This window comes from Schistocerca serialis, chromosome 11 (genome assembly GCF_023864345.2).
Source record: "Schistocerca serialis cubense isolate TAMUIC-IGC-003099 chromosome 11, iqSchSeri2.2, whole genome shotgun sequence".
Lineage (NCBI taxonomy): Eukaryota > Metazoa > Arthropoda > Insecta > Orthoptera > Acrididae > Schistocerca > Schistocerca serialis.
The window spans coordinates 67,694,377-68,247,962 of NC_064648.1; the positions used below are offsets into that span (position 1 = coordinate 67,694,377).

The window sequence follows — 553,586 nt, forward strand, 5'->3', positions numbered from 1 at the left end:
GGCTGTTTTGTTTGATAAGTATCTCTGATGAGTAAGGTATCCCCCCCCCCCCCCCTCTCTCTCTCTCTCTCTCTCTCTCTCTCTCTCTCTCTCTCTGAGGGTACTAAAATAATTCATCAAATGACTCATAAAACTGTATGTATTTTGTATAATAAATGTTATTAGGAATATGTACTGAATGACCCTTTACACGCAGAGTCAGACAACGCAAGTCAGTATGGTAATTGTGATAAAAATTAACAAAATGTTATCTCTGAATTTTTGCAAGCTTTTCATCATTTGTTTTTATATTCTCTTTTTGTTCTTCTACTTCAGCTAACCACCTCTCTCCTCCCTTGGCCATTGCTTATGTCGGCATTAGTAATTCTTAGTTAATAATACTTGTATTAACTGTATATGGTGTACACGTGTTTATTTTAAGAGTAATAATCACCATTTTCACAGATGAGCAACCAGAGCTTCCAATCTCTTTAAGTACTTGTAACTCATTCCGGAATAGTGGCTTGCTGACAACCATTTTCTACATCTCGTGCAGATCGCTTCTAGCTGTGGAGTATGACCCTACGTATCTTCATTCTCAAATAATGTCCTTTACCAGTGTAACTCTTCTTCTCAGTCTGAGAGGGAGAGTTATAATACATAGCGAAGACACCCATCTTCCACGCTCAGCAGACGTTGCATCAACCCAGGTGTGCCAAAATAAAATCACTTCTTGTGGTGTGCCTGTAGAAGCTCCACAGAGTGTGGCATTCCAGTGTGGAAGAGCAGAGAATTTCTTGTAGTTCTTGAACAATGTGAATGTATAGGAAAGAGAAGTATAGTGAAAGTCAGTACGAGTCTAGTCTCGATGAAGACAATTGATTATTATGTCGAGGTGTACACTGAGGTGAGAGAAGTCACGGGATAGCAATATGCACATATACAGACTGCAGTAGTAGCATGTACATATGGTATTAATGGCAGTGCACAGAGCTGTCATTTGTACTTGGCCGATTCACGTGAAAAGGTATCTGACGTGATTACGGCTACACGACAAAAATTAACAAACTCTGAATGCGGAATGGTAGTTGGGACATTCCATTTTGGAAATCGTTTGGGAATTAAATATTCAGAGATCCACAGTGTCGAGAATACCAAATTTCGGGCATTACCTCTCACCACGGAAAATGCAGTGGCCAATGGCCTTCACTTAACAACCGAGAGCAGCGGCGTTTGTGTAGAGTTGTCAGTGCTAACAGACAAGCGACACTGGGTGAAATAACAACAGAAATCAATGTGGGATGTATGACGAACGTATCGGTTAGGACAGTGCAGGGAAATCTGGCATTAATGGGCTGCAGCAGCAGACGTCTGACACGGGCGCCTTTGCTAACAGCACATCACCCGCAGTGGCTCTCCTGGGCTCGTGACCGTATCGTGTGGACCATAGATGTCTGAAGAACTGTGGCCCGGTAAGACGAGTCACAATTTCAGCCGGTAAGAGCTGACCGTAGGGCCCGAGTGTGGCACAGATACCACAAAGCTGTTGACCCGAGTTATCAGCAAGGCACTGTGCAAGCTGGTGGTGGCTCCATAATGGTGTGGACTGTGTTTGCACAGGATTGACTGCGCCCTCTTGTCGAACTGCACGATCGTTGACTGGAAATGGTTACGTTTCGATACGTGGAGACCATTTGCAGGTGTTGATGGACTTCGTGTTCCCAAACAATGACGGAATTTTTCTGGACGAAAATGCGACCTGTCACCGGGGTGCAATTGTTTGTGATTGGTTTGAAGAACATTCAGAACAATTTTAGCAAGTGATATGGCCACCCAGATTTCCCACTGTGAATCCAGTCGAACATTTACGGGACGTAATTGAGAGGTCAGTTTGCGTACATCATCCTGCTCTGGGCAACACTTTCGCAATTACAGACAGCTATAGAGGCAGTGTGGCTCACTATTTCTGCAGGAGAGTTCCAAGAACTTGCCGAACCTGTTCCACATCGAATTGTTGCACTGCTCCAGGCAAAAGGTGGTCTGGCATAATGTTATTAGTTATTCCGTGACTTTTATCAACTCTGTTTATAATGAATCCTTCTGGACAATACAGTAGAAACAATTAACTAACACGAAGGTGTTACCTTTTAAATCAAAGCTACGTACAGAAATGCGAGTGTTGATAATTTGTTTAATGTAACTGGGCACTGCAGGAAATGGAGTCCGAATTTGCAATTGTAAAACCTTTGTGGAAGATCATGCGTTAAGTCAGTGTTACCACAAACATATACAGAGAAATTACATCAATGCAGTTTCAATTTTCTGTATTCTGGTCATTTCAAATGAAATTACAAAAGAATTTAAAGGATGTGTAAAAACAAATCTATCTCTCTCTCTCACCTAAACCAAGGAGAAAAACAATGTATACGAAATAAGCATCAAACGAAAAAACTACAAAGAATGAAACTTGTCTAGCTTGAAGGGGGAAACCAGACGGCGCTATGGGTGGCTTGCTAGATGGCGCTGCCATAGGTCAAACGGATATCAGCTGCGTTTTTTTAAATAGGAACCCCCATTTTTTTTTATTACATATTCGTGTAGTATGTAAAGAAATATGAATGTTTTACTTGGACCACTTTTTTCGCTTTGTGATAGATGGCTCTGTAATAGTCACAAACGTATTAAGTACGTGGTATCACGTAACATTCCGCCAGTGCAGACAGTATTTGCTTCGTGATACATTACCCGTGTTAAAATGAACCATTTACCAATTGTGGAAAAGGTCGATATCGTGTTGATGTATGGCTATTGTGATCAAAATGCCCAACCGGCGTGTGCTATGTATGCTGCACGGTATCCTGGATGACATCATCCAAGTCTCCGGACCATTTGCCGGATAGTTACGTTTACATTATTTAAGGAAACAGGAAGTGTTCAGCCACAGGTCAAACGTCAACCACAACCTGCAACAAATGACGATGCCCAAGTAGGTGTTTTAGTTGCTTTCACGGCTAATCTGCACATCAGTAGCAGACAAATTGTGCGAGAATCGGAAATCTCAAAAACGTCGGTGTTGAGAATGCTACATCAACATCGATTGCACCCGTACCATATTTCTATGGACCAGGATTGCATGGCGATGACTTTGAACGTCATGTACAGTTCTGCCACTGGGCACAAGAGAAATTACAGGACAACGGCAGATTTTTTGCACGCATTCTATTTAGCGACGAAGCATCATTAAGCAACAGCGGTAACGTAAACCGGCATAATATGCACTATTGGACAATGGAAAATCCACGATGGCTGCGACAAGTGGAACATCAACGACCTTGGCGGGTTGACGTATGGTGCGGCATTATGGGAGGAAGGATAATTGACCTCCATTTTATCGATGGCAATCTAAATGGTGCAATGTATGCTGATTTCCTATGTAATGTTCTACCAGTGTTGCTACAAGATATTTCACTGCATGACAGAATGGTGATGTAGTTCTAACATGATGGATGTCCGGCACATACCTCACGTGCAGTTGAAGCGCTATTGAGTAGCATATTTCATGACAGGTGGATTGGTCGTTGAAGCACCATACCATGGCCCGCACGTTCACCGGATCTGATGTCCCCGGATTTCTTTCCGAGGGGAAAGTTGAAGGATATTTGCTATCGTGATCCACCGACAATGTCTGACAACATGCGTCAGCGCATTGTCAATGTGTGTGCGAACATTACGGATTGCGAACTACTCGCAGTTGAGAGGAATGTCATTACACGTATTGCCAAATGCATTGAGGTTGAGGGATATCATTTCGAGCATTTATTGCATTAATGTGGTATTTACAGGTAATGACACTGTAACAGCATCATGTGTTCTCAGAAATGAAGTTCACAAAGGAACATGTATCACATTGGAACAACCAGAATAAAATGTTCAAACGTACCTATGTTCGGTATTTTAATTTAAAAAACCTACCTTTTACCAACTATTCGTCTAAAATTGTGAGCCATATGTTTGTGACTATTACAGCGCCATCTATCACAAAGTGAAAAAAGTAGTCCAACTAAAACATTCATATGTCTTTACGTACTATATGAATATGTAATAAAAAATGGGGGTTCCTATTTAAAAAAAACGGAGTTGATATCCGTTTGACCTATGGCAGCGCCATCTAGCGGGCCAACCATAGTGCCATCTGGTTTCCCCCTTGAAGCTAGACAAGTTTCGTTCTCTGTATATTTTTCGTTTGACGCTTTTTTCGTGAGATATTTGCCCCGGTGACGATCAATGGACCACCCTGTAGATAGCAGTAACCAAATATTATACACAGACAGTGGTATCATCACACAGGCTGTATTTCAAGAGACTGTCCTGCCTGTGAACCAGAAATGCACGGTGTAAGGTAAACAGTGCTGGCAGGGGATGGGGGGCCACAGCTTCTGTTATGTCACCTTTATATGCCGCCTTTCAAGTTTGAACGGAAAAACTTGTTCGTGGCCAATAGTTTAAATCTTAGCCTACAAAAGCTCACGTTACGCAGTTACAATCAATCAAACAGGGCTTACAGGTCAACAGGCATATAGTGCCGAGACTCCGCGTGTGGAGCCCCTGGGTATCCAGATGGGTAATGAACTGAAGTGGTACAAAATTGTTAAGGCTTTCGTGGCCACTTGTTGACAAACTGCCTATTGGCTTCTGTCTCAGGTTCTTCGGCCGACGTTCATCTAATGATTTTTCTGACGTTTCGCCAGCACGGGTGGCTGGCATTGTCAAAGCTTCACCCTCCATTGCCGGTGGTGAACTGGAGCCGAGCTCGCGGCCGCAGACTATATGTACGTGGCGCGGAATGACTGGACGATCCATTAACACCAGGATCAAAGAGCATAAGCGACATTGCAGGTTGGGGCAGGTGGAGAAATCGGCCGTGGCAGAGCACGCACTGAATGAGACCGACCACTTAATAAAATTTGCCGACACGGAAGTTCTGGCTGTAGAGAAGCACTATCACACGCGCTTGTTTAGAGAAGCTGTAGAAATACAAAAACACGCGAACAGTTTCAACAAGAAAGAGGAAAGCCTTAAGGTAAACGGGTCCTGGCTTCCCGTACTGCAGCGAACGACCGTCGCAGGTAGCAAGAGGAGAACCGCACCGGAAATGACTGCGGAGAAACCCTCGGACGTTGGCGCGCCAGGTACATATAGTCTGCGGCCGCGAGCTCGGCTCCAGTTCACCACTGGCAGTGCAGAGTGAAGCTTTGACAATGCCAGCCACTCGTGCTGGCGAAACTTCAGAAAAATCATTAGATGAACGTCGGCCGAAGAACCCGAGACAGAAGCCAATAGGCAGTTTGTAAACTGAAGTGGCACCAGTGTGTGGCTGAGTCACTTCTGCATGCTCTGCACTCAGAAATTCCCAACTAAGCTGACATGCAGAAAAGACTGCTAGCATCCTTTCAGTCAGTTTTGTTCTAGGGGATAAGCTCCAGGGGCGTTGCATATAAGGTGAAAAAATGTCTTTACTACAGAAGTGAACAATAAGAATATTGTGTTATGTTGATAACCCAACATCTTGCAGAAGTCTGTTCTGTGACCTAGCAATTCTTACATTTATGTGCCACTTTGTAAGCTCTCTGATGGTATTTGTGCTTAATAATAACAAGGAATCTAGGAAGTAGTCAGCAATGCACAACCACAGTTAACAGAAGTAGGAATAATTTCCACATAAACTAAGCACAGGTTTGGCTCGGGCATAAGCCGGGACCCGATGACAAAATCCAAACACTTGCCGACACCCACGAGCTCGGCACTTACAACCGTGTTAGCTGCTGACCTCAGCAGCCAGAGACAATGGTGTGTGTGGGCGCGCAATTAAGGTTAATGTCTTTTGCCCTGAAGCTTATACTTGTTTAGCAATGTTTTTGTTGTGCCTGTCTATGACTGAGCATAATACTGTCAAGTTCTTTGTAAATTTCACTCAATTTTGTAATCACCGAAATAACATCGTATAACCTCTCAACCCACAAAGTTTAATTTCAGCTCCTTGACCACTTGTGGGTAGTTCACTTTCTTTATCAAGCAGTGTATTTTTAAATAACAACCAACCAGAAAGTGTGAGTTAATTTGCCTGCAGTTTAACTGTTGCCGTTGCTGGCTGTGAACAGATGTATTGATTTCTAGGCACATTTTCATTCAGTTATGTTTGTGTTGGAAGTAACATAGAAAAAATGTAGCTGCAAATTTATTTATTATATTATAAACATAATTAGTGCTTAACAAAAACAGCATTCTTTCCATTACACTGTTAGAATGTAATAATGGCTGCAAACAGAAGATATCACAAAATCACTTACTACGATCATGAACAGTAGACACACACAGGTTTTAGAGATATTGTGACTCGTATTGCAATCTGATACATTTTGTAGCTCCAAATGCAGCAGGCACACAAAACACATTAATTTCACTCTGCCGAGTGTCAGTCCACCTCGCAGTATCGAACATCTGACAGCCTGTCACTCTCGCAGCACAGGTGAACGCGATCGTCTGGCTGTCGCCCGGTAATAAAGATTGCAGTTCGTTCCCGTAACCGTGTCTGCCGGTCTGAGAATTCCCAACTACGACTGACACCCATGCCGGGAGCACTGCAGTAAAGGTGTGGGACTCTACGACAGATTCTTGGTGTGGTGCCCACGGGCCCGCTTGCACAGTCGCGCCCTCTCGATATCCACGTTCGGGTAGTGCTTCCTCACAGCTTCGACGTCCATATCCGGGAAGCGCTTGAACAGATGAGCCACGTGGTTGAAATCCCTCCTGCAACATAAGGTAGAAAGAGAGACGTTAGAAACTTTACAGCCACAGAGATGCCATGTGCCCATTCTGAGATTTAGCAGTTACAATGAGCAATAAGTTAACTATTTAATACTATAGTGTCGGCACTCTAATGAGGCAGCTGCATGACAGCTTATGCAGAGAGAGAGAGAGAGAGAGAGAGAGAGAGAGAGAGAGAGAGAGAGAGAGAGGGAGAGAGAGAAAATAATTTGCAGAGTCACCAGTGCACGGTCTGTATCCATCCCACACCTCACTCTCCGGCCTTTGCTTGCCATGGTTAAGTGGCATACAGGCATGGTAAAATGACACTACTGGCTAGATGGGACGATACTCCTTGCCTCTATCGCCCCACTACCAACCTTTTTATGTGCACAACACCATGAGCTTTAGTGAAGTATACAACATCTGCATTTCTGTACTCTAGTAAACCCTGAATTCTTTAAAGAACTGAACTTCCACGTATCAAACAGCTTCAATCATGTACTTACTCCACAAATGATTTAAGTATTTGCCTTTAAGCATGTAAATGAAAAAAAGTTGAGGAAAGGGTTGATTTTGCTGTAAGTTTATTGGAAGTAGCTAAGTGCTCTCATTTCCAAATACTGGGAGAACAAAATCAGTCTATTTGCTCCTCATCAGTTACACTGCCTTAAGACAAAAACAGTTTCTGATTGTAATACTTGTCTTATTGTGTTACACTTTTTACCATAATCTTATCTCCCTTAACAAGCAGGTTAGGAAAGCATTTTAAACAGAGTCAATAATTATGCAAATTACTGAAATCGCATTTTTGTTGCCCCTACGCTGCACCTGGTACCCGGTTTCAGAAAAGCATTTTAGTAATATACTGTACTTTTTTAGAAACACAATTCAGCATTATATTTTGGAGTTGTGGCTGGTAGACAATTAGCTTTTGTGGATATAAATAAGAATTATTTGTCCCGTTAGAAGTTAAAAAGATAATTCTGCGAGTTATTTTTTGAGCAATAATTACACATCAGTAATGCATAGTTTATTGTTTAAGGTGAAGATTGTATAATCTTTTACATAAAACAAGATTCTAAGGAAAAACATATTACGTAGAGTTAGAAATACCCAGATAGTCACTTTGTATGTGCAGATTCAAAACTGAAGGCAGATTAAAATTATTCGACAGTTGATGTTTGTCACTTACAATTACAATGTTGCCAAATCGGCTGTCGCTCTGTTAAAGGTGACACATGAACGTGGCAGGTCACTTCTAATCTCAGAAGTGGAGGAGTGCTGTTCGTGTAATGTGGAACAATGTCAGTAGCACCTGCCATCAGGTATGGCAGGAGCACAAGAATATATGCCCACAATTGCTTTTATGTGACCAACGAACGCCCACGACTATGGAAGAATCTCCGTAGCTTGGGGGTCGGAAAGGCAAAATCACATGTCAGCTAACGAATTAAATGAATTCTTCTCTGCACCTCTGAATACCCGCACGGCTGATAACTACCGTCCACAAGAATCCCCAAACAGGATAACTAACAACGATACCTTCCATCTAAAACATGTAACAACAAATACGGCAAGAAAAGCAATAATGAGAAACTCTTCTGATGCAATAGGCAACGACAGTATCGGTATAACCACGATTAAGAATGTTGCCGATATCTTAGTACCTGTCTTAACTGACATATTTAATTTTTCCCTCGTGAACGGAACATACCCCACTGCATGGAAAAGAAGCATAATTCGACCCATCCCTAAGATCGAAAACCCGCAACTGCCTAGTGATTGCCGACCAATTAGCATACTGCCTGCTGTTTCCAAAGCACTTTAATATATTTTCCATGACCAAATCACTGAACACTTGCATGAATTCAGCCTATATGACAAATTTCAATCCGGTTTCTGTAAACATCGTAGCACAAACACTGCTCTAATTAAAGTAACTGATGACCTGAAATATGCCATCGACAATCGAAAGGCAACAATATTGACGCTACTGGACTTCAGCAAAGCTTTTGACACTGTTAACTTTGACATATTGCTCAGAAAAATGCAACAGCTTAATTTCACAGATAGTGCAGTGAGATGGTTTGAAAGCTACTTAAAAGACAGACAGCAATGTGTTGTCTGCGTAAATGAAAAATCTTCCTGGAAATATGTTTCCCCGGGAGTCCCACAAGGACCACTTTTGTTTTCTTTATATGTCAACGATATTTCGTCGGTTCTGTCCTCCTGTGAATATCATTTCTATGCCGATGACCTCCAGCTCTACCGAAGCACCAGACCTGAGATGTAAACACTGCAATCGTTCAGATGAATGATGATCTGTCTTCAGTAGTGACATGGGCGAAAAACCTGGGGCTTAAACTAAATGCAAGAAAGACGCAAGTAATCTTAATAGCCCATCAGAAATTAATAAGTTCAGATTTCCGCGAACGGCTACCCCCTATTCTGGTCGACGGTACTCCAATACCATATCAGAAAACAGTTAAGAACTTGGGTGTAACTTTGGATGAGCATCTCAACTGGGCGGAGAATACAGTCGCAGTGTGCCGAAAGACGTCTGCTTGTCTCTATGCTCTCAAAAAGTTTTGGAACATATTTTCACAGGAGTTGAAACGCCAGCTCGTGCAAGCACTCGTTCTACCGAGCCTCCATTATTGTGATGTAATTCAACAAGGCATGAGTAGTGAAAACAAAAGACGGCTAGAACTAACCACGAATTCCTGTGTGTGTTACACCTGCAACATTCGCCGATATGATCATGTTAGTGCTTCATACTCTGAGCTAGGGTGGCTGCGGTCGGACAAATTGCGTGACTACCACACTCTATGTCTACTTCACTGACTCCTCGTCACGCAAGCACCCCAGTACCTTGCTTCAGAGATTAAAAACCTGTCATGCCATCATAATCGAAACACGAGTTCACTCTTATTTGATATCCTAACTGTGCCCACTTACAAAACAAAAACTTTTGCAAACTCCTTCTCAGTTGCCGCTGTCCGCCTCTGGAACAAACTGCCCCTTACCTTGCGCAAAATTCAATCTCCTGCTGCTTTTAAGAAGAAGCTGAAGCATTTCCTACTATCATCCTCATAACGTTCTCCACAAAATTAATGTACAAGGCCAATCCTCTCATCTGCCAAATAGCAAAGCTAGCGTCTCCTATCTTGCTCCTGAGATGCCTTCCTCTTTATCTATCTCTATTAGCCACGCAATCTTCTTTTCCTTTATATTTCCATAATTGTGTTTCATCATGTCTCTCTATTCTTCTCCCCCCTTCACCATCAGTCTCCCTCATACTCCCTGCTGCTAGCACTCCTATCTAAAATCTGTCTCTTCAATAATGTCTAATGATAACAGTACTTATGATCTACGAATATAAACTCTATATGTATGTACTTTTCCAGGTGTGCCTTTGTAATTGTTTATTTCACTTTTTGTACTAGATGTAGCTTAACATGCCTACTAAAACATATGAATGTAAAATAAGTAGAATGCCTGGTTAGATGTAAGAGAGGGCCTGATGGCCCTAATCTTGCCAGGTTAAATAAATAAATAAATAAATAAACAACCAAACCACAGTAGATGGTGCATTTTGTAGCCCTGTATTTATCCTTGTGTCCTAATCTAAGTAAAATCTCATGAAGTGCAAAGTATCCGAGAAACCATCAGTCTACAATCTACGGCCAAACAATTAATCACTCTTGTTTTGTCTGTGCCAATAGTTTGAAGCAGATCTGTATGAGCAAAGAAAAGACAGTAAAATGTCAGTTTTATCATTAAAGTGAACTGTAAGTTCCCTGAAACTACCCTCATGCTGGCTACAGGAGTTGACACTACACTGACCGATGAGCGGCACATTCCAAATGAAAAGAGAATGATAGGAAGAAAAAGTAAGAGCAAATAAAAAAAGTCAATCCGATGATGAAAGTGTTGGAACAACAGTTGAAAAAGAAAAATTACATTTAAACCATTTAACTGAAAGTAATAATTAATGGAGTCAATTTGATAAAGATTTACAAATAATAGAATATTATAGTACCTGAGTAGATTTGAACCCTCAACCTTCTGCACGTGAGGATGATGACTTTACCACTGCACTATGACACCACTTGTCATTGTTGTGTCATTAATTTCCGTATACAACCAGTGGCGACAATGATTTGCTGCCTTCAAAAAGGCTTTGTGGCATGTAGTACTGTAGGCCAATGTCTATGACAATAATAACCAAATACTTGATACCGAATCGCATTTTGTGGGAAAGAATTCAGCAGTGTCCAGCAAATGCCACATACGAAATGTGCGTATTCTGTTCCCATCGTTTTATGTGTGTCGTTTTTGGGGTGTTTATCGTGTTTAACAAAATGGGAAATAAGAGGGCCAGGCCCAGGATGTGGGACACGAGCATGTCAAGAACAGCTACACAAGGAACTGGAAGTGAGCTCACCATTTGTCACGGAAAACAGATCAGGTGTGACATCCAGTGCTCCAATTCGGTGAAGACAGTTCTGGAACACGAAATGTCAACTGTCGAGTAATTTAATAGGACTATAGTGAAGAAATTGATAATGTAAGGCTAAGAAGATATTACTCAACTGATTTTCCGAGAATAATCCGTCAGTGCAGTTTGCGGAGAAAGCTCAAGTTCAAGTACAGCAGGGTGATTTTCCTAAATCGGGGCAAACTATGCAAAATTATCCCAGAGCTGGAAAAGAAGCTAAAAAGGTCAATGGAGATATGGCTGGAAATGCATTCCAAAGGAGATACACACACTGGAAGGTGGAGATACCAAACTTTGAGAGTTTAAGTTTCAATGTTTGAAAACACACACGAGAGCACACTTGGCAAGTGAGAATGTTGTGCCCATACTAGTGTTTTACGAGGGAGGATCATAAAGTAATGGAGAATAACTTTTTTCCTCCCCTGGTACTGCAGCTGGCATGTTGAAATTTCACGCTGATATAGTTTGAAGTCTGTGTGACGAACCGACGACAAAACAGTCCCTGTCAGTAGCTGGTAAGGCCAGCACACACTAAGTGACGGATACGGTGGCAGCTGCCACAGAGAATGTTACACACGGTCATCTGACTTAGCCTGTGTTGGCGGGCCACCTGACTGGTGCCTATACCGGAATCACAGTCAAAGATCATCACTCTTCAAGTGGGAGTACACCCCCTGGAATGCATTTCCAGTCTTATGTCTGTATGATCCTTTTTGCTCCTTATTCTCTCGGGGACCGTTTCCTACATATGGTTTTCATAAGAAAGCATAAGATTTATTAAATGTCAAGATATGATTTAATCAAGTGAGAAAGTAGAAAAATGTTAATAATAAACCTCATGAAGTAACTTAAAAGAGTAAAATTTATTGTAGCTCTCCTTAAGAATGTAAAGCTATTAGTTAATTGTCAATATATCATAAATAATGTGGCAGAGATGCTGCACTCAATCTGTCTTATTTTTGTCTTCGTCAACATGTTAAGACTGTTAGCGTGGGTGTGCAAAACAATCACGTTTTGAAAATAACTGACCCATGGACCAACGGAGTATTTATTGAGGTAATTAATGAATATTATCTTTTAAAGAGATTCAGGAATGGAAGATAATATAAGAATTAAAAATGGATTTACATCCTGAATTGGAGCAAACCATACCACCCCAGCAGAGTGCCACGTATCCCGATGTGTTCTTACTGACAAATCAGACTCGTGACAGAGAATATTAAAATAAGATGTTATAGAGGATACCACACATACTATGTGGTTTTGTTGTTTTATTTGCATATGCAGAACCGTGCCAAGGGATGACACAAGGCTTCAAGATGGGATGGTGGTTGTGGAAACTTCACAGCAGTAAGTATCTGTGAATGCAAATATAGACGCTTGTAGCACCACAGGCCTACTCTGGAGAAGTCTGAAGTCCTAAGCAACATTTGTGATGTTTACTCAGACAAATGTAATGTTAATCACTTGTCACACAGATTCTTTCACCCTTTGGATAGACTTCTATGTGGAGCCTTTGGGTTGAATGTTATCATTTGACGGAGGATTGATATCATCCAGTTGATGTATATGTTTATGAACAATGTACAGGTTATACGAAAGGTGTCTGTACATTCTTCAAGAGCAGTAGAGTAACAACATTACATTTCCTTAAAGCAATAACTGCGCAAGGAGGAGACAAAGTCTATCCTAGTTGCATACAAGGCCACATTTAAGTGGCTAAATAGCGATGTAAAACGGTATTAAATCTTCATAAATTAAATCACACCCAACAAAAATCAAGAAGCCACAACATATGTATCTGGCAATATTTTATTGATTTGGGTGTTTTATGTATTAAGTAATTTGCATTCATACTGTGGGTGGCAGATTTAAGCCCATATTGTGGTAGCACTTTCCAAATCACTTATACAGTACAACCTCACTAATCCGGCCTCTGATGATCTGACTCCCTGCTTAGTCCAACCATCCCATTCCCGGTGTTTGTTAGGATTCATCGTCTGCGATACGGATCAACAGGAAGTTGACCATCAATAGGTGTAGTAGTTTGATCAGTTTTAATACGAAATAACTTGTTCCTGACTCAGTCAATAAGTTTATAGTTCACTTTCTTGTTTTAGAAATTAGTAACAGTGTTCTTCTCACTTACTAAAGTGAGCAAAACTAATTTATGGCATCAACTAAACTTAAGCATGTGAGGATGTGTCTAGCAGAGAAACTGAAAGTGCTTGAAAGATTAGGAAACTTGAGTTCCTTCAAAACATTGCAAGTGAGGTACCAACTTATTTCAGATCCCCCCCCTATTCTCCAGAATTGGCTCCCAAGAACTACTATTTGTTCCCCAATTTGAAGAAATGGCTGGCAGGACAAAGATTTTATTCAAACGAGGAGGTGATTGTAGCAACTAATAGCTATTTTGCAGACCTGGACAATTCCTATTATTCAGAAGGAATCGACAAATTAGAACAGTGTTGGACGTAAGTCGTTTTTAGTTTTGGGTGGACTTTTCAAACACACCTCGAATAATAATGACCTTGCAGACAATATCAATAGTAAAATCAGGCTTTTGCACATTATACAGTTATTTATAATGAAGCTCTATCTGAAGAAGGAAGCTGCATATTCACTCAGATTTTTATAAGATTCCAGAGTGGTGCAAAAATCGGCAACTTGCTTTAAATGTTTAGAAATGTAAAATTTTGCACTTCACAAAATGAAAAAACGCACTATCCTATGGCTATATCAATGAGCTACTGTTGTAATCGGCCAACTTATACAAATAACTGGCTGTAACATTTGTACGAATATGAAATGGAATGATCATATATAGTATCAGTCATGGGCAAAGCAGGTGGTAGAATTCGTTTATAGGTAGAATACTGGGGAAATGCAATCAGTCTGCACAGGAGATTGCTTACAAATCACTTGTGCAACTGGTTCTAGAATACTGCTCAAACGTGTGGACCCTTACCAGATAGTATGAAAAGGAGATACTGAACGTATACAGAGAAGGGCAGCACGAATGGTAACAGGTTTATTTAATCCATGAGAGAGTGCCACAGAGACACTGAAGGAACTGAACTGGAAGACTCTTGAAGATACATGCAAACTATACAGAGAAAATCTACACTCCTGGAAATTGAAATAAGAACACCGTGAATTCATTGTCCCAGGAAGGGGAAACTTTATTGACACATTCCTGGGGTCAGATACATCACATGATCACACTGACAGAACCACAGGCACATAGACACAGGCAACAGAGCATGCACAATGTCGGCACTAGTACAGTGTATATCCACCTTTCGCAGCAATGCAGGCTGCTATTCTCCCATGGAGACGATCGTAGAGATGCTGGATGTAGTCCTGTGGAACGGCTTGCCATGCCATTTCCACCTGGCGCCTCAGTTGGACCAGCGTTCGTGCTGGACGTGCAGACCGCGTGAGACGACGCTTCATCCAGTCCCACACATGCTCAATGGGGGACAGATCCGGAGATCTTGCTGGCCAGGGTAGTTGACGTACACCTTCTAGAGCACGTTGGGTGGCACGGGATACATGCAGACGTGCATTATTCTGTTGGAACAGCAAGTTCCCTTGCCGGTCTAGGAATGGTAGAACGATGGGTTCGATGACGGTTTGGATGTACCGTGCACTATTCAGTGTCCCCTCGACGATCACCAGTGGTGTACGGCCAGTGTAGGAGATCGCTCCCCACACCATGATGCTGGGTGTTGGCCCTGTGTGCCTCGGTCGTATGCAGTCCTGATTGTGGCGCTCACCTGCACGGCGCCAAACACGCATACGACCATCATTGGCACCAAGGCAGAAGCGACTCTCATCGCTGAAGACGACACGTCTCCATTCGTCCCTCCATTCACGCCTGTCACGACACCACTGGAGGCGGGCTGCACGATGTTGGGGCGTGAGCGGAAGACGGTCTAACGGTGTGAAGGACCGTAGCCCAGTTCATGGAGACGGTTGCGAATGGTCCTCGCCGATACCCCAGGAGCAACAGTGTCCCTAATTTGCTGGGAAGTGGCGGTGCGGTCCCCTACGGCACTGCGTAGGATCCTACGGTCTTGGCGTGCATCCGTGCGTCGCTGCGGTCCGGTCCCAGGTCGACGGGCACATGCACCTTCCGCCGACCACTGGCGACAACATCGATGTACTGCGGAGACCTCACGCCCCACGTGTTGTGCAATTCGGCGGTACGTCCACCCGGCCTCCCGCATGCCCACTATACGCCCTCGCTCAAAGTCCGTCAACTGCACATACGGTTCACGTCCACGCTGTCGCGGCATGCTACCAGTGTTAAAGACTGCGATGGAGCTCCGTATGCCACGGCAAACTGGCTGACACTGACGGCGGCGGTGCACAAATGCTGCGCAGCTAGCGCCATTCGACGGCCAACACCGCGGTTCCTGGTGTGTCCGCTGTGCCGTGCGTGTGATCATTGCTTGTACAGCCCTCTCGCAGTGTCCGGAGCAAGTATGGTGGGTCTGACACACCGGTGTCAGTGTGTTCTTTTTTCCATTTCCAGGAGTGTATTAACAAAGTTTCAAAAAAGCAGCTTTAAATGATTACTCTAGGAATACACTACAATCACCTACATATTGCTCACATAGGGATCGGGAGGATAAGATTAGAATAATTACTGTACGCACAGAGGCATTCGAACAGTTATTCTTCTGCACTCCATATGTGAATGGAAAGGGAAAAAAACCCTAATAATAACTGGTACAATGGGATGTACCCTCTGCTGTGCACATAGTGGTTTGCAGAGTATAGATGTAGATGTAGACATAGAAATATATGGTTCTATCCTACTTGCCAAAGTTTTAAAATCCACGGATGACATGCCAAAAAGTTACAGAAAACCACATCTACATCTATACTCTGCAAAAAACTGAAGTGCATGGCAGAGGGACCTTCCCATCGTACCAGTTATTAGGGCTCTTTCCCCTTTCCATTCAGGACAGACTGCTCGAATGCTGTAATTACAGGGTGTATACGCAGACAAGGGTGACCCGTGGTCTAGGGGTAGCATCTTTGATTCTTAACCAAAAAAGTCTTCGGTCCCGGGTTCGATCCCCGCCACTGCCTAAATTTTGATAAATAATCAGCATTGGCGGCCGAAAGACTTCCGGCATAAGAAGTCAGCCTCATTCTGCCAACGGCCTTGTCAAAGAGGGCGGAGGAGTGGATAGAGGTTCAGGGCACTCTCTTGTCCTAGGGGTGGGAAATTGCCCCTAAAGGCGGAAGAATCAGCAATGATCAACGACATGAGGATGCAGAAAGCAATGGAAACCACTGCATTAAAGACACATAACGTGTATCCACAGGACATGTGGCCTGTAATTGAAGAAGTGTCATGATGATCTCTCCATTAGCAAAAGATTCCGGAATAGTCCCCCATTCAGATCTCCGGGAGGGGACTGCCAAGGGGGAGGTTACCATGAGAAAAAGATTGAATAATCAACGAAAGGATAATGTTCTACGAGTTGGGGCGTGGAATGTCAGAAGCTTGAAAGTGGTAGGGAAACTGGAAAATCTGAAAAGGGAAATGCAAAGGTTCAATCTAGATATAGTAGGGGTCAGTAAAGTGAAGTGGTAGGAAGACAAGGATTTCTGGGCAGATGAGTATCGGTTAATATCAACAGCAGCAGAAAATGGTATAACAGGTGCAGGATTCGTTATGAATAGGAAGGTAGGGCAGAGGGTGTGTTACTGTGAACAGTTCAGTGACCGGGTTGTTCTAATCAGAATCGACAGCAGACCAACACCAACAACGATAGTTCAGGTATACATGCCGACGTCGCAAGCTGAAGATGAACAGATAGATAAAGTGTATGAGGATATTGAAAGGGCAATGCAGTATGTAAAGGGGGACGAAAATCTAATAGTCATGGGCGACTGGAATGCAGTTGTAGGGGAAGGAGTAGAAGAAAAGGTTACAGGAGAATATGGGCTTGGGACAGGAATGAAAGAGGAGAAAGACTAATTGAGTTCTGTAACAAGTTTCAGCTAGTAATAGCGAATACCCTGTTCAAGAATCACAAGAGGAGGAGGTATACTTGGAAAAGGCCGGGAGATACGGGAAGATTTCAATTAGATTACATCATGGTCAGACAGAGATTCCGAAATCAGATACTGGATTGTAAGGCATACCCAGGAGCAGATATGGACTCAGATCACAATATAGTAGTGATGAAGAGTAGGCTGAAGTTCAAGACATTAGTCAGGAAGAATCAATACGCAAAGAAGTGGGATACGGAAGTACTAAGGAATGACGAGATACGTTTGAAGTTCTCTAACGCTATAGATACAGCAATAAGGAATAGCGCAGTAGGCAGTACAGTTGAAGAGGAATGGACATCTCTAAAAAGGGCCATCACAGAAGTTGGGAAGGAAAACATAGGTACAAAGAAGGTAGCTGCGAAGAAACCATGGGTAACACAAGAAATACTTCAGTTGATTGATGAAAGGAGGAAGTACAAACATGTTCCGGGAAAATCAGGAATACAGAAATACAAGTCGCTGAGGAAGGAAATAAATAGGAAGTGCAGGGAAGCTAAGACGAAATGGCTGCAGGAAAAATGTGAAGACATCGAAGAAGATATGATTGTCGGAAGGACAGACTCAGCATACAGGAAAGTCAAAACAACCTTTGGTGACATTAAAAGCAACAGTGGTAACATTAAGAGTGCAACGGGAATTCCACTGTTAAATGCAGAGGAGAGAGCAGATAGGTGGAAAGAATACATTGAAAGCCTCTATGAGGGTGAAGATTTGTCTGATGTGATAGAAGAAGAAACAGGAGTCGATTTAGAAGAGATAGGGGATCCAGTATTAGAATCGGAATTTAAAAGAGCTTTGGAGGACTTACGGTCAAATAAGGCATAAGGGATAGATAATATTCCATCAGAATTTCTAAAATCATTGGGGGAAGTGGCAACAAAACGACTATTCACATTGGTGTGTAGAATATATGAGTCTGACGACATACCATCTGACTTTCGGAAAAGCATCATCCACACAATTCCGAAGACGGCAAGAGCTGACAAGTGCAAGAATTATCGCACAATCAGCTTAACAGCTCATGCATCGAAGTTGCGTACAAGAATAATATACAGAAGAACGGAAAAGAAAATTGAGAATGCGCTAGGTGACGATCAGTTTGGCTTTAGGAAAAGTAAAGAGACGAGAGAGGCAATTCTGGCATTACGGCTAATAACGGAAGCAAGGCTAAAGAAAAATCAAGACACTTTCATAGGATCTGTTGACCTGGAAAAAGCGTTTGACAATATAAAATGGTGCAAGCTGTTTGAGATTCTGAAAAAGTAGGGGTAAGCTATAGGGAGAGACGGGTCATATACAATATGTACAACAACCAAGAGGGAATAATAAGAGTGGACGATCAAGAACAAAGTGCTCATATTAAGAAGGGTGTAAGACAAGGCTGTAGCCTTTCGCCCCTACTCTTCAATCTGTACATCGAGGAAGCAGTGATGGAAATAAAAGTAAGGTTCAGGAGTGGAATTAAAATACAAGGTGAAAGGATATCAATGATACGATTCGCTGATGACATTGCTGTCCTGAGTGAAAGTGAACAAGAATTAAATGATCTGCTGAACGGAATGAACAGTCTAATGAGTACACAGTACGGTTTGAGAGTAAATCGGAGAAAGACGAAGGTAATGAGAAGTAGTAGAAATGAGAACAGCGAGAAACTTTACATCAGGATTGATGGTCACGAAGTCAATGAAGTTAAGGAATTCTGCTACCTAGGCAGTAAAATAACCAATGACGGACGGAGCAAGGAGGACATCAAAAGCAGACTCGCTATGGCAAAAAAGGCATTTCTGGCCAAGATAAGTCTACTAATATCGAATACCGGCCTTAATCTGAGGAAGAAATTTCTGAGGATGTACGCCTGGAGTACAGCATTGTATGGTAGTGAAACATGGACTGTGGGAAAACCGGAACAAGAGAATCGAAGCATTTGAGATGTGGTGCTATAGACGAATGTTGAAAATTAGGTGGACTGATAAGGTAAGGAATGAGGAGGTTCTACGCAGAATCTGAGAGGAAAGGAATATGTGGAAAACACTGATAAGGAGAAGGGGCAGGATGATAGGACATCTGCTAAGACATGAGGGAATGACTTCCATGGTACTAGAGGGAGCTGTAGAGGGCAAAAACTGTAGAGGAAGACAGAGATTGGAATACGTCAAGCAAATAATTGAGGACGTAGGTTGCAAGTGCTACTCTGAGATGAAGAGGTTAGCACAGGAAAGAAATTCGTGGTGGGCCGCATGAAACCAGTCAGTAGACTGATGGGGAGCGGGGGGGGGGGGGGGGGGGGGGGGGGACAAGGAAATAAAATTCCCGGATCTCCCGGTGAAAAATACATTTTCTCCCAGGTGAAAATACACTTTTGCCGTGTTAAGTGACAGCATACTTTCCCTCTGAACTGTAACACTTATCCTTTGAATGGATATGGTTTTATATAGCAGCGTAGAATTTCTCGACACTTTAGAGAACGAAACTCAGGGGAAAAACACGTTTTGGAAAGATCTTTGATGTGCAGCAACATGTACACTTTCGCGTTACGAAAGTATAAATTCGAATTCCACCAACAGGAAAAGTTAATGGTTTAAATTAATATACATAGTGTTGCTACAAGAAAGGCAAAGCTTTCGCATATAATATTAGTCTCTAAGATTAATAAGCAACAAGAGACGCTAAGCTTTCACATATAATGTTGATCTGTTTAGCGCATGTTACACTTTAAGATACATCACACAAATATGCCAGTAAAATCTTTAATACCGATATACATCTTTGATCTTCTGGGCTCGAAATTCTTCTAAATGGCTCGTCATCCAAGAGTTAATTTTTAAAGGAGAGAAAACGCTCTGAGATTTAAGAAATTCATCATACACTCGATCACATAGTTCATAGGAAATTTACTTTGAAAATAACGCTTTTCGAACAACAATTCGCAATATTTTCCCGCGACCTGTCATACATAGATTCATTTCGGCAGTCGCCAGAGAGCGCCAGATAAGATGCGTCACCGCACTGGCGCAGCTAGTAGGAAGCCCGTATGTTCGTACGTGTAAAATATTAGGAGATCTTCCATCACGTCATAAAAGAAACAAAACATAAGAGGATACTCCAAGAGCGTCGGAATTTCGTGAACCATACTAAAATGCATAGTTCACCTTACAGTGCACATTCGAATGTCAAGATTCCCAATGACGTAGGCCTCGAACTGATATGAAGCTTTTCAATGTGATTTTCGAGGCGCAAATTTTCTTGGAGTACAGATACTGTATTATCTCATGTTTGGATCTTTATTATGGCATAATGCCATATGTGCTAGAAGATGAAAACGTACACTTGAAATGCAGCTAACAGTTGAAACTAGCCAATTGTGTGGAATTAAGTACTTCGTTTCAAATAAATTGACTGCCGTCAAAAATTTAAAAAAAAAAGACTTTTCAAAAATAAGTTCATTTTGTAGCGCACATCTTTCTTAAGAGTCTGATACATAAAACATATATCTTCGACGAAATTTACGACACGGTATTGGTCTAAGTGTGCAGTGCAGTGCCACGCCTCTTCAAACAATATTCTTATACGGCACGTCACTGCATTTCGTTCTGTGGAACTCAAACATAGATATTTTGTAATGGATGGCATCAAAATATTTCAGGACAGTGGAAATTAAACACACAGGGGCTTCAACTGGCCCTGTCTAGTGTAGCGATCTGACCAAAAGTTTTCTGTCAAAATTTCACTTCCTTGGATACACCGAGAAGATAATACGTAATCTTTCTTACCTGTTATTCCTGTTAGTCGTTTATTTCCAGTCTGGTAGTCTGAATCTATGGATTTCGCTAGTAATTATAACAACGCTGAACATTCGCAAACCAAATCAACCACATAAACAAGCAGCAGTTGGCATTCACCGGTTCGGCTTTTATTCCGCTCAGCTCTTATAGCCCCGTCCGTTTTGTCTGCAGGAAAGTTTATTTCTAGAAGTGATGAGGATTACTCTGGCAGAGACATCACGAACACTATGCACGCATTCAAAAATCAACTTATAATTCATTCAGAAATCAACTTAGAATGTTTTCAAGAATCAGCAGAGGTGCGTTTCAAAATCATATGAATAATCGATAGACCGACGTGCGCTGGATGCTAGGTGCTTTGTGAAACAAGCTTTTTTTCCACAAGAATATGAATTTGCCCCCTCCCCCGAAATTGCCGCCCGGTTAGATACCCCGGTTTGCCCCCCCCCCTCCCCCACTAGATCCGGGCCTGCTGCGCACGCGTGAATCTGGCAGCTTGGGCAGCGCCAGTAAAATTTTTCCGGGTACCATGTGGCTGGTTGCTGCTGCTGCTTACACAGCCAACAGCCACATTTCTGTAGCCAGAAGCGGGAGAAGGTACTCATACGCCACTCAACTGCGCCTGTGCACGAGCCCGCTCGTAACTGATTGAGGCTAATGCAAACACGGAGGCCTCGATGTAAACAGTTGTGACGTCACGCTCATCGGAGGCAATTTGTTGTTATGAAGCATTGAAGCATTGCATAGTCTTCCAAAAGCCTTTGACACATTTTGCTGTTGGAAGACGCTTGTTCGAGCACTGTGTTATTTTATATGGTGCATTTCCTTCGCAATTTAAGTTTTATTTTCTTTTTTTCTCTCGTTCATGTTTTAATGCTGCAGTATTATTCTGCAGTAGTGGGATACAGTAATATCCTTTGTTAGAGTATCGGTTCTTACCAGTCAAAATTACAAAAATTTAACTGAAAACCAAAACAATGAAAAATTCCCGGTTTTCTCCCGGATGAAAAAATTCCCCGGTATTTCCCCGATCATATACACCCTGAATTAGTGTAATCTGACCTTCATGATCCTTACACGAGAGATATGCAGACGGTCGTGTGTGTTCCTTGACGTCTCACTGAAGTTGGTTCTTTAACATGTTTTCACATCCTGCACTAACAACTATGCCTCTGTCTTCATTTATGTAAATCTTTTAGCTTTAAGAGTGCAGTGCCATGTGTTAATACACAGTGTACATAAAGTCCGAGAACAATTTCAATTATTTATTGCGCAAGAACTAAACATTGAACAGATGTCATACACATAGCATTTTGAAGAGAAACTCTGAAAGTTTTTTTTTTTTTTTTTTTTGCAAACATTCGATATGCAAACCACGAGTGACCCGGCAGCGTCACTGAGCTTCTGCACCAGCTCCAATTTGAATGGTTCCACAGACAGCTTCCATCACAGGACTTTCCACATTGTCACTGGGGCCATTTCGAGTTCACGGGAGGTACGACACGCCGATTTCCTTGGACTCCTTACGAATGTCTCTCGTACACGCCGCACATTCACTTTACTCACACTGGGACATCCGCTTCTCTTTGCCGGGCAACGAATTTGTTGTGTCAGTAGTAAATGGCCTTCCTTGTCGGTGGCTTCTTACCGTACTCAGTTCTAAACATACGTCGAGCAGCTGTAGCACACTTGTTTTTATCGAAGTCAGACACACAGAAAGCTCGCTCCGCACCTGAACTCGCCATGTTGGCGACTAGCGCTGATTGGCAAATCATCAAACTACACTGTGGCGGTATACATGAAAAAAACTTTCAGGATTTCTCTTCACAATGGCATACAGTAAAACCCCGTATTAAATAACGCGCTTTTAAGGAATACTTTCGCTGGTCCCGGCGATAACGCCATAAAAACAATGTTCCTGAAATTCGGTTTTAACGAATCGCGCTTTCTTTTAAATCCCGCTTTTAAGGAATAAGTGTGTTACAATTCGCAAATTAAAATATGGTCTGCAGCTGCACTAATTGTTTTCAGACAATAAATCGTAACGTTAGGCTTTGATCATTTGCATTCTCAAAATCGATGTCCGTGTTAGCGTTCGGATATTGGTCTCGTAACAATAGTTGTGAAGTTATCGAGATTGGAGAATGTTAAACTGATCATTTGTAAACACAATTCTTCCGCACTACCGCGCTCCAGCTATAAAGTCAAAGCATTAAGTATATACTGTAGTTGTGCAATCTACTTCGTGTAATATGGCCAGCAAAAAAAGAAAACTGACGATACAGCGGAAACACAATTATTCGGGATTTTGAAGAGAATCGCAATACCTGTATGAAATTATGCGACGTTGCAAATTAGTACGATTTGGCGCCATCATCTTTGTGTGGAATAATAAAAAATAAGGAGGCTTTATTAAATTTAGAAGCACACGGTTCATGTTCATCAAAAAGGAAGAATATTCGTGAGTCGTCTTTCAAAGCCGTGGAAACTGCTCTTTTAGACTGGCTTCAGGGAATAAGAGTTCCCATAGGTGGGAATCTGTTGCGTGAGAAGGCGCGAGAAATTGCACTGAGGACGGGATATGAGAACTTCAGTGCATCTAACGGCTGGCTAGATAGTTTTAAAAAACGTCACTATCTCTCAACCCAAAATTTAAGTGGAGAAAGTGCATCTGTGGACAATGAAAGTGTGGAGCATGTTCACTATTTTTGTATGCAGCAAAAGGTGAGTTTGTGATTATGGAGGAGTTATATGGGTTAAATAGCCTAGTTCCAATTTTGATTTTGGAACACTTATTTGGGCATTTTGACCTAAACCCTTATTTAAGGAAAACCCTATTTAAAGGAAGAAATTTTTTGGTCTCCTGAGATTCGTTAAAAAGAGGTTTTACTGTATGTATGATATCTTCACAATGTTTGCTTCTTGTGCAATAAATAATTGAAAGTGTTCCCAGACTTTATGTACACCTTGTACAGTTCATCATCACTAGACATACTGCAGCAGACAATCCAGACAAATTAAGAGTGTAACTTTTCTGACTTTACAGCCATCATATTCAGCTACAAGAAGTTCTCTCTAGAGCAGCTGAGAAGGCTGCAGTGGGTAGATGGCATAATACAGTATGAGGGACCAGCAACAGATGGTTTGTTCGGTATGTGTATAGTGACAAAGACCACATAAATTGTGGTCCTTTACTGTGACTGGCAGTTGCATTCTAAAGCAGTGCACCAAAATGATAAACTTCTGTGATAAATATTACAAAACCATAACAGTGAAGTAACCTGCTTTTCTATAGCATCTCTCAATAGCAGGATATCATTTCATTATTTCATAAGTGTTAATTACCAGCTGAACAATAAACAGCTACTTCAGACAAAGTACTTTGGTGATATTCGGATGGCACCTAATTTGGGTGGCGGGCGAAGTGGTTCAGCTGTCAGATCAGAGCTCAACTGTCAGTCTCTAAGGACAGACATGTTGTCTGCTATGATCAGTATTGGTTAAGAACTTAATTAGCAAACTCTCGTTTTGGAACATGTAACTGAGAACTAGTTTAAATAATCACTATCAAACACACAGTTCATTATTTTGCTTATTCTCTGTAAAAGTATGGAGAATGGAAATTATTTGTGAGTTATAAAGTGGACTATAATTGTGCAGTTTCTTGTATTCTGCTAATAAAAAGTGAGTGGCATACCGTTTAAACAAATCAATTCACAATTTAATTATTTATGCACAACCAGTTCCTCGCTGACAGTTTGTTAGAGCCTCAAGATAATGGACTCGTGACCTACGTGCTTTTTTTCTGTGAGGGGATAACAACTATAGAAGACTGCAGGTTGGTGAACATTATTCAGAACTTAACAATATAACGAAAAGGATAGTTGCCGATTCAGCGACTCAGCATCTCCACTATATGGTAAGTAGCAAGTATCCGTTTCTTTATACTGTTACATTCCATCCTGAATTTTCCATTGTTTTATTCAGAACTTATGCAGTCCACTAAGGACTGTGGAAGCAAATAGACACCTCATGCGTACTGCAGTCTTAGTACAAATGAAGTCAGTGACATGTCATCTGTGGTAACACAGGGGAGGTATCGAGGAAGGAAATTTTCAAGGGAAGAGATTTATCACACACACACACACACACACACACACACACACACACATGCACACATATAAATCCCTCTGGCTATATCTCCCTCTCTTTCACTTGCCATAAGAGAAAGAAAAATGCAGACAGTGTGAGTAAACCACGAGAAATGTTTCCCACCACTGTGGACAAAGACCCACCTGTCACTCAAAAGTTGGACCAGTTTTGTACGACAATAAAGCACAGACCTCTCGATATCTGTAACCTCAACTGGTGCTCCCTTCTGCTGCCAACTTTAGAAATATTTACAAAGAAGTAGCTGGAAGCTCCAGAGGAAGAATTCAATAAATCTAAACCTGAGGGCCATATATGTGTGGGGAAACATTCTGAAGAATGTTCATATTTCAGTAAGCTGCAGACTGCTACAACTTTTAACCCATAATATTGCTGCTACAGACACTCCAACTGTGATTACAATGTACTTCTGTTGTATTTAGCTGAATCTTGTCTTTCTTACAGACTAATCTCATGACAAAACAGTATCCGACACAGGTTTCTGAGCTTTGTTTGGAGAAAAAGCAACATCCTACTGGCAAAACAAGCTGGTATTGCCCTTACTGCAATGTACCTCTCTGCGTATCAGAACGGTTCAGATTTTTCCATGCAAAAGTTGGCCACATGTGAGATTGCTTGGGAACTCTCCCCACACTTTTTTTTAAGGAAATATGATTAAAATTTCTGTTATTATTGTAAAATTTGCAATTTATCACATAACTAAGATAGATATGAAAAATAAACCTAGAAACTTGGTACCTTTCAGTGTGAATTACCTTATGAGATATATCGAGTACAACTGTGTCAGTAACATTTTAAATAAAAGCATAAATGATTGGTTCTCAGGGCTTGAAGTTTTTCTAAGTGGCTGGATGGTTCAAATGGCTCTGAGCACTATGGGACTCAACTGCTAAGGTCATTAGTCCCCTAGAACTTAGAACTAGTTAAACCTAACTAACCTAAGGACATCACAAACATCCATGCCCGAAGCAGGATTCGAACCTGCGACCGTAGCGGTCTTGCGGTTCCAGACTGCAGCGCCTTTAACCGCACGGCCACTTCGGCCGGCTCTAAGTGGCTGGACCTCAAAATGTTAACAACAAACAATATTTCAAACTTGTTGCAAATATAACAAGAAACATGTTTGCCTGAACAACATATTAAGTTGGCACATAAGATTGTAGCATTCTTCCGTAAGTTTAATAAACACAACAGGTACACATATTAGACTCTTTGGCCACCAATAATATATTCTTCTTAACTACTTACAATGGTCTGCTGGGGTAACTTTTCCATTCACATCGAGTGACGTTTTGAGCTCATTTTCGTCCAGAAAGGAAGTTCCTCAAAAGTAATTCGACAGAAAAGGTGAAAATCTAAGGGTACAAGATCAGGTAATTAAGGTTGGTGCAGAATGACTTCCCAACCCAATTCCTGTATAGCGTTTTTGTCAACCTAGCAGAATATGGACAGGTGTTATTGTGGAGTAGCATCACTTCAAGCAATCTTCCTGGCCACTGTTTGTAATGGTTACACTTCAGGGAAGGATTCGTAGTACACACCGTTGCCATTCCACCAGATGCAGAACCTTATCTTTTGTGGATGCATACAGATATCTGCACAGGGAGTTGCCGCTTTATTTGGGCTCGACCAGTCTCGACTTTTCCTTATGTTAACATAAAAACACCATTTTATATAGGCACCATTTCTCACCACCGGTATCAATACAGAATTGAAATGGTCAGTGTTGTTCACGACTCAATTGAGGTAAGCAAGCAGAGATATACATATGGCCACCTGCTAATTTTTTTGACTTCTGCTCAGAACCTTCCCCATTGCACCCAAGTGTCGCACGGTGGTGGAATGTTCACAGTTCATCAACTTTGCCAGGTCTCGAGTACAATGATGTGGATCATTGTGGATTAATGCGTTTAAATGGTATTAGTCAAACTTGGTTGAATGCAGAAAGTCACTAATGTCAAAACAGTCCTCCTAAAAATCATAAAACCATTTTCTTTCTGTACTCTGTCCTATGACATTACCTCCGTGCACGGCGCAAGTGTTTCTGGCTGCCTCTGCTGCCGTCACCCCCCCCTACTGACCTCAAACAGGAGACTGTGTTTGAAACATTCCGATTTCTCCACTTGGCACTCCATTTTCTAGTGTCCACAGCCCCACTCACTACTTCTGAATGACAAAATGTAAACTCAGATAGCAACAGTGAACTAAAAATAAAAAATGACAATTGATAAATAAACCCACAGCAACAGGAAAACCAACATGCAAAACACTACGAACTTTTGCACGGACCTAATATTTCCAGTAGCAGCATGAATGCGGCTTTATAAAATCAGTATTAGCAGCAGAAATGTCTTAAACGCAAAACACCTGTCCCTGTACATCAGTAAAAGCACACCACACACACTCTATTCTACTTTACGTACGCCCTCTGCTTCCTCTTGGCAAGCCACAGCCTCTCGCGGTAGCGGAGCAGGAACTTGCGCACCGCCTGGCCGCGGTGCACGTGGATGTAGTGCGTCTCCTGCCAGCGCCGGTTCATGAACCACGGGATGGGGTACTCCCTCTTGCGGTAGAAGAAACGCAGCCCTGTTGAAAAGGACCTGTATCATTTGGTGCTTTCTCTGACTACAGGCAAGCTCCTAGTTCACAACTACTACATCTCTACATATGTAAATTGAAGTCACTTGCTCACATCTGTCTGTATATACATGCTAATCTCAGGATGTATACGTATACAGGGGGAGTCGGGGGGGGGGGGGGGGGGGGGAGGAATCCTGGATTTTTCCTAATTAAAAATACATTTTTTTTACTGAAAATATACTCTACTACCCCCCCCCCCCCCCCCAGTGAAGGAAAATTTTTCCTGTCTTAAGTGATGCTATACTTTTCCTCAGAGCTGTAAAACTTTTCAATCCCTTGAATGGTGAAGGTTTTGTACACCAGCATAGAATTTCCCAGCACTTTAGGAAACAAAACAGCAAACAACAATGCACTCTGGAGAGATATTTGATGCGCGGCAACATTTACACTACATATTTTTGTATTAGAAAAGGATAAACACAAATGTCACGAAATACAGCTCGGTAGCTTCTGAAGGACTTAAATCGAGATTGCGCTAAGTTTTTGTCAGCCCCTCATATCTCACACCACATGATATCGCCAGTGAATGACAGCAGATATTCGGCACGTGAGACACCTGATGTAGTCAGCCAATGGCAACATCACTGTTTAGCGTGAACATACAAACAGGAAAAGTTAATGGTTTAAATTAACACACTTACAGTAGAGGTACGAGAAAAGCTATGCTTTCACATATAATATTCATTGTCAAATATTTTTTTGCTGTTTTTCAAAGATGTGGTTAGGCAGGATCCTAACAGCACAGATTAAGTTGTAGCAGCTGAATATTTCTGACAAGCTTGATTATGAATGTCACTGCTGTGCACTGAACATTTCACGGGTTACCTGGCTGAATACATGTTCCGTCAAGCACTTTCACTTTTCCACAGAAAAGCCAATTATGTGTGAAATTGCTAAAGAACTCACTTCGTTCTCTTTTTCGAGGATAATTATACTTTTTGCCATCATTATACAGCACAATTTGTAATCTATGAACAAGTTAAATAAATAGGAAAAACCAACATCAAATTTCATCTTTTTTCTTTAACGTGCATTACTCTTTAAGATATATCAAACACAAATGTGTCAGTAAAATTTTATATAATGGCATAAATGGCTTGTATTCTGTACCCAAAATTTTTCTAAGTGGCTGGTCCTCAGTGTTAAATTTTGAATGAGAGTGCAATGCCACGTGGTTTAAGAAATTCAGCGTACATTCTCCACAAGCGACATACTTCATCCTTCATAAAAGGAAATTTATTTTTAAAGTACCTCTCCTCAAACAACCGTTCGCAATATTTTCTCGGGACTTGTTAGAAATGGATACAGTTGTGATGTGATGCTTATCGAAAGCAGTTTGTTGTTATGAAGTAATGAAGTATTGCACAGTTTTTGTCCAAAAGCCCTTGACACATTTTGCTGTCTGCAGGCGTTTGTGTGCACACTGTGTTTTGTGGTTGTAAAGAGCACATTTTCCTTGTAACTGAAATTTTATTTGGTGTTATTCTCTTCTTTATATTTTATCAGTTCTTGTATGCCAAAATTACAAGAATTTAACTGCATACTAAAACAATGAAAAATTCTAAAAACATTCCCTGGCTTTTCCTGGGTGAAAAATTCCTGGGGTGTATACACACTGTGCATGGATTTTGATCCTGTTTTCACTAATAGATACACTGTTTCACAAGGAAATTTTTTTATATAATTTTAAGTATTTCATACCATTTATCTGAATTATGATGAGTTAAAAGTTAAGTTTTGAAAACGATGCCACTGCCACTTAGCAAACAGCCACCATAACTCCAGAGAGTAGCAGTTCCTTGAGAATGCAGCAAGCGGGATCTAATTACATCTGGTGTGGTCGTCTAGCAGCAGTGCGTGTAGCTACAAACCAAACGGTTGTGGGATCCAATCCAAGCTGGCTCACTTTTTTTCATTGTGAGTTTTAACATAGCATTCACACCACAACGATGCAGAAATCTGCATTTCAAAATTGTCAGGTGTGAATTGAGGCTTACAATCTGAAATAATCAATCTGCATAGTAAAAAGAACATGCAAATCCAAAATATGTGGTGTTTTATTTTTAATGCTTGAAGTAAAACTTTTTCTGAAAAAGTACTTCAGCAACTGCATTTTCTTTCAGCAGTACAGCAGATGAATCAACTTTCAGCTGTCTGCCATCTTTGAAGCAAACCTAGAAGCGACACGATTCTTCGCGTGGCATGGCGAAGAAATCTGCCCTAAAGAGTCCAAGAGAAAGAATTACAACAATGAGTCTCAACAACGCAGGACGTGTCTACTAAGCTTCACAACAGGAGTGCTTTAACATGTAGATCATGCATTTTTCATTTTTCTTTGCCAACTCTCTCTCTCCCCTCCCCCCCACTCTCTCTCTCTCTCTCTCTCTCTCTCTCTCTCACTCACACACACACACACACACACACACACACACACACACACACAAAAATTACATTTGTTTCATCACGACGTGCTCCCACAACATGTCACTCTAAATGCCAGTTCAATATGTTACATGTAATATTCCTGCTTCCAGACAACTTCCTATGCGCATGGCTTACATTGCATTAGTTGTACGAAAATGATGACATACAGTTACTTAACACTGTTCTCCAAAATTTATTCATAACTCTACACAGTGGCCATCAATAAAAATATGCTATGCCACGGAAGTCATCTGGCCAAAGATCTGTGCTGTGCAAAGACAACTTCAGCATAAGTCAAATGCTGTCATCTCCATAACTGAAATATTGTCCAAGCTTAAAGGTGGTCATACACTTGGAGAACAGGTTTGGCTTACCAGCAATAATCAAAGTTTTAATAACCATGTCACACAAATAATAACTATGCAATTACATCTTTTTTTGCTATTGGAAGGTATGTGACTCCAGTCCTGGTAAACTTTGAAATCCTTGTGCCACAGTACTATAGCATTCTGCTATAAAAGCTAAAAGAAAAGGGACGAGCCAAAACATTACGATCACTGCCCACTGCGTGGTTGAATACCTCCTGGTGGTTTTGCAGGCACACGACACAGTAGGGAAAGAATATAAGTGCAAGACAGGCAAATGGGCAGTCATTACAGTGGAGATGCAAGCCACAAATGCGGAAATCCACCGATATAAACGGTTTTGGCAAAAGGCCCACTGTTGTGGGGCTGTGGCTGGAAATGAGAACCTCTGAAACAAGCAAAGCTGGTTGCCTGTCTGTGTACTACTGTCGTGAAGACGGACGGAAATTGGCTGAAGGACAGTGAAATATGCCGTACGGTAGTGGACGGCCCCGTTTCGTCACAAAACGTAGTGGTCGGAGGATCCCCCATTCTGTAATCCGGGATAGGTAGCAATCTGTGGTAGATTTGATCACAGAGTACAATACAATGCTAGTTTCAGAGCACACCCTTTAAAGGCCACTGTCGAACACGGAGTTCCACATCAAACGATTTCTACGTGTATCTGTGTCGACCCAATGACACTGTCAGTTACGATTATAGTGGGCACAGCACCACTGAGTTTTCACCGCAGATTGATAGAAACGTGTCACCTTCCAAACGAATCACTTTTCTCGTTACACCACGTCGACGGTCGGGGTCTTACACGCCGTCATCCGGGCGAATACGTGCAAGAAACGCACACCACACCACAGAAGTACACCAGTGAGGGCAGAATTACGCTACGGAGTACACCGAGTTGTGCTCCCGTGGGATCTGTGACAGTAATCGAAGGAATCGTGACAGCAGTGAATCGTGTGAACATTACTGGGGACACCTGCACGACTTTGTGCTCGAAGTCTCCCCCTACGGCGATGACATCTTCCGACAGGATAAATGTGTGTCGCGAGGTCGTAATCGTACTACAGTGGTTCGGGGGGCACTGTAGTGAACTCGCATCGACGTCCCGGTCAGCGAATGTGCCCGATCTCTATCCACTACGACACATATCGATCACCAGCTGACCGCCTGTGGTTTGCAGTAATTATTGACCTGTGTGGGACATCTGGTGCCACATACTTCTGGAATCCTGTCGAGGACCTGTGGAATCCGCATCAAGCAGAATCACTGCTGTATTGTGATTGCATAGTGGACCGACACACTATTAAACAGACAGTCATCATGTTTTTGTTCATCAGTGTAGTTCTTATTACAATGGTGCATATCCAGTACATGCTCCTGGGGACTGGACCCCAGTTTTTCAGACAGGCCCTTCTAGTGCTCATAAGCGTATCTTTTGAATTGAAACATATATTCATTACACGATGGGTCTACGATAGTGCTGCATCCACGACTGTCCTTAATACTTTACTCCCCCCCAACCAGTAGTCTTGTCAAGGAGTTTGAGACTCCTTTATGTACTGTGTGTAAACTTCATCGCAGATGGTACTGTAACAATACGAGTCGAGATAGATGTAACCGAACTCTAATAGCGTATTTGCCTCTATTGGTTACGGTAGAGAGATCAATTTTTTGGTCCTGTCTGTATATTTATATATAATATTGCACGAATAAAGGCTGGGCGAGTGTAAAGCTATCGTCAAAAACGCATGGCACGTGATTTGTTACGATTTGGTCGGTCATAATAATAATAATATGCTTTTGAATACAATTAAAATATAACGGCGATACCTGTTTAGTGTTATTGGAAATAATATGTAGTAAATTAATGAGTAAGGTAGCCGATCCTATAAGAAGAGGTAAAATTGGGCATATTGAGGTGTTTTGCTTTATATCGATGAAGCCGATGATACAGTGTCATTTTTTCGTTTACTCTTAGAAATAAACAAGTAAAGAAGTGCTAATTGTGCGTTGTGAAAAAATATAGGGGCGAGTTTTAAATAACTACAGTGTATAATCAGAGTAACAAAAGGACATTTAGTTACACGAAATTGCGGATAGCGAAGTGTGGTCATTAAATTGAGTACACCTACAGGGCAGTCAATTCCGGGATAAATCTATACGCATCTCACGAGGGACGCGGTATTGAGACAGTTTTTTTTTTTTTATTATACCACGGAGAGCTGGCTCCAATTTATGAAAAGGAGCAAAACGTTAACTTTTAAGCGAACTCTTAATAATAGCGGACTGGAGAGAAAAGTGTGTAATTGTCTTATGCCTAACAAACACTCACGGAGGGCGATGGCTAAACTGGAAGAGTCAATTACAAAATACTGTATCATTATCATTGACAGTTGGTGTCGATCAACCAAAACTGTTCATCGATTGAACTTGGGAGTTAGGGTTCAGGCACTCGCATATACTCCACATCAGGGTGTGAATGAGTGGTGTATGTGAAATAAAACTGTGAACAAAGTTACGTTAAATAAAACAGAAGAAACCAGACAGTTTGGTCGTACTGTTATTATTCCATAAACTGTAACATTTCTTATTGTTGTACGAAGCCTTTATGGATTATCTTTATGACAATCTGCTTCAAAGGGATCTCGTTACGAGTTAAGTTTTGGGGACCTGGTCAAGAGGGGGTAGTTCATAGATCCTAACTACTGCAGCTATTCTGGAATCAGGTGCTACCGTGATAGTTGTCAATGACTTAAGGTCACCATATCTCATGCTCTAAGATCGACACGCCTTTCCACTCTGTATAACGGTGCCTCACGGCAACAACGACAACGCCGACGACGGAGGAAGATAGGGTAGAGTACATTTTCTTGGGACTGACCCTTAGATCCTGTTTTCTGCACAAGTTTTGCACATTGTGCCACTGTTATAATAGTATGGCAAATCTGCCAAATATTACTATGACTAAATCATCTGTGTACTTAATTCTTCCACGAGTTCATTACCACGAGGTTCCATAACAGTGGGAACAAAACCTATCCTTGTTAGTGGTGTGCACCACCATTATCTCATTCATCACGATGGCTTCCATCTTTCTTCTTCTTAGCACGGTCCTAATCCACCTTCATACGCCGGTCTCAGTGCCGTGCTCTTCTGCTAGTATAACCGCAGATTCGAGTGTCGTATTGCTAAAATCCGCTCAATATCCAGAGAACAATTTCCTGAAAGTCTATAGCTTTTTCCACCTTCCTAAGAAGTTGGTGTAGTGTTGTTGCACACAATGTACCTGGTGGATATGCCTGTCGGTTATCTCAATTAACCTCTTTCCCCTAACACGCACAGTAAAGAGTTTTTCAAGTGTCTCAGAAGAAAGGAGGACAGCCTGATAAGTCTCATATCCTTAGCCTCGGTATCATTAGTTCTCCCTTTGGAAATGAAACAACCCCCACTGTCCTCCAAGCATTATGAATGATTCCTACTACTAGGCTGATCCTGAACACACTACACGAGAATTTGCACTCAGGTGAGAAAAGTCACGTATACCCACATATACAGATGACGATAGTATCGTGTGCACGAGGTATAAAAGGGCAGTGCATTGACGGAGCTGTCATTTGTACCAGGTGATCCGTACGAAAAGGTTTCCAACGAGAGTAGTCGGAAATAGATGCACGGGACATTCCATTTTGGAAATCGATAGCGAATTCAATATTCCGAGATACACAGTGTCGAGAGTTTGCCAAGAATATGAGACTTCAGCATTACCTGTCACCACAGACAACGCAGGTGAACAGCCTTCACTTAATGCACAGCAGCATTCACTTAGAGATGTCAGTGCTAACACACAAGCAATGCTACGTGAAATAACCACAGAAATCAATGGGAGACATACGACAAACGTATCCGTTAAAACAGTGCGGTGAAATTCGTCATTAACGGGCTACGGCAGCAGACGACTGACGCGAGTGCTTTTGCTAGAAGCACATCACCTGCAGTGCCTCTCCCGGGCTCGTGACCGTATCGATCGGTCCCTAGACGATTTGAAAACCGTGGCCTGCTCAGCTCAGTCCAGACTTCAGCTGGTAAGAGCTGACAGTAGGATTCGAGTGTGCCACGGACCCAAACTGCCGACGAGGCACTGTGGATGCCGGTAGTGGCTCCGTAATGGCGTAGGCTGTGTTTACACGGAACGGACAGCGTACTCCGGCCCAACTGAACCGATCACTGACTGGAAATGGTCACGTTTGGCTATGCTGAAACCATTTTCAGCCATTCACGGACTTTGCGATCCCAAACAGTGTCGAATGTTTACCCGTGACGCTACATCACATCAACGAGCCACAACTGTTCGCGACTGAAGAACACACAGGACCATCTGAGTGATCGGTTTGGCCACTACACCAATCCCACTCAATACTTACGAGACATAATCGAGAGCTCAGTTTGTGCACAAAATTCTGCACCGGCAACACTTTCGCAACTACAGAAGGTTATAGAGGCAGTACGGCTCAATATTTCTGTAGGGGTCTTCCGACGTCTCGTCAAGTCTGTGCCACGTCTAGCAGCTGCACTAAGTCGAGCAATAGGAGGCCCCACACAATATTGGGAGGTATCCCAGGACTTTTGTCACCTCAGTGTCATTAATTCCTGTTCGGTGCAGGACAGCTGGAAAGATTGCATCCGAGCCTGGTGACATTCCCACAACCCGTTTGATTTCTTTTAAATCGATGCACTGTCTGGCAGATTCCCAGTTCTCCCTTCGATTACCTGTAAAGCAGTACCTCTCGGGGGTTGACTCTCGGTCTTTACTATCTGCCGGAGTGCACCGAGGGAAGTGAGTCTCGAAGAGCCCGTCCGGCATTTCGTCTCGTTTGCTGTCCTCGTACGAGATGTGACTGTGAAGTTTTAAGAACGGATCCACTACTGCTAACTGGTCTCGCGGGCAGGTACACGGAGGGTGGGGACCGAGTCCTTGCCTTGTCGTCGAATGCCCTCTGACTGGAAACTGCGTTTCCTTTATTCGGTTCATCCTGGCAGTTGGTCGAGTGCGGGTCTGTTAGAGCTCGTTGCCGGATTCTGCCTGCGTGAAAATGGACGTAAAAACGGGGTGACGAGTTTGTTTGAAATATTGTTTTAAAACCGGGAAATCGGCTTCTGAGACTTACAAACTATTAAAAATAGCTTTTGAAGATAGTTGTATGAGCCAGTCAAATGTTTTTATCTGGTTCGACAGATTTAAAAATGGCAATGAATCATTTGAAGATGAACCACGGTCCAGCCGTCCTTCCACCTCATAAACAAATGAAAATGTTGTGAAAATTTGCAACTTAGAGAGAGAGATGGCTGATGAGCGTAACTTAAGTTTCTATGCAGTTCAGTCAATTTTAACTGAAGATCTGAACATGCGCCGAGTGTCCGTAAAATTCATTCTAAAAGTGCTGTCGAGTGACCGGAGACAATAACGACTTGAAGTGTGCAAAGAACTGATTAATCGGACAAAAATGACTCAGATTTCTTAAATACGGTAACTACAAGTGACAAATCGTGGGTATATGGATAGAATCCTGAAACCAAAGTGCAGTTTTCTCAGTGGAAGACTCCAGGCTAACCACGGCCGAAAAAAGCACGGCAAAGTCGGTCGAAGGTGAAGACAATGTTGGTGATTTTTTCGATTCTATCGGTATTGTGCATCACGAATTTGCCTCTTGCAGACAGACAATTAACCAGGAATACCACAAATGTGTCTCGAGTGTTTGTGCGAAACGGTGCGGAAGAAAAGACCCGCACTGTGGAATGACAGTGGTTGGGGGCTACACTGTGATAATGCTCTGGCTCATCGTGCCTTCTCCATCGTTGAATTTATGACCAAATTTAAAATTCCTGTGCTTCCACAATTGCCATATTCCCCTGATTTGGCCTCTGCTGACTTCTACCTGTTTCCTAAACTGAAATTTTCACTGAAACAGAAGCGATTTGACTCGATTGAAGACATCTGGGCAAATACGGAGAGTGTCCTTAACTTACTTCAGGAAAAAAATTTCCATGAATGTTTCCAAAAGTGGAAACACCGTTGGAGTCAGTGTGTTCAGTCAGAAGGGGACTATTCTGAAGGAGATGCATCACAGTATCATGTAAGTACCACCATTTTACAATTACAAGCCCATTCTTAAAACTTTACAATCACACCTAGTATATTCACTGTCGTCCTACCTTAGAGTACTGCTTGGATTGGTAGGTATTCTAGTGAGTATTTTATGAAGTTGTAATGCAAGTAGCTGTACCTTTCACTTTGTCACAGAATACCTTACAGGATGATAGCTTTGCTTGCTTGATCACGAGCAATGGTGACTGCATTACAATGAAAGGATTTTAGGATATACTGGTTTTGTATTGAAAACTCAGGATTGGTCAAGCCACGCTGATCTCCATTTACCACACTTTTTCCTTACTATCAAACTTGAGCCATTCTTCACTATTCTCCCCCTTTGCCAGTCACCTAACATAGTTATTACCACTACCAGAATCAAATCAGCAGGGTTCCTATGTGTGTTGAAACTTCATCTCTTACACTGATATTTCATGTTATTTACACATCAAGTTATAAAATGTTTAGAAGTTAATAAATGTATGAGGTATTTCCCGAAAGTAACAGACATTTAGGCCTATTGTGGTAGTGGGCAAGGCTACAGCTGCCACTGCATCCAGTAGTAGTAGTGCATGGTCTGTGCCTCTGCTACTTTGCTTTCTGTGACATGTTAAAATGTGTGCTGCAATAGAAAATCCCTCCACTCGTGAGGTGCGTTCTGTGATTTGGTCCTCGTTGGCAAAAAAACAGCAAAACAATCAAAATTTATCGAGACCTCTGTGATGTGTAAGGAAAAGGAATAACGAGTGACAGCTGAGTGTGAAAATGGTGCACTGATTTTAAAAACAGCCGTACCGATGTTTCACAATGAGGATCACAGTGGTAGGTCTAGCCTTATGACTGACGAACTGGTGGTGAAAATCAATGACAAAATCCATGAAAATCACCGTTTCATGATTATGGGACTTTTGGGACTACCACCTATTCCCAACAATGAAGACACGGCTCGCTACATGACACTTTGATACTGATATCGAACTGCATGCCACTATGAACCAGTGGTTGTAACCGCAGGTGTCAGATTTGTAAATAGATTGGATTGATAAACTTGTGCCAAAGTATGAGAAATGCCTCAATTTGAATGGTGATTACGTAGAGAAATGGCTTAAGAGTGTACCCTTAAAATGTATGAAATAAAACTTGGTTTTTCCATATAGTTAATTTTTTATTTTAAAACTTCTGTTGCTTCCTGGATAGCACTCATAAATGAGAGTAGAACGAGTCAGCATATTTGATTAGAGAAATGGAAATCAGTCACGGAAAGCAGTTTCAGTCATCTGTGAGTACCTCAGACCAATTCCATGGAGAGAGATCATAGAAACATAGATATAGGAAACAAAGATACCAGACTGAGATTCAGTGGAAGAATTCTAAGGACACTATTCACCCACCAAGGGCACAGTTCCGAAATCCCTCATTTGACCAAGTTCTGCTTACCAGAAAGGGTTAACAGAAGGGACACAGTAAACAGTAAGAACAGTACTGTGGTTCATGACAGGTTCAGCCAGTAAGTGCTAGAATTCCACAGAGCAGAAGACACTGTGAGAAAGATGGCGAGCGTCACGGAGATGTTAGCTGTTAAAATACTAAGAGTGTGTGTTCTGACTAGGACCCCCAGAGTGCAAGGTCACAAAAGGCCAATGGCGTTTATGGCAATCGACACTCCACGTTTTGTCTACCGTACAACCGCAACATCGGCTGCTTAACGGCAACTGGGGGCGAGACTGTAGGTATCCGATTGTGAGCAAAGCCCGAGGCTACAGAGCGTAGTCGATAAGTAACTCACTACAGTGCTAATGGTGTTGATAAAAAGCTGAGCAATGGCAACAATAAACAAAGCAAACATTGCATTACATCTACAACAACAGTTGCCATCAGAAAGGAGCCTGAGGAATTTTGCAGTGTGGCAGGTGAAATATTAGCGTTTCTGCAAGTTGAATCAGTGGAATGAGTGGTGTCGCATACTCTTGTCTGTGTGGACAACGTACACGAGGAGTACAATGATGACGATATGTGCTTAACAAGTGAAAGATATTGAAACAGACATCAAGCGATGTAGTTCAACATCCTTGTCAGACAGGGAGCCACAAATCCCACATCCAGTGAAATGTAGTAAAGGGCAATCACTGTCCAAGGAGCAGATGTTGTTGTTGTTGTTGTGGTCTTCAGTCCTGAGACTGGTTTGATGCAGCTCTCCACACTACTCTATCCTGTGCAAGCTTCTTCATCTCCCAGTACCTACTGCAACCTACATCCTTCTGAATCTGCTTAGTGTATTCATCTCTTGGTCTCCCTCTATGATTTTTACCCTCCACGCTGCCCTCCAATACTAAATTGGTGATCCCTTGATGCCTCAGAACATGTCCTACCAACCGATCCCTTCTTCTGGTCAAGTTGTGCCACGAACCTCTCTTCTCCCCAATCCTATTCAATACTTCCTCATTAGTTATGTGATCTACCCATATAATCTTCAGCATTCTTCTGTAGCACCACATTTCAAAAGCTTCTATTCTCTTCTTGTCCAAACTATTTACCGTCCATGTTTCACTTCCATACATGGCTACGCTCCATACAAATACTTTGAGAAATAACTTCCTGACACTTAAATCTATACTCGATGTTAACAAATTTCTCTTCTTCAGAAACGCTTTCCTTGCCATTCCCAGTCTACATTTTATATCCTCTCTACTTCGTCCATCATCAGTTATTTTGCTCCCCAAATAGCAAAACTCCTTTACTACTTTAAGTGTCTCATTTCCTAATCTAATACCCTCAGCATCACCCGACTTAACTCGACTACATTCCATTATCTTCGTTTTGCTTTTGTTGATGTTCATCTTATATCCTCCCTTCAAGACACCATCCATTCTGTTCAACTGCTCTTCCAAGTCCTTTGCTGTCTCTGACAGAATTACAATGTCATCGGCGAACCTCAAAGTTTTTATTTCTTCTTCATGAATTTTAATACCTACTCCAAATTTTTCTTTTGTTTCCTTTACTGCTTGCTCAATATAGAGATTGAATAACATCGGGGAGAGGCTACAACCCTGTCTTACTCCCTTCCCAACCACTGCTTCCCTTTCATGTCCCTCAACTCTTATAACTGCCATCTGGTTTCTGTACAAGTTGTAAATAGCCTTTCGCTCCCTGTATTTTACCCCTGCCACCTTTAGAATTTGAAAGAGAGTATTCCAGTCAACATTGTCAAAAGCTTTCTCTAAGTCTACAAATGCTAGAAACGTAGGTTTGCCTTTCCTTAATCTTTCTTCTAAGATAAGTCGTAAGGTCAGTATTGCCTCACGTGTTCCAGTATTTCTACGGAATCCAAACTGATCTTCCCCGAGGTCGGCTTCTACTAGTTTTTCCATTCGTCTTTAAAGAATTCGTGTTAGTACTTTGTAGCTGTGGCTTATTAAACTGATTGTTCGGTAATTTTCACATCTGTCAACACCTGATTTCTTTGGGATTGGAATTATTATATTCTTCTTGAAGTCTGAGGGTATTTCGCCTGTTTCATACATCTTGCTCACCAGATGTTAGAGTTTTGTCAGGACTGGCTCTCCCAAGGCCGTCAGTAGTTCCAATGGAATGTTGTCTACTCCGGGGGCCTTGTTTCGACTCAGGTCCTTCAGTGCTCTGTCAAACTCTTCACGCAGTATCGTATCTCCCATTTCATCTTCATCTACATCCTCTTCCATTTCCATAATATTGTCCTCAAGTGCATCGCCCTTGTATAGACACTCTATATACTCCTTCCACCTTTCTGCTTTCCCTTCTTTGCTTAGAACTGGGTTGCCATCTGAGCTCTTGATATTCACACAAGTCGTTCTCTTATCTCTAAAGATCTCTTTAATTTTCCTGTAGGCAGTATCTATCTTACCCCTAGTGAGATAAGCCTCTACATCCTTACATTTGTCCTCTAGCCATCCCTGCTTAGCCATTTTGCGCTTCCTGTCTATCTCATTTTTGAGACGTTTGTATTCCTTTTGGCCTGCTTCATTTACTGCATTTTTATATTTTCTCCTTTCATCAATTAAATTCAATATTTCTTCTGTTACCCAAGGATTTCTACTAACCCTCTTCTTTTTACCTACTTGATCGTCTGCTGCCTTCACTACTTCATCCCTCAGAGCTACCCATTCTTCTTCTACTGTATTTCTTTCCCCCATTCCTGTCAATTGTTCCCTTATGCTCTCCCTGAAACTCTGTACAACCTCTGGTTCTTTCAGTTTATCCAGGTCCCATCTCCTTAAATTCCCACCTTTTTGCAGTTTCTTCAGTTTTAATCTACAGGTCATAACCAATAGATTGTGATCAGAGTCCACATCTGCTCCTGGAAATGTCTTACAATTTAAAACCTGGTTCCTAAATCTCTGTCTTACCATTATATAATCTATCTGATACCTTTTAGTATCTCCAGGGTTCTTCCATGTATACAACCTTCTATCATGATTCTTAAACCAAGTGTTAGTTATGATTATGTTGTGCTCTGTGCAAAATTCTATCAGGCGGCTTCCTCTTTCATTTCTTAGCCCCAATCCATATTCACCTACTACGTTTCCTTCCCTCCCTTTTCCTACACTCGAATTTCAGTCACCCATGACTATTAAATTTTCGTCTCCCTTCACTATCTGAATAATTTCTTTTATTTCATCATACATTTCTTCAATTTCTTCGTCATCTGCAGAGCTAGTTGGCATATAAACTTGTACTACTGTAGTAGGTGTGGGCTTCGTATCTATCTTCACAATAATGCGTTCACTATGCTGTTTGTAGTAGCTTACCCGCATTCCTATTTTCCTATTCATTATTAAACCTACTCCTGCATTACCCCTATTTGACTTTGTGTTTATAACCCTGTAGTCACCTGACCAGAAGTCTTGTTCCTCCTGCCACCGAACTTCACTAATTCCCACAATATCTAACTGTAACCTATCCATTTCCCTTTTTAAATTTTCTAACCTACCTGCCCGATTAAGGGATCTGACATTCCACGCTCCGATCCGTAGAACGCCAGTTTTCTTTCTCCCGGTAACGAGTTGTGGTTGTACCTACGGTACAGCTATCTGTATCGCTGAGGCACGCAAGCCTCCCCACCAATGGCAAGGTCCATGGTTGATGGGGGGGGGGGGGGGGGGAAGGAGCAGATACTAAACATAATTACATATGTGGAAGATCATCTGCAGTATAGTAAAGTAACAATTAACATTTTCGAATAAGTCCACAGCAATATGACCGCGTAAACCGTAAGAAACACTAGGGATATTGAAGGGAGGCCAAGGCGCTCTTGTTACAAAAATTGGTGTTAGCGCATTTTCATGATGATGATGATGATGATGATGATTGGTTTGTGGGGCACTCAACTGCGCGGTTATTAGCACCCGTACGAATTCCTAACCTTTGCTCAGTCCAATCTGCCACTTTCACGAATGATGATGAAATGATGAGGACAACACGAACACCCAATCATCCAGGGCAGGTGAAAATCCCTGACCCCACTGGGAATCGAACACAGGACACTGTGCCCGGGAAGCGAGAATGCGACCGTGAGACCACGAGCTGCGGAGTCGCATTTTTGAGTACGATACGATTTACAGGATGTGCTTGATGGTGACCTACTGCATTGTTAGTGGCCTACTATGCTATGCACAACAAACTGTGTGCAACACAGAGTACAGTAATTTCAAGGGAAGCAGTCGACAGTTGCATAATTTCAAACAGCTGTGCAGAAGAGAGAGACTTCAGGTAACGAAATTTCAAACAAAATGTCAACTTCACGATGCACGTCATGCTGTCGACTTGGCTGAAAATTTGTCGATGAGATAAACAAACTTATCCCATCGTTTGGCACGGAATTTATTTTCAGCTCAGACCAACTGGGAATTGTAAAGGAAATGCATATGAAAGGATCGCTGGAAATTAAGGGTGCCAAGAGAGTTGTATCAAGATCAACTAACATCAATGTCTAAACACTTTTGCATACAATTATGCTGACTGTTAATTTGGACAGTAAATTGGCTGTAGAGTTACAGGAAGTTGCAGGTGTTCTGCTCCCTACAATTCTTTCTTGTGTGTATGATCTTACAAGGACATTAGAGAATATTTATGTCACAGCAAGAAAGAGTGGGAAAAGAGCACAAGATAACTACAACTAAAGAGCACAAGATAACTACAACTACGTTACGAGTGCTGCTATTGCCCAATAGCTGGTCAAAATAACTTGCTTTTGCTCGATTCCTGGTCTGTATATAAAAATTATACTCCTTCGGAGAAAACTATCACTCCTGAAAAGTGTTTGACATTGCAATGCATACCACCTGGAACCACTGGACAAATTCAGCTTCTGGATATTTGTTTCCTCCCTGCCTACGAAACATATTACTGCACTGTCTGCAGCTATGCCTCCACGGATAGCCAGTTTCACAATAAGCTCCACAACAGACTTACGAATTCAGTTGTATGCCGTCACACTCCATCTGTTATCATCACCCCGTTACACCAATATGATCCTATATGCAATCTGTATGAGTGGATACCTAGCCGAATGTCCCACACAGTTCATAACTCCCGAGGAGTTCACCTTTGATCTTGATGGTGCTAATATCTGCGATCACTGTAGTGCGTCATAGTGGTTCGTTTTGAACATTTCGTGACTGTCAACGATGTCTATTTTGTGAAGTGTAATTTGCATCCCGGAGAAGATTGATCTCTGCACCTCACGGACGATCATTTTCTGTTGCCCTCCTGATGCGCACTGTGAATTGTTAGTGACTAACATTTTTCCTGTGACAACTTTCAAATCAGGCTTAGTAAAAATTGAACTTGCGACCTCATGCTTAAGGGGTTGCTTGTGAGAAGAGTAGAGCGACATCATATATTCTCACACGTAACAAGTGTGCTCCTAAGGAGACAGAGACAGTCATTCTTCATGTCAACTGACCTTAATCTCAACAAGAGGGGAGGGGGGGGCGGGGGGGGGGGGGGGGGGGGGGGGAGTTATGCAGTACTATCTGTTACACTGTTAGATGACTTGCAAACTATATCTGAGAAGTAATTCTCAAGTTATTTTTAAAAACAACCGCAACCACGAAAGCTGGTGGCAGCACTAGTCCTTCTCTGCATATTCACCCTGTAGTCCGACACATTTACCTCAAAGATGGATGATTTCATAGAGACCTCTGTTTAGAAGTCTACCTCACTGTCATTCTGAAACTGTCTCCCATGGTATGGTTCTCTAATGAGTAGTATTGTGAGACTTATTTGCCACTGCGTGTTATTGACGAACAATTGATGTCAGTAAGACACAATCCTAAGGTGAGCATTTTTTCTAGTCAACAGAATGGTTTAATGCGGCCCGCCAAGAATTCCTCTCCAATGCCTACTTCTTCATCTCAGAGTAGCATCTGCAACCTACATCCTCAATTATTTGTGGGATTTATTCCAATGTCTGTCTTCCTCTACAATTTTTACCCTGTGTAGCTCCCTCTAGTACCAGGGAAGTCATTCCCTGATGTCTTAACAGGTGTCCTATCATACTGTCCCTTCTTGTCAGTGTTTTTCACATATTCGTTTCCTTCCTGATTCTGTGCAGAGCGTCCTCGTTCCTCTCGTGTCAAGGAATCTTGCCTTCTCAGTTAGTTAGACAAACAATCAAACAACTCTTATTAATGAGTTTTATTACAAATTGACAAGATACAGTGACAATACTTAGCTTTGGTTGATGTGACACAAGCAATAAAAAATAGTAGTCTTCTTCAGGAAAGAGATACAAAAGTCTGTGCTACAAAGAGATTCTTAACGAAGTCACTAATGTTGATGCTGTTATCCGAGTCGCTAATCTTGAAGTTGCTACTGAAGTAGGCTGCCACGAGACCCACAGCACTTATATCCTCTACACCTAGGGGCCACTGCTGTCGTGTTGTCATCCTGGAAGGGAGGTCGGTCAGTGTGTGATTGGCTGACTTCTTCTCATAGCCTTCCCTTCCCTGTCATTCCCGACTGGTGTGCCGGCACTGACTTTAGGCTGTAACAACTCCTTACCTAATTTTCAATATTCACCTGTAGCACCACATCTCAAATGCTTTCATTCTCTTCCGTCCCTGTTTTCCCACAGCCGATGTTTCACTACAATACAATGCTGTGTTCCAAATGTACAGTCTTAGAAATTTCTTCCTCAAATTAAGCCCTATGCGTGACACTATAGACTTCTCTTGGTCAGGCACGCCCATTTTGCCAGTGCTAGTCAGCCTTTGAAGTCATTCTTGCTCTGTCCATCGTTGGTTATTTTGCTGCCTACGTAGAAGAATTCCTTAATTTCATCTACTTCATGACCGTCAATCCTGATGATAAGTTTCTCGATGTTATCATTTCTGCTACTTCTCATTACTTTCATCTTTCTTCGTTTTATTCTCAATCCTTATTCTGTACTCATTAGACTTCATTCCATTCAGCAGATCGTGTAATCTGCCTTCACTTTCACTGAGGATAGCACTGTCATCAGCGAATCGTATCACTGATATCCTTTCACCTTGAGTTTTAATTCCACTCCTGAACCTTTCTTTTATTCCTATCTATCACTGCTACTTTGACATATAAACTGGTGAGCAGGGGCAAAAGACTACATCCATTTACATTTCTTTTTTAACCCAAGCACTTCGTTCTTTGTCTTCTACTCCCATTATTCCCTCTTGGCTCTTGTATATGTCATATAGTGTCATCTCTCCCTATAGCTTACCCCTATTTTCTCAGAATTTCGAAGATCTTGCACCATTCGACGTTGTCGAAAGCTTTTTTCAGGTCGACAAATTGTATGAACATGTCTTGATTTTTCTTTAGTCTTGCTTCCATCATCAATCGCAATTTCGGAGTTGCGTCTCATCTTTAACACATCCTCAATTTTCTTTTCCATTCTCCTATATATTATTCTTGTCGGCAAATTGGATGCATGGGCTTTTAAGCTGACTGTGCAGTATTTCTCGCACCTGTCAGTTCTTTCAGTCTTCAGAATTGTGTGGATACTATTTTTACGAAGTCGGATGCTATATCACCAGATTCGTACATTCTACAAACCATCGTGAATTCCGTCACTTTGTTGCCACTTCCCCCAATGATTTTAGAAATACTGATGGAATGTTATCTATCCATTCTCTCTTATTTGATCTTAAGTCTTCCAAAGCTCTTTTAAATTCTAATACTGGCTGCCTATCTATTTACATAGACTTGTGCTTCTTCTTCTTCTTCTTCTTCTTCTTCTTCTTCTTCTTACACATCAGACAAACCACACCCCTTGCAGAGCCTTCAGTGTACTCTTTCCACCTATACACGCTCTCCTCCGCATGCTGAGTAAGTCCTTCTGACGATAATTCCTTTTTTTTTTTTTTCACACTTTTCATGCAGCCATTTCATGTTAGCTTCCCTGCATTTCCTATTTTCTTTCCTCCTAAGTGATCTGTATTTCTGTATTCCTGACTTTCCCCTCATTATTTTTTTTACTTACTTCTTTCATCCATCAACTGAAATATGTCATCTGTACCCATGGGGTTCCTTCGCAGTTATCTACATTGTCCCAATGTTTTCCTTTCCAACTCCTATGTTTGCCCTTTTTAGAAATGTTCATTCCTCTTCAACTGTACTACCTACTGAATTATTCCTTACTGCAGTATTTATGGCCTTACGGAACTTCAAGCATATGTCTTCATTACTTAGTACTTCCATGTTCCATTTCTTCAAGTACTCATTCTTCCTTACGAATCTCTTAAACTTCAGCCCATTCTTCATCACTACTACACTGTGATCAGAGCCTATATCTGCTCCTGGGTACACCCTACAATCCAGTAGCTGATTTCAGAATCTCTGTCTGACCATGATGTAATCTAACTCTTCCCCTATCTTCCAATATTTTACAGGTATACCTTCTCCTCTGTGATTCTTGAACAGAGTATTCACTAATAATTTATTATAGAACTCAATTAGTCTTTCTCCTCTCACATTCCTAGAACTGAGCCCATATTCTCCTGTAACCCTTTCTTACTCTCCTTCCCCTACAACCACAGTCCATTCACCCATAACTATTAGATTTTCATCTCCCTTTATGTACTGCATTACCTGTTCAATATCCTCATATACTTTCTATTTTCCAATGTCTCAAGCTGAAGATCTTCATCTTCGGCTTGAGACATTTGCTCATATACCTGAACTATCATTGTTGGTGATGGTTTGCTACCGATTCTGATAAGAAAATCAATCACTGAAATGTTCACAAAAACACATTCTCTGCCCTACCTTCATATGTAAATTTAAATCCTACTCCTGTTACACCATTTTCTGCTGCTGTTGATATTACCCTACACTCATATGAACAGAAATACTTGTCTTCTTTCCATTTCACTTCACTGACCCCCACTATGTCCAGATTCAGCCTTTGCATTTCCCTACCACGTTTAAGCTTCTGACATTAAATGCCCCAGCTTGTATAACATTATCCTTTTGTTGGTTATTCAATCTTTATCTCATGATGACCTCCCCCCTCTCAGAGATCCGAATGGGGGTCTACTCTTGAAACTTTTGCCAATGGAGAGATGATCATGACACTTTTTCCATTGCAGGCCACATGTCCTGTGGATACACATTATGTGTCTTTAATGCAGGAGTTCCATTGCCTTCTGCATCCTCGTGCCATTGATCATTGCTGATTTTTCCACCTCAGGGGCAGTTTCCCACCCCAAAGGCAAAGAGAGGTCTGAACCTCTGTCCGTTCCTCCACCCTCTTTGAAAAGGTCATTGGCATAATGAAGGTAACTTCTTACGGTGGAAGTCTTCAACTGCCAATGCTGATTATATTATTATACCTTGGGACTGAGGACGTTTGATTACTAATCAAAGACTCTACCCCTTGACCACAGATGTGCATACTTCACATCAATTTGATGAACAGGGCGTTCAGAAATTCCCGTTACAAACTTCTACGACTTGTAGAGGGAAGTGAGTACACAACATTTTGAGTAAGAACCCATGTCCGGAAATGTATTGTTTCCTTTGTATGACGGATTCAATTCAGACGTTTAACTTGTCCACTTCTGCTTGAGGAATTGAATTAGGCATGACAATAGTACAATTATTAGACAACAATTGGAAAGAAAACATAACAAAACATTCATTTATGACTTAAGCACATTTGTTTGAATTTACTAAAAAATCTAAATTCCATCCGAACAGGCCACGAAAGACCGATGGTACCGGCCAGCTGCCATGTTATTATCAGCCCATAGGCATCACAGGATGCAGGTATGGTGGGGCACGTGATCAGCACACCACTCTCCCAACCATTTGTAAGTTTATGAGACCTACATCTACATCTATATCTACATTTATACTCCACAAGCCACCCAACGGTTTGTGGCGGAGGGCACTTTACGTGCCACTGTCATTACCTCCCTTTCCTGTTCCAGTCGCGTATGGTTCGCGGGAAGAACGACTGTCTGAAAGCCTCCGTGCGCGCTCTAATCTCTCTAATTTTACATTCGTGATCTGCTCGGGAGGTATAAGTAGGGGGAAGCAATATATTCCATACCTCATCCAGAAACGCACCCTCTCGAAACCTGGCGAGCAAGCTACACCGCGATGCAGAGCACCTCTCTTGCAGAGTCTGACACTTGAGTTTGTTAAACATCTCCGTAACGCTATCACTGTTACCAAATAACCCTGTGACGAAACGCGCCGATCTTCTTTGGATCTCCTCTATCTCCTCCGTCAACCCGATCTGGTACGGATCCCACACTGATGAGCAATACTCAAGTATAGGTCGAACGAGTGTTTTGTAAGCCACCTCCTTTGTTGATGGACTACATTTTCTAAGGACTCTCCCAATGAATCTCAACCTGGTACCCGCCTTACCAACAATTAATTTTATATGATCATTCCACTTCAAATCGTTCTGCACGCATACTCTCAGATATTTTACAGAAGTAACTGCTACCAGTGTTTGTTCCGCTATCATATAATCATACAATAAAGGATCCTTCTTTCTATGTATTCGCAATACATTAAATTTGTCTATGTTAAGGGTCAGTTGTCACTCCCTGCACCAAGTGCCTATCCGCTGCAGATCTTCCTGCATTTCGCTACAATTTTCTAATGCTGCAACTTCTCTGTATACTACAGCATCATCCGCGAAAAGCCGCATGGGACTTCCGACACTATCTACTAGGTCATTTATATATATTGTGAAAAGCAATGGTCCCATAACACTCCCCTGTGGCACGCCAGAGGTTACTTTAACATCTGTAGACGTCTCTCCATTGATAACAACATGCTGTGTTCTGTTTGCTAAAAACTCTTCAATCCAGCCACACAGCTGGTCTGATATTCCGTAGGCTCTTACTTTGTTTATCAGGCGACAGTGCGGAACTGTATCGAACGCCTTCCGGAAGTCAAGAAAAATAGCATCTACCTGGGAGCCTGTATCTAATATTTTCTGGGTCTCATGCACAAATAAAGTGAGTTGGGTCTCACACGATCGCTGTTTCCGGAATCCATGTTGATTCCTACATAGTAGATTCTGGGTTTCCAAAAACGACATGATACTCGAGCAAAAAACATGTTCTAAAATTCTACAACAGATCGACGTCAGAGATATAGGTCTATAGTTTTGCGCATCTGCTCGACGACCCTTCTTGAAGACTGGGACTACCTGTGCTCTTTTCCAATCATTTGGAACCTTCCGTTCCTCTAGAGACTTGTGGTACACGGCTGTTAGAAGGGGGGCAAGTTCTTTCGCGTACTCTGTGTACAATCGAATTGGTATCCCGTCAGGTCCAGTGGACTTTCCTCTGTTGAGTGATTCCAGTTGCTTTTCTATTCCTTGGACACTTATTTTGATGTCAGCCATTTTTTCGTTTGTGCGAGGATTTAGAGAAGGAACTGCAGTGCGGTCTTCCTCTGTGAAACAGCTTTGGAAAAAGGTGTTTAGTATTTCAGCTTTACGCGTGTCATCCTCTGTTTCAATGCCATCATCATCCCGGAGTGTCTGGTTGGTTGGTTTGTTGGGGGAAGGGGACCAGACAGCGAGGCCATCGGTCTCATCAGATTAGAGAAGGACGGAGAAGGAAGTCGGCCGTGCCCTTTTAAAGGAACCATCCCGGCATTTGCCTGGAGCGATTTAGGGAAATCACGGAAAGCCTAAATCAGGATGGCCGGACGCGGGATTGAACCGTCGGGAGTGTCTGGATATGCTGTTTCGAGCCACTTACTGATTTAACGTAAGACCAGAACTTCCTAGGATTTTCTGTCAAGTCGGTACATAGAATTTTACTTTCGAATTCACTGAACGCTTCATGCATAGCCCTCCTTACGCTAACTTTGACATCGTTTAGCTTCTGTTTGTCTGAGAGGTTTTGGCTGCGTTTAAACTTAGAGTGAAGCTCTCTTTGCTTTCGCAGTAGTTTCCTAACTTTCTTGTTGTACCACGGTGGGTTTTTCCCGTCCCTCACAGTTTTACTCGGCACGTACCTGTCTAAAACGCATTTTACGACTGCCTTGAACTTTTTCCATAAACACTCAACATTGTCAGTGTCGGAACAGAAATTTTCTTTTTCATCTGTTAGGTAGTCTGAAATCTGCCTTCTATTACTCTTGCTAAACAGATAAACCTTCCTCCCTTTTTTTATATTCCTACTAACTTCCATATTCAGGGATGCTGCAACGGCCTTATGATCACTGATTCCCTGTTCTACATACAGAGTCGAAAAGTTCGGGTCTGTTTGTTATCAGTAGGTCCAAGATGTTATCTCCACAAGTCGGTTCTCTGTTTAATTGCTCGAGGTAATTTTCGGATAGTGCACTCAGTATAATGTCACTCGATGCTCTGTCCCTACCACCCGTCCTAAACATCTGCGTGTCCCAGTCTATGTCTGGTAAATTGAAATCTCCACCTAAGACTATAACATGCTGAGAAAATTTATGTGAAATGTATTCCAAATTTTCTCTCAGTTGTTCTGCCACTAATGCTGCTGAGTCGGGAGTTCGGTAAAAGGAGTCAATTATTAACCTAACTCGGTTGTTGAGTGTAACCTCCACCCATAATAATTCACAGGAAGTATCCACTTCTACTTCACTACAGGATAAACTACTACTAACAGCGACGAACACTCCACCACCGGTTGCATGCAATCTATCCTTTCTAAACACCGTCTGTACCTTTGTAAAAATTTCGGCAGAATTTATCTCTGGCTTCAGCCAGCTTTCTGTACCTATAACGATTTCAGCTTCGGTGCTTTCTATCAGCGCTTGAAGTTCCGGTACTTTACCAACGCAGCTTCGACAGTTTACAATTACAATACCGATTGCTGCTTGGTCCCCGCATGTCCTGACTTTGCCCCGCACCCGTTGAGGCTGTTGCCCTTTCTGTACTTGCCCGAGGCCATCTAACCTAAAAAACCACCCAGCCCACGCGCCACAACCCCTGCTACCCGTGTAGCCGCTTGTTGCGTGTAGTGGACTCCTGACCTATCCAGTGGAACCCGAAACCCCACCACCCTATGGCGCAATCGAGGAATCTGCAGCCCACACGGTCGCAGAACCGTCTCAGCCTCTGATTCAGACCGTCCACTCCAAAGGTCCGCAGTCAGTCCTGTCGACGATGCTGCAGATGGTGAGCTCTGCTTTCATCCCGCTAGCGAGACTGGCAGTCTTCACCAAATCAGATAGCCGCCAGAAGCCCAAGAGGATTTCCTCGGATCCATAGCGACACACATCATTGGTGCCGACATGAGCGGCCACCTGCAGATGGGCGCACCCTGTACCCTTCATGGCACCCGGAAGGACCCTTTCCACATCTGGAATGACTCCCCCCGGTATGCACACGGAATGCACATTGGTTTTCTTCCCCTCCCTTGCAGCCATATCCCTAAGGGGCCCCATTACGCGCCTGACGTTGGAGCTCCCAATTACCAGTAAGCCCACCCTCTGCGACCGCCCGGATCTTGCAGACTGAGGGGCAACCTCTGGAACAGGACAAGCAGCCCTGTCAGGCCGAAGATCAGTATCAGCCTGAGACAGAGCCTGAAACCGGTTCGTCAGACAAACTGGAGAGGCCTTCCGTTCAGCCATCCGGGATGTCTTTCGCCCCCTGCCGCACCTCGAGACGACCTCCCACTCTACCACAGGTGAGGGATCAGCCTCAATGCGGGCAGTATCCCGGGCAACCACAGTTGTAGTCCGATCGGGGGATGCGTGGGACGAGCTGGCCGTCCCCGACAAACCCCCATCCGGAACCCCACAGTGATGCCCATCGGCAACAGCCTCGAGCTGTGTGACCGAAGCCGACACTGCCCGAAGCTGAGAGCGAAGGGATGCCAACTCGGCCTGTATCCGAACACAGCAGTTGCAGTCCCTATCCGTGCTAAAAACTGTTGTGCAAAGAACGTCTGAACTAATCTACACAGAGCGTAAACAATTCGACACAAACTTTAAACGGTTATTAAAATAGAAGAGTGCCTAGTAAATGCAGTAATGCTGCTACTTGCGCACTGCTGACAATGAGAGTTGCAAATTTGCATCATACAAATTCTATGCTAATAACTGGAAGGTTAACTGTTTTTGAGCACTGGTGTCAGTAGGTGCTGATTCTGCCTGAAGCTAGCAACGCTTCTGAAAAGTGCTGCATTCTCCCAACTGTTTCAGGTATGTCTAAAGTGGCAGAGCTTTTTATTTTTATCTTTCATCTGGATATTTATTCAGACATTAAGGGGTTAAACATTACATGTTTACATTATTCCAAAACAGAAAACAACCCAGCATACTGTACAGACAGAACAGTACTGACGCATTACAACAGCGGTTCCATGTGATGACCACCAATGTTGTTACAGATGTTGTATCTGTGAAGTACGTTCTGGTACACACTCTCCATTCAAACAGGTGTCTCTTCAGTTTCTAGTGCAGTGGCGAGAACTCTGTCTCTACAGGATTCTCTTAACTTAAACGCTGCATACAACCCCACAAGAAGTAGTCCACAGGTGACTGTGGCCGCGACAGGGTCGGACCGAGTCAGCCTATCCATATTTTGCCGTATTATCTGTTAAGATGTCTCCGAATTGCATGTAAGAAGTGAGGTGGTGCACATCACACTGAAACCATATTTCCTGATGGACATTCAGTGGCACATCTTTCATGAATGGCCCACTGTTTTTTAGGAAGATTCAGTATGCAGGACCAGTTAGCTCGAGTGGAAGAAGGTATGCAGCAATGACACAATTGTCCAGAATACCTCCCTACACATTAGTATCAAATCAGTACCAAAATCCCTGAACATGCGTGGCACAAAGGTTTTTGTCTGTCCAAACATGGCTGTTTCATGAATTCAGAACACAGTCCCTAGTGAACTTACATTCACCTGTAAACAGAATTCGATGCAGAAACGGGGCTGTGACGATGCTGCGGTGCAGGAACCACGTGCAGTGGGCAACGTGCTGTAGAAAATTGGTTGGACCTATACCGTGTACCCTCTGTAAGTGGTACAAATGTAACTGTTGCTTACACATAATATCCCAGACGATATTGTGACACAACACCTATTGCAAGTGTAATTGTTCCACTGACAGGTTCTCTTCAATGTAAAGCAGTGCATCACCTTCAAATTCAGGCACACGGCACTGTCGTCGGGCAGCACAGTCCTGCCTCTTCACGGTGAAGGTACCTGTTTCTCGGAACTGCTGCTTAACTCGGGTAGACAGTTTGTGCAATAGGATGCTACGTTATAGAAAATGTTTGCGATACAGCCGACTAGCAGTTATTCCGTTATTACCTCGAGCTTCGTCGTACACAAAAAGCATGTCCGTGTATTCCAAAAAGTGTACCGAGTCGTATGTACTGTATCAGAGACATACAGGCATTGAATATGTCTTGCAGCAAGGTAGACATTGAATAACATAAGGTGACTGTCTGATGTAAAACATATCATCCTCTCCACCCTGTTGCATATCAGGACAAGCAACTCTGAGACTTTTCTCTTTCCTCAGCAGATGTGGATGTGTTACATGTCTCAATTGAAACTGTCACAGTATGGAAATGCTATGTTTCCAAACATGGATCCCTCTTCTAAATATTATGTACTCACCCCCCTCTACAAATGCTATAAGTTTGTAATGGGAATTTCCAAATACCCTGTACGTGAATAAGAGGCACCTGACAACAGTTCCAGATGCCTCAATACTGAGAATAGCACAATCAAGTGAAGAGTCTCTAATTGCTGTCTGAGGCAATTTCTTTATTTCCGAGAGGGGTGCCGACAAAGCTTTAAAATGCTTTTCGGAGTGGCGATCCCGACACAGCAAAAGGCTACGAATAGGTACAGTTCATTCTCGGTGAAATTGGAGAAGTAATGTACCAGTCCCGAACTCGCACTGGCTGGATAACAGCAGCGGTTAGCAAAGAAGAAAGCCCAACTGTAGACTGCAGAGCTAACAGTACTTCACTGTCTGGCAGAAGTCCAGGCAGTGGTAGACATAAGAACACAGCTCGCAGCACCTGAAGGAGATGGCCGAGTCAGACGTCAAAGTATCGTGCATAAACGTGGAATCTACAACTGCCTGGCTAAAGTCTAGATCAGTCCCAGCGGTGCTTATCTACTGCTCGTACGTCGGCAACGCTTCAGTTGCGCATAGCCACTGGGCCGATTCTTTGACACGACAAATGAGAGGCGAGAACAGAGGCAACGTATTTCCAGCACCAAAATTGAAACTTATGTCGTTTGTTGTTTTTCAGCGTATTAGCAAGTTTCGGAAGAAATATTTTGCTATTATGGCAGCGAGTCGACCGATTTAAATGATTTAGTTCTGTATGCTGACATTGTCCATTGGTGCTTGTCTTACAGATTAATTGCAAAGACACTAAAATGTGTCTAATGTGACGGTGAAATGACTCTTAAAAAGTCAAAGTCTTGTGAGGATGGAATCATCTGGAAGTGCAGCTAAAGCCGTCGCCACTTTGAGTAAGTGGATCAATGTTTACTAAGAAGAGACACACATTTGATACATTAGTTAACATTGATCCACCTACCTTCTCCCAAGAATTAATTAAAAAATATTGAGCCACTTACTCAGTGTGCACGTGCAGAGAAATATTTCATGCTTTTTTTAAAAAAAGTATATCACAGGCTGCTCCACTGTCCTTGGTTTGCAGATACTTGTACAGTTTAAATAGCTGAGATTCAAATGAGGAACACAAGTAAATTTATAATCCTCATTTACTGCAATGTTTCACCCTTTCTTCCAAATGTACTACTTCAAAATACGTCATCTACCTGCTGCTCTCTCATTGGCTGCGGAACACAAACAGCTGAGATGCTTTCTTTTGTTCCCACTGTGCCTCGTGGAAAGCATTGACAACATTCCTGCACAAAACACGTAAGTATGGCACTATGGCTATTCTAGACTTTTACTCTCTGCCTCACACCAAAAACTGCACATTAATTCATTGTGCTCGCTACATTTGCTACATAGCAATTAATTAGTGTTAACGCATACTGAATTAAGACATACAGTGATAATTTATTGTTAATACAGCAAACAGATTAAGTTTCTGTAGTTTGCTTCTCTTCTAAAGTATTGCTTGAATCGTTCCTCACCCCTGAGGTTCTCCATCATTGGATCTACAAAACACAGCAAGTGTGTTGTTAATGAATTAACGAATGAATGGATGTACATACCGAGGGGATTGGTTTGCATCTTCCAAGGCCTCTCTCCATCTTCTCCAGTTTCAAGTTCAAAGTATGCTCTATTCCTCTCTCTCACCACCTCCTCCAGATTTGCCATACTCTCTTTCACCTGCAAAGTAAAATGCAACAAGATTCTCAAATAACTGTAGCCCTCTTATTATTAGAAGGCATAAGCTATGGAGTGTCACAAAGCTCTTTTAAATAAAGAATTCCTGACAGACCTGAGAGAGAGAGAGAGAGAGGAGGGGGGGGGGGGGGATGACAAAACCACCTGACTGAGTGTGCACATAACTAGCAAGGAAAGGCCACACGTATTAAGTGAACACATACAACCAGTAAATAAAGTTTTAATTACCACCTCAAATAAATAAAATTATGCAACTAATTTTCTTGTTTATTTGAAATACACAAATGTAATTCTGGGACACATACTCCAGAATTTGAATCAAGAACAGCTGCCATCATGGTAACTTAGAAGAAGATATCCTCGGTGTAGCAAAGCAGCTTAAATTACTTAGCAGAGGCGAGCCTTCCAGTCCATATTATATACCAATTAGATTCCTTTCATTGTATGCTGGTACAACAGCTCCATATTTAGCAGTCATATACAACCGTTCTCTCTACAAAGAAATCCGCACCTTACGACTGGAAAGTTGCACAAGTCACACCAATTCTCAAGAAAGGAAGTAGGAGTAATCTGCTGAATTACAGACCCACATCACTGACGTCAATTTGCGGTAGGGTTCTGGAACATATACAATGGCATACCCAAAAGAAACCAAACTTATTTTTTGGCGGACAGAGCTTTCACAACACTGCGTTTTTCCACTTGGAGCACACAGAGCAAACATTCCAGTCAGCTGAATGCTGTCACTGAAGAATGAGACAACTAGTTTTAACAGAGTTTCTAATGACAACTGTTTTGTGCAAATGTTGTTTCTGCAATAGCCGATTTTCGTGAACAGTGTACAGATGTGAAATTGCTGGTTTTTGCTCAGAAAAAGTGTAGCAGAAATCTCTTGAAATGTTAAATAAGGCATATAAGGTTGGTGTTATGCGGTAAACTTGGGTATTTGAGTGGTTTTCCCATTTCAAAAATGGTGAAATGTCAATTGATGACAAACCTCATTCTAGTCGTCCTTCCACAGCACGAACATGTGAAAATGTTAAAAATATTCGTGCAATCACCGACAAAGATTGACGATGGACCACTGAAGAAATGATGGACTGCCACAATTGACTTGAAGTTCGGTGCAGTGAATTGTGACAGAAGAATTGGGAATGAAAGAGTGGCTACCAAATTTGTGCCACGAGTGCTGAACAAAAACAAGGTTACATGGATGTATGCTGTGCTTTGAAAGAAGAGTCCTGAAATCAGCCAAAGCTCTCTTTTCAAAAATAATCACAAGTGACAAAACTTGGTGCTATGTTTAAAATCTTGAATCAAAGCAACAATTATGCCAGTGGAAGACTTCAAGTTCACCTTGGCCCAAGAAAGCCCATCAGGTGAAACCAACATTAAAACAATGCTGATTTGTTTCTTCGATGTGATAGGAGTCGTCAATTCAGAGTTTGTTCCACAGAGTCAAGACAGTTAACCAGGATTCCACTTGGAAGTTTTGAGAAGACTGGTCAACAGTATGCAGAAGAACCGGTCTGATTCGCGGCAGTCGAGTGACTGGTTTTCCCATCGTGACAATGCCCCTGCTCGCACGGCCCTGCCTGTGTGACAATTGTTGACCAAAAATGGTATGACCTCTGTTCCTCAACCCCCATACTCACCCAACCCTGCCCCGTGCGACTTTTTTGTTTGTTTCCTAGAATGAAAAGAGACTTGAAAGGAAAGCATTTTGCTGATGTTGCCGAGGTGGGGTGAGGTGGGGGGGGACCCTATGGTGACGATGGAGGTGCTGTCAAGAATCACAGAAGATGAATTTAAACAACGTTTTGAAAAATGCAATAAAATATTTGAAGAGTGTATTAGTGAAAGTGAAGAGTACTTTGAAGGGTATGGAAGGTTTGTGCTGAAAACATGAATAAATAAGTTAAAAAAATAAGTTTGCTTTCTCTGGGTACCCCCTCATACTGTGTTCAAACAAACCTCAATGAAAACGATCTATTAACACACCACGGATCCAGAAAATATCATTCTTGTGAAGCACAACAAGCTCTTTATTCACATGAAATAATGAGTGCTATCAACAAAGGATCTCAAATTAATTCAATATTTCCAGAAAGCTTTTGACACCATTCCTCACAAGTGGCTTCTAATAAACTGCATGCTTACGGAGTATCACCTCAGTTTTGTGACTGGATCTGTGATTTCCTATCAGAAAGGCCAGGTCACAGTAACTGATGGAAAGTCATTTAGTAAAATAGAACTGACATATGGCACTCCCCAAGGAAACAATATATGCCCTCTGCTGTTCCTGATCTTTATAAATGATTTAGGAGACAAACTGAGCACATCTCTCAAATTGTTTGTAGATGAGGCTGTCATTACTGTCTAGTAAAGTTATCACAAGAGCAAAGGCAATTGCAAAATGAATTACACAAGATACCTATATGATGGGAAAAGTGGCGATTAAGTCCAAATAATGAAAAGTCTGGCGTCATCCACATGAGTGCTAATAGAAATCCATTAAATTTCTATCACAAAAATCTAAAGGCTCTCAATTCAACAAAATACCCAGGGATTACAGTTACAAATAACTTAAAATTGGAATGATCACATATATGACAGAAAGAAGGCTTTCATGATTGGATGACACTGTTGCCAGTATAAGGTTGTGATCCGCAGAACTCTTCTGTTCCTAACGTTTCATCCAGAACTGCGCTGTGTATCTTCTTGCCAACTGACAGGTCAGACATCTGAGAGTGAAATATATATTGCAGAAAAACTGGTGTAGTCAGAGTTACGTATGTTAAGCAGAGAAGATCCTTGTCAAAGATAAAACTTAATTATTGATTGTTGCCTTGTTAAAAAACACCACCACCACCACCACCACCACCACTGTCTAGCAATTCTGCAGAGCTACTGTCCATATGTCACTAACTTTCATGGTCTCTTCTTTCCTGTTAAATTTGCCCCTGTGTTTATATATTTCAATGGCTTCTCTACATGTTGTTGTTGTGGTCTTCAGTCCTGTGACTGATCTGATGCAGCTCCCCATGATATTCTATCCTGTGCATGCTTCTTTATCTCCCAGTACCTATTGCAACCTACATCCTTCTGAATCTGTTTAGTGTATTCATCTCTTGGTCTCCCTCTACAATTTTTACTCTCCATGCTGTCCTCCAGTACTAAACTGGTGATACCTTGATGCCTCAGAATATGCCCCACCAACCGATCCCTTCTCCTAGTCAAGTTGTGCCACAAATTTCCCATCTCTCCAATTCTCTTCAATACCTCCTCATTAGTTATGTGATCTACCCACCTACTGTTCAGCATTCTTCTGTAGCACCACATTTCGAAAGCTTCTATTTTCTTCTTGTCTAAACTATTTACCGTCCACGTTTCACTTCCACACATGGCTACACTCCATACAAATACTTTGAGAAACGACTTCCTGACACTTCACCAATTTAGTATTGAAGGGCAGCGTGGAGGGTAAAAATGTGATCATTCCAATTTTAAGTTATTTGTAAGTGTAATCCCTGGGTACTTAGTTGCATTGAGAGCCTATAGCTGAGGATAATAGTTCATCATCGCAGGCAAAATTTTTGTTTTGGAAAACTTCACTCTGTGACTTCCTGGCTGAAGACCATGCTCCACTAGTGCTGATTTGTCTATTTTTCCTAGCCGACAAGAGACTTTTGTGTTCCTTTAGCCGTGTATTCTGATAAAGTCATCTACTTCTATTCGAAAAGAAGAGAAAAAAAGAGCTTTATTGAAGACCGAAGCTTTGTGTCCTAGACTTTACGACCTACCTAAAATTCGTAACATTGATCTTCCTCTGAGTGTTCATCACAGACTAGAGTATTGTCAGATGTGATAGGAACACTTTTATTCTCTATATTCATAAGTAGCCCAACGAGCAGGGTGAGCAGCAGTTTATAGCTGTTTGCTAATGATGCTGCAGCGTACGGGAAGGTGTCGTTATTGAGTAACTGTAAAAATATGTGTAATGACTTAGGCAAAATTTCTAGTTGATGTGATGAATGACAACTTGCTCTAAACATAGAAAAGTTTAAGTAAATGTGGATGAGTAGAAGAAATAGCCTGCAAAATTCAAATATAGGAAAAATATGGGGCAACTTCACACAGCCACTTTGATTAAATACCTAGGTGTAACATTGGAAAGTGATACAAAATGGACTGTAGTAGGGATGGTGAATGCTCGACTTCTTTTTATTGGGAGAATTTTGGAAAAGTGTAGCTCATCCATACAGGAGATGGCGTACAGAATGTTAGTGTGACTCATCCCCGAGTACTGTTCCGAGTGTTTGGGATGCACACCAGGTCGGATTAAAGGAAGACATCGAAGCAATTCAGTGGCGTGCTGCTAGATTTGTTACCAGTAGGTCTGATCAGCACACAAGTGTTACGGAGACACTTCAACTCAAATCGGTGCTCTTTCTGAAAGGCTCTATTGCACAGATTTAGAGAACCGGCATTTGAGGCTCACTGCAGAACAATTCTACTGTCACCACAGTACATTTTGCACAAGGACCATGAAGGTAAGATGCGAGAAATTGGAGCTCACACAGAGGCTTTTAGACTATCATTTTTCCCTCTACAGGAGAGGAAATTACTAGAAGTTGCCCCAGGTACCCTCCTCCATGCGCTTTATGGTGGTTTGCAGTGTATGTATGTATGTAGATAGAGATAATGCTGTGAGCAATGTGAATTCAAATACATGAAAGAAAAATTAGAATTTCACATGAGATTGTTTGGATAAGACTCATTATTAAGGGTGAGCATAAAGTCATAACTGGGTCTTTTTATCAATCGACAGACTCACCCCCAGATACAACCAAAACTGTGAAGTTGCTAACATGTATTTTCCCCAGTCATATAGTCATCACCAGATGAGACTTGCCTGTACACCAATTGATATGGATAATTACAGTTTTGTAAGTAGAAAGTACGAAAAGACATCTGGTAAAACAATACTGAATACTTTGTATGAATACTACTTAGAACAGGTAATCTGGAAGTCCACACATGATGGAAAAGTATTAAATCGAGAATGATATTTTCACTCTGCAGCGGAGTGTGCACTGATATGAAACTTCCTGGCAGATTAAAACTGTGTGCCGGACTGAGACTCAAACTCGGGACCTTTGCCTTGCGAAGTCAGTGTTCTAATGTCTGAGCTACTAAAGCATGACTCACGCCCCGTCCTCACAGCTTTACTTCTGCCAGTACCTCATCTCCTGCCTTCCAAACTCCACAGAAGCTCTTCTGCAAACCACACAGAACTAGCACTCCTGGAAGAAAGGATATTGCAGAGACATGGCTTAGCCACAGCCTGGGGGATTGTATTAAATCTCATGGCAACAAATAAAACTGAATTTTTCAAGAGTGTTCACGTTGAAACTGACAACGTTGACTGTGGATCAACTGTCAAGCAATAATTTTCTAAATACAAATGACAACAGAAACAAGCAGAAAGACTTAAATTTTCAGTAAGCTAGATAGAGAGGCAGTAGTGTCACATCTCAAAGAACAACAACACATTTACCTCTTGGCAGGAGCATTTACGTAGAACTGTAGTGCAGACTTATAAGAATAGTTGACCCTTTTGCACTTACAATCACAGACAGAACATGGGTGCCGTCTTGTGCAGACATTTGACTTCTGTCAATATTTCACATTTTATCTTCAATTAAAATTAACGATTATTAATATCTACAGATATTCATTTCATTATCCTCCTCATAAAATGTGAGCTTCCACAACTGTTGCTGTCTGAAAGTACTACCATTATAGAAGTAAAAAGTGTGATGTAAATTTCTTGAATTCTAGGTTATGTTGACCAGAAGTCCTCTATTTTTGGGGATTGTCCCTATTTAGCTTAAAGAGTCCCATTGTCCCTACAAAATACATACAATATGTATGTTGTGCCAAATTTCATTAATTGTCCTGTTGTTGTTGTTGTTGTGGTCTTCAGTCCTGAGACTGGTTTGATGCAGCTCTCCATGCTACTCTATCCTGTGCAAGCTTATTCATCTCCCAGTACCTACTGCAACCTACATCCTTCTGAATCTGCTTAGTGTATTCATCTCTTGGTCTCCCCCTATGATTTTTACCCTCCACGCTGCCCTCCAATACTAAATTGGTGATACCTTGATGCCTCAGAACATGTCCTACCAACCGATCCCTTCTTCTGGTCAAGTTGTGCCACAAACTTCTCTTCTCCCCAATCCTATTCAATACTTCCTCATTAGTTATGTGTTCTACCCATCTAATCTTCAGCATTCTTCTATAGCACCACATTTCAAAAGCTTCTATTCTCTTCTTGTCCAAACTACTTACCGTCCATGTTTCACTTCCATACATGGCTACACTCCATACAAATACTTTCAGAAATAACTTCCTGACACTTAAATCTATACTCGATGTTAACAAATTTCTCTTCTTCAGAAACGCTTTCCTTGCCATTGCCAGTCTACATTTTATATCCTCTCTACTTCGTCCATCATCGGTTATTTTGCTCCCCAAATAGCAAAACTCCTTTACTACTTTAAGTGTCTCATTTCCTAATCTAATTCCCTCAGCATCACCCGACTTAACTCGACTACATTCCATTACCTCGTTTTGCTTTTGTTGATGTTCATCTTATATCCTCCCTTCAAGACACCATCCATTCCGTTCAACTGCTCTTCCAAGTCCTTAGCTGTCTCTGACAGAATTACAATGTCATCGGCGAACCTCAAAGTTTTTATTTCTTCTCCATGGATTTTAATACCTACTCCAAATTTTTCTTTTGTTTTCTTTACTGCTTGCTCAATATAGAGATTGAATAACATCGGGGAGAGGCTACAACCCTGTCTTACTCCCTTCCCAACCACTGCTTCCCTTTCATGTCCCTCAACTCTTATAACTGCCATCTGGTTTCTGTACAAGTTGTAAATAGCCTTTTGCTCCCTGTATTTTACCCCTGCCACCTTTAGAATCTGAAAGAGAGTATTCCAGTCAACATTGTCAAAAGCTTTCTCTAAGTCTACAAATGCTAGAAATGTAGGTTTGCCTTTCCTTAATCTTTCTTCTAAGATAAGTCATAAGGTCAGTATTGCCTCACGTGTTCCAGTATTTCTACGGAATCCAAACTGTTCTTCCCCGAGGTCGGCTTCTACTAGTTTTTCCATTCGTCTGTAAAGAATTCGTGTTAGTACTTTGCAGCTGTGGCTTATTAAACTGATTTTTCGGTAATTTTCACATCTGTCAACACCTGCTTTCTTTGGGATTGGAATTATTATATTCTTCTTGAAGTCTGAGGGTATTTCGCCTGTTTCATACATCTTGCTCACCAGATGGTAGAGTTTTGTCAGGACTGGCTCTCCCAAGGCCGTCAGTAGTTCCAATGGAATGTTGTCTACTCCGGGGGCCTTGTTTCGACTCAGGTCCTTCAGTGCTCTGTCAAACTCTTCACGCAGTATCGTATCTCCCGTTTCATCTTCATCTACATCCTCTTCCATCTCCATAATATTGTCCTCAAGTGCATCGCCCTTGTATAGACCCTCTATATACTCCTCCCACCTTTCTGCTTTCCCTTCTTTGCTTAGAACTGGGTTTCCATCTGAGCTCTTGATGTTCATACATGTGGTTCTCTTATCTCCAAAGGTCTCTTTAATTTTCCTGTAGGCAGTATCTATCTTACCCCTAGTGAGATAAGCCTCTACATCCTTACATTTGTCCTCTAGCCATCCCTGCTTAGCCATTTTGCACTTCCTGTCGATCTCATTTTTGAGACGTTTGTATTCCTTTTGGCCTGCTTCATTTACTGCATTTTTATATTTTCTCCTTTCATCAATTAAATTCAATATTTCTTCTGTTACCCAAGGATTTCTACTAACCCTCTTCTTTTTACCTACTTGATCGTCTGCTGCCTTCACTACTTCATCCCTCAGAGCTACCCATTCTTCTTCTACTGTATTTCTTTCCCCCATTCCTTTCAATTGTTCCCTATACATTGTGAAATACCATGTTCTTAAGTAATGTATAGCATAACCAAATGGAGAACAAATGCGATCATACCCAAAGAATGAATCAAATACACTCTTTGATAAAACCAAACGAGACAGGTACTATGTAATGATTTCACACGGCTAGCAGTCTGTCACTTCCGCTTTAAGTCGCTTCATTTAGAAGTGGTGTTTTAGACCCTTAGAGTCACAAGTTACATTACTTGTGTGATATAATGCAAACCTTTCACATAATTGCTAAAAAGAAAGCATGTATTTGCAGATGAAATTAAAGCCGAGTTTTTGTTTCTGAAATAGGAGCAGTAAAGAGTGAAATTGCTTTGCACTACAGAGGTCTATCTGATGATGTGCAACACAACAACATGAAGAAACATGAGGTAGCTGATTCAAGCAAAACTGTGATGTCTTTTGTTATGGAACATGAAATTAGTGCCATTGTAAATGATCAAGAAAAGCATCTTGCTGCTGAGGAAGGTTTGCTAGCTTTCCATGCAATGAAACAACCATTTCTTCAGGTCAATGGACCACATTACTGCAACTATCAGGAAGCTGTTCGAGATGAAATCTACCTGTTCCAGAACTACTGGTTGTCTCAAACGAAAGTTTATATTTGAGAATCTATCTGTGCAGTCACAACAAATCGTAGGAGAGTGAGGGTACGTTCACTGCTTACTCAGCCTTTAGGAATTTGGTTAAAATGGAGCACTTCTCAGGTTGGTTGGTTGGTTGGTTTGTGGAATTAAAGGGACCAGACTGCTACGGTCATCGGTCCGTTTTTCCAAGTACTAAAAACACCCACAGAAAATAAAAAGGAGTAACAGAATAGAGCACAGACGACACAGAACAAGAGAAACTGAGACAAAGACCAGACAAAACGAACTAAAATCACACAGAGTGTGACGGTGGTTGGCCGACCATAGAAATATAAAAGGAAAAGCCAACCACTTAAAACACATAAAAAAATCAGTTTAAAACCAGAGGCCAAAGGCCAGAATCAACAAAAACCAATAAGATAAAACAAAAACACTTAGATTAAATGATAAAAACCCTCTGCCCGAAGAAAACGTAAAACTAAGTCAGCCGTAGCAGAGTCATCTGTTAAAAGGGCAGGGAGCGTGTCAGGCAGTGCGAACGACTGCCTGAGCACAGCTAAAAGCGGACACCCCAATAAAATATGGACCACTGATAAAACGGAGCCGCAGCGACATAGAGGCGCGTCCTCACGGCACAATAAGTGGCCGTGCGTAAGCAGAGTGTGCCCAATGCGCAGCCGGCAGAGGACAACAGACTCCTTGCGGGAGACCTGCATGGACGACCGCCACACAGTCGTCGTCACCTTGATTGGACGGAGTTTGTTGGGCGTGGGCAGACTGCGCCATTCAGCGTCCCAAACCGAAAGAACTTCACGGCGTAAGACTGCCCGCAAATCAGTCTTCGGGAGGCCAATCCCCAGAGATGATTTACTTGTGGCCCCTTTCGCCAGGCGGTCAACATTCTCATTGCCAGGTATCCCAACATGGCCTGGGGTCCACACGAAGACCACAGAGCAGCCGCAACGCGCAAGAGTATGCAGGGACTCATGGATAGCCATCACCAGACGAGAACGAGGAAAACACTGGTCGAGAGCTCGTAAACCGCTCAGGGAATCGCTACAGATAACGAAGGACTCACCTGAGCAGGAGCAGATATACTCTAGGGCTCGAAAGATGGCGACCAGCTCAGCAGTGTAAACGCTGCAGCCAGCCGCCAAGGAACGTTGTTCGGAATGGTCCCCTAGAGTGAGCGCATAACCGACTCGACCAGCAACCATCGAGCCGTCAGTGTAAACAATGCCAGAGCCCTGATACGTGGCCAGGATGGAATAAAAGCGGCAGCGGAAGGCCTCTGGAGGGACTGAGTCCTTCCGGCCCTGTGCCAAGTTGAGCCGAAGGCAAGGGCGAGGCACACACCATGGGGGCGTGCGCAGAGATGTCCGGAAAGGAGGGGGAACAGGGAAAAACCCAAGCCCAGAGAGGAGCTCTTTGACGCGTACGGCGATCGGACAACCCGACCGGGGTCGACGTTCTGGCAGATGGACGACTGACTGCGGGAACAGGACACAGTAACTTGGATGCCCGGGCACGCTAAAAACATGGGCAGCATACGCAGCCAGTAATTGTTGGCGTAGTAACCGCAGTGGAGGGACACCTGCCTCCACTAGTATGCTGTCCACAGGGCTGGTGCGGAAAGCACCAGTGGCAAGGCGTATCCCGCTGTGGAGAATTGGGTCCAGCACCCGCAACGCAGATGGGGATGCTGAGCCATAAGCCAGGCTCCCATAATCCAGACGGGACTGGATTAACGCCTGGCAGAGCCGCAACAGAGTAGATCGGTCGGCGCCCCAGCGGGTGTGGCTCAAGCATCTCAGAGCGTTTAGATGCCGCCAACACGCCTGTTTAAGCTGCCGGATATGAGGCAGCCAAGTCAACCGGCCATCGAACACCACCCCCAAAAACCTGTGTGATTCCACCACTGAAAGAAGTTCGCCGGCAAGATAAAGCCGCGGCTCCGGGTGGATAGTACGTCGTCGGCAGAAATGCATAACGCAGGTCTTGGCTACCGAAAACTGGAACCCATGAACTACAGCCCAAGACTGCGCCTTGCGGATAGATGTAGTTGACGTTCAACAACTGCAATGCCAGTAGAGCTGTAGTAAAGGCAGAAGTCGTCAGCATACAGGGAAGCGAAGACACAATTGCCCACAGCCACAGCGAGCCCGTTAATGGCTATTAAAAACAGGCAGACACTTAAAACAGAACCCTGTGGTACACCGGTCTCCTGGACGTGGGAGGAACTATATGAGGCCGCGACTTGCACGCGGAAGGTACGACACGACAGAAAATTTCGGATAAAGATCGGCAGAGGGCCCCGAAGACCCCATCCATGAAGCGTAGAAAGGATGTGATGACGCCATGTCGTATCGTACGCCTTCCTCATGTCAAAAAAGACAGCGACCAGGTGCTGACGGCGGGCAAAGGCAGTACGGATGGCCGACTCCAGACTCACCAGATTGTCGGTGGCGGAGCGGCCTTTACGGAACCCACCCTGAGACGGAGCCAGAAGGTCCCGAGACTCCAGTACCCAATGCAAGTGCCGGCTCACCATCCATTCGAGAAGCTTGCAAACAACGTTGGTGAGGCTAATGGGGCGGTAGCTGTCCACCTCCAAAGGGCTCTTGCCCGGTATCAAAACGGGGATGACAATGCTCTCCCGCCATTGCGACGGAAACTCACCCTCGACCCAGAGACGGTTGTACAGGTCGAGGAGGCGTCGCTTGCAGTCCACTGAAAGGTGTTTCAGCATCTGACAGTGGATGCTATCTGGCCCGGGAGCGGTATCAGGGCAAGCGGCAAGGGCACTGTGAAATTCCCACTCACTGAAAGGAGCATTGTAGGATTCAGAAGTGTGGGTGCGAAAAGAAAGGCTCCGACGTTCCATCCGCTCTTTAATGGAACAGAAGGCCTGGGGGTAATTCGCAGAAGCGGAACTCATAGCAAAATGCTCTGCTAAGTGGTTTGCAATGACGTCGGAGTCAGTACAAACTGCTCCATTCAGTGAGAGCGCAGGGATGCTGACAGGTGCCCGATAGCCGTAGACGTGTCGAATCTTGGCCCAGACCTGCGATGGAGAGACATGGAGGCCAATGGTGGACACATACCGCTCCCAGCACTCCTGCTTGCTTTGGCGGATAAGGAGGCGGGCCCGCGCACGCAGCCGTTTGAAGGTGATGAGGTGTTCAATGCAGGGATGTCGCTTGTGACGCTGTAGCGCCCGCTGGCGATCTTTAATCGCTGCAGCGATCTCAGGCGACCACCAAGGCACAGTCCGCCGCCGAGGGGACCCAGAGGAACGGGGAATGGCAGATTCAGCGGCAGTAACGATGCCGTTGGTGACCGATTGAACCACCACATCAATGTCATCATTAGAGAGAGGCTCAATAGCGGTAGTGGAGGAGAACAAGTCCCAGTCAGCCTTATTCATAGCCCACCTGCTAGGGCGCCCAGAAGAGTGACGCTGTGGTAGTGACAGAAAGATCGGAAAGTGGTCACTACCACACAGGTCGTCATGCACACTCCATTGGACAGACGGTAAGAGGCTAGGGCTGCAGATCGAAAGGTCGATGGCGGAGTACGTGCCATGCACCACGCTGAAGTGTGTGGAGGAACCATCATTTAAAAGCGAAAGATCGAGCTGTGCTAATAAATACTCAATGGTGGCGCCTCGACCTGTGGCCACTGACCCACCCCACAGAGGGTTATGGGCGTTGAAGTCGCCCAGTAACAAGAAAGGTGGCGGCAATTGGGCTATCAGCGCAGCCAGGACATGCTGCGAGACATCATCATCCGGTGGAAGGTACAGACTGCAGACGGTAACAGCCTGTGGCGTCCACACCTGAACAGCGAAAGCCTCTAAAGCTGTTTGGAGAGGGACAGACTCGCTGTGCAGAGTGTGAAGGACATAGATGCAGACGCCACCAGACACCCTTTCATATGCTGCCCGGTTCTTATAATAACCCCGATAGCCACGGAGGGCGGGGGTTCGCATTGCTGGAAACCAAGTTTCCTGAAGAGCAATGCAGAAGAAAGGGTGAAGGCTGATAAGTTGGCGGAGCTCAGCTAGATGGTGGAAGAAACCGCTGCAGTTCCACTGGAGGATGATATTGTCCATGGCTGAGAAAGGCGTGAAAGGACTGGGAAGGCAATTTACGCCGCTTGTTCACTCACTACCACCAATTCAGTACCCGTGCGAGTGGCATCCATGGCGTCTGAGGGACCGGCGAGATCGAGGTCCTCAGCGGACACTACAATCTCGACCTCATCTGCAGACGCAGAGCTCGAAGGGTGCGGTGGGGTTGGTGCCACCGCAAGTTCTTTGGCCTTAGGGGTCTTTCTCTTGGACTTCTCTCGCTGAACCTTGGGTTTCACCGGCTGGGAAGTCTCCAGGACGGAGGAGGATCGTGAAGCCCTCCAACCGGCCGCTGGTGAGGACTTATGCCACTGTCGGCCGTCATCCTTCCCGCTGGTGGAACCCTGGGAAGGGAGGGTCCCAAGGGAACTCTTACGGGCGAGAGTAGCCGAAGAAGTTAGACGCTTCTCCGGCTGAGAAGCGGGGACGGACGTCCCTGACGGGTGGGAGGATGTTGCTCATGAGGTACGTGGTGCAGGAGCAACCGGTGGGGTAGAGCCCCCCACGGGCAAGGGGGCAGGAGGAGTCGTACTGCTTATCGAGCTGGCTGGAAGTCTTGAAACTGACGGGGCTAGCACAGTTGTTGTAGCAGCTGCGTAAGAAGATGTCATTCTCACAGGATGGAGTCTGTCATATTTCCTTTTGGCCTCAGTATAGGTCAGCTGGCCCAGGGTCTTATATTCCATGATTTTGCGCTCTTTCTGAAAGACTTTGCAGTCAGGCGAGCAGGGGGAATGATGCTCCCCGCAGTTGACACAGATGGGAGGCGGGGCACATGTAGTATCGGGATGTGATGTGCGTCCGCAATCTCGACATGTGATGCTGGAAGTGCAGCGGGAAGACATATGCCCGAACTTCCAGCACTTAAAGCACCGCATCAGGGGTGGGACATAGGGCTTGACGTCACATCGGTAGACCATCACCATGACCTTCTCCGGTAACGTATCACCCTTGAAGGCCAAGATGAAGGCACCGGTAGAAACCTGATTGTCCTTTGGACCCCGACGAACGCGCCGGACGAAATGAACACCTCTACGCTCTAAGTTAGCGCGCAACTCGTCATCAGACTGCAAAAGTAGGTCCCTGTGGAAAATAACTCCCTGGACCATATTTAAACTCTTATGTGGTGTAATGGTAACGTGAACATCCCCCAACTTGTCACAAGCAAGTAACCTGCGTGACTGGGCGGAGGATGCCGTTTGTATCAGTACTGACCCAGAGCGCATTTTGGACAAGCCCTCCACCTCCCCAAACTTGTCCTCTAAATGCTCGACGAAGAACTGAGGCTTTGTGGATAGAAAAGACTCCCCATCAGCTCTCGTGCAAACTAAGAATCGGGGCGAATAACTACTACCTCCATCCTGAGACTTACGCTCCTCCCATGGCATGGCCAGAGAGGGGAACGTTTTCGGACCGTACTGTTGAGCATTAAATTGAGCCCGAGAACGCTTAGAGACTGCTGGTGGCTGGCCGCCAGCGAGAGATGATGTACCACGCTTCATTGCGGGTCATCCGCCCTGATGCCACCTACTCCGACCAAGGGCCCTCCCCACGGGCGCCACCCAGCCACAGCAATAGCCACCTGGCAGGATGGCCATTGCCGGGAGTCCTGATGCCCCAGGGAGATGGGCATCTACTCCTTGGCATACGTGGGGAGTTAACGGCGCAGGCATCAGTAGAGCGATCCCTGTGTTGTCAGGGGGCTACAACCAACAGGGTACATGGCGGCCCCACCACAACGGACTGGCTACCGTGCTGGATCTTAGGTGCAAAAATGTCCAAGGTGGTCATCGTAGTTAAAAGCAACACTGCAGAGTGTAGCGTGGTAATCGCACGCAGTGACGTATCCTCACCCAAGAGACGGAAAACGAGCGGGACACCATTGCAACGACGAAAAAGCCGGCTAAAGGTCTCAATGCACGACGGATACAGTGCACCATGTAAGGCGCCCTTCCCCAATTGGCTCGCTCTTCGAAATAATTTAGAAAGATGGAGGTCAAACCCGAGAGGGGACCATCACATAAAGCCGAATCATTTGAGACTCCTTTTAGTCGCCTCTTACGACAGGCAGGAATACCGCGGGCATAGGGCATATTCTAGCCCCCGAACCCGCAGGGGGGGGGGGGGGGGGGGGGGTGCACTTCTCAGGAGCAGACCATGTATTCTGTGTGCAAAAATTGTACAATGATGGTGATTCGGCAGCTGTAGCACAGAGGAAATTTGCAGTGATTGTGGATGGCATTATGTAAATGATGATCCAAGTGTTCCCCTTATCCAGAAACATTTGCAGAGACCAGTTCAACACTAGCCAAACCGAAACTCTGGTGACCGAGGTCATTAAGAGCAGGTGAATCTGTGGAGAGAGTAAATCAGTCTGTACACATCTTCATTTCTAAGCATGCCAATTCTTTAAATGTACATAAATCGGCACTGCAGCAAATTCTGCACAAAGATCTTAAACTGCACCCTTACAAAATCCAATTGGTGCAAGAATTAAAGCCTCAGGGTGCCAGACATGGGCTGCAGTTCGCTAATAACATGAATCAGTGTCCTCGATTTAACAATACCTTGTTTTCTGACAAGGCTCATTTTCACCTCAACGGTCACATTAGTAAGCAAAATTGCCGCTACTGGAGTGTGACGAATCCTAAACAGGCGCACGAAAAATCCTTCATTCGCCAAAAGTTACTATATGGGCTATATAAAGCGGTTGTGCACTTACAGTGAATTCAGAACATTATGTCATGATGTTGAATGACTTTTTGGTTAGTGGATTGCAAAACCTTCCTGCTTACAACCAAAGCAAATGGTTTCAGCACAACAGAGCCATGGAACACATGTAGAATGCGTCTATACTGTGAGTTTGTGACATTTTCTCTGGCAAATTGATATCATGGAGAGGTGACATTAATTGGTACCCGTGCAGTCCAGATTATGGGGATATGTCAAATCTACTGCAGGTCAATAATCCGACCTCTCTGGAGCAAGCGAGAGAAAATGTCCGTAGTGAACTGTAAGCCATCCCAGTGTCGACATGCCGAGCTGTTCGTTCATCGTTTAAAAGAGTGCCACAAGCGTGTCGGATTGCAATCGAATGACATTGTTTTTAAGAAGTACATTCATAAACCGCATATTTCAATAATAAATAAAGATTTTGTTGATATTTTATTGTGACACATCAAATACAAACTTACGTTTGAGACAACCTGTATTTGAGGAAGCGAACCACGTTAAAAATGTATGTGAAGTGGAAAACAATTAACAACTTTTACGCGTGTTGGTGAAAAATGATCTACCACTTTCAACTTCCATGTATCTCACGATGTTTGTGCAAATATTTGCATCTAATTATTGCAATCGTGCTAGATATACCTGGTACTAATGCTGCAGCAGAAACTGTATTCGCTATCACAAATACTTTACGGACTGACGAAAAGAATAGGTTTAGTGTGGAAACTTTTATGGAAATAATTATAACTAAGACTCATTTCAGTAATACTTCAAGTGTCGATTTCTAAAGAATTCTATCTGAAAATCTGAAACTTCTGAATGCCATACGTTTTCTACAAAATACAATAAAATGATTACTCAGACACTACCCAAAGTGAAACTTCCAGGGCAAATGAGAATGAGAAATATTAATCTGTGTAAGTAATAATTGCTGTCTATCCTGCAGTCCAGTTGCAATTGTGTGACAGTTGACACTTGACGTGTGGCAGCTGGTTTCCTCCAATCAGAGTGCTCAACGTCATACCCTAACCTTTCGCTATTGCCGCAACAATTAGTTCACTTCCAATTTCTTGTACAGCTTCCTTTCTTGATGTATTTGGATCCCACGGACCCTTCCACACGAGATGTGATTCAGCGCCACTTGTATAATTATTATGACCACAGGGATCGGCTTACATTGGATAAGCTTCGTACGGCATTGTGTGAAGCTGTATTTTTGAAGGCTGTCAATTAATGATTGCGACTGTGACACCAGAGTAATAAATACAACTGCCTTTTGCAGTGAAATGGCATGACGCAATGGTTATTGTAAACCTGACATGTAGAAGGTTCGAATCTCGTCAAATGCAGCGAATTTATTTCTCTAAATCTAATCGGAAGGCTTTGATTATCACTTTTATTCAACTAAGCTGGTTTAAGTGTGCTTTTTGTTATTTTTTTTTTAATTTCTAATACTTGGCTGCAACATTTTCATCATCATATTGACTTTTTTTATTTTCTCCTTTTTTCTTCCTTTTTTAGAATCTGCTTGTGTTGCCTATAACCTGCAATCAAGTGCCAACCAGGACTGCTCATCGGCCGATAATGCAGCACCCTGGGTAACATCCAATGACAATGAGAAAGTGTAGTTTGCTTTTATGGCTAGAACTCAAATTTTGCTGTGGAAAATGGCTATGTAAACAAACATAATATGAAGTTGTTTGTGTCTCGAGTTTGTAGAGATCTGCTGTGAACAAAATGATCGTGATTTTTTTCTGTCGCAGATACATTGCGTGCCACGAGGTTACGGTCAGGTTACGACACTAGTTTAAATCCAGAGCTACAAAACCCGTTGTCTGCCACAGTTTAGTCATTGGTCACTTAAAATCAGTTGTCGACAGAGCATATCCCGTTTCTGTCGTATCTCGCAGTGGCCATTTGCTTCACGTTACATATCGACGACATTCGTGATATCAGCTGCCGTGTTTGTGTGTCACCTGTAAGCGAGCAGCAGCCAGCAGCAGATGCAGCAACACTGTAGCTGCAAGCGGCGGATGTCAAAGTATCAACTAATTTTAATCGGATTGTAGTTAGAGACCTCAATTTATTAAAGCGATGAATTGTGTTTCCATGTGATAACAATAAAATATTTATTCAATAAATAATACAAGGTATTTTGGTTTTTTTTTTTAAGGTGAGTTTTAACGAAAAGGTATGCTCCACCGTGAAACAAGCAGGAAGACGAAAATTTTGTTTGAGGGACTACCCATGGCACGGATCATAGCAGTCCATTGCAAGCCACACAGCCTGTCTGTAGACTGCATGTGTATGAGCAGATCACAGCAACTGATCACAGATTGCACAGAATTTCCACTCAATCTGACAAATGGCAGGCGACAATTGGGTTATGTGAAACAACGTCCCTGTTTGGCTGAGTCTCATTTGTCTTGTTCTTAAATATGGTTGCGTGTTTTTGTTTACCTCTGCCCAATTGGAGTAAGAGTTTCGTGTTAGAACCTAAGTTATTCAACAATCATGAACTACTATGAAAAGTGAAGACGCAGCTGACACCAACATCACAAGTACTATATACTAGTATAAGAAGACGAAACATCGTTTAACACTGGTACTGAGAATCTCAAAAAGTTCTTGACCAATTTACTTCAAATAAATATGTGGATGGGCATAGGATACATATAAAGGGAAAATGCTGTTAGCACAAAGCTCAAAAAGTTCTCAACTGATAAACTTCAAATTTTTAGTCTGCTCTAATATGCATTCAGACAGACTCACCTGTGCTACAGAAATGGTAGTTCATGGGAATTCCATAGCAATGGTCATGATATACTCGGCTATATCTCGTGGTTTTAAGTTATTTATGAAGCAAGTACATGCATTATTAATTTTTAAACTACTAAACAAAATGAGGTAATATTAAGTGGGCATTTTAATTTAAATGTTTAGGGCATTCCTTATCATCTAACTCGCCCTCATACAATTTACATCAAGAGTTACGGAAATTGTACGGATGCTACTCACAATACTTCCAAACTGAAACTGTGAAAGCACTGTGTAAATACTTAAAAGTTCAACTACAAGCTAATAAATGAAAAAGAAATTGAGGAATAATAAATGAAAAACTGTATCGCCATAGTGGTGAGATGCAGACAACACACTTGGTATGAACGAAAAATTTAAATGTATTCTGTAACACAGCCTACAGTTCCCGAAGGAAGCATTTAAAAACTACAGCAATAAATTGCAGTTCCCATTTTTAATCATTATTTATATGAAAGCATTAGCAGACACGTGAAAATCAACTGCCACTACTGCTAAGCACAGCAGATTTCCCATAGTGCAGTTTAATGACACACTAGCTTTCGTAATACTAAAATTGCTTGTGTGAGATGGAATTGAAGTGAGTGACCAAATGCAAGTGATATCACTGCTGCTAAAGCAGCAATTAAATTTGACATTTTTGTATTCTCCAGTTAAAAGTCAGCAATCAAAAAAGTAAAAACTAGTGCATCTGACAGATATTACTTCCTCACAATTATACAGAAAATATGTTGAATTTACTTGGTATCTACCATGAAAGCAGCTAATAAGTTTGCTCAACGGGAAATGTATAACTTAAAATGCCACTACAATGGAGAACTGTTAAAGTTTTGCATCGTGAACCGTTTTATTTAATAACTTCACTGACATTTAAATATCTCTGTCTGACTACTGGACACAGATTGATTTGTGTTATTTTGCCACAATGGAAATTTATCATCATTCTGTAGACACACACACGCGCACACACACACACACACACACACACACACACACACACACACACACTCACACACACGACTGCAGTCTCAGGCAACTGAAACCACATTGCGAGCAGCAGCACGAGTGCATGATGGGATTGTGGCAAGAGGAGGCTGGGGCGGGTAGGGGAAGGGATAGTATGATGGGGATGGTGGACAGTGAAGTGCTGCAGGTTAGATGGAGGGGAGGCGAGAGGTGGAGAGGGAAGGGGGGAGGAAGTAGCGGAAAAGGAGAGAAATAAAAAGACTGGGTGTGGCGGTGATATGACGGCTGTGTAGTGCAGGAATGGGAACAGGGAGGGGGCGGGATAGATGAGGACAGTGACTAATGAAGCTCGAGGCCAGGAGAGTTAGGGAACGTAGGATGTATTGCAGCGAAAGTTCCCAGCTGCACAATTCAGAAAAGCTGGTGTCGGCGGGAAGGATCCGTATGGCACAGGCTGTGAAGCAGTCATTCAAATGGAGAATATCATTTTCAGTAGTGTGTCGAGCAACAGGGTGGTCCACTTGTTTCTCGGCCTCAGTTTGTCAGTGGCCATTCGTGGAGACAGATAGCTTGTCGGTTATCCTGCCTACATAGAATGCAGCACAGTGGTTGCAGCTTAGCTTGTAGACCACATGACTGCCTTCACAAATAGGCCTAACTTTGATGGGATAGGTGGCAATTGTGACCGGACTGGAGTAGGTGCCGGGCAGGGCTACCTGTGAAACCAGTCGTGTGGTCTACAAGCTAAGCTGCAACCTCTGTGCTGCATTCTACGTAGGCACGACAACCGACAAGCTGTCTGTCCGCACGAATGGCCACCGACAAACTGTGGCCCAGAAACAAGTGGACCGCCATTTTGCTCAACACACTGCCAAACATCATAGCCTTCATTCTAAGGACTGCTTCACAGCCTGTACCATATGCAGAGTCACCACCAACACCAGCTTTTATGAACTGCACAGGTGGGAACTTTCCCTGTAATACATCCTACGTTCCCATAACCCTCCTGGCCTCATCCTTCGTTAGTTATTTTTCTCACCTATCCAGTCCCTTCCCACAGCCGTCATTCCACTATCACACCCAGTCTTTTTACTTCTCTCCTTTTCCGCTACTTCCCCCCTCCCCTCCATCTAACCTGCAGCACTTCACTGTCAGCCACTCCCACCATACTATCCCACCCCCTCCCCACCCTAGTCTCCTCCTTACCTCCACCCAGTTGCCACTCCCATCATGCACTGGTGTTGCTGCTTACAGTGTGATTTCAGTTGCCTGAGACTGCAGGTGTGTGTGTGTGTGTGTGTGTGTGTGTGTGTGTGTGTGTGTGTTTATCGTTGATGAAGGCCAATGGCTGAAAGCTTTAATCGCGAAAGTCTTTTTGTTGTGCCTATCTGCGACTCAGCATCTCCGCAATATGGTGAGTAGCAGCTTTCCTTCTCATAATATTTTTCCAGTGCAACCTGGATTTTCCATTATTTGATTGCTCAATGATTTAATTGTATTGACTATGAATATGGCAGAAAAAACATTGCAGAAAATAATGTGTTTTAATACATCTCAAGAGGTATGGGCAGAATTGCATACATTATTTGATGATGTTTCTGAAGATAAAGTTTATGATCTATATTTATGATTTTTTTGGATATATTAAACATTCTAGTGATGTTGTAACAACTCATACACAAAAGATGAAAAATGTGTAGAATGATTTGAAGTAAGATGTAAAAAACAACCCAGAATTACCCCATTTATTTTTAATCTGTGAAATTTTAGGTACACAGACAGATGGGTATTTTTCATTTAAACCAAGTTGGATACCTATGTTAATAAGTGATAGACCTGTTGATAATTTGATAACTCAACTTTGTGATTATGAGAGAGCTTTGTCAAGCAAAGGAGGAGATTCTACATCTCAAGAGGCTCTTATAAGTAACAATGAAACAGTTTCTAACCAACCACAGTGGAAAAAATAAAGTTGTCTGTCATTACTGTAAGATGCCAAATCATGTGGTTAAGAAATGCTGAAAGTGGATTGAGGGTGATCAACTACAAAAGCGTCAGAAAAGTGGTGTGTTCGAAGGTGCAAAAATTTAAAATACAAACACGATTCTCTTCACTGAAATGTCTGTTATGTTATCTGAGCGTGATACTCAAAGCTGGTTTGTAAATAACAGTACAACAAGTCATATCACCAATACTGACAATTCTTTCAAGACATCTGAAGCATTTTCTATGACACATACAACTACATCAGCACATGGTGATACTGCTGAGGCTGTTGGAAAGAGCACAATAGAAATGGAAGCCAGCAGTGAATGGAAACTGGCACAAAATCACTTTGAATGAGCAGCAAAAGACAAAAATCCAAAAAGAAAATTTTTATCCACAACAGAAAGGTGTTATTTTAAAACTGGTGATGTCTAAAAACTAGTTGGCTATCGTGATCGTTATAGAAGACTGTTTCAATTAATGATGAGAAGCATTCCTGCTGAAGTTAATGAAATCAGTGTGGGGGGGGGGGGGGGGGGGGGGGGTTTGCAATTGTACCATGAAAGATTTGTACATCAAAGTAAGTGAAGTGTCAAGATGCTAATCTCCAAGATCTTAAGCATAAATATGGGATTGGACTCTAAGCTCTGCAAAGGCTGTATTTACAGTAAACCACATCAGCTACCATTTGGTACCAGTAAGAGTGCTTCTGAACTGGGAGAGCCTATTCACACATATGTCTATGGTCCTTTTGAAAAGCCCAATTCTGGGTATCGCCACTTTGTGTTATTCAGAGATGATTGAAGTAAATTTTGAGTTGTTTACTTCATCAAGAAAAAAAACCAGAAGTTGCTAATAAACTAAGGCAGAACTGCTGGGCACACAATTAAAAACCTCGTAACTATCAAGAGTTCAACAACAAAAAGACAGGAGAGATTTTACAGAAGGAGGGCACCATCCAAAGTTTTGCTATGCCGTACACTCCACAGCAAAGTTGATACAATGAAAGACAAAATTGTACTCTTGTTGAAACAGCCACAGCTATGAAGCATGCTGATGAGAACATTCAGCTGAAATGATAAATTCTGCAGCATACATCCTGAATTGAATGAGACCTTCCAATATTTTAGGGACGTCTCCATATGAAACATGGTACTGAAAGAAGCCTGGCGTGAAGCACCTATGTATAATAGGGTCCAAATGTTATGTCCACGTTACGAAACAATTAAGGGTGAAAATCGACGGAAAAGCAGTGAAAGGAATTGTGATTGGCTATGACCATGATCGTGGTTATCAGACCTGGTGTGAAGAAAATCGTGAGTTAATGAGACCACAGGATGTTATTTTTGAAGAGAAAATTATGCAAAAGTAAAGTCCAGTAGTTCTTGTCGATCTTGATCTCCCTCGTTGGAAGTCTCACGAGTCATCAGACAAAATTAAGAGCAAAGTGAAATTTAGTTTTCCAAGAGGAAATGAGCTTGATAATTACGACAATTTACAGGATGAAACTGAAGAGAGTTTAGAACAATCTGATAATGGAAGAATCGAGCCACAACTGCATGAACATTTAGCGGAAAAATGACCAAAAAGACCTCAAGACTGTGTAATGCAGTTAATGACCTTTGACGAAAGCAGCAATGGATCAAGAAATGGTGGAACATCAAGAAAATGGAAATTGGATTTTGGAAGATTTACCACTTGGAAAGAGGGCAATTCCATGTAAGTGGATCTAAAAACTGAAGACAAATGCTGATGGATTGGATGACAGAGTCAAAGCAAGACTGGTTATCAAAGGACTTTCTCAAAAGAAAGGTACTGATTATGAACAAAGCTTCAGCCCCGTGGCAAACATGTAGACTATTTTAACATTACTCAGCATTGCAGCCAAAGAGAAGATCAACATTGCATAAATAGACGTGACTAGTGCCTTTCTTCACAGTGACCTGAAGGAAATAATGTTTATGACACTACCTTAAGGTATTAATGGTGGTTCTGGAGAAGTACGTCAATTAATGAAAAGCTTATACTGCCTGAAACAGGCACCCCACTGGAATGTGAGATTCACTAATTATGTGATGTACATGATGTGTGGGACAAAACCAGACACAGCACACGCTATTGGAGTAGTATCTAGATGTCCTGAAAATCCAACAGAGCATGATGTAATAAGGGTAAACAGAATATTTTGCTATTTCAAAGGCACATATGACTATGGACTTATTTATAAAAGCAGAGAGGATAAAGGCATTTTTGAATGTCTAGTGATGCCAGTTACTGAGGTGATTTAGGGACTGGACGATGTACCTCCGGTGCTCTCTGCCTGTACTTCAGTGGACCTGTCAGTTGGACGAGTCTGTGACAAACTTCGGTTGCAATCTCTAATACAGAAGCTGCAGATATAGCGGCTAGTAAAGCAGCACGAGAAATGGTCTGGCTGAATTAAAAGCTGTTGTTAGACTCGCACTGAGTCCTGAACTTCACCGATGTACAATACATTTGTCTCAGACACTTTTTTGTTTGAGAATTAGTTACAGCTAGTGAAATTACCATTTCAAGAGAAGATACAGAAAATCAGCTTGAAGATTTATCATCATCATTATTTGCTGCCCAACTAAGATAGTTGTGCAAAAATATGAGAACGTCCAAGTTATTTAATAAGGCACACTGTTCAAGATTTGCATTGTGAACAGTTTTATCTAATAACTTCGTTGACATTTAAATATCTCTGTCTTACCAGACACGTTTCTATGGAAAACTTGTGTCATTCCTAAATAACCAAACAACAACAACATGTTTTTGCCAATGGATGCAAACAAAAATACGTTGTTTACAATGTGAAACCACTCAATTAATGTAAGAAGTGAATGCTTTGGTTGATAAAGAAATTTAATTTTACCCACTTCTGTTAGGGTTGCTGAAATCCCAAGTACTTAAATAATAATGTCCAGACACACATCACCTTTAGATGAATGGTACAATGCAACAAACAAACCAAATGTGCTTATCAGATTCATGAACACACTCCACCTTACTTTCTGACCTAAAAGCACACATTAGCCACTACTCATTATAATTTTTTACACTTTTAGCATCTGGTAACTGAGGGACATTCCATCTGAGGGTTGAAATTTTCAGTAACAGTCTGTGGAATAAGTAAAGGTTAGGGTTGACTCATATGTAATAGAATGTCTCTCCCTCGCACTGCCTTTTCAATTTCACTGCCATGATCATTCTTGCCCGTAAATAATTACAACTACTTCACTACCAGTATGGAAAATCATCAAATTCTATTTGAAGGACAATCCATATTAATTTCAACCAGATATTGTTCACTCTTCAACTTCTTGTTGCTACTTAAGAAAAAAGGCATTTACCATCTCCACTTTCTCATTTTTAATTATTCTGGTTTTAAACACACAAGTCTTCGCAGTACTAAAATTACCAACTGGTTTTGCACCCAGTTCTGTAATTCATGCACAATAACATGCAATCACTGATTCCATTCGACTTCCCTTGACAATGTCAAGACAGACATAATCTCTACTTGGCTGATAATCTACAACACTCTCTTTCATATTTTTGACCTAAATGCGCACTTTAGTCATTGTGCATAATAATTTTTGATACTGTACTAGGTAACTGAGGCAATGTTACATCCTTGAGATGAAGTTTTCAATCACCATCTGGGGAATGGTAACCTAACTTAAATTTTTATTTAAACCTAATGGTTCCAAAGCATTCAACTATAAGTTTCTACCACCACAGCTCTTCTTTAGCTTTACGTCCTCAACAACGAAGCTACTACTAGCATACATAGCCACTCTAGCATGATCAGTTCATTTCTGACACTGTGCACTCATTCACCATGTCCAGGTACTCAATTTGTTTGTGCTATGTACATTCTGATTCCACAAGTCAGTGCTCACTGATAAATTAAGGAGGCCTACACACCTGGCTTTACTTCCTCACTAATGAATGACAATACATCAAGTTTTCTCTGAGACATTTAACATTACACTAGCTGTAACTACCGCTGCATTCAGTTTAGTAGTCCTACGTCTGTAGCAGTTATTATGATGTGCTAGGAGTTGCAACATAAAGAGGAAAATACGTACCTTGTCTATCCTTTCCGGATTTGGAAAGAGTTTTGTTTGCTCCTTAGATTCATGTTCCATTGTAAGTAGCATGTTGCGTTCTTTCAGCAGAACAAACCTGTTACATAAATTTAATCAGGCTACGTGCGACTATTTCACAAGGTTTTCTCTCTATAAACAGACAGTAGTGCTCATGAATTTACCATAACTTATGCAGATCGGTGTTGCTCTTTATTCGCAGTTCCTCTTTCCTCCATGCTCTTCCGACTCTCACTTGATTTTCACCCCAATTTTCCTTTTTGTCAAAAAACTCCATCAGATCGTTCCTCACAGGTGTTGTTTGCAGGCCGGCAGTTTGGCATTTCAGCGTGCTATGCATTAAACATAAAATCAAATTACACAGACTTGTTTCCAACAAAAATATTATTTCGTGCGACAGAGGTTCCAGAGTTTGAGGTACCAATCATTCTTTTCACAGTTACGTGCACAGCATCCGCACGATATTTCAGCTTAATTTACAGGCCGTGGGACTCAGAAACTCCCCACACTTAATGTTTGTTAGCGTTTACAAGTAAGGGGTGTAGCAGGCAGTAAACAGTAACTGAAATATAGGTTATGTTCACATACCTTGCTTTAAAACAACTGCTAGGAGGGGGTTTGCCACTTGTAGCGATCGTTAAAGATGAGAACATTTTTGTTATGGCGCTCGAAGAACAGGTAGTGCTCGCAATCCTCGTTATGTTAAACATTCTAATGCTAATCACTTGCCTCTTCGTAGTTTGGCTCTCAAAACAAGTAAACACTTCTATCTCGAAAAGCCGGTGATAGAGTATCTTCGAGAGCTATCTTTGAAATGTATTGGATGATAGAAAGGGAAATTTAAATGCCTATGATTCTGTGAGAACAAGACGAATGGAACTGTAACGACCGCTTGAGCCATGGAATTATACGTTTTATACTGCAATGAACGTTATTCATAACTATTCTCATGGTGAGTCAAGCATTTTATCCTCTAATCGTACTGTATATATGTGTTTAAATGCCGGTATGCTTCACACAAATTTTGTGGAATGTTTTGCGGCTTCATTTCACCAAGTCTGCATTCTGAGCAGAACAGGTAAATTTTTTAAAAGAAAATTGCTCTTTGTATATATACAACATTTTTTGACTCTTGTAGCATTGTTTCGTAGTTAATCGATTAGCCGCTACAACCCCATCTTAATTTCAGCATACAGCACCGTAATTATGTGGAAGCATCTACAATGCAATTTTTAAAGACATAGAAAGGAGCACGTGAACAAGCAAGAATGACACCGTTCGATGATTTTATGTACCTGATCAACTCTGTACTATTGGGAGAAGAACCGGTAGGTAAATTGTGCTTTGTTTTAGTGTGTCGTAGGAGGGCGGGGACTGTCAAAAATACGTATAGTTGTCTATGTTTCTTGGAGAAGTTTGATGCCGATGATGTCCGATTGACTTGAAGGACATAAATAGCTAACCTTTATGCTGTTATTTATACTCTTGTGTGTAGACGTTAGACATATTTTTCCACTCTTTGTGTTACTGAGGTAAGCCCGCTGGACAAAATGTTACTCTTGTAAAAGAACAGTTTGCCACTGTGCAGTGCTGTAGATGATTTGTGTCTGGTGCCAAGTGGTCATGCAATCTACCACCACCGAATGCCTATGTGTTAGCCTACAGGCTCTTGTCATGCCTGAACAGTGGTGCTGTGCTCTTACATGTTTCCTTGTTTTTGCTGTTATTTTCTGCTTGGTTAAGCCTGTTATTGTGGCATTAAGTATTATTTGCCTACGTTTTCAAGTCAGCACTGACGTATGCTTTTCTGGTTGAATGGGATGTATGCCATGTGAAGCTGTCACAGTAGATTTTTTTTCACTGTAGGATGGTCCGTGATTGAAACCGGCAGTGAACAAATGTATTGTAAGACAGCACAGTGTGTATCATGCATTTCTTCAAGTATATGGATTAAATCCATGCATTTTAGTAGATCTACAAGATCTGATCATCAACGAGGAACTTTAGCTCTATATGACATGGTGAAGAAACTTGTGGACTCTCTTCCTTGGTGTTTGTCACCAATGCTGGGGGCAGTGTTACAAAGCATTAGCGTGATGTGTCTGGAGGTGACTTATTTTTTGTCCAGTGAACTTACTGTCAAATTGTATTCTATTGCTGTATATGTGTAATTTATCCAATTTAGAACCCATTCCTTGTAAAAACTTTTAATTCACATCACAAATCATCAAAGAAATGTTTGGGTAATTCACTTCTTCACTTACGAGGTCTGTTAGAAAAGTATCCGACCTTTGGCCAGGGGGGGGGGGGGGGGGGAAGAGAGAGAGAGAGAGAGAGAGAGAGAGAGAAAACTGGCTTTTCTGATGCATTGGACACCTAATCACCCTCAGATAATTCCTGTTGGAAGTGTACCAAAAAAGCCTCTTTTGGAGTGTAGTTCAGCTTGGCTGTCATTACTGCCATAATGTCCTATCTTGTCTGAAATTGTTTTCCTTTCAAGGGCTTCTCAGACATCGGGAACAGCATGAAGTTGCAGGGGGTCAAATCAGGAGAGTTAAGCACGAGAAGCACAGGAATCTGGTTTTTCACCACAAAAGTCTGAATCAAAGGTGAGGAATGTGCTGGAGCGTTGTCGCGATGGAGTGCCAATTTCCTGTTGACCACAAGTCTGATCCTTACACCGATGGAGCACATTCCTCTAGTACTCTTTGACAATTGTTTGATCCTATTGTGTGTGCTTATGGTGTACCACACCACTGGAGTTGAAGAAAGGGTCGGCATCACTTTTGACGTTGCTACACGTGTGGCGGGCTTCTCGGTCTGGGTGACAAGGAATGCTTCCTCTGTGACGACTGGGATTTGCTTTCCAGGTCGTACCCGTACACTGAGGACTCGACATCAGTGATTATGGTGTTTGGGATGTTGGGTCACTGTTTGTGGAGTCCAGCATGTCCTATGACACGTCAACGCAAAGTTGCTTTTGCTCCGCCACCAGCAGCTTCGGCACAGATTTCGCCAACACTCTCTTCGTGGACAAATCTTCAGCTACAATGGATTGTGCTGAAAAAGTGGTGATGCGCACCTCTTCTGCACTTTCCCTGGTGGTCTCACGATGGTGCCGTGTCACTTCAGTGGTCACTTTGGGAATGATGTGGTTATTTTGGCACGTTGACAGCTGACCAGAGTGTGGCTCACTCTCTACCGATGTGCAGCCATTTGTGAACTGGTTGTAACACTACTTAATCTGTATGATGCCCATAACATTGTCACTGAAAGCCGCCTGAATCTTCTGAATGTTTTCCACCTGACTGATGCCCAGTTCCTGGCAAAATTTGATGCAACAGCACTTTTCCAGTCATTTCGTGATTTCCCTTGCAGTGAAAAACGGACATGAGCACTACACACCACCTCACTCGTCTACTGCTTATCGGCAGCTTATGCTATCAACAGGTGGCGGAAAAAATCACAGATGCGCATGAAGGTTTGAGCTCAGTCCGTGCAAGTGCTCCAAACTGAAATCCATTAAGTGTTCATAAAAGAAAAAAGAAGGGTTGGATACTTTTCTAACAGACCTTGTATACGAATGTGTGGTGTCTCTTCTTTTGGAAATGTCCGAAAGAACAGAAACCACGCATTCATATAACTGATTTGTCTCGATGGGCAACGAATCCACAACCTTGAGTGCGGATGCGTGACAACCTTCAACCTTCGGCAGGAACCTAAAAAACTAGCGAACGTGGAGGTCACGGACAGGGAATATGGATAGGTGGTGCTAGGTGGAAATGTGGGTCGATCGGGGGTATGTTGAGATAGTTTGTACCTTTGCGATAGCGATAAACACTGTGTCTCAGTGGTACATTGGTTAATGCATCTGTCTAGTAAACAAGAGATCCCAGTCTGGCACACATTTTTGCTTATCACCACCAATTCTCCGTGATGTCCCGATGCAGAAGATATCATCAGTTCCTTTCCTTTCCTCCCCCTGCACTTTCAGTTTATTTTTCTCATTTGGTTTTTATGATTCTGGCTTCTGTAATAACCATATTGAGAGTCTGTATTATTACTATTTACTTAAATATTTGCATGAAGTAGGACTACACATGTATATTGCACAATTATTTGAAGTTTCTGTGTAATGAGTATCTTGTATTAAGCCACTGTATCTGTCCCATCCAAAGTGGCAGAACTGTCATGTTTACTTCTAAGCCAAGTAAAAGATTCATAATTCATATAGGCCTAATGGCTTAATTAGTCAGTTAGACATCAAGAGACTTACATATTGCCCGAAGAATAAAAATAAAATTACTTTTTCTTTGTTGAAAATGTTTCACTGATGGTGTTGGTGCAACTATTTTCCAAAGCATTGTCATGATCCTTGTATTTTGTGACTGTAGTTCTATCTTTTATTGATTCAACCACAAGTGATAGCATTGGACTATCTCTCTGCCAACTGATATTCAGCTGTAGTGAATACCACTAGCCGTCAATGTATTCTTTGCAGTATGGTCGTACGTATGTAGTTAGCACCTGTGATGATGATGATTTTGTTTCTGTATCATTCGTATTGTTAGACGTCATTTAGCTGTGTGGGCAGTAGCTCAGATAGTGTTTTATACTAGACCTTTGTGTATAGGACTTCACAGTACTGCCCCTTCTTGATGTAAGTTATGCTGACATACTGATCTGTAGCGTAGTGTGGGGTTTAGGTTATGTTGGAAGATAATAGTTTGGTTGTAAGTTGGTGAAGTCTGTGGTAATGACACGACAGTTTTCTTTTCTTATTCCATAGTTACATCTGCTGAAAACCTCTAGTTTTCCACTGTGGTCTGATATTTTCAAATTTTTAATATGTTTCAAGGCATTAATTACAAGAACATTCCTGGGTCAAGAGGAATTTTCAATACAAGTAGTCAGCTTTGGCCAATGACATAACATTAATGGCTGCTCTCACATCATCTTGCTTACGGCCTTGTCGCACATTTCCTAAGTCGCCGGTCAAAGCAGATGACTCGTATTGAACATTCCTCTATATTTGCATTTCCCACGAAAAAACCATATCCCTTTGGAGGTCCTGGCCTTTTGTTGTGTTTATGTTTTCAGATTGTTAGTGACATTATCTGTGTTTGTTTGTTGAGTGTTGTCTCTCTGCCATTTTTATGTTGTCATCAATCTGTGGACACAGTATTTGGTTTGCTAATCCTTGATATGGCAGTCTTTTAAACTTTGTCTCATCAAGTCATTGAGTAATTGTACCACTCTTCTAGAAAATACTATATCAGTTTGTCACATACAGGGTGATTCAAAGAGAAAGAACAGATTTCAGTTGTTTATTACAGACAAACTGTGAAAGATAGAGGAAGGTTTTCACTCAATACAAAGTATAAGGACCATGCGTCACGTGAGAAACATTGAACTGACAGTCGGTTTCATTCCACACGTGAATCAACAGGTCTCTGTTTATTGAATTAACAGCTTCATCAATTAGATTTCTCAGCTCTTGAAGAGTAGCTGCTGTAGGGAGGAAAAACTCTCTCTTCTAATGGGATGTGATCAAAAAATACTGAAAATTTTCGTTTTTGTTAAACAGACTTTATTTATTCATCAGCATCAACTTTGTCCTCATTAGAGTAATCACTCTTAGATACAATATACTTGTGCTAGCACTTTTTCAGATCTTGAAAGCACTCCTGAAACTAACTTTTTGTTATGGTGTTAAGCTGCTTCAGTGATTCAGTTTTTATCTCATCAGTGATGGCAAAATGATAGCCTTTCATGGTGCTCTGTAGCTTGAGAGTTGAAAGAAGTTGCAAGTGGCAATGTCCAACAAATATGGTGTCCGAGGCAACATGGTGGTTTTCTTTTTTGCCAAAAAATCATGAACAAGCATTGAGATGTCAGCAAGAGTGTTATTGTGATGCAGTTTCCACAAGTGATTCTGCCACAATTCTGGTAGTTTTCTTTGGATTGCTTAACGTGAGTGGTGCATAACCTCCAGGCAGTATTCCTTATTCACCACATGACCGTGACGCTGGAACTCTTGATCCCATTGTAACCGAAGAAAACTGAGAAGAATCTTCACATGTGATCGAATTTGTCAAATTTTTTTCTGGTCTTGGCTCTTCAGGCAGTTTCCATTGGGACAACTGAGCCACGGTTTCAATGTCTTACCTGTATACCCCTGTTTTGTCAGCCGTAAGAACCTTCTTTAGAAGTTCTGTATCATTATCGACTTCATTCAACACTTTCACGACATCGTTTCAGATCAAAATTCAACAATTTCAGAACAAACTTTGCTGCTACATGTTTTATGCCCAAAACATCCAAATAAATTGCTTGGAATGAGCTGGAGGATATGCTGACACCATCACCAGCTTCTCAGATGGTGATTCGGCGATTTGCCGGAACAATGCTTTGTTTTGTTTTTCCACATTGTCATCCGGTTAAAACCTGTGTCTGGGCATCCTGATTTAGATTTTCCACAATTTCCCTAAATTGCTTTAGGCAAATGCCGGCATTGTTCCTTTGAAAGGGCAAGGCTGACTTCCGTCCTTCCTACTCTGATGGGACTGATGACCTCGCTGTTTGGTCCCTTTTCCCCAAATTGACCAACTAACCACATTGTTATCAGTAAATGATGTGCTAGGACATCGAGAACAGTCTTTGTCTTCAGTGTTTCTCGATCCTTTTCGAAATGTTTATACCGCACATAACCTCTCGTCTTACTCGTAGCAGATTTGCCAGAAGCCACAGTTAACATTTTCGAGCAAAATTCAATGCAATTTGAACTATCTTTTTCAAAAGTGAGAATTCACTGAGGAATCAAAAACACACACAATGTTTTGGACTGTCAAGAATCAACAAAATATTCAAAGCAGCTGAAAATGCAAACATACATCAGGAACTCGAGTATCACAAGATTAAAAAAGGTGAAAATCAGATGTATGAATCCTGTGTAATTAAAAAATTTCCATTAATTTTGATCACACCTCATATGTACCGACACAGATGAAAATCTGAGGTTTGGTGGCCTGGGAGACCAAAAGCAATGAACAAGATCTTGTTCTCCATCTCTTTCAATCCAACATTGTCGGATGGTGTTAAGATAATTCCGTGTCTCAAGGTGAAAGTGTGAGGGGGTGCCATCGTGCATAAAAATGAAATCATTGGAATCTGTGTGAAGTTGAGGAAACAACCAATTTTGCAGCACATCCAGGTATGACATTCCTGTCGCAGTTCCGTCGGATGGTGTTAAGATAATTCCATGTCTCAAGGTGAAAGTGTGAGGGGGTGCCATCGTGCATAAAAATGAAATCATTGGAATCTGTGTGAAGTTGAGGAAACAACCAATTTTGCAGCACATCCAGGTATGACATTCCTGTCGCAGTTCCCTCTGCAAAAAAGAAAGGTGCTTAAACATAGTGAACAGAAGCAGCACAAAAAACATTCAGTTTCGGTGAATCACTTCAGTGTCTGACAACGGCGCCACAATTTTGTAACCCCAAAATTCTTAATTACGGTGGTTTGTTTTATCTGATAGATGAAATGTCGATTCATCCAAAAAGATGACTCATTCGGAAAAAAGTTTCCTCTGCCGTATCCTGGAGAACTGAAGTACAAAATTCATACTTTTACTTATGGTCACCGGGAGGCAGTTGCTGCAGTAACTGCAGCTGGTAAGACTCCATATAGAGACATTGTTTCAGAACACACCACACTGTTGTTTCAGGAAGTAGAAGTTGCTGGTCTCCCTGTCTTGTGGACTTCAGAGGACTCCGTGTGAGTGCATCTGGGATCCGCTCGACATTTTCATTAGTCGTGTGTGGCCGACCAGTGCCCTTCCATTTGAATATGCAACTAACTTCCGAGAATTTTTTATGCCAGTCATAAATCTACTTGGCCAGAGGCAGCTTCTTGGTGAATCGGTTTAGTGCAAACTCCAGCAGACAAACTGACTCCTCTTGTGGTGTAGTCACCGTGTTGCTATAAACTAACAGTGCAGCTGTGTGAAAGCTTTGAATCTTCTTCTATTTGGTGACAGATGCAATGTGTGTCTATCTTCTATAGTTTGTCTGTGATAAACAATTGAAATCTGTTCTTTTGTTTTGAATCACCTGGTATAATGGCAGTAGATGCTGTATTTCTTAAGCTGTGAAAGATTGGAAGTACATTCCTCTAGATTTCAGCCTATATGATACAACAGCTAGCAAGGAGGATTGTGGTATCTTTCTTACAAAACTGTGTGGTTTCAGTTGCCTGAGACTGCAGTTGTGTGTGTGTGTGTGTGTGTGTGTGTGTGTGTGTGTGTGTGTGTGTGTGTGTGTGTGTGCGCGCGCGCGATAGGCTGAAATCTAGAGGAATGTACTTCCAATCTTTCACAGCGCGCGCGCGTATGTGTGTCTGTTGTTGACAAAGGCCATTGGCCAAAAGCTTTAAGTGTGAAAATCTTTTTGTTGTGCCTATCTGTGACTCAGTATCTCCATATATGGTGAGTAGCAACTTTCCTTCTGATAATATTGTTACAAAACATTGTGTATTTTATGTGTAAGAAAAAACAAAACAATGGAACATGTACCGGCAGGGTTGTGTAATAGTAACACTGCAGAATGTGACAGCACATTTCATATGAAGGAAGCCACAGCTGACCGAAATTTTCACTCTGCAACAGGATGTGCGTTGATATGAAACTTCTTGGCAGATTAAAACTGTGTGCCAGACCGAGACTCGAACACAGGACTTTTGGCTTTTGCGGGCCAGTGCTCAGTTTTAATGTGCCAGGAAGATTCACATCAGGACACACTCTGCTGCAGAGTGAAAATTTCATTCTGGAAACATCCCCCAGGCTGTGACTAAGCTATGTCTCCGCAATATCCTTTATTCCAGGAATGCTAGTTCTGTAGGGTTCACAGGAGAGCTTCTGTAAAGTTTGGAAGGTAGGAGACGAATACTGGTAGAAGTGAACCTGTGAGGACGGAGTGTGAGTTGTGATTGGGTAGCTCAGATGGTAGAGCACTTGCCCGCGAAAGGCGAAGGTCCCGAGTTTGAGTCTCGGTCCGGCACACAGTTTTTATCTGCCAGGAAGCCACTGCTGTTTGGATTCGCGTGCTTTGCTGTATCATTAGAGACCAGTTTAGCAACTACCATATTGGCCTCAATATAATCCACTCTCAAATATACGCCACACCCCTAATTTTGAGGAGGAAAAACTGGAAAAGCTCTGTTTGGAAAAAAATTGTGCCACATTACCCATTTGCAGACACTGTTAATAATATTGCCAGAGTTAATCATATATTTTTAACATAGTAATGTAAATAAATTACTCAGAAATAAGAGTTCTGTAACTTACATTTCTGTTAACTATCAGTATTTATTTTTTCGTCTATTTACTTGTCTCCTAAAGACTATTGTCCTTGCTGCCGTTGAGGGTATTAGACCTGCAGCACTTCTTGAGCCATTGATGTTAAAATCTGTCATATTGTGTGCCACAAAGAGAGAATCTACTTGCATATAAGGATGACTGATGGCTTTTGAATTGTGCGAGATGGATTAGAATCTGACAATATTGTGCACCATGCAGAGAGAATCGATTTGCACACAAAACTGACTGATATTTTTTTAATCTTGTTAGATGGATTGACTGCATGATACCATTATAAAAGCAAATTAGCATAGTATTTTCAGAGACTGTCTTTAAATTGCTTGTTTACAGCAACATCAAGCTCCTGCAGTTTTAAAGTCCACACCTTCAGATATAAGGCCTAGGTCTCTCTTCATTGCAGCAGCTAAGGGATGACCACTACGGGTGCAGTTCCAATAATACGAAAATATTTGTAGGGTTGTGTAGTTAAGCTGCATGCTAATTTTTCATGGCCATATTTTGGGGGAAAAAAATGTGGCTTATATGTGGGGTGATAAGAAATTTCTCGCACTTCACATGTCTAATCTAGCACTTTTTAAAATGGAGTAATGCTGGTAAAATAATTGTTCTCATTTTTCCTTCGCAAAAGGTATGAATTACCCTCAGAGTGGATACTTCCGTGTACTGTTTGCATGATCGGAGAAATAGTCACTGCATTTGCTATTCCAGTTATTTCCATATAATTGCGTGGTCTGTGAGGGTAGGTCAGTAAATATGCTGAAAATGTCAAAGGGGTCTATGAGAGTAGATCAGTAAATAAGCTGCAAATGTCAGTTTACCTTATACCCCATTTAAATGACGTATGCATACTTTTCCAGCAGATAGCAGCAGATGTATGCTTGTTGTAGAGGGTGTGGGACATTGCGAGGCAGCCAGTGTAAGATGCTGGATGTACTTCATGAGTGTACAAAAGTAGATCAATATGCGGTCGTGTGTTTTTTGTGGGCTCAAGAACTTACCGACAGTTAGTCTCCCAGGGGGGTTCTGGCTGACTTTTCAAACCCAACCCCTTTCCCTATAGCTCTCCAGTTTCTTTCCCTTTGGTCCCTTTTCCTTTCCTTCAACCCTTCTGCCAGAAGAAGCCACTGGCTCCAAAAGCTTACATAAGTAAAAACTTTTTTTTATATGTGTGTTCACTTGAGCCACTTGGCTAATGGACTGTTTTATCTATCCAGTTACATTAGATCATTCATAATGATTGGTGTGTGATGATCGATGACGTAGCCCCGCATGTTGACTGAGCAACACAAAATTAACATACTTGGTCTGTCTTTCCGACACCTCATTTAGTACTCTGAGGAAGAAGAGGACCTCATTGCACAATTTTTTTTACAGAGGACAAGTCTCGAGTCCTCCACTTTCAACCAGAAACAAAATCATCCTTGGCGTGGAAACATTTCCCCTTCCCAATAACAGAGAAGTACGGGACTATTCCATCAGCCTGTAAGGTTACACATACTGTTTTTTGCACTATGCAAGAGCTCATACTGATGAAATTTCAGCGTCACAGTGGGACCGTGAACATTGCATTGTTCCCCCTCCCCTGAAAGGGTTCAAAATGGCTCTGAGCACTATGGGACTTAACATCTGAGGTCATCAGTGTCCTAGAACTTAGAACTACTTAAATCTAACTAACCTAAGGACATCACACACATCCGTGCCCAAGGCAGGATTCGAACCTGCAACTGTAGCAGTCGCGCGGTTCCAGACTGAAGTGCCTATAACCACTCGGCCACAGCAGCTGGCCCCCTGACAGGCGGCCCACAGCTCTTTTGTGGGTATGTGTGTGATGTGCACAGATCCCTGGCCTAGTGCTGCCATTCTTCTCTCCCAGACTGCTTTCCCTTCCCCATATCCACTCCTTCCCATTGTAGTTCCTCCCACATCTGCCCCCCCCTCCCCCCATTCTTCCCCCCAGGGGGTCCACAACTCTTTTGTGGATACGTGCGTGGCGAGCATGGGGCCCCGAGCTATTGGAGCCTTCTTTCTCTCCAGGGCTGCATTTCCTTCCCCTCCCCCTCCTTGTTCCTTTCCCCTCGCCCTCTCCTCTCTCCCTCTCTTGGTGTCCTTGCTTATGTTGGCCCCCGCTATCCTCCTGGTTCTGTTGGTTTTACAATTTGGCTTTGTTGCATAATCACCTCCTCCTTTTGGCATTACCTGGTCCCCCTCTGGGATTTGACCTCCTTTACTAAATTTCTATTCCGTAGTGTGAGCCATTTGGGGAAGAGCACCTCACCTAGTGTCTCTGACGTGTGCCCTCCTAGTACATTCCACCTTTTCTTTCACGTCGTCATCTGATGCTAGGGTGCATAGCCAGCACGGTAGCCAGCCCGTGTGGTGGGGTCGCTATGTACCCTTTTGTTTGAGCCCCCTGAACACACAGGGATCACACTTCTGATACCTGGGCCGTGATCACCTCGTGCATGCCTCAGAGTGGTTGCTCGTCATCCTGGAGCATCTGAACTCTCGGCAATAGCCGCCGTGCCAGACGGCCCTTGCTGTCGCTGGGTGTCGCCCGTGAGGAGAGCCCCTGATCGGAGTGGGTGGTATCAGGGCAGACGCTATGCAAATGAAACGCATACGGGTCCAGAACTCTGGTCGTTCTTCTGCAGACTTCTCTCTGTGTGGAACTGATTCTTCGAGTGCTGCTTCTCTTGCCCTTTCGGGCCTTCCCTTCCGTGGCTACCCCCTGGGAAGAGGGTCAGACCCATCGTCTAGGGGCGAAACCTTTCCCCCGTTATCTAGTTTGCACCAGGACTGATGGGGATACTTTCACCAATACTAAACCTTTATTCTTTGTGGAACACATTGAAGACAAGTTTGGCGAAGTGGACTCCCTGAGCAAGATGCGGTCGGGTTCGTTGCTGATCAAAACTGCTTCAGCTGCCCAATCTGCGGCCCTTCGTGCCTGTACCCATCTTGGCACAATTCCTGTGTCCATTACCCCCCATCAGTCTCTAAATATGGTTCAAGGTGTGATTTTTCACAGGGACCTCATCCTTCAAACTGATGAGGAACTTCGGGACAATCTCGGACGGCGGGGTGTTCACTTTGTTCGGCGTGTTCAGAAGGGTCCTAAGGACAATCGCATTGATACTGGTGCCTTTATCCTGGCCTTTGAAGGGGACACCCTCCCTGAGAAAGTTAAGATTATGGTTTATCGATGTGATGTGAAGCCGTACATCCCACCTCCTATGAGGTGTTTTAAGTGCTTGCGTTTTGGACACGTCTTCCCGCTGTTCACAAGCCCCTCTTTGTGGTGACTGTGGACGTCCACTCCATGATGGGAGTCCCTGTGTTCCCTCTCCTGTATGTGTAAATTGTCATGGCAGTCATTCTCCACGTTCACCAGATTGCCCAGTATATGAGAAGGAAAAGAAGGTACAGGAGTATAAGTCCCTCGATCGTTTAACCTACACAGAGGCCCGTAAGAAGTATCCACGTCTTCACCCTGTGTCCGTGACATCTAGTTACACTTTGGTTACATCTTCATCCCTTCCTCCCCCTTCCTTACCCCCACCCCGGACCCTTCTCCTCCCCCCCTCCCCTGCAGCTCCCACACCTTCTCCTCTGGGCGCTGCTCTCCCTCCACAGATGGAGAAGTGTCCCACTCCTTCGGTGTCTGCCGGTCAAGGGCGCCTCTCCTGGGATGCCCCTTCCCGGCATCTTCCAGGCCAAAGGTCTGCTGCCGCGCGACGACCGCGAGAGCCGCGGTCTGTCGGCCGCCAGGTCGCCCGGTCTCTTTCTGTTCCCGATCTTGCTGCAACTGGCTCCTTTATGCCACACAACCCTCCTTGATCTCAGCCTGATAAGAAGAAGAAACATAAGTCCCGAGACAAAGAGCCTCTGGTGTCAACAGAGGTCCCATCCTCGACTTCACAACCGGATTCTGACCTGTCATCCATGGATGTCGCCCCCTCCTTTTCGGTGACGGGTGGGGACCCGGCGGTATGACTGGCTTTAGCGTGTTCAGCCCCCATTTAAATCATCGTTCTGTGGTTCTCCAATGGAATTGTAATGGATACTATCGTCACCTTCCGGAATTGAAATCCCTTATTTCGTTTTACTCTGCAGCTTGTGTTGCTCTATGGGAATCTCATTTTACTGATGCTCACTCACCGACCCTCCGTGGGTTCCGTGTTTTCTGTCGAAATCGGGTCGGACCCCTGCGGGCTTCTGGTGGCGTTTGTACGTTGGTCCGTACAGACATTGCTAGCATGTGGATTCCTCTTCAAACTACATTGGAAGCGGTTGCTGTTGGGGTCCACCTAGACTCTGAGGTCATGGTCTGCAATCTTTATCTCCCTCCTGACAGGACTCTTACATCTGCTGCCTTTACTGCCCTTCTTCAGCAACTTCCTCCTCCCTTCCTCCTCCTCGGGGATTTTAATGCTCATCATCCCTTGTGGGGCAGTGCCTTTCCATCTAGACGAGGTCTTCTTATAGACCAATTTATTGCAGACCACGACTGCGCCTTCTTAATGATGGCTCACTGATCGTTTGGCTGGGGGAGCAGTTACTTACCCCCCCCCCCCCCCCCCCTTGCAGCGGATTTACGGCTTCACATCAAATCCTACTTTGCACAGTCATGGGCCAACTCTTGGGAGGCTACTCCCCTGTCTAATAAACTTCGTGCGATTAAGGTGACACAAGGCCCGTGGCGTTCTTCCTTTTGCCTCTGTCGAAAGGACTCGACGACACTGTGTCGTTTCCGCATTGGCCACACCAGGCTGACCCATGGTTTTCTTTTGCATGATGAGCCACCCCCACTTTGTGGTTGTGGAGCCTTCCAGTCGGTAGCCCACATTTTGGTTGGATGCCCCCTTCTTTTGGCTCTGCGTGCTAAGTACAGACTCCCACGCAATTTACCTTTGATGTTGGCTGATGATTCCCGGATGGTCTCTCTGGTTCTCGGTTTCCTCTGGGAAAGTGGTTTTTATTCTCAGTTTTAAGGTTTTTAATCTCTCTCTGGTGTTGGGGAAGGGCAGTGAGTGTTTGGGTATCTCCCACTGTAAGCCGTGTTTGGAGATTCCCGACTCACCTCCCTGACCGAGATCCTCTTTTCTTCCCCTTTTACTCTGTTTTACCCTTTTTTTAAAGGATTGGTTAGTCTCCTTTTCCCATATGTACTTCTACATTCTAGCAGTTGCACCTTTTAGTCACAGGTGGTCTTGCCTATGCTGTTTCAGCTTAGCGTTGGGTTCGTTCTCTTGCTGACTTCCCTCATTTTGTTTTTACCATTGACAAAATGACTGCCCTTTTACATTTTTAGCCTTTTCCCTTTTATTGTTCTGACTTTCCTGAGATGTCACACTAGTGGAATGGACCACATCTGAAACAAGGGACTGATGACCTTGCTGTTTGGTCCCTTAAATCCCAAACAACCAACCAACCTACCTCCTGTTCTTCCTCCTTCAATGTTTCCCTTAATGGCTACTTGGATATTCTCTCAATTCTGCTATTTCTTTTTGGTCTAGTTTCTAGTGTTTCCACTCTTCCTCGCCCCCTCCCAAGTCTCTTCTTCTGCCCTCCTTTGGGGTTTGACCCCCCTTTTGAAATTCTGCTTCTGTAGTGTGAGCCATTTAAGGAGCAGCTCACTCCCTAGCATATCCGGTGTCGGTTCCTCTTCCTTCCCTGCTGTAGCCCCCTCTCCCCCCTGCTAGGTCACCAGCAGGTGTAGCGAGTCCATGTGGTGCAGTTCTTATGGCCCATGTGGTTGACATCATAGGAATCGCACTTCTGGTACCTGAGCTGTGATTGCCTCGTGTATGCCTAAGAGCGGTTGCTCACCTTTTTGGGGCACTGACATTTCTGGCTACGACTGTCGAGCCGGGTGGTCCTCGATGCGGCTGTGTGGTACCCACGGGATGAGCCCGTGATCGGAGTGGGTGGTACCGGGCTGGGCGCTCTGCACATAAAGCGTGCTGAGCTCCGTGCTTCAAGCTGCTCTTCCACAGCTGTGTCTTCGTACAGGAACAGTTGTCTCTCTGCTCCTCCTTTTGTTTCCCCAGTCTTCCCTTCCCTAGCCATCCCCTGGGAGAAGAGCCAGGCCCACTGGCTTGGGGAAAAAACCTTTTTCACATTACTTGTTTTCACCCAAGACACACAGGAAAACTTTTGCCACAACCAAACTTTCCCTCCCCCCCCCCCCCCCTTTTTTTTAAAGAAAGAAAAGAACATATCAAAGATAAGTTAAGGGAAGTTGACTCAGTAAGATATGATCTGGTTCCCTACTGATTAAAACCTCTTCTGCCAGTCAGTCAGCTTCCCTTTGTGCTTGCAAGCACTCAGTGGATGCTCTAATGAGCATTATTCCTCACCAGTCCTTGTATATGACACAGGCCATTATTTGCACAGGCACAGCCTCCTGCAATCTGACGAGGAACTCGGGATTAATCTGAAACGGCACGGAATTTTTGTCCGGCAAGTCCAGAGGGGTCGTAAGGACATCGCCTCGATATGAGCACTTTTGTACTAGCTTTTGAGGGGATACCTTTCCAGAAAAGACAAAATTACGGTTTACCATTGTGACGTGAAACCCTATATCCCACTCCCGTGCACCATTTCCGGTATCTCCGTTTTGGTCGTGTCTTCACGATGTGATCCGAATCCTATTTGCGGTGACTGCAGCTGCCCTCTCCGTGTGGGGAGTACTTGCAAGCCAAAGTGTGTGAACTGTTCCGGCCCACATTCTCCTCGCTCACTGTAGTGCCTGATATATAAAAAGGAAAGGAAGATTCAGGAATCCAAAATTCTCGACTGTCAATCCTACTCTGAGGCATGACAGAAATTTGACTGTTTCCACACGGTATCTTTAACACCTACCTTTCCATCCGTTGCATTTTTCGCCCTCCTCTTTCCTCCTTACCCCTGCCGTGTCCCTATTCCCTTTCCTCCTCGGTGGTACTTCACTCTCTTTCTCCTTGGCCCAAGAAGAAACCTCTTCTCTGGGACCTGCCGGGTATGCAGCTCCCTCGAGGAACCTCCCTCCCTGGTGTCTTCAGGACGAGAAGTCTGTTGCTTAGTCACACGTGGGACTCATGTTCTGTAGGTCTCAAAGCAATGCATTTGCTTTCGGATCCTGATAGTCCTGTGACTACATCTCATCCTGACCTCACCTCCTCTTGTCCTCTGAAGGAGAAGATGAGTCAAGTCAGGATGAGAGCGCGGACCCTGTCTCCTGCCCCCCCCCCCCCCCCCTACACCCCACCCCCCACAATTCTGGTCCATTCGATGTGCTTCTGGGCTCTTGTACTACTCTCCTTCAGTGGAACTGTAATGGTTACTGTTGTCACCTTCTGGGATTGCAATCTCTTCTTTCCCTCTACTCTGTAGCTTGTTTTGTATTGCAGGGATCTCGTTCTGTGGATACTCGTTCACTGACAATCTGTGGTTTCCGAGTCATCTGCTGAACCTCGTCGGCCCTTTGTGAGCCTTCGGTGGTGTGTGTGCAGTGGTCCGCACAGACGTGTTAGTTTCTCGAGTTCCCCTTCGTACTGCTCTGGAAGCAGTGGCCTTTTGGATCCATTTAGGCTCTGCAATAACAACATGCAGTCCTTATTCCCCCCTTCCGCACTGGAATCCTAAATTTCCTGCTCTTGTTGTCCTTCTTCGACAGCTCATTGCTCCCTTCCTTCTCCTCGGAGATTTTAACTCCCGTAACCCTATATGAGGTGGTACTGCGACCGTAGACTGGGACAGGATTGTTGAAGACCTGCCGGCAGGGCTCAATTTCTGCCTCCTCAACACTGGAGCCCCCCCCCCACCCCCGCCCCCCCCCTCCCCCCCCCCCCCCCCCCCGCCCCCCCACACACACACTTTAATGTGGCACAAGGCACTTTCTTGGCCATAGATTTTTCCATCTGTAGCCCTGGATCTCTCTCCTCCATTCAACGGCGAGTTCATGACAAGATGTGGCAACAGCCATCGTTTTCCACTCTATAATATTAATGGATAGATAAAAAAGTCACTCACCAAGTGGCGGCAGGGGAACCCACACATAAACGAAGGCTATACTTACGGAAGCTTTTGGAGCCAGTGGCTCCTTCTTCCAGCAGAAGGATTGAAGGGAGGAATGAAGGAAAAGGACTGGAGAGGTTTTTGGAGAAGTCACTCAAACGGCGGATCGTAGAAGACTTACCGGACAGAATGAGAAGGAAAGACTGACTGTTGGGGACTGCACTGGATGAGATTTGAAAACCTGAGAGCTTAAAGGTACAAGAACAGGCAATATGCAAGACACAGATTACTGCAGAAATATTGTGCATGAGTTAGTAAGAGTGAAAAGCTAAGTTCATTGTGAAAGATGTAGAAAACTAAGATGGAGCAAAGAAAGGAGTACATACTGTGAAGAAATGCTGAGATGGAAGAAATTAACATAAATTAAGGCCAGTGGCGAGAACCGAGGACACATTCTAGTGCTAATTCCCACCTGTGGAGTTCTGAGAAACTGGTGTGCAGGGAAGAATCCAGATGGCACGTGTGGTGAAACAGGTATCAAGGTCGTAACTGCCATGTTGTAGACCATGATCTGCAGCAGGATATTGTGTGTTGCCAGTATACACGCTCTGACCGCGTGGGAACACCAGACGCTGTTGGATCCCCTTCATTTCCTGCCCGGTTTGCCGTGCAGTCTAATGCACGGCTTTCCGGGTGGGAAGGAGCACCAGTTCCCGGCACAAATCCACCCGGCAGATTTGTGTCGAGGTCCGGTGAGCTGGCCAGTCTGTGGATGGTTTTTAGGTGGTTTTCCATCTGCATCAGCGAATGCAGGCTGGTTCTGCTTATTCCGCCTTAGTTACACTATGTCGGCGATTGCTGCGCAACAAGTTCTCCACGTACACATACACCACCATTACTCTACCAAGCAAATATAGGGGTTACACTCGTCTCGTGGACCACCGCAGCTGCGGTGGGGACAAAGCCTCTCCGTCGTTTCTAGGTCCCCGGTTAATATAACATAATATACATGCTCTGCCTATGCCCATTCATCCTAACTGATAACTTGGTGGTAGTCAAACCGATGTAAAAGGCTAAACAGTGTCTACATAACAGTTGGTATATGACATACCGTTTCACAGATGACTCTCCCATCGATAATGTTTTGCGAGTGACAGAACTGGTATGGGTGGTGGTAAGAGGGTGCATACGGCAAGTCTTTCAGCAGGGAGGTTCACAGGAATAGGAGCTGCAGGGTAAGCAGGAGCAGCATAGGGTCTGACTAGAATATCGCAGAGATTGGGAGGGAGACGGAAAGCTATTCTAGGTGTGGTGGGCAAAATCTCAAACAGAATGGATCTGATTTCAGGGCACGATTTTAGGAAGTCGTGGGAATGCCGAAGTAACTGATTAATACATTCAATCTGTTAATAACACTATCTTCCAAATCTGTTAACAACACTTTCTTCCACTCTTCTCAGGTTCATTTACTATGTTTCCTAGCCCATAAGTCTCTTCCTTTTACTTACCAGCTTCATAAGGAGTGTCCTCACTGCCGCTTGTCCTTTCAATCCGGCATTAGTAAGTCTCCTTTTTACTGTTGCAACAGATACATTTTTCTTTTTCATTTCGACCAGTTCTGTACGAATTTGAGCAATGTTTTGAATCTATTTCTCTGACTAGTGATTCAGATGAATTTGTCATCACTTTTAATTTTTCTACGAGGTTGTCCCGATCACAGTATGTCCTTATTGCTACCTGTTGCCTTCTGGTTGTGAAGGATGTATTGCACTCCCCTTATACACCCACCACATTGTTTCATGATTGAGGCATAGATAAACCCGCTTGTCTTACTACTATAGTTGCAGCACATTTGTCCGTGTACATCTCTTCTCTTGGAACCATAATAATGTGTGCACTGTCAACTGTTGCTAAGGAACTGAAGTACAGTAACCATTTATAGCTAGCATTGTACCTCTGCTTGAAGTACACAGTAGATATCACAGCACTACAGGGAACAACAGGGCAGTATGGAATGGGCTGTCATTCATGACACAAGTAAACCAGTTCAGGTAGCTATTATTTATGTACACATTTTTCTAGGTAATATTGCACGAAGATGAAAACAGTTCTATAAACCTGGCATGTTTACTGTTTTGACCACTCCTTTGCTTACTCAACTGTAGCCATGATATTATATGACATTTGCAGGGAATTAGATGTCAGTTATTTGGTTTATTGAAATTAATGAGTAGTAGTTTAGGTAAGAGGAGTAGTCATTTTGTCCACACAAAATCAAGTTGTGACCACAAAGCTTGATGACAGTGTCAGTCTACATATTCGACCTTCAGTGTGACACATTTTCTCTGACAAGGGATGATTTAATTTCTTAGACTTTCCTGGTGATTCAGTGTCATCTTGCGGAACTGGGTGTACTGCTGGTGGTCGGCATCTTCGCAACACAATATTTCGACATCGTGACTCGGCATCTGCATCAGGGGCTTCCTAGGACTGGTGGAAAAGCTGACCGTTCATATATTTATGTGTGAGCAGTGTCTGGTGTTCCTGCACCGTCCACGTCTACTGCGACTATTTCTGGTGGTGCTATTTATCTCTAGGCGTTCCAACTTCTGTCTGTGCCCATTTTCTGCTGTTCTCCCCAGTGGCGGCTGTGCTGAGGAGTTCTGTAATAAGTTTGCACCCACCAGGCGTGCTTCCAGTGCTATCGACACACTGCAGATGTTTCTGATGCTGTTGGCAACCACTCTGGCTTTGTATTGTGTCCTTGTCATACTCGTGGCCTGGTGGGTTCAGTATGCCCCTATAAGGTGCCCTGCCTGCCGAATTGGACAGTTGTGGGAATTGCGTATTCTGTCCATGTACACCACATCAATCTGTTGTGGTGGTGACCACCCTCTGGAGATGTTTAGTATGTCTGCTCCTGAGATATGTGGTGCCTGTGGGAGTTGGCTCCCGAGGAGGAAGTTGGCACATGCTGCTCTGCAAGAGATTTGACCCCGTTAATTATGCTCCTTATTGTCTGACGTTTGTTACTGCAAAGGAAACTTTTCCCGTTGTTTCTTCAGTAATTCTAAAGCCGGATTCCACACTGTACTGATCTGGTATCCTGCTTCCCAGCTGATCAGGTTCTCTGTCATCCTGATTTTGAGAGATTCAGTGATCACACTATCCCAAAATCTGGGAGTCTGAGCCAGGTGTGTTCAAGTTCCAGGTATTGTTGTGTTACTGCTGTTTTAATGTCCTACCGTAGTCTGGTATGTCTTTGGTGTTCTTTACATCTTATTTCAACTGTTCTGGTGGTCTGATCGATGTAAGACATACCACATTCACATGGTATATGGTAGATACCCCCCCCCCCCCCCGCCTCCCCCCCTCCCCCCACCCCCTCTACATGACCCATAGACCTTGCCGCTGGTGGGGAGGCTTGCGTGCCTCAGCGACACAGATAGCCATACCGTAGGTGCAACCACAACGGAGGGGTATCTGTTGAGAGGCCAGACAAACGTATGGTTCCTGAAGAGGGGCAGCAGCCTTTTCAGTAGTTGCAGGGTAACAGTCTGGATGATTGACTGATCTGGCCTTGTAACATTAACCAAAACGGCCTTGCTGTGCTGGTACTGTGAACGGCTGAAAGCAAGGGGAAACTACGGCCGTAACTTTTCCCGAGGGCATGCAGGTTTACTGTATGGATAAATGATGATGGCTTCCTCTTGGGTAAAATATTCCGGAGGTAAAATAGTCCCCCATTCGGATCTCCGGGCGGGGACTACTCAGGAGGACGTCGTTATCAGGAGAAAGAAAACTGGTGTTCTATGGATCGGAGCGTGGAATGTCAGATCCCTTAATCGGGCAAGTAGGTTAGAAAATTTAAAAACGGAAATGGATAGGTTTTAGTTAGATATAGTGGGAATTAGTGAAGTTCGGTGGCAGGAGGAACAAGATTTTTGGTCAGGCGAATACAGGATCATAAATACAAAATCAAATAGGAGTAATGCAGGAGTGGGTTTAATAATGAATAAAAAAATAGGAGTTCGGGTAAGCTACTACAAACAACATAGTGAACGCATTATTGTGGCCAAGATAGACACGAAGCCCACGCCCACAACAGTAGTGCAAGTTTATATGCCAACTAGCTCTGCAGATGAAGAAATTGATGAAATGTATGATGAGATAAAAGAAATTATTCAGGTAGTGAAGGGAGACGAAAATTTAATAGTCATGGGTGACTGGAATTCGAGAGTAGGAAAACGGAGAGAAGGAAACATAGTAGGTGAATATGGATTGGGGCTAAGAAATGAAAGAGGAAGCCGCCTGGTAGAATTTTGCGCAGAGCATAACTTAATCATAGCTAAGACTTGGTTCAAGAATCATGAAAGAAGGTTGTATACATGGAAGAACCCTGGAGATACTAGAAGATATCAGATAGATTATATAATGGTAAGACAGAGATTTAGGAACGAGGTTTTAAATTGTAAGACATTTCCAGGGGCAGATGTGGACTCTGGCCACAATCTATTGGTTATGAGCTGTAGATTAAAACTGAAGAAACTGCAAAAAGGTGGGAATTTGAGGAGATAAGACCTGGATAAACAGAAGGAACCAGAGGTTGTACAGAGTTTCAGGAAGAGCATAAAGGAACAATTGACAAGAATGGGGGAAAGAAATACAGTAGAAGAAGAATGGATAGCTTTGAGGGATGAAGTGGTGAAGGCAGCAGAGGATCAAGTTGGTAAAAAGATGAGGGCTAGTAGAAATCCTTGGGTGACGGAAGAAATACTGAATTTAATTAATGAAAGGAGAAAATATAAAAATGCAGTAAATGAAGCAGGCAAAAAGGAATACAAACGTCTCAAAAATAAGATCGACAGGAAGTGCAAAATGGCTAAGCAGGCATGGCTAGGGGACAAATGTAAGGATGTAGAGGCTTATCTCACTAGGGGTAAGATAGATACTGCCTACAGGAAAATTAAAGAGATCTTTGGAGAAAAGAGAACCACTTTTATGAATATCAAGAGCTCAGATGGAAACCCAGTTCTAAGCAAAGAGGGGAAAGCAGAAAGGTGGAAGGAGTATATAGAGGGACTATACAAGCGCGATGTTCTTGAGGCCAATATTATGGAAATGGAAGAGGATGTAGATGAAGATGAAATGGGAGATATGATACTGCGTGAAGAATTTGATACAGCACTGAAAGAGCTAAGTCGAAACAAGGCCCCGGGAGTAGACAACATTCCATTAGAACTACTGACAGCCTTGGGAGAGCCAGTCCTGACAAAACTCTACCATCTGGTGAGCAAAATGTATGAGACAGGCGAAACCCCCAGACTTCAAGAAGAATATAATAATTCCAATCCCAAAGAAATTAGGTGTTGACAGATGTGAAAATTACCGAACTGTCAGTTGAATAAGTCATGGTTGCAAAATACTAACGCGAATTCTGTACAGACGAATGGAAAAACTGGTAGAAGCTGACCTCGGGGAAGATCAGTTTGGATTCCGTAGAAATATGGGAACACATGAGGCAATACTGGCCCTACGACTTATCTTAGAAGCTAGATTAAGAAAAGGCAAACCTATGTTTCTAGCATTTGTAGACTTAGAGAAAGCTTTTGACAATGTTGACTGGAATACTCTCTTTCAGATTCTAAAGGTGGCAGGGGTAAAATACAGGGAGCAAAAGGCTATTTACAACTTGTACAGAAAGCAGATGGCAATTATATGAGTCGAGGGTCATGAAAGGGAAGCAGTGGTTGGGAAAGGAGTGAGACAGGGTTGTAGCCTCTCCCCGATGTTATTCAATCTGTATATTGAGCAAGCAGTAAAGGAAACAAAAGAAAAATTCGGAGTAGGTATTAAAATCCATGTAGAAGAAATAAAAACTTTCGATGACATTGTAATTCTGTCAGAGACAGCAAAGGACTTGGAAGAGCAGTTGAACAGAATGGACAGTGTCTTGAAGGGAGGATATAAGATGAACATCAACAAAAGCAAAATGAGAATAATGGAATGTAGTCGAATTAAGTCGGGCGATGCTGAGGGGATTAGATTAGGAAATGAGACACTTAAAGTAGTAAATGAGTTTTGCTATTTGAGGAGCAAAATAACTGATGTTGGTCGAAGTAGAGAGGATATAAAATGTAGACTGGCGATGGCAAGGAAAGCGTTTCTGAATAAGAGAAATTTGTTAACATTGAGTATGGATTTAAATGTCAGGAAGTCGTTTCTGAAAGTATTTGTATGGAGTGTAGCCATGTATGGAAGTGAAACATGGACGATAAATAGTTTGGACAAGAAGAGAATAGAAGCCTTTGAAATGTGGTGCTACAGAAGAATGCTGAAGATTAGATGGGTAGATCGCGTAACTGATGAGGAAGTATTGAATAGGATTGGGGAGAAGAGGAGTTTGTGGCACAACTTGACAAGAAGAAGGGATTGGTTGGTAGGACAAGTTCTGAGGCATCAAGGGATCACCAATTTAGTATTGGAGGGCAGCGTGGAGGGTAAATAGAGGGAGACCGAGAGATGAATACACTAAACAGATTCAGAAGGATGTAGGCTGGAGTACGTATTGGGAGATGAAGAAGCTTGCACAGGATAGAGTAGCATGGAGAGCTGCATCAAACCAGTCTCATGACTGAAGACCACAACAACAACAACAACAACAACAACAACAACATGGTAGATACCAGGCTTCCTTAACCCCAGATCATCTCTGATCGTTCCAAGGCGCACCCTGATCTTGTTATGTGGGCAGAACAGACTTCTGATTTTGTGATTTTTCAGGATCCTGCTTATCTAGGCAGATGCTGACCCTGTATTCAATAGAAAGGCTACCCTCCTGTTCTCTTCTTCTTGTTCTTCTCCCGTTGTATCAGATCGTCTGGTGAGACAGATCATCTGGTGAGATGTAGCGCTTTGCAGATGGCCCTATTTGAGTACCCTTTATGTATAAACACTTTCTGTAGATGATCTGACAAAAAATGCAGTTCCCACAGCAGCCTAATTTGGCAGGCACTACCTCTGTAGGGGCGTACCAAACCCACACGGCCAGGAGTTTGACAGGGGTACGATAAAAAGCCGGATTGGTTGCCAACAGCATAAGAAATGTCTGCAGCGTGTCTATACAGAAACGTGCGTGGTGGGTGCTGACCTAGCATGGAATGCCTTGGCATAGCTGCCACTGAGGAAAACAGTGGAAATGGGTGCAAATGGAAGGCAGAATGCCTAGAGATGAAAAGCACCACCAGAAATGGTCACAGTGGGCGCAGATGGTGTAGGGAACACCATACACCACCCAGGCATAAATACGGGACATGGTCAGCTTGTTGACCAGTCGCAGGAAACACCCGACTGAGAACCTAAATCACGATATCAAAATATTGTTTCGGAAAGACGCAGACGATCGGCAGTACACCCGATTCCACGAGATGACACGAGGGATGACTTGGTGAATGAGTCTGCATTCAGGCTCTTCAGCAAATGTTTCACTTCAAAAAGCACCTCGTTGTCTCAATCAACTATTTCTGAATTTGAGGCAAGGAGAAAAAGTCACTGGATTCTCATGTTGGAGAGTGGGGGGTGTAGGAAATGTGATCTTTGCTATCCCAAAGAAGCAGCATGTGTGTGTGTGTCCTGCCCAGAATGACCTGTAAGCATTGTTCGTAACAAATACATCTCATCGGGTAGCTTCCCATAACACTTGGTCCTGAGAGCCTCTCATAACCTTGTCAGAAGAGTCTGATTATATGGTATTGTGCTGGTTTCCCCCCAATGAGTATAATATGTCACTGCCACACTTAGGCTGTACCAGATAAGAGGTTTGGCTAAAATGTAACTGGAATTGGGATACGACGTTCTTTATTTTTACTTCATCACTAGTTTTAGATCATCTCCTTCAAAATACTACACTCTCTCTTTGTGTATTTTTTATACTGATCGAAATAGTCTTTGAAGTTATTTTCAGAAAATATGTTTGTGGCTTCTGTCACATTTTTTTTAATGGTTTCAGCTGTCTCAAATCTTGTTCTTTTCAGTGCAGCCTTCACTTATGGGAACAGAAAGAAGTCACATGAAGCGAGATAGGATGAGTAGGTTGGATGTTGTGACATGTGGACCTCTCGCTTATGCAAAAATGACCTCATAGGTATCAGGTTCTTGGACACCATTTTTAAACAAACTTTCCCATGTGAAAACGTTAGTGTTAAATCTGCCGAATATTTGTTGATTCGTGACAGTGTTAGAAACAGCACTAACAATCAACTGATGATCTTTTCAGATTAAATCTCAAGTTTTTTTAATGGCTTGGCATTGAGGGTCACCGTAGGTGTGACCCGTCTTCACTCTTTTCGTGTCCTCCTTTGAACTGCTAAAACCGTTTGAAAACTTGAGTGTGTGAAAGAAATTCACCACTGTACCCTTGTTTCAATAAAGAATCGGACTCTTTGGCAGTCTTTGCAAATTTCACTAAAAATTTCACATTAATCTGTTGCTCTTTCAGAACACTAGACATATTTTTGACAAGCTGCAGGTATACGGTCTGACGAGAGCGAAGGGCTCAGTCGGACCGAGGAGGTCGGCAGGTGATAACGTTGCAGGAACGGAGAGGAGACCTTGCACGTCTTGGCAGTGTAGCGTCAGACCTGGAGGCCAGTGCTGCTTGTCTGCTAAAAGTACGGCCTGGTTATTTTTTAACCAAACCTCATATTGGCATAACACTACCTAACAGATGGATCTTTGCATTTGTTAGCACTGCTAGAGCCACATTTCCAATGCTTTTTCTCAGGGACACAGTGACATAACTGGTACTCAGCTGAAGAAACAGTCTGGACTGGCTTCGCTGTCGGACTATTTCGAATGCTGCATCAGATCGGTGAGCTTTTTGAAAAGGTGTGGGGTATCGCAAACTGGGCGGGTGGTGACACTTGTGGTGTGCAAATTGTTGTTGTTGTTGTAGTTGTTGTTGTGGTCTTCAGTCCTGAGACTGGTTTGGTGCAGCTCTCCATACTACTATATCCTGTGCAAGCCTCTTCATCTTACAATAACTACTGCAACCTACATTCTTCTGAACCTGCTTAGTGTATTTATCTCTTGGTCTCTCTCTACGATTTTTACCCCCCACACTTTCCTCCAGTACTAAATTGGTGATCCCTTGATGCCTCAGAGCATGTCCTACAAACCAGTTCCGTCTTCTAGTCAAGTTATGCCACAAATTCCTCTTCTCTCCAATTCTATTCAGTACATCCTCATTAGTTACATGTTTTACCCATCAAATCTTCAGCATTCTTCTGTAACACCACATTTCAAAAGCTTCTAGTCTCTTCTTGTCCAAATTATTTACTGTCAATATTTCACCTCCATACATGGCTACACTCCATACAAATATTTTCAGAAAAGACTTCCTGACAATTAAATTTATACTCTTTTTCAGAAACACTTTCCTTGGCATAGCCAGTCTACATTTTATACGCTCTCTACTTCAACCATCCTCGGTTATTTTGCTGCCCAAAAAGCAAGACCCATCTACTACTTTAAGTGTCTCATTTCCTAATCTAATTCCCTCAGCATCACCCGATTTAATTCAACTACATTCCATTATCCTCGTTTTGCTTTTGTTGATGTTCATCTTATATCCTCCCTTGAAGACACTATCCATTCCCTTCAACTGCTCTTCCAAGTCCTTTGCTGTCTCTGACAGAATTACAATGTCATTGGCGAACCTCAAAGTTTTTATATCTTCTCCATGGACTTTAATTCTTACTCCGAATTTTTCTTTTGTTTCCTTTACTGCTTGCTCAATATACAGATTAAATAACATCGGGGAGAGGCTACAACCCTGTCTCACTCCCTTCCCAACCACTGCTTCCCTTTCGTGCCCCTCGACTCTTATAAGTGCCATCTGGTTTCTGTACAAATTGTAAATAGCCTTTCGCTCCCTGTATTTGACCTCTGACATCTTCAGAATTTGAAAGAGAGTATTCCAGTTAACATTGTCAAAAGCTTTCTCTAAGTCTACAAATACTAGAAACGTAGGTTTGCCTTTCCTTAATCTTTCTTCTAAGATAAGTCGTAAGGTCAGTATTGCCTCACGTGTTCCAATATTTCTACGGAATACAAACTGATCTTCCCCGAGGTCGGCTTCTACTAGTTTTTCCATTCGTCTGTAAAGAATTCGCGTTAGTATTTTGCAGCCGTGACTTATTAAACTGTTAATTCGGTAATTTTCACATCTGTCAACACCTTCTTCCTTTGTGATTGGAATTATTATATTCTTCTTGAAGTCTGAGGGTATTTCGCCTGTCTCATACATGTTGCTCACCAGATGGTAGAGTTTTGTCAGGACTGGCTCTCCCAAGGCCGTCAGTAGTTCTAATGGAATGTTGTCTACTCCTGGGGCCTTGTTTCGACTCAGGTCTTTCAGTGCTCTGTCAAACTCTTCACGCAGTATCGTATGTCCCATTTCATCTTCATCTACATCCTCTTCCATTTCAATAATATTGTCCTCAAGTACATCGCCCTTGTATAGGCCCTCTATATACTCCTTCCACCTTTCTGCTTTCCCTTCTTTGCTTAAGACTGGTTTTCCATTTGAGCTCTTGATATTCATACGGGTGGTTCTCTTTTCTCCAAAGGTCTCTTTAATTTTCCTGTAGGCAGCATCTATCTTACCCCTACTGATATATGCCTCTACATCCTTACATTTGTCCTCTAGCCATTTCTGCTCAGCCATTTTGAACTTCCGGACGTTCTCATTTTTGAGACATCTGTATTCCTTTTCACCTCCTTCATTTACTGCATTTTTATATTTTCTACTTTCATCAATTAAATTCAATATTTCTTCTGTTACCCAAGAATTTCTACTAGCCCTCATCTTTCTATCTACTTGATCCTCTGCTGCCTTCACTACTTCATCCCTCAGAGCTACCCATTCTTCTTCTACTGTATTTCTTTCCCCCATTCCTGTCAATTGTTCACTTATGCTCTCCCTGAAACTCTGTACAACCTCTGGTTCTTTCAGTTTATCCAGGTCCCATCTCCTTAAATTCCCACCTTCTTGCAGTTTCTTCAGTTTTAATCTATAGTTCATAACCAATAGATTGAGGTCAGTGTCCACATCTGCTCCTGGAAATGTCTTACAATTTAAAACCGGTTCCTAAATCTCTGTCTTACCATTATATAATCTCCTTCCAGTGTCTCCAGGCCCCTTCCACATATACAGCCTTCTTTCATGATTTTTAAACCAAGTGTTAACTATGATTAAGTTATGCTCTGTGCAAAATTCTATCAGGTGGCTTCCTCTTTCATTCCTTACCCCCAGTCTATATACACCTTCTCCTTTTCCTTCTCTTCCTTTCCCTACTATCGAATTCCAGTCCCCCATGACTATTAAATTTTCATATACCTTAACTAACTGAATAATTTCTTTTATTGCATCATACATTTGTTCAATCTCTTCATCATCGGTGGTGCTAGTTGGCGCACAAACTTGAACTACTGTGGTAGATGTGAGCTTCACATTTATCTTGACTGCAATTGTTGGTTCACTATGCTGTTCATAATAGCTTATCTGTGTTCCTATTTCTTTATTCATTACTAAACCTACTCTTGCATTGCCCATATTTCCCACTATATCTAACTTTAACCTATCCACTTCTCTTTTTAAATTTTCTAATTTAACTGTCCGATTAAGGGATTTGACATTCCACGCTCCAACGCCAATTTTGTTTCTCCTGGTAAGGATGTCCTCGTGAGTACCTAGTCCTTGCCAGTAAATCCGAATGGGGGACTATTTTATGTCCAAAATATTTGACCCAAGAGGACACCACAATCATGTAACCGTGCAAGCTGCATGCCCTTGGGAAAAATTACTGCTGTAGTTTCCCCTTGCTTTCAGCCGTTAGCAGTACCAGGACAGAAAGACTGTTTTGGTTGATGTTACAAGCCCAGATCAGTCAATCATCCAGACTGTTGCCCCAGCAACTACTGAAGCGGCTGCTGTCCCTCTTCAGGAACCACACGTTTGTCTGGCCTCTCAACAGATACCCCTCCATTACGGTTCCACCCACAGTGCGGCTATCTATAATGCTGAGGCAGGCAAGCCTCCCCACGATTGGCAAGGTTCGAGGGGGGGGGGGGGGGTGTTGGTTGTGTAAGGTGTAGAAAACTAATCTGTGATGGGTTTTGATTTTTTTCACCATCGCCTCGATTGCGACATGCTGGCCTTTGAGCGTTAGGTTCTCCGATTCTCGTGTTACGGTTCTTCAGGGAGAAGTGGTCTTTGTTCTCTGGCATTCGGACTGGTTTGACAACACTGGAAATGTGTGTCTCCTCTAAATACTGTGTCGTTTGACTGTGGACTTTTCCATACACTTCCACTGTTTCAGCACAGATTGCTGCAGCATTGTTACCCTTCGTTGACATCACTAGTGGCGCACTGTGCTACTATCGCTATGTTTACATGCGGTACATCTTCCACTGTATAAAAAGCCACTGCGTCCATATTAGCTGAATTTTTTTTAAAAAATGAAATGAAACCTGACAGCCCAAGCACGTTTCAAAACTGGTTGCACTTATAACAGGAGCAAAAATTGATTGCGGATTGGAAAACTGGCAATAAGAAGCAGCTATGAAGTCTTTCGCGGCGGAGTCCTAGCATAAAAAGTTCTCGGTTCACTTGCCACGTCAGATTTGGATCACGAGCTTTCGATGACTACCTCTGTTCGTCTTTGTCAGGGGTAAAACTGACTGTCATGGACCAGTGAGGCTTCCACTTTTGTAAGCAGTGGACAGCTTCTAATTGGCCGGATGAAGTCACTGTGAAAACGGTGTGTACGGGGGTGGTGGGAGGCTTCCACTTTTATAAGCAGTGGACAGCTTCTAATTGGCCGGATGATGTCACTGTGAAAACTGTGTGTACGGGGGTGGTGGCCTTTGTGTCCACAGATTTTGTTTGTGCGCTTTATCCAGCATTTCTTGCAGTGCCATCCATCGTAACAGGTGGAGAACTGCGAGGGATGTAAGAAGCCTCCCTCTGTGCTCTTTCTTTATCAACTGTGCGCTTTCGTGCATTGCTGAGTGCTTATCCGGAGTCCCTGTTGAAATTATTTTCACACAGTCTAATTTCAACTGCTTCCCTGATGACATAGTCCCAACAGTTTGAAGCGTGAACAAGTATCTTGCTTCACCAAATAGAATCTTATGTTTATTTAACAAACTGTGCTCAGCCACTGCTGGTATTTTACAGATACCTGTATTTCAGATGACGCTGGTGTTCCACACGGCGATAGGCAACAGTTCTTATAGACTGGCCCACATAATTTTTGCCACACTCGCAAGGAATGCTGTAAATTCCCCATACTCTCAGACCGAGATTATCTTTCACAGGTTGCAATGTTTCCTTAATCTTCCTGGGTGGCCGGAAGACTGGTCTGATTCCCTGCCGGCTCAGCCTCCACCGATCTTGCCGGTCGTTGCACCACAGAATGGTAGCCACGCGTTGTGTTGGTCCTCTTGATCTGTTTGAACAGCATCCTTCCTAGGTTTCTTCGCAAGAGTAGATCTGATATCACGAGCAGAATATCCATTTTTTCTGAATACCGTCGTCAGGTGGTTAAACTCGGAGCCGAGATAATCCTTGTATGAAATAGTCCTTGCTCTGTGTGCCAAGGTATTTAGCATAGCTCTCTTCTGAACTGGGTGGTGAAAACCATGTGCGTTTGGATATAAATCTATATGCGTTGGTGATACCAGATCTACTCTGGCGAAGAAACCTAGGTAGGACGCTGTTCGAACAGATCGAGAGGACCGACACATCGCCCGGCTACCATTCTGCGTTGCAGCGACCGCCAAGATCGATGGAGTCCTGAGCCGGCAGGGAATCACACCAGTCTTCCGGCCACCCAGGAAGATTAAAGAAACGTTGCGACCCGTGAAAGATAATCTCGGCCAGAGAGTACTGGGAATTTACAGCATTCCTTGCGAGTGTGGCAAAAATTATGTGGGCCAGTCTATAAGAACTGTTGCCGATCGCTGTGTGGAACATCAGCGTCACCTGAAATACAGGTATTTAGAAAAAACCAGTGGTGGCTGAGCACAGCTTTTTAAATAAACATAAGATTCTATTCGATGAAACGAAAATACTTGCTCACGCTTCAAACTATTGGGACTCTGATCAGGAAAGCAGTTGAAATTAAACTGTTGTTGTGGTCTTCAGTCCTGAGACTGATATGATGCAGCTCTCCACGCTACTCTATCCTGTGCAAGCTTCTTTATCTCCCAGTACCTACTGCAACCTACATCCTTCTGAATCTACTTAGTGTATTCATCTCTCAGTCTCCCTCTACGATTTTTACTCTCCACGCTGCCCTCCAATACTAAATTGGTGATCCCTGGATGCCTCAGAACATGTCCTACCAACTGATCTCTTCTTCTAGTCAAGTTGTGCCACAAACTCCTCTTCTCCCCAATTCTATTCAATACCTCCTCATTAGTTATGTGATCTACCCATCTAATCTTCAGCATTCTTCTGTAGCACCACATTTCAAAGGCTTCTATTCTCTTCTTGTCCAAACTATTTATCGTCCATGTTTCACTTCCAGACATGGCTACACTCCATACAAATACTTTCAGAAACGACTTCCTGATGATGTGAAAATAATTTCAACAGAGACTGCGGATATGCACTCACCAATGCAGGGAAGGGCGCAGTTGGTAAAGAAAGAGCGCAGACGGAGACTTCTTACACTCCTTGCAGTTCTCTGCGTGTTGCGATGGATGGGGGTGCAAGCAACACGGGATAAAGTGCGCAAACAAAATCTCTGGACATAGAGGCCGCCACCTCCGTACGCGTCGTTTCCACCGTGACGTCATCCAGCTGATAAGAAGCCGTCCACTGCTTATAAAAGCGGAAGCCTCACCGGTCCACGACAGTTTTACCCCTGATGAAGATGACGGTGGTAGTCATCGAAAGCTCAGGATTTTATCCAAATTTGACGTGGCAAGTAAACCAAGAACTTTTTATGCAATTAGAAGCGGATTTCCAGAATTGATTTTAAAGTGTTTACATGACCAACCAAAAGCAGTATTGGGAAATTGGCTTATGAAATCCAGTTTTGGGAGTCCCAAGTAAATGGGGTGTGTGATGCAGGGATTTTTGGGCTGCAGGCATTATCCTGCAAACAAACAAAAAATTAATTATATATTTTTTATTTTTTTGAGATGATGATCAAAAGTTGACTGCGAGGCGTGTTTTTTAAGTAAGTACCATTTTGCCACACTGTGGCCACAGCACTGCGGTCGCTGTTCTGTGCATGCGCGCTGGGAACGTACATCTGTCGTCTATGCACTGACGCCGTTACGATGTGATTCTTCCTTGTTTACGTTGTGTACTGAGTGTTCAAGATGCCTCCGACAATCGTGAGTCCTGCCGACTCTTGAGTACGGGCTGTTATAAGATTTCTTAGTGCTAAAGGCCTAATTGTGATCGATATTCGTCGTGAGATCTGTGCAGTTTACGGGGAAAATATTATGAGTGATGGAATGGTAAGAAAGAGGGTGAGAGCATTTAAAGATGGCCGCACAAATGTGCATGATGAACAACAGAGTGGGCGTCCTTCGGTCATTAATGACAGTTTGGTGCAGGAAGTGGACAATAAATTGAGAGAAAACAGACACTTCACAATTTCCTCCTTGTGGGATGACTTTCCTAACGTTACTCGTAGTGTTTAGTATGGCATTGTGTGCGAGCACTTGAATTACCGAAAATTGTGCGCTTGTTGGGTACCAAAAATGTTGACGGATGTGCACAAAATCAAACATTAGACAGTTCATTGACTTTCCTTGAGCGGTACCACGACGCCGGTGATGATTTCTTAAGCCAAATTGCTACAAGTGATGAAACACGGGTGGCCTACGTCACACCAGAATCGAAGCAACAGTCCGTGGAATGGCGGCATTCAGATTCACCCAGAAAAGTGAATTTTAAGCAAATAATTTCTGCCCGGAAAATCATGTGCACAGTTTTCTGGGACAGAAAAGGAGTATTGTTTGTGGAATTTCTGCCTCGTAATGAGACAATCAATGAAGCAGCTTACTGTAAGACATTGCACAATCTGCGCCGTTCAATTCAGAACAAGACGTGGCAAGTTGAGCAAGGGCATCATTTTGCTGCAAGACAATGCCCGTCTGCATGTTGCAAATCAGACCAAAGATCTCATCACATCTTTTTGATGGGAAACTCCAGATCATCCTCTGTACAGCCCCGATCTTGTGCCAAGTGACTACCATCTACTACTGCACTTGAAGAAACATCAGGGTGGTCAGCATCTTGAAGACGATGGCAAAGTCAAAACAGTGGTGATGCAGTGGTGAACAAGTCAGGCAACAGACTTCTGTGAGGAGGGTATTCAAAAACTGGTACAACGTTATGACAAGTGCCTCAATATTCACGGAGATTATGTAGAAAAGTAGATTAAGGAACAGGCTTTCGTGTAAAAATAAAATTATTGAGATATCTTAGCACATTTTTTTTAACTTCAAAATGGTACTTACTTAAAAAACACTACTCGTATATATTGTACTTTGTTTAACTTACATTCTCAAATTTGCATGGCATATGCACAAATAACAATAAGCCTTATAGCATGGGGTGTATACACCCTAGGACAACCAGGAAATCTGTGAAAAACACAGGAATTTCTTCATTCAGGGAAAAACCTAGGAATTTTTTTAGAATTCTGGAATTTTTTTAAATATAACTTGTAATTGATACTCTAACAAGGTATATCACTTCAGCCCACTACTGCATAATAATACTGCAGCAATAAAACATAAATGAAAGTATAACATCAAAATAAAACTTTAGTTGGAAAGAAAATGTGCCATTTACAACAACAATGCTTGTGATTAATATGAATCTGCTGTATTGATTTAAGCTGTGCTCTTAGGATCCTGCCTAATGACACCCTCACAAAAAAAGAAAAGAAAAAAAAAGAAAAAAGAAAAATTGATGACCAATATTATATGTGGAAGCTTAGCTTTTCTTGTAGCTGTACTGTACATATATCAATTTAAACCTTTAACTTTTCCTATTTGTGTGTTCTGGCTACTATTTAACAGTGATGTTGCTATTGGCTGACTACATCACATACTCTATGCTCTGAATATCTGCTGTCATTGGCTGGCAAGATCATGTGACTCGAGCTACGATTGGCTGAAAAAAGCATATTGTCATCATGATGTCAGTGCGTCAGAAGCTATTGTGCTGTATTTGGTGGAATTGGTATTCAGACTTTCACGATATGAAAGTATGCATTGTACATATTGCTGTGTAACAGAGGTCTTGTCCTTTTTTGCTGGATTATTTCGTAAATTGCTGGGAAGTTCCATACTGGTGTATAAAACCTTTACACGGTGTAAGTAAGTTAAGAACGCTGTCGAATACCCAGAAGGAAGGGTGTGCCACAATTTTATCATCTACAGGTGTCTTTCTTGTAAACTTCGGTCTGAGACTGGTTTGATGCAGCTCTTTACATTATTTTATCCCGTGGAAGCCTCTCCATCGCTGTATAACTACTGCAACCTACATCCTTTTGAATCTGCTTGTTGTATTCATCTCCATCTCTTGATCTCTTGGTCCGACTCGGCCCCCCCCCCCCCCCCCCCCCCTCTCACACACACACACACACACACACACACACACACACACACACACACACACACACACACACACACACACACTCTTTCCTCCAATACCAGACTGGTGATCCCTTCATGTCTCAGAATGTGCTGTAACAATTGATCCCTTCTTTTAGTCAAGTTGTGCCACAAATTTATTTTCTACCCAGTTGTACTTGATACCTCCTCATTGGTTACGTGATCTACCCATCTAATCCTCAGCATTCTTCTGTAGCACCAAATTTGAAAAGCTTCTATTCTCTTTTTGTCTGAACTGTTTATCATCCAATTTTCACTTCCATACAAGGCTATACTCCAGAAAATTGTGATAGTGTGCAGGCGCGCATGCACTCGCACGTGTGCACGCACTCGCACGTGTCTGTTCTGTCGGACATGTCCAACAGAACAGACACATACACTGTTGTTGAATACAGCAGCTGTAAATGTCAAATTTCGAAGGAGATGCAGACTCCAGCTGTGATCAGGCATCAAAATAATTTGATGGTGAAAGTTGAAAATTTGTGCCAAACAGGGCTTTGAACCTGAATCTTCCGCTTAACGTGAGTGGTTGCCTTAACTGACTCAGCCGTACGGACACATTTTCTGTCCTAACCGAGTTCTCAGCTTGTCGCACACTAGTAGTGTCCACTGAGCATTCGCCAACTTGCTTGCAGTGAGTCCTATATTCTCATGAGAGGCTCAAGCATCAGCACTGAAGTAATCGAGGCAGTCGTGCCTACAGATATACTATATACATGTCCGACTAAATAGACAACACTCATATATGTGACGTCTGCAGGTATTTCGCTTGTCTGGTACATCTTGCACCCTAGGTGGAATGATTTTGTCGTGGCTGGTTCTCTCGAGGGTGTCAGCAATTCTGTGGGGATGTTTCCTACTCCAGGGCCTTGCTTTGCTTTAGATCTTTTGCTACTGTTAAATACTTCTCGCAGTATAATGTGTCCCATCTCATCTCTGTCTTTGGCAGTTTCATTTTCTATAATACTGCCATCTAGTTTGTTTCCCTATAGCCCACCTATATACTCTTTCCGCATTCCAAATTTCCTTTCCTTGGTTAAAGTAGTTTTCTATCTGAGCTCTTGATATTCATACAACTACTTTTCTTTTCTCTAAATGCCTCTGTAATTTTCCTATTGGCAGTATCTGTCTTTCCCCTAATTGTATTTGCTTCTATATCCATACATTCTCTTTTAGACTTTCCTGTTCAGCCATTTTGCACTTCCTGCCTATCTCATTTGTTAAATATTTGTAATACCTCTGGTCTGCTTCATTTTCTGCATTTTTATATTTTCTCGCTTCATCAGTAGAATTCAACTTCTGTGATATCCAAAGATTTTTACTGTGTCACTTCTTTTCACCTATGTGATCTTTTGTTGTGTTCACTATTTTGTCTTCAAAGCAATCACTTTGTCTCCCACTGTATTTCTTTCCACTATTTTTCAGTCAATCATTGCCTAATGCCACCTCTGAAACTCACAGCAGCATCTATTTTTACAATTTATCCAGCTCCCATCTTCTCAATTTCCTATCTTTCTGCAGTGTCTTCAGTAATCTACAGCTCATAACCAATAAACTGTGATCAGTCTGTATCTGCCCCAGATTAAAATCCGGTTTCAAAATCTCTGTGGTATCATTATGTAATCAGTCTGAAACCTTCCAGTGTCTCCAGGTCTCTTCCACATGTACAAACTTCTTTCATGATTTGTAAACTCAGTCCACATTCACTTCCTATTTTTTCCTTTCCTTTCTATTCCTGCTGCTGAATTCCATCCCCCTGTCACAGTTAAATTTTCCTCTTCCTTAACTATCTGAATAATGTCTTTTGTTTCATCATGTTTTTTAATCTCACCATCATCTGTGAAGGTAATTGGCATATCAAGTTTCTCTTCTGTGGTAGTGTTGACTTAGTGTCTATCTTGACTGTGACAACGCATTGACTATGCTGCTCTTAGTAGCTTATCTGCATTCCTATTTTCTTATTCATCATTAGACCTACTCCTGCACTTTCTCTATTTGATTTTGTATTTATAAACCTGTACTCACCTGGCCAGAAGTACCATTGCTAATTCTACCTAATTCCCACTATACCTAACTTCAAACTATCCAATGCTTGTTCTCACTGTATCCATTTCCCTTTTCAATTTTTTTTTTCACCTGCTTGCTCGAGTAAGGGAATTAACATTCCAAACCCTGACACGTAGGTTTCATGACGATGACATCTTCCTGAGTAGTCCCTGCCCAGAGATCCGAATAGATGACTATTTACCTCTGAAATATTTTACTCAAATGGACACCATCATTGTTTAACCTTACAGTAAAGCTGCATGCTCTCAGTAAAAATAATGGCAGTAGTTTCTGCTTTCAGCCGTCCACAGTAAGTAAAAATAATGGCTGCAGTTTCCCCTAGCTTTCAGCCGTTCACAGTAACAACAGAGTAAGGCCATTTTGGTTTATGTTACAAGTCCATATCAATCACTCATCCAGACTGTTGCCCTATGCAACTGCTTCAGGAACCACACATTTGTCTGGCCTCTCAACAGATACCCCACCACTGTGGCTGCACATAAGGTGTAGCTATCTGTATCGTTGAGGCACACAAGCCGTTCCACCATGGTGTTGTCCATGATTCATGGGGGTGGGGGAAAGAACAATATAAAACAATGAAAAAGAGGTTGTGGATCTAAGAACAGCTTGTCATATGTTAGTTTACTGACTGAAATCAAAACCACGGTCCGAAAGATTTCGTGAACTCCTTTCGAGGTGAGTCCTCCATCGTAGGACATGTTATTAATGTTGATATGACAAAATAGTGAAGCAAAATGTGTTAATGAGAGAGGAAATCACAGTTGACGAGAGCTTAGGACTAACAGAGAGATTCCTGGTTATTTGAGTGGTTGTAGTTTAGAGCAGTAATATCGGCAGACATAATTAACAAAATTGTTACGGAAACCTCTGAAGCAGTTGTATCTGCCCTGCAAGGATATATTCAGTCATTTAACTTAATTTTTTTTTTGTTTTTGTTTTGTGAGAATTTATTGACACTGACGTGGATTTTGCAGACATCTTACTAGTCATTGCATTTACAATGTGGTTAGAAAGAGCCTGAAAAGTTTGTAACGGTGTTGCAGGGTGTGTTGTGCTGAGAAACAATTGTTCAGAAAAAAATTAGATACGGTGCACTGTTCCTGAATTAACTCGCATTGAAGTTAGCCAATCAGGTCGTTATGTGCACAAATTCAAGTGAGTAGCCAGAGACGGTATCACCAAACATGTTCTTTGTTTGGTTTCCCGAGACCAAACAAGAGAGCGATACAAAAATTGGACATAGGATGGTACTAAGGATCAAACCCAAGCCAAAGACGGAGCAGTCTCGTGCGCTATCATCTATGCTATGAGAGCAACAGACGCTCATTGTATCTGGAGGGCTGTATGAATTTGCACACACAACAGCCTGATTGGCTAACTTCAATGGTAATAAACTGAGAAACGGCACAGTGTATCATATTTCTTTCTTAATAGTTACTTCTCTGCACAATGTACCCTAAACACCCTGACAAGCTTGTCAGACTGTTTCTATCACCTTGTATGTGACGTGTAATTTGACAAGCAAATATTATGGTTTCAAATTAATAAAGAAGCAATATCATGGTGAATCCTCTGTAGACTGCCCTGAAGTGGCAAATTCAATGAGTACCCATGCAGTGGCCAATTAAAACTGTTTTGTGTTCAAAGACTACTTTAAAAACAATCTGTGGTACAATATGTTCAAATATGGACTGGAAACATAAACAGTGTACACCAATGCTATATGGCTGTTTCATGAAGCTCTGTCACTATCTGTATGGCGAATATTGTCGAAACATCAATACTTGACCTCACATGCCAATTACATATTGATAATACTATGATTATTTTTGGGGCCAACATATTGCATGTCAATATGTCTGGTATTGGCTGAACACAGCGTGTGCCAGTTCCATTAGGACTGTGGCTTGAAAACGAAAAGCCATGGATTATGTCCACAAAATCACTTTGTTTATTCAAAATAATCTCCCCTGAATCAGCACACAGCTCTGAAATTGTTTTAAATGTTTTGAAATAGTCACTGTAGTCCTTGTTTGAAATTGCACGTAGTACTGTGGTAAGGTGACCCTGAATGTCCTTAATTCTGTCCTAATTGTTTCCTTTTCATTGCCAACTTCAGATTTTGGAAACAAACAGAAGTCAGCTGGGGCCAAATCCAGTGGATACATTGGGAGATCCAGGACTGTGATCTGTTTGCTGGCCAAAAACTCATGTACAGCCCCCACTTTGTGGGATGGGTCATTGGTGTGGAAGAGAGAGCTTACAAAGTGTAAGAGGGTCGTATTGCAAAAAATACATCATCTCATCACCAGTTGCAATCTATTTCATAAAATCTGTATCACTTTGGGGTGCCTGCAACAGATCTTTGCAGTGTCAGATTGTGCTACATTTTTCATCACCTGAAAGTGAGTGTGGCACAGACTGTCCTCTTGCCAAATCCTTGGTCAAAATGGCGCACGATAGTTTTCGGTATTTCTGACAGTTCCTCTGTGAGTAGTGCAGAAAAGATCTATCAGATGCAGTAGTTTCAGCAATTTTTTGCACATTTTTGTCCACACCACTTTGATGCTCGTGGTGCAACTTTGTCATCCCTGCCGTCACAAAATTGAGTAAATCGCTGAAAAATGCTGGAATGATTTAAACGATCACTACCGTACACACTTTTTGTTTCACTGGCTGGTGTGCCCAACTTGATGTTGCTTTGCTGCTCCAGCACCATTTTCCGATGAGTGTCACACGTGTACCGTTACGTGCACAGCCAGGATGCGTGTTGCTCTGCTTTGACCTACAACACGGCTGTTGTCGAAACTTCGACGATTGTAATGCCGCAACCTGCCACAAAATAGCATTGCAGTTTGGAATTTCACACGAGCAGTCCCCAAAGAATTGGGACACACAGTATGCCAATCTATGTCCTCATATGGTCAAATATATTGATGATTTGGCAATATTATGGAAGGTGTGAAGACCCTTTTAGTATAGTGTACAGATTAAGTTTTTACAATTTACAATTTAATGATGTACTGGGTGTTTCAAAATGAATATTATGGTTTTAAGGCTTTGCAGCATTTATTACATTCCGTTTACAATCACAAGTAATACATCAAATGAAAAGATAAATCAGACAATTCTGTTTGCATCCTTGTGCACATATGCATCCACCGTTTCCTACGATTTGTTAGAAAGCACTAGTAGCAACGGGGATGACGAGCGAATGGAAAGCTTTTTATGTTTTACTTGTTTGCAAGCACCAAATCTGTTGTTACAATACAGTGTGCATTCTGTATTAAGTTCCACTGTAATCCTCTAAGTGACAGGTGATGTCATCAATTTGCAAATGGAGAGTATGGGATAATCGAGAGTCACTGAAGAACATATTGAACAGGTGAGGGTCTTCCACGTGTAGCCCGAGATCACTTTGGAAGTTAATTATGGACTAGCAGTTCCAGTGACACCTGTGTGGAGAGTTTTAAGGAGACACTTAAAACTGTGTGCTTATCGTTTGCAGTTCTAGGCTCTAAAGCTTACAGACTATGCTTTATGTGCCAACTTAGCAAAGAAAAAAGAAAGAGGGAGGGGGGTGTCTGCACGGCAATGAAGATTTTCTGGATCATGAAATGTACAGTGATGAACTGACATTTCGTCTCGGTGGAAATGTGATCACACACAGTGTGAGCATCTGAGAGCCAACAAATCCCCCACAAGATGGTACAGCTGCAACGAGATTCTCCAAGACTGATTTTTTTTTTGCAGTATCCCAGCAGGAAGTTCATGGGCCTTTCTTTGTCGTTGAAGCAACTGGAACTGGAGTTTCTTACCTTTATGCTCTAGAACTGTTGCTCTCTTAATTGGAAGAAGCTGAACCACACCACTTTAGTTAGAAGCAAGGTGGTGTGCCGTCTCACCGGCACAACTCAGTACGTGATCGATTAAATGACATTGTACACTCAAGGATTTGCGGCAAGGGGCTGGATGACAGAGCTCATTTCCACAACCTCCCCATTCGCCTGAGCTGACATTGTGTGATTTTTACCATCGGGAGTTCACGGAGGATCAAGCGCGTGTGCCTCCGCTACCATCCCGTTGACTTGTCTTAAGAAATATGATTAAAGCAGTTGTTGCAACGATTACTTCAGACAGACCAATTGAGGTTTGGGAAGAGTTCGCATGTTGACTCTGCGTGCGGTGTGGCGAGTGGTGCAGACATTGAACACGTGTAAGAAATATTGTTTGAGTGGCTCTTTCATTTGACATATTATTTATGATTGTAAATCGAATGCAATAAATGCTACAAAGTCTTAAGAACGCAGTTTTCATTTTGCACATTCGGTATTTGTCGACTCGTTCCACATCCTTGAAGGTTCCCCCCCTCGGTGGGACCTACGGGGTTCTGTGAACGAACGGTATGTGTGTGTGTGTGTGTGTGTGTGTGTGTGTGTGTGTGTGTGTGTGTGTGTGTGTAGGAATGAACGTGCACTGAGACATAACTTGCACCTGCCCTCAGACCGTGGAGGACTTCATCCTTCTGGTAGGGACGTTCGTCGCATTCGTGGCGTTCATCCTGTGGTGCTGCTTCCCGGTGGTGCCGAAGGAGGGCAATGGAGGAGGGAGCTCCGGAGCGGACGGCGGTGGCAGCAAGCCGCCGCGGCAGTACGACCCGCGGGCGGGCATCCACGTGCACGGTCACGGGCACGGCGGCTGGTGGGGAGGGCGGCGCGGGCGCAGTGCCGGCGGGCACGCCCTCTCCCCGGTGTTCCGGCGCTACGAGCCGCTGCCACTGTCGTAATGGGCACTCCCGCCTGACGGGACCTTTTGAGGCGAGTGTCATATTACTTGCGACCGAGTTGTGACTAGGTCGAGCCGTTTGTAACTCGTTGCAAAATCGTACACTGGAAATGATGTCCAGTGTCTTGGAGCGGCTCAGTTTACCGTGTCGGGTGCGATTTGGCACTGGACACCTGATGAAGTGACTTCCCCCCATTACTGGCACCAGCGGTTTTTGTGAAGTGAGCACTAGTGCTACTGTTATTGGGGAGAACAAGATAGTATATATTGTCTGTATTATGCTGCATTTATTAGCGTTTACCGATTTCGCAGTACTTGATGTTTTGTCCTCGGGCACATGTTGCAAAAGTTGATATAGTATGCACTAGCAAAATATATTATTGTTTAATAGTCGCTTGTTATAGCGTTTGCCTCCAAATTAACTGCTGCCACCAGCTTACGTGCATTTTCCGGAGATCCTTCTGTTTTGTACTGTACTTACGAGGAATACTTTCGGTAGCACGGCCAGGACAACTGTTCTGTTTTCACGTCCAGTAGCTGGAAGAAAACCGTATTTGCTTCTTCCAGGAGCTGCAGGCGACAGGTCAAAATGTGTCAGTGATGCAGGCTAGGCACACTTTTCTGCTTAGCCAGACACTGGAAAGTATGCCTTTTATCAATATTATGTGGGTAACACCTTTGTCTAGTGCAATTCATGACTGTAACTTACCAATTAGGAATATTTTTGTTAGCAATACACCCTCTTAGGATGCAGTAAATTATTATTTATTTTTAAAATTTTTATTTTATTTCTTCTCGTGTTCTAGAGATACAATTTTATTTTCTAGGATTACAGATAGATCTTTTTTAAATGTTATAGCTGCTCATTGTACTTGCCAATATTATTGCAAAAATGTAAGAAATTGTAATCTGCAGCTTTTTATTGGTGTGTACCTTTTACAACTACTATTGGTTCCCAATAGTATTAAGATATAACTAGTCACATGTGACCCTGGTCACTTACAGAAGACTTGCATCCTTTGTAGCAGACTGTTGAAGGAATTGTCAAAATATTTAGCATGCCTTCAGGGATGTGAAATGATACCCTCTTTCTGTGTGATATTCTTTCTTTTCTTGTATACAAGTTTGTTCTGTGTAGTACTAAGCTACACATTGTCACCTGCGGGAGCAGGTTGTAGACTGAAGATTTTTTGTATGTGGTGCTCCGTGTCTGTGATATATTCCTAGAATTAGCATATTTACCCAACTGTAAGATAACCCTTAGTATAAGATGACTCCCTCCTCCACCTTTCCTGATTTTAAGAGGTCCCTTGAAAAAATTTTTATTTTTAAGAAAATTCTGACTAATCAAAATTACATAATGTTTTATTGATATAAAGTGTCTGCCTAAAAAGTTAATATTATACCTATTTGAAACTTACGCTATATATTAATGTGTAGATTTTGATAATATAAGGAGAAATAAATTTAAAAAAAAGAAATGGTTCATTTTTTTAATCTTAACTTCCTTTTTTGGTTACTACCTAAGCATGTGGTAAGTAAACACCACTCAAGGATTAGACCCGTTCAGACTGCTGCCTGCAAGGTAGTACAAGAAGCAACCTGTGGCTGTGGCACATATGGTCAGCTGTTATTGGCTGTGGATGAATACGGGTGGTGCTGCTGCTTATTTGAGCAACCCCCTCATTTGGCTCCAAGAAGGCTGAGTGGACCCCGTATCAGACCTTCCTAACTCAGAAAAAATGTAAAGATGTGCTGGGAAGTGAAGGAAGTGAACCTAGGTCCTCCCGCACCAAGGCAGTGGCAATAACCGTTCAGCTACGGAGGCTGTCATCTTCTGTAGTATCACTGGTATCTTTGTCATTTGTAAGTCTTCTCACATTTTTTCCATCCTGACACTATCCCCATAGTATGTTATCATCTGAGCCATCCACAGTATTGGCTTTTGAATCCTCTCATAATAGATTCACTTGAGACTTCCTCAGGCAGTAAGGGTATACTGACCCAGCACGCATGTTGAGGGCTTCTTTAATTTCCCTCCTGGAATGAGGTTACAGTCTCCTCAGATATGCCACTCACTGTAAAGCTGTCGCAGGTGAGCCTCGAAAGGTCAATTCACGATGACAGCCTGTAGGTGAAGGCCATACCACCAGGAGTTATTACCAGGTCAGTGTTGTTCTTTATCAGATCTGCCATTTCCTAGGTGAGGTGTGCCCTGAAAGAAACCAGTAGCTACATTTTTCTTCTGTTACACAAAGAGCATCGTATTCTGTTCCATATGACCTACAACTGATCCAGAATCGGGTCATTTGTCACACACTCTTTCTAGGCACCTGAAGATAAATCCTGCAGACTGGTTTTCTTTCGGTACTGGTTTCCTGCAAGGACAACTTCCTTCCATCTGGTAGTGCATCTGCATTACTGTTGTTCTATAATTTTCGTTGCCAGAACTTCTAATAAGAACGCTTTTGACACCATTTACATTGACAGTAACATATCAAAATAAACAGCCACCAGTTCAGCATTTCCCATACGACTGGTAAATAGTTGTGCCGTATCCTTAGATTGATTATCTGTGTTACTAAATGGCAATGGTCATTACTCCCAACTGGAGGTTGCTTATCTAATGGCTTCCAGGACCAAGAAAAAAAAATTGATTTTCAGTGGTTTGTATAATTATTGATTTAATTCAAAAATTTCAAATGCTGTGACACAGCCGATTGTTCCCACTTGCCGGGGGCAACTGGGCAGACACGGGCCCACACGGGCAAATGACACCACCACCACCACCACCAGCGCCTGCCTGTGGGCATGAGAAATGGTGGACACTGGTACCGTTGCCCTGTGGGGCAGCATTGGAACAGCCTGCCCTAAAGGATATAATCCTAGGTTAAAGGTTTAATGTACAAAGTCAGGTATTGCAGGTAGAAGCTGTGTATATGTGTTGAGACTGTAACTTGTAGCGTTAAAATTACCCAGACTGTATTCATCTCGTACTTGAAAATGACAGCAATTAGCAACTACCGACAAACTTTACACATAATTTCAAACTTTCTCACCAATACCCCTTTCAAAATAATGAAATGAAAAAAGTGTATCGTTTACTTCATTTTTGCTCTTCTCGCAGTAAAACTTAAACGTGACGTGTGATGTTTTAATTTATTACTTCCTTACTGTTAACTCCATTCACAACACATATGGCAGGCAATATCCACATATTCCACTGGATATACCTGCAAAATTGTACCATTGCACGACACACAATTCAGGAGGTATGATGACGTAAAGATAGGTTTTAAAGAATCGGGTGGGGCAGCTTACCGATATGAAGCTGATATGCAAGTTAACTTTTCTGGAACCGCTGCAGGAAGTCACTGATCCGTCATCGTTCCCCACTCTCTTCATCACCCGAGTGCACCAGCCAGTATTAGCATCCAACCCCGCAATGATTGCAGATGGAATATTCCTCTTTATCTCTAGTGCCTTCATTTGCATAATTTCTTGAGTAATTGGTATGCCTCCACTGCATTTCTCTAGGACTTATTGAGCAATCTGCTGTTACAATTCGTGAAACCTCTCTCTGAAAGTTTAATGTTTAGAACTCGTGTTTCTTTAATTTACTCTTATCAGGCACCACCTACAAATATTCACGGTCTGCGACACCAAATTTTCTTCCTACAGCATGTTTGTGGCTCTGCTTCATCCATCATCATTATCTTAGTACAAATGATGTTTGGTTTGCACAAACCAAATGTGAACCGCAGGCTCTTAGATCTGTGTTTCTCGGCAGAAGCACGACTGTGATTTGCACCTATTGTCGATTGCTACAGTTTACAGTTCTTACAGCACTGACAGTATAAGCGAGTCGAGTGACAAAACATTGTCCTTTTGGGGCCCCCTACAGATGCATTGGCAGAAATGGTACCACATCGGATTGACACTGTAGACAAATGAGAAAAATCTATAGTGCTGTAGAGCAGTAACAACTTTAGTGCCATTGTTGAAGCTCCTGTTTCGTTTGTTGTGGCCCGTTTCAAATGTTCTGTGTGAATATATTTTCGTTCCCATTAATTTGTCTTCCATAAAAATATATACTATTGTTACGTATTTGTTCAATTTTAAAGCAAGTTCAGTTCCAGCTACTAATGGATTAAGGAAACTTGCAGTTTAAACATCATAGATGTTCGTAAAAAGTAAAGGCGTGCGGTATACATTCCTACGTTTGACACCACGACGAAAGTGGCCTCCTGTTCACCACTCCGCTCCCCATATTTGTCCTCTTTTTCAGCCAAGTTGATGTAACAATACCAGTCAAGATAGATGTAACGGAAGTTGAATAGCGCATTTGCCTCTATTGGTTACGGTAGAGAGTTCGATCTTTCGGTCCTGTCTGTATATTTATATATAATATTGCCTGAATAAAGGCTGGGCGAGTGTAAAGCTATTGTTAAAAATGCACGCCACGCGATTTGTTAAGATTTGGTCGGTCATAATAATAATAACGTGCTTTTGAATACAATTAAAATATAACGGCGATACCTGTTTAGTGTTATTGGAAATAATATGTAGTAAATTAATGAGTAAGGTAGCTGATCCTATAAGAAGAGGTAAAATTGAGTATATTAAGGTGTTTTGCTTTATATCGACAAAGCCGATGATATGGCGTCATTTTTTTTCGTTTACTCTTAGAAATAAACAAGTAAAGAAGTGCTAATTTTGCGTAGTGAAAAAATATAGGGGTGAGTTTTAAATAACTAAAGTATACAATCAGACTAACAAATGGACATTTAGTTACACGAAATCGCGGATAGCGAAGTGTGGTCATTAAATTGAGTACACCTACAGGGCGGTCAATTCCGGCATAAATGTATACGCATCTCACGAGGGACGCGGTATTGACAGTTTTTTTTAATTATATCGCGGAGAGTGGGCTTCAGTTTATGAAAAGGAGAAAAACTGTATCATTATCATTCACTGTTGGTGTCAAGCAACGAAAACTGTTCATCAAAGGGTTTCGGTGAACAAGTTGTGAATGCGAAATAAAACTGTGAACAAAGTTATGTTAAATAAAACACAAGAAACAAGACAGTTTGGTCGTATCTGTTATTATTCCATAAACTGTAACATTTCTTCTCGTTGTACGAAGCCTTTATAGACGATCGTTATGACAATTTGCTTCGAAGGGATCTCGTTAAGAGTTAAGTTTTGGGGACCTGGTCAAGAGGGGTTAGTTCGTAGATCCTAACTACTGCAGCTATTCTGGAATCGGGTGCCACTGTGACCGTTGTGTGTTGTCAATGGCTTAAGGTTATCATATCTCATGCTCAAAGATCGACACGCCTTTTCTCTTGGTATAACGGTGCCTCACGGCAACAAGGACAATGCCGACGACGAAGGAAGATAAGGTAGATCGATACTGTTGCCCTTCCAACCATTATGAATCATTCAGATTAAATCTGTGCACGACCTTAATTGCCCAAGTTCCAGATTAATGTAAGATGACCCCATCTACGTTACTAAATCGCCAACCCAGTTCATGGTGCACAGTCCCAGCTGCAGGTTACCTATCTAACAGTTTTCAGGGACAACAAACATTTGATTTTCAGTATTTCAAATAATTACTGATCAAATTTAAAACTACCATAATCTATTAAGAGGAATAATCTTAAGTTAAAAGTTTAACACATTAAGAAAATTATTACATTTAGAAACTGTTAATGTCTTGAGGCAGTATAATTTGTGGCATGCAAATTACCTTGACTACATTCATCCAGCATTTAAGAATGAGAGTACTTAGTGACTTCCAGCAAATATTTCACTTAATTTAAAGTCTTTTCAAAACTTTTTCCTGCTTTTCATCATAAAAACTGAAACTTCAAGGTAAATTCAGAAACTGTTTATTAGGTAATGGGCAGATAAAAAAATGTGGCTTCATTTCTCCAAAAATGCACTCTACAGCTTGTAAAAGTAAGCTGCTGAAATATTCAAGTGCAAACTGTGTGCCAGTGTTGAGAAACACATTGACTAGGGTGTCCGACACTCCAGCAGAGTAACAGACGGTCAGGAAAATGCTGGTGGAAAACAAATACTTACCTGCATTTGACATTTCATTTGAACTGCACTGACCAAAAATTCAATTTAGACGTAAACATGGGCAACACATGGAGAGAAACGTGAAGGCTTTCAAATACATTGATTTCAAAATTGTATGCAAACTGTGACTCTTGGCAGTGTAATTACATCCTGATGGAATGCAGTCACTATTAAAATTGTGACAATGGACAAATTGAAGATGTTTTTCTTGAAAATGGCTAGTCACACAGGCATGACATCTTTACTGCAGATTCTTTGACACAAATGGACAGTAACAATGCAGTCTGTGGAAGAATTGTATTGCTTTGAAGGAAGTTCGTAAACACCACCGTAGGCTTCTATGGACATTATAAAACCACTTTTTTGAAGATCTATATGACAGACCCTTCAATGACAAAAGTAAAAGCTGAAACTTGTCCTACCTCGTGTATGCGTGTTTTCTCCTTAGCGTAAGTTAGATTAAATAGTGTGTAGGCTTAGGGACCAATGACCTCAGCAGTTTGATCCTGTAAGACCTTACTGCAAATTTCCAAAATTAAAACTACAACCTAATGTAAGAAAATGTAGTGCAAGTCTCTTTACATTAAACAATATCTTCAGTAGAAACGAAAAACAGTGTGACACAATGTATGTGATACACCGGTTTAATGAGACTAAAAATAAAGTATAAATATTTTAGGTGTGAATGTACTTTTTTTTCTCTCTCTCTCCTTATTTTCTGCAAAGCGAATGAAAAATGAAAGGTATGTAGACAAAAAATTACAATTGCAAATCAATGCTTTATTTATCAGTCTGTACCAAAAAAGAGCAGTTTCACATATTAAGTTTTGTTTATGTAACTGGAATGTTAAAAGATTTAAGTTGAAAGAATTTGCAGTTTTCACTGGGTAGTCTTTGAAATGTTGTTCCCATTAATTTTTATACAATAGTCATTACAAATGTTGAGATTAAACCAAAAAAACACTTGTCATTACTGTCTAAGTAGTTGAGTTGTCATATAAAAATGTTCATTTATTGGCAACTCTTCATCAGTAACACTTTTGTGAAGAGAGATCTCACACTTCAACTTCTTAATTACTGCACAAGCACAATATCTTTCAATGAAGGAATGTCTTCCCCACTTCAGTTGACCATTGTTTTTAAAGAGTCTGTTTCCTCAACTTAAGAAAGGAATAAAATAAAATATTAATGCTATAAGAACAAAAACTTAAAGGCATAGGCATTACGCATTGGAAGTGAAGCTTTCATACTTAGAAATGTGTGTCACCCAAAACATTATATTGCAATCCCGCCAGTCGTCAACATTTCGCAAAGTGCCACTTGAACGTGTGTTTGAAGTTAGACTGCATTAAATACTTGGAACCTATCTCTTCAGTGCAAGAACAATGAATTTTTATAACTGAATATGTTGTGTGCCAAATGGTAAAAAATGTTTGGCTTGTAAGAAATCCACTTGATAGACTAGTTTTCCACACATAAATCAAACTATACTATCTTCCAAAAATTCCATAGAAAATGTATCAGCTGTCAAAGGATTCGTGTATGGAGTCTGCTCGTGTTTCCTCTTAAACGCTGATCAAATTCATTACATCAAACTATTTTGTTGTTCTAATGTACTCAGCTGTTGATGATCCACGTTGCAAACTGTATGTACTGCTAACTACCTCAAAACCCTCCCAAATATGTCCATTAAATATTTGCAAGAGTTACAGTCCTCGCAACAGTTTCTGCCGTCACAGTAGTAACAAACATCGAAAGAGCTATTGTACTTCCAAGTGTTACTGTTCTCGCAAGAGTTACTCTCCTCACAAGATTTAATGCGTAGAGACTGGGATGGGGAACTGTTTTATCTCTGAGGCTGCCATCCAAGAGGGCACAATCATCACTATGCTATGTTATTAGAGCTGCACCCCTCCAGTTGGGGAGGGCAGGTGAGCCAGGCATCCAGACGGTTGTCCCTGCAACTGCTGAAAGGACGGCTGCCCTCTTCAGAACTGCATGTGTTGGGCCTCTCCACAGATATCCCTTCATTGTGGTTGCACGTATTGTACAGTTATCTTTGAGTCTCTTTTTTTCAAGCCAAGCAAATCTAAATAAAATAAAGTCAAAATATTATGTATTCAGAGAGAATGATTTGGAACACTTTTAATAGAAATGAGTCACTGCGAAGCATTTACAAAGAAAACGAGTTTAATCATTTTGTAGGTCTTTAATTTTGTGCATTGCAACATACACAAGGACCTTCAGAATTGATAAAATAAAAATAAGCCACACAACACATGGCTTTAATAACTTTACTATAAAATGTATACTCCTATTTTTAGTTTCCTTCTTACCTGTAAACTCCAGTGTGGTTACAGTTGTAGGATATTTGCATATTGGTTAGTGACACTCTTAAACAAGTACTTCATTTCTGTTACTGACAGCTTGGGGTTATCAGGTTCGGTGAACAGTGCAACGGAGTATCTGATACCCGTCTTTAAACATAACTTGAGTAAAATGGGAATGACAGTCATGTCTCCCAGAGGAGTAGCATCCGTCATAAAATCTAAGTATTCTAGTGGGTATGATAACATATCATCAAAGTTAATCCAAGAATGCTCACGAGAGTTGAGTTATTTCTTAAGATATTTGTGTAATCAATCTCTTATCAGCAGAATATTCCCAGACCAGCTAAAATATGCCGAAGTTAGCCTCTTTTGCCGGCTTTCTCAAAAATATTTGAAGGGTTGTGTTAAGAGTGTCTCCTTAAGCATCTGACTGCAAGTAACATATTTTCCAAGTCACAGTTTGGGTTTCTTAAGGGTTCTGATATAGAGAAAGCTATTTACACTTCCAGTGAGAATGTACTTAATTCATTAGATAATAAATTAGAGGCTACTGATATTTTCAATGCCCTGTCACAAGCCTTTGACTGTGTAAACCACAGCATTCTTTTAAGTAAATTAGTGTAGTATGGTGTCACCAGCAATGCAGTGAAATGTTTGAGTCTTATCTAATCAGCAGGAAACAACGGTGTCATTGCGAAATACCTGTGCGGTAAGCAGTTGGTCTTCATCTGATTGGGAATTAATTACATGTGATGTTCCTCAAGGTTCCATCTTGGGTCCATCGCCTTTTCTTGTGTACATTAATGGCCTCTCACCTGTTACATTGCCAGGTGCTGCAGATGATATGAACATTGCAATAAGTAGCAAGTCAAGTACAGATTTAGAAATAGCTGCTAATCAAATTTTCACTGACATCAGTAAATGGTTTAAAGCAAATTCACTGTCATTAAACTTTGAAAAGACTCACTATATGCAGTATAGAATCTGTAAGCAATTCCTTCCAGCAGGTATATAACATACGAAGATGTGCAGATCGAAGAGGTTGACACTGTTAAATTCCCAGAATTACAGCTCGATAATAAATTCAATTGGGAAAGGGCATACCACAGAATTGCTTAAACGCCTAAGCAAGTCTGTATTTGCAGTGAGGGGATCATGTTCTGGGGTAACTCATCAAAACGAGAAGAAGTTTTTAGCATTCAGAAGCGTGTAATAAGAATAACTTATGGTGTAAATTCAATAACATTGTGTAGAAACCTGTATTTTAACCACTGCTTCTCAGTATATTTATTCCTTAATGAAATTTGCTGCAAGTAATATATCTCTATTTCCAACCAGTAGCTCAATATATAGTATCAATATCAGGAACGAGAACAATCTTCACAAAGACCTAAAATCATTTATCTTTGTCCAAATAGGAGTCCAATATTCAGGAACAAACATTTTCAATAAATTGCCAGGAACCATTAAAAACTTGGTTTCAGATAAAGCACAGTTTAAACAGAGTTTGAAAGACTTTTTTCATCGATAACACCTTCTACTCCATAGATGAACATTTTAACAGGGACTCTTAGACCAGCTTAAGTAAACGTGTCATATTTCTGTTTTGACAGCACTTGGTCGCAACAGTCATGATTAGGTATTTTGTGTATGATGAATTTATTAATAGTGCATAACAATGTTTCATTCTAACAGCGTATTAATCCTGTAAATAGTAGCAGTTCCAGTTTACTATAAAGCATTCACTTATTTTGACAATCTCCTGACAAATGAACAGGGTAGTAAGCATTATATTCAAATGTTTTATTTTTTTATACTATACATTCTGACATGTTCCACACCCATGAAATTCATCTCATTTTTTGGGTCTGTGGAATGAGAACTGAATTGAATCTAATCTAATCCAACTTAATATGAGCCAGCAGTTTTTGTAAACTGGCTTGCTGGATACATCTTTGTAGGATTTTGTTGAGTACACTGTTGAAGTGCTTCCCTTTGCTGGAACTGATAATGTTTGTTATGGAGGCAACTGAAAATGTCTTTAAAGACCTGCACAAGAGGTCTGTGTGTACCAGTTGAACATGTGTCTTACTGCACACACGGCCCATATCTGGCACCTCTATCATCAGCAAAAGAGCATTTCGATAAGATACTGACATCCTGTATTAATGCCCTGTATTTACAAAAATGACTATTTGGCATCTTATCCCAAACCACTGGATCGATTTCAACTGAATTCAGTACACATACCACGTATTGTCTGGAAAGCAGCATTGTGGGGTTAAGAACCACGTACCTTCAATAGGGAAGGAAGTGAAAATATGCTGACATAGAAGTATATTCAGGAATGTCTGCAGCAGTTTCAACCAAATTTGGTATATACATAACGCATTACTTGTATATGTAAAAGTATTGTGGGAGTAAATTACCCCTAGGGGTGGATAACACGTAAAAAATTTTGAACACAACCTGTTGATATTTCTTTCCTGTACTTAGTTGACTAGGAATACTTCAAAAGTGTGTAATGCAATCTTTCTCTTCGTTGTGTTGTTCAGTGCATCGACCACGTAGGAGAACGAGCACTGCAGCATGGCAGCACCTTTTGGCACCAACCATCATGCCACACTGCTCCAGTACCTCACAACATGCATTTAATGTTCTTGCTGGAGTCGTATAGTGTAAACCAGCGAAGAATCGGACAGTTGCCATTTACAGTACTTTTTCCAAAACAACAATCAAATGACACTATGTAGCGGGACTTTAAATTTCGCCGCGCTACACTCGTTCCCTCAGATAAAAAATATCCCGTTGCAGCGGTATGAGCGCTCGACGGCAGAGAAACTACTAAAATTGTTAACTTTTTTTGTTTTTTTATTCCGTTTCAATTGTCTCTTGATAGCGGTAGCTTAAAGCAGGCGTGATCGGATGCTGACGTAAAAACTTAATGGCTAATCTTGATCTGATTGTAATGTGTAGACATTGTGGAAGTTATTAAGAAATTCGGTGGATGGAAGTAGCAAAGTGAATTAAATTGCATACAGTATCAAGATGATTTTAATTGGTATAAATTAGTGATCCCTGGGCTATTACAAGATTTCGGAGCAGATTTTTTCACGCTGAAATGAAGCAGATTTTTGAAGACGTGGACGCCGCCCGAAAGAAGATAAGTTAATCTGGTAAAGGATGATTTCTCGTCTACGCCACTTCCCCCTGTCAGTTACATTCTGTTATTCTCTGTTATTTTTCAAAATTTTTTGTAGTGGAAATTGGTTTAACTTTTGCTCAAAAACGCCACAAGGACCACCCCAACAATAGCTTTTTCGAATAACGAAGTCCGATAGCTTTTCTGTAATACAAAGTCCGATCTGCATTTCTTTCATTCTTTCCCTTTTTCACGGTCTCTCTTCTCCCATTTTTTTATTAACCACTACAACTATCAACTTCAGAATATACGGAAAAGTGTCACAACAATGCAGGACAGTTAATCTCAAGATTAAAGTGGATGTCACTAGTAAGGAATAGCTGTTAAATGTACGTGACATATGTAGATGCAGCTCAAACTCCAGTCAAAATGCTAGTTTCCCTATAAAATCATATAATAACAGGTAATCTGATCACAATCGTGATAAATTAATAGGACTGTGCTGTAGTGAAAGATGGGTAATACACAGTATGTATAAGAACCAGGACAGAACAATAACAGTGCAAGACAAACATGCAAGTGCTTGAATCAGAGAGGATATAGGACAATTATGCAATGTTTCACCCCTACTGGTCAGTCCACACAATGAAGAAGGTTCAGGAGTGGGATTTCAGTTCAGAGTGAAAGGATATTAATGATCAGAAATATTTATGACATTGCTGTCCCCAGTGAAAGTGAAGGGTTATGTGAACTGCTGAGTGGAATGAACAGTCTACTAATTGGTTTGTTGCTTGGTTTGGTGATTAAAGGGGCCAAACTACGAGGTCATCAGTCCCTCCCACCTGGAACAGCCAAGTCAATGGAACTACACACCGAAAAATGTCCTAGTGACCAAAACCCGAGGAACAAAAAACAAAACACCCAAGGTCTATCAAAGATCAACAAAGACACAAAATTCAAGCTTTCGCAACAAACTGTTGCCTCATCAGGAAAGAGGGAAGGAGAGGGGAAGACGAAAGAAAGTGGGTTTTAAGGGAGAGGGTAAGGAGTCATTCCAATCCCGGGAGCGGAAAGACTTACCTTAGGGGGAAAAAAGGACAGGTACACACTCGCACACACGCACATATCCATCCACACATACAGACACAAGCAGACATATTTGGTCTTTAAATATGTCTGCTTGTGTCTGTATGTGTGGATGGATATGTGCGTGTGTGCGAGTGTATACCTGTCCTTTTTTCCCCCTAAGGTAAGTCTTTCCGCTCCCGGGATTGGAATGACTCCTTACCCTCTCCCTTAAAACCCACTTCCTTTCGTCTTCCCCTCTCCTTCCCTCTTTCCTGATGAGGCAACAGTTTGTTGCGAAAGCTTGAATTTTGTGTGTATGTTTGTGTTTGTTTGTGTGTCTATCGACCTGCCAGCGCTTTTGTTCGGTAAGTCACCTCATCTTTGTTTTTATATATAACTTTTCCCACGTGGAATGTTTCCTTCTATTATATTGATATAAAGATCAACAAAGCCTGGACAAAGGAAGAATGGGAAAGGAAAAATGGCAGGCTACATGCCCCAGCAGGGACCAGCTCGAGGCCATCGAACGCAGAAACTGCGATGGGGAAGTGATCAACTATTGTTGTGCAGAACCCACAATGGTGAAACCCCTGCCTCCGCTAGGAGACTGATCATGGGGCTAGTCTGAAGAGTGCCAGTTACCAGTTGTAATCTGCAATGGTGTGATGGGTACAACATCTGTAATGTCAAAGGTGATAATGTTTGTGCTGTATGAAAGACTTGTAATCTAGATAAGGTCGGACCAATGCTTTGTAGTGCTGTAGCAGAGCAGAGCAGTCCACGTCCCTTTTGGTATTGTTGAGGCATCAAAGAGCATTGAAGTGCGACCAACACGTCTGCTTTACTTGTTGAAGATGGGGAAACCATGTCAACCAGTCCCAACAAACAATGACAGTCTACCACATTGAGGGACTGGCCATTAAGGTACAGATCGGGATGGGGACGGGCTGTACAGTGACGACAGAAATGTGTAACACAGATCTTGGCAGTCGAAAATTTTAAGCCACGAGTGAGAGCCCAAGACTGCACACAGTATATAGCTCCCAGCAGTCTGAAATCTGCAATGCCCACCACAGACAAACAAAAATTATTGCAAAAGTCATCAGCATACAAAGAGGGGGCCACTGTAGGTCCCTCAGCTGCCAGCAGACCACTGACAGCCACTAAAGTGGAAGAGGAAGGATCACTTAAAATAAAACCCTGTAGAAACTCGTTCTCCTGCCGACAGGAGGTGCTAACGCGTACCTGAGGAGTACGTCGTGAAAGTTCCGGATAAAAGTCGGCAGCAGGCCAGAGAGGCCGCACTCATTAAGGTGGCAAGGATTTAGTAGCACCAAAAATGTTGTGTCCTACACTTTGTGCAGATCAAAGAAGACTGCAACACAGTGTTGATGCCAGGGAAAAGACGTTTGGATAGCAGACTCGAGGTGGGCTAAATTATCTGCTGGGAGTGGTCTCAGTAAAAATCAACCTGGGTTGATTGTCGCGACATTCAAGAGTCCAATACAACCTGTGACTTACCATACATTCAAGTAACTTGCAGAGGACACTAGTTAAGCTCATCGAATTACAGCTGTCCATCTGAAGGTGTGGTTTAACAGATTTCAAAACTGAAATAATGGCAATTTCTCATCACTGGGAAGGGAATTCCCCCTTGCTCCAGAAACAGTTAAAAAGGGCAAGTATATGACACTGGCTAGCCACCAGTAAGTGTTGAAGCATTTGGTTGCACAAATGGACCAGTCCAGGAGCAGAGTTGGAGCACAGAGAAAGGATGCTGCTGAATTCATACACTCTAAATGGGGCATTATAAGCCTCCAGGTGATGGAGAACGAAAGATAAAGGGAGTCGTTCCAGACGGTGTTTGAGAAGACGGAAAGCGGGTGGATAGTTTGTCGCTGCTGAGGCTGGGGGAAATATCAAGCAAACTGCTCAGTGATAGAGTCTGGGCTGGTGATGATAAAACCATTCAGGGAAATTCCCAGGACACCTGCAGGAGTACAGTGGCCAAAAACGTGCCTGATCTTTGCCTATGGCCCAACAAATCTGTTTCTGGTGTTTAAGAAGATAAAGGCCTGGGCATGAAGCCATTCAAAGGCCAGGATGCGGCTTAGAGATGGATGCCATTTTTAATGTTGGAGGCCACAATGGCGGCCTTCAATAGCCGCACCAAGTTCGAGGGTCCACCAATGGACAGTATTCCGTTGGGCAGAACCTGAGGAAGACGGAATTGCTGAAGCAGCTGGCGAAAGGATCACATTGGTCAAACTCTGTATGGCCTCATCAGCGCCATAAAAAGGGATCCCAACCTGGCAGAACATCTAGGCAAGATGCTGTAGGAAAGATAAGACGATCGGAAAATGATTGCTGTCTCACAAATCATCGTAAACTCCACACTAAATGGAGGAGAGTAGTCCAGGGCTAGAAATGGAAAGATCCATGGCCGAGAAAGTTCCATGTGCCACAGTAAAGTCTATGGGAGCTACAGTGTTGAGACAGAGATCAAGCCCTGCCAGCAGATCTTCAACAGTCCCGAGGAGAGCGCTATCGAAGGAGTGAAACAGAGCAAGACGTGTAGGAGGTCAGTCTGGTGGAGAGAAAGATTGCATATTATCACTGCAGAGTCTGAATTGATCAGCACGTTTTCCACTTCAAGTGCGATTTAAAGAGAAACCTGGTAACTAAGATGACCATGCAGACCAACATACAGACAGCACTGGAGTGGAGGCTTCCAAAGGGTCAACCTGGTTCCATTGGAAGCCTTGGAAACCACAAAGAGTCGACAAATAAATATCCATGACATGAGATTCCTACAATACAACACAAGCTACAGACCAGAGAGAAAGAAGAGACTCGAGTTCCAATAAGTGACAAAGTGATGATAGTAAACAATACAGTTCCATCGGAGGAGCATCGAACAAGAGGCCAGATTGACACTGAATGACCATCGATCATTGTGCACAGTCAGTGTCCATCACTGGTGAGGACACAGTGATATCCACGAATGTAAGATTGGACCCTGATGGAGAGAGAGGAGAGAGAGAGAGAGAGAGAGAGAGAGAGAGAGAGAGGGAGGGAGGGAGGGAGGTGACATCCCCTGGGATGTCAGGAAAGGGGAGGGAGGATGAGTGGCTCGTAGCAAGACAAACGCATCTTCTCCTTCTCCTTTGGAGGGCGAGAGGAGGTGTGTTTGGGAAGAGAGCAAGTCACAGCAATATTGAGAACTGAAAAAGAACAAGTGGCCTTGAGACCTACAGAACATGGGTCCCTCGTCTAACTCAAAGTGACAGGCTTCATGTCCCAGCGGGTGCCAGAGAAGAAGGTTCCTTCCCTGGTGAAGTAGGAGGAGTGGTTCTGTGAGGGTAGGGAACAAGAACCACCTGGGAGGAGGAAAGGGAAGGGGAACAGGATGGAAGTGAGGAGGAGGAGGAGGAGGAGGAGGAGGAGAAGAGGAAAGAACGCAACAGAAGCAAAAGTAAAAATTAAAGGTACCTGGTGGAGATGGTCGAATTTCTTTAGCTCCTTAGAGTAGGACAGACAGTTGACAGTTTTGAATTCCAGAATCTTCCTTTCCATTTTACGGACTGGGCAATATCATAAACGAGGAGAACATGGCCTGGAACAGTTCATGTGCTTAGGAGGTGGGGTGCAAGGATTTCCCACAAGGAGAGGACAGCCAGTCACTGCAAACAAGAGCCGCTTCACATGTGACCAAAATGGAGACACCAGAAACCGTGCACGGGAGTTGGGATATAGGGCTTCATATCACAGCGATACACTACAACTGATTTTTTTCCAGAAATCAGGACGAAAGCATCGTTCTCAACACAATTGTCTTCAGGTCCTCTCTGGAACCCCCAGACGAAACGAATGGTGCACCATGCCACATTAGTCCTGAGCTCCCCACCAGACTGACGGAGGGCCTTGTGGAAAATAAAGCCACGAGTCATATTTAAGGGCTGGTGAAGAGTAATGCTCACTGGGAGTCTCCTAAGCACTCACGAAGGCAAAAGGAAGCTGGCTGACTGACAGAAGAGGTTTTAATTAGTAGGGAACCGGATCAGATCTTATTAACAGAGTGAACTTCAAACTTATCTTCTATTACGTTCTACAGAAAAAGAGCAGTTTATTAGTGGCGAAAGTCTCCTTGTCTGTCCTGGAACAAGCCATGTAATGGGGAAAGGGTGAGCCACACTCTCCTCCTAGGGGTGGGTCAAGGAGGGAAAGGCCAGGGAAGCAAAGTAGGAGCAGAGAGAGAACGATGCCTGTCTGAAGAGACGACTGCAAAGAGCATCCAGAGGTAGAGAGCTTAGCACGCTTCATGTGTAGAGTGTCTGCCCGGGTACCACCTACTCCAATCGAGCTCACGATGTGGGGCCACCCAGTCGCAGCAAGGACAACCTCGCACGGCCATCGTTGCTGGGAGTTCTGTTGCCACAAAACAATGAGCAACCAATCGTAGGCGTACCCAATGTGGTGATAGCTCACAGGTACCAGAAGTGTGATCCCTGCGTTGTCAGGGGTACATCCAGATGGATACGTAACAGCCCCGCCACACAGGCTGGCTACTGTGCTGGTGACCTAGAGTGGGGGGTTGTGGTGGGGAAGGAAGGGGGTGGAGGAACCCACACAGGAGATTCTAGGGAGGGGGAGTTCTTCCCCAAATGGATCACACTACAGGAACAATTTAGTAAGGGAAGTCAGACTCCAAGACGGGGCCAAAAAAAATCGAAAAATAAAAGAAAGTGCAAACATGAGACAAAACTGTAGATGAATAGTGGTACCTAGGGAATAGACGGGTCATCATAGCTTGAAACACCAAGAGGATACGTGGAAGGAAATGCAGCCTGGGCTCCATGTGAGCCACACACCTACCCACGAAAGAGCTGTGGGGGGTGGCGGGAGAAGTCTACTAGTATCAAAAATAGATCTTAATATGAGGAAGAGATTTCTGATGATGTATTTTTGGAGCACAGCAATGTATGGAAGCAAATACTGAATGGAGAAACCAGATTGGAAGAGAGTCAAAGGGATTGAGATGTAGTGTTGCAGAAGAATGTGGAAAAATTAGGTGGAGAGATAAGGTAAGAGTTGAGGAGGTTCTCTGCAGAAACAGAGAGGACTGTGTGAAAACAGACAACGATGAGGGACAGTATGATGGGACGTGTTCATAGATCAGGAAATAATTCCCATAGTTCTAGAGCAGTGATTTCCAAAGTACCCTAGACTATTATCACTCGGTGCAATCAGATATTAGCTAGTAACAGTCCCCATACATCACCAACTTTAGCAACTAATTAAACATCAAAGTGAAAATGAATTTTCACTGAACACTTTTATTTGTAAAATGAGAGAAGAATGATATTTAGGTTTGATGGACATTTTACTAAGCCCTTGACTAATACGTCAACTGTTACTGCTTAAACCTAACAATCTTTTTATATATATATATATATATATATATATTGGATTTTCCATTGTTTGATTTTTTTATATTTGAGTAATTCTCAGTCAGTACAGATCATAAATCATTCTCCAGATCCATTCAGGATTTTATTTTCGTTACTATCGAAGTCAAAAATCTACTCCCAGATCTATAAATATTAAATGCCCATTTCTTTTCCACATGTTGTCTTTAGGTAGTGTGACTGTGTGTGAGTTAAAAAAAAAAAAAAAAAAAAATCACTTGTCTACAGGGCCCCTTACTTCTGAACTGACAAGAGATTGGAACACTGTGGGCTGCCGTTGCTATTTCTATGACCACTGCCAACAACAACACCAACAACAACAACAACAACAACAGCAATAATACTATAGTAGCCCTTACATAGTTACTGTTTCATTAGTAATAATATTGCAGATTGCCCCCACACCGATGATATCAGAAGTGTATGTGTTACTGTTGTGTCACACTGTTCCTTTATCTGTTTCGAAGAGAATAAAAAAACAAATTTCCAGTATACAGCAGGAACTACACTGTGAGACCAAAAGTATCCAGACACTCTCAAAAACATAATCTTTCATATTAGGTGCATTGTGTTGCCATCTACTGCCAGCGATCTCAGTAGTCATAAGACATCGTGAGCAGAATACAGCGCTCCGCAGAACTCGTGGACTTCGAACGTGGTCAGGTGATTGGGTGTCACTTGTGTTATACGTCTGCAGGCGAGATTTACACACTGCTAAACATCCCTAGGCCCACTGTTTCCGATGTAGCAAAGTGGAAACGTGAAGGGACACGTGCAATACAAAACCATACAGGCTGACCTCATCTGTTGACTGACAGAGACCACCGACAGTTGAAGAGGGTTGTAACGTGTAATAGGCAGACATCCATCCCGACCATCACACACTGTGACAGTTAGGCGGGACATGAGAAAGCTTGGATTTCATGGTTGAGTGGCTGCTCATAAGCCACACATCACGCCGGTAAATGACGAATGACACCCCACTTGGTGTACCGAGCATAAACATTGGACGACTGAACAGTGGAAAAATGTTGTGTGGAGTGACAAATCATGGTACGCAATGTGGCAATCTGACAGCAGGGTGTGGGTATGGCGAATGCCTGGTGATTGTCATCTGCCAGTGTGCGTAGTGCCAACAGTAAAATTAGGAGGCGGTGGTGTTATGGTGTGGTCCGTGTTTTTCATGGTGGGGGCATGCACCCCTTGTTGTATTGCGTGGCACCATCACAACACAGGCCTACATTGATGTTTTCAGCACCTTCTTGCTTCCAACTACTGAAGAGCAATTTGTGGATAGCGATTGCATCTTTCCCACGAATGAGCACCTCTTCAAAATGCACGGCCTGTGGCTGAGTGGTTACATGACAATAAGATCCCTGTTATGGACTGGCCTGCACAGAGTCCTGACCTGAATCCAGTAGAACACCTTCGGGATGTTTTGGAACACCGACTTTGTGCCAGGCCTCACCAACCGACATCGATACCTCTCCTCAGTGCAGCACTCCGTGAAGAATGAGCTGCCATTCCTAAAGAGAACCTTCCAGCACCTAACTGAACGTACGCCTGCGAGAGTGGAAGCTGTCATCGAGGCTAAAGGTGGGCCAGCATCATACTGAATTCCAGCATTAGTGATGGAGGGTGCCACAAACTTTTAAGTCATTTTCCGCCAGGTTTCTGGATACTTTTGGTCACATAGTGTATCTACAACTTGGAGATATTTTCATGTGATATATAGTGTCTTTTATGTATATATCTCACTTTTACCATCATCAGTGTACATGGGTCCAACAACATGCTGAATGGACTGCTCAGGATTAGCATCACATTCTCTTCACCAATGAGTGTTGCATATGCAACCAACCAGACAATGGTCGGAGACATGTTTGGAGGCAACCCGGTCCGGCTGAACACCTTAGACACACTGTCCAGCGAGTACAGCAAGGTGGAGGTTCTCTGCTGTTTTGGGGAGGCATTATGTGGGGTCGACGTATGCCGCTTGGTGGTCACGGAAGGCGTCATAATGGCTGTATAATACGTAAATGCCATCCTCTGACCAATAGTGCAACCATATTGGTGAGACACTCGTTTTTGTGGACGACAATTCGTGCCCCCATCGTGCACATCTTGTGAATGGCGTCCTTCAGGATAACGACACCCCTCGACTAGAGTGGCCAACATGTCCTCCAGACATGAACCCTATCGAAAATGCCTGGGATAGATTGAAAAGGGCTGTTTACGGACAATGTGACCCACCAACCACTCTGAGGGATTTACGCCGAATCGCTGTTGAGGAGTGGGACAATCTGGACGTACAGTGCCTTGATGAACTTGTGGATACTATGCCACGACGAATACAGGCATGCATCAAAGCAAGAGAATGTGCTACTGGGTATTAGAGGTACGGGTGTATACAGCAGTCTAGACCACCACCTCTGAAGGTCTTGCTGTATGGTGGTACAACATGCAATGTGTGGTTTTCATGAGCAATAAAAAGGGGAGAAATGATGTTTATGTTGATCTCTATTCCAATTTTATGTGCAGGTTCCGGAACTCTCGGAACCAAGGTGATGCAAAACTTTTTGTGATGGGTGTATATTGGATCTGATGGCAACAAATATACCTGACCCCTACGAGAATGTCCACACTGGTATCAGTGACCATGACATTATTATAGCAACACTGATGATCAAAGTATAAATGACAACTAAAAGAAGCAGAAAGGTGTTCAGTAAATTGAAAATCAGTAGTGTCATATCTGAATGAGGAACTTGAAACTTTCAGCACACATCAAAAACACATAGAAGAACTATGGCTCAAGTTTAAAAGAATAGTTGACCATGCACTGGATGAATATGTACCCTGTAGAACAGTTCATAATGGGAGTGAACTTGCACGCAGTCAGTCACTGTAAAGAAACTTCTAAATAAATAGAGATTATTGCATAATAGGTTTAGAATAAAGCATAGGGATATAGACAGAGAGATTCTGATTGACTGTCAACAGGGTAATGTGCGATGCCTTCAATGATTACTGTAGCAGAATAGTGTCAAATCATATTTCATAAAACACAAAGAAATTCTGGGCGTATGTAAAGGCTGTTAGTGGCACCATAGTTAGCGTCCAGTCACTAGTGAATGACAAAGGAACTGAAATTCAGGATAGCAAAACAAAAGCTGAAATGCTTGACTCTGTTTTCAACTGTTCCTTTACATAGGAAAACTCAAGAGAATTGCCCTAATTTAATCCTTGTACCGCCGAAATGACAAATGAAATAAATATTAGTGTCAATATAATGGAAGGAAACATTCCACGTGGGAAAAATTATATATAAAAACAAAGATGAGGTGACTTACCGAACAAAAGCGCTGGCAGGTCGATAGACACACAAACAAACACAAACATACACACAAAATTCAAGCTTTCGCAACAAATTGTTGCCTCATCAGGAAAGAGGGAAGGAGAGGGGAAGACGAAAGGAAGTGGGTTTTAAGGGAGAGGGTAAGGAGTCATTCCAATCCCAGGAGCGGAAAGACTTACCTTAGGGGGAAAAAAGGACAGGTATACACTCGCACACACGCACATATCCATCCACACATGCAGACACAAGCTGTAATGAAGTACAGTCTGAAAGAAGCTGCACAGATATTGGGTCACATCTGGATAAGATTTCAAAATGGTGCAGAGATTGGCAACTTGCTGTAAATGTTAAAAATGTAAAATTGTGCACTTCACAAAGGGAAAAAAATTAGTATTCTATGACAATATCAATAAGTCACTGTTGGAATTGCCCAACTTGTCCAAATACTTGGGTGTAACAGTTTGCAGAGATACGAAATGGAATAATCACATAGGTTCGGGTGTGGGTAAAGGAGGTGGTAGACTATGGTTTATTGGTAGAACACTGGAGAAGTGCAGTCAGTCTACAAAGGAGACTGCTCACAAATTACTCTTGCGACCATTTCTATGATATTGCTCAAATCTGCTGTACCAAATAGGGCTAACAAGGGATACTGAATGCATACAGAGAAGAGCAGCACAGATGGTCACAGGTTTGTCTGATCTGTGGGTTAGTGTCACACAGATACTGAAGGAACTGTAAGGGAAGACTCTCAAACACAGGTGTAAACTAGCCTGATAATGTCTATTAACGAAATTTCAAGAACGGGCTTTAAACGATGACTCTAGGAATATATTATAATCCCCTACATATCGCTCACAGGGGTATAGCGAGGATAAGATTAGAATAATTATTACATGCACAGAGGTATTCACACCATCATTCTTCGTACAGCCCATGTGTGAATGGAACAGGAAGAAAGTCTAATAACTGGTGCAAAGGGATGTATCCGCTGCCATGCAGCCCGTGGTGGTTTGGAGGGTTAGATGTAGAAGTAGCATATGCAGAATACCAAAAATCTCAAATCTTAACTCAGTACTTAGCCAATTTAACTTTATTATCCAGTACACTCATTTACTTAGTAAGAATCTGTTGGTGTAATTAATTTGCCTAAAAACTGTACTAATTGCAAATACCAGTAATATAAAACCTATTTTGATTGTTCCTGTGTAAACATGTACTCCCTAATAACTTTCAGATACAGTAAATCAAAAATATGTATTGATAAGTGAAGTACACCTACAGGTAATGGAAACTGTTAGTAACTTTTGCCCTCATTTAATTTTAGATAATTAGCATTTTTATGTAAAACACTGTTACTGAAGTAGAATTCCAAAGCTTGGCAATTTAGACAGCACAATTCAATGACAATTATTGTTTTATCTAAAAGTCCTCAGTCAAACAAATCTTATTCCACTATTCAGAAATAAACTTCTTTAATTGTAATTTGTAAAAAGACAGCAAACAACAACAGCAGAAATGTACTACCAATTATTGAAATATTATAAAAGAAAGACCACTGGAAGCCTTTTACCCAGTCTGCAGAAGGTTATGAAATGTGCCGGATCTGTGGCCAACATTACTGGACAATGTACTGCAGACAATTCAGTACAGAATACAAGTCAAAAATGTATCGCGAGTTATCCAAATTTTGCGTCTGAGAGTTTATTTGGTGACTGTTTTTAATGATCGACTGAACTTCTAATTAACTTCATGAAATGTGTTAAATCTTCTAATAATGCCTTCTGCTAACTGTGACAATAGGAATGGACTGTGAACTGCATTATTTCCAAATTATATTTACTGTGCACATCATTTTTGGATTGGTTTGGCTGTCAGATTTCAAGAACAGTGATTTAAGAACATGAATCAGTGACTTTGTTAATTAAATGTCTGCCACACATGAACTTAGATCACTTCTAGGTTAGGTTACTGTACTCGAATAACCACATTACACGATATCAAACAAGTGTAACATGTGGCTAGCTGTGTATCTGTCTATAAATTATAATAAATGAGACCTGATATGGCCATAAACTGTAGGTTGTGCAGTCAAAGTGTTTCAACTGCAAACCTGGCATGGACCTCATTTAAAATAGCCTACTTTAGGCAACCACTTTTCAGCCAGATTCAATGGAGGTGCAGCTACTGGAAGCATATCAGGACAGGTAAATATGGCTGCACTTCAAGCCCAACAGGAAGTGATTGAATAGCGTGCAATTCGTTGCAGTAGGTAGTAGGGAAGGAGTAGAAGAAAAGTTTATTGGATAATAGTAGGAATGAGAGAAGAAAGGCTAATTTAGTTCTGTACGGAAGTACATTTGGAAAAGACTAGGGACTGGGGGAAGGTTCTATCTGGACAATTTAACGAGAGTTGTGCAGAAGACTCAATACAGAAAGAAGTGGATACTGAAATACTAAGGAATGACGAGACAAGTTTGATGTTTTCTAAGCTTGTAGATAATGTGATAGGGAACATCATGGTAGGCACTTCAGCTGAAGAAGACCGGCCATCACTGAAATAGACAATCACAGAAGTTGGATAGACAAAAATTGGCACAAGAAAGGTAATAGTGAATGCTTGGGTAACAGAGGAAATACTTCCATTAATATGAAGCATGCAATACTGAAGACAGAAAGGTGGATAAGGACAAGAACTATTGCAAAATCAATTTATCTGCTCATAGATCCAAGTGTTGACAAGAAAAGAAAATTGAGGATCTGAAGCATGACTTAAGAAAAATGAAGACATGGTCATAGGATCTGTTGATCTGAAAAAAGCATTTGCCAGTGTAAAACGTTGCAAGAGGTTTGAAATTCTGACAAATATAGGAGTGAGGTATAGGGAAATATGGATAACGTACAATATCTACACGAGCCAAGAGTGAACAATAAGAATGGAAACAAAACATGAATTGCTTGGATTAAAAAGGGAATAAGACAGGGGTGCAGTCTTTTGTGCCTACTGTTCAAACTATGCATCAAAGCAGCAATGACTGAAATAAAAGAAAAGTGAAAGAGTGGGATTAAAATTCAGAGTGGAAGAATACCAGTCATAATATTTGCTGATGACACTGGGAAGTAAAGAATAATTACAGGATGTGATGACTGGAATGAACAGTCTAATGAGTACACAGTGTGCATTGGGTGTAAACTGTCAGAAGATGATGTAATGTGGTGTAGCAACAGTGAAGACTAATGATAAACATCAAAATTGGTAACCATGAAGTAGATGAAATTAAGGAATTCTGCTACCTTGTAAGAAACGTAACACGGCAGTTGAAGCAAGGAGCACATAAAAAGCAGACTGGCATGGGAGAAAGAGGGCATTCTCTGCCTTAATCTGAGGAAGAAATTTCTGAGAGCGTATGTTTGGAGTGCAGCATTGTATGCTAGTGAAACACTGACTGTGGAAAAACTGCAACAGAAAAGAATATAAGTGTTGGAGATGTGGTTCTATAGAACAATGCTGATAATAAAGTGGACTGATAAGACAACTGACGAAGAAAGAAAGGTTTGGAAATAGAGATAAGAAGGGACAGGATTATAGGTTGTGTTGTACAGGGTGACACTGTTGAGGAAGACAGAGATTGGAATATGAGGAAACGTGGTGAAAGTGCTACTCTGAGATGAAGAGATTGGCACAAGAAATGGATGTGTGATGGCCCGCAGCAAACAATCCACAGAAGTCGACATTATTGATGGGAGCAGTTTCTGCATCTCACAACAGGCTGCGGTCAATTCAGCAGTGCGCTAACTGATACGCCCACGCGCTCAACAGAAGAATTGACAATGCTCGAGGGAAGCAGCCGCTAGCCCGAACTCATTGAGTTCACTACCAGCAATGACACAGTGTTATTGGCAGTAAATTGGAGGCCGCCTTCAATTTGATGAAGAGCCGAGCACTCGTGGCAAGATGCCTAGTCCCCGTGGTCACGAGGCAGGTAAGACATCCCAGTCGGGCTGTGCAGTGGAGAAGTGCAGCCGAATATCTAGGAGTCATTCCTGACAGGTTTCGTATTTGACATTGACGTGTCGAAGAACTGAGGGAACGAGCTGTAGGGGCTAGGACGCGGGGAGCGGGGGGCATTACTGGCTCCGCCCACAGCCAAAACCGACTCCACACTCCCACAGGATCTCGAGGTCAATCAATGTGAGATGCTACTGCACCCGATTTTGGAGTACACAGCTGTCATCTGGGGAAACACAGATGATACTCGTACGAAACACCTACAGAGGGTGCAAAATCAAGCTCTCTAACTCGTTTTGCAGCTATTCCAGGGTTTCTTGATGGCGGAACTCCACGAAGCTGCCAGAATACCTCTCCTCTGGAAGAGATTTAAGCTGTCGCCAGTGGTTTCTACGGTAAATGGAGGATGTCACAGAACTGACACGACCAAAACCTGGGCACCGGGGTGCACAGCCACAATCCCACCAGGTTGCCGCACCTGCTGGCCAAATAACTCTATAAGGTCAGTTCTTTCGTGGGTTTCAAGTTGACACAAAAAGAAGATAAGAAAGAAGAAAACCAAAGATCAGGAAAAGAGGAAGGCCTCTCAAGTGGATGGACACAGTGAGTTCATAACCCTCTGCGAGTCGGCAATGCTCTGCGGAGATATACTGACCGGCCAGGTTACTGCGGGCTCTGCAGTCGCTGCCCCAAGTAATCGCCCGAGCCACTGACACACTACAGAGCTCGAACCGACTCTCCTGGGCCGATACGCTCTGCACTCGGCCAGCTCTGTTGCCGACACGTCTGTTCCCGACCGCACTCACCGGACGTTCTCTGTGTACCAGATGTTGTCTAAAAAGATTACTAAAACATTTCTTACCTGTCCACAGAGCTCCAGTAACGATGCTAAATCAATTTCAGGTACCTTGTTACGATGTGAAGTATCCCTGCCCACTTTGTTTTTTAAAAGCAATTTTTTTTGTAAATGAAACTGATTTAATTTTTAATGTATGTCACTTATTGCTGAAGGTAGCAAAACATTATTCACAGTTTCTACAGAAAGCAGACTGCAGTTGTAGAAAGTCGAAGGGCTTCAAGGGAAATCCACAGATCAGAAGGGAGTGGGACAGGGTTGCAGCATATAATCAGTATTATTCGGACTGTAAATAGAGTAGGCTGCAAAGGAAAGTAAGGAGAAATTTAAGATGGGAATGAATGTTTGTGAAGAAAAAATATAAAAGTATTAAGGTTTGCTGACATCATTGTATTTATGTCAGACCATGGAAAGGATATAGAAGAGAGCAGTTGAACAGGTGATATTTTGAAAAGATAGTAGAAGACGATAATCGACAAAAGTAAAACACGGCTAATGGAATGTAGTCGAATTAAATCAGGGGACACTGAGGGATTTAGATTAGGAACTACAAAATTAGCAGATGGGTTCTGCTATTTGGTTAGTAGAATAACTGACAATGGCTGAAGTACAGAGAATATAAAATGCAGACTGGTAACAGCAAGAAGTGCTTTCTGAAGAAGAGAAATTTGTTAATACTGAATATGAATTTGTATGTTACGAAGTGTTTTTGGAAAGTATTTCTGTGGAGTGTAGCCTCGTACAGAAGTGAAACAGGAATGATACACAGTTCAGACAAGAATAGAACACAAACTTACGAAATCTCGTGGAAGACAGGAACAGTGCTGAATAGACTGAACAAGCGACGAAGAGGTGGTCTGTTTCTTCAAATGAGATACAGATGCCCACATTATCCAGTTACACGATATACCAGTTCATTTTTTGTGGTGGTGTTCTCAAGTTAACAGATTTTCCATATTATCACCAGCCTACCACCACTTCTATTGCAACCGGTAACCCCATATTCACCGAGTGTCTCCAGTAATGAGCTTAGAGTGACCAGCCCACGTAGGAAACACCGAGAATTTATTTATTGCAGTCAAATATTAGGTCTACACCCAGTCACAGCCAATCAGTTGAACTGATAACTTTCTTATCAAAATATTAACAATCCCTCTTACCAGTGCCGCCATCTGTGTGACGGCACAAGTGTAGGAGACACTGAGAATTTATTTACAGCAGTCAAATATTATGTCTACACCCAGTCACAGCCAATCAGTCGAAGTGATAGCTTTCTTATCAAAATATTAACTATTCCTCTTACCAGTGCTGCGACCTGCCGTCTAAACGTAGCACTTTCCGACGAGCTCTCTTTCCCGTAAAGGCGAATGTAAGGTACAGTAGGAAAATAAATAAATAAAGGTGTCATTGCGTCACAGAAAATAAACATTCACTTTTTATTTATTTCGAAACCGCTATCAGAACGACAGTGCGGGAGAGGTTCCCTTATTTACAATGAGCTCGAGACGAGCTGCGGCAGACTACGCAGTACGAGAGGTCTGCAAAACTGGAGCAGAGGCAGGCGCCCGCCAGGTGGAGAGCGGCACCCCGAGTACGGTCGGCACCCGCAGCTGCAGCCGCACTCCCCCGGGCCGGGCCGCCGAGCTGCCGGCGCGCCGCACTACGACGGGGACCGCCGTCAGGTGGTCGGGTTGAGGCGGTGGGCTGCAACGAGAGAGGAGCTGCGTCAGAGACTCCCACTGTACATTGTCAAACTGAGAATGCGACTACAGTACGGAGTCCGTTTCCTTTCGCAGTTGCCGTGAATCCCATAACACACAAACGACAGTATTGCCATTTGTTAAAGATACTCAAAGTCTCAATTATAACTTGAAAAAAGTTACATAATTAGTTTTTCACTATCAAAATTAATTTGCTGACTGCGAATTCAATGTGAGCTTTATTAAGTATAAATCTACTACCCAATAGTGACACCCGAAAATTTGTGCCGGAACTCAAAACTGGATTTCTCACTTACTGTGAGTGGTCACCTTAACCATTTCACCTACCTGTGCACACTCCCTGAACTGACCTAAACTTCAACTTCCACACGTTACACTGTCTACATCCTTATTTCGTAGTCCGCTCAATTCCTCACCTAACTATTGCAACTTTTAATACGTAGAATAGCAATGAATAGAAATTAGAAAATTTTATTAAAACTCATCCACACTGCCACAAGCAAACTCAAGTTGTGTCAGAGACGGAGGTGGAAGCAGGAAGCGAGACAGTACGTCACTAGTGGGTCAGGTCGTCGACACATAACAATATTTGTACTTTCGACATTGCTGCCCAGTCAGCAATCTAATATATAAGAAATCGAGGCCGATAGTTTCTTATATGTTACATTACGATGTGTTTGGCAGAAAGTGAGACGAGCATATTCCTCAGTTCGGGAGACGTGTCGCATCGAATTGTATCTCTGTCACATTGAACTGCATCTCTTTCACGACAACGCACAGTATGAAACTGATGTGGCAGTCAACGGGCCGTTAAGTGACTGTAGCAGAATAAAGATGACACGTACGATTGTTACAAACTGAGCCTCGTGCTATCTCCCTTTAAATAACCCAGCTCTCATCACATGTTTATCACTGGGATCAATAGCATTCGCAGTACTAACACTGGAGTTCACGATTATGATACTGTAGTGAATCTACGTTCTAGAAGCTCCGGCACAGTCTACGAACAAGCCGAAGGTGCACTCGAAATCGCGACCTCGAACTTGACGAACTTGATGCTGCTCGCCACAGAAAACTGGCAGTCTTCTGACAACACCACATCACAGATTGCTGCCAGCACTGTACTTCAATGCGGAAGGTGGCAACGGGGCCTCTCTGTGTCCACACTCCCATTTGACACTCAGGTGCTGCGGATGCAGACACCTATCGGGGGTAGGCAGGAGTCTACCGACTGCAAGAATATCGATGCTGGGTACATCACGGACAGCTCATCGAGGGTTGCCGTAGAATTCAGAGTGGGACTGAGGACACTCCAGTCAGCCCAAAATGAACTACATGCAGGTCAACGGATATACCTGCTTGTTGACAACCTGCTGCATCACTACGGTCACTGGCATCATCTCCTGGGGATAGAATCACCGACCTGATTCGACAGTAACTCCTGAGCAGACAGGAACTCCAGCCCCCCCCCCCCCCCCCCCCCGCACACACAAAAAGCTCCGAACTGGGAAAAGTTAAAGAGGTTGAGATAGCCATTTTTTATTGCAGTCAGACGGCCAAAGATTCCAGCCAGGTGACTGTTGCATGTGTTGCCCCTGCATACGAAGTCTTTTCAGGTCCGTATGAGCACGATATCGACACCAGTTGGGTGGGCTGCAAGCACGTGGTATGCCAGATGAACGCGTGGAACGTTCTCCACAAGATCTGCCACTACGGATACCACTTACAACACGTGCAGGCCTCGTTACTTACAGACTCAGCTCCGCAGTCACAGTTCTGTGGACTGTTCGTCACACGGACCACGGAGGTGCCGGGATTTCTCGTCATCCGTCCTATTCGCAGAGTAGGCTACCTTTACGAGGGGCAGTATCGTCAACGTACACGACACCCACCTGTGATCTGCAGAGAATACCCATCGTGCGGTGGCAGAGGTCTGTCGACACCAGCTCGGCCTCAATCTGCGGGTGGGGATTACTGGCGACTGCCCACCATTCCACGACACCTCACAGGCGTGATGTACCCGCTCTTTCTGTGGGTGACGCTGCTGGGAGATGGGCCTTTAGTGGGATGGAGGGTAATGAGCCTACTGCAGATAATGGAGTTCCAGCTCACTGCCCTCTTCTGTGTAGAGCAAAACACTAGCACAGGCTTGGATGGCGTGTACCGGTACAACTGCCCATGCAGCTTCAACACGATACCACAGTTCATCAAGAGTAGTGACTGGTGTACTGTGGCGACCCAGTTGCTCGGCCACCACTGACCAGACATTTTCAATTGGTGAGACATCTGGAGAATGTGTTAGGCAGGGCAACAGTCTAACATTTCCTGTATCCAGAAAAACATGCGGTCATGCATTATCCTGCCGAAATGAAGGGTTTTGCAGGGATCGAATGAAGGGTAGAGCCACGGGTCGTAACACATCTGAAATGGTAATGTCCACTGTTCAAAGTGCCGTCAATGCGAACAAGAGGTGACAGAGACGTGCACCCAATGGCACCCCATACCATCACGCCGGGTTATACGCCAGTATGGCGATGACGAATATACGCTTCCAATGTTCGTTCACCGCGATGTCGCCAAATACGGATTCGACCATCATGATACTGTAAACAGAATCTGGATTCATGCCAAAAAATGACGTTTTGCCATTCATGCACCCAAGTTCGTCGTCGAGTACACCATCGCAGGCGCTCCTGTCTTTGACACAGCATCAAGGGTCTCTGAGCTGATAGTCCGTGCTGCTGAAAACGTCGAACTGTCTGTGCAGATGGTTGTTGGCTTGTGAACATCCCCATCTATTGACTCGGGGATTGAGACATGGCTGCACGATCCGTTACAGCTGTGCAGATAAGATGCCTATCATCTCGACTGCTAGTGATACGAGGCCGTTGGGATCCAGCACGGCGTTCCGTATTACCCTCCTGAACCCACCGATTCCATATTCTGTTAACAGTCATCGGATCTCAATCAACGCGAGCAGCAATGTCGCGATAAGATAAACTGAAATCGCAATAGGCTACAATCCGACCTTTATCAAAGTCGGAAACGTGATGGTACACATTTCTCCTCCTTACACAAGGCTTCACAACAACGTTTCACCAGGCAACGCCGGTCAACTGCCGTTTGTGTATGAGAAATTGGTTGGAAACTTTCTTCATGTAGCACATTGTAGGTGTCGCCACCGGCGCAAACCTTGTGTGAATGCTCTGAAAAGCTAATCATTTGCACATCACAGCATTTTCTTCCTGTCGGTTAAATTTCGCGTCTGTAGCACGTCATCTTCGTGGTGTAGCAATTTTAATGGCCAGTAGTGTAAATTCCATCAGTACTGAATGTTGTGAACTCATCGCCTATCGAAGTAAATCAATTATGTGAATGCATGGTGTCTGTTCTTTGAGACATTTCTTAAAGAACAGACACCAAACATTTATAAAATCGTAAGTAATCGCTATAACTGATAGTACATTTATTCCACTGTGAGACGAGATGGTCAATGCCCACATGGAAAAATGTTTGCAGTTGCCTACTATGACACCCCTCCCTTGCTTAAACAATCAGAAATTTGTGTTTATAGTTCACTCTGACAATACAAAAAAGCATTCGTTGTTGAGCAGCTGTAAAAAGTTCAACTTTTTTAAGACGCTTTCAATGTTCAGAGGTGTTGAAAAATTACTTGATATCATATTCGAGGTCCGTGGTGTTAAATGATGTAGCATGTAATTAATAATTATATACAGAATATGTGGTTTATTGATGATAATATTTTCATATTTACACATGAAAATTTCAACACACAAAACGTACAGCTCTTTTCATTGCCAGTAGTGTATTTTGCTCCTCCTGCTCTCAGGGACCATTTCATGCAGTTTATCTGCACTCGACAAAATCATCCTCTACAGTCAAAGTGAGGAGGCAGCAGCTTCCTTACTAGTTTACTCAAATTTAGATGGCACAAGTGTGAGCAGAATTAAGCAATTGGGCCCCAGCACCCGGAGACTGTGGCCACATGTGTGCAAGTCAAGTCCCTGCGAATGTGTGTGCGGTTTCTATTTCGGAAGAATACTTTCACCGAAATTGCAATATTTTAGCAGTCTTTTCCACCGTGCCCATCTGCGACTCGATGCCTGCACCGTGTAGTGAGTATCCGTCTCTCTCTTCTGTATTCACGGTGTATATGGCCAGGGAAAAACTGGGGAATTTCTCGATCTGGGAAAAATCTGCAAATTTTTTAGAAGTCTGGATATTTTTCAACTGTCAAGTTTTCAGTTAAATTTTTGTAATTTTGATTGGTAAGAACCGATATTCTAACAAGGAATTTTTTCTTTAGCCTGCTACAGCAGAATAATACTACAGCAATAAAACACAGTGCACATCGAGCACCTGCCGACAGAAGAAGGTCGAAAGCTTCCGGATGAAGACTGCACAATACTTCGCAACACGAATTGCTTTCGACTAGTGTGATGTTACGAATGTTTGCATTTCTAATAGGCACTGGAAAATATTGTGAATGGTGGTTTGAGTTACATTACTTTCAAAGTAAATTTACTTTTATGCAAGATGAATTACGTCGTGTGTGACAATGTGCGATGAATTTCATAAATTACAGAACATTTGACTCTCATTCGAAACAAAACTTAACATTCTGTGGACCGGGCACTTGGAAAAATATATGGCCCAGAAGACAAGCTATTTATACCTATATTTAATATTTTACTGGCATATTTGTGTTTCATTTCTTAACGGGTAACACATGCTAAAGAAGACCAAGCTTCGAGGTCAGTTTTTCATACTTATTTTAATTTCTTTCCTAGATTACGAATTATGCAATAGCGATGACAAAAAGTGTTAAGGTTGATGCGCTCGACAGAACCTGTATTCAGCCAGGTAACCCATGAAAAGTTCAGTGCCAGCAGTGACATTTATAATTGTGCTTGTCAGAAATATTTGGCTGTTGCAATTTAAGCCGTGCTCTTATGATTCTGCCTAACCACACCCTTGGAAAAAGAGCAGCAAAAAATGTTTGACAACTAATGCCATTTGTGAAAGCTTAGTGTTTCTTGTAGCTATACGTGTGTATATTAATTTAAACCATTAATTTTTCCTATTTGTGTGCTCCTGCTTCTTAGCGGTGATGTTGCTATTGACTGATTACATCAAATCTGCTACACTACGAATGTCTGCTGTTACTAGTTCTCGAAATCACGTGACGTGAGCCATGATTAGCTGAGAAAAGCAAATCTCAATGTCATGCTGTTTTTGATGAAATTAGTATTTATACTTCCATAATACAAAAACAAGCAGTGTACATGTTGCCACACATCAAAGATCTTTACCAACGCTTTTTTTTTGGCTAGGTTTCCTTTCATTAAGTGCCACGAAGTTCTACGGCATTGTATAAAACCTTTAACACTCAATGGAATGGTAAGAATGGACTGGTAAGATTTACAGCTCCACGGGAAAGTACATTTTCACTTAACACGGAAAAAATGTACTTTCGCCCAAGGTATAGTGCATTTTCATCCTGGAAAAAGTGCATTTTGCCCTGGGAAAAGATGTATTTTTAACCAGGAATTCTGGGATTTTTTTCTTCTTTTCCTGATATTATTGTTATTCCATTCTGGACTTTCCACTTTTTGACTAAGCACCAAAGTGATAGTTCGCTACCAATAAGGAATACACATTAAGCTTCTGTGATATGTTTGTCTCATGTCGGTGCATACCTCGACTTGTTCCACATCTGAGGGTTCTCCTCTTTGATGACAGCTATGAAACACAATGCACGAATGAATGAATAACCTGCACCTACCTTGCTTGGGCAGGCGGACAGACTCAGTATCCCCGACAGTGACCTCGTGCAGCAGCCCGTGGTACGTGTACTGCACACGCAGGGCCTTCTCCTCCCCCAGGCACGGATCGTAGAATCCGGGCAGCTGACTCTGCAAGATACCGCACAAACCTGTCACACCACACGTGTCCCATTTCCTCCAAATATTACACACTGTGTATGATCAGTGCATAAGGCTTTCAGGGAACTATCATACACACAGTCGCAAACGATTTAGTGTAACGTAGGTTATTCCACTGAGGATACTCACGCTGGCAGAAGGTGGTCGTGTCTTTTATAAACATTTCATGTAGTGGAAAAAAAAAAAATGCATTGTGGTCTGTACAGATAGTGGATATGCAGCGACATAATGTAGCAGGGGCAAGGCATGGCACAGTGAGCATATTGGTACTTGCTAAACTTGGGCGTTTATGTCTCCGTGGTACTCTTGAAGGTGTCAAACACCTCAGAGAGGACGGACATACTTCAATGTAAATGCTCACGACAAGGAAAGATTGTAAATCTCAGATCTTAAGTTGAATTAGGTGTAGTCAGATTTATTGAAAGATGTATTTGAAGTTATGACTTGCTGATAATTGAACCTGTCTTCAAAATTAATGTAAATAGTTGAAACAATACACCAAATTATTGTCACAGACATATTTGTTATTCAGTAGCTGGAACTAGTGAGAAACTTTCTTACAGCATGACCCTGCCTGGAGACGAAGTTGATAAGCTCACAAAACAAAAAAGACAACTGTATTTGAAGAAGATCGGTAAAAGGTAACTTATACCACACCAAACTGACAGATCTGCTATGCAGTGTTCCCTACTCATGGTGTTAGAATGAAGTCCAACATTCAACATTTTTAAAAGTTTTGTTACATTTTATTCCATTTTTGTAGCAAAATTTAATCAAAATTCTCTGATCGATTTTTAAAATAAATCAATAACTGCCACTTGTAACCTTCTTGAGAAATAAGACAGACTAGACATCCAATATGGCTATCAGTGTACAGATACATTTGAGACACGTTCATTAACACAATGCACAAATCGGACTAGTACAGCCCGCAAAAGTATGAATTCAATATTTTTTTGAACGCACCTGTTACATTGGCACGGCAAGTAACCAAATACTACTCACACGAATGACCACCGCCAAACTGTTGTAAACCACAAATTTGACAATCCAGTTCCCAAATATTCTGCACACCACAACAAAAATGCCTTCGACAGCTGATAAACTATGCGAACCATTTAGATACTCCCTTCCGGCACAAGTTTCTCTGAGCTACGCAGACAGGAATTTTCTCTCTAACACAGCCTGCGCTCTCACAATACCCCTGGCCTCAGCCTCTGCAAGCCTGTTCCCACTGCGCCATCTCGCCTTTTCCCTTTTCTCCTCTATCCACACCACCCATCGTTTTTCCAAATTGTGCACTGCCTTCTCCCACCACTCTTCCCTCCTCCCACCCCCCCCCCCCTTCCCAACCAAGCATTCTCCCTCTCTCCCATACCCCCTTTTCACTCCTCTTCCTTCCTCCCTCTTCATCCTCATGTTTCTCTCCCCCATCCCCCACCCCCTCTTCCTCTTCCTACATCCATTTTGTTGTACCGTCCTGTACTCTTTCCATCTGCGGTCGTGAATTCACCTGTCCACAGACCTGCCTCTTTCCCGCTAACCCATCCTTGTGTCCCTCCCTACCAACTTCCAACTTCCTCCTCTATGAGCTTGGGCAACCAGTTTTGATAATCAATTATTGATAATTAGTTTTTCTGTGGCCACGGGAGAGGGAGGATTGTGGGGGGGAGAGGGGGGGGGGGAGAGAGAGAGAGAGAGATAGAGAGAGAGAGAGAGAGAGAATGTGCGAGGGCGGCACGCTACTGCTAGAAAAATAAGTAGTGCTTGAAAACTAGTGTGAATGCCATTTTCTGGTAGGCCTGTCTCACACGGACTAAGATTCTTTGCAAGTTTGCCAGATGGCACGGCTACACTTGCTGGCTAGCAGGTGGGGGCGATGGCTACCTCGCGTGCTGAACCTCTCACAAGGTGTACGGTTCAGCTCTGAAGCTAGCTAGCTGGCTGGCTCACTCATCTCTGTGAACGGCAGGATGCACAAGCCGGGCAAACTGCACTCTTTCTCAAACAACTGTAACGAAACCATTCAGTAAAAAAATTTGATACTCACACATCTTATAGCTTCATTCATAAGCTTTATGATGAACTGCTTTTCATTTCTTTAACAATCATATTTATTGCAGTATTTTGGGATTAAGTAAACTGCTGCAAGAATTTCGGAAAGCTTGTAGTGATAAACACAGCACACTACGAATTTGTGTTTGGTGCTTGTTAGGTCAGATATTGCTGTATATAAAATGTAATTAACTTATTGATTTTTTTCTTAAACTTTAAAGGATATTGCTATCTATCACCAATATTGAGAAAATGGATTGTATACAAAATGCTTCATACTGAACTCACACACCAGTGATAAAGACGGAATGAATTATTCAAAAAATTCGTGGTAATCCTAAATTCTTTCAAATACTGAAACAAGATTTTGGCAAATCATAGTACGCAAAGAGGAGATTATTGCACTACGTGGTTAATATGTCAAACTTCCACACCTACTGCGATATTTGAGCAACTACAGTTGTTTTCAATGAAATGATGTAATATTTAAGGGGAATCGATAGCTGGTGAAACAACAATTACTGTGGGTTTGGAATCACACGTGGGGAAATTTCACTTTATTTTTATACCGAGAATGGGCATTTTCATAAACTATTGACTCGTCTTTCCATTAGTGGCTGTTTTACGATTCTGTCACAATTTCAACTGCATTATAATTCTAGTGGCACAAATTTACAAATTCTCTTGTGTTTTGGCAAGAGAAGCAGATTTGAACATGGCAACAAGGGAACTTAACATATTACTCAAAACTTGCCACTGATTACATCTATCTGAAGAAAATTGAAGGGAATAAGAAGCCTGGTGAAAATAAGTCTATACTTCTGTTGAAATTTAATGTAACCCCATAGGCCAGTGTGTTTTTAATAATGAATGATATGGATTGACACTGGCCAAAGAATTTCATTTCTGTAGCTGAATGATCTGAGAAATACAAAAACATTTAAATTTGCAAAATCCAACCAACTACCTATCAAGTTGTAAACAGATTGCCAATATCTTTGACAAACTAAAAGGTGTTTGTGGTGAGAAAGTACAACCCCACATTCTGTACAGGGATAGAAAAGAAAAGATGGCACGTTATGTGCTGTTAAACTGTTTTCATATTTCGTAGATTACTTAGATGTTGTTGTTGTTGTGGTCTTCAGTCTGAGACTGGTTTGATGCAGCTCTCCTTGCTACTCTATCCTGTGCAAGCTGCTTCATCTCCCAGTACCTACTGCAACCTACATTCTTCTGAATCTACTTAGTGTATTCATCTCTTGGTCTCTCTCTACGATTTTTACCCACCAAGCTGCTTTCCAATGCTAAATTTGTGATCCCTTGATGCCTCAGAACATGTCCTACCAACCGGTCCCTTCTTCTTGTCAAGTTGTGCCACAAACTCCTCTTCTCCCAAATTCTATCCAATACCTCCTCATTAGTTATGTGATCTACCCATCTAATCTTCAGCATTCTCCTGTAGCACCACATTTCGAAAGCTTCTATTCTCTTCTTGTCCAAACTATTTATCGTCCGTGTTTCACTTCCATACATGGCTACACTCCATACAAATACTTTCAGAAACGACTTCCTGACACTTAAATCTATACTCGATGTTAACAAATTCCTCTTCTTCAGAAACGCTTTCCTTGCCATTGCCAGTCTACATTTTGTATCCTCTCTATTTCGACCATCATCAGTTATTTTGCTCCCCAAATAGCAAAAGCCCTTTACTACCTTAAGTAACTCATATCCTAATCTAATTCCCTCAGTATCACCTGACTTAATTCGACTGCATTCCATTATCCTCCTTTTGCTTTTGTTGATGTTTATCCTATATCCACCTTTCAAGACACTGTCCATTCCGTTCAACTGCTCTTCCAAGTCCTTTGGTGTGTCTGACAGAATTACAATGTCATCGGCAAAACTCAAAGTTTTTATTTCTTCTCCATGGATTTTAATACCTACTCCCAATTTTTCTTTTGTTTCCTTTACTGCTTGCTCAATATACAGATTGAATGACATCGGGGAGAGGCTACAACCCTGTCTCACTCCCTTCCCAACCACTGCTTCCCTTTCGTGTCCCTCGACTCTTGTATCTGCCATCTGGTTTCTGTACAAATTGTAAATAGCCTTTCGCTCCCTGCATTTTACTCCTGCCACCTTCAGAATTTGAAAGAGAGTATTCCAGTCAACATTGTCAAAAGCTTTCTCTAAGTCTACAAATGCTAGAAATGTAGGTTTGCCTTTTCTTAATCTAGCTTCTAAAATAAGTTGTAGGGTCAGTATTGCCTCATGTGTTCCAACATTTCTACGGAATCCAAACTGATCTTCCCCAAGGTCGGCTTCTACCAGTTTGTCTGCAATGAATTCGGGTTAGTAATTTGCAGCTGTGACTTATTAAACTGATAGTTCGGTAATTTTCACATCTGACAATGCCAGCTTTTTTTGGGTTCGTAATTATTATATTCTTCTTGAAGTCTGAGGGTATTTCGCCTGTCTCGTACATCTTGCTCACTAGGTGGTAGAGTTTTGTCAGGACTGGCTCTCCCAAGGCTGTCAGTAGTTCTAATGGAATGTTGTCTACTCCTAGGTCCTTGTTTCGACTCAGGTCTTTCAGTGCTCTGTCAAACTCTTCACGCAGTATCATATATCCCATTGCATCTTCATCTACATCCTCTTCCAATCCCATAATATTGTCCTCAAGTACATCGCCCTTGTATAGACCCTCTATATACTCCTTCCACCTTTCTGCTTTCCCTTCTTTGCTTAGACCTGGGTTTCCACCTGAGCTCTTGATATTCATAAAGGTGGTTCTCTTTTCTCCAAAGGTCTCTTTAATTTTCCTGTAGGCAGTATCTATCTTACCCCTAGTGAGATAAGCCTCCACATCCTTATATTTATCATCTAGCCATCCCTGCTTAGCCATTTTGCACTTCCTGTTGATCTCATTTTTGAGACATTTGTATTCCTTTTTGCCTGCTTCATTTACTGCATTTTTATATTTTCTCCTTTCGTCAATTAAATTCAATATTTCTTCTGTCACCCAAGGATTTCTACTAGCCCTCGTCTTTTTACTTACTTGATCCTCTGCTGCCTTCAGTACTTCATCTCTCAAAGCACCCCTTTCTTCTTCTACTGTATTTCTTTTCCCCCCTTTTTGCCAATCATTCCCTAATGCTCCCTATGAAACTCTGTATAACCTCTGGTTCTTTCAGTTTATCCAGGTCCCATCTCCTTAAATTCCCACTTTTTTCCAGTTTCTTCAGTTTTAATCTACAGTTCATAACCAATGGATTGTGGTCAGAGTCCACATCTGCCCCTGGAAATGTCTTACAATTTAAAACCTGGTTCCTAAATCTCTGTCTTACCATTATATAATCTATCTGAAACCTGTCAGTATCTCCAGGCTTCTTCCATGTATACAACCTTCTTTTATGATTCTTGAACCAAGTGTTAGCTATGATTAAGTTGTGCTCTGTGCAAAATTCCACCAGACGGCTTCCTCTTTCATTTCTTACCCCCCAATCCATATTCACCTACTACGTTTCCTTCTCTCCCTTTTCCTACTACCGAATTCCAGTCACCCATGACTATTAAATTTTCGTCTCCCTTCACTATCTGAATAATTTCTTTTATTTCATCATACATTTCTTCAATTTCTTCGTCATCTGCAGAGCTAGTTGGCATATAGACTTGTACTACTGTCGTAGGCTTGGGGTTCGTGTCTATCTTGGCCACAACAATGCGTTCGCTGCGCTGTTTGTAGTAGCTTACCCGCATTCCTATTGTTTTATTCATTATTAAACCTACTCCTGCATTACCCCTATTTGATTTTGTATTTATGATCCTGTATTTGCCTGACCAAAAATCTTGTTCCTCCTGCCACCAAACTTCACTAATTCCCACTATATCTAACTAAAACCTATCCATTTCCCTTTTTAAATTTTCTAACCTACCTGCCCGATTAAGGTATCTGACATTCCACACTCCGATCCGTCGAACGCCAGTTTTCTTTCTCCTGATAACGACGTCCTCCTGAGTAGTCCCCGCCCGGAGATCCGAATGGGGGACTATTTTACCTCCGGAATATTTTACCCAAGAGGACGCCATCATCATTTATCCATACAGTAAAGCTGCATGCCCTCGGGAAAAATTACGGCCGTAGTTTCCCCCTTGCTTTCAGCCGTTCGCAGTACCAGCACAGCAAGGCCGTTTTGGTTAGTATTACAAGGCCAGGTCAGTCAATCATCCAGACTGTTGCCCCTGCAACTACTGAAAAGGCTGCTGCCCTCTTCAGGAACCGTATGATTGTCTGGCCTCTCAACAGATACCCCTATGTTGTGGTTGCACCTATGGTACGGCTATCTCTATCGCTGAGGCACGCAAGCCTCCCCACCAACGGCAAGGTCTATGGTTCATGGGGGGATTACTTAGATAGGGAAATAAAATCCATTGCCTACATTCAGTCCACATAATTCATTATTAAAAAGATACTGGGGTACAGGATTCCACTAAAATTTCAAGAAAAGCAGTGGTTTACTTTCCCTAGACTTATTACCACCTTTATTTTCTTCCGAGAAATGTTATTAGTGATGACCTTTGACTAATACGTTAGACTCCTTGTTGCCACATTAATCGGTTTCTATTGCCAAAATGACCTAAGATACACCGAACACAAATTCATAGCGAGCCCAATTTTTTTCTGCAAACTTTCCAAAATTCTTGCAGTAGTTTATTTAATCCTAAAATATCATAATAAATACGACCATTAATGAACAATTAACATTCTAATGCAGTAAAAATTGTAATAGAAATACAAAACAGCAACTGATGGAAAAACAAGGCAGCAGTTTATGAAAATGGCAATTATTGGCACAAAAATAAAGTGAAATTTCATCACGTATATTGTTCCAAACCCACAGTAATTCTCATTTAACTAACTATTTATGGTCCTTAAATATTACATCATTTCAATGCAAAAAATCTGTAGTCACCTGACCATCGTGGTAGATATGAAAGTTGGGCACATTAATCGTTTGGCAATACACTCTCCTCTTTCCATACTTTCGCTTGCCAAAAATCTTGTTTCGATATCTGAAACAGTTTAAGAAATATGAGGAATTTTGTGAATATTTCATTCCAGCTTTTTCAATGGCGTGCGAGCTTGGGACGAAGCACTTTACATAAGATCCATTTTCTCAATACTGGTGATAGATAGCAATATCCTTTAAAGTTTAAAGAAAAATTCAATATGTTAACTACATTTCATACACAGCAAAACATGACGTAATGTGCACCAAACGCAAATTCATAGCGATCTCTATTTTTCACTGCAAACTTTCCAAAATTCTTGCAGTAGTTCACTTAATCCTACAATATCACAGCAAATATGATAGGCAGTTCACCATGAAGCTGGTGAACGAAGGTATAAGATGTGCAAGAATCAAAGTTTTTCACCAAATAGTTTCCCTACAACCTTTTGAGAAAGATCGCAGCTCATCTAGTGGGTGCGGAACACTGTTTGGTCTCGAGTGTTAACTGGCGTTGTCTCAGAGTTCCCACACTGTAGGTTGCGAAGTCAGTACCCAAACAGTACTCCCGATCGGTCAGCGCAGGTAGCATTCAGGGAACCCTCCTAGGTCTCACAAAAAAAACAGCACCGGACCTATCACGGTATACACGAGTAGCTCCCTGTAGGTCAGCCACCTAGCAGATGACAGAGCCGTCAGAGGAGCTGTCGAACGAGCTGGCAAGTGAGACTGCAGCACTGTACGAGACGGGATTTGTATGTTTCTGAGTGGCTGCCCTTCCCTTATTTTATGCATTACTCCATCTACGAATTTCCATTATTATTACACAGATTCAGTACAGCTGCACATAGAGTGATACGGTGGAGAGCGACTAACCTTGGAGGACTCGTGCAACACGAGTTGCGAGTCGCGGACGAGGCACTGCAGAGGCACCGTCACGTCGATCACCTCGTCCGGGGATCCCACGTCGTCTTCGACGTCGGACACCGCTGCGCCGCCCCCCGAGGCCGAGGCGCCAGCGGTGGTGGGCATGAGGCGGCCGTACAGGGCACGTACCACCACCAGCCCCCGGCGGGCTTCCTCGTCCGCGCGGACACGTGCGAACGTGGCCCTCATCAGCTCGACGGCAGCCTGTGCCTCTCGTCTCGTTTCTGCCATTCTGGTACATTTCGAAACCGGTTAATTTTATGTTTGTTTGTTTTGTTTTAGTGCACAAAAATAACTAGGATCGTATGTACCCGTGTCAAAACTGTACACCACCGAGACAGAGAGGAGTTAAAAAGGACTAGCCATCAATCCCAATTGACAGAAGAGAAAACAGCTAGAAGCAATGGCGTGGAAAAAGGTCTGCAAAATACACCGTAGAGAAACAGAGGTTCAGAACTAAAACTCAAATGGCCTCGCCATATTGCTACGACAGATAAAAAGTAAAACGAGGTCGGCAGCACGCACGTCGTTTGCTAAAATGACCGATAGCTCAGACGGCAAATACAAACGAGAATGTAAGAGGTCAAGAAAGGGCAGTCTGTCAGGAAATGCTGGACTGTCAAAAGTTGTGTGCAATTTCCACAAGGTGGTGGGGGAGCACCACTTAACAAATGGTGACAGCTAAAAAGACAGTGCCCAATATGCAACCTAGTTAAAATGATCTCGTGGTGAGAGAGCCGAGAGAAGGTCGTCCGAGCCGCTGGGAGAGGCTCGTTCCCATTAAGGAAGGACCAGTGGTGTTGTCAAAGTGACACCACATGCTGACAGACGGCAACACAGAGATTGTCAGAGTGAATGTAAGAACTGGCGGGCTGAGGTACGAGGACTCCAGCCTCGGCAGCTGCAGCCTCGCTTCCTGCCAGACTGACGTGGCCAGGAACCCACTTGAACACCTTAGTGACTCTATCAACAGTGAGCAAGTGACCATCTTTCCTGGACCCATTGTACTAAGGGACGGACGGTGTACAGCACACAGAGGCTTTGTAGGGCACTGACGGAGTCTGAGCAGATGATACAACTCAAAAAGCCCGTGTCGCGGACGTACTGCGTGGTCCGATACGGGGCGAAGAACTCTGCAGTGTTCCGGAAGCCGATACTGAAAAATGTCGGTGCGAATGACAAAAGCACGTCCGACACCACAGTCAGTCTGAGAGCCATCAGTACATACAGAGGTACCATGCAAAGTCCTGTGCAAAGGTCGTGAAACTGAAGGCGATAGAGTGATGCTAGAGTACTGTCCTTACAAAGCAAATGAAGGCCAAGGTAAGCAGGGACCGCCACGCGAAGCCGAGGTGGTGAAGTGTTTACACCCACCGGGAAAGTTGCAGGTAGCGTGAAGTTAAGCTGCCGGAGAAAGGGCCAAAAGCGAACTCCAGGAGGTAAGAGGGAACTGGGATACAGTCCATACTGGTGATAAAAGGAGTCACCGAAGAAGGAGGCAGACGAATGGCACACATATCTGGAGAGGAGGACGTTACGGCAGTACTACAGCAGTAGTTCGGCAGCTTGCGCATACAGACACTCAACTGGGCTAGTGTAAAATGTCCAAGTGGCGAACAGTTTTCAGATACCATAAGAGGGACGGACGTGCAGATGCATAAACGAAACACGTGTAGTCTAGTTTTGGATGGACAAGAGACCAGCACAAATGGAGGAGGGTCGTCTGATGTGCTCCCCAGGAAGTACCACTGAGCACATGTAGGAAACGGAAGGACTGCTTACAGTGAGCTACCAGGTAAGACGCGTCGGAGGACCAAAAAAGTTTCCTATCGAGCAAGAGCCCCAGGAATTTCATAGTTTCAAAGAACGGAAGAGCGACAGGCCAAAATGTAAAGGTGGTGGAAGAAACAATTGCGCTGCCAGAAATTCATACGAACGGTTTTGTCAGTGGAAAAATGAAAGCCACTGTTGACGCTCCACGAGTAAAGGCGAATGAGACACCACTGGAGACGCCGCTCGACGACACAGGTCTGTCGAGAACTGCAATAGGTGGCAAAATTGTCAATTAAAATGGAGCCGAAGATACCCAGCACGAGACAGGCCATTACAGGATTAATGGCAATAGCAAAGAGGACAGCACTCGGGACGAAACCCTGAGACACATCATTTTCCCGGACAAAAGTGTCTGACAGGGCAGAACCCATACACAGCTTGAAAACTCCGTCTTTCAAAAATTCCTGAAGGAAACGGGGCAGGCAGCCACGGAAGCCCCCACGTGTAGTGAGTATGGAGGATACCGGTCCTCCGGCAGGTGTAGTAGGATTTCTTCAAATCGAAAAACACAACCACAGTCTGGGATTTCTGCAGAAAACCCATTCCTGACATGGGTGGTTAAAGTGATGAGACGGTCAACTGCAGAATGGCACGCTCCAAATCCACACTGTGCACCTGTAAGTAAATTGCGAGATTCGAGCCACCGTACCAGCCGGGCACGGATCGTACGTTCCATCACCTCACAAACAAAGCTGGTGAGAGAAATGCGGCAGTAGCTAGAAGGAAGCTGTTTGTCCTTACAAGGCTTAGGTATGGGAGTAACAGTGGCGTCACACCAGTGTCTGGGAAACGTGCCATCAGCCCAGATGCGGTTGTACGTATGAAGCAGAAAGTGCTTGCCCGAAAGAGTGCTGAAACATTCGAATGTGAATTTTGGCCTTGGGTGGAGGATTGGGATGAAGTTAGAGCACGATCTAGCTCCCTCACAGTAAAGGTGGCATTGTAGCACTCACAATTCCCTCGTTTTTCAGGGAGGAAGGCAGGGTGATAGTGGGAGGAGCTCAAATCTCAGCAAAATGACAGCCCAGAGTGCCAGAGATAGCAATAGGGTCTACAATGGCATCGTCTCCTACTGTCAGGTCGGAAGGTGGGAAATTGATGTCGGTCCCAGTGAGCCGTCGGAGGTTGGCCCACACAACAGAAGAGGGAGTGGAACTGTTATAAGAATTAGTGAATGAAATCCAGCTTTTTTGCTATCCTGAAGAACGTAACTACGCTGTGTGGCATCTGTTTATAATGAATTACACCGTGGGATCACACTAAAAAATGCGGAGAACACGTCTCCGTGGGAGAATTGCGTCGCGTCACGCCGCAGTTCACCACGGAACTGGGACACGGCTCTGTAAAGAGGAAGTGCGAGTGATGGAATGTTCCGTGGTGGTAAGGGTAACATTTTTAACATAATACTCTATCCGGTCATCACAACTCGGGAAACGTCGTTCGTCGAAGGTCGCCACGGAGGAGTTATGCCTACTGTCGTGGGAGTCGGCAAACGGATAGCACAGGGGAAACGGTCACTCGAGTACGTGTCAGACATAACGGACCTCTCGAGACGACGGGCAAGCTGTGCGGTTCAGAGGGATAGGTCCAAATGGAAGTAGGTATGCATAGAGTCTGAAAGGAACACAGTTGCTCCTGCATTAAGGCAGAAGAGTTAAGTCGATTAAGGTCAGCCACGAGGGCACCTCTCTGACAAGTTATGGAAGAATGCCGAACAGGATAGTGCACATTAAAGTCACCGAGCAGCACAAACGGGTGAGGTAGCTGCCCAATGAGCTGGAGGGAGTCTGCCCCGGTGACATCGTATGACGGAGGGAGAAGGTTAAGTGAGGAAGGAAAAGGCGAACTGCAACAGCTGGAAGACTGGTAGGCAGGGAGATGGCTCGACTTTGAACACCATCCTGTATGAGCGACACGACTCCCACACGAGACGGAATGCCATCCTCGGGCAGAGGGCGGGGGCGTCAAAATGGATCGGGAAGAAATGCAAGAGCTTAAAGCGGTCTTGAGACTGCAATTTTGTTTCCTTAATGCAGAGAACAAGTAGATGCTGCAATTCTAAGAGCAGCTGTAACTGCTCTCTAACGGATCGAAGACCGTAAACGTACCATCGGACGAGAGTCGTGACGAAAAAATGAAGGGGTGTCATCTCGGCGGCTTCAAAGACTTACTGCTACTGAGCACAGAGACAGGAGGATCCTACTCCACGAGGTCCACAGGAGCGTCGGCATTCTCCTTCTGTCGGCCTGCGGAGTACGGGGCAAAGGAACGGTCGGAGGTGCGTACCGCAGACACGGACTCCTTCCAACTGGGTGCCCCCATCTTAGGAGATTGTTCACCCCTCCCGAACACCTGACAGAAGGACCAATCAGCAATTTGGGAATCGCTCCTCCCTGGGCCTGGCCTGTACCAGGCGGTACGTGCGAACCTACCTGTCGACCCAGGACTGGTAATTACGCGTGACCCAGTCACCTATTGATCATCAGATGCACGGGCCGGCCTTCAGGAGCGCACGAGGAGGAGGAGGAGGAGGAGGAGGAGGAGGAGAGGAAGAATAATAAGAGAAGAACCTCAAATGCCAAAGTGGAGGAAGGATAGGAGAAGGCGAATGCAGAAAGAAAAAGGGAATGAAAGACAGTGGAGAGTATACTAATATTGACTACCAAAAATGCAGAATACATTTCCAAAAACAGTCCAGACATGTTCCCCAGAGGAAGGGAAATAGAATAGCAACAGGACGGACATGCAGCACGGAAGGGAAACTGTGCTGCAAAGGTTGGAGACCCTTTGCAGCCGAGACGAACACACCAAAGAGCGGCAAGCCCCCTGCGGGGGAGAGGGGGGGGGGGGGGGGGGGCGTGTGTTAATTTTAGGTTTTCTTACGGTAAGAAAGTTTTATAAAATAATATTATGTCGATACATAAGTTCGTAGTATTTTTCCACGTTTTTAATAAACAAAAGAGATATATGTAACAGAGACTTTAGTCATCAATAATATATTATCCTTCACTGTTTACAACACTGCCAATGCTGGGCTAACTTTTCTCTTCTGTGACTTGAGAAATCGTGTGGTTTTGAGGCAAAGTACTTGCCGAGCCACGTTCGGAGCACATTTTCATCCACAAAGGTAGTTCCTTGACGATTGCTCAATTGAGAGCAGAAAAGGCGAAAATCTCTGGGCTTGAGATCAGGTGAATAAGGTGAGTGCAGAATGACTTCCGAACCCAACTGCCGTACATTGCTTTTTGTCAGTCTAGCAGAATGTGGGCGGGCGTTATCACGGGTAGCACCACTTCACGCTGTCGTCGTCCTCTGACTGTGTCTGTGAGACGTCTCAGTGATTGACAATAAACGTCAGCAGTTATGGTTACACCTCTGGGAAGCAAAACAAACCATTGCTGTTTCACCAGATGCATAAAATTTTGTTTTGTGGATGCTGCTTTGTTTGGCCTCTACCTTTAATTTCTTTTCCTTCCGTTAGCATAAAGACACCACTTATCACCACCAGTGGTGACACAGGATAGGAATGGTTAGTGCTGTTCACGAGCGAACTAATGACGATCGAGCACAGATGCACATATGGCGACCCATTGATTTCTGTGATTTTGGCTTAGAGCATGCGGTACCCGTACCAAATCTGAACTTCCCCAGTATGTTCAAATGTCACACAATGGTGCAATGACCACGGTTCATTACATTTGCCAGTTCTCTAGTACGCTGACACAGAGCATCGTGAATTAACGTGTTCAAACAATCTTCATCAAACACTGGCAATCTACCTAAATGTGGAGAGTCAGTAATGTCAAAATGATTCTCCTTAAAACGAGTAAACCATTATGCTCTCTCCATTGACATTATCCCCATACACGGTGCAAATGTTTCTGGCTTCATCCACTGCTGTCACCCCCCTATTGATCTCAAACATAAGAACATGTCACAAATTTTCTAATTTCTCCACTTGGCACTATTTTCTAGTGTCCACAGTTCCACTCACTATCTCTGAATGACAAAATAGCAACAATTAAACTGAAACAGCAAAAGTTAATGACAAATAAAAAATGAAAATCGATAAATAAACCCATATGACCTGGAATACCAATGTGCAAGACAAAAATACAAACTTATGCATCAACGTAATATTATTAGAGAGGGAGAGAGGTACGTTCAGTTTTGAGTTTTGAGATGTGGATTGGCCAGATACAGAATTTGGCCACATTAAATCCAGAAATTTTCTCATAAATATTAGAGGTGCAAACCATCCTGTACTGTCATAATCTATAAATGAGCAAGTGTACAATTAATTTCTTTTTAATCCTAATAATTAAATGGAACTAAAACAGTCTTGAAAGCTGTTATTTATACACTGTGTAAAAACAGTGCACCCAAACTTTTGGGAAACAATCTTCACACACACAAGCACGCACGCACACACACACACACACACACACACACACACACAGAGAGAGAGAGAGAGAGAGAGAGAGAGAGAGAGAGAGAGAGAGAATAAAATATGTCATATCAATATGGGTTTGAAAATGCTATGTTTCCATGTTAGAACTCATTTCATATTGCTCTTCACATAATCACATGAATCCAGGATCAATGGAGAAACTTACTGTGCTTTCTCAGAAAATCCCCCATGTTCCTGTTAGAATGTGTGCCTTTACAATTTCGACAGAACATATATTTTGTGCATGACGGACCTCTGTTTCTATGTGAACATTTGTCAGCTTCTAAATAACATATTCTATGACGGATGGATAGTTAAAGGGGGACTTACCCCTCGGCCGATACTCTCTCCAGATCTAAACCCACACAGTGCATCAGAGACTTGATGTAATGGTGAGTTGACACGTATCCTTGGTAACATTCTGAACATTTCATTTACGGAAGTGTTTCACACTGTGCTGAAACTTTCTTTTCCTGCGAGTTTCCCATGACTAATATATTGAAGAGTTGTAGAAACTGAGCTCTAACTTGGAAATAAAATGTTTCCAGACCCATGACCATATATGTATTGTTTTCCTCTACATGTGAGGAGGGTTTCCTGAAAGTCTGGCCATACATTCCTTACACACTATATGTAGGTGATATCCTACACACAAGGTGGGTGGGAAATAACTATGTTTGGAAATTGACATACTTTTCATCTTTGCAAAGTTATTTATTTGAAATTACTACATTACATACACTGTTATATGGGGATTCGATTGCAAATGTTGACAGTGTGTAACGGTTCACCTAATTTGTTTCTTCATTTGTTGTCCTCAGTGTCGACATACTGCATTGCTAGACCAGCTAAAAAATAGGGTTTGTAATTTGGACACTGATTACTGTAAATAATGTAGCCAACAGAGGCACAGTTGCGTTTCACAGCAGCTTACTTTCACTTTTCACAGCCGCCCCATATACACATTTAATATGGCCAGTGCACTATTATTGTAACTTCCCATAAGCCTCATTAATAGTTAGCAGGCAAACATCCACATACTGCTACAGTAGTTTACTGCTGAACATCTGTGAGCAGTAAAAGCCTAACCACACAGTTCACAGTTTTTTCGGAATAATCAGGTACGTATGGAACAGACACTGTCATTGCTTTAACACACGGCCTATTGGTGTAACACTTATTTCACTGTTAAGTTGATGCATTGTTGTCGTTCTAACTGACACAGGTTCCTCGTCTGAAACTCAGCCGTGAACTGACTGTCCCGTGACCAAAAATCGGACCCTTATAAATCATCACAATAATAGGTACTGAAACTTCACGTAGTTCGATGTTTAACTTACATAAATAACAATTAAAACATAACTCATTAAATTAACTGTTGTTGTTGTTGTTGTGGTCTTCAGTCCTGAGACTGGTTTGATGCAGCTCTCCATGCTACTCTATCCTGTGCAAGCTTTTTCATCTCCCAGTACCTACTGCAACCTACATCCTTCTGAATCTGCTTAGTGTATTCGTCTCTTGGTCTCCCTCTACGATTTTTACCCTCCACACTGCCCTCCAATACTAAATTGGTGATCCCTTGATGCCTCAGAACATGTCCTAGCAACCGATCCCTTCTTCTGGTCAAGTTGTGCCACAAACTTCTCTTCTCCCCAATCCTATTCAATACTTCCTCATTAGTTATGTGATCTACCCATCTAATCTTCAGCATTCTTCTGTAGCACCACATTTCGAAAGCTTCTATCCTCTTCTTGTCCAAACTATTTACCGTCCATGTTTCACTTCCATACATGGCTACACTCCATACGAATACTTTCAGAAATGACTTCCTGACACTTAAATCTATACTCGATGTTAACAAATTTCTCTTCTTCAGAAACGCTTTCCTTGCCATTGCCAGCCTACATTTTATATCTTCTCTACTTCGACCATCATCAGTTATTTTGCTCCCCAAATAGCAAAACTCCTTTACTACTTTAAGTGCCTCATTTCCTAATCTAATTCCCTCAGCATCACCCGACTTAATTAGACTACATTCCATTATCCTTGTTTTGCTTTTGTTGATGTTCATCTTATATCCTCCTTTCAAGACACTGTCCATTCCATTCAACTGCTCTTCCAAGTCCTTTGCTGTCTCTGACAGAATTACAATGTCATCGGCGAACCTCAAAGTTTTTATTTCTTCTCCATGAATTTTAATACCTACTCCGAATTTTTCTTTTGTTTCCTTTACTGCTTGCTCAATATACAGATTGAACAACATCGGGGAGAGGCTACAACCCTGTCTTACTCCCTTCCCAACCACTGCTTCCCTTTCATGTCCCTCGACTCTTATAACTGCCATCTGGTTTCTGTACAAATTGTAAATAGCCTTTCGCTCCCTGTATTTTACCCCTGACACCTTTAGAATTTGAAAGAGTGTATTCCAGTCAACATTGTCAAAAGCTTTCTCTAAGTCTACAAATGCTAGAAATGTGGGTTTGCCTTTCCTTAATCTTTTTTCTAAGATAAGTCGTAAGGTCAGTATTGCCTCACGTGTTCCAGTGTTTCTACGGAATCCAAACTGATCTTCCCCGAGGTTGGCTTCTACTAGTTTTTCCATTCGTCTGTAAAGAATTCGTGTTAGTATTTTGCAGCTGTGACTTATTAAGCTGATAGTTCGGTAATTTTCACATCTGTCAACACCTGCTTTCTTTGGGATTGGAATTACTATATTCTTCTTGAAGTCTGAGGGTATTTCGCCTGTTTCATACATCTTGCTCACCAGATGGTAGAGTTTTGTCAGGACTGGCTCTCCCACGGCCGTCAGTAGTTCCAATGGAATATTGTCTACTCCGGGGGCCTTGTTTCGACTCAGGTCTTTCAGTGCTCTGTCAAACTCTTCACGCAGTATCGTATCTCCCATTTCATCTTCATCTACATCCTCTTCCATTTCCATAATATTGTCCTCAAGTACATCGCCCTTGTATAGACCCTCTATATACTCCTTCCACCTTTCTGCTTTCCCTTCTTTGCTTAGAACTGGGTTTCCATCTGAGCTCTTGATATTCATACAAGTCGTTCTCTTACCTCCAAAGGTCTCTTTAATTTTCCTGTAGGCGATATCTATCTTACCCCTAGTGAGATTAACTGAATACATCGAAACATTGGATCTTTTTAACAGTTTCTTCTGCTGCAATAGTTAGGCCGAATTATTTGTTTAAAACATGAAATTAACAAATATAAGTGCACAAGCAATACTTTGGGCAAAACTGTGAATTACTTTGGAATTAATTAAGGGCTGGCTTTGCTAACATATTTTCGAATAGAGCCAAATAGATACTTTAAGGTTACTAGCATTTCGTCTTCCAAATGTTTACAATTATTACAGGATTTATATTTCTTTATCAGTCAATTTAAGTTACGAAACAATAACTGATTTCACCCTATAACAAAGGATACTAACTAGGAATAGTCAAAATAAACTAGAAAATCAATTACATACCGAAAACTAAGCACAAAATTAGAGTGGGTGTAAAAGTCTTTAAAACTGAGGGCCAAATTTTCTCTTATATGGAAATGCAGATTATATTCACATACGTTACTGGTCATTAGTTAAAACTGAAAAAAAAAAAAATGAATTTTAAGAAGGCAGATGGCAAAACAAGAGGGGACATAAAAAATATCCCAGCTCGCTTCGTCACAAGTCCATTAAATCTCAATGTAGGCGTCTGTGACGTCGACCAATCTCCTCGAACGAACTGGAACGGAAGCCACAGCTTCTGGAGGAAGTTGTGTGGGATGTTGGTTTTTTTAACAAAAACAATAATTTTAAACTAGGTGTGTCTTTTTTGTCATTAGTGTTGAATGAAACCTTGAAAATGATGTAGCAATCATTAATTTTGGTTAAGTAAAATGCGAGATGCAGTGTACCGAGGAAAAAGTTTATTATATACACGATGGAAAATGCAGCACTGATAGTTTTTCACAGTTAGCTGAGGAACATTCAGTTACACTGCAGTATGCAAAATACTCTCCTAAAGTTCAGGGATTTCTGAAATACACTAACTGATGATGATGACGACGATTGGTTTGTGGAGCGCTCAACTGTGCAGTCATCAGCACCCGTACAAAGTCCAAATTTTTGCACAGTTCAATTTGTACACAGTTGAATCTAGCCACTGTTACGAATGATGATGATGATGATGACAAAACAAACACCCAGTCCCCGCGCAGAGAAAATCCCCAACCGAGCTGGGAATCGAACCCAGGACCCCGTGATCCAGAGGCAGCAATGTTAGTCACTAGACCACGAGCTACGGACATACACTAACTGATGTAAAGTGCAGTGACAGAGAGAGCACTGAAAGCTGTCACAGTGAAACTGTGAAAACTGAACACTTCCAGTTTACATCATCCTTTCACCGGTGTGCGGTGTGACTGCCTCGAGCAGCACTGCAGAATGCACTTCAGCAAGGGGGATACCACCTCTTGCTCTGATACTGCTTGCAAAGCAAATCATATTTTTTCCTTTTTCTTCTTCTTGTACATACTACATACATGAACTGTGGGTGTATGACATATCCAAACCCCACTATTATCCAGGATATAATTTACACGTAACGGATAATAACTGTAAAAATATTTCATGTAGAAACACTGTCTAACACACTGATTGCTACTCCACAAGAGCTGGTTAGATCATCTTGCTGAAGCTGTAGCCTTTATGTGGAACACCTGGTTGCTCAGAAGACACAGATGCCAGTTGAGCATTAATGTAAATTGATGTCATTTTCAGCAACATCTCTAAAATCATATTCATCAAACAACAGTCTGAACACTGTCCCTGAACATCACTAGCATCAAAATATTCATGGACCCCTACTGGGGAGATGGTGCACCTGTGACATTTTTTTTAAACATAAAAAAATATTTCTTTTTATCTCTTCTTTAAAAAAACTTTTTGTAGCCTTTACGTGACATATTTGAATGTGCGCTGCATCATCAAATTACTCATTTTGGTCAGTGAGCTACATAAATTAATTAACAGAGTTACTATTTCATTGACCAAATTCAACTAATAAATATATTTTTTTCCTATTTCATGTTGGCATTACTAAGTACTAGAGTAATGGAAATGCTCTGCATAAAGCAATAGAACTGATAGACACTGGCAGACTCTTTGAAAATAGATGTGAAGTATCCCCACAAACACTGCTAACAATGTTTCAAGAACAGGCTTGAATGATGACTCCAGGAACATACTACAACCCCCTAACATATTGTTCACACAGGGATTGTGAGGACAAGATGAGAATAATTGCATCATGCAGAGAGGAATTCAAACAATCATTCTTCCCAAGCTTCGTACATGAACAGAACAGAAAGAAACCTTAACAGTTGGTACCATGGCACGTACTCTGTGTCACGCACTTTGCGGTGGTTTGCAAAGTACGGACATATATGTAGATCTAATGCCCGTTCCTTAATTATTCGTCTAATTACGTTTACAAATATGCCTCTTAGAGAGCTTTCCCAAACAATTTCAAATGTGATCATTTATATTTCATTTTTATCAGCTGTCAGGTAGTAAAGACAAGTATTTATAGTAAATTACTGCAAAAAGGAAGTCTTACTTCGAAAGTCAAACAATGGAAAGCCCACGTTGGAATATCAATAATATGAAAAGGATAGGTTGCACAGATTGCACCTCACCATAAAGAAGACAAGTCAAGTTGCAGACAGGTGCAACAAAAAGACTGCTACACACTGAGCATTCGGCCAAAGCAATCTGCAGAAAATTCAGAGTGTGACCATGTTCCTATCAGCATTACTACATACCTCGCCTCTAATATAAGTACTGGCCAAAATTCTATCTGTCAATCAGTATAAAATCCCACCTCTGTAGCCGAGGTCACTGATACAGACCTGCGTGGTGGCATCGACTTCGGTGAGCCAGTTCGAATCCCGGTTGTGGAAAATTTCACTGCCAGTATTTAGCTGGCAGAGGAAGGAGAGGTTGTGATCACCAGCCTCTGCATCAATTTCCCGGCTTACATTCCAAACCTCTGCTCAGTCTCCGACGTGAGGCCACACGACACTGTCTGTCTGACAGGGATGTTAAGCTCAGTGGCCCCACTAGTGCAGTAGGATGTGTGCTGGAACTCCCTCTCCCTTCCCTTCATTCGTAACAACACAAACCCAGCAGCACAATGTACAAGCAGCCACCACAGTCATCCTCAGAGCACAGGTACTGGATTTACCCCTGAATATAAGACAAATCTGAATATTAGATGACCCCTTTATTTTAAGAAGCTCCTTAAGAAAAAGCTTATTTTTAACATATTCCGAGTAATCAGAATTACAAACTGTTTTATTGACAAAGTATCTGCCAAAACATTAAAATTACGCCTATTCTAAACTTATGGCATTTATTGATTGTTTACATTAATTTTTGGACTGTTTCCTTTTCTATCTTTTTTGCTTTTTAACTCTGTTGTCTGTGGTATCACTATTTTTAATAATAATAATAATAATAATAATAATAATAATAATAATAATAAACCCCGTGGAGGCCCGGGAAAAGAATCGGCCTCCGGTATGTTCTGCCAGTCGTAAAAGGCGACGAAAAGAACAAACCACTAATAGGGCTAACCCCCCTTTTAGTGTGATTACTTGGTTCAGGACAGAACTAAAGAAGCCTCGGACAAGCGCCGTCATGGTCGGGGACGACGCTTGAACCCTATGCCCGCCCACAATGGTAACGACACTGCTAGCCAACTGGAAAATGATTTAAATCCAAATAGAGGTGTTTTGCAGGATATGCTTCCTGCAACCACCCTAGAAGGAAAACAAAGACAGAGGATGAGATGGTCAGATGAAGTTAATCGACACCTCATGTTCTGTTATTACCAAGCAACAAACCTAGGAACCAACACAACTGGATACAGATCACAAGTATACACAACATTTATTACCAGATACCCAGAATTAAAATTTTTAACAGAACAACGATTAGCTGATCAGATCCGTGTAATAATAAAAAATAACAGGATACCCCAGTCAGAATTAGAAAACATCAAACAACAAGTACAACAAATACTGGAACAAAATAATGTGCAATCAGAAGAAGAAGAAAATACAGTAATGGACTCAAACATCCCAGAGCAAACAAACAAAGAACAACATGCACCAATTAAACAATCAGAGGAAAACGAAATCTTAAGACAGCCACCAGAACAAGCACAAATAGAACACGAAGTGACACAGATGTTAGATATACAAGAAAAATTTCAGCTAACATATATAGAATACAAAGACACAAATACAGACATTAGGCCATTCTTGCGTAGACCACCAAATAACCCACAAGTCGAAACAACAATAAAAACTATCAACACAATCATACACAACAAAATAAATGAAAACACAACTATGGAAGAGTTACAACTACTGGTTTATATAGGAGCACTCACTACACTAAATATACACACTAGGCAGAGATCAGAACCAACCAACACACAGAAGAAACCCACAAAACCAGCATGGCAACACAGGCTACAGATCAAAATAGAAAAACTGAGAAAAGACATCGGACAGCTAACACAATTTATAAGAAATGAAATCTCGGAAAAAAAACGAAAAAAGTTAGGTAAAATCTCACAACAAGAAGCGACAGAGCAATTAGACGAAAAGAAGCAGAAATTACAAGCATTAGCCAAACGACTCAGAAGATACAAAAAAAGTGAAAATAGAAGGAAACAAAACCAAACATTCAACACAAACCAAAAGAAATTTTACCAGACAATAGATAACACACACATTAAAATAAACAATCCACCAAACATAACAGACATGGAACACTTCTGGAGCAACATATGGTCAAACCCAGTACAACATAACAGGCATGCACGGTGGATACAAGCAGAAACAGACACATACAAGATGATACCACAAATGCCTGAAGTGATAATTTTGCAACATGAAGTCACCCAAGCAATTAATTCTACTCACAATTGGAAAGCCCCTGGAAATGATAAAATAGCAAATTTCTGGTTAAAGAAGTTCACCTCAACACATTCACATCTAACTAAATTATTTAACAGTTACATTGCAGACCCATACACATTCCCTGATACACTTACACACGGAATAACATATCTGAAACCTAAAGATCAAGCAGACACAGCGAACCCAGCTAAATATCGCCCCATAACATGCCTACCAACAATATACAAAATATTAACTTCAGTCATTAAACAGAAATTAATGACATACAACACAGAACAGAATTATAAATGAAGAACAAAAAGGCTGCTGCAAAAGAGCACGTGGATGTAAAGAGCAACTGATAATAGATGCAGAGGTGACATATCAAGCTAAAACTAAACAAAGGTCGCTACACTACGCATACATTGATTACCAAAAAGCTTTTGATAGTGTACCCCACTCATGGTTACTACAAATATTGGAAATATACAAAGTAGATCCTAAATTGATACAGTTCCTAAACATAGTAATGAAAAATTGGAAAACCACACTTAATATCCAAACAAATTCAAATAATATCACATCACAGCCAATACAGATTAAGCGTGGAATATACCAAGGAGACTCATTAAGTCCTTTCTGGTTCTGCCTTGCTCTGAACCCACTATCCAACATGCTAAATAATACAAATTATGGATACAATATTACTGGAACATACCCACACAAAATCACACATTTCCTATACATGGATGATCTAAAACTACTGGCAGCAACAAATCAACAACTCAACCAATTACTAAAGATAACAGAAGGATTCAGCAATGATATAAGTATGGCTTTTGGAACAGACAAATGTAAGAAAAATAGCATAGTCAAGGGAAAACATACTAAACAAGAAGATTACATATTGGATAACTACAGCGACTGCATAGAAGCGATGGAAAAAACGGATGCCTATAAATATCTAGGATACAGGCAAAAAATAGGAATAGATAATACAAATATCAAAGAAGAACTAAAAGAAAAATATAGACAAAGACTAACAAAAATACTGAAAACAGAATTGACAGCAAGAAACAAGACAAAAGCTATAAATACCTATGCCATACCAATATTGACCTACTCATTTGGAGTAGTGAAATGGAGTAACACAGACCTAGAAGCACTCAATACACTTACACGATCACAATGCCACAAATATAGAATACATCACATACATTCAGCAACAGAAAGATTCACATTAAGCAGAAAGGAAGGAGGAAGGGGATTTATCGACATAAAAAACCTACATTATGGACAGGTAGACAATTTAAGAAAATTCTTTCTAGAACGAGCAGAAACTAGCAAAATACACAAGGCAATCACTCATATAAATACATCGGCTACACCACTGCAATTTCATAACCACTTCTACAGCCCTTTAGATCACATAACATCAACAGGCATGAAGAAAGTAAATTGGAAAAAAAAACACTACATGGCAAGCACCCGTATCATCTAACACAGCCACACATCGATCAAGACGCATCCAACACATGGCTAAGAAAAGGCAATATATACAGTGAGACAGAAGGATTCATGATTGCAATACAGGATCAAACAATAAACACCAGGTATTACAGCAAGCATATTATTAAAGATCCCAATACCACAACGGATAAATGCAGACTTTGTAAACAACAAATAGAAACAGTAGATCACATCACAAGCGGATGTACAATACTAGCAAATACAGAATACCCCAGAAGACATGACAATGTCGCAAAAATAATACATCAACAGCTTGCCTTACAACATAAACTTTTAAAACAACACGTTCCTACATACAAGTATACACCACAAAATGTACTGGAGAATGATGAATACAAATTATACTGGAACAGAACCATTATAACAGATAAAACAACGACAGATAACAAACCTGACATCATACTCACCAATAAAAAGAAGAAATTAACACAACTAATTGAAATATCCATACCCAATACAGCAAATATACAGAAGAAAACAGGAGAAAAAATTGAAAAATACATCCAACTGGCTGAGGAAGTCAAGGACATGTGGCATCAGAATAAAGTTGACATCATACCAATCATACTATCAACTACAGGAGTCATACCACACAATATCCACCAGTACATCAATGCAATACAGCTACATCCAAACATATATATACAGCTACAGAAATCCGTAATTATTGATACATGTTCAATTACCCGAAAGTTCCTAAATGCAATATAACACATACCGTACAGTTAAAAGGAAGTGACGCTTGATCAAGGTCCGTGTCACTCCATTTTTAATCGGACTTAACGTCTGAGAAAGTGAAGGAAATAATAATAATAATCACCACCACCTGCTGCCCCCCCCCCCTCCCCCAACAGCACAGCTGTGAAATTTGTGTGTTTGTTGTCACAAATATTTGGCTGTTTCTTCCGAATGTGTTACCATATCTTAGGTTGTTGTTACAGTGGGACCTGAGAACATATCTCCTTTTTTCCCAAATACATATCAGATTTTGCTTCTACACTGACGTGATAATGTTACAATGTTTCTTGCTTTCAAACATATCACCTGCCCGCCACTCTCTCACTAGCTGCAAAGAACCAGCAGCCGACACACACCCTCTTTCGTTCCCGTCATAGGACACAGTGAGCTCCGACAAACACAGAAGTATTCCACTGGTCCGTATCTAAACTTTTATGACCTCCTGCAGTAATGAATACTATTGTTGAGTATTTGTCCAGTTGTAAAGTCACTTCGATTGTGACTACAAATGACAAACTACAAAAGCAATCTGCAGTTTAAACGTGGCAGATAGCCATAATAAGCCACAACACGAGGTACAGACTACCACAGTTGGCAGCACGACAGATTTGCTGGCCGCTCTCTGCTCCCCTCCCTACTCTCCTCTAAGTCTCGGCCGAGCTGACGCCACTGTTAGCCTTCCGACCCTTCTGTAGTGCTGAGCTCGAGCAACTGTGAATTACAGACTGCAGTATCTTCTAATGTGGAGCTCATAGCTAAAAACTAATACACAAATGAAAGACAATAATTACGATTCACTCCATTCACAAACTTTCACTCGTCCTGCGATCTAGAGACATCCGTCAGTACTCTCTCCACAGTGGCTCTTGCCACTGTGCTTTATTCTTGGTAGAACAATTATAATCGGTTTAATGCAATATTTCCTTTGTTAGACACTTCATTCTGGATTTATTTTCCTTCTCGTTTCAAGTGAACATTGCCATTATGTTCTAAAGATGATTAAAAGCCAGTAATATTTTTACCTGGTATTGTAATATGTGAACAGTGACCAAATTTCTCATTTGCAATCCACTTAGTAAATCACTAGTCTCTCATAACCAAATAAAATATTGGTCTGGATCCTGAATTAACTGATGTTTTTTTAAGAACAACCTTCACTTAAAAAGCGGCAGCATTAATGTCTGTATACGGTATACGTACATGTATAAGAATGTTTATTGCGAACCTGTTCAAACACAACAAAAGTTTGAAAGAGGATAGAATTTAATGCTATTTCCTCCTGTGTTTCACAAAATTATCAAATTATAATCAGAGTGGTAGACTCGTGCAGTGATTTCTGATAGTTTCTCGCTTATCTCTCGCAATAGTGCTGTGCAAGCCAATGTCATGTGATTGTTCGAGCAAAGTCAATACTGAATACAGGGAAATCTTGAGCCTGTCGGAACACGAGTACCGTTTCCCAATCCCACCCTTCCGAATTCTTCAAAATAAATCAGCACACGGCCTCAATAGTGAAGCTTCATCTCTAAGTGTAAGACCACCCCCACAAATGTGAAACTACCCTTATATTCTTTAAAAAACTACGTAAAAATGTTGACATCTGCAACAATAGTTTAATCTGTGAATATAAGGTGAACCTGAATCTTTTGAATGACAAATTTGGGAAAAAAAACTCGTCTTACCCTGAAGCAACAAAGAAACTGGTATAGGCATTAGTATTTGAATACAGAGATATGTAAACAGGCAGAATATGGCGCTGCAGTCAACAACGCCTACATAAGACACCAAGTGTCTGGCGCAGTTGCTGAATCGGTTATTGCCGCTACAATGGCAGGTTATCAAGATTTAAGCGAGTTTGAACTTTGTGTTATAGATGGCACACAAACGATGGGACACAGCATCTCCGAGGTGGCTATGAGTTCGGGATTTACCCGTAAGATCATTTCACGAGTGTACCATAAATATCAGGAAGCTGGTAAAACATCAAATCTCCGACATCGCTGTGGACAGAAAAAGATCCTGCAAGAACAGGAACAATGACGACTGATGAGAATCCTTCAACATGAAAGAACTGCAACCCTTCCGCAAATTGCAGCAGATTTCAATGCTGGACCATCAACAAGTGTCAGTGTGCAAACCATTCAACAAAACATTATCTTTATGGGTTTTTGGAGTCTAAGGCCCACTCCTGCACCCTCGATGACTGCACAACACAAAGCTTTACGCCTCGCCTGGGCCCATCATCACTGGCATTGAACTGTTGACAACTGGAAACACGTCGCCCGGTTGGACGAGCAGGCATGTCAGCAGGCAACTGTTCAAGCTGGTGGAGGCTCTGTAAAGGAGTGGGGCATTTGCAGTTGGAGTGGTATGGGATCCCTGATACGTCTAGATATGACTGACAGGTGAGATGTACGTAAGCATCCTGTCTGATTACCTGCATCCATTCATGTGCATTCCAATGGGCTTGGGCAATTCCAGCCAGACAATGTGACACACCCCACATGTCCAGAACTGCTACAGAGTGGCTACAGGAACACTCTTCTCCATTTAAACAATTCTGCTAGTCACCAAACACCCCAAACATGAAGATTATTGAGCATATCTGGGATGCCTTGCAACGTGCTGTTCACAAGATATCTCCACCCCCTCGTATTCTTACGGATTCATGGACAGCTGTGCAGGATTCACGGTGTCAATTCCTCCGGCACTACTTCAGACATTAGTCGAGTCCGTGCCACATCATACTGTGGCACTTCTGTGTGTTTGTGGGGGCCCTACACGATATTAGGCAGGTGTACCAGTTTCTTTGGCTCTTCAGTGTGTAATTGGGTAAATAGGGTACACACTAGACACTTCACAACAGGTCGAAGGGAGGCAATGGCAGACCACCTCCAGTACAACCTCACAATGAGCGGTGGGGCCAAATTACAACGTCTACATCCTTACATTAATTTCCTAAGTACGGGACTCCTATAACCTGACCTGAATCAGTTTAATGCCACCGTCCTGTGATCCCCTATGAGATTCCTCGCAACTTCCGTCCGCTCGCACAGACTCACCTGGCCTTGTTCGCCTCCCGCTGGCGCTCCTTCTCCCGCTGGGCGGCACCCCGCGCGATCGGGTCGACGACCAGCTTCTTGACGACTGCCCAGATGACGATCGGTGTGACGGTGGCGTAGAAGACGGGCGCCGGCAGCACCTCCTCGCACAGGTGTATGGGCATGACGTACGTCTGCGAACCGCGGCCCAGCCTGGGGAGAATTCGCAGTCACAGATACAGATGTGTACAGCTACTGGTACAAATGACATCTAAATTTTTTAAGAGAAAAATCTGTTCTTGACACTGCATAACATGGTTCAGGAATACAAAGTGTATGTTTCCTAGATTTCCAGAAAACGTTTGGACACAGTGCCCAACTGCAAATTAATAATAAAGCTCTAAACATGTGCCATAAGTTCTCAGATATGTGAGTGGCTTAAAGACTTCCTAAGTAACAAAACTCAGTACACTGTCCTGGGTGGAGACTGTTCATTAAAGACAAGTGCGTAAGGGAGGCCTGGTAAGAAAAGCAACAAAAATATTTGTTTTGTAAACAACACACCTTACTTCTTTATAGAGTCTCCTCTGAGGTATATACACTGTCAACCAATCCTCCAACTTTTTCATCCCTCTGGAAAAACAGGTTCTGTCAAACTCTGCAAAATACTCGTTGCCTACAACTGTCACATCCTCATTAGATGAAAATATCTTGGCCATAAGCCAAAGTTTAACGTTAGGGATCAGAACAGGAAAAACTCACTAGAGGCCAAGTCTGGCAAACAAGGTGGACAAGGAGCCAAATTTGTGCCACTGTTATCGCTGATGCGTGGGATGATGCATTATCCTGGTGAAATAGCACTTTTTAACATGCCAACCTTGATCATTTGTCAGCCAACATAAGTTTCAAATGATCCCACACTGAATCATAATACGATCCAGTTAAGGTTCTGCCTTTTTCCAAGAAATCTGTGAGCGTTACTCCTTGCAACTCCCAAAAAGACAGTGGCCATCACCTTAACAGCTCACAAAGTGGTCTTTGGCTTTTTCGGTTCATTTCCACCAGCCTTTGTCCACTGTTTTGACTGCCGCATTGACTACGGAGTGTAATGATGGATTTCTTCGTAGTCAATTCTCTGTGCACGATACTAGGTGCTCGCTCAGTTGAAATGCCAACAATCTCATCGATCACACGAATTTTTATATAGCGGTCTTGCATTACCGTATCATAAGTTTTGCCAACAGTTTCCTTTGTGGTGACTTCAGCTGCACACCGAGAACATGCTTCAAGATCTGTGGTTGTTCAACCGTGTTTAAATTGATTAATACAAAAATAAATGTTCTCCAATGGGAGTGCAGAGTCCATGTGAAATTCCTGAAGTACGGTTTTGATATGTGCTGTAGTCAAACACTTCAAATGAATATGTTCTATAACAGCATGAAACTCTGTTTGCCCCATTTTCAATGACAGTCAACAAACTTTAAATCATTCAGACAGCCATCGTCAATGAACTGTATGTTGCACATTTTCAAAATGTCTCTATACGCTCCTCGGAATACTCAAACTTTCCAACCGTGAAGGTGCAACAAAAATCTTCTCTTCTTTCATGGAAATTTATCAGACTCGTATCACTCTCATACTGGCAGCAGTGTCCCAGGGAAGTGTGATAAGACCACTTTTGTCCTCTATACACATGCACGACAGGACAGACAGCAGTTTGCAGCTGTTCACTGAGGGCACTGAAGTGTACGGGAAGTGTCGTCACTGAGTGACTGTAGGAGGATACGCGACTACTTGGACAGAATTTCTATGTGGTGCGATGAATGACAGCTAGCTCTAAATGTAGAAAAATGTAAACTAATGTAGATGAGTACAAAAAAACACTTTGTAATGTTTGAATATAGCACCAGTGATGTGCTGCTCGACACAGTCACATCGATTAAATACCTAGGTGTAACGCGATACGAAATGGAATGAGCGTGTATCGTTGGTGGTGGGAAAGGAGTGTGGCAGACTTGTGTTTATTGGGAGAATTCTAGGAGAGTATAGCTCATCTGTAAAGGAGACTGTGTACAGAAAAGTCTCACAACCCATTTGCAAGTACTGCTGAAGTATTTGCAATCCCCACCAATTCAGATTAAAGGAAGCAATTCAGAGGCTTGCTGTTAGATTTGTTACCAGAAGGTTCAATCAGTGGTAATTATTATGGAAATGCTCACTGAACTCGAATGGGAATCCCTGAGGGAGGAGGATACAATGCTCTTTTCATGAAATAGTGTTGAGAAAATTTAGAGGGAGAGCAGTGACGGCTGACAGTGAAAAGATTCTACTGCCGTCAGTTCACGGGTCGCATTAGGACCACGAAGACGAGAGGCATTAGGGCTTGTACAGGACAATACACAAACCGTTTTTTCCCCTCACTCCATTTTCGAGAGGAACAGGAACGACTGGCAGCATGTAAGGTACCCACTGCCGTGCACCATAAGGCGGATTGCAGAGTATCTTTGTAGAGATATAATATTTTGCACTGCACGTGCAGAAATGGTGGGCTGAGCTTCATCTCAAACCGACACGAGGCCCTACATTGGTAGAAATGTTATGAGGTAAATCCAAACTGTGAGTTTCTTTACTGTATTAAACCTTTAAACTATTGGTAATTATAAGCATATAAGACTCTTATGATTTGCTTTTGTAAATAAATAGCTTTCCTACTTTTTAAATTATCTGAACCGTGCAAGGAGTTAAAGTATCTAAGTGAAATATGTAGTGTGACAAGGGATTGAAGCTTTCACAGTCCTGCACTTCACAAGTGATTTCATGTTACAAGACTTACGAGGGCTATGCCGAAAGTTTTTAGCAGGCTATAAATCATAAGGCGGAGGACAATGGGGTTGTTTTCATTCGAAAGAGCGATGTTTTTCAACCTCGGGATGTGTGCGCGCAGCCCGTCTAGCGGTGAACCCCCACAGGCAGTGCTGAGTCAGAGACGGTCCAGGACGGAGCTTTCAAGCCGTGACTTTCATGCCACGATTTTTTACGGTTATAAAAAGGGTTTAAGTGCTGAAGAATGCCATTCTCCTTTGCTGCATGTTTTTGGTGAAGCTTCGCCTTCTAGGGCCACAGTTGGAAATTGGTTTCGCGAGTTTTCGAGGGGTCGGCAGTCGATCGAAGATGAACCTCGTCCCGGTTGGCCGGCAACGGCTGTGACTCCTGAAAACATTGATGCTGCGAGGAAAATGATCAAAGGAGATCCACATCTTACATTTTGCGGCATTGAAGGGACCCTAAATATTGGATCGACAGCAGCACAGACCGTCGTTCGTAGTCACTTAGGCCTTACTAAGAGATGTGCCTGTCGGGTGCCACATTCCCTGACAGAAAGCCAAAAGGAGGCGAGAGTGGACTGGTGTCGTTTCGTGCTCAAAAAATTCAATGGAGGGAAGTCCTGAGACACCTACAATATCGTCACAGGTAATGAAACGTGGGTCTACCATTATGACCCTGAAATGAAGAGGGAGTCTTCTGTGTGGTGCTTTCCAGGGGAGGAACCACCCACAAAAGTTTGTCGAAGTCGGAGCTCTGGAAAAAAGGTGGTGGCAACTTTTTTCACAAGGATCAGGCATCTCACCTATGTGACCTCACATACATGTTGTACAGTCAATGCTGAATGGTACGTGAACAGTTTTCTTCCAAAAGTCATCGCCACATGGGAGTCACAGCATCCAAAGTCCAAGAGTGGGCACCTCCTGCTGCATCACGACAATGCATCTGCGCACAGGGCTGCCAGAAGAATGGACTTTCTGGAGAAGAAAAGAGTGCGAGTGTTGCCCCATCTCCCCTATTCACCTGACCTGGCCCCCTGTGACTTCTTTCTGTTCCTTAAGATTAAGGAAAAAATTTGAGGGCAGCAGTTTTCATCAGATGAAGCGGCCATTGCAGCGTACAAGAGTGCACTAAGTGACATCCCAAAAGAAGCTTGGACTGACATTTTCTAAGTGGTTTCAGAGAATGGAAAAATGTATACATGCTAATGGAAAGTATTTTGAACAGTTGTAAACATTTTCTGCACATAAATTTTTTTTTCACACATTCTGCTAAAAACTTTCGGCATAGCCCTCTTAATAGTAATATACAGGGCGTTTAAAAATTACACCGACAAACTTCGAGGGGACATAGAAACTGTCGAGAACAAAATGAGGATAGAAACCAGTGTCTGGCAGTATCATCGGACGACGCTACATAGTGTCGAAGTTATAGGCACTGACACCTGTCTCTCTTCTACAGCACGTTTTCTCCATTTTTAGAGGATGTATGGACCAAAACAAGAAAAAATGTCCAGTAGACACGGGTTCTAAAATGCATACTTTAAGAGCTACTAGTACTTGTTCATCTTCATCTTCACTACTGTGAAACACACATCGTCTATCGGACAAGTGTTCATAGCTCCTTAGGTAAGCATAGTGCCCACGTCTACTGGACATTTTTTTTTTTTTTTTTTTTTTTGGCCCATACCACCACCTCTGAATGTTGCCTACCCTACAATTTCAGCACCAAAAATACTAGGATATGTAATCAGTCAGAAGCAGCATACTGATTTTTGCTTGTAACTTTCAAACTGTTCATTTCTGGACCAGGGTCCCTTACCTCAGATTGATAGTATTTACCCTTCCCCATTACCCCTGAAAATATGCACCATCATGGAATCACCCTGTATACACATACATTTATGTGAGCCAGTGCCTTTAACTTCGATGCCCTGAAGCACCATCGGACGACATTTCTGGACGCACATTCTTATTCTCATTTTGTTCCTCGAGACACCTTCTGCATACCCTCGAAGTTTGTCAGTGTAATTTTGATACACACATTATGTTACAGGGATTTATAGTGTATTTCAATTACTCTTAGTTGCGTGTTACAACATAACGTCAAATGTATTCTTAATAAAGGTCTTTTTACTTCCATCTCGGGCCGAGCACACAAGTGATGCAACATTCTGACGGCATTATATTTCACTGCAGCAGCGATAGGCACTGAGGTGGCCACCGCCACAAATTTTGCGACAGCTGGCATTCACAACAAGAACTTGTCGTTCAGAGATGCAGACATCTGAGTTCACTGTCTTAACTAAAATACAACTGCAAAAGTTAAAATAGCTAAGTGACTAAATTGTATCATGTAGTACGTCATACTAAAATCATTTACTAACCTTTCAGTTCCACTGGAGAACAGACATACTAATTTGTTATGTACGAAATACCTCACTGTGTGATAATGTCGCACTGAGAATGTGTACCTGAGGAAGATTTTGCACTGTCACTGAAAAAGTTTTAAATTAAAGTGATATTGAGGCCATTCATTGCATAGGGTTTAGAGAAGCTTAAGGATAAGCAACGGTTACCGAAGTACAAAGTGCACCAAATTTGTATGTCCGGCAAACTAAATCGAGAGAGGAAAAAGTGTCGCATCTCATTAAGGAAAGCTCTGGAGAGAAGGGTGAGAAGAATTGTGGTTCAAGTTGAAAAGAGTAGTTGACCGTGCACTGGATAGATAAGTGTTTCGTGCAGCAGTTCACAGTGGGAGGGACCCTCTACGGTATACAGTGTCTTTAAGGTAACTTCTGAAGAAACGTAATAAAATAAGAGGAAACTTCTCTCGGAAGGAAAAATATAAGTGTCCCCTTCTCCCAGGCACTATTCAAGTGTGGCACGGACGAGGAATAGTCTGAAAGTGGTCCTACGAACGTGAAACTCCCTGGCAGATTAAAACTGTACCGGACTGGGACACGAACCTGGAACTTTTTCTTTCACAGGCGAGTGCTCCACCAACTTCTGTGAAGTCTGGAAGGTTGGAGATAGGTTGCAAGTTGTGCTCGGGCAGCAGCACCTACAAAGGGCGACGGACCCGTGTCCGACACAGTTCTCACCTGCCGGGAAGTTTCCTATCGGTGCGAGCTCCACTGCAGAGTGAAAATTTCATTCTGGAAACTCTATACACGAATTGCAGTGTGGTCGCTCAGATCCAGAGGGAACAGATACGCAATACTCACTTGAGCTTGAGAGAGACGCCGACGGGCAGCCCGACGGTGACGGCGGCCGACACGCTGCTGTGCTCCGACACCTTCTTCTCGCAGCCCACCTCCACCAGAGCCCCGAACGTGCCGGCCCTGGAACCGAGCGATGCTACAGTACAGATTTTGGGGTCACGTCGATTTGGGGGGGAGGAGACCAAATAGTAAGGTTAATCGTGAAATATCTAACGAGATTCACACAGGACACTCACCGTAGTTTAATTTTGTTTAAAATATCTGGTAATTCTCATTTGACATTAAAAATTCTCTCTCTTCCTTACTGCAGCATCACAAACTCGTTTTAACTATAGAAAACTCACGGTATCAAAAGCTCTTTGTTTTCCAAAGCCATTGGAAAGCTGTTTCCGTGGTGGGCTCTGCACGAGATGGTCCTGCATCATTTTCTGAATCTATAGTTTCTTTTGTTTCACTATCTTGCAGTTCCTACTGTTCGTTTGCTGCACACGGTGTGGGCAGTTGTGTCCGTGCTACGAGTCAGTGCACGCACAGACTAGACATTACAGACACATTTGCTCACGGTTGATAATCTAGATAATTGCAAATACGTATGCCAACTAGCTCTGCAGATGACGAAGAAATTGAAGAAATGTATGATGAAATAAAAGAAATTATTCAGATTGTGAAGAGAGACGAAAATTTAATAGTCATGGGTGACTGGAATTCGAGTGTAGGAAAAGGGAGAGAAGGAAACATAGTAGGTGAATATGGATTGGGGGACAGAAATGAAAGAGGAAGCCGCCTGGTAGAATTTTGCACAGAGCACAACATAATCATAACTAACACTTGGTTTAAGAATCATGAAAGAAGGTTGTATACATGGAAGAACCCTGGAGATACTAAAAGGTATCAGATAGATTATATAATGGTAAGACAGAGATTTAGGAACCAGGTTTTAAATTGTAAGACATTTCCAGGGGCAGATGTGGACTCTGACCACAATCTATTGGTTATGACCTGTAGATTAAAACTGAAGAAACTGCAAAAAGGTGGGAATTTAAGGAGATGGGACCTGGATAAACTAAAAGAACCAGAGGTTGTACAGAGATTCAGGGAGAGCATAAGGGAGCAATTGACAGGAATGGGGGAAATAAATACAGTAGAAGAAGAATGGGTAGCTTTGAGGGATGAAGTAGTGAAGGCAGCAGAGGATCAAGTAGGTAAAAAGATGAGGGCTAGTAGAAATCCTTGGGTAACAGAAGAAATATTGAATTTAATTGATGAAAGGAGAAAATATAAAAATGCAGTAAGTGAAACAGGCAAAAAGGAATACAAACGTCTCAAAAATGAGATCGACAGGAAGTGCAAAATGGCTAAGCAGGGATGGCTAGAGGACAAATGTAAGGATGTAGAGGCCTATCTCACTAGGGGTAAGATAGATACCGCCTACAGGAAAATTAAAGAGACCTTTGGAGATAAGAGAACGACTTGTATGAATATCAAGAGCTCAGATGGAAACCCAGTGCTAAGCAAAGAAGGGAAAGCAGAAAGGTGGAAGGAGTATATAGAGGGTCTATACAAGGGCGATGTACTTGAGGACAATATTATGGAAATGGAAGAGGATGTAGATGAAGATGAAATGGGAGATACGATACTGCGTGAAGAGTTTGACAGAGCACTGAAAGACCTGAGTCGAAACAAGGCCCCCGGAGTAGACAATATTCCATTGGAACTACTGACGGCCGTGGGAGAGCCAGTCCTGACAAAACTCTACCATCTGGTGAGCAAGATGTATGAAACAGACGAAATACCCTCAGACTTCAAGAAGAATATAATAATTCCAATCCCAAAGAAAGCAGGTGTTGACAGATGTGAAAATTACCGAACTATCAGCTTAATAAGTCACAGCTGCAAAATACTAACACGAATTCTTTACAGACGAATGGAAAAACTAGTAGAAGCCAACCTCGGGGAAGATCAGTTTGGATTCCGTAGAAACACTGGAACACGTGAGGCAATACTGACCTTACGACTTATCTTAGAAGAAAGATTAAGGAAAGGCAAACCTACGTTTCTAGCATTTGTAGACTTAGAGAAAGCTTTTGACAATGTTGACTGGAATACTCTCTTTCAAATTCTAAAGGTGGCAGGGGTAAAATACAGGGAGCGAAAGGCTATTTACAATTTGTACAGAAACCAGATGGCAGTTATAAGAGTCGAGGGACATGAAAGGGAAGCAGTGGTTGGGAAGGGAGTGAGACAGGGTTGTAGCCTCTCCCCGATGTTGTTCAATCTGTATATTGAGCAAGCAGTTAAGGAAACAAAAGAAAAATTCGGAGTAGGTATTAAAATTCATGGAGAAGAAATAAAAACTTTGAGGTTCGCCGATGACATTGTAATTCTGTCAGAGACAGCAAAGGACTTGGAAGAGCAGTTAATGGAATGGACAGTGTCTTGAAAGGAGGATATAAGATGAACATCAACAAAAGCAAAACAAGGATAATGGAATGTAGTCTAATTAAGTCGGGTGATGCTGAGGGAATTAGATTAGGAAATGAGGCACTTAAAGTAGTAAAGGAGTTTTGCTATTTGGGGAGCAAAATAACTGATGATGGTCGAAGTAGAGAGGATATAAAATGTAGACTGGCAATGGCAAGGAAAGCGTTTCTGAAGAAGAGAAATTTGTTAACATCCAGTATTGATTTAAGTGTCAGGAAGTCATTTCTGAAAGTATTCGTATGGAGTGTAGCCATGTATGGAAGTGAAACATGGACGATAAATAGTTTAGACAAGAAGAGAATAGAAGCTTTCGAAATGTGGTGCTACAGAAGAATGCTGAAGATTAGATGGGTAGATCATGTAACTAATGAGGAAGTATTGAATAGGATTGGGGAGAAGAGAAGTTTGTGGCACAACTTGACCAGAAGAAGGGATCGGTTGGTAGGGCATGTTCTGAGGCATCAAGGGATCACCAATTTAGTATTGGAGGGCAGCGTGGAGGGTAAAAATCGTAGAGGGAGACCACGAGATGAATACACTAAGCAGATTCAGAAGGATGTAGGTTGCAGTAGGTACTGGGAGATGAAAAAGCTTGCACAGGATAGAGTAGCATGGAGAGCTGCATCAAACCAGTCTCGGGACTGAGGACCACAACAACACGTATGACTGAGGTCCAGATAATTGAGTCTCCACTGTATTCATAAATAATTAGTTGTTTCACATTTAAATATGTTCATATTATATACATTTAGATTAACATTGAAGCATTTTATTTAAATTTCTGTAATTTCATTTTTATTAAGAGTTTCAAAGAAATACCAGCAATTAGTATCAACAATGGTGTAAACTTATTGGTTTTATACACTAGTGGCCATTAAAATAGCTACACCAAGAAGAAATGCAGATGATAAACAGGTATTCATTGGACAAATATATTATACTAGAACTGACATGTGATTAAATTTTAACGCAATTTGGGTGCATGGATCCTGAGAAATCAGTACCCAGAACAACCACCTCTGGCCGCAATAACGGCTTTGATATGTCTGGGCATTGAGTCAAACAGAGGTGTACAGATGCAGCTGCCCATGCAGCTTCAAGAGTAGTGACTGGCGTATTGTGACAAGCCAGTTGCTCGGCCACCATTGACCAGACATTTTCAATTGGTGAGAGATCTGGAGAATATGCTGGCCAGGGCAGCAGTCAACCATTTTATGTATCCAGAAAGGTCCATACAGGATGTGCAACATGCGGTTGTGCATTATCCTGCTGAAATGTAGGGTTTCACAGGGATCGAATGAAGGGTCGTAACACATCTGAAATGTAACGTCCACTGTTCGAAGTGCCGTCAATGTGAACAAGAGGTGACCGAGACGTGTAACCAATGGCACCCCATACCATCACACCGAGTGACATGCCAGTATGGCGATGAGGAATACACGCTTCCAATGCGTGTTCACCGCGATGTCACCAAACACGGATGCAACCATCATGATGCTGTAAACAGAACCTGGATGCACCCGAAAAAATTACGTTTTGCCATTCGTGCACCGAGGTACGTCGCCGAGTACACCACCGCAAGTGCTCCTGCCAACCCATTGATTCCATATTCTGCTAACAGTCGTTGGATCTCGACCAATAAGTCAGAAATGTGATGGTACACATTTCTCCTCCTTACACGAGGCATCATAACAACGTTTCACCAGGAAAGGCGGGTCAACTGCTGTTTGTGCATGAGAAATTGGTTGGAAACTCATGTCAGCATGTTGTAGGTGTCGCCACCGGCGCCAACCTAGTTTGAATGCTCTGAAAAGCTAATCATTTGCATATCACAGCATCTCCTTCCTGTCGGTTAAATTTCGTGTCTGTAGCACGTCATCTTCGTGGTGTAGCAATTTTAATGGCCAGTAGTGTATCATATCTCTGTTCTTCTTCATTGTGAACAGACTTGGTACAAGCGTAATTGTAAATTGACTGCCTGGATGGAAATGTGATGTCAAATGGGCACTCTAGGTGGAAGAGCTGCTGTAAATGGAGCTACCATGTTTTTGTATTACTGCTGAAGGCAGAGGTATCTTTTGTTAATCATTCAATGTGCGAAAATATTAGTGAATATAATTGTTTCAATGTTATGAAACTTTATTCCATCGAAAAACCACTGGCAGCAGACAGCGATACCACCAAAAAGATAACAAGCGCTATTTTATAACTCTAGATAAGGGTGGGGGATTTGATGCAACATCCTTTAAATAATGATCATCATCTTATTAGAAGACTAATCACTGAAAATTAAGCTCTGAAGCTGAAGGGTAATTGATGACTGTTTTTTGTCTAGGGTGCGTAATGAGCCACCCAAGTTTCATCTCCGGTCACAATACAGCTCAGGAAACCCTCACCTTCCAATTCGAGTCACTCAAGAAACTTGCAGGTGCTACTGACAAGATTTTTCTTGTGGTTTTCTGTCAGCTTTGTTCTGACCCATCATGCGCTCAGTCTCCTATATGCCAACATGAGTGGCTAATATGAGAGTTCCGGAGGGTTGTGGAAACATCTCAGAAATTTTATCTACTGTCAATCGGCAGTCATCATGAACACTTTCCTCTATTTTTTGCACCAACTCGTCACTCAAAATGGAAGGTCTTCCACTCCTCTGTTCATCACAAACAATTGTTCTGCCTCTACTAAAATTCCCGCACCGCTTAAACACACACTTTATTTTGTAGCACATTTGGCAAAAATCATTTTGATCTGTGGAAATATTTTGGTAGGTGTTGCTACGAACGCGAGTAGGATGTGGATTACACTTGGTGGCATTTCCTTCAGACATCTTTCACGCAACTGGATATTACAGCGTGAGCTTACATATTACCGTGTTCCTTTGAGGCTCGCTCTGGTCAGGGAAGTTACCCCAAACCCTCACAGTCACCAACCCTTAAAAAAGCCTGTTACGGTTACAGTACATTTACTTTCCGAACATGCCTCGTATTTTGAAGATTTTGGAAGGGTTCGAGAGTGATCAGTGACACCCAGTTTGGCTGAGAAATAGGACAAACCAGCAACCAAAATGAGTATGGTACAACTGGCATTTGACCAAAATTAGTTAGGTTTTGTGATACTGCCAGCATGGGAATGTACACTACATATTTCAGCTTTTTATGAATCTACCACATTTGAATAGAAGATTACCTGGACACATTTGCAGCCACAATTGAATTGATGTTAAAATTGGACAATTACTCAAAAATAGTTTACATTTTTGCAGGAGCAGGTAAAAGTCCAGATGTGTTTTGTGCAGCAATGTTGTCAACACTCACTGCAGATACGACAGGAATGACAGGGAGTGTGTGAGTTGCTGGTTCTACGCAGCAAAACAGAGAGCAGTGGGCAGACGACATGATTTGAAGCATGAGAAAGGAATACTGCCACATTCTCATGTCAATATCAATGCATAATCTGCTATGTATTCAGAAAAAAACAGCTACGTTCAGTCCCACTGTGATAACAACCTCGGAAATTGCAACATATTCAGAAAAAAACAGCCAAATATTTGTGATGACACAGATTATAAATTTTATTGATTCTGGTATACATAAATACATGGTCTCTTTTCTTACCTCTTGCATGTTAGGTGAAACTATCATCCCAGATAATGATTTCAATGATTATTAAAATAGTGATACCACACACCACTGGTTAAATAGTATACAAAAAAGGAAGTGAAGATAAAAATTAATGTAAACCACTCCTAGTTGTTTACTCTATTACTCCTTGTCTTATCAAATGTGGAAAATCAAGTAACTGTGTAAGCTTAATGTCAGCTTTTTTAGGCAGATACTTTATATCAATAAAACAGTTCAAGGAAGCCTATGGCTCAGTTGGTAGGAGGTCACTATTTGAAATACTCAATGAACTGGGCCTAAATAGTAAAACCACAGCTCTAATTAAGCAAACATGACCAATCATTAATTCTAAAGCAAAATTCAGATGGGTGAAGTTTGGAAGAGTTTTGAGATCAAAACTGGAGTGAAGCAGAGAAGTGGTCATTCCACACAGCGCTTTAACCGTGTTCTAGCAAAAGTCACGGGGGAATGGAGATTGTCATTAGGAGAAAGGCAAATCAATGAGAGAGTCACATTGGGTTATGAAAGTGGCAACCTACAAATAGACTGCTTAGCATTTGCCGATGACCTAGCAATTAACGAAAACTAAACACTGAACTATTGAGAGAACTAACAAGTTCTAGTATCTAGGAGAAGTAACAGAACAAGACATTTCACAGAAAGAAGACATTAAAGCAAGAGTTAATAAGATGAAAATAACGTACTGTCTTACTATGGAAATAAGTGCACTGTCCAGTCACTTAAATGTGACCACCTGTCAAAAGCTCGAATGATTGGACCGCTGGGAGACGTGTAGGAAGAGTGTCAACGACGTTCTAGAAGATGCCGAGAGGTGTGTGAAACTGTGCAGTTTCCAGTGCTGTGGCGAGCTGTGCTACGTTTCTCAGCCCGATGGAGGTGGTCCCACTTACTTTAGACTGGGTTTAAACCCAGGGAGTTTGGTGACCAGGGAAGTACAGTTAACACATCCTGGTGCTCTTCAAAGGTGCGCATCACACAGAACTGTCCTTCCGGCAGATGCCACCGTGCCGGGGAAAATCAAACTGCTCGTAGGAGTGGATGTAGCCTCTGAGAATAGATACGTAATTGTGTCGATCCATCGTGCATTCCAGAATTAAGAGGTTACCTGAGGAATGTCACATAAACATCCTCCATACCAGGGCTTCCCAACGTGTGGTCCACAGACCCCTTAGGGGTCCGCCAGCTCTTTCTAGGGGGTCTGCGACCACCTTTCACCAAATCGTGTAAAATAAAGAGTAAAATTATTCAATAAAAGTGTGAAAATCAAATTCATCACTTTTTTTCTTTTTCATTTGAAAAACATACGTACTTTTACTTCAGGTCATATTCCCAAGCAGCCTTTGCGGTTCCTAAGTGAGAACGCATACATAGTTTAGTGCCGGAGAATGCGGCATCTCTGATCGACTGTTTCGCAACAATATGGGGGTCGTTTGTGTGCCGGCTCACGGCGCTAGATGCACTGAAACCTTTTACGCGGGGAGCGAGCTTTGTCGACCAACCACAGCACTCTCTGGCATGTATGTGGCCCCAGGCATCATTAAATGTTAAACTTGCTTTATCAGTGCAGTGATTTTTGACCAGTTTATTACTTCTGACATGGATCAGTGCTGAATTCAGGATAATTGAAGAAGGGTGCAGTTTCTCCATCGCCTCCACAACAAGGGAAGTTTCCAATTGAAATGAATGAGAAGGGAGGAAGACCAAAGGAAGAACAATCACAGGAACCTCCACAGCCGGATTTATTATGTGAAAACGCTGCAAGTACTCCATTGGTTGCAGTATCCTATGGAAGTGGAATAACCGAGAAGTGTAAGTACAACGAAAGCTAGTTAGAAATGGGCTTAATGGAGACAAAGGAGGGTAAAGCTCAATGTGTAATTTGTGCGTGAGTCCTTCCGAACAGTCCAATGGTTCCAGTTAAATTGCGCCGTCATTTTGAAGGTACTCGCCCTGATTTCACGGCCAAAGACAACGATTTTTTCAAAAGGGAGAGTGCTGAACTACCTGCTTCTCAGCACTGCATGAAAACTCATGCAAGAACAATTAATGAAAATTCAATAAAAGCTTCTTTCTCGATTAGTTATCGATTGGCAAAAACAGGCAAAGCTCATACCATTGCAGAAAATCTCATAAAGCCGTGTGTTAATGATACTGTTTCTCGCATGCTAGACGAAAAGGCAGTAAAGCTTGTATCTCCGGTGCCATTATCAAACAGTACTGTCAAGAGACGCATTGTTGACATGTCAAATGATGTGAAAGACACTCTTGTTTCTCGCACCCAACACAATAGATAGATGAATCCACTGATGTTGCAGGATTAGCGATTTCATTGGCTTTTGTCTGTTATGAATATTCTGGATATTTTGAGAAGGACCTCTTATTGTGCAGACCACTACCTGCCAACACAACAGGTGCTGAAATATTGCGTCTACCGAGTGATTTTTTAAGGGCTAACGAAGATACGAGGTCTAATTGCATAGACGTGTGCACAGATGGCACATAAGCTATGACTGGTCCTACAGTCGGAGCAATAACAAAAGTAAAAGAAAACGCCAACAACTGCAGCAGTAGTCATTAAGCCCTCCACAGATACGCTTTAGCTACGAAACAAATGCCAGTTTTGTTCAAGACAGTTTTAGACGAATCCATTCAAATCATTAACTACATAAAATCAAGGCCGTTGAAGACAAGACTTTTCACAATACTGTGTGAAGATATGGGAAGCCTTCATCGTTCCCTGCTTCTCCACACGGAAATGATGTGGCTCTCACACGGGAATGCACTCTCTCGATTGTACGAATTAAAATTGGAAGTCTTAGCTTTCCTTTTGGAGCATAACACCAAATTAGCAGACCTTATTAATGACGAAAATTGGCAGTGCACACTTGCCTATTTGTCAGATATTTTCTCCAAAATGAATATTTCACTCCAAGGGCAAAGTCAAACATAGGTCACTGTTATCGACAAAGTTCGAGCATTCAAGAGGAAAATCAATTTTTTGGCAGAGAGTGTCGAGGAGGGGTAGGGTCGAGTGTTTTCCTCTTCTCAAGGAGTTTTTGAAAAACAAAACATTGGCGCTTGGGAAGAATTTGTTTCATCAAATCCTGGAACATCTCCAAAGCTTAATGTCATTGTTGGAGCATTATTTCCCAACAGCCGAAGATGAGAAGCTGCAGAAATACGAATGGGTGGTCAGCCCATTCACTGTATCCAAAAAGCTGAACATTCTATCATCAAATCAATATGAGTTGTTGATAGAAATTGCCACAGACCCTACCTCGAAATCAGTTTTGACATTGACGGTTACTCACACTTTTGCATCCGTTTGGGTAACAAGAAATACTACCCCCTTGCTGAAAAGGCAAAATGTGTACTTCCGTTCGCCACAACATACATGTGTGAATCTGGATTCTCGATTTAAGCTGTCCACAAAACTAAGTAATGAAGCTGTCTAGATGCGGAATGAGACATCCGTCTCCAGTTGTCAAGAACTGAACCCAACTTTTCAAAATTGTGTCCGCAGAAGCACCCTCAACCATCACATTAGGATTCCATTATTATTCTTACAGACTCATCTATAGTAAAGAAGATAGCATTTTTCTTCGTAGATGCTCAGTGAACGTACCTGAACTATTACTCTGTAGAAATTTTGTTTCTGTCTTCTATCATTTACAAAATAATTATTAATTGAATGCTGTTGGCATTGATATTTTTGTTATTACAAAAATTAAAAGGATCTCTAAAGCTAATTTCTTTTCTTTATAATATATTCTGTCCTCTCAGTTTAAAATATGGCCTGCCTATACTTAAATTACAATTACTTGCTATTACTCTGACACTATATTGCGACAACTGGCTGCGAGCGTAAACAAATGAGGACTTTTCACGTGCCACCTTGTAAAACGTAAACCTCCTCTGCCAGAATTGTTTCCTTTGAGAAAAAAAGTCTTACGTTCTGTGAAATGCTTTGTCTTCTTATATAGAAATAAGAGTGTCTGTTTGTCTGTGTTCCTAATTTGTTTACAGTCGAGGCTGATTGCCACGATATAGTGTCCAAGTAGTAGTTGAAGTTGTCAGCTGTGGCTAAACTGTTGCCATGCCGCCTGCCAGTTGCCAGCTACCAACTGACAGTGACACTGTTGCAACGCCGCCAGCTAGCTGCCGGCTATGGACTGACAGCTCCCGTTCAGTAGATACGCAAAGACGTAAGAATAACTAGACTTTCCAAGCTGTTTACATGGGCCTGAAAATCGATTGTGGAACTGGAAAACGGCTTTATAAAAGCAGATTTCCAGAATCGATTTTGAAGTGTTTACCTGACCAACCAAAAGCGGAACTGGGACATCGGCTTACGAAATCCGGTTTTGGAAACGCACGTAAACTGGGTGAATGTATTCCCACACATTGCACAACAGATGTCACAATAGTCCTTTAAAGGCAATTCCTTGGCCTCTTTTCTTTCGTGATGTGTTTGTATCCCGAATCATGGGTCTGCCTCTTTTCTTCACAGCTGCGCAGTCTAGGGCGACATATTGTCGTGGATTGCGCTCCTTACACAACAGTACCCAAACAATAGAAGTGAACAGACCACAAGCGGCAGCTTGTCAACAGCGAACAGTTTGGACATGACGTTGATTGCTCTTGGAGGAAGGCAGCTCCAATGTGTGAAATGTCAATTACCAAGCAATTTTAATCAGGCTATAGTGTGTTGAACAAAGGGAGTAAATCCATTAGTAATCCACTAGTTTGGATTCAGTGGGAATTCAAATTGGATCGTTAATTTCAATTTATATTCATTCATTTCCAAACCAAAGACTATTGATACTTTGTGGGGGGGCGGGTCATTGGGAACGTGGCACTTGCATTAAGAAGCCTTCAGTTCCCATGGATTTCACTCTGAAATTTAAAGTTACTGTGCTCTTGCCTGACTAGGGGTCTGCCATGGATTTTTGACTAAAGAATGGGTCCGCCAGCTGAGAAGGTTGGGAAGCGCTGCTCCATACCATAATGTTCCTTCTTACGGCCTGGATCCTTCTGAGAACTGTTGCGAGGTCTTTCCTTTCAGACTTTTCGTACTGCACACGCCAGTGGCCATCTGTCCGATGCAGCACAAAACGGGACTGATATGAGAAGGCCACCAGTCACCAGTCAGTGGACTTCCAAATGTAATATTGGCAAGCAAACTCCAGCCTTTGTTGCTGCCAGCAGTCAGCACAGGTGCAAAAACCAGGCAACTACTGTGGAGACCCATACACAGCAACGTTCGCTGAACGGTCATTGAGGAGAAACTGTTTGCAGCCCTTGCTTAATCTAGGCGGTTGGGAGGAGGAGGAGCAGATGATGAAGGAGAAGAAAATAAATTGCAATTTTGAGTAGTCAGGATATCTTATAAATAAAATTTTCTCAAGGTGCCTGGGGACAGGGGGACAAAATGAGAGAGAGAGAATTGTCTTATATTCAGGGTCACATTATATTTCAGTACATACAGTATCTCTGTAGCCAAACACACTGTAAATTACGTGTAAATCTGACATCTGTTGCACGCTACTTTCACGATGACAGAATTATAACGGCCAGCAGTACCCGTAAGCGAATGCGGTACGCCTCTGGAGGGACTCGACACATATTTACGTGGCAGTGAGCTGCAGCGAACGCACCTGGCAGCGGCCCTCAGCTTCATCTCGCGCTCCTCCATCTTGCGGCTGTAGCTGGCACCCAGGTACGAGTGCGGCACACCGAACTGCAGCGTGCACGAGGCGTGCGACTCGGGCGTGTCGCGCACCACCGTCGTCGACATGGCCGACTGCGGGCCCACCCGCCACGTCAGGTAGCCCACGGTGTGCCGGTCCAGCTGCGTCGCGAGGGCTGTGCGGTCGCACGGGACGTAAAGTAAGAGCATCGTGATTTTGTACTCGGGGGTAGCTCGTAACAGAGTGGAAAGTGTTCACTGCACAGTAGCTCACAATAAGGACCAGCCGGGACATTACGACCACTGACCTACTGTCGATATAAACCCGTCGGGGCGATAGGAACGTCACCTGGCGAGGAACGACTGCTAGCCAGACGCGTGCACGGTGCGTGTAGTATCGGTGAGCACGTTGTCAGTGTGTAGAATCGGGAAGGTGTGCAATCCGAATTTGACCGACGGCAGACTGACGGCCCAGAGGCTCAGCACGGGCGTTTCGGAAACTGTGCCACTCGTCAGGTGTCCGAGGTGTGCTACGACGAGTGCCTTCGACACGTGATGAAACCGGGTGAAATTACGTCCAGAGGTAGTGGGGTCAGGCGGCACCCCTAAACACAGGTGTCACACGTAGTAGGCCGGGCAGATTGGTAAGACGAGACAGGAGACAAACTGTGCCGGAAATAACATCGGGTTTCAATGCTGGGCAGAGTACAAGTGTGTCCGAGCACACAGTAACCGAAAATGCCTAACGACGGGCCTCCGCAGCCGACAACACGTGCGTGTGCCGACGATAACACTACGACACGGGCAACTAGGAAACGGGCACGTGACCGTCGGCAATGGACACTGGCAGAGTGTCGCACGGTCTGATGAACCCCGATACCTTCTCCATTGTACCAATGTGAGGGTGCAAATTCGTCGTCTCCGAGGGGAAGAGCTCCGACACCTGTACTGTGGGACACAGACAAACTGGCGGCACCCCCATTATGCTACGGAGAACATTCACATCTGCGGATCTAGTGGAGTCCACGCGAGGCGCCTCGACCACCGAGGAGTATCGTGCACTGGTCGCAGACAATGTACACACCTTCCTGGCAATTACGATTCCCGACGGCAGTGGCATTTTTCAACAAGATAATGTGCCACGTCACACGGCTAAGAGTGTGATGGAGTGGTTCAACGGACACAGTGGTGACTTCCATGTGATGTGCTGGCCTCCCAACTCACCAGATCTGAACACGATCGAACATATCCAGGATGCAGCTGAACGAGGCATCAGAGCTCATCGTCCCGTGCCAATTCCCTCCAGCGACCTACTTAAGCTTCACTGCTTCCACGTCATGATGTGTCGCCGCTGTTATCCGTGCCAAAGGTGGACATACTGGTTACTGGTAGGTGGTCATAATGTCCTGGCTGATCAGTGTACAAGCTATGCCAAATTGAAAAGGAGGCCTTTGCTATAGTGGTGTCTTATCTGTAACCTCAGTGGGTGAATGTGTTTACTGAGATGGTGTGATGGCATTCCTAATTGCAGAACTGGAGTTATTGAGTTCACAGCAATTTCCTAATTTCTGGAGAGTTGTTTTTGCAGTTCGTTGCTGATGAATTCCTCCAGATCAGTACAAAGAGTGGTTATTCAATTTCTTCACACGAAGGGGGAGCATGCTACACAAATTTATCAAAAAATGAAAGATGTACAGCCAGCAGTGCATCGCACGATGCACATTATTCTGGTGGTGTCAATGCCCGACATAGTTTTCCAGTCTGCCATCCAATCCACATTTACACAGAACACAGTATGTGATGAAACAGTTTCTGCTTAACAATTTACAATCAGGTGCTAATGCATATGTTACGTACATGGTGTAATATAACCAATTAGCTTACCAGCCTGCAGGTAAAAGTAATTAGCTGGAATCTGTAATTACCAGTAATGCATTATTTTGAAATCAGCATTTTGGTAATGGTTATGGGAAAAATAATTATGTATCTTTTGAAAACGATAAGTGAATACGTCATGTTAATGTTAGCATAAAATTCCAGCTTGTAACTAATAGCAGTTAATCACTAAAATTCAATTAATCCATGTAAAGCCAATTAACAATTCATAATGTTTCACAACACGAGATATAATTAAATTCACATAGACTCTTAGGGAATCATGTTATTACAGATGACAGACTCAGAACGCCTATAATTAATTTCGTAATTACACCTAGAAATTTCTGATATAAATAAATCACCCTTTTGAGATTCTCACAAAACAAAGTTTCTGTATAAACTGTGTGGTGTCACAAGGCTTAGGCCTGTCCCACCCCTCATTAAATCGACCAAGACTTATACAAATAATTGTAAGAACAGTTATTATTATTATTATTATTATTATTATTATGTTCTTTAAGTTTGTTTTTGGGTTTTCAGAAATACTGTGGGAAGAAAGTTTATTTATGTTGCAGATAATGTGGAAGACGTTGCCCAACGATCACCACGAAAGTTCGACGTAGGGCAAGTGGGCAAGGAATAAAACAAATGCTGCAAACTACCGCCAGACACGGAAGAGCCCGGGCCGCGAGGGCGTCGAACTTCCTAGGTCGTTGTCGGACAATGTCAAAGGAAGAGATATTCTGCTTTCTCTTTGTAAACAGATCGATTGAGTCTTGAAAGGTTCATGTAAAATGGGTAGGCAGGTGACACATTAGGTGGGACCCGATGCCTGTAATACCTACACAGTTATTAAAAAGTGTTAAACGGCAAAACCAATATTTCATCATTTATATAGATAAAAAGTAGTAAAGATATAGGACTAGAAGAATTGCAGCTTCAGAACGAAAAGTGATACATCGCTCAGCAACGAAGGAGGACGTAAACAGCAGGCATGACATGGTGAAAACAAATCAACTGATAAAATAGTAAGTCTGTAATTAAGCATAAAGTCACGTAACACTGCAACTGTGAACCTTGTAACCTTATTCCACAGTCTGTAAAGTTCTGCAACTTATATTACGACAAAAAGTTATTCATAATTAGTAAGAAATCTGTAATTTTGTGTCAAATATTAACTGCATTTTTCTGCTCCATTTTCGTCTCAAAACCAAAATACCAATACTTGAAACAATATTCATAATAAATGAACATTTGACAGAATGTTTTGTGATGCAATTTTCTAACTATAACTCGATAAATCTGTTTTGTGAACAATGAGACCAAAAGAGTATGTATTGTCAAGAAAGTATATAAGTGGTGCTGCAGTTTAAACAAAGAGAAGGTCAGGTTCTATTGTTATGCAAGGGAAGGTTTGTGTAACTTGTGTTGTTTGAGAAAATATACAACTATCAAACTGAAGATTTTCTGGAGATGACTTATTTAAGACACCTGATTGTCACATGCTGAGTTCTAAGGACTATCTGGAAGTGCATTCAGCATCCCAGCTTCTGCAATGTGGTGAAGATTTCTGTTATAAAAGCTAAGGAGTCAGCCTTCTAAAGTTTACTTAAATTGCCAGCAACTTGTTATTAAGTTAGTCAGTCTCTTTAAGTGTTGCGAAGTTCAATTAAGTGATTGAAAGGTGACTACGTTAGATGTGTTATGAGGCAGGATTAGGTGAAACAAAGAGGAGGTGGTGCAGGCGCAGTTGAGCTGATGGCAACAAACAGTACAAGGATATGGAATGAAATTTCACATAAGCAAGTGTTAAATAGTGAAATGAGGAGGACAACCAGGAAGAACAGGAGCGTTACAAACAGAACAACAACTGACGGGAAACGAGTGACGGTGCCCACTATTCAGGTGATGTCAGCGTGATAAGGTAGAACGTGTAGTCGAGAACATACTCTAGCTCCGTCAAAAATTTTAATGGGAGGTCTTTAACACCCTCCTTACAGCCTCGATATTTACCCGACGTGACTCTTAAATCTCCAACCCCTTAAAACAACATCTGACAGCCCAGAGATTCCCTTGTAACAAGGAAATGCAGGGCACTGTCAGCAACCCAGAAGTTTTTACAATGACGCCTTTCTACTCTCTTCCTATGCATTAGAATTGGTGTGTCAATGTCGACGGCAATTATGTAATGTTGTACTGTTCGACACGAACCATAATCATAATGTTGTTAATAAGACTTCTTTATACGTAACTGTAATACCCTCCACATTTGGGCACACCTTACATAACCTTTTATAGATAGATTTTAAGCAGTTAGGCATACTGACCTAACATTGAAAATATACCGTATTTACTCGAATCTAAGCCGCACTTTTTTTCCGGTTTTTGTAATTCATAAAACCACCTGCGGCTTAGAACTGAGTGCAAAGTAAGCGGAAGTTCTGAAAAATGTCTGTAGGTGCCGCCACAACTAGCTTCTGCCGTCGAATGTATGTAGCGCTACACAGGCATGCTTTGCAGGTACAAAGATAAATACTGGCGCCAAAACCTCTGCATCAGTAAATAAAAAAAAAAAAAAATAAAGGGTGGAAGATGAGCTGTGTTTCCTCTGCCCCAAGTTTCGACCACTGCATTTTCATACATTATCCATCGAAGTAAGTACAAATTCCGTACTGTTCATCTTCGAATGTTGCGCAGCGTTTCAATGTACTATGAAAATCCGACTGGCAAGACTGTTTGGGATGTTTGTCAATATGGCCAACTCTACGTTCTGAATTTTTTCCTACCTGTGAGAAGAGATGGTTGCTAATAGGAACCTGATGAAATGTGAATCACATGCAGTACTCTCTTCACCATAAAAATAATACGAATATAAACATTTTGCCATGTATTCTTTCATGTTTGCTGCTATCTCATTTAAATTCTGTCTGCCTAATAAACTACGAAACTAGAGTGAGACAAAAGCAAACGCGGAAGAATATACATATCATGTCATGTTTATATTCGTATTATTCTTATGCGTAATAGTGATACAGTCAGAAATGCAGCACGGCAATTGACTAGATTTTTAAATCTAAGATGACTAATTTCTGTGCAGAATGTAATGTACTAAAGAGGCGTCTGCAAACATTTTCAAACGGAGAAAAATTTTCGCTAAACTCTCATTCAGAACATCTATCATACGCAGTCTATTATTTGGTTCTTGTTGATCATTATCAAAGAAAGCTGCGAGCGACAACAGGTTGTAAACACTCATTATCAGAATGCAACAAACAATACATGACACAGTACAATAATACATTTTCAGCTTAGAGCGACGTAAAAGAACGAAGATACTGGCACTTATCAGATAAAGCAAAATAAGCAATCAATTCAAACGAGACGAAGCACGTGAAAAAGGAAGGGTACCCGTATAAATACGGACGAAGCACCTGACACATAGCAATGGCTACCTGGTGAAGCATAGCTGCTAAGCTTACGTCTCGAACCAAACTACTGTAGCTGTATCATCATTCATTCGAACTAAATTGTGTCTCATATTACAATGGACCAACTTTGTTTCGATTTGGAGCTGCGGCCTAAAACTTTCCTCTCCCCTTGAATTTCAAGTCTCAAATTTCAGATGCGGCTTAGATTCGGGAAATTTTTATTTCCGTGATTTCAAGTCTCATTTTTCAGGTGCAGCTTAGATTCGAGTGAATACGGTAATACTACAACAAAAAATAATTTACACTCTACATAACTAAGGCGAAGAGTGGAATAGAAAGAAGTGACACATCTACACAAATTATAAGTTGAAGTACCCTTCAGTGTTTTTGTGTTTGCATGTGAAGGATAATCTCATGAACTACTGTTGAGATTTTGATGTATTTTTCACTAACAAATATACTGATTAACGAGAAATGTTTGTGTGTACAGCTTATTACCACTATAGCAGACAAACTGATAATTAGTCCTACCTGTGCACAACCAGGGTGGGTTGCTACTTAGTTCAGCCAAAAATCTTTGACGACCTACCCAGTGATATAGAGGGAAACATTCCACGTGGGAAAAATATATTTAAAAACAAAGATGATGTGACTTACCAAACGAAAGTGCTGGCAGGTTGATAGACACACAAACAAACACAAACAAACATACAAAATTCAAGCTTTCGCAACCCACAGTTGCTTCATCAGGAAAGGGGGAAGGAGAGTGAAAGACGAAAGGATGTGGGTTTTAAGGGAGAGGGTAAGGAGTCATTCCAATTCCGGGAGCGGAAAGACTTACGTTAGGGGGAAAAAAGGACAGGTATACACTCGCCCACACACACATATCCATCCACACATACACAGACACAAGCAGACATTTGTAAAGCCAGAGAGTTTGAGAAGAAAGATTAAGGAAAGGCAAACGTACATTTCTAGCATTTGTAGACTTAGAGAAAGCTTTTGACAATGTTGACTGGAATACTCTCTTTCAAGGCATCTCTTTCTGAGGCATCAAGGGACCACCAATGTGGTACTGGAGGGCAGCATGGAGGCTAAAAATCGTAGAGGGAGACCAAGAGATGAATACACTAAGCAGATTCAGAGGGATGTAGGCTGCAGTAGTTACTGGGAGATGAAGACGCTTGCACAGGATAGAGTAGCACGGAGAGCTGCATCAAACAAGTCTCAGGACTGAAGACAACAACAACAACAACAACAACAACACATGCCAAGTGGGTAGAAACACCTAGAGGAGTTCAGCAAATGCTTTCTGCCACTGTCATTGATAACGCTACAAAATAAATGAAGGAAAACAATAGTAAGGATGTCAGTGCATTGGCATTTGCAGATGATGTAGTAATGGGGAGTTACACAGGAAAGAAATCCAGGAGAGGCTGGCCACCTGGAATGAGCATCTAAATGAACAAGGATTAACAACAAATAAAAAGAGTTGCAATATCAATCAACAGGCAGAACTAGAAAGGAAACATTCAAATCAGTTCAGTTGTACAATCAGGTTCAGAAAGTACTGTGGAACGAACAAGCCCCCTTACATCACAAGCAACTCTCCTCCAGTTGTACTTTATCCTCATTTAATGTGCGGGCTCGGAAACCTACACAATAATCAAACTGGTCAACAACAAACTGTGAGCTGCAGGAGCCGAACTACAGTCTAGGAAACAAGTGAGGATATGGTAAGAAATGAAAAAATAAGAGGAGCAGCAAGAGTGTAAAAGTGGTTCAAATGGCTCTGAGCACTATGGGACAACTGCTGTCGTCATCAGTCCCCTAGAACTTAGAACTACTTAAACCTAACTAACCTAAGGACATCACACACACCCATGCCCGAGGCAGGAATCGAACCTGCGACCGTAGCGCCTAGAACCGCTGCCGGCAGCAAGAGTGTACATACCCTCGAAAGAAAAAGTGACGAGGACCTATTTGGAATGGTTTGGCCGCATCAAATGAATGGATGAGGAAAGGAAAGGAAAACAATAGCTACCCACAGATGTTGTTGGTAGGAAGACCAAGGAAGAAAGGGCTACACAATGTGATGGAGAAACAGGAGCAAACAGGAGCAAACAGGAATTAGCTGAGATACAGTCCTGAGAGAAAACAGAACACAGGCAGATACACGTAGTGTGTTTGTAAACCACAACCTGGCGATTGGAGGGTAAAACTAGTGATGATGGAATGCACAATTAATTAAATAATTTTGTTTACATGCAGGTACATAGCCTTCACAAATTTCATAAAAGGAAACACTGTCCATCATGGGCCGCACCTTCATATCTTACACGTTCTGCGATTGACCAATTTCGACTACACCGTTATCGAGCACATACACACTGACAGTATGTACTACGTCACATGTGAAGTCGCGTCCAAATTGAATTATCAATCCACACGTGAAGCCAGATGTAACAGACCATATACGATACAACTTAAGGATGAAAACACCGTTCTTTCACTACAGACTGCATCCTACCATGTCTGAATCACAACTATGGTTTAATGAATGGGAAGATGAAATTAATTCTTATAATGACCACAAATTTCATAATGGACCTTGCCGTTGGTGGGGAGGCTTGCGTGCCTCAGCGATACAGATGGCCGTACCGTAGGTGCAACCACAACGGAGGGGTATATGTTGAGAGGCCAGACAAACGTGTGGTTCCTGAAAAGGGGCAGCAGCCTTTTCAGTAGTTGCAAGGGCAACGGTCTGGATGATTGATTGATCTGGCCTTGTAACATTAACCAAAACCGCCTTGCTGTGCTGCTACTGCGAACGGCTGAAAGCTAGGGGAAACTACAGCCGTAATTTTTCCCGAGGACAAGCAGCTTTACTGTATGATTAAATGATGATGGCGTCCTCTCGGGTAAAATATTCCGGAGGTAAAATAGTCCCCCATTCGGATCTCCGGGAGGGGACTACTCAAGAGGACGCCGTTATCAGGAGAAAGAAAACTGGCGTTCTACGGATCATCACGGAATGTCAGATACCTTAATCGGGCAGGTAGGTTAGAAAACTTAAAAAGGGAAATGGATAGGTTAAAGTTAGATATAGTGGGAATTAGTGAAGTTCGGTGGCAGGAGGAACAAGACTTTTGGTCAGGCGATTACAGGGTTATAAATACAAAATCAAATAGGGGTAATGCAGGAGTAGGTTTAATAATGGATAAAAAAATAGGAGTGCGGGTTAGCTACTACAAACAGCATAGTGAATGCATTGTTTTGGCCAAGATAGACACAAAGCCCATGCCTACTACAGTAGTACAAGTTTATATGCCAACTAGCTCTGCAGATGATGAAGAAATAGATGAAATGTATGACGAGATAAAAGAAATTATTCAGGTAGTGAAGGGAGACGAAAATTTAATAGTCATGGGTGACTGGAATTCGTCAGTAGGAAAAGGGAGAGAAGGGAACATAGTAGGTGAATATGGATTGGGGGGAAGAAACGAAAGAGGAAGCTGCCTTGTAGAATTTTGCACAGAGCATAACTTAATCATAGCTAACACTTGGTTCAAGAATCATAAAAGAAGGTTGTATACCTGGAACAATCCAGGAGATACTAGAAGGTATCAGATAGATTATATAATGGTAAGACAGAGATTTAGGAACCAGGTTTTAAACTGTAAGACATTTCCAGGGGCAGATGTGGATTCTGACCACAACCTATTGGTTATGAACTGCAGATTGAAACTGAAGAAACTGCAAAAAGGTGGGAATTTAAGGAGATGGGACTTGAATGAACTGAAAGAACCAGAGGTTGTACAGAGTTTCAGGGAGAGCATAAGGGAACAATTGACAGGAATGGGGGAAAGAAATACAGTAGAACAAGAATGGGTAGGTCTGAGGGATGAAGTAGTGAAGGCAGCAGACGATCAAGTAGGTAAAAAGACGAGGGCTAATAGAAATCCTTGGGTAACAGAAGAAATATTGAATTTAATTGATGAAAGGAGAAAATATAAAAATGCAGTAAATGAAGCAGGCAAAAAGGAATACAAATGTCTCAAAAATGAGATCGACAGGAAGTGGAAAATGGCTAAGCAGGGATGGCTAGAGGACAAATGTAAGGATGTAGAGGCTTGTCTCACTAGGGGTAAGATAGATATTGCCTACAGGAAAATTAAAGAGACCTTTGGAGAGAAGAGAACCACTTGTATGAATATCAAGAGCTCAGACGGCAACCCAGTTCTAAGCAAAGAAGGGAAGGCAGAAATGTGGAAGGAGTATACAGAAGGTTTATACAAGGGCGATGTACTTGAGGACAATATTATGGAAATGGAAGAGGATGTAGATGAAGACGAAATGGGAGATAAGATACTGCGTGAAGAGTTTGACAGAGCACTGAAATACCTGAGTCGAAACAAGGCCCCGGGAGTAGACAACAATCCATTAGAACTACTGATGGCCTTGGGAGAGCCACTGCTGACAAAGCTCTACCATCTGGTGAGCAAGATGTATGAGATAGATGCAATACCCTCAGACTTCAAGAAGACTATAATAATTCCAATCCCAAAGAAAGCAGGGGGCAGGAGAGGGGAATGGGGGGGAAAGGGGGCGGGAGAGGGGGCGGGAGAGGGGAATGGGGGGGAGAGGGGAATGGGGGGGGAGAGGGACCTGGAGAGGGGGCGGGAGGCGGGAGAGGGGGCGGGAGGCGGGAGAGGGGGCGGGAGGCGGGAGAGGGGGCGGGAGGCGGGAGAGGGGGCGGGAGGCGGGAGAGGGGGCGGGAGGCGGGAGAGGGGGCGGGAGGCGGGAGAGGGGGCGGGAGGCGGGAGAGGGGGAATGGGGGGGAGAGGGGCCGGGAGGGGGGAATGGGGGGGAGGAGGGGGCCGGGAGGGGGGAATGGGGGGGAACGGGAGAGGGTCGGTGGAGAGGGGGAGGGTCGGTGGAGAGGGGGAGGGCCGGCGGAGAGGGGGAGGGCCGGCGGAGAGGGGGAGGGCCGGCAGAGAGGGGGAGGGCCGGCGGAGAGGGGGAGGGCCGGCGGAGAGGGGGAGGGCCGGCGGAGAGGGGGAGGGCCGGCGGAGAGGGGGAGGGCCGGCGGAGAGGGGGAGGGCCGGCGGAGAGGGGGAGGGCCGGCGGAGAGGGGGAGGGCCGGCGGAGAGGGGGAGGGCCGGCGGAGAGGGGGAGGGCCGGCGGAGAGGGGGAGGGCCGGCGGAGAGGGGGAGGGCCGGCGGAGAGGGGGAGGGCCGGCGGAGAGGGGGAGGGCCGGCGGAGAGGGGGAGGGCCGGCGGAGAGGGGGAGGGCCGGCGGAGAGGGGGAGGGCCGGCGGAGAGGGGGAGGGCCGGCGGAGAGGGGGAGGGCCGGCGGAGAGGGGGAGGGCCGGCGGAGAGGGGGAGGGCCGGCGGAGAGGGGGAGGGCCGGCGGAGAGGGGGAGGGCCGGCGGAGAGGGGGAGGGCCGGCGGAGAGGGGGAGGGCCGGCGGAGAGGGGGAGGGCCGGCGGAGAGGGGGAGGGCCGGCGGAGAGGGGGAGGGCCGGCGGAGAGGGGGAGGGCCGGCGGAGAGGGGGAGGGCCGGCGGAGAGGGGGAGGGCCGGCGGAGAGGGGGAGGGCCGGCGGAGAGGGGGAGGGCCGGCGGAGAGGGGGAGGGCCGGCGGAGAGGGGGAGGGCCGGCGGAGAGGGGGAGGGCCGGCGGAGAGGGGGAGGGCCGGCGGAGAGGGGGAGGGCCGGCGGAGAGGGGGAGGGCCGGCGGAGAGGGGGAGGGCCGGCGGAGAGGGGGAGGGCCGGCGGAGAGGGGGAGGGCCGGCGGAGAGGGGGAGGGCCGGCGGAGAGGGGGAGGGCCGGCGGAGAGGGGGAGGGCCGGCGGAGAGGGGGAGGGCCGGCGGAGAGGGGGAGGGCCGGCGGAGAGGGGGAGGGCCGGCGGAGAGGGGGAGGGCCGGCGGAGAGGGGGAGGGCCGGCGGAGAGGGGGAGGGCCGGCGGAGAGGGGGAGGGCCGGCGGAGAGGGGGAGGGCCGGCGGAGAGGGGGAGGGCCGGCGGAGAGGGGGAGGGCCGGCGGAGAGGGGGAGGGCCGGCGGAGAGGGGGAGGGCCGGCGGAGAGGGGGAGGGCCGGCGGAGAGGGGGAGGGCCGGCGGAGAGGGGGAGGGCCGGCGGAGAGGGGGAGGGCCGGCGGAGAGGGGGAGGGCCGGCGGAGAGGGGGAGGGCCGGCGGAGAGGGGGAGGGCCGGCGGAGAGGGGGAGGGCCGGCGGAGAGGGGGAGGGCCGGCGGAGAGGGGGAGGGCCGGCGGAGAGGGGGAGGGCCGGCGGAGAGGGGGAGGGCCGGCGGAGAGGGGGAGGGCCGGCGGAGAGGGGGAGGGCCGGCGGAGAGGGGGAGGGCCGGCGGAGAGGGGGAGGGCCGGCGGAGAGGGGGAGGGCCGGCGGAGAGGGGGAGGGCCGGCGGAGAGGGGGAGGGCCGGCGGAGAGGGGGAGGGCCGGCGGAGAGGGGGAGGGCCGGCGGAGAGGGGGAGGGCCGGTGGAGAGGGGGAGGGCCGGTGGAGAGGGGGAGGGCCGGTGGAGAGGGGGAGGGCCGGTGGAGAGGGGGAGGGCCGGTGGAGAGGGGGAGGGCCGGTGGAGAGGGGGAGGGCCGGTGGAGAGGGGGAGGGCCGGTGGAGAGGGGGAGGGTCGGTGGAGAGGGGGAGGGTCGGTGGAGAGGGGGAGGGTCGGTGGAGAGGGGGAGGGTCGGTGGAGAGGGGGAGGGTCGGTGGAGAGGGGGAGGGTCGGTGGAGAGGGGGAGGGTCGGTGGAGAGGGGGGAGAGGGGGAGGGTCGGTGGAGAGGGGCAGGGGTTGGGGGAGGGGGGGAGGGGGAGGGGGGACATATGCAACTTATGATCAGTAAAATTTTAATCATAGAAAAACTTTTGTACACTAATTATGTGACAACAGTACTGGATATGATTTTGAGAAGTTTTTGAATCTCTGTGATTGCAATCACTGCATACAAAGGTACTCTGAGAGTCTCCTAGAAACATCTTTAAGCACGTACCTATAACACCTCAAACTGTGTAACCTGTTGTACAATGCTGTATACCTCTTTTCAACTATTTTTTAAGCATTGCTCGGTTTAAGTAGACATGTCTCACTATCCCAGTGATTCTTGGCAGGTGAAGGCAGAGAAATAGGTGACTTCAGAACCTCTACAAGTGATACAAATTTATTCACAGCGATGTGAAAGGATACAACACAAATTTACAATGCTCACAATTTAGAATGCCCATCACTTGAAGGTGACATCAGCAGGTGGCTGCAATTTGCCTTCACACACATCAAGCTTTTTATGGGAGTTAGCTACCACATGTTGCAGGACTGGCACTGGTATTTGATTAACTTCTTCCCCAGTTTGATCCCTCAGTTCCTGAATGGTGTGTGGTGGGTCACACTGGAAAATCTGAGATTTTTCAAATGAAGAAATGACACACTGAAAGGTCAGGGGATCTCCGAGGCCAACAAATGTTCCCGTTCTCGGAGAGGAGATGATTAGGAAAGATGTTCTGTAGCACATTAATGGAATGCTGCAAGATATGGCATGTGGCCCTATCTTGTTGGAAGAATGTTTTTAAAGGTACACGAAGATCAGAAAGCTATCACACTGTTCAACATTTAGACACGACGTTATGTATTCACAGTAACAGCATTGTCATGATTGTCTTAAAAAAAAAAGAAACCCACACCCTATGATTCCTAACCATGGTATGACACCCACACTACCACTTTCTGACTGTGATGTGGCATATAGTGAAGCATTCCAGAATTTTCACGTGGCCAATATCTAAAAGATTTCAGGATGAAATTTTCACTGTGTAGCAGAGCGTGCACTGGTATGAAACTTCCTGGCAGATTAAAACTGGGTGCCGGACCGAGAGCACTTGCAAAGGTCCCAAGTTTGAGTCTCGGCCCGGCACACAGTTTTAATCTTCTAGGATGTTTCATCTGAAGTTTTGCTCATTAACAAAGCCTGACACTCAAAAATTAGCTTCACTGCTCACCATCAAATTGTCGCACAGGCCTAGGCTGTTGTTGAACAGTTCTAAAAATTCCAGGCAAATGTATAGTCTTTTCGGGAGGTTCTCCGCATTCAGTTTTTGGACACTGTGAATTTTGTTCAGGTGTTATTGCAGTTCTTTGCACAATATTTTCTGTACACAGTGACACAGTATGTCAAGCCACAGAGCACGCTTGCATGCAGAACACATGGGACTTCAGCTGAAGTCTTCTTCCACTCTTGCAACACTCCCTAGTGTTCTCTCGCGTCTTGGGCTTCCATCTCTCTTTCACACCAGATTACACGATTCCTCACAGTTCTGCACTCGCACTTCGACAGCACGTGCCGACAAGACAGGGGAACGATGTGCGAGAACGTAACGATCGCAAAATAAACACTACACGACCACACGCAGCTGTCGTCGTCATCAAAGAAAGTTTTTGCGGCAACAGTGTGTCATTCACCAGTCCACTCGGAGTCAACGGTAAGGAACTGTTGTCCGGACAGCACCACTCCCATTTCCTAATTCCTAGTGTAACACATCATTCCCAGGGTTACCTAATCGCTCACTTCACTGCCCACAGCTATTACCTCCCAAGCGTATCCTAGCCGATCTGCTCGTGCAGCGTAACACGCAGTGCCGTAGCTTGCGAGGCTGGGAGGAGAGCCAGATCTGGTCGGATTGATGACCGTGGGCCGGTACACTGGCCAGTGTGACTGCTGCTGTAAGGCAGTCTCCAGTGCTCATTCACACAAATGCCAGGCTAGACACCAAATTCTGCCTCTGAGAATACGATGCACCAAGATTAAAATAAGACGACACAGAACAATCTTTACACAATTCGCAAACAGGTGACACACACGACTTGCCTCCCGTAGGCTACCTTGATGACTGATTTCAGACAGGCCATCTGGTCACTGAGTTAAATGAACATAAATTTTGTCACATCCTGAAAAAGTGGGAACCCGTACCAGACAGGATAAACACTAGGAAAAAGAGGAAGCACAGCACATCTACCGGTAGTCGAGTCCTTTGGCAGCTAGACATTTGGTGGGAACTATAGTGCTGACAATGCAAAGTTTTGCATTTTTATGGGTCTGTGTGTATTCCGGTAGTCTGTGGGCTGCTGAAGTAGGAGTCAGAATTTCGAGGAACAGAATTACTACTAATATAAAACATATAATTAATGTAGACAAGTAAGCAGTAGAAATGTGATGACAGGAAGAACAATAATTTGTAATTCTGTACTTATACCCTGTTTAATTTTATTTTACTAAAATGGAGTGCCCATGCTAAAAAGTATTTTGTCAATTTTCATAACTGCATCCAATAGCTGTTGGAAATACAACTACAATACTTGTTAATATTGATATCGAAAAGATTTTGCAAAAGAGTACAAGAAACAAACTAAAATTGGAAAGCAATGTGACTCACTACTCTTTATCTAACAATATCATGCAAAATATATATAAAAACAAAGGTTCTGTAACTTACCAACGAGAGTGTTCGTATGTTGATAGAGACTATAAAAAACACACAAACACACACAAATTTCAAGCTTTCACAACCCACGGTTGCTTCATCAGGAAAGAGGGAAGGAGAGGGAAAGACGAAAGGATGTGGGTTTGAAGGGGGAGGGTAAGGAGTCATTCCAATCCCGGCAGCGGAAAGACTTACCTTAGGGGGAAAAAAGGACAGGTATACACTCGTGCGCGCACACATATCCATCCGCACATATACAGACATATGTCTGCCCGTGTCTGTGTGTGTGTGTGTGTGTGTGTGTGTGTGTGTGTGTGTGTGTGCGTGCGCGAGTGTATACCTGTCCGCTCCCGGGATTGGAATGACTCCTTACCCTCTCCCTTAAAACCCACATCCTTTCATCTTTCCCTCTCCTCCCCTTCTTCCTGACCAAGCAACTGTGGGTTGCGAAAGCTTGAAATTTGTGTGTGTGTTTGTGTGGTTCTTATTGTCTCTTTCAACATACCAACGCTTTCATTTGGTAAGTTACAGCATCTTTGTTTTTAGATATATTTTTCTCACGTGGAATGTTTCCCTCTATTATATTAATATCATGTAAAAGACAGATTGCGACTCACCACACACACACACACACACACACACACACACACACACACAAAACCACTGTCTGGCTGCTGAGGCCAGACTGCGAACTGCAGGGCAAGGTGGGAGAAGCAATCTGGGTGGCTGGGTGGTGGGGGTAAGGAGCAGGCTAGGACGGGGAGGGGGAGGGGCAAGGAGAGCAGAGTAGGGGTGGGGGGACAGTAAAATGCTGCTTGTGAGAGTGTACAGGGATAATGTGGGGAGAGAGTAGGGCAGCTAGGAGCAGTTGGGAGGTTAGAGGACTGGGAGGGCAGCAGAAATGGAGAGGAGTACAAAGACTGCGGGTGTGCAGGTGGAATAGAAGGCCGTGTAGTGCCGGAGTGGGAACACGGAAAGAGACATGTGGGTGAAGGACAATGACTAACGGATGTTGAGGCCAGGAGGGTTACGGGAACGTAGAATATACTGCAGGAAGATTTCCCACCCGCACTCTTCAGAAAAGCTACAGTCAGTAGGAAGGATCCGTACGACACAGGCTGTGAAGCAGACAATGAAATGAAGCACATCGTGTCGAGCCTCGTGCTCGGCAACTGGGTGGTGCGGCTGTTTGTCGGCCGCAGTTTAACGACGGCCGTTCGTTCGGACAGACAGCTTGTCAGTTGTCGTGACTGGGTAGATTGAAGCGTAGTGGTTGCAGCTCAGCTTGTAGATTACACAACTTGTTTCACAGGTAGCCCTGCCAGCTTGTGAACCGGCTGGTGTAGGTGGCGGTGGTGGGAGGCTGTACGGGACAGACCTCGCATCTAGGTCTATTATAGGGATACGAGCCACGAGGCGAGGGATTGGGAGCAGGGGTCGTGAAGTTACGGACAAGGATATCGTGTAGGTTCGATGGGCAGCAGAATACCACTGTGGGAGACGTGGGAAGGATCGTGGGTAGGACACACCCACCCCTACCCCTTTTCTTTACCCCCACCACCTAGGCTGCTTCTCTCACGATGAGCTGTAGCTCGCAGTCTGTCCCCGTCAGCCAGAGACGGTGGTTACGTGTTTGAGAGTTGTGTTTGTGTATCTTGTCTAATGTAGAAGGCCTTCTGGCAGTCTTTTTGTTGTGCCTATCTGAGACTCAACATCTCCGCTCTATGGTGAGTGGCACTCTATCCTTTTCATATTATTGTCATTATTCCATCCCGCATTTTACACGGTTTAAAAATTTTGTACGGCAGTCGAAATCACGTCCTGCGAGTGCCTAGTGTAGTGACGGTCAGTAAGGGTGGAGTATATTGAAATATGCTCACTATTTTTATATACTCGAATTTAGCATATTTCGTGACAGTACTCACTTTTCCGTGAAATGTTTACAAGGTGATATTTGTCTTTTTATGTTGGCTTCATTCGTCTAGTGAAAGTATGATTCCACAATGCTGTTTCGTCGGCTGCAGAAATGACCCGATTCAATGCGTTTGCCTCATTTTTGGTGCTTCAAATACCATTTCTTCGAATGTGGTCCCTTCTTGATGTTTATATAAAAAAGTAGTAACATAATTCATTTTTCCTGTTCACATGGAAATTATTATAACGGCAATCTGCACATTGTTCCACTGTTACACACACACCGAGAGTTCACTGCCGGCTGACTACGGTCAAAGACGACTCCAGCGTCAAAGACGTTTTACACGACACACGAGCTTCCACTTCTAACCAGTCTCTTTGATATTCTTCGTCACATCTACTAATATTAATCAATATGCCGTCACTCTCAAACATATAAGCAAATTAGCATAAAATAAGGCAAATTACAATTCATAAAAAAATATTCTGACAAAAATATAAGAAAACATTTACAACCTCCCTCATTAGATTTGGTATCGACAAAATTGGTAGAAAATAACACACCTCCCAGATCCATTACAGTATGTTTGTGCAAGATGTGAATGACACTCATCTGGTTGATCCCATACTCTCAGCAATACGTCTCTTGCCACCGTGAGGACTGATAAGTGTCACAGCCAGAACAGCTTCTCTGTGTGCTCTGCCAGTTGCAATTTTCATATTCGTCTGGGGGTGCCTATACCTGTGTACCATTTTGACAGCATTTCTTTGAAATTCACCACATAAAAGTAACATTTCTAACTTCTCCTAATTGGTGTACATGCCTGAATGCAAGGAATGTTGAAGCAGAAATGACTAGCCAAAAGAATACACATTTCCAGCTAGTTGTGCAGTGCAGTAAATGGTCAAAAGGCTCGAGACAACAAAGTAACCTACACAAAAGCATTTACAATACAACAGCCCAATCCGGCTGACTTGCCTTTCAATTTTAGAATATTTCATGCATTCTTTCATGAGGAGTTTAAACCTCAAAATTTTTGAGCTTTATAACACAGTGCTCATCTTTTCAAGTGCTTTCGGATGCCATTAAAAAAGTATTTCATTCTTCCAGGGATCTTGGGTGTAGTGCTGGAGGCAATCATCAAAGTTTCACAATATTTCAGTGAACGACAGTTCCGCCATCATCAGGTGGTACTAATGGAAGGAGTGATCTGTGACGCACTCCCTATATAGTTATAATAGAGGGAAACATTCCACGTAGGAAAAATATATCTAAAAACAAAGATGTTGTGACTTACCAAATGAAAGTGCTGGCAGGTCGATAGACACACAAACAAACACAAACATACACACAAAATTCAAGCTTTTGCAACAAACTGTTGCCTCATCAGGAAAGAGGGAAGGATAGGGAAAGACGAAAGGATGTGGGTTTTAAGGGAGAGGGTAAGGTGTGTCTGTATATGTGTGGATGGATATGTGTGTGTGTGTGCGCGCGCGAGTGTATACCCGTCCTTTTTTCCCCCTAAGGTAAGTCGTTCCGCTCCCGGGATTGGAATGACACCTTACCCTCTCCCTTAAAACCCACATCCTTTCGTCTTTCCCTCTCCTTCCCTCTTTCCTGATGAGGCAACAGTTTGTTGCGAAAGCTTGAATTTTGTGTGTATGTTTGTGTTTGTTTGTGTGTCTATCGACCTACCAGCACTTTCATTTGGTAAGTCACAACATCTTTGTTTTTAGATATAGCACTATATATATATATATAAATATATATATATATATATATATATATATATAAATATATATATATAGACACACACCTGTGAGTCCAGAGTTCTGACCTCGCAGTTTCTGCGCCAAGCTCAGTCGTGTGGGGACGTGTGGCGGCAGTGATCGGAAGAGCCCCAGTTGTCTGCTGGCCACTGGCCGCATCTCGTCTTGCGTATGGATGTTACGATTTTGTACGATTGAGCTACGTATTGGCTTCAATGCCTTAGTTGGAAATCTGTGTCCTTGTCTACTAAATTATCTGTCATATGTATTTCAATAGCTTCTTTAAAAATGGAATCCCAAAATTTGTTCACATTGGCCAAGACTCATTTGCTGATAATTCCTCGAACATCCATTCTCAATACAATGTTCTGCTATTGCCGACTTGCCGGGTTGCAGTAAGTGGGTGTAACGCTCATGTCCTTTGCAGCGATCTTTGATAGTGCAGATTGTGTGGCCAGTATAGGTTTTCCCTACATTCACACGGGACTTGGTACACCTCCAGTTTTTTTGAAATGCAATCGTCTTTGAAGGACTCTAAAGGGCTAGTAGTTTGGCTGGAGGGTGGAACACTAGCATTATTTTGTATTTTCGCAATAGTCTCCCAATTTTGGAGACTGTTCTCATAATGTCTTTTTTTTTCTGCTTTCGGGATTTTATCATCTGTGGTATTCTTGGGATTCTGCTATTTTTTTGCGAGTGTATTGTGATAGCTAGAGGTGTGTAGTTATAAATCTGTACGAGTCGGCTTCCGATAGACACTGAGCGAGCAAACCGTCGGGTCTACACCGAACTAGAACATTGAGAAACGGAAGTTTGACACCTTGTTTTTTCTCTGTGGTAAATTTGATTTTTCACGGTTGCAGTTACGATGTCCTGAGAACTCCCAGGCTTTTTGGAGTCCGTGTAGCCAAATGAAAACATATCGTGAAAATAACGCAGGAAACGGAGGATTTTTAGTTCCGCAGTTTCCACTGCTAAAGTGCTCCATAAACATATTTGCTATGACCGGTGAGAGATGGCTGCTCCTTGCTACACCATCGATCTGCTTATAGTACTGTCCATTGGAAACAATGTAAGCTGCTGTTAAGACACGTCTGAAAAGCCATGTCAGCTCTGGGTTGAGCATCTTGCTAATAAACTTTCTGGGGAACTAAAGTGAAAAGTGAGACAACACCAAAACTCGCCATATTGTCACCGACGCAAGGCTCAGTGTACCAGCCAGGTGTTTTGCCACAGGGTATGTTGGTGTCTCAATATTGCTCACTATTGGACACACATTTTCCTCGTGTGTTTTGGGCCCACCATTCAGTCGGAGTGACGCAGGAGTACACTGGTGACACGATTTTGCAACGTCATCCTCGGGCACCCGATTTTCTAACAGAACGGAGATACTTTGCTGTGCTTTCTTTGTTGGAACTGCTGCTATTTTCCGGTATGTTGGATCATCCAGGTGTTCAAGCATTTTCCAATCTTAGTCATTGCACTGGAGAACCATGGCTTTGCCCTTATCAGCTGGAAGAACAACAATTTCTTTGTCTACTCTGTAGAGATGGGGGATCCGCTCCTGAACTAATTCATAGAGTTGAATCTTTCAAAGGAGTGAACAATCAGTGATTCAGAAAAAAAGAACGGTAGCTCCAAACGTTTCCCACAGCAGAGAGAGAGAGAGAGAGAGAGAGAGAGAGAGAGAGAGAGAGAGAGAGAGAGAGAGTCGGAGCAGGTCAGCGGGGCCTCTGCCGGTCAGAGCACACAGCACGCCACACAACACAGCCGGCGCCGGCCTCTGCCCTGCTTCTGCCTTGGCTGCCTGCATTGTGCAGTGCCCCATTGGATTTTGTGTTTCACATATGCCGTGCCCCCTCTGTGCTTCCTCTGCCGCGTGCAGTGTCTGGCGCACCTTAACTTCGCATAGCACTCCGTCGGCGATCGTTTCAGTCGCACGTCCTGCCCTCTGGGCGGTTGATGCGAGCAACAGGACAGAGAGCCTCCTAGCGGAGAACATAAGAACTACTTGCAACAACCTGCTCGCAAGAGAACGGACGATTTGGCTCGGAGCGGGTGACTGGTGGCCGCTCACCGCTCCCCCCACCCTCGGAACTCGCCCGCTCAACGCTCACCCCACCGTTCTCGACTCTAGCCAGAGCGTTGAGCAAAGCAACTCAGGTGTCACTCTGCTCTCTGCGGTCTTAGCTCACGCAGTAGTACAGCTCGCGGCTCCACCTGCTTGACTCAGCGCCTCTGCATCGGAGTTCGTCTCTACTGGATATTGTTCTTCGTACTAATACCGCTATGTATATTACATAATTATGTTATGTATACATCCTTTGTTTTTATTTTATTTTTATTTGTTTAAACTGATCAGATTAGGTTCCTGACGGCTCCTCTTACTATAGGATTTTTTATTATGGTCACTCGAATTTACACTTTAATTACGAGCGAACCGATAAACATATAGCAAAAGTGATACACCAATATTTTCCTTGTTTTATTCTGCGGAAGGCTATATGCAGCACTTTGGTCTTACAGTCAAATTTATATATTTTTTTCTTATTGTAGTACGGATTTTGCGATTTTAGGCGTCTTCGGAAGGAAACGTTCACTTTCAAAATATATGGCTTGCGATGTATTTGTACGAGGTTAATGAAATTTTAATACATTATAGCCAAATATATTGTTAATGTAAATCTCAAGTTACAACATTTTCCGATCACCCAAAAAACCACGATAGTGCAAAATAAATCAATAATCAAAAACTTTGTTATATCGTGGAAATTTCAATAAACAATACAAAATTCTTACTCATTATCTGTGTTACTTCAAAATAGGATCAAATAAGATCAAAATACAGGTATAGTACTGGAATAAACCAAGTTTAAAGGGCAAAGTGCCTTCCATTTATTTTCTGTTGTGAATGAGTGGTGAGTCATGAAAAAGAGCTAGTTCATTTCAGGGAGTGAACAGTTCTGATCCAATCTCTGAAAAGAACAGTTTTGCCCATCTCTACTACTCTGAGGATAAGATATGTTTTCTTTTCTGCTCTCGAAATGTCACTGTTCTGAGATATGTACAGTGTGTTACTGCTGTACTCTGCTGAACAAGCGAACACAGTGACGGCTGCAGTCTACATTAAAACTTCAGTTGCGTCGTGCCCTCTGTGACAAACTCCACAACATTAAGGCCGACAGTGTCAAACTCCTTCTCGACACTGCTCGACCCCGTGTTGCTGCTCCCGTTAGTGACAAAATGGTGAAATGTGGGTGGGAGGTCTTCCAGAATCCACCGTACAGCCCGGATCTCGCACCGTCGGACTTTCACCTGTTCGGTCCTGCGGAGAAATTCCTGGCCGGCCGACACTTTGCGACAGATGTGGAAGTGAAATCGGCAGTCTGCAAATGGCCGTGTTTTGACCAAATGGACTTCTGCAAACGGGGCATACTGTAACTGATACCACGATGGAAGAAATGTGTCGAGAACATTGGTGACTATGTAGAAAAGAAGGTAAAAGGTCATTTGTGATTTTTTTTGTTTTGTTACCTTCTAAACTTTACAGTAATAAAATTATTGCGCGTTATTTTCCGGTCTTTCCTCATACAGCCTTCTGTGTAGCTAGTAGCCTACACTCAACTCGTCACCAACTTCCAGAGTTCAAAGTTACATTCATTCAGTGGGAAAAATGATATGCACCGAGGAAATCACAGAGTCCCTCAGACTCGGAGTGCCAGCAGCGTCCGCGACAGAGTTTGCCGCCACTCGGCTGCGTCTACTTACTCAAGACCAAGCCCGGCCTCAGGCCGTGCGGTGTAGACTGAAAGGTCAAGCCGGCATTCGCGAACGTCCGTTTGCTCAGCGTCCGGAACGTCCGCAGCGACAGCATCGGTCCTCCCCCGATGCTGACCTCCGTCTCCACCCAGCCCCTGCAACAGTCACCCGACAGGTCAGCTCCTCCCACTAACACTGGAGAGTACTGTAGTCACGTGAGAAGAATGTCTGCAAGGAGTCAGGTGTGGAATGGTGAAACAGTCCTTCCCTCACTCTGTTATGCCCCACACATGCCTACAGTCAGTGTTATCTGACACCTGAGAAAGATGCCTCTATTAGTAGACTTACTGAGGAGCAATGTCAAAGAAAGTGGAAGTACGAGTTGGGGTACAACGAGGTGATGCACTGCTGTTCTTATTATTTGATCTTGTTACTGAAAAAGTTGTACACCAGATGAAAAGATTAGGAAATGGCATATAGCCCAGTCAGCAAACACCAAAAGAGTTTGAAAAGGGGGAAAAATTCGAGTAATCACAAATTTTTGGTACAGCAGTAGGAGAAAGTACCACCAACAATATAATAAAAATCCTGCACAGTGGGACGTGAGCGTAAGGGTGGGGCATTACAGTCACTTTGTTATGTTTATTTTTAATAACTCGAAAACTGTGGCTCCAAGTGAAAAGGTTTTTAAATAGAAAATTAAACTACATTAAATTTCCTCCGAAAAATCCTATTCATTTTCTCACTTGGACTTGTAGTTTTCTTAGTACCGTGAATGGAAAAATTGATGATTATTAAAATAGTGTTTTAACAGCACAAAATTTGTTTATTTTTAAATGAAGTGTGTTAAGAACGTATATTAAATGTGTGTACCACATCTAAACAAGGTGGAACCGTATAAAGGGATAAAATGTATTCCGGGATGTAACAGAGTGGAGGGGAAAGTTGGAGGATAGATGCATGAAGGAAGGGAGATTGCCAGATTGTGTGTGGCTGTTGAGGGTAACATATCATTTTGGGGAAAGTGATGTGTTATTCCATCTGTCTCTCTAACTGATGAAGGATAGTTGTGACCTCGAACAAGCACTTTTGTTATTTTATTAAGTGTTTGTTTTGGACCGCATATTACGCGGGAAGTTTTGTTTCTTTTGTGCACGTCACGAGAGTGAAATTGGACGTAGATAACCTACAATGCAGGGGTGACGGGGGCTGAATTCCTGTGCATGGAGACACCTGCTCGTTGGAAAAGTTACTCAGTGAAAACGCCGTCCCACCTCAGAGATTTGCTGTGGGCCACAGACCCTCGACGTGAGGGACACCTGTCACTAAGACACTTGTCAAGGGAGACTCATAGAAAACAAACAGAGCTAAATGACAAGGCATTTGTGTTTTGTAATCTTGGTTTAAGCTTCCTATAGTAATTATCCAATAATGGAGGTAAAATCATGTGAGATAAAGAAGCAGCATAAATTTATTTTGTATGTAGTGGCCGGTGTAAGTAATGGCGACCACAAAAACTTGTAGCCTGTGCAGTCCACCTTCATATAATGCCTCAACAACGGTACAGACTTTACATTCCATTGTGCACGTCCCTACTTCATAGGTCTGCAAACTGCACAGCAAGAGGTGTTTCCCTATTCTTCTCACACCACTACATCACAAGAGGCCATTCCAGGGCGTTTCAGAAAGTTATACTGACCCTTTCACAGGGCACCTTATGAATATGCAGAGATGCCTGGGGGTTGTTTATTTTCCACAATTTGAGTTAACACTAAATGGAATAAGATACGAGTTACTAACAAAACGAACACAAGAAACACAATCTACGTAAATCTCTGCACTGCTAGAGGGCAGGCAGCTGTAGCATTCTCCCACCACAAGTGCTGCTCGCTTTTAAGTTCCAGTCCAATTATCTCAGTTTATGTGTGAACCGAGTTGTTAATACAAGTTTTTCAGTCTATAATGATTTCTGTGTCAACTGAGGCTCAGTGTACATAGTCGTACACAAAGTATATTTTGAAAATGGGTGACAAAAGTCACGGGACAGCGATAGGTACATACACAGATTGCAGTAGTATTGCGTACACGGTTTTTGATGTGATTACAGTCACACGACAGAAATTAACAGACTTTGAAAGCAGAATTGTAGTTGGAGGTAGACGCACGGGACATTCCATTTGGGAAATCACCACGAAATTCAATAGTCCGAGATCCACTGTGTCGAGAGTGTGCGGAGCATACCAAATTTCAGGCATTATCTCTCCCCACAGATAATGCACTTAACGACCGAGAGCAGTGGCGTTTGCATAGAGTTGTCAGCAATAACAGGCAAGAAATAATGTGTGAATCAATTACGACAAATGGCTCAAATGGGTCTCAGTACTATGCGACTTAACTTCTGACGTTATCAGTCGCCTAGAACTTAGAACTAATTAAACCTAACTAACCTAAGGACATCACACACATCCATGCCCGAGGCAGGATTCGAACCTGCGACCGTAGCGGTTGCTCGGTTCCAGACTAATTATGACAAATATATCCATTAAAACAGCAGGGCGAAATTTGGTGTTAATAGACTATGGCAGCAGATAACTGACAAGAATGTCCTTGCTAACAGCATGACATCACCCGTAACGCCTGTTCTGTGCTTGCGACCACAGCAGTTTGACCCCAAATGACTGGAAAACAGCAGCCCAATTAGATGAGCCCAGATTTCAATTGATAAGAACTGATGGTAGGGTTTGAGTGTGGCACAGACCCTGTGAAGCCATGGACCCAGGTTGTGAACAAGGCACTGTGCAAGCTGGTGATTGCTCTATAATGGTGTGGGCTGTCTCTGCATGGAATGGACTCCTTTGGTCCAACTGACTGGAAATGTACACAGATTGAGACCACTTGTGGCCATTCAAGGACTTCACATTCCCAAACACAATGGAATTTTTTATTGATGAAAATGCACCATGTCACTGACCTCAATTCATTGTGAATGGTTTGAAAAACATTCTGGGCAATGTGAATGAACGACTCGGTCGCCTAGATCGTCTGACACGGATCCCGTCGAACATTTACGGGATACAATCGACAGGTCAGTTCGTGCACAAAATCCTGCACTAGTATCACTCCTACTTCTACACTCTGCAAACGACCGTGAAGTGCATGGCAGAGGGTATGTTCTATTATTAAGGTTTCTTCCCGTTTCATTCATGTAAGGAGTGTGGGAAGAATGATTGTTGAATGCCTCTGCGTGTGCTATAATTATTCTAATCTTGTACTCACAATCCCTATGTAAACGATACGTAGGAGATTGCTGTATATTCCTACAGTTATTATTTAAAGCCTATTCTTTAAACTTTCTTAGTAGACTTTCCCATTACGGATGTCTATTGAGGCAGCATAGCTAAATATGTCTGCAGAGGACTTCTAACGACTTGTTGAGTCTGTGCCATGTCAAGCTGCTTCACTGTGCTGGACAAACGTAGGTCTGACACGATGTTAGGCAGTATCCCTCAACTTCTGTCATCCAGACATATTCCATAAACTGGAGTCACTACTGTTATGCACACGTTGTCAGAGTTAGACTATGATGGACACTGTATTGTCTTTATTGATAATAAATGTGGGAAAAGTCGCATTTGTTAAAAAATGGCTGTGAGCACTATGGAGAAGAAATTAAAACGTTAAGGTTCGCCGATGACATCGTAATTGTCAGAGACAGCAAAGGACTTGGAAGAGCAGCTGAACGGAATGGACAGTGTCTTGAAAGGAGGATATAAGATGAACATCAACAAAAGCAAAACGAGGATAATGGAATGTAGTCGAATTAAGTCGGGTGATGCTGAGGGAATTAGATTAGGAAATGAGACACTTAAAGTAGTAAAGGAGTTTTGCTATTTGGGGAGCAAAATAACTGATGACTGTCGAAGTAGAGAGGATATAAAATGTAGACTGGCAATGGCAAAGAAAGTGTTTCTGAAGAAGAGAAATTTGTTAACATCGAGTATAGATTTAAGTGTCAGGAAGTCGTTTCTGAAAGTATTTGTATGAAGTGTAGCCACGTATGGAAGTGAAACGTGGATGATAAATAGTTTGGACAAGAAGAGAATAGAAGCTTTCGAAATGTGGTGCTAGAGAAGAATGTTAAAAATTAGGTGGGTAGATCACGTAACTAATGAAGAGGTATTGAACAGAATTGGGGAGAAGAGGAGTTTGTGGCACAACTTGACAAGAAGAAGGGACCGGTTGGTAGGACATGTTTTGAGGCATCAAGGGATCACAAATTTAGCATTGGAGGGCAGTGTGGAGGGTAAAAATCAGAGGGAGACCAAGAGCTGAATACACTAAGCAGATTCAGAAGGATGTAGGTTGCAGTAAGTACTGGGAGATGAAGAAGCTTGCACAGGATAGAGTAGCATGGAGAGCTGCATCAAACCAGTCTCAGGACTGAAGACCACAACAACAACGCGAGCACTATGGGACTTAACATCTGAGGTCATCAGTCCCCTAGAACTTAAAACTACGTAAACCTAACTAACCTAAGGACATCACACACGTCCTTGACCGAAGCACGATTCGAACCTGCGACCATAGTAGCAGTGCGTTTCCGGACTGAAGCGCCTAGAAACACTCGGCCACAGCAGCCGGCTCACATTTGTTAAAAGTTGCCTGGTGTACATTATTGGAATATTTCCCATAATACCCGTTCTTCAGCTATTTGAAGATATTTCTCCTATGAGACTGAGTGCAGAATAAGTTTTCAAAAGTAGACAACTAGACAAACACAGACACGGAGGTGGGAATATATTCCTTCGGAACTGTAAGGTACGCAAGATAATAACGGCCACAGGTCTCCGAAGTGCAGTGGCGGGCATCGAGACGGACCTGTCGGACAGCAGGTGGCGGCACGTCGCGCCCACCGTGCCCTGCCCCGTGCCGTTGTGCATCGCCAGCTGCCCCGACAGCGTCACCGTGTCCCGCAGCGTGATCGGCGCCTCCGTCGACTGCGAGAAGCTCATTCCCGACACCTCCACCATGGGGAACCAACCTGGCTCTCTGCAACAGACGGGTAACATTTCTGGCAGTGTACAAAATAAATTCTGCATCGTACTTAATGTACTGAGATGATATCTAAATATACAACAGGCTGGTGTAAATCGGATTGTTTTACATATCAGCTGTTATGATTGTTGGGAATGATACTCCTAAAAAAAAAACCACTCCATCGTCAGCATCGTCTCAGGCCACAAGTGGCCCATCGGGACCATCTGACCACCGTGTCATCCTCAGTTATGGATGCGGATAGGAGTGGCGTGTGGTCAGCACCCCGCTCTCTCGGTCGTTACGACGGTTTTCTTTGACCGGAGCGGCTACTATTCGGTCGAGTAGCTCCTCAGTTGGCATCACGAGGCCGAGTGCACTCCGAAAAATGGCAACAGCTCACGGCGGCCCGGACGGTCACCCGTCCGAGTGCCGGCCATGCCTGACAGCGCTTAACTTCGGTGATCTGACGTGAAACCGGTATAGCCACTGTGGCGATCCGTTGCCTTTAGTCCTCGAAACAGTCTTCTAAATGTACAGCAACATCACATTCTTTACAATGCTATGCACTTTCACTTCTTTCTCCTCTCAAATCACAAACAACACACTTCTCTGTGACTTTTTTATTCTCATTTGGGAGTATGTGCATTGTGAAATGAGCCCACATTTTTGCCTGAAGTCTGACAGGGATGGTACTCACTGATGGTTACCCACGAACACAGTACCCAGGTAACTGTGCAGAATGTTGTATCAGTTGCTGTGCAGCATTTGTCCTGAAGTCAGTGGAACAAGTTTTTTTTTCTTCCACTAACCTCGTGACCACAATGCAGGAGTTGAAAAAGCACGAACACCACGAAGATCAAAAATCAATCTATATAAGTAACACAAATTATGTCCCTATCTCATCTGGTGTAGCTCAAATCACACATCACCATCTTTTAGTTCTCTTTTGTCTTTTGCTCAACTGTTTTATCACGTAAGCATTTGTCTAATTGCATAGTCCAAACAATGGGCCCATATATTCTTAGTTCACATGCTACCCCTGATTTATATTTGTTTAACAAATTTTCACAAAACTCACTGTAAACAATGGAGGAAAAGATAAAATTATCATCAAGCTTTTACTGTCCCATTCACTTTGCTGTCTATGTTGCACTTCAAACACATTTCAAATGGGCCAGTGCACAATCATCGTTTTTTAGGGCTCAGATTTTATAGATAAATGTGTGTTTTTTTTTTCCTTTTCTGCAAATACATATCAGAAACATTTTTTCTGCAATTACATAAATTTCTGTTCTTCAGAATGTCACTGTCAGGAATTAAAACACGATGAGCTGACTTTGAAGAAATGTTTTCTGCTTACTGCCAAGAAATGACAACTACGAACTACATGATGACTGCATGATTATCTAATAAAGCAATGCAAGTTTGACAATGTTTTACTGTTAATAAACAGATCCTGCATCATTTGTCATGAACAACACTAAGATGAATCTCACAATGTATTGTAATTCAAATGGTTCAAATGGCTCTGAGCACTATGGGACTTAACATCTGTGGTCATCAGTCCCCTAGAACTTAGAACTACTTAAACCTAACTAACCTAAGGACATCACACACATCCACGCCCAAGGCAGGATTCGAACCTGCAACCATAGTAGCGGTCACGCGGTTCCAAACTGAAGCGCCTAGAACCGCACGGCCACATCGGCTATTGTAATTCTTTAGCAATCAGTGACGCATAGGATAAACTGCATTTGAGTACTACATATTATTTAGATTCACATAAATAAACTGAATTATAAATAAATATTTTTATTACATACTCCAAGTATTTTTAAAACATAAAAATAAATAATTTCCTGATTTTTAAGTACTAAATATCCAAGTCCCACTCATTATTGTCACTTTTGCTACTACTTTCAGAACTAGTTTCACTTTGGACGAATGCTTGTGGTTTTTCAGAATGTGAATATCCAAAAGATAAATCACTTACTTCATTATCACTATGGAAAACACAATCAACAATCCCTGTAAGCATAGTTTTGTATGGTAAAAGTATAAATACGAATTCCACCAAATACAGCACTGTAGCTTCCGAAGTACTGAAATCGAGATTGTGAGGTGCTTTTGCCTGTAAATCATAGCTCATGTCACGTGATCTCACCAGCTGACGATAGCAGATAGTCAGGGCATAGGACGTGATGTAGTGGGCCAATAGCAATAGCACTGTCAAGTAGCGCAAAAAAAAAATTAGAAAAAGTTAATGGTTTAAATTCATATAGGATCAATCCATATGAAGTGGTCCAGTGATAGTTGCTTGACCATTTTTAAATATTTCAATTTTTTTATGTGTGATTGCCCTATATTTGAGAAATTCAAAACAGTTTTTAAAATAATTTACCTTGCAGCTTTACTGGATGACGGCCATTTTTATTTCTACACGCGCGATGATTCTTCAGTCTGGAGACATTAGCGAAAATTTGAATATCTCTGCACTGGGTTAAGTTACAACATTGCAATTGACGTCATTGTTTTTTTAGAAAAGTGTCCTTTAAAATATTGTCTATTACACAACATAACCTAAATTCAAAAATAACCAGTCAAAATGACCTCCAAAGTTTGGTATCCAAATTTTCAAAAATAAATTATTTAGGCCCGAAAATAACAAACAAGGAGTGATTTATGAGAATCTATTTTTCCTATAGTTAGGTATCATACACTACTAGCCTCATATAGAGCAAGAACACTTAAAAATGTTTCCTTAATTTTTTATACGTTTTTGAAATTTGAAAATTTTAATTTTTTGTAAAGTTTGAAGTTAGTTATCTCAGGTGGGACAAAATATAAGAAACATGATTTTGCACAGTTTGTACACCTATATGATAGCAATGTACTGTAAAAATTTCAACATTGATATGTGACTGAACAAAGATAAGAACTTTTGAAAATGAAGAAATAATTCATATCACTCTACAACTGATCTTGTGGCTGTTGCCTATTTAAATAGTTTATTGTTTCATTGTAATAAAATTTAATTGTGACATGTATTTAGTTAACACTATCACCCAATATTCATTTAGTTTATTTATTTTTAATAATGAAATATTAAACAATGGGAGCTTTTGCTTTTGTTCTATGGTAATAAAAATGCCCATTTACGTTTAGGTTTATTGCCAATAAAGAAGTACATTATTGGTGGGTGTGGCATTGTAGAAGTACATTATTGCTGGATGTGGCATTGATGTAGTCAGTCTGTTCTGACATTTCTGTTGGAGTGGATGTACATACTTCATTGAGAGTGTAGAAGGTGTTATGAGCTTTGTTCAGTGTGTAATTTGTAATTACTTTTGAGAGACTAACTGTAATGCAATAATATGGATGAACAGTGCTCTGTTGGACAGATAGCAAGTGAAGTGTGTCACAAAACAGTTTATGGTTCTGTTCCAAAAAACTTGAAAAATATCAATGACTTTGATGAAGTTAGACAAATTTTGTTTAAATTTCGAGTATGTTCTTCTGCAACATCAGTGTGTGAGAATCATGAGAAAAAATACAGTCTGAAGTACAACCACATTTTTGGAAGTAAGTGCTGTGATCCACTTAAAGTTCATAAAAAGCCTATTACTAAAAGTTTGAGGAAAATAAAACTTGAACATTTGTCCTTGTTATGTGAGAGTGAAACAGCTACCCAAGTGAAATATAATGTGGTTCCTGGAAATTCCCTGTGCCCAAATTGTTACTGAAAAATATTTGTTGTGAATCCAGAACCAGAATCATGTAACCTAGTTAATGACATTTATAGTCCTAATGAGGAAGCTGTTAACATACTGGATTTTGCTTGTTCTAAGTTAGATGTACCTCCTGCTTCGAAAATAATAAAATTAAGTAGCAGAAAAAGAAAAGAGCTATTGAAAATAAGGTACAATAAATTTCAGACAAAATAAAAAAAAGACTTGGAATCATGCTTTAATAATACAGATACCATTATTATTTCTAAAGAAGAAGAAAAGCTACCACCAGCATCATTTGACACCGTATATTTGAGCTTAATAGAGAAATTAATAATTAAATGTTCAGTGATATCTAAAGAGGAAATAGTTAAAATTTTAAGTTTGCTCCCTGACTCATGGTCAAGAGAAAATATAGTTCATGAATTCAACGTTTCTCATCGTTTGGTTAAACTAACCTGAAAATTAGTGAAAGAGCAAGGATTTCTTCCAGTTATAGGAAAGTGTATACACCTAACTTATCATCTATTAGCTACAAATTTATCTCCACACATTCATGTACTTGAGCACGCATTCCCGATCTGAGCTTGTCGTATGACATAAATAAAATGCAACTTCATGTGACTGCAGCTCATCATTTGATGCAACTGGCTTAAGTAGCCCATATATGGTGAACATTCTTGAGTGGCACTACTGACTTTCTCCATTGACTGTTCAATAAAAATGTATAATAATATCTTGCAGTATCTATCTGGTTCATTAGGTCAGACGAATGAAACATTGCTGCTGTGGTAATTGCTCTACTTTAATGCAAAAATATTACGGTGGGTGTAAAATCAGCATCAAAAGCTGTGTTTAAAGAACATCTTCTCCTGGAGCCGCAGAGTGGTGCTGTGTGTATTTAGTGAACAACATCTCACAAAAATAGTTCTTAATTTCTCGTCTGACCTTTCTTCTTACCTTGAACTCATTTTAGCAGATAAAAACACAACAGAAAAAACAAAATTAAGCCCACTGATGTGAACGAATGGCAACGATATTGCCAATACTACGCGCAAACAGTACCACAATTTCCAACATTTTCGATCTGCTCAATACTAATGCACATTGTCTCAACCTAATTAGCACACATCCATTATTATTGTACATCCAGCATTTGCAATAATGCTGATTGGCCAGAGGTCACTCTGAGGTCAATTCAAATGGGACAACAACCAAACAGAATGATAGACAACATTATGGTCAAGCAGTAGCATGTTTACATTCTTATTTTTTCCTTTTGGTTTGGTTCTTGTAAATATCATATACAGTATAACCTTTATAACACAACTCTGAAGCTACCGTGAATCAAGAGTTCGTGTTAAGTGAAAAACATAGATTTTAATTTGTATACATGTACAGTAGTACAGTAATGCATAATACACTACAGTATCAATTACTTTACATTAGTGTCAGGCTCTTTGTATAAGCAGATTGGTAATTAGCTCAATCGAGATGTTAGGTTGTAAAACTACAAGTACTCACAAATAACACTATTTGGTTGGAAAAAATTTAAGTATGGTTCGTTGACATTTGCAGGAACAAAAATATCTTGTAATTTCACAACCACTTGTAACCATAGCATCTGTAAACCCAACAGTGATGTCATATGTTGAAGCAAATCATTCTAAACAGTCCAAAGGTGAAAATATCTCCTGAAGGGTAGATGGGATGGTATCTGTGTTCTCCTCCTCACTTTCTTCTGATGATCCTTCTTGCAACTCAGTCACACGTTTTGGCACATAAGATTCCACAGAAACACATACGGCGACACCATCATGTGCAATAGGGATGGACGGCTAAACTTCGATTTTCCGAGATCAGTGACTTCCGTAAAAGCAACTTTTTCGTAATTGCAATTTGTCAGAGTTAAAAACAGCAGTTAACGATTTCACAACTTTTATCCCTCCGCACTCCACTAATGTTATTCTGCAATTTGTGCAAATTCTGTGACTTCTGCTATTTCTGCGCTTTACGCGATTTCCGTTATTTATCTCTGGTAGATGTTGCACTGTCATAAGTCGCAAGTAAGAAGTGAACTATGTAAATACACTCAAGAAATATGTTCTTGTGTGTATAGGTGATTACTTTTCAGCACCTAAGGTTAACATTTCAATAACCCAACTGACAAAAAGTTACATGAAATGTATTAATATTTCCAACGATTTTTCCTCAGCTGTTACACGCTTGCCCACACTCAGTAGCATCTACATTTTACCTATGTTCTTCCTTTGGCTTTAATTCTGAATTAATGGAACAGGTGTGAAAATATTGATAGTGTGATGTTGAGAATCATACCACTAGTTACCACACAGGACCATAACAATTCTGTTTACAATACGAATTGTAACCACATTACGTTCACAGGTATCTGAACCGCATTTCCAGTCACTCGATATAGCGGTAATTCAAAATATTGACAGAACTGCAAGAGATGCCACAGCATCTTTACATCGTCTTCGTCAGAACTAAGGTTAGTTTCTAAGTTTGTGAATGAACGTAATGACATTGTTTATGCAAAGTGTGAAACCACCTCCCATCACTCAACTGCTTAAATTACCAGAAATATTAGCAGTTGTATAAAGTGAATTATATTGCTAGTAATTAGTAGCAGTATAAAAGTTTAATAATTCTCGTGATTTCCCAAACAAGTTCCCATTTCGATTACTGGCTTCTCTACGTAGCCCTCCACATCCAGAAGACATAACTGTGAAGATTCAAGATGACTCTTGAAGAACTTGCAGCTTAAAAGAGCCATATTTCGTAACACAAGTGTGCAAAATGTGCCATTGAAGCCATTACGTGATCTGTAAGGGATGATAAATAAATGTTAAGTACACTGTGAGTGCATAATGAAAATTCCATTCTCACCTTGTTTAAGCCATCCTATATCCCAAAGTTTTCTAATGTGTATTTAGTGATAAAGACTGCTGGAGTGTGATATTAATCTGTCAATTCCTCCTGCCTTGAAATGTTGGTTGTGATGACAGACTGACCTGTAGCACAGCCCAAGATCTAGGTTAGGTTGGAATGTTGCATGTTTTAAAGTTAATAACGTGCTGGCAAAAACAGTGGAAAGTACTGAGAAAAATTTATTTGTAACATATTCTGACTAATCAAAATTACAAACTGTTTTACTGACGAAGTATCTGCCTACAAAGTTAACATTATACCTATTTTAAATCTATGCCACTGATTGGTTGTCTTCATTTCGATAAAACAGGAAAAAGAAAATAAATAAAAAGAAATGTTTTACATTAATTTTACACAATTTTCTTATTTATATTTTTGGCTTACCAATCCTATTGTCTTTGGTGTCACTATTTTTAATCATTATCATCATAGTCACAAATATCTGGCTGTTTCTTAAAATATGTTGCGATTTCTGAGTTTGTGGTTACTGTGGGACCTGAGAACACAGCGGTTTCTATTCAAATACATGTTGGATTTCACTTCTATACTGCTGCCATGCAATAGCAGTGCCACTTGCTTCCAGACACACACAGCCTGCCCATTGCTCTCTAATTGGCTGTGTAGAATTAGCAGCTGACGCACCCCGGTTCGTTCCCTTCATACCTCACAGTCAGTGTCGACAACATTGTAGCACAAAAGCGTAAGTACGCCACTGGCCTCTAGCTATACTCATACTGTCTCCTGCAGGAATGAATACTATACTAATTTAACGTCACTTCGATTTCGAACACAAGTGGATGCAGGCGAATTGCAGTTTAATCGTGGTGCGTGTTCATAGAAGGCCAAAGTACACTGTTTGTTTCCCACAGCTGGCAACTAGACGTAATGTGCTGTCTACTCACCACTCCCCTCCCTGCACCCCATGGGCTCTCAGCCACTCTGGTGTCACGGTTCTCCCTCCAACCCTTCTGTAGTGCTGTGCTCGAGCAACTGTGATATACACATTGCAATATCTTCTATGGTGCGAGTCATATGTAACAACAGCAACTAACACATTAATAAAAGATCTCGAACACGATTCAGCCCAATTCTCGAACTTTCACTCGTCCCTCGAGACACTGCATGTGTCGGTACTACCATCTCCGTAATGGGTCTTGCCACTAATTTATTCCGACGACAACAATTACAGTTAGTTTAATATGAATGATTTCATCTGTTACATATTTCATTCTAGGTTAATTTCCCTTCTTGTTTCATGCGGAAACCACCGTCATGTTCTAAAGCTGATTAAAAGCTGGTAATCTTTTTTACCTGGTGTTCTAATATGTAAACAGCAAGTGAATGTCTCATTTGCATCCCACTTAGAAAATTATTATAGTTTCTCATAATCAAATACAATACTGATCTGTGTTCAGAACCAAGTAATGATTTTTGAAGATCACTTCCGCTTCTGAATGTTATCTTCAGTTAAAAAGGAACATTAATGTTTGTACACGATACTCATACACGTATGAGAACTTTTACTGCACGTTAAAATAAAACAAAAGTTTGTAAAATGATAGAATTTGGTGCTATTTTCTCCCATGTTCCGCAAAATTGTCAAATTTTTTCAGCAGATCAATAGATGGTTGTAGCAGCTAGTCCACCGTATCCACTGCACTAGCACCACGGGAGTCGAACGTCACACGACTGCTCAAGCAATCTCGATGCTGTACCGAGTGCTTCGGCATACTGCGAAATCTCGAGAACATTCAAATGCAGTTATTGTTTGCACGGCCCTGCCTTCAGAATTCTGCAAAATAAATCTGCATGTGACCTCAACGGCCAAAGCTTCATCTGCAAATGTAAGACGACCAGCATATACTCTATTAAACAACATAAAATCACTAACCTCAACAATAGTGTAATCAGTGACTATAAGACGACTCAGTACTTTTCGAATGCAAAATTTGGGGAAAAAAACCTCATCTTATAATAGAACAATGAAAACAAACAATTTTTGACAAAATAATTTAATTGGATAGATAAAAAATTTACTCACCAGGCGGCGGCAGAAAACACACGTAAAAGAAGGTTGTAAAAGGGCCATTTTTCTCCAACCTCCGATTGCTTAGTATAGAAGCTACGCGAGTGGCAGAAAGTGCACACGCACTGTAGGCTACTGCGCAACTCTCTCACTACACAACTGCTGACCTCAAGGCATCAGTCTGCATTGCACTACAGCCACGTAAAAACGGCTGCCGTCATTGTTGCTCTTGCCAAGTGTGAATTACGAAGTGCAATTCAGTTTCTGCAAGCACAAGGGAATAGTGCAGCAGAAATTCATCGGAGAACGAGCCGAGTGTACGGTGATAACTTCACGACTGACAGTGTTGTGGGAGAATGGTGCCGAAATTTTAAGGATGACGTCCACGATGAAGGGGCCCCAGGACGCAAGTCTGTCATTTCAGCCGACTTCGTGGAACGAGATCACAGAATAGTTAGAGAAAATCATAAGTTCACCATAACTGCTTAGTCTATGGGAATTCTCGAAGTTTCAAGCTCTGTCATACACTTTATTGTTACTGAACATGTAGGCTACAAAAAACTTTGTGCTCATCAGGTCCCAAAAATATTGACGGAAGCCCACAAAAGTCACCGAATGGCGTCAGCTTTGAATTTCCTCGACCGTTATCACGATGAAGGAGAGAACTTTATGAAATCAATTGTTACTGGAGATGAAACTAGATTCCAATACAACAAACTGGAACCAAAATGACAATCACAACAATAGGTGCATCCAAATTCACCAAACAAACCAAAAAAATTCAAAACCATCATTCAACAACAGAAAGGTTATGGCCACCGTATTTTGGGACCGAAAATGTGTGTTGCTTGTAGAGTTTATGCAGCCCATAACCACTATCAATGCAGCTGCTTATTGAGAAACTTTATGACGTTCGCAGATAGCCATTCAAAACAAACACAGAGGAATGCTGAGTTCGGAAATTGTGTTGATCCGTGACAACGCTTGTCCACACACTGCTGGCACAACCCAATGGCGCCTTGAACAATTTCAATGGAACATTTTCGATCATACACCATACAGTGCTGACCTGGCACCCGACAACTTTCACTTTTTCCCTGAACTGAAGGCGTGATTAGGAGGGCAGCACTTTCAAACCAATGAAGATCTCCAAAACAATGTCAATGCTCATTTGAAATTATTGGTGGGTGGCAACATTTTTTGAAGAGCGTATTGCAAAGCTTGTCTACATGTATGATAAATGTCTCAATCTTTTCAGTGATTATATTGAAAAGTAACTTTAAGTGTACAAAACTTTTGGTAGTAAAATAATTGTTTTCTATGAACCTGGCTTCTATTTATAGCCTTTCAGATGCTGTGGTGGGGGAAGGGGGGTAAGGGGCGGAAGAGGGGGGGAAGAGGGGGCGGAAGAGCGGGTGGAAGAGGGGGTGTGGAAGAGGGGGGCTGGGTGGAAGAGGGGGGGTGGGTGGAAGAGAGGGGGGGTGGAAGAGGGGATGGGGGTGGAAGAGGGGATGGGGGTGGAAGAGGGGGGGAAGAGGGGTGGAAGAGGGGTGGAAGAGGGGGGGAAGAGGGGGGGAAGAGGGGGGGAAGAGGGGGGGAAGAGGGGGGGAAGAGGGGGGGAAGAGGGGGGGAAGAGGGGGGGAAGAGGGGGGGAAGAGGGGGGGGGGAGAGGGGGGGGAAGAGGGGGGGGGAAGAGGGGGGAAGAGGGGGGGAAGAGGGGGGGAAGAGGGGGGGAAGAGGGGGGGAAGAGGGGGGGAAGAGGGGGGGAAGAGGGCCGGGAAGAGGGGCGGAAGAGGGCCGGGAAGAGGGGCGGAAGAGGGCCGGGAAGAGGGGGGGAAGGGGAAGTTCTTATCTTCTTTCTATTTCATTTCAATGGCCCCTGTGGTGTCTAGACTGAGCCTCTGCATTTCCCTTTTCAGATTTTCTATTTTTCCTACCATATTTAGACTTCTGACATTCCATGCTCTGTCTCATAAAATGTTAATGTTTCATTGGTTATTCAATCTTGTTCTCATGGTCACCTCCCACTTAGCATTTCTCTCCTGCAGATCCAAATATGGGATTAATTCTGAATCTTGCCAATGAAGAGGTCATCATGATTTTTTTAAATCACAATCCATATGACCTGAGGATATGTATCATGTGGTTTTCATTGCCTTCTGCATCCTCATACAGTTGATAGTAGCTGAAACTTCCACATTATAGGGGAGAAACCTTTGTCTGCTCCTTCACCCACTTTGACGACGGCACTGGGAGAACAAAGGTGACTCTTTGTGCATAAAGTATTTAGCTATAATCAAAATTTAAGCAGTTTCTGAGATCAAACACAGAACATTGTGATTAATAGTCAAAGACACCTCCTCAAGCACCTAATTTGTATCCGACAGGCACTGAAGTATGAAGACTATGTCAAACCTGCGATTTATGCTACGATAATGCTGGAAACCACAGACGGAAAAACATTTGTTGCACACCTCACTTTTTACGAGACAACCTTCCACATTAAGTGACAAGTTAAGTGGCACAAAATTCAAATACGGGGTACAGAAAAGCCCTCGTGTGTAATGGAACAGCAGCACAACTCACCGATAGTTAATACATTCTGTGTGATGAGAGCATAAAAGTTGTGTGGTCTGCTTTTCTTCACTGAAATGTGTTTAAACATTCACCTGGACACACTCGAGCACTGGCTGATGGCACAGTTCGATACAGATTCCACGGATAACCCTCTTTTAGCAAGATGGGGAACAGATGGGTGGCACATTTTTAAATTGTCATCTTCCGTACTGTCGCATCGGTCATAATGGACAGGATCTTGGCCAACTAGATCTCCAGACACTTTTAGATTTCTTTTTAAGGGGTTACGTGGCAGACCTTGCTTGTGTGGCTCCTTAGCCGAAAGCAATTCCAGAACTGGAAAGGCACATTTCGAATGCGCTCACACTGGCGGCTCTACATATGTCGTAGATTGTACGGTGTCAAACAAATGATTGCTTAAAAGTTGTCTGTGTAATCGAGGACAGTCATATAAAAGACCTATAGAGTACGAAGAAAAAGTTTTTTAACTGTTTTTACATTCTCTTTAAATCTTATCAATGCGTGACTCTGTGTAAAATAGCTACAGCTGTCGACAACTGCTATACGCATTTTTAATTGCCCTGTATTATCCAGAAAAAATGGTGTCATCTACCTGTCTGGTCACACTGCCCGACAAGGCGCCATTCAGTGAGAGGCTCACTACTCACATATTCTCATACTCCAGATCGTCCTCGTATCTGCTGAAGAGGTCAGTTGCATTGATGTGGACCGTGACATTGCCTTTAGGGTTGGTGCGCTGTTGCAGCCGACGTTCCTCACGCTCCCTGGAAAGACAGAAGCAGTCCACTAATCTCACAGCCCGGAAATCACAAAAATGCCACTGTACAGCTTTATCAGTTATTTCATTTTAAGTTTTTACTGTTCACCAAAATTTTAAAAAAAGTTATTTTGGAATATAGCTCAGATCAGAAAGTTTGGCTCAGGCACCTACAATGAAAAAAGACTTGCTGTCAACAACCAGTTGTGTTTTATTTAAATTTATCCACAGTGCACCGGATTTGTTAGGCACCGATGACCGTAGCAGTCTGGTCCCTTTAATCCCACAAACCAACCAACCGGAATTGTTAATGTCGTCAACTGTGTTACAAATTTATGAAATAATTTTACTGCTTAAGTCACTTTTTATTAATATTTATGAATGTGTTTTGGCAGCACGCAATAAGGACAATGACCGTCTATTCCAGGACATCACAAATGATCATCAGATATCTTATACAAAATGCGATGTCCTTACTGACCGACTCATCATTACACAGCCCAAACCGCTATGCATTGAAATTTTGAGAGGATGTTGATCTTATTCTGTAGGCATCATTTAGCAAGTGATTTCTTGAAATTTCACCTCTGAACAGAGTGAAATAGAAGATGATTTCTATGTATATCATGGGGAAGAGAAAAGATTACTTGTAACTGAGAATCACTTAGCTGTCAGTTATAGATGCAGTTATACACAACATAGTTTTTACCAGAGGAAGGGGGATAGAACGAACACGAACACACACACACACACACACACACACACACACACACACACACTAACTAACTAACTAACTAACTTAGCCTATATGTGTAAACTTTCCAAATGATGAAGATAAACTATTAGAGAAATTAGCTCCTGTATTGTAAATTGGCACTTTGTAGTGTACGAACAACACAGATACACTATTCAAGAGAAAATTACTATTCTGAACTCTGGTCATCACCCCCCATCTCCGTCCTTGAGCATCACTATGTTGTTGGCACACATCAGCAATAATCTCCTCATACTGCAGAATGGCACACACGACGAGATCGTTGTCATAATGTACAAAACTGACTAAATCTGCACCCTCCAGTACAACCAGCTCATTACAAGACACGACTTCACGGTCACCACCGTCATCGTCATCAGTGGCAGTCTCTTCCAGGAACGTACCGGCTTTACGGAAACAGTTCATACCAGCTGCCAGGCAGCTGAAATAAAGTCCGTGGCTTGTAGTATGGTAATCCCGATAGTTTCACTTCCTGCATCAGCCAGTACTATCAAATGTTGAACCAATTTTTTTTTCTCTTTGAAATTTGCAGTAATGTCCAAATAAAGTGACTGTAGAACACTGGCACAGTTTCCAGGGAAAGCTTTAACTCAAACATTTTCCAAAACTATTTGAGGTAGATGTGCTGCACATCAATCCAAACGAAGACCGATCCTCTTTTTCATCCTGATGTCCAGTTCTTTTAACCATTTTTCCATTAAAATCAAGCCATCCAAGAATTTTTATTGGGTTTGTATTCCATAGATTTTTGTCTTTACACCTTTGCTATACCTTTGATTTTCTTGTCACTCATGGGTAAATTTGTCAGAGCCATCTGCATTTACGGCGAGACAGAACTGCCATGTGAATTTTACTTTTCTTCCCTCCATGGTGTGAGTCACTCTTTTCGGCTAATGTTTTACTAGGAAGCACACTGTAGAATAGACTGTCCTCATCACAGCTGTAGATGTTTTGAGGTTGATAATCCCTTGTGATACCCAGAAGAAACTTATCAATCCAGTGTTGCACCATGACATTGACAACTTTCAGTTCAATGGAAATTGTTCCCTGCAATTCCACGACAATCCTGGTCTTGTCCAAGTCCTTGTAAGCATCCTGATGAAGCCTTAAAATCACAGATAATGTTCATACGTGTAGCTAAATCTATCGCCTCTGCTTTCAGCACGTCACCATTGATGGGTGGAGCTGCAGCCCATTTTTGCCGGAAACACTTAAAAAGTGCCTTTTCCACATTTACATACCTCCATTCTCGCTGACAGCTGCATTTAGTCGATTTGCACAATTTTTAAAATGTGTTCAAAATACTGTTTTTTGCTGATGACTGTACATAGTGTGGCAAAGTCTGAAGCAGTTTCAGATTTTGTTTTATGTGGATTATCACCCACCTCTCATACGATTTTAACTTCCTGATCTACTGTGTAACTTTTCCTTTTTCTGTTCTCTACGGCTGATCGAAAGCGAATGAATTATAGACCCACAGCTCAGCAATAAATGTCAGCAGACAGCTTAACTTCTCAATTGTTACCGAGGAAGAGCTTCTTGTATTGCAAACAACAGAGCCAGCAGAGTCAGGAGTGTGTGTTTCCATGCCAGCGTATCTGGTTAACAGTGTCTCTGTTTCTTGTCTCCGTGGCATCGCCACTACATCAGCAAATGTAAGAAAAATATCACAGGACTTCTTTTCAAATAGTAATGCTCATTACAGGTTCACAATATTCAATTTATTTCGCCAGTATTTGTTCTATAGCAGTACATTACATGAAAATGCTTTATGTACACTCCTGGAAATTGAAATAAGAACACCGTGAATTCATTGTCCCAGGAAGGGGAAACTTTATTGACACATTCCTGGGGTCAGATACATCACATGATCACACTGACAGAACCACAGGCACATAGACACAGGCAACAGAGCATGCACAATGTCGGCACTAGTACAGTGTATATCCACCTTTCGCAGCAATGCAGGCTGCTATTCTCCCATGGAGACGATCGTAGAGATGCTGGATGTAGTCCTGTGGAACGGCTTGCCATGCCATTTCCACCTGGCGCCTCAGTTGGACCAGCGTTCGTGCTGGAAGTGCAGACCGCGTGAGACGATGCTTCATCCAGTCCCAAACATGCTCAATGGGGGACAGATCCGGAGATCTTGCTGGCCAGGGTAGTTGACTTACACCTTCTAGAGCACGTTGGGTGGCACGGGATACATGCGGACGTGCATTGTCCTGTTGGAACAGAAAGTTCCCTTGCCGGTCTAGGAATGGTAGAACGATGGGTTCGATGACGGTTTGGATGTACCGTGCACTATTCAGTGTCCCCTCGACGATCACCAGTGGTGTACGGCCAGTGTAGGAGATCGCTCCCCACACCATGATGCCGGGTGTTGGCCCTGTGTACTTCGGTCGTATGCAGTCCTGATTGTGGCGCTCACCTGCACGGCGCCAAACACGCATACGACCATCATTGGCACCAAGGCAGAAGCGACTCTCATCGCTGAAGACGACACGTCTCCATTCGTCCCTCCATTCACACCTGTCGCGACACCACTGGAGGCGGGCTGCACGATGTTGGGGCGTGAGCGGAATACGGCCTAACGGTGTGCGGGACTGTAGCCCAGCTTCATGGAGACGGTTGCGAATGGTCCTCGCCGATACCCCAGGAGCAACAGTGTCACTAATTTGCTGGGAAGTGGCGGTGCGGTCCCCTACGGCACTGCGTATGATCCTACGGTCTTGGCATGCATCCGTGCGTCGCTGCGGTCCGGTCCCAGGTCGACGGGCACGTGCACCTTCCGCCGACCACTGGCGACAACATCGATGTACTGTGGAGACCTCACGCCCGACGTGTTGAGCAATTCGGCGGTACGTCCACCCGGCCTCCCGCATGCCCACTATACGCCCTCGCTCAAAGTCCGTCAACTGCACATACGGTTCACGTCCACGCTGTCGCAGCATGCTACCAGTGTTAAAGACTGCGATGGAGCTCCGTATGCCACGGCAAACTGGCTGACACTGACGGCGGCGGTGCACAAATGCTGCGCAGCTAGCGCCATTCGACGGCCAACACCGCGGTTCCTGGTGTGTCCGCTGTGCCGTGCGTGTGATCATTGCTTGTACAGCCCTCTCGCAGTGTCCGGAGCAAGTATGGTGGGTCTGACACACCGGTGTCAATGTGTTCTTTTTTCCATTTCCAGGAGTGTATATTAAAGTTTAACTAAACAATGAAAAATCCAGGATGGAATAATGATAATATTATGAAAAGCTCATATAGCGGTCATGTTGACTTGCAGACAGGCACTACAAAAAGACTAGTAAAGACCTAAGCTTTCAGCCAGAAGACCTTCGTCTGAAATAGATAACATACACGCACACATTTTAACACAAACCCGGTTGATGTGCTTGTGACCACTGTCTCCGGCTGCTGGGGCCAGACTGTGACTGTGCACGATGGGAGAAGCAATCTGGGTGGTGGGGGAACGGACAGCAGAGTACGGGTGGGGGACAGTAAAGTGCCGTTTGTGCCCGTAAAGAGATGACGTTCACTTCATACGGTCCTCCTCGAACCGTGAAGTTACCTTCCTCGATATTGATCTCCACCTCAAAACGTGGCCACATCAGTACCTCTGTCCATATCAAACCTACCAACCACCAGTAATACCTTCAATTTGAAAGCTGCCACCCATTCCATTCTAAGAGGTCCATTCTGTACAGCCTATCCACCTGTGGCCATTGCATCTGCAGTGACGAGCAGACCCTCTCGAAATATACCGAAGGTCCCATCGAGGCCTTCACAGACGGTAATTATCCCGCTAACCTCGCTCAGAAACAGATATCCCACAGATATTCTCTTCAACCACCCAAATGTGTGTGTGTGTGTGTGTGTGTGTGTGTGTGTGTGTGTGTTTTGAACTGGAGCATTCACACCGGGACACTACACTGCCTCACCGGGCCACTGTGACGCAGCAGTGACTCACACTCGCCACGCGTGACAGACAACGTCACTGTGTTCACAGCAGTCGCCGCTGGACATGCATTACGTTGAATTGGAGTGTTTGCACTGGGACACAGTGCTGCAGATTTGCCAACGGACAGGCACTCTTCTCTGAGACAGTGATGTGAAGCATTCATTGTACACTATACTGTACACAATGTAGCAATGAGTTTAGATTAGATTAACACAGAAGATTTTAAAAGTGAAGTAGAAAATAATCCTGCTATTTGAGATGTCATAAGCAATGACTATAGCAACAAAGTGGTGAAAATGAATGCGTGGCAAGAAATTATAATGAAGTTTGTGCCCAATTTCGACGATAAGAGCATGGATGGGGGGGGGGGGGGGTGTATGTTGTATGTTCTTTTTTCAAATTTAATACCTTATTTTTCAGAATATAAAAGACTAATGAAATTTAGTTGCTACCCCTGTATGAGGCTAGGAGATTAGTAAACTTCAAGCACATTTGCATCCCTCACCCCTTTTCTTTTGCGTTTACCAGTATCTAGTGTACCATTATGCAGTCTTTAAGTGATAAGAAGGGACTAAATGGATGAGTATGGAAACCGTGAACTCATCCCTACAGGGCAAATGAAGAGAAAATCTAAAAAAATACTTAATTTCAAAATTTTCGTAACAAAATTAAGGGTGCGTCTTACAGTCATCTTAAGGTCAGAAAAATACAGTTAAAATATTATTATTAATTACAATTATTTACACATATATGGCTACGACAATAATTTATTTGTTTATCATAATAGTATTGAGGTACAAGCTCCAGATACTCTATAATTTTAATTGTAAGTTCCAAATAGTTCAGTGAAAGCAAGAATATAGCTGAAACTTCCTGGCAGATTAAAACTGTGTGCTGGACCGAGACTCGAACTCGAGACCTTTGCCTTTCGCAGGCAAGCACTCTACCGACTGAGCCACCCAAGCACGACTCTCGCCCAATCCTCACAGCCCTACTTCTGCCAGTACCACATCTCCTACCTTCCAAGCTTAACAGAAGCTCTCCTGCGTACTTTGCAGAACTAGCACTCCTGAAAGAAAGGATATTGTGGAGACATGGCTTAGCCATAGCCTAGGGGAAGTTTCCAGAATGAGATTTTCACTCTGCAGCGGAGTGTGCACTGATATGAAACTTCCTGGCAGATTAAAAGGTAGGAGACGAGGTACTGGAAGAAGTAGGGCTGTGAGGACGGGGCGTGAGTTGTGCTTGGGTGGCTCATTTGGTAGAGCACTTGCCCGCTAAAGGCAAAGGTCCCGAGTTCGAGTCTTGGTCCGGCACACAGTTTTAATCTCCCAGGAAGTTTCATATCAGCACACACTCCGCTGCAGAGTGAAAATCTCATTCTGGAAGAATATTGTTTGTTACAGTTAACATAGTAATAATTGCACAATGCACATCATAATTACAATGGCAGGTGAACAATGAGACCTAACCACATAAACATTCACATAACATTTCTAGCATTTAGATTTTTTTACAGCTACCAACGCACTTCGCCTTCAGGGCTAATGAAGTAGTTTGCAAGGTCATCCTTGATACTGTTCGCAATATTCCCTCCACAGACGAAGAAAGGTGACATGTCCTGGAATCCCTGAATAGTTAATGTATCCTCAAACGCTATTCCATTGCGATCATGGAAAAAGTTATGGAAGAGGCATCATGTCTTTACAATAGACTCCAGCCGATCATGCAGCAGTGGATGTAAGTGTAACGAAAGTTTTGTCCTTATTCTCCTCCTCCTCCTCCTCCTCCTCCTCAGAAGTTCTAACAAAAGTTCTCCTCACTCGAGTCTATTTCACTAACTAATCAACTGGCAATACCTGCAGTGTGACACTGGTGATGCAGGAGTGTTCACCAGAATTACCGGACCGTCACTGGTGACTGTCTCCAGTGTCCCTGTGTGAAACCAGCTTCAGTCTTTTGTTGTGCCTGTCAGCAACTCAACATCTCCGCTATATGCTGAGTAGCAATCTTTCATTTTCATAATGTCGTCAGGACTGGTATTTGGTTTCTCAGACAGGAATAAATAAATGTGTGTTTCAGCATTTTTGAGAATTTAATTCTTATTGGGGTGAAAGTTTTGTTCTTAAAACATATCATCATTATTAAACTACTGAAGCATTTGTAAAGCTACATATATGAAAACTGGTATCTGACTTCTCAGACAGAAATAAAAGATACACGTTCACTATTTTTGGCAAATTCAACAACTAAGGGGATGAAATAGGATGAAAGTTTTCTTGCAAATATTTAATTATGAAAGTGCCTTTAAAGCTAAATCTAAGAAAATTTGTGTTTGGATTCTCAGTTAAGAATTAAAAAAAGTACATGTTTCAGTGTTTTTGGAAATTCTACACCTATGGGTGTGATTCACTGACTCATCATAGCCTACTATGAACCTCTAACTACAGAAGCTTGAAATTCGGAGAGGGTGTTAATCTTATACTACAGACATTCTTTTAGTAAGAGATTGTTCGAAATTCCACCCCTAAAAGGGGGTGGGGGTGTGAAGCAGGGATTTAAGGTGTTTTGAAAATATATCATTACTAAAGCATTAATAACGCATTTTTAAAGTTACATCTATGAAAACTGATATTTTACTTTGTGGTTAGAAATGAAAGGATACGTCTTTTGGTGTTTTTGGAAATTCGACCACTAAGGGAGTGAAATAGGGGATGAAAGTTTTTATGTAAATTTTCATTATGAAAGCATTTTTAAAGCTAAATCTAAGAAAATTTGTATCTGGCCTCTCCTTTACAAATTTAAAAAAATACATGATCTTTGGAAATTCACCACTGGGGTTTAAAATTTTTATGAAATTATTTCATGATATAAAACAATTTTAAATCTAAACCTGTGCAAATCTGTATTTGATTTATCAAAAAACAGGTGTTCAGGGATGAAAGTTTCTACAGAAATGTTATGACAAAAACTCAAAAGACAGGATCAACAAAGACCTCTGATTCTAGTTACTGGAATCGCTTTCTGGTAAGAAGTACATTTGAAAAAGACCATCCTTCTATGGCCTTAATTAGAATGGAAAGTTCAGATGTTGCAATTTGTGAACAACATAAAAATTCAATTACAAAAATCTGTGCGGATCATATAATCTATGCGAGCGAAGCAGCAGGCGCTAAGTTAGTATTACATAAAAGGCACAAAGGACAATAAATGGTATTGTATGAAGAACTGGAAATTTTCATCTATGGCAGAGTACGTGATAACTGGTTGCTAAATGATAAGCTAAAAGGCAACAATGTAATTCTTTCAAAAATTTCTCCAATGCTGAATGATTCTTTTATTTTTAAAAAAAAAAAAAAAACACCTGTCTTGGCATCACTTCACAATCATGAAATACCAAATAATCATTATTTGATACACACTGTGACAAACATGTTTATATATTTTTTAAAATGTATTACCACTGTTTCTACTATCTTAGTAATAAATATTAACAAAAAGTGACGAACAGTAAAAGTATTTCATAAATCATTTCAGAGTTTGAAAAGCGTTGTCAACAATTCGGTTTGCCCCTGTTTTATATGCATTTGCAGCCGGGCAGACAAAGATTTCCTGTTTGATGACATTTTTCCTTGTTCAAGCTCCAAAATGTCAAATTTTGCATTTCTGTGAAATTATTTGGCAATGTTCTGCTTTGTTTGATGTGCTTGTCAGACAACAGCTGTATCAGTTGTGATTTAGAGAAATTTTGACTGACAGCCAATTTGACAAACAAGTTTGCCCATTTACATTTGCATTTGTCAAACAAAAGCCAGATCACTGGCAGATTTCTGAGATGAAAGACTGTACACATGTTGCTATTTCACCATGCTTTAAGAGTGGAAAATAATTTATGATGCAGTTTATCTCATATCGCAAGTTCCCACAATTGTGAAAAATAAGGACAAAAAAATATCTGAACAAGAATAAAAGATCACCCACCATTACAAAAACGGTAGAGGTGTTACGACTATCACCTCACTCAATACTTCTTTACTGTTTCACACATTACCATAATAATGTCAATGCAAGACACATATTTTAAATCTTCAAAATCTTCTCTGGTTCCAAGGGATCTGCAACTTTTAGGTAGTCTTTGAACAATTGGAATATATTTTCTCATAACTGCAAGTGTGTTTTTTTTTCAATATGAAGGCAAAGTAATTCTAAAAAGTTATTAAAATTTGACTGTCCATTCAGAGAAAGTTGATGTAATCATAAAGTTCTGCGAGTAACACTTTCTTTAGCAGATTTTCATGGGAGACATCTACTGCCGTGGGCTGTGCTGCATGCAGTATGGCAAAGAGCTTAGCATCACTGGCTGACACGCTGTGAGCTCCCAATTCTACCTCCGACCACCAGCAATTATTTGTTATTACATACTTATTATTCCTGGAAGGTTCTTGAAATATCTTATGTTTGTTAACATTTGTAGATTCTAAGTCTTTATAAACAAGCATTCTGAAATATGCTATGTTTGTATACACAGCTGCACACACTGGCCAGGAGGTCAGTTCAGTTCTGTTCGTACATTGATGACAGTAATAATTGTGCTTTCAGTTCTAAGTTTTTTACTTCAATATTGGACGTGCCTTTGGAACTGGACCCAACGATGGTTTTGACATGACAACATGCCATTCTTTGCATCAGCATCTTGTTTTCTTTTGCTTTCTATACATTGCTAAAACTAGAGTAAGAAATGCTTTGCACTGGTAGCAACACAGACTTGCATCAAACTGCTTAGCAACACGGTAACTATTCATTCTTTTTCTACACAATGTGAAAGCTGCTTTAAAAGTGAGCTTTGTTTTGAAAAATTTGGTTTTTATGTTACCACAATTGTTTGTCAAACCAATGCAAAGGAAAGAGTGACTGACAAAGAAGTCCGAGTGTTTAAGGGGACTTAAAATCACTAGTAGTAAATGGCCGAGTAATGTAGAGGTAGAAAATTTGCATACTGTGATTAAATTAGAATGATCAATTCACTACTTGCAGATTAGACTCTAGGCAGGCATCACTCAACCCACTTCTAGTGAACCCTTACCTGCATCAGTATTCACATAATTTTTTAAATAGTTTTTGCTTTGAGCTGGATGTAACTCAATTTTTATTGTGAATACTTTTAGTCTTGTGTTTGCGATTTCAGCCTTACTAACTTCATGAACAATTGTTTAGCGACTTGTAACCTTCACTTGTGACAAACAGAATGCAGATACGAGGCCTGTTCAGAAAATAATATTCTGAATTACACGCTTTAAGAGATATTTAATGACATACGGTTGACAGCACTGCCTTGTGGATTGTCTCCTTTGTACCCACACGTTTTTGGAGTGTGATGTCTCATTTATTTTTCACGTTATTGTTACCTGAGTGCAACATGTAAGTTGTTGTTGTTTTTTTTTTTTTTTTTTTTAACCGAAACTGGAAACCAGCAGCAATGGGAACGTAACTCAAAAAATTGGAGAAACTAAAAACAGAAGGAAAGCTTAAAAAACCACTACAGAAGGGGGTTGGTTGCCCCAAAAAAGAGCTTCAAATGACTGACGTCATCTCACTGGCACTAATAAACTCGAGAACGCGATCAGCTGAGCGCGTATCATCTGCTAAAATGGAAGATATATCAGGTGACAACTGTAGACGGGCGAGTAACGGAGTAAAATAGGGGCACTCAATTAAAAGGTGTCTCACCGACCACAGTTGAGAGCAGTGGGGACAGAGTGGGGGAGGATCGCCACTTAAAAGATGTCGATGGCTAAAAAGACAGTGCCCTATCCGGAGTCTAGATAAAATTACCTCCTCCCGACGACGCATTCGAGAGGAACAGGTCCAAGCACAGGGAAGAGCTTTCACGTCCCACAATTTATTATTGGGAAGTGTCGACCAATGTGCGTGCCATAAAAGAACAACACGACGACATAAAACATTCCACAGATCGGCGAAGGGAATCGTGCGAATAGCTGGCCGAAGAAGAGAGACTGCAGCCTTGGCCGCTATATCGGCCGCCTCATTTCCGCAGATACCAACGTGTCCTGGGATCCAGAGGAACGCCACAGAGACGCTCCCCAAGTGGAGCAAGTGGAGGCAGTCCTGAATCCCGTGGACCAGAGGGTGGACAGGGTAGAGAGCTTGGAGACTGAGGAGAGAGCTGAGAGAGTCTGAGCAGATAACATACTGTATCCGCTGATGGCGGCGGATGTATTGGACAGCCAGGAGAACAGCGTAAAGCTCCGCAGTATAAACCGAACACTGGTCGGGAAGCCGAAATAGAGTTGGGGTGTCGTCAACAATATACGCACCCCCTACACCAAACGATGTTTTTGAGCCATCAGTGTAAATAAATGTGGCTTCCTTCATTTGTGCACATAGAGCAGCAAATGCCCGACGATAAACAAGTGAAGGGGTACCATCCTTGGAAAACTGACAACGGTCACGGAGCAGGCAGGTCCGGGGATGGAGCTAAGGTGGTGCTGTCCCCCAAGTTGTCAAGAAAGTTTTAGGAAAGCGGATGGAAAGAGGATGGAGCAATTGACGGAAGCGGCCTCCCGGTGGTGGTAGGGATTAGAGGCGGCCTGCATACCCTAAATCCAAGGAGGCGTTGAAAAGAGTGTCATGGGCCGGATTAGCAGGCATGGAAGACAGATGGCTAGCATAACGACTCAGGAGGACAGCTCGCTGATTGGACAGCGGAGGTTCAGCAGTCTCAGCATAAAGGCTTTCCACAGGGCTGGTGTAAAAAGCTCCTGACACTAAACGTAATCCACGATGGTGAACAGAGTCGAGACGCCAAAGAATAGACGGCCGAGCAGAGGAGTAAATTATGCTTCCACAGTCCAATTTCGAGAGCACTAAGGTGCGATAGAGGCGGAGGACCACTCGGTCTGCTCCCCAGGAGGTACCATTCAGGACACGGAGGGTGTTGAGGGATCGAAGACAGCGAGCCGAAAGATAGGAAATGTGGGAGGACCAGCACAGTTTTCTGTCAAACATAAGACCCAAGAATTTAGCGGCGTCCGAAAATGGAAGGTTGACAGATCCTAGATGTAAGGAAGGTGGAAGAAACTCCGTACGACGCCAAAAATTAACACAAACGGTCTTACTGGGAGAAAAATGGAAGCCTGTTTCGATGCTCCAAGAGTGGAGGCGATCGAGACATCCTTGAAGACATCGTTCAAGAAGGCTGGTCCGTCGAGAGCTGCAGTAGATCGAAAAATCGTCCACAAAGAGGGAGCCCGAGACATCAGGAAGGAGACAATCCATAATTGGATTTATGGCAATGGCAAACTGTACAACACTTAGCACGGAGCCCTGGGGTATCCCGTTTTCTTGGGAGAAAGTACGGGAGAGAGTAGTGTTCACCCGCACTCTAAATGTGGCTCTGCCATAAATTTGCAAAGAAAAAGGGGCAGCCGATCTTGAAAGCCCCAAGAGAACAGTGTGTGGAGGATGCCTGTCCTCCAACAGGTATCGTAGGCTCTCTCCAGATCAAAAAATATTGCTACTGTTTGGTGTTTCTGGAAAAAAATTGTTCATGATATAAGTGGAGAGAGCAACAAGATGGTCAACTGCAGAACGATGCTTTCGGAAACCGCATTGGGCAGGTGTTAAAAGACTGTGGGACTCCAGCCACCAAGCTAAATGGCAATTCACCATACGCTCCAAAACTTTACATACACTACTCGTGAGAGAAATGGGGTGATAGCTAGAGGGGAGATGTTTGTCCTTTCCAGGTTTTGCAACAGGAACGACGATAGCTTCCTGCCATCGTCTGGGAAAAGTACTGTCGGTCCAAATTCGATTATAAAGGCGAAGGAGGTAACGCAGACTATGGTGTGATAAAAGCAGCAACATTTGGATGCGGATACCATCCGGTTCTGGGGCGGAGGAGCGAGAAGAAGAGAGTGCAGGTTGGAGTTCCCGCATGGAGGAAACAGTATTGTAGCTTTCGCGATTTTGAGATGAGAAAGCAAGAGGTCGCACTTTTGCTGCGCGTTTCTTTGGGAGAAATGCTGGCGGGTAATTTGAAGAGCTCGAAATCTCAGCAAAGTGTTGACCCAATGAGTTAGAAATTGCGACGGGGTCCACTAATGTATCATGCGCAACAGTGAGCCCAGAGTCTGGGGAGAACCTAGGGGCGCCAGATAACCGTCGAATCTGTCTCCAAACTTCCGAGGAGGGAGTGAAGGTGTTACATGAGCTAGTAAAGAAGTTCCAGTTTGGGTTCTTGCTATCGCGGATGACGCGACGGCATCGCGCACGGAACTGCTTATAGCGGATACAGGTGGCCAAAGTAGGATGGTGTCTGAAAACGCGAAGAGCACGTCGCCCCTCACGTATTGCGTCACGGCATGCCTCTTTCCACCAAGGAACTGGAGGGCGCCGGGGGAATTCGGAGGTGCGAGGTATGGAACGTTCCACAGCTGTAAGAATAACGTCTGTAATATGAGTGACCTCATCGTCGACGCTAGAAAAGTGACGGTCATCGAATGTCGCTAGAGACGAAAAAAGTGTCCAATCGGCTTGGGCGAACTTCCAGTGTCGCGGGCGCATATATGGCAGTTGTGGCTGCAATCGAAGGACACGTGGAAAGTGGTCACTCGAGTGTGTATCAGCAAGGGCGAACCATTCGAAGCGCCGAGCTAGCGGAACAGTACCTGCCAAAAGGTCTAAATGAGAGAAATTTGTCAACATGTAAGTGTTAAGGTGCGTTTACACTGCGATTTGTATCGGCACATGTATGAGATACGTGTATATGCGACTTTGCGACATGTATCGCGACTTGTATGAGTTGACAAGTATCAACCTCATACATGTATGAGCGTGCGTTTACACTGGTTGATTTGTATCACTGTGCGATAGCTTCCGACGACGATTTGGAAGATTTCACATTTTTATGTGCTGATACACTTGCTCTTTTGGAAGATGATAGGAAGAAAAGGCGGAGGAAGCGTAGATGGTGGCACAGAGGGTTTCTCGCGAATTAACGCTAGAGGATGGCGCATATTTTAGAAATTATGTTAGGATGAATATGGAGGATTTCCGCGGTTTGTTATCACTTGTGGCTCCTCTTGTGTCCAAAACCAAAGCAAACTTTCGGGAAGCGATTCGACCAGAGGATCAGTTGGCAGTAACACTCCGTTTTTCAGCCACTGGGGATTCCTCGTAAAACGAAGATTTCATGACAAAACATTTGCATTGTCGCGCGACTGCTAATATCTCACACACGATTGTCGGCATCCGTTGTCAACATTATCACGCGAGGCCGCCGGAATAATAGCAAAACATTGATATACGTGCCAGATTCATGAAAAAATTATATAATGTATTACATACTCTGATATATATATAAAACTTTTACCTTCACTTCTTGGGATAAAACTTGCACAATGGCCTCGCAAACACGAAGAATAATGTTGCATATGGCACTTTTTGATATTCTATGCAGATACATTGACGTCGAAACGACAGTCGGCACCTTCAAAACTCAAACAGCCGCCAAAGAGCCTGGTACTACGCATGCACTAATCGTCGAAATAAGCGGCAGTGGACAAGACGACAGGAAATGATAGTACTGCGCATGCGCGAGTTCTTCAAATGTCGCTCATACATGTCGCGTATATGGCCAAAAAGCGATATACAAAATGTATACGCGACATGTATGAGCTCGAGGGTCCACATACAAGTTCCGTGAATTTTTGTATGAGGTGATGTATCGCGACATGTCAAATTGACATGTCGCTCATACATGTCGCGATACATGTATCCCAGTGTAAACGTACCTTTAGTGGCAATTTTTGAAATGTGAAATTTTCTGGAGCAAAGCTGCAACATAAAATTTTGCATGAAACTGGGGAAACTTTTACAGACTTGTTTCTGCTTTTGAAATGAGCTTATGGAGATGATGCTCTGGGTCATATGCAATGTTACAAATTGCTTTCACAATTTAAACATGGTCATCACCCAATTTAAGATTATCCTCAAGCATGAAGGCCTTCCACTTCAACTGATGAAATGTGTAAATTGCTGACTGCATGTCACAGAATTTGAAGAAGCGATTAACAGTTTGTCCCTGTGGCACAAATTCATGATGAAAGTAATCCTTCCAAGCCAAAGAAAACTATCACCACAGCTTTGAAATTTGACCTACCCTGATAGCTTTTTCTAGTCGTGGAGAAACTTTACTGACCCATTGTGAAACCGACTCTCAGTCTTAACATCATAACCGTACATCCACGTCTCATCCAGAGTTATCTTTCTCTTTAAGAACACCTCATTCTCATTTGCGTGATCCAAAAGCTCTTCACAGACTGTGAGCCGAAGGTCTATCTGAACTCGAATCGTGAGCCGTTGGATCAACTTGTTGGCAACACAATGCATCCACGATGCTGTGTCAGGATTTTGTGACACGAGACAAATGAAACGTTACATTATTCTGCAATCTCTTCAATAGTCAGTCTTCGATCGGCACATACAACTTTCTCGACCTTCCTGACACGAGCGGCGTCGGTAGATGTGGAAGGGTGTCCTGAACGACGATAATCTTTAATTTCCATCCGCCATTTTTAAGCTGAGTGGACCGTTCGTAAACCGAGTATGGCTCGAGCACTCGTCACCACAGGCTTCCCGCATCATTCGGTGTGTGTCTGTAAAGGTTTTCTCAAGTATCGTGCAAAATTAAACGTAGAGGCACTGTTCCTCTAAATCAGTCATCTCAAAATTTGCAAACTGTGCGACACAATGTTCCATCGAATACCACACTGAACAATAACTAACAGTCATACGACGACGAAACTTCTGGCAGTTACACATTAAACACAGCCACGTGCAAGGATGCCAACCGTTTTTCGCTCCGACACACCACTAGTGCAAAATTACAAATAATTCAGAATTTTTTGTACAGACCTCGTATGTCTACACAAACCTCATCGAAGAGGGAGCAGGTCGCATCCGACCCGATTGTGCCGTCTATCTTGTCTCCTACCACCACTAGGGCTAACATCCCCCAATGGGTGTCCGGGTATTTTTTAGCAGATAGTGTAATATTCTCAAATTCTGCTAAACTAGGAGTATATAATCACTGCACAATAGTCATATCTGACTTACTAATCCAGCGTGTTCTTTACTCGAAATAGTCAACCGAACCCCCATACTTACGACGACAGCATATCAAATTGATAGAGATCTAAAATTTTTACAATTATTACCACAAAATGCAGTGGTGTGCAAAACTTAACAATGAAAGTAGCTTTCATACTGTGTATTGCCGCCAAGTAGCATATCTCCTCGACACTGACCATACTGCTACAGTACGAGAGGCAAATGATTGAGACGGACAGAAATGATTCTTTTGTTAACAGACGATGATTAAACTTAAGTCGCTGCTATTTATGGCGGACCTCTGGACATTACAAAACGTGGGACGTGGGTCTTAATACGGTGTATTATTACTGTGGACAGCAATGCAGACTCTGCAGTGTGCCCCATGCTGGCCGGGAGCTCAGTAAGGAGTACTTGTCATAAGGCACTCCATTACTCCACCAACATGATTTTTTTCTTTTTTTTTTTTTTTTTTGTGGGGTTTAAGGGCGCTCAACTGCTGAGGTCATTAGCGCCCAGTCACTGTTGTTAGAGCACATGGAATCTAGTAAAACTCAAGGGGAAGGGGGGGACACCAGATGGACCTGACAAGGATGGACATAAAATAAGTAAAAAGGTTAAATGTCTTTGGACAAGCCAGTTAAAGTTATAAAACGCAGAATACGAGCAGCTGCTCGAGCGTCATCAGCTAAAACATCTGGTAAAGTAGATGGCAGGGACAGGACAACACGAAATTGACTAAAACGGGGACACGGCAATAAAACATGGCACACTGTTAATGCCTGACCACAAGGGCACTGCGGGGCTGGGTCACCGGAGAGCAGGTAGCGGTGGATAAACCGGCAATGCCCAATCCGCAACCTGGTCAGAAGGACCTCCTCTCGCCGAGATGGTCGGGAGGAGGTTGTCCAAGCAGTTGGGAGCGGTTTGACTGCCCGGAGCTTGTTTTCTTGGAGGGATGACCAAGCATCCCACCACAACGACACAAGCCTCTTACATACATCCCCACGAACGTCAGATGACGGGACACAATGGGAGGCTGGCCGAGGCAGGAGGACTGCAGGCTTGGCTGCAGCATCCGCAGCCTCATTCCCAGGCACTCCTACATGTCCGGGAACCCACAGAAAGCTGACAGGAGAACCATTAGCAGCGAAAGAATGGAGGGACTGCTGTATCTGTTGAATCAAGGGATGGACCGGATAGGGAGCTCCAAGGCTCTGAAGAGCACTGAGTGAGTCAGAGCAGAGTACGTACGATGAATGGCGGTGGCGGCGGGCATACTGAACGGCCTGATGGAGAGCAAAAAGCTCGGCCGTAAAGCTGGAACATTGGTCGAGGAGCCGGTATTTAAAGGTGGCGGCCCCGACGACAAAGGCACAGCTGACACCATCGTCAGTTTTGGAGCCATCGGTGTAAATAAAGGTGTGACCGGCAAGTCGAGCACGAAGTTCGACAAACCGTGAGCAATACACTGCAGCTGGAGTACCCTCCTTCGGGAGTGAGCTGAGGTTGAGAGAAATATGAACCGGAGCCTGGAGCCAAGGTGATGTTGGGCTCTCACCCTCTCTGAAGGTGGTAGGGAGGGCAAAATCCAATTGTCGAAGCAGGCGACGGAAGCGGACTCCGGGGGGCAGCAGGGCAGAGACATACAACCCGTACTGACGGTCGAGAGAATCGGCGAAGAAGGACTGGTAAGCGGGGTGGTCGGGCATAGACAACAGCCGGCAGGCATACCGACACAGCAGTACGTCGCGCCGGTAGGTCAATGGTAATTCGGCAGCTTCAGCATAAAGACTCTCGACAGGACTAGTGTAGAAGGCTCCGGTCGCAAGACGTATCCCCCTATGGTGGATGGAGTTAAGACGGCGTAAGAGGGATGGCCGAGCAGACGAGTAGACAAAGCTCCCATAATCCAGCTTCGATCGGACTATGGACCGATACAAGCGAAGCAGGACAGTGCGATCCGCTCCCCAAGATGAACCGCTAAGAACTCTGTGGACATTAAGGGAATGTGTACAACAGGCCGCCAAATAAGAGACATGTGGAGACCAACACAGTTTCCTGTCCAACGTGAGCCCTAGAAACTTAGTTGTTTCCACGAATGGGAGAACAACGGGACCGAGATGTAAGGATGGCGGACGGAACGCTTTATATCGCCAAAAGTTGATACAAACCGTCTTCTCTTCAGAGAACCGGAAGCCATTTGCCACGCTCCATGAGTATAGGCTGTCTAGACAACGCTGAAGGCAGCGCTCCAGGAGGCACATTCTCTGGGCACTGCAGTAGATCGCTAAGTCATCGACAAAGAGAGAGCCTGAGACATTAGGTGGAATGCAATCCATAATTGGATTGATCGCGATGGCAAAAAGGGCTATGCTCAAGACGGAGCCCTGAGGCACTCCGTTCTCCTGGAGGAAGACGTTGGACAATACGGAACCCACACGTACCCTAAACTTTCGATCCGTTAAAAAGGAATCAATAAAAAGGGGCAGGCGACCGCGTAGGCCCCACCTGTGAATAGTGCGGAGGATACCTCCTCTCCATCAGGTATCATAAGCCTTCTCCAAGTCGAAGAACACGGCTACCGTTTGGCGCCTTTGCAAAAAGTTGTTCATGATGAATGTCGACAAGGTCACAAGGTGGTCAACAGCAGAGCGGCGGCGATGATAGCCGCATTGGACATTAGTAAGTAGCCGTTGAGATTCAAGAATCCAGACTAACCGAGCATGAACCATGCGCTCCATCACCTTACAGACACAGCTTGTAAGAGAAATGGGGCGGTAACTAGAAGGAAGGTGTCTATCCTTCCCGGGTTTGGGTATAGGTACAACGGCGGCATCACGCCAACACATGGGGACCTGACCTTCGGTCCAGACGCGATTGTAGGTACGAAGAAGGAAGCTTTTGCCCGCCGGTGAAAGGTGTGCCAGCATCTGAACGTGAATGGCATCTGGCCCCGGAGCAGAGGACCGGGACAGTGCAAGCGCACATTCGAGTTCCCACATAGTAAAGGGGGCATTATAAGTTTCCAGATTCAGCGAGTGGAAGGAAGGTCGCCGAGCCTCTTCTGCCTCTTTCCTGGGAAGGAAGGCAGGGTGGTAATGGGCGGAGCTTGAAACCTCCGCGAAAAAGCGGCCAAAGGCGTTGGAGACAGCCACAGGATCAACAAGGACCTTATTACCTGAGGTCTGGCCAGGTACCGAGGAGTGGGCCTTAATGCCCGACAGCTGGCGCAGGCCACCCCAAACGACGGAAGAGGGAGTAAAACTGTTACAGGAGCTGGTGAAAGAGGCCCAACAAGCTTTTTTGCTGTCTTTGATGACTCTACTGCATTGCGCTCGGAGTCGTTTGTATCCAATACAATTCGCCAACGTAGGATGGCGGCGAAAGGTGCGTAAAGCACGTCGTCGAGCACGGATAGCGTCCCTACAAGCCTCGTTCCAGCAGGGGACGGAAACGCGACGTGAAGAAGAGGTAGTACGAGGAATGGAACGTTCGGCAGCATTGATGATAACAGCCGTGAGGTAGTCGACCTAACTGTCACAACTGAGAAAATCGTGGTCCGGAAAGGTCGCCAGGGAGGAGTAAAGTCCCCAGTCAGCTTTCGGTATGTTCCAGCTCGAAGGACGTGGGGATGGGGTGTGGTGCAGGAGACGAACGACACAGGGGAAGTGGTCGCTCGAATAGGTGTCAGAAAGGACATACCACTCGAACCGACAGGCAAGAGTGGTAGAACAGATCGAGAGGTCCAAGTGGGAGTAGGTATGAGTAGAGTCCGAGAGGAAAGTCGGGGCGCCTGTATTGAGGCAGACAAGATTGAGATGGTTGAAGACATCCGCCAAGAGGGAGCCTCTTGGACAGGATGCAGGAGAGCCCCAAAGGGGGTGATGGGCATTGAAGTCGCCAAACAATAAAAACGGCAGGGGAAGCTGAACTAACAGCAGATGACGGTGGAGTGTAGATGGTACAAACTGAAAAAGTAAAAGCAGAAAGAGTAATGCGGACAGCTATTGCTTGGAGTGGGGTGGTCAATGGGATGGGATGGTAATAGACATCGTCCCGAACGAGCAACATGACCCCACCATGAGCTGGGATACCGTCCACAGGGGTGAGGTCATACCGCTCTGAGGTATAGTGGGTAAAGGCAATACGGTCAGTCGGGCGCAACTTGGTTTCCTGGAGACCAAGGACGAGCAGACAGTGCAGGCGGAGGAGCAGTTGTAATTCCTCCCGATTAGATCGAATACCTCTTATGTTCCAATGAAACAACGCCATCGCTAGTCAAAAGGTTGGGGGAACGAGACGAGGGAAGAGCTGGTCACCTCGACGGCCGCGGAGAGCCAGGATGCGAGGGAACAACGCTACAACCGACGGGAGGCGGATCCGGTACCATCGATTCGTCGCCAGCTGCGGCCGCTGTCCCTGGTTGTGTAGGAGGGGCAGCATCATTTGCCGACGAGAGGCCAGCTGAGCGCCTGGCAGCAGAGCGTCCCGGCGAAACTGAGGACGGCCGGGAGCAGCGACTCACGGATGGAGCGTCAGACGAAACGCGCCGGGGTGGAGAGGGGGATAGAGACTACTTCTTTGAGGCCTTCTTGGAAGGCCGAGGAGGCACAGGGATGGTGGGCTGGACCCGAAGAAGGTCCTCACGCGCGGGGTCCGTTTTGGAACGCCGGACCTCGGAAGCTGGGGTCCGGAACGTTTCCCCGATGGATGCCTGAGAAGAGGATCGCTTCTCAGGTTGCGTGGGGGGAGGGGGAGGAGGAGGAGGAGGAGGAGGAAGGGTGGCCCCTGGGGCAGAGGGGGTGGGGGCCACGGGGGAGGAGGATTTGGAAGGGAGGGATTTGGGAGGCGGAGGCAGAGACCCCTGATGGGCGGAGGAGGCGGAGGGGGACAGGATAGGGGTGAGGATACCGCGGAAGGAGTGGACACAACTGAGGCGAACGAAGTGGTCAATGACACGGGATGGAGGTGGTCATACTTCTTCCTGGCCTCAGAATAAGAGAGCCGATCCAAAGTTTTGAGTTCTTGTATCTTCTTCTCCTTGTGATATGCGGGGCAGTCTGAGGATCTAGTCGAGTGGATGCCAGGACAATTAACGCACCGAGGTGGTGGGGTGCATGTATGTTCCCCACGAAGAGGACGTCCGCAATCGCCACAAAGGGGCTCAGCCTCACACCGTGACGACATGTGCCCAAAGCGCAAACACCGAAAACAGCGCATAGGAGGTGGGACGTAAGATCGCACGTCGCACCGGTAGCACACCACCTTTACCTTCTCCAGGAGAACGTCCCCCTCGAAGGCGAGGATAAAGGCCCCGGTGTCGATGCGACGGTCTTTGGGGCCGCGCTGGACTCGCCGGACGAAATGCACGCCTCGGCGCTCCAGGTTGGCCCTGAGCTCCTCATCAGATTGTAGCAGGAGGTCACAATGAAAAATAACCCCCTGCGTCCGATTTAGTGCCAGATGCGGGACAATGGACACTGGGATGTCCCCTAGGCGGTCGCACGCCTGGAGCGCTGCCGACTGTGTGACGGAGGTGGTCTTGATAAGAACGGACCCCGAACGCATCTTGCTGAGAGCCTCAATTTCCCCGAAGATGTCCTCAATGTGCTGAACAAAGAACATGGGCTTGGAGGTGGCAAACGTCCCCCCATCGGTTCGAGAACAGACCAAATAGCGGCGGAAGTACTTCGCCCCAAGCCGGCGGGCCTGTCCCTCCTCCCAGGGAGTGGCCAAGGGGGAAAGGGCAGGAGAACCAGAACTAGAAACGGTACCTTTTCTTTTGAAAGACTCGGCCGCAGAGCGACCTGATACGTGTTGACGTTTCATCTGCGAAACGTCCGCCCCGATACCACCCACTCCGACCAGGGGCTCTCCCCACGGGCGCCACCCAGCCTCAGCAAGGGCCACCTGGCAGGATGACCGTTGCCGGGAGTCCTGATGCCCCAAGGAGACGGGCATCTACTCCTTGGCCGATGTGGGGAGGGTGCAGCTCAGGTATTGGCAGTACGATCCCTGAGTTGTCAGGGGGCTACAACCTAGAGGGTACATGACGACCCCACCACAATGGGCTGGCTACCGTGCTGGATTTCTGGTGCCATGGAAAGTCCATCATGATCGCTGGTGCAGATGGGGACGCACTATGGGCGTAACTTGTACAACCCATCAGGCGTTTAGGCCCAATTTGAGGAATAGCAGGCATGGTTACAACGCCGGTACAGTGCTGAGTGCCAAGGTCTTAGTGCACTTAGGACCAGTGGTACACCACGTAAGGTGTCCTTCCCCAAAAGGCTCGTACTTCCGTAGAATTTTGAAAAATGGAGGTCAAACCCCAAGGGGGACCATCACATGGAAGGCCGAAACGGTTGAAACTCCTTTTAGTCGCCTCTTACGACAGGCAGGAATACCTCGGGCCTATTCTTACCCCGGACTCGCAGGGGGGACCAACATGATTGACTACTACTGGGTCGTCACTGGTCCATGTGGATGTGCTGCAATAACCATCCATGCATCCATCCCTCCATCCCCCCCCCCCCCCCTCCCCCCACCTTGTTCCCCCCAAAACTCCTTATGAACATTAGGGTTAGCATGGGAGTGCACTGCACACAAGACATTGCTGTTTGTGGTGATCACACTCCGTATTAAGAAACACATCCCAAATTCTGTAATGTCCGGAGGACCATCAAATAGCAGCAACCTTAGTTTAATTGTCGTTTTTGAATAAAAGTATCATTTCTGTTCACGTCATCGCACATTTCTATCAGTTATCTTCTGTACTATACTGTAACAGTTCTTTAAACATATGGTCCACATTTCATCAACTTACATTATTTGTGAAGGACACATGACGCGATATTTACATTTTTCCACACCAGTGTAATTGTACACCTGTATCTGTATCTATATTCTGCAAAGCACAGTGAAGCGTACGGCAGAATGTATGTCCCATTGTACCAGTTATTAGGGCTTCTTCCCATTCTATTCACAACTGGAGTGTGGAATAAGCGAGTGAATGTTTCCGTGCATGCTGTAATTATTCTTATCTTATCCTCACGATCCCCGTGTGAGCGATACACTAGGAGGTTGTACTGTGTTGCTGGAGTCGTCACTTAAAACTGGTTCTTTAAACAGTTGGCAGACTTTCTCGGGATAGTTTACGTCTATCTTCAAGAGTCTGCCAGTTCAGTTTATTCCGTGTATCTGTGACACTTTCCCACAGATCAAACAAACCTGTGACCATTTGTGCTGTCCTCCTTTGTACAAATTCAATATCACCTGTTAGTCATATTTAGTACGGGTCCCACACGCTCGAGCAATATTCTAGAGCTGGTCGTACAAGTAATTTTTAAGCAATGTCGTTTGTAGTCCGATTGCAAAGGTTCAAATGTGTGTGAAATCTTATGGGACTTAACTGCTAAGGACAAAGACACACACCCACGCCCGAGAGAGGACTCAAACCTCCGCCGGGACCAGCCGCACAGACCACAACTGCTGCGCCTTAGACCGCTCGGCTAATCCCGCTCGGCAGTCCGATTCCACTTCCCCAGTATTCTACCAATACATCAAAGTCTATCACCTGCTTTAACCACAACTGAACCTATGCTATCATTCCATTTCGTACGCCTGAAAAGTGTTACATCCAAAAAGTGTTATATCCAGTATTCGTACGAGATGTCCGATTCCAACTTTGACTCACTGATATTACAGTCATAAGATACTATGTTTTTTCGCTCTGTGAAGTGCACAATTTTACATTTCTGAACATTTAAAGGAAGTTGCGAATCTTTGCACCATTTTGAAATTTTATCAAGACCTGACTGAGTATTTATGCAGCTTATTTCAGACAGTACTTCATTACAGATAACTGATTCATCTGCAAAAAATCTGAGGTTATTATCAATATTACCTGCAAGGTTATTAATATAAGATGAACAGCAAAGGTCTCAACACACTTCCTTGGGGCACACCTGAGGTTACTTCTGCATCTCACGAGGACTTTACATCTAAGATAAGGTTTGCGCCCTTCCTAACAGAAAGTCCTCAATCCAGTCACAAATTTCACTCGTTACCTCATACGATCGTACTTTTGACAATAAGCGTATGTGTGGTACTGAGTCAAATGCTTTTTGGCAATCAGGAAATACTGCATCTACCTGACTACCCTGATACAATACTTTCAGTGCAACTCGGGTTTGGAAAGTACCCATACTAATTTCAATTAGAAATCACTCTACTTTCCTGCCCTGTACGCCATCTCCACAGACACCAGCACCACCTCCTTACCTCCTGCCGCACTGTTCCATTCGGTGGCGAGATGCGGGTGCACCGAGGAATGTACCTCACCTGGCAAGCCTCTCATACTCCTCCCGGATCTCCTGTGGCGTCTTGGTCCTCTGCACGATCTCCCAGCCGTCAGCCTTCAGCCCCCGAGTGCCCAGCGTGTCGTAGATAGCCCGCTGGTGGGGGTCGCTCAGGACTGCAACACAATTTGTTCGATTGTCGAGCACTGGCCCTGTACGCGATAGCGATTTTGATAACTGCAACTAAGCGATGTACAACACAATTTTACATTAAAAATTAAAAGTCATGTTTAGTGTATCACACTATTGTCACGGTCTCCAGTCTGACGACTGTTTTGTTTCAACTGTCCACGCTAGTATATCCCGTGCAACCATCTTAATCTGTGCGTAACTACTGCGATTTGCCCACACTTATTGTATTCGTTGCTAAGTCTCCCTCTACAATTTTTATCACTGCAAATGCCTGCCATTTCCAAACTGATACCATCTTGATGCATCCCAGGGTGTACACACAGACGAGAAAAAAAAATCCTGAATTTCCTAGTTAAAAATGCACTTTTTCCCCCAGGTGAAAGTACATCTTGCCCTCACTAAATGACAATATACTTTGCCTCGGAGCTACAATAACTTTTCAATCCTGCGAATGGTGAAGGGTTTATACACTGTCTTAAGACTTTGACACTTTAGAATACAAAACCCAGCACATAACAACAAATTTTGGAAAGATTTTTGATACGTGGCAACATCTACGCGGCATATTTTTGTGTTACCAACATATAAGCATGAATTCCACCAAATACAGCACGGTAGCTTCCAAAGCATTGAAATCAACAATGCAACGTGCTTTTTTCAGCCAATTGTAGCTCACGTCACGTGATCTCACCAGCCGATATTAAGAGCATAGGACACGTGATGTAGTCAGCCAATAGCAACATCATTTTTAAGTAGCACAAACACACAATTAGGAAAAGTTGACAGTTCAAATTAAAACACATATAGCATTGCAACAAGAAAAGCTAAGCTTTCACATATAATATTGGTCATCAAAAATTTTTGCTTTATTTCCTGAGGCTGTTGTAGGCAGGATCCTAAGGCCACAGTTTAAATTGCAGCAGCTGAATATTACTGACAAATTTCATTGCCGTGACCAAACATTTTGTGGATTATTTGGTCAAATACATTTTATATCGTGCACTTTGACTTCTTTTAGGATATTATTTTGCATAACTTGTAGCTGATGAAAAAGCTAAAATAAACATGAAAAACTATCATTGAAGCTTGGCCATTTATAAGATGTGTTACCCTTTAAGATACACCAAACACATACATGCCACTAAAATTTTAAATAATGGCATAAATGGCTGGTCTTCTTGGCCCGAAATTTTTCTAAATGGCTGGTCCTCAGTGTTTCAAGTTTTGATTGAGACTAACACATTCATCACACATTCTCACATGTAACAATTCATCTTGCGTAAAAGGAAACTGAAAATAATGCTTCTCAAATCACCATCCACAATATTTTCCCACAACCTGTTAGAAATGTAAACAGTTGTAACACTACGTTCATCAAAATGAAGCCTACTAAAACATGCATCGAAAGCAGTTTGTTATTACGAAGTATCGCATTGTCTTTGACACATTCTGCTGTTTGTAGATGCTTGTGTGTACACCGTTTTGTCACTGTAAATAATACATTTTCTTTGCAACTAAAGTTTTATTTTTGCGTTATTCTCTTGTTTATGTTTTACTGCTGCAGTATTATTCTGTAGTAGTGGGGTAAAGCAAAATTCTTTGCTAGAATATCAGTTCTTACCAGTCAAATGTACAAAAATTAACTGAAAACTAAAACAATGTAAAATTCCGAGGTTTTTCCCAATTTCCCAGGGAATATACACTCTCATCCCAATTTGTTCTACCAACCATTACCTTCTTTTAGTCAAGTTGAGCAGTAAGTTATTTTCTCCCCATTTGTAATCAAGTTACTCAAGTTGCCCATCTAACCATTAGCATTCTCCTGCAGCACACCATTCCAAAAGCATCTGTTCTCTTCTTCCTCGTTTATCTTCCCAGTTACCATCTCGTTTCACTTCTGTACCGGACTACACTCTAGACGAATACTGAGGAGTTATAATTAAACTGCTGCTATTCACAGAGGTAAAGAGTGGGCTGTAATTGTCATATGGCATCGAAACTCTGTAGATATTCGTGTCTGTTAATGCAGAATCGATTTACACTGCATAAAAATTGGTTCCAATTTTGGCCACCAGATTCAAATCTGGTGCTGTTGGTTGGTTGGTTTAAAAGAGGGGGAAAGGGACCAAACTACAACGTCATCGGTTTCTTGTTCCTAATAAAACAATGCCACAAGTGTGAGAATAAAACAGACGAGACATATAACACAAAACGGAAAGAAAGGAAAGACCACAAGAACGAAGAAAAGGCAACGAACACTAAAAGGAACAAAAGAGAACAAGAAAACAACAAAGATGCAAGAAACAGTTAGAAGAGAGTAAAACAAGGAAGCAGATTACAGTGGCTGGCCGACCACGAAAATATAAAGGAAAAGCCAGCCTGCCTGCAACACATTAAAATCTCCACCCTAAAGCACTAGTGTGGGACATGGGACATGCGCTAAATCGAATGATAAAACCCACCCTCACGAATGAAACATAGAACTGAATCACCCGATGAGGCGTTGCCTGTCGAAATCAATGGTAACGAGTCCGGTAACAGAAGATGAAGTCGCAGGGCAGCCAAACAAGGAAAGAGCATAAGAATATGGGCCACTGTCAACCGGGCACTGCACGACACTGAGGTGGGTCTTCACGATGCAGGAGGTAGCCGCGGGTCGCCCAGGCACAGCCAATGCGGAGCCGGCAGCGAACCACGGAGTCCTTGCGAGACACCCTCATCGAGGACTTCCACACATTCGCGGTCCCCTTAATGGCTCACAGTTAGTTGTGCGTTCTGAGACTTTGCCATTTCGTCTCCCAAAGCTGAAAAACCTTGCGGTATAATAACAAACGCAGGTCAGTTCCGGTGGTGGCCATCTCCAGAAGTGGTTTCCGTATACCCCGTTTGGCCGTCCTGTCAGCAAGTTCATTTTGTGGGATCCAGACACGACCAGGGGTTCAGACGAAACCGCTGAACGACTGGACTGTTCCAGATAGACTCCCGGGTGGACGCTACTGAAGGATGACGAGGGTAGCACTCGTCGGTAGTTTTCAAGCTACTCAAGGAGTCAGTACATAAAAGAAAAGACTCCCCAGGGCATGAACGGAGATACTGAAGTGCACAAGAAATGGCTACCAGCTCTGCAGTGACTACATTACAGCCATCGGGTAAGGAATGCTGTTCAATATGGCCACTGTGAATGTAGGCAAAGCCGACACGATCGTCATCCATCGAGCCATCGGTGTAAACCACTTCAGAGGCCCGGAACACGTCAAGAATCGAGAGGAAGTGACAGCGGAGAGCCACAGGGTTAACCGAGTCCTTAGGGCTACGTGAAAGGTCCAGACGAATCTGCGGCTGAGGTGTACACCGTAGATGCGTATGAGAACGGACCGCAAGTAGAGGTGGTAAAGGGAAGGACTCCAGTTCGGAGAGAAGGGACCGCACACGAAACGCAATCGTCAGCCCCGACCTGAGCCGCCGATGTGGGAGATGGACTGCCGCGGGTGGGAAAAGGAGACGGTAATTCGGATGCTCAGAAGAGCTACGAATGTGTGCTGTGTTACTGGCGAGCAGCTGTGCACGTCTGATTTGCAAAGGAGGGACCCCTGCCTTCACCAGTACGCCAGTCACCGGACTCGTCCTGTAAGCTCCTGTCTCTAATTTAACCCCGCAGTGGTGCACAGGGTCGAGTAAATGCAACGCTGAGGGTGCCGCCGAACCATAAACCACACTCCCATAGTCAATTCGGAATTGGACAAGGGCTCTGTAGAGTCGCAGCAGCGTAGAGTGATCTGCACCCCAATTGGTGTTGCTCAGGCAACGGAGGGCATTGAGGTGCTGCCAGCACTTCCGCTTAAGCTGACGAAGATGAGGAAGCCAAGTCAATCGAGCGTTGAAAAGCAGTCCTGACAATTGATATGTCTCCACTACAGTGAACGGACTATCGTGAAGGTAAAGTTCTGGGTCCGGACGAACAGTATGACGCCGACAGAAGTGTACGACAACGAACTTTGCAGCTGAAAACTGGAAGCCGTGGACTAGAGCCCACGACTGCACCTCGTGGATGGCTCCCTGTAGGCGACACTCTGCAACGCCCGTACTGGAGCGGCAGTAGGAAATGCAGAAGTTGCCTGCGTACAGAGAAGGAGAGACAGAGGGCCCGACAGCAGCATCTCGATCGTTAATGGCCACTGCAGGACTCCATTCTCCTGGATATGGATGGAACTGTGGGAGGCACAGCTGCTACCTGAAAGTCTTCGACTGCTTTTTTGACGAGAAGACGAGGCAGTAAAAGTTTACCGACAGGTCAGAAACTGACGGAGGAGCTGGGGCCGGGGCTCGGGTACAGTCTAGACCGGACAGAGCAATCACTCTAGGTAAGGTGGCCACGGAATTCCAGGCGGAGTTATCCATTATCAGAGTGAGCGTGGTAGATGAGCTGTGTAAGTGCTATGAGGTTCACTGTGTCTACACTTCTTCAGACAGCCAAAGAACTCTGATATCTCAATCGGGGCCTGCAACACGATCACAGACTGTTGCAGAATGCCAGGAAGCCTTTGTGAGGTTAGGGGAAAGCGGCAGGGTAAACCTGCTGTGGGTCCGTAGTCGTGCAGTAATTGATGGCAATAAACGAGCCAATAGACTGCCCGGGGCAGGCACTACAACTCCATCTGTCGGACGAGAACCCGATCCGACAGTGACTGAGGCAATGGTGATATGAAAACCCCGTAGCTGCATTAGAAATAGCACACACAATATTGGACTATGAAAAAATGTAGCAAGGTAATGGTGCCGAAGCCGTGTTTTGAGAAAAGTTCTGTAACCCGGGGGCTGAAAAGAAGACAAATTAAACACACGGCTGGTCTTACGGTTGACCACAGGAGCTTAACCCTCAAACTGTGGGCAATTTTCCAATTTTTTCATACAAAATTGAGGGGTATTTTTATTCCTGAAGTAGTATAGTTCTAAGGACAGAATTATAGGAATTCAACAAGAAAATAAAAACTTACTTTAAAGTTGCTTTTTAATTGACATTTAACATAAACATAAACCAGGCCAGCCATCTTAACGCCATGCACTGTGTTATTAATACCATTAATGTGTGAAAATGATGAAGAGATATACTAGAGACTTGTAATGGGTCTGGGAGATATTATTTTTACCGTACTTGCCGATACCGAATTGTAAATGTTTTCTCATATTTTTTGTCAGAATTTATTATAATTTGTCTTATTATATGTTAATTTACTTCTGTTTTTGAGAGTGAAAGCATATTGATTACTATTAGTAAATGTATCGAAGAATAGGAAAGAGACTGATTACAAGTGGAAGCTTGTGTGTTGTGTAAAACTTTGACGTTGGAGTCGTCTTTGACTATAGTCAGTCGACAGCTAACTCTTGGTGTGTGTTGACGGAAGAACAATGTGAAGGTCGCCGTCATAAATAATTTTGAATTATGTTACTATTTTTTTTGTATTAACTGTAAAAAAGAAATTTCATTTGAAGAAATGGTATTTTAAACACCAAAAAGAGGCAAACACGTTGAACCACATCTTTTCTGCAACCGACAAAGATGCATTGTGGAATCATACTTAGACAACTGAAGCCAAGACTAATATCGCCTTGCAAACGTCTAACGGAAAAGGTACTGTCACGAAATATGGCAAATTTAAGTAAATAAAAAATAGTGACCATATTTTCAACTTGTGTCTTAGCCGGGATGCCATATTTCAGACTGTATGCAAAATTTTTTATGACTGTCGCTGTAGCTGTATGGCCTTTGCTATTCGTTTTAACAATAGGTACTACTCATACACCAATACCACAATCTTGCGAATCAGTGCCGATGACCACACTTTTAGCGCCAAACAACTTTAAACCCGTACATCCACTGACGATGATTCTCCAGCCCGATGTGAGTAGCCAGTCACGTTACTCATTTGTAATTTCCTATGCTTCGCAGATGAAGTTAGCGGCTATTTTGTTTTACTCATAGCAATTCAAGCTGTGCTCTCAGGTCCCACCCTAATCCCTAATTTCCTCCTTGGAAATACTCTGGAAAAAACAATGTGACATTTGTGACAACCAAAATTATCAATTTCATTCCTGATAATTACATTCCCAGCAATTTAAGCCATGCTATTATGTGCCAACATAACCAGAAACCTGAAAATAGCAACATATTTGGAAAAAAAAAAAACAGCCAAATTCTGTGATGAAGAAGTTTATAAGATTGAACGTTTTTAATTGACTACAACCAAGGAAAAAGTACTGCAAACTACTGCATACAATGAAAGATCCGGGTACACCGTAAGTGCACTTTATCCGAGACAGGCTTTAATAGATAGAAAGTGTGCTCTTAGTATTTTTAGTTCTTTGAAGTATGGCCAGCAGGAATTCTGTTTGTAATGCCTGTGATTGTTCTCACTGCTTGTTTTGCCACACAAACACTGTTTTTGTATCAGAAGAGTTGCATCATAGGATATTTTCAGGTAGCATCCAGAGGTGGAAGAAAACATAGTTAATCATAACTGTGAACATTGAGACAACAGTGTTGAGTCATGTACAGTGTTACTGAAATGGTCAGCTATTAGGCGAGTGCCACACTGAAGACAGTAGAGACATCAAGAAGGAGTAAAAATGCATTACACTGCGAGTTGATGGTGGCAAACACAAAGTGAGGGCACAAACGTGTACCTCCATTTTGTGAGCCCTCAGAAATACAGACGTGGTGTAAATCGAACAGGAAAAGTAGGCTTACATGGCAGAGTGGAGTACAAGAATAGCAGAACAGTGTATAAAATGGTGTAAAGTATGAACGAATACTCTATTTACTGTTTTCATTTACTGATTTCTCAATTTTGAGTTTGTTTACTTTAGTACAAAATGCACACAATTCTAACCAAAGACAAATTTGGATAAAAAAGTACTCAGTGTATTGAAAACTGACTTATACAGATCTGTATCTCAATTGGTGTAACTTTTACCATCCAACTCGGAAGAGAGCTTTGCTGAACACCCTAATACACAGAGCCTGGACTATTTTGTACAAGATGACTGCAGGTGCAAGATTAATCATGTGGTAACAGTGTTCAGACAGAACAGGTATTCAGTGCATTATATGAGGTCAATGCTGTCAAGGAAGCAGAGACGTGATGCTGCTTAACAAAGTGAGGAAGGTCAACACACAGTACAGCTTCCATTTTGTGGTGCAACAACTACTAAAATAGGTAGAGTCCTAAAATGGCAAGCAAGCAGACCAGTCTTTCACCCATCCAGTAGCATTAAGGAATGTTAGGACTTGACCAAGATAATCTCAGTCTGAGAGTGCCAGGGATGAATAACATTCCTTGGTGGTGTGGTAGCTGTTATGTGGGACAGTCTATATGGACTATTGTCAATTGCTGTATTGAATGTCAGTGTCACTAAAGTGCAAGAACTTTGAAAACTCGGCAGAGGCTGAGCACAGCCTGTAAATGAGTGTAAGATTATGTTCGAAACAACAACTAGGAGAATTTCCCTCCTACCAGTGGCTTACAAAATTCTTTGAAAAGCATTACAAGAAAGGCTGAAAAGCCAACTGGAGCAACAATTAGGAAAGCACCATATAGGGTTTAGAAAAGGATGTTCTGTGTGGTGTGAAAATCTGAAATTCATAATCTGATATACAGAAACAAGAGCCAAAAGAATTTATATAACATCCGCAGACTTCAAAAAAGCATATGATTTGATTTACGAAAAGAAGTTATTCAAAGAAATTATTCAACACAAATCAGTTGTAAACATAAAAGACACACTAACAAATACAAAATTAAATATTTAGATGATAGCTCCAAATCCTTTGGGACCAAAACAGATGTAAGACAAGAGGATGGATCGCCCCACTGTGTTCAATTGTGTACACTACATAAATAAATAAATAAATAAAAATTAGGGGATGTAGGAAAAAGACCAGAAGAATATGGATTAAAACATTACTGAAAGAAAATGAGAACTGAGTGGCTTTTACAGAAAATGCAACAGTGCAGATAAAGCTTCAATATATGTACAGGGTGTTACAAAATATCGACAGACTTTGAGAGGATGTAGAGGGTGTCAGGAACAAATTGAGGACAGGAACCTATGTTGGGAAAGGTCATCATTTTACAATACCCTGTATATTTCCAATAAAAGGAGTACATGACAAACATGAAGGGAGAAATGAAATACATAGAAACTAATGATGGGGAAAAAGAAGAGTAACAGCATTTAAATGTCTACATGAAATAATAAAACTGAATGATTTGGATAAGGAAGATAACTTAGCAATGGCAACAAAAATGGATGTGGCTTTTCAATCAACAAAAACATTATACGTTAAGAAATCTTTATCAACAAGTGTCTAACTTTGGCACGACAACACTGTCATTAAACTAGATTGCATTTATGCTTCAGAAAGCCTTTTATTAAATATAGCCAAATAATTACGTGAAACAGAAAAGAAGGAAAGGAAAATAGTAAGGAAATTCTTGGCAGCAAACTATATGGATGGGAAATTGAAGTAAGAAGTTATAAACAAGTTTATGAAAGAACATAATGAATATTAGACAAAATGAGGAAGCAAAGAGTTTTATTCTATGGACACCTAGAGAGGCTCGAAGACAAAAAAATTTAAATTTTTGATAGAAACCTAAAAACATCAATGATGTGACTCAAAGAAGTTAAACCAGACTTCGGGAATTTGAAATAATGGAGAAAGAAATAGGAAAAAGAGAAAAGTCCAGTCTAACAACCCTACCACAACAAAGGTCAAAATTTAATAATGATTGTAATGTTGCTCACGCTGCTAAATACTGCATTTTCGGGCAACAACAAAGTTATTATGTGGCAGGTGTCATTAGAGCACAGTTAATAAAGTCATTTCATGTAATAATGAATAAACTAGGCACTCATCTTTTCGTGTTTCCCATGCTGGTCTCGTAAAATCGTGGCTCAATCGTCGAAAATCTAGGTGGTGATGATTCCAAGCTCAGATGCAAAGAGGCCTGGGTTTTATTCTGCTATATTCAAAAGTTTTGTAGATGTGTTTCACAAACCATTCTTGAAGATTGCACTTTTGCAGGACAATTGTGATGTAAAAAAAGTAATCAGCACTCCGAATTTAAGTTACACTTCTTTTTTATTACTTTTGCTGCAATATCACGTAACACACAAAACATCACTTCACAATACAAAACATACTTGAAAACATCTTCCTCACTGTTAACGTTCACATTTTATAAGCTGACTACAATATGCGTCTTTTCAACATGACGATCAAGACTCGACTTTTTGAAGGTCCGACACTCTAACAACAAACTAATAATCACTTACGCGCCCAAAAATCAGAGTTACAAGTACGACAAAGATCATAGTGACAAAAGAAAGAATACACATAAGAATAATATCATTGCAACATAAACATATCGATGTATCAAAGAACCTCTACATTAATGAAATCAAATCTGAATGTTGTCTCAGAAATACGTTAACTACTTTACAGAAATACAGTAGAATATTGCTGGTATCGAGAGGTTCAGGTGAGCTGCCGTAATGGTTACGTAATTCAAGTACCATTACACCAGATCAAAAGCAAAAAGGTTCAGGGGCTTTCAGGTGAAAACGAAGAGAAAGACATGGATAATATGGGCAGAATAAAGAAGACAAAAACACAGGGAAAGAATGAAAAACTACTGGAAAGAAAGAAATGAGAAAAGAAAGAAGACTAAGGGAAAAAGACAACAACAATGACAACCACCACCACCACCACCACCACCACCACCACCGATGCTGCCACCACCGCCGAAACCCAACATATATCTATCACATCCTGGTGTCCGACTGCCCTTTCCTTTTTAACCTAACCAATATAGCTCTCACTTTCCTCCCCAACACAGGACCTGCTAATTGTGAAAGATAGGATAGTTTTATGTATGTTAATACTGTTAAAAATTTCACCACCTGAACAACAGTGGCCAACAATTTGGTCTCCTAACACAATATAATTCGAAATTTTGAAGTACAACAAAGGCCACAAGAAAACTAACAAAGTAAAAGTAAGGGTATGTTTGAAAACAAGGAGGTTCTAAAAATATTGTAAGTATTCATGCACCAAACCATAGCTTAGAATAAGAAAAACTGAAGTACTGAACAAACAGTTCTACCCATTACTCTGAAGCAAAAGCAAGACACACACACACACACACACACACACACACACACACACTGTACAATAAATTGCATAAGCAGATTAAACAAATGGCTGAAACAGTTGTAAGTGTATGCATTAAATAGTAACTATTTTGTGTGTTTTTATATACAAACTGGAAACACGCAAAATATAAACAAACATATAATATCTGACACATGATGTTGACTCTTTTCATTTTGTGAAGCTCAGTATCCCATTCATTATTGTGTCTCAGTTGTTCTTAGAGATAATGGACACATGTAGACACTACAATTGCAACATACAGAAGCCACTGATAGCTACATCTACGTGTACATATCCTGCAAACCACCATATAGTGCACAGCAGAGGGTACCTCATACCACTACTAGTCATTGCCTTTACTGTTCCACTCGAAAGTAAAAAGTAGGGAAAAATGACAGTTTATAAGCCCTTGTACAATCCCTAATTTCTCTTATCTTTAATTGTCTTCTCAGTTCTTAAACTAGATGTATACTGGTGGCAGTGCAATCTTTCTGCAGTCATCTGCAAATGCCTATTCTCTAAACTTTCTCAATAGCATTTCACAAAAACAAAGGTGTCTTCCATCCAAGGATTGCCATGTAAGTTCACAGAGCATTTCTGCAACACTTGTGTGTTGTTCGAACCTACCAGCAGCAAATCTAGCAAAACACCTCCAAATTGCTTCGGTGTTTTCCTTTAATCTGACCTGGTGCGTATACAAATACTACAGTAGTACTCTAGAGTAGATCACACAAGTGTTCTATACACAATCACTTTTACAGATCAGGGTTACTACTCAAACTTGGGAAAAAAAAATTCCCCGATGATTCGGGCAGTGAGGAGGAAGGTGGCGTCGGTGTCACGAAGATCCTCATAAATTAATGGTGAGCGACGGGGAGGGAGATAGGCAGCATACCAGAATAATGACTTCTTTCCTCTCAGGTGAGCTATATACCACCATAAAGGGTAGTTTAACCGCAGTTTTTAAACATCGATGATTATGGAATAATACTCGTATAATTAACACATTTTGACATATTAAGTATTTTAAAATCTACAATTTATAAAACTCAATTTCAATGTTAGATTAAAGATGCAGAATTCCCCCAAATTTTATGAAATTCCTGGATTTCCTGATTTTTCCAGGTAAAATGTAGTCCTCTGAGGGTTCCACTTTTTCCAGAAGGGAATTGCCACTCTGATAGATGAGCTAAATTTTCCTAGAACTCTCCCAATAAACCCAAGTTAACCATTACCCTTCCCTACACTGACCTTACACGCTCATTCCTTTTGAAGTATTTTGCAAAGTTACGGCTAGATAATTTAATAGTTGCGACTGTGTCGAAAAGCACCACTGATACTGCAGTCTAACATTACAGAATGGTTTCTCCTACTCATCTGCATTAATTTACATTTTTCTACATTTACAGTACGCTGCCGTTCACCACACAAAATAGAAATTCTCTCCGAGTCACCCTTATCCTCCTACAGTGTCATCAGCCGACAGTCAGGCTGCTCACCCTACCCGCCACATAATTTATGTACCGAATACAGAGAGCGACGATGGTCCAGTCCCACTTGCCTGGGGGTACTACTGACGATACCCTCGCCTCTGATGAACACTTGCCGCACAGGACAGAGTTCTGCGTTCTGTTACTCGAGAGGTCTTCGAGCCACTCTCGTTCAGTATCTGATTACATGGTTGATTGATCTGGGTGAGGAATCATGATTGAGAACCTAAAGAAGCTGCCTACACAACACTCGTCTGTACTCTGCTAGAGTACTGCTGTCCAGTGTGAAATTCTTAGCAGATAGAACTGATGAAGACCATTAAAAAAAGTTCACAGAAGAGCAGCTTGCTTTGTATTATCACGAAATAGGGGAGTGTGGTACAGATAGGATATCCGAGTTGGAGTGGCAATCATTAAAACAAAGGCATTTTTCACTGACAGAGAGATTTTTTCGTGAAACTTTCTGCTCCGAATGCGAAAATATTTTTTTTGACAACCACCTACATGGGTAAAAATAATCATTGTAACAAAATACGAGAAATTATCATTGTAATGAAATAAGAGAAGTCAGAGCTTACATGGAAAGATTTCAGTGTGCATTTTCCCCACGCATTGTTCGAGAGTAAAACGGTAGCGAAACAGAGTGAAAGTGGTTTCACAAACCCTCTGCCATACACTTAAGCATGACTTACAGAGCAATAATGTAAATATAAGTTTAGAACTTATTCTGTATGCTCTGACTTTCATTATAAAATAAGAGTGAGTCAGAGTATGAAGTCGTTTTGTTGACAGTGGTTAAAATAATTCATGTTCCTGAAACATTCTGACACAATTATATGTTACGCGCTGGACAGTTATCAATTACATCTATAATGTTTTGTAAATGTTTATAATTTAGTTATATCCAAATCTATGAACAATTTGTCTGTTTCCTGTATGTGATGGCATATTTACTGGTCTATCATACATAATGAATAGGAAACATATATAACAGTGAAGAAGCACAAAAAGCAGCAAACAAAATATACAGAGAGAGCAGGTCAAAAAAGAACTCCCCTGCCCCTCTCCTATTAAAGAGAGAGCACAAAAATTTAACAGATCACTAACAATAAAGGAAATAACAAAAAGGCTGGGGAGGGGGGGGGGGGGAGGTGAGGGAGATTGTGAGAGAAAACAAGAACTGAACCACCATAAGAAATAAAAAATAATAAGAAAGAGAGAGAGAGAGAGAGAGAGAGAGAGAGAGAGAGACAGACAGACATCACACTGTTATTTTGCGACTGCTTTAAATTGAGTGGTGGTAGAGAGGTTTGTCAATAAGTAAGATGACAAAACAGTAATACTTAACACTTTGCAGACCAAGCCCAAGTACAGTTCAGGCCACAACTTTGTATTAAAAAAGACTTCCCCCAAGTATAGGTCAGCCCACAATTTTCTCGAGGCCCAGGACATCTATCGCTCGAAAACTTGATTCATTTCGTACGAGAACAATGTACAGATATCTCGCTACCTGTCACTTTTTTTGGTGCTGCCATATGTTTTCAACTTCTAGAATTATTTTAAAAGAAATATAAGTGAACGTAATAATTGCTGTCACGAATGGCTGAGCTGATATGGTCACAGTGACATAATTCTGTGAGAGTGTTCGTCAAGTTTTGCAGTCTGCAGCAATTCTGCTACAAATACATTATGTTTCTTCAGGGCATAAGAAATTCTGGAAGCTCAAGAGGAAGAAATTGTCCAATAAACCACCTTGTACCTTTTTCTTGGAAGGATAAGTATACTTTCTGTCAGCATTATTTTACAATTTGTACTGTATCAAAAAACCTAAACAAATATGAGAAACAAATCATTAAGCTTGTCTTTTTAATATGTATTGCTCTTGAAGATATGGTAATTACATATGTGCCAGTAATGTTTTAAATAATGGCATAAATGGCCAGTTTCCTAGGCCTGGTATTGTTCTAAGTGGCCAGACCCCTAAGCGTTAAGACCGGGGCCATGCAGGCTAGAACACTTTCACAACAACAACTCTGACTGCTACAGTTTCATGCTATTTTATCGAAAACTGATGTGGTGAGACTATTTCTGTAAAAATGCAGCTTCATTCTTACACTAAAGTAAAAATAGCAACCAGCCACTGTTAATAATAGTATTTATTAGGAACAAATATCAGATTACTGGTTTCGACTTGACAGATTTATCTTCAGACTGCTGTTCACATTTAACATTACGTTATGCTGTACATATGACATTCATTGGCTGCAGTGACTATTCCTTGGAGTGGTAGTGCCTTGCAGCAAAACACACTGCAAGAAAAAATGACTACTATATTTCATTTTCCTTACATGCTTAAGGATCCTACATCATTATCAGCAAACATCACATGAAAAGCACAATATAATTTTAGATGTTAAAAGCTGTCTGAAGCTGCACCTGTCAGTTTGAAAACAGAAACAATGTTCTACTAACAACCTTTTTTATATGACCTGAAGATATACCTTCAGGGTATAAAACTGGTCATCATACAGTAAAAAACACAAAAAACAGCTAGTGCAGATTTGAGCTTTCACTCAGTTTTAATATAGACTATTTTACCACCTCAGATTTTTAATTGTTTGATTGTCATTCGCATTATGTACTAGCAACAACATTAATTGTTCCTAATAAATAACATTGTTAGTAGTGGCTGACTGATGCCTGTACATTATTTTAAAAATTAACCTGAGCGAAATTGTCAGTTTCACACAGTTAATGGGATGAAAGTTGCACACAAGCAATGAACACTGATAAGATGAAATGGAGATCTTCCAAATCTATATAAACAAAAATCAATTGCTGCAAGTATGAAGGATCATTATATGAGAATAGTTTGACAGACATGGCTGATTTTTTCACCTTTTCGTAATTGTCAGAATAAGGTTTGTATGAAAGAATTTTTTTTGGAAAATCCACAGGAAAAGTCCAAAAATTTGGATGACATTTTTGTATGAAAATATCAAAGATGTGACAGTTCATTTGACAGTTCTGCTGTCACATTTTCATAACAGTAACAAATACCTCACTGATTGTTGGTATTTTATGAAAAAGAATACAGTTGAAAGTGGCATTTCAGTGTGTTATTGGTGGCAACTGTATCTTTGGTGTGTTGCAAAGATGAACTGAAGCCAGTGCGTGGTAATCTGGTGTGTTGCAAATCTTAAATTGGTTTCAGTTCATGGTTTATTTCTTTGGAAAGAAATGCCACCAATGTCATATTAATGGTCAGCCTACACACAATGCAGGACAAATACATAATCGCAGAGTCAATAAGACTGACAAAGAGCGAGGCAGCATCATGTGGCAAATCAAATAAGAATTTGTCAAGCGCAATCCATAATGATGGATACAGTTGAGTTCGACTTGCTCAGTTCGAGCTTACCCACAAAATAATTCACAATGTTGACGAAACAGATGGCCAAATGTGACAATTTGAACAGAACATTTGGGGTTCAGATACAATCCAACAATCAGTTACATCGTGGATGTATTGCTCAACTTGGGTATAATGAACAATATTTTTGAACATTGCTATGTTCTGAGGTTTTGACATGAACTGCCAGGATTACATTGTTCAAGCAGAAAGGTAAAATTACCGCAACTGACACTGCCACCAGAATCATTGCTTTCTGGCTACAAACCTCAACTGAAGCTTTTGCTGCAGAATATACCAAAGTACAGTAGATTGTTCCAAATGACATCATTTGGGGTGAATATTATTGAAGAACAAGGTTTTCACTGAACTTTAAAGGTAAACCCTTTTTCGATTGCATTACACATCACGCTCACTAACGCATCACGCTCACTAACGCATCACACAAACATACAACAACGACTAACAAAAGATGAAGGAGGATATAGGCAGTGAGATGAGGGAGGAGGTGGATAGAGTATGGAATAAGAGATGTACAGACGGAGAGGGGGATGTAAATCCAATTCCCATACACATTTATAAACTTTAAAGCACTGCTGTGTCAACTAGTGTTGAATATACAGCAAAGCACGTGGCTGTGGTACAGTAAAGAAATGAACATCTAGCTTTAATTTGAAAACTACAGGACTGGTACCTCTTCGAGTAAAACTATTGGCTAAACATTACAAAGGGCTGTCCACACTTCAAGCTTGTTTGCGGTTCGGAGCAGATATTGGCAACAAGCGTCCGTGACAAGTAGGAAGCAGCCTGTGGTGTATGTGTTAGGCAACAAAAAGTATAGCAGAGTCAGTGAAAGAAGATCTCTCTCAGCTGGCAGTGTGGTTACTACCTTTCAAGTACAAAGCAGAAACAGTTACAGGCGAAAACAACAGTCATCTACAGAGCTGTGACAAGATGATGCGTTGCCATAGAGACGTATACAAAGTCATATAATGTGACCGTTTGAGGTAGATGCACAAACCAGCTGCACCAAGTCCAATGTAACTGTCATGGATCTTCTATTACTGATCCTACTAGAGATATCTTCATGCTTGTAACATACAAAATTTTGTCTACTGACTTTCCTCCACATTCTGTTTTATCGCATATTAATATTTTCGTTATTGATATATTTGCACATCTGCGCCTATTATGTCAAAAAATGTATCTTGATTCTAGGGACAATTATACGAATCAGTTGTGCTGGGTGAACTGCGCTTTCTTCGTTCTCTGCTTTTGCCCCTTAAGGGTTTATTTTTAAATTTACTGATATAAAGAGAACTTTTGCACTATCTGCACTTAAATATTATAAATGATTTCAGCTCAAAGGCAGAATCTATATTCGGGTGTCAGACTGATCTGCAGCATAGTCCAAGGTCTAAGTAGGGATGGAAGATGCCAATATGGCTGAGAATTGAGGAAGCCATCGAATGTGAAAGCAAAATCTTGGTTGAGATAACAGATTTACCTATAGTGTTGGCAGAAATCTATGTCAGCTTGGAAGCTGACAGTTTCATTTTTCATTATTTTCTGTCTACGTGCATCCAGAGTCCTGCAGTATATATATCAATAACGGAAACAGTAAGGTGCAGCAAACACGTAATGAAAACAGAGTTGGATTATTTCTTATGTGTTTTTATGTATTTGCCTCTACAAAGAAAGAGTGTTTCTGTCAAAATTCAACGTGATTGTGTTCTAGTACCTAGTGCACTAAATGACATATTTCTCATGCAATCATTACATCATTGGCTTCACAAATCAGCTGTTCTGTCACCATAAGTTACCAGGAGTTGCTGTGACATGCTTTATCAACATACACTTTGAGGTTCAAACATGCATGGTCCCCAATAAAAATTTTTCCCAGACTATTATGGCTTGTTGGAATAAATGAATGACTGGAAAAAGTGCAAGTCAGTCCAACCTTTAAGAATAGTTCTCTTATAGATGCAGAAAGCAATTAACTTCTCACACTGACATCAATTTGCTATAGACACATGAAACACGTCCTGTGCTTATGTGATGAGCAGACAAATTTAACAAATGGAGACCAGACAATTTCTTTTTTGGAATCCACACTGATTCAGCAAGATCATACATTCACATTGTTACTTAACATCAGGAGAGGCTTCAATAAATGGCTACATCACAGTCTAATACCCAATGTAAGTGCTTCTGAATACAACAACAGATATGGGATTGGATCCAAAACTACTCAGCAAACACAAACCAAACTCTGCAAACCATTATGAAGTGCGATAGAACCATCAGAGTTCACAATAAACTCAAAACGTCTGGCAGGGACAATTGTTCGACTCCCTGAGCCTCTTGCAGATGATTTAATTGTACACAGTGAGGGCAAGCTGAAATAAAATTATCATGAAATTCAAGATCACTCTGCGTTGCAAAAGTGGCAGCTGAATCAAAAAATAAATAAATACCATGTTATGTACATAACCGGAAGAAAACATCAAGGATTGCCTAACTACAGTATCTGAAACCAATCTGTCTTATCAGTCTGAACTGTCACATAAGTACAAACACTTGAGCATTGGAACAAGCAGAAAGCTTTCTGTGGCAAACACAAGATGCCAAATTGGGATACGTCACCCACAAGGGGAGTTTGTTACTGTACAGAACCATTGCCACTGATTACAATGGACGAAATCTGAGGGCACTGGTTGTAGACATTATCCAGTACATTTCTTATTACCACCAACCAAGTTCCTGTAACGGCGGTTGAGCGTACAATTCTAAAACCTCACCTAGTAAGGTCACATGTCGAAGCACTCTTTCACATTTTCAGGTACAGTACGAGGTGAGGTATTTGAAAGTAGGCTTTGGTGGTTACTGTAACCTGCGAATACACACGATTCTCGATGTAAGCATCCGCCAAAACTGTCAGAATAGCAAATCAATTACCTTCGTATGCCTTCTTAGTCTTGTTGAAAAGAATTTCTGCTTCCTTCTTCCTCTCCGGATCCACATGCTTGTCGGGATGGTACATGCGACTGAGTTGACGGTAGGCATTGTTGATCTGCTCGTTCGTAGCCTGGAAAAAAATTAGACGTAAGTGACTACAAATTAGAATCTTTTCGTCACTGTCCGAAAATACCTCGCCGGCTGTCGAAAACCACTGTGCAAGCCACTAAAAGCCAAATCTTCAGTACAAGGAGTCATAAATCGGTAACACACAAATAAATAAACAAAGAAGGCGACTTACATCTCTTGGTATATTTAAAAACGAGTAATAATCTTCTTCGATCAAAACATCACTTTCATCATCCATAATTGAATCGCAAGATTATGGTAACAACTGCCTCTCGCTCTTGGCATCACGTGACCAGGGTACATGAGAGAGACAGAGTACACTGCAGTTCGTAAAGAAATGTGTGGAGTTATTTATTTTTTTCAGTCAGGTAAAAACATAACTTCAAGTAAAGATGTACCTCATCTTTCCAAAAGCATCCTGTGGCAAAGCAAACCATCAAATTTAAAGACTAGCGCTAGAAAATCACACTATATGAATTTACGCACTGGAGCTGCATATATAGAAGCGAACTCCGCATCCTTTAATGAAAAGAAACAGCATAAAGCGAATTAGTGTTGCAGAAACAGGGGAAAATCCTTTTGTTAACAAAACCTATCAATAAAAAAATGAAAAAAGAATGACGTTGTAATAATTTATGCCTGTGAACGGTGTGTATCAATGTGTCGCAACAAAAATGAACCTCTTGATCATAAGCTCCTATGTTTGGTTGCCTACAAAAAAATTCCCAAATTTGTAAAGGCCTAGTTATATCTGTCCAATGCGTGTATTTAAAATAGGTTGTGATCTGTTTCGCGCATAGTGACAGTTAGCGTCATTTCATAGCGATTATTGGTAATCGATCCTTAATTTTATCGATAGTGTCACATGTATGCGTAAAATCAGCCACGTCTCTCAAGATCTGTGGCGGTGTTTCCGTAAATGATTTTGTTGCGTGATTGTTGGAAGTGTATTTTTATGTGACAGTTTATTTGAATCTATTTCATAGTTAAATATGGTTAGTAGAAATTGTTGAATACGGAGTTTTAAGTTTTAGTTGGAGAGTACGTATTGTGTCAAGATGTTCATGTAATAGTTATTTACACCCTGTTTCTCTTGTCGCTCTTGACTACAGAAACGTTTACTGCTTAAAATAAGTTTCAGCGATGAAGATAATGTCAGTCATACAGTACTTTTAAGTGTATAGCTTATGTTGAAAGCGGTATGGCAAAATTTAGGTTATGGTCGTAGTAAAGTCTTGAAAGTTATGTAGGAAATCTACAAATTTTGTTGACTTTTATAGTGGGATTCCGAGCACACTGTTCCATTTAGAAATCTTGTAAGACACATCACTCGCTGAAACAGTGTGATGAAAGAGTGGATGGATTTACGAAGCTGTTCCTAGACATTAATTTACGTTTCCATGGAGGAGAGCGTTTCATGCTATTGAAGCGCTGCCTAGATTAGCTAGTTTTACGTTTTAGACATGGTTATTAACAACTGCATAGTTGTCGATGTTTAATTTTAGTATTTTTCGCAGCTGTAGCGGTATTGGTACTGTAGAACGTTTAACTTAAAAATATGTTGTGACAACCAAACCCAACAAACGACAAGTTTTAAATCTTATTTCAAGAGTATATTAGCATGTTTATGCTATGACTAGTGCTGTGGCGCGACAGGGCTCAGAGTTCTGTGGTTGTGAACTTAAATAACCAGCGTTTCTGTGGCAGTAAACATTTTTTATTTATCAAATCATCTTCATTATCCAACTCCACAGCCCAAATAAACTACATGTACAGATCCTGTGAACTTTATATTTCGTAAATGATACACACAAAATCAGAGATTTACTACTTAAGTCAAATACATTTTAAACACCAGTATACGTTTTAGTAGTCTTCGTCATCAATTGGATTAAGAATTTTTTTTAATATTCTGGAATTTACAAATGACATGCACAATTGTTTATTTGGCAGACAGCTCTGTAAAATATATAGCTGTGTCATATTGCACTGTTTAGGAAACATTAGCATTATTTAGAGCACTGAACAGTGTTACCAACAGAAACAGTATGTTTGCTAAGTACATCTTACATATCCATGTAGAAATGAATAAAGTTTCATGCTGTTATGCACTGGATGTACACAATTAACATTCTGACGTGTCAGAATGAATTTTCGCTCTGCAACAGAGGAACTAGTGGAAGTAAAACTGTGAAGACATTTTGTTGGTTGTGCTGGTGTAGCTCACTCGGTGGAGCACTTATCCACAATAGGCAAAAGTATCAGGTTCGAGGCCTAATCTGGCACAGAGTTTTAATCATTCTGATTTGTAATTGAGTTTTATAATGTGGGTCCTATATTTTTTGGAAATACGGAAGCGTCCGATCCCACCCGTCTGCTTTGACCCATGACGTCACAAATATGGCGGAAACAAAAACAAACACACACACTTTCCACAAGAAGCCTAATGACACTAACGGGACAAGCGCAGGAAATGGGGTATTTTGGGTAGGGGCAAACTAAATATAAACAAATTTAGACGCCTTGCGTAGCTACAACGTGTAAGTGAAGACAGCCATGCATGAATACCCACCCACCTCCCCAGGGGTCGTAACCCCTGCAACCCATAGAAGATAAAGATGCTTCAGTAGCTGATTAGTGTTTTTTGTCTTTTTTTTTTAAAAAATCTCACGGGATAGAACGAACAGATCTGAAAGATAAATATAATAAACTAAAACAGAAATTCGAGGAAACAGATAATTAAAATAAGTAATAAGTGTTTTTAAATTAAAAAAAAAAATCTCACGAGATAGAGCGAACAGATCAGAAAAGTAAATAAAATAAGATAAAACAGAACTGGAGACAGCCACACTCAAATTAAACTCCGCGCCGTCATGACGTCACACACGACAACACCCTTACGTCACGGGTCAAAGCCGACGCTTTGGATTGGACGCTTCTGTCGACCCTCTTTTTTTTTATCATTTTGTATGATGTTAAAAATAAAAAAAAGAAAAGATGTGTTTGTTGTTAGGTGTTAACATCTGTTAACAGTTCTTAAATGTTTGTGTTTTCAAGATGTGTGGTCATCCTTTACCAGTTTGCAATGTTTCTCTGTGTCAATAGCCGCTCAGACTCGACATCAAGCGCCGGCTGACGGCACGCTCGGACCGTGTAAAGTGTGTTGACTTGCATCCCACAGAACCATGGATGCTGGCTTCGCTGTACAACGGCAATGTCCACATCTGGAATCACGAGTCGCAGCAACTCGTAAAATCATTTGAGGTTTGTCTAATTGTGAAATTATATTTTTTGCTTTGTAGTGTCCATATCTCTTTAATCACTGTTCTGTGATTTCCTTTCTGTGCAGACTGTCAAACTTATATTTTTGGATGTAAAATGTTCCATCCTGTGACATTGCAGAATTTGGTGCATTCCAAACTTGTGACAGCAGTGAAAGATCTTGTGATTTGCTTTTTGCAGCTTTCCTAGTTGTTAGCCATATGGCTATCTCAGATCTGTGAATGAGAATGGATCTGTCACTCCTCATCGGAGTGTATACTTTTCCAAAACGTCCCAACATGTTTGCGCTGTGTGCCGGGATGGAATTCGAACCCAGACCACCATGTTTCAGGTGCGGTGAGCAATGCTGTCCAGCTAGACTCGTGGTGCCCACTAGTCTCTAGCAGATTTTTCTTATAATGTACTGCTCTCCATTTAAAACAGAGTTTGTTTAGATGTGGAAGACTGGCAGCTCTAGAAAGTATGGCTAAGTGTGTATGTTTCGCCGTTGTAGGGTATTGTTTGTAGCTCCACATGCTCTTCAGAGTGTTCGTTTCATATTTTTTATATTATTCCCATTCTATATCATTTTTTATACTTATCTTTGTCGAAAAAATGTGTTGGTCTGCTGATTGATGATTTCTAAAATTGGGCACTTCTTTTATGGTATCAGTGTGGTTTCTTTAACAAACAGACTGTGAAACTCAGACATACCCAGAACTAACACTCGGAAAATGGCAGACTGTCAGAATAAAAGATCCAGAGGCTGTCGTTGTGTAAGTGTTCATAATCTTTAAACGATTTCTCATAATATTACCGTACATCAATAAAAATCCATTTCAAATAATTGGATTACTTTTTATTGGTTTTATGGACAGGGTGGTTACAATCAAATGCAACTTGAGCCAGTGTAGACAGAAAACTATTTATTGTATGGGTGTCCAACTTTATAGGAATGATTATCAGATTATGTGCTGCAGGATTTGCATTGTTAATGATGTTAGTGTCATGACTTGCTATTAGGTGCTGGTACTAGTACGGTGATGTAGGGTTTAAAACACAAGCGTCGGTGCGCATTGCCGTTGCAGTCAGTCAGCACTAACTGGAAACATTCAAAAACCCTCTGTGTTAAGGAAAAATGCACGAGGTCTAGATATTTCTAGAACTTGGTCTGTAGATGAACCTGTAGTTCCTATTGAGGATCTAAATAAGTATTTCACCATGCCTGCATCTCTACTGGACAGACACGCAATTCTCCTGAAGTATCAGTAGTTTGTACAAACGAAAAAAATATTCTCTGGCCTGTAAATTTTAAGACAGTCAGGAAGTCAACTGCACGAATATGATCAGCAGCTGCAGGACACTACAATATTGTAATACAAATGATCAGTTTCCTCGTCGATCCATTACTGCCCGTAATAATCAGTATTTTTACAATTCCATGACCTCCAGCATCTTCTCAATAGCCTGGGAAAATGTACTCGTAAAACCTCTGCCCAGAAAGGAATCTGTCAAAGAACTTTCTGACTACAAGCTCATTTAGATTCTACAAACATTATCTAAGGCTTTAGAATACATAGTTAACGATCAGCTTACCTATTACTTAACGTCAAATAATGTTCTGGGTGAATACCAATCTGGTTTCTGGAAAAATCGCAGCATGACGACTGCTCTTATAAAAGTGACTGATGAATTGAAACACGCTATGGACAAATGAGAGGCAAATATTGTGTGTTTTTTTGGATCTCAGTGAAGCTTTTGACTTTGATATTCTACTCAAGTCAAAACTTTTCTTCAAGGGCTGTACAATGGTTCCACCTATACCTTACATACTTCCAACACTATGTAACGGTCAGAAGAAAGAGGTTGCAGTGGAAGAATATAGTATCAGGGAACCGACGACAAGGATCAGTATTGGGCCCATTATTTTCCTCATTGTGTATGATGTGTTGACTATTATCTCCCATTGCAAATATCATTTACTCACAGACAGCTATTATTTGTACCCAAGTGTAGGCCCAACAAATCTGCATGGAGCCATATGGGACATAAATGCTAACTTTCTTGTTTTATGGACGCAGGATATATGTTTGAAACTTAACTCACGTAAAACACAGGCAGTCGTAGTTGCTCACAAAAGACATATTAATCCCTATTTCAGAGACTCTCTTCTTCACTTAATCCTAAACAGCACAGAAATATTCTTTTCTTCTTGTGCAGAGAATTTGGTTGTAATTCTGGACCATCACTTAGACTACACTGAACACACACAATCAGTCTATAAGAAGGTATCAGTATGACTTTTTTCACTACGGAAGTGTATGGAAGTGTTTCCTCTCTGACTTAAAAAGGAACTCGTAGAGTCACTAATACTCCCCATTACTGATCACGGTGATCCTACTCTCCAGGGACACTCTTAAGAGAGCTCATGTCCACTGGAACTGAAGACAAATGCACGTGTGCGATATATTTGTCGTGTACACTGTGTTGATCACATCACTCCTGTTTGTGAATAGTTATCATGGCTACATGTCTATAATTGTAGAGATGATCATACCCTGTGTTTGCTGTATCATCTACTCAACCATTGCCCTTCTTCCTGTTTATGACCTGTACACTACTATCTGAACAATGTAGCAGAAATACTATTTCTCACCAAAGTAAAATCCTCTCTGTACCACTGCACAACACTGCCCTGTTCTCTAAATCATCTTCTGTACAAGGAACCTGACTCTTAAATCATCTTCCTCAAAATGTTAGAGAAATTAAAATCCTTTCAAACTTAAAAAGACAGCCAATGCTTCACCTATCGTAATAGCTATCTCCCTTGTCTACAGAGTTCTCTAATGTAAAGAATAACATTTAGTTGTTCAGCAGTAAAGCACACAATTTAAAATTTCGAACCCCTCAAAATACAGGGCACATCAAACAGAATCACCCAATTTAAAAAGATCATAACTATTATATTATTTGAGATGTTGTTGTGGTCTTCAGTCCTGAGACTGATTCGATGCAGCTCTCCATGCTACTCTATCCTGTGCAAGCTTCTTCATCTCCCTGTACCTACTGCAGCCTACATCCTTCTGAATCTGCTTAGTGTATTCATCTCTTGGTCTCCCTCTACGATTTTTACCCTCCACGCTGCCCTCCAATGCTAAATTGGTGATCCCTTGATGCCTCAGAACATGTCCTACCAACTGGCCCCTTCTTCTAGTCAAGTTGTGCCACAAACTTCTCTTCTCCCCAATCCTATTCAATACCTCCTCATTAGTTACGTGATCTACCCACCTTATCTTCAGCATTCTTCTGTAGCACCACATTTCGAAAGCTTCTATTCTCTTCTTGTCCAAACTAGTTATCGTCCATGTTTCACTTCCATACATGGCTACACTCCATACAAATACTTTCAGAAACGACTTCCTGACACATAAATCTATACTCGATGTTAACAAATTTCTCTTCTTCAGAAACGATTTCCTTGCCATTGCCTGTCTACATTTTATATCCTCTCTACTTCAACCATCATCAGTTATTTTACTCCCTAAATAGCAAAACTCCTTTACTACTTTAAGTGTCTCATTTCCTAATCTAATTCCCGCGCCATCACCAGATTTAATTTGACTACATTCCCTTATCCTCGTTTTGCTTTTGTTAATGTACATCTTATATCCTCCTTTCAAGACGCTATCCATTGCGTTCAACTGCCCTTCCAAGTCCTTTGCTGTCTCTGACAGAATTACAATGTCATCAGCGAACCTCAAGGTTTTTATTTCTTCTCCCCGGATTTTAATACCTACTCCAAATTTTTCTTTTGTTTCCTTTACTGCTTGCTCAATATACAGATTGAATAACATCAGGGATAGGCTACAACCCTGTCTCACTCCCTTCCCAACCACTGCTTCCCTTTCATGCCCCTTGATTCTTATAACTGCCATCTGGTTTCTGTACAAATTGTAAATAGCCTTTTGCTCCCTGTATTTTACCCCTGCCACTTTCAGAATCTCAAAGAGAGTATTCCAGTCAATATTGTCAAAAGCTTTCTCTAAGTCTACAAATGCTAGACACGTAGGTTTGCCTTTCCTTAATCTAGTTTCCAGGATAAGTCGTAGGGTCAGTATTGCTTCAGGTGTTCGAATATTTCTACGGAATCAAACTGATCTTCCCCAAGGTCGGCTTCTTCTAGTTTTTCCATTCGTCTGTAAAGAATTCGCGTTAGTATTTTGCAGCCATGACTAATTAAACTTATAGTTCGGTAATTTTCCGATCTGTCAACACCTGCGTTCTTTGGGATTGGAATTATTATATTCTTCTTGAAGTCTGAGGGTATTTCGCCTGTCTCATACATCTTGCTCACCAGATGGTAGAGTTTTGTCAGGAGTGGCTCTCCCAAGGCTGTCAGTAGTTCTAATGGAATGTTGTCTACTCCCGGGGCCTTGTTTCGACTCAGGTCTTTCAATGCTCTATCAAACTCTTCATGCGGTATCATATCTCCCATTTCATCTTTATCTACATCCTCTTCCATTTCTATAATATTGTCCTCAAATACATCGCCCTTGTATAGCCCTTCTATATACTCCTTCCACCTTTTTGCTTTCCCTTCTTTGCTTGGAACTGGGTTTCCATCTGAGCTCTTGATATTCATACGAGTGGTTCTCCTTTCTCCAAAGGTGTCTCTAATTTTCCTGTAGGCAGTATCTATCTTACCCCTAGTGAGAGAAGCCTCTACATCCTTACATTTGTCCTCTTGCCATCCCTGCTTAGCCATTTTGCACTTCCTGTCAATCTCATTTTTGAGACGTTTGTATTCCTTTTTGCCTGCTTTATTTACTGCATTTTTATATTTTCTTCTTTCATCAATTAAATTCAATATTTCTTCTGTTACCCAAGGATTTCTACTAGCCCTCGTCTTTTTACCTACTTGATCCTCTGCTGTCTTCACTACTTCATCCCTCAAAGCTACCCATTCTTCTTCTACTGTATATCTTTCCCCCATTCCAGTCAGTTGTTCCTTTATGCTCTCCCTGAAACTCTGTACAACCTTTGGTTTAGTCAGTTTATCGAGGTCCCATCTCCTTAAATTCCCACCTTTTTGCAGGTTCTTCAGTTTTAATCTACGTGCGTGAAAAATGTACTGTTCGAAAGAGCATACTATTGAGTGTCCGCTAGGTAGCAGCAGGGTGCGCCCATTTCAGTTCTGGTAGAAGTGACATCGGGACAACAGAAAGTGTTTTTGTGTTCTACGTTTTGGGCTGTGCTGGTCAGTAATAACTGTTCTGCGTGTCATTCATACTGGGTATGGTGTGGATCCTCCTACAGCCCAGAGCATTAGACGATGGCATGAACAAGTCCGAGAAACAGGTTGTTTGTGTAAAGGCCGTCCCCGAGTGTCTGACACTGACTTCGAACGCATCCGCCGTAATTTCAGAAATAGTCCACAGAAATCTGTTCGCTGTGGAGCTCGACATGCCCCCGATGTCCGTCTGGCGTGTGTTGCGGGCGTTTACACACGAAACCATACAAAATGCAGCTTCTGCTTGCTCTTTGTGAAGGTGACAGCAAAGTGTGGACTTCTGTAATTTCGTTCTTAGCAAGATGGAGGCTGACAGTTTTCTTCCACACTTAGTGTTTAGTGACAAGGCAACATATCATTTAAATAGAAAGGGTGAACCGTCATAATGTGAGGATATGGGGTATGGAACAATCACATAAAGTTGCACAGGTGGGCACTGTGGCCGAGCGGTTCTAGGTGCTTCAGTCCAGAACTGCGGTGGTGCTACGATCACAGGTTCGAATCCTGCATCGGGCATGGATGTGTGTGATGTCCTTAGGTTAGTTAGGTTTAGGTAGTTCTAAGCCTAGGGGACTGATGACCTCAGATGTTAAGTCCCATAGTGCTTAGACCTCTTTTTTTTTTTTTTTTTTTAAAGTTGTAAAACTTGAGAGGGACTCTCCAAAATTTAATGTGTTTTGTGCATTTTCACAGGAAACAGTGTATGGAACATTTTTCTTTGCCAAGAACACTGTTACAGGAAGCACATTCTCGATATACTTGAGAACTTTCTTTTCCCACAGTTGGATGCTGATTAGAACGACTTCATTTACCGACAGGATGGGGCACCGACACACTGGCATCTGGAAGTGCGGGAATTTTTTAAATCAAAGGATTACTGAACGACGGATCAGTCGCACTGGACTAAATGACTCAGCCTTACATTACTGTCCTCCGAGGGCTCCGGACCTGACTGTACATGGTTATTTCTGGTGGGTGTTTATACAAAACTTTTTATGTGCCCGAGTTACCAGCAACAGTGAATAAATTGAGGCATCGCGTAACAACAGCTGTAGAAACTGTAACTCGAGACATGCTCGCTGCAGTGTAGTAACAATTTGAATACCGCATTGACCTGCGGGCTGCAATGATATATATCGAACGTGCAACTCTAAATCGATCACGCGACTGTGGTGGCGAACATTATGAGCATGTTTATAGTGGTCACCACAGCAACGACAAAAGAAGAACGTTACTAAAATATTTGTAATTACAAAGGAAACAACTTAACTCACTCGTGTTGATGTTGTCGTCATGAGAAAGTCCATTTCGTGTGTATGCCACGGGAAGCATTCCTTTTTCGCCTGTAACCTGGCTAGACTCTGCCAATGTCGTGCAAAAATATGGGTAGAGTATCACATGCGTCAACTTTTCCTTGCAACCGCAAGTTATGGTAATACAGAAACTTAAACAAGTAGAGTTGGTCTCTTTCTTCTGGACACCCTTCTCTTTTAATGGAAGATTTCACTGATTTCCACAACCGCTCAATGTGTAGCGTGTAGGTTCCTAACAGCCATTGTCACTTTCATTTCAGTCGTCTCCTTTTTCACTATACCTTCCAGTTCTTCTAATACGAAACAAGGCTTCAACATTGCTAAATTAATCAGTATAATTCTTAATCTCTCTATTATTATTATTATTATTATTATTGCCAGTTATTACTTTTTATTGATAATGCAAGTTATTGTTACTGAGTTAGTTATGCACTGAGGTAACAAAAGTCATGGGGTACCTCCTAATACAGTGTCGGACCTCATAGTGCAGCAACTCCGCATGATAGGACTCAACAGGTCGTTGCAAATCCTGTGCTGAAATATTGAGCCGTGCTGCCTCTATAACTGCCCGTAACAGTGAAAGTGTTCCCGGACAAGGATTTTGTGTGCAAACTGACCTCTTCATTATGTCCTATAAATGTTATATAAGATTCATGTTGGGAGATCTGGGTCGCCAAATGATTTGCTCAAACTGTCTAAAATCTTCTTTGAAACAAACAGATTAGATTAGATTTACTTTCATTCCAATTGATCCATAATGAGGAGGTCCTCCAGGATGTAGAACATGTCAGAAAAACAACAATTCATGACAAGTATTTACAACTATAACAAATAAGCTAATGTACCATTCCACAGGTCCCAAGTGGAATGATCGCCATTTTTTAATGAACACTACATGAAAGAGTCATTTTACATTTACTAATGCACTGAATTTAAAATAAAGAAGTTTTTTTTATTTATTTATAAGGTAATAAATGTGTGATACAGCTACTATAATACTTATTTACAATGAACACATTATTGCACTGAAATTGTGCACAAATCAGTTGGTTTTACTGAGAAATTCATCAATGGAGTAGAAGGAGTTGGCCACCAATAAATTCTTTAGGCTTTTCTTAAACTGAGTTTCATTGGTTGTTAAGCTTTTTATGGCTGCTGGCAAGTTATTGAAAATTTGTGTTCCTGAATAATGCACATGTTTTTGTACAAGACTAAGTGACTTTAAATCCTTGTGAAGATTATTCTTATTTCTAGTATTGATTCCGTGAATTGAGCTGTTGGTTTGAAAAAGTGATATATTTTTAATGACTAATTTCATTAAGGAATAAATATATTGGGAAGCAGTAGATAGTATCCCTAGTTCCCTAAATAGGCTTCTGCATGATGTTCTTGAGTTCACACCACATATAACTCTTAGTGCACGTTTTTGTGCACAGAAAACTTTAGCTTGGCTTGACGAATTACCCCAAAAAATAATCCCATGTGACATGGAATGAAAGTAAGCATAGTACGCCAGCTTTTTTCATTTTTATATCCCCTATGTCTGACACAATTCGCATTGCAAGTAGAGATTTTTGTTAAGATGCTTCAGCAGTTCCGTGGTGTGCTCCTCCCAGTTGAATTTGTTGTTGTTGTTGTGGTTCTCAGTCCTGAGACTGGTTTGATGCAGCTCTCCATGCTAATCTATCCTGTGCAAGCTTCTTCATCTCCCAGTACCTACTGCAACCTACATCCTTCTGAATCTGCTTAGTGTATTCATCTCTTGGTCTCCCTCTACGATTTTTACCCTCCACGCTGCCCTCCAATGCTAAATTGGTGATCCCTTGATGCCTCACGACATGTCCTACCAACTGACCCCTTCTTCTAGTCAAGCTGTGCCACAAACTTCTCCTCAATCCTATTCAATACCTTCTCATTAGTTATGTGATCTACCCACCTAATCTTCAACATTCTTCTGTAGCACCACATTTCGAAAGCTTCTGTTCTCTTCTTGTCCAAACTATTTATTGTCCATGTTTCACTTCCATACATGGCTTGACTCCATACAAATACTTTCAGAAACAACTTCCTGACACTTAAATCTATACTCGATGTTAACAAATTTCTCTTCTTCAGAAACGCTTTCCTTGCCATTGCCAGTCTACATTTTATATCCTCTCTACTTCGTCCATCATCAGTTATTTTGCTCCCCAAATAGCAAAACTGCTTTACTACTTCAAGAGTCTCATTTCCTAATCTAATTCCTTCAGCATCACCCGACTTAATTCGACTACATTCCATTATCCTCGTTTTGCTTTCGTTGATGTTCATCTTGTATCCTCCTTTCAAGACACTGTCCATTCCGTTCAACTGCTCTTCCAAATCCTTTGCTGTCTCTGACAGAATTACAATGTCATCGGCGAACCTCAAAGTTTTTATTTCTTCTCCGTGGATTTTAATACCTACTCCAAATTTTTCTTTTGTTTCCTTTATTGCTTGCTCAATATACAGATTGAATAGCACCGGGGAGAGGCTACAACCCTGTCTCACTCCCTTCCCAACCACTGCTTTCCTTTCATGTCCCTCGACTCTTATGACTGCCATCTGGTTTCTGTACAAATTGTAAATAGCCTTTCGCTCCCTGTATTTTACCTCTGCCACCTTTAGAATTTGAAAGAGAGTATTCCAGTCAACGTTGTCAAAAGCTTTCTCTAAGTCTACAAATGCTAGAAACATAGGTTTCCCTTTCCTTAATCTTTCTTCTAAGATAAGTCGTAAAGTCAGTATTGCCTCACGTGTTCCAACATTTCTACGGAATCCAAACTGATCTTCCCCGAGGTCGGCTTCTACCAGTTTTTCCATTCATCTGTAAATAACTCGCGTTAGTATTTTGCAGCCGTGACTTATTAAACTGATAGTTCGGTAATTTTCACATCTGTCAACACCTGCTTTCTTTGGGATTGGAATTATTATATTCTTCTTGAAGTCTGAGGGTATTTCGTCTGTGTCATACAACTTGCTCACCAGATGGTAGAGCTTTGTCAGCAGTGGCTCTCCCAAGGCCGTCAGTAGTTCTAATGGAATGTTGTCTACTCCCGGGGCCATGTTTCGACTCAGGTGTTTCAGTGCTCTGTCAATCTCTTCACACAGTATCGTATCTCCCATTTCATCTTGATCTATATCTTCTTCCGTTTTCATAATATTGTCCTCAAGTACATTGCCCTTGTATAGACCCTCTATATACTCCTTCCACCTTTCTGCTTTCCCCTCTTTGAATTTATCATCGTGCTGTAATCCCAAGAATTTAACACTGTCCACTTCTTCCACCTGCTTGTCATCGTATGTTAGGCATATTCTTGTGGGACACCCCTTACAAGTTCTGAACTGCATGTAGTGTGTTTTTTCAAAGTTTAGTGACAAGGAATTGGCTAGGAACCAGTTTTTAAGGTCCACAAATATTTTATTAGCTGACCTTTCTAAGACTACACTTGATTGGCAATGTTTGTATCATCGGCAAACAAAACGAAACTTGGCTTCTGGTAATGTTACTGATGAAAGGTCATTGATATACACAAGAAAAAGTAATGGCCGTAAAATGGAACCTTGTGGGATTCGACTTGTAATTAGTTCCCAGTTGGATGATGCCTGATAGCGTGATACATGTCTTTCCTAATAACACCCTTTGTTTCCTGCCAGAGATATAAGATTTGAACCATTTTGCAGCATTTCCTGTTAAACTATAATATTCTAATTAACTTAAAAGGATATTGTGATTTACACAGTCAAATGCCTTTGACATATCACAAAATATACCAGTTGCCTGCAGTTTTTTACCTAATGAATTAATCACATTTTCACTGTAAGTGTAGATAGCCTTCTCAATATCAGAACCCAGGCACAGTAGTGCATTGTCACCCATAAAAATTTCGTCATTGTTTGGGAATATGAAGTTCACGGACGACTTAGTGATCTCCGAGTAGCTGAATGTAACTATTTCCAATCGGTGGTTAGTTCAGTTGAACCAGAGGTCGCAGTCCATTCTGTGTAAACACAGCCTACACCATTGTGGGGCCACCACCAGTGTGCACAGTGCCTTGTTGACAACTTGGATCCAGGGCTTCATGGGGTCTGCACCAGATTTGAGCTTTACCATCTGCTCTTAACAACTAAAATCAGGACTCAGCTTGTGTCTGTGTATGTGCGGATGGATGTGTGTGTGTGTGTGTGTGTGTGTGTGTGAGCGCGCGCGCGCGCCCGCGCGCGCCAGAGAGCAAACGGAGCAAATGTCAAAGCCGACAGTGGAAACATCCCACATCTCCTCAGAAAAAGAAATCCAGAGGTGTTCACAAAAGTTCTGGTAAGCATTTGTATGTCCATCCTTTTAGCAGGAGGTCTCTGGGATGACGGCCGTTTACTATCGTGACAAAAAATAAAAACACCTACAGCTGTCCATATGATTTTAATTTATTTTGTCGCTACCAGTTTCAACGCTTCATTGCGTCACCTTCAGGCTGTTTTGATGCGGTACACATGGATATGATCCCCATGCATAACCCATCAGTTGCCAGTATTACTAAATATGCAGATAATGTGTCAGCATTCCAATCGTCAACTGCCAAGCCTGAAGGTGATGCAATGAAGCGTTGAAATTGGTAGCGACAAAATAAAATAAAATCATAGGGACAGCTGTAGATGTTTTTATTTTTTGTCGCGATAGTTACGGTAAGGTCTTGCGACCTTCTTCTTTAACTCTGGGAGCCCTTTGCTTCTCGAATTCCTCGAGTACGGAACCACAATTGATGCCCAGTGTTGCAAAGACACCTGTAGAAACTACAGTGCACCATAAAGTGAGAATGCCCAGGAGTGCTGTAGGACAGAACCGTCCTGTTGTGCGATAACACCTGCCCCCACACAGCTGATCGGATGAAGGCTACACTTCACTGATTTGGTTGGCAAACACACACCGTCCTCTATACAGCCTGGATTCTTCACTGTGTGGTTTTCACATCTTTGCTGACCTGAGGAAAGACGGGTGGACGTCAGTTTTTCGGGCAAGGAAATGTGAGAGTGAGTACGGTTGTTCATCTGTCAGTGGCCGACTGCGTTCTACGAAACTGGAATTGACCATCTCATCTCCCAGTGGGGTAAATGTCTTGACATGTGTGGTGGTTACATTTGAATGGAACCAATCTGTGTTCCCTTTGTGACGGGTGTTCAGTTTTCATTTGACTGTCCCTCATCATCTTAGAAGTGTGTTTCACTTGCCCACTAACATTAGACCACTGCTTGGCTCTTGTTTAAATGATCTAGGACTGACGAAGATCTGTATTTACAAATCCCTTGCCATCGTGTGAAAATGTGTATCGGGCATACAGTTCATAACATCACCATACACAGTTACTACAACCTGAGAAATCTGTCCTGGTGGAGCAGTTTAACCAAGAAACACAGAATCACTGTTTAACCAAGGAACACAGAATGGTACACAGTGTGTTCCAGTTCTGTGAGGATTACTCGGGTGAAACTCCAAACCGCAATGCTATCTCGTGGCGAGTTTTGGTGTTAAGATCCTCGGAGTTCCAACAACACCCTTGTGGACTGACAAACTGCTAGCATCCCTGCCATAGGCATGCTGGTCCCAAATGTAACAGTACTCATCTGTAAAACTCAGCGGAAAATGGTGGTGGAGCATCGAGGTGACATTCAAGTTCTATACCTGTAGGCGAGAATTGACCCAAATACTGAGAGGCAGAGACATGGTCACACCTCCACAACCACCACAGTCCGCATAGAGAAGATTGTGCGCAAGTTTTTGGCCAGTAAATGGATCACAGTTCTTGATCGTCTGCCGGATTTTGCGCGAGCTGACTTCTGGTTGTTCCCCAAATTGAAGTTGGCAATGAAAGGACACCATTCCCATGCTATTAAGGATATCCAACGAAATTGTACTGTAAACTATATACAATTACGAGAAAGAACTACGCTGACTCTTTCAAAGGGGGGGACTGTTTTAAATAAATACAGTGATTTTGTGAATATAATCAACGACTTTTAGTTTTTATTAGCCAATGTGCTAACTGAAGTGAGACACACTGTTTATATGATGATACACGGATGGTGTTTCGGGTTGGAGAGCTAAAGTCTGTGAGCACTTTGCATCGTAATTTTCATAGAGTATGGTAAGGAGTCTAGACCCTGCATGTTGCTATTGATACTCTCGGAAGAAAATCAGTCGAAATCAGACTGGCAGATAATATTATTGTGACAGTGGTTATCCTTTAAGTAAAATGTGAAATCCTGGTTTATCTGACATTAATAAAAACAGTTGTCGACTCGGCAGAATATATTGACATCGGTACTCCGTAGTGATTTATCGTTTCTGCCAGCTTTCATTTTTGGGAAGCAGTGCGGTAGGGGGCATCAGCGACAATTTCTGGTGCGCACTCTCCACAATGTAAAAAAGGGACGGCTTTTACGGTAGGAATCAGTACTTCCCCTCAGCGTGGGAAACTGTGAAGATGATCGCCCTCGCGAAACCTAACAAAAACGTGCACCTTCCAGAGAGTTAAAGACTTATTTCCCTACTAACTGCCCACTGTAAAATCCTCGAACTGATCGTCCTAGCACCCCTCTGGCAGTTCCTTGCTGAAAACAACATCCTTATGATTGAGCAGTATGGATTCTGTGCTGAGCAGTCCACTGCCCAACAATCCCTGTACTTGGGAGAACACATCTGTCTGGTTAAAACAAATAGAGAAGAAAGAGGAGCAGTTTTCCTAGTTAAAGAGAAGACATTTGACTGGATCTGGCACGATGGTCTAATACAAAAACTAGATCAAACAGGGTGCTCAGAACACGTAATAAAGATAATTCCTTTCTTGCAGAGAGCCATTTCTTCGTAAGAAACAGAATACGATTCAGCCAGACAGGACTGATTGTGGCCGAAGTCCCACAGGGTTCATTTTTGGATCCTGTTCTATAATCCGTTTACACAGGCGATATACTGAGGCAAGTTGACTGAGCAATCACACCTACACTTACGGTACAGTGACCTACAGGAGCTGCCACAGCCTACTGTTCGTAAGCAGGAAACTACAAGAACTTGTAGATGAAATCACCCAGTCTTGTGATAGCTGGAAGATTGAAATTAATCTTACCAAGCTTCAGGCGATATGCGAGGTGCATTCAAGTTCTGGAAAGAGATAGAAACATGCGCATTGTTTTAAAATGAGGCCGCGTTCATTGTCAATACGTCCCAGAGATGGCAGCACCGTACGGCAGATGGAATTTTACTCCCAGCGGCGAGAATGAGAACTGTTTTAAATACTTAAAATGGCGACGTTTTCCTTACTTGAACAGTGTGCAATCATTCGTTTTATGAATTTGCGTATTATGAAACCAATTGAAATTCATCGACAGTTGAAGGAGACATGTGGTGATGGAGTTATGGATGTGTCGAAAGTGCGTTTGTGGGTGCGACAGTTTAATGAAGGCAGAACGTCGTGTGACAACAAACCGAAACAACATCGGGCTCACACGAGCCGGTCTGATGACACGATCGAGAAAGTGGAGAGAATTGTTTTGGGGGATCGCCGAATGACTGTTCAACAGATCACCTCCAGAGTTGGCATTTCTGTGGGTTCTGTGCACACAATCCTACATGACGACCTGAAAATGCGAAAAGTGTCATCCAGGTGGGTGCCACGAATGCTGACGGACGACCACATGGCTGCCCGTGTGGCATGTTGCCAAGCAATGTTGACGCGCTACGACAGCATGAATGGGACTTTCTTTTCATCGGTTGTGACAATGGATGAGACGTGGATGCCATTTTTCAATCCAGAAACAAAGCGCCAGTCAGCTCAGTGGAAGCACACAGATTCACTGCCACCAAAAAAATTTCGGGTAACAGCCAGTGCTGAAAAAATGATGGTGTCCATGTTCTGGGACAGCGAGGGTGTAATCCTTACCCATTGCGTTCCAAAGGGCACTACGGTAACAGGTACATCCTACGAAAATGTTTTGAAGAACAAATTCCTTCCTGCATTGCAACAAAAACGTCCGGGAAGGGCTGCGCGTGTGCTGTTTCACCAAGACAACGCACCCGCACATCGAGCTAAAGTTACGCAACAGTTTCTTCGTGTTAACAACTTTGAAGTGATTCCTCATTCTTCCTACTCACCTGAACTGGCTCCTAGTGACTTTTGGCTTTTTCCAACAATGAAAGACACTCTCCGTGGCCGCATATTCACCAGCCGTGCTGCTGTTGCCTCAGCGATTTTCCAGTGGTCAAAACAGACTCCTAAAGAAGCCTTCGCCGCTGCCATGGAATCGTGGCGTCGGCGTTGTGAAAAATGTGTACGTCTGCAGGACGATTACGTCGAGAAGTAACGCCAGTTTCATCGATTTCGGGTGAGTAGTTAATTAGAAAAAAAATCGGAGGCCTTAGAACTTGAATGCACCTCGTACTTCGTGAACGGGATAGAGGAACACGTATGGAGATGATCTATATTGATCTCCACACATTGTTCTATATTGTTAAAGGAAAAATGGTGCTTAGCCATCCTGTATGGCAACTTTGCCCACTACGAGTACTGCTCGGTTTTCAGTTTACGGGCTGACTATATCTCCCCAGCATTTTCTGTCCAGTTCTCTTGTATCAGCAGACAATATAACTTCACAGAGTTCATGTTCATATAATGGAGTTATTTTCAGTTCATTATGCGAGTACTTAATTGAAGTCGTTATGTGACGTTTTATGTAAAATACATTTATGTAAGGAATGGCTGAGAAATGTTTAATTTGTAATTGTCATGTTGTCAGCAACTTATGTGGTGTTGGTGGGAAAGGTGTTGGATTAGCAAATGTAGCATCGTGCAGCTGTCTGATATTGACAGCACATAATAAAATGGTACAATTGTGCTGTAGTCATATCGAGATGAATTAATGAATGACCAGGAACTGCACTTCCCTCACCATTGATTGTGTTACTGGTCAGCTGCATAAACCTTTTCCATTAAGGAATTCCTGGCACTTATAGAGGTAGTTTTCACGGAGTGGAGCCATTACTACATATCCACAGTACATCTTGCAAAGCGGGTGTTAATATATCTGATGGAACAAGACAGACATGTTCAAATGTAGAGCAGTAATGTGGTTTAATGTGTAACTTGGCTGGTGATGAAATATTTGAAGTTTGATGACACCTGGGTGACCTGCACCCGTTGCAGATGTAACCAGTCTAAGGCCAGGTTCTCATTCAAATGAGCAAAAATAGGCAAAGTTTGGAAATGTTTTTGAGACAATGAGAAGACATAAAAGTATCTTTTTGGGGATTATGGCGCGCTGAATTATGGTTTGATCAAGGGTCTGCGAGTTAGAAGTATGCAGACTGCATGCAGTGCAGCCCATCACAAGTCATCTGAAATCAAAAATGGATAATGTCACTCGATACTACATTAAATTTATGGAAGCTTATGCCTAATCATAATGAAATAATCTTAAATTTAATGATATAATTCTAACATGAACTTTCAGTTTGATTTCTTTCTTCTTTTTTTCAGTTATTATGGCTTTAAAAAAATAGTTAAGAGGTTGTGGGAAATTTTGGGAAACGAAGAAATTCCTGACTGCTAAGACCTAAACTTAATCATTGTAGACTCTGTTGTATTATGTTTGATTTTAGTGCTCCAATGTGGGTGTAAACTACGTAAATAAATAAATAGGTATAAGCTCCTAAGAAAAGTATTTGCTTTTCAGGGGCCAAAAGTACAAGTTAATAGGTTGAACCGCTTTTATGTTATGCTGCACGCAGTTCTGAAAAATTGATTGTCGAGAAAAACCTGTTTAAAGTTTAGGGAAAACTTTTATATGTCTTATTAGTCCAGTCTGCATAAAAACTACATGTCATTATATAATTTTTGTCTCTCTGAACACAAATCTGAAACTAGATTTTCAAAGTTCGAAATGGCTCATCCAATATGGCAGTCCAGAGATTATGCTTTGACCAAAAAAAGTGTTTTTGTTGCTTATGTTTTGTCTGCAACTCCAGGACAGTATATCAACCTTTCTTTGAACTTCAGTTGTTCCTGGAGAGCAATTCCCTTGTTCTTCTCGGCAAGAAAAGCCGATCTGGCTGAGCAGGATGTGCTATTTTCAGCAGCCTGCACACGTTGCACATAAAGTTTTTCAGCAAATATTTGCGTGCGTACTGAAATATAAATCATGTTGTGAACATCCTTCAAGGCACAACTAGATTTCTATGTGAGTCGGCGTGTCTGTATAAGAGCATCCCACAATGGCTGTTACTCTGCTTTGAACAATGGGCTGTAGAAACTTATGTAATGCATGGATTAATAAACTTTTTCATCTCAACATTCTTGATACATATATGTTTCCAAAAATGCTATAAAAATTGAGATTTTGCCCATTTGAATGAAAACCTGCCCTTCACCACCTGGCTCTCTTCAGATGTTGGGAGTAATGAGTCTGGGGTGATGCATTTAATTCCTTTAAGCTGCAAAAAGTATTCCAGCCATTGATGGTGGAGACAACGAATTCAAAATTGTTGAATAGACAGTGTTTTACATTTGTGGCAGGCCTTTCAGTGTGGTATACAGTTGACGGCTCCAGTTGTTGGCCTTTTTTACATAGTAGTTCATTTAAAAACTTCAAATAAATACTCGCTTCATGAACTGAAAAATTCTACTATGTACACAGTAGCTCAGTGAAATTATTTTGTATACCCACATGAGAGAGCTGAACAGGAAATGCTTGGGAGATATAGCCTGTCATTAAACTGAAAACTGAGCAGTGCTTGTTATGGGGAAAGTTGCCTTTCCTGGAAGAAAATTACAGGTTCCATGCAGGATGACTAAGGATCCATTTCCCCTCTAGCAATGTTGAATAGTGCACACAAATTTTTCTAGTCTATCCATTTACGAGGGGCGTTTGAAAAGTCCATGCAAAGTCCGAGAGATGGTGCATATCGAGGTCATATTTAGTTAGTAGCATCTTCGGAAATAACGCACACAAAGTTTCAGCCATATTAGTGTATTTCTTTGTGTTTGGCATTTTTGTGAATCAAGGAAGTAGAGCGATTGTCAAAAAATAGGCAAAGAAGAATTTTGTGTGTTGATTAAACATTACTTTATGAAAGGCAAAATGCCCCTGGAGACTAAAGAGAAGCTTGATAAACATTACGGTGACTGTGCACCTTCGATTAGAACAGTCTATAAGTTGTTTCAAAATTTTTGGAGTGGCCATATGAGCACAAGTAATGCTGAACATTCTGGATGCCCTGTGGAGGTTACGACTTCAGAAATCATTGATAGAATCCATAATAGGGTGATGGATGACAGAAGAGTTAAGATGCGTGAGATTGCTAATGCTGTGGGCATCTCGAATGAACGGTTACATAGTATTTTGCATAAACATTTGGACATGAGAAAGCTATCTGCAAGATGGGTTCAGCGATTACTCACGCTTGACCAAAAATGGAATCGCGTGAAGTGTTGCAAGGATGGTTTACAGCTGTTCAGGAAAAATGTGTAAGACTTTAAACATCGTTTCGTCACTGTGGATGAAACAAGGAAACATTGCTATACTCCTGAGACCAAAGAACAATCTAAACAATGGGTTACCAAGGGAGAATCTGCACAAAAAAAGGCGAGGACCAGTTCTTCGGCTGGAAAGGTTGTGGCGACTGTCTTTTGGGATTCGCATGGGATAATGCTCATTGAATATCGGAAAAGGGTAAAACTATTACAGGTGAATATTATTCATCATTATTGGACCGTTTGAAAACCGAGCTGCAAGGAAAACGCTGGCGATTGGACTGCAAAAAGTCCTTTTCCATCACGACAATGCACCAGCACACACCTCAGCAGTTGTGGTCGCAAAATAATTGGAAGTATGATTCCAACTCGTTTCACATCCCCCCCTCTTCTCCAGACTTGGCTCCCTCGGACTACTATTTGTTCCCCAATTTGGAGAAATGGCTGGCAGGACAATGATTTTATTGAAACGAGGAGGTGATTGCAGCAACTAACAGCTACTTTGGAGACTTGGACAATTCCTGTTAATCAGAAGGGATCAACAAATTAGAACAGCATTGGACAAAGTGTGTAAGTTTAAAAGGAGACCATGTTGAAAAATAAAAAAGGTTTACCCCAAACACGTAAGTAGTTTTTATTTTTGCACAGACTTTTCAAACGCCCCTTGTATGTTTGTTAGACTAGTTTTATTGGCAAATCATATCCGCATTCAGTATAATGTTAATGCAGTTTGTGAGGAAATCAACATCGCTAGGTCATGTCTGTGCACCTTTGATTTGTAAGGTGTGATGTGGTGGCTCGATATAACTTTGTGTGACACCCTTCGGTTGCTTCATGTGATGTAGTGGGGAACCACCTGCTCGCTGATCTGTTTACATACCAGTGGTGGAGAGAAGTGCACGGGTACAACACAGCAACTTACCTTCCCTTGCACGTCCCCCACACGTCCCCCGCTACACCTTGGTATGCCTCTGGAAGGCAGTTTATCCCTTAATATGGTCCTACTGCTCTTGGACGTGCTACACACAATTTATATTTGTTTCTCATCAACTTGATTTAAAAATAAACATTAATTTTACACCATTAAACCAGTATTCTTCCGTCACCAGCAGTGCAGAAATTACTGTAGGGTATGTAATGTAGTTAAATTTGTACTTGAAAACATTTTCACTTAGAAGCCACGGTTCTCAAGTTATTCAAGAGAAACATAAAAAAAAAGACCTTTAATTGCCGACCACCAAACCCCCCCCCCCCCCCCCCCCCCCCCCACACACACACACACACACACACACACACACACAGTGTAACACATACCTCACCAGTCAGTATTTTTAGTATGTTGTTCAGGACACACTTTCCTAACTCGGTGCACAAATTTGCAGCTACACAGTTTTTCCCCTAGTTGACGTTTTTTAGTCTTCGTTGACTGGGCTAAAACATTGGTCCGATAGGCCTACTTGGCCTAGGCACACTACCTCTCCGACATCCAGGATTTCATAAAAGTCTGCTTTCCGAGCAAGTGGATCGGCCGAGGTGTGTTAATTGCGTGGTCCCCACGTTTACTAGACCTGACACCTCTCGACTTTTTCTTTTGAGGATTCGTAAAGGATCCTGTCTCGTTCCATCCGTACTAGCACTTTTGTAGCAGAGCTCATAGCTAGAATGTGTCACATAACTGACGGAAATCACATTGAATCTATTTAGCTAAAGACATTAACGCATTTTGCTATAAAGTTATACCATCGGGCAGTATGAGTTTTCACATCCTAAAGTCTTTTTTGATACACCCAGTTTTGTTTGTTACACGATCTGACTGCAGAAACGGCAAGAATATTGTCAGTTAGTAGCCACAGATCTAAGCGATTGTATGAATGAACGGCTTCAGTTGGGTATGACGTAGCTGAAATTGTGGACTGTCTTCCTCATCAGATTAAGATTGTTAGCAAAACTGGAGGTGGTGTCATATGCTCGTAGTGTGATGTCTCTTGGGGGTAGATTAATATTCCCCCCCCCCCCCCCCCCCTTCCTCATATTTAATGAAGTTTAGCTGTTTATTATGGAAAAGTGATTTCAACCGCGTGACACCAAATGGTGTCGAATGACTGAACAATGTGGATTTCCAAACTACGCTGGAGACTCACTGCTCTTTTTAGTTGTGTGTGACCATCAGTTTGGTAATTCTCTCTCCTCTGTCTGTGTACCTGCCACATGCTATGCACTAAATAAATAATGTAATTGTGCCGTGTCGACTGCCGCCTACAGGTTTGCGACCTGCCCGTGCGCGCCGCAAAGTTCGTGCCCCGCAAGAACTGGGTGGTGACGGGTTCGGATGACATGCAGGTGCGCGTGTTCAACTACAACACGCTGGAGCGAGCGCACGCATTTGAGGCGCATACCGATTACCTGCGCTGCATCGCCGTGCACCCCACACAGCCGTACGTCCTGACCAGCAGTGGTGAGTGACGCCCAGTGTGCACAGGAGAAAATAATTTTAGACTCAATCTTGCAGACTCTCACATTACGCCGGTTTATCGAGCACTAGTGACCTTTGTATTTTTCTCATTGGTTATTCTCTAAGTTTAGATTTTGTCTTGGACAGGAGTTGTAAATATTATTATGCTCACTTTTTATTGACTATGGATGTATCAATTTGTGGATTTCTTCTCCAAATTTTACAGTATCTGCTGGAAGGCAAGAATTTAGTACAGTAACCATATTTGCAAATAAATGAGATGACACTTCTCATAAAGATGTGTGCAATGTATTTTTCACACACAATACAACATCCTTCTTGGGCAAACAGTAGATTGTATGAGAACATTAACAATAATATTGCAATTCTGGATGTGATTGTCAGCTTGACAGTTCAGAATAGTGCCGTATTTATCCAATTATAAGATGATACTTTTTCCCAAGTTCATCATTCGAAAATTACAGTGTCGTCTTATACTCGCAGATTAAACTATTACTGCTGAGGCAAACATTTTTATGTTGTTTAATAGAGGATATAAGGGTCATCTTTTATTTACAGATGAAGTTTAGGATATTTATTCTGAAAAATTCAGAAGGGCAGGGCCAGACAAGAGAGACACTCATTCCAACAGGCTGGAGGAATTCCCATACGCCGAAGTGCTCGAAACAGTATCAGTGTCGCTCGAACAGTCGTGCGACATTTGACTCGTGCGGTGCTAGTGTGAGGGATATGCGAGAAACTATGAACTAGTCACTACAACAGTCAATTTCTCTGTTTAAAATTTGACAGTTTTGTGAAACACCAGAGGAAAAAGCATCAATTTGTCATCTCAGACTCTTACTGTATTTGAACAGGTTTGGAATAAAAGTTCTCATAAGTGTATGGATACTGTGAACAAACATTTATGCTGCTTTTTTAGGTAAGGTAACATTCCAAAGTGGAAGTATTGTCCTTCATAAAACATTCCTTCATTCTAAAACAGATCAGTATTTTATTTGGATATGAGAGAATGTAATGATTTACTAAGGGGGTTGTAATGAGAGATTCGGTTGCTGCTCACATATTAGAGTACCGGGTAAAAACATTACCAGCTTTTAATCAGGATTAGGGCATGATGATGGTGATATTCAAGTGAAACAAGAAGGAAAATAAATCCAGAAGGAAAATAAATCCAGAAGGAAAATAAATCCAGAATAAAATGTCTTACAAATGAAGTAAATCATGTTAAACTGACTGTAATTGTTGTGTTCAAAGATACAGTATCGACAGCAATAGATAGATTCATTCCACATAAGTTTATAAGAGACGGGACTGATCCACCATGGTACGCAAAGCACGTCAGAACAGTGTTGCAGAAGCAACGAAAAAAAGCATGCCAAATTCAGAACAACGCAAAATCCCCATGACTGGCTAAGTTTCACGGAAGCTCGAAATTTAGTGCAGACGTCAATGCGAGATGCTATTAACAGTTTCCACAGTGAAACATTGTCTCAAAATATGATAGAAAACCCAAAGAGATTCTGGTCATATGTAAAGTACACCAGTGGCAAAAAACAGCCAATACCGTCACTGCGCGATAGCGATGGAAATGTTACCGATGATGGTGCCACTAAAGCGGAGTTAGTAAATACAGTTTTCCGTAATTCCTTCACGAAAGAAGACGAAGTAAATATTACAGATTTCGAAACCAGAGCAGCTGTTTGCATGAGTGCCATAAAAGTAGATATCTTAGGTGTTATGAAACAACTCAAATCACTTAAGAAAGGCAAGTCTTCCGGTCCAGATGGTATACCAATCAGGTTCCTTTCAGAGCATGCAGATGCAGTAGTGCCTTTCTTAGCAATCATACACAACCACTCACTTGACGAAAGGTCTGTTCCTAAAGACTGGAAAGTAGCACAGGTCACACCAATTTCCTATCAGAGGGGTCACAGTTCATAGTGATAGATGGTAAATCATCGAGTAGAACAGAAGTGATATCTGGCATTCTGCAATGTAGTGTCATAGACCCTCTGCTGTTCCTGATTTGCATAAATGACCTAGGTGATAATCTGTGCAGCCCCCTTAGGTTGTTTGCAGATGACACTGTAATTTCCCATCTAGTAAAATCATCAGATGATCAATTTCAATTACAAAATGATCTATAGAGAATTTCTGCATTGTGCGAAAAGTGGCAATTGGCACTAAACAAAGAAAAGTGCGAAGTCATCCACATGGGTACTAAAAGAAATCCGGTAAATTTTGGGTATACGATAAATCGCACAAATCTAAGGGCTGTCAATTCGTCTAAATACCTAGGAATTACAATTATGAGCCACTTAAATTGGAAAGACAACGTAGATAATATTGTCAGGAATGCAAAACAAAGGCTGCGATTTGTTGACAGAACACTTAGAAGATGCGACAAGCCCACTAAAGAGACAGCCTACATTACACTTGTCTGTCATCTGCTGGAATATTGCTGCAGGGTATGGGATCCTTACCAGGTAGGATTGATGGAGGACATAAAAAAAGTGCAAAGAAGGCCGCTCGTTTTGTGTTATCACGCAATAGGGGTGAGAGTGTCACTGATACGATACGCGAGTTGGGGTGGCAGTTACTGAAACAAAGGCGGTTTTCTTTGCGGCAAGATATAGTTACGAAATTTCAATCACCAACTTTCTCTTCCGAATACGAAAATATTTTGTTGACACTTACCTAAGTACGGAAAAATGATCATCATAATAAAATAAGAGAAATCAGAGCTCGAGCAGAAAGATTTAGGTGTTTCTTTTTCCCATGTGCCATTAGAGAGTGGAATGGTGGAGAAGTAGCACGAAAATGGTTAGATGAACCCTCTGCCAGGCACTTAAGTGTGAACTGCAGAGTAACCTTGTAGATGTAGAAAATAAATTACAGATGCAAGAACTGTCGTGGACATATTACCAATAGATGTAAGTAGATCACAGGATGAGTGAGAGTTTGAGAATTGGACTGAATCGTATTGGCGAGTTTTTATTGGTGGATTAGTGGCTGTTGTTACATACTAGAAGACATTGGAATCTGTGTTGCTCAAACACAGCACTACGGAAGAGTCAGAGGGAGACACGGATACCAGCTTGGCTGTAGTGAGCAGGCGGCAGATTATGTCACGTTGCCAAACATGGGAATCCATTATGTGAACTTCGGCTTTTTAGGAACATCTACCACGTTTAAACTGCAGTTTACCTGAATCCATTCATAGTCGGGATTGAAACTACAAATGTACATTTGTCTTTCTTCAGTTGGCCATCAACTTAAGACATAGTCAGAATTGTCTCCTACATTTCTGCGGAAGCCAAACTGATTTGGCCAGTAGTTGACTTACTCTTTCCATCCTGACATAAATAATTCCTGTCAATAATTTGCAAGAAATGAAATGAAAGAGGAAGCCGCCTGGTAGAATTTTGCACAGAGCGTAACCTAATCATAGCTAACACTTGGTTCAAGAATCGTAAAAAAAGGTTGTATACATGGAAGAATCCTGGAGATACTAGAAGGTATCTGATAGATTACATAATGGTAAGACAGAGATTTAGGAACCAGGTTTTAAATTGTAAGACATTTCCAGGGGCAGATGTGGACTCTGACCACAATCTATTAGTTATGAACTGTAGATTAAAACTGAAGAAACTGCAAAAAGGTGGGAATTTAAGGAGATGGGACCTGGATAAACTGACTAAACTGGAGGTTGTAGAGAGTTTCAGGGAGAGCGTAAGGGAACAACTGACACGAATGGGGGAAAGAAATACAGTAGAAGAAGAATGGGTAGCTCTGAGGGATGAAGTAGTGAAGGCAGCAGAGGATCAAGTAGCTAAAAAGACGAGGGCTAGTAGAAATCCTTGGGTAACAGAAGAAATATTGAATTTAATTGATGAAAGGAGAAAATATAAAAATTCAGTAAATGAAGCAGGCAGAAAGGAATACAAACGTCTCAAAATGAGATTGACAGGAAGTGCAAAATGGCTAAGCAGGGATGGCTAGAGGACAAATGTAAGGATGTAGAGGCCTATCTCACTAGGGGTAAGATAGATACTCCCTACAGGAAAATTATTTGGAGATAAGAGAACCACTTGTATGAACATAAAGAGCTCAGATGGAAACCCAGTTCTAAGCAAAGAAGGGAAAGCAGAAAGGTGGAAGGAGTATATAGAGGGTCTATACAAGGGCGATGTACTTGAAGACAATATTATGGAAATGGAAGAGGATGTAGATGAAGATGAAATGGGAAGAGAATGTAGATGAAGATGAAATGGGAGATATGATATTGCGTGAAGAGTTTGACAGAGCACTGAAAGACCTGAGTCGAAACAAGGCCCCGGGAGTAGACAACATTCCATTAGAACTACTGACGGCCTTGGGAGAGCCAGATCTGATAAAACTATACCATCTGGTGAGCAAAATGTATGAGACAGGCGAAATACCCTCAGACTTCAAGAAGAATATAATAATTCCAATCCCAAAGAAAGCAGGTGTTTACAGATGTGAAAAATTACCAAACTATCAGTTTAATAAGTCACGGCTGCAAAATACTAACACGAATTCTTTACAGACGAATGGAAAAAGTGGTAGAAGCCGATCTCAGGGAAGATCAGTTTGGATTCTGTAGAAATATTGGAACACGTGAGGCAATACTGACCTTACAACTTATCTTAGAAGAAAGATTAAGGAAAGGGAAACCTACGTTTCTAGCATTTGTAGACTTAGAGAAAGCTTTTGACAATGTTGACTGGAATACTCTCTTTCAAATTCTAAAGGTGGCAGGGGTAAAATACAGGGAGCGAAAGGCTATTTACAATTTGTACAGAAACCAGATGGCAGTTACAAAGAGTCGAGGGGCATGAAAGGGAAGCAGTGGTTGGGAAGGGAGTGAGACAGGGTTGTAGCCTCTCCCGGATGCTATTCAATCTGTATATTGAGCAAGCAGTAAAGGAAACAAAAGAAAAGTTCGGAGTAGGTATTAAAATCCGTGGAGAAGAAATAAAAACTTTGAGGTTCACCAATGACATTGTAATTCCGTCAGAGACAGCAAAGGACCTGGAAGAGCAGTTGAACAGAATGGACAGTGTCTTGAAAGGAGGATATAAGATGTACATTAACAAAAGCAAAATGAGGATAAGGGAATGTAGTCAAATTAAATCTGGTGATGGCGCGGGAATTAGATTAGGAAGTGAGACGCTTAAAGTAGTAAATGAGTTTTGCTACTTGGGGAGCAAAATAACTCACAGTGGTCGAAGTAGAGGATATAAAATGTAGACTGGCAATGGCAAGGAAAACGTTTCTGAAGAAGAGAAATTTGTTAACATCGAGTATAGATTTAAGTGTCAGGAAGTCGTTTCTGAAAGTATTTGTATGGAGCGTAGCCATGTATGGAAGTGAAACGTGGACGATAAATAGTTTAGACAAGAAGAGAACAGAAGCTTTCGAAATGTGGTGCTACAGAAGAATGCTGAAGATTAGATGGGTAGATCACATAACTAAGGAGGAGGTATTGAATAGAATTGGGGAGAAGAGGAGTTTGTGGCACAACTTGACAAGGAGAAGGGATCGGTTGGTAGGACGTGTTCTGAGGCATCAAGGGATCACAAATTTAGCATTGGAGGGCAGCGTAGAAGGTAAAAATCATAGAGGGAGACCAAGAGATGAATACACTAAGCAGATTCAGAAGGATGTAGGTTGCAGTAGGTACTGGGAGATGAAGCAGCTTGCACAGGATAGAGTAACATGGAGAGCTGCATCAAACCAATCTCAGGACTGGAGACCATAACAACACCAACAACAACAACAACAATTTGCAACTGTGATTTATGAAACTAAATCATTATGGTGTAGTTACAGTTTATTGTTAATGCAACATACAGAATTTCTACACTTTGCTTGTCTTTTGTTAATATACAGGGTTTTTAAAAAAGAATATGCGTATAACAAAACATTATGTTGTCAAAACTATTGACCACTGTGCCAGGGCTCGGTTATTGGAGGGACAAATACATTGTTTGGTTTATATTCATTGCCACAACATGTTGTTTGTCTTCTGTTTGCTTGGTTACTGTCACATGTTTCAAAATGGCTACTCCAAAGCAGAAATCATTTTGTGTTCTCGAGTCTGCAAAGTATAATTTGATGAGAAACACTCGCTGAAGGTGTCAACAGTTTGTAAACACGGGATGTGTATGTAAAGGAAAGAATCATGGTCACCCACGTCTTTCAGATGAAAGTGTTGCAAGAATTCAAACAGCTTTCAAACATAGCCATACAGAATGAACTCAGTTGGCAGTTACAACTGCCTACAATATCAATTTGGCACGTTTTGAGAATTCGGTTGGTTATGAAACTGTAAAAGTTACAGCTATTACAGTGTGCACCATGACGACTGACACAAATGTCTTGAGATTTACTGACGAGCTTCAGATTGCTGTTGACAATGATAACACTTTCACACTACACACTGTGTTCAATCATGGAGTGATTTTGCACCATAGTTGGAAAGTAAACAAACACAGTGTTTGAATTTGGAACCCACGGAAAACACACACACACACACACACACACACACACACACACACACACACACACACACACACACATTGAACATGCACAACATTCACCCAGAGTTAGTGCTTTGTGTGATATCCCATTCTTCTTTGCTGAAATAACTCAGCAGTATCTTGTTATGCTGCAAAACTGGTTTTTTCTGAGGCTGAATGACGACAGCTTCATTTTTCAACTAGACAGGGCACGCCCCTCACGGAAGTTGACAAGTGCGTGAATTTCTTAAGTGAAACTCTACAGAGCTGTTGGATCGGTTGTCAAAATGCCAGTGACTTAACACTTCTGAGCTGGCCTTCACGGTCTCTGGGATTGATGACCTGTGATTTTTTCCTCCTGGGGATTCATTAAGGACAAAGTTTATGTGCCAACACTACCACATAACGTAGAAGAGTTGAAGAAACGGATCTGTAGTGCCACATCATCAGTGACGATGGACACGGTTATCCGAGTTGTTGGAGGAATTAGAGTATCAGTGCAATATTGTTCGTGTCGCTGGTAGAGGACATATTGAACATTTGTGATATAAACTTGAGAGATTCATGAAGTCCCAAGTTTCGTAGTTGTAAGTCTTACAGTTTAATAAACATGTATCTTCGAAATATGTATATTCGTTTTGAAATAGTCTGTATATTGATTTGTTGCATGTCTATAAAGGGTCTCCTCCTTGACAAGCTCTGTGGAAGGGGACAAGTGAGTGAATGAATGAGCGAGCGTATTATGACAGTGTTCTCTCTGCCCTTTATTAAAAACTCGGAGAATATATGGGTAGGACATAGTTGAGCTTACAATGGTGAACCTAAGCAATAAGGCTAATGTGCTTAATAGTGTGATATAGATGGATAAATACATTAAGCTTTCAGAGCCAGTAGCTCCTTGTGGGAGAAGGGGTGAAAGGAGAAAGAAGGAAGAAGGAAAATGAGTGCCAAGGTTTAGGAAATAGAGAGATTGGGAAAAGTCACCCGGAACCCCCAGTTAGGGGAGACTTACCAGACGGGATGGGAAGGAAAGACTTGTTGTTTGGGACTGCACTTGACTAGATCTTAAAATCTGAGAGCTTAAGGTGGAAGATACAGTAATAACAAAGACAGAGATTTCTGACAAAACATTGTGCTAGAGTTAATAAGTGTAAAGCTAAGTGTATAAAAGGCAACGGCCTTGCTGCAGTGGCTACACCGGTTCGCGTGAGATTACCGAAGTTAAGCGCTGTCGGGTGTGGTCGCCACTTGGATGGGTGACCATCCAGGCCGCCATGCGCTGTTGCCATTTTTCGGGGTGCACTCAGCCTCGTGATGCCAATTGAGGAGCTACTCGACCGAATAGTAGCGGCTTCAGTCAAGAATACCATCATAATGGCCGAGAGAGCGGTGTGCTGACCCCACGCCCCTCCTGTCTGCGTCCTCCTCTGAGGATGACACAGTGGTCCCGGTAGGCCAGTCGTGGCCTGAAGACGGAGTGCTTTAAGTACATAAAAAGTGGTAGAGGTGGTGGGTGGGGTAAAATAGACAGGTCAAAAAATAAGATATAGAAAACAAAGGGAATGAAGAACAGAATAGTCACTGAGAAATAAAGTCGAGACCTTGAAAATTAAACTAAATTGAGGCCAGGTGGATGGCGAGAACTGAGGACAGGTAACGCCAATATCTGCGTGGGGAGTTCTGATGAACTGCTCTCTGGGGGAAGAATCTAGGCGACACGTGTAGTGAAAAGGGCACCGAGGTCATGACTCTCACATTGCAGAGCGTATTGTGTATTGTCAGTACACAAACCTGTGCCTACGCCCATTCGTCCTAACTGGAACTCGGCGGCAGTCGTACTGACGATGAAGGATGAACTGTGTTTACATAACAGCTGGTACGTGATGGGCTGTTTCACAGGTGGCTCTCCCTTTGCAGGGCTGGTACAGGTCGTGGTAGGAGGCTGCACAGGGCAAGTCTTACAGCAGAGACGGTCACGGGGGTAGGTGCCGTAGGGTAGGGAGACGGGTGCAGCAGGAGCGTAGAGTCCGAGAGGACAGTGTGGAGATTGGGGGGGGGGGGAGCTATTTTCTAGGCAGACAGAATGGACCTCATTTCAGGGCACAATTTACAATTTTAGGAAGTTGTAGCCTTGTCGAAGTAACAGATTAATATATTCGAGACCACTTTAGTCGTGACTGAAGAGGGGTGTATTCCTAAGTTGTTTTTTGCAGGGATAAGTGGTACAATTGGATTTGATGGCCTGGGAAATTTGCTTTTAAACTAGGCTGGTGGGGTAATTATGACAGGAGGGATAGTTTAATAGTGTGTCGGTCCCCATGCGGAATGCAGTTCACGAGTGATTCTAAGCAGTGTGGGTTCTGCGAGACTGTGATAGGTGTCTGGGGATACGTAGCACTAGATGACTAAGCACAGATCGTGTAATTCTTATAAGTTATGTACCGGAGATTTATGAGTGCAGAGCTTCTGTCCGACAGTGTCAGAGGTGTGTTTCCTCAGAGTTCAGATCGGAGGAATTCGGTGGCCGAGATATCGACGTGAGTTAAGTGCCACGCTCTTCGAACTACTGTAGCACGATTTTGGTCTCATCCTGCAGGAAGCGCCGTCCCTTTCGGAGAAACTTTGAGCGTGAATGGTGCGTGTGGCCTGCAATAATGTTCAAATTTCCCACAGCTGTCGTGGTGCCTCAAGTTACTACCAGAGGTCCTGTGGACATTCGGTGAGGTGTCCCCCTTAGCATACTACTCCTCAGTCAGCCAGCATCTGTAGCTCGGTGCATGTTTCGAGCAGCTGTTCGTCCGGACGGCGGCGTATCTGCCCGCAACTGTTGACTCGGTGTAACAATAAACGTGATTTGTCCGATAAGATGATGGGTTTCCATTGTTCCGTGGTCCAGCCTCAGTGAAGCTGTGCGTACTGTAAACTTAACTGATGATGTCAGTGAGTCAACAAGGGCCACTTAGAGGTTGCTGTGGAGCATTCTGTTGAACGGTGTGTGCTGAACGGAAACTATGGGTGTCTCCGTCACTCGTTAACTCACAAGCCGGTGTCATTAAAGGACAAGAAGGTATTTGAAATTTTGTGCAGCAGGCATACTCTGTAGGTTAGGTGGCTTTTGTGGGCCAATTTTAGGTTGTTTCCCAACTTAATAGACAAGTATCTTATTAGTGGTAGGCAGTGAAAAACTGATAACTCCGCCTGTCTCTAAAAACAGGTGGAGTTATGAGGTTTTCATTGCCTACCACTGATAAGATACTTGTGGTGTATTGAGTTGTCTGTAAAAACCTCGTAATTCCAGTAACAATAACGCCATTATCAAAGACAGACTTGCATTTCTCTAATCTGTCAATAACAAGGCTTCTGCTGTATAGTTTCACAAGTAGCAACTTTCTGTGTCACTTATATTATTTTTAAGGAACTGTTTTTGCTTCTCCTGCAAAATTTAACGACATGGAGTTACTAGATTTTCACTGCCTACCATTGTTATCTCAGATTGTTTGTCTCGACTGCCCTTACATCGTAAGAAGTTATCATTTACACACTGTGTACTCAGTAAAGTTGTTCTGCTGTGTATCTTGTGTCCTCTTTCTGTAAATAATGTAATCTAGTCGTGTACCCTCTGTTTCAAAATTTTGGAAAAAAAATCGATCGTTTACAGTGAATTCTCTGTAACTGTTTAAAAATTTTAATATAAAAATTTAAATGTAAGTAAGTGTTCATAAAGATCTCCCGACAATGTTTGTGACACATCTCCTGAACTTTGTGTCGTACAGTGGAACAATTTTGCAGGTAAATTCATCGGTATATGTGTGTTGTGAGTAGAGTCTCTAGGAAACAAGTTAAAAATGTAATGTTGTGTCTTATGCACAAGTTTTACTGCATGAACAGCAAAAATGTAATTATTGATAGATGTTCTCCTTTCATCATGTTGTGGAAGGCGTCAACAACAAAGTCTCGTAAATGTTGGAATCAGTTATGCTGCCTCGAGACACACACAGTTTCTGACCGTAGTACTTGTCTTACTGTATTAAATTTTAACATAGTTTGTACCTCAGGAAGATTGGGAATGGGTAGCTACTGGCTCAGAGGGAAGCAGCAAGTACAACTGTGATGAGTTCTTTTACCCTTCGAAATAAAAAGAAGTGTGATGTAGTTTCTAAAAGACGCCATGAGCATAATTCTACGATGGCATGTAACCAGAGTGCGTTGCCCACTATGCAGAGTATTCGTTAATTGCTTCACTGGTTCCACACCGTAGTGTTGAAATGGTTCAATTCTTCACCATGTCGAGCTTCTCCGTCTGTTTATCACTAAAAACTGAAAATGTAAAACCTCAACACTAGTGCAGCATTGGCATATATAATTCTATGCATATTAATTGAAAGCACTAACACATGACATTGTTATTAATGGTCTGCTTATTCTCATGACTTGAAGAGTATTGATGCCAGATGTCATTCACAACTAGTTTCAGAATACATTCATAATGATTTTGGTTACATACATGTACAATGATAACGATTCAGTACTTAACTGCTTACCTGCCATTGTCTTTCCATTAACACAGTTCTCACTAATTTTGTATTATCGTTGTGCTATACAGTTTACGGTGTTCCCGTAGGATTTCACCTGAACAATTGACATAATCTGTGCTCCTGTGAATATACTTTCCAACTGTCACATCCACCATTCTGACTATTTATAGCCTTCCCCTGTGGTGTTAACTCGTAATTTCAAGGGTGTTTTTTCTTGTCAGTTAAAAGATACATTAATTAATAACAACAAAGAAAGAATATTATGTAGGTAACCATGCTGGGTTTCTAGGACCAATTATTTTATGTCAAAAATGATTTATATTCTTGAGTTTTACAAAAACAGTAGGCACTACTTTTTGCCATGATTTCATGTGCATCAAAATGTCCTCGGGTTCCAATAGCTGACATTTACAATTTATTTAATAAAAGTTTCAATTTTGAATATTTCCCTTAAACCAAAATACAGGAATCTTAAGAACATCACTGTGTCCAGAAAATTTAGTACATTGATATTGTCAAAACAAAGTTTAGGAAATAATACAGACTAAAAAATAGGTGGTCTCTTGACATTGTATACTAATTAATCAGTAACTCTTGAACTATGGAAATTTAAGGGGCTCCGGAAAGGCTCAAAATCATGAAAAGTTCATTTTTTACTTCTTTGCGTTTTCTGAATCTGCAGACTACTACTTTTTAATAGATATATAATTTATTCAATTCCGAAGACTACAACTATTTTTAAATTTTTTTTGAAATGTGTTCTACATGGGCATGACCCACTGTGGCGCTGTTAAACTGCTGTCAAATGGTGTTATTATTAACGTCCGTGTTAATCAGGTACATTTTAGTGATGTGAGATAAAGCATGTGTTGTGGCTAACCTGTGATGGTTCAATATATATCGCTGGTGTGATTGTCGATTGTTTCATGTTTATTTACTCTGTCGTTATCTCGAAAATATTCGTAATTAATTCTGTTTCTTGAGTCTCTGTTTTGTTGAAGTATAATAATGAGTAAAAGTAAAGTTATTAGAAATTCTCTGAAGGCTTTTAAGAAAAGGAGAAATGTTGGAAAGCCAAAGGTATGTGTTATTACTGTAAACAATAAAGACGATAACCAAGTGAGTGAACCTAACCTCTCAAGTACACCTGCCCATAGCAGTCAAAGTGGGAAAGAAAATACTTCACAGAAGAAGCTTGGTTCAATGAGTGAAAACTATGAATGTTTTATGGGCGAATCGGATGTGAATGAAATATTTGCTATGTCGGTTCTCAAAGAAATTTTTTCAAACTGTGTAAGATGTATTCATTGTAGTGAAGTTGGTCTGGAACTCTCCATAATAAAGCACGTAGGACTTGCTAGTGAAATACAACTGAAATGTGATAAGTGTTCATACATGACCACCTTTTGGAACAGTGTTGCAGTAACTGCAACTGAAGAAAATGGTAGCAAAATCTACGAACACAACAACGAGCGATGCTTGCTTTAGACAAGGAACGGCTTCGGGCTGCAGACGGGGCTGTAAAGAGTCTAGAAATACAAGCAAGAGTAAACAGGAGGAGGAACAAGAGGAAGCTGGAGGAGGAGTTTGCAGAGGATGAAGATAATCCATCCTATGGACCTGGAATGCACTAAAAAGTTAATCCAATCTTTGTCGCTTGATTCCCAAAACTTTTATTTTCTCATACTAATTACATGTTTTCTAAGGATCTTCCAAACATATTTGTTTCAAACTTTCAGTAAATGTTACACAGTACCTTCTGCATAATTTAACACAGCCTTTTTCCAAAAAACTGTATATTTTTGAATATATAAATAAAAAATTGCAAAAAAATGTTGAAAATTTTCATTACAATTGAAAAAAAAATCATGTTTAATAACTGAACTAAAATTTTGTAAAATCCCTGTGTTAAGTTGTAGCCCATATTCCAATAAATAATCTGTAAAAAGTTCAACTTCCTACCTCAAATACTTTGTGAGGAAAGATGTAATTTATAAGCGTTATTTTAACATTGCAAGTATAGGGCGTTCCAGAGCCCCTTAAGACAAGCAATTACTTTCTCTGAATCAGGAACAGTCGGTCCACAAAACTGACTAGGTTGTTGGTTCTTTTGACACACATTTTTGTACAGTGATGAACTTATTGTGTCTTGAAATTGTGACATCTTCTGAACTAACTAACTTTAAGAGAGAACAGTTGCCCCACAGTGTTTGGAATTGGAGAAATTGTGTGTGTGAGAGTAAGAATATGAAATACATTACCAGATGGAAAGTTTATAACTACACGTACACATGTGGTGCAATTGTGATTCTGTAGTTTGAATAATTACACTGTGACGTCATCATCAGCCGAATGGTGCATTATCTGAAGACGGCCTACTTCTAGAGGATGAAACTAATCGTATTTTTAATAAATGACTGTGTGATCAAGACGTCTTTACTAATTTTACTTTACTGATAGATTGCTGTTCCCAATAATGTTGTCTAAAATTCTCTTTAAATGTGTGGTATAGTACGATAGATAATCACTCAATTGGGCCTGACGCATTGCTACATTGTCTTGCAGGTCCCCTTTACACAGATCATTCTGGTAAATGAGCATGCATCATTATTGAAAGACATTGCTATGGCTGTGGGAATGGATATGACCTTCCAGCAGGATGGAATCCGTGCACATTCTAGTCGTCAGGTGACACTTTATCTGAAAGTAACATTACCTGGAAGATGGAATGGCAGAAACTGTTACATTTATTGGCCATGTAGATCTCTGGGCATTATTCCTTTGGATTTCTACACATGGCAATTGTTGAAAGGCAAAGTCTGCATAGAAAAAGCAAAAACAAGAGATTAATGATTCTACGGGCAATGAATAGTGACTTCCTTTTGAAAGAATTCCAAGATAACTTCAGAAGAAAACTCAAAATGAATTGTAGTTAGAAGTGGAATTTATGAAAATCAACTTTGAACTTAAATCATTTCTCTTTGCTTAACACTCTCTGCAAGTGTTTGTTCAGGTTGAATTCTAACAACTGTATTATATGAACACCTTTATGTGGCAGTTTTAGGTGGGGGTGCTCGGGTATGTGGTTGTGTAAGACTCCAGTGTAGCTCAGGCCTCAACTAGCGTATCTAGAACTTTGCAAACCTCGGCAAACAATTACGCCATAGCTGTTGCTGGATGCTGTGTGTACTCCACTTTGCTTGTTGCTTCCTTTTCTTCTTTTGAAATGAAGAGACTAATCCTGCCCCATCACAGGGTTCAAACATGACTCTACACCAAAAGAAATTTGCAATCTGTGTGAGCTTTGTGTCAATTCTGCTTTTGTAGAACCACAAAACACGAATATAGGCTGCCAGTCCTGCAAGGTTTAAGTGGGGCTTGTTCTCCTGCACTGCTTCTCATCCCTCGAATGCTTTACATTCTTATTTGTTAACACCCACGGCTGAGTGCCGTGATATAATGTGTGCATAATGTCTCTGTAATCGATAGAAACTGAAAACACCTTATATGAAACATTTTATTTGTGTTTGTCTGTACTAACAACTCCTAAAATGTTAAGTATTCTTCCTGAAATACCTTCTGTAAATAACAGGAGAGTTCAGAAGCAAACACGGGCTTGTTTCAGATGACATGATGATCAAGCTGTGGAACTGGGAGCGGCAGTGGGCGTGCCAGCAGGTGTTTGAGGGCCACACCCACTATGTGATGCAGATTGTCATCAACCCCAAGGACAACAACACCTTTGCTAGTGCCTCCCTGGACAGGACTGTCAAGGTGAGTCAGAGACACGTGAGGCCGATCTCGATCACACTACTTAATATCTCGATTGCAGTGAGAGCCTTTTGCCGATTTTGCTGACGGAAGAAATCCTTGCTCTTAGTGTGTTGTTAATAATTTGAGGACCGGCCTATCGGGACAGTTTGGGTCCAGAAAATCAGCAGTTTGTTCCATTAGTTAAAATATTATTGGTACATCTTTGAGATACCTCAAAAGGGCAATGCATGCTAAAAAAGACAAAGCTCCAAGGTTTATTTTTCATCCGTATTTTAGTTCTGCGATAGTTCCCAGATCTTACAGTGGTGGTAGCAGAAAGTGAAAACTTGCCTGGACAGCTGCACTTCTTAGCATGCAGCATCTTGGATTTAGGGAAGTGTACTTGTCTCAGATTGAATCCACCCAGCAGATGAACAATGCAGGACTAATGTGCTTGAATGTGGTTTTTTAGGCGAATGTTGGGCTGGTACCCATGTCTTACCTCAGTTACACAACACACAGTCATTTAGAAAATTTTCGCACACCTTCACGGGGAATAACACTATATGCAGACACTTTGGGTTCATGAATTTGTCGTGGGGGGGGGGGGGGGGGGTTGCTAATAGTTGCTCTAGGGACAATTTCTACAGACTGTTCCCTGTTAGATATTTCACCCTCCTATTCAGAATCATTCAGCTCTTTCTCTAGGGCTTCCAAAACTTTTTGCTCACTCAACAGAATGCGATGTATTTGTAGTGGAAATATAGCAAACAGCAAAAAGCCAAACCTGACAAGTACTCGCACAAATTTCACGAAAATGTAAGCACCCAATGGCTGAGTCAGTTCTGACAGCACCTGTTACATTTGCTACTTCTTACATCAAAATGATTTTGCAAACTAACAACAGAGGGCAGCACCTGCCAAGGCAGGGATAGTGAGGTGTCCGTACGTTCTCATATAGAAGTGGTCCAGTTTTTATACAATCGGTGGCTTGCATGTTGTGAAACATCACAGCATGATATGTAGGTCGTTGCAGTCCTTTGAATGCAGTGCTGTGGTCCAAGTTGTGCTCGGGTTGGTCGTTAAAGTATTAAACAGTCTTCAGTATTCTACTCCCCCTCCCTACCCCATATGAATGAACTTCGTACCTGTTTAGAGTTGAGAAACTGAAGATCCAGGGCAAGTGAAGGTTTTTCGAATCTGTAAGGAAAATGTTTTTGGTGTCAAATGGTAGTTCTTTAAGTATCCCCACACCTCTTTGTCAACACCCCCCCCCCCCTCTCGTCCCCCCATATCATCACACACCTGCCCCAGCTGCAATATAAGGGAGCACCAAAACTTTAGCTTGGAAGGGCAAGTGTTGAAGGTACCTCCTGCATCTCTTCTGCATGTTTTATTGTGGAATTTAAGGTATGTGATTACAGTTTTTTCACTGTGGCGGAGATGTCTAAAAAGTTTTTATGTACATTTTTGAGTTAATTTTTTCTCTACGTGAAGTGGCTATTTGTTATCTGTTTCACTAACAGGTAGCCTGAAAATTCCCAAGGGATTAAAATTACCCAATAGCGAAAAAGCTCAAAATAATGTCTATTTAAAAACATAAACAAACAAATAAATAAGTAAAACAGAAAATAAGGATAACATAAACAGGACAATGACTTCCCTCAAGAAATGTATTTTCTCCACAATTCAATCTACCATCCCCCATTCATTAGACTCAATCTACCCACCTAATATTCAGCATTCTTCTGTGACATTGTATTTCGAAAGCTTCTGTTCTCTTTTTGTCTCTGCTGTTTACCATCATCATTTCACTTCTGTATAAAGCTATACTGCAGACAGATACTTTAAGAAAAGACTGTGTAACACTTCAGTCAGTTTATATTGTGCCTGTTGAAAAGATTGTGCATTGACCACCAATCAGTTGTCCACCCAAATGAGTGGCCATTGCAAAACTGTGGCTCAGAACAGAGTTGTAACACTCCATTTTTGAAGTTTTTTACAACTTACATTGTATGCAACAGTTTAGCTTTTCTTATATCTGTAATTTTTGTGCAGTAGTTTGACTATTCACTTTACCATTTGTAGGTTCATGTTGCTTAACAGCGATGTTGTTATCTGAGTACATTATGTATCCTTTGTTGTGATTGACTGACAAAAGTGTGTCAGAATCTAGATTTCAGTCCTTCGGAAGCTACTGCGCTGTCTTTAGTGGAATTCATATTTACAGTTCCCTAATACAGTGCATATTTTCTTACGTGTTGCCACACGCTGAAACTCCTTCCAAAATGTGTTGTTTTTCAAATGGTTGCATTTCGTTTAGTGTCATGAGGTTCTACACTGGTGTGTAAAACATTTACTGTTCAAAGAATTCAACTTTTACAGTTCCTAGGGGAGGTATATAGTTACTCACCAGGGAGGAAAAAACGTGCTTTCATGCAAGTTGTAGTGTATTTTCACCCAGGAAAAAAGTGTATTTTTAACCTGGAAATCCGGAAAAATCCATGATTTTTTACCCCTCAGCATTTAAAAGATGAATAATAATAATAAAAAAGATTTGAAAATTTTCTGGAAATCAGAAACATTTATAATATTACACACTGAATTTATTATACACTTCTTTGTGCTGTAGAGAAAAAGATCCTTACGTTGTTTAACATTCATTCACAACACTTACAAATCTCAATTTTCCCTCAATGGCCGAAACAAGTAGTAATCCTAGGGAGCCAGTTCAAGGCCTTAGGGTGGGTTAGGTAGCACTACCCAACATCGTGTCAGACTAAAACACCCCTGCAGCAGCACAAGCTGCCAAGCCTTAATGTGTTTATCTTCACAAATGAGAAGAATGGCACATTAGTGTTTCAGGTATGATGCCATCGATAGTCTTTCCACTCACTGCTCCACCAAACCACCACCTGATGGGCTCACCCCCTGTGCCCAGCCACCGACTGCACTCCTGTCAAATGCAGATTTTCAGCAGACTTCACACAAATGTTTGTGAATACTGGATTTACCCGAGTATAAGATGACCCATCCCCACCCCTCTTTCCCATAGAGTTCTTGAGAAAAATTTATTTTTAACAAATTCTGACCAATCGGAACTACAGACTGTTTCATTAACGTAAAGAATCTGCCTAAAAAGTTAACATTACACCTACTCTGAACTTGCGCGATTTATTGATAGTCTACATTTTGATAACAAAAGGAACTGTTTACATTAATTTTTATCTTCATTGCCTTTTTTTGTCCACTTAGCCTGTCATATGTGGTATCATCCTAACAGGAAAGCTGTGAAACTTAATTCTAACAAATATCTGGCTGTTCCTTTTGAATATGTTGCTATTTCTGAGGTTGGGTTTACCATGGCAACTGAGAACACAGGTGGTTTTATCAGAATACATATCGGATTTCCCTTCTATACTGACGTGAGGATGTTATAATGTTGCTTAGAATGTTACAATGTTGCTTGCTTCCAAACGTGTTGTCTGCCTGCTGTTCTCTCATCGACTTTGCAAAGTGGACAGTCGCCACACCCCGTTTTATTCCCGTTATACGTCACGGTGAACATCGACAACATTTGTAGCGCAGAGTACTGCATACGGGACTCGCCTTTGGGAGGATGACGGTTCAATCCTGCGTCCGGCCATCCTGATTTAGGTTTCCCTAAATAACTCCAGGCAAATGCTGGGACAGTACCTTTGAAAGGGCACGGCCAACTTCCTTCACCGTCCTTTCCTAATCTGCCGAGACCGATGGCCTCGCCGGTTGGTCCCCTCCCCCAAACGACCCCAACCGCCGCTATCCTCTGTCTGTACCATTACCGTTTCCTCTTTTTGAGTGTCCAGTTTTAAAGTCAGTTCAAATCCCACTACTAACGGACTCAGAAAAACTGCAGTTTAAACATAGTAGGTTTTCCTAAAAAACCAAAGAATGCGGTATACATTCCCGTGGTTGGCAGTGTGATGTGATATGCTGTGTGCTCCCTACTCCGCTCCCCACACTGCTCTAGTTCGCGGCCAAGCTTGTGTCACTACCCAACCCATTTGTAGTGCTGTGCTTCAGCGACTGAGGAACATGTGCTGCAGTATCTATTAGGGCGCAAGACATATGTAACAGCAGCAACTAATACACAATTAAAAGATCACTGTCACGATCCAGTCGGATTTGTGAACTTTCACTTGTCCTGCGATCTATTGACACCTGTTTGTACTATTCCCATGGTGGGTCTCACTGCTGTAATTTATTCTCGCAATAATTACAGCCAGTATAATGCAATTGAATAGATAAAAAATCTACTCATCAGGAGAACACACACGTAAAAATAAATAAAGTAAAAGTTTTACTTGTGCAAGCTTTCAGAGACAGTGGCTCCTTCTGGCAGGAGGATTGAAGGGGAGGGAAAAGGGGTGAAGGGAAAGGAACTAGAGTGCTTCAGAAAAATGGGTAGAGTTCGGAAAAGTCACCCAGATCCCCAGATCAGGGCAGAAGTACAGGATGGGATGAGAAGGAAAGACAGAATGTTGGGAACTGCACTGGACAAGATTTGAAAACCTGAGAGCTTAAAGGTGTAAGATAGGAGAATATGGAAGACAGAGATTACTGCTGAAATATAGTACACGAGTTAATAAAATTGATAAACTAAGTGCATTTTATGTGGTGGAGATGGAAGGGGGGGGGGGGTGGAGAAAATAGACAGGTCAGAAAATGAAAGCTGTAGAAAACTAAAATGGAGCGAAGAAAGGAGATGTTACTGTGAAGAAATGTTGACACGGAACAAATTAACGTAAATTAAGGCGAAGTGGGTGGCGAGAACTGAGGACGTGTTGTAGCGCCAGTTCCCACCTGCGGTAGTCTGAGGAACTGGTGTCTGGGGGAAGAATCCAGGTGGTAAGGGTGGTGAAACAGCCATCGAGGTCACAACTCTCTTGTTGAGCAACACACAATATCCTGTTTAGAGTATGCTCTTTCCTCCTGTGTTTCACAAAATTGTCAAATTCTAAGCAAGGCAATAGATTTTTGTAGTGGCTACTTCATAGCTTTTCGCCTCTCTCTCACACTAGCACCGGGCGAGTCAGGATATTTTCTGATTGTTCGAGCAACAAACATACTGTATCGAACGCTTCAGTGTATTGGGAAATTTTGAGGTGGGTATGATTTGGCAGAATGTCGACGGGATCCGGCTGCATACCCGGAAATTATTAGAAGAAGAAATACTCCGGGAAAATTTCAGAAGTCACATGATTTGCATAGTCGTGCCCTTACGAATTCTTCAAAATAAATTTGCATTATTTTTTGAGCAGTCCTCGCACGATGTATTCTATATTAGTTAGGCCGAATGAGGTTGTATTCTGAAAGCTTGCAGTGTTTTCAGTCTTACCAATGTGCCTTCCCACAACTCGATGCCTCAACTTCGTTAACAAATCTGTACTGTTCTAGTTTATATCACTGTTACTGCCGACAAGTCCCTACCTCTGCCGTACCGCTTCCTCTCACCTGAATACTGTGCGCTCTACCCGCAGGTGTGGCAACTGGGCTCCCCCACCCCCAACTTCACGCTGGACGGCCACGAGAAGGGCGTCAACTGCGTGGACTACTACCACGGCGGGGACAAGCCGTACCTGATATCGGGTGCAGACGACCGCCTGGTGAAGGTGTGGGACTACCAGAACAAGACGTGCGTGCAGACACTCGAGGGCCACGCGCAGAATATCTCCGCAGGTATAAATACGCAGTGCCGATATACGCTCATTTTATGTGACCGTGTGCTGGTGATAGCAAATGTGTTTCTTCTGTATACAGGATGTTGTAGGAGGAATTGTCAGTGTTGAGGAATATGGCGGGAACAGTCATTTGAAGCAAAAAAGACTAAAGACAGAAAGGAATTACAGACGTTGGTTGTGAGTAGTTGTCGATTTAAATCGATGGTGAAACTTCAAAACTTATGCCAAACTGAGATTCGAAGTGAATCACTTGCTTACTAGGCAGATGCTGTGGCCACTGAGCCATCAGGACACAGTGGTCATTGCAGTTGCTCAGACTAACCTAGCACACCTCCTGTCAGACCCAAATTATCAACATGCCCCCACACTATGAATGTAGTGCCCCTTGCACATTTTGCTAATGCTTGTGGTATTTTGCCAATTCCCGTAAGAGTTTGAACCTGGTGTGAATCTGCGTTGAAGACATCATTGACCGTCCTCACCTTAATTAAGTATATATGTGGTGTCGGTTCTTTCGGATCTGTCCAAAAGAACAGACACCACATACGCAGTAAAGACTAGTAAATATGGACCCTGAAATGCATAGCATTAAGATCTGTGAGCACTTCATCTTCAATACTGTGAAACAAATCTGTTCTAAGGAAAGCTATTTGCGTTCCATATTTTTCGAAGTGATAGTCTGGACCAAAATGAGAAAAAATATGTTCAGTAAACGCAGCCCCTAATGTGCATACCTTAAGCGCTCTGACCACTTGTTCATCTTTGCTATTGTGAAACACGTCTGTTATATTAAAAGAGTGCTCCTGGTGCACAAGGTATGCATTTTAGAGTCCGTGCTCGCTAGGCATTTTTGCGTTGAGTGAGTGTTCTCGAATACTGTCCGTTCCTCTTGGGACAGCCTGTATAAAAATATTTTTAGTCAGTCATTATTACTGTGATATCTTTTTGTATGAATGTTTTTGCAGGAAATATTTGTTATTAGCACCCAGATAATTTTACAATTTGGACGACAACATAACAGCCTCAGAATGTTAGTTTTTGTTGCTATATCTGGTCTCCAGTGGCACTTTTGTTCTCTACTCCTTCATTGCTAGTGTATCAGCCAGAGGTGAATTTTTCTTTTACTAGACAGTTGAGATACCATTAGACTTAAATGCCCATTAAATTGGTTCTGTAATTTTTACATATTCTTAACTTGTACTCCTTTTATAGCATTCTGTTAACCAGACTTTTAATATTTTGAAAACTAGTAATTCTTTTATATGTTACATCTTTCTGTGTTACTGGTGCAGGAATGTTTGCTGATGAAAAAAAAAAAATGCAACTCCAAAAAATAAAGTAATGAAATTTGAGGAATCTACATCTACATTTACACTCTGCAAGCCACCCAACAGTGTGTGGCGAAGGGCACCTTACGTGCCTCTGTCATTACCTCCCTGTCCTGTTCTAGTCGCGTAGGGTTTGCGGGAAGAACGACTTCCGGAAAGCCTCCGGGCACACTCGAATCTCTCTAATTTTACATTTGTGATCTCCTCGGGAGGTATAAGTAGGGGGAAGCAGTATATTCGACACCTCATCCAGAAACGCACCCTCTCGAAACCTGGACAGCAAGCTACACCGCGATGCAGAGCGCCTCTCTTGCAGAGTCTGTCACTCGAGTTTGCTAAACATCTCCGTAATGCTATCACGCTTACCAAATAACCCGGTGACGAAACGCGCCGCTCTTCTTTGGATCTTCTCTATCTCCTCTGTCAACCCGACCTGGTACGGATCTCACACTGATGAGCATTACTAGAGTATAGGTCGAACGAGTGTTTTGTAAGCCACCTCCTTTGTTGATGGACTACATTTTCTAATGACTCTCCCAATGAATCTCAACCTGGTACCCGCCTTACCGACAATTAATTTTATATGATCATTCCACTTCAAATCGTTCCGCACGCATACTCCCAGATATTTTACAGAAGTAACTGCTACCAGTGTTTGTTCCGCTATCATTGTACAATAAACGATCCTTCTTTCCATGTATTCACAATACATTACATTTGTCTATGTTAATGATCAGTTGCCAGTCCCTGCACCAAGTGCCTGTCCGCTTCAGATCTTCCTGCATTTTGCTACAATTTTCTAGTGCTGCAACTTCTCTGTATACTACAGCATTGTCCATGAAAAGCTGCACGGAACTTCCGACACTATCTACTAGGTCATTTATATATATTGTGAAAAGCCATGGTCCCATAACACTCCCCTGTGGCACGCCAGAGGTTACTTTAACATCTGTAAACGTCTCTCCATTGAGAACAACACACTGTGTTCTGTTTGCTAAAAACTCTTCAATCCAGCCACACAGCTGGTCTGATACTCCGTAGGCTCTTACTTTATCAGGCGACAGTGCGGAACTGTATCGAACGCCTTCCGGAAGTCGAGGAAAATAGCATCTACCTGGGAGCCTGTATCTAATATTTTCTGGGTCTCTGGAACAAATAAAGCGAGTTGGGTCTCACACGATCGCTGTTTCCGGAATCCGTGTTGATTCCCACAGACTGGGTTCTGGGTTTCCAGAAATGACACGATACGCGAGCAAAAAACATGTTCTAAAATTCTACAATTGTCTAGGTGATATATTTAATGAATAAGATTTCAAGAGCACACGTTAATGTAAATGTGAGATAAGCCATGTGAAATGCTGGTACATTACTAACCAGTGTAACTGCCAGAATTGTGGATGCAAGCATGCAAACATACATGCATCGTGTCCTACAGATGCTGGATTCAGTTTGTAGGATGGAATTCCATGCCTGTTGCACACAGTCACTCAATGCAGGACTGCTTAATACTGGTCGTAGATGACGCCGGAGTTGTCGTCTGACGATGTCCCGTGCGTGCTCAGCCGGACACAGATCTGGCAATCGGACGGGCCACGGCAACGTGTCGGCGCCCCGTAGAGCGTGTCGGGTTAAACGGTGGCGTCTGGGCAAGTGTTATCTTGACGGAGAATACTTCCGGGACACTGTCCGTGAGTGGCAGCACGACGTGTTAAATGGCCACATTTACGTACAGATCTGCAGTCAGGGTGCGTGGGATAACCTCGAGAATGCTCGCGCTGTCGTGTGAAATCGGACCCCGGACCATAACTCCAGGTCTAGGGCTAGTGTGTTTAACATGCAGATAGGTCGGTTGCAGGTCCACAACTGGCCTTCTTCTAAGTGACGATCACTAACGTGGAGGTAGAACCAGCTTTCTTCAGAAAACACAAAAGACCTCCAAACAGCCCCCCCCCCCCCTCCCCGAATCCTCCAACTCTGCTCCACACCACTGAAGTTGCAAATGGCAGTGGTTTGGGGGTCAGTGGTATGTACGGTACGGGGTGACTGCCTCGGTGTTGTTCTTTGTGACAGTTCGCTGTGTCACTGTGGTACCAACTGCTGTTCAAATTGCTACTGCAGATGCAGTACGACGGGCCAGAGCCGTATGCCGAACACGTTGGGCTTTCCTCTCGTTAGTGCCACGTGGCCATCCGGAGCCGAGTCTTCTTGCGACCGTACATTCCTGTTACCACCTCTGGCAGTAATTACGTGACCTCGTTCAAACTCGCCGTGTCCAATCTCAAAAGTAGTAGGCTACTGTTATGTGACAGGTGCGAAATTTGAAGGGACACCATCTTTCAGATGTAGCAACACATCTTCCAACTTTTGTTTGTCACAGAACTCCTCCTTGGTGTTGCCATTTCCTTTTTTTTTGGTCAGCATATTATGTCTGACTATTTTCGTGCTTGATAATTATACGAATCATTTCATTTCTTTCATCATGGTAACGTGTCATACAGCATAGTTTATTTTTTTTACATTCACAAATAAAATGTTGATTTCTACCCATTGTAGCAATAGAACATAACAATTAACGGAAATGTTGCTGTCGTAATCACTGCTACATATTCTTTTGTAAGTTACCAGACAGGCCAATTTTTGTTAATAGATAAAACTCGGAAGATTGAGGATTACAAAAGTAAAACTCGTACATCATTTTCATAAAATCGTAATGTGTAAAAACCGTTTGATTATATTTTAAAAGAAATATCTAACTTATGTCACTCAGGAAGCAAATGTAGCAGTGTGCTTGAAAATTGTGACATTGTGTTAGGTTTCCATGACCTCTATCGGTGTCATTAAAATTCTACTAAACACACTGCCAGAAAAAAATTAGTATATACTTTTAGAGGAAACAAATTCACTCAAGGTTTGTTGCTGCAACAGTGCATAAAATGATTATATTTACAGGTCAATAGCACAAGCGGTTCTCAGGTACCAGATGGTGTAGCATCTACAGGTGACAATGCAAGTACTGACTGTAGCATCCAATCAATCGTGCAGATGCGAATACTGATCTCGGATACGTTATGCCACACCTGTTCGAACTGTTAACGTAGTTCTGTAAGAGTTGTCGGTTGGCGAGTCAGAGTCACTTCTCGTCACATCGTATCCCGCACGTGCTCGCTCGGAGACGAGTCCAGAGATCGTGCCGGTCAGGAAATTTGCTGCGCACCTCGCAGAGCACGTCGAGATTCGCAGGCAGTGTGTGGGCGAGCATTATCCTGTCGGAACAACACGTTACCTTCCTGTAGCTGTACGACCTGCTGCTGCTACCCTCACAATACGACAGGTCTGTGCTGCGTGGACGTCCGGAACGTCATCTGTGGGTGTGAGAATGTTTACGTGACCACCGATACCGGCACCCTCGCACAGCTGACGAAGCACGTCCGACGCCGTGGCAGTTCTCCAAAAGGACCGTCCCGCCACTAGGAAGGCCACAGTTTGACCCGTTTCAAACTCGACTCGTTCAGTTGGCTGCGGGAAGCCTGAGTGTGTCTCTTGCACCACACTGAGCCTTCTGGCTGTGAACATTCCTGTCAGACGGTAGACACGTATGGTACTCTGGTAGCTATGCCACTACTCTTGTCTGTTGCCGGACGATGTTGATACCATTACTAGTACGTCTACTATCCTCCACATAGCATATGCTGTCACTGGATCAGATAGAAGTCGTCTTTCCAGGAGCACTATTTTTTTTTATTTTATTTATTTATTTATTTATTTATTTTTTTCACTTTAATGCTATAAACACTGAAGTAACCTGTGTTATAGCAGCATTCCTGAGAACATAGACCCCAAGGAAGACAACTGCAGCATGTTCAAAATGTAGGTTATTTTAGTATTTTCAGCTGGCCTCCAGCTACCATTGACATTACCAAAACCGATATAACATGTCAGACCTGTCGAGGCAGGGCACAAAGTAAAGGTTGAGGAGGAGGAGGAGGAGGAGGAGATACTTCAGTGAGAGGAATACTGTCCATCCGGAAGTAAACCAATAAGTTGTTAATGCTTCCAGATGAGTACCAGAGTGGCCGAGCGGTTTTAGGTGCTACAGTCTGGAACCGCTCGACCGCTACGGTCGCGGGTTCAAATCCTGCCTCGGGCATGCGTGTGTGTGATGTCCTTAGGTTAGTTAGGTTTAAGTAGTTCTAAGTTCTAGGGGACTGATGACCTCAGAAGTTAAGTCCTATAGTGCTCAGAGCCATTAGAACCATTTTGAGTACCAGAGTATTAAGGAATAACTGGTAGTCTGTGCACGAGAGAGTGAGAACGCAAGAGAAATTTTTGGAAAAGAAGAAAAATAGTGGAGACTGAAAAATGGAGAAATATGTGCTACGACGAATTGTACTGTCGTAGAAAAAGCAGTTGAGCAGCTACAGTGGGCTGGACACGTGAGGATTTCAGATGGTGCTGTCAGAAAAGTAATGTCAGTAGGTCAGAGGGAAAGTGTCCACAGGGAAGACTGAGAACAAGGGGAGGGGATGGACTGCGTAGAGCAGGGCTTCCCAACCTTTTCAGCTGGTGGACCCCTTCTTCAGTCAAAAATCCATAGCGGACCCCTAGTCTGTTCCCAATGATTTCCCCCCCTCCCCTGGAGTATCAATAGTCTTTGGTTTAGAGATGAATGAAAACAACTTGAAGGTCAAAAATTGACTTACGAAATAGGTAGTGCACTGACAAAGCAAGTTTAAGATTTAATGATGCCTGGGGCCGCATACGTGCCAGCGAGCGCTGTGACTGGTCAACAAAGCTCGCTCCGCGCATGCATAAGAGTTTCAGTGCATCTACCGCCGTGAGCCGGCACACAAACGACCCCTGTATTGTCGCAAAACAGTCGATCGGAGAAGCCGCATTCTCCGGCACTAAACTGTGTATGCGTTCTCACTTAGAAACTGCAAAGGCTGCTTGGGAATACGACCTGAAGTAAAAGTACACATTTTTTTCACATGGAAAAAAGGTAGTGATGAATTTGATTTTCACATTTTTATTCAATAATTCTACTCATTATTTTACACGATTTGGTGAAAGGTGGCCGCGGACCCCCTAGAAAGAGCCAGCGGACCCGTAAGGGGTCCGCAGACCGCACATTGGGAAGCCCTGGCGTAGAGACTTGCAGCGACCGGGATTTGTGAGAAACTGGACGGAAGCTGTATGGGACGGGCTCTGCTGGAGGCAGTTTCTGAGGGCAGTGTGTGATCTGCGCAGTACACCCGAAAGGATTTTAATGTGAACCGTGCATTTGCATGCCAACTCTTCCTCAGCTCCTCGTGTCTTCCCATTTCCAGTCACGTGCAGCCCGATCGGAGCTGCGTGCCGGACTGGGCATCGACCCCCGTGCACTGTTTTCGCTCGGTTCGGGTCTCAACTTGTCCGCAGGCTGCATGTGTGTGTGTATCGGGTTTGTCTGGTGTGACTTCACTGAATGCACAGTCGCATATATTATTTATTACAGAATTCAGAACTGGCCCTGATACTCAGTTCCGGGCTACGACCAGCTCCTCTCCTTTGAATATTTAAGGGATATGTTGAAAGAGAGCTTGATTGTTGAGCTGGCTACAAAAGCATCTCAAACACCTCTTTCCATTCAAAACATATATTTTCTTTTCAGTTAGCAATACAACTTAATTATACGAGGGTTGTCCACAAAGTAAGTTCCGTTTCTATTTCTATCCGCGGCAGCGCTACTCTCGCAGTTCTGAACGTGCGCAGCAGTTACTCTGACGCGAGGAGAAGACGTCCACGCCATTTTCAGATCGCTGCTGCCGTCGTGTGCTTTGTAGTGCTTCTTTATAATGTCAGCCGTAGTTGAAAATGGCGCCGCGTTGGAAATCGGATCTGTGATTTGTTTTGTAAATGCAAAGAAAGTTAAACTGCAGGAAATTCATCGGCAAATCTGCGATGTTTACAGCCAAATGCTGTGAGTGATTCGATGGTTACGAGATGTCAGACTGTTCAGTGAAGGACGTGATAAAGTGCACGATGAAGAACGAAGTGGACGCCTGTCTGAGGTTACTGATGAACTGGTTCACACAGTCGAAGAGAAGATTAAGGACAACTGTAAGTTTACACTTAGTGCCCTTCCTATGGAAGTTACGCAAATCTCGTGCACTACTTCATGAAATTGTTACTGAAAAACTGAAATTTCGAAAACTTTTCTCATATTGGGTACTCAAAATTCTTACTGAACAACACAGAAAAACAGATGGGCAGTGCACTTCAGTTTTTGATGCTGAACAATGAAGAAGGCAATGGTTTTCTTTTTTGGATACAGGGGATGAATCTTGGGTATCATACGAGACCCTGAAACAAAACGGCAATCAATGGAACGCAGGCACACTTCATCCCCTATGAAAGTTAAGCCTAAGCAAATCTTGACACCTCGAAAAGTCGTGCACCATTTTTTGGGACAGAAAAGGCATTTTGCTGATTGGTTTCTTACCACGCTGCCAAACTAAGAAATTGCACTGCACAATACAGAACAAGCGCTGAGGGTTACTGTCAAAAGGTGGTGCCCCCCCCCCCCTCCCCCCCCATACCCAATAGTACAGCCCAGACCTCGCTCCTAGTGACTTTCATCTCTTCTTACACCTATGATCTGTCCTTCGTGGTCAACACTTCAGTGATGATGACGAGCTGAAAGAATGTGTAACCACAACGTCGAATACACAGGCGCCAACCTTCTATGAGGAAGGCATACAAAAACTTGTGCCACGCTATGACAAGTGCCTACAAAATTTTGGAAGCTATGTAGAAAAGTAGTTTAACAGTTGTAGACGTCTGTACAATAAATATTTTTTCTGTGTCTGTACACATTTGTTTTATATAACCAAACAGAACTTACTTTGTGGACGACCCTTGTGTTACATTTCACTCCACCTCAATTACGCCTTCTCCATGAACACACCTCGTGAGACTTTCCACGTACTCCTGCACAGAATAATGCACGCCCACTACGGTGGGTGGAGATGTGCTCTGAATGTCCAGTCCCACTAGGTGGGCAGCTCTGCACGAACAGAAAGCACGGTGGCAGTCTACTGCTTTCGTTCTCCCTCAACGTGAAACCTTCCTCTTTCTTTGCACGGATATTTTCCATCTCTTCCAGAGCCTAAAAGGTGTACAAAGCCATTTTCCATTCTACATGTAACTACACGTATGTATAAGAAAACTTATACCAGGCCTTTTATTTGTTTATATTATTACGCAACAGTTGTTTTCAGGTTTTTGATTGGTTTGTTGTTTAAACTCCTGTATGGCGGTTTTGCCACTCTGTCTGTGATCGAGTAGCTTCAGCTCCCACTGTGCCACAGAACGCGGCAGAAATATTCGGAGATATACACCTTTAACCTGCTGTCGCAGTGTGCTTCCACCCTGAGCTGCCGATTGTGCTGACTGGGTCAGAGGACGGGACGGTGCGCATCTGGCACGCCGGCACGTACCGCCTCGAGTCGTCGCTCAACTACGGCCTCGAGAGGGTCTGGACCATCGCCTGCATGCGGGGCTCCAACAACGTCGCCCTGGGGTAAGTGCTGTCTGTCTGGAGGAAACATTGCACAGAAAGCTATGTCAGTGCAGCCTTTTAAATCAGTTCTAGTGCAGACTCAATGCGAGATGCTTATAATCGTTTCCACATTGAAACTTTGTCTCGAAACGTGGCAGAAAACCCAAAGAGATTCTGATCGTATGTAAAGTATGCCGGTGCAAGACACAATAAATGCCTTCTCTGCGTGATAGCAGTGAAAATTTATCAATGACAGTGCTGCTAAAGCAGAGTTACGAAACACAGCCTTCTGAAGTTTCTTCACCAAAGAAGATGAAGTAAATATTCCAAAATTCAAATTAATAACAGCTGCCAACATGAGTAACTTAGAAGTAGAAATCTTATTGGAGTAGTGAAGCAGCTTAAATTGCTTAATAAAAGCAAGTCTTCGGATCCAGACAGTATACCAATTAGGTTCCTTTTAGAGTATGCTGATGCAACAGCTGCATACTTAACAATCATATACAGCTGTTTGCTCGAGAGATCCGTACCCAAAGACTGGAAAATTGCACAGGTCACACCAATATTCAAGAAAGGCAATAGGAGTAATCCACTGAAGTACAGCTTTGATATGTAGCAGGACCTCGGGACATATATTGCGTTTGTACATTATGAATTACCTCGAAGAGAACAGTCTGTTGATACACAGTCCATACAGATTTAGAAAACGTTGCTCTTATGAAACACAACTAGCTCTTTACTTACACGAAGTGTCGAGTGCTGTCGGCGAGGGATTTCAAATTGATCCTATATTTCTTGGTTTCCAGAAGGTTTTTGACACTGTATCTCGCAAGTGACTTGTAACCAAATTGTGTGCATATGGAATATTGTTTCTGTTATGTGACTCGGTTTGTGGTTTCCTGTCATAGAGGTCACAGTTCATAATAACTGAGGGGAAGTCATCGAGTAAAACAGAAGTGATTTCTGGCATTCTCCAAGGTAGTGGTATAGGCCCTTCACTGTTCCTTATTTATTTAGGAGCCAACCTGAGCAGCAGTCTTGTTTTTTGCAGTTGTTTGTAGATGAGGCTGTCCTCACAGGCTCAAAACTAACAGCAAAACGATTTAGATAAGATATCTGTATTGTCTGCAAATTGAGAATTGACTATAAATAATGAAAAGTGAGAGGTCATCTACATGAGGAATCTGTTGAACTTCAGTTACATGATAAATCAATCAAATCTAAAGGCCATAAATTCAACTAAATATCTAGGAATTACAATTACGAATAACTTAATTTGGAAAGAACACTCAGACAATCCCCCCCATGAACCATGGACCTTGCCGTTGGTGGGGAGGCTTGTGTGCCTCAGCGATACAGATAGCCGTACCGTAGGTGCAACCACAACGGAGGGGTATCTGTTGAGAGGTCAGACAAACGTGTGGTTCCTGAAGAGGGGCAGCAGCCTTTTCAGTAGTTGCAAGGGCAACAGTCTGGATGATTGACTGATCTGGCCTTGTAACAATAACCAAAACGACCTTGCTGTGCTGGTACTGCGAACGGCTGAAAGCAAGGGGAAACTACAGCCGTAATTTTTCCCGAGGGCATGCAGCTTTACTGTATGATTACATGATGATGGCGTCCTCTTGGGTAAAATATTCCGGAGGTAAAATAGTCCCCCATTCGGATCTCCGGGCGGGGACTACTCAAGAGGATGTCGTTATCAGGAGAAAGAAAACTGGCGTTCTACGGATCGGAGCGTGGAATGTCAGATCCCTTAATCGGGCAGGTAGGTTAGAAAATTTAAAAAGGGAAATGGATAGGTTGAAGTTAGATATAGTGGGAATTAGTGAAGTTCGGTGGCAGGAGGAACAAGACTTCTGGTCAGGTGACTACAGGGTTATAAACACAAAATCAAATAGGGGTAATGCAGGAGTAGGTTTAATAATGAATAGGAAAATAGGAATGCGGGTAAGCTACTACAAACAGCATAGTGAACGCATTATTGTGGCCAAGATAGATACGAAGCCCACACCTGCTACAGTAGTACAAGTTTATATGCCAACTAGCTCTGCAGATCACGAAGAAATTGAAGAAATGTATGATGAAATAAAAGAAATTATTCAGATTGTGAAGGGAGACGAAAATTTAATAGTCATGGGTGACTGGAATTCGAGTGTAGGAAAAGGGAGAGAAGGAAACATAGTAGGTGAATATGGATTGGGGGACAGAAATGAAAGAGGAAGCCGCCTTGTAGAATTTTGCGCAGAGCACAACATAATCATAACTAACACTTGGTTTAAGAATCATGAAAGAAGGTTGTATACATGGAAGAACCCTGGAGATACTAAAAGGTATCAGATAGATTATATAATGGTAAGACAGAGATTTAGGAACCAGGTTTTAAATTGTAAGACATTTCCAGGGGCAGATGTGGACTCTGACCACAATCTATTGGTTATGACCTGTAGATTAAAACTGAAGAAACTGCAAAAAGGTGGGAATTTAAGGAGATGGGACCTGGATAAACTAAAAGAACCAGAGGTTGTACAGAGATTCAGGGAGAGCATAAGGGAGCAATTGACAGGAATGGGGGAAATAAATACAGTAGAAGAAGAATGGGTAGCTTTGAGGGATGAAGTAGTGAAGGCAGCAGAGGATCAAGTAGGTAAAAAGACGACGGCTAGTAGAAATCCGTGGGTAACAGAAGAAATACTGAATTTAATTGATGAAAGGAGAAAATATAAAAATGCAGTAAGTGAAACGGGCAAAAAGGAATACAAACGTCTCAAAAATGAGATCGACAGGAAGTGCAAAATGGCTAAGCAGGGATGGCTAGAGGACAAATGTAAGGATGCAGAGGCCTATCTCACTAGGGGTAAGATAGATACCGCCTACAGGAAAATTAAAGAGACCTTTGGAGATAAGAGAACGACTTGTATGAATATCAAGAGCTCAGATGGAAACCCAGTTCTAAGCAAAGAAGGGATAGCAGAAAGGTGGAAGGAGTATATAGAGGGTCTATACAAGGGCGATGTACTTGAGGACAATATTATGGAAATGGAAGAGGATGTAGATGAAGATGAAATGGGAGATATGATACTGCGTGAAGAGTTTGACAGAGCACTGAAAGACCTGAGTCGAAACAAGGCCCCCGGAGTAGACAATATTCCATTGGATCTACTGACGGTCGTGGGAGAGCCAGTCCTGACAAAACTCTACCATCTGGTGAGCAAGATGTATGAAACAGGCAAAATACCCTCAGACTTCAAGAAGAATATAATAATTCCAATCCCAAAGAAAGCAGGTGTTGACAGATGTCAAAATTACCGAACTATCAGCTTAATAAGTCACAGCTGCAAAATACTAAAACGAATTCTTTACAGACGAATGGAAAAACTAGTAGAAGCCAACCTCGGGGAAGATCAGTTTGGATTCCGTAGAAACACTGGAACACGTGAGGCAATACTGACCTTACGACTTATCTTAGAAGAAAGATTAAGGAAAGGCAACCCTACGTTTCTAGCATTTGTAGACTTAGAGAAAGCTTTTGACAACGTTGACTGGAATACTGTCTTTCAAATTCTAAAGGTGGCAGGGGTAAAATACAGGGAGCGAAAGGCTATTTACAATTTGTACAGAAACCAGATGGCAGTTATAAGAGTCGAGGGACATGAAAGGGAAGCAGTGGTTGGGAAGGGAGTAAGACAGGGTTGTAGCCTCTCCCCGATGTTGTTCAATCTGTATATTGAGCAAGCAGTAAAGGAAACAAAAGAAAAATTAGGAGTAGGTATTAAAATTCATGGAGAAGAAATAAAAACTTTGAGGTTCGCCGATGGCATTTTAATTCTGTCAGAGACAGCAAAGGACTTGGAAGAGCAGTTGAATGGAATGGACAGTGTCTTGAAAGGAGGATATAAGATGAATATCAACAAAAGCAAAACAAGGATAATGGAATGTAGTCTAATTAAGTCGGGTGATGCTGAAGGAATTAGATTAGGAAATGAGGCACTTAAAGTAGTAAATGAGTTTTGCTATTTGGGGAGCAAAATAACTGATGATGGTCGAAGTAGAGAGGATATAAAATGTAGGCTGGCAATGGCAAGGAAAGCGTTTCTGAAGAAGAGAAATTTGTTAACATCCAGTATTGATTTAAGTGTCAGGAAGTCATTTCTGAAAGTATTCGTATGGAGTGTAGCCATGTATGGAAGTGAAACATGGACGATAAATAGTTTGGACAAGAAGAGAATAGAAGCTTTCGAAATATGGTGCTACAAAAGAATGCTGAAGATTAGATGGGTAGATCACATAACTAATGAGGAAGTATTGAATAGGATTGGGGAGAAGAGAAGTTTGTGGCACAACTTGACCAGAAGAAGGGATCGGTTGGTAGGACATGTTCTGAGGCATCAAGGGATCACCAATTTAGTATTGGAGGGCAGCGTGGAGGGTAAAAATCGTAGAGGGAGACCAAGAGATGAATACACTAAGCAGATTCAGAAGGATGTAGGTTGCAGTAGGTACTGGGAGATGAAAAAGCTTGCACAGGATAGAGTAGCATGGAGAGCTACATCAAACCAGTCTCAGGACTGAAGACCACAACAACAACAACAACTCAGACAATGTTGCTGGAAGGCAACATTTTATGGGAGAACACTTACAAGATACGACAAATCTCCTCAAGAGAGTGCATACACTACACTTGGCTGACCTCTTTTGGAGTACTGCTGTGTGGTGTGCAATCCTTACCATACAAGATAAATGGAGTACATAGAGAAAGTTCAAAGAAGGGCAGTATGGTTTGTATTACTGAGAATAGGGGAGGGAGTGTCACAGACACAGTACAGCATTTGTGATGGAAATTATTAAAACAAAGGTGTTTTTTTGTTGTGATTGGATCTTCACACAAAATTTCAATCACAAGCTTTCTCCTCCACATGTGGAAACATTATGTCGATGCAGATCTACGTGAGGAGAAACGATAATCTTAATAAAATAAGGGAAATCAGAGCTCGCACGAAAAGATGTAAGTTTTCGTTGATCTGTGTGCTGTGGGAGAGTGGAACGATATCAATTAATGTGAAAGTGGTTCGATGAATCCTATGCGAGGCACTTAAGTGTGATTTGCAGAGTAGCCGTGTGGATGTAGATAAGTTTACTGATACAGGAAATCGGCTTTGATATGTGATGTAATTAATTTGCTGTATGTGATGTCACAGGTGTGAAAACAGAAAAACAACAGAATGCAAATTATATTGATTGTGCATCTGTACCATCTTGTTTTGGAGTGTAAGGTTGTGCTGACTGACTGATCTCTAGCATTGGGTGATGTCTGGCTTGGTTTGAAGAAGAACTCTGATTGCAAGTTGGCAAAGCCAGTGAATGTGATATGATAAAAATAACTATATTGTATATTATGTGGTGTATGACTACAAACTTCTGGCTGCCATCTGTCTGTCCCACGGGCCACGAGCGGTCGCAGGGCCGGAGCTTCGCCGTGCACGGGCACGACAGCGTAAATGGCAATATACAAACTGTCAATATACTTCCGTGCACACCGAGGAAAAAAGTGCCAGACGGATGCTGGACCCCAATTTGCGGACAGGTGTCATTCATCGAGCCACATAGTCCACAAATGAGAAGCTCATTTTCGAAAGATACCAAATCCATAAAATTTAATCTAACAGGGAAGACAAAAAATGTTCCACAAGCACAGTAACGTCAGAACTTGTTTGGTAGCTTTATTGTTACCGTATTTACTCGAATCTAAGCTGCACTTTTTTCCGGTTTTTGTAATACAAAAAACTGCCTGCAGCTTAGAATCGAGTGCAAAGTAAGCGGAAGTTCTGAAAAATGTTGGTAGGTGCCGCCACAACTAACTACTGCCGTCGAATATACGTAGCGCTACACAGGCATGCTTTGTAAATAAATTTTAAAAAAAGATGGGAGACGAGCTTTCTTCTCCGCTCTGAGTTTCGACCACTGCATTTTCATACATCATCCAACGAAGTAAATACAAATTCCGTATTGTTCATCTTCAAATGTAGCAGCATTTGAATGTACTACAAAAATCCGACTGGCAAGACTGTTTGGGATGTTTGCCAATATGGCCAACTCTACGTTCTGAATTTTTTCCTACCTGTTGCTAATAGGAACTTTTATGAATTGTGAATCACATGCAGTATTCTCTTCACCATAAGAATAATATGAATATAAACACTTTGCCATGTATTATTTCGTGTTTGCTGCTATCTCATTTAAATCCTGTCTGCCTAATAAACTGCAAAACTAGAGTGAGACAACAGCAAACGCCGAAGAATATACGTATCATGTCACGTTTATATTCGTATTATTCTTATGCCTAATAGTGATACACTCAGAAATGAAGCACGGCAATTGACAAAATTTTTAAATCTAAGATGACTCTAATTTCAGTGCAGAATGTAATGTACTAAAGAGGCGTCTGCAAAGATTTTCAAACGGAGAAAATTTTTCGCTTAACTCTTGTTCAGAACATCTTCTATCATACACAGTCTATTATTTGGTTCTTGTTGATCATAATCAAAGGAAGCAGCAGTGTAGGTAACAACAAATAGCAGTATCTTGCCACTGTTTCGCTAATGAGATGATTCCTCTTTTTTTAAAAATTGTAAACGGCGGTAGCGCGCACAAAAGCAAGCCATGCCACGAGCGACAACAGGCCGTAAACACTCACTCATTATCAGAATGTGACACAATGCGTGACACAGTACAGTAATGCATTTTCAGCTTAGAGTGACGTAAACATCTATAACAAAGAGAATGGCACTTATCAGATCAAAGAAAAATAAGAAATAGATTCAAACCAAATGAAGCACGTGAAAAAGGAAGGGTAACCGTATAAATACAGACGGAGCGCTTGTAATATGGACCAACTTGTTTCGTTTTGGAGGTGCGGTTCAAAACTTTTCTTCCCCTTGAATTTCGAGTCTCAAATTTCAGGTGCGGCTTAGATTCGGGAAAATTTTTTTTCCTTGATTTTGAGTCTCATTTTTCAGGTGCGGCTTAGATTCGAGTGCAGCTTAGATTCGAGTAAATACGGTATATTCAGACAGATGTTGACTCATTACTCCAAGTATTTCTGTTAAATGTTTGTCTGTTTAATTGTTATTGCATAAATAAAATGGATTTGGTACCTTTTGGCAGAAAATTGTGTTAAATTTGTTAACTGTTGTTCTGAAGTTTCTGTTTGTGATTTGCAGTATTCATCTGACATATCAAACTCCATAATTCATTTAAAAACACACAATGAACATAAAAAAATGACAGACTCTTCCTTACAACATACAGTGTCATGTAAACAAATGTCGGCCATGTTGTTTGTGTAATTTCATTACCAAAGACACTGGCCGCTGGGATTTGTTACTTCTTGGAAACAAAATAAGACTGGATTTGATGCTCGTCACCACGAGCAGCAAGTCTTAAGGGGAAATACGTAACAGATATGTTATATTTTGGCACACACAAGTTCTTATTAGAGAGGTAATGGCTCTGAGTAATGCTGTCACCTGTTATTTAATTTTTCAAATTTTCCGATTTGGTACCTTTCGAAAATGAACTTCTCAAATATCGTCCTACCTACTGCAAAATTCTGCTGGTTCTTTACTGTGATACCGGGTGGGGAAGTAAAGCTTCATTGGGAGCTAAGACCTCGTATTATTCAGTCTCGCTCACCTTATTTCGGCACACTCGGCAACCTCTTCTGGTCGAACTTCTATTCTCGAAGTGTTGCGCTTACTGCTGCAAGTTAAGAGTACAGATCTGACATCCTATTCTCAAAATATGTACGATGCTTCTGATAATGACGTACCGTATATTTTACTGGCATTTACAGTGATTATGCGTACAGAAGTGTAATATTATTTGGGACATCGTAGTTATTTTGAAGAGGTTTAAGTCCACAAACACTCTGTCTTATTTAACACATTCCAACTGATTGAATTTATAACAAGTTTGTCGTGTCCCTGTTATGTCGTTAACATTGCCACAGCTGCTCTTTCCCTACGGCTCGCACCGTATTGCCGAGGCAAGACCCGACAACAGCCTTACCGGCAGGTGCCGCATACTCGGTGCTACTTTCATCGTCATCCCGGCTCGCAGATACGCTGTGTCCATCCATTTTGTGATAAATGCTCATAAATAAAACGTACATTCCAAAATGTAGATTATTTAATTCATTACAAAACTAAACTTTTTATAGTTGCGAACATCGTACGTCAGTTTGAAAAATGCTCAGTTTGAAAAATGCTTGTGCAACACATCTCTTACCCAGTAGTTTGCAATAAATATAGGCATCTGCCCTCTAGTGTTACAAGTCTTGTGCCGAGGAAACACATTGTAATGAAGTGAAATGTCTGTTTTATATTTTAGAAATTTTGAAGTATTTTGTATGATGGCATTGTGCTACACCCAGAAGAATTTTAATCAAACAATAGAATTTTTGATATTTTTAATTAATAATCATCTTTGTTGCAAGATCACTTGTTCCAGGGTATTTTGTTGCTAACGACCCAACACCTTTTGCTTCATACCAGAATGTTTCCTTTTATTTTCCTCCCATGTAAAACACTCACGTGACACTGTCTCCACCACCTGGGATTTGTAAATATTTAACAATCTGCAGAAAATATTGCATTGTTGTTTAGTCAGTTACAACTGCTTTTCTCTGTACTGCATTAATGTTGTATTGTAAGTTGATTTGTTTCTTGTTTAACTGTGAAATGTGTTATATTACATTACTTAAAATTTAAATCTGGTACATTGCTTTTGATTTTTTACATGCATTTGAATGTCTCTCTCTATGTCTACACACGGATACTGTGCAAATCACATTTAAGTGCCTGGCAGAGGGTTCATCGAACCACACTCACAATAACTCTGTATTAGTCCAATCTCATTCAGTGTGCAGAAAAACAAACACATATATCTCTCCGTGTGAGCTCTGCTTTCCCTTATTTCATTACGATGATCATTTCTCCCTGTATAGGGAGCATTCAGAGGAGAAAGTTGGCGATCAAAATTTCGTGAGAAGATTCCGCCTCAACAAAAAAGTCTTTGTTTTAATAATTTGAGTGACACCCTCTCCCCTATTTCGTGACAATGCAAAGTGTACTGCTTTTTTTGAATTTTCTGGATGTACTCCGTCAGTCCTGTCTGGTAAGTATCCCACACCGTGCAGCAGTAGTCTAAAAGAGGACAGAGAAGCATGGTGAAGGCAGTCTCTTCAGTACGTTTTCTCTGTGTTCCTTCCAATTTAAGTTAATCGTAATTGTAATTGCGAGGTATTTATTTGAATTTACGGCCTTTAGATTTGACATGTTCATCGTGTAACCAAAGTTTAATGGATTCCTTTTAGCACTCATGTGGATGACCTCACACTTTTTGTTATTTAGTCAGATGCCAATTTTTGCACCATACAGATGTCTCATCTAAATCGTTTTGCAATTTGTTTTGATCTTCTGATTACTTTATTTGTCAATAAAATACAGCAACATCTGCAAACAACCTAAGATGCCTGCTTAGTTTCTCCTAAATCATTTATGTAGATAAAGAACAGCAAAGGGCCTATAAAACTACCTTGGTTAACCCCAAAAATCGCTTCTGTTTTACTCGATGACTTTCCGTCAGTTACTACGAACTGTGACCTCTCTGACAGGAAATCACAAATCCAGTCATGTAACTGACAGATATTCCATAAGCACACAATTTCACTACAAGCCGCTTGTGTGGGACTAAGTGTCAAAAGCCTTCCGGAAATCTAGAAATACAGAATCAATTTGAAACCCTCTGTCAGTAGCACTCAACACTTCATGTGAGTAAACAGCTAGTTGTGTTTCACAAGAATGGTGTTTTCTAAATTCGTGTTCACTGTTTGTCAATAGATTGTTCTCTTCGAGATAATGCATAATGTTCAAATACAATATATGTTAAAAAATCCTGCTGCATATTGAAGTTGATTACACGGACCTGTAATTTAGTGGCGTACTCCTTCTGTGCAACTTTCCAATCTTTGGGTACGGATCTTTTGTTGAGCAAATGGGTGTATATGATTGTTAACTATGAAGATTGCATCAACATGTTCTGAAAGGAACCTAATTGGTATACAGTCTGGACCGGAAGACTTGCTTGTATTAAGTGATTTAAGTTGCTTCTCTACTCTGAGAATATCTATTTCTATGTTGCTCATGTTTGCAGATGTTCTTGCTTCAAATTCTGGAATATTTACTTCTTTATCTTTGGTGAAGGAATTTTGGAAGGCTGTGTTTAGTAACTCTGCTTTAGCAACTCTGCTTTAGCAGCACTGTCATCAACTGTATTTCCATTGCTCTCGTGCAGAGAAGGCATTGATTGTGTCTTGCTGCTAGCATACTTCACATACGACCAGAATCTCTTTGTATTTACTGCCAAATTTTGAGATAAAGTTACGATGTGAAAATTATTATAAGCATCTCGCATTGAAGTCTGTGCTAAATTTCGAGCTTCTGTAAAAGATCGCCAATCTTGGAGATTATGTGTCTGTTTAAACTTGGCTTTTTCTTTTCTCTGTTGTCTCTGCAAGAGCATTCTGACCTGTTTTGTGTACCATGAGGATCAGCTCTGTCATTAAGTTATTTGGTGTAAATTTCTCAATTGCTGCTGCTGCTGATACTGTTTCTTAGAATTCAAGCCACATCTGGTCTAAACTTACATTGTTAAGCTGGAAGGAGTGAAATTCTGTCTCGGGAAGGTGTCAAGTGAACTTCTGTCTGCGTTTTTTAATAGGTACATTTTTCATTTACTTTTGGAGGTTTTTGGGGTTACAGTATTCAATCTCACTACAACCACACTGTGTTCACTAATCCCTGTATCCATTTTGATGCTTGTTATTAGCTCAGGATTATTTGTTGCTAAGAGGTCAAGTCCGTTTTCACAACCTTCTACTATTCGTGTGGGCTCATGAATTAACTGCTCGAACTAATTTTCAGAGAATGCAGTTGTCACAGTTTCAGATAATGATTTAGGCATACTTCCAGATTTAAACATGTATTTTTGTCAACATATCGAGGGTAAATTAAAGTCACCACCAACTATAATTGTATGAGTTGGGTACATGTTTGAGATTAAACTCAAGTTTTCTTTGAACCTTTCAGCAGCTGTACATCTGAATTGGGAGGTCAGTAAAAGGATCCAATCATTATTTTTTTCTGGTTGTGAAGAATGACCTCGGCTCATACAATCTCACAGGAACTATCTACTTCAATTTCGTGACAAGATATGCTACTTCTAGCAGCAACAAACACACCACCACCAACTGTGTTTAGCCTATCATTTTGGAACACTGTTATGTTTTGTGCAAAAATTTCAGCTGAACTTATCTTCAGCTTTAGCCAGCTTTCAGTGCCTATAACGATTTGAGCATCAGTGCTTTCTATTAGTGCTTGGAACTCTGGTACTTTCCCAACACAGCTATGACAATTTACAGCTGTTAGACCGATGGTTCCTGTATCTACATTTTTCCTGTGTTTGGCCTGCACCCTTTGAGACTGAAGCCCTTCCTGTGTTTTCTCAAGACACTCTAACCTAAAAAACCACCCAGTTCACCGCACACATCCCCTGCTACCCGTGTAGCTGTCTCCTGCGTGCATTGGACTCCTGACCTATTCAGCAGAACCCAAAACCCTATGGCGCAAGTCGAGGAATCTGCAGCCTACATGGTCGCAGAACCATCTGAGCCTCTGATTCAGAGTCTCCACTCAGCCCTGTACCAGAGATCCGCCGCAAATTGTGAGCTATGCTTTCATCTCATAAGCAAGACTGGCAGCTTTTACCATTTCTGTTAGCCACTCGAAACCAAAGAGAATCTCTTCTGATCCAAAGCAACACACATCATTGGTACAGACGTGAACAATCACCTGCAGTTGGCTGCACTGTGTGTTCTTCATGGCAGCCGGAAGGACCCATTCCACATCTGGAATGACTCTACCCGGTATGCACACGGAGTGCACATTTCTTGGCAGCCATGTCCCTAAGGGGCCCCATAACATGCCTAACATTGGAGCTTCCAACTACCAATGATCCCACCCTCTCTGATTGCCCGGATCTTGCAGGTTGGTAGGTTTCCTTTGAAACAGGACTGGCGACTGCATCTGGCTGAGTGACAATGTTAACCACAAACAGCACTGGAACCTGTTTGTCAGACTAACCAGAGAGGCCTTACGTGTGACCCCCTGGGAAGTATTTTGCCACCTGCCACTCCCCAAAGCGACCTACCACTTGACCACGGGTGAGGGTCCACCTCAGTATGAGCAGTAACTGGGCTGGCACTTGTGAGGACCAATCAGAGAATTCGAACGTGCTGGACGTGCGTTTAATACCTGCGGCCCACCCACAACAGTGATGTCCATCCACTGCAACTTCAAGCTGTGTAACCGAAGCCATAACAGCTTGGAGCTGAGGGCGAAGTGTCATCAACTCTGCTCACATCCGTGCATTTCAGTCGGTGTCCCGATCCATACTAAAGACCGTGGAACCTACACTACTAAGACAAACGTACTATTGACACGTGCTGCGGAACTCTACTGTAGTTCCTGACAAAACTACAATAGCTGTGTCTAATGCATTAGATTAATATGCAGAGATTAAAAAACTGAACTACCAAAGCACTCAGGTGAGACTAAATAATTCGCCCCTGATAAGAAACTTATAATATGTCACAAAATTGGTTTATTTTCTGATGCAAACAAAAACATGAGAACTGTGTCTATTAGAAATTAAATTAACATGGAGAAACTCAAGAAATTAAACTATCAGAGCACACAGATGGAATTATATAATTCGCTCCTGATTAGGAATTCATAAATATCACAAAATCAGTTACTTCCCTGCTGCTGCTTGTGTCTTGACTCAGTGCTTCTGCCTGGCTGATTATTCTGCTAATATTGGGCTTCAACTCTGCCCCATAAATTTTCAGCACATTTGCTTAGTTGAGTAAGATATAAGATGTTTCTTTTTTACCAGGTATTTATCTTTCCACAAGCATTTTGATTGTTTATGTATCATAGAGAAATGAACTATTAGTACTTGTACATTTTTGCCTCGAATGATTAAAGTGGCTGTGACCTTGGACGTGATTTGCAGGTTAAAGTGATTTCTTAGATGGGAATCCTAATATTTGATTTAACCTTTGAAAGGAGTGGCAGAATGATACTTTATTCAAAGTAATGGCAAGGCTCAGTGAAGGTCAAATAAGCAAATATGTTTTTAGTTCCAGTGGGCATTAACTCAGAAAAGAGGGGGGACACAGCAAAATACAGTGTTAGATACAGATTAGAAGGAGCCTAAGGGGTCACATATCATTGCCTAGACAATTACCTAGACAACCAAGGTCACTTTGAAGGTTGAGTTTTGTTTCATGGAAATCCCTATTTGTGATGTCAGATTTGGAAAGAGTGAAGAAAGATTTCAATTAATTTTAATTAATGTGTTTTGTTATTTTGACATTTGCTGAGTGAGTCCCCTCAGCTCTCATTTCCTGGAATGCCCCTTCCAGTTTATATCTGACACTTGATTGCAATATGCCTCTTCTGTTCTTAGTTAACCCCTACTAGAACTAAAAACATACTTGCTTATTTGACCTTCACTGAACATTGCCATGATGTTGAATAATATATCGTTTTGTACAAAAAAAATTGCCACTTTTTCAAATATTGAATCAAATATTAGGTCATGGCCTATAGTAGCAATGTCTGACCATCTTTACCACCTACAACTTTTATCTGTATCTCATCTCTATCCTCACGTATATCAATTGATTAAAATGGTTGTGTGTGTGTGAGAGAGAGAGAGAGAGAGAGAGAGAGAGAGAGAGAGAGAGAGAGAGAGAGAGATGTACTGACTGCTCCATTAAACATTTTTGACAGTTTCTACAGTGGTCCTATCTGTGGGAGTTACATTTCAAGTCAATGTCTCATTCGGCAGGTACGACGAAGGCAGCATCATGGTGAAAGTGGGACGTGAGGAGCCGGCAGTGTCGATGGATGCCAACGGCGGAAAGATAATCTGGGCGCGCCACTCGGAGGTGCAGCAGGCGAACCTGAAGGCTCTGGGCGAGGGATCGGAGGTGAAGGACGGTGAGCGACTGCCGCTGGCTGTCAAGGACCTCGGCTCCTGCGACATCTACCCCCAGACCATCGCCCACAACCCCAATGGCAGGTGCGGCAGTCTGCATTACCTGATAAGAGAGAGTCGACTGCTTAATTACTTTTTTAAATCTGTGGTGGTCATTCCCAAACTAAAGACTACTAAGTTTTGTGTTGATCTTGAGTAAGATTGTATTGTTGTTGTACTAATTTTTGAATCGTCCTTGCTCTGCGACTGGTAGCAGCAGCTCCAAAGTGTTGGAAAATATGCCTGATATTGAGGTGTGTACGAGCAGATTTACAAAAGTAAAGCCCCTATCACACGATACACCTAAAGTGTACACCTATGCAGCAGCACCGCCTAATCGTACAGACTGGTTCACATTGACCGATTACCCGATGCACGCACGATAGTCGTGGCATGAACCAAAGCGTGTGCACTAGACAGCAATACCAAGTGGATCTCAAAGGAAACTGTGTTTTTTCTTGTAAAGTTCTTAATTGAAATTGAAAATTTCTGAAAAGTTTAGGGTTCCTATTCACTAAGTAATTTTTATTTCTTGTTTTATTAGTTTTTTATTTTTTATTAAGAAATTGTTGTTCTCTTATGTAACTATCATGGAATTATCACTGTTCTCAATTTTGGGAGGGACCATTTGTTCTATGTTAAGACGCTTGGTACCACAAGAATTGTTTATCTAAATTGACTTTTATATAATATTTTGCACATGGAGGATGCAGTTGTTTTTGAAACTATTGCCCTGGCAGCATCTGTAGCCTTTAGGATTAAGGCGTGACGACAGCAAAATGCCAGACATTCTTGGGTTCAACCCTGGCTGGGAAGAACTGATAAAGGCAGTGGTATATATCCCCTATTAATGAAGGAATTGTGGTTTGAAGAGAAACAGGAATTTCGAAACTTTGCAAGAATCGGCGTGGCTTATTTCATTAAACTGCTCTCTATGTAGCAGGAAGGAATTCACTCGAGTGACAGAGTGATGTTGGAGGCATTTTCACCTAGTCTGAAATAAGAAATGGTTTGTTTATTCATTTTGTGATCAGACACTCTTACTCAATGTTGCCAGTTTCTCATTTTTGGATGCTGAAGTAAAGCAAAAGATGCAATCACAGGAAATATTATGTTTCATCAATTGTGGCACTGCATACACAAATCAAAAACCACATGTTGTACAGTGTGTGATCAAAAAGTAATGAGAACTTTTGTTTTTCTTAAAAACTTCTTATTTATTCATCATCATCATCATCAACATCAACTTTGCCACCTTCAGAGTATTCCCCTCAGATGTAATACACTTGTGCCGGCACTTTTTCCAATCTTGGAAGCACTTCTGGAATTTACTTTTTGCTATGGTGTTCAGCTCCTTCAGTGGTTCTGTTTTTATCTCCTCAATGGTGGCAAAAAGACATCTTTTTATGGTTCTCCTCAGCCTCAGGAATAAAAAGTCACAGGGAGCCATATCCAGCAAATACAGTGACTGCAACAGCGACACTTTCACAATTATGGACGGCTGTAGATGCAGCATAGCTCAGTGTATCTGCATTGGACTTCAAACAATTTGTTGCGTCCGTACGACTTTGGATTGCTGCACTGTGCATGGCAAAAGGTGGTCTGACATTATATTTGAAGGTATGCCATGACTTTTGTCACGCCAATGTATATCCATTTGTACTGTGACTTAAGCTGTTGAAGAAATCTAAAAATTTTGTCGTAGTTGTGTTCATGGTTGTTGTTGACTTGTCATTGTGTCCAGTCTGAACACTGCAGCTCTCCACCTAGTGTATCTACATAACTCCTGAAACCTACCTGTAAACATGCATACATACCGTGCAAACCACGACAAAGTGCATGGCAGACAGTACCACATATAAGAGTTGTTTACCAATCTATTCGCAGATGGGGGAAGAGCGATTACTTGGATGCCTCCGTGAGTGCTGTCACTACTTTAACTCAAACCAGGTTATGTAGTCAAGCTGTTGTCTCCTCCTACAATTTTCAATTCACCCCTCTTTCCCCCCACTTCCCTCCACTGCCAGAACTAAGTATTCCGTGTTGCTTCAGGATGTGTTCTAACTTCTTTTTGTCATGTTGTGCAATAAATTGCCGAAGTCTTACTTATGTACAAGGCTAGACTACGGACAAATAGTTTCAGAGAAGATTTTGTAACATTCAACTTTATATTCCAACAATCAAAAATCCAGGACAGAATAATGACAATATTATGAAAAAGATTTGCTGTTCACCTTATAGCAGAGATATTGAGTCACAGATAGGCACGAAAAAAAGACTTTTAAACAAGTTAGCTTTTGGCCAAAAGGCCATCTCCTTAATTGTGCGCGCGCACGCACACACACACACACACACACACACACACACACACACACACACACAGAGCCTCTAGCTGCCAAGGCCAGACTGGCCTCGGCAACCGGAAATGGTGGTCATTTGTGTGTGTGTGTGTGTGTGTGTGTGTGTGTGTGTGTGTACGTCGTCTAATTTGGAAGAAGGCATTTTGGCGAAAAGCTTATTTCTTTCACAATCTTTTTGTTGTGCCTATTTGCAACTCGGCATGTCCGCTATATAGTGAGTAGCAGTCTATTCTTTTTGTAATATTGTCAGATTATATTCCATGTTAACAGATATATCTTTTTCAGAAAAGTTTTGTTGCTGTTGCCAGTCAGCATTTTACAACCTCATTATTTCTGCTATCAACAGTTATTTTGCTACCCAAATAGCAAAATTTATGTACCACTCTCATTTCTTAGTGTCACATGACTTAGACTACAGTCCATCACCACTTGCTCAACCCCCCCCCCCCCCTCCCCCTTCCCCTCCTCTCCTTGCCCCCTTGTTCAGTCTACAGTCCTTTGGTGCCTCAGGCAGGATTACAATGTCGTTTCTCTTTTGTGGCCTTTACTTACTTATGTAAATTTTGCCTTGGTTTGCTTTACTCCATGCTTAATGTATAGCCTGAATAACAAATACCACTGTAACATAACAACAAAAGGTAGCTGAAGTGAGCTGAGTACTTTTTATTTCTGTACACAAGCATCCGATCAGCTGCCTTCCTTAACAGCAATTGAGGCAGTGATTTCCATATAGTTTAAAGCATTTGCAGCTGCTGTGGAACATTCATAAAATTGAAATCTGTATATCTAATTTGTACCTACTATTTCCAGTAATCTGCTTGACATGTGCTAATTTGTCTGCTCTACATAGACTCCTATTTCTGTTGCCAAGCTAATTATGCCCAAATATCGTAACACGGGATTCACTGACCTGCCCCTTTCATTCAGTCTGTATTTATCCTCCCCCCTTGCTTTGACTAAAGTTTCTGAGAGACTTTTCTTCTTTCCTGTATCGGTTTCGGATCTCCTCATTTCATAATGTGTGCGACAACTTCATTAGGATTTTGAATGGTTCCAGGTTTTTTTCAACACGACAGTTGCGAAAAAACTCTGTTGTGCCAGCAGGTTCTTTTGGGAAGTCGTTGACAGGGGTGACACTGAGTGTAGTTGTTGAAAATTGCTGTGGACCTGGCAGAGAAAGCATTTTGGGTGCTATAATTTGCCCATTGTCTGTCAGTAGTGAGCTTGCAGAGATCTGTGACAGTTTACATCAGCATAACAAAAAGGTTCAAGGAATTCGCACAGGTCGGTTGTTTGCACACTGCAAAATGTTAGTCGACTGATCTTGTCAGACACTAGACCGTGTGAGAGGTGTGATGTGATGTTGGCAGGTTCCACGAATCTATCTGTTGAGCTAGTGCAGAACTGAACATCCCTGAACTGAGCTGAGGGTGTCGAAAGTCCTTTGTAAGTCTTGAAGAGTGAAGCCACACAAATTGCAGCTCTTCCAGTCCATAAACTGTGACAACAATTTTTAATCTGCCAGGAAGTTCCATATCAGCGCACACTCCGCTGCAGAGTGAAAATCTCGTTCTGGAAACATTCTCTATGCTGTGGCTAAACCATGTCTCCACAATATCCTTTCTTTCAGGAGCGCTAGTCCTGCATGGTTCGCAGGAGAGCTTCTGTGAAGTTTTGAAGGTAGGAGATGAGGTACTGGCGGAAGTAAAGCTGTGAGGACGGGGCGTGAGTTGTGCTTGGGTAGCTCAGTCGGTAGAGCACTTGCCTGTGAAAGGCAAAGGTCCCGAGATCGAGTCTCGGTCCGGCACACAGTTTTAATCTGCCAAGAAGTTTCATATCAGCACACACTCCACTGCAGAGTGAAAATCTCATTCTGGAAACTATTTGCTCTATCTGCAGTTCTGCATCAGTACGCAGGACCATCTGGAAAGTGACTTAGAGGGTAAATTAATCTTCAGTGATGAATCCATTTTTTATCTTTCTAGAAAATTCAGCTGACACAACACCCACATGTCGGTAATGGAGAGTCCGTACACAACTGTCAAACCTGCCAGAGATTTTGAGAAAGTTAATGTGTTGTGTCACGTACAACAACAGTCTGTGGACCCGTCCTCTTGCCGAGAGAAGTGAACAGTATCACTTATTTCGGCATACTGTAATTGTGGCTCACGCCACTACTCGCAATCGATAGTAGAGATTTTACCTCCGAAGTACGTGGCGCCCCTCCACATTTCTACAGTCCCGCACGAGATCACCCGAAGGAGACATTAGCCACGTCGCCAGATAGGTTGGATCACAGTCTCTCACCTGGCGCTCCTCGAGTGGCCGCCACAGTTGCCAGATTTGACACTTCGTGATTTTTTCCACTTGTGGGGTTACATTGTGGATAGCATTTGTTTCACCTGTGCCACGGAACCTCAAAGATTTGCACCACTTCATTGCAGCAGCTGCTCTTACCGTCACTCTCGACGTGCTGGATCGGACTATCCTTTAGACATATATCCTGTCACAAAGGGTGAACACAAAGAACATTTATAAATATTAAAAAAAAAAAAAATCATGGAGAGTTTGTATTTCACGTTCCGTATAATTTGTTACATTGTTCGTAGCCATTTGGGTGTACCGATATTCTGAAATATTTGCGATCTTTATTACCTCGTGTATAGTTTCTGCCCACTCTGTTTCTCTACCACACATTGTGTACTTAAGATTAATTCTGTACCAACATTTGATTCTGACAGTGTCGTTTAATGTACTCGTGAGCAGTTTTCACTGACAGTCTATCGGCAGAGCATTTGTCACTCGATCCCCGCTTACTCCGGCCGGCGACACAGTAGTGACCGTCGACTGCTTCCTCTGCAGGTTCGTGGTGGTGTGTGGCGACGGCGAGTACATCATCTACACGTCGATGGCGCTCCGCAACAAGGCGTACGGCTCTGCACAGGAGTTCGTGTGGGCCCAGGACTCGTCGGAGTATGCGACCCGTGAAGGCAGCTCCACTGTGAAAGTGTTCAAAAACTTCAAGGAGCGCAAGGCTTTTAAGCCCGAGTTTGGAGCCGAAGGTAATTGTTTCTTTGTGATCGGTGCTGTAACCACAGTTTGTTCTCCAGTATGGTCAGTAAAGCCGCTGATTTAGTGTAGTCAACTGCCAGTTGTCATTTGTGCTCCCAATCTCCCATTTTATTTGACTGCAGTGTATAAAGAGATGGTACAGTACGTACAAAACTGCCGTATTCACCCTGCTGCAAGACCAGGTTTGTTTTTCCTAAACTCCGCATTCAAACATTACAGGATTGTCTTACATTCACAGGTACTGGTCTGTGTTTTTATGTCGTGTAACGGCTTAATATGGAGGTTGTCTTACATTTGCGGGTGAAGCTTTGGTATATGAAGTCATACGCAGATTTAATTTGACAATTTCATTAGGGTGGGACAGGGTGTAGTAGCACCACTTTTACCGAATGTGGAGGCAGTAGTGGCGAGCGTGCAGCAAATTTAGCCATGTTGCCGACCGTGGGAATGCTTCCTGCATATCGTGCTCTTTATGAATGTGTACCGTGCGTAAAATGGAGTTCTCTTCAATTCAAATAAACTGACTTACTTAAGAAATAGACAAATACTCAGCAGTAGCACACATTTATACAGAGACAAATTTATTCTCACGTAAATTTGTTTGGCCAGAACACCTTAATTGCAGCATAATAAGTGAAACACAAGGTTCAACAATACGCTCCTTATCAGCACTATTGATTTTTGATGTTAGCAACAATTGATGTAGTGTACTGTTAGCCTGAAGTGATCAGATTTCTGCTGATGTAGAACTAAACAGCCCAGATGATGACATTGTTGTTGTTCTGTTTTATTAACGCTGTAAGAACAAGAAATTGTAGCGATTGATAATAAATGTAATCATAACCGTGACCCTGTTGAGAAACATAAACTTAAAAGTTTACAACTGTCAATTGGTTCATGCAGACAGCACAATACTAGTTTTGAGTTAATGGTTATTCGTGATGCAGAGGTGACAAACAACCAGAGAAAATGCGCCTGGCGACTCTTAGGACAGACACTTGGTATATTATTTTGAGCACGTGATGATTTACACCTTCTAGAAATTTTTGGAAAATGGTGGTTTGCACATAGTTGTATTGTTACTTTATTAAATAACCATATTCTGTCAGGAACGAACGATCCTCAGGCATCTATATGCCAGGAAAAAGACAAAAAGCTAGCCACATTTAATAATCACAAAAACAATATACTTCTCAGCATTCTTGAACTGTTGTGCGCTTACAGTATGAATCATTAATCCAATGGATGACAAATCACATCTATTTGCAAGTATCATGCCATAAATAATATATTAATTCCAACTGTAATACTGCACTTCATACAGCGCGCAATACGTAATGGGGCAAAACACGTGTCAAGACTGAAGCGGCATGCATTTTTATTATACCAACGGAAAGACAGAAGACATCATTTTGTAAAAACCAAATAAAATTTGAATTTAACTTATGGCTGTGATGCATTACATCATAAAATAAAATCAAACGTGCAAGGGACTAAATGTAGTATCATGTCAAACCCTATCAACATTTGTAAATAGCTTATAAAGTTGTTTTTATTTTTATAACTTTAGAGATGCCTGATAATGTGAGAATTGAAGACTGTTTATTCTTTGGTATCATACTACTGTAACAACATTCTCAAACACTGTAAATATCTTAAGATTAGAAACTACTGAACAAATATGTTAAGTTTTAACTGGAACGATGAGTTAACAGTGTATGTATCGTAATTCTGCTGCAAGTGCACCAATCATATTATTTTCTTATATTATAAAACAATGGAAAATCCAGGATGGAATGTAACAGTATTATGAGAAGGAAAGACGCTACCCACCATAAAGTGGAGATGCCGGGTCGCAGATAGGTACAACAAAAAGATTTTCACAGTTAAAGCTTTTGGCCAATGACCTTTGTCAAAACACACTGCTGTCAGGGCCACCCTGTTGCTGAACACGCTGCCAAACATGATATCCTTCCCACCGACACCAGCTTTTCTGAATTGTGCAGATGGGAACTTAACCTGCAATACATCCTACATTCCCGTAACCCTCCTGGCCTCAACCTTCGTTAGTCGCTATCCTCACCCATCCAGTCCCTTCACGTTTTATAGATGGTTTTAAAAAGTCGATCCCTCCTCTCCCCATGTGAGTTACCAAACATTTTGTCATCTCAAACGATAGTGGACGAGACTGTTTGGTGGGAAGAGGAAATGGGTATAATAATTTACAAATTAACCAACCACAAAGGATAATACAGTTGTTGACAGTTAGTTTTGTTTTGTTAATTAAGAAAATATGCCAGCATTTGTCTATCTTGTTTCGTCAAAGAAAGATAAATTTTGATTCTCTGTACATAAATAAATAAGGACGGACTCGTGATCCAAATTCCTGAGTGGTAGGCCAATATATTTTTTTTTATTTTTATTTATTTTATTTATTTTTTTTTGAGTCATGCATGCGATTTGAACTCTCAACGACACCCATGTCACCACCAACGCACAGAATAGGTAAATGCCGAAGGGCTCTTTTATTTGACAATACTCCTCGCACACTGTCACTTTGTGGACAAGTTTTCTTTCTAATCCTGAAGTTAGATTCTGCACAACAGAATCCGTGTAGTTTGAAAAAGTTGGTATTTCTTCATATTGTTCTTAACTGTGTAGTAGTTGCTGCCTGATAGTACATTTATCCCTGTCATCAGAGAGATACGTACTGGGAGCACCTAGCATCTCTTCGAAACTTGAATTCGACTCTGCTCGGCTTCCGTAGTTTGCAAACTGTCCTCTCGCTTGACTTGAATATTTTGACTGTACATCCTGTCGCCTGCTTCATTGGCGCAATAAATGTTTTCTCTTCCTCACTGTCCCCAAATTTAATCACGTAAATTGCAAATTGAGTGTGAGAGTACCTAGTCATGTGACCGAGTTAGTTAAGGTTATTGTCGCTTTGCCTCGCTGAATAATAGGAGGCAGTGCAGACCGTTTTGTTTTCTTTCTGAGTAGCAGAAACACCATACTTTCCTCCTTTGACAGAGCTGACTTTCGCACTGTTCAAAAAAATTTTGTTGATTATAGATTTTTTTTTCGTCCACACTGCCTGAAAAACAAGTGAAGCACCGAGAAAGGGAGGAGGAGATGAAATGAAACACGGGCTGGAGTGTATGTGACATTGCAGTAATTACAAACTCCAGTCAAATTTAGAAAGAACTTTGCGGGTTGACGCTGTACTCTCTTCGGTCAGGATGTACACACTGGTCAGGTAGGGAAGGGTGTCGCAACTTGTCCTGCCCTTTTCCGAGTCGAACTGCCCCTCGACTTTCGTGACGGGCTTGCTATATACCGGATACCGGCACTTGGACAGAGTTGATGTCGGGGCTGGTCCCACGTATGTTCTATTGAGGACAGATCTTGGAATCTTGCTGGCCACGTACAGTTTTCACAGTGATACGTGACAAGAGTGAACGAGTGTTGTCGTGTTGAAAAATGGCACTGCAATACTCTCACAAGAAGGGCAGCGTGTGAGGATGCCCGACGTCCTCGGTGTACTGTAGTGCATTGAGAGTTCCCTCGATCACTACCGGTCGTGACCTAAAGTCGTACCCGACGGCTCCCCTCACCGAGACACCGCAGTAATACTGTCTCGTCTCTCCAAAATATTGGAAGAGTGGGGCCACTCCCCAGGTCACTGCCAAACTGACGGTGGTCATTTGGGGTAGTTCAGAACTGCCAAACACGATGTGACACCATTCGTCGGCAGTGTGTGCTTCCTGGTCACGGAAGCACTCCGAACACAGCGGTTTGTGTCGTGGTGTCGACGCCAGCCTACGCCCGAGACAGTATTTCTGCAATCCGACTGCTGCCAGTATCTGGCTGACGGTGTGGGACGACAAAATGTCGCACTGAGTCCGTTACTCATTCTCAGGTAGCAGGCACAGATGTGGAGGTGGTACGATGTGCGCATTACACAGTACAGTTACAGTCTCTTGTTGTGGTCGGACACGATTTTTGACGCTGAGTACGGCTGCCCTCACATTTGCGTGAGTCCAATATCGGTGACTGTCCCACCCGAATGCCCTGTGAATCTAGATATTGCAAGACTGGACCATCTAATTAAATGGAGATCCACAATGAGGCCCCTTTCAAATTTTGTCAGGTCCTTGTTACAACATTTCACATGATCACTGGGCAGCTCTGTGTCGTTCAGTGATAGCACACCTGATGCTACTCACACCTCTTGTATACCCTAAGCTTATATGTAACTGTATTTTAATTATGCCTGTTTGCAACTTAACATTTCATCTTTACAGTAAGTAGCAATTTATCTTTTCCCACATTGTTTATATTCCAACCTGGAGATTTCGTTGTTTGATTTATCCCGCTTCTAACTTATGTACCGAATTTGACTGGAAGTTTTGTATGTGTTTCTGAGCTATATTGACCCCCAGCCCCCAACACATACTGTTTTACTATTTTGCGCTGGGTACTATCAGAAGGGCTACGTTATGTCATGTAGTTCGGTGCTGAAGGATGAAAGTTAGGTTATAAGATACAACCTGTCTTACAATATTAGGGTATACAAAACTACAAAGTGGGTGGGGCTGAACAAATCATTAAAGAGATCATTAGAGAGCTACAAATGAAGGTGTGGTTTTTAATCACCAAATCAAAATAAGTAATGAATGCTGTATGGCCCTTTTTTTCTCAGTACTCTTAAGAAGTTAAAGAATAGAAAAAATGTCATCCAGACATTTCAAAACAGCAACAAATATTTACTTTGGGGAAAATTTATATGTGTGAACTTGATCATCAATATTTGGAAGGCAGCACATACTGACGGATTACTTTGTTGCGTTTTGTTTTGTTTTCGAATAGCAAAAGCACCACACTTTTTCACTGTTATAAATAAAGTTTTTTTTTTTTTTTTTTTTTTTTTTTAAATTAAAGTTTCATCTATATGTGGTCTTTTGTATGAACAGTGTGGGCTTTTTCTTTGTCCAGGTATTATAAAACCTCAATCTTCTGCTTTCAGAGATTTGACTTTTTCGAGGAAAAATTGTCATACAAAAATATTCATGTCATTCTGTAATTCTTGCACTGTCATGAAATCAAATCAAACAAAACGTGATGATGACAAGAAGGGCAAAAAAATGAAAAAAACAGATAAACACAAAATCCAACATCACCACTAGTATTTCTGTACTGCATTCATAGCAATTATAAGTACCACCACTGTACCTCTGGCATCTAGTGATAGCTTGCTTCACCAGCTATAGATTCTGTTTGCTGTGAGGGGCAGCAATAAATTGTAGTAAAATGAATGTGGTGCCTTTTAGGTGCTGTGGGAAGTACACATATCACCAAATGACATCATTTAAAAGGCCATTGGGAAGTATGCTTGCCACCAAAGTAATTTGCTTGTGGGGTATGAAAGTGTACTTACCACAAAAGAAATTGTTTACTGCACTCGTGAGAATGTCATATCACCTGTGGATGTGCCTCACATCTTGTAGAACACTGTACCAGGTCTATATAAGTGGCTACAGTGTCGGTTTGTGATTGTCGTGAGACCACCACTTTTGTAATTTTTGAAGTAAGAATGCATTGCTTTGTTTCTACAGCATATAACGGTGTGAGTTGCTGCACATTGATATACTGCTGGAGCAAAGAGAGATCACGAAATTTTTGAATTTGGTGCATAGCAAGTGAGTTTCTACAGACATCTAACATCATCAAGGGAGTTAAAGGATTTTGTAGTGGCCACCCATAGCAACTCACAGAAGGGCAGTGGGAAGAATACTTATAACCATAGTTTTTGGTCCTAAACCACAAAAAGTAAAATTAAATATAGTCAGTTGATTACAATTCTGATTTAGGGATCGTTCAATAACGCATTAGGAAATCCAAGAGAGCACTTGTAGTGCTGAAACAGTTTGCTGGTAGTAAGTGCCATCTCCTGCTGGGGCAGGTAAGTTGCAGCTGTGTCCATCATGTGATTTCTTTGTCCCAGTTCATTGACGCAACAAGCTCGTGATTATTTTGCAACACCGAAAAAAATGACTTTCGAGCAGGATCAAAACTTCTGTCTCAGTGGTTTAGCACTGAAACAGATTAAAGCTGAGTTGGATGAAGTTCACAGCACATCAGAACTGTTCACAATTTGGTAAAAGAGTTTAAGTGTGGCAGTCCACTGTAGTGGTTAATAAAAAAAGAAAGGAGAGAAGAAAAGAAAAGAAAAGTTTGAAAAGGTGGAAAGAAATGGTGAATAAAAAGGGGGTTTTAAAATCGTAAATGACCGTGAAAAAGGGAAAGAATGAAATGCAAATCGGACTTCGTATTACAGAAAAGCTATCGGACTTCGTGATTCGGAAAAGCTATTGTTGGGGTTGTCTTTGTGGCGTTTTTGAGCAAAAGTTAAACCAATTTCCACTACAAAAATTATTGGAAAAGAACAGAGAATAACAAAATGTAACTGACAGGGGGAAATGGCATAAATAAGAGTTCATCCTTTACCATGTTAACATGTCTTCTTTCGTGCGGCGTCCAGGTCTTCAGAAATCTCCTATTTCATTTCTGCGTGAAAAGTCTGCTCCAAAATCTTGCAATTGTCCAGGAATCACTTATTTATACAAATTAAAATCATCTTGATACTGAATGCAATTTAATTTACTTTGCTACTTCCATCCTCCGAATTTCATAACTTCCACAATATGTCTACAAATTAAAATCGGATCAAGACTAGCAAATAAGTTTTTTTATGTCTGCATTAAGCTTCCGCTCTGGAGAGACAATAAAGAAACGGATAGAAAAACAAAAAAGAGTTACAATTTTAGTATTTTCTCTGCTGTCGAGCGCCCATACCGCTGCGATGGTATAATTTTTATCGGAGGGAACGAGTGTAGCGCCGCGAAATTCAAAGTCCCGCTACACCACCCACAAAATATGAACAGAGTTCTCAAGTTTGGTGGAGTGGCCACTGTCAGAATGATTGACAGAATCCATGAAGTGGCTTTGAGTGATTGACGTATCAAAGTGCAGGAATTAGTTGAGGCCACAGGCATATCACACGGTACAGTATTTTTAATTTTACCAAAAAATTTAGGTGAGAAAGAAATCTAGGCAGGACGGGTGCCGCATTTGCTCTCGTAAATGCGACCGTGCAGTTGACGCTGAGGCTGTTTTGGCACTTCTCGGTCAAAATCCTGCCAGGTTTTTGCATCAGTGCGTAGCTGCGGATGAAATGTAGATACACTCCTGCACTGCAGAGACTGAGGAACAATTGTAACAGTGGGTTTTTGAAGGTGAACAGGCTTCGAAGAAGGCAAATACTGTGGAATTGGCTGGCAAGGTAATGGCCACGGTTTTTTTTGGGATTCACACAGAATCATCTATGGCAGTACTTGCAAAAGGGACAAAAAATATTGCAGAATATTGTATGTTGTAATTACACCAACTGAGCGATGAAATCGAGGAAAAACATCCTCATTTGAAAAAGAAAAAGGTGGTCTTCCATCGTGACAATGCAAGGGTCCACACCTGCGTAGTTGGAGTGGCCAAAACCGTGGAATTAAACTTCAGATTATTCCAGCATCCACCATATTCACTGTACTTGGCCCCAAGTACTTCTCCACTCTCTCACCCCCTCCCCAAACTTGAAAAAATGGCTCAGTGGATAATGATTCACATAGAATTAGGTGCTCAATCACTCAGACAAATTATTATTTTGCATACCTTCTGAAATCCTACTTTTTGGGTGGCTTAAAAAAATTTCAGCAGTGTTTGGGAAAGTGTATGGCATTAAAATGGGATTATGTTGAAAAACAAAAATAAATTTCCTGAAATAATTTGTTCTGCTATTTTTTCCTAAGAATGACCCTCATATGATGGAAAAAAAGATCATTTTTTGTGGGTTACTGTTAAAATATGCACCAGCCAAAGGGTTAACGTACAGTACCATTTCCCCCCACTAACATCAATGTCAGGATATCCATTTTCAGAATATTCTTACACAGAATGTTTCTATTCTGTTGACGGTTTTTGTGAATGCTACCATTTCTTACGTTTCAGAGAAAGTTTTGACAGTTTCCTTTTCGATTCCAACGTGAATCGGTCTCAAATCCGACTACGGGGCTCCGAAATTTGCCCGCAGTAGGATTTTCGTAAAGTTTAACGGCAGGGGAATCGTGTGCCGACAGGCATCTTCGGCGGCTTCCTGCTGGGCGTGCGCTCGGTGACGGGTCTGGCGTTCTACGACTGGGAGACGCTGACGCTGGTGCGGCGCATCGAGATCCAGCCGCGGCACGTCTTCTGGTCGGAGAGCGGCGAGCTGGTGTGCCTCGCCACGGAGGACTGCTACTTCATCCTGCGCTACGACGCTGCCGTCGTGGCCAAGGCCCGTGCCCAGCCCGACACGCCCGGCGTGTCGGAGGACGGCGTCGAGGACGCGTTCGAGGTAGCGTGCTCTGTCGCTCACACCTGTGAACTTGGAACTTGTCGTGTGCTTTTAAGTTAGTCGGCACTGTCAGCGCCTCTGTGCTGGGCACACTTACTGAAAGTGTGTGAGAAGATCTTCATAAAGAGTCACGTGTGGTATTGTATGTGATACCGTTAAGCCTGTGGTGAATGAGGCAAACTAGGAAACAAAAATCTTATTAAACAGTATACTTGAGAGGGTAGCAGGAACTGCTAGCTATTCCAGTCTTACAATAAAGAGACTATGGGAGGAAAGGGAAATGGTGGCAAGTACAAGTAATTCCCAGGGGTTTGTTACGTGGAAGAAGGAGCAGAAACTTTTGTTTCGTTATTTCTACATTCCATGTTCTTTACTTTACATTGTAAGTGTCTCTAATTACATTCTCTGCTACACTACATTTTTTATTCCTTTTTAGACTTGGATAGTGCAGTCGGCAATAACGGGAACCTGTATAAGAGCACTTTCTTGTCTGACAGTCTGTCTGTTAAGGCACCTTTTTCTCTGCTATGGGCAGAGGGATCAAGTTGAAATTTATGTCAGTTAGTAAAGTCTACAGGCCCTGAAGTAAAAAATTTGAGCTTCCAAGCCAATGCAATGGAAAGATACGTCCGTTTATGTCTCGTACTTCGATATTCGCCAACTCATTCGTCTGAACCTATGGATGTACTATCTGTATGCACAATTAAGTTTGTACAGAACAGTCAAAGCATCATACTTTCCCCAGTGTGTGTGTGTGTGTGTGTGTGTGTGTGTGTGTGTGTGTGTGTGTGTGTTCGATCCTTGGTCTGTGCGATTTTTTTTTTTGTTAGTACTATAGTGAGAAATTGTTGACTTTGAATGCCTATGTATATATCCTGTTAATATGTTCATTTTCAGTCTCACAAGCTAAGCTTTAGGTTACGGTGACACTGACAAAAGTTCCCAGATGCCTTTAGCAGGGGTCGCTGGTAACATAGGCTGAAAGTTTGGTCATAGTGCTTCTGATCTCCTTAGTCAGTTTTTGCAAGGTCAAGGAGGTTAGGTTAGGTCAGAATCTATTCTATCGAGAAGTTCAGTGCCTAATTTAACCTCCTTGTGCAGGATGGCTGCTGCTGCTCCTCCTCCATTCCACTATGCCTGTAAATGGGTATTGCATTGTGCCTTTTGCTATTAAAACAGGAAGGAATGCATATCGGTGAGCTATATCTGTCTCAAAAAGAGTGGTGTGTCCTGTACATTCTTTTTTTCAGTTATTACAATCACAGATAACTCTTATGAACATACCAGATGAATAGACAAACATTCTGTTACATGCTCGCTACAATTTTTGGTGATATTGAAAAGTAACATAAGAAACACTAAGTGCTAATTCGAATAAATTCAGTGTAACAGGTGTATACGGGTTAACCTTCAATGCTGTCCTTCAGCATGCTTGTAAAAAGCAAAGGTAAAATTTAGAATAAGATACTTGCAACATGTCAAGCACTGAAAGGTGGAAAGATATACATACACACATTTGCAAGCTGTCTCACCTATATTAGTGTAGTGCATTTAAAATTAGTTGCAACTTTTGACATTTGGACCACCAGAGGGGATGTGACACCATTGCCCAGGTCGCCACACTGTGGGTAAACAGTACCACTCGGTGTCTTGCATTAGGTGCGTATCTGCGTCTGTCAACTCTCTGTGTAAAGTGGTGTTTTCTGGTGTTGAAGTGTTCTGAACCTGTCAGGAATTGTGACCAAGTATTTTGTGTTGGTGTTGTATTAATAACAACAGTGCAGCATGTCGGAATACGAGGTTTGCATTCAAAGTTGTCATCCAAGAACACATTCACAGGGTGTATACAACCCGGGACGACTGGGAGATCCGGGAAAAACCCGGGAATTTTTTCATCCGGGAGAAAACCAGGAAAAATCCAGGAATTTTTTAGAATTCCGGGATTTTTTTGTTTCAGTTTTCAGTTAAATTTGTCATTTTGACTGGCAAGAAATAATATTCAAACAAAGCATGTGACTGTATCCCGCTACTGCAGAATAATACTGCAGCAATAAAACCTGAACGAGAGAAAAAAACTAAAATAAAACTTAAGTTGCAAAGGAAATGTGCCATGTACAACAACAAAACACAGTGCTCATAAAGCATCTGCCAGCAGCAAAATGTGTAGGAGGCTGTGGGAAGACTGTGCAATGCTTCATAACAACAAATTGCCTCCAATGAGCGTGACGTCGCAACTGTTTACATTAGATTTGTTTGAGCAGTTGCATGCAGGCCCATGTGCATGCGCAGTTGCGTCACATGTGTGTAGTACCTTCTCCCGCTTCTGGCTACTAAAGTGTGTCTGTTAGCTATATAAGCAGTAGCAGCAAGATGCTATTCAGAAAAATTTTACTGTCGTGCACAAGCTGTCATATTCACTAGGAGCGAATTTGGGTATCTGCGCTGGGCAGCAATTACAGTCAAGCATTAATCGCCTTGCAGAACAATGAAGTTATTTTTGTCTGTTTTTCTAAACAAAAATGGTTTTTATTAATCTTTTGCGCTGAGGCAGTCTATTTATTTGTAAGTAACAAAATGCTTAATTCCACACTATTGGCTAGTTTCAACTGTTCTCTGCATTTCATAAGAGCATGTTTTTGTCTTCTTGCAAGTATGGCATTATGCCATAATAAAGAACCAAAAATGAAATAATACAGTACTGGTATTCCAAGAAAATTTACAACTGAATCTGGACGTACGAATGTGCACTTTTAACCGAATTATGCATGTTATTATGGTTCATCAAATTCCGATGCTCTTGGAATATCCTCTGATGTCTTGTTTCTTTTATGACGTAATGTAACATCTTTTAATGTTTTACACGTACGAACATACGGGTTTCTGCGTCGTGATTGACTGAAAACCGTTACTTTCAAAGTAAATTTCCTTCTACCCATGATGAACTATGTGCGATGAATTTCTTTAATCACAGAGCGTTGACTCTCATTTAAAAATCGACTATTTGAGGATGACCATTTAGAAAAATTTCGAGCCCAGATCATCCATTTATGTCGTTAGTAAGAATTTTACTGGCACGTTTGTGTGATCTATCTTAAAGTGTAACATGCGCAAAAAAGATCAATGTTATATGTGAAAGTTAAGCTTCTCTTGCAGCTTATTAATCGTTGATACCAATATTGTATGTGAAAGCTTTCCTTTTCTTGTAGCAACACTTTGTATATTAATTTAAACCATTAACTTTTCCTGTTTGTGTGTACGCGCTAGTTAACAGTGATAATGCTATTGGCTGACGACATGACGTGTCCTTTACTTTCAATATCCGCTGTATTGGCTGGCGAGATCACGTGACATGAACTACGACTGGCTTACAAAAGCGCGTTGGAATCTGTATAAATTGATAAGTTTTACATTTCCGAGGAAAAGTATACTGTCACTTAACACAGAAAAAGTGTGTTTTCAACCGGGAGAAAGTGTGTTTTTAAATGGGAAATCCGGGAGAAATACGGGATTGTTTTTTTCTTTGTCCACGTATACACCCTAATTCACCAGCTGTGAAGATAATGTTCTGCTGCAAAATATTCTTCAGAATTTGACAGTAGTAATGGACAGTGCATGTACCACTCTGTTTTGATGGATAAAGCTCCAACAATGCAGTGGACGAAACCAAATATTTTGCTCCGAGTAGAAAGAAACATTCCGTTGGATAAAGTTGAACGTAGCATGTATGAGCCAGAGACAGTGTAACTTGTAGTGCTGTACAAGCCAGACACTCCACACTATCAGATTGACAAACTAGCTATCGCAAAGGGCACAGTTCAATCAGCGTTCCAGTGTATCATGCTTATTTAAATCTTAATGAGAATATACGGGCCTAGTTGGGGAGGGGGGAATACGTTCAGTGAGATTGAAATGCTGACCAAAAAAAAAGCCATTACAAATGTTATACCACAGGACTATTCTCAAGTTGTCAGCAGTACCAAGAAAGTAGTTGAGGGGAGAGATTCCTGAAGGACTGTGACAAGTTTTGAGTTACAAGTGAATTCTCTTGTTGCCATGTTAGAAATCTGCTTCTTTTGCCAAAACACAGCAGTGTCACTAACTGTGGCTGCAGGTGAATATGCATTCTGTGTGTTCACAAATTTTTAGATTCAGAAAAATATGAAAGTGTGAAATTAATAGCATCTGTTTTATAACAGTTATGCTAATCAACATATTTATACAACTACAGGCACTGCCAATAATTATAATAATAATAATAATAATAATAATAATAATAATATGCATAACTTGTCTAAAAAAAAAAGTTGCTTTATGGAAATCTGTTGTTTTGTACATAATTAATTACACTTTAGGGCAAGTATGAAATAATGTTTAAGCTTTCGCTACTCTTTGTGTCACTCTTTTGTGTAAATAGGTGTTTTATTTTTTCAGACAAATGTGCAAGATCCCTAATACATGCATTAGTCAACGAAGTAACTTCTGGACTGACAACACATTCTTACCGTGCACCCAAACAACAATTTATGCTTATTATATACTTATTTGTTAAATGTTCGCTTGTAGCACTGTCTATTTGACCTCATAATTGATCTGGTCTGGGAGGACCTAGCTCCTTAGCAACTAACTTTACCTGGTAATTTTTTTCTGTTGGCACTTAAAACAGATTCAACAGAGTTTGTGTTGACACTACACACTATAGCCGATTCTTGCACAGTAAACAAAAAACTCCAAACTCTGTCATTTGTGGAAATGATTAAATCCAAGTAGTACTGTCTACCAACGTAGCCACATGATTAGAATACAGGCCAGAAGCACACCGTCGTCAATCCCACATTTGAGTGAATGTCGGAGAAACCAGTGAGAGCTTTTCGTTAATGTTCATTTGTACAGTGTGGGCCTATGGCACAGATAAATGTGATCCACCGTAAGATCAACAGATATCAGAAGCACAAATAAATGCTACTGTCCCACAATCGAACATGATGTGCTTTATGGTTCTCAGGGCTTCAGGTGGATAACTGTATCATAAAATCCAAAAATTAATATGCTGTATCTCATTCAGAATCACACAAAATGGGTTTTTCTACCTGTATAACTGTAACGTTTGCTGATCTCCAATCTAATTTTTGTGTTTAGCGAGAGATTTTGCGTATCTGAGGAGTGTTACCGTCTAGTAGGATTCGTGCCAAGTGAACGGGGAGAAAAGCCTGCTGAAGTGCGTTGACATAAACTTGTAGTTGAGTGGTAAAGGCCAACTGCGCACACCGTGAACCCTTCACATTGTTTATCAAATCCGAACATACATGGCCCATAAGGCAGTTGTGTGTGTGCTAAAGCTCCTCAAAATGAGCACAACTGAAGTTGTGCTTGTGACCCTGATGCCAAGTTTTTTCACAGAATCTAGAGGAATAACAGTGTAATGTAGCACCATAGATTTAGTGCTGTGTATTTCACATTAATGCACGTACGCCACGTTTAACAGCATTCAGAGAGAAATAACCAATAGAACACCGAGGTGTTGAAGTTAGTGTTCACGTTATAACGATATGTTTATGTAATGTGTATACATAAACATACAGTTATAAATGTCCCCGTTCGTAGTCGCTAATTATAACAATATGTTTACTTTTGTGCTGTAACATATAGCTATAATCAGCAGTGGAAACATATTTGCGAACGCCGACCGTGTGCGGCTGTTTCTTGTTTGATCGTCTGATCAGTCGGAAGTTGCATTGCAGAGGATAGTAAATGCCTATTCGAAATATAATTATTTTTGGATAGCTCAACATGAATTTCCTAAGGGACCGTAGTTTATCATGCATTTACCAGTAGAATATGGCGTGGAGAAAATTTTTCGCCGCATGCAACTTCGGTCCGAACTCGACGAAAGAATTCGTGACTGTGAACTCTCTATTTGGCAGAAACATAAACAAAATTAAATAATGTCATGAAGGAGTGAGACATAGATTCTATATTAAATAAATAGTCCATACACCAGTTCCATTTAACTCTGAATTTATGGCAATTAATAGACGAACTTACACTGCAATGGAGGATTTAACATGGATACTGTTTTGACTGGCACTTCTCGTAATGAAAACAATTCCTTTGACGTTTTCACATACACGTCGCACAATAAATCTACTGCTAGGCACTTTTAGTATTACACATTTACTTTACACTAAAACAATATTATTTTTAACGATAATAATACGGCAGCAAGACATGCGCGTCCGACACAAGTTACAAGAGACAAGAGAAGAATGAGTAACTGTTCATCGAGAATATCTCGTACATCAAAAAAAAAAAAAATGTGTAAAAGTGTTCTTCTTCTGTCCGTTTTTCGCGCCGCGGTTTTCAAAGTCAATAACTCACTGCATCTCTGACGGCGCTTCGACAATAAACAAGTTAACGTCACAGGTCGTTCACCTTTTACATTCTCGCAACATTATTTGCTAACTGTAGCTGTTGCCGAGCGACTGCTCGATTAGTGAATGATTTAAAATAATAAGGCAATCACATAATGTTACAACGTGCTCTTGTGCTCTTCCACAACAACTGCCACTGGTCACTAACTTTCCGATGCTGTTGAAAAAGAAATTGCGACAGAATCCTGAAACAATTTAATATTAAACTAGCAACTGAGGGCAGGACAGGCCAGTAGTTTATGAAAAAGCCCATTCTCAACGTGTAACTTATACTATTGCAAACCTCACAGCAGTTCTCATTTCACCAGCTATCTATGGTCCTTGAAAATTATATTGTTTTGTTGACAATAATCTGTTGTTGCTTGACTGTCGTGGTAGATATGGAAGTTGCGCATATTAGTCAATTAGCCAAAATCTTTTTTTGATATCTTGGATCGTTTATATACAAAGAATTTGTGAACATTTCATTCTAGCTTTTTCATTGGCACATGCATTCACAACAGAGTGCTCTTTGCATACATTCCATTTTCTCGAGACTGGAGGAGGCAAGTGATATCCTTCCAAGTTTAAAGAATAATTCAGTATGTTATCTATGTTTGATACGCAGCAACATCCAACATAACACGCACCGAAAGCAAATTCGTGACGATCCTTACTTGCAAACTTTTAGAATTTCTTGCAGTAGTTCACCTACCGTATTTACTCGAATCTAAGCCGCACTTTTTTTCCGGTTTTTGTAATCCAAAAAACCGCCTGCGGCTTAGAATCGAGTGCAAAGCAAGCGGAAGTTCTGAAAAATGTTGGTAGGTGCCGCCACAACTAACTTCTGCCGCCGAATATATGTAGCGCTACACAGGCATGGTTTGTAGGCACAAAGATAAATACTGGCGCCAAAACCTCTTCGTCAGTAAATAAATTTAAAAAAAGGTGGAAGACGAGCTTTTTTTCTCCGCCCCGAGTTTCAATCACTACATTTTCATACATTATCCAACGAAGTAAATACAAATTCCGTATTGTTCATCTTCTAATGTAGCAGAATTTCAATGTACTACGAAAATCCGACTGGCAAGACTGTTTTGGATGTTTGTGAATATGGCCAACTCTACGTTCTGAATTTTTTCCTACCTGTGAGAAGAGATGGTTGCTAATAGGAACCTGATGAAATGTGAATCACATACAGTATTCTCTTCACCATAAGAATAATACGAATATAAACATTTTGCCATGTATTCTTTCGTGTTTGCTGCTATCTCATTTAAATCCTGTCTGCCTAAGAAACTACAAAACTAGAGTGAGACAACAGCAAACGCGGAAGAATATACGTATCGTGTCATGTTTATATTCGTATTATTCTTATGCCTCATAGTGATACAGTCAGAAATGAAGCACGGCAACTGACTAGATTTTTAAATCTTAAGATGACTCTAATTTCTGTGCAGAATTTGATGTACTAAAGAAGCGGCCGCAAAGATTTTCAAACGGAGAAAAATTTTCGCCTAAATCTCGTTCAGAACATATTCCATCATACGTAGTCTATTATTTGGTTCTTGTTGATCATTATCAAAGAAAGCAGCAGTTTAAGTAACAACAAATAGCAGTCTCTTGCCATTGTTTCGCTAATGAGACGATTCCTCTCTCTCTCTCTCTCTCTCTCTCTCTCTCTCTCTCTCTCTCTCTCTCTTTTTTTTTTTTAAATTGTAAGCGGCGGTAGCGCGCACAAAAGCAAGCCATGCCGTGAGCGGCGACAGGCCGTAAACACACACTATCAGAATGCGACAAACAATGCATGACACAGTACAGTAATGCATTTTCAGCCTAGAGTGACGTAAACACTTATAACAAAGAAAACGGCACTTATCAGATCAAAGAAAAATAAGCAATCCATTCAAACCAGACGAAGCACGTGAAAAAGGAAGGGTACCCATATAAATACGGATGGAGCACCTGACGCATATGCAAGGGCTACCTGGCAAAGCGTAACTGCTAAGCTTACAACTCGAACCAAACTACTGTAGGTGTATCATCATTCATTCGACCTAAATCGTGTCTCATATTACAATGGACCAACTTTATTTCGATTGGAGGTGCGGCCTAAAACACTTTTCTCTCCTTGAATTTCGAGTCTCAAATTTCAGGTGCGGCTTAGATTCGGGAATTTTTTTTTTTCCTTAATTTCGGGTCTCATTTTTCAGGTGCGGCTTAGATTCGAGTGCGGCTTAGATTCGAGTAAATATGGTAATATCAAAATATCACAGTAACTATGACCATTAGCAATATGATAGGCAGTTCATCATGAAGCTGATGAAATAAGGTAAAAGATGTGTGAGAATGAGTGCTACGAAACAGTTTCTTAAAAATTGTTTGAGAAAGATCACAGATTGGCCAACTTGTGTGCCTCATTGTCCGTGCAGGCGAGCGAGCCTGACGCATTCTACACCGAATGCGCCTGCCGTTATCGTCATTTGCTGACGCGCTCAGCACCCATTGCAAACTATGCTTTCTTCCACTCGCTCCTTACTGAACGGTCAAAAGTCCAACTAATTTTAAATATAATATAAGTGAATATTCCAGAATCCGGGGCATGGTTCCAACTGTAGGCAACCTATCTAATGGCTTCCATGGACAAAAAAGATTATTTTCAATGATTCACATAATTATTGACCCAATTTAAAAATTTAAAATACTGTCATAATCTACTCAAGAGGTTTAATACTATGTTAAAAGTTTAACACAGTAACTTCAGTATTACGTGGTGAATAGCAATTCATCCTTAATCATAACATGGTCCATAGTTTGAAACGTTGTTTCTCTTGAGAAGGTGTAACTGACAGCTCTCAAATACCACGTCCATATGGAACCAATATTTGACAGTGAAAGTGCTTATTGACATTTGACAGAATTTACACGTAATTTCAGACATTTACAGAACTTTTTCTTTCTGACACTGCCCCCACAAAATGATGAAAGGAAAAAAAGTTTCTCATTTAATATATTTTCGTTGTTGTTGCAGTAAAGCTACAGTATTTGGCATGACATTTTCATTTATTACTTCTTTACTGCTGACTATGCAGCACAGTTTGGAGACGGTACCCACATATGCTACTGAATATACCTGTAAAATTGTGTAGTTGAACAACACACAGTTCAGGAGATACTTCACAAACATTGAGACGAGATGCACGGAAACTAGCTTTTGCTTTAAATGGAGCAAAAGTTACCCACACCATATTCATTTAGTGTTTTGCAATGAGAATACTTAGTGACTTCCAACAAACTTTAAGTATAATTTCAAAACTTTTTCTAAACGTTTTCTCACTTACATGCTTTTAGTCAAATATTTAGCAGGTTAGCTCATTCGTAAAGTAACCAGAAGTTTGAAGCTATTTTTTATGGGGGAGTTAGATTCCTTAAAGAATCGGTGCTTTACTGGCATAACAGAATCATTTCTCCACTAGCCCAAAAACAGCAGTAAGCAGTAAAAACAACTCATAGACACCTAATGCCTGCCTACCACAATCCAAAAAAGAAGGACTACAGAAACTTTCGATGTCAAAATGCTACTTTCCTCGCTTGAACACACAATTTTTTGAGATTATATCTAGGCCTAAAATTTCCAGTACAGGTTTTGCTCGTGTTGCATATAACATACTGCATTGAATGTAGACACGATGCCGAACTGGGTGGACAGCCACAGAATGTGCGTAATCTATACTGCAATATAAAGGCAGTACTTGGTTGAACATTGTTACCAAAAAATCTCAGAGTTTTTGACTGATTTACTTCAAATTGTTCACAACACTCCAATAAACGCTCAGATGAATATAGGCTATGTTCAAAATGGCTGTGACAAAGAAAGTGCTGTGCAGTGAAATTGTGCAGTTTCATTTTATTTCTCACAGTGTTTTAACTAAGATAGCAGGGCGTTTAAACCATTAGATAAATTGTCTCCCATTTAGTTTCTACATTCTAAATCTTTATTCTTCCTGTCTACATATTTATTTCTCAACATAGTCACCCTGGTAACAAACACATTTCTCCGAAGGAGGAGACCAATTTGTTAATGCTATCACTGTAATTTGTCAAGGGAGCCACAACCTCGCCTCCACTTGCTGCACTTCGCACTACCAAAGAGAAGTCCTCGAAGGTGTTTTTTAAGTTTTGGAAATGACGAAAATCAGATAGAGCCCGACTCTGGACCATACGGAGGACAATCGGTGACAGTGAACACGAGGCGTCAGATCGTTGCAGATCTCATGGCACTCGTGTGCGATCTGGCACTGTCGTGGTGAAGGATAAGATGCTCTGTGGATGGATGGTCAGAAACTGGATTATAGCTCACTGCTTGTCACACACCGACACAGTAGCGTTACACACCACGCTGCAATTTGGAGCACTCTGGCGGCAGAGGGTGACGACTCGCAACAGCGAAATGGCAAAGTCGACAGGGTAATATGTGTGCCGTGCAGTATCTCAGCCGATATCGAGAACAGAATAAAAAACTAGGAGATGTTACTTTTCAGTATTCTTTCACAATATCAAACAAAAATAGCACGTGTGCTGTCGCGTTTCTTTCCTCGCAGTTGGTTTTAACAGAATGTGGGAAATTTGTGTTAATGGTTTATCAGTTTATGATAAGAATACTAACACGGAATCTGAATAATTCAAAACTTTGTGATCCTACCCTTTTGTAGATAAAAAGTATGTGATGTACCGTGATAGAGAGTACAGTCTCCATAGATCCAGCAGCCGGAGAGGCCTCTCTCGTACCCCATTTAACAACAGATTTACTCATTCGTTTTAAGTGACTCCAATTCCCAATCAAGGTTTCATTTGCATTTACAGTAAATGAGGCTCGACATCTGAGAGAGAGGGAAGAGGGCCGGGAGAGAGTAATTGGAAATTTAGAGAAGGGAAGGAGAAGATGGATAGAGAGAAGGGTGAGGAGGAGATTAGGACATATATGCAGTTCCCATAAATATTTGGTAATTTGCCAAGCTATGCTGGATTCAGTAGTGTAGTATAAGGTATCTCCTTTAAAACTTGTGGTTTGTAATAAAGTACTGTGAAAACCAACTGTTACTTTTCAGGGGACTTTAAATAATGATGTAGACTGTGGGAAACAACTTTTTAAGTGGTAAGAGTTATGTACAGGATCCTCCTTGCATTTTTGTGGTTTATGTACGATATAAAAACTGACGTGACAAAACTCCCGAGATATGCACGTATACAGATAGGGGTAGTATTGCTTACACAGTGCGTAAAAGGGTAGTATATTGGTGGAGCTGTCATTTGTACTCGGGCGATTAGTGTGAAAAGGTTTCTGACTCGATTACGGCTACACGACACAAATTGATAGATTTTTAATGGGGAACAGTAGCCGGAGCGAGGCGCACGGGACTTTCCGTCTCGGATATCGTCAGGGAATTTGATATTTGACAATCGAGTCGAGAGTGTGCCGAGAATACCGTATTCCGGGCATTATCTCTCACTGCGAACAGTGCAGTGGCCGAGAATACCACATTTTGGGCATTACCTCTTACCGGGGACGGTGCAGTGGCCGACAGCCTTCACTCGACGACAGAGAGCAGCGGGGTTTGTGGTGCACCGTCAGTGCTTACAGACGAGTGACACTGCCTCAAAATCGGTGTGAAGTGTGTGACGACCGGTGCGAATGTCTTTGCTGACGGCGTGACACTGCCTGCGGCACATCTCTGGGGCCGGTGACCCTATCGGTCGGACCCTAGACGACTTGAAACTGTGTACCGGTCAGGTGTGTCCCGATTTCAGTCGGTAAGAGCTGACGGTACAGTTCGATCGTGCCGCAGACCCCACGGACCCGTGGTGTCGGCGAGGCACTGTGCGAGCTAACGCCGGCTCCGTAATGGCGCGGGCTGTTTTTACGTGCAGTGGACTGACTCCTCGGGATGTTTGGCTACTTGGAGACCATTTGCAGCTATTGTGGACATCCTGTTCCTAAGCAGTGATGGAATTTTTATGGATGACAATGCATCTTGTTACCAGCCACAATTTTTATTATTGATTTGAAGAACAATTTGAGGAAACTGTTTGGCCATCGAGATCACCTGAAATGAGTTCCGTCGAATATCTGTGGGGCATAATCGATAGGTAAGTTTGTACACGGAATCTTGCACCGGCAACACTTTTGCAGTTTTGGACGTCTGTAGTGGCAGCACGACTCAGTATTTCTGCACGGGGACTCCGAGCAACTTGTCGAGTTTGTGCCACACCGAGATGCTGCACTGTGCCGGACAGAAAGGTGTCCGACACAATATTAGGAGGTATCCCGTGACTTGGGTCACTTCAGTGTATATATACAGAGTGGAGCAGAGGAAACACGTGTTACTCGAACTGCTAGTATGCGCTGACGGGAGGGGGTATTGACCTCGAATGAATGTTGGCAGACTGCCTATACAATGCAGTTTCAGTCGCTATGGAGCGTTAGGAGCATAGAGTGTCGTGTGTTCGTTGTCGAGCAGTACTTCAGAAACAGTGATTCCGTAGTCACAATGCAAAGTCTTTTCTGTCAAAATTTTAGAGTTGGACGTCGAGGTGCAGTGCCTGATCGAAATACTGTACTCGGATGGGTTGCGACATTTAGAAGTATTGGATCTGTGATGAAAAAGAAACCACCTGGTCTTCCCCGTTCAGTTTGTACTGTGGAAAATGTAGACCGAATGAGAACGGCAGTTCTCGCTAGTCCGAAACGATCGGCTAGACGACAGGCTGTAGCGCTGCATATGACACGTCGTTCGCTTCACTGCATCTTACGTGATGGTCATCCGGCAGCTTACTGAAGGCGATTTTGTGCAGCGCAGAGAGTTTTGTCACGTAATGGACGAAATTTTTACGGAAGAAGCAGATGCTACAGTCTTCGTGAGCTATGAAGCACATTTTTATACAGACAATTATGTCAATGTTCAAAGCTGTCGGTATTGGGCACTGGAGAATCCATGTGAATTACACCGAAGACCTCTCCACAGTTTAGAAGTAACAGTGTGGTGCTGCATTTCAAAGATGGGGATTGTTGGATCCTATTTTTTTGAAGAGGAAGGAACTGGAGTTACTGTGACATCAGTGCACTACGTTAAAATATTAAAACAACTTTCTTCGTTCATAACTAGAAAGGCGTCAAGTGAACATGAGAGAAATGTGGTTTCAGCAGGACAGTGCCACAGCTCACACGATGAGAGCATCCGTGGAAGTTCTTCGACAAATGTTACTGGAACGTGTTATTTAGAGATATGGCAATGTTTACTGGCCCCCTCGCTCACCTGATTTGTCGATATGCGACTTCTTTTTGTGGGGATATTTAAAATTAAAAGTCTACATGAACAAGTCTTGCACAAGTGATGACCTGAAGAATTCCATTCGTCAGGAAAAACTTAATTTCCTGATTTTGTCGTCATAGAGGTTACAGATATTTTTTAATCATATGAGCATATATGTTGTTGTTGTTGTTGTTGTTGTTGTCTCCATTCCTGAGACTGTTTTGATGCAGCTCTCCATGCTACTCTATCATGTGCAAGCTTCTTCATCTCCCAGTACTTACTGCAACCTACATCCTTCTGAATCTGCTTAGTGTATTCATCTCTTGGTTTCCCTCTATGATTTTTACCCTCCACGCTGCCCTCCAATCCTAAATTTGTGATTCCTTGATGCCTCAGAACATGTCCTACCAACCGGTCCCTTCTTCTAGTCAAGTTGTGCCACAGACACCTCTTCTCCCCAATTCTATTCAATACCTCCTCATTAGTGATGTGATCTACCCATCTTATCTGCAGCATTCTTCTGTAGCACCACATTTCGAAAGCTTCTATTCTCTTCTTGTCCAAACTATTTATCGTCCATGTTTCACTTCCATACGTGGCTACACTCCATACAAATACTTTCAGAAACGACTTCCTGACACTTAAATCTATACTCGATGTTAACAAATTTCTCTTCTTCAGAAACGCTTTCCTTGCCATTGCCAGTCTACATTTTATATTCTCTCTACTTCGACCATCATCAATTATTTTGCTCCCCAAATAGCAAAACTCCTTTACTACTTCAAGTGTCTCATTTCCTGATTCAATTCCCTCAGCATCACCGGACTTAATTCAATTACATTCTATTATCCTCGTTTTGCTTTTGTTGATGTTCATCTTATATCCTCCTATCAAGACACTGCCCATTCCGTTCAACTGCTCTTCCAAGTCCTTTGCTGTCTCTGACAGAATTACGTCATCGGCGAACCTCAGTTTTTATCTCATCTCCATGGATTTTAATACCTACTCTGAATTTTTCTTTTGTTTCCTTTACTACTTGCTCAATATACAGATTGAATAACATCAGGGATAGGCTACAACCCTGTCTCACTCCCTTCCCAACCACTGCTTCCCTTTCATGTCCCTCGACTCTTATAACTGCCATCTGGTTTCTGTACAAATTGTAAATAGCCTTTCACTCCCTGTATTTTAACCCTGCCACCTTCAGAATTTGAAAGAGAGTATTCCAATCAACATTGTCAAAAGCTTTCTCTAAGTCTACAAATGCTAGAAATGTAGGTTTGCCTTTCCTTAATCTTTCTTCTAAGCTAAGTCGTAGGGTCAGTATTGCCTCACGTGTTCCAACATTTATACGGAATCCAAACTGATCTTCCCCAAGATCGGCTTCTATCAGTTTTTCCATTCGTTTGTAAAGAATTCGTGTTAGTATTTTGCAGCTGTGACTTATTAAACTGATAGTTCGGTAATTTTCACACCTGTCAACACTTGCTTTCTTTGGGATTGGAATTATATTCTTCTTGAAGTCTGAGGGTATTTCGCCTGTCTCATACATCTTCCTCACCAGATGGTAGAGTTTTGTCGATACTGGCTCTCCCATGGCCGTCAGTAGTTCCAATGGAATATTGTCTACTCCGGGGGCTTTGTTTCGACTCAGGTCTTTCAGTGCTCTGTGAAACTCTTCACGCAGTATCATATCTCCCATTTCATCTTCATCTACATCCTCTTCCATTTCCATAATACTGTCCTCAAGTACATCGCCCTTGTATAGACCCTCTATATACTCCTTCCACCTTTATGCTTTCCTTTCTTTGCTTAGAACTGCATTTCCATCTGAGCTCTTTGATATTAATACAAATGGTTCTCTTTTCTCGAAAGGTCTCTTTAATTTTCCTGTAGGCAGTATCTGTCTTACTTCTAGTGAGATAAGCCTCTACATCCTTACATTTGTCCTCTAGCCATCCCTGCTTAGCCGTTTTGCGCTTCCTGTCAATCTCATTTTTGAGTCGTTTGTATTCCTTTTTGCCTGCTTCATTTACTGCATTTTTGTATTTTCTCCTTTCATCGATTAAATCAATATTTCTTCTTTTACCCAAGGATTTCTACTAGCCCTCGTCTTTTTACCTACGTGATCATCTGCTGCCTTCACCACTTCATCCCTCAAAGCTACCCATTCTTCTTCTACTGTATTTCTTTCCCCCATTCTTGTCAATTGTTCCTTTATGCTCTTCGTGAAACACTCTACAACCTCTGGTTCCTTCAGTTTATCCAGGTCCCATCTCCTCAAATTCCCACCTTTTTGCAGTTTCTTCAGTTTTAATCTACAGGTCATAATCAATAGATTGTGGTCAGAGTCAACATCTGCCCCTGGAAATGTCTTACAATTTAAAACCTGGTTCCTAAATCTCTGTCTTACCATTATGTAATCTATCTGATACCTTCTAGTATCTCCAAGTTTCTTCCATGTACACAACCTTCTTTTATGATTCTTGAACCAAGTGTTAGCTATGATTAAGTTATGTTCTGTGCAAAACTCTACCAGGCGGCTTCCTCTTTCATTTCTTACCCCCAATCCATTTTCTCCTACTGTGTTTCCTTCTCTCCCTTTTCCTACTCTCGAATTCCAATCACCCATGACTATTAAATTTTCGCCTCTCTTCACTACCTGAATAATTTCTTTTATCTCATCATACATTTCATCAATTTCTTCGTCATCTGCAGAGCTAGTTGGCATATAAACTTGTACTACTGTAGTAGGCATGGGCTTCGTGTCTATCTTGGCCACAATAATGCGTTCACTATGCTGTTTGTAGTAGCTTACCCGTATTCCTATTTTCCTATTCATTATTAAACCTACTCCTGCATTACCCCTATTTGATTTTGTGTTTATAACCCTGTATTCACCTGAGCAAAAGTCTTGTTCCTCCTGCCACTGAACTTCACTAATTCCCACTATATCTAATTTTAACCTATCCACTTCCCTTATTAAATTTTCTAACCTACCTCCCCGATTAAGGGATCTGACATTCCACACTCCGATCCGTAGAACGCCAGTTTTCTTTCTCCTGATAATGACGTCCTCTTGAGTAGTCCCCGCCCGGAGGTGTGAATGTGGGACTATTTTACCTCTGGAATATTTTACCCAAGAGGACGCCACCATCATTAACCATACAGTAGAGCTGCATGCCCTCGGGAAAAATAACGACTGTAGTAGTTTCCCCTTGCTTTCAGCCGTTCGCAGTACCAGCACAGCAAGGCCGTTTTGGTTAGTGTTACAAAGCCAGATCAGTCAATCATCCAGACTGTTGCCCCTGCAACTACTGAAAAGGCTGCTGCCCCTCTTCAGGAACCACACGTTTGTCTGGCCTCTCAGCAGATACCCCTCCGTTGTGGTTGCACCTATGATACGGCCATCTGTATCGCTGAGGCTCGCAAGCCTCCCCACCAACGGCATAGTCCATCGTTCATGGGGGGAGGATGAGCATATATAAATTTTTTAAATTAATTTATTTTGGATAAGAAGAATGGTTACTTCATTTTAATTTAAAAAATTTATGTGAGCATATATAATTTTTTTTAAATTAAAATGAAGTAACCATTCTTCTTATCCAAGAACTCGTATGCAAATTGGGTGAACTCAGCGCGCTGCTGTGATGATGATGTTGCCATCTGACAAACTAATTGATGAGCTAAGACTCCCAACGTGCTGAGCAGCAAGCTGTTTTAACTAAGCCCAATTTGCTTCTACTCCTCCCTAACTCGCTGTCTGTGTAACTCATTCACTCACTTGTTATGTCATACAATAGTTGTGTAATATCTGAAATTCACACAGGGTACAGATTTCTATAGTATTGTCTAAGCATGCGCCAGTCAGTGGATTGCTATCAGGAACAGTTCATTCTGCTTGCTGTCAACTACCATCTCATTTAATGCCTTGAAAATAAAGACAGCTTTTAAAGGTCAAAATAGTGAGTCACTAAATTTTAAAGGTGACCAATAATACCACTTGTAAGTCATTTTTTACTCTCTGTGTAGCCGTGAAGTCTAAACCCGTATTTCAGAAAGGTTTTTCTGGGAACGTGAATCTCGGAGGAGCTGGCCGGAGGACAGTGGACGCATTTCTCGTACCATTATTTGGCACTCGTCATTTGGCTGACGAACTGTTGTCAATTTCAGTCTCTGACGAAGTAATGTCACATTCTTCTTCTCCTTCTGAGCTGCTAAATTCATCGTCAAACTCAGGGTCACTATAGCCATCCTGATTTGAAAGCATTGCATAACAACAGTGTAGGAGAGGTGCCGAAAGCTCACGTTTTGTTGTCGAGTACCCGGAGATACAGTAAAGGTGATAACTAGTACAACCACCTCAACTGAAACACAACAGCTGAGCAAAAAATATAGGACCGGGTGACATCTAGCGGCCGAACAGTTAACTGTCAGTGCCGAAATTGACACGAGTGGGGTTATATTTTTCCGATGGTCTGTCCTTGTGTTGCGCGAGTACACTAGAGATTTCAAGTTTTTTTCAAAATAATAGAATCGAGGTACCTCGGGGTTTTACGTTAAAGGGCCAAATAGAACTGCGCGTATATACTGCACCCGGTGAAGCAGCCAAAAGGGGAGGAGGTTGACGAGGCATGTGAACTTCAGTGGCTGCAAAATCAGCTCAAATTTATGAAGTACTTGGTAGTATGAGCCCACTTATCTCTACGATGTTGCACCCGTGTGGCCCGGATGCATCCACTGTTCGGTTGCGAAGAATTTCTAAAAGCCATTGTGTCCCCCTCCTGTGGCAAGCTGGTCTCCAGTACCCCGGATACTGGAACTGACGTAAGCTGACCTCACTCTTATTCTGTCGGGGGTAGTTCTGGGTATGTTGTCGACCACAGGAGTACCTCGACATCACACACACATTTCGTAGACACACGTGCCGCGTGTGGACGAGCACTGGCCTCTCGAAAAATGGTGTCACGATACTATCGCACGAGAGGTAATGCCTCGGGATGCGGGATGTCCGTGACGTGCTGTTGTGAAGTCAGATTCCTTCGATCACTACCATCCCTGACCCAGAGTCGTGCCGACAGCTCGCCGCACTATGACGCCGAGAGTAATGCCACCGTGCCCCTCCGAAACACTGGAAGAATTGGACCTCTCCGCAAGTTACTGCTATTCTCACTGACTACGGTTGTCTGGGTTAGCGTAGAACTTCATTTTGTTGCCAAACACAGTGCGATGCCGTCCGTCGGTAGTCCTCGCTTCCCTGTTACTTCGACACTCCGAACGGAACTCTCCGTGTCGTGATGTTAACAGCAGTCTGTGCTTGGGACGGTAATTCCCTAGTTTGGCTGCCCTTAGCAGTGAGGCAGGATAGCATAGAATGCTGTGGGAATTTATTTCTTGTTTTCAGACAGCTGGTGCAGTTGGGACGATATTGTAGGGGTCGCCCACTCCCGGGTCGGAAACCCCTATCGTTTGTCAGGATGAAGGCCGTGGTACCCGTGTGGCGTCACCAGATGCAATAAAACGGGGTTAGATATTACTTCATCTATTTCTCTGACTATGTCACATTGCCGTATCTTTGGCACCGGCCAGCGGCTTAAAGAGCGTGTGAGGAACCTGCCGAACCCGGTGGCTGGCTCGGGCTGCCTCGTCTTGCAGCGTCCGACCTGTACTCGGGCCGGTGACTTGTTGCGGGCGGGTTGCCGCCTGTGGTGTGGAATGCACACCCTGTCAGAAATTCTGCTCGGACGTGGCAGTGACGGCAGCACGCGTGTCGTCTCGCACACTGTTTTGGGAGTCCTCGGTCCCTCCGAGGCCACTGCCCGTGACGTCCCGTCGGACGGACTGTGTTGTCGTATGCAGTGAGGTGTGCAGGAGGCCGACTGTGGGCCGCCGGTTCGGTATAGTCTGTCTGACCTGAGCGATGCTGTTTATATGACAGGTTGGAATGATGTCAGTAAGCCCCTGGACTACTCGCCACTGGCAGCTGGTACTGCAGGGTGACTCTACCGTCCGTGGCTGCAGATTGGTAGTCATATTGTAAGGTGATAGGAGTATGACGAGTACTGGAGCAGTAGTGGAATAAGAAGTGCAAAGGAACGGATGTACAAAATTGCAGACCGTATTTATAACATTGGTCTGCAGAATCCTTGAACATATTCTCAGTTCAAATATATTAAACTTTCTTGAGACTGAAAAGCTTATATCCATGAATTACCACAGTTTTGGGAAGCTTGTGGGAAACCCGGCTTGCCGTTTTCTCGTGTGATATACTGTGAACAGTGCACGGAGAGCAACAGGCAAATTCCGTATTTCCAGATAGCGTTTGACACAGTGCCCCGTTGTAGGCTGTTAAAAAAGGTACGATCGTACAGAATAGGTTCACAGGTATGTGAGTCGCTCGAAGATTTCGGAAGTTACAGAACCCAGTATGTTGTCCTCGATGGCGAGTGTTCGTCAGAGACGAGAGGGTATCGTCAGGAGTGGCCCGGGAAAGTGTGAAAGGATCGTTATTCTTGTCTGTATACATAAACGATTTGGTGCACAAGGTGAGCTGCAATCTGCAGTTGTGCGCCAATTATGCTGTGCTGTACAGTAAGGTGTCGACGTTGACTGGGTCTAGGAGGATACGAGATGACTTAGACAAAATTTCTAGTTGGTGTGATGAATAGCAGCTGACTCTAAATGTAGAAAAATGTAAGTCAGAGCTGACAAGTAAGAAAAACAAACCTATAATGTTTGGATACGGCATTAGTAGCGTCCCGTTTGAGACAGTCACGTCACTTAAATATCTGAGCATAATCCTGCAAAGCAATGTGAAATTGAAATAGCACGTGAGGACTGTTGTAGGAAAGATGAACGGTAGAGTTCTGTTTATCGGCAGAATTCTGGTAAAGTGGTTCACCTGTAAAGGAAACCGCATACAGGTTAGTGCGACGTATTCTCGAGTACTGTTCAACTGTTTGGGATATGCACCAGGTCGGATTGAAGGAAGACATTCGTGCAGTTCGGAGGTGGACTGCTAGATTTGTTACTGGTCGGTTCGAACCTCACACGAGTGTTACGGAGATGCTTCGGGAACTCAAACAGGAATCCCTGGAGGGAAGGTGACATTCTTTTCGAGGAAAACTATAGAGAAAATATAGAGAACTGGCATTTGACGGTGACTGCAGAACGGTTCTAGATGTGGGAAATTAGGGCTCATATGGAGGCATACAGACATTCATTTTTCCTTGGTTCTATCTGGGAGTGGAACAAGAAAGGAAATGACTAGTGGTGGTACAGGGTAGTCCTCGCCTTAGGTGGATTGCGGAATATTGATATAGATGTAGATGTAGACGTAGATCTCATAAATGAGATGTTACTATACGATAATCAGAGCGCAAATGACAGGGATGCCATCAATCCTACTGATCGACTGCCTGTATCCTAGTGAGGTGGCATATTTAGGGCATCGAGGAGAGGCTCTGCTTTTTGACACCGTTTGTCACAACTGAATCGTTTCTGGTCATTAAGAGGTGTCAGCGGCCATCTGTTCTGCCGCATTTGCTTAACCAGTTTGTTTCAGTGTCATAATGGCTTTGTCAAACCTGATGGGTGGTGGTGTTTCCTCCTAAGCGCACCGTACATAATGTTAAGAGAGTAAGAGAGGCAGATAAGCCTGCACCCATCTAACACATTTTTACTGTGCTCGCTCGCATTGACACGCGGAAGTGCTGACGTAGCATTGTTTTTGTTAACACGTAGCAGCTGCCTCTTGTCAATACTTCAGTGTACCTCAAGCGAAGCCGTTCTCTTCAGACTTGGAAAATTTCACTTTCCCGTTCCCTTACTTTTTCAGTACACGTCAACATCCTCAGTGCAGTACTGCGAGCTTCCACCGTAGTTGACAGAGTACGGTTAACACACTACACTAGCATTTGGGAGGACGACAGTTCAAACCCGCACCTAGCCATCCTGATTTACGTTTTCCGTGATTTCCCTAAAATGCATAAGACAAATGCTGCAATGGTTTGTTCGAAAGGGCATGTCCGATTTCCTTCCCCATCCTTCCCTAATCCCTCACTGTAGACGGAGTGTTAGACTCTTCTTCTTCTTCTTCTTCTTCCTCCTCCTCCATTGTGGTCGACCAGAATGTCGATGACCTGTATGTCTGGCCCTGACATTCCTAAGAGGTCCGACATCGAGCCATTTTCGCATCTGTATACCACAAAAATCTGGACGTTGCACGAGTTGACCAGCTGGCCAAATGGTGACCCACAATGGGGCCCCTTTTAAACTCCTTCAGGTGCTGTGAACACTGTCTCACATTAGTGTGTGCAGCATCTCCGTGTCCTTCACTGTTATCAGGCAACATCTGACACGTACCTTACCAGCCTGGTAATAACAGTAATGCATTCTGGTCCATTGACATCATATCGTATCTTCTGGGTGCTTATTATTTTCTGACAGGCAGTGTACCTGTATACTCAGTGGGGCTGCATCATAACAGGACACACAACTCCTTCAACATTTTGTTCCGATACAGAAAGGGAAAACAGATGGGCTCTGAGTGTCATTAGTTGCCTCAATATCCTAACTTCTCAGTGCTAAAATTTAGAAATTGTTGTTAGGGAAAAGTAACGAGAGGTATTACTTACATCCTTATACATCTTGTAGAATGACTGACAGAATAAGATGGAGAAACAGAGCGACTGTACAGAGACTTACCGGCACACTGGACAGGAATGTGACAGGAAATGGGTGAAATGATAATAGCACACAAAGATCCTCCACCTTCAGTTTTTGAGTATAATGGAGATATGCTCTGTACCCAAACGATAGAAGGTGATCAGAAAGTTGCCCTCTAATAACAGACTGCATTTGTGCCCAAAATAGAACTAATTTGTATTTGCAGTGTCAGAGTGCTCATCAAGTTTGTCTCGAAATAGGAAAACGCTTCGGCATATCTCCACAGTAGCGCTCAGCGCTTCCTCGATCACGAATCTGTGTAATTTCAGTTGTCAGATCTGTAGGTATCTGAAGTGTTGGCAGAAGAGCCAACACTGTGTTGCTAGAGGAGGCCGAAATGCACGCGTTTAATTACACACTGACTGGGGTGAGGTCTGGAACAGTTAAGGGAATTAATAGTAGCAAATAAAGTACGTAGTTGATATAATACTTAACTTTAATCCACAATTGGTGTACATCGCTCTTGACGGTACATGTTATAATCTCAATATCAAATGCTATGACGCCTTGCTAGGTCGTAGCAAATGACGTAGCTGAAGGCTATGCTAACTATCGTCTCGGCAAATGAGAGCGTAGTTGTCAGTGATCCATCTCTGGCTAAGTCGGCTGTACAACTGGGGCGAGTGCTAGGAAGTCTCTCTAGACCTGCCGTGTGGTGGCGCTCGGTCTGCTATCACTGACAGTGGCGACACGCGGGTCCGACATATACTAGCGGACCGCGGCCGATTTAAAAGCTACCACCTAGCAAGTGTGGTGTCTGGCGGTGACACCACAGTATCTTCCTTGGTGCAGTTGGGTAGAATTTGGAGGAGATTCGCTGCTAGAATGGTCACTCCCCTCGAGCCAGTCTAGAGTCCGAAAAATTTGCACCTAGCTCGAGACAAAGCCCACAGAAAGTTGAAAAATAACATCTCCTCGATAACTGACAGTTTGATAAATGGCAGATGATTTCAATACGGTAGAGTACGGTGGAGGTTTTGTGATGTCTGAGGTGCAAAGGATTCTGTATAAATTACTAGTGAACCCAGCAGTGCTTTGCAATTGCTAAATAAGTACAGGTATTGGATATACATCGTAAACTCCTTCTCGCCCTTCTGCTCATCTCTTTCACCCCCTCTTTTTGTCCGCCTCCCTCTCCACCTCTCTCTCTCTCTCTCTCTCTCTCTCTCTCTCTCTCTCTCTCTCTCTCTCTCTGTGTGTGTGTGTGTGTGTGTGTGTGTGTGTGTGTGTGTGTGTGTGTGCATGGGGGGGATGGTGCGGCACGCGCGCATTCTCGCGTCTGTCCCCCTCCCCCGTTCATGTCCTCCTTCCCCCTTCTATCTCCATTTCCTCTCCCCTTCTCTGTTCATCACCTTCTTGTGCCCGTCTCTGACTTCAATCCTTGTTTATTGTTATTGTGTATGAAACCTTCATACCTTCATTCGGAATGGAAGTTGCTTAAAGTGGATGGTAAGTCAGTGGGGATCATTGGTACATGGTGTACGAGAGATACCTCCAACTACTGGATGTGTGAGGATAGGATTTGAATTTGTGAATCAGTAGGATTACAAAGTTTTGAACAATTCAGATTCTGTTGTTGTATTCTAATTGTAAGTCAATAATCCATAAATAAACCTTTCTGTGTAAAACTGATGGTGAGGAAGAAAACAAAACAGTATATTGTTGTGTGTACAATATTTGTTTCAAATGAAATGTAAGTAGAAAGAATATACATGAGAAAAATAATTTGTCTAATGACTCACATGTCTTCCTACCGTAGTTGAAACTGACTACAAGAAAGAAAATGAAACACAGCGTTTCAAGAGAAAACCTGTATGTCGACCTCAAGATGACTGTACATTACCATTTGAAAAACTATGTAGCCTAGGTCCGTCTGTATGTTTATTAATATATCGTCTAAAAATTTGAAGTAAATTGGTCAAGAAATTCTTGATGTCTTTGGTAACAACATTTCCCCTTTTTTAATGTTACATATTATATAGCATATATTCTAAACATATGTAGCCCATGCCCATCTGAAAATTTACTAAAATATCGTGTTGTAAAAATATGAAGTAAATTGGTCATTACTTTTTGAGATTTTTGGTAGCAACATTAGATGGCAACTTGTCTTTATATAGTAGTATAGATTTTGAGGGTGCATTAGCGAGAGATTAAGTAAATAAAACTTATTTAAAGAGCAGCATCACAAAAGCACTGACTGCTGCTGTAATGTGCATTTATTTTCAGGGAAAGGTCCCGAGTTCGAGTTTCGACCTGGCACACAGTATTAATCTGCCAGGAAGCTTTATATCTACATCTACATCTACATTTATACTCCACAAGCCATCCAATGGTGTGTGGTGGAGGGCACTTTACGTGCCACTGTCATTACCTCCCTTTCCTGTTCCAGTCGCGTACGATTCGTGGAAAGAACGACTGCCGGAAAGCCTCCATGCGTGCTCGAATCTCTCCAATTTTACATTCCTGATCTCCTCGGGAGGTGTAAGTAGGGGGAAGCAATATATTCGATACCTCATCCAGAAATGCACCCTCTCGAATCCCAGACAGCAAGCTACACCGCGATGCAGAGCGCCTCTCTTGCAGAATCTGCCTCTTGAGTTTGTTAAACATCTCCGTAACGCTATCACGCTTACCAAATAACCCTGTGACGAAACGTGCCGCTCTTCTTTGGATCTTCTTTATCTCCTCTGTCAACCCGACCTGTACGGATCCCACACTGATGAGCAATACTCGAGTATAGGTCGAACGAGTGTTTTGTAAGCCACCTCCTTTGTTGATGGACTACATTTTCTAAGGACTCTCCCAATGAATCTCAACCTGGCATTCGCCTTACCAACAATTAATTTTATATGATCATTCCACTTCAAATCGCTCCGCATGCATACTCCCAGATATTTTACAGAAGTAACTGCTACCTGTGTTTGTTCTGCTATCATATAATCGTACAATAAAGGATTTTTCTTTCTATGTATTCGCAAAACATTTGTCTATGTTAAGGGTGAGTTGCCACTCCCTGCACCAAGTGCCTATCCACTGCAGATCTTCCTGCATTTTGCTGCAATTTTCTAATGCTGCAACTTCTTTGTATACTACAGCATCATCCGCGAAAAGCCGCATGGAACTTCCGACACTATCTACTAGGTCATTTATATATATTGTGAAAAGCAATGGTCCCATAACACTCCCCTGTGGCACGCCAGAGGTTACTTTAACGTCTATAGACGTCGCTCCATTGATAACAACATGCCGTGTTCTGTTTGCTAGAAACTCTTCAATCCAGCCACACAGCTGGTCTGATATTCCGTAGGCTCTTACTTTGTTTATCAGGCGACAGTGCGGAACTGTATGGAACACCTTCCGGAAGTCTAGGAAAACGGCATCTACCTGGGAGCCCGTATTTAATATTTTCTGGGTCTTGTGAACAAATAAAGCGAGTTGGGTCTCATACGATCGCTGTTTCCGGAATCCGTGTTGATTCCTACAGAGTAGATTCTGGGTTTCCAGAAATGACATGATACGCGAGCAAAAAACATGTTCTAAAATTCTACAACAGATCGATGTCAGAGATACATCAGTGCACACTCCGCTGCAGAGTGAAAATTTCATTCTATTTACATACAACTGGTTTTCATTGAGCAACCATCTTGAAATCACAAATTAGCATTGTATCGGCCTAAAGAAAATTTCCTTGGTGTTCAGTACGTAATTATCAGTAGCACATTCATCACTTAATTGTGCATCTGTTATCTTACTGATTTCTGCTAATTGACAGTTTCTGCTAATTGACAGTTCATTAAACTGTTCCTTATATCGAAATCTGCATTTAGACTCCACAAGCCACCTTACGCTGGGTGGTGGAGGGTACTTTGTGTACTACAGTCACTTCCACTTTTCTTGATCCAGTCACGAATAGTTCACAGGAAGAATAATTGCTGGTACGTCTGTGTGGGCTCTAATTTTACCTTCACGATCTTCTCATAACATATACCAGGTGATCAAAAAGTCAGTTGTTGTTGTTGTTGTCTTCAGTCCTGAGACTGGTTTGATGCAGCTCTCCATGCTACTCTATCCTGTGCAAGCTTCTTCATCTCCCAGTACCTACTGCAACCTACATCCTTCTGAATCTGCTTAGTGTATTCATCTCTTGGTCTCCCTCTACGATTTTTACCCTCCACGCTGCCCTCCAATACTAAATTGGTGATCCCTTGATGCCTCAGAACATGTCCTACCAACCGGTCCCTTCTTCTTGTCAAGTTGTGCCACAAACTTCTCTTCTCCCCAATCCTATTCAATACTTCCTCATTAGTTATGTGATCTACCCATCTAATCTTCAGCATTCTTCTGTAGCACCACATTTCGAAAGCTTCTATTCTCTTCTTGTCAAAACTATTTACCGTACATGTTTCACTTCCATACAAGGCTACACTCCATACAAATACTTTCAGAAATGACTTCCTGACACTTAAATCTATACTCGATGTTAATAAATTTCTCTTCTTCAGAAACGCTTTCCTTGCCATTGCCAGCCTACATTTTATATCCTCTCTACTTCGACCATCATCAGTTATTTTGCTCCCCAATTAGCGAAACTCCTTTACTACTTTAAGTGTCTCATTTCCTAATCTAATACCCTCAACATCACCCAACTTAATTCGACTACATTCCATTATCCTTGTTTTGCTTTTGTTGATGTTCATCTTATATCCTCCCTTCAAGACACCATCCATTCCATTCACCTGCTCTTCCAAGTCCTTTGCTGTCTCTGACAGAATTACAATGTCATCAGCGAACCTCAAAGTTTTTATTTCTTCTCCATGGATTTTAATACCTACTCCGAATTTTTCTTTTGTTTCCTTTACTGCTTGCTCAATATACAGATTGAATAACATGAGGGATAGGCTACAACCCTGTCTCACTCCCTTCCCAACCACTGCTTCCCTTTCATGTCCCTCGACTCTTATAACTGCCATCTGGTTTCTGTACAAATTGTAAATAGCCTTTCGCTCCTATTTCGCCTGTTTCATACATCTTGCTCACCAGATGGTAGAGTTTTGTCAGGACTGGCTCTCCCAAGGCCGTCAGTAGTTCCAATGGAATGTTGTCTACTCCGGGGGCCTTGTTTCGACTCATGTCTTTCAGTGCTCTGTCAAACTCTTCACGCAGTATCGTATCTCCCATTTCATCTTCATCTACATCCTTTACGATTTCCATAATATTGCCCTCAAGTACATCGCCCTTGTCTAGACCCTCTATATACTCCTTCCACCTTTCTGCTTTCCCTTCTTTGCTTAGAACTGGGTTGCCATCTGAGCTCTTGATATTCATACAAGTGGTTCTCTTATCTCCAAAGGTCTCTTTAATTTTCCTGTAGGCAGTATCGATCTTACCCTAGTGAGATAAGCCTCTACATCCTTACATTTGTCCTCTAGCCATCCCTGCTTAGCCATTTTGCACTTCCTGTTGATCTCATTTTTGAGACGTTTGTATTCCTTTTTGCCTGCTTCATTTACTGCATTTTTATATTTTCTCCTTTCATCAGTTAAATTCAATATTTCTTCTGTTACCCAAGGATTTCTACTAGCCCTCGTCTTTCTACCTACTTGATCCTCTGCTGCCTTCACTACTTCATCCCTCAAAGCTACCCATTCTTCTTCTACTGTATTTCTTTCCCCCATTCCTGTCAATTGTTCCCTTATGCTCTCCCTGGAAATGTCTTACAATTTAAAACCTGGTTCCTAAATCTCTGTCTTACCATTATATAATCTATCTGATACCTTGTAGTATCTCCAGGGTTCTTCCATGTGTACAACCTTCTATCATGATTCTTAAACCAAGTGTTAGCTACGATTAAGTTGTGCTCTGTGCAGAATTCTACCAGGCGGCTTCCTCTTTCATTTCTTAGCCCCAATCCATATTCACCTACTGTGTTTCCTTCTCTCCCTTTTCCTACTCTCGAATTCCAATCACCCATGACTATTAAATTTTCGTCTCCCTTCACTACCTGAATAATTTCTTTTATCTCATCATACATTTCATCAATTTCATCATCTGCAGAGCTAGTTGGCATATAAACTTGTACTACTGTAGTAGGTGTGGGCTTCGTATCTATCTTGGCCACAATAATGCGTTCACTATGCTGTTTGTAGTAGCTTACCCGTATTCCTATTTTCCTATTCATTATTAAACCTACTCGTGCATTACCACTATTTGATTTTGTATTTATAACCCTGTATTCACCTGACCAAAAGTCTTGTTCCTCCTGCCACCGAATTTCACTAATTCCCACTATATCTAACTTTAACCTATCCATTTCCGTTTTTAAATTTTCTAACCTACCTGCCCGATTAAGGGATCTGACATTCCACGCTCCGATCCGTAGAACACCAGTTTTCTTTCTCCTGATAATGACATCCTCTTGAGTAGTCCCCGCCCGGAGATCCGAATGGGGGACTATTTTACCTCCGGAATATTTTACCCGAGAGGACGCCATCATCATTTAATCATACAGTAAAGCTGCATGCCCTCGGGAAAAATTACAGCCGTAGTTTCCCCTTGCTTTCAGCCGTTCGCAGTACCAGCACAGCAAGGTCGTTTTGGTTATTGTTACAAGGCCAGATCAGTGAATCATCCAGACTGTTGCCCTTGCAACTACTGAAAAGGTTGCTGCCCCTCTTCAGGAACCACAAGTTTGTCTGGCCTCTCAGCAGATACCCCTCCGTTGTGGTTGTACCTACGGTACAGCTATCTGTATCGCTGAGGCACGCAAGCCTCCCCACCAACGGCAAGGTCCATGGTTCATGGGGGGGGGGGGGGGGGGGGGGGGGGGGGGGAAGTCAGTATAAATTTGAAAACTTAATAAACCATGGAGTAATGTGGATAGAGGGGTAAAAATTGACGCACAATCTTGGAATGAAAAGGTGGTTTATTAGAACAAAAAAAAATTAAGTTCACAAAATGTTCGACAGATGGCACTGGACAGCAAAACGTCAGTGACTGCGCATAACAATTGTGTATAAAAGGATCTGTAATGAGAGAGAGAGAGAGAATCAGGTGCGCCAGCAGTTGCAGCATGTTGACGTTACCTGAAAAGGCGCTTTTAGTGAAGCTGTATTATCAGAATGGGGAATGTGCTAGTTTAGCGTTATGATCCTTTCGCCATAGGAAGGGAATTCGAACGGGTAAAGGTCCGTTGACAAATGCAGCTGTGGGGAGAATGATTTCGAAGTTCGAAGCTCCGGGTTGTTTAGATGATAGACGCTGTAGTGGCGAACCGAGCACAAGGCGTAATGCTGCTGAGACAGTTCAGGAAGAAATGCAGACTGTAGCGGGTTCGTCTATGCACGGGGAAGTCAGCGCTCGTGCAGTCGCACGTCGCACCGGCATTCCATACACAACTGTTTGGTTGGCACTGAGGCGTACCCTCCGATGCTATCTGTACAAAATCCATCGTCATCATGAACTGTTACCTAAGCAATTTAGTGAAGCGGAGGGCATTTGCGGTGTGGGCATTTCAAAAGATGGCGGAAGATGACGATTGGTTGAGTAACGTGTTGTGGACCCACGAAGCTCATTTCACGCTACGAGGATCTGTCGACGCCCACAAGTGCAGAATTTGTGCTACCGAAAATCCTAGAACTGTCGTGGAAACTCCATTGCATGACGAGAAAGTCACGGTACAGGTCGGATTTACCACATCTACCGTTATCGGGCCTTTTTTCTTTGAGGAAATGCTTGATTCTGGTTTTGTAACTGCTACCGTGACGGGTGAGAGATATGCCGATATGTTACAGAATCGCATCATCCCCAGCCTGGCTGATAAACATCTGCTGGAACGTACAATGTTTTTGCAGGATGGCGCTCCACCCCATATCGCTAGACGCGTGAAACATCTCTTGTGCGCGTCGTTTGGTGGTGATCGTGTGCTCAGCTGCCACTTTCGTCACGTTTGGCCTCCCAGGTTCCCAGACCTCAGTCCGTGTGATTATCGGCTCTGGGGTTACCTGAAGTCACAAGTGTATCGTGATCTACCGACATCTCTAGGGATGCTGAAAGACAACGTCCGACGCCAATGCCTCACCGTAACTCCGGACGTGCTTTACAGTGCTGTTCACAACGTTATTCCTAGACTACAGCTATTGTTGAGGAATGATGGTGGACATATTGAGCATTTCCTGTAAAGATCATCATCTTTGCTTTGTCTTACTTTGTTATGCTAATTATTGCTATTCTGATCAGATGAAGTGCCATCTGTCGGACATTTTTTGAACTTTTGTATTTTTTTGGTTCTAATAAAGCCCCACGTCATTTCAGGCACGTGTGTCAATTTGTACCACTCTGTACATTATTCCATGATTTATTCAGTTTTCAAATTTATACTGACTTTTTGATCTCCCGGTATGTAGGAGAGAAGAGTATATTGGTTGACTCTCGTAGGATTGTACGCTCTTTGAACTATTGTCAGTAAGCTACACCGCAATGCAGAACACCTGTTGCAGTGTTTGCCACTGGAATTGGCAGTTCTTCCAATGAATCTGTTTCTGGCCTCTGCCTTACCTGCAGTTTGTAGTATGTGGTCTCTCTACTTCAGATCACTCTGTACACGTGCACTCGGGTATTTTACAGACATTGTTTATGTCGAGTGTCAGTTGCCGGTCCCTACACCGAATGGTGATCCGCTGCAGGTCTTTCTGCTTTTTGCTACAATTTTCCAGCATTGTGATTAAGAAGCCTCCTGAAACTTGATACACACAGTGGATCATTTTAATCCGTAACTCAGAATGGAGGTGAGAAACCACAAAAAGTTGTGGTTAAAAGTTGTAGTTAAAAGTTGTAGGTGGTAACGAGAGTCACGCATTGCTACCAATGGACGGGCATCCAGAAGAACGAGAGGTGAGAGGGCACATTCGGTGACTTGTAAATCGATGACCTACATTTTATTTATGTTTGTTCTGTCTTGCAAACGCCACTATAACATTTACAACCTGTGATGTGTTTATTTTTCTTAATAAACACATTAATTAAAACTTAAAGTTCAAATCTCTGTTTGCCCGTTCCAAATCCAATGTCACAAATAGGGGTTTCCATGAAACAAAACTCTGCCTTCGAATGACCTTCGATATTTACTTCTGAAAGCTTGGTTATTGTTAATGGTACGTGACCCCCTGTGCCCCTTTCGATGTGCATGTAACATTGCATTTTGCTGTATCCCTCCTCTTTTCAGAATCAATCCCTACTAGAAATAAAAACGTACTTGCGTATTCGACTTTCGTGGAGCCTTGCTGTGACCTTGAATAATGTATCATTTTATACATAAAATATGCCACACTTTTCAAATCTTAAAATAAATATTAAGGTTCCCATTTTAAAAAGTCATATTAACCTCCAAAACATCACGAAAATCGCGTTCGAAGTCATGGCCATTGGCAGCAAACCGTGACCCTCTTTACCACCTACAACTTTTATCTAAGACATTTTTCTGGTCTCATCTCCATCCTGATCCCCGCCCCCCCTCCCTCCTTATGGGTTAAAATGCCCCCCCCCCCCCCCCACCTGCGTATTGTAACTTTTGGCATACACCTGAAATTAAATTCTCTTCTAAAGATTTCCCTCTGTAGAGAATACCTGCTCTTTTTCTAAAAGACAGCCCTAACTGTCTGTTTTTGCGCAGGTTAAGTTTTGTTAAACTGTTTCCGCATTCCCTCACAGTGTATTTGTGTTCGCCTAACGGTTTTGTCTATCACTGCTGTTTTGTGAGCATTGACGCATGTTTTTGGAGCCTATCTCACTGCCGAAGCGGGTCGGGCCACCCGGTGGTTCGTGATCTGTGTCATTTGTGCTGCCGGTTACCCAGACTTGGAACTAGTCGATTGTCAGATTGCCACAACATTTCACAGAACTGCCATCAGGCAGTCTGTTTTATGTGATCCCTTATCGTGGGGATGCCCGATTTATCACGCGAGGCCCCATTCCGGTAGTCTCGCGGTAAGTGCGATGTGAGTCGCAGAGCTCTCCCTTGCACTCTTTGGAGCTGACGAATAAGGGTATCTGATGCGTTTCGCCACACTGCGGATGTGTATTCTAACACTGGTCGATCAGTGCTAAATACATTTAAGCTGTGCTACACTGCGTACAGAAAAAATAATGTAATTTGTTTTGCTGTAAAAGTTTGTCACTTCATTTGAAATGTCTTCGGTGGCCTGAAATATATAAAGATTTTGACTTACGTGTAGCACTCTTAAGTGACAGCTGTTGAAATTTTGCACGATAACTTATAAATAGATCTTGCCCTCACACTATCTTGCTCACTAAATGTTTTTAAAAAGAAAGATGATGTAACTTACCAAACGAAAGCCCTGGCATGTTGAAAGACACACAAACAAACACGAACATACACACAAAATTCAAGCTTTCGCAACCAACGGTTGCTTCGTCGGGAAAGAGGGAAGGCAAGGGAAAGACGAAAGGATGTGGGTTTTAAGGGAGAGGGTAAGGAGTGATTCCAATCCCGGGAGCAGAAAGACTTACCTTAGGGGGAAAAAGGGTCAGGTATACGCTCGCGCGCACACATACACACACATATCCATCCGCACATACACAGACACTGCAGGCATTTGTAAAGGCAAAGAGTTTGGGTAGAGATCTCAGTCGAGGCGGAAGTACAGAGGCAAAGATGTTGTCGAATGACAGGTGAGGTACGAGCGGCGGCAACTTGAAATTAGCGGAGGTTGAGGCCTGGTGGGTAACGGGAAGAGAGGATATACTGAAGGGCAAGTTCCCATCTCCGGAGTTCTGACAGGTTGGTGTTAGTGGGAAGTATCCAGATAACCCGTACGGTGTAACACTGTGCCAAGATGTGCTGGCCGTGCACTGAGGCATGTTTAGCCACAGGGTGATCCTCATTACCAACAAACACTGTCTGCCTGTGTCCATTCATGCGAATAGGCAGTTTGTTGCTGGTCATTCCCACATAGAAAGCTTCACAGTGTAGGCAGGTCAGTTGGTAAATCACGTGGGTGCTTTCACACGTGGCTCTGCCTTTGATCGTGTACACCTTCCGGGTTACAGGACTGGAGTAGGCGGTGGTGGGAGGGTGCACGGGACAGGTTTTACACCGGGGGCAGTTACAAGGGTAGGAGCCTCTCCCTTAAAACCCACATCCTTTCGTCTTTCCCTCTCCTTCCCTCTTTCCTGACGAAGCAACCGTTGGTTGCGAAATCTTGAATTTTGTGTGTGTTTGTGTTTGTTTGTGTGTCTATCAACATGCCAGCGCTTTCGTTTGGTAAGTTAAATCATCTTTCTTTTTAAATATATTTTTCCCACGTGGAATGTTTCCCTCTAATATATTCACTAAATGTTTTATTACATATAGTGTGTCTGATGGATATTACATTGCATTTGTGTTAGCTGTTCTGATGGTGAAGCTGTTGTTCTGCTCCCAGCACTACAAACAGTTGTCAGCAAAGGTCAGAAACTGTGCTGCACCTTTCCAGATGTTAGTGTGTTCTTCTTTCTCTAATGTTATCTGATGTATACGGTCAGCAGAGTTGTGTGTGTGTGTGTGTGTGTGTGTGTGTGTGTGTGTGTGTGTGTGTGTGGAGGGGCAGGTTGCACAGATTGCTTTGTCACATTAGGTTCTAGATTTAATCATACAATTTCTTTAATTTCTTTTAAAAATTGATATCCCAGTAACCATATGCTTCATCCAAGATCTCATATGTAAGCTTGTTCAACTTGGCTTGCTGCTATGATGACCATGTTGCCATCTGACAAAATTGACGAGTGTATGACTCCCAACGTGCTGAGCGGCAAACTGTGTGAACTCGGCCCATTTTACTCCCTCTCCTATCTAACTCTGTAACTCGGTGGCACTCTCCTCATTTGCTCACCGACTCAAATCTCTCGTGCCTTTCCTCACTCCTTTTCTTCTTTACTCATTCACTCAGTTCTTTCGTCAGTCAGTCACTCTCGACTACTCTTCCCTCCCCCCCTCTCTCGTCGTCCCCATTTATCAATTTACGGATACTGTCGTCAGCTCGAACCCGGCGTCTGCCTTTGCAGTTCCTCGGCGAGGAGGCGGAGACGGTGCGCACAGGTCTGTGGGTGGGCGATTGCTTCATCTACACCAACACGGTGAACCGAGTCAACTACTACGTGGGCGGCGAGATTGTGACGGTGGCGCACCTGGACCGCACTATGTACGTGCTGGGCTACGTGGCGCGTGAGGACCGTCTCTACCTCTGCGACAAGGAGCTCGGTGTGGTGAGTAAGCTGGGGGTGCGGTGGGGTGGGTGCTCAACTGCTGCCTGCTGATGCACCTCCCTCACCCAGAAGTTTTAATACAGATGGGATAAACTGTTGGTATAGTGTAGTGTCACGACATTCCTTTTTCTACAGTGTTACCTACTGTAGAATTTACTTCTACGATATCTGTGATTTTGTGTGTGTGTGTGTGTGTGTGTGTGTGTGTGAGAGAGAGAGAGAGAGAGAGAGAGAGAGAGAGAGAGAGAGAGAGAGATTCAATATGACACAAGAGGCCCCAAACGTTGGGAAATACCCCAAAAGTGGTCAACAAATGACGAACATGTGACATCACCAGACGACATATGTCACTGCGATTGTCTATCGAGCCGTCGCACCCGATCGTTCTGCAACGTTACCTAACAGCTATAGTTAAGTATAGTTGCCCTTCCAAACAGCATCCTGTACGAACAAACCAATTGCGCATTTACTTGCAGTTACATGTGCTTCAGGTATTTGTGCAATGGACAGCTCTGTTTAAAAAGAATAGCTCCGTGTAGTTTTCAGTTCGAGCCACGCACGTCAGCTTTTGTGCCCTGCAGCTAATTCACTGAATTGTGATCCTGGAGTCAAATAGTCAATGTTTTGGCTAGAATTGTGAGTTAATAAGATTCACAGAAGTGCAAAATACAATCAAGAATTTAATAAAATGGGTTCTATTCTAATGTCTGTAATGGCAATAGATGACAGAATTATGTCGAATAATGTTTATTCGAAAAAGGACATTTCAAATAAATGGGAAATGGTCCTACAATATTCAGTTAAAATACGGACAGAAAATACCCTTATCAATTGCAGTAAAGTTACACTGAGAGTGTGTTATGAGTATGGTAGCAAAATCACCAGACAAAATAGTCATCACAGATACATGAAAACTGCGTCTGTTTCATAACACAGTACACAAAGTATTCAGCAGTTCAAAACAGTTCAGAGTTCTATGTGATGATTCACAAATTAACACGTGCATTACAAAGAACAGTAACTCGTATACTGTCTATTTCAGGTCCATAAATTGAGTAGCAAAAGTTAATCCTACTCTTGAGTGCATTCAAACCTTTCAAAATAAAAGTGCTTTCAAAAGTCAAAGTACGGTAGCGGCTATTAACTGACCAGTTTCAATCGTCTATACGATCGAGTGACTTACATTACCTCAGACAGGTCTGACATCTTCAAGAACTCTACGTAACGTGTCCAGAATTGCTCCCTCGGGCTCTTCACTTGAGAAGTCCCAGTCTCTACTTGACACCTGTAATGTTCCGTTACTATCTACTTTTCCATTGACTGATGGCCATACCCACCAAAAATACATTGTCTTTAAACTCTACAGTCATGATTTGATTCAAGTTGACCACTTCCCAGACTAAATTAATATATTAGAACAGTATTTAAATAAAGAAATGTCATAAATATTCGGTCACATTCAGATCGTTTACGATAAATATAAGCAGCAGTAGGTTAACGTGTAAATAAGCTAGCATTCTTGCACAGCTGTGCTCGCGATAAATGACAATAATTTGTCTTCAAGTATTGTTTAGACAATTATTTATGACTTCTTCAAAGAAGTGTCTTTCAGTTCTCTTTTCAACTGCGGTGTCCTCTAACATGTGGTATTGATCACTTACAAAATTATAACAGTTTTCAGTAGCACTGGAAATTAATTGTATAAATACTAGCTTCCTTAGTTTTACAGATACTGAAACACTGGCACATCACTGGATGTGCCTAACATTTGGGAGATAGAAGACATATTTGTATCTGCACTAATATTTGACTGAGAGTTAATGTCGAATCTCGAAGAACTGTAACTTAGCCATTTTTAAGAGTCTGACACTCGGCCATTTCTTGGAGCATCTCCTGCACGAAGGCCACATGTGTAACAGCTGTCCAAATTGTCAGCTTCGGGATTTTCTCCGTATTTGGAAATGCCGCCGGTATTCGTACCTGGACTCGCTGTACTGGGCACCTAGCTGGAAGCGGGAACTGCCACAGTGCGCCCCGAGACCTGGGCCCTCTAGTGTTCAGCCGTACAAAAAATTCGTCTTACCTCGTACCGATACTGGGCTGCCGATTAGCTCGCCTAAGTACGTGTAACATTACAATCCCAACTGAAGTTAACTATTCACACCGGTGTGACTCCACGGTACGTGCACGACTTAAGCACGGGGCTCAGATTTCGAGTCTCAGTCTCACAGGCAGTGTGTTATTCGTGGCATTACATAATTGTGTGTTTACATTGAGGTAAGATTTATTATATTTACTGATCTCGCAGTCTCTGCCGGCTCATTTCAAAGTACAGGATGACAAAAACTTACCATATTGTGTCACAAGTAAATGTGTATAAGCTTCTGAATTCTGTTATTGCCAGTAAATGACATAAGTTTTTGTTACTAAATAGTGTCTGTAAAATATATACATAAATAAATAGAAAGAAAAAGAGAGTGAGAGAGGGACAAAATGAAAAAACACCAAATAAGAATAGAATTTGCTTTGTTGCAGTGAGGACACTGATTTACAAAAGATATTTGAAATTTTCACCGTTGTGTAGCACTGCTCCCTGCTGGTGGAGGTAGAATCAAAAAGTCAGCCACTGCACGTGCGGTGAGTACGTCACCTTGCGACGTCACACATCATCTTGGGACGTCACATGTTCAACATTTGTTGTCCACTTTTGGGGTATTTCCTGATGTGTCTCACCCTTTGTGTCTCGCATTAAATTACTTGTTGCAGTGGTGTCTACATCACTTCAGATGTTTGTAATTGTGTATAATTATAATATTTTCCCAGCATCGACAAGCTCAGCTTTCTGCTGTGATGTCACAATCCCTTCTCTCTGATAAACTGGTTGATGAGCACACAATCGCAAACATGCCGAGTGGCAAGCTGTGTATACTTTGCCATATTAGCTCCTCTCCCTCCCCCTGCCCCCCTCTCTCTCTCTCTCTCTCTCTCTCTCTCTCTCTCTCTCTCTCTCTCTCTCTCTCTCTCTCTCGCTATCTCTCTATCTCTGTCTCTCTGAGATCCTCCATCCCTAACTCATTTACTACTGCAGACTGTTAATTATGAATAACATATTACAAGTTTTCAATTTCAGGTAATAATTTCCAGAAACCTATTAATTATTTGGTCGGTTCCGTATAGGTTGTGAAGTGCACTGGAATCGGGGAAATAATTTGCGTTGGTGTAGCACTTTGCCTGTGAATTGATAAGCCTATTGTCAGATGACTTCGTTTCAGGAGTTTTCCACAGTTAGTCGCAGTCATTTTGGACCACAGTGTTTGCCTTCAGAAATCACACATAGCAATTTTGTGCCTCCAATCACTCACAGAAAAATGTTTCCTACAAATTACTGGATTTCTGTCTTATTCATTGTTAACTTCAAAAAAACTACACACACAATAGAATATAAATTTTCTGTACTTCACTTTTCTGTAGTACCTCACATTTTCGTAACATGCGAATACAGTACTGATGTTAGGAACAGACGACACAGTCGGAATTGTAACTTTGTCGAGGCTTTCACATCGAAACAGACACTTCTTCCACTGTGCAGTCAGTGTGCATTCGGCAATTGTCCCTACCTTCGGAGGCACCGGTTTATTTACATGGAATCACAATCTTAAATTTAGCCGCAGATCTAACCTCTACAACCGACTTGAGCTAACTCCAGATTTGGACTGTGCAAAAATATGTCAGCTCACCAAAGACGGCATAATACGCAGAGTAAATACAATTCAAAGATTCACATCGAGTACGGTAATTCATTCACAGTATAATATTTACTCGTGCAACATTTAAAAAGACAATCGTCATATAATATATTAACTGAAATATTTCTATAACTCTGTACTGAGGTACAATATTCTTGGAGTGCCCAGATACATTAATGTGACCACTTTTCAAAAGTTTGAATAATCACCTTTTGCAGCTCGGACCACTGTGAGATGTGCGGGAAGAGTCTTGTGAAACGTTGCCGTGTCCTGCCGGTAGATACCGTTGTGCTTAGGAAAAACAAACCACGTGTAGGAGTGGATGTGGTCCTCGGGCATAGATGCATGCTCGGGTTGATCCGTCGCATCTTCCAGAATGCCATCCGGCCTGGACCCTTCAGACAATTGTAGCAGGGTGTTCGGTTTCAGATGTTTCCGTACACGCTGACGGTCATCTTCTGACGGAGCATAAAATATAGGTCATTTGAAAGGCCACGGCCACGTTTCACTGTTCGGTGGACGTCCAGTTGTGGTGTCGGCGTGGAAATTCCGGCCTTTGCCAGTGACTAACAGGTATTGGCACGGGTGGACGGACCGTCTCTGAGCTCTCGTTCGCCCCTGTCATCTACGGCCCACGGTGCCCCACAGTTGCCTCAGTGTAGGCTTTGGATGCTCCATTTTGCCGTGCACCATTTTAGAATTTAACCGTGGCGATACGTGAACAGTTTACAGACTCGGCCATTTTCCGAATACTGCACTCTCTGCCCAAAAGCCACCGGTCACTCCCTTTTGGATGTCAGATAAATTGCTCTGTTTGTGCATTACGACGACTGCACCATTCTCCACTTTACACACCCTCCACTGCTACTGATGCTGTGTGCCGTCTGTGACATTGAACGTAGGCGGTTGTCACATTAAAGTGACTGGACCGTGTATAATTCTATACTATATTACAAATGTTTTTTTTATCCACTATGCGCTTGGCTCAGATGGTCTGTCTATGTCCTTCACCCTCACAGCTGTGCAATTCACACACGAGTAAGTGCTTCACCAATTGGATTTTACCGCACTGACATCCAGTCCGGGACTCTCCAATTGGCGCCATCACTTCATCAATTGCTTACACGTACCACTACTCGTTCTGACGAAATTCAAAGTTGTCCGTAATTTCTTTGGGAGGTCGAATACTTTGATCTTGTTGGGATCATCTACCAAATTTCAGCTCTTATGTCCCCTTGCAGCCCATGCTTCCTTTGAAGCTGTCTTTGAGTCAGAGTTTTGCAGTTCTTCACCAATCTTCCATATACACTATGTGATCAAAAGTACCCGGTACACCCCCAAAAACATATGGTTTTCATATTAGGTGCATTGTGCTGCCACCTACTGCCAGGTACTCCGTATCAGCGACCTCGGTAGTCATTAGACGTCGAGAGAGAAGAATGGGGCGCTCTGCGGAATTCGCGGACTTCGAACGTGGTCAGGTGATTGAGTGTCACTGGTGTCATATGTCTGTATGCGAGATTTCCACACTCCTAAACATCCCTAGGTCCACTGTTTCCGATGTGATAGTGAAGTGGAAACCTGAAGGGACATGTACGGCACAAAAGCGTACAGGCTGACCTCGTCTCTTGATGGACAGAGACCGCCGACAGTTGAAGAGGGTCGTAATGTGTAATAGGCAATCTATCTGGACCATCACCCAGGACTTCCAAACTGCATCAAGATACACTGCAAGTACTGTGACAGTTAGGTGGGAGGTGAGAAAACTAGGATTTTGTGGTCGGGCGACTGCACATAAGCCACACATCACGCCAGTAAATGCCTACAGACACCTCGATTAGCATAAGGAGCCCAAACATTGGACGATTGAACAGTGCAAAAACGTTGTGTGGTGTGACGAATCACGGTACGCGATGTGGCGATCCGATGGCAGGGTGTGGGTATGGCGAATGCTCGGTGACCGTCATCTGCCAGTGTGCATAGTGGCAACAGTGAAATTCAGAGATGGTGGTGTTACGGTGTGGTCGTGTTTTTCACGGAGGGGCCTTGCATGCCTCGTTGTTTTGTGTGGCACTATCACAGCATAGGCCTACATTGATGTTATAAGTACCTTCCGCTTCCCACTGTTGACGAGCAATTCGGGGATGGCGACTGCATTTTAATACACGAACGAGCACCTGTTCGTAATGCACAGCCTGTGGCGGAGTGCTTTGTAGAGAATAACATCCCTGTAATGGACTGGCCTGCACAGAGTCCTGACTTGAATCCTATAGAATACCTTTGGGATGTTTTGCAAAGCCGACTTCGTGTCACGCCTCACCGACCGACATCGATATCTCTCCTCAGTGCAGTACTCCGTGAAGAATGGACTGCCATTCCCCAAGAAACCTTCCAGCCCCTTACTGAACGTATGCCTGCGAGAGTGGAAGCTGTCATCGAGGCTAAGGGTGGGCCGACACCGTATTGAATTTCAGCATTATGGATGGAGGGTGCCACGAACTTGTAAGTCATTTTCAGCCAGATGTCCGGATACTTTTGATCACATAGTGTAAGTGACCAGGATTAAATTCTGTTAGTAGGTGTCTGGTCTTGATAGATAGGGAGTCCTGTGTTGTCTGGTACTTACGTTGTCAGTTTTTGTAATTCAGTAACATGTATTCAGACATATGAATATTAATTTTATAAAAATGGAAAACAAAATTTATATTATACTGTAGCTAGATTGTGGATTGACAGAAACACGGACACAAGTATTAGTTTAACAAAAACGACTTTGAGGAGGAGTATTAACCGATCGAACCGAACCCCATCTTACGAAAACTGTAGAAGGAACTGACAGGCCACTGTCCTGCTGCAGGTGAGCTACCAGCTACTGGTGTCGGTGCTGGAGTACCAGACGGCGGTGATGCGCGGGGACTTCGCTACTGCGGACCGCGTGCTGCCCACTGTGCCCCAGTCGCAGCGCACGCGCGTCGCTCACTTCCTCGAGAAGCAGGTGAGGCCCACACAGCTCTCAGAGTGTGTGTGTGTGTGTGTGTGTGTGTGTGTGTGTGTGTGTGTGTGTGTGTGTGTGTGAGCAGCGGAAATAAAAGGTTTGTACCGGTATGAAGTGAGCGTTTTTTTTGTGAAAATGAAACACCAATTTTGAATTGAAAAGCAAAAACATTTTATTCACAGTACTGACCGTTGCTTTCTGTACATTCTGCCCACTTCTCTGGCAATTTGTGGACACCACGCCAATAGAAATGTTCGTCTTTTGAAGCAAACCGATCGGACACCCAATTTTCGACTTCTTCGTAGGAATCGAAGTGTTCCTCAGCCGGTGTGTGTCCCGTTGGTGAAAACGAATGGTAGTTGGAACGGGCCGAGTCTGGTGAATAAGGCGGGTGGGCTAGCAGCTCCCAGCTGAGTGTTTTGATCGTATCCTGAACCAGTTTTCCTTGGTGTGCAGGTGCATTGTCGTGTAAAAAAATTACTTTGCGACGTCTTCTGGCCCATTCTGGTCTTTTTTCGATCAATGCGCAGTTCAAATTGATCATTTGTTGCCTGTAGCAATTAGTATTCACAATTTCACGAAGTTTTAGAACCTCATGATACACCACACCTTTCTGATCTCACCAAACACAGAGCACTGTGTTCTTGCCGAATCGATCTGCTTTTGCAGTCGATGTTGACAGTTCTCCCAGATTAACCTGTGATTTTTCCCGTGTAGGATTCTTAACATAAATCCATTTTTCATCGCCAGTAACAATTTTTGATGCAAAATTGATTTTCTTTTGTGTCTTTGAAGCAAAATTTGACAAATGGTTTCTCGGTTTTCCATCTGTCTTCCATTCAGTTCGTGTGGCACCCATTTTCTACACTTTTGGATCTTTCCCATAGCTTTTAAACGGTCAGAAAGTGTTTGTTGTGCAGCATTTAGCAGTGCTGCCATTTGCTTCTGACTCAAAGTATCATCTTCATCCAATATTGCTCACAATTCGGCGTCTTCGAACTTTTTTGGTGGTCTTTCACATTCTTCATTTCTTACATCAAAATAGTTATTTCTGAACCGTTGAAACCATCTTTTGCACGTTGCTTCTGATAGAGCACGATCACCGTATCCCTCGACAAGCATTCGATGCGACTCTGCAACACTTTTTTTCAAATGAAAACAAAAAATTAATGCTTTCTACAAATCGTCACTTTCTGGTACAAATTTCAACATTGTTAACACAATGAAAACATATGATGTTTGTTCTGTGACAGATGTCATACCAACGAAAAATAAAAATTAGGCTCATTCACAACAAATGTTCCCTACACATTTGTATCTTAACGCTCATTTCATACCGGTACACCTGCTACATATGCCCCAATAAAAGATGTAGGATTTTTTACCCTTTTGATGTGATATTAAAAAAAATCACAAACACGTAGTTTATAACACACAAACCATTTCACAAATACATAAAATCAGACACACTCACAAACAACAAACTTATGCCAACAGATGCCAGCCCACACTAAGCTGCACGGGCTCAGGTGCCCAGTTCTTTGAATGTTGCAACAGTTACATTTTTGAAACTGCGTGCCGGGCCGATACTCGAACTCGGGACCTTTGCTTTTGTGAAAAAGTGCTCTACTGGCTGAGCTACCCGAGCAGAACTTGTGACCTGTCTTAACAGCTTTGCTTCCTCCAATACCTCATATCCTACCTTGCACACTTCACAGAAATTCTCCTGTGAGCCTTTCAGGACTAGAAGGCTCGAGTAGCTCTGTCAGTACAGAATTTGCCCGCAAAAGGCGACAGTCCCGAACTCGAGTTTTGGTCCGGCACACAGTTGTAATCTGGCAGAAGGGTTCGCATCAGTGCCCACTCTGTTGCAGAGTGAAGGTTTCATTCTGAAATTACATTTTTGTATGTTATTATTCATACAATTAGAAAGTAGATTTGCAAATGATATGTACAATTCTGTAAGAGCCGAGATACACAGTTTTGCTCTTAAAGATGTATCGACAATAATATGGAAAGGGTAGATGAGTACTCACCATATAGCGGAGATGTCGAGTTGCAGACAGGCATAACAAAAAGACTACTAAAAATGTAAGCTCGTGGCAGAAGGCCTCCTTCTGAAGTAAACAAGACCCCCCCCCCCCCCACACACACACACACACAAAAAACCACTGTCTCTGGCTGGTCTGACTTTAGCAGCCGGATACGAGCCAAATTCCCATATATAAGCTGGATAACCATGAAAATCCTTCGTAATAATAAATATAATGGTAACCAGACATTCGTTAACAGAAGGACATATCTTGCGATAATGCATCATGTGATCGAAGGAATAATGTGTCAAATTACAACACTACATTTGTAAAGATTTATGGTACTATTTATCCATATTAACGAAGAAACAAATTCACAGCGAGAGGTTAGTTACTGTTCGTGTGTGTGTGTGTGTGTGTGTGTGTGTGTGTGTGTGTGTGTGTGTGTGTGTGTGTGTGAGAGAGAGAGAGAGAGAGAGAGAGAGAGAGAGAGAGAGAGAGAGAGCCTAGAACAGTTTTAAAACATTTAATACAACACTGCCAATATTTATATTTTGGTCAGTGCCCATTTTAAGTAAACATTTGTCAGAGTCAGCTTGCTGTTGTCAGGATCTAGCAATCTTTCAGACTGACGTCAGCAATAGGAGGCTAATCGGAATACGCGCGTGGCAAATTGTGACAGTTATTCTGGTGACTCGAATATGTCCGACTGTGAGAGACCGATCCGGGCTCCGAGAAAGCTCGACAGAGGCTGACAGAGTGACTGTCGCCGGTCGTTGACAGACATCTGTGATAACTGAACAGAGACTGACCGTATAATACTCTCCGTGGTGTCTGTAGTGTATTTGGTTTTGGTGTTGACTGATTTCGTCAGTTGAGTATTGATGTAATTCTGCTTTTGTTTTTCTTTGCTTCGAGAGCAGTGATTGACGAGTCCTTGCTGGAATGAAATGTAGTATGAAAACTTACACTTTCCTTTAATAATAATAATAATGACATTTTTCATGCCAGGAGAAAAATTTTTCTGTCAGAGCACAAAAAGACAAATATGTTCCTCTTTAAAAGACTGACAGAAAAGTGAGGAACTAATTGCCTAATCCTCATTCCACCTTCCTCACCAAAAACTTTGGCTCATGAAGATATTCACATTATTTTAACACATAAAACTCTAAATTCTTTTCCCAGTTTATCCCTGTAGTGAAACCTTCACACTCAGCATCTCCCTCTCACTGCCACTGTCTGTATCTGTCTCCTTCGCCCCCCATTGATTTACAGTGTATTTCACTGCCACGTCTCTTCTTGCACTTACACTGTCTCCTTTTGTCTTTCCTTCCCACTACCACTGTCTCCACCGCACCTCAGCAGCTCAAAAATTCTGGAATTGTGACTTATTTGTGCCCCTGTACCCAAATGTTTAAAATTTCATGTCCTTTCCTGTTCCTACGTGTTATAATTCACCAGTCTAGGGGGTCCTGACCCCCCTCCGCTCCCAAAGCCTCCACTCATCTATATTTTTCATTTCCACTGTGTCTTCTCTCACTTTTTCTCCCACTGCTGCTATTTCAGTCCATCTCTGCTTCTTGTTTACAGCCACTCTCTCACTGACCACCAATCTCTCTCTCTCTCTCTCTCTCTCTCTCTCTCTCTCTGGTTCCCACTACTATTGTCTTTATCTGTCTCAATTTTTTTTTCACTGCCACTTTCTCTCTTCCACCATCACTGTCGCCTCCCCCCCCCCCCCCTCTCTCTCTCTCTCTCTCTCTCTCTCTCTCTCTCTCTCTCTCTCTCTCTCTCTCTCTCTGGCACTGTCTCCTCCCTCTTTCTCTCTGACTGACACTGTATCCTCTTTCTTCCACCATCACTGTCTCCCCGTCATGCTCTTTCAGCACAAAAATTTCTGGCAAGGAAGGCAGAAAGAGAATAATTTAAGAGTAGTTGGCTGTGCACTACATAGATATGTACCCAGTAGAAGAGTTCGTAATGGGAGGGTTCCTCCGTGGTATAAATGTCACTGTAAAGAAAGAGAGACTACTGCACGATAAGTGTAAAACCAAACATAGGTCTATAGATAGATGCTGAATGAAATGCATTTGGCTGTGAAGATGGCAATGTGTGAAGCCTTCAGTGACTACCGTAACAGAATAGTGTCAAATGGTCTTTCACAAAACCCAAAGAAATTCTAGCTGTGTGAAAAGGCTGTAGTGGAATCAAAGTTAGTGTCCAGACCCTAGAGAATGAAACAGGAACTGAAACTGAATAGCAAATGTTCCTGTACAAAGGAAAACGCAGGACTGTTGCCTCAATTTAATCTTTATACCACTGAAAAGATGAGTAAAATCAATATTGGTGTCATTGGTATTGAGAAACAGCTGAAACTGTTAAAATTGAAAAACAGCTTCAGGGTCTGATGGAATCCCTATCAGATTCTATTCTGAATTTGCATCTGTATTAGCCCCTCTTCTATAATCTATCACAGATCCCTTGAACAAAAAATTGTGCCCAGTAGTTGGAAGAAAGCACAGGTCAGACCCATCTACAAGAAGGGCATTAGAAGCGATCCACAAAACTACTGTTAAATGTGCTCGACATCAATTTGTTGTAGAATCTTAGAACATATTCTGAGCTCAAATACAATAAGGTATCTCGGACAAAATGACCCTGACTGTGCCAACCGGCACGGATTGCGAAAACAATGATCCTGTGAAACCCGACTCGTAGTTTTCTCACGTGACATGCTGAAAGCTTTTGATTGATGCAGTCAGGTAGATGCGGTATTTCTCGATTTCCGAAAAGCATTTGTCTTGGTACCACAACTGCGATTATTGTCAAATGTAGGATCGTATCAGGTATTGAGTGAAATTTGTGACCCGATTGAGGACTTTTTGGTAGGGAGGTCTCCGATGGAGAGACATTGTCAGACGCAGATTAAACTTCAGGTGTTCCCCAGCGAAGTGTGTTGGGACCCTTGCTCTTCATGCTGTATATTAATGACCTTGCAAGTAAAATTAAAAGTAACATCAGACTTCTTGCAAATGATGCAGTCATTGTTAATAAAGTACCGTCTAAAAGGATGTGCATAAATATTCAGTCAGATCTTCATAAGGTTTCAAACTGGCGCAAAGATTGGTAACTTGCTTTAAAAATAGTATTGTGCACTTTACAAAATGGAAAAATGTAGTATCGTAAAATTATAATATCAGTGAGTCATTGTTGGAACTGGCCAACTCATACAAATGCCTTGTGCAGCAACCATAATAGAAAAAAACAGTCTTGCTGAATCTTCACATGTGAAGCATTTTGCCTGTTCTAGGCATCATCAGACAATTGGGGAAATTACAAACTGGTATAAGTATAAATTGCTATTAAAGGCAATAATAAATGAATAAATTACAAATAATGAAAGGAGGGTGGCACAGGAGCACATTTGTGTTTCAGGGGTTGGTAAGGGGTATACATTTTAACTCGTAAAATATTGCACCATAACTGAGCTTACTGATCAAAATTCTTGCTAATCGTAACCGAGGTGTCAAACGTAATTAAAGAGTCCCACGAAACTGGGAAGCAATGTCAGTACTTCATTACACTACTGAAATAATTCTTCTTACTTGTAACTGAGGTGCCAGATGCGATTAAGAGTCTCAAAGAACTGGGAGGTAATATCCACTGTCAATGCTTCATTACATCAGAAGAAATACAAAAGTGGAATGACAGTAGGAAAAGAAAGCTACTGAAGAGTGCAAGAAGTACCTAATTTAGGCAAGTACACACATTCAGTGAGCAGAAAAGTGCAAAATACTCTGATAAGATATATAGGCTAATACACCTTTGGAAAATGACTGGGCAATTTTTTTTAAGTAAAAATATGAAGAAATGAAGCCAGAAGCAATGAAAATCTGGAAAAAATAACTGTAAAGGTGATAACTTGCTCGTGAAGAAATCACTCCTCGAACGCAGATATAGTCTGTTTACAGTACTGTGAACGTGCGCTGTCGTGCCGGCAACTAGACTGCCGACCAAGTGTCGAGGCCCCTCGGAGCCGTAGTGAGAAAAGGCGCGTGAGGTGAGGTGGCGCATTAAAACTTGACTGACTGGTGGCTCAGGCTTAAATAAAATAATTGATAGGTAATATAGTTGACAGTCGCCGTGTAGAGATACGCAGCATAATATCAAAAAATGTTTTATGTTTCGAAAAGACTTTGTCATTTACTGCATTAATAAATTCGAAAAAGATACACTCAGAAATTTCAAATTCTTCCAATAAATTCAGTTTCTTTCCCTAGGCAAAAAAATTGCCCTAAATGAAATCTTGTTGCTATCAGCTCCCTGATTTAGAAAACATTAAAAGCCTTTCTGTGGCCAATAAAGGCAAAAAACTGAAGTTGTTGGAAGAGTCCAAAATTTTTAAGGATATCATTTTCACATTTCTGAATCTAGTAAGTGACCAAGTCTTTTCGAAACATCAAAATTTTTTGATTCTGTGATAGGAATCTTTACATAATGGTTGCCACCGATATTACGCGTCGGTTAATTGTATTTACACCTTGCCATCAGTAAAGTTTTAGTGTGGCACCTTGTGAGCCTTCTCTCACTGCGGCTCCAGGGAGCTTCGACACTTGCTCGGCAGTCTAGTTACCGGAATGACAGCGTGTGCCCACGGTATTGTAACCAGACCGTGTTTGTGTTCGTGGGATGGTTCCTTCGTGATAAGGTATCGCCGTTACAGTTATTTTTCTCCTATAGCATTGCTACTGGCTTCGTTGCTTCATATTTTTACCCAAAAATTTTTAGCTGTTTCTTTATTCTTATTAGTGCCCAGTCATTTGCCAAAGGTGTATTAACCTAGGCATTTTGTGGGTATATTTTGCACTCACTGCATATGCCTATTTGCATAAATTAGGTACCCCTTGCACACTTTAGTAGCTTTCTTTTTCCTGCTGTCATTACCTTTTGTTGTGTTTATTGTAGGTAATTTAATGAAGCGTCGACAGTGGCTATCTGGCTGTTACCTCCCTGTTCTGTGGGAGTCTCAATTACATTTGACGCCTCGGTTACAATTAGCAAGAATTTTTGCCAGTAAGCTCAGTTATGGAGTTGAAATTTATACCCCTCACCACCCCCTGAAACACAAATGTGTCCAATCAGTGTATGTCTTCCTCATGTTTGCAATTTATTCGTTCATTATTGCCTTTAATAGCAATTTATACTTATACCAGTTTGTAATTTCCCATGTTGTCTGATGATGCCTAGAACAGGCAAAACGCTTCACATGCGAAGATTAAATAAACTTACCTTGTGCAGCCGAGACTGTTTATCCTGTTCTAAAGAGTGTAACACTGTGTAGGGATACGAAATGGAATGATCGCGTATACTCGGTCGGGGGTGAAGCAGCTGGTAGAGTTTGGTTTATTGCTTTTTGGTTTATTGTTGAATACTGGGGAAATGCAGTCAGTCTACAAAATTGATTTCTCACAAATCACTTGCACGACTGGTTCTAGAATATTACTCAAGTGTGTGGAACCTGTATCAAATAGTACTAACAGTGGACATTGAACGTATACGGAGAAGGGGAGCACGAATGATCACAGGTTTGTTTCTCTGTGGGTGAATGTCACAGAGATTCTGAAGAACTGAAGTGGAAGACTCTCGAAGATAAATATAAACTATCCCGAGAAAGTGTTCTAACTAGGTTTCGAGAACCAGCTTTAAATGACGACTGTAGGAATATACTGCAGCCTCCTACGTATCACTCGAACGGGGATCGTGAGAATAAGGTTAGAATAATTACTGTGCGCACAGAGGCATTCGGGCAATCATTTTTCCCGCACTCCGTACGTGAACGGAGTGGGAAGAAACTGATAACTGGTACAGCAGCATTAGCTCCTGCCGTGCATCTTACGCTGGTTTACAGAGAGTAGCTGGTTGCCGTTATTATTTACTGCAGGGATTAGCCTGTATTTCTCAAATATTTTGTCCCGGATTTTACATTCCGAGAGCTGAATTACTACGTATTTCACTAGTGCCGTGCAGCACTGTAAGTGAGTAACGACCTACGGTAATCGGCGGCTACGGAAAATTTTTAAAAATTGGGGGAAAAGTATTATTACGCAGTGCGAAGTACGGCAAACTGCAGCGGGGCGATCCGACCGCAGGGCTTCAAGCAGCAGGCGCTGGCAGTGTCGACGGACCCGGAGCACCGCTTCGAGCTGGCGCTGCAGCTGGGCGAGCTGGAGACGGCGCTGGCGCTGGCGCGGGAGGCGTCGTCGCGCCACAAGTGGCGGCAGCTGGCCGAGCTGGCGACGGCGCGCGGCCGCCTGCGCCTCACCGAGGAGTGCCTGCACCGCGCCGGCGACCTGGGCGGCCTCCTGCTGCTCGCCACGTCGCTCGGTGAGTGGCAGTAGAGTCGGGAGAAGCGGCTGCTGCTGTCAAACTTGTTTGTGGGGGCGGTTTGATTTACTCGGGGAGACGAAAAGGCAGTGGGCTTAGCCCTTTGTCATCTACACCAGAACTGAGTTAATTGTGTTGTATCTCTGCCTGCCATTCTAATAAAGTGAACCGGTGTCTGTGGGAAGAGTAGTAGAAGTCACTTCACTGTATCTACATCTATATACTCCCTTTGTCAGAAAAGTTCCTGGCTGGTCATTAAACTTAACAACAGTTTAATCTGCTTCCTTTTCAAGCTTAGGATTACAGAACTTCTCTTTAATCCTTGAGCAGGCACACCTATGTATAAAATGTGTCAACCATAAACACAGTGATTTTTGCACCGTTCCATTGTTCACATTTACAAGCCCATATCTATTTCTTCATTATTGCTACAGCTAACATAGTGATAAATTATGTCGGCATCCGTCTGAGAGAGCAGCATTACCGTAAAATAAACAGCGAGCTATGTGAGAAAAAATTTAAGTTGTGTGCAAAAAAATGACCCAGATTACAAGCTAGTGGCACAATCTGAATGAGGCAGTTGTCTCAGAGATGATTAGCAACCAATTAAGCGGCCTGATGGGCTCTGATCCAACTGCGCTATTTAATACGTGGCTACACTCCATACAAATACTTTCAGAAACGACTTCCTGACACTTAAATCTATACTCGATGTTAACAAATTTCTCTTCTTCAGAAACGCTTTCCTTGCCATTGCCAGTCTACATTTTATATCCTCTCTACTTCGTCCATCATCAGTTATTTTGCTCCCCAAATAGCAAAACTCCTTTACTACTTTAAGTGTCTCATTTCCTGATCTAATTCCCTCAGCATCACCCGACTTAATTCGACTACATTCCATTATCCTCGTTTTGCTTTTGTTGATGTTCATCTTATATCCTCCTTTCAAGACACTGTCCATTCCGTTCAACTGCTCTTCCAAGTCCTTTGCTGTCTCTGACAGAATTACAATGTCATCAGCGAACCTCAAAGTTTTTATTTCTTCTCCATGGATTTTAATTCCTACTCCGAATTTTTCTTTTGTTTCCTTTACTGCTTGCTCAATATACAGATTGAATAACATAGTGGAGAGACTACAACCCTGTCTCACTCCCTTCCCAACCACTGCTTCCCTTTCATGCCCCTTGACTCTTATAACTGCCATCTGGTTTCTGTACAAATTGTAAATAGCCTTTCGCTCCCTGTGTTTTACCCCTGCCCCCATGTAGCTGTACACGTAGATGTGTCAAAAGCTGTAGGATGAAGACTATGCAATACTTCGTAACATGACATCAGAACTGTTTAAGTAGTAATGGGAGGTGTCACTTCAAAATCAAATTTCCTTTTAGGCAAGATGAATTATGTCATGTGTGAGAATGTGCAATGGATTTCTTAAATTGCAGAGAATTTATTGGCACATTTGTGTTTGATGTATCTTAAAGGATAACACATGCAAAAAAAGGACCAGTGTTACATGTGAAAGCTAAGCTTTGGTTGTAACTGTACTGTGTGCATACTAATTTAAACCAATAACTTTTCCTATTTGTGTGTTCGTGCTACATAACAGTGCTGTTGCTGCTGGCTGACTGTATCATGTGTCCTATGCTATGAATATGTGCTGTCATTAGCTGGAGACATCACATGACGTGTGCTACGATTGGCTGACAAAAGTGCATAAAAATCTCCATTTCAGTGGTTTGGAAACTAACGTGCTCTGTTCGGTAGAATTCGTGTTTATACTTTTGTAATATGAAAACGTGCAGTGTGCATGTAACTGTGCATCAAAGATCTTTCCAAAATGCATTATTTTTCTGCTGGCTTTCATTTCCTAAAGTGGCAGGAAGTTCTACACTGGTGTATAAAATGTTACCATTCAGGGAAGTTTTACATTTATGAGGAAAGTATACTGTCACTTAACATGGAAAAAGTCTACTTTTGCCCAGGAAAAAGTTTTTCACCTGGAAAAAAGTGTATTTTTAGCCAGGAAATGTGAGGAAAAAATCCAGGAACTTTTCCTCCTTGTCTGTGTTTACAACCTCTTAGACGATAATCGTAGCACGTACACAGATATTCCTCCGCACACACTCATATAGCAAATATCTCCACCACTATAGCTAGCTTCCCTAAAGACACTGCAATCTCTAGTCTGGGCTGTATCCCGTATACCCCGGCCCCAACATCCTCGGCTGTTTTCGACTTGTCAGTAAACCGGACTGTCTCTTCGGAATAGTATAGTGGCTCGTTCTTCCACTGCACCGTTCTTCCAATTTTTAAACTGAAAAGTTTGTTGAAGCAGCTGGAAGTTGTTGTGTAGTCAGTTAGCATACATCCATGACTGTTCCTATATTTACTGAATTCATTATAAATGTGTAGGATTGTGGATATCCTGAAGACTTCCAGTTTTTGAACTGTATATCACTGCCTCCATTGTAACCCAAACGTGTAATGGGGGCATGCCCAGCACGGTCTCCATCCCAGCAGAGTGAGTGCTGCTAATTCCACGTCCTACGGCTCGGCAGACCAGTCCCCGCATCTCTGTTACGGTGTTAGCCCTACCCTGCATTTTCGTCCTTCGAGGCAACACCCATAAGAGTCTCCTCGAGGGTAGGTGACTGGGTGGAGACCTCAGCAGTTGAAGTCTACATTTTTGCTGTTCAGGAAATGTTGCAGCCTGAAAGCCACGTCAGTGTCATTTTGTAAATACCTGACACAGTACATTTTTTTCGTGTAAGAGAAGAGGAATAGGTCGCAGGGTGCGAGATTGTGAGACAGAATTTGATGATCCAGAGAAGCAGAATGAGTTGGGGCTGCGTGTTGGAACAAAAACAACCGTCAGGTAGTTTTTCGCAGTGCTTAAAGTCTCTAGAGGAACGGAAGGTTCCAAATGGTTGGAAAAGAGCACAGGTAGTTCCAGTCTTCAAGAAGGGTTGTCGAGCAGATGTGCAAAGCTATAGGCCTCTATCTCTGTCATCAATCTGTTGTAGAATTTTAGAACATGTTTTTTGCTCGCGTATCATGTCATTTCTGGAAACCCAGAATCTACTCTGTAGGAATCAACACGGATTTTGGAAACAGCGATCGTTTGAGACCCAACTTGCTTTATTTGTTCACGAGACCCAGAAAATATTAAATACAGGCTCCCAGGTAGATGCCATTTTCCTAGACTTCCGGAAGGTGTTCCGTACAGTTTTGCACTGTCGCCTGATAAACAAAGTAAGAGCCTACGGAATATCAGACCAGCTGTGTGGCTGGATTGAATAGTTTTTAGCAAACAGAACACAGTATGTTGTTCTCAATGGAGAGACGTCTACAGACGTTAAGGTAACCTCTGGCGTGCCACAGGAGAGTGTTACGGGACCATTGCTTTTCACAATATATATAAATGACCTAGTAGATAGCGTCGGAAGTTCCATGCGGCTTTTCGCAGATGATGCTGTAGTATATAGAGAAGTTGCAGCATTAGAAAATTGTAGCAAAATGCAGGAAGATCTGCAGTGGATAGGGACTTTGTGGAGGGAGTGGCAACTGACCCTTAACATAGACAAATGTAATGTATTGCGAATACATAAAAAGAAGGATCGTTTATTGTATGATTATATGATAGCGGATCAAACACTGGTAGCAGTTACTTCTGTAAAATATCTGGGAGTATGCGTACAGATCGATTTGAAGTGGAATAATCACATAAAATTAATTGTTGGTAAGGCGGGTGCCAGGTTGAGATTCATTGGGAGAGTCCTTAGAAAATGTAGTCCATCAGCAAAGGAGGTGGCTTACAAAACACTCATTCGACCTACACTCTAGTATTGCTCATCAGTGTGGGATCCGTACAAGATCGGGTTGACAGAGGAGATAGAGAAGATCCAAAGAAGAGCGGCGCGTTTTGCCACAGGGTTATTTGGTAAGCGTTACGAAGATGTTTAGCAAACTCAAGTGGCAGACTCTGGAAGAGAGGTGCTAGGTGCTCTGCATCGCGGTGTAGCTTGCTGTCCAGGTTTCGAGAGGGTGCGTTTCTGGATGAGGTATCAAATATATTGCTTCCCCCTACTTATACCTCCCGAGGAGATCGCGAATGTAAAATTAGAGAGATTAGAGCGCGCACGGAGGCTTTCCGGCAGTCGTTCTTCCCGCGGACTGTACGCGACTGGAACAGGAAAGGGAGGTAATGACAGTGGCACGTAAAGTGCCCTCCGCCACACTCTGTTGGGTGGCTTGCGGAGTATAAATGCAGATGTAGGTGTAGACCTGCATTAAGCTCGTCGCCAGATTTCGGCAGTATGCTCCTGAGACAGTTTGCCCCCAACGAGCGTAACCTGTCAGGACGACACCGTGGAAGACCCAAAAGACGATCAGCATCACCAGTGTTTCAGGATCGTAGTGATACTCCCGCTCGGCATTTGTTCGTGGTGATAGGCAGCCGAAGAAGTCATTTGGACTGACCGTACTCTTCTGGTCACACCTGACTACAAAAAGGGTAGTTGAAGTGCTCTACAAAATTACTGTCCAATGTCCTTGATATCAGTTTGTTGTAGAATTGGAGAACATATTCTGAGGTGAAACGTAATGAGATATCTGGGACAGAATGATCTCCTCCATGCCAATCAGCACGGATTCCTAAAATATTGATTGTGTGGAATCTGCCTGGCACTTTCCTCACGTGACGTACGGAAGGCCTCGAATCAAATCACCCCGGTAGATGCAGTATTTCTTGATTTACAAAAAGCATTTGACTCAATATCACGCCTATGCTTATTGTCAAAAGTTCGATCATATGTGGTGTCAAGTGAAATTTGCGACTAGATTGAGGACTTTTTGGTAGGGAGTACGCAGCATGTGTTATCTTGGATGGAGAGTCATCGTTAGGTGCAAAGTAATTTTTGATCTGCCCCAGGGAAGTGTCTTGGGACCTTTGCTATTCACGTTATGTATTAGTGACCTTGTAGACAATATTAATAACTTTGGGGTTTTTTCAGATGATGCAGTTATAAATAATTAAGTACTGTCTGAAAGAAGCTGCATAAATATGCGCTCAGATCTTGATAAGATTCAAAATGGTGCAAAGATTGACAACTTGCTTTACTGCTCAGAAGTGTAAAATTGTGCACATTACAAAAGGAAGAAATGTATCCTGTGACTGTAATATCAGTGAGTCACTGTTGGAATTGGCCAACTCATACAAATACCTGTGTGTAACACTTTGTAGGGGTATGAAATGGGATGATCACATAGGTTCAGTCATGGGCAAAGCGGCTGATAGGCTTTGGTGTATTGGTAGAATATGGGTGCAGTTCAATCAGCCTACAGAGGAGATTGCTTATAAATCACTCATGTGACCCATCCTAGAATATTGCTCAAGTGGGTGGGACCCGTACCAGGTAGAACTGACTGGGGATATTGAATTTGTACTGAGAAGGGCAGCACAAATGGTCACAGATTTGTTTGGTCCATGGGAGAGTGTCACTGAGATGCTGAAAGAACTGAACAGGTAGACTCTTGAAGATAGCCATAAACCATCCCAGAAAGTCTACTATTTCAACTTCAAGAACTGAATTTAAGAAATGTTTCTAGGAATATATGACCCCCTACATATTGCTCACATATGGATTGTGAGGATAAGATTAGAATAATTATAGAACGCACAGAGGCATTCAGTCAGTCATTTCTCCCGTGTTCCGTGTGAGAATGGAATGGAGAAAAAACCCTAATAACTGGTACAATAGGTTTGCAGAGTATAGATGCAGATCTAGATTTAGAAAATCAATGTTGAACCCTGCCTGACTTACATCAATCCTCCATTCAACTTTTATCCACCCCCACTGCCCCCAAATCATTGCCTGTTAACTTTCCAGAATTTCTTAACCTTGAACCTTGCCACACCGTCATTCCGCAAATCCCTTAACGTGTAAGCTAACCTTACATCCACAGAAAGAATTTCAATCCACCAGCTAAGAACTGATCCTGAGATTATTATACTACTAACTGACAAATTGCAAGGATTACCCAGTAGAAGGACTCTGCCAGCCACCAGATTTGTCCAGCTACAAACCCTGCCACTGTGATTCCATTTGCAGAAATCCAACAGGATTTCCAGTTTTTGTGCTTCTCCATATGTAAAATTCTGTGACTGTGACACAGTTTGTAATTGAGATCCTGTGCTGTGTGTTACAAGGGTAAGAGTCCGTGCATGAAAGAGAGGGGAGGGGGATGATATAACACTTCAGTCTGCTATGTATGGTTATGTTGTACATACAATCAAAGACTTCGGCAGTACCACACCTGCTGTGTGCAGAATCCTTTACGAAAGCCGAACTGAGAGTCTTAACTAGTTTTGCTTAGATAAATGAATCAGTATCTCAGTATCTGTCCACTAGAGAGAGAGAGAGAGAGAGAGAGAGAGAGAGAGAGAGAGAGAGAGATAGGTAGAGTGAAATGGATTTTTAAGTGAGATTGTATGTTTTTCTAAAATTTCATAGATAGGTGTTACAACAGCAAATTTGGGTCTGCCCCGAGTCGTGGATTGACTTTGTGATACGGGGCGATATTACTAAATGGGGGCGAACTGCGTGAAGAGTCCCTGGGAGGGTAAGGAGCAAGGAAATGTCCTCTTGAAGGTGAAGATAAAAGAGCTTTCGTAGTGTAGGTTTCAGTGATTGAAAGTGCACATGAGAACATGCCAGGCAAGTTGGGATTTTCTGTCTGTACTATTGTTTCAGCAGCAGCCTTAATCTCAGCACGTGGGCTGGGATTATTGGTGACTGCCTTCGGTGGTACGAAGGATAATGTGCCTATTACATAGTGGAGCTCCATCTCTCTTCCACATTTCTATGCGGAGGCATCTCGACGACGTGTACTGTGGCCGGCAGATCGCAAGTGGTGGTAGAGCCGAGGTGGTAGTCGCGTGGCCTGCTCGATCGCCGAACCTTGACCCTTGAGGTTTCTACCTCTGGGGGGGCACCCGAAAGAAGTCGCGTACGTGCGGCCCGTCGCACGCGTGCAATTGGTGGAACGTCGCACTCCTGCTGCCTCTGACAGCATTCAGTTGCGGGACGATACATTGGAACGTGTGTGTCAGTTTTTGCCGTGTCGTTTTTGCGCAGACTGGAGAGGTTGTGGCCCTTCGAATCCCCCGTCTAATTGTGTTTACGTTACAGCATGCTGTGCACTGTATTGTACTGTACAGTCGCGGTGAATTAATTAGTACTCTGTAATGCAGGCACGACTTATTTTCGGCCACATGTCTGTACGACCTGCTTTGCTCCTCGTCCACTTGGGAATCGTTTCCTCCAGTTTGTCCTCATTCAGCAAATTCACCCTGTGTATCCTTTATACGTTACTATCGATGGCAGGCAGTTGTTAAGTAATACTTCACGTAAGTGAAATATCGGAAAACTAGAGCGGCTAATTCGAACGAGTAATAGAACTCGTGCCGGACTGTTGCAGGTGATGCGGATATGGTGCGGCAGCTGGCGGAGTCTGCAGACGAGGCGGGCAAGAACAACGTGTGCTTCCAGGCGCGCCTGCTGCTCGGGGACCTGCAGGGCTGCCTCGACATCCTCATCAACACGGGTCGCCTGCCGGAGGCTGCTTTTTTTGCCAGGTGATGTGTCGCTCCTGAAGGTGTAGAATCTCTGTCTTCTCTGCTTGTCGTGTCCTACCTGTATCTTCAATTTCGTAAAAAAAGTTTGCTAAATTGATATCGTACTGTTACTGGGTTTCATCTTTGGGGAGATCCTTTTGGCGAGCTCTGATCCATTCGGGATGAATTGTGTGTTCATTTTTTCTGAAGTGTGGTGTTTTTTGTTTCACTAATATGTCAGTACCTCCAGTTCCATTTCTTAACAGATCCCTCATTTCATTAAAGATGTTATTTTGCAAAATGGTTTTTGTAGCTTTTTAGTTAATTGCATGTTACACAGATTATTCGTGAGATTTGTGTTACATTCCTGGAAGGAGTTAGTTTAGTAGCTGTATAGAACAACATCTCGGTAGATTAAAACTGCGTGTCAGACGGGGACTCGAGCCAGGGAACTTTGGTTTACGCGGGCAAGTGCTTTCTAAATTGAGCTATCAGAGTACAACTCGTGGCCCATCCTCACTGCTTTAGTTCTGCCAATACCTCGTCTCTTACCTTCTGAACTAAACAGAAGTTCTCCTGCAAATCTTACGGGACTAGTACTCGTGGAAGAAAGGGGACTGTGGAGACGTGGCTTAGCCACGGCACGGGGGACTTTCTGGAATGAAAGGTAAACGTTCCCGGTTATAGTCCTGGTCTGGCACAGAGTTTTAAGACAGCCAGAACATTGCAAATGAGTGCACACGTCACTCCAGAGTGAAATTCGATTATGGAAACACACCCCAGGATGTGGCTAAGCCACGTGACGGCAGTATCCTTTCTTTCAGTCGTGCTAGTCCCGCAAGGTAGACAGGAGAGCTTCTGTGGAATTTGGAAGGTAGGAGATAAGGTACGGGTCGAAGTAAAGCTGTTAGGGAGGATCGTGAGTCACGTTTGGATAGCTCGGCCAATAGAGCACATGCCCACTAAAAGCAAAAGTCCCACATTTGGGTTCTGCTCCGGCATACAGTTTTAATATATCTGGAAATTTCAAATAAGTGTACACACAGTGAAAATACTTTCATCCTGTGTATACATTGCTCTTGTGTGTGTGTGTGTGTGTGTGTGTGTGTGTGTGTGTGTGTCTACATTCCTGCTGTTTGCAAATTTCTAAATAAAAGGTAATGAAAATTTGGTGTGAAACTTTGAGTATTGATATAATGGTTTTACTTTAACTAACTTTTTATATTAGGCCCTATACATGATGTAATGAAATTTATTTCCAGCAACAAATCACTACACTATGCAGAATTCTTCAGAAGACACAATCTCAGTTTAGATTTAAAATTTCTTGAGAATTTAAAGTGATTTGATAATGGCTCAAATACTGTAACCATTGATAGATTTAGTGACAAATAACACTTATTTTTAAGAATAATGAAAGTGTGTTGTATACACGGAGAGTACTCGGAGACACTGGCAGGTTTCAGAAAGATTATACAAGGTGTACAACTTTGCTTCTGCCGTTTTTTCCCCAACATTTGAGACTTTAATGAAACAAATTGGTTACATATGTATCATTCAAAGTATTTTCCATTGTTGGTCACTACTTTCTCCCATCTTTCGGGCAGTGTACGAATACCGTGTTGAAAAAATTGTTCATCTTTTGAAGTGATCCACGAATCGATCCGATTTGTGACGTCTTCATGAGATCGGAAGTATTGGTCAGCCCGGCCATGTGCGCCATTGATCTAAACAGGTGATAGTCAGTGGGAGCAATGTCTGGAGAATATGGCGGGTGGGTTAGGACTTTCCATTTCAGTGTTTCCAAGTAAGTTTTGACCTATTCTGCAATGTGGGGGTCAAGCGTTTTCGTGCTGCAAAATCACTTTATCGTGCCCCTCACTGTATTGTGGCTGTTTGTCTTTTAATGCTTTGCTCAAACGCATTAATTGTGTTCGACAACGAGCACCTGTGATTGTTTCACTCGGTTTTAACATCTCATAGTACACGTTGTTGAGCTGGTCCCACCAAATGCAGAGTACGATCTTGGAGCCGTGAATATTTGTTTTGGCCGTCGACGTGGGAGCACGGCAAGGATATCCCCGTGATTCTTTGTGTTTAGGGTTACCGTAATGAACCCATTTTTCATCCCCAGTCACAAAGCTATGCAGAAATCCCTTCCATTTTTGCCTCTGAAGCAACTGTTCACAAACACACAAATGCCAGTCAACGTCTCTGTTTCAGCTCACACGGGACCCAAGTTCCTTCTTTCTGAAGCATGCCCATGGCTTTGAGATGTTTTGAAATGTCTTGCTGTGTCACTCCCACTATTGTAGCAATTCTTCTTGAGTTTGGCGTGAGTCTTCACTCAGCAATGTCTCCAGTTCTGCATTTTCGAAAACATTCTCTCTTCCACTACTGTGCCGGTCTATGACGTTAAAATCGCAGTTCTTGAAGCGTTGAAACCACTCACGACACATTCATTCACTAATAGTGTCCTTACCATATGTACTTGAGAGCATTCGATGAGACTCGGCCGCTGTTTTCTTCATATTGAAACAAAACAGTAACACCTCCCGCAAATGAGAAGCATTAGGCTCGTAAACTGACATTTTGAATCAAGAACAACTTCATGATGCAGACACAAATCGACTAATGTTTGAATGAGGTTACGTTGACAGAGGTCCAAGCTGACTGCCTGACGTTTGCGCTCTGTATCTTTCGACCGCTACTTACCGTTGTCGCCACCTATCGACAAACATCGAAAGCGAAGTTGTACACCTTTTACTATGGTAAGACAGAGCTTCAGAAATCATATTTTTAACGTCAAAACATTTTCGGGAGCAGACGTGGATCGCATTCGTAATGTATTGGCCGAAGAAATTGAGGAGACGGGGTTTTGATAAGTTGTAAGTGTCAGAGGTTGCTAAGAGCCACAAAGGGGGTGTTAGGAAGTCACTGCCAGAATTAGGCAAAGGAAATGCAGTTAAAGATGAACAGATAGACGTGAGAGATGAAATGGCAAGACCTGCAGAGGAACAACTAGTTTAAAAGTCGAGGTCCAGTAGAAGTGTTGTGGGAACGTGCGAGATATAGAATTTAATTGACGAAAGGAGAAAATATTACACTACAGCGAAAAAAGGCGGCAGAGAGAGAATGGAGATAACCCCAAACAAATACTGGAATTTGTTTTCCATCGGACAGAAACTGTACGAAATTCTACGTTACGTAATTGTGCAGTATTGTAGAATACTGTTAAAACAGTAGTTTATATAATTTACAATTTACATAGTTCACATAATACAATAAAAGGGGAGAAAACAATAAATGTTCTTTGCTCAGAATTGAGCAGCAGCAACCGCACTGCCCTCCACCGTCGTCAGCTCGTCGCCACTACGTGACCCAGGGCAGGGGACCGCGGCACCGGTTTGTTCTGCTTCAGTCACAGTGAGTCAGTCCTTCAAATCTGACAAGATTGTCCCCGTTCAGTTATCTCCGGGTGGACCAATCTTAAATGCCTCCAGGCAGTAGATTCAGCAGGTTCCATCGACATTTGAAGTTGGTCACAGCTGGCTGTCCACAGTTGTTGGCAGTCCGAGGAGTCGTACTGCTACTGAACTGAGGAGAATTACAACATAGATCTCGGTGGTTGATGGCCGTGGAGTGGGTGTAGAAAATTTAAATAATCCTTTTTCCTTTCAAATTTGCAGCTACTTTATGCCATCTGTTAAGTGGTGTAATACCTGCCGAGCAGAAAACCTTTTCTGTGGGTGTCGGTTTCAGACATAAAGTTTTCACAGTTACTCGATACCGTCAGCTGGAGTGCAATCTCTGAATTTGCATTATGCCATAATCTTACAAGAGAAGTTTATTTGCCAGATCATCATATGTTTTTGGCAAGGTAAATTGCCATTTTCAGATCATCCATCTCCTGCAGAAATGCTCCCTCTATAGCTGTCCATAAATCCACGTGTTCTCAGTGCAGGATTTTGTGCACGGTACTGACTTCTCCATTATGTCCCACAAGTATTCAAAGGGACTCCTTTTGAGTGATCAGGGTGGCTAAATCATTCACTCCGTAGCCCACATCATTATAGAGACACTACCGGCTTCCACAGAGCCTCACCGACTACCTGGGTCTGGGGGCTTTGTGGGATCTGTGTCACACTCGAACCCTACCAGTAGCTCTTACCGACTAAAATTGGGACTCATCTGAACGGGCCACAGTTTTCCACTCACCTAGGGTCCGGCAGGTACGCTCACGAGCCTAGGAGAGACGCTGCAGGTGATGTTTTTAGCAGAGGCATTCACAGCAGTCGTCTACTGCCGTGGCCCATTAACGGCAAATTTTGCCACACTGTCGTAATGCATACATTTGTTGTACGTCCCACACTGATTTCTGCAGTTATTTTGCACAGTGTCTGTTGTCTGTTAGTAATGACAGCTCTATTGAAGCACCACTGCTCCCTCTCGTCAAGTGAACTCTGTCGGTCATTGCGTTGTCTGTGTTGAGAGGTAATGCCTGAAATTTGGTATTCTCTAACGATTTCCAAACTGGAATGTGCATGCGTCCATCTCCAACTAGCATTCTGCATTCAAAGTCAGTTAACTCCTGCTGTGTGGCAGTAATCACATCGGAGACCTTTTCGCTCGAATCCCCCGAGTACAAAAGACAGCTACGTCAAGGCACTGTCCTTTTCCATCTTGTGGATGTGATACTACAGCCACATATACACGGTGGTCCATTGGTAGCAACTGGGCCAAATATTTCGCGAAATAAGCATCAAACGAAAAAACTCCAAAGTACGAAACTCGTCTAGCTTGAAGGGGAAAACCAGATGGCGCTACGGTTGGCCCGCTAGATGGCGCTGCCATAGGTCAAACGGATATCAACTGCATTTTTTAATGTAGGAACCCACATTTTTTATTACATATTCGTGTAGTACATAAATTGCGGACAGTATTTGCTTCGTGATGCATGACCTGTGTTAAAATGGACCGTTTACCAATTGCGGAAAAGGTCGATATCGTGTTGATGTAGGGCTGTTGTCATCAAAATGCCCAACGGGCATGTGCTACATATCCTGCTTGGTATCCTGGATGACCTCATCCAAGTGTCCGGACCATTCGCCGGATAGTTGCATTATTTAAGGGAACAGGAAGTGTTCAGCCACATGTGAAACGTCAACCACAACCTGCAACAAATGATGATGCCCAAGTAGGTGTTTGAGCTGCTATCGCAGCTCATCCGCACATCTGTAGCAGACAAATTGCACGACAATCAGGAATGTCAAAAATGTCGGTGTTGAGAATGCTACATCAACATCGATTGCACCCATACCATATTTCTATGAACCAGGAGTTGCGTGGCGACGACTTTGAACGTCGTGTACAGTTTTGCCACTGGGCACAAGAGAAATTGTAGGATGATGACAGATTTTTTGCACGCGTTCTATTTAGCGACGAAGTGTCATTCACCAACAGCGGTAACATATCCAGCATAATATTCACTACTGGACAACGGAAAATCCACTATGGCTGCAACAAGTGGAACATCAGCGACCTTGACGGGTTAATGTATGATGCGGCATTATGGGAGGAAGGATAATTGACCCCCATTTTATCGATGGCAATCTAAATGGTGCAATGTTTGCTGATTTCCTACGTAATGTTCTACTGATGTTGCTACAAGATGTTTCACTGCAGGACAGAATGGCGATGTACTTCCAACATGATGGTTGTCTGGCACATAGCTCGCGTGCGGTTGAAGTGCTATTGAATAGCGTATTTCGTGACAGGTGGATTGGTCGTCGAAGCACCATACCGTGGCCCACACGTTCACCGGATCTGACGTCCCTGGATTTCTTTGTGTGGGGAAAGTTGAAGGATATTTGCTATTGTGATCCACCGACAACGCCTGACAAAATGCGTCAGTGCATTGTCAATGCATGTGCGAACATTACAGAAGGTGAGAGGTATTGCCCAATGCATTGAGGTTGCCGGACATCATTTTGAGCATTTATTGCATTAATGTGGTATTTACTGGTAATCGCACTGTAACCGCATGCGTTGTCAGAAATGATAAGTTCACAAAGGTACATGTATCACATTGGAACAACTGAAATAAAATATTCAAACGTACCTACGTTCTGTATTTTAATTTAAAAACCCTACCTGTTACCAACTGTTTGTCTAAAATTGTGAGCCATATGTTTGTGACTATTACAGTTACTATCACAAAGCGAAAAAAGTGGTCCAACTAAAACATTCATATTTCTTTATGTACTAATGTGTAAAAAAAAATGGTGGTTCCTATTTTTAAAAAAATGCTGTTGATATTCGTTTCACCTATGGCAGCGTCATCTAGCGGGCCAACCATAGCGCCGTCTGGTTTCCCCCTTCAAGCTAGACATGTTCCGTTTTTTGTAGTTTTTTCGTTTGACGCATATTTTGTGAGACATTTGGCCCGGTCACGATCATTGGACCACCCTGTATATGTAAATATCACAATCCGATGACTTTTGTCTCCTCAGTGTATGTAGTACATAGTCTTTTAGTCACGGTCCTATTTGGGAACAACTCTTTAAGCTCCCGGGAGCGAATTGTTCTCAATTATGTCCGTGACTCCATGACCGTGACTGTGTATTACATATAGATTGACACAGTGGTCTATGTATGTAGATGGCTATTTAACTTGCTGAAACTAGTCTTTGTCATTACTGTTGGCAGCAGCCAGAGACAGTGGTCGTGTGTGAGCTGCGTTAGTGTGAATGTGTGTGTCTATGTTGTCTATTTTGGAAGAAATACGTGTTTAGTGGTATTTTTGCTGTACCTGTCTACGACTCCACATCTCTGCTGTATGGTGACTAACAATCCTTCCTTTTCGTGATATTGTCATTATTCATCCTATGCTTTCCACTGTTTGATTAAACTTCTCTGTTAAGAAGATTTATTATATCAGTGAAAGCTTCCCAAAATCTTACACTAAAATGAGGTCCATTCTGTCCGTCATCTTTCCCACCACACACTCTCCCAATCTCCACAACATACTTGTCAGACTGTATGTTCGTTGTGCCCCTCCATCTCCATAACCTATGGCAGCTGCCCCTGTGACTGTCCCCACTGAAGACTTGCCCTGCGCAACCCCCTACCACCACCTCTACTAGCCTTGTAATTGGCAAAACGTGCACTTTCAAAGGGAGAAACGACACGTCACGTACCAGCTGTTGCATAAACACTGTTTGGCCTTCTGCATTGGCACGACTGTTATCAAGTTACCAGTTAGGACGAATGGGCATACGCAGAGGACGTGTACTGGCAACACACAATATCCTGTTGCTGAACACGCTTTACAGTGTGACAGTTGTGACCTCACGGTACGGTTCCCCACGTCTGCAATCTCTGTAGGTGGAAACTGGCATTACAATGTGTCCTCGGTTCTGACCACCCGTCGATATCAATTTTCGTCAATTTCTTTTGTCTCAGCATTTGTTCCCAGTAACAATTCCATTTTTCAGTTCCTTTTATTTTTCTATATCTTTTATTTTCTGACCTGTCTGTTACTCCCTGCCCTTTCCGCCTGTACCACTTAGCTTTCTGCTCTTGTTAACTCTTGCACGATGTTTTGTCAATAATCTCTGTCTTGCTTATTACCCTATTTTCCACCTTTAAGCTCTCAGGATTTCAAATTTCGTGTGGTTCACTCCCCAACAATCAGTCTTTCCTTCTCATCCTGTGCGGCAAGTCTCCCCTGACCCAGGTTTCTCAGCAACTTTCAGAAACTTTGCCCTTTTCCTTAATGTCACCAGTCCTTCTCCTTCACCCCTCTTCGATAGCTTTCAAACCCTCTTCTAGGAGGAGGATTGACTGGCTCCAAAAGCTTCCAAATTTTAAAACCATTATATGCTCTTTTGTCCTGTCACCACTTGGTGAGTAGTTTCTTTATCCGTCCAATTACATTATGTTTACGAGTAAGAAGATTACATTATTTATAATGTTTTCAGTCGTACACTTTCATTCAGTGTGACATCTGCTAGGTTTGCACAGCAGAGCTATACCCGACAGGGCACGCTTACACCCTTGCCGTGGTGGACGTTCCGATGGCTCGAGGTTAGGCTGCCCAGTCACTGCCGGCGAGTTTCTGAATAATATTTCGGCTGATACTTTAAGGCCGATGTTGATACATCCTTTGCAGTTTCCATTAGAATTTGATACATTCTGTTTCACACACTCTGTAGAGTGTGTCTGTGACTACGAGACTTGTACCATTTACCGTATCACCGTTCCAGGACGTACCTGCCGAGCAAGATGTCCCACGTGGTGCAGCTGTGGCGGGCAGAGCTGGCGCGGACCAACGAGAAGGCGGGGCAGTCGCTGGCGGACCCCGCCGACTACCCCAACCTGTTCGCCGGCCTGGCGGACGCTCTCCAGGCGGAGCAGTTCCTCGCGGCCGAGAGGGGGCGCCGACTGCCCGCGGCGGCGGCAGCCGGCATTCCGGTGGGTGGAGCTGCTCGGCATACTCTGGTGGAAAGTAAAATGACGCACTGGAGCTGGGCTTCATTTTAGATGAATTTTCTAGTGGAGTTAAGGTTATTGCTTCAGCTATTTTTCTGCAACCCCCTACCCATACACACATTCGTGCACAGAGGAAGCTGTACAGGTGTCAGATATAATAGTAAACCTCCATTTACGCATCTGAGTCTTGCACCTAGTTGTTGTGCACCTGTGCTCGCCTGGAGGGGCGCGCATGTAAGTGCACTCCTCCTTATCCTCGACATGCGCGTGAGAGCGATTCCGTCTGCACCTAGAGAGACGTGACCTCACTACTCTAGTGTCTGAGCTACACCCGCAGGTTAAATGCGTGCGTATGGCTGGCTGGTGGGCAGTCGATTGTCGATCAGGGTCGGCCAGGTTTGCCAGTGACTTTGACTGGCGAGGCTGTGGCATCAGCAGTCTGAAGACTGCGTAACAGCACTTTTAAGGCAAAACACTTACTAGGCTCTTAACAGTTTCAGTGAACAGGTCAATAATATGTGAAGTGTTATCCACTCTGTAGTTTATAACAGTGAAAACAATCGAGTTTTGACAAAATAAATTAATTGGATAGATAAAAAATCAACTCACCAAGTGGCAACAGAACACACACATAAAAGGAGACTATAATTAGGCAAGCTTTCGGAGCCAGTGGCTCCTTGTTTGGGCAGAAGGGTTGAAAGAGAAGGAAGAGGGATGAAGGAAAAGGACTGGAGAGCTATAGGAAAAGGGCAGATTTTGAGAAAGTCACCCAGAACCGCAGGTTAGGGGAGACTTACCAGGTGGGTTGAGAAGGAAAGACTGATCGTTGGGGACTGCATCGGATGAGATTTGAAAATCGGACAGCTTAAACAGGGAAGACACGGTAATATGGGAGGTGGAGATTACTGCTTAAAAATTGTGAATGAGTTAGTAAGAGCGAAAAGCTAAGTGCATTGTACCTAACAGAGGCGGGAGGGGGGGGGGGGGGGGGGTGAAAAACTAGACGGGTAAGACAATGAAAGCTCTAGAAAATGAATAGAGACGGGAAAAGAGTAGTTACAGTGAAGAAATGCTGAGATCGAAGAAATTAATGTAATTTAAGGTCAGGCGGGTGGCGAGAACCAAGGATGTGTTGTAGCACTAAAGTGCCCGTCATTTACGATGGCGGCCGAGTTTAGGTTCATTCTGTGCATCTGACGTCACAAAACACAGTCAGCCAATGAACAGAGAACGACGTTGCCAGAGCTCGACTACAGTGCAGAGCACGGACGAGTGTCTTCAATTTAGAATCGTTCAGTCATAAATAAAGTAATTGAACAAAAGCAATGTCTTGAAAGCAGACTTTCTATATAAGAAAGTTTGAAAAAGCATTCTTTATACCAATTGCTTCATATTCTTTTAATTAATTAAACCAAACAAGCAATAAGCCTCCTAATTCAGGCGATAACAAGAACATTCATTCTCACTAACCTCTTTTTCGCAATAAAGAACAGCGGTAATTGTTTATTTCCTATTGTAATTCGACGAAACGTGAGTAACTCGTAGTCATACCGACAGTGTTCTGTTGAACGACGAGCTGCGTTAGCGTAATGGTGAACGTCTGTGACTCCTAAGCAAAAGGTTCCGAGATCAAACCTTGTTTGGTGCTTAATATTTTTTTTTATTTAAAAACAATATCGAAGTGTCTTACTTGATGAATTTTATTTGTTTGAATGTAATTTTTTGAAATTTCTAGTGGCAACTAAAATCGACCATACGGAAAGTATACACTGTGGACTTTTACCTCTGCAAACTCTTCAAAATTTCGTGCAATGGTTTACTACATTTAATGCTGCACAATAACTGCGTCGAACATCGAAACAAAATTAAGTCATTTATGGGGGAATGTATCAGTCAAGAAGACGTGTAAAAATCAAATTTTTGGGCCAAATAGTTTTTGTGAAATCGAATGATAAGTGTGTCAAAGCAGTCGGGACAACATCTGTCTGCACAGGTGAGCAGTGCAGTGATGACAAAATCGCGCGCAGTGCGGAATGCGGGGAGCACGTCTGTAGCAGCGAAAGGGTTAATGCGGCCATGGTGGCTTTACTACATAAACTGCGTGCTCCCCCCTAAACATAAGTTTGCTTGGCGCGTTCAACTGGCAACGCAGCAACCTCCCGTGTCAGGGCGGGCATGCGCGAGCCGCCAAGATAAAAGAATTGAACTATAGTTCCCACCTGTGGAGTTCCGAGAAACGGGTGTCTGGGGGAAGAATCCAGGTGGCTCTTGTGTCGAAACGGGCACCGAGCTCACGATTGTCATGTTGTAGAGCATGCCCTGCAACAGGATGTTGTGTGTCGCCGGTATACACCCTCTACTTACGCCCATTCATCCTAATTGATAATTTGGCAGTAGTCACGCCGATGTAGAAGGCCGAACAGTGTTCACGTAACAGCTTGTATATGACGGCTAGTTTCACAGGTGGCTCTCCCTTTGATAGTATATGTTTTTCCAGTGACAGGGCCGGTATAGGTGGTGGTAGGAGAGTGCACGGGCAAGTCTTGCAGTGGGGACGGGCACGGCGGTAGGAGCCGTAGGGTAGGGAGGTGGGGGAAGAAGGAGCATAGGGTCTGCAAGGATGTCGAGGAGATTGGGAGGGCGACAAAAAGCTGTGATGAGCAAAATCTCAGACAATCTTTTGAGGGCACGATTTTAGTAAGTCACGGCCTTGTCGAAGCATCTGATTAATACATTCGAGACCAGGATAATACTGAGTGACAAGTGGTGCAGTCTGAAGTTCGTTTTTGAAGGGACCAGAAGTACCAGGATTGGATGTGATGGCTCAGGAAATTGCTTTTGACCTACATTGGTGAAGTTCTTACATCCAGTGAAGGCTGCAGCGAAGATGATGGAGTATTGCTGTAAAGAGTCTGCATCCAAATAAACAAGCTTGCCTCAAATGCCATGCTGCATGGGATAGAATGTTTGGCGTGGAAAGGATGGCAACTGTCAGAACATAAGTACTGTTGTTTGTAAGTAGGTTTAATGTGGACAGAAGTGTGTTGCTGGCCTTTGATGAGGATGAGATCGACATCAAGGAGAGTGATTGGCAATTCAGAATAGGACAATGAAATTAATTGGAGAAGGTATTCAGAGATTAAATGAATTTTAGCAGGTCAGCCTTACCACGAGTCCATATGTTAAAGATATTACCAATGTGTCTTCGAAGTACTCCAAAAGGCCTAACAGTGAAATTCCCTGTTTCTGGATGCAATCCTACTCTACGCCATGCTCTTTTACATTTTCAGATACAGCAATCTCTTGCTCTTACCCTATTAATCTGTGACCTATATGCGTCATCAGCCAATTTCCACTCCACCAAACTTCTCTCCTACAAAATCCTGCAGTTATCTGTCACTCATTTTTCCTTGGATGGCATCCACTTTCACAGGCGTACGTTCAGTCAGGTGCTGGAAAGATTCTTGGGGAATGGCAGACCATTCTTCAAGGAGTGCTGCACTGAGGAGAGGTATTGATGTCGGTCGGTGAGGCCTGGCACGAAGTCGGGATTCCAAAAACATCCCGAAGGTGTTCTATAGAATTTAGGTCAGGACTCTGTGCAGGCCAGTCCATTACAGGGATGTTATTGTCGTGTAACCACTCCGCCACAGGCCGTGCATTATGAACAGCTGCTCGATCATATTGAAAGATGCAGTGCCATCCCCGAATTGCTCTTCAACAGTGGAAAGCAAGAAGGTGCTTAAAACATCAGTGTAGGCCTGTGCTGTGATGCAAAACAGCAAGGGGTGCAAGCCCCTTCCATGAAAAACATGATCACACCACCGTCTCCGAATTTTACTGTTGGCATTACATGCGTTGGCAGATGATGTTCCCCGGGCATTCACCATACCCACACCCTGCCATCAGATCACCACCTTGCGTACTGTGATATGTCATGCCACACAAAGTTTTTCAGCTGTTCAACCGTCCAATGTTTATGCTTCTTACACCAAGCGAGGCGTCGTTTGGCATTTACCGGTGTGATATGTGGCTTATGAGCAGCCACTCGACTGTGAAGTCCAGGTTTTCTCAACTCCCACCTAACTGCCATAGTACTTGCAGTGGATCCTGATGCAGTTGGGAATTTCTGTGTGATGGTCTGGATAAATGTCTGCCTAATACACATTACGACTCTCTTCAACTGTTGGCGGTCTCTGTCAGTAAACAGACGAGGTCGGCCTGTACGTGTCCCTTCACGTTGCCACTTCACTAGCACATTGGAAACAGTGGACATTGGGATGTTTAGGAGTGTAGAAATATCGCAGACAGGCATATGATGCAAGTGCCACCCTATCACCTGACCACGTTTGAAGACCGCGAGTTCTGCGGGGCATCCCGTTCTGCTCTCTCTACATCTACATTTACATCTGCATCTACATTTATACTCCGCAAGCCACCCAACAGTGTGTGGCGGAGGGCACTTCACATGCCACTGTCATTACCTCCCTTTCCTGTTCCAGTCACGTATGGTTCGCGGGAAGAATGACTGCCGGAAAGCCTCTGTGCGCACTCAAATCTCTCTAATTTTACACTCGTGTTACTTTGTTTATCGTGCGACAGTGCGGAACTGTATCGAACCCCTTCCGGAAGTCAAGGTAAATGGCATCTACCTGGGAGCCTGTAACTAATATTTTCTGGGTCTCATGAACAAATAAAGCCGGTTGGGTCTCACACGATCACTGTTTCTGGAATCCATGTTGATTCCTACAAAGTAGATTTTGGGTTTCCGGAAATGACATGATACACGAGCAAAAAACATGTTCTAAAATTCTACAACAGATCGATGTCAGCGATATAGGCCTATAGTTTTGAGCATCTGCTCGACGACCCTTCTTTAAGACTGGAACTACCTGTGCTCTTTTCCAATCCGTTGGAATCTTCCGTTCCTCTAAGATCTTCCGCTTCCGTTCCTCTAAGAGGGGGGCAAGTTCTTTCGCGTACTCTGTGTAGAATCGAATTGGTATCCCGTCAGGTCCAGTGGACTTTCCTCTGTTGAGTGATTCCAGTTGCTTTTCTATTCCTTGGACACTTATTTCAATGTCAGCCATTTTTTCGTTTGTGCAAGGATTTAGAGAAGGAACTGCAGTGCAGTCTTTCCCTGTGAAACAGCTTTGGAAAAAGGTGTTTAGTATTTCAGCTTTATGAGTGTCATCGTCTGTTTCAACGTCATTATCATCCCAGAGTATCTGGATATGCTGTTTCGATCCACTTACTGATTTAGCGTAAGACCAGACTAGGATTTTCTGTGAAGCCGGTACATAGAATTTTACTTTTGAATTCACTGAACGTTTCACGCATAGCCCTCCTTACGCTAACTTTGGTTTGGCTTCTGTTTGTCTGAGAGGTTTTGGCTGCGTTTAAATTTGCAGTGAAGCTCTCTTTGCTTTCGCAGTAGTTTCCTATCTTTGTTGTTGAACCACAGTGTGTTTTTCCCATCCCTCACAGTTTTACTCGGCACGAACCTGTCTAAAATGCATTTTACTATTGCCTTGAACTTTTCCCATAAACACTCAACATTGTCAGTATCGGAACAGAAATTTTCATTTTGATCTGTTAGGTAGACTGAAATCTGCCTCCTATTACTCTTGCTAAACAGATAAACCTTCCTCCCTTTTTTTATATTCCTATTTACTTCCATGTTCAGGGATGCTGCAATGGCCTTATGATCACTGATTCCTTGTTCTGTGCTTACAGAGTCGGAAAGTTCTGGTCTGTTTATCAGTAGGTCCAAGATGTTATCTCCACGAGTCAGTTCTCTGTTTAATTGCTCGAGGTAATTTTCGGATAGTGCACTCAGTATAATGTTACTTGATGCTCTGTCCTTACCACCCATCTGAAACACCTGAGTGTCCCAGTCTATATCTGGTAAATTGAAATCTCCAGCTAAGACTATAACGTGTTGAGGAAATTTATTTGAAATGTATTCCAGATTTTCTCTCAGTTGTTCTGCCACTAATGCTGCTGAGTCGGGAGGTCGGTAAAAGGAGCCAATTATTAACCTAGCTCGGTTGTTGAGTGTATTCTCCACCCATACTAATTCACAGGAACTATCCACTTCTACTTCACTACAGGATAAACAGCTACTAACAGCGACAAACACGCCACCACCGGTTGCATGCAGTCTATCCTTTCTAAACACCATCTATGCCTTTGTAAAAATTTCGGCACAATTTATCTCTGGCTTCAGCCAGCTTTCCGTACCTATAACGATTTCAGCTTCAGTGCTTTCTATCAGCGCTTGAAGTTCCGGTACTTTACCAATGCAGCTTCGACAGTTTACAATTACAATACCGATTGCTGCTTGGTCCCCGCATGTCCTGACTTCGCCCCGCACCCTTTGAGGCTGTTGCCCTTTCTGTACTTGCCCGAGGCCATCTGACCTAAAAAACCGACCAGTCCATGCCACACAACCCCTGCTACCCATGTAGCTGCCTGCTGTGTGTAGTGGACTCCTGACCTATCCAGTGGAACCCGAAACCCCACCACCCTATGGCGCAAGTCGAGGAATCTGCAGCCCACACAGTCGCAGAACTGTCTCCGCCTCTGATTCAGATCCTCCACTCGGCTCTGTACCAAAGGTCCGCAGTCAGTCCTGTCGACGATGCTGCAGATGGTGAGCTCTGCTTTCATTTTGCTAGCGAGACTGGCAGTCTTCACCAAATCAGATAGCCGCCGGAAGCCAGAGAGGATTTCCTCCGATCCATAGCGACACGCATCATTGGTGTCGATATGACCGACCACCTGCAGATGGGTGCACCCTGTACCCTTCGTGGCATCCGGTAGGACCCTTTCCACATATGGAAGGCTCCCCCCCGGTATGCACACGGAGTGCACATTGGTTTTCTTCCCCTCCCTTGCAGCCATATCCCTAAGGGGCCCCATTACGCGCCAGACGTTGGAGCTCCCAACTACCAGTAAGCCCACCCTCTGCGACCGCCCGGATCTTGCAGACTGAGGGGCAACCTCTGGAACGGGACAAGCAGCCCTGTCCGGCCGAAGATCGGTATCAGCCAGAGACAGAGCCTGAAACTAGTTCGTCAGACAAACCGGAGAGGCCTTCCGTTCAGCCCTCCGGAATGTCTTTTGCCCCCTGCCACACCTAGAGACGACCTCCCACTCTACCACGGGTGAGGGATCAGCCTCAATGTGGGCAGTATCCCGGGCAGCCACAGCCGTAGTCCGATCGGGGGATGCGTGGGACGAACTGGCCGTCCCCGGCAAACCCCCGTCCGGATCCCCACAGAGATACCCGTTGGCAACAGCCTCGAGCTGTGTGACCGAAGCCGACACTGCCCGAAGCTGGGAGCGAAGGGATGCCGACTCGGCCCGCACCCGAACACAGCAGTCGCAGTCCTTATCCGTGCTAAATACTGTTGTGCAAAGAACGTCCGAACTTATCTACAGAGAGCACAAACAATTCGACACAAACTTTAAATGGTTATTAAAATAAAAGAGTGCCTAGTAAATGCAGTAATGCTGCTACTTGCGCACTGCCGACAGACTGCTCGGTGGCAGAAGGCTAACTGTCCTGTCAGTAATGTACGAAGACTGACGATGTCTAATGACTACTGAGGTCGCCGATACGGAGTACCCGGTGGTAGGTGGCAGCACGGTGCACCTAATGTGAAAACGTATGTTTTTGGGGGCGTCCAGAACATAATGTAAAATACGTAAAGAACAATACTGGGAAGCTCCTCGCCTGGCAGATTATATAACACACAGTTGTGTAAAAGCCAGAATAAAAAGCTTAAGAATTACTATACATCTAGAAAAATGGAATCTTTCATTGCAGCAAATGATTAAACGTAACTGAAGGTGTAGGGTAGTTAACAAAACAGTGGCTATTAATTAAAGTCTCCGTAGTCGACGACACGTCGTCAGTGTAATGCGAGTGGTGCCCCCTTGTGACTTCTCTGTACGAAGTTCTCTTTTTTCTGTGACAGAGGTGGCGGAAGAAGGCACAGTCTCCTCACTGCCGGTGGCCGCCGCGCGCGACTGCACACCGAGCTGCTGCGGTGGTAGACTCTGCTCAAACTTAGGTTTCTCAGTACTTCAGAATGAGCGTCCTGTCGGTGCAGGCGGGAGGAGACCGGGCCTCCTTCCACGAGCTCTGCTCGCTAGCTGAGACCGGTAATTGTGAATTGTCAAATTTGTGTGATCTTAACGGACTTTACAAATAAGGACTGGCAGGTTGTCCACTGTGTCACAATCTGAGGCACACAGACGAGCGGTGTTGCGAGAGGAACGTCGGCAGGTCGTGGCAGGTGCTTCGCTGTGGTGCCGGCTGGCATTCTGAATAGCACCGCCTCTGTGCGACCTGGCAAGTGACGCAGTACGGGATTTGGCACTCGTGTTGTACATCGACTACTGGTGGCGACAGCATTACGTGGCGGACCTATTGAGCCCTACGTACTTTGGGAGGATCATCTGGTATTTGGTAGGCCAGGAGTAGGGATCGTGCCGGTCGACACAGTCCCCTTGCGTCGACAGTGTTTATCGACACTGCACGGTGGTCAGAGCAGCACATCTGTCTTTTGCCGAATGAAGTAAGGTTTTCGTAGGTGTCGAGTTTTCACGCTCTGTGCACACTTGCTTTGTTTGCACAGCTTCTGCCCTTGAGTTGTCCCTTTGCTGACCTTCACACACTTCAACTGCTCTTCTCTGCTACAGAGTGTTGCTAGAGAATAATTTCTAATTTCATATTACACCAATAAAACATGTGTATTGCAGTGCCTTAAAAGTGATTTGAGGGCAGGAAGTGCAATATATTTTCACTTATCTTATTGGGTGTAGATCTCAACAAAACTTCGTTGTAGGCATTCAAACACCCCCCCCCCTCTCCCCCACTCCCTACCGCTCTCCCCCTCCCCTCCCTCCCACCTCTCTCCCTCCCACCTCTCTCCCTCCCACCTCTCTCCCTCCCACCTCTCTCCCTCCCACCTCTCTCCCTCCCACCTCTCTCCCTCCCACCTCTCTCCCTCCCACCTCTCTCCCTCCCACCTCTCTCCCTCCCACCTCTCTCCCCTCCCACCTCTCTCCCCTCCCCCCTCTCTCCCCTCCCCCCTCTCTCCCCCTCCCCCTTCTCTCCCCTCCCCCCTCTCTCCCCCTCCCCCTTCTCTCCCTCTCTCTCCCCCTCCCCCCTCTCTCCCCCTCCCCCTTCTCTCCCCTCCCCCCTCTCTCCCCCTCCCCCTTCTCTCCCTCTCTCTCCCCCTCCCCCCTCTCTCCCCCTCCCCCTTCTCTCCCTCTCTCTCCCCCTCCCCCCTCTCTCCCCCTCCCCCTTCTCTCCCTCTCTCTCCCCCTCCCCCCTCTCTCCCCCTCCCCCTCCATCCCCTCTCTCCGCTCTCTCCACTTCCCCCTCTCTCCCCCTCCCCCTCTCTCTCTCCTCTCCTCCTCCCCCTCTCTCTCTCCTCTCCCCCTCCCCCTCTCTCTCTCCTCTCCCCCTCCCCCTCTCTCTCTCCTCTCCCCCTCCCCCCCTCTCTCCTCTCCCCCTCCCCCTCTCTCTCTCCTCTCCCCCTCCCCCCCTCTCTCTCTCCTCTCCCCCTCCCCCCTCTCTCTCCTCTCCCCCTCCCCCTCTCTCTCTCCTCTCCCCCTCCCCCTCTCTCTCTCCTCTCCCCCTCCCTCTCTCTGTCCTCTCCCCCTCCCTCTCTCTGTCCTCTCCCCCTCCCTCTCTCTGTCCTCTCCCCCTCCCTCTCTCTCTCCTCTCCCCCTCCCTCTCTCTCTCCTCTCCCCCTCCCTCTCTCTCTCCTCTCCCCCTCCCTCTCTCTCTCCTCTCCCCCTCCCTCTCTCTCTCCTCTCCCCCTCCCTCTCTCTCTCCTCTCCCCCTCCCTCTCTCTGCCCTGTAACAGTGAGAGTAGCCATTTTAACTGCATGCTTTGCTGGTGTTTCTGGTAGTGGAATGGGGAACTGGTGCAGCATGTGAATGACCTACATTGTCTGCTAAAAATGACACATCTACTGATTCCGTAATTTATCTCAGTAAATTCGTATATCGTTCCAAAGTTGCAAAGTCCTTTTGACTCACCTTTCAGTGTACAATTTTACAATGCCATACATGTATAGAAGAGAATTTTTGCGGTTTGCAGATGAACCACGAGCGCAATCCGATAGAGGAGATGAAGGCAGCTGAGGCAGCGGGCACTTTCCGCTACGTGCCGGAAGCGTCGGGGGCGGCGGTGGAGGCGGATGAGGGCGATGGCGGGCCGCCTCACCGGTTGGGAGGCACAGGCTCTGATACAGGTGAGGCAGCTTAGTGTTCCTGTCCTGTCCCATCCCCAGGCTTAAAAAGCAGTGGCAAATACTATGTGCCATAGTTAACAGTTTCTTTTGCTGCACCTTACTGATCACAAGCAAAAACACCGCACTACTCCAGCTTGTCAAAAACCTTTTCACTGGCCAGATTTGCTTTACCTTTTAACTCTTAGAATGTGGCTCATGTAATAGTGGGAGGTTCTGAATAAGTTACCTAAAAGTAACATTACATAAGGAAGGAGATTTACTTACTTGACACCATGTATTCTCATTTTTGGAATTGATGGAACATAAAGTTTGTTTCCACAAATCTTCCACGCGGCTTTCTCTTGTTACATGTGAGACATCCCACATCTACGAAATTTCTTGCCAGATGCACGAGAGAATGCCAGCACCTAACTCGGCCGTCACGCCACCGACACACTTGGTAAGCTCGTCGGTAGTTGAAGGAAGTGCAGGGACGTGCACCTTATCTTTAATGTATGCCGACAGACAAAAGTCAGATTGGAAGATCTCTGTGGACGAGCTGTGTTCCCGAGCCGTTGGACTGAAACGAGAACAGTGGGACATAGGTACACTGTGATGTTTCGGTGATTGTGTGGAGGGGCCCGATCTTACTGGAAAACGCATACACGCGTGTCCTCTCGAATTTGTGGCATCCGGTAGCTCTGCAACATATCTGGATATGTCATTCAGGGTTTATACGACCCACGCCAAGCAGGAGATCTGGGAAAAACCTGGGAATTTTTTCATCTGGGGAAAAAAGCTGGGAATTTTTTTGAATTCTGGGAATTTTTCATTGTTTTTGTTTTCAGTTAAATTTTTGTAATTTTGACTGGTAAGAACCAATACTCTAACAAAGGTTATTACGGTATACTGGTACTGCAGAATAATACTGCAGCAATAAAATGTGAACGAGAGAAAAAATAAAACTTCAATTGCAAAGGAAATGTGCCATATACAACAACAAAACACAGTGATCATACAAGCATCTGCCAACAGCAAAATGTGTCAGAGACTTTAGGAAGACTGCAATGCTCTGTAACAACAAATTGCCTCCAATGAGCATGGTGTCACAACTGTTAACATTAGATTTGTTTTAGCAGTTACGAGTAGTGCGCAGTTGAGTAGTATCTTCTTGCACTTCTGGCTAGAGAAACGTGGCTGTGTAAGCAGTCACACCGGGGAAAAAAAAAGAAAAAAAAGGTAGATGCTACCGGCAAAAATTTTACTGGCGTGCCCAAGCTTCCAGATTCATGCATGCGTAGCAGGCCTGGATCTAGGAGAGGAAGGGGGGGGGGAGGCAAATTCATATTCTTCAGGAAAAAACTTTGTTTTACAAAACGCCTATCATCCAGCACACGTTGGTCTATCAATTATTCATATGACTTTAAAGCACGTCCCTTTTGGTTTTTGAACATATTCTAAGTTGATTTCCGAATGAATCATAAGTTGATTTGTGAATGTGTGCATAGTGTACATGATGTGTCTGTCAGTGGAATCCTCGTCACACTTAGAAATAAACTTTCCTGCAGACAAAAGAGGCTATACGAGCTGAGCGGAGTACAGCTGAATGGAAGAAAGCCAACCACTGTCTCAATATGTGGTTGATTGGGTTTGCAAATGATGAGCATTGTTATAATTACCAATGAAATCCATAGATTCAGACTACCAGGGTGGAAATAAATGACTAACAGGAATAACAGGTAAGAAAGATTACGTATTACCTTCTCGGTGTACCCAAGAAAATGAAATTTTGGCAGAAAATTTTTGGCCAGATCACTATACTAGTAAGGGCCAGTTGTACAGTCTCTGGCTAACAGCCGCTTTAATGTCTATTCTGGAAGTAGCGCGGAAAACACGTTGTACAAACATGTAACAATGCCTAACCGGAGAATAATCACAGGATAACTGAACCGCTGATTGTCGCAGAGTTAGTGAAGTTAACCGGCAAATAAGCTTTGACATTGGCAGGAATAGATACAGAATTAGTGATGACACGACTGTTTGTTAGAACGAGGAAGGAGAGGAAATGGGGACATCATTTAAATTATGAAAGAATGTGACAATTCCAAATTTATATAGAAATTTCGCACTGCTACTTTTCGATCTCGTGCTTGAGAAACTGGAGCATATGAATGAAGTGTGAAACTGTTTCCTAACATAAAGCTTTTTGCTTGTAGAAGGCCTAATAGGCATTTGATATTGGTACAGGGTGTATACGACCCGGGACATCCGGAAAAAACCCGGGAATTTTATTGTCCGGGAGAAAACCGCGAAAAAACCGGGAATTTTTTAGAATTCGGGGAATATTTTAGAATTCCGGGAATATTTCATTGTTTTCTTTACCAGTTAAATTTTTGTGATTTTGACTGTTAAGAACCAATATTCTAACGAAGGATATTACTATATCCCGCTTCTGCAGAATAATACTGCAGCAACAAAACATGAATGAGAGAGAAAAATAAAAAAAAAAAGAAAATAAAACTTAAATCGCAAAACAAATGCGCCATATACAACAACAAAACACAGTTCTCATTCAAGCGTTTGCTAGCCAAAGTGTGTCAAAGGCTTTAGGAAGAATATGCAGTGTTTCCTAACAATAAATTGCCTCTGATGAGCGGGACGTGACAGATGTTTACATTAGATTCATTTGGGCAGTTGCAGGCGGGCTCTTATGCATGCGCAGGTGAGTCGTGTATGGGTAGTACTTCTCCCGCTTCTGGCTACAGATGTATGGCTGGGTGCCACCATCTAAATTGCTGCGGTTGGGAAATATCGTAGATACGGGGCTGATGCACAGAGCAGTCTGAATTGTAATGGGGAGGTGGGTAGTCTCCACATGAGCCGTGTTTACATTTAGTGATTTTGCTGTTTCCTCTTCGTTTATTGCTTTCACATTAAATGAAAACAAAACGAATTTCTGTGGCCGAGAGCTACCAAATGAATTAAAATACGTTCATATAATTACAGAAGGCTAAAATATGTTGCTAGATTCAGGTTTTATTTCCACCTTTCTGACAGTCAAGCATCAATCGCCTTGCAGAACAATGTAGTTATTTTTGTCGGTTTGCTAAATAGATTTGGCTTTTATTAATATTTTGCGCTGAGGCAGTCAGTTTATTTGAAACGAAGTGTTTAATTTCACACTGTTGACTAGTTTCAACTGTTCGCTGCATTTAAAGTGCACGTTTTCCATCTTCTAGCTCGTATAGCATTATACCATAGTAAAGAACCAAACACAAGATAATACAGTACTGGTACTCCAAGAAAATTTACATCCGAATCTGGACATACGATTGTGCACTTTAAGCTGAATTATGCATTTTAGTATGGTTCACGAAATTCCGATGCTCTTGAAGTATCCTCTGATGTCTTGTTTCTTTTATGACATAATGCAAGATCTTTTAATGTTTTACATGAACGAACATGCGGGCTTCCTGCGTCATCGTAGCTGCACAGGCGCAGTGATGCCTTTTATCTGGCACTCTCTGGCAACTGCTGAAACAAACCAATTTCTAACAGATCACGGGAAAATATTGCGAATGATGATTTGAAAAGTGTTACTTTCGAAGTAAATTTCCTTTTACGCAAGATGAACTGTGTGCGAGAATGTACGATGAATTTCTTAAATCGCAGAGCGTTTTACTCTCATTTAAAGATCAACTCTTTAAGGAAGACCATTTAGAAGAATTTCGAGCCCAGAAGATCAGACCTTTACGTCGTTATTAAAATTTTTACTGGCATATTTGTGTGATGTATCTTAAAGTGTAACACGCGCAAAAAGATTATCATTATATGTGGAAGCTTAGCTTCTCTTGCAGCTTATTAATCTTATTTGTGAAAGCTTTGTTTTTCTTGTAGCAGCACTATGTGTATTAATTTAAACCATTAACTTTTCTTTTTTGTGTGTTCGCGCTACTGAAGATTGATCTTTGCTATTGGTTGACTACATCACGTGTCCTATGCTGTCATCAGCTGGCGATATCACGTGACATGAGCTATGACTGGCTTACAAAAGTGCGTCGTAATCTCGATTTCATTGCTTCGTAAAGTAACATGCTGTGTTTGGTGGAATTAGAATTTATACCTCCGTAACATGAAAAAATGCAGCGTACATGTTGCTGCACATCAAAGATCTTTCCAAAACGTGTTTTTTTCCCCCCCCCCTGGGTTTCGTTTTCTAAAGTGCTGGCAAATTCTACGTCTGTGTAGAAAACCATAAACATTCTAAAGTATACTGTCACTTAACACGGAAAAAGTGTATTTTCAACCGGGAGAAAGTGTATTTTCAACCGGGAAATTCGGGAAAAATCTGGGAATTTCTTAACTTTGTCCATGTATACACCCTGTGGTACTTCTTGAATTAGATTAGATGACCATTTGTGCCAAAACAGTCTCATTTATTTGGTGTGTTTTACAATTGCTGCAGTATTAAAATGGCCTATTTTGTTTTATCTAGCAGACAGTGACAAAATAGGCGTAATCAGATCGAGAAACCACATCAGTCTTGGGTCTTGTTTGTAGTAATAGCTTTTTAAGTATTGGATGACGACATTTTGATTTTTCATGTAGCAAAACGTTTGACGAACTTTGATGAGGTAAAAGACTCTTTCTTAGAAAGGAAAGCATGCCATGTAAAGCTGTAGCAAGATTAGAGAAAAAAAAATATAGGTGTTAAGGATTGAAGAAATGTGTAATGTCTTGCTTGTCTCTTGTCTTTACTGGTTTTATGTATCCTATACTTAATTTTATGTCACACAAAGCAGCAAGTTGTTAGCTAATAGGGAATAAAGAGGGCAAATTTTCTGAAGATGTCAAACCGGGTGAATGTAAGCAGGAGAGGCACCACAGGACATTTTAATTTCCACTTTCCTGAATATAGTTTGATGGCATCCAGTACAAAATATACACGTTTCAATTCCACAGAGCGAAATACAGTGACGTGTGATAGAAGAATGCTGTGTGAAGAGCTGTGGCACTGCACTTTGGCACAATTAAGACCAAATAACATGTCTTCCATTTCCTCGAACACGTATGTTTCATGTATCAGACTCTTCAGAAGTGTAGAATGCTACAATATGAGTGCTACAATATGAACGTATTTTTGAAAATTTGTTTTTTAATTTTTGACATCTTATCTCAAATGCTCGAGGGACACCACTATCTAGTATTGACTCAGTTCGGAAATATTGTAGATACGGGGCTGATGCGCAGAGCAGTCTGAGTTATAATAGGGAAGTGGGTAGTCTCCACGTGGCCCGTGTTTACATTTAGTGACTTTGCTGTTTCCTCTTTGTTTACTGCACTCATGTCAAATGGAAACAAAATGGATTTCTGTGTCTGGGAGCTATCATGTGAATTAAAATGCATTCACATAATTACAGAAGTCTAAAATACGTTATTAGTTTCAGATCTTATTTTATTTCCGCCTTTCTGACAGTTAAGCATTAATTGCCTTGCAGAACAATGAAATTATTTTTGTCGATTTGCTTAAGAAATTTTCTTTTATTAATCTTTTCCGCTGAGGCAGTCAATATATTTGAAATGAAGTGTTTAATTCCACACTATTCGGTAGTTTCAACTGTTCAGTGCATTTCAAGTGTACGTTTTCATCTTATAGCACGTATGGCTCTATGTCATAACAAAGAGCCAAACATAAGATAACAAAGTACTGGTACTCAAGAAAATTGAAATCCCGAAAACCACACTGAAAAGCTTAATATCATGTTGGGGCCTACTTCACTGGGAATCTGGGACTCTCAATTAAAAATCAGCTCTTTTATGATGAGCCATTTAGAAGAATTTCGAGCCCAGAAGATCAGACATCTACATCATTATTAAAAATTTTACTGGCACATTTGTGTGATATATCTTAAAAAGTAGTATGCGCATAAGAGATCAACATTATATGTGAAAGCTTAGTTTCTCTTGCAGCGTATTGGCCTTAGAGACCAATATTACATGTGAAAGCTTTGCTTTTCTTGTAGCAACACTCTATATATTAATTTAGACCATTAACTTTTCCTGTTCACTTGTTTGGGCTACTTAACAGTGATGTTGCTATTTGCTGACTACACCACATGTCTGAAACTCTGCATATCCGCTGTCATTGGTTGGTGAGATCACGTGACACGAGCTATGACTGGCTTAAAAAAAACCATCGCAATCTCAGTTTCAATGCTTCGGAAAGTAAAATGCGGTGTTTGGTGGAATTCGAATTTATACTTTGTAATACAAAAATATGCAGCGTATGTGTTGCTGCATATCAAACATCTATCCAAAAAGTGTTTTTTTTCCCCCGAGTTTCATTTTCTAAAGCACCGAGAAGTTCTACGCCCATTTATAAAACCATAACCATTCAAAGGATTGATAAGTTATACAGTTGCGAAAGAAAATATACTGTCAGTTAACAGGGAAAAAGTGTATTTTTAACCGAGAAATCCGGGAGAAACCAGAGAATTTTTTTCCTTGTCCGCATATACACCCTGTAATTCCTGTGACAGCCTGCCTGTGGAAATAAAATACAGTTGGTTCACTTTGATGGAAGTCAGTGCACAAAAGACGTTCACATTTGGAGAGTCTAGTGTGTGTTCAGAGACCTCAGGCAGGTTCTGCATACCCCGTATCAGCACTTCGTGGTGGTTAATGTTCCACTAAGGTGGGATTTGGCCTCATCACTGAGCACTATCTTGGCAAGAAAATTATATTCATTTTTCCCTCCTGTTAATCATCTCCATACAGAAATAATACTGTGGCTGTCGCTACAACTTTAGACCTGGAACAGTTGCAATTGGTACGTCTTACACTGCAGTCGCCATCATAAAATTCCCACTGCTTTGGGCTTAGGAACATTCAGCTTCAAACTTGCTCTATTTGTAGACTTCTTTTGACTCGGTGCATACGTACCCATCACAACGTGGCCTGCTACCCTCAGGCTATGCAGACGGCCATGTGAACATATTGGGATTTTTGTTTTGCGTGGTTACTTCGCAAAAGCAGCTACGATATGCCTCGTAGAAGACAGTGAGCATCTTTTGACCGAGTTTCAAAGCTCGACCGAAGAAGAATACTTGCCTACAAGGATTTACAGATTATCCTTCAGAGAAATCTGTAATTGTGTCTGACAGTACCGAGCAACTGCGATGTGGATCTGTAATCGGTGCACGCAGGAGGGAACGACAGACTGACAGAGTCGATTCCACCCACCTCGGCGCACCGCTACGCGTGATGACAGGGATATTTTTTGCACGGCAGTGACGGATCGTTCTGCCACATCACGAACCGTATCGCAACAACTTCGGTCTGCTGTGCAATAAGCAGTGTTCACGCATACTGTCAGATGTCGTTTGCAATAGAGTGGAATGTCCGCAAGGCGTCCACTGCTGCTTTTACCACCAATGCCGATGCCGCGGGCGTTTGCGCCGGCATCGGTGCGATGTACGATGGATGTGGACGACTGAATGGAACGACATTGTTTGTACTGACAAATCCCGATTCCACCTGCTCTACCACGATAGGGAGATTAGAACTTGGAGACACTGTGCTGAGAGACCATTGAACTGTTGCCTTATGCATCACTGTACTGGTTCTGCACCCTATGTTACAGTTCAGTTTGGTACCAGATTCCCGCAGCCTCTAAGTACACAAAGTCGGTACACGAAACGGCCAGCATTACATGCCTGAAGTGTCGGAGGCTGTCATAACCCCCCCCCCCCCCCCCCCCCCCCCCCCCCCGCTCCCCGTTACTTCAGATCTTCCGATGGCCTCATTTTGACAGGATAATGTGTGACCGCATTGTGGCACAGAGTGTTTGAGTCTCCTCTGTCCTCCATCGGATTGCATTGCTGCCTCAACCTCCCCGTTCTCCCGCTCTCTTGCGTATCAAAACTTTCGGTCGATGGCTACGGAATGACTGGCCGGGTATACACCGCCCACTGCTACACCAGATCGACTTTGGCAATATTTGGAAGCAACATGGATTGCTATACCCCGAGAACACATCCGGAGTCTCTCCGATTCGATGTCGAGGTGTGTAGCGGAACTCGGCCAGCAGCGGCAGCAACACTGGAGACTGATTTCGTCACCTTCCTCACTTCGCACAGTGCGTGTCTTCAGTGGCGTGATGTTTGTACAAAGTGTTGTCTCTGAAGTCAGTTTGGCTGTGATATCTCTGGTCTTTCTTGGCATTGCATTTTGTATGGCTAGCAGTATATTTACTATTACTTTTAGGTAACTAATTTAGAATAATCCTGTTTACGGCAATTACAAGGAGCGGGAAAGTGAGGCAGCTGTGACATTTTTGTGCCAGTTAAGATGTTTTCCCGCAGTGTGGAATGTACGTTTATGCTGTTACAGCGGTGGCCGTGGCCGTGGCGGCAGCGGCAGACCCGCAGCCGGCTTCGGCACCCCCGCCAGCTGCGGCTCCCGTCCAGAGGAAGCCCGACCCGTTGCTCGACGAGGACGACATAGATATCGACATCGACAACCTGAATCTGGACGACAACGGCACGGAGAACCTGGTGAGCTCCTCGCATAGTCCCACGTAGCTGCTGCACAGTCTGCAACACGGGTCTGCTTTGACAGCGGCTGTGATCCGGTAGCGTTTTGGAACCACCCGGAGACAAATTTTGTAGGGACCCATTGTGCTGTCAAGGTTTAACGTTATAATCTAGTCAATTATGGTACATTACCTGACCAAAAAAGTGAAGCCCCCAGAAGACACGTTCAAATGTCAGTGTAACTTCACACACGTACTCGGTCGGCAGGTAGGTAATAGTTAGAACTGCAGCTCTCCCTGACGGGTGGGACGGCCACCAGTGTGTGTTACTTCTGTTTGTCTTACGTAAATTGACGGTAGAGGGAGGAGAGTACGCTCCCCAGCTGACTCACACTCCCACCTAGCGTCACCCGTCCGCTGTCCTCAACGCTTGCTAATTTTTAGATTCCTGTCGTTTGTCAAACAGGTGCCGGAGGTTGTGGATTTATTGCTAGTTGAGGCAGCTCGGTTAGACGAATGCACAGTGTCTGTTCTTCCGGACGTATCCGAAGGAACAGACACCGCATGCAATCTGCAGTGATTCCACATAAAGCCCTGATGTAGCTGACATCAATAGTTTTTTCCCTTTCCTTTCTCCCCCCTCCATCTTCACTTTACATTAATATGTATCACAGCTGGAGATTCCACACGGTGTCTGTTCCTTCAGGAACACCTTAAAGAACAGACGCTACGCATTCGTGTAAGTGTCTGTGTTCAGTGTTGTTACTGAGTCTGGTACGATATTTTAGGGAGGTGAACATCATCAAATGTTGAGTGATCTCTGTGAAGGATGTGGAGATCCCACACATTTGTGAGAAACAGTGTCGTCACCACTCGACACAGTTTGAAGGGGGTCTCACTGTGGGTCTCTTTTCGGCCGGCCTGTCAACTCGTCCGATATTGGCCTTCGGGGCTTTCGGACGTAACGGTATACGACAACACAAACTGCCGTGTTTGGAGTGGTGTCGTGACCGGGGAGGACGGACTGCAGACGAAAGGCGTCGCATTGTATTCGGTGGTGAATCGCACTTCTGCACTGCACCAAGTTACCGGAGTCGTGGCCGGCGAGGTCCTCGGCTCTGTCCCCGATAGGACGTGTGTGTGACCGGCTCGGACGTGGACTCTGGCCCCGTGGCGACACTGGCATTCCGAGGACCGGTTACGACAGTCATGGGCTAGCTCGCACGGTAGTGGATACGACAGCTTTTTGACAGCCTCCTCGACGAAATGGGTGCGTGCGTCCGGGCTGCCTTGTGAATTTTCATTATTCCCCCTCCCTCTGCTCCCCTTCTGAGTGTTTAACTTTTTCTTCCAGCCAGTGTAGTTAAGAACATGAATGATGATGTTCCAGAGGAGGGGGACGTACGTCCCACAAACTGTGTATGTCGTATTTGCGGAGCCTGTACTCGGAACAGTCTGCGAAATAATTTCTCTGCTTGTCGTGTGTGAGGAGAGTAGGGAGACTAGGTTGTGTGCGGAAGCAGACTGTTCGTTTAATTTAAATATTATCAGTTAACAGATAGCATCCTTGTATAGCTCTTCTTTCCATAATTCCACATGGGAAAAATTATATATAAAAACAAAGATGAGGTGACGTACCGAACGAAAGCGCTGGCAGGTCGATAGACACACAAACAAACACAAACAAACATACACACAAAATTCAAGCTTTCGCAACAAACTGTTGCCTCATCAGGAAAGAGAGAAGGAGAGGGAAAGACGAAAGGATGTGGGTTTTAAGGGAGAGGGTAAGGAGTCATTCCAATCCCGGGAGCGGAAAGACTTACCTTAGGGGGAAAAAAGGACGGGTATACACTCGCACGCACACACACACATATCCATCCACTGATATACAGACATGTAAATATGTCTGCTTATGTCTGGATATATATATATGCGATTTCTGAACTTCATTTTTATGTGTGTATAAATATTAAGCTATATATTCAAAAATACTGTTGAAGAGTTGGAACTGTTGTTTGTATTTGGTATGTTGCTAAAACAGTAAGTGGCATTATGATGTAGAGTAAGGCACTTCTTCAGTTTATGCTGTGATGCCAAAACACTTCACAAAGATAGTTGCAGTAATGCTAATGTTGTTGTGCAGGTTAGTTTGTTGTTATTTCTATTTTTTCACCACATGCTATCTTCCCTCTATCTTTTACTTTACTGGCAATTTTTTCTGTATTACCGGGTGGTTATAATTAAATTTTCCTTATTTAACGTGCTATAACACGGAAATTAATTACTGTAGGAGTACCAAATTCGGTAGCATTAATGTCGAGGACACAGGAAAAAGAAGTAATGCAGAATCAGTTCAATTGAAACACTTTTAATGTGCTGCTTCAGTACATCGTACCATTACATACCGGTTCCATTACTGCTACACGAGTGGCTCAGTACGGTATCCGTCAGTGTCCAGAAGAGTTTGAAAGTGCAGAATTGTGTTCCGCACGGCAGAACGGACCATGTCCGTAGGTATGCTGGCAACCTCTCTCGATATGCTGCGCTTCAGATCGGCACACGGTGTAAATGCTCCCCTGGTAAACCCTGTCCTTCAGGCGGCCCCACAACCAGAAATCACAGATAGTGAGATAGGGCGATCGTGTCAGCGAAGCGTCAGGAAACGATCAGCTGTTCGATTGTTACCAAATGTGTTTCGGAGAAGGGGTCGAACTTCACAAGTGATGTGCAGTGGGCCTCCGTCTTGCACGAAAACTGAGTTCAGTGCTTCTCTACTGTACGGTGGGCACGAGGTGCCGGTGGAGTACATCGCAGTAATGCCAGCCCGTCACACTGCACGTCTTCGGTCCTCGAGTGCGAACCTGTTAAAAAACAAATGGGCCGACGATGTACGTAGCCGTGAAGCCACACCGTACTGTAACACATTCACCGTGCGGAGGAACTTCGTGCACAGTGTCGAGAGGTGAAGATCCTCACACTCGGCAATTGTGTATGTCCACCTCACGCGTCAGAGAAAAATGAGCTTCATCTGTCCGTAGGACACCCCAGGGCTAGTGCTCGTCACTTTGAGTCCGCGTGAGAAAGTGGAGAGCGAAGTTGACACATCGTCGTGTGTCCTGTGGTGCAACTGACTGTACGACACGGATCTCGTACGGGTGCCATTTGAGAACGGTTCCGAGCACTTTCCGTATAGTGGATCAAGGGATGTTCAGCTGTTTTGTGACACAGCACGCGCACTGCCTGACGATCGGGAATTGTGCGCGGTGTCGTCTGCCGTAGCAGCGGCGATTTAAGATCCACCACCTGTGGTGCGACCGGTCGTCGGCCTCTTCCCGGAGTGACGCCCAGTTCTCCTGTCGATTCGAAATTCGTCGTGCTCGGCACAGCACGGGTGGAGAAAGAGGACCCTTCCGTAATCCTTTCAGCCGGTGATATTCCCGAAGTGCAGCTGCAGCATTACTGTTGTTTTGATAATAGAGCTTCACCAATAATGCTCTGCTCTTTTTGCCACAGCTCGTGTTGACACGTCAACAAGTGCACTGCGACCGGTCAGGTGTATGGGACTACGAATCACGACGACTGATCACGGCACGGGTGGCCACAGTTGTAACTGGACGGTGGCGCTGTGACACCTGGAAATTGTGCACCCCGTACAGTAATTAGTTTCCGTGTTATACTGTGTCGAATAGGGAAAGTTTAACTACAGCCACCCAGTATATTTTTCAGACTCTGCCTACTATTTTAATTCCCTGTGTAGTTCGATTTGGTTATGACAAGTGCCACATCGTGTCAAAGTATGAGTGAATTAATAACTTTGTTCTTTTCCAGGTATAAACAGCAGGACCTGGTAAGTTTTTTTCCTGTGTAGCTTTTTGCTGTAAGAGTGGAAAAGTACAGCAGGAGTGACTAGCTGTCAAAAGTATGGGTCGATGCAACACACTCTGAAAGTAGTTTCTTAAGCTTCACGCAGTGCTCGGCGGGACGTCGTAGCTTGCTAGCAGATACCTACTCTTTCTTCCCTCTCCTGTGCTATCACTTTTTGAAGTTGTAAGGACTAACACAATAGCAAATAGACAGTTTCCACTTTTCTTCATTTATTGAAAACCCAGTTTGGAATGTGTGATAAAGGTGAAGCAATAATACATTCTTTTTAGTAGCTTTGTAAATAATGTCAATCAATTTTGATTCATATTACCAGGTTTAACTGTTGTTTGGGTACTTTTATTGAACTCGTCCGAGGTAATATACGATTGGAGTCATTAAAACGTAGCTATCGTGTACAGAAATACTGTAAGGTTGTTAATGGCTAGTGAGAGCTGCCAGTCTTGTGTAACAATAGGCTCTGTAAATTGTTCAGTGACCAATGTGCAGTGTAGCAGTGATACTTGTGTGTCACGAGAAGAGAGGATCACAGCTTGACTGGCAGGTAGTTGAGAATGGTACAAATTCTTTCTTTCTTTATTTTAAACACATTATTTGATGGATTCAGTGTTTGCTAAGCATAGGTTTGTCAATCAAGTGCACAAATGTACCATCTGAGTTTGTCAGATTTAACATCACGTTTGAAGCAGCTGTCTCGGTGTGCATATTGTGTCACGAAGTATTATGGCAGTAGTGGACAATGTACAATGTACAAGGTGCTGTGCAGGATAAAAACTAAATTGTTCCAGCTGCCAGATGTCTCGATTATCTCTCTTGTTAAGTGACTAACCAGGGGCATGGGAAATCGTCGCAGTTGCAGCTTGCATATCTAATGGTTTCCAGGGGAAGCAAAACTTTAAGTATTTTGTATAATTGTTGACCAAGTTTAAGCAGCTCCCGTAACATACTCATTAAGAGATGTTACAGGTTTAACATTGACAGACAAGTGTAGCAGTTAGAAACGGTGCATATTATGTCTCGAGGCAGTGTAGCTCACAATGGTCGAATACCTGGACTGTATTCGTGTAGTATTTGAGAATGCGAGCACTTAGTGACTTCCAACATACTTAACACATAATTTCAAATCTTTAAGAGCTTTTTCTCACTGATACCCTGTTACAAAATGGTGAAACGAAAAAAGTTTTTCTCTTACTTCATTTTCTCTGTTGAGTCAAACATCTGTATGAGGCATGACATTTTATTTTGTTACTTCTTTGCTACTAACTGTATTCGAACAGTTTGCAACAGTATCCACATATACCAGTGAATGTGTCTGCAAAATTACATCATTGTATAACACACAGCTCAGGAAATATGACATCAACATTGAGATGCATGAAAAACTAGGTAGAGCGCAGATTACCCGGGCTATACTCATCCTGAGACTTCCAACAAATTTTCTTGCTTAGGTATTTAATGTCAAATTTCTAACACATTAATTCTTTTGCAAAGTAATCAGAAGTTTGAAACAGATTTAAACACGAGAGTTCATTTTTGTAAAAGTATCATTGTGTTACAGGTGGCAAGCAACTGGCCTCGCTTACTTTTACAGATGCTTCCTTATACTGTCGAGCTTGTCTGTCAAATTAGTTGTCACTCAGAATTTCTCTGAAACACAGCTCTGTAGTCCATTTGGACAGTATTCTGCATCACAGAGATTACTATTTAATTACCTACTGGCCTCAGAGCAATAAGAGAGTAGCAGTTTGTTTTCTTGCGGCAGTTTTTAGAAAGGCTATTTTACAGTTTCTTAAATAAATCTACTAGTTACATTAATTCAGTTGCATTATTATAATAATTTGCTTGGTTCAGATGAACACACACATTACACATCGGATCTGGTCAGAATATTTTAGTGAATTGCTGGTTGAGAGTGAGTTTGTTACCATTGTACCCACCTGACAACTCTAGCCACTTTTGAGAGGTCATGTTTGTCACGTGTAAGATTCAGTGCCATGTTAAAAAATAAATTTCAGTACACATTGTCTTACATGCTACTCTTCACTTAGGGAAAGAGAAAAATAAATGAAATTAAAACTTCATAACTTTGAAGCAACTAGTAGTGTCTGTCCAGAGTAATTTAAGGTGGGATGACTGTATTAATCTTAGCTGTAGAGAAGGCAGACACCAGACGTGGGATTCATTGGAAAAAAACTGTGAAGGTGCAGTTCATCTGAGGAGAAGTTTACTAGCTAAACCCTTGTTCAATGATTTTTGAGGTCTGGGAGTCTTAAAAGTTTGGATTAAGAGGGGGGGGGGGGGGGGCGGCAACAAGAGCAACATGTTTCACCACAGGCCTCTTTTAGTCAGAAAGAATAATAATTTATTGAAATGTCATCAGAACTTTGAAACTCTGCTGAGAGCGTTCTCCCACTGAGTCCTGTCAGTCTGAATCTCTGTTTCATCAAAATCAGTTTTCTGGTTGAAAAGAATGTTTTTGAGACAACTCGTACTGTTACTGCCATATTGCTGGACAGGAGACATCCCGACCCTACCCCTACGGCTGACCTATATCACATTAGCTTTGGGGAGGATGCCCGTGTAAAAAGCATTCTGTGCTGTTACAAATCTTTATTGACAGATATCCTCGGAAACTTGATCGATTTTGCTGACTGCACCTCTGTGACCATTCCGTTTCGTGGAGAACTAAAATATTTCTTTTGCATAACAGTTGATGTTGCATGAGAGTAGAAGATAGTACCATTTCTGGAACCTGAGCAAGTTAACACCACAGTCGGTGCTTCTTGTCATTCGTGTTCTGGTGCCTTTTTACAGTAGAATGAGACATGTCACACCATGTGGCATGCATGGGGAAGGAAAATAGGTGACGGTGTCGATTGTCCTCGTATGTATTCACCCTTCATTGCCACACGTTTTTCCCAATGGTGGATGAACTGACAGAGATGCGGGGTGTAGATTGCATTTTGGCTATGTGTAGGAGGATCCACCTATAAAATCTGCTCATTGTCAATCAGGAAAAGACTAATAGACTACTGTTCACTGGTTTCTTCATCTGAAGAAAAGACGTCACAACCCTTGTGAGGAGAATATTGAGGATGAGGAAAAATGTGATAGCCTAAACACAAGTAGAGAGAGAGAGAGAGAGAGAGAGAGAGAGAGAGAGAGAGAGTGTGAGGAGTGTGAGTGTGTGTTTAAACAGCCCCTGACATACCTTACTGTGATTATCCTTCTCTATGGCCTCATAAAGTTGTCAGGGCAACTTTGTACTTCTCTTCTGCACTTGTTTGGCCCCCTTAAAAGTGTAATCATTTAGCACTGTACTGTGGCAGTTCCAAAAGACAACCGGTGGGATCTTGACTGGTTATAGCAGTTCCTCACCCCTTACTAACTAATTAATTCATTAGGGTGAGATCGGAAATGTTCCATGACATATTTCCGTGTCAGACACTAAAGGACAAGTCATTCCTCACGAATTGTTTGATTAATTCATAATGACGACAGCTAGCCCACCTGCAATTTCTGTAATTCACATTGAGAGGTTTGCTTACTTTGTGTCTTGTAAAGTTGTCTCCATGTCCCAATTGGTCTTCTTCTCCTCCACCAGTCGTGGCTCCACAAGAGCGTACTATTGATTGTGACTAATTGAATGGCAGTCACACCATTACGAGGGTGAATCAAACTTAAAAGTTTATTTAAGCTTCACAAAAATTCATAAACAGGAACTTATTTTTCTGTATAGTCTCTTGAATGGGAAACACATTTTTGCCAGCAGGTAGACAGTTTCTCGGTCCTGTTTTCGTAAAATGAACTCGCCTGTATTATTGACCAATTGCACACAAACACTTTGACAGCACCGTCATTGTTAAATCTGTCCTCAGGCTGCTTCTTCTAGTGGCCCAAACAAATGAAAATCACAGGGCAATAAGTCCGGACTCTAGGGAAGACGTTCTAGTGTTGCCCAGAATAATTCTTGGATTATTTGTTGAGTTCGGGCAGCTGTGAGCAGTCTAGCATTGGCAGGATTACTCATGAAGCACAATCACACCCCAGACTGTAAATACATGCCATTTCTGACACTATACACATTTTATTTGGTCCAAAAGTTGGCGATAGCATGCAGCTTTCACATTATGATTATTGTGAAAAAAATGCAATCTGGTGCAATAAATGTTCTCCTTACATTTGGTACCACGTCAGTAGCCACTTTCCCATCTCGAGACAATGAAATTTGTGCTCTGAGGTGGGATGATGAGACACCCAACTCGTGGACGCTTTCTGAAATCTGAGGTTGTCGGTAATGATCGCCTGTGCACTACTGTAGCTTATGCGAACCTCAGTAGCAATTTCAGCAACAGCTATTTGATGATCGTCTTCAACAAGCTGGCTAAAAGTGGGAATATTTTCCTCAACCATGTTGGTCCGTAGGCGACATCAGTGAGCTGTGTTTGCAACAGTTTTTTGTCCTCTTAGCACTGTTTGTGACATGCATACACTTGAGTCTTTGTTAAGGTTCAAGGTTAACTGCTGTAATTACTAACATTCCACATGAAATTGTTTTTTATTCTGTGTTTTACATAACTTTTTAAATACTACAACTACACGGTTCGTATGGCTTTGGAATTGTATATTACGTGTGTGATCTCGTGTCGGTTACATTTTTAATAGTCGTGTATTCACTGTACTAGTTGGCAGTTCTTTCCTTCACTACTACTGGTCTCTCCGTACGTTCAGTTTGGCACTGGGCTTCGTCTATGAATCGGCTGACTTCAGTACCTTATTTGACCACTGCAGCACGACTCGTGCTTATCTTTCTTTGTAAGTATTGATGCAACAGCTGACCATCGTGCATTTAATACTTCTTTTTGTTTTTAACACAGCTACGTTCTGATGGGCTTTCAGAACACGTCAGTAAATTAAATTCGATAACGACTTTCCCCGACGCCTTAAGTGCCAATCGGAACGGTTGCATACCTAGTAGAGGGAAGCATTTGTCGAATGAAGAAAGCAAAAAACATCGATTATCTAACTTTGTTTCTTTGGAGGTGTCGACCTCGAGACTTTGACTGCCCCCTGTAGAGAAAGAGAAACTGTCGTGAGTGAAGAGAAATGGTTGCGTCATCATTACGCTTGTGTTTCAGGACGTGACTATTGACGAAGACGAGTTCCTCACCGACTGAAGTTCGTCCCGGTGTTCAGCACGACTGTGAGCGGAGGCAGGCTTCACTGCTTAAGGGCAGAGACTGATTTGCAGAGTATTGAGAAAGTGTGGGGAGAATGTGTCTGGGAGGCACTGCCCACCGTGTGGTAGCACCAGCTACTTTGTGTTTACTTGAATGTGATTATGTATTAAACAGTTAGCTTTTGATAGTTATATTGTGTATGTTGCGGATTATTGCAGTCCCACTGTGCATCCAGTCCCTTAGCCCTGTCGATCGGCACAGCAGTTCCTCTATACGGCACTGCCACAGTACTCAGTGTTTTACACAGGTTCAGTCGGCGCAAAACCTTCAGATGTAGAACAAGTTTGGCCTGGTTTGCCGAGACACACGTGTCTGCTTATGAGTCTACAGTGGCACGACAGTTTTCAGGCTGAATTTGGAAGACTGCTTTAGAGATAAGGTATTTCTGTACTGTGCAGATGTGGAAGACTATCTGCCATTTTACAGTTGATTTTTGATAAGTGAGAATGCCTTGTCTCCAATTTTTGCAGCTGTGGGGAAAGTGCTGCACCTGTCCCCTCACGCTGTGTCCTCGCACTCCAGACCCTGACCTGTGCCAACTTTAATGTGCTTTCTGTTCCTGAAAAACAACTCCTAACAGCAACAGCTTAATCCCCCCCCCCCCCACCCCTCCCCCATCTTCACCCCATCCCACTCCTGGATCTGCATCTCTCCTACCATATGAGCTTGTAAGGGGAGGGTGTGTTACGTGGTTGATGAAGTTTTGCAAGGACTTCTGTGTTGAAACCAAAGAGACACGTATTTCGGCTTTTTGCTAGACACAATCTAGTTCTTGAAAAAATTGAGGTCCAAATGGATAACCATATGGGGTCAGAAGTTGATAATGTTAAAGTTATTAAGGGTTTTGTGTTTTTCATGCTGTAGTTTTAGTACACGTCATTCTACGTGTCTTGCAGAGTGAGCGGGGCAGTCGAGGTCCCCCCCCCCCCCCCCGTCACCCCCCCCCCCCCCCTCACCCCCCCCCCCCCCCCCCCCCCCCCCCCTTACCAGCAAAGCAGAATGAATCTGTTGTCGATACTTTTACGTGGCATTGTTGGTGATTGTAAACTCAAATGGCAGTGGACAAAAAAAGTTCGGTTGCACCATTTTTAGAAGAAAGCTGAAGTGGCACAAGTAATATACAAATACTATTTTTGTTTAGCCTTTGAATAACATTTTTAGTGTTGTTATGTTCTGTAGGATTTTCATTTGTACACATTTACTAATTATATTTATGTAATTGTTAAAAAAAAAGAAGAGAAAAAGAGGAAGAGCTCCGTGGATCCTGTCACCATGGGACAATTTGTAGGAATGATTAGGGTAAACACCTGAAGAGGAATAGTTCTTTTTTCTTTGTGGTGGGTAAAAGTGACAGTGCCAAGTAAGTGTAACATATTTAAAAATGGGGGAGGGGGGGGGGCCGTGGGGGGGAGATTAAACTTAGATAAGTAGATAGCTAGGTGATCGGCAGAGTGTGAGACTCTGAGAAAAGTCATGGGTTTGAGCCCAATGCTTGGGGGGAGGGGTCAAACTGCTGGTCCATGATTGATTCTTGCTCATGGCTTTCTTTCACCATATATATTTTTTGGTGTATTTGATAATCAGAATAGTTTTATTTGTCTTTTTTTTAAGTAAACCATCCAGAGGCATGATTAATGATCAAATAAGTAAATACAATGCATTGCCAGTCACTTTCATCGTGATACATAGTACAAAGATAAACCTAAAGAATATTTTTGCATAACCCTAACTGATTGTCTATTCTTGAGCATTCTTGCAGTCAGTGGTATGAAACTTATTGCAGAAATCGGCAAAAGTTAAATATTTATTGCAGTGTGTGCAACGTGCAAATGAAATCTTGCCGCATTGACGTGTTTTCTTTGTATATGGAAGACATACCTGATTCACATTGCTAAAAATAGACCTGTCAGGCATCAATTTGGTTGTGGGCCAAGCATATAAAAACTGTCTCGAGAGATGGGTGGGGACAACTAGTGTTGTAATTCTGTGCTTTGCTTTGCTTTGATGTCGCACAATTTTGAAGCTGTGGTATGAAATTCTTTACCTCTCAGAAGAAATAAAAGTTGCGTAGTTGACAAGGTAGTTACACTTTGGTATCACTGTCACAGTGCGGGTGGGCTCAAGAGCATCAGCATCAGCATCATCATCTACGAAGTCTTTTCATAGCGCGTCATGTATCCCTATGAAAATAACTTTTAGTACATTATTTGTACCTCTTTGATTATTAATCACACTGTTTGATGTTTTACATCAAAAAATAAATAAATCAATAAGTAAATAAAAATAAAAGGCACGACCAAGAATGGAATGCGGACCAGCAGTTCGGTAGTCTAACATTTCGATTGTCTGACCGCTGACCTCGCTCTGCTACATGTGGAGAGTGACGAGTCCCTAAGCTGTAGTATGAAAATGTAAAAGCACTGATAACCTGTACATTTTACTGAGTTCGAGTCTCGGCTCCGCACACAGTTTTAATCTGCCAGGAAGTTTCAACCTGTACATTATTAACTCTGGATCCCATATTATATTGATAAAAAAGTTTGTCTAAAAACAATCTTTCAATGCGCAGCATCGAAAATACTATTTGCCATCAAACTTCCATCATCAACTTTGATCTCGTTTTCTTTTTCCAAAAGTGAGGGAGTGTCTAGCAAAAAAGCTGAAAAATGTCTCTTTATTTTTAGTGTACTGTGTCTTTACAGGACTTGATCCAATATGTATATCAGCTACCACCAGAACTTGCAAGTTTTCCAACAAACAGCTTCATAAGAAAAAGTAGCCCATTATTGGTAGGTTTGCCAGAGATTAAGTACAGTCTATAAAAGAAGTTACCTGTCCAAATTGGGATTGCAATAATAACTGAATAGTGACAGTATTTGTCTTCTGTATTCCTCCAGAATGATCATTGTATGTGGTGCATCATTGTCATCTCTTGCCAATGATCCACACCTTACGAACATGACACCAGAAAGAAGAAAAAAAGTTGTACAAAATAATATCATACAGCAGTATTGATTTTTAATTTTACATATTTTTGTTATTATTATGTTATTAAGTTTAACCTTATTATAACTACATAATTATTTTTTATTTAATTTTTTTGACAACATAGCATCTATATAATTTAAGAATTATATAGAAGAAAACATAGACATTTCTGTTTCACAGAGTTATTATCTACAACTTTACAAACTAACACCCAAGACCACTATCTGTCATAAAAATCTATACTATAACAAAACTAGATAATGTTGACACCACCACACTCTTATGTGAAATATGCAATACATCACATCTCAAATTAGAAATGAACAAACTGATAACCTATATATTTGAAATCATAACTGAAATATTTAATATTCTACATCACAAGAAACCAAACTACTTCTACATCTACATCCATACTCCGCAAGCCACCTAACGGTGTGTGGCGGAGGGTACCTTGAGTACCACTATCGGTTCTCCCTTCTATTCCACTCTCGTATTGTTCGTGGAAAGAAGGATTGTCAGTATGCCTCTGTGGGCTCTAATCTCTTTTACTTTATCCTCTTGGTCTCTTCGCAAGATATACGTAGGAGGGAGCAATATACTGCTTGACTCCTCGGTGAAGGTATGTTTTCAAAACTTCAACAAAAGCCCGTACCGAGATACTGAGTGTCTCTCTTGCACAGTCTTCCACTGGAGTTTATCTATCATCTCCGTAACGCTTTCGCGATTACTAAATGATCCTTTAACGAAGCGCGCTGCTGTCCGTTGTATCTTCTCTGTCTCTTCTACCAACCCTATCTGGTACGGATCCCACACTGCTGAGCAGTATTCAAGCAGTGGGTGAACAAGTGTACTGTAACCTACTTCCTTTGTTTTCGGACTGCATTTCCTTAGGATCCTTCCAATAAATCTGTCTGGCACCTGCTTTACCGATGATTAATTTTATGTGGTCATTCCATCTTAAATCACTCCTAATGCCTACTCCCAGTTAATTTATGGAATTAACTGCTTCCAGTTGCTGACCTGCTATATTGTAGCTAAATGGCAAGTATCTTTCTACCTGTGTATTCGCAGCACATTACACTTGTCTACATTGAGATTCAATTGCCATTCCCTGCACCATGCACTTCCTGGAACACCTGATAACATTACACCACCTGCTTTTCACAAAGTTAAATGCAGTACTTCTCATCTTTTTAGAGTGAATATGGGCCTGAAATGTACTGATTTTCCTCTTGTCTGAAGTCATCTGAGTTGGTACTACAGGCTGTTGTATAGAAATGAATAGATCTATTGAGCAATAATGAGGTTGTCTACTTTGTGCACTATAGCATATATTTGAGGCAAAGAGAATACAAAGCACAAGAAAACAATAGAAAAGTAGAAATGACGTGTAGTAATTCCTTGGAAACATCTTGTTCACTAAATAATTATGATACATTTTGAGTAATTATCATTAGATAATTGTGGCCAAAAATTCTAAAGAAAAATTATAGAAGCTTAAATATAAATACTAAAAGACCAGCGTAACATCAGGAACAAAAGTACAAACTGAGTATAAGTACTTACAATATGAAACTTCCTGGCAGATTAAAACTGTGTGCTGGATCGAGACTCGAGCTCTGGACCTTTGCCTTTCGCGGGCAAGTGCTCTACCAACTGAGCTACCCAAGCACGACTCACGCCCCGACCTCACAGCTTTACTTCCTCCAGTACCTCGTCTCCTACTTTCCAAACTTCACAGAAGCTCTCCTGCGAACCTTGCAGAACTAGTGCTCCTGGAAGAAAGGACATTGCGGAGACATGGCTTAACCACAGCCTGGGGGTTGTTTCCAGAATGAAATTTTCATTCTGCAGCATAGTGTGCCCTGATGTGGATCTTCCTGCCAGATTAAAACTGAGCACTTGCCCGTGAAAGGCAAAAGTCCCCAGTTCGAGTCTCGGTCTGGCACACAGTTTCAATCTGCCAGGAAGTTTCGTATCAGTGCACACTCCAATGCAGAGTGAAAGATCTCATTCTGGACTTAAAGTATGCTTAGGAAGTAAAATAAAAAACACGTGCAATTTCTCTCAAGCGTATTTTCAAAATACGCTACTTTGAGAAATCTCGTGCCAGACTGCAGGTAGCAGATTCGAGAACCATATTAATTCCATTTGGCGCCAGGTGGCATTGATTTCAAAGATCGAAAACATACCATCCTCGTAGCTTTTACAATATACAAAACATTGTAGATATCCCTTTCCACAATATACAAAGCATTGAAAACATCCCTTACCACATTACACCTGTTTTTTATGATAGTGTCATGTCACCAATGAAAAAATAAAACATAGCATACGTTATCAAGAAAACGTGTCGTGCGACGTAGTCAAAGACTGAAATTAGAATTACATTAATACCTTCAGCTGCTAACGGGTGTCAATATATATCAATGGGGACAGGTGAAAACGTGTCCCCGACCGGGATTCAAACCCGGGATCTCCTGCTTACGTGACAGACTCTATCCATCTGAGCCACCGAGGGCACAGAGGATAGCGCGACTGCAGGGACTATCTCACGCACGCCTTCTGCGAGACTCACATTCTCTCAATTGTATGTCCACACACTACATTCGTATTGTCCTACCCCGACACAGATACCATATCCGTATAAGTATATAGTCAAAGACTATACAGAACACTAGGCACAGTGTCCAAATACTGTATTGAGAGACAGAAGTGTAAAGATCATTATTATAAAAGAAGATGACGTGCATTTTTTATTATTTTTCAAACAAAACAAGCAACTGTCAACATATTGATACCACAAATGGTCCGTGTCAAAACAAGCAAAACCTCATTGTAAATAACAAATTTTCTAACAGTGTTAGGATGGTCTGGGTTAGATAGAGAAAGGGGAGTGGGAGGGCTGAGGGGGACTACTGAGGCCAGGGAAGGCAGATGAGATGGAAGTAGGATGGGTTTTGTGGGGGAGGGGGTGGGTGTGAGTGGGATAACAGGCGAGTGATGGTGGGGTGAGAGGAATGCAGTGCCAGAAAGAATAGCAGGGGTAAAAAGAAGGAATTGGGGGGGAATGTTACACCAGTGGTACATTTTCACGGAATTTTACATAATAAAATATTATTATTTTAAATGATATTAAAACATAATGAAAATTTCTTCTTTTATCCATTACACAACTTTCTAGGTACATACAAATTTTACCTACATGACATACAGGAACAACTACATGAACATAGTTTGGTACATAGTAATTTTCCAAGTATATAAACACATTTTGTTGATATGACATGCAATCAGTCCATTGTTTAAGTGACATGTAACATGTCCTTTGATTGGGAGAGATATTTAAAAAATGGACCAATAAACTGAAACTTTATATGAACATGTTTACAAGTGTGGGAGATCATTGGAGCTTATTACAGGTAGGGCAGGAGGAGGGGGGTGGGGGTGAAAAGTTGGATGAACAGTCGGCAAATACATAACTGTGAAGATGACATGTTATACTGCAAACAGGCAGAATGAAAAAACTCTCACACATTAGCTTTTGGCAACAGTCTTCGTCAGAAAAGAACGAGAAACAACTGCAATTGTGTGCATTTCTCTATCTTTTTCTGCCAAAGGTTGTGGCTGGAAATTAATGTATAAATGTCTTTTAACTGTGCTGGTCTGCAACTTAACATGTGATCTTTACAGTAAGTAGCAATCTGTCGTTTCATTACGTGTTGACATTCCAGCTTGGAGTTTTCATTGTTTAACATTATTCAAATACATGGTATTTGAAGAATGAACATTATGTATGTGACCCATGTAAAGTAAGAATGAATGTACCACATATTTTGGTCAGGAGTAATATTTAAAATGAATTAATAAGCTGAAACCTCATGAACATTTTTGCAAGTATATGAATGTCATTAGAACATAATTGTAAGGTCGGGCAAGTGGAGCAGTGAAATGTTGGGTACACAATTTACCCGTGCTTAACATATTCCAGATACATACTATTTGCAATTATTTTGACTTGCGTGTCATAGGATGGAAAGGGTGGCGGGGCAGGGGGGAGGGCAGGTTTGAAAGTTACACAAACAAATATAAAATAACAATGATAGACCACAGATGTAATTAATATTGTTGAAAAATTCATAAAATAAGAGGCAAGTGTTGTGAGTTACAGAAACAGTTTGTTGAATGTATTAAAATCATAGACCACAGGTGTAATTAATTCCATTGAAGAAATTCATAAAATAAAGGGGGCTGGTAAAACCAATTTTGCTGAAAGTGACTCAAATACATATGAAGCAAAAGGGCTCAACACACATGACAGTACGTAACAGTGCTGCTTGGGTAGTTGCTCTTCCAAACCACATACATATGAGCAGATCAGTTTTGTCTTTACCTCCGGTTACTCATACATTAGCTTCTTGGACTATGCACGGCTCTTTATAAAAAAGAATAGCTCGATGTAGTCATAGTCGAGCTGCACACATCTGCTTTCATACCCCACAGCTAATTCGCTGCAATTAATATAGCTATAGTCCTGCAGTGAAATAGTTTGTGCATTGGCTAAAATTGCGAGTTAATAAGATATACAGAAATACAAAATAAAAGTTAAGTGAGTAATTTAATAACAAAGGTTCTATTCCAATGTCTGTAACTGATGTAGAGGGCAGAGAATTATGTTGAATAATGTTTATTCAAGAAGGGACATTTGAGATAAGTGGGAAGTTGTCCTACAATATTAAGTTAAAATCCAGACAGAAAATACCCTTATTAAATGCAGTGAAATTACGTTGGGACCATTACGAGATGGTAGCGAAGTCCCAAACCTAAATTGTAATTGGAGATATGTGGAAACTAAGTCTATTTCGTAATCACAATACACAAAATATTCACCAGCTCAAAACAGTTCAGAGTTCAACACAATGATTTACAAATTATTTCATGTGAGATAAAAATTCGTACTCTGTCCATCCTCAGTTCCGTAAATGAACTGGAAAAAATTAAAGTTCTACTCTGGAGTACATTCAGATCTCTTAAGAGCTAGACTAGAGTCCCTTCAAAAGTTGGGGTATCGTAGCGCCAGTTCACCACCCAGAACCTGTTAGCCACACTACCGAATAAAGCACTACATCACAAGCAGATCTGCCTTCTACGATACCTCACATAAGTGCCCCTTCGAGATCTACCTGAAAAATGTCCTCTAAAGTTAGTCTCATACGGTAGCAGCTGTTCACAGTCCAGAATATATGTCTGAATCGGACACATTACCACAGCCAATCTGTTGTCTTCCAGCACAAACGCAGAAGTGTCCCAGTTGCGTCCTTGAGCTTTTCACTTGATGAAAAGTCCCAGTCTCCTCTTGGCAGCCATAGTGTTCCATCACTGTCCGGTTTTCCATTGGCTGAAGGCTGTTCCCACTGAAACGACAACATTCTTAAGCTCTACAGACACAATCTGACTCAACATGACTACTTCCCTGCACTAAACTAATATATTATAACAATATTTAAGTAAAAGAAATGTTATAAACATTTGGTCACCCTCAGACTATGTACAATGATTGCAAGTAAAGGTTTGTTCATAAATAAATCGGCTAGTAATCTTGCGCAAGTGTGCTCACGTTAAGTGACAGTAATTTTTGTTAAATTTTGTTTAAATGATTATTCGTGTTTTCTTGACATAAGTGTATTTTGGCCTTCTTTCAATTGTGGTGTCCACCAACTCATACGATGGAAAAATTTTAAATTAGCATATTTTTTTTATTAGCATTTCCAGTCAACATTTAAATAAAGTTAGTGGTAAAATAGTAAACTATTCATTAAACGAAAACACAGTTATTACAAAATATGAGATACTGAATCTGAGTTCATTTGCTGTGTAAATGTGGAGAATACAATGTTCTGACAAACATTTGCATAATAAAAAAGATGTCATAAGTCAATATATAAAATAGATACAGGTGAGACACTTTCAGGGGAGACAGCTATTGTGCAGTGCAATTGTGAGAGATATTGTTTGTTGAAATTATATGAAGCATTTAAAAGTTGGATGATGTTACTGAATTTAAAGAAAATAGTATTATAAAACTTTAAATCAACTCTTGTGGTGGCAAAGCTTCTGATATGGTAGAGTGGTGCATAGAAAATTCTTTTTACGTAGCAATGGAATTGTATTCTGTCATCCAGCACCAGATTACCATTCCCATCAGACTGACAAAAACGTTGGCCGATGGCATTGTTTAGAGGCCAGTGACTGGAAGCAATCAATAAAGGAGATCTCATGGATGCTGGAATAAAAGTTTGATAAAGTAAATACCAATTGAACAATAGTAGCGTCCAGTTGTGGCCACCAAACAAATTGTTGGCAACCCTCCTTTACTTCAGCCTGAAAAAGTTCTAAAATACAACATAATGAATTGAGATGTGACTTTAATGGAAGAGGAAGGTATGTTTTTGATTCAAACACAGCTATTGTAATTAAATTAGTGTAATCATTTAACCAAAAGCTACAGATACGAGAGTGACACTTAAATTTTATATAGCAGCCATCGAGAACAAACGAGAGAGAGAGAGAGAGAGAGAGAGAGAGAGAGAGAGAGAGAGAGAGAGAGAGAAGAAGGCAGTGCCAGCGTGCGCGAGAGCTCACAGCTCCTACTTTCGTATAGGCCACAGCAAATTATGGCAACTGCCTTCAGCTTGCTTTACAGAGCAATATATAAACATTTTTCTGGAACATTCTTCATCAGAACAGCAAAAAAATACATTGTCTATATTAAATCATGACCCTTTCTCCTTACTTTACAGATTTATTTACACACAGAAATTTTATTCTTAATGTATTTTAGCCATAATGGGGCATATTCTACTAATTATTCCAAAAGCAACATTTCATTGCCCTGTTGAACACTTGTCCCCCCACCCCCATAAATGCAGAACAAGGGTTCAACTGTGGTAAGATTAGTATAAATTGTGTTACAGAGGAGTAAATAAACATCGTATTCCAATAGAATCATTAACAAAATACACTGTTCACTTGGCAGTTATTTTAGAAAGGTACACTTTGTCTGTGTGTACCTGTTTCTTAAAGTTTGTTTAAATACATTTGTCTTTATAGAAAATATTCATCAACTTTTAGTAAATATACAGAAATGCAATGTTACACACCTACGTTCTAAGTTTCTCCTTTTTTTATCTTTTGTCTTTTTTTTTACTGATTTTTTTTTAACGAGAATCTTGTCTGTAACTACGAAACACGTGTGGCACTTCCAGTTCACATATCACAACACTTCCTCAATTTGGCATTCTCTGTGAGGAGGCGGCGGGCCCGTCGACTCGTGCGGTGACCTCTGGTAGCGATTCCAGGAAACCTGCTGCCCAGCTAGACGCCCATCGTAGCCGGAACGCATACGAACAGTTCTGACGGCTGGCCACGCCCCCACTCCTGCTTGCTCCATACACGTGACGCCTAGCTGCAGCGTGCTGGTGCGAGGCTGCACGTCAGTATCTGACGCCGGCTGGCTAATGTCTGTGGTGTCAAAAAGGCACGAGAGTCCAGAGCTAATGCCATCTGTCGACATTGGGATGTAACTTGTCATTTGGTGTAAGTGACATCACTCACTTGTGATGACAGTCACTTTTTGAAGGTGGATTTGATTGTACGTACTGTGCCGTGGAAGGTGTGCAACGATGAACGTATGCAGAGATTTTGTGTACACGCTCGAGGAATGTGCGTAAAGTACAGCGAAATACGGAAGTTGAAAATTAAGCACTGCAAAGAGGAAAACACCCTCATCTGTGATTATTAGCATACTGTTTATAATTGTTAACCACACCAATTGGTAACCATATCCTGTACTCGTATTCTAAATTTAGTAACTCTCAGATATTGGCTTTTAGAAATGTTTTCCCGAGTGCATTAATTCTTGTGAATTTTTAAAGTTGTTACTTTAGTTATCTGTAAGATTGATACAACGTTTTTTAAGTTTGATCAAAACATAAAGCTGTGATCAGTTTAGTGCTCTGTGTTCAGTACTACCAAGCTAATGGCTGCTAAAAGTACTGTTGCCTGGTGTGTTATGTGCCATGGTACAAGGTAATCAAAGAGAAACTGGACTGCAAAATACTTGAGGCTGAAATGAAATGCATTGAGTAAGTTTGTGAAGAGAACATTCCAGAAATTGCCACTGTTGATGTGAAATGTTGTCAGAGTGTTACGACAAGATGCTTGTCTCGGGGCAGTTTTATTCTAGTTAGAGTATCCTATAGTAAAGGTCCACAGATTAAAAGTAAATATTTTAAATACAATTTTGTTCTGTGAAAGACATAATTTCTATATAGCATACTTAAATTGAAATAAGTGTTTCTGTGGTCCTTGCTGAACTGACTGCAGTAAGCTTTACACCATGCAGCAATTATGCAATTTGTCAATTGCTTAGTTCAGGACATTTGCTGTCACCCGGAATTCACCCTGAGGGAATGATATAAAATGTTGAAAGTCATGTATAGTGAGTAGTATTTTAGTGATTTATAGCTTGGCTAACTATTGAAATGTTATGGGTAAAATTGTTGAAGGTGTAACTTTACTAAGGATTTTGGGCAATGAGAGATATTCTGTCATTCCTGAAGAAGTCACCTTATTAGTGGGTAGGATTTCTACATCTTGAGGGACTGCAGCATCAGTGATAATCAACACCTGCCAGTGAAGTGTCGAGTATGTGTGTCGGCTCCTAATGTAAGGATTAACTTGATCTGCCCTCGCTTCACATCGTGTTTTATAGAACGGAGGGAAACTCGCCGTATAAAAATGAGTAACACGTCGGGTTTTTATAGTGATATGAAAATTAGTGTTTTTAGTAAAGAAAAAATGATTTGTGTACCTTGTTTGTGTTGACACCTTACTCCTAGTGCTTCAAGCTTAAAAATTTTTAACCTGTATATCCAGTTGATTGTTTTAATATTAATTGGACTGTGTGCATTTTGTGAATTTTCTTGGTGTTGTTACTTTCCATAATTAAAGTATTAGTATCCACTGAAATCATGTATAAAAGTGAAACTGTTAATGTTATAGGTCTGTAAGTCTATACACTGTACTGCCATCTTTACAATGACATTTTTGCACATTATTAGTTGTGGCAAAAAACACACAGTACAAAATAGCAAAATGTCAGATTGGAATTCTTTCACACATTATTTTATTTTCTTTGTCTAATACTCCAAATTTAGCTAGGTTTGTAAGGACTCCAGTACGAGTTATGTGTATTTGTAACACCACTCAAAGTAGTACCAAAGAACACTACTTTTACTATATAGGAGTGTCCTGTACATCTCACTTCCTTAATCAGTTAAATTTGCAAATTACAAAAAAAATATTTCAGACTCGAAAATCTGCCAGGAGCAAGGAATATTAGATGGAAAACTTAAATATAAGAAGCTCAGCATGCTTAATATTTATTTTGTATTTAACTTCATAGAGTAAGAATGCTGAATTCTGTGTGTTGTAAATCCTACAAATGAAGCAGTACAAGACAGATGCATCCCAGTTTCCTTTGGCCACAACACAATTAAAATAGAATCACAATATTCTCTTGAACATGCTGGAACCAAGTTACAGATGACTCTACATGCACCCAGCAGTACGTAAAATGTTTGTTCATAATAGGTATTGTAGCTCTCTGTGCTCTCCAGTGCAAACCTCATGTCTACATAGCAACTGCAGCCTACTTCCATTTGAACCTGCTTGTTATAGTCAAGCCTTGATGTGCCTGTTAAAGTTCCCCAGCCTTGCCACCCTCCCCTCCATCCGTTGTCCCATCATTACCAAATTCACGATTTCCTGATTCTTCAAGGTGTGTCTTAATAAATCCATCTTTCAGTGAAGTTGTGCCATGAATTTCTTTACTCCATAGGTCAGTTCAGTACCACCTCAGTTATGATCTACTCACATAATCTTAAGCATTCATCTCTAACATTACGTTTCAAAAACTTATTATTTAACACATTCCAAAACTTTCAGATTGTGTAATCACTTACTTTTGCTGCCTAAATGAACATTGGCATAACAAGATTGATAAGACCAATCTATAGCATTGTGTGAGGTTGGAAACTGACAGTTTGGTTGCATGTTGGCAATAGGTAACAAACGGGGAAGCAAAATAAAGAACTGTAACAAACTGATTTGTGATATATTCTGATGATGTCTATGTTCTTGCCATATTTATTATAAAAACTGAAACTGTGCAGGGTAAGTTGAGAAAACTTATAGATTAGACTAGATTAGGTTTGCATTCTGTAGACTCAGAAATGAGGTCATTCTTGTGCGTTTGGAACACGTCAGAAAGTATAACATAAAAAACATACAACATTTGAGTATAATACTCAGTTCCCTGATCATTTATCAGGAGATCGTCAAGTTATGTGAATACATTACTGTAAACTGGAACTAATAATATTTAGAGTTAATGCACTATCAGAATGAAACATAATTATGCAGTTTTAATAAATTAATCATATTCAAAATAACCAATATTGACTGTTGTGACCAAGAGCTGTCAAAAGTGAAATCTAACACATTTGTACTCCAGATGGTTCAACAGACCCTGTTAAGATCTTGATCTATAGATGAGGAAGACTTGCCTTCCAAAGAGGGAGTTGTTGCTGCAGGCCATTTATCACACATTTAACTTTTTTCTCGTCGTCATCTCGGGATGTACGAGTTGTGTGATATAATGTGCATTTGATTCGTATAACCGTATACTGTTTGCTCTGCTGTGACTTAGAGACTGCTACCTGCCTGCAATTGTTAACAGCCAGCTTCCCATACCACAGCCAGTAGAGGACTTCCAGTGCATGTGTCATGAACATTGTCCACCAAACTGACAGAAAAACTGTTTCGGCACCCTCCTCCAGATGAGCAAAGCTGCTTGTGAAGTACTCCATTCCTCTCCCATATCATATGCATAAATCAAGTGTTCATTTTCATAACTGGAGTGATCGTAAATCAGTGTCGGGGGTTTGTGAGGTACTGTAATTCCTGTGTATACATTTGCTTGACAGTTGTGTGTGGATTTCATGGAGTTAGTCCAGCATGGTGTGTAGTTTTACATGTCAAACACCACTACTATGCATTTGTCTAATTCTTCAGAAGATGCCATTGTTTCATGCATTTTTCCATTGCTGACCACCATTGCATAGGACTAATGTGAGCATAGTATAATTTCCAAATCATAATTTGATGTGAACAATGGGCGCTATACTCCTCCAGAAACATATATAGTGCATGCATCACAAATAATCAGTACCCCCCCCCCCCCTCATAAGGTGGTAGTTTTATCGCCTTGAAGTTTGTCACTGTATTGACTGTATGTTGTTGTTGTTGTTGTTGTTGTGGTGGTCTGCAGTCCTGAGACTGGTTAGATGCATCTCTCCATGCTACTCTATCCTGTGCAAGCTGCTTCATCTCCCAGTACCTACTGCAGCCTACATCCTTCTGAATCTGCGTTGTGTATTCATTTCTTGGTCTCCCTCTGATTTTTACCCTCCACGCTGCCCTCCAATACTAGATTGGTGATCCCTTGATGCCTCAGAACATGTCTTACCAACCGATCCCTTCTTCTAGTCAAGTTGTGCCACGAAGTCCTCTTCTCCCCAATTCTATTCAATACCTCCTCATTAGTTATGTGAGGTTTTGAAAATATATTTCCTGCACTGGAGTATTAACAGCTTGGCATTCCGTGACTAATATATCAAACAACACTGCTTTAACATTATAGCATGTTTTAAGATTAGAACCGTGTAGTGTTAGGAGTGTGTGTGTATGTTCTAGAATCATTTCTCCCTTCCCATTACCTTATTGGTGTGGACTCCAAACACTAGAACATTACTCGAGAATTGACAGCGCAAGTGATTTATGTGAAATTGTCAGACTTCTGCCATCTGGAGCTTCATTCTTCTTTTTCTTCTTCTTTTTAACCGTCTGTTTACAACACACTGAAATGTATCAGTCTTGCATCTGTTGAACACCAATAATGGTTGCTAACCTCAGCATGCAAGCAACTACAGAGATGGTGTGTACTGGGATGGGTGACCCAAGTAAGATTGGTACAGAACAGTCTTTGCAGAACAGTAATTGTGGAATTGGAATGAGAATACTAGTCTGTACCACTAGCGTCAATTAATTGGTCAAGTTTGGAACGCATGTTACTCTCTTTCCTAAAGCAAAATATTGAGATGTATTGATTATGTGGTACTCTGCTCGTTCTGGTCCTTCTGAGGTATCGAATGTAGTGTGTATAGTGCCCTCCTACTCCTGGTCAGGTCCAAATTAAATCGAAAACAGTGTTGGAGGTAGGACTGGTTAAAGACAGTGGAACAGTTACAAGATGCACAGAGAGATGATTAAGAGTTTTGCTTAGGATCCTTAGCTGCTATGTTCAACAAATGAGCAACTCATTTCAAAATAGACGGCAAAGTGTTGCTAAGGATATGATACATTTGTTGGTGTGCTAATAATCAAAGGTGATGGTGAGATCTTTCAATGTCCTGCTTTATCCTGTGAATACGAGAATACTTTACAATTCCTATCCACAAAGGAAGAGATGGTCAATCACAATAAAATCTTACTTAATTTGTAAAGTGTTTCGGGTAAGAACATAGTTTTTGCACCTCCTCTCTACTGCTGGCTATTTCCCTCATTACAATACAGTACTTATGTCAGGTGATGTTCGCAGTGTAACAGAGTTCATGACATGTCCCTATGTATATAGAACTTGCAAAGTAATGAAGGGGGCTGTTTAGCAATGATACAGAAATTGAGGACCACGTTGTAACGTGAGTGGCTTATAGCATCACGAGATCGACGCGATGAGCCATTTTTTGATGTGACAAGTCGTCGAGAGCAGTGGTTTGGAGAACGTGTTGAAATTACAGAAAACATGGCAAAATTGATGAAAAATATGACATAAATGACTATTATTATACAGCTCTAACCTCAAAGTTTGCTCATCAGTCAACAACAACAATATTGTAGACCAAGTTTGTAATTTTACTCAGCTGGATGTTACGAAATAACGAGGAGGGAGGGGATGTGAATTTTAGCTTGCTGTCAGGCGTAAAAATAGACTCTGTTTTGTTTCAACATATGAGTACACACATCAAAAAATGTTTTGCATCAGCACGGTTCGCAGAACTCCTGAAGATGGACATTGATTGTGGACATTGTATCACAAACACAGTCCTTTGGACTGTTCAGAGATGTCACTAAACCTGCCCAAAGATGTAAATAACCATGAATGACCAGCACCTATTAGGTAGAGGGGGACCTACAGCCGATCAGTTCCAATCATTCCATGAGGAAGTGTTGTCTGTAGGTCAACCATGCCTAGACAGTCAATACCGTGGTTTGATCGCATCTTTGTGCCAAGAACGGCTCTCAACAAGGGAAGTGTCCAGGCATCTCGGAGTTAACCAAAGTGAAGTTGTTCAGAAATGGAGAAGATACACAGAGACAGGAACTGTCGATGACATGTCTTGCTCTGGACACCCAAGGGCTACTACTGCATTGGATGACCGCTACCTATGGATTATGGCTCGGAGGAACCCTGACGGCAACGCCACCGTGTTGAATAATGCTTTTCGTGCAGCCACAGGATGTCGTGTTAAGACTCTCACTGTGCGAGATCCATCTTTGCTACCACGACACCATGCAGCACAGTACATATGGGCCCAACAACATGGCAAATGGGCCACTCAGGATTGGCACCAAGTTCTCTTCATCGATGAGTGTCTCATATGCCTACAACCAGACAATCGTCAGAGACGTGGTTGGAGACAAACCGGTCAGGCTGAATGCCTTAGACACTGTGCAGCAAGATGGAGGTTCTCTGCTGTTTTGGGGTGGCATTATGTGGGGCTGACGTATGCTGCTCGGTGGTCACGGAAGGCGTCGTAATGACTGTACAATACGCGAATGCCATCCTCCGACCGATAGTGCAACCATATTGGCGCTAGGCACTCGTTTTTGTGGACGACAATTTGTGCCCCCATTGTGCACATCTTGTGAATGACTTCCTTCAGTATAACGACATCGCTCTACTAGGGTGGCCAACATGTCCTCCAGACATGAACCCTATCGAACGTGCCTGGGATAGATTGAAAAGGGCTGTTTATGGACAATGTGACCCACCAACCACTCTGAGGGATTTACACCAAATTGCCGTTGAGGAGTGGGATGATCTGGACCGTTAGTGAATTGACGAACTTGGGGATAGTATGGCACGGTGAATACAGGCATGTATCAATGCAAGAGGACGTGCTACTGGGTATTAGAGGTACCAGTGTGTATAGCAATCGGGAGCACCACTTCTGAAGGTCTCGCTGTTGTTGTGGCCTTCAGTCCACAGACTGGTTTGATGCAGCTCTCCGTGCTGCTCTATCCTGTGCAAGCTTCTTCATCTCCAAGTACCTACTGCTTAGTGTATTCGTCTCTCGGTCTCCCTCTACGGTTACCACCACGCTGCCCTCCAACACTAAATTGGAGATTTCTTGATGTCTCACTGTATGGTGGTAGAATATGCAATGTGTGGTTTTCATGAGCAATGAAAAGGGCGCAAGTGATGTTTATGTTGATCTCTGTTCTATTTCTGTACAGGTTCCGGAACTCTCGGAACTGAGGGGATCAAAATTTTTGATGGCCGTAGGATTCTGTTGGCCATTCTTCTACTGGAGAGATGTTTGTCACGAATAGTCAAGTATTTTACTATTGTTCCAGGGGTTGGCTTTTCCTAGAAATACGTTTGATATCTGAAGACCTGAAACGGTATATCACTGTCAACTCAATGCTGACTGTAGCAGAGCATTGTAAACTGTTGAATCTCTTTGTGTACCATTGGGCTGGCAAAGCAGAACCACTACCTGAGGGGAGGGGTGGGTGTCCAGCTGCAGACTGGAAACGTACATCATTGTCACCCGAACACTGACTAAAGCAGAGTAACTGTAGAACACGGTCCTCTTTGTGTACCATCAGCAATAGGTTAGAACAGACGTGGGAAACAAGTATCCTTACTTACAGAGGAAGGAGATGGAGGGAGGAGGTGAGGTGAGACTGGTTCTAAGCTGCCTAATATGTATACACACATCGAAGTGAAGAAATGTGCAATGTTCCCGTGGAAGTCTTCCCCCCCCCCCCCCCCCCCCCCCCCCCCCGCCCCCCTCGTCATTTTGTGACGTTATTAGTTATTATAGCGTTTTGTCTTCGTGTAGAACCAAGGCCGAATTGACACACAGCGTCACATAGTTGTTAATAGTGTTTTTCCCCCCCTAATAGTTGGTAGCTTATAAGCAGATCACGTCTCTCTCCTCTTAAGACACTGGTACCATTCACAAGAAAAACACATCTATCCATCCCGGAATGTTCACTCAATATTGGTTATCGTGTGGTTGGTTGGTTGGTCCTATCAGCAATAGGTTATTGGCGAAGTCTACTCACTGTAGCATGCGGAACTTGCTACCTATGTTTAAGGATTGTTGGATGGTGTTAAGTGCTTATTTTGTAGTATATTCAAGCCAAGAGTCAATGTTCTCGATTCAGTATTCGTTGTAGCAAGCCAAGTTTATACCACAAGAGTGAATTTCCACCTACTTAGCTGGAGATTTCATTGATTTTATTACTGTATCCACAGTTCGCACTGTTGGCATCACAGTATTTGTTTCAAAAGTGTAAAACTGCACGCTTTACACAATTTGAGGTGAGGTCTGTCTGTACAATATTTGTTGTAGCAAGCATTAGAAGCCCGCCTGGAGGATATGTGATGTAGTACTTCATGCAGTAGATGAGTGTTTATGTCTATTTAATCACTTTTTTTTAAAAAAAACAAATGAGCTCAATTTACAGCAATTGAGCTGTTAAGAACAGCAACACTTCAGGCAGACACAAAGTGTGTTATTCCATGAGGAGCAAGTGACCTGTGTAAAATTCCTTCACTGTCTATTCCTCATTCCACAGTATATGAGAACACGGGCCCATGCCCCCCCCCCCCCTCGCACACGCACACACACACACACACACACACACACACACACACACAGAGCTGCTGTTACTTGGTACAGTGAAGTGTCTGAAACCTCTACCAGACAGCCTTTGGTCAATTTACATGAAGAAGCAGAGTAAACTCAACTGATGACAGATTATAAACATGTGCAGTGGCTGAGGATGTCGAGAATGGGCACTGTTCTCCATTTGTATGGGGGCCGATTGGCGGACTGGGAGAAAACTAGTATAAAGATTTCAGAGTATCACATTTATGTGGGACATATTATTTCAATGTTTTTCATAAATGAGACTGATTTTACTTAGCCAAGGACCACTTTCAGACACTGCTGGCACGTCCATGACATTTGAAAGCATGCGATTATTGAGTGTTCAACTCTCCCCATGACGAATAGTCGGGTATTTCACAATTGTTCCAGGGGGACTATCCTCTCTGAGATAGACCTTTAATGGCTTCCCGGAAGCATCCTGATCTTGGGTCTTTTGTCCAGCCAGTGACTGAATCCTGCAGACCAGGAACAGTATATCACAGCACGAAGAGATCTAGCAGGTGTGTGTGTGTGTGTGTGTGTGTGTGTGTGTGTGTGTGTGTGTGTGTGTGTGTGTGTGTGTGTGTCATTATGATCCATTGTTTACGAGTAATGGTTTTTTCTTGACAGTTTCGATGTGTAATAGAGCAGTGAAGCATTTTCCGTCAGTTGTGGTAGCGTGGAGATCTAGCAGGTGTTTGTGTGTGTGTGTGTGTGTGTGTGTGTGTGTGTGTGTGTGTGTGTGTGTGTGTGTGTGTCATTATGATCCATTGTTTATGAGTAATGGTTTTTTCTTGACAGTTTTGATGTGTAATAAGAGCAGTGAAGCATTTTCCGTCACTTGTGGTAGCGTGTATGTGTGACAGTTTATTGCCTCATCCGTTCTTATCATGTCTTTATGTATGTATCTGTAAAAGTTCCTGAGCAGCTATACTGCTGTACATCTGAAGGAAGCTACTCTTCCTACACCCCAGTGATAGTTTGCTGTCCTCACAAGCAGTTGTGTTTACTTGAATTTCAAGCAGCAAGGCTGTAGGTTAATTGTCAGTTTGATTGATTTATTGATCCATTTTCATCTACAGCTGCACAATGTGCAAGAGATTTGGATTTTTTTGTTAATATTAACAGTTTTACATATAATATACCTTTGTACATATTGACACACATTAATATATCAATTAATGATGAATACTTAAATAAATGTTGTTACACTTTATACAGAGAGATAAAATACAAATGTTCTTCTGAATGAGACTACATTGGGTAAACACACAAAAATTTAGTTTTGTAGGTATTCATTTACTGTGTAAAAGCAGTGATCAACTGAGTACGATTTCAGTTTAGATTTGGTGACCAATGTTTCGTATGTGTTTAATGATACCTGGTAAGGCATTGTATAGTTAGATACTAGGAAGGATAAGGCTGTTTTGAAATAACTTTGTGTTGGCACTTTGAACATGTACATCCAATTTTTGTGTTGTATCATAGCTGTGTATTGTGTGATTTTGAGTGATGAGTGGTCTTTTTGTGTGTAAGTTTTGCTTTAAATACATTATACTTTCAAGTATATATATATATATATATATATATATATGCAAGGAAGTGGCAGGATCATCCTTTTTTGAAACAATGGTCTACATGATTTGCGATTATCTACCCCTTCCATTATTCTTATAATTTTTTTTTCTTTTCTTTTTGAATTTTGAATGTTTTGATGGCATTCCAGAATTTCCCCAGAACATAATCCCACACCGAAGGTGAGAGTGTACAACTGCATAATATACACACTGAAGGGTGTTGTAGCTGGTACAATTTTTTAATGTACCCAGCACAAAACAAGAATACTTAATTTTTTGTTCATTTGCTCAATATGTGCTTTCCATTTCAAGTTGTCTTGTAGATGAAGTCCAAGAAATTTGGTACATGCTGTTTTGGCAATTGTCTGTCCATATACCTCTAGATTGGGTGATATCAGATTTTTTGTTTGTACTGTGTGTATATCCATAGCTATAGTTTTTTCAGTGTTTATTATTAAGTCATTGTCATCAAAGTAACATGTTAGCTTGTCAGTGGTTTCTTTTGTGTTTTTTACAAGAGTTTCTTCTGAGTTTCCTGTAATTAGAACACTCGTATCATCAGCAAATTGAAATATTTTACTGCTGTCATTGCTTATGTTTAGGTCATTTACATAGAATAAGAACAGAACAGGACCCATTACTGATCCTTGTGGCACTCCATATTTAACAGCCAGTAGCTTGGAATTATATTTCCTAATGACATTGTCCCTTTCTTGATCTATTTCCACATATTGTTCCCTGTTTTTAAGATAAGTTCAGTTACCCTGCCAGAATTTAGGAAATGTTTCCAGCAGGATAATACACATTTCAGTAAATGAACACAATTCCGAAGACAGTACCTCATGCCCTTATTTCCCAGCAGCTCAGCACAGTTTGAATCTTTTCCCCTGCAATTCACAAATAGTGGAGAGGAAGGGAATAGGAAATTGGGGGAGGGGAAGTGAGGAGGAGGAGGGGTGGTGGTGAGCTCAACAATGTGACATTGTCACATTGTCCCCCTTAGAGAGGAGGTGGAAGGACCAACCAGGGAGAGCCGCCATATTGAAAAATTTGGCAGCAGTGCAGACTGTACCAGAACATACTTTACCCTCTACTATTAGTGTCAATTAAAATACCATTTTTGACAAGTTTTCTTGTTGTAATATGATTTGTTTGTCGTAAATAATCGGAAAGCATGTGCTTGTATCTTGTCTGCTTATCTTGACATATCGCTTGTTTTTTTATATGAAGTGAAACGTGAGTGTTTGAAAATGACAAACAAACGTGTTTACATGGATCTAAAAGTAATGCCTATCGTGCAAAGAACGAGCCGATTGGTAAGCGGAAGTAAGTTAATTGATATAATTTCATAAATATGAGTGTGTTTCAACGTCGGGCAAAAAAGGCCCACTGTATGGTGCTGGCGTTCTCGATTAAACTTTTGTTTGGTTTCAGTGTAAAAAACATTAGTAGCATCTTTAAACGCTTCTCTTTTCAAGGCATTGTGTTTCAAGTTGGCGGGAGATGTAACTCGTGCAGTACATGTGCAATTATATTGTAGATTTTTGTAATTATTGAGTCGACGTTTTTTCTGCTGTGATTTTTGCGAGATATTTTAATTTCGATAGGTGACACAAGTTTTTACAATGAAGCTTTTGTCGAAAAAATTAACTTTTATATCAGATTGTCGCCATTTTGTTAAAAACTATCTTTATAAATATCTTTAGGTACTATGTTAGACAATATCTTCAGGTTCAAAGACGTTATTGAAATTTTGTTCTATTTTGAAAATTGTTGTGTTCAGAGCTCGAACCAACCACTCCCACACTCCGGGAAGACCTTTTGTTGATGTCATGTAGTGTCCTGTGCACGTTTCTTACTTAATGCAATACCTAATACAATCTTAAGGGTGTATAATAAATGTCTAAAATTAAGTTTTTTATTTGTTTGTTATTTTAGTGAAAAAATAATAAATATAGGTTAGAAAATCCAGTGTCGCCCTCATATACCCTCTTAAGTCATTGCATTTTTTATTTTATGTGACTCTTAACGTAATGACAACTTGCCTAAACATTTATACGCACTTACGTCTGGGTTAATGATTAGTGAAAATCACCTGAGCTATTTTTTTTTTTACACAGTTTTTGTTTTACATTCGTTTGTCAGTTGTCTTGCCTGTTGTATTGCAAGGGCCACTCATTTTGCATGCCCTGGCAGACAGGAAATAATCTTGAACACTTTGAACACCACTACTGACATTAGTGTTAATGGTTAATGAACACCTCAACCAATCTACTTTGTGCCCTCATATAGGACATTTGCAGCTTATTTTGAATCCAGTTTATAAGTGCTGCTTGGTACGTAATTTAATGTGATATTCACATTAGTGCTTTTTAATTTGATAATTTGTTACTATGCAGTATTTCCCATTTCATTATGCACAGTTCACTCAATGTTGCACTTTTCTGTAGGACATTCATTATTTATGTGTAATGTTTTTTTTAATTTGTGTAATTCATACTATATGAACTGTGGGCTATGAGATTTGTTTCTTTTCGTTACGAAGAACCACACTTGAGAATGTCCTTGGGGTACCAAATCTAGTAATTTATAAAATGGAAAAAAGCAAATAGGGCTCAGAATCTTTTCTAATCATTCTGTTTAGTTTACAATGCCCGGTGTCTTCATGGAGATGGTGAACGTGCTGAACACGGTGAAAAATAATTTTTAAACAATCGATGTTTGAGTCCAAAATGACCCAGATCTGCATATTTCGCCAAAAAACTGATTTTGGAGCCCTCTGTATGGTAGATATGACAGTACTGCTGACGCTTAAAGATGGGTTCTCCTTCACATGAGGGTGGAGTCTGGCACTAAGAGAGATGGATAATATTAAATAATACTGCAACGTTTGCAAACGTATGTGCTATGTTAGTTCAGAACCAACTTTTACTACGAGAAAATTTAGATTATGATGAACAAAGAACATTCCGTCTGAAACAACTGATCAAACACAGATCTAGTGCTTGCTACCTAAGGCTTGAAAAGTGCAGATAATTCAAGAAAATTATTTCAAAGTGTGTTACAGTTTTAGATCAGTATATGGAGTAGTCAATTGAAAATGGACACATGGGAAAAAAGTAAGTGAACTGTTTATTATGTGAGAAGTAACAGCCATAACTTTCAACACATTTACCCCACTGTGAGCAACAAAAACATATGTGGCTACCTACGGCACTACAATTGCAGCCAGGAGTGCATCTCTCAATCCGAAGCGAGTTGACAGTCACCAGTGTCTTTCTTCAGTGTTCCAAAAATATAAAAGTCGCATTGGGAGAGATTGGGACAGTATGGAGCTTGTGTAAGGGCGTCCCAGTGAAACTCCTGCAGTGTACTGAAAACATCTTTGGCAACATGTAGGCCTGCTGTGGAAGTTTTGCTATGTGTGAATCAGAGGCTCAGTTGGTTCTGCGACCGTGTAGGCTGCAGATTCGTCGACTTGCGCCGTAGGGTGGTGGGGTTTCAGGTTCTGCTGTGTACTGGTGTACACCTTTGGCAGCACACTGGTCGGCACTGACCTAGGCACACCCTCAGGCTACGTTCCCTGGGCAGCGTGCATTTAGGCCACCGCAACCGACTGAGCTGCCTCAATCTCAGGACTCAGTGGATTGCACCTCAATACGCCGCACTGTCACCTAGGCTTGATAGTCGTCGTCTTGCACCTTAGCTAGCTGTGAAGCAACATTAGTCATTGTATGGACACAGACAAGATTCAAGAATTAGTACATGTTACTTGATTGCTGTTAACCACGAACTTCAGACTGGAGACATTGAAGTTAAGTTTTCAATTGGTTCGTGTAATAAAGTGTATTTTAACCATGTGTGCATTTTGTGTTGTAGTGAGAGGAAACCGGCGACCCACCTATCATAGAAGCCACTTCTCATCCACCCAGGAACCACAAAACATTAGAAGAATGCACAGCCACAACATGCTGAATAGTCCAGTAGTCCACTAGACGTAGGAGGCGCATACATGGATAGAAGGAGCTGTGTGGCGTGGACTGGGGCGTTTTCTAGGATAGAGTCTCTTGGGAAAATACAAAAATGGCTTCCGTCTCAAAGGGTGCAGGTCGTACATATGAAGAACTTCGATACAGGAATCATCGGTATACAGCTGCAAGTTGTCGTAGCTGTGTGTACCAGAGCTCCAAGCGCTAACAGAAAGCACTGATTTTCAAATCATTATGGGCATTGATAGCTGGCTAAAGCTGGAGGTAAGTTCAGCCGAAGTTTTTGCGAAGAATCTAACTGTGTTCCGAAAATATAATGTAAACACATTTGGAGGTGGCGTGTTTGTTGCTGTTAGAAGTAATTTATTTTGAAGTGAAATTGAAGCAGATAGTGCCTGTGTATGGGTAGAGGTCATTCTTGGCAACCAGAATGAAATAATAATTTGATCCTTTTACCGACCTCCCAACTCAGATGATACAGTGGCTGAAAAGTTCAAAGAAAACTAAAGTTTAATTTCAAACTCTTACCCAACTCATACAACAAAGTTGCTGGTGACTTTAATTTACCCTCGACATGTTGGTGGAAATAGATTTTTAAATTTGGAGGTATGCATAAAACATCATCCGAAATTGTGCTAAACACATTCTTTGAAAACTATTTCGGCAATTAGTTAATGAGCACACTCGAATAGTAAATGGTTGTGAAAACACACTTGACCTCTTAGCAACGAATAAACTTGAGCTAGTAAGGACCATGAAAATGGAGTCAGGGATTAGTGAGCATAGGTTTGTCGTATGAGACTGAATACCATAACTCCCAAATCCACCAAAAATTAACAAAAGACGTGTCTGTTCAAAAAAGTAGAATTTAAACGAACGTAAAACCTCCAAGAGTGGCGATCTTTCACAGAAGCTCGAAATTTAGCGCGGACTTTAATGCGAGATGCTTTTAATAGTTCCCACAACGAAACTTTTTCTCAAAACCTGGCAGAAAGACCAAAGAGATTCTGGTCGTATTTAAAGCATGCTAGCGGGAAGACACAGTCAGTGCCTTCTCTGCGCCACAGCAATGGAAATACTGTCGACAAGAGTGCTGCAAAAGCAGTTACTAAACACAGCCTTTTGAAAGTCGTTCACCATAGAAGACGAAGTAAATAATCCAGAGCTCGAATAACTTAGCAAGTCTTCTGGTCCAGACTGAGAACCAATTAGCTTCCTTTCCAACTATACTGATGCAATAACTCCATACTTAACCATCATATATAACCGCTCGCTCGACGAAAGATCCGTCCCCAAAGATTGAAAAGTTGCTCAGGTGACACGAATGTTCAAGAAAGGTAGTAGGAGTAATCCACTAAATTACAGGCCCATATCATTAACGTCGATATGCAGCACGATTTTAGAACATATATTGTGTTTGAACATTAGGAATTATCTCGAAAAGAATGGTCTATTGATACACAGTCAACATGGATACAGAAAACATCGTTCTTGCGAAACATAACTAGCTCTTTACACACACGAAATGTTGAGAGCTATTGACAAGGGATTTCAAATGATTCCGTATTTCTAGATTTCCAAAAGGATTTTAAGACTGTGCTACACAAACGGCTTGTAGTGAAATTGCGTGCTTAGAGAATATCGTTTCAGTTATGTGACTAGATTCGTGATTTCCTATCAGAGAGGTCACAGTTGGTAGCAATTGAGGAAAGTCATCGAGTAAAACAGAAGTGATCTCTGGCGTTCCCCAAGGTAGTGTTATAAGCCCCCTGCTGTTCCTTACCTTAATAAAGCAATTAGGAGACAATCTGAGTAGCCGTCTTAGGTTGTTTGCAGATGGTGCTGTCGTGTATGGTCTAGTAAACTCATCAGAAGATCAAAACAATTGCGAAAAGATTTAGAAAAGCTATCTGAATGGTGCAAAAATTGGCAATTGGCCCTAAATCATAAAAAGGGTGAGGTCATCCACATGAGGGCTAAAAGGAATCCGTTCAACTTCAGTTACACGATAAATCAGTCTAATCAAAAGGCCATAAATTCAACTAAATACCTAGAGATTACAATTATGAACAATTTAAATTGGAAAGAACACACAGAAAATGTTGTGGGGAAAGCAAACCAAAGATTGAGTAAAAATACATTATGTAAATAAAGCACAACTGCATGATACAATAACATTTTCAGAAATGCTCATGTAAGATGGTAGTCATGTCATACAGCAGTTATAATAGATTAGATCATTTTTATTACATACTTTAAATTCTTCTATTGTATAGAATGCTTTCCGTCCAAGCCACCTTTTTGTAATATTTTTGAAGACATTCAGTGATACACTGTGTTCTGTAGGTGGTAGCATGTTAAATAATTGTATCCCTGTGTACGTGTAACTTTTGAGTTTTTTTAAGCCTAATAACTGGGATGTCCATCATCTGCCTTTGGCGTGTGTCATGGCTATGCACAGACTCGCGCAGTTTATAGCTTTCTTGGTTTTCCTTTATGTGCACTAAGCAACTGAGAATAAACAGTGATGTAAGTGTCAGTATTTTTAACTCTTTGAAATAGTCTCTACATTATACATGGTTTCTCACTCCATCAATACATCTAATGGCCTTTTTCTGCCAAAGAAAAAATCTTTTTGCCCTAGAGGCGTTGCCCCATAACAGAACTGCATACGTGAGGTGGCTATGAAAAAAGGGATTATAGGCATTTAGTAGTAGCTCGTCCATCACACAAGTCCTGAGCTTAGTTAGCAGATAGGTGACTCGAGATAACTTTTTGCGTACATAATTGGTGCGAGTTTCCCAGGTTAATTTTGGGTCCAGTTGAATACCAAGAAGCTTAACTGAGGAACTACAGTTGTCATTGTTACATAGGCTGAATAGAATGTCTACAGTTTTAGAGTGGTTAATTTGTAATTCATTTGTTCTGAACCATACACTGGATATTCTGAGTTGTTCTGTACTTTTGTGCTTGAGTATGTCCAAGGCCCTATCTACTGTAAGAAAGATGGTGTCGTCTGCATATAGTATGGACTTACAAGGCATCATATTGAACAAATCATTTACATAGATTATGAAAAGCAAGGGTCCAAGCACGGACCCTTGTGGCACACCTCATGTTACACCCAGTGTGTTTGATTTGTTTCTGTTAAAATGCACTATTTGTTTTCTCTCACTCCGATAAGACATATCCAGAAATAGTACTTTGCCTTCAAAACCATACGAGTAGAGCTTATTTAATAGAATTCTGTGGTTGACAGAATCGAAAGCTTTACTTACATCTACAAGTGTGGCATTTACAGAAAGTTCGGATTCGAATGCAGACAAAGTGAAAGAAATAATATTTTCCACTGCCTTCACAGTTGATAACATAGGTCTGAATCCATACTGAGAATCACTAAGGGGGTTGTTGGCAGATAGATGTTTATGGATTTGGAGTTGCATGCAACGCTCTATTACTTTCGATAGAATGGGTATAAGAGAAATTGGTCGATAATTACTTGGACGTGACTTGTCTCCTTTGTTGTGTAGTGGTGTGACCACTGTCATTTTTAAACATGTTTGGAAATAACCACTAGTAAACATCCAGTTTACAAGTACACAGAGTGGAAATGCTATTATATCTCCTATTTTTTAATTACAAAATTAGAAAGACCATAAATGCCTTCTGCTCTTGAGCTTCTTAATTTTGCAATTGATCTCATGATATCACTTAACTGTACCTCTTTCCATTCACATGTAGGAGAAGTGTGTTTCACATGTTGTAGGAAAGGTACAGCTTCCTTTAGGTCCTGTTGACATTTCGTATTTGACTCAACTGCAGCAGAGGAACTTATATCACAAGCATTGATTCATCTGGTGTGATATTCACATTACAATCATCACTTTCACCGTTCAGTCTTTACAACATTCCATGCAGCAGTATTAATGTAATTGTCATTTGCCCCACACTTTCATTTTTGATCTGTATTTACTCTTTAACTTAATATAACTAGCTTTGTCTGCATCATGATTTTTATATTTATCATAATAAATCATAACCAATGCTCTAAGCCTCTGCAGAGTGGATGAGAACCACTTGGGTGTAGAGTCATGTTTTCTGGTTGTTGCCATATTAATTTTCAGAACTTTTGGACAACATGTCTTAAAAATGTCTGTGAGTTATTGATAAAAACTGTAAATGCATCCTTGACACTTCCACAATCAAGTAGGATGTCATTTCATCTAACCATCTGCAACTATGTCCTGTAGTTGTCAATATTTTGATCATACAGTAGCCTGATATGCTTTGCTTTGGGGCATTTAGATATAGGTTTATTGATTTTTAATTTTAACCATATCCCCTCATGGTCTGAAAGAAAATAAGTACTGAACAACCCTAGCTCATACAGATCTTTTTCAACATCGGTGATAACATTATCAAGATAGGATAACTGCCTTGTTGGATTGTTATTACTGCTATATAGATCATGTGATATTAACATATTCTATAGATAAAGCTGCTTTGATGTCTTTAGCCTTATATCAATGTTTATGTCTCCAAATATTAATATTCTATATTTGCTTAACTTTTCAGTGTAAGATCATTTTTTCTAAGACCTGTGTAAATAATTCACTGTCACTATCTGGAGTATGGTATACTGACACTATTATGAGTTTTAGTGTTGGAAGTAGCATTGCAGCAGCTTCAAGCACATTCTCTATAGAGTATTCAGCAATGTTAAAGACACTATATTGTAAATCTAGATCACTACTAATATAAATTGAAACTCCACCATGCTGTTGTGTTTTTCTACAGAATCCTGTAACTAAATCAAAGCCCAGTGGTACATACAAATCCAACTGACCTTCACTTAGCCAATGTTCATTAACACATAGTATGGTGGTTTTGGTCTTTCCTAAGAGATTACTGAAGTCATCAATTTTATTTCTTAAATACATGATATTTATATGCATGAATAAAAGGGATTCATTGTTACATGATGGTAGGTCTAAATTGTTCTGCAATTGTACATCAGTTTGTGAACTTGCCTTGTGAAGTCTTCTGTTACTTGGATTTGGCTTACTCACACATGCTGCTAACTCCTTGTTGATGCTGGATCCAGGCGCTGGTGATGCAGATTCCCTGGAGCTAACCATAAAAAATCGTTGCTTCTCTTTGGTAGCTTTCTTGCCCTAGAGGACACCCGTACTGCAGTTTGTTTCAAGCTACACATGATCTGGCTGCTTACCGTTTGCACCACCTCAGCAGAGAATAAAGATGTATCACAGTTAACATTTCCAGGTTGTGTGTTGGTTTTTGCAGACATCCTCCTCTGTTGGGAGTTCTGTAATGAACCAGGGGGCTGGGTAGTAGTCCTACTGCATTCCATCAACGGAGTACTTTGCCTCGATTTAAACCCATTAAACCTGTTTTCATTACCTCTGTTCTATTCCATGGGCATTTAACTGAAACAGCAAGGCTTCTGCACAAATTAAGTTTTCCTCTTGCATTGAGATGTAACCCATGTTTTGTGTAATCATACCTCTGTAAAAGATAGTTGAAATCCACTACTCGGACTTTATCACTCATAACATCCATTAGAATGCTATTGAGATTAAATATAAATTTGTTCAAGTATGGCTTGTCATATCGGTATGATATTGTACATAGTATCAGCTGTGTATGGTTCATCACCGAGATTAGCTTCTGAGCAGCAGCACTGAAGTTTCTTCTTTGTTGGTTAATGTCATTAGCGCCTGCTACAACAATCACTGAATCTTTCATTGTGAATTCACCAGTGAGTTCAGTTGCTTCTTCACAACATCTTCAAAACGTGCATTTGGTTTAACTATCGCTGATGCTTTGTAGTCCGAGGTTAACATCTCATTAATGACTGATGCACAGCCACGTCCGTGGCTATCAGTCAGCATAAGTATTTTATTACTACACTTCGACTTCAAGGGGAGAGAGTGTTACAGACGTGATACATGGGGTGTACACTATTAAAATAAAGGCGTTTTTCGTTGTGGGGGAATCTTTTCACGAAATAGCAATCACTAACTTTCTCCTCCAAATGTGAAAATATTTTGTTGAAGCCAATGTACAGTTGGCGAAACGCGCATCATCATAAAATAAAGTAAATCAGAGCTCACACGGAAATATACAGGTGTTTGTTTCTTGTGCACACTGTTCGGGAGTGGAATAGTACAGAATTATTGTGAAGATGGTTTGATTAATCCTCTGCCACGCATTTCAATGTTATTTGTAGTGTATCTATGTAGATGGAGACGTAGATGTAGATGAAACCATTACACATCCTTCCTACAGTCCCAACTCTTTCTCCATGTGATTTCCATATTTTTGGAGCAATTAAGAAAGACATTCATGGCTGTCAGCTTGCTTCAACAGAGAGCTGTGTGCCTTGGTTCAGTCATGGTTCTGTAGTGTAACAAAACATGGTCTGATGGAACCTATCTCCTACCTAGTGAAATATGCGATACCACCCAAATTCTGGCCAGATTTGATCTCGTTTTCGTTTATAAGCTACGTAATCCATTCCATTTAAACAAAACTACATTATTTATTAATAATTTTGACAGATTATGTCAACTGCAGCTAAAACTTATGTCACTACTTATATTTTTATATGTCTTGTATCGATATGTAACTGATGTTACAATATAAAAGGAAGTTTCTAGGCCGGCCGAAGTGGCTGTGCGGTTAAAGGCGCTGCAGTCTGGAACCGCAAGACCGCTATGGTCGCAGGTTAGAATCCTGCCTTGGGCATGGATGTTTGTGATGTCCTTAGGTTAGTTAGGTTTAACTAGTTCTAAGTTCTAGGGGACTAATGACCTCAGCAGTTGAGTCCCGTAGTGCTCAGAGCCATTTGAACCATTTGAAGTTTCTAGTTTTAACATAAGCAATTGTCTTAATCCTTTATTATCAGCAGTTGTCACTAAAAAATCTTCACATGAATACATGTCCCGTTGAATAGTTCAGTAAACTAAATTTGATGAATCAAAATGGAAGTCACATTATGCATAGCGTTGACTCATCGAAAGTTCTAGTACAGGGGTGTCCAACCTGCGGCCTGTGGACCACATACAACCCAAAGCAAGTGTCAGTGTGGCCCAAGAACTGAGAACCCATCACATAGGTGGTTGTAAAAAAATAATAAAAAATTATAAAATTCAGATATGTAAAGTTATGATAAAATTTCAATTTGAAACTCCCACTACATGATGCTATTCTCTTGTTGGTCCATCACATTCTATACTTTCATGTCCGTAGTCAAGTTCTTATAACTGGCCAGTCAGACATGCTGGTGTGTTATCTTATGGCTACTTCAGTTGAAACTGCAACACTAGAGTTGGAGACGTATAATGAAATTAATTTATGGAACTAAAAGGAAATTCTGTGGTATTTATGTACAATTGTGATAAAGAGCCTTTTTAGCTATAGTTCTGTTCATTAAAAATCGGTGTAAGTAAGAAATCTTCATATGCATTCAGGGACGATTCTAGAAGTCGGTCAAGGGGGTGGCTAATGGTGGGTGGAGCTGGGGGGGGGGGGGGGGTTGGGGGAGTGGAATATCGCTTAACAAAAGTAGAGTTGGGGCCCTCCACCGACAAATTGGTAAAATTTGGTGTTGCTTAAAATAGTTTTTGGTAACTGTTTTGGAGTTCAGGGTAACAACGTGTCTACAGAATGTGCATGCCTGGGAAAATAACACAATTTGACACATATGTCCGGCGATTTCGAAGTTTTTGTCTGGGTTCAGCAATTTAACTTTTGGTAGGCATACCTGGCATCTTTAGCTTCCTTGATTATTATAAGCGGTACTCATACATTAATATACATCCAATGTATATTAATAAATAGTAACAGGCCCATTTTAAGTTAAATCACATTTATTGGTTTAGATAGTAAGCTGTCTGCCGCTCTTATTCTTTTGTTAAAATGTGTTTGAAATACATTCAATCTACACTCCTGGAAATTGAAATAAGAACACCGTGAATTCATTGTCCCAGGAAGGGGAAACTTTATTGACACATTCCTGGCGTCAGATACATCACATGATCACACTGACAGACCCACAGGCACATAGACACAGGGAACAGAGCATGCACAATGTCGGCGCTAGTACAGTGTATATCCACCTTTCGCAGCAATGCAGGCTGCTATTCTCCCATGGAGACGATCGTAGAGATGCTGGATGTAGTCCTGTGGAACGGCTTGCCATGCCATTTCCACCTGGCGCCTCAGTTGGACCAGCGTTCGTGCTGGACGTGCAGACCGCGTGAGACGACGCTTCATCCAGTCCCAAACATGCTCAATGGGGGACAGATCCGGAGATCTTGCTGGCCAGGGTAGTTGACTTACACCTTCTAGAGCACGTTGGGTGGCACAGGATACATGCAGACGTGCATTGTCCTGTTGGAACAGCAAGTTCCCTTGCCGGTCTAGGAATGGTAGAACGATGGGTTCGATGACGGTTTGGATGTACCGTGCACTATTCAGTGTCCCCTCGACGATCACCAGTGGTGTACGGCCAGTGTAGGAGATCACTCCCCACACCATGATGCCGGGTGTTGGCCCTGTGTGCCTCTGTCGTATGCAGTCCTGATTGTGGCGCTCACCTGCACGGCGCCAAACACGCATACGACCATCATTGGCACCAAGGCAGAAGCGACTCTCATCGCTGAAGACGACACGTCTCCATTCGTCCTCCATTCACGCCTGTTGCGACACCACTGGAGGCGGGCTGCACGATGTTGGGGCGTGAGCGGAAGACGGCCTAACGGTGTGCGGGACCGTAGCCCAGCTTCATGGAGACGGTTGCGAATGGTCCTCGCCAATACCCCAGGAGCAACAGTGTCCGTAATTTGCTGGGAAGTGGCGGTGCGGTCCCCTACGGCACTGCGTAGGATCCTACGGTCTTGGCATGCATCCGTGCGTCGCTGCGGTCCGGTCCCAGGTCGACAGGCACGTGCACCTTCCGCCGACCACTGGCGACAACATCGATGTACTGTGGAGACCTCACGCCCCACGTGTTGAGCAATTCGGCGGTACGTCCACCCGGCCTCCCGCATGCCCACTATACGCCCTCGCTCAAAGTCCGTCAACTGCACATACGGTTCACGTCCACGCTGTCGCGGCATGCTACCAGTGTTAAATCTGCGATGGAGCTCCGTATGCCACGGCAAACTGGCTGACACTGACGGCGGCGGTGCACAAATGCTGCGCAGATAGCGCCATTCGACGGCCAACACCGCGGTTCCTGGTGTGTCCGCTGTGCCGTGCGTGTGATCATTGCTTGTACAGCCCTCTCGCAGTGTCCGGAGCAAGTATGGTGGGTCTGACACACCGGTGTCAATGTGTTGTTTTTTCCATTTCCAGGAGTGTATTTTGCTACATAATTATAAAAAAATGATTGAATCTGTTGAAGTAATATATTCGCTGATTTCTGAAGACATTTAATCCAGTGTAATATGATACTCCATTGGGGGGGGGGGTTGCTATAGCCCCCCTCCTCTTGCCACCGTGCCTCTGTGCATTAAAATTATTACCAGTGTTTGCTATCTAACAGAATTTTGTTATAAGAGGTTTAAATGTGTTAACTAATTAACGTTGACCATCTTTTTCTCAGTATGTTATGCGCAGTCCAAAAATACTCATCTACTTCCAATGTGACACGATAATCTGAAAAGATGGGGACCTCTGTTCTAGAAGCTTCGAGAAAAAACAGCTTGTCATGTATTATTCTTCGCAGACACTATTTGCATCAGGCTCATTTTGCTGTCCATTAAGTTAACACATGTAAATCTCTTTGCAATGTGTGTCTTAGATAGGCAATGAAAAGAGCTCTACATTTTGTGTTGAAATTTTCATATGTAAATATGAAACTATGTGTGATATTTTATGTGGAATTATAAATAAAGCACGTTTTCTGAGAATAATTATTAATTCCATGCCACATCATTTAACATCTTGAATCACAAACATGATATCAACACCTCTGAACACTGACGGCATCTTCAAACGTGAAACTTTTCACACTTGTTTTATATCATCTTTCTTGCACTTGAATATGCATTGCTTGCTAAACAATGAATGCTTTTATTCTATATCAGTGCAAACTATAAACACAAATTTCTGATTGCTGAAGCAAGAGAGGGTCGTTATAGTATGCAAACGTAACATTTTTCCATGCAGGCATTGACCATCTCGTCTCAGTGGAATAAATGTATTAACAGTTATAGCGATTACTTTTAAAATAATAAAGACTTTTATGAATGTGTGGTATCTGTTCTCTCAGAAATGTCCAAAAGAACAGGCACCATGCATTCATGCAATTGAGTTGCTTCGATGGGCAATGAGTGCACAACATTCAGTGCTGATGCACATTCTCATTCGACCTTCAGCAGGAATCTAAAATTAGCGAGCATTGAGGTCATTGAGGGAGACTGCAGATAGGTGGTGCTAGGTGGTAATGTGGGTTAGCCTGGGAGCATGTCGAGATAGTCTATGCATTTGCGATAAATACTGTGTCCAGGCAATGTATTGGTGAACGAAACTTCCTAGTAAGCTGTAAATCCTGCGTTCAAGAATCAGTTAGGCATACATATTCACTCATCGTCACTGTTTCCTCATACAGTCTCGTTGCAGGTGATACAATTACTCCCTTCCCTTCCCTTACCTTATTCCCCTCCATCAGAAATTTACATAATAAACAGTTTAATTTTTTTTTCCCATTTGTCTCGTTTTCGTTTGACTGCCGCTTATATATATAGATGAGAGGTCTTAGGATATATTTTTTCTCTTGTATTCTACAACCTTTTAATATATATACATGCATGTCGTTAATCTCTCAGAATTCTGTTGTACAGATGGCACTGTTTGACTTTAAACTTCACTTTAGAATGTCTAACAGTTGGACTCTGTTGTTCTCTATGGCGAGTTTTAGGGGCGTGTCTTTGGTTTCATTTATGGCATTCCTGTCTGCCCCCATATCAAGCAGTGCAGTCACTACCTCTGTGTGGCCATACAACGCCGCAAAGTGCAGGGGCGTCCACCTGAATGCTGCTCTCGCATTGACGTCAGCCCCTGATGCTGCCAGTGCTGAGACCACCGCCACATTGTTTTTCCTTGCAGCCTGATGCAGGGGCGTGTCCCCCCACCAGGTCCCGACATCGACCTCTGCTCCACTATTCAGGAGACACCGCACTGCCTGCACGTCTCCTCTCTCGACTGCATAGTGCAGGGCAGTCCACCCGTACCAGTCCCACGATCCCGTGTCTGCACCCACGGCCAGGAGAGCTCGCAGATCCTCCAGTGCCCCATCTTTAGCTGCTTGGAGAAGTTTGCTTCTCTTCTCCTTTGCTGACAAGTTCCTGCACAAAACAGTGACATTCCTTCAGCTTATTGCAAACATATATATCTATGTATTTAATGTCATTTAAGACAGACTGTTTCAATGCTGCTTCTCACAACACATGGTCCTGCGAACACCTAATGGCCCACTCATGGGTAGGTGTAGCTAGTTTAGACCACCTGTCAGGCAAACCTATCAGACGTGGTCTTTGGCCACCTGTTCGCTTGACCAAGGCAATACAATCACACAGGCTCCTCGACGACCTGCACATTGGCTCTTTACCGATACCTGCCAACATGTACGCGCAGGTGCACAGCTGCTGCTGGCCAGACACTCCAGCTTGAAGAGCCTGATTTGTCCAGTGCACAGACACGATTTGAATAGTTTTATTTTAACACTGTAGCTCGATGCCCTTCCTCTTACCTTAATCATCAGTTAACCCGAGGGATGAAAGTCGTGTACACCATATACCTACAGATAATGTAAACGTTCTTCAGTGTGTTATCATACTTGAATGTTTATGTATCGTATTTTCTGAGATCTAGACTTGGGACCCACCTAGCAATTGCCTACATTTGTTTGGAAAGCCGCCTAAACACACAAACAGGTTGAGAAGTGTACTACACTGACAGGTGACAGGGTAGCCAAAGAGTTTGTAGTTGAATTAAAAAGTCTTGGACAGTGTGGCCTGTAACAAAAGCTGAAAATAGCATATAAAGCTAGTAATATGCTAGGAAAAGCCGAGCGGTTCTAGGTGCTTCAGTCCGGAACCAAGCGGCTGCTACAGTTGCAGGTTCAAATCCTGCCTCGGGCATGTATGTGTGTGACGTCCTTAGGTTAGTTAGGTTTAAGTAGTTCTAAGTTTAGGGGACTGACGACCTCAGATGTTAAGTCTCATAGTACTTAGAGCCATTTGAACCATTTAGGAAAAGTCTTCCAAACTAACTCCAAAAATGAAGACCATGTGATAATGAGTTTTATCAAAGAACAGCATAAGTCTGAGGAAGCTATGTCTGATCAATCAGATAAGGCTAACAGCGCAGTTGTCATGCATGACAATGAGTATATCTCAAAGAGAACAAGATTGTTTAAGAAACTAATATTAAAAAATATATTGTGATCAAACAGAGAATTATGCGAAGGAGTTTAAAGCATTTCTTGTGAGCTACAGGAACATAATTAGCTGAGATTATCAAAACAGAATGAAAGTAATGAATCTGAATGCACCTGGTCTTCATGTGCGAATTAAGATACATATTCAAAACCACTCTATATGTCCTATACTGAATAGTATATTGGAATTAATGTGTAAAACGTTTATGTATGCAAAAAAAACATTTCCATCGCCATTAGGAATGATTTGATCCAGTAACTGAAAGATAAGGTGCTCCCACCAGAGTGTTGCTCAGTTTCACTTAAAACAAAGAACGTATGCACAAACATTCCTGTGGATGAGATGATAATTATTATCCCAGAAAACCATTTTTTACTGAGATCAGGTCACTACTTTGGGTAGATATGACGAACTATTTCTCCTTTAATAATAACACTTATAAGCAGGAGGATAGATGATCTGTGGGTACCTGTTTTGCCAGTTGCCTTGCCAACATATCCGTCAATTATTTGGAACATAAATATTTTAGTGATGGATCTGATCTCAGTAAACAGATTCTGTTCTGCTGTCGTTATGTTGATGATGTAATAATTCAATAAATGATGTATACAGCCAACCAGTTTGTATATGTTTGCTGTGAACCTTTGACTAGATGCCAATATCATTAACAGTTTTCTTCAGCAGGAACGTCATCCTTAATGTTTTGAATATATTAAAACAACAAACGTCTAAGATACTTAATACGTTACATCATTGAAATGGAGTACATGGGATAAAAGTGATACATGATTTGCATGATACTGAAACTGTAAATACATATCTCAAGCTAAGAAGCTCAAATGAGACAGTAGGAGATATGGAATAAAAGTAAGTGCCAGAACCAAACCTGAGAATAAACCTGGCGTAATAGGGCAGACGTTTGAGGAACATCTTGTCCTGATGGTGGGACAGTGGTTTGCGGAGCAATTATATCAGTACTGCTTAATCACGTCCCATACTTGCTATGTACAGGACTCTTAGAAGCTTCACTTACAGCTGCCGGAAGAAATTCAAATTACGTAGCTCCATTAAAAAAAAGATAAAAAAGAAAAAATGCCGGTGTGTGAATTTGGGGACTATAAACGATGAAAATTACTTGCAAACGTCAGGAAGTTTACCATATTGACCGTTATCAGTAGGTGAAAATTGCTGCTCGATATACTTACTCATTCTGAATATAATTGAGGTGCCTTGTCTAAGCTGCTATTAAAATGATATTGAATGCACATGTGCATCAGACTGACATCTTCGGTATTATATTACCTTTTATCATGGCGAATAACACTTTCTCTCGAACAAGATATCAAAATACGCTGGACAGATATGCGCAACTCTCCCCACCACTCCTCTTGCCGTCAACATCCCCTTGAATAGAGAGGCTCTGGTTGTCACCCTGCAATACAGTACTCAGCGCTCGGGCAAGCTGGCTGCAATGGGTTGAAGCGAGTGACAAACAGTGCGTGTGGAAGTTAAAAAGCTGTACTTTAAATGGTTACTGTTAGATTTGCTGGAGGTAATGCCTTGCAAGTGCGCTTTTTTCTCTTTATAATATGCGGTGCAGTTGGTGATGTTTCCTTGTGAGAGGATTTTAAAACATAGCTTTTATTTGGGCCCTCAATTTCATTATGTTGCATTGTTTGATATATTATTCAACCTGCAGGTAAATTGATTGCTCTTTAGTTGTACTAAACGTAAACGTTAGAGGGTTTTCTTAAGCTATAAGAGATAATGGCGTCAGTTAATTATTTTAATCCAACGCAACATCGCCTTTCTTAATGTAAAAATTGCGCTCTTATGTCGTACACTGGTTTCTCATACTTGGTGTACTAATAATGCAGTCTGCATTGTTGTAATAAATTAAGGTTGAATGTTTTAATTATAAGGACCATCACAACCCACAGAGAAACCATACCTGTATAATACTATGACATGCGATCACCTCCATGTACAACACAAAACAGAGAGTAATGTAGTAAGCCCCAGGAAGAGACCAAAGCGCTGTGACGTGACTGGCATCGCAGTGGGAACCGCTCAGAATGGCTCTGCTCCTCTGTTGCATTCCGTGAACCCATGCACAAGGCACATATCGGCCAACTTTCCATCAGTAAGCCTATCCATATCGCTGTCTATCACTGTTATTTGTACAACCAACTCCACCACAGAAATATGTTGACCTGAATACAGCGTTGAGAGCATACAGTGAGATGGGCATCAGTGCCGTCAACAGCAAGTATCATGAGAGAGTAGAACAAACTTGTTTCCAAACAATATTCACAGCACCATCTGTCCATATTTGCACCCTTGTGAAATTATTTTTAGTCGAATACAGATGGCTACATAAATGGGGATAAAAATTCTGATGAAATGCAAATGATCTGTATGGTCGGTAACGAGCCACCAGAGACCATGGGTCCCTTATCAGTCTGTGCACGATAGCGCTTGGTATCAGTACACTGACCAGCCAGAAAATTATAATCAACGACCTACTATCGACACAAACTCATCCAGGCGATAGCAGCACCACATGGTGACTAGTGACTGCTAGTCAAACACATGTGTAGTGCATATAGTGTCAGTCAGTGTGGTGTCCTTGTCTAGAATTGGGAAGGCATGAGATCTAACTGAGTTTGACTGAGGGCAGATTATGGTGGCCCAGAGCCTCAGCTCGAGCATTTCAGAAACTGCACGATCTGTCGGGTGTTTGAGAACTGCTGTGGTGAGTGTCCTCAGCCCGTGGGGAAAGCAAGATGCAACCGTGTCTAGACATCATTGCAGATGTCGGTCGTCTTAGGCTGGGCAGACTGCTAAAACAAGACTGGTGGTGCAGTGTGACGGAACTAATATTAAACTTCAATGCTTTGCACAGTACAAGTGTGTCTGAACACACACTGCACCAAACTCTCGTAACAATGGGCCTCCACAGCTGACGACCCGTGCATGTGCTGATATAAAAATCACAACATAGGCAACAATGACTGAAATGGGCACTTGACCATCGGCACTGGACATTGGTGCAGTGGCAGAGTGTTGCATGCTCTGATGAATCCCAAAACCTTCTTTATCATGCAGATGGGAGTGTGCGAATCCGTCATCTTCCAGAGGAACAACACCTAGACACCTGTACTGCCGGATGAAGACAAGCTGGCAGCACCTCCATTATGCTCTGGGGAACATTCACGTGGGCATCTGTGGTCCAGTGGAGCTCCTGCAAAGTACCATCACGGCCAAGATATATCGTACATTGGCTGCAGACCACTTGCACCGCTTCGTGACGAACATGATTCCTGATGTCAGTGGTATTTTTCAACAAGATAATGCGCCATTTCACAAGTCCAGGAGAGTAATTGAGTGGTTGGACTAACACAGTGGCGAGTTCCAATTAACGTGCTGCTCCCCAACTCGCCAGATCTGAACCCAATCACACACATCTGGGATGTGATGGAATGTGGTGTCACAGCTCATGGCCCACCTCCTCGGAATTTACGCGAATTAGTGACTCGTGTGAGCAGATGTGGTGCCAACTCCCTTCAGCGACTTACCGAGGTCTCATTGCTTCCATACCACGACACGTCGCCGCTGTTATTCTGACCACAGGTGGATATGCCATCTATTAGGCAGTTAGTCATAATGTTCTGGCAGATCAGTGTATGTTCCAAAATGTCATGCGCGAAAATCCGATTTTTCGTGGTATCATGTCTCGTGTTCTGCTAATCACAGAGATAAGGAGTCAAGTGTTAAGAATAGCCTTTCGACTACTAATATACCTACTGGAAGAAAACAGACTCACTGAAGATATACTACAGTATAGGGTCAATTTTTAAACGTTACACGTTACACACATGTTCCAGCAGTCCATTGAAATTGAGCCGATCGGTTTACGCATTAGGAGATGTTTAGGATCGACCTGTAAGGATGGCCACCTCTATAATTTGTATTTATGGTAGATCGTCGAAACTTTTTCTATATGTTCGTAAGACGATTTTCTCTTAGAGCCTTGAAAGTTTTTTTAGTATCATTATATGTTACCGAGGTCCAGAGGTTGAAAGTTGTCATACATAGGCACGTGAAATATTCACGTAATATCCAATGTTGGGCGTAAATGTAGTTTTAACTCACGTACTGAACAAAATGGTTCAATTGGCTCTGTGCACTATGTGACTTAACTTCTGAGGTCATCAGTCCCCCCAGAACTTAGAACTATTTAAACGTAACTAATCTTGGGACATCACACACATCCATGCCCGAGGCGGGTTTCGACCCTGCGACCGTAGCGGTCGCGCGGCTCCAGACTGTAGCGCCTAGAACCGCTCGGCCACCCCGGACTGAAGGTACTGAACACATCACAAGGATTTTAGGGTCATCGAAGGGTTCTGAGGTCGCCAAACCATGTTTTAATCGCCGTTTTTTACGCTAGTAGAATGTGCTGTTTCTCTGTGATGGGTGATACGGGGGGGGGGGGGGGGGGAGCACCTTACGTCTATACAGGCTGTATTGACCAGGAAATTATTCTATTGTGCCATCTCGCTGCATAAGTACCTTATAAAAATTGTAGTGTCATTCGAAATTATTGAATTTGCAAATCAAAGAGTGTATTTTTTGGTATAATTTAGGTGTCACCTAAAAATTTTGTTTAATTTTATGTAAAGCAGTGTAAAATGAATATGTAAAGTATAGGATGATTTTATTTTAACCTTGTATTAGGCATACTTATTTGTTGTTTATACACTCCTGGAAATTGAAATAAGAACACCGTGAATTCATTGTCCCAGGAAGGGGAAACTTTATTGACACATTCCTGGGGTCAGATACATCACATGATCACACTGACAGAACCACGGGCACATAGACACAGGCAACAGAGCATGCACAATGTCGGCACTAGTACAGTGTATATCCACCTTTCGCAGCAATGCAAGCTGCTATTCTCCCATGGAGACGATCGTAGAGATGCTGGATGTAGTCCTGTGGAACGGCTTGCCATGCCATTTCCACCTGGCGCCTCAGTTGGACCAGCGTTCGTGCTGGACGTGCAGACCGCGTGAGACGACGCTTCATCCAGTCCCAAACATGCTCAATGGGCGACAGATCCGGAGATCTTGCTGGCCAGGGTAGTTGACTTACACCTTCTAGAGCACGTTGGGTGGCACGGGATACATGCAGACGTGCATTGTCCTGATGGAACAGCAAGTTCCCTTGCCGGTCTAGGAATGGTAGAACGATGGGTTCGATGACGGTTTGGATGTACCGTGCACTATTCAGTGTCCCCTCGACGATCACCAGTGGTGTACGGCCAGTGTAGGAGATCGCTCCCCACACCATGATGCCGGGTGTTGGCCCTGTGTGCCTCTGTCGTATGCAGTCCTGATTGTGGTGCTCACCTGCACGGCGCCAAACACGCATATGACCATCATTGGCACCAAGGCAGAAGCGACTCTCATCGCTGAAGACGACACGTCTCCATTCGTCCCTCCATTCACACCTGTCGCGACACCACTGGAGGCGGGCTGCACGATGTTGGGGCGTGAGCGGAAGACGGCCTAACGGTGTGCGGGACCGTAGCCCAGCTTCATGGAGACGGTTGCGAATGGTCCTCGCCGATACCCCAGGAGCAACAGTGTCCGTAATTTGCTGGGAAGTGGCGGTGCGGTCCCCTACGGCACTGCGTAGGATCCTACGGTCTTGGCATGCATCCGTGCGTCACTGCGGTCCGGTCCCAGGTCAACGGGCACGTGCACCTTCCGCCGACCACTGGCGACAACATCGATGTACTGTGGAGACCTCACGCCCCACGTGTTGAGCAATTCGGCGGTACGTCCACCCGGCCTCCCGCATGCCCACTATACGCCCTCGCTCAAAGTCCGTCAACTGCACATACGGTTCACGTCCACGCTGTCGCGGCATGCTACCAGTGTTAAAGACTGCGATGGAGCTCCGTATGCCACGGCAAACTGGCTGACACTGACGGCGGCGGTGCACAAATGCTGCGCAGCTAGCGCCATTCGACGGCCAACACCGCGGTGCCTGGTGTGTCCGCTGTGCCGTGCGTGTGATCATTGCTTGTACAGCCTTCTCGCAGTGTCCGGAACAAGTATGGTGGGTCTGACACACCAGTGTCAATGTGTTCTTTTTTCCATTTCCAGGAGTGTATGTGTCAAAGTACGTAAATGTGTCGAAGTAAATCGTCAGAACTTTATTGACTTTCAGAATTCGTATTAAATAAGCAGTACACCCTGCTGTAAATAAAAAAAAAAAAAAAAACAAAGGAACCAGCTGAAAAATGTTCCTATCAGCGCACAAAAACGACGAATATGCTCCTCTTTAAAAGACTCTGGAAGAAAAGTGGCGAACCATGTGCCCCAGCCCTCATTCCACCATCCTCACCAAAAATTCTGGCATACAAACACATGGAGGCTTTTTGTGCTGAAAGAGAGTCGCAGAGTGTCTCAATGGAAGTGAGAGGAGACAGTGCCAGTGGGAGAGAAAGAGAGAGGAGATAGTGACGGTGGGAGAAGGTATGTGAGAATGGAAGAGCAAGAGAGATAGCTGAAAACATGTAGACAGTTACAGTGGAAGCAAATAGAGAGGAGATATTGATGGTCAGTGAGAGACAGTGGCAGTAAAAGAGAAAGGCAGATGAATCGAGATAGAGCAGTATTAGCAAAAGAGAGGGGACACACTGGAAATGAAACAAAGAGATAAATGACCATACATAGGCTTTATGGTTAAGGAGGGGGGGGAGGAAAAGTCTGTACCTGCCCTCCCACCCCCCACCTTCACCTCAGATCTGCAATTGTCAACACAAAGAAACTTACCCACTTTGCCCCATCCCCTATACTCGCATGTTAAAGTTTTCTGGTCTAGGAGTCAAAATCCCAAGCACACCATGCCCAAGAACACGTATGGAGAGGAGATAATGGCGGTTGAGGAGAAAGGCTGCACGCTGTAAGTAAGAAAAACGGTGACAGTGGCAATGGGAGCGAAAAAGAATGAGACTAAGACAATGGCAATTGGTCAGAGTCAAAGTGGTGGACAAGTAGACAGTGGTAAGGAAGAGCAAATAAAAGGGACTAAAGAAGATACAATGAGAGGGATGTACAGAGAAAATGCCAGTGGGAAAATAACGAGAGAGTGGAAGAGAGATATGCAAACATAAAAAAAAGTTTTGCATCACCTCGCTTCCAAGAGTTTCAGAACCAGTACAGAAAATTCGAATAGAGATCAACATAAACATCATTTCCACCTTTTTATTGCTCATCAAAACCACACATTTCATGTTGTACCACCATACAGCGAGACCTTCAGAGGTGGTTGTCCAGCTGCTGTACACACCGGAACCTCTAGTACACAGTAGCACGTCCTCTTGCATTGATGCATGTCTGTATTCGTCGTGGCATACTATCCACCAGTCCATCAAGGCACTGTCGGTCCAGATTGTCACACTCCTCAACGGCGATATGGCGTAGATCCCTCAGAGTGGTTGGTGGGTCACGTCGTCCACAAACAGCCCTTTTCAATCTATTCCAGGCATTTTCGATAGGGTTCATGTCTGGAGAACATGCTGGCCGCTCTAGTCGAACGATGTAGTTATCCTGAAGGGAGTCATTCACAAGATGTGCATGATGGGGGTGCGAATTGTCGTCCATGAAGACGAATGCCTCGCCAATGTACTGCTGATATGGTTGCACTACAGGTCGTAGGATGGAATTCACGTATCGTACAGCCATTACGGCGCCTTCCCTGAACACCAGCGGCGTACGTCAGCCCCACATAATGCCACCCCAAAACAGCAGGGAACCTCCAACTTGCTGCATTCGCTGGACAGTGTGTCTAAGGCGTTCAGCCTGACCAGGTTGCCTCTAAACACGTCGCCGACGATTGTCTGGTTGGAGGCATATGTGGCACACGGCAGTGAAGAGAACGTGACGCCAATCCTGAGCGATCCATTCGGCACGTTGTTGGGCCCATCTGTAACGCACTGCACGATGTCATGTTTGCAAAGATGGACCTTGCCGTGAACGTCGGGAGTGAAGCTGTGCATCATGCAGCCTATTGCGCTCAGTTTGAGTCGTGACCCAACGTCCTGTGGCTGCACGAAAAGCTTTCTTCAACATGGTGGCGTTACTGTTGAAATAAAACAACCCTTTTCGTTTTATATTCGTGTTTTGAAAGTTCTGTAATTCCAATGGTATCTAATAAGTAATTTCGGTAATACATTAAATCTCATAAAATTTATTACTCCATTTGGTTACTAGTAGGTCATGCTTGTCCAATATATGTTCGCAATATTTTTCATTTCAAATGAAGCCATAATTAAGAAAATTTAGGTTAGCATTGTTATCTTTCAATTTTTATATAATATGATGTATTCGCCAGTTTCAGCATAAAATAAGCAATGTTTTGTGGATAGTTACTCATAAAAATGTTAAACTTTTAAATGTTAATTTAATAAATTTACACTGTAGTTTTGTTGACCTGATTGTTAACAAACGTATAAACAGGAGGAGCACAAGACTCAAGAATGGACAGTTGGAGACAGTTTTGAGACGCAACCACTCTGTCGCACGTCTGTGCAATAATGTAATGTAATATGTGTTGTGACTATGTAGCCTGTTACGTGGAGTTAGTTTCCACTAAGAAGAAATGGTGCGGCTTGTCATAAATAAACCACTATAAAAACGACTTGGTACCTGGATTATTTCATGGAATTCACGTAACTTGATCCAGTTAGCAGATGAAATGGACCGAGGAAACGACCACTTCAGCTGCAGCAGCAGCAGCAGCAGCAGGAAGCAGATTACTCCGAGTTACAGCGAACTAAGACATGTATAAGAAATCAACTGAACTATACAAGTATCACTACAGAACTAATTACTAAAGTGTATTATTTTGGAAACTGTTCTAGCAGTAAACATTTGCATTTGACTCAGAGTAATTCTTTGAGTAGTGGAGGCCAATGTGATCATAAGAAACATCCCCATGATCACACTTTCTTGATGTCTATGGAACACAAGAATAACAAAAAAATTTTGCGTTTTTTTTTGTTTAAATCCAATAATCCCGTTTCGATGTTGAAGATTTTCACCCCAGCAAAATTTCACTGTGTTCCTCACGTAACGCAACAACAGTAGTTTCGTTACACTGTCAGGGTTCCTCCGAGCCATAATCCATAGTTAGCGGTCATCCATTGCATCCTTTGGACGGCCTGAGCGAGGCATGTCATCGACAGTTCCTGACTCTCTGTATCTCCTCCATGTCCGAACAACATCGCTTTGGTTCACTCTGAGACGCCTGGACACTTCTCTTGTTGAGAGTCCTTCCTGGCACAAACTAACAATGCGGACGCGATCGAACCGCGGTATTAACCGTCTTGGCACGGTTGAGCTATAGACAACACGAGCCGTGTACCTCCTTCCTGGTAGAATGATGGGTTGTCGGACCCTCTCCGTCTAATAGACGCTGCTCATGCATGGTTGTGTACATCTTTGGGCGTTTTTAGTGACATCTCTGAACAGTCATAGGGACTGTGTCTATGATACAATATCCGCAGTTAACATCTATCTTCAGGAGTTCTGGGAACCGAGGTGATGCATAACTTTTTTTGATGTGTGTATATGGATAGTGGCAGTGAGAATGTATGAAGACTTCACCGCAAAGAGAGACAATGTAGTCTGCCTCAGAGCCACTTATTTTAACGCTGAGCGAAATTTAGTATCGTAAATCTGATGTTGACCCAGCCAAGTACGAGGATCACTCAATTAGTAATGCATACACCACACTTTGTAAAAAAAAAAAACAAAAAAAAAAAAAAAACACATTAATACACACAGAAAACGTCCTTGTTGATGCTTCAATGCTTCACATTTAATATTTGTTCTGATCGCCAGTGAAATTTCGAACGGTTCTGGCGGATGGTACACTGTCAAAATGGCTTCTACATACTAACGTTACAAGCAGCGTACTGTTATTGAATGTCTGTGTGCAGAAAAAGAAACCGTGGTTAACATCCATAAGCGTTTGTGTGCAGTGTATGGCGACGCTGCTGTTGGGCGATGGGTAAAGAATGTTACAGACTCAGGAAATGCAGAAAGAGAGCTCCATGATAAGCCACGCTCGGGACGTCCTGTCACAGCCTCTGCTCCAGTCATGTTGAATCGTGCGCATACCAAACAAAAGAAAAATTCAGAGTAGGTATTAAAATTCATGGAGAAGAAGTAAAAACTTTGAGGTTCGCCGATGACATTGTAAATCTGTCAGAGACAGCAAAGGACTTGGAAGAGCAGTTGAACGGAATGGACAGTGTCTTGAAAGAAGGATATAAGATGAACATCAACAAAAGCAAAACGAGGATAATGGAATGTAGTCGAATTAAGTCGGGTGATGGTGAGGGAATTAGATTAGGAAATGAGGCACTTAAAGTAGTGAAGGAGTTTTGCTATTTAGGGAGTAAAATAACTGATGATGGTCGAAGTAGAGAGGATAAAAAATGTAGACTGGCAATGGCAAGGAAATCGTTTCTGAAGAAGAGAAATTTGTTAACATCGAGTATAGATTTAAGTGTCAGGAAGTCGTTTCTGAAAGTATTTGTATGGAGTGTAACCATGTATGGAAGTGAAACATGGACGATAACTAGTTTGGACAAGAAGAAAATAGAAGCTTTCGAAATGTGGTGCTACAGAAGAATGCTGAAGATAAGGTGGGTAGATCTCGTAACTAATGAGGAGGTATTGAATAGGATTGGGGAGAAGAGAAGTTTGTGGCACAACTTGACTAGAACAAGGGATCGGTTGGTAGGACATGTTTTGAGGCATCAAGGGATCACAAATTTAGCATTGGAGGGCAGCATGGAGGGTAAAAATCGTAGAGGGAGACCAAGAATGAATACACTAAGCAGATTCAGAAGGATGTAGGTTGCAGTAGGTACTGGGAGATGAAGAAGCTTGCACAGGATAGAGTAGCATGGAGAGCTGCATCGAACCAGTCTCAGGACTGAAGACCACAACAACAACAACAACCATTATTCGTGTCGACCGGCGCATCACAACTCGACAATTGGCTATAAAGTTGTCGGTCAGCATTGGAAGTGCGTCTGCAATGAACGAGACTTTCAAATATTGAAAGAGGTGCTCACGATGGGTTCCACGAATGTTCTTAGTGGACCACAAGATTGAAAGAAAGGTCTTTTTATTTAAATTGTTGGAGCGCTTTGAGACCGACAGAGAGCACTTTCAGTCACAGGTCGTTGTGGGGGACGAAATCTGGGAACACCACTTTGCGCCAGAAACAAAAAGGCAATGCATGGAGTGGCATCATTCTCATTCACCACAAAAGAAGAAATTCAAGACAACCAGGAAAAGTCATGGTGACAGTCTTCTGGGATTCTTTCTCGTGGATGTGATGCCAAGACGGTCAACCATCAATTCAGATGCATACGTGAAGACTCTCAATAACCGTTTACGATGTGTTTGATTGGAGGAGAATCCAGCTGGAATCTTGCTCCAACACGATAATGCATGCTCACACACAAGTCTGAGAACGAGGGAACATATCGCCAAATTGGGATGGACATCATTGCCTCATTCACCCTGCAGTCCAGACCTGACACTCTTGGACCTCTATCTCTTTGGGCCGCTTTAAGATTCTCTATGGGGAACACACTTTGAAGATGATGAGTGTGTCAGTCATGCAGTGAAAACATGGCTACGCCTACAGGACAAGAGCTTTTACCAGCAGGGAATACACGCTCTTCCACATTGTTGGCGTATGGCCATAGAACGTGATGGACACAACGTAGAGAAATGTCCACATTGTTGGCGTATGGCCATAGAACGTGAGGGACAGTATGTAGAAAAATGTGTTGATGTATATTATCACCAAATTCTTACATTCTTACTCTTAACAAGAAATACGTTCTGAGAAAAACTTCCCTATGTTCTGTGAAAACTAAACAGGGGAAAGAAAGCATAACAGCACATTGTTGTGTGTATAATTTTTGTTTAAAATGTATATATGATGAGAAAGAATATGTTTGAGAGAAACAATTTGTCTAATGGTTTGAATGTCCTGCTTTCACAGTTAAAATGCTCTGCTCTCAGAGTTCAAACTGACTGTGGGAAACAGAACAAATCCACTAACATTAACAGCAGATCACAGTGCAGCATTTTCTGTCTTATAGTCAGTTTTGAGAGAGGAATATATAGCGTATGACTGTCTGAATGTTTATTAGAATATCATGTAACAATCTGAAGTATATTGGTCAAGAACTTTAGAAGATTTTTGCTGTCAGTGTAACACCATTGTATTATGTACTTCGTTTTCCCAACTACTTCACTTGTGTATGTGTTCCACACATATATTGCAGACATCTCCTCCTCCTCCCTTCCTATATTCTCCTCTTCCAATCTCCCATGTCTCTTCCCAATCATCCTCCCAACTCTACATACCCATCTGCTGTTTCCAATTCTGTCTCTCCATCTCCTCCTGCCAAACTCTTTGTTCACCTCCTATGCGTCTCTCTCTGACCACATCTTCTTCCCTCCTCTCTCTATCCATACCCTCCTTCCCTCCCCTGTGCATACCTTCCATTTACTTTTTCCATCTGCCCACTACCACTCCACCACTTCCATAGGCCTCCTGCGTTTCCCCCTTCCCAATGTACATTTCCTTCTCCCCTCTTTCTGACCAGATCCACCTCATCTACTCACTCTTTGTTTTCTCTTCTCCTCTCACTCAGTCGTTCTCCTCCTCTCTCATTTCTGTTTCTAGCTCAGTCTCCACCACTATCCATTCCATCAATTCATCATTCCACTGCTCAGCCATGTCCAAGTCCCACCAATAGTCTTCTGTCGTCAGAGAATTTTCTTCAAAACTTTAGTTCTTTGTTTTCGAGTTCTCGAAGCTCGCTTTTTAAATCAAATAAGACACTCTGAAGTGCACACTCATTCAGGTTGCACTACTGAGTTACAGTATCTGATTGTGGTATAGTCAGATAATCCCTTTTTTTGTACTTGTTCCTTGTTAGGGTTTTCTCTATTTTCTCCAGTGTGATGTTGAAGAGGATTGGAGATGCACATGGAGTTCCTGCAAAGGAGATTAAAAGGGCACGCAAATAGTATTCCCACACAAATGTCTATCGTGCAATGCAGCCTACACATTGGGTGCTGGAAAAATAGTTTCCTGCTCCTGATGTGTATGCTGCACTGCAAAGCAGGCCGATACTATACCCAGACAATATGCTTGTCATTCAGGGTAGCCTATATGCCTACACCCGAGGGGCTGAAAAAATTGGTTTTTTTTCCCCATACCTCCACCCCTATTACAGCTATGAGATTGTAAACCCACAGTGCTGATACTTATGAGACTTGCTGTTTCTGTGTCAAATTTTGTTGAAATCGACGTGTAACCTGTAAAAATCTGAGCTAACTCACTCAAGACCTTTTCCAAATTTTTTCTAACAATATTTCCATAATATATAAGTTGTTGTTATGGTGTTTAGTCCAGAGACTGTTTAATGCAGCTCTCCACGCTACCCTATCCTGTGCAAGGTTCTTCATCTCTTAGTAACTACTGCAATTTACATCCTGAATCTGCTTAGTGTATTCGTCCCTTGGTCTCCCTCTGCGATTTTTTCCCTCCCCGACTCCCTCCAATACTAAACTGGTGATCCCTTGATGCCTCAGAATGTACCCTACCAACTGATCCCTTCTTCTAGTCAAGTTGTGCCACAACTTCCTCTTCTTCCCAATTCTATTCAGTACCTGCTCATTAGTTATGTGCTCTACCCAACTAATCTTCAGCATTCTTCTGTAGCACAACATTTCGAAAGCTTCTATTCTCTTCTTGTCTAAACTATTTATCGTCCATGTTTCACTTCTGTACATGGTTTCACTCCATAGAAATACTTTCAGAAACGACTTCCTGACATTTAAATCTATACTCGATGTTAATAAATTTCTCTTCTTCTGAAACGCTTTCCTTGCCATTGCCAGTCAACTTTTTGTATCCTTTCTACTTCGACTATCAGCATTTATTTTGCTCCTCAAATAGCAGAACTTATCTACTACTGTAAGTGTCTCATTTCCTAATCTAATTCCCTCAGCATCACCTGATTTAATGCACCTACTTTCCATTATCTTCGTTTTGTTTTTGTTGATGTTCATATTATATCCTCCTTTCAAGACACTGTCCATTCCGTTCAACTGCTCTTCCAGGTGCCTTGCTGTTTCTGACAGAATTACAAAGTCATCGCCGAACCTCAAAGTTTTTATTTCTTCTCCATGGATTTTAATTCCTACTCCGAATTTTTCTTATGTTTCCTTCACTTCTTGCTCAATATACAGATTGAATAACATTGGGGATAGGCTACAACCCTGTCTCACTCCCTTCCCAACCACTGCTTTTTTTCCATGCCCTCGACTCTTATAGCTGCCATCTGGTTTCTGTACAAATTGTAAATAGGCTCTCGCTCCCTGTATTTGACCCCTGCCACCCTCAGAATTTGAAAGAGAGTATTCCATTCATCCTTGTCAAAAGCTTTCTCTATGTCTACAAATGGTAGAAAAGTAGGTTTGTCTTTCCTTAATCTAGCTTCTAAGATAAGTCGTAGTATCAGTATTGCCTCGCGAGTTCCAGCATTTCGACAGAATCCCAACTGATCTTCCCCGAGGTCAGCTTCCACCAGTTTTTCCATTCGTCTGTACAGAATTCATGTCAGAATTTTGCAGCCATGACATATTAAACTGATAGTTCGGTGATTTTCACACCTGTCAATACCTGCTTTCTTTGGGATTATATATATTCTTTGGGATTATATATATATATATATATATATATATATATATATATATATATATATATATATAATTATATAGAAATTTTCGAGATTTTTGCTAAAAACTTTTCCCTATTGTATGTTTGTATATACAATTTATGTTATAAACATATGTGCTATGTCCATCCAAATGTTTATTAGAGTAATGTGTAAATCAGTCAAAACCTTTTAGAGATTTTTGGTAACAGAGTTTTGCTTTTATAGATTACATATGTATTTAAATATTACATATAGGGTGGTCGGAAATTCCCGTTACAGACTCCTAGGACTTGTAGAGGGGAGTGAGTACATCGTATTTGGAATAGGAACCCATGTCCGGAAACAGAGCATCAAAGTTATAGACGCGGGCGTCTGTAAATGTACGTATACACGGGATGATTCTGTGATGATGTTACAGACTTTCTAGGGTGATGGAGAACTATACATGTATTAATTTGAAGTAAGGATCCCTGTACCGGAAACGAACGAGTCGAAAGTTATAAACGAAAACCGTTCTGATACCTCTGCAGTTGAAAACATGTACCGGTTCTTGTGTTACGAAGAGTGTAGGGCTGGTAACTTTGAGTGGTGGTAGTGTGGACAGAAACGAGAAAAAATGTCCAATAAACGTGGGCTCTAAATCGCATACCTGAGGAGCTATGACCATTCGTTCATCTTCGCTAATGTGAAACTCATATACTCTGCAGAGCAAGTGTTCATAGCTGTTGGGTGACGTTTCCGGACATGTGTTCCTATTCAAAATACGATGTACTCACTCCCCTCTACAACTCCTTGAAGTCTGTAACGGGAATTTCCGCCCACCTTGTATATTAAAGGAATATATAAAAACTATGTCCGTGTGAATTTTCATTCGAGTACAGCGTAAAAGTCTGAAGTAAATTGTTCAAATACTTTTCGATATTTTTGGTAGAACACAGCCCTCTGAAATTCCTTCACCAAAGAAGACGAAGTAAATATTCCAGAATTCGAATGAAGATCAGCTGGCAACAAGAATAACATAAAAATAGATAACCTCAGACTAGTGAAGCAACTTAATTCACTTAATACAAGCAAGTCTTCTTGTGCAGACTGTATACCAATTACTTTCCTTTCAGACTATGATGATGCAATAAATCCATACCTAACAATTATATACGACCGCTGGCTCGACGAAAGGTCCATACCAAAAGACTGGATAGTTGCACAGTTCGCACCTATATTCAAGAAAGATAGTAGGAGTAATCCACTGAATTACAGGCCCATATCATTCACGTCGATATGCAGCAGGATTATGGAAGATATATCGGGTTCGAAAATTGTGAATTATCCGGAAGAAAACGGTATATTGATACGCGGTCAATACGGATTTAGAATACATCATTCTTGTGAAACACAAATACCTCTTTACTCGCACGAAGTGTTAGTACTATTTACAAGGAATTTCAAAATGATTCCATATTTTTGGATTTCCGGAAGGCTTTTGACGCTCTGACACACAAGCAGCTTGTAGCGGTATTGCTTGCTTAGAGGATATCGTCTGTTATGTGACTGGATTCGTGATTTCCTGTGGAGTCAAAACAAATTGCAGACTCGATTTAGAAAAGATATCTGAATGGTGCGAAAATTGACCCTAATGATGAAAAGTGTGAGGTCATCCATATGAGTGCTAAAAGGAACCCGTTAATCTTCGGTTACACGATAAATCAGCTTGATCTAATGGCCGTAAATTCAACTAAATTCCTAGGAATTACAATTACGAATAGTTTAAATTAGAAAGAACAGAGAGAAAATGTTCTGGGGAAGGCAAACTAAAGATTGAGTATTATTGTCAGGACACTTAGAAAATGTAATCTACTAAAGAGACTGCCTCCGCTACGCTTGTCCGTCCTCTTTTCGAGTACTGCTGCGCGGCCTGGGATCCTTACCAGGTAGGATTAAGGGAGTACATCGAGAAAGTTCAACGAACAGCAGAACGTTTTGTATTATCGCTAAATAGGGGATGAAATAAATAGGAAGTGCAGGGAAGCTAAGACGAAATAGCTGCAGGAAGAATGTGAAGACATCGAAAAAGATACGATTGTCGGAAGGACAGACTCAGCATACAGGAAAGTGAAAACAACGTTTGGTGACATTAAAAGCAACGGTGGTAACATTAAGAGTGCAACGGGAATTCCACTGTTAAATGCAGAGGAGAGAGCAGATAGGTGGAAAGAATACATTGAAAGCCTCTATGAGGGTGAAGATTTGTCTGATGTGATAGAAGAAGAAACAGGAATCGATTTAGAAGAGATAGGGGATCCAGTATTAGAATCGGAATTTAAAAGAGCATTGGAGGACTTACGGTCAAATAAGGCAGAAGGGATAGATAACATTCCATCAGAATTTCTAAAATCATTGGGGGAAGTGGCAACAAAACGAATATTCACGTTGGTGTGTAGAATATATGAGTCTGGCGACATACCATCTGACTTTCGGAAAAGCATCATCCACACAATTCCGAAGACGGCAAGAGCTGACAAGTGCGAGAATTATCGCACAATCAACTTAACAACTCATGCATCGAAGCTGCTTACAAGAATAATATATAGGAGAATGGAAAAGAAAATTGAGAATGCGCTAGGTGACGATCAGTTTGGCTTTAGGAAAAGTAAAGGGACGAGAGAGGCAATTCTGACGCTACGGCTAATAATGGAAACAAGGCTAAAGAAAAATCAAGAAACTTTCATAGGATTTGTCGACCTGGAAAAAGCGTTCGACAATATAAAATGGTGCAAGCTGTTCGAGATTCCGAAAAAAGTAGGGGTAAGCTATAGGGAGAGACGGGTCATATACAATATGTACAACAACCAAGAGGGAATAATAAGAGTGGACGATCAAGAACGAAGTGCTCGTATTAAGAAGGGTGTAAGACAAGGCGGTAGCCTTTCGCCCCTACTCTTCAATCTGTACATCGAGGAAGCAATGATGGAAATAAAAGAAAGGTTCAGGAGTGGAATTAAAATACAAGGTGGAAGGATATCGATGATATGATTCGCTGTTGACATTGCTATCCTGAGTGAAAGTGAAGAAGAATTAAATGATCTGCTGAACGGAATGAACAGTCTAATGAGTACACAGTATGGTTTGAAGAAATGAGAACAGCGAGAAACTTAACATCAGGATTGATGGTCACGAAGTCAATGAAGTTAAGGAATTCTGCTACCTAGGCAGTAAAATAACCAATGACGGACGGAGCAAGGAGGACATCAAAAGCAGACTCGCTATGGCAAATTTCTGGCCAAGAGAAGTCTACTAATATCAAATACCGGCCTTAATTTGAGGAAGAAATTTCTGAGGATGTACGTCTGGAGTACAGCATTGTACGGTAGTGAAACATGGACTGTGGGAAAACCGGAACAGAAGAGAATCGAAGCATTTGAGATGTGGTGCTATAGACGGATGTTGAAAATTAGGTGGACTGATAAGGTAAGGAATGAGGAGGTTCTATGCAGAATCGGAGAGGAAAGGAATATGTGGAAAACACTGATAAGGAGAAGGAACAGGATGATAGGACATCTGCTAAGACATGAGGGAATGACTTCCATGGTACTAGAGGGAGCTGTAGAGGGCAAAAACTATAGAGGAAGACAGGACAGAGATTGGAATACGTCAAGCAAATAATTGAGGACGTAGGTTGCGAGTGCTACTCTGAGATGAAGAGGTTAGCACAGGAAAGGAATTCGTGGCGGGCCGCATCAAACCAGTCAGTAGACTGATGACCAAAAAAAAAAAAAAAAAAAAAAAAAAAGGGGGGGGGGAGTGATTGTTACAGAGATGATACACATTTGGGGGGGGGGACACTATTTAAACAAACGCGTTTTTAGTTGCGGCAGAATCTTCTTACGAAATTTCAATCACCAACTATCTCCTCCGAAAGCGAAAATATTTTGCTGACGCCGATCTACTTGGGGAGAAACGATCATCATAATAAAATAAAATAAATGAGAGTTCGCACCGAAAGATATAGGTGTTCGTTTCTTCTGTGCACTGTTCGGGAGTGGAATAATAGAGAATTATTCTGAAGGTGGTTCGATGAAACCTCTATCAGGCGCTTAGGCATGTTTTGAAGAGTACCCATGTAGATGGAGACGTAGATGTAAATGAAACCATTACACATCCTCCCTACAGTCCCAACTCTCTCTCCATGTGATTTCCATATTTTTGGAGCAACGAAGAAAGACATTTGTGGCTGTCGGCTTGTTTGGACGAAGAGGTGCGTGCCCATGTTCAATCATGGTTCCGCAGTGTAATTAAGCATGTTCTGATGGAACTTATCTCACACCTAGTGAAATATGCGAAGCCACCCAAATTCTGGCCAGATTTGATCTCGTTTTCGTTTATAAGCTACATAATCCATTATTATGGATGTTTATGAGCGTTTCTAATACTCTAGAGTAAGTTTTGAGGTAGATCGGTATTTGTTAATGTATTAATATGTTGAATTTATGCAAGGTTGCATTTTGAAGTTTGGTTTACAAAATTCAACAGGAAATCCTGATTAAACAAGACTATATTACTTATTAATAATTTTGACAGATGGTTTCAACTGTAGCTAAGCCTTATGTCACTATTTATATGTCTATATTTCTTCTGTCGATATGTAACTGATGTTACAAAAATGGTTCAAATTGCTCTGAGCACTATGGGACTTAACATCTGAGGTCATCAGTCCCGTAGAACTTAGAACTACTTAAACTTAACCAACCTAAGGACATCACAAACACCCATGCCCGAGGCAGGATTCGAACCTGCGATCGTAGCAGTCGCGTGGCTCCGGACTGAAGCGCCTAGAACTGATGTTACAATATAAGAGGATGTTTCTAGTTTTAACATTAGCAAATGTCTTAATCCTTTATTATCAGCTATTTTCACAAAAAGATCTTCACATAAATACATGTCCACAGGAACCGTTCAGTAAACTAAATTTGATGAATACTCTAAACACGGAAGTCACATTATCCGTAGCGTCGACTCATCAAAGTTCTAGAACAGGGGAGTCTAGGCTGCAGCCTGCAGGCCACATGCAACCGAAAGCAAGTGTCAGTGTGGCCCAAGAATTGAATATCTACCACAGGAGTTTTGAAAAAAAAAATTAAAAAAATCATAAAATTTCGTTTATGTAAACTTATGATTAATTGAACACTTTCAATCTGAAACTCCTACTACACGAGCTATTCTGGCATTGGTCCATCCGATTTTTAACATTGCCGCCCATGCTATACTTTAACGTCCACAGTCACGTATTTATAACTAGCCAATCAGTCAGGCATGCTGGTCTGTTATCTTATGGCTACTTCAGTTGGAACTGCGACACTAGAGCTGGAGGCGTATAGTGGTATTAATTTAGGGAATAAAAGAAAATTCTGTGTTATTTATGTACAATTATGATGAAGACCCTTTCTAACCGCAGTTCTGTTCAGTACAAGTCGGTGTAAGTAAGAAATCTTCATGTGCATTGCAATTATTACCAGTGTTTGCTACCTAACAGTATCAGAATTTTGTTATAACAAACTTAACTGTGTTAACTATTCACCTTCGACCATGGTTTTTGTGTTAGTGTTGAGTATATTTTGTACAGTCCAAAAATGCTCATCTACTACCAGTGAGGCCCATATAAGCTAATAAGTTGGAAATCCCTGTTCCACAAGCTTCGAGAGAAAACAGGTTGTCATATATTATTCTTTGCAGACAGTACTAGCATCAGAGTCTTTTTGCAGTCCATTACGTTAACACTTGTAAATCTCTTTGCAATGCGTGCAGAAGATAGGCAATGAAAAGATCTGTACGTTTTGTGTGTTGAAATTTTCATGTGTAAATATGAAACTATGTGTGAAATTTTATGGGGAATGGTCAATAAACCACATTTTCTGTGAAAAACTATTAATTACATGCTACATCATTTAACACCACGGACCTCGAATATGATATGAAGTAAATTTTCAACACCTCTGAACACTGGAAGCGTCTTAAAAAAGTGGAACTTTTTACAACTACTCATCAACGAATGTTTTTTTGTATTGCCAGTGTGAACTATAAACACAAATTTCTGATTGTTTAAGCAAGGGAGGGGTGTCACAGTAGGCAACAGCAAACATTTTTCCATGTAGGCTTTGACTATCTCGTCTCACAATGGAATAAATGTACTATCAGTTACGAGGTGCGGCTAGAAAAAAACCGGACTAGTACTGGTGAAACAATAAAACGAATGCAATAAGGCTGAAAGTCGCGTGGCCTGTCACGTGACTCTCGCTCCGCCTACTGCTCGAGTTTCATCTGCCTCCTGCACTCAGTCTGCCCGTGGCGTCTGTTTTAAGTAGTTGACGTTTTGCCTGTGCGTCGGAAAATGTTGAGTGTACAGAAAGAGCAGCGTGTTAACATCAAATTTTGTTTCAAACTAGGAAAATCTGCAAGTGAAACGTTTGTAATGTTACAACAAGTGTACGGCGATGATTGTTTATCGCGAACGCAAGTGTTTGAGTGGTTTAAACGATTTAAAGGTGGCCGCGAAGACACCAGTGATGACACTCGCACGACAGACCATTGTCAGCAAAAACTGATGCAAACATTGAAAAAATCGGTAAACTTGTTCGACAAGATCGCCGTTTAACAATCAGAGCAGTGTCTGAGTTAACAGGAGTTGACTTGTTGTCTTGTCGAACAAGTTTACCGATTTTTTCAATGTTTGCATCAGTTTTTGCTGACAATGGTCTGCCAGTGCGAGTGTCATCACTGGTGTCTTCGCGGCCATCTTTAAATCGTTTAAACCACTCAAACACTTGTGTTCGCGATAAACAATCATCGCCGTACACTTGTTGTAACATTACAAACGTTTCACTTGCAGATTTTCCTAGTCTGAAACAAAATTTGATGTTAACACGCTGTTCTTTCTGTACACTCAACATTTTCCGACGCGCAGTCAAAACGTCAACTACTTAAAACAGACGCCACGGGCAGACTGAGTGCAGGAGGCAGATGAAACTCGAGCAGTAGGCGGAGCGAGAGTCACGTGACAGGCCACGCGGCTTTCAGCCTTATTGCATTCGTTTTATTGTTTCACCAGTACTAGTCCGGTTTTTTTCTAGCCACACCTCGTATAGCGATTACTTACGATTTTATAAATGTGTGGTGTCTGTTCTTTCAGAAATGTCCCAAAGAACAGACACCATGCATTCATATAATTGATTTGCTCCGATAGGTGATGAGTCCACAACATTCAGTGCTGATGGAATTTACACTACTGGCCATAAAACTTGCTACACCACGAAGGTGACGTGCTACAGACGCGAAATTTAGCCGACAGGAAGAAGATGCTGTGATATGCAAATGATTAGCTTTTCAGAGCATTCACACAAGGTTGGCGCCGGTGGCGACACCTACAAGTGCTGACATGAGGAAAGTTTCCAACCGATTTATCATACACAAACAGCAGTTTGACTCTGATAAAGGTGGGATTGTAGCCTACAGCGATTGCGGTTTATCGTATCGCGACGTTGCTGCTCGCGTTGGTCGAGATCAAATGACTGTTAGCAGAATATGGAATCGGTGGGTTCAGGAGGGTAATACGGAACTCCATGCTGGATCCCAACGGCCTCATATCGCTAGCAGTCGAGATGACAGGCATCTTCTCCACATGGCTGTAACGGATCATGCAGCCAAGTCTCGATCCCTGAGTCAACAGATGGGGACGTTTGCAAGACAACAACCATCTTCACGAAAATGTCGTCGACGTTTGCAGCAGCATGGACTATCAGCTCGGAGACCATGGCTGCGGTTTCCCTTGGCGCTGCATCACAGACAGGTGCTCCTGCGACGGTGTACTCGACGACGAACCTGGGTGCACGAATGGCAAAACGTCATTTTTTAAGATGAAACCAGGTTCTGTTTACAGCATAACGATGGTCGGATCCGTGTTTGGCGACATGGCGGTGCACGCACATTGGAAGCGTGTATTCGTCATCGCCATACTGGTGTATCACCCAGCGTGATGGTATGGGGTGCTATCGGTTACACGTCTCGGACTCGTCTCGTTCGCATTGACGGCACTTTGAACAGTGGACGTTACATTTCAGATGTGTTACGACCCGTGGCTCTACCCTGCATTCGATCCCTGCAAAACCCTACACTTCAGCAGGATAATGCACGACCGCATGTTGCAGGTCCTGTATGGGCCTTTCTGGATACAGAAAATGTTCGACTGCTGCCCTGGCCAGCACATTCCCCAGACCTCTCACCAACTGAAAACGTCTGGTCAATGCTGGCCGAGCAACTGGTTCGTCACAATACGCCAGTCACTACTCTTGATGAACTGTGGTATCGTGTTGAAGCTGCATGGGCAGCTGTGCCTGTACACGCCATCCAAGCTCTGTTTGACTCAATGCCCAGGCATATCAAGGCCGTTATTACGGCCAGAGGTGGTTGTTCTGGGTACTGATTTCTCAGGATCTATGCACCCAAATTGCGTGAAAATGTAATCACATGTCAGTTCTAGTATAATATATTTGTCCAATGAATACCCGTTTATCATCTGCATTTATTCTTGGTGTAGCAATTTTAATGGCCAGTAGCGTAAGTTCTACCTCCAGGGCGGATCTAAAATTCGTGAGCACTGGGAACATCGATGGAGACAGCAGATAGGTGGTGGTGGATGGTGATGTGGGCTAGCCTGGCAGCATGTCGAGATACTCCATGCATTTGCGATAAATACTTTGGCCAGGTAAAGCGATGGTGAACGCAGCTGACTACGAACCAAGAGATCCCGCATCAAGAATCAGTTCGGCACACGTCTTCATTCTTGACCGCTGATTCAGCCCAGAGTCCCATTGCAGGTGATGCCATTACTTCCTACCCTTTCCCCCTCCATCGAAAATTTGCATCATAAACTGTTTACTTGCCTTTTCCATTTTTTTCGTTTTTGTTTTACTTCCACTTATATATATATGAGAGGTCATGGGATATATTTTGTTCTCTTGTATTTTTCAGTCTAGTTATCTATAAGTGGATATTATGAATCTCTCAGAATTTCCTAGTACAGATGGTACTGTTTGACTTTAACCTTCATTTTAGAATGTGTAGCAGTTGCTTGTTGTTGTTAGCTACGGCGACTTGTAGCGGCGTCTGTCCGTTGTGAGTCCTGGCGCCCTTATTTGCGCCCACACGTAGCAGTGCAGTCGCTGCCTCTGTGCTGCCGTGCGCTGCCGCATAGTGCAGCGGCGTCCAATGCCCAGCAGCTATCGCGTTCACGTCAGCCCCGGACGCTGCCAGTGCTGGGACTACTGCCGCGCGGTTGTTGATTGCGGCCCGATGCAGGGCCGTGTCCCCCAACCAGGTCCTGGCATCGACCTCTGCTCCACTGTTCAGGAGGCACTGCACTGCCTGCTCGTCTCCTCTGCCGGCCGAGTAGTGCAGGGCCCTCCACCCGTACCAGTCCTGGAACTCCGTGTCTGCACCCACAGCCAGCAGGGCTCGCAGATCCTCCACTGCCCCATCTTTAGCCGCTTGGAGAAGCCTGCTGCTCTTCTCCTTTGCTGACAAGTTCCTGCACAAAACGGTAATATTCCTTCACCTTCTTAAGTAATAGAACCCAGTACGTTGTCCTCGACGGTGTGTGTTCGTCGGAGGTCAGGGTATCGTCTGGAGTGGCCCAGGGAAGTGTGGTAGGTCCGCTATTGTTTTCTATCTACATAAATGATCTTTTGGATAGGGTGGATAGCAATGTGCGGCTGTTTGCTGATAATTCTGTGGTGAACGGGAAGGTGTCGTTGTTGAGTGACTGTAAGAGGATACAAGATGACTTGGACAGGATTTGTGATTAGTGTAAAGAATGGCAGCTAACTCTAAATATAGATAAATGTAAATTAATGTAGATGAAGAGGAAAAAGAATTCCGTAATGTTTGAATACTCCATTAGTAGTGTAGCGCTTGACACAGTCACGTCGATTAAATATTTGGGCGTAGCATTGCAGAGCGATATGAAGTGGGATAAGCATGTAATGGCAGTTGTGGAGAAGGCGGATAGTCGTCTTCGGTTTACTGGTAGAATTTTGGGAAGATGTGGTTCATCTGTGAAGGAGACCGCTTATAAAACACTAATACGACCTATTCTTCAGTACTGCTCGAGCGTTTGGGATCCCTATCAGGTCGGATTGAGGGAGGACATAGAAGCAATTCAGAGGCGGGCTGCTAGATTTGTTACTGGTAGGTTTGATTATCACGCGAGTGTTATGGAAATGCTTCAGGAACTCGGGTGGGAGTCTCTAGAGGAAAGGAGGCGTTCTTTTCGTGAATCGCTACTGAGGAAATTTAGAGAACCAGCATTTGAGGCTGACTGCAGTACAATTTTACTGCCGCCAACTTACATTTCGCGGAAAGACCACAAAGATAAGATAAGAGAGATTAGGACTCGTACAGACGCATATAGGCAATCGTTTTTGCCTCGTTATGTTTGGGAGTGGAACAGGGAGAGAAGATGCTAGTTGTGGTACGAAGTACCCTCCGCCACGCACCGTATGGTGGATTGCAGAGTATGTATGTAGATGTATTCTAAACACATAATATACAGGGCGGCGCACGAAATGTGTTACCATTTTGATTTTGAATATAAACTTTATTGTCAATACAATCTGAAAGGAACATATACTACAATGAAGAGCCGTCCATGGAGGTTTGTCGTAACTCAGCACATGCTCAATATGTCCACCATTTCGTTTCCTAACTTCCTTGAAACGAACACTGAAGTTAGTGATTAGCCTACGGCACATGTCTTCCGTAATTTCACTGCAGGTTTAAAGAATAAGTCTTCTGAGCTCCATTAAATCACGTGGAAGTCTCGGAAAAATGTTTTCCTTTAGGTACCCCCAAAGAAAAAAGTCACATGAATTGAGGTCTGGACTATTGGAGGGCCAATTTCGTCCGTCATTCAAGCGACCTGGAAACCTGACTGAAATGATCCACATGTCGAAATGCTCGTATAAAAACTCCAAAGTGTTTGCAGTATGTGGCCTTGCTCCATCTTGCATGAACCACTGCGTGTTGAAGGGCAAGGCAGTAGCAAGAAGCTGTGGAATCAAGCTATTGTGAAGCATGCTCAAATAACACTCACTGTTCACAGTTTCTTCAAAGAAAAGAATCCAATAAGTCCGTGACTGGAAATTGCTGCCCACGCTCTAATCCTCGGAGCATAATGTTGTCGTTCATGAAGCACTTGTGGGTTTTCAGTGGCCCAAAAGCGTATATTTTGTTTGTTAACCACACCGTCTAAATGAAAATGCGCCTCGTCTGAAAACCAAACGTTGTTGAGAGTTTCTTCCCTATCCTCCGCCCACTGAGCAAACAGTAGTCTCTGTTGCTTGTGTTCTTCTGTGAGCTTCTGTGCACAGGTCATTTTGTATGGAGTGTCTGGATATTCCCAGTTGCACTGCTGCCTTTCTACACGATTTCCTGGGACTTCTCTGTACAGCAACTCGTACCGCTTCAATATTCTCCGGCGAACAAACAGGCTTAGGCCGAGGCCGCTTCGCTTCCAATACTGTTCCTTCCTGTACAAATTTATCGTACAACCTGTGGATGGTCTTCTTGCAAGAGACCCTTCGTGTGTTAAACTGTTGTCGGCAACACCTCTGAGTCACAACAAGGCTTTTCGCTTCATGAAAAAGTAACACAATTGCCGATCGTTGCTGCGTCGTCAGTCTTCCATTGTCAGCCATTGCTGCTTACTAGTCTCCTAGCGGCAGTATCGTGAATTACACGTCATTTCGTAACTCATTTATTTTTCCAATCTCTGCTGATACTGCTGTAGAGACACCAGCGGGATATCTACTGTGCGTCGTAAATTGTGAAAGAAACAATTGGTAACACATTTCGTGCGCCACCCTGTATCTCTGTATTTACTGTCATTTAAAACAGACTGTTCTAGTGCCCCCCCCCCCCTCTCCCGACACAGCACTTGTACCTGGGAGCACCTACTGCCTAACTCATGAGCTAGTATAGATCACCTGCCAGACAGACGTGTCAGATGCGATCTTTGCCCACGCAGTCAGTCAGCCGAGGCAATACGATCACACTGGCTGCAACACAGCTCCTTGACGACCTGAACATCAGCTGGTTACCAACACACACCCACATGGGCGTGCCCAGGCACCCGAGCTGGAACAGCCTGGTTTGTCCTAGTTCACAGACACGATTTGACTAGTTTTATTTTAACACCGTGGCACGATGCCCTTCCTCTTACCATAATCATCAGTTAACCCGAGGCATGAAAGTCGTGTGCACTGTACTGTTTCTCCTGGGTGAACTGGGGGTTAAAAAATTGTAAACTAAATATTACGATAAATTTTATAAATAATCGACAAGTACGCCAAAGAAGAAGAGATGGTGGACATGTTATTCCATGGACTCTTGCGCTTTTATGCATGAACTATCTTTCCTTTGCCATTCGCTTATCTTATCTGCTTGGATTCGGATGTAAGAGGACGTTCTTGTGTAAAGCTCATTTTGGTGTACCAGCTGATAATGTAAGTTGTACTTAAAACCCGAAAAAAATAATGGTTATTTTGTCAAAAGAATTTGTGTATGTGGTCAATCTGTTGTGAGTGTGATACCTAGACTGCCTTAAGTAGATATGGGCCTTAACAAAGAATTTTCATTGTTAGGCTCCATCTTAGAAATATCTTTAACATTTTTCATTTAGCTCATCTACGAGACGTGCCGTCGGTTAGGACAATTAACTTTATTTCAGGTCCCACGAGACCGGAGGTAGCTACTAATAATTTAACAATTTTATTTACAGATTTTCTTTATATAACGAGATAACATCCCAGGCAGAAAAGGTTTGGTCACAGGATTCCAGTTCCATCATAGGATTTCATTTGTAGATGCTACTCTTGTTATCTTATATTGGGGAATCGAGACAAAACCACGATAAGTTACGTATTACAGTAGTGTACATCAAAGAGACTTGGCAAATATTCTCTGGTGTTGGGAAATAAGAAATGGACAATTAATTATCGGCGATTACCTAACTACCCTGAGAAATGAGCTAGTTTACTAAGTACTTATACACGTCGAGCTAAATTAAACAACATGTTACACTGTTAATAATATTCCTACATTAGTTATTTCTCTTTTATGCTGAGCCATTGCATTAATGTGGGTTTCTTTTTTATAGAAGTCACAGCTAATATTTTATTTTATTACATTACACTAATAGTCACAAAATAAATAAAATTTTTATTTTATTACATTACAGCACCATATATCTACGGATTATGTAAAGGTTGTTCAGTGTGTTAATATACTTAAATGTTTATGTATCGTATTTTCTGAGCTTGAATCTTGGGACACACCCAGAAATTGCCTACATTAGTGTGGAAAGCCGACTAAACTCACAATCAGTTTGAGAAGTGTGGGCTGTAACAAAACTCAAAAGTTGTAATAGCATATAAAGCTGGTGATATGCTAGGAAAAGCCTCCCAAACAAACTCCAAAAATGAAGGCCATGTGATAATGAGTTCTATCAGCGAACAGTATAAGTCTGAGGAAGCTATGACTGATCAAGTAGATAAGAGTAACAATGCAGTTGTCAGATATAAAAATGAGTAAACGGCAAAGAGAGATTTTTTAAGATAGTAACATTAAAAAATAGATTGTGATCATAGAGAGAATTATGTGAAGGTGCTTAATGCATGTCTTATGAGCTACAGTAACATAAGTAGTCTACATAATCAAAAAAGAATGAATGTAATGAATCTGAATGCACCTGCTCTTCGTGTGCGAATTAAAGTACATATTCAGAACCACTCTATACGTTCTATGCTGAATGGTATATTGGAATTAATGTGTAAAACGTTTATGTATGGACACAATGTTTCCATCTCAAATAGGAATGATTTGATCCAGCAATTGAAAGATAAGGTGTTCCCACCTGAGTGATGCTTAGTTTCACTTGAAATAAAGAATCTATGCACAAACATTCCTACAGATGGAATGATAATTATTATCCAAGAAAACCTTTTTTAACTGAGATCAGCTCTAGATGGAGGAAATTGTAGAATTGATTTCACTGCTCAGTGTAGAAATGACGAACTGATTCTCCTTTAATAATAACGTTTATAAACAGATGGTTGATTGTTCGATGAGATTCCGGGATTGCAGCCGGATCATATTGACTTCTTGCCACGATATTTCGGCTGGCAATCGTCCAGCCATCTTCAGGTTAGTGTCCGTCACTGGAGACTGCAAGTTCCCGGAGTCAACTTTATAGCAAAAAATTGGCGCGAAAATGTATGCGCACTGGCCTCCGTCACAGGAGCGTCCTCTATCAAACCCGCGCCCTCTGGAGCTACTGTTCTATCTGTGGTGCGCAGGCGCATGCGTAAAGGTGAAAACTACATGTTTGCCCTTGTCGGAATGCGCGCCCGCAGCGCTAAAAACAGACGTCAGATGTCGCCAGACGTGTCACTGTGGATAAACTGTCTTCTCTCAGAGTAAATTAGAGAGATCACCGGGTCCCAAGCCTTGTCCAGTTGAAAACCGCCATCACGATTTATAAGATTTTCCACTAGGCGTATCTCCACAGATTCTTTAATTACTGAATACCAGAAAGTTTTTCGCTGGGGCCAAGATTTTCGTGGCAGAAAAATCCATAGCTTGTCCTGTGGCAATTTAGTGCTCAGCTACGGCCGACTTACTGGGCTGCGAAAGGCGAGTGTGGCGTTCGTGTTCAACGCACCTTTCATGTACTGCGCTCGTCGTCTGACCAATGTAAGCTTTGCCACACTGGCAAGGAATTTTATAGATCCCGGCCTTCCCTTGCCAGTTTGGCAGGTCCCCGGACTCGTACACGACCAGTGAACATTCGCGCGCCAGAGATCGTCGCCATCGGTATTTTGTGTGACATCGCGTTAGTGCCTTAGTGTTTCACCGTCCGCGCTCCTCATTCACGTGTGTCGTCTCTGTCACCTATGTTCGTCAATCAGTGCTGACCGTTTTTTATTTTCGCTACGTCTGTGAACGGCTCCATGTGTTTTACTTTGTGCGTGTACTGTTTGCTATCCATCATTTTGTTTTGCTTTTCTGTATCTTAATCTGTCATAATTGTAATGTCTGTGGCCGAAGAGCGGCGTAGTTTTGCCGCTTTCGGCCTCCCTTGTATCAGGTATAAAATGACAATAAAGAAAAAAAACTTGCTGTCTGCAGTGACGGACACTCACCTGAAGATGGCTGGACGATTGCCAGCCGAAATATCGTGGCAAGAAGTCAACATGATCCGGCTGCAATCCCGAAATCTCATCGACCATTCAATACGCCGGGAAAACTTCAAGAATCACAGGTGGTTGATTATCGATGGGTAGCTGTCTTGCCACTTCCCTTGCCAACGTATATGTCAATTATTTGGAACGTAAATATTATAGCGAAGGGTCTGGTCTCGATAAACAAATTCTGTTCTACTGTAGTTAGGTTGCCGATGTAATAATTCAGTAAAAGAAGTATGCAGCCAACCAGTTTGCGTATGTTTACTGTAAACTCTTGAGTAGATGCCAGTATCATTAAGGGTATCTTTTTCAGCAGGAACGCCACCCTCGATGTTTTGAAGATATTAAAAAATAAACGTCTAAAATACTTAATACTTTACAACACTTAAATCAAGTACGTGGAATAAAACTGACACTTACACGATATTGAAATTGTAAACATACATAACAAGCTAAGCAGCTCAAATCGAACAGTAGAAAATACGGAATAAATGTAAGTGCTACCGCATACCGTTTTTGTGCTTGTGCTGTTGTGGTAGTTCATAATTATGGATAAACTTTGAACAAGAAAGAAGAGGAAAAGCGATTTTTATTCGTCTGCTAATTTTATGGTAAGTTAGAAATATGTACGCACTACTACAACAGCCCGATCACCCACCTGCAGCAGTTTAATGTTAGCACTGGTGTCTTAATTTGGAAACTGGTAGAACTTCAGGGTTGCAACATTTCAGTATTTCACAAGGAAGCGGACTGGTAAATATCATTGTAAATACATTATGATAAATCAGTGCATAAGAATACCCTTCGATTTGTCTGCATTGCCCAGAAATGGCGTTGATGAACAAAAACATCACTCAAATGACAATGGTTACATTTCTTAAAAAAATTGCTCCATTCTATCATTATTAGAACAAATGGCAAAATATTGCCCAGTCTGGTGCCCCAAGCGGGGCTCCGCTGTATTAACCAGTTCCAGCATGGAAAGATGGGGAAGACTCTGTTGATAGCGGAAGGGGTATGTCATGACAGCACAATCTACAGTTCGTTTGTTTCTAAAAGATTTTTTTTTTAGTGGGCTGCACGATTTCGTGTGAGTCGACTGTGACCTGCATCCCTTCCTCCCTCTTTCGTCAAAATATAATTACGCTCTTTGCAATACTATCGCAGCTGAAGGCCGCAATTACATTGACAATTAAATCTTTAAATATGCATGGTTTTCTTCACTATCAAATGACTAAAAATGCACAGTCAAATAAAAAAACGTGAAATGTCGCAAATTACTCTTTTTGTAGTGATGCATTTTACTGTTCTTTAAAACAACCAGTTTTTCAAAATTCTGTGTGTTGAGCCGCTAGCTAACAATCCCTGCTTTTGGGTGGTATGTTGTTGAAATCCATCTGCCCACAACCTTGAAAATGATTTCCTGTGGGAACACCACTTTGCACCAGCAACAAAAAGGCAGTTGGCATTATCCTCATTCTCCACAAAAGAAGGAATTCAAGACAACACTGTTCCCAGAAAAGTCATGGTGACAGTCATTGGGATTGTCATGCCATAATTCTCGTGTATGTGTTGCCAAGAGGGTCAACCATCAATTCAGAGGCATACACGAAGACTCTGAATAAACTCAAGAACCATTTCCGATGTGTTTGATCGGACAAGAATCCAGTGGAAATCTTGCTCCAACATGACAATGCACATCCACTCAGGTCTGAGAACCCAGGAGCACATTGTCAAATTGGGTTGGACATAATTGCTTCTCCACCATACAGATTCTCTACGGGGAACATACTTTGAAGATGGCGAGAGTGTCAATTATGCAGGGAAAACATGGCTACGCCTACAGGTCCAAAGCTTTTATCAGCAGGGAATACATGCTCTTCCACATTCATAGAATGTGATGGAGACTACGTAGAAAAATAGGGCGTGAACAAGATGTGTTGATGTTTATTGTCATCTGAGAAAAAAAATGTGGGGCATTACTTATTGAACGATCCTCATACATTACCCATAATGATGTCTGATTTTATCTTATGAGTCTACTTACTTAGAATGGCTGCTGTGCACCCCAGCTGAAGGGGTCTGAGTTGTGAACAAAGCACTGCTCCACTCAGCATCCTTGGAAGCAGTCTGGTAAGTGGTAACGGTTATGGTCATATTAGTGCATATAATAAACGACTTATCAACTGGGAATGTCGGTCTTAGTGGCCTGGCGGTAGAAGCGTTTGCCTGGAACGCGGTAGGTCGTCGGATCGAATCTCTGGCAGACAACGGACTTTGCAGTCTTCCTTTTAACCTAGCCTTCACCCCTCAACGAAGTGAGGAGCGCCCCGAAGCGACATGTTCTTCGAATCCCTCTTTAAACTCCAGGTCCCCGTTCCCTTGTTATACAATGTGTAGATTAGGGACGCGCTAGTCTCTAGAGTGATCTCCAGGTGAAAGACTTGAGCCAGGCCGCTGAGCCATACGAAATAGTTATTATTATTACAAGCGAAGGGGGTATGTTTCACAACTGCTGAATATGTACGGTAATTGGTTATAGGTCCTAGTCGCCTTCTACCTCCTTATCTTTGTCCATATCCTACTCCTCCCCCTCTCTGTCTCCTCCTCCATTCTCCATATTCTCTCTGCACATCTTGCTACACCATCACTATGTCCACTTGCTCCTCCAACTCTATATTTATCTCCTATTCCCCCTATCTTTATCCCTGAACCATGTTTACTATTGTTGCAAATTCACATTCTATAGTTGTATTCTCACCATAAGCCAATATTTTCTGTGAAATCTATGAGAGACAAAGGATAACAGCACATTGTTGTGTATACAATTTTTGTTTAAAATAAATATAATGATAATGTATATATATGGAAGAAACAATCTGTGTAATTGATTAAATACCCTGCGATCATAGATTAAATGACCTGCTAACATAGTTCAAACTCATTATGAGAAAGAGAACAAAACCACTGACTTTCACAGAAGAGCACAGTGCATCTTCTTTCACATACTCGATTTTAACAAGAATATATAGAGTCTGTCTGTCTGAACGCTTATTAGTGTAACATGTAACTATCTGAAGTAAATCAGACAAGAACTTTACAACATTTTTTGCTGTCAGTGTTTCCCTATTATATATTTTGTTTCCCCAACAGCTTCACTTATGTTTGTGTTCCACATACATATTGCACACATCTCCTCCTCCCTCTCTATGTTTTCCTATTCCAAACTCCCATCTCACTTTCCAATTCATGGCCCCAACACTACATATCCATCTCCTCTTTCCCATTCTGTCTCTCCATCTCCTCCCACCACTCTCTTTGTTCATCTCCTATGCCTCTCTCTCTGACCACGTCTTCTTCCCTCCTGTCTCTACCCATACCCTCCTTCTGCCCATGCCTTCCTAACCATTTACTTTTTCCATCTGCCCACTACCACTCCATCACTCCCACAGGCCTCCTGCATCTCCCCACTCTCAATGTATATTTCCTCCTCCCCCTCTCTCTGTCCATTCCCATCTCGCCCACTCTCTCTTCATTTTCTCTGCTCTTCTCTGTCATAACATCTCCTCTCATTTCACTGTCCAGCTCAGTCTCCTACTCTCTTACCCTTTCCTCAATCCATCCTCCTACAGCTCAGCGCACCCAAGTCGCAACAATAGACTTCTGTGGTCCGAGCATTTTCCTCAAAATCTTCGATCTTTCTTTTCGAGTTCTCGGAGCTCATCTTTATATTTAAAATAAGACACTCCAAAGTGTCCAATCGTTTAGGTTGCGCCACTGACTGTGGTCTGGCAGGATAACACCCTTCTGTGCTACTTGTTCTGTGTTAGCTTGTAGGCCAGGTCTAGTTTTTCTGGCTCTTCCTTTGTTGCCCCCTTATCAAATCCATTCGGTTGATCCATTCGCCCAGGATTTCAACCACTCTGTCTCCTTAATATTTCTCTCATTTACCTCCATGCATCTCTCACTTTGGCGCCTCTACTCCACGCCTCTACTCCATATGTTATTTCTTTTCACTGGAGATTTGAAGACCCATTTTTTCTGTGGTTTCGTGAAGACTCTCAACTATCTTTCGAGCGTCTTCTCGGTTGTTGGCTAAGAGAACAAGATCGTTGTCAAAAGCTAAACGCTTGATTTACGGGTTCTTTCACTCCGAAGGTGTATTCCTCTTGTTCCTTCCAAATCCAGAACCTCTTTTTGGGTTTTCACTATTTTCTCTATTGTGATGTTGTAGAAGATTGGAGAAATACATTGAGCCCTTGCAAAGGAGATTGAAAGACCAGGCAAGTACTGCTCCCACCCAAGTGCCTGTTGCGCAAGGCAGCCTACACATTGGGACCTGGAAACAATTTCTTGCTCCTGATGTGGATGCTGCACTGCAAAACCGAACAGTAAGGCAGGCCAGTACTATTCCCACACAACATGCCTATCGTTCAGGATAGCCCATTAGCCTGTACCCCAGTGGCTGAAAAATTACATCTTTGCCCATATCTCCACTTCTATTACAACTATGAGGTTATAAAACCCACTTATGAGGCCTGCTGTTTGTGGGTCAAATTTCGTTAAAATCGATGTAGGAGATTGGCAGTAGGTCATAGATACGCACACAGACGTACATATACTCCACATTATATATACATACATATGTCTGTCCGAATGTTTGTTATAGTAACCTGTAAAAATCTGAGGTAACTCACTCAATAATCTTTCAACATTTCTCTAACAATATTTGCCTGTTATATATTTACATACTGTATATATTGCAAATATACAGAAGTTTCCGAGATATTTGCTGAAAATATTTCCCTCTTAGATGTTTGTATGTATGATTTATGTGGTGTCACTGCCAGACACCACACTTGCTAGGTGGTAGCCTTTAAATCGGCCGCGGTCCGTTAGTATACGTCGGACCCGCGTGCCGCCACTATCAGTGATTGCAGACCGAGCGCCGCCACACGGCAGGTCTAGAGAGACTTCCTAGCACTCGCCCCAGTTGTACAACCGACTTTGCTAGCAATGGTTCAGTGACAAAATACGCTCTAATTTGCCGAGCCGATAGTTTAGCATACCCTTCAGCTACATCATTTGCTACGACCTAGCAAGGCGCCATATTCAGTTACTATTGATATTGTGAATCATGTACCGTCAAGAGCGACGTTCATCATTAATGGATTAAAGTTAAGTATTCCACCAGCTACGTCCGTTTTTCTAAATTCTAATTTCCTTGTCCTGTTCCAGACCTCACGCTATCCTGCGTGAGCTAAAACGCGTGCCTTTCGGCTTCCTCTATTCATAGGGTGTTGGCTCTCCTGCCAACCACAACAATTTATATTATAAACATATACGCCATGTTTGTCCAAATGTTTATTAGAGTAATGCGTAAATCAGTCAACTTTTTTCGAGACTTTTGCTAACAGATTTTTCCCTTTATGTATTAAATATCTATTTAATTGTTATACATGTTAAAGCAATATATAGCCTACGTCCGTTTGAATTTTCATTAGATTACAGTGTAAAAATCTGAAGTAAATTGGTCAAATACTTCTCGATATTTTTGGTAACAACATTAAACAATGACTTGTGTTAATGTACATGTATAGATCATCAACTGGGTGACGCCGGCCGTTGTGACCTAGCGGTTCTAGGCGCTTCAGTCTGGAACCACGCGACCGCTACGGTCGCAGGTTCGAATCCTGCCTCGGGCATGGATGTGTGTGATGCCCTTACGTGTTAGTTAAGTTTAAGCAGGTCTAAGTTCTAGGAGACTGATGACCTCAAATGTTAAGTCCCATAGTGCTCAGAGACATTTTTGAACTGGATGACAAACAAATGTATTTATAAATATGAATAGTGTAGTTGTTCATGAGACTGGAATTGGGAATGTGTAGCAGAGAACTCACCGCACTCGAGAGATGCGGTCTGTGGGCGGTGGCGCAGCATCAGAGGCAGCGGCAGGCGTGCCACCACGTCCGCTCTCTGGTGGAGTGGCAGCAGGTGGCTCGCTGTCTTGGGTGGCTGGTTCGCTGTAAGAGAAGCACAGAATAGGTGTGGGTTGGCTGCCATGGGGTGAGTGCGAGAGTATTCACATGGGAAACAGGTGGCTCCTTGCTAGACAGCGCTGAAGACCTTGCTGTCGTGCGCCCACAAAACCCCTCTCTACTACTTGCTAGACAGCAGGAACAGGTGTGAGACTGGCTGCTCATCACACATTGAAGTAATACTACACACACCGCTATGGAGCCACAGGATAGATACATGGCTCAACTGATGTTCACACTACAATGGTGAAAAGAGTTAGTATCTGCACCAGTTGCACAGGGTTGCTCATGGAATCAGGTTAAGTGCCTCAACAACAACAAAACAGTTAGCAAAAGTGTACTGCTGGCTCTTAAAATTACAGCCCATGGTCTCATGATAACCACTGCTGCTTCTAGATCATGGGTTTCTTTGTTCGATTCTGAGGTGGCTCCTAGATTTTATTCACTTGTGGACTGGCTCCTTGAGTTATCCCAACCATTTCATCTCACCTTCATTGATGTGTCCAGTTGCTCAAGTGGCGTCAAATGGAAACACTTGCTTCAGGCTGCTGAACATACCCAGATGTGATAGCCCTGCTGACAGCCATATGGCCATTATTAAAATTAAGGTACCAGTAAAGTTAGAAACTAACGAGATATTACTCATAGTGCATATACTGAAGAGTATTGTAATGCCGATGCTAAAGTTTAGGCGTTCAGCTTCATGGCAGCCACGTATGAAGCAGGTAGCAGGCAGGCTCAGAGGAGCCAATATGTAATTCCACAGGTGAGCCTGTTTGCACTATGCAATGTGGCCAGGCCAACGTGTACAATCCTGGTAACATTTGAGAAAGGCCATGGAACTACAACCTGGCCTGCAGAACATTCCCACACCACGGCAACATGGTGGTGACAGCTTGTATGTGTATTCAGACAGCATGCGTGCTATGAAACATTATATATCACCTCCAATTCTCGCATAGTGATGCACTGTTTGGCAGCACAACTCAAAGTCCATGCAAGCCTCCATCTTCATATGGGCCAGGGAGCTGCCGAAATTGTCCCAGGTAGGCAGCTCCAACAGACCGGCTCATAAATCTGAGTTTGCATCAGTGGACTTAGAACGACACAGCAGATGACCTGTCCCCCTATCTCCACAGCACCACCAAACTTCTACCTCAGAGATCAATCATCAGTTTGCAACCTGGGCTGTACGGCTATCATCCTTCCACACGAGGATGAGTTTCTAACCCAGTAGCAGTAGACACCTAAGAGAATGCAGTGGAGGTAAATATCACTGGCACCTTTCAGTAAGGGCTGCATACTGCTAACTCAGGCGTGTAGTACTGAGTGTGGTATCAGCAAAGCAGGAGACCAGTGTCACCTCACCATCTCACTGCCATCTGTCGTCACCACCACCGCCAGGTGACCTGACGCCTGCAGAGGGTGTATCAAGATGCATTGCAGCACTTCGATGTTGTAGCTGAAGACTAAATAAAATATGTTGCACCTTGCAGCGGAGACCCATCGCCTCCACAATGAGCCACTCCACTATCTCCACACCAGGGGGTTAACTGACTCCAGGTCACGGCAGTAATAAGAATGCAACGTTAGTCTCTGGTGATTTGTGAGCAGGAACGAAACTTTAATACCCAGAGGCTCTCCAACTCGGCTGGGCATCGGGTCTGACTGAGGTAGATTTCTTTTACAGGGATACTTGACATGTCTTGGTATTACAGGTACAATGGAAACAATAATATTAAAGTAACTCACATATACAGACATTTACAGACTTACAGTCCTGAAATGACAGGGATGGAACAGGTAGTCAACTGTGGGTTTGTAGTAACAACCATTCCGGCCTTTTCCTGAAATAATTGAGAGGAACTACAGAAAACCAAAATCAGGATGGCTGGATGAAGACTGGAGCCTCCAGCGTACCAAGTACAAGGCCCTTCTGTTTAAACCAGTAGTATTACCTTATTTGCATTACCTCCATTGAACTATGTTGAATTACAAATAAGTTATTTGGTAATGAAAAAACGCTAATGCCACACTGTTCATTCATTTCTCACTCCCAGTCACTGAACACACTACACACACTATACGCGCATTGTTTCGTTACACTACACACACTACTCACATTATTAGCTGACGCCAGGACTATTTTGCGCACCGCAACTTCCCATTTGCAAGCTTAAAATACTAAATCAGAATCCCTCTACCACGAGTAACTTGTTGAACTCAGAAAAATGATTATGTGTTAAGATTATACACTGCATAGCTTTGCGAGCCCCCCCTCCCATGAACCATGGACCTTGCCGTTGGTGGGGAAGCTTGCGTGCCTCACCAGTACAGATGGTCGTACTGTAGGTGCAACCACAACGGAGGGGTATCTGTTGAGAGGTCAGACAAATGTGTGGTTCCTGAAGAGGGGCAGCAGCCTTTTCAGTAGTTGCAGGGGCAACAGTCTGGATGATTGACTGATCTGGCCTTGTAACACTAACCATAACGGCCTTGCTGTGCTGGTACTGCGAACGGCTAAAAGCAAGAGGAAACTACAGCCGTAATTTTTCCCGAGGGCATGCAGCTTTACTGTATGGTTAAATGATGATGGCGTCCTCTTGGGTAAAATATTCCGGAGGTAAAATAGTCCCCCACTCGGATCTCCGGGTGGGGACTACTCAGGAGGACATTGTTATCAGGAGGAAGAAAACTGACGTTCTATGGGTCGGAGCGTGGAATTTCAGAACCCTTAATCGGGCAGGCAGGTTAGAAAATTTAAAAAGGGAAATTTATAGGTTAAAGTTAGATATAGTGGGAATTAGTGAAGTTCAGTGGCAGGAGGAACAACACTTCTGACAGGTGAATACAAGGTTATAAATACATAATCAAATAGGGGTAATGCTGGAGTAGGTTTAATAATGAATAGGAAAATAGGAATTAAGCTACTACAAACAGCTTAGTGAACACAGTATTGTGGCCAAGGTAGATACGAAGCCCACGTCAACAACAGTAGTACAAGTTTATATGCCAACTAGCTCCGCAGATGACGAAGAGATTGATGAAATGTATGATGATATAAAATAGATTATTCAAATAGTAAAGGGAGAGAAAAATTTAATAGTGATGGGTGACTGGAATTCGATAGTAGGAAAAGGGAGAGAAGGAAACGTAGCAGGTGAATATTGATTGGGGGGGAAAATGAAAGAGGGAGCCGTCTGGTAGAATTTTGCATAGAGCATAACTTAATCATACCCAACACTTGGTTCAAGAATCATGAAAGAAGGTTGTATACATGGAATAAGCCTGGAGATACTAGAAGGTATCAGATAGATTATATAATGGTAAGACAGAGATTCAGGAACCAGGTTTTAAATTGTAAGACTTTTCCAAGGGCATATGTAGACTCTGACCACAATCTGTTGGTTATCAACCGTAGATTAAAACTAAAGAACTGCAAAACGGTGGGAATTTAAGGAGATGGGACATGGATAAACTGAAAGAACCAGAGGATGTAGAGAGCTTCAGGAAGAGCATTAGGGAACGATTGACAAGAATGGGGGAAGGAAATACAGTAGAAGAAGAATGAGTAGCTTTGACAGACGAAATAGTGAAGGTAGCAGAGGATCAAGTATGTAAAAAGACGAGAGCTAATAGAAATCCTTGGCTAACAGAAGAGATATTGAATTTAATTGATGAAAGGAGAAAATATAAAACTGCAGTAAACGAAGCAGGCATAAAACAATACAAACGTCTCACAAATGAGATCGACAGGAGGTGCTAATTGGCTAAGCAGGGATGGCTAGAGGACAAATGTAAGGATCTAGAGGCACATATCACTAGGGGTAAGATAGATACTGCCTACAGGAAAATTAAGGAGACCTTTGGAGAAAACAGAACCACTTGCATGAATATCAAGAACTCAGATGGAAACCCATTTCTAAGCAAGGAAGGGAAAGCAGAAAGGCGGAAAAAGTATATAGAGGGTCTACACAAGGGCGATGTACTCTAGGGCAATATTATGTAAATGTAAGAGGACGTAGATGAAGATGATATAGGAGATATGATACTGCGTGAAGAATATGACAGAGCACTGAAAGACCTAAGTCGAAACAAGGCCCCGGGATATAGACAACATTCCATTAGAATTACTGACAGCCTTGGGTGAGCCAGGTCTAACAAAACTCTACCATCTGGTGAGCAAGATGTATGAGACAGGTGAAATACCCACAGACTTCAAGAAGAATATAATAATTCCAATCCCAAAGAAAGCAGGTGTTGACAGATGTGAAAATTATTGAACTATCAGTTTACTAAGCCACGGCAGCAAAATACTAACACGAATTCTTTACAGACGAACGGAAAAACAGGTAGAAGCCAACCTCGGGGAAGATCAGTTTGGATTCTGTAGAAATGTTGGAACATGGGAGGCAATGCTGACCCTACGACTTATCTTAGAAAATAGATTAAGGAAAGGCAAACCTACAATTCTAGCATTTGTAGACTTAGAGAAAGCTTTTGACAATGTTGACTGGAATACTCTCTTTCAAATTCTGAAGGGGGCAGGGGTAAAATAAAGGGAGCGAAACGCTATTTACAAATTGTACAGAAACCAGATGGCAGTTATAAGACTCGAGGGACATGAAAGGGAAGCAGTGGTTGGGAAGGGAGTGAGACAGGGTTGTAGCCTCTCCCCAATGTTATTCAATCTGTATATTGAGCAAGCAGTAAAGGAAATGAATGAAAAATTCGAAGTAGGTATTAAAATCCATGGAGAAGAAATAAAAACTTTTGAGGTTCGCCGATGACATAGTAATTCTATCAGAGACAGCAAAGAACTTAGAAGAGCAGTTGAACGGAATGGACAGTGTCTTGAAAGGAGGATATAAGATGAACATCAACAAAAGCAAAACGAGGATAATGGAATGTAGTCGAATTAAATCGGGTGATGCTGAGGGAATTAGATTAGGAAATGAGACACTTAAAGTAGTAAAGGAATTTTGCTATTTGGGGAGCAAAATAACTGATGATGGTCGAAGTAGAGAAAATACAAAATGTAGACTGGCAATGGCAAGGAAAGCGTTTCTGAAGAAGAGAACTTTGTTAACATCGAGTATAGATTTAAGCGTCAGGAAGTCGTTTCTGAAAGTATTTGTATGGAGTGTAGCCATGTATGGAAGTGAAATGCGGACGATAAATAGTTTAGACAAGAAGAGAATAGAAGCTTTCGAAATGTGGTGCTACAGAAGAATGTTGAAGATTAGATGGGTAGATCACATAACTAATGAGGAGTTATTGAATAGAATTAGAGAGAAGAGAAATTTGTGGCACAACTTAACTAGAAGAATGGATCAGTTGGTAGGGCCTATTCTGAGGCATCAAGGGATCACCAATTTAGTATTGGAGGGCAGCGTGTAGGGTAAAAATCGTAGAGGGAGACCAAGAGATGAATACACTCAACAGATTCAGAAGGATGTAGCTTGCAGTAGGTACTGGGAGATGAAAAACCTTGCTCAGGTTAGAGTAGAATGGAGAGCCGCATCAAACCAGTCTCTGGACTGAAGACCACAACAACAACAGCTTTGCGACTAACTTTTGACAGCAAATGAAAACAGCAGGAAAATATAAAGTCTGTGGGTGTTACGTGGAATGTCAGATGTTTATTACCGTTATTATTTGCATTACATGTTACCAAACACCTAATCTGTGTCATCTAAGTAATCCCCCAATGTATAGAATCTTTGGCTAATTCATACTTTTTAATTGCCTTTATAAATAAGTTTGTTTTTAGCAATTTCTTTGATCTCCCTTGTTAATTTATTGCATAGTTTTATTCCTTGGTTGAAATTGCTGTTTTGATTTTATGATTACTTTTTCTTGGTAAAAATAAGTTCAGTGTAGATCTTGTTCCATAGTCATGGGCAGACCTTTTTGTGCAGTCACCATTGTTCTTTCTGATATCAACAACTGATTGGTAAAAGTACCCACACACTACAGCTAAAATGCGCAGTGTTTTTTTACAGATGTTTATAAAGAGTTTGACTACCATTTTCGGCCATTAGTCTTACGGCCCTTTAGTGCCGTTTTAAAATTGTTGTCATGTATTGTGTTCTTCATCCCCAGGAAAGAATACCATAGCTAAGAACATAGTGCACATGTGAATAGTATGCAGCTAAAACACGCTGGCTGTTACACACTGATGACAGACTTTGTCGGCTTAACGTTCAGACAATAATCTGTTTGCAAATATCTTTGTGTGTTCACGACTATTGAGATCTGAGAATCAGTATTTATTCCAAGAAATTTCTCAGTTTGTTACACTGTCTATAGAGGTGCTATCTACATTTAATTTAATATTGTCATTTCCTCTCTTGAAACTGAAATTCATGCCATTTCTTTTCTTCACGTTCAGTGGAACTTTATTGCTGACTTGCCAAATGTAAATTACTTGAAACCTGCATTTCGTTAAAACTTTTATCCGTTCTCGATTTGGAACACTGCGACTGTCTTGCTGAAGGTTTCAGGTATCAGGAATTACTGCAACCAATCGCCGTTTTTTCTTTAATTTTTGTTTATTCATGACCGGTTTGGAATATCCTGGCGATTCATCATCAGATGATATAATTTAGTTTGAAGTATTGTGGGGGTCGTGCATCTGTGGCAAATATAGAGACGAAAAAGTGAGTACTGTATGTGGGAAGAAGATTGTAAGATTAATTTGATGGTATTACTCACTGTTTTTATTCTTGTGGCAAGCACTGCTCTAGAAAACATAAAGCATGCTTTCCATTATCGTTAAATATCAAGTGAAACAGGCCCTGAAACCTTTGCATTTCGTTTCTCTGCAAGGAATTCTGTTGTTACCTCAGTGACTATAACGCTACTGCCATCAGTAAAGAGGATTTTTTCTTCTTGAGAACACTGGTGGGAAAGTCATTGGTGTATATCAGGAACACTATCGGTCTGACAGTGTTACCCTGAGGAACTCCTATTTTAATGTATGTTGACTCCGATAAATGTTTTACTAAAGCTTTAGACGTATTTGAGGTATGTGTTATCACTGCTCTTTGTACCCTATCTGCTAGGTGTGACCATAACCACTCATTACCCACCCCTCTTATTCCTAATGCTTCTAGCTTGTTTAGTAGGATCTGATGATCAAAAGTCTTAAAATCACTCGACAACTCATGACCAGATGTTTTTAATAGGTCAGAAACCTAGAGTGCTGACTGACCAGACCAAGAGACGAACCACCGTCTATAAAGACAGCATGACCAGCTCGCTGTCCTGCACTCTGTTCTTGAAACATCATTGTCACAAAGACATCAAATGCACCAATCTTAGAATGTGAGCAACTCACCCTTTTTTCACATGATATCATGCGAACCATGGATGAAGGGTATCAGACGGATGCCATATTCCTTGACTTCTGGAATGCATTTGACTCGGTGCCCCACTGCAGACTCCTAACGAAGGTACGAGCATATGGGATTGGTTCCCCAATATGTGAGTGGCTCGAAGACTTCTTAAGTAATAGAACCCAGTACGTTGTCCTCGATGGTGAGTGTTCATTGGAGGTGATCATCTGGAGTGCCCCCGGGAAGTGTGGTAGGTCCGCTGTTGTTTTCTGTCTACACAAATGATCTTTTGGATAGGGTGGATAGCAATGTGCGGCTGTTTGCTGATGGTGCTGTGGTGTACGGGAAGGTGTCGTCGTTGAGTGACTGTAGGAGGATACAAGATGACTTGGACAGGATTTGTGATTGGTGTAAAGAATGGCAGCTAACTCTAAATATAGATAAATGTAAATTAATGCAGATGAATAGGAAAAAGAATCCCGTAGTGTTTGAATACTCCATTAGTAGTGTAGCACTTGACACAGTCACGTCAATTAAATATTTGGGCGTAACATTGCAGAGCGATATGAAGTGGGATGGGCATGTAATGGCAGTTGTGGGGAAGGTGGATAGTCGTCTTCGGTTTATTGGTAGAATTTTGGGAAGATGTGGTTCATCTGTAAAGGAGACCGCTTATAAAACACTAATACTACCTAGTCTCGAGTACTGCTCGAGCGTTTGTGATCCCTGTCAGGTCGGATTGAGGGAGGACATAGAAGTAATTCAGAGACGAGCTGCTAGATTTGTTACTGGTAGCTTTGATCATCACGTGAGTGTTACGGAAATGCTTCAGGAACTCGGGTGGGAGTCTCTAGAGGAAAGGAGGCGTTCTTTTCGTGAATCGCTACTGAGGAAATTTAGAGAACCAGCATTTGAGGCTGACTGCAAGTACAATTTTACTGCCGCCAACTTACATTTAGCGGAAAGACCACAAAGATAAGATAAGAGAGATTAGGGCTCATACAGAGGCATATAGGCAGTCATTTTTCCCTCATTCTGTTTGGGAGTGGAACAGGGAGAGAAGATGCTCGTTGTGGTACGAGGTACCCTCCGCCACGCACCGTATTGTGGATTGCGGAGAATGTATGTAGATGTAGATACCTGTTATCCAAATCACTTTCTGTGTGACTGAAAGGGATCGTGCTGTATACACATCAGCATCCTACACCATCACCCCGTATTCTGAAGTCAGATGACAATGTTAGACTCAATTTAGGAACGTTCGTCCTCTGTGAAAGTTCCATATACGAATACGTGATTAGGATGCTGTGTATAGATCCAGGGCACGACTGAAAATACAACGATATGCCACACGAGTATTCAGTGTCGTCATTGGGTGTACTACTGTCGGAACACCTCTCCTTGCTGCTGCATCAACGATACTTGACAATTTCACTATATCTACTGCTCCAAACGTCGCCCGCTACCTATGTGGATACCTGTCCTGTACGAAACAAGTCGAGTTCCACAGTGTCGTGTCTGCACAGCAAAGAGAGAAATGTATCAGTCGTTTGAGGCGCTGGTGAGACCTCTCATGGCACTGAGTATGGTCCTCCCTAATTCAGCAGTTGCATGCTAGCTCTGAACGTGTCATCCCAACCTAGGTCAATGAAAAACTCTTCTGTCACACCGGCAACTGCATTTTTTAAATTTCAGAATTTGGTCAATTATGGACAGCACAGAAGTTAAGATTCTTTGGTTTTCCTCCTCTTCTCCCTCAGAACCTCTTCATTCACACTCTTTTTTTTTCACCACCTCTGAAACGACCGTTTGGGCCTCCTGGTTGCTGGTCTCTCTTGAAATTCTTAATACTGTTTTTTCTACTGTTTACTTTGCTTCTGAATCTCTTCTATTGGTGGACTGTCTGTGGCATAAGACCAACTTCCAATGCATCACACTGCACCTCATTTACCTGTTCAGATATTTTCATTGCCACGATATTGCTAATGATCCTTTTGGTCAGTGTGCATTCATCTGACCTTAGCTAGTACCTGTAGTACTTTAAACTTCGCTTTCTCGTTGTGTACACCATCTTGTTGGTGTACTTGCAGAGTTCTCCACTTTTCTTCTTCTTCTGAGTCTCATCAGTAGCCTTCTGTAGGCCAAGAATTTTCGTTTCTTTTCGAGTTCTTCAAGCTCGCCTTTTTATTTAAAATAAGACACTCCAAAGTGTACAATCCTTATTGTTCTACTACCGATTTATAGTGTCTTGTAGGATAACGCCCGTTTGTTGTTCCATTTTGGTTGTAGGCCAGGTGTTGTTTTTTGGCTCTTCCTTTCTTAGCCTGCTTATCGAATTAATCCATTCCTCTGATTTATTTCCATGCATCTCTCACTTCGGTAGCTGTTCTGCATATATTATTTCTTTTCACAGTAGACTTGAAGTGGTTTCATGATGACTGAAGCATTTTCCGAGCATCTTTTCGGCTATGAGAGCAAGGTCGTCGGCAAGAGCTAAACGCCTGATTTTCGCGTTCTATCTTTCCCTTCCAAGGTATATGGGGTGTCCCACTCAAACCTCCCTGATTTCCAAGGACCCAGGAGAGAAAAACCACCGACAACGAAAAATGCACTACATTGTAGAGCATCTCAAAGAATTTATATTACCGCATCAGAAGTACCAAGTATCGACGCCAGAGTGCAGCATGGTAGTATGAACTGAAAATGGCGACTCCACAACAGTGCGCGCACACATGTAGAGGTGTATTGATGATAATGAAATAAATTCTTTGAGATGCTCTACAAAGTGACGCATTTTTCATTTTCGTATGTACTGTGTTTTTTTTTCCTGGGTCTCTGAAATCAGGGAGGTTTGAGCGGGACACACTGTATATTGAAGACTCATGTCTTAACTTCAAAAGGATCAGAAATATTTCTGGTGGAAAGCTTTTTTTTTTTCCTTGTCAACAGTTTTGTGACGTTATTACAGCATTTCGTCTTCCTTTTGAAACAAGGATGAATCTCCCACATAGCTTCGCATGGTCGTTGCTGTTGGGTGTTTTGCTAATAGTTGCTAGCTTATGTTAGGGTCAAGCTTCTCTCGGCCTACAACACACTGGTACCACTCACAAGAAAAACACACCTATCCACCCCAAATGTGCCCCCAATATTGGTTATCGTGTTGTAGTTTGGTCCTAGCAGCAATATGTTACTGACGAAGTCTTCTGCTCACCATAGCATGCAGAACTTGCTAGCTGACTGTATGTTTACGGATTGTTGGATGGTGTTAAGTGCTTATTTTGTAGTATATTCAACGCAAGAGTCAATGTTCTCGATTCCATATTCATTGTAGCAAGCATAAGTTAATACCACAAGAGTGAGTTTACACCTATTTAGCTGGAGATTTCATTGAATTTAGTACTATAACCGCTGTTTGCGCTGTTGGTGTCACAGTTTTCAAAAGTGTAAAACTACACCCTTTACACGAAGTGAGGTGAGGTCTGTCGGTACAATATTCGTTGTAGGAAGCATAAGAAGCACAGCTGGAGAATAAGTGATGTAATACCTAATGCAGTGGATGAGTGTTCTTGTTTATTTAGTCACTTTTTTTAAAAAATAAATGAGCTGACGTTACAGCAGTTGTGCTGTTCACAATGACAATACTTTAGGTAGACAACCACTGTGCTGAAACTTCCTGGCAGATTAAAACTGTGTGCCGGACCGAGACTCGAACTCGAGACCTTTGCCTTTCGCGGGCAAGTGCTCACTGTGGAAACATCCCCCAGGCTGTGGCTAAGCCATGTCTCCGCAATATCCTTTCCTCCAGGAGTGCTAGTTCTGCAAGGTTCACAGGAGAGCTTCTGTGAAGTTTGGATGGTAGGAGACGAGGTACTGGCGGAAGTAAAGCTGTGAGGATGGGGCGTCAGTCGTGCTTGGGTAGCTTTGTCGGTCGAGCACTTCCCTGCGAAAGGCAAAGGTCCCGAGTTCGAGTCTCGGTCCGGAACCAGTTTTAATCTGCCAGGAAGTTTCATATCAGCGCACACTCCGCTGTAGAGTGAAAATCTCATTCTAACCACTGTGCTACTCCACGAGGATCAAGTGACCAGTCTAAAAGTCCTCTACCGTCTATTCCTCCACTGTCTGTACACCAGGAATCTCATCCTTCCACAGTATATGAGATGACACACACACACACACACACACACACACACACACACACACACAGACACACACACACAGCTGTTACCTGGAACAGTGAAGTGTCTGAAACCTCTACCAGGCGGCCTGTGGACAGTTCACCTGAAGAAGCAGAATAAACTCGAGTGATGACAAGTTGTAAAAGCACGTAGTGGTGGAAGGTAGCGAGAACGGGCGCAGCTCTGTCTACCTGTTGGAGGCAGAGCGTACAGATCGGAAGACTGGGAGAAGCCTACTTAAACCTAACTAACCTAAGGACATCACACACACCCATGCCCGAGGCAGGATTCGAACCTGCGACCGTAGCAGTCCCGCGGTTCCCGACTGCAGCGCCAGAACCACACGGCCACCGCGGCCGGCATTTTGATGTGTAATTAGAGCATTTTCCGTCAGTTGCGGTACCATGTATTGGCCTTCCAGTGATGGTTCACTGCCCCATCCCTTCTTACCATGTATCTGTGTACAAGTTCCTCAGCAGCTGTACACGTGCAGATCGGTAGGAGGCAATTCTTGTAGCAACGCCTGTAGGAAAGTTCCTCCTGATTTGGAGTGGTATTGTGGACTAGGACACAAAGCAAGTTGAACATATGCAGACACATGATCGAAAAGGGAAACAAAAACAGTTTCAAGAATCCTACAGTCGAACAGACATAAACCACATATAAATCTCTGGTTCTTCCAGTCTGGGATAGTGGAATACGACAAAGTTGTCTCCCGCACTGTGGATTGACCCGCCATTTCAAAAAACATGAACAGCTCCAACTCAGCCAGTAGTCTCCATGGATTGCAAAATGCATCCTAACCATTATTTGCTGAAAAGTGTTCCCCCGACACTCACGTCCTGCCATTGCTTATCCAGGAGGCTATGGACACAGCCCTCAACTCTGTGGTTGCATATACTACAACTATTAAACCCATCTAAAACAATATATTGCTCCAATTTAACGCCGATTTTATCTCATTTCCATGCGAGCACTTCTCTTTCATCCTGTCAATTTTAAGCAGTTGTGTTTACTTGAATTTCATGGTTCAAATGGTTCAAATGGCTCTGAGCACTATGGGACTTAACATCTGAGGTCTTCAGTCTCCTAGAACTTAGAACTACTTAAACCTAACTAACCTAAAGACATCACACACATCCATGCCCGAGGCAGGATTCGAACCTGCGACTGTAGCGGTCGCGCGGTTCCAGACTGAAGCGCCTAGAACCACTCAGCCACACTGGCCGGCTTGAATTTCATGCAATAAGACTGTAGTCCCTTATGTCCTTCCACTCCAGCAGCTCAGCACAATTTGAGTCTTTTACCCTCCTATTCACGAGTGTGGGAGAGGAAGATAAAGTTAGGGGAGAGATGAGGGAATTGGCAGTGGGAAGGAGAAGTGAGGGGTGGGGGAAGGAATGGGGGTGGTGAGCTCAACAATGCAACATTCTCACATCTTTCACTATAGAGGTGAGGTGGAAGGACCACTCAAAGACAGCCGCCATATTGAAGACTCTGGCAACAATGCAGACCGTCCAGAAGGAACTTTATCCCCCTACTATTAGTATCAATTAAAATACCATTCTCAACAAGATTTCTGTTCGTAACATGATTCGTTTATTGTAAATAATCTGAAAGCACATGCTTGTATCTTGTCTGCTTATCTTGACATTTCGCTTGGTTTTTATATTAAGTAAGACGTAAGTGTTTGGAAAAGACGAACGAAGGTCTTTACATGGATAGAAAAGGATCGAAAAGTAGCCCCCATCGTGTAAAGAACGCTTCGATTGGTAGGCGGAAGCCACTCAATTGATATAATTTCATAAAAATGAAAGTGTTTCAACACTGGCAAAAAAAGACCAATTGTACGGGGATGGCGTTATCGATTAAAGTTTTGTTCAGTTTCAGTATTTAGAAACACAAGTTGCATCTTTAAATACTTGTTTTTTCAAGACAACGTATTTTCAGTTGGTAGGATCTGTGACTCAAGCTATATAAGTGCAATTATATTTTTGTAATTATTGAATCGGCGTCTTTTCTGCTGTAGTAGGTATGATTTTTGTGAGATATTTTAATTTCGATATTTGTTGCAATTTTTTACAACGAAGTTTCTGTCGAAAAAATTTACTTTTATTTCAGAGTGCCGCCATTTTGTTAAAATAATCTTTATAAATATCTTTAGGCACTACGCTAGACAATATCTTCAGTCTCAAAGTAGTTTTTGAAATTTTGTTCTAGGTTGAAAACTTTGGTATTCAGAGCTCCCACCAACGACCCTCGCACTCCGGGTGCACGTCTTTTACTTAATACGTAATACAATCTTAGGAGTGTACATTAAAGGTCTAAAGTTAGTTTTTTTATTTTTTTATTGAAAAATCATGAATATCGGTTCAAAATCGAGTGTCGCCTTGGTCTACCCGCTTAACATTTGCATTTTTTATTTTATGCGTCTCTTAACATAATGACAACTTGCCTAAACATTTACACACACTTACCTCTATGTTAATGATTAGTGAAAATCACCACAGCTATATTTTTACAAATTTTTTGTTTGATATTCCGTTTGTGAGTTTCAATCTTGCCTGTTGTACTTCTAGGGCTACTCATTTTGATACTCAGGCAGACAGGAAATTATCTTGAACACGTTGAACACCACTACCGATATTAATGTTAACAGTTAATGAAAACCACCTCAACCAACTTACTTTGTGCCCTCACGTAAGACATTTGTGATTTATTTTGAGTGCAGTTTATAAGCGCTGCTTTACATGTAATTTGATGTTATATTCGCATTAATATTTTTTAGCTTAATAATGAGTTACTATGCAACATTTTCCCTTTTATTACACATAGTTCACTCACGTTGCACTTTTATGTATGACATTCGTTACTAACCTCTAATGTTCTTTTAATTCGTATAATTCATATTACATGTTACTTTTCTTTGTGAATAACTACTCTTGATAATGTCCTTGGGCGACCAAATCCAGTAATTTATAAAATGAATAAAGCAAATGCGGCTGAAATTCTATTCTAACCGTTCTGTTTACAATGTCCTGTGTCTTGATGGAGATGTCGATCATGCTGAACACGCTGAAAGAGAATTTTTAGAAAATTGATGTTCGAGTCCAAAATGACCCAAATCTGCACACATAGTAAAAAAACTGAATTTTGCGTCTTTTGTACGGCAGTACTGCTGTTGTTTACATTCTTTGCCTTCTTCACATGAGGGTGGTGTCTGGCATTAAGAGAGACAGATAATTTAAAATAATACCGTGATGTTTGCGAACGTATCTGTAACGTTACATCAGAATCAACGTTTACTTTGACAACATTTAGGTTAAGATGAACAAAGAACATTCCACCTGAAACAACTGATTAAATGGAGATCTTATGCTTGCCACCTAAATATCAAAAAGTGCAGATAATTCAATAGAAATTTGAAAAATATGTAAAAATCTGCTAACCGGTTGCATAGGTTTTCTATATACCTTGACCACCTTTCGTCACCTCTAAGGGTGACTTCATGAGAAGGTAAGGTAATTACATGAAGAACATATCGTCAAAGATGTACAGTGACTTAAGAGCTGAGTTGCTCAAGTCATACATTAAAATATAAGACATAATGTTCTTCAAAAAGTCAAACATTAAAACATAAGTAACATCGGTGTGGTGCGGTGTGTCTCCTCACACTACACCGATGTTACTTATGTTTTAATATATGACTTTTTGAAGAATATTATGTCTTATATTTTAATGTATGACTTGAGCAACTCAGCTCTTAAGTCACTTACCTTCTGATGAAGTCACCCTTAGAGGTGCCGAAAGCTGGTCAAGGTATATAGAAAACCTATGCAACCGGTTGGCAGATTTTTACATATTTTTCAAATTTGTGTATACGGTTGCTGCAAACGTCAGCGTAGTTCAAAGTTGTAATTCAATAGAATTACATCACAGTGTCTTACAGTTTTAGCAAAGTATATGGAGGAGTCAAATGAAAATGCGACTCATGGGAAAAACGCAAGAAAACTGTTTATTATGTGACATTTATACCACTGTGAGCCAATACGGTGAATGCCTACATAGGAAAATGTATGCGGCTACCTATGGAACTATGATTGTACCCAGGAGTGCACCTCTTATTCAGAAGCAAGTTGATGGTCACGAATGTCTTGCTTCACCGTTCCAAAAACATTAAAATCGCATGGGGTGAGATCGGGACAATATGTAGCATGTGTAAGGGCTGCCCAGCGAAACTTATGCATCGTACCAGAAACAACTTTAGCGCCATGTAGGCCTGCTATGGAAATTCCTCTAGCTCTCAATCAGAGGATCAGGTTCTGCGATGGTGTAGGCTGCAGATTCATCGACTTGCGCCAAAGTGCGGTGGGGTTTCGGCAGCACACTGGCCGACACTAGGAAACATTGTATAGCAGGCGCTGAACGAGACGCGCCTCTGACATGACAAGACCAAGACACGCCCCCAGGCTACGCGCCGGTAACGCCCTCTCGACAACGTGCATATAGACCTCTGCCGCCGACCGAGCTGTCTCCATCTCTCAGTCTGAGTACCTCAGTATGTCGCATCGGGACTCAGTTCGAATTGCCCCCCAATACGACACACTGTGCTCTGGTCTTGATAATCCACATTAACAATGGAAGTGTAGACCAGATGCGCCTAGGATTCAAAGGTGCAGTAGCGACAGCAATTGAGAGACTTATACCAAATAAACTAATAAGCGACGGAGCTGATCCAAATTGGTACACAAAATGGATCACAGCACTTGCTGAAACGATGAAAAAAGGATGCCAAATGAAATAATAATTCCGTCCTTTTACCGACCTCCCAAAGGTGATACAACTGCCGAAAGGTTCAAAGAAAACTTGAGCACAATTTCAAACTCTTACCCGACTCATACAATTATAGCTGGTGGTGACTTTAATTTACCCTCGATATGTTGGCTGAAATACATGTTTAAATCCGGAGGTACGTATAAAACGTCATCCGAAATTGTGCTAAAAACATGGTTTGAAAATTATTTCAAACAGTTAGTTCATGAGCACAGACGAATAGTAAACGCTTGTGAAAACTCACTTGACCTCTTAGCAACGAACAATCTCGAGTTAGCAAAAACCATGAAAATGGAGTCAGGGATTTCTGAGCATAGATTTGTCGTATGAGACTGAATACCATAACTCCGAAATCCATCAAAAATAAACGAAAGACATGTTGTTGTTGTTGTGGTCTTCAGTCCTGAGACTGGTTTTATGCAGCTCTCCATGCTACCCTATCCTGTGCAATCTTCTTCATCTCCCAGTACTTACTGAAACCCACATCCTTCTGAATCTGCTTAGTGTATTCATCTCTTGGTCTCCCTCTACAATTTTTACCCTCCACGCTGCCCTCCAATGCTAAATTTGTGATCCCTTGATGCCTCAGAACATATCCTACTAACCGGTCCCTTCTTTTTGTCAAGTTGTGCCACGTACTCCTCTTCTTCCCAATTCTATTCAATACTTCATCATTAGTTATGTGATCTACCCATCTAATCTTCAGCATTCTTCTGTAGCACCACATTTCGAAAGCTTCTATTCACTTCTTATCCAAACTATTTATCGTCCATGTTTCACTTCAATACATGGCTACACTCCATACAAATACTTTCAGAAACGACTTCCTGACACTTAAATCTATACTCAATGTTAACAAATTTCTCTTCTTCAGAAACGCTTTCCTTGCCATTGCCAGTCTACATTTTGTATTTTCTCTACTTCGACCATCATCAGTTATTTTGCTCCACAAATAGCAAAACTCCTTTACTACTTTAAGTGTCTCATTTCCTAATCTAATTCCCTCAGCATCACCTGACTTAATTCGACTACATTCCATTATCCCCGTTTTGCTTTTGTTGATGTTCATCTTATATCCTCCTTTCAAGACACTGTCCATTCCGTTCAACTGCTCTTCTAAGTTCTTTGCTGTCTCTGATAGAATTACTATGTCATCGGCGAACCTCAAAGTTTTTATTTCTTCTCCATGGATTTTAATACCTACTTCGAATTTTTCATTCATTTCCTTTACTGCTTGCTCAATATACAGATTGAATAACATCGGGGAGAGGCAACAACCCTGTCTCACTCCCTTCCTAACCACTGCTTCCCTTTCATGCCCCTCGACTCTTATAACTGCCATCTGGTTTCTGTACAAATTGTAAATAGGCTTTCGCTCCCTTTATTTTACACCTGCCACCTTTAGAATTTGAAAGAGAGTATTCCAGTCAGAATTGTCAAAACCTTTCTCTAAGTCTACAAATGCTAGAAACGTAGGTTTGCCTTTCCTTAATCTTTCTTCCAAGATTAGTCGTAAGGTCAGTATTGCCTCACGTGTTCCAATATTTCTACGGAATCCAAACTGTTCTTCCCCGAGGTTGGTTTCTACCAGTTTTTCCATTCGTCTGTAAAGAATTCGCGTTAGTATTTTGCAGCTGTGACTTATTAAACTGATAGTTCGGTAATTTTGACATCTGTCAACACCTGCTTTCTTTGGGATTGGAATTATTATATTCTTCTTGAAGTCTGAGGGTATTTCGCCTGTCTCATACATCTTGCTCACCAGATGGTAGAGTTTTGTCAGGACTGGCTCTCCCAAGGCTGTCAGTAGTTCTAATGGAATGTTGTCTACTCCTGGGGCCTTGTTTCGACTCAGGTCTTTCAGTGCTCTGTCAAACTCTTCACGCAGTATCGTATCTCCCATTTCATCTTCATCTACATCCTCTTCCATTTCCATAATATTGTCCTCAAGTACATCGCCCTTGTATAGACCCTCTATATACTCCTTCCACCTTTTTGCTTTCCCTTCTTTGCTTAGAACTGGGTTTCCATCTGAGCTCTTGATATTCATACAAGTGGTTCTCTTTTCTCCAAAGGTCTCTTTAATTTTCCTGTAGGCAGTATCTAACCTACCCCTAGTGAGATAAGCCTCTAGATCCCTACATTTGTCCTCTAGCCACCCCTGCTTAGCCATTTTGCACTTCCTGTCGATCTCATTTTTGAGACGTCTGTATTCCTTTTTGCCTGCTTCATTAAGTGCATTTTTATATTTTCTCCTTTCGTCAATTAAGTTCAATGTTTCTTCTGTTACCCAAGGATTTGTACTAACCCTCGTCTTTTTACCTACTTGATCGTCTGCTGCCTTCACTACTTCATCCCTCAGAGCTACCCATTCTTCTTCTACTGTACTTCTTTCTCCAATTCCTGTAAATTGTTCCTTTATGCTCTCACTGAAACTCTGTACAACCTCTGGTTCTTTCAGTTTATCCAGGTCCCATCTCCTTAAATTCCCACCTTTTTGCAGTTCTTTAGTTTTAAGCTACAGTTTATAACCAATGGATTGTGGTCAGAGTCCACATCTGCCCCTGGAAATGTCTCACAATTTAAAACCTGGTTCCTAAATCTCTGTCTTACCATTATATAATCTATCTGATACCTTCTAATATCTCCAGGCTTATTCCATGTATACAACCTTCTTTCATGATTCTTGAACCAAGTGTTAGCTATGATTAAGTTGTGCTCTGTGCAAACTTCTACCAGATGGCTTCCTCTTTCATTTCTCTCCCCCAATCCATATTCACCCACTGTTTCCTTCTCTCCCTTTTGCTACTACCGAATTCCAGTCACCCATGACTTAAATATTCGTCTCCCTTGACTACCTGAATAATTTCTTTTATCTCATCATACATTTCATCAATTTCTTCATCATCTCCAGAGCTAGTTGGCATATAAACTTGTACTACTGTAGTGGGCATGGGCTTCGTGTCTATCTTGGCCACAATAATGCGTTCACTATGCTGTTGGCAGTAGCTTACCCACACTCCAATTTTTTTTATTCATTATTAAACCTACTCCTGCATTACACCTATTTGATGTTGTATTTATAACCCTGTATTCACCTGACCAAAAGTCTTGTTCCTCCTGCCAGCGAACTTCACTAATTCCCACTGTATATATATATATATATATATATATATATATATATATATATATATATATATATATATATATATATATATATATATATTATAGTAGACATAGGTAGATTTCGAAAGAAAGAAGAATGATAAGAAGAAAAATAAGAGCAAATGACCATGATGAAAATTATGGGCATAGAATTAGAAAGAAAAATACATTTAACCTACTTAATTGAATTAATAACCAACCTGTTTTGATAAGATTTAGACATAAAAATATTTTTGCTGTCTTCGACAAGATTCTAACCCATGACCTTTTGCGTGTAAGGTTGAAACGCTGAGTGTAGCAGTATGACTATGGCGAACCAGTCACAATGTACAAATTACAGCCTCCAAAAATTCGGATTCAAGGCAATCTCATGTGAAGCCTATGTAATGAAAGCCAATCTCTGTGATCAGAGATCCAACCACATAAAGAAAGAATGCCAGGCAAGGAACTGGAAGTGAGCTGACTAACTGTTGTGGCAGTTTGGCAACCGCGAACGGCGCAAGCGTGACATTGACCGCTCTGATTGGGGGAAACCAGTTCCAAAATGTGAAGTAGCAACTGTCAAGTGCGGTAATTCAAATTGGACTACAGCACTGTATACATAAAGTTATAAAAGCAAGTTTGATGAGGTACGCGTTCAAGCTTCAGACAGGATATCTCTGCAATGTGTTACAGACAGATGAGCAATGAATCAGCTGTCACACCAGTAAACAAGCTGTCACCCAACCCTATTTCAGCCAAGACCAGTTGTTGGCCTTGCTGGAGCTCAGTTGTTGTTTTGTTAGTCACTTCAGTTACTGTATATCGTTTATGAGCTTGTGCTGTTGTGGTAGTTCATAATTATGGAAAAATTTTGAACAAGAAAGAAGAAGAAAACCGAATTTTATTCCTCTGCTGCTTTTGCGGTAATTTAAAAATATTTACGCATTACTATAATAGCTCAATGACATATATACAGCAGTCTAATGTTAGCACTGTTGTCGTAATTTGGAGACTGGTAGAACTTCAGAGCTGCAATAATTCAGTATTTTACAAGGCAGCGGGGCAGTGAATATCTTTGCAAATAACATTAAAATAAAATCAATGCATAAAAATACGCCTGAATTTGTCTGTGTTGCCCAAAAATGACGTCTGGTCAACAAAAATGTCGCCCAAATGACGATGGTTGCATTTCTTTAAAAATCTGCTCAGTATTCTATCATTATTAGCCATAATGG

At 42.3% G+C, this 553,586-nt stretch overlaps 5 protein-coding genes across 8 annotated transcripts; 2 read left to right on the forward strand and 3 right to left on the reverse strand.

The window, feature by feature from the left end:
* Window positions 1–6,203: 6,203 nt before the first annotated feature.
* Window positions 6,204–81,835, reverse strand: LOC126426854 (39S ribosomal protein L47, mitochondrial). Of its 2 annotated transcripts, XR_007576444.1 has the most exons (7): window positions 81,703–81,835; window positions 81,279–81,446; window positions 81,097–81,193; window positions 55,598–55,715; window positions 27,744–27,906; window positions 6,537–6,786; window positions 6,204–6,458 (listed from the first exon to the last, which is right to left on the reverse strand). XR_007576444.1 is itself a non-coding variant. In XM_050088876.1 (6 exons), the coding sequence occupies exons 1-6, from the start codon at window positions 81,822–81,824 to the stop codon at window positions 6,639–6,641; spliced, it is 816 nt and encodes a 271-aa protein (XP_049944833.1). In that variant the 5' UTR covers window positions 81,825–81,835; the 3' UTR covers window positions 6,204–6,638. The 2 variants fall into 2 exon arrangements, 1 of the variants encoding a protein (XP_049944833.1); XM_050088876.1 differs by having other exon boundaries at window positions 6,204–6,786.
* A 97-nt stretch (window positions 81,836–81,932) lies between these two features.
* LOC126426857 (uncharacterized) lies at window positions 81,933–124,502 on the forward strand. 2 transcript variants are annotated; one of them, XM_050088880.1, is made up of 3 exons: window positions 81,933–82,066; window positions 82,304–82,442; window positions 122,769–124,502. In XM_050088880.1, the coding sequence occupies exons 2-3, from the start codon at window positions 82,383–82,385 to the stop codon at window positions 123,048–123,050; spliced, it is 342 nt and encodes a 113-aa protein (XP_049944837.1). In that variant the 5' UTR covers window positions 81,933–82,066; window positions 82,304–82,382; the 3' UTR covers window positions 123,051–124,502. The 2 variants fall into 2 exon arrangements, with proteins under 2 accessions (XP_049944837.1, XP_049944838.1); XM_050088881.1 differs by having other exon boundaries at window positions 82,055–82,192.
* Window positions 124,503–150,795: 26,293 nt separating this feature from the next.
* LOC126426852 (dnaJ homolog subfamily C member 11) lies at window positions 150,796–284,694 on the reverse strand. Its single transcript, XM_050088873.1, has 12 exons — window positions 284,546–284,694; window positions 284,245–284,374; window positions 266,020–266,152; window positions 241,692–241,808; window positions 229,582–229,752; window positions 224,713–224,858; window positions 202,440–202,647; window positions 190,664–190,780; window positions 184,636–184,827; window positions 165,004–165,286; window positions 156,901–157,030; window positions 150,796–151,077 (listed from the first exon to the last, which is right to left on the reverse strand). The coding sequence occupies exons 1-12, from the start codon at window positions 284,609–284,611 to the stop codon at window positions 151,052–151,054; spliced, it is 1,719 nt and encodes a 572-aa protein (XP_049944830.1). The 5' UTR covers window positions 284,612–284,694; the 3' UTR covers window positions 150,796–151,051.
* A 539-nt stretch (window positions 284,695–285,233) lies between these two features.
* On the forward strand, window positions 285,234–459,723 carry LOC126427376 (coatomer subunit beta'). Of its 2 annotated transcripts, XM_050089724.1 has the most exons (18): window positions 285,234–285,368; window positions 287,479–287,637; window positions 308,034–308,226; window positions 322,950–323,098; window positions 328,597–328,795; window positions 337,524–337,686; window positions 351,640–351,873; window positions 357,051–357,250; window positions 365,450–365,706; window positions 400,211–400,411; window positions 407,015–407,152; window positions 415,335–415,569; window positions 423,049–423,205; window positions 431,452–431,659; window positions 441,802–441,955; window positions 450,326–450,489; window positions 454,299–454,317; window positions 459,491–459,723. In XM_050089724.1, the coding sequence occupies exons 1-17, from the start codon at window positions 285,366–285,368 to the stop codon at window positions 454,302–454,304; spliced, it is 2,820 nt and encodes a 939-aa protein (XP_049945681.1). In that variant the 5' UTR covers window positions 285,234–285,365; the 3' UTR covers window positions 454,305–454,317; window positions 459,491–459,723. The 2 variants fall into 2 exon arrangements, with proteins under 2 accessions (XP_049945681.1, XP_049945680.1); XM_050089723.1 differs by lacking the exon at window positions 454,299–454,317.
* Window positions 459,724–495,110: 35,387 nt separating this feature from the next.
* On the reverse strand, window positions 495,111–534,515 carry LOC126426451 (ankyrin repeat and protein kinase domain-containing protein 1-like). Its single transcript, XM_050088366.1, has 4 exons — window positions 534,415–534,515; window positions 532,719–532,841; window positions 520,650–521,105; window positions 495,111–495,591 (listed from the first exon to the last, which is right to left on the reverse strand). Exons 1-4 carry the CDS (start codon window positions 534,513–534,515, stop codon window positions 495,111–495,113), a joined length of 1,161 nt encoding a protein of 386 aa, XP_049944323.1.
* Window positions 534,516–553,586: the final 19,071 nt, after the last annotated feature.

Coding starts and splice junctions, on each gene's coding strand:
- LOC126426852 (XM_050088873.1), bottom strand. CDS start 284,611: ATGGATGATGAAAGTGATGTTTTGATCGAAGAAGATTATTACTCGTTT. Junction 241,809..266,019: donor GAGTATGAGAGGCTTGCCAG/GTGAGGTACATT, acceptor CTGTCTTTCCAG/GGAGCGTGAGGAACGTCGGC. Junction 157,031..165,003: donor TGTTGCACGAGTCCTCCAAG/GTTAGTCGCTCT, acceptor GGTATCTTGCAG/AGTCAGCTGCCCGGATTCTA.
- LOC126426451 (XM_050088366.1), bottom strand. CDS start 534,515: ATGCCCAGCCGAGTTGGAGAGCCTCTGGGTATTAAAGTTTCGTTCCTG. Junction 521,106..532,718: donor GACCGCATCTCTCGAGTGCG/GTGAGTTCTCTG, acceptor CGTTTTGTGCAG/GAACTTGTCAGCAAAGGAGA. Junction 495,592..520,649: donor GCCGTAGCTAACAACAACAA/GCAACTGCTACA, acceptor TGTTTTGTGCAG/GAACTTGTCAGCAAAGGAGA.
- LOC126426854 (XM_050088876.1), bottom strand. CDS start 81,824: ATGTTTAACATAACGAGGATTGCGAGCACTACCTGTTCTTCGAGCGCC. Junction 81,194..81,278: donor ACCGATCTGCATAAGTTATG/GTAAATTCATGA, acceptor TTTATGTAACAG/GTTTGTTCTGCTGAAAGAAC. Junction 27,907..55,597: donor GATGCAAACCAATCCCCTCG/GTATGTACATCC, acceptor CCTTTTCAACAG/GGCTGCGTTTCTTCTACCGC.
- LOC126427376 (XM_050089723.1), top strand. Junction 337,687..351,639: donor TCCAACAACGTCGCCCTGGG/GTAAGTGCTGTC, acceptor CTCATTCGGCAG/GTACGACGAAGGCAGCATCA. Junction 407,153..415,334: donor CTCACTTCCTCGAGAAGCAG/GTGAGGCCCACA, acceptor ATCCGACCGCAG/GGCTTCAAGCAGCAGGCGCT.
- LOC126426857 (XM_050088880.1), top strand. CDS start 82,383: ATGACACCGTTCGATGATTTTATGTACCTGATCAACTCTGTACTATTG. Junction 82,443..122,768: donor TACTATTGGGAGAAGAACCG/GTAGGTAAATTG, acceptor ACCTGCCCTCAG/ACCGTGGAGGACTTCATCCT.